The sequence below is a fragment of the Homo sapiens genome, chromosome 4 (genome assembly GCF_000001405.40).
Source record: "Homo sapiens chromosome 4, GRCh38.p14 Primary Assembly".
Lineage (NCBI taxonomy): Eukaryota > Metazoa > Chordata > Mammalia > Primates > Hominidae > Homo > Homo sapiens.
This window is the reverse complement of record NC_000004.12, coordinates 168921382-169363518: the sequence shown is the minus strand read 5'-3', so window position 1 is coordinate 169363518 and position 442137 is coordinate 168921382. Positions and strand designations below refer to the sequence as shown.

The 442137-nt window shown below is 40.5% G+C and overlaps 3 protein-coding genes, 4 long non-coding RNA genes and 2 pseudogenes across 44 annotated transcripts in view, besides 30 other annotated features; 5 read left to right on the top strand and 4 right to left on the bottom strand.

The window, feature by feature from the left end:
* Nucleotides 21779–21928: an enhancer, noted in NCBI's record as "active region_22135". NCBI's record gives its function as "activates an Ori minimal core promoter by ATAC-STARR-seq in GM12878 lymphoblastoid cells {active_cell/tissue: GM12878}" and the evidence as "EXISTENCE:reporter gene assay evidence [ECO:0000049][PMID:35858748]".
* Nucleotides 27689–28366: an enhancer, noted in NCBI's record as "H3K27ac-H3K4me1 hESC enhancer chr4:170256304-170256981 (GRCh37/hg19 assembly coordinates)". NCBI's record gives its function as "activates a minimal SCP1, AML or CMV promoter by ChIP-STARR-seq in naive H9 embryonic stem cells {active_cell/tissue: H9 hESC(naive)}" and the evidence as "EXISTENCE:reporter gene assay evidence [ECO:0000049][PMID:30033119]".
* LOC105377529 (uncharacterized) lies at nucleotides 32341–88255 on the top strand. Of its 3 annotated transcripts, none has more exons than XR_939437.3 (3): nucleotides 32341–32481; nucleotides 35817–35867; nucleotides 72112–72368. It is a non-coding gene; the product is annotated as an uncharacterized LOC105377529 (long non-coding RNA). The 3 variants fall into 3 exon arrangements; XR_939438.3 differs by lacking the exons at nucleotides 32341–32481; nucleotides 72112–72368 and adding exons at nucleotides 34055–34140; nucleotides 88202–88255; XR_939436.3 differs by lacking the exon at nucleotides 32341–32481 and adding an exon at nucleotides 34055–34140.
* Nucleotides 51356–51904: an enhancer, noted in NCBI's record as "H3K27ac-H3K4me1 hESC enhancer chr4:170232766-170233314 (GRCh37/hg19 assembly coordinates)". NCBI's record gives its function as "activates a minimal SCP1, AML or CMV promoter by ChIP-STARR-seq in primed H9 embryonic stem cells {active_cell/tissue: H9 hESC(primed)}" and the evidence as "EXISTENCE:reporter gene assay evidence [ECO:0000049][PMID:30033119]".
* Nucleotides 69991–70110: an enhancer, noted in NCBI's record as "active region_22134". NCBI's record gives its function as "activates an Ori minimal core promoter by ATAC-STARR-seq in GM12878 lymphoblastoid cells {active_cell/tissue: GM12878}" and the evidence as "EXISTENCE:reporter gene assay evidence [ECO:0000049][PMID:35858748]".
* Nucleotides 70121–70190: an enhancer, noted in NCBI's record as "active region_22133". NCBI's record gives its function as "activates an Ori minimal core promoter by ATAC-STARR-seq in GM12878 lymphoblastoid cells {active_cell/tissue: GM12878}" and the evidence as "EXISTENCE:reporter gene assay evidence [ECO:0000049][PMID:35858748]".
* Nucleotides 73016–73180: a silencer, noted in NCBI's record as "fragment chr4:170211490-170211654 (GRCh37/hg19 assembly coordinates)". NCBI's record gives its function as "represses an EF-1alpha promoter that drives an FKBP-Casp9 reporter gene in an ReSE screen in phorbol 12-myristate 13-acetate-treated (for megakaryocytic differentiation) K562 erythroleukemia cells {active_cell/tissue: K562(+PMA)}" and the evidence as "EXISTENCE:reporter gene assay evidence [ECO:0000049][PMID:32094911]".
* Nucleotides 91933–92082: a silencer, noted in NCBI's record as "silent region_15792". NCBI's record gives its function as "represses an Ori minimal core promoter by ATAC-STARR-seq in GM12878 lymphoblastoid cells {active_cell/tissue: GM12878}" and the evidence as "EXISTENCE:reporter gene assay evidence [ECO:0000049][PMID:35858748]".
* Nucleotides 92123–92882: a silencer, noted in NCBI's record as "silent region_15791". NCBI's record gives its function as "represses an Ori minimal core promoter by ATAC-STARR-seq in GM12878 lymphoblastoid cells {active_cell/tissue: GM12878}" and the evidence as "EXISTENCE:reporter gene assay evidence [ECO:0000049][PMID:35858748]".
* SH3RF1 (SH3 domain containing ring finger 1) lies at nucleotides 92563–269260 on the top strand. The gene is made up of 12 exons (NM_020870.4): nucleotides 92563–92660; nucleotides 94212–94699; nucleotides 206840–207115; nucleotides 207944–208039; nucleotides 226899–227201; nucleotides 233363–233473; nucleotides 241253–241419; nucleotides 242530–242700; nucleotides 245737–245996; nucleotides 246889–247250; nucleotides 256314–256672; nucleotides 266832–269260. Exons 2-12 carry the CDS (start codon nucleotides 94307–94309, stop codon nucleotides 266998–267000), a joined length of 2667 nt encoding a protein of 888 aa, NP_065921.2. The 5' UTR covers nucleotides 92563–92660; nucleotides 94212–94306; the 3' UTR covers nucleotides 267001–269260.
* Nucleotides 93123–93342: a silencer, noted in NCBI's record as "silent region_15790". NCBI's record gives its function as "represses an Ori minimal core promoter by ATAC-STARR-seq in GM12878 lymphoblastoid cells {active_cell/tissue: GM12878}" and the evidence as "EXISTENCE:reporter gene assay evidence [ECO:0000049][PMID:35858748]".
* Nucleotides 111150–112349: an enhancer, noted in NCBI's record as "P300/CBP strongly-dependent group 1 enhancer chr4:170172321-170173520 (GRCh37/hg19 assembly coordinates)". NCBI's record gives its function as "activates an origin of replication core promoter dependent on BRD2, BRD4, P300/CBP, MED14 and CDK7 cofactors, with strong dependence on P300/CBP, by STARR-seq in HCT116 cells {active_cell/tissue: HCT116}" and the evidence as "EXISTENCE:reporter gene assay evidence [ECO:0000049][PMID:35650434]".
* Nucleotides 113707–114001: a silencer, noted in NCBI's record as "tiled region #2565; K562 Repressive non-DNase unmatched - State 24:Quies". NCBI's record gives its function as "represses a minimal TATA promoter and a strong SV40 promoter by Sharpr-MPRA in K562 cells {active_cell/tissue: K562}" and the evidence as "EXISTENCE:reporter gene assay evidence [ECO:0000049][PMID:27701403]".
* Nucleotides 121905–122405: an enhancer, noted in NCBI's record as "H3K4me1 hESC enhancer chr4:170162265-170162765 (GRCh37/hg19 assembly coordinates)". NCBI's record gives its function as "activates a minimal SCP1, AML or CMV promoter by ChIP-STARR-seq in primed H9 embryonic stem cells {active_cell/tissue: H9 hESC(primed)}" and the evidence as "EXISTENCE:reporter gene assay evidence [ECO:0000049][PMID:30033119]".
* Nucleotides 122406–122906: an enhancer, noted in NCBI's record as "H3K4me1 hESC enhancer chr4:170161764-170162264 (GRCh37/hg19 assembly coordinates)". NCBI's record gives its function as "activates a minimal SCP1, AML or CMV promoter by ChIP-STARR-seq in primed H9 embryonic stem cells {active_cell/tissue: H9 hESC(primed)}" and the evidence as "EXISTENCE:reporter gene assay evidence [ECO:0000049][PMID:30033119]".
* Nucleotides 133357–134036: an enhancer, noted in NCBI's record as "OCT4-NANOG hESC enhancer chr4:170150634-170151313 (GRCh37/hg19 assembly coordinates)". NCBI's record gives its function as "activates a minimal SCP1, AML or CMV promoter by ChIP-STARR-seq in naive H9 embryonic stem cells {active_cell/tissue: H9 hESC(naive)}" and the evidence as "EXISTENCE:reporter gene assay evidence [ECO:0000049][PMID:30033119]".
* Nucleotides 137223–138422: an enhancer, noted in NCBI's record as "P300/CBP strongly-dependent group 1 enhancer chr4:170146248-170147447 (GRCh37/hg19 assembly coordinates)". NCBI's record gives its function as "activates an origin of replication core promoter dependent on BRD2, BRD4, P300/CBP, MED14 and CDK7 cofactors, with strong dependence on P300/CBP, by STARR-seq in HCT116 cells {active_cell/tissue: HCT116}" and the evidence as "EXISTENCE:reporter gene assay evidence [ECO:0000049][PMID:35650434]".
* Nucleotides 152526–152575: an enhancer, noted in NCBI's record as "active region_22132". NCBI's record gives its function as "activates an Ori minimal core promoter by ATAC-STARR-seq in GM12878 lymphoblastoid cells {active_cell/tissue: GM12878}" and the evidence as "EXISTENCE:reporter gene assay evidence [ECO:0000049][PMID:35858748]".
* Nucleotides 196367–197265, bottom strand: RPL6P12 (ribosomal protein L6 pseudogene 12; annotated as a pseudogene).
* Nucleotides 264482–264601: an enhancer, noted in NCBI's record as "active region_22131". NCBI's record gives its function as "activates an Ori minimal core promoter by ATAC-STARR-seq in GM12878 lymphoblastoid cells {active_cell/tissue: GM12878}" and the evidence as "EXISTENCE:reporter gene assay evidence [ECO:0000049][PMID:35858748]".
* Nucleotides 264882–264941: an enhancer, noted in NCBI's record as "active region_22130". NCBI's record gives its function as "activates an Ori minimal core promoter by ATAC-STARR-seq in GM12878 lymphoblastoid cells {active_cell/tissue: GM12878}" and the evidence as "EXISTENCE:reporter gene assay evidence [ECO:0000049][PMID:35858748]".
* Nucleotides 265062–265181: an enhancer, noted in NCBI's record as "active region_22129". NCBI's record gives its function as "activates an Ori minimal core promoter by ATAC-STARR-seq in GM12878 lymphoblastoid cells {active_cell/tissue: GM12878}" and the evidence as "EXISTENCE:reporter gene assay evidence [ECO:0000049][PMID:35858748]".
* Nucleotides 283420–283479: a silencer, noted in NCBI's record as "silent region_15789". NCBI's record gives its function as "represses an Ori minimal core promoter by ATAC-STARR-seq in GM12878 lymphoblastoid cells {active_cell/tissue: GM12878}" and the evidence as "EXISTENCE:reporter gene assay evidence [ECO:0000049][PMID:35858748]".
* Nucleotides 288986–289485: an enhancer, noted in NCBI's record as "H3K27ac hESC enhancer chr4:169995185-169995684 (GRCh37/hg19 assembly coordinates)". NCBI's record gives its function as "activates a minimal SCP1, AML or CMV promoter by ChIP-STARR-seq in naive H9 embryonic stem cells {active_cell/tissue: H9 hESC(naive)}" and the evidence as "EXISTENCE:reporter gene assay evidence [ECO:0000049][PMID:30033119]".
* Nucleotides 289246–304463, top strand: LOC105377527 (uncharacterized). The gene is made up of 5 exons (XR_939429.3): nucleotides 289246–289366; nucleotides 291319–291491; nucleotides 292770–292874; nucleotides 301940–302098; nucleotides 303347–304463. It is a non-coding gene; the product is annotated as an uncharacterized LOC105377527 (long non-coding RNA).
* Nucleotides 292715–293669: an enhancer, noted in NCBI's record as "NANOG-H3K27ac-H3K4me1 hESC enhancer chr4:169991001-169991955 (GRCh37/hg19 assembly coordinates)". NCBI's record gives its function as "activates a minimal SCP1, AML or CMV promoter by ChIP-STARR-seq in primed H9 embryonic stem cells {active_cell/tissue: H9 hESC(primed)}" and the evidence as "EXISTENCE:reporter gene assay evidence [ECO:0000049][PMID:30033119]".
* Nucleotides 328477–329676: an enhancer, noted in NCBI's record as "MED14-independent group 3 enhancer chr4:169954994-169956193 (GRCh37/hg19 assembly coordinates)". NCBI's record gives its function as "activates an origin of replication core promoter dependent on BRD2, BRD4, P300/CBP and CDK7 cofactors, and independent of MED14, by STARR-seq in HCT116 cells {active_cell/tissue: HCT116}" and the evidence as "EXISTENCE:reporter gene assay evidence [ECO:0000049][PMID:35650434]".
* Nucleotides 345308–345808: an enhancer, noted in NCBI's record as "NANOG-H3K4me1 hESC enhancer chr4:169938862-169939362 (GRCh37/hg19 assembly coordinates)". NCBI's record gives its function as "activates a minimal SCP1, AML or CMV promoter by ChIP-STARR-seq in primed H9 embryonic stem cells {active_cell/tissue: H9 hESC(primed)}" and the evidence as "EXISTENCE:reporter gene assay evidence [ECO:0000049][PMID:30033119]".
* Nucleotides 346873–347373: an enhancer, noted in NCBI's record as "H3K4me1 hESC enhancer chr4:169937297-169937797 (GRCh37/hg19 assembly coordinates)". NCBI's record gives its function as "activates a minimal SCP1, AML or CMV promoter by ChIP-STARR-seq in naive H9 embryonic stem cells {active_cell/tissue: H9 hESC(naive)}" and the evidence as "EXISTENCE:reporter gene assay evidence [ECO:0000049][PMID:30033119]".
* On the bottom strand, nucleotides 352459–353090 carry CBR4-DT (CBR4 divergent transcript). The gene is made up of 2 exons (NR_185919.1): nucleotides 353063–353090; nucleotides 352459–352735 (listed from the first exon to the last, which is right to left on the bottom strand). It is a non-coding gene; the product is annotated as a CBR4 divergent transcript (long non-coding RNA).
* Nucleotides 352885–353214: an enhancer, noted in NCBI's record as "active region_22128". NCBI's record gives its function as "activates an Ori minimal core promoter by ATAC-STARR-seq in GM12878 lymphoblastoid cells {active_cell/tissue: GM12878}" and the evidence as "EXISTENCE:reporter gene assay evidence [ECO:0000049][PMID:35858748]".
* CBR4 (carbonyl reductase 4) overlaps nucleotides 353264–442137 on the top strand; it is a 115770-nt gene continuing 26896 nt past the window's right edge. For 2 of the 10 annotated variants that reach the window (XR_007057980.1, XR_001741341.2), the window contains exons 1-6: nucleotides 353264–353571; nucleotides 355763–355883; nucleotides 356628–356764; nucleotides 357605–357634; nucleotides 361314–361448; nucleotides 434842–434982. Coding sequence is in view for 8 of the 10 variants with exons in the window: in XM_006714391.2 (XP_006714454.1) it covers nucleotides 353430–353571; nucleotides 355763–355883; nucleotides 356628–356764; nucleotides 357605–357634; nucleotides 361314–361448; nucleotides 373191–373369 (744 nt within the window). In the remaining 2 variants the exon portion in view is untranslated. Of the gene's footprint in view, nucleotides 353572–355762; nucleotides 355884–356627; nucleotides 356765–357604; nucleotides 357635–361313; nucleotides 361449–373190; nucleotides 375930–434841; nucleotides 435132–442137 lie in introns of those variants that run through there. The other 8 variants (XM_017008783.3, XM_006714391.2, XM_017008782.2 and 5 more) reach the window with 8 other exon arrangements.
* Nucleotides 353314–354263: an enhancer, noted in NCBI's record as "H3K27ac hESC enhancer chr4:169930407-169931356 (GRCh37/hg19 assembly coordinates)". NCBI's record gives its function as "activates a minimal SCP1, AML or CMV promoter by ChIP-STARR-seq in primed H9 embryonic stem cells {active_cell/tissue: H9 hESC(primed)}" and the evidence as "EXISTENCE:reporter gene assay evidence [ECO:0000049][PMID:30033119]".
* RNY4P17 (RNY4 pseudogene 17) lies at nucleotides 358176–358270 on the bottom strand (annotated as a pseudogene).
* Nucleotides 367596–368401: an enhancer, noted in NCBI's record as "H3K27ac hESC enhancer chr4:169916269-169917074 (GRCh37/hg19 assembly coordinates)". NCBI's record gives its function as "activates a minimal SCP1, AML or CMV promoter by ChIP-STARR-seq in primed H9 embryonic stem cells {active_cell/tissue: H9 hESC(primed)}" and the evidence as "EXISTENCE:reporter gene assay evidence [ECO:0000049][PMID:30033119]".
* Nucleotides 368402–369208: an enhancer, noted in NCBI's record as "H3K27ac hESC enhancer chr4:169915462-169916268 (GRCh37/hg19 assembly coordinates)". NCBI's record gives its function as "activates a minimal SCP1, AML or CMV promoter by ChIP-STARR-seq in primed H9 embryonic stem cells {active_cell/tissue: H9 hESC(primed)}" and the evidence as "EXISTENCE:reporter gene assay evidence [ECO:0000049][PMID:30033119]".
* LOC107986200 (uncharacterized) lies at nucleotides 396581–400994 on the top strand. Its single transcript, XR_001741450.1, has 2 exons — nucleotides 396581–396626; nucleotides 400900–400994. It is a non-coding gene; the product is annotated as an uncharacterized LOC107986200 (long non-coding RNA).
* Nucleotides 432190–432691: an enhancer, noted in NCBI's record as "H3K4me1 hESC enhancer chr4:169851979-169852480 (GRCh37/hg19 assembly coordinates)". NCBI's record gives its function as "activates a minimal SCP1, AML or CMV promoter by ChIP-STARR-seq in primed H9 embryonic stem cells {active_cell/tissue: H9 hESC(primed)}" and the evidence as "EXISTENCE:reporter gene assay evidence [ECO:0000049][PMID:30033119]".
* The window catches only part of PALLD (palladin, cytoskeletal associated protein), a 431390-nt gene continuing 424330 nt past the window's right edge, over nucleotides 435078–442137 (bottom strand). For 19 of the 27 annotated variants that reach the window (XM_011531768.3, XM_011531769.3, XM_011531771.3 and 16 more), the window contains 4 exons: nucleotides 441778–441985; nucleotides 439099–439264; nucleotides 438441–438574; nucleotides 435078–437306 (listed from right to left, as the gene is read on the bottom strand). In XM_011531768.3, the coding sequence (XP_011530070.1) occupies nucleotides 437134–437306; nucleotides 438441–438574; nucleotides 439099–439264; nucleotides 441778–441985 (681 nt within the window). In that variant the 3' untranslated portion in view covers nucleotides 435078–437133. Of the gene's footprint in view, nucleotides 437307–438234; nucleotides 438287–438440; nucleotides 438575–439098; nucleotides 439265–441777; nucleotides 441986–442137 lie in introns of those variants that run through there. The other 8 variants (NM_001166108.2, NM_016081.4, NM_001367570.1 and 5 more) reach the window with 2 other exon arrangements.

Sequence of the window (442137 nt, the reverse complement as noted above, 5' to 3'; positions counted from 1 at the left end):
ATGACTCATAGGGTGAAACCCAGAGTGCGTCAGCAGGAGCTGAGAGCCTGTATGGCAGGGATGTGGATGATTATTCCCAGTCCATGAAGCCCAATCAAGGAACTTCAGCTAAAATTTGCTCAGCTAGATTTCAAAATTACATTGCTATAGTTTGGATATTTGACACCTCTGAATCTGATGTTGAAATTTTTTTTTTTTTTTTTTTGAGACGGAGTCTTGCTCTGTCACCAGGCTGGAGTGCAGTGGCGTAATCTTGGCTCACTGCAAAGTCCACCTCCTGGGTTCAAGCGATTGTCCCACCTCAGCCTCCCAAGTAGCTAGGACTACAGGCACACGCCACCACACCCAGCTAATTTTTGTATTTTTAGTAGAGATGGGGTTTCACCATGTTGGCCAGGGTGGTTTCAATCTCTTGACCTCATGATCCGCCTGCCTCAGCCTCCCAAAGTGCTGGGATTACAGGTGTGAGCCACTGCACCCGGCCCTGATGTTGAAATTTTATCCCTAATGCTGGAGGTGGGATTTGGTGGGAAGTGTTGGGGTCGTGGGGGCAGGTCCCTCACGAATGACTTGGTGCCACTCTTGTGGTAGTGAGTGAGTTAGTTCCCATGAGAGCTGGTTGTTTAAAAGAGACTGCATCTCCCTTCCCGGCTTGCTTCCTCTCTGGCCATGTGATTTCTGCACATGCAGCTTCCCCCTTTGCCTTTCGCCATAAGTGGGAGCTTCCTGAAGCCCTCATCAGATACGGATGCTGGTGCCATGATTCTTGTACCACCTGCGACACTATGAGCCAAACAAACCTGTTTTCTTTATTAATTTCCCAACCTCAGGTATCCCTTTACAGTAATACAAACAGACTGATATACATTTAACTAGTGACTTAACTGGCATATCTTTAACTTTTTATCCTTCCATTTTTTCCTTTTGATTTTTTAAATTTTTAACTTTTGCGGGTACATAGTATGTGCATATTTTTACAGGGTCCAAGAGATATTTTGATACAAGCAGGCAGTGTGTAATAATCACATCAGAATAAATAGGTATCCATCACCTCAAGCATTCATTCTTTCTTTGTGTTATAAAGAATCACTGTAGTCACCCTGCTGTGCTATCAAATGCTACATTTTATTCACTCTAACTATATTTTTCTACCTGTTAACCATCCACGTTTCCCCCTCAACCACCCCCACCCCCACTCCCCTTCCCAGCCTCTGTTAGCCACCCTTCTACTCTCTATCTCCATGAATTCAGTTGTTTTAGTTAAAATAACTAATTAATTGAAATTGTTTAATTTTAGCTCCCACAAATAAGTGAGAACATACGAAGTTTGTCTGTCTGTGCCTGGCTTATGATGATCCCCAGTTTTATCCATGTTGTTGCAACTGACAGGATCTCGTTCTTTTTTATGTTGGAATAGTACTCCATCGTGTCTATGTGCCACATTTTCTTGATTCATTCATCTGTTGATGGACACTAGATTGCTGACAAATCTTGGCTCTTCTGAACAGTGTTCCAACAAACATGGGCATGCAGATATCCTTTTGACAGACTGATTTCCTTTCCTTTGGGTATATGCCAAGCAGAGAGATTGCTGGATCATATGGTAGCTCTATTTTTAGTTTTCTGAGGAAACTCCAAACTGTTTTCCATAGTGATTGTATTAATTTACTTTCCCACCAACAGCGTATAAGGGTTCCCTTTTTTCCATATCCTTGCCAGCATTTGGTATTGCCTGTCTATTGGATAAAAACCATTTTAACTGGGGTAAAATGATATCTCATTATAATTTTGATTTTTGTTTTTCTGGTAATCAATGATGTTGAGCACCTTTTCATATACCTGTTTGCCATTCGTATGTCTTCTTTTCAGAAATGTCTATTTAGAGCTTGTGCCCATTTTAATTGGATTATTTTCCTATAGAGTTGTTTGTCTTCCTTATATATTCTGGTTATTAATCACTTGTTAGATGGAAAGTTTGCAGATGTTTTCTCCCATTCTGTGGGTTTTCTCTTCACTTTGTTAATTGTTTCCTTTGCTGTGCAGAAGCTTTTTAACTTGCTGTGATTCCATTTGTCCATTCTTTATTTGGTTACCTGTGCATATGGGGTATTACTCAAGACACTCCATTTGTTTGGAAGAAAGTAAGGGAAGAGAACATTAAGGAATCCAGAGAGTTCTTCTGGATCTTATTCAAGACCACCAAGCGGTACCACTATGAATCTGCAAGAACCACAGCATTATTGGGCTTGGAGCCCAAGTCCTTTGGAATATATGGAAAGCCTTCCTAAGAAGAACGGGCACAAACAAGCCCAGATTGTGAAAACTACAATAAATACCTAACTCTTCAATGCCCAGACACCAACAAACATCCGCAAGCATCAAGACCGTCCAGGAAAACATGATCTCACCAAATAAACTAAACAAAGCACCAGGGGCCAATCCTGGAGAGACAGAGATATGTGATCTTTCAAACAGAGAATTGAAAATAGCTGTGTTGAGAAAACTCAAAAAAAATTCAAGATAACACAGAGAAGATATTCAGAATTCTATCAAAGAAATTTAACAAAGAGATTGATATAATTAAAAAGAATCAAGCAGAAATTCTGGAGTTGAGAAATGCAATTGACATACTGAAGAATGCACCAGTCTCTCAAAAGCAGAATTGATCAAGCAGAAGAAACAAGCAGTGAGCTTGAAGACAGGCTGTTTAAAAATACAACCAGAAGAGACAAAAGAAATAAGAATGAAAAAGAATGAAGCATGCCTACAAGATCTAGACAATAGCCGCAAAAGGGCAAATCTAAGAGTTATTGGCCTTAAAGAAGAGGTAGAAAAAAAGATAAGGGTAGAAAGTTTATTCAAAAAGATAACACCAGAGTACTTCCCAAACCTAGACAAAGTATCAATATTCAAGTACAAGAAGGTTATAGAACACAAGCAGGTTTAACCCAAAGAGGACTACCTCAAGGCATGTAATTATCAAACTCCCAAAGATCAAGTATAAAGAAAAGATCCTAAAAGCAGCAAGAGAAAAGAAACAAATAACATACAATGGGGCTTCAATACATCTGGCAGCAGACTCTTCAGTGGAAACCTTACAGGCCAGGAGAGAGTGGCATCATATATTTAAAGTACTGAAGGGAAAAGACTTTTACCCTGGAAGAGTATGTCTGGCAAAAACATCCTTCAAGTATGAAGGAGAAATAAGCATTTTCCCAGACAAACAAAAGCTGCGAGATTTCATCAACACCAGACCTGTCCTACAAGAAATACTAATTGGCATTCTTCAACCTGAAAGAAAAGGACATTAATGAGCAATAAGAAATCATCGGAAGATACAAAACTCACTAGGAATAGTAAGTACACAGAAAAGCACAGAATGTCATAACCCTGTAATTGTGGTGTGTAAACTACTCAAGTAGAAAGACTAAACAATGAGCAAATCAAAAATAATAACTACAACAACCTTTCAAGACATGGACAGTCAATGATACATACAGAGAAATGACAAAAAGTTAAAAATCAGGGGAACAAAGTTAAAGTGTAGCGTTTTGATTGGTTTTCTTTTTGCTTTCAGCCTCAAGAGAGCCTAGGTCGAGAACCCAGTCATGCAATGCCAGACTTCTAACCTACAGAACTATGAGATAATAAATGGATTTTGTTTTACAGTGTTAAATTTGTAGTAATTTGTTATGCAGCAAAAGAGAACTAAGACACTGTAATCGTGTATTAATCTACTTCTCCTTGCAGTCATATCTGGTTATGTTTCATATATTTTGAAATTTTATCATTAGATACAAAAACATTTAAGGATTGTCATGTCTTCTTGATAAATTGGCCCCTTTTTCATTACAAAATGACCCTCTTTATCCTAATATTGTTTGCTCTGATATCTACCTTGTCTAATATTAGTATAGCCACTCCAGCTTTCATTTGGCAAATGTTAGCTGGTATTAATTTTTAATCCTTTTACTTTAGTCTATTTATATATTAATATGTAAAATGGGTTTCTTTTGGGAAGGTCTTCTAGTGATGAATTCTTATGGCTTTCGTATGTCTAAAATATGTTTATTTTGCCTTTTTTTTTTTAAAGATGTTTGTTATGTTTATAGAATTCTTGTTACTAGAGGTTTTTTCTAGGCCTTAAAAAATGTTACTTAGCTGTCTTCTTGTTGCCATTGTTTCAGACAAGAAGTTTGCCATCAGACTGCCTATAAATTGGGCATCTTTTTTCTCTGGCTGCCTTTAAGAATTTGTCTTTATCAGTGATTTTTATTATTTGTCTTAGTGTCATTTTATGCATGTTTCTCGTACTTGGTGTTTGGATCTGTGGGCTCATAGTTTTCATCATATTTGGAAACTTTGTGGCCATTATTTGTTTATTGTGACAAAAAATACTAACATAAAATTTACCATCTTCATCATTTTTAAGTGTTCAGTTCAGTGGCATTAGGTGTGCTCATATTATTGTGTACCATCACCGCCATCCATCTCCAGAACTTTTTTCATCTTCTCAACTGAAACTCCAAATCCCTTAAACAACTTCCCACCCACTCCCAACCCCTAGCAGGAACCATTCTACTTTCTGTTTCTATTAATTGGCTATTATTTCTTTTTTATTTTTATTCCTATGTTTCGAGACAGAGTCTCACTCTGTCACCCAGGCTGGAGTGCAGTGGTGTGATGCTGGCTCACTGCAGCCTCCGCCTCCCTGGTTCAAGAGATTCTCCTGCCTCAGCCTCCCAAGTAGCTGGGATTACAGACGTGCCACCACACCTGGCTAGTTTTTGTATTTTCAGTAGAGAGGGGGTTTCACCACGTTGCCAGGATGGTTTCGATCTCTTGACCTCGTGATCCACCCGCCTCGGCCTCCCAAAGTGCTGGGATTACAGGCGTGAGCCACGGCTCCCAGCCATGAAGTGGCTATTATTTCTTAAAATATTTTTCTTTTCCAATCCCTCTCCCCTCTTTCTGGGACTTCGATTATACATGCATTAGTCCAGTTGAAGCTGGAGCTGTCTGTCTGTGAGGCTCTTTCCTCTCGGATACTTCGTCCTGTGAGATCCGGCCTCTTTGGTCTCTTTAGACTCTCAGATTCATTTCAAGTCAACAAGGCTGCGGGGCCCCACCAGGTTTGCCTTTGTCTGTGATTCAGCATGAAACATTTCTCTGGCCATTAAGCTGAGGCAAATTGTAGGTCTCACTTTGTTCCTATCTTTTGGTGATCATCATCCTCTATTACCTCATGTCCAGTGTCTGAAAATCATTGTTTCATATGTTTTATCCAATTATTAGTTGTTTTATGCAAGAGGGTATATCCAATCCCTGTTACCACTGCTTGGTTAAACCTGTAGTTTCCTGACTTTTGAATTTGGATGCTTAGTTCATTAATCTTAAGTCTCCCTGTTTTCTATTAAATCCTACAAGGATATGCATTTCCAAGTACTCCTGTAGTTGCTTTCTTCAAGTTTTGTATTATTTTTGTTATTGTTCAACTTTTATTGTTTTCCAACTTCCCTTTTGATTTCTTCTTTGACCTATGTATTATATACAATTGTGTTTTTAAGTTTCCAAACTTTTTTTGGACTATTTTATTTTGTTATGCTATGGTCAAATAATACAGTCTATATCGAGGGGTTGGCAAAATTTTTCAATAAAGATCCCAATAGCATATAATTTTCTCTGTTGCTGTTATTTAGCTCTGCCACTGCAGTGCAAAACCAGTCACAGATAATGCATAAACACACGGGCATGACTTGTTCCAATAAAACTTTATCTATAAAAACAGATGGCAAGCTGGGTTTGGCCTACACAGCATAGTTTGCTGATTTTTTTTTTATATGATACCAGTTAGTTAAAATTTGTTGAGATATACTTTTTCCTAAAAGAATGTGCATTCTGAAGAAGTGGAATCAATGTTCTACATACTCATTAATAATTCTTTTTTTTTGAGACAGGATTTTACTCTGTCACACAGGCTGGAGTCCAGTGGCAAAATCATGACTCACTGCAGTCTCAAACTCCTAGACTCAAGCAGTCCTCCCACCTCAGCCTCTCAGGTAGCTGGGTCTACAGGTGTACATGACCATGTTCAGCTAACTTTTAAATTTTTGTAGAGACAGAGTCTTGCTTTGCTTCCCAGCCTAGTCTCGAACTCCAGACCTCAAGCAATCCTCCCACCTCAGCCTCACAAAGTGCTGGGATTACAGGCGTGAGCCACTGTGCCTGGCCTCTGTTGGTAAACTTTCAATTTAGTATTATTCAACTGTTATTTATAGAATTTTATTGACTTTCCATCAATTGCAGAGAAATATATGTCCAAATAGCCCATTATGATAATAAACTTATGCATTTTTCCTTGTAGCTTTGTCCATTATTGCTTTATATATTTTGAAGCAATCTTTCTTTCTTTCTTTTTTTTTTTTTTTTTTTGAGATGGAGTCTCGCTCTTGTTGTCCAGGCTGGAGTGCAATGGTGCAATTTCGGCTCACTGCAACCCCCGCCTCCTGGGTTCAAGTGATTCTCCTACCTCAGGCTCCTGAGTGGTTGGGATTACAGGCATCCCCCACCATGCCCAGCTAATTTTTGTATTTTTAGTAGAGATGGGGTTTCACCATGTTGGCCAGGCTGGTCTTGAACTCCTGACCTCAGGTGATCCACCCACCTCGGCCTCCCAAAGTGCTGGGATTACAGGAGTGAGCCACCGTGCCTTCTTATTAGGCTATATATCATTTTTATAAATTGAAACTTTTATAATATAGTAATTTTATTTTTATAAGGCAAAAGGCATATCTAGACTTAAAGAACATGAGTTAACTGTAATGTAAAAAGCATTTCTAGAGTTAATTCTTCCATCAGTGTTGACTCATTGGTGTGTTGGAACTGCCTCATTCCAACCTGTGAGATCTGATTATTAAATATTCAGGACTTTCATGAACTTGTTGTAAAACCATTGATAATCTAACCTCAAACATGATGAGAATAATTACAATATAGTGTTTTGCAAATACTACAAATCAGGGCTTTAATTTTTTTTTTTTTCTCAAAGCCAGTTTACCAGCATACCACTGAATCTAAGCTATTCTGTAAACCTCCTATTGAATTTTTTTTCCTTTAAGTAAAATTGTTATTTAAATATAAACATGAGTACAGAAAAGTGTCCAATTATAATTGTTCAACTCAATTACTTTTTTTTTCAACTTTTATTTTAAGTTCCAGGGTATCTGTGCAGGATGTGCAGGCTTGTTACACAGGTAAACGTGTGTCATGGTGGTTTGCAGCACAGAGCAACCCATCACCTAGGTATTAAGCCCAGCATCCGTTAGCTGTTCTTCCTGATGCTTTCCCTCCCCCACCCAACCCCCTCCCACAGGCCCCAGTGTGTGTTGTTCCCCTCCATGTGTCTACATGTTCTACTTTTCAAAGAGTGAATACACTCACATAGCCAGCATATGGATAAAGAAAGAGAACATTATTAGCACTCCAGAAGTTCTATTCTAGCATTACTCCTCAAGGATAACCTCTGTCTTTTCTTCTAAAATGATAGCTTTGTTTTGAGCTATATATAAACGGAGTTATATAATATGAATGCTTTTGTGTTTGGCTCTTTTGCCTGACGTGGTGTTTGTGATATTCGGCCATGTTGTTGCACTTAGTGCCGTTTGTTTACTTTGTTCATTCTCATTAATATATTTCATTATTAAAATGTTCCACAATTTACTTATCTATTTGCTGTTGACAGACAGTTGGGCTACTTACAATTTTTTGATATCCTGAACAGAACTGTAGCAAATGCTTTTTCTATATGTCTTTTGGTGGACAGATGTATGAATTTCTGTTGAGTATATATCTAGAAATGGAAATTTGGGTCTTAGGATATTCATATGTTCAATTTTAGTAGACACTGTTAAGCAGTTTTCCAAACTGGTTGTACCAATCTCACACTCCTTGCAGTACTGTAGGAATGTTCCAGTTGCTCCACATCTCTGCCAACACTTGGTTGCAATTAGCTTTTTATTTCAATTATTATATTATTTACTTACAAAATTTCTACTTTTCTTTCTAAAATTTCCACTTCCATTTCAAATATATTTGGAAGTTGAAAGATGTCCATGAACTGAAGACAGAGAATTTGTGTGTGAGACTCAAGAAAAAATCATAATTATTAGTAGTTTTGTAGGCAGTCTTGATTCTACTATTATTATTGATGATAAAATGTAATTATATACACATACGTATTTTGGGTATAAAAGTTGATTTGCTGAAGACTTTCTATCCTCAGAGATGACCACAATGGATTAGTGGTCCATTTCCTCATATTTTTTATTTAATAAAAAAGTTACAGGCATACCTACACAAACATGATAGACATATATAGGTATATTGAATAATCAAAGGAAGAATTCTAATAGAGAATTGAACTTGAAATTATGTTTTTGAAAATATCACACAATTTGTTCAACAAATATTTGAGTGTTATTACCTAACACTGGGCCCTGTTTTAGGCACAGGTGCAGTGGTAACATGATAAGCCAAGTGCTACTCTTTGGAGCTTAACTTCTAGTGGGGACATTAGAGGATAAGCAAATAAACAAAAATATATAATATAATGATTTCAGGCTGGGCATGGTGGCTCACACCTGTAATCCCAGCACTTTGGGAGGCTGAGGCGGGCACATCATGAGGTCAGGAGATCGAGACCATCCTGGCCGACGTGGTGAAACCCCGTCTCTACTAAAATACAAAAAATTAGCTGGGCGTGGTGGTGCACACCTGTAGTCCCAGCTACTCAGGAGGCTGAGGCAGTGGAATCGCTTGAACACAGGAAGAAGAGGTTGCAGTGAGCCAAGACTGCACCACTGCACTCCAGCCTGGAGACAGAGCAAGATTCTGTCTCCAAAACAAAAAAAAACAAAACAAAACAAAACAAAAATATATATATATAATGATTTCAGATATCTATAATCTTATTAAGAAAAATGACAAAAAATAAATAACTCATAAGAATTAATAAAGCTTGCCAAAAGAGAATGACTAGGTTAAAAAGATTATTCTAAACAGGGCAGAGAAATTTGTTTTCCAATGTAAAGAACTGTAGGCACGTGAAAATGGAGGTTCGTTCGGAAAGTGGGGAATCAAACAGAGTTGGCCTGAGGCAGGCAGAATGGGCAGAGGACTAGCGGAAGACAAAAATAGGTAGGTAAAAGATTAAAGACAACAGGCCGGGCGCCGTGGCTCACACCTGTAATCCCAGCACTTTGGGAGGCCGAGGCGGGTGGATCACGAGGTCAGGAGTTTGAGACCTGGCCAACATGGTGAAACCCCGTCTCTACTAAAAATACAAAAATTAGCTGGGTGTGGTGGCGTGTGCCTGTAGTCACAGCTACTCAGAAGGCTAAGGTAGGAGAATCGCTTGAACCCAGGAGGCGGAGGTTGCAGTGAGCTGAGATTGTGCCACTGCACTCCAGCCTGGGCAACAGAGAGAGACTCTGTCTCAAAAAAAAAAAAAAAAAAAAAAAAAGATTGAAGATAACAAAAAATTAATAGAGATGATACAGCTGAAAAGTAAGACTGCTTTCTAACAAGAGAATCAGTCCCGTTAAATAGCCCCTCCTTGGAGAGGAATATAAAGTATCGCCATAGAACTAGGTTTTCTGTTCAGTGGAGTTGCATGTAGCTGTGTCAGATGAGTGCTTCCTGAGCTGTGTGTACCGCTGAGATATATGGCCAAGATATTTTGTGAGTACAAGGAGGAACATTTTTTCTTTTTTAGCAAGGCAGGGAGATGGGGGTGGGAGGGGTTTTTTTTTCCTTAAATCCAAGTCCTCAGAAGCAGATACTGAGACTAGGATTTGTAGGCCAGGGATTTATTAAGGAAGTGTCCCCAGGCGAGACTGGTATGGAGAAAGGTGGGGGTAGGACACGGAAGGGTGAAATCTAAGGCAAAGTTTTGCAAAGGGTAGGAGCTTCATCCTGCTCTCCCAGGGGAACTCCCCCAAACCTAAGTAATGGAGCTAGGCTTTCATATTCCCATACCTCTCAGGCATTGGTTAAATGCCACCTCCAGAACTTACATTCTCAGGTACTAGGGCTCTGCGAGTGTAGGCAAAGTTGCCCCATTAGCTGAAGTACAGTTGGTCAAAGAAAAGTCACGAGTGTTGACTGTGGGAAGCAAAAGCATGCTGAAGCTGAGAGAGGACACAAACATGTTAAAAAGTGATCTGCAGGCAACATTGCTCACTGCAAATATTGTTAGAGAAATGTAATTGCACATCACAGACAATTTAATGTTTTTGTTTTGTTTTGTTTTGAGACAGAGTCTTGCTCTGTAGCCCAGGCTGGAGTGCAGTAGCATGGTCTCAGCTCACCTGCAACCTCCACTTCCTGGGTTCAAGTGATTCTCCTGCCTCAGCCTTCCGAGTAGCTGGGATTACAGGTGCCTGCCACCATGCCTGGCTAATTTTTGTATTTTTAGTAGAGACAGTGTTTCACCATGTTGGCCAGGCTGGTCTCGAACTCCTGACACCTCAGGTGATCCACCCACTTCAGCCTCCCAAAGTGCTAGGATTACAGGTGTGAGCCACCGCGGCCAGTCCAATTAATTTTTTTAAAAGAGTCATCTTAAAAAATCATATCAAGTAAACAGTGCTATAAACAATATGTAGATATGTAAAAATTATTAAATTCATATAAAGATGGCTGAAGGTTGGTACCTGCTGGTTGGGGTGTTTGCTTTCATTTATATGCCATATTCAGGAGTTGAGTTTCCATTTGGTGGTGGCCACTTTAATCTTTGCCATTCTCCATTCCCTCCTCCCATCCCAAGGCAGTGTTCATTCCTCCTTTCTCGGAACACCTCAATGCTTTATATTTACCGCAAACTTTTGCACTTCCTATATTGCATCAAAATGATTGAGTTGATATTTCTTCCCTAAAGGCTTTGTGAGGTTCTTAGAGCCAGGACTGTGTCTCACTCACCTCTGCATCTCTAGTGAGTGTCTGGTGCAGGGCCTCGTTTAGAGTAGGTATTCAATAAATGGTTATTGAATTGGATGAATAAAGAAATCCATTACAGCCTGTGGAAATTCTAGAAACTAAAATTTATCTTGAGTATAAAGTTTGTATCTTTTATTAATGAGACAGAAGCAATTAAAATGATAAACCCCCTCTAGCATTCCAATAAAAGTTATTGAGCCTCATCTGATAACGTCTACATTTGGCACAGAAAGGTTCTCACCTGAAAATGGAAATGTAAAACTTTAGTTGAGAAAAGCTTTCTTGATTAAGAGCACTTGATTAAAAAGAGCTCATTAATGAAGAACAATACTATTTTTATAAGGACTAAGCTCTTTTTATCTTGCTTTGCTTTCGTTTCACGCTTCAACAAACACCACCTTTTGGCAGTCACAGCTCCTTGTACTGCCAAATGCAGTTTCGTGACTCTGGTTATGCCCTTCCTTGACGTCACTCTGAAAGAGGTCATCAGCTAATTAGCTGCATAAACTGGCGGCCATTATTGTTTCCAAGCCCCAAGTTGTGCAGTCTGATGGAATCACAATGACGTATTTGAATTGATTCTTTTTTCTTGATGGCACAAAAATGCTTCTTAGAACGTTGAAACTTAGGACACTTACAATGGAATGTACCTGATTAAAGGTGATCTATAGACATTCAGGAGAGCAGAAAAAACTCGCTTAGACAGGATGAATACTTTTGGCTTTTTCTCCAGATTAGATCTGGAAATAGTTTCTGTTTTTCAGATTTTGGCTTCTCACTCTCCAACTTCCATCTCCCAATAATATTATGTGCCATTCTTCAACATGCTGTCTACTGTTTCGCTCACAAAAGTAGAATCTGTCTTCTGGGCTCCTTTACTCACAACTCTTTAACTTTTTTCTCTGAATAGTCCGCACCTTTATTCTTACTTCCCCTTGCCTGCTCAAACTCCAACCCAAGACCTCAACTCAAAAGGTCTTGCATGTCCTGTTTTCTGTCGGTAAGGACCATGTTTCTGTTTTCCAAAGCAATATTTACTCAGTTTGAAATCTGTCATTTTTATCTATGTATATCTATTTATGGTCAATCGTTCTCAAATTGTCTTAAAGTTACTCAAAGAAGCAACTGTGTGTAGATTTCAATCCTTGTTGCACACTATCAGGGAAAGGCTCACAGAAGAGGGAGGGTTGGTTTTGAAGGGCCCTGGAATTATAGCATAAGTATTTTAGGTCTTATTTCCTTCTCCATTCTTCTGCCTGAGAATGAATTTTCAATGCAGAGCTTTTTTAACATTGAAGATGTAAAATTTAGAAAGAGTCAACTACTTCATTATGTTAGCCAAAGGCTGTTACAAAGTACAATACAGTCTTTAAAATAAGTAATACAACACAGAATAAAGACTTGATTTGTGACCATAGAACTTTGGAATGGAATTCTCATGTTTATTTGAAATATATGCTCACCTAATCAAAACATCACAAGGAATAACACACTAAGTTGTGAGTTCCATAGTTGGGAAAGGGACTATACTTAGTTCCCTTTTGTTTTCCCAGGGCATCCAGCATGGAGCTTCAGAAACTTGTTAAAGCTTTATCAATATTCTTGAGTCAATTAATACAAATAAGAGGCTTAGGGCCGGCCACGGTGGCTCACGCCTGTAATCCCCAGCACTCTGAGAGGCCAAGGCAGGCAGATCATCCGAGGTCAGGAGTTCGAGACAAGCCTGGCCAACATGGTGAAACCCCGTCTCTACTAAAAATACAAAAATTAGCCAGGCATGGCGGCGCACGCCTGTAGTCCCAGCAAACGGGAGGCTGAGGCAGGAGAATCACTTGAACCCGGGAGGCGGAGGTTGCAGTGAGCCGAGATCACACCACTGCACTCCAGCCTGGGCAACAAGAGCGAAACTCCGTCTCACAAAACAAACAAACAAACAACTAAATAAGAGGCTTATTTGGATCACAGACTTTTACATAAAACAGTAATATGCCCTGAGAAAATCCCTTGACTGGTGAAATTTGCTCCAGAGAGAAGTGAATTCTAGCCTGGAAACCTAGCTCAAGTTACTTTGCAGGCTATACATCTGTAAAATGGGACTGCCTCAAACTATTGTTGAAGTTAAGCAAGCTACATAAAATGTCTTGCGTAGTCTGTGGTCCACAACAAGCGCCCAATATTTGTAAGTTTCCCTTTTACTTCTTTCAGATTTTATCTTGAACAGCCCCAGTGCACATGTGACATGGCTGCATATACATGAGCAAAATATAAGACAGTGAAAGATATACTGTAACTCAGGAACTCCAAACATAGCTACCTACTGCACTAAAAATCCTACAACCCCTCTTTGTTGAGATTTGTGCTAATTGTCTTACACTATACCCTATTAAAGACCCTTGGGAAAATTATGATCTGGTCTTAACAATAGAAATAGATATATTTCTCACAAGCAACTAGTTTGTATTTTAACTATGTGTTGTGTAATTGATCACATTTATACCTGTTGGCTACTAGGAAGCTTATAATCAAATGTATTGCTTCATGTTTAGCAACTATATAGGACATCATTGTAAATGTCCTGGCATTAATTTTACTCCTGGCTCTATTTTATATGTCTGTGAATGTTTTCTCCTTTCAATACATTTTTGTCTACATTTAATGTGATTTTGGTATATTGTATATTTCTGTATAAGCTGTCTGAAATCTTATGAAATAGACTAGGAAATACATATACATGCATATATGTATGTGTGCATGTGTATTGTATTAGTTCATTTTTACACTGCTATAAAGATATTACCCAAGACTGGGTAATTTATAAACAAAGGAGGTTTAATTGACTCACAGTTTTGCATGGCTGGGGAGGCCTAAGGAAACTTACAATCATGGCAGAAGGGGAAGCAGCCATGTCTCACATGGCAACAGGTGAGAGAGAGCATGTGCAGGGGGAACCATCAAACACTTATAAAGCCATCAGATCTCGTGAGAACTCACTCACTATCCTGATAACAGCATAGGGGAAACCACCCCTGTGATTTAGTCACCTCCCAACTGGTCTCTCCCTTGACATATGGGGATTATGGGGATTACAATTTGAGATGAGATTTGGCTGGGGACGCAGAGCCAAACTATATTTTATATATATATACATATATATGTGTATATATATATGTTTGTGTATACATATACATATGCATATGTGTATACATATACATATGCATATGTGTATATATATGTACATATATACGCACATATATATACACGTGTATATATATATGTATATATATAGAGAGAGAAACAGAGGGAGAGAGTCTTTCATGGCCACAAACATTGGTTGGAAAAGGAAGTTAAAAGAAAAACAAAAGACCAAAGCACCTTGTCCATTCCTTTGACAAAACAAAATAATGGAGGATTTCCCTGTTCTCTGTGCTATTTTACCCCTAAAAGTATGCTCATCAAAGTTATTGCTATAGCCTTACTATGCCGGGTTTTTTAAATTACAGGTAGAAAAGGAATTTATTTAAAGGATATTGGGAAGGTCATGAAGTCAGCAGGAGTGTTGGAAACCATATCTGAGAAATCTTCAGGAACCTAGTTCAGCCAGGCGGCTGGAACTATAGTCTAAGTCACAGCAAAGAGCCAGTGTAGGGAGGACGCTTGCTGCTCTAAACCCTGGATCCCTGTGCTAAAGCCATCACTCCACCAGCAGCAGTGCAGGACTGCTGCCCCTGCCATCTGTGGAAACAGAGTGTTGCTGCCACTGCTGCCAAAAGAATAAATTCTCCACAGCCTCCTTTTCTTTGTATCACTGTTTCTGATTCGAAGTTCTGGATTGAAGCCTCTCAGTGGCTGAGCTAGGTCATGTGATCATTCTCAAGTTGCAAGGCAGCCTGGGAAAATGAGTGCTGGCTTTTTTCTCATCTTTCTGTGATCTGGTCTTTTCCATCTTTCCAGTCAAAAGGCGGGATCTGCTCCTTTCCACACACAGCCAGTGGAGAATTTCCCAAACACAGAGACAGGGTTCAGATCCTGGATAGGCAAAAGCCACACGTACCTTTTACCTCATACCTACATTTTTTAAAAGGATTTTATCTAACCAAAACATACAACAAAAAACACATTTAACCTCTCCCTAATGGGATATAAACCAAAGCCTTATCAGTCACTACAGACAGCTGCATTCCCCCTTGATACCATTTGGATCTATGTCCCCACCCAAATCTCATCTTCAGTTGTAATTCCCCAGTGTTGGAGGTGGGCCCTGGTGGGAGGTGGTGGGATCATGGGGGAGAGTTCTCATGAATGGTTTAGCACTATCCCCTTGATGCTGTTCTCATGATAGTGAGTTCTTGTGAGATCTGGGTGTTTAAAAGTGTGTAGCACCTCCCCCTTCTCTCTCTTGGTCCTGCTCCTGCTACATAAGACACCTGCTCTGGGTTTGCCTTCTGCCATGAGTAAAACCTCCCCAAGGGCTCCTCAGAAGCAGATGTCGCCATGCTTCCTATACAGCTTATGGAACAATTACCCAGTCTCAGGTATTTCTTTATAGCAGTACAAGAACGAACTAATACACCCCTCTAGTTTGGGTACAACCTTGACCAATAGTCTACAATCTATTTAAGTTTCACTATGAATAGCACACTCTATGTAAAATAAAGCAGAAAAAGGAGAAAGAAGTTTCAACTTAATTAAAATATATAAACTTATATTCATTCAATTAAAAAGAAAAGAAGTGTTATTCATTTTATATATTCTACAGAAAAACTATCAATCAAGCTGGAGAAATTTTGATCCATATAGAATCTTTGTGTTCTATTAAAATGTACATACATAAAAACACACTTTAAAACTTTTCATTTCCTGGTTAAAATTTTAGTGATAACTCAAATATAGTTATAGTTTATCAACAGAAACATAATTCTGAACTGCATTTTGCTCTTGATAGAATGTTATGTTTTATTGGGATTTATGAACTCATTATTCTTGTAGATGATTGTCCTGCCAGACCTCTATCGAGTTGGATAGGGATGGCACCGCGTTCAAGAGGCCGAAGGAGAACTGGAGCCAGCAAACAAGACACGAGGTTTACTGAGGTTTATTCTTTTCTCTACAGGTTAAAGCTGGAGTGCACCACTGAGATAACACAATGTGGTCTGACGCCTCCTATACTGATGAGATTAATAAGATTAATACAATGAAATTAGTTTCCCAAAGCCACATTGCTTGCATCAGCAACCATCATTACTCACAGATCTTGCCCTATTGTAATCTTGGTCAGAGATTATAACAGTTGAAGCAGGTTTGAGGACTACGAGGCATAATCCCTCTATAAAGAATCTTATCCTGTCACAGTCCCGCTATCTCCATGTCTGACAACTTCACTCTATGGAGAATACTGTGGTCTTTTTTTTTTTTTTTTTGTTTGAGACAGGCTTACTCTCGTTCAGGCTCGAGTGCAGCGGCTTGCTGTATCCTCCGCCTACCGGGCCCAAGCAATCCACTCGCCTCAGCCTCCCGAGTAGCTGGGACCACAGGTACTTGCCACTGTGCCTGGCTACCTTTTTTGTATTTTTGGTAGAGACGGTTTCCCCCATGTTGCCCGGGCTGGTCTCACACTCCTGAGCTCAAGTGATACGCCCGTCTCGGCCTCCCAAAGTGCTAGGATTACAGGTATGAGCCACTGCATTCAGCCTTTTTTTAAACTTTATTTCAACTTTCTCTTTTAAAGTCAAATACTGTGGTGTCTGCATTGGAAATGTATGGCCCAGTGACCACAATAACATTAATAATGTCTTATTTTTTAGAATGCTTCAAATATTTTATTTAGAATCATTGAATTTTGGAGTGGAACGGTGACTTACATATCCAGTCGTATGGTTCTCAATCTTGGCTGTTTAGTGTAATCACCTGGGGAGTTTAAAAACCACTGATGCTGATTAAACCCCACAGATTTCAATTTAATTGGTGTCAGGTGTGGTCAGGACACTAGCGGTTTAAATATCCCTAAATGAGTCTAATATGCTGTCAGGTGTCTCTGATATCATCTAGCTACTACTTCCCTCTCCACATTCATTTTATAGATTAAGGGAGGCTTGGAGAGTGTTTGCCTTGCTCATAATCGCCAGCTGGTTAATCATATTTAGTTTGAAACATCAGTTTAGCCCCCTTTTCCTGATAAGGACCAGGACCAGTGGGTGAACTTGAGATTTTCACTTGCAGGACTGCCACAGGCTAAATTGGGACAGTTGGCAGCACCTGTCCTTGGAGCTTCTAGAACTGCCACAAAAGACAAGACTCATTACTGAATCAAAACATCTCTGTGAGGTTGGCGTGAATTACCTCCAGTTTATAGGTGATGAAACTAGTGTTGAGATAGGTTTTCACAAGTCACATAGTTATATTGGGAAACTTTTGAACAAAATCCTGCTATAATTACCTCTAAAGTACACCTAAATTATCTTCTTTTATTTTTAGGAATCATATCCCTTGTCTTTGCACTTAAAACTTAATTGATTCCCAGCCTTACTCATAAACTGAATGAAAGGAAACAGTCTTAAAATAAAAAGAGAAATGCATTATTGTATGAAGGTATAAACACTTTCACCCTTGCGGCCATTTCTGGTTAACAAGGTTTTTTTAAAATGCCAATAATTTATTTATCATGGCATTCATATAAGAGGATTTTTCTAATGGGAAATATTAACTGGCATGAGTAAAATGCATGAGGTTGTATGTAAAAGGATCATACACAAATAACTGCATTTGTTAATCCTATTCTGAGAGCGGGAGGTAATTATGGCTTCACTGGGAAGGCTTGCCTGAGTAAGCATTGACCAGTCAGCCTGCTGACATTTGGAATCCTGTTGGCAAAACTCTCCTGTCACCACCAGATGTGAACCCCCTGGCATTGAAACGGGGGGGTTATTCAGAAGAACAATGACTCTGGTTGATGACAGGGGGGTGAGTGCACAAAAAAGGGCCATCCCTTGACTGCCTAATTCACAGTGACTCATGCTTTGACCTCTGAGGAAACAGTCACATCTTTCACACTGTTGCTTCTAACTTCTTTTTATTGGAAGCCTAATGGTTATTGAAAATGTTCCACTGGGGGCACATTCTTCAGCTGTCCAGTCTCTCACCAGTTGCTGACCAAACCCAGAAGCTGGTGGGAGTGCTTCTCTTTCAGCCCCTGCGGATATCCCTGGCCATCCACCTGTGGCTGGACAGTCCCTGTGCCTGCTGTGTGGGGTCACTGTAATTCCTTAGAGTCTTGGAGATCTGACAAACTGCCCATAAAACGTGCTGCCCCACCCATTGCCTTTCTTCGGTAAAGGTTAAAGGAACAGGGGGTAAGAATTCTCTCTCCTTTTCACTGATGTTATTGATTTCCAGAATGTAACAAAAATATATCTGATAGATACATAAATATGTAGGTAATAAATACTAGTTCTCACCCCTCCCATTTCTCTCTCTCTCAGCAAATAAAAAAAGATTGAAAGAAAATACACCAAATTGGTAAATAGTGGTGGAGGTTTTTTTTTAATCTACTTTGTTACTGTATGTTCTAATATATAAAACACATATTACTTATATTTACAAAAATAATATGTGAAATATATTTTACTTATATTTACAAAAATATGTGAAATATATTCTACATATATTTACAAAAATAATTTGTAAAATGTTTTTCTGGTATTGGTGTAAACAATCCTATCTCTTTGATCTGTGGCAGTCTAATTAGCTAAGGCACTGATTTACCTTACAACCAGGAAGATGGGTTAAGATATTGCTGCTATGAAAAGGCAACATCCAGGATCCTGGTGGTGATGGAATGTTCTATATCTTGGCTTTATCCATGTCAATATCTTGGTTGTGACATTGTACTATAGTTTTGCAAGATGTTACCATTGGGGAAAACTGGTTAAAGGGTATATGGGATCTCCTGTTTTATTTCTAACAATTACATGTGAATGAACAGTTACCTCAAAATAAAAGGTTTCCTTTTTTAAAAGCCCATAAAAGATATTGCTCAGCTATTTCTTAGGTACATCATCATTACCCATCTTAGAGTCATTCTGCAGGTGAAGATTTAATATTCTCTCCCAATGATTTTGATAGTACAAATTTTGTTGCATTGTCTTTAATATTTTAGGCCACAGAGATATATTTCAAAATAACTGTGAACACCTGAAAGAATAAAATGAAAATAAGCATTTTTGGGAGGCAATTCTCTGTGGGTCTCCAGTGTGTCTGCACATCTTGTGAGGCAGACATTGACCACCCTTTGATCTGGACTCTCTCTTCACGGAGGTTTGCTTAGTGAACCGCCTTAGGAGATAGAATGTCTCTGTTTAGAGCAAAGGGCGGGTATGCTTGTTGTCCACCTAAAATGTAGGTTCCCTAAGCTCAGGGTTCCTCTCCTAGAACACAACCCAAGATGTCATCTGGACCTCTTTGTGTCACCCTGTAGGAATTGGGGACCAGGGAACCTGTGAAAAAATGCTGATACTAAGGCTACTTCTAGTGCTGTAATAAATGGTCCCTTAGCATCTATGAAACTGTACCAGGCTAACTTGTTAACTTGTGAGTACGCTAAAATCTCAGACCCGTCACAGTTCTTGACAATTCTGGAGATGAGGATGGGAGGCTGACGGAGACGTGGCTGCTGGAACAGGAAAGCAAGGGTCTTGTAAGTGAGATAATGGGACCTAATGGAGCCCATGGGAGTTGGCAGAGGCATGTTGACTCCATTTTGTGGTCAACAGGACAATCAATGGTCTTCCACTTCATTGCCTGTTTATGAGGAGAAATCGGGAAGCTGGTTGCAGGCTGAACACCAGGAAGTAAATTCAAAGACAACTCCCCAACTACCTTGGTTGTTGCTAACTACCCTCCAGATGGAGGGCTTCCTTGCCAATCTGAGAGCAGCCTCAGGTCCACCCCATTGTAACTACTAGTACCAAGATTTGTTGTGGGTGGGCAGAAGGTTCTTCTGCCTTTTGAAATAAATGATATCAGCCACAAGGACATTGCCATCCAATGTGGAACCCTGTGAATGCCAAAGGCAATGCAAGTTCATTGGGCTGGAGTAATGAGCCATGCTCTACAAAAGTAAATGCAAAGCTTTTTTTAATGGGCAGAGCCACTCTCTCCTTCATGACTCATTGCTTTCCTCCTCCTCTACTTCAGCTTAACCACTTTAATGAGAAAAACAATTAGAGGTGAAGCTAAGGTCTCCCTGGTCCACATCAGGCCTCAAAGGTCATACTCATCTGTCCAAGTGTGCTGGAGATTTGAGGGGAAAGGAGAGACTTCCAATTTTATGGATCTATTAGATACCTATTAGATACAGGTCCCAAGTCACTGTCCTCTCTGGTCCTGTGGAAAGAGAGAATTCCCAACTTAACCAATGGAATTTGGGCAAGATTTGCAGTGGAGAAGGAAAGCTACAGTGGCCTTGTGCCAGAGCCCTTTGAGCCAATTTATGTGTGCTGTTGTGGACTCCACTGCTGAATGCATAATTATTATTAATGTTTTACATCCTTGTATTGTAACTGTCTAGAGGGGGTTCTCCTGATTCAGAAGAGTCACATTTAGAGACAAGTTAGTGAAACACATACATTGCTCTGCAGACCCCTCCCTGCACCCTTTGGGGTGTTCCAACAGAAACAATATAGACTCCCAAGGGGGAGAATAATCTTGATTAAGAATTTAAAGGCAGTAAGGATTGTATACAACAGGCCTGTATGGCCAGGAAAAAAGGCTAACAAGAGGCAGAGGCTTGCAGTAGATTATTGCCCACTGAATTCAGTTGCTGATTCCATATCCCAGCTGTTCCAGACATTGTAACTGTAATTGAATCCATTACGCAGACCAATGGCACTTGGCATGCTTACCAATGGCTTCTTTGCCATACCACTGGCACCTAAGCATCATAAACAGTTCCCATTCACATTTCAAAGCCTCCAGTATACATTTGCAGTAGTCTTCCATGAGCACCTAAATTTCTCTGCCACTTGCTACTAGTGGAGAGGAGGGGTCAGAATTTAGTGCAAGGGCCTCTACCCTCTGATGTCCATAGCTTTGGTTATGTAGATGACGTCCTGTTGGTTGGCAAGCCATAAGTGCCCGTCTCAGTGACCTTGAGAATGGTATTAGCATGCCAGCAGGTGAAGCTGCCAGCAGGTGAAGCTGATAAAACCTGACAAAATCCAGGAACTAGCTCACCAGGCAAAGTTTCCTGGGACTATTTACAGCCACACTGGTAGTCAGGGAAAAATTGCTATCTCTTCAGCACCCCACCCCCATCACCCAAAAGGATGCCCAGAACCTTAATGTACTCTTTGGATATGGGAGACAGTGTGCACCTCACTGGGTATCCCATTGTTTCTTTTCTCATATCACATCAGCATGATATGAGCAGGGTCCAAACAGACTGCATTAGAAGCTGTCCAGCAAGCTGAGACACACTCTCCAGCTTCAGGGCTCAGCAATCCTAATGAAACCTCAGCTCTATGTCTCTGCAACTGATGACTTTGCCAACTGGAGACTCTGGCAAAAGGAGTCAGGCTTCATCCAGAGCCACCTCTTGGAATTTTGGACTTGTTGCTTCCATGACATTGTGACCAGGTCCACCCTCTTTAAAAAGCAGCTCTGAGCTCGCTAGTGGGCTCTTGTCAAAAAGGAGGGCCTGACTCTCAGAAGCCTGTGAGTCTTCATCCTGTATTCTCACTTTGTGGTGGGTCAACTTTGACTCCATGACTAACACAGTGGGAAGGCCCCAACCACCTCATTTGTCAAATGGAAATAGTAGGTTCAAGAACACAGCTGGCCTGGCTCCCACAGTATCTTGGTTTTAGGTGAAAAAGTGGCAGCTGTTCCTTTGGGGGAAATTCCATCCCCATGCTACCGCCTGCAGCAAAGCTGCTGGCTCAGTGTGGTCCTGCCCTCACAGTGTTCCCCTCAGTGCCTGGGCCGGCTTCGCTGGTGATTTGGCTAAGCTGGTACCTGACAGTGTCACTGGACTATTGTGTCTGTTCAGCTTTAGCACCAGCTATGCAGAACCAAAAATAGAGGTGGTCGTTCTCCTGTGCGGGCAGAAAACAGGAGCATTCTCATCACTCTGGCCAGTACTCCTTTTGATGAAGCTAGTTATGATTTTACTGACTCTCTGGTGATCGTTGGTGGCTTAGATGCCACTTTGAAAACTATACATTAAAGACAACTATCTTTGGACCAATGAACTGTGAACTTTGAATTGTGAGAACAAATTGTGGCTGCTGCTGGAACCGCCTGGATCACTCACATAAACACCCACATTAAAGGCCCATTCTCTTGTGGGACCAACGGGGACCAAACTTGAGCCTGTACCATCCACCCTGCCACCACTGCCACCTCGATCCATCATCATTGTATAAGATGTGGCAACATCCACCGTTATAGACTTGGCACACAGTAAAGGACTCTTTGTTTCCAATGGAGAGGCTACTGCTGCATGCCAGACTGTGGAGCCTGTCACAAATGGACCCATTTGTCTTGTGGCAAGAGAGGCCACATTTCACAGGGTGTTGTCTCTGTAAACTCCTGGCAGATTGAATAAATTGAACCTTTGGCCCCTTCTGGTACCTATTGGGGGTGCCTTACCATTATTGATACTTTTTTTATATATATAATTTTTTTTGTTGTTGTTTTTTAGAGACAGGGTCTTGCTCTGTCGCCCAGGATGGAGTACAGTGGTGTGATCCTGGCTCTCTGCAGCCTCAAATTCCTGGTCTCAAGAGATCTTCCTGCCTCAGTCTCATAAATAGCTGGAACTACAGGCTTGCACCACCATGCCCAGCTAATTTTTAAATTTTTTTAGTAGCAATGGGGTCTGGTTATGTTGCCCAGGCTGGTTTCCCACCTCAGCCTTCCAAGAAGCTGGAATTATAGGTGTGAGCCACAGTGCCCAGCCTGTTGACAACTCTTTTAGGTTACAACGTTGCTGTTGCAGTGTGTACAGCCAACTACTCACACCACAGTGGCCCTTCAAACTTCTCTGTGATAAGCTTTTGGCTTTCTGGATGATTTACAGTCTGACAACAGTACACCTTTGATTGCAAAAACTATTCAACCAAGTGCTAATAGTCAAGGTATTTAGTAGGCCTTCCATGCTCCCATCATCCACAGGCCTCTGGCCATTGCAATGGCCTCCTCAAAACTGAACTCAAAAAGATTTCTGACTCAACCTCCCTGACTTCCTTCAGATTCCCACATGTGTCTAAAACAGTTTGGTCACTGAGTGAGGCTGTCCCAGAAAGTGATCATCTTCTCTCAGCTGCTTCCTAGGTAATAACTTGACAAAATGGGAGGAGACCTTTTCTGGAAATTTGGGATTCTTCTCTAGCACTTCCTGTGTATGGTGTGTCTTTCTTACTCCTAGGAGTAACCCCCAGCTGGCCAGGCTTGTACTATCTGAGTGGCCATCTGTCTCAAATGGGACCCTAAGAAGTCTGGATTCTCCTGTTGGATTGACATGTCCCGGGTCACCAGGACAATGACCACTGGTTGAATACATTGCTCAGAGTCTCCCTATGCTGGCACACATGGGCCAAAATGGAAGATATAACGCATCTCTGTAAGTTTTATAAAAATGCCCTAAGCAAAAATTGACAAATGGGATCTAATTAAACTAAAGAACTTTTGCACTACGAAGGAAACTATCAACTGAGTGAGCAGACACCCTATAGAATGGGAGAAAATTTTTGCAAACTATCCATCCAACAGAGTTCTAATATCCAGCATCTATAAGAAACTTAAACAAATTTACAAGAAAAAAAAAAAACCTCATTAAAAAGTGGACAAAGGACATGAACAGACACTTTTCAAAAGAAGGCATATATGTGGCCCACAAACATATGAAAAAAAGCTCGTCATCACTGATCATTAGAGAAATGCAAATCAAAACCGCAATGAGATACCATCTCACACCAGTCAGAATGGTGATTATTCAAAAGTCAAAAAATAACAGATGCTGGAGAGGTTGTAGAAAAAAAGGAATGCTTATACACGGTTGGTAGGAATATAAATTAGTTCAGCTTTTGTGGAATACAGTGTGGTGATTCCTCAAAGACCTAAAGACAGAAATACCATTTGACCCAGCAATCCCATTACTGGGTATATACCCAAAAGAATATAAATCATTCTACTGTAAAGATACATGCACATGTATATTTATTACAATGCTATTCACAATAGCAAAGACATAGAATCAACCTAAATATCCATTGATGGCAGATTGGATAAAGAAAATATGGTACATATATGCCATGGAATACTGTGCAGCCATAAAAAGGAACAAGGTCATGTCCTTGCAGGGGCATGGATGGAGCTGGAGGCCATTGTCCTTAGCAAACTAATGCAGGAACAGAAAACCAAGTACCACGTATTCTCATTTGTAAGTGGGAACTAAATGATGAGAACAAATGGACACATAGAGGGGAACGACACACAATGGGGCCTATTGGAGGGTAGAGGGTGGGAGGTGGTAGAGGATCAGGAAAAATAACTAATGAGCACTAGGCTTAATACCTGGGTGATGAGGCCAGGTGCGGTGGCTCACACCTGTAATCCCAGCATTTTGGGAGGCCGAGGCAGATGGATCACTTCAGGCCAGGAGTTCAAGACCAACCTGGCCAACATGGTGAAACCCCGTCTTTACCAAAAAATAGGGAAAAATTAACTGAGTGCAGTGACATGCACCTGTAATCCCAGCTACTAGGGAGGCTGAGGCATTAAAATTGCTTCAGCCTGAGAGGCGGGGGTTGCAATGAGCCAAGGATGGGCCACTGCACTCCAGCCTGGGCAAGAGAGTGAGGCTCAGTTTCAAAAAAAAAAAAAAAAAAAAAACCTAGGTGACAAAATAATCTGTACAACAAGCCCCCATGACACAAGTTTACCCATATGACAATCCTACACATGTACCCCTGAGCTTAAAATAAAAGTTTTAAAATATGCCTTTATCCCTCTTGCACCTAATTTATCTAGACGAAGATGTGGGTGAAGTAGGAGATGAGTAACCACTGGAATGAACACAATGATTCTCTGGTGGTGAGAGCTGGGGAGAGAGTTCCTCCAACCCCAGAAAGTATGAGGGTGGGAAGATACCCTGAGATCTTCCCCAGGAAAGAAAACACTCCAATGCACTAAGTGCCTTGCCTTTAACTAACTACTGGGCCTGCCATCCTCTGCCAGATAATTATCACCAGGACTTGATTTCCATTCGTGTTAATCTTACCAAGAAGTTTAACAGAAGCAGCAGGGGATAGCCCCAGTTCTTGCCACCCCATTCAACACACTTGTTCTTGCCACCCCATTCAACACACTTGCCAAGACCTCTAGATGTCTTTGCCCCTCCCTTTCTTGTAGGTATCACTCAATCATCGCCCAGAACAAACAAATGCCACCAGCTGGTGGCATGGACAAAAAGGTCAGGTTAGACTCACTGCTATCAGGTAGTTCCTCCACAAAGAAGGATTAGATTCAACTGTTCTTTGTGGAAAACCCTAATGCCAACCAGCCAACCAGGAGAATATATTTGCAGCATCATGAACCATGGTCCCCAACGAATGCAGGTCCTCCTTGAGTGGCATCGGCAATTGCAAACATCTCTTCCCTAGGGCACCATGTGCATCTCAGAAACTGTAATTCTTATGTGGAAGCCAGACATTAACTTGCCTCTCTTCTGGAAACATAGTCACATACCCCTTAAGTATAGTCATAAAAGAGCTTTGAGTATTTTGGGAAAACAAACCTCAGCCCTGTGAGGCATTCAGATAGCTTCAATTCACTGGCCAGGATTGTTAGGAATGATTGAATTGCCCAAGACTTCCTCCTTGTGCTAATACATCCTGCTGTATCTGGAATAATACCTCAAGCCAAGTGGAAAAGTCAAAACACAAAGAGCAAGCTAGTTGGATTTCCAAGTTAGACCATGATGGTTTATAGGATTGGTTTCAACTTGAGGCTGGGACTCTGGGGGATATGATTGAGTTCCACAATGTAAATAGGCCACATTGTGTTGCTTCAAGTCTTGTTAATTAAATTCTGCATAAGACTATTTGAATGGGGCCGGGCACGGTGGCTCACATCTGTAATCCCAGCACTTTAGGAGGCCAAGGTGAGTGGATCACCTGAGGTTAGGAGTTCAAGACCTGGCCAACATGGTGAAACCCTGTCTCTGCTAAAAATACAAAAATTAGCTGGGCATGGTGGTGGGTGCCTGTAGTCCCAGCTACTGGGGAGGCTCGGGCAGGAGAATTGCTTGAACCTGGGAGGCAGAGGTTGCAGTGAGCCGAGATCACGCCACTGCACTCCAGCCTGGGTGACAGAGCAAGACTCCGTCTCAAAAAAAAAAAAAGAAGAAGAAAGAAGACTATTTGAATAGATTTGGTTTCAGCCTCTGTCAGTCAGTTTAATCAACATGGCTGATGGAGTGGGGTATTCATGTGAAAATTTATCAGAAGCTGAGATGGTTGGGTTGAATGACACCCACCCATACAAAAGATATATCCACTTCTTAACCCCCAGAACTTGTGATGTGACTTTATTTAGGAAAAGGATCTTTGTAGATTAATTAAATTAAGGATGTCGAGATGAGATCATGTTGGATTATCTGGGTATCTGGGTAGGGTTATCTGGGTAGAATCATGTTGGATTATATGGCCCCTTATGAAAGATTCAGATTTCCTAAACTCAATCCAATGAAATGAGTCCGTATAAGAGAACATAGATGGGGACACAGGAGCTAAGAGGGGAAGGCTATGCAAAGACAAAGGCAGAGACCAGAGTGATGCAGCCACAAGCCAAGGAACACCAGAAGCCACCAGAAACCGGAAAGGGCAAGGAAGACTACTCCTCTAGAGTCTTGAGGGGAAACAGGGCCATGCCAACAGACGCTTCACCTCTAGAACTGCACAAGAAGAAATGTGTGTTGTTTTAACCCACCCAGTTTGGGATGATTTGTTATGGCAAATCTCTGGAAGCTAATGCAACAGTATTGAAATGAGGGTTGCACATTGTTAGGAGAAATTTTCCCACAGGTTTGTCACACTCCTGTACTCTCATAAGCAAAGGCTAACTGCTCTTTGTTCTGCATTATCTTTTCAAGGAGGTTTGTTTATCAATCAGTCTTGGAAGATAGACATAATATTTTCCTTCGGAGCAAAAGGCAGGTGAGATTATGGCCCCTGATGAAAGATTCAGGTTGCCTAAACTCAAGATTTTGCCCTTGTAATGTAACTGACTGCATGTATAGGATTGTTCCAGTGTCATCTGGCCCTCTTCCTATCACCCTGTGGGAGGTGGGTCTTACCAGTGCAAATATGCTGATACTTTGACTATTGCTATTACTGGGAGTAATAAATTGTCTTCTGTCTCTAACCCCAGGGGCCTCATACCTTCTACCAGCATCCATGGAACTATGGCAGGTTAACTTGTGAAATTGAATGTAGGTTAAATCTCAGACTCTTCACAGTGATCGACAGATATTGTTCTTAAATCTCCTGCAGTGAAGCTGTAAGTACCACTTTACCTCTCTCTCCGTCCCCTGTAAATGCCTAATTTAAGGCTATCTCCTCTCTTACAATTCCCTAAAATTATGTCAGCATTATCGGTCAAAAAGCAGATAGATTGTAAAGAGATTGATCTATTACAACACTTCACCTTTTCATCAGTTAGGACAGGGAATAAAAGAGGGAAGTTTTTGCCTCTGAAAAGCTGCCGAGGCCAGAACTGGAGACATTGACGAACATGTGAACATGAACACATTTTATTATCTTTACAAAGTCATCTGGAGCCAAGAATGCTTTAGCTGGAATACATCACCCCACTTGTCACCTCAGATTAGATGAAGAACTGATTTGTTGACAACTTTTCTTCAGGCTAGAGACACATATTCTACTCCGATCTCCCACTCCCAGCCCCAGAGAGCTGAGATAAAGGATAGTCCTGGCGCTGTTGAGCTTTATGAGATGACTAATTGGTGCCATTTGTGGTTAAATGTCATAAAGGCATCATATCTACAGCACTGTCATCATTCAAAACTAGGCAGGAGAAAGGAATAGGAAGAATGTTTTCGTTAACAAGCCTAAACCAGTCAGGGCGGGCTGTAGGCAAAGTCAGGAAACTGTTGAAGTTTGTCTCTGGCACCACCCACTCCTTTTCTTGTTTTAGTGCCTTTCCCCAGGATCTGTAGGACCCCTTCCAGCTGCCTTGGGCCGCACAGGCAGTGCCAAAGCGCTGTTCTTCCCAGAATCCTTACCATGCCGTGGAAATGTACCTGCCCAGGAATTTCCAAATCGTCACTGTTGCAAACCAACAGTACTCTATTCATCTTTCCTTTCTTTTTAATTAAATCACTCATGGAGAGACCCAGAAGACCAATTGGCAACATTATAGACTGAAAGCTATATGCTAAACTCTGGGAAACTGCATCTTTGTGGGTTGAATTGAGAAATAAATTTCTATGTATGTACACTTTGCCTTTTGAATTGAAGAAAAAAGATGGCTATAAAGAAGTGGGAAAATATTTCCCACTTTAGGGTGGGGAGGAAGAACTAACCAGAAGGGCACTCCACACTGTAGTAGAATTCTCTTCTCAGCCACAGACCCTGCCACCCACCTGCAGGAGTCTCCTCTTAACACATTCATTCTGTGACTTCCATTCCCTGTAGGCAGCATGGCTGAGGGCGAGGGAGGATGTATTGGGACCTCTGGAGAGGCTCAGAGGCAATGGGAGCAACACAGGCCTCTGTTCATGAATCATGAATCTCCTCTGTAAACCAAAAGGTATTGGAGACAGGTCTCAATCAATTTCGAAAGTTTACTTTACCAAGGTTAAGGACGCACATGTGACACAGCCTCAGGAGGGCCTGACAACGTATACGCACGGTGGTCAGGGTACAGCTTGCTTTTACACATTCTAGGGAGACATAGGGTTGGTCTAGTAAGGCAGGACAACTTGAGGTGGTCATAAGGAGATAAGAGACAAAAGGTTGCATTCTTTTGAGTCTTTGATCAGCTTTGCACTGAATACACAATTTAGTCTGGCTCAGTGAATCTGCATTTTCACCTAAACAATAGGGCAGAGGAAGCACTCAGATAAGCATTTGTCTCAGGTGAGACTCAGAGGGATGACTTTGAGTTCTGTCTGTCCTTTGTCCAGAAGGAATTTCCTTGTGGCCAAATTGTGAAGGAGATATGTAGCTTTTTATTTTGTAGCGGTCTTATTTAAAAATAACATGGGAGGCAGGTTTGCCTGACATAGTTCCCAGCTTGACTTTCCCCTTGGCTTAGTGATTTTGGGGTCCCAAGATTTATTTTCCTTTGACATCTCTAAAATGGAGAGGCAAACCAACCAGTCTCAACCAACATTGACAGTTAACAAAAGCAGTTGCCATTGTATTTGTTAAGACTCCTTCAGTCTTAAGAGACACAATCCCAAATCAAAATAGTTCAATTTCAAATGAATGTACTGACTCATATGATCAAGTCCAGGAATGGAGTACATATCAAAAGTTCAAGAAACTCCAGAGATGTCAGCAGGTGTCCCCTCTCTCTTTCTTAGCCTCTGCCTCTCTCTCTCTCTTTCTCTCTCTCGCCTCTGCTTTTCTCTGTCAGCTTCCTTCTCTCCCAATACACATGGATGTCTTCATTATGGTGGAGGCATCAGAGAGTTCCAGGCTTTCATCATCCCAGTCCCAATTCTGGATTCTAGAGAAAGTGGTTCCTTCAAGTGCTTGTATATAAAATTCCAACTGAGGTCACATACCATTTGGGGACCACTTTCTGAACTAAGAATGGACAGGCCTGTGTCACTTCCCCCCAACCCTGTGCAGAATGATGAACAAGGAATGAGGAGGGCTAAGCCTCTTTTGGGTAAGGGGAGAGTGGGAGTGTGGGGGCAAAGATCCCAGCCAGATCTAACAAAGAACGGCAAAGGTTTATGCAGGCCCAACTCTGATAAGGCAGTGAAGCTAGGTGTGTTCACACCTAGAAAGATCATCGCTCGGGCAGTTTGCCACTTGATTACACAATTCGCCTGTGTTTAGTCTGCCATTCTCTGGAGTTTTGGACAATTTCAGATCACTGGTGTCTGGGGCAAGCACTTCATAAGCTAAGTCCACTGTCATATATCACTGGGTATTGTGGAATTGAGTCCCTTAAAAGCTTCAAGGAGGCCAGGCCCTTTAAGCCCAGCTTACTATTAATTTTTATATCTTATGTCACACCTGTGGACAGCCATTAGAACAGGGGCAGCAGATAGGTGGCATTCATCCTGCCACTCCCTGCTCCCATGCCCCTAGCAGATATAACTCATTAATGAAAGCACTCTTTCCCACTGAGCCAGAGAGGGCCTCAGAATCATTCTCAACAAAGTTCCCCAGGCAGCCACCACACCCACTGGGAGTTGGTATGTGAGGCGAGACCTATTTGTTATCTCACAGCTATGGTGTCACAAGCCAATTAATTGATGATCTTTTTTTTCATTACGCTATGGCCAATCAGCAGAGGGAGGACCTATATGAAATTTCCCATCGGTAAAGTTGTCCAAAGACTTCAAAGATTGAAAAAGCAGCATGGCCCTTTAAGGGCTGTGGCAGGGGCTGAGCATTGTGGGAAAAGCCTCTCTAATTAAGACATTGTGTGAAACATGCACTAAGATGCAGGTACAACAGTGTTACTCAAGGTCATCAGATCCAGTAGATAGCCAGATATTTTCCAACAGATTGTATACACATGCTTCCTCCGGATTTCCTTACTTAAAGATGAATCAACTGAAACAACAATACAGGGACCATGATAGTTCAGAAAAGAATAAAGAGCATGGCCCTGAAGATGCAGAGCAAATGCATATTTTGGAAGATGATTTACAGTAGAAAAACATGGAAGTCAACCTTTGAAAGCAACCTTTTTGTGATCTCAAACAATTACAGGAAAATACTAACATTGCAAAATTATACAGAAGATATGAAAAATAAATAAAGATGCAGGTTGACATATAAATGGAATTGGATAAAAAGGATGAAACAAAAGTAAAACATAACCAAAATACTTTGAAGGCACTGTACAGCAGAACAGATAGTGTAGAAAAATAAATTTGCATGTAAAAGACAAATTAAGAATCTTTGCAAATACACAAAGGCATACAGACACAGGTGATTTGAACCAAACAATTAACAAGCTTCAGCTAATAGATCTATATGTATAAACCTGCAGTGGGTTTAGATAGCTTTATAAATGAGTTCTGTCAAATATTTAAGGACTAGGTCATCTTTATTACATATACATTGTTTTAGAGAATAGAAAAAAAGAGAAAGTTTTCCAATTCATTTTATGAGACTATAAATATTCTTGATCTCAAAACCAGACAAAAATAGCAAAAGAAAAGAAAATTATAAGCCAATTTTACTAATAAACATAGACTTCATAATGCTAAATAAAATGTTAGTACATCAAATTCTGCAAAACAATATTGTAAAAGAATAATATATCAAGACCAATTGCAAGGCTGTAAGGATGTTTTAACACTAGGCAATGTAATGTAATTCAATGCATTAACAGATTAAAGAAGGTAAACCATCTTGGTGAAACAGAAAACTCACAGATAAAATTTTTCATTCATTCATTCATAATTTATGAAGAGAAGCTTCTTAAACTGAGACTAGAATAGAATTTCCTTAAAATGATGAAGAGTATCAATCAAAAATCTCTATCATGCATGATAGTTAATGTCAAAATCGTGACTTTTCCCTTTAAAAAATCAGATGCAGCCAGGAGTGGTGGCTCACACCTGTAATCCCAGCACTTTGGAAAGCCAAGGCGAGCAGATTGCTTCAGCCCAGGAGTTCAAGACCAGCCTGGGCAACCATCTCTACAAAAAATACAATACAGGCACTTGGTGGTGTGTGCCTGTAGTCCCAGCTACCCCCGAGGCTGAGGTGGGGGGATCACCTAAGCCCAGGAGGTTGACGTTGCCATCAGCCATGACTGTACCACTGCACTCCAGTCTGGGTGGCAGAGCAAAACGCTGTCTCAAAAAAAAAAAAAAATCAGATACAAAAATGCAAACTATCAGCACATCCATTTGACATTGCATTGGAGATCTTAGCTGCACCGTAAGACAAGGAAAAACAGAAGGGATAAGGACTAGAAAGGAAGAAGCAAAACTGTCATTATTCACATGTTATGTAAAGTTTTGGTGCCGCAAAAGGAATAGCACTCGAGTCTAAAATTTTCTTTTTAATTCTCAGCAAGGCAAGTTACTTCTATAGAAGGGTGCACCCTTCCAGATGGAACAATGGTGAGCGCACACTCGGACAAGAGAGGGGAAGAGGTTCTTATCTATGACGCACGTGGCCCCTGCTGCTGTGTCGTTTCCCTATTGGCTAGTGTTAGACCGCACAGGCTAAATTAATTCTGACTGGCTAATTTAAAGAGAATGACCGGGTGAGTGCTTCGGCGGGAGTCAGGGCAGAGCAGGTAGCAGATAATCTGAACGAGTTAGGGTGGAGCAGGTGATTAGAATGAGTTAGGGTGGAGCAGGTGATCGGAATGAGTCAGGATGGAGTAGGTAATCGAAAAAGGTTGCTTTACGAAGAAGTTAAGTTTAAAAGTAGAAGGCAAAGAATTGAACATACTGACATATTAATTCTTTGAAAAGAAATTTAGAACTCATATCTAACACACAGATAACATTAATTTCTACAAAGAAAATGCAAAATAATCTGCGGGAAAATTATACAGATTTATTAAACACTTCATATGCTATATATTGGTGTATGCATGTTTGCCCTATACACACACATTTAGTGAAGAATATTCAGTGCCTGCCCTGTGCCAGGTCCTGTGACACATGCGGGGTATAGAGTGGGGAATAGAAGAGATAAGACCCTGCCTTCACAGTTTACAATCTAGGTAAGGAGACAGGCAGTGAAACAAGAAGATAATAATACAGTGAGATAAGTGTTATCACAGGAACAGAGGGAGAACTTGAGATTGTGGCAGAAGCCTCTAATCCTGGGCAGAGAGAGGCAGGGGGTCAAATAAATCATCCCCCCAAAATTAAAATATGAGCTGAGGTTTGAAAACTGAAAAGCAGTTAGGCAGAGAGCCTAAGGAGGAGTGTTCCAGCTGCGAGAGTGCCATTGGGAGGTTCCAGACAGAGGGCATGGCTCAGAAGGTCTGTAGAGCCACGTGGGGAGGTGGGAAGGCAGGCAGACTGTGAGGGCCCAGTGGAGAGAGCGGAAGTGGGAGCAGTGGGGTGAAGGGCCTTGAAAGCCACGGCTAAGCTGGTTGAGGTGGCTCGTGCTTGTAATCCCAGCACTTTGGGAGGCCAGGGTGGGCGGATAACCTTAGGTCAGGAGTTGGAGACCAGGCTGGCCAACATGATAAAACCCTGTCTCTGCTAAAAATACAAAAATTAGCCAGGTGTGGTGGTGGGCTCCTGTAATCCCAGCTACTCGGGAGGCTAAGGCAGGAGAATCACTTGAACTCGGGAGGCGGAGGTTGCAGTGAGCTGAGATCGCTCCATTGTACTCCAGCCTGGGTGATAGAGTGAAACTCTGTCTCAAAAAAAAAAAAAAAAAAAGACATGGCAAATAGTCAAATAGTCTGAGTTTTATCCTATGGATAAGGGGAAGCCATTCAAGGCATTTAAACAGTTTGCATTTTAGGAAAATTACTCTGGGCTGGGTGGGTGGCTCATGCCTGTAATCCTAGCACTTTGGGAGGTCAAAGCAGGAGGATCGCTTGAGCTCAGGAGTTTGAGACCAGTCTGGGCAACAGGGTGAGAACTTATCCCTACAAAAAAACTAAAAAAAAAAAAAAAAAAAAAAAATTAGCTTGTCGTGGTGGCATGCACCTGTAGTCCCAGCTACTTGGGAGGCAGAGGTGGGAGGATCAGTTAAACCCAGCAGGTCGATGCTTCAATAAGCCATGATCACACCACTGCACTCCAGCCTGGGCAAGAGAGCAACACTCTGTCTTAAAAAACAAACAAGCCAAAAACTCCTCTGTCTGCAGTACGCCAAATGAATGTGGACAGCGTATGCCAGACTGGAGCTCAGGAGACTGGCTGCTGGGAAAATGCGCTAATCTAGGCACGAGGTGAGGTGACATATATGAGGGTAGAGCTCATAGGAATTGATGGATTTGAGAAGTATTCCGAAGATAGGGTCACAGCAGGTGGAGATGGCATGGGTGCAATGACATTCAAGCTTTAGGGTATGCCAAAGACTGGAAGAAAATGCACCAGAGTGTTAAAATTATCTCTCAGTTGTAAAATTATAAAGGATTTTTGTTTTCTTCTTTATATATTTTTTCTTCTTAATTTTTCTATAAGGTATTTAGGACATTCATGATCAAGAAAAGGTTACAAATAACCATTTTCTCGTTCCTTTTATTTTTAGTATTTATTTTCTTTTTTTGAGACAGAGTCTCGCTCTGTCACCCAGGCTGGAGTGCAGTGGTGTGATCTCAGCTCACTGCAAGCTCCGCCTCCCAGGTTCAAGGGATTCTCCTGCCTCAGCCTCCCAAGTAGCTGGGATTGCAGGTGCTCGCCACCATGCCCGGCTAGTTTTTTGTATTTTTAGTAGAGACGAGGTTTCACTGTGTTAGCCAGGACAGTCTTGATCTCCTGACCTCGTGATCCGCCTGCCTCAGCCTCTTGTTCCTAACGTCTATTGTATAGGACTTAATGCCCTTCTAGGAAAATGATTGTAACCCATGCTAACAGAATAATGGGTCAGCCATGTGCTATTCTCCCATGTGAAACAATGTGCTTTTTGTTGTGGTTTCTGATGATAACTTGTAATCTCAAGGGACTGGATGTTTTAGAAACTAGCAAGTAATATGGAAAAGTAGGAAAAGCCTAGACTTTGTAGAAACAGGGAACTCTACTGCTTACCAGTTTAGCAGTCTTGGGAAAGTCACATAACCTCTCTGGAAGTACCAACTATCATACTTTCATTGTCAAGTGTAATAGTGTATATGAAAGCACTTGTCAAACACCATACCAATGTTTGTAGCTATGTAGCATTGACTACAGGATAAAGAGTGAACTCCTCTCCTGGCTCTTAGAGCTTTCAAAAACTTACCTGAAATTAACCCTCCAATTCTATCTTGTTACATTTCACTCTTCTGTTGAATACTCCTTATAACTGTACTTTATTTTCTCAACCCCTTGTACATTTGATTGTTTGCAAAGACTGTGGCAGCAGTGCACATATTCTCAAGATGATGCTGTATAGTGTAGGTGATCGTATGTCCTGGTTTGCCTGTTGCCCTGGCATCTCATGCATTTTATATTTATCCTAGATAACTGTGCCCTTTTGTATTCAGCATTAGGAACTTCAGACCTACTCGATCTGATAAATGCTGGTGGACTTTGATTTCAATTCCACAGCACTCAGACCTTGGACAAATGATCGATACCTCTCTGAACTTCAGTTTGCTCATCAGTAAAGTGGAGATAATAATATCTGCCCTGTGATTATTAGAAATCATATTCAATAAAGTGACTGGCACATAGTAGGTATTCAATAAATCAGTAGCATTATTGCAGAAGTGCTGTTGCAATTAGTCTGGTGATTTTGCATTTTCCCAAACCAACAAAATTGCATTATTGTCATCAGTATAATCAGCTTTTTGGTAAAGTAGGAATACAGATTTATATTTAAAATAATGTTTGTACATATTTTTATGTAACATACAATTTTCTATGCCCAGTTTGTTTAATTCTTTCAAGAATTCACTGAAATTTTTTTTCTTTTTCTTTTTTTAAGTCAACTGAAGAACACATCCAAAGGAATTCACTGGATTTAACCCAACTAAAGGTAACCATTTATATTAGTCAGGGTTCTCCAGAGGGACAGAACTAATGGAATATATATATACATATAAAGGGGAGTTTATTAAGTATTAACTCACATGATCACAAGGTCCCACAATAGGCCGTCTGCAGGCTGAGAGCCAGTCTCAGTCCCAAAACTGAAGAACTTGGTGTCTGATGTTCGAGGGCAGGAAGCATGCAGCATGGGAGAAAGATGTAGGCTGGGAGGCTAGGCCAGTCTAGCCTTTTCACATTTTTCTGCCTGTTCATATTCTAGCCGTGCCCACAGATGATTAGATTGTGCCCACCCAGATTAATGGTGAGTCTTCGTTTCCCAGCCCACTGACTCAAATATTAATCTCCTTGGCAACACCCTCACAGACACACTCAGGATTGATACTTTGCATCCTTCAATCCAATCAAGTTGACACAGTGTTAACCATCACAAGTCTGCCCCTTGTCAACTTGAACCCATACACATCTCCTGAGATCATACATAATCTTCAAATAAAGACAATAATAAGGTCATAATTACACCTAACATAATACAACTATCCTTTGTACAATTGGAAATGCACCAATCTCCAACCCAAATACCATTACATAAAGTTAACAATACTTAAATGCTGACATGAAGTCAATAAATTTATGTCACATGATAAAGGAGAAAGGAAATAAAATGAAGATATTTTCTTAGTACATGTGTACACATGCACAAATATGTTTTTAACAAAAGAAGGAAGAAATACTCATGACAATTACAGTCCTCATTTCTGCAGCTGGTCATGTGGTCATAGCTGGTATTGATGACTACCTTCTTCTACTACCCATTCTGTATTCCCTTTGCCTTCAGCAAGCACCTCAGCAGGTCGTGGTTTTTTTTCCTGGTGGAGTGACCCAAACCTTCATTCCTGAAGGGTCTGGGTCATTTGTAGTCCTACCTGGGTTGAGCTGTTGTAGTTTCCCATTAATCTTAATCACAGGTCATGGTAATACTAAGAGATACCCTAATGGATCTCCTGAGTTCCATCCATACTCTTCCTTACCTCCGTTGTGGAGTAGTAGGCTGATTTCATCTTGATAGTCAGGGTCAATCACCCCAGCTAACACTGTAACTCCCTTCTTGGCCTGTTGACTTAAAGGTAGGAGGAGCCCATTGGCCTGTTGACTTAAAGGTAGGAGGAGCCCAAAGTGTCCAGGTGGCAATCTTAACTTCCAGTTTAATGGAATCCTTCTTTTGTCTCCTGGTGGCAGCATTCCTTCCTCTGGAACCAAGACCTCTAGGCCAGCAGTACATAATGTTGCAGGAACAGGAAGCAAAAATTTTGCTAGTGGATCACTAGGGGTGATGGTGAGTGGTGCCACTTCTACTTCTACCCATTAATTCCTAGACCCATGAATCCTGGCTATGGGAGAAACAGTATCACATATTGGATACTGATTCAGAACATACACAGCCTTCTGGAGAACTTTGCCTCCACCCTGCAAAGTATTGTCACCTAGTTGGTGTTGTAATTGTGACTTCAAAAGGCCATTCCACCATTCTATCAATCCAGCTGCTTCAGGATGAAGGGGAACATGGTAAGACCAGTGAATTCCATGAGTGTGAGCCCACTGCCGCACTTCTTTAGTAATAAAGTTAGTGCCTTGGTCAGAGGCAATGCTGTGTGGAATACGCTGACGGTGGATAAGGCATTCTGTGAGTTTATGGCTGGTAGTCTTGACAGAAGCATTGCGGGTAGGATAGGCAAACCCATATCTGGAGTAAGTGTCCATTCCATTGAGGACAAACCTCTGCTCTTCCATGATGGAAAAGGTCCAATATAATCAACCTGTCATCAGGTAGCTGGGTGATCACCCCGAGGAATGGTGCCATATCAAGGGCTCAGTGTTGGTCTCTGCTGCTGGCAAATTGGGCACTCAGCCGTGGCCATAGCCAGATCATCCTTGGTGAGTGGAAGTCCATGTTGCTAAGACCATGTGTCACCTCCATCCCTGTCACCATGGGCACTTTGTTCTTGGGCCCATTGGGCGATGACAAGGGTGGCTGGGGAAAGAGGCTGAGTGGTGTCTACAGGACGGGTCATCCTATCCACTTGATTATTAAACTCCTCCTCTGCTGAGGTCACCTGTTGGTGAGCATTCACATGGGATTCAAATATCTTCACAGTTTTCGACCACTCCGAGAGACCCATCCACATACTTCTTCCCCAAATTTCTTTGTCACTAATTTTCCAGTCATGCTTCTTCCAAGTCCCTGACCATCCAGCCAAACCATTGGCTACAGCCGATGAATCTGTATACAACCACACATCTGGCCATTTCTCCTTCTATTCAAAGTGCACAACCAGGTGCACTGCTCGATGTTCTGCCCACTGGGAAGATTTCCCTTCACCTCTGTCCTTCAGGGGTGTCCCAGAAAGGGTCTGTAGTGCTGCAGCTGTCCACTTTCAGGTAGTGCCAGCGTATCGTGCAGAACCATCTGTGAACCAGGCCCTGGTCTCCTCTTCCTCTGTCAAGTGATCACAGAGAACTCCCTACAAAGCCATCAGTGCAGGCTCGGGGAGAGAAGGCAGGGTGGCAGCAATGGAGACCACGGGCATTGGAGCCATCTTCTCATGTAACTTACTTGTCCCTTCAGGACCTGCTCGAGCCCGATCACATATATGCCACTTCCATTTGATGATGAAATGCTGCTGTGCATGACCCACTTTATGGCTAGATGGGTCAGAAAGCACCCAGGTCATGATAGGCAGGTCAGGATGCATGGTGACTTGAGGACCCATAGTTGAATGTTCAGTTTCCACCAAAACCCAGTAACAAGCCAAGAGCTGTCTCTTAAAAGAAGAGTAGTTATCTGCAGAAGATGGCAGGTCCTTGCTCCAAAATCCTAGAGGCCTCTGCTGTGATTCAACCTATGGGGGCTGCCAAAGGCTCCAAACAGCATCCCTATCTACCACTGACACCTCAAGCACCATTGAATCTGCTGGGTCATATGGCCCAAAGGGCAGAGCAGCATGCCCAGCAGCCTGGACCTGTTGCAGAGCCTCCTTCTGTCCTGGACCCCACTCAAAACTGGCAGCCGTTCGGGTCACTTGATAAATGGGCCAGAGTAACACACCCAAATGAGGAATATGTTGCCTCCAAAATCCAAATAGGCCCGCTAGGCATTGTGCCTCTTTCTTGCTTGTAGTTGGGGCCAAAACACAGCAACTTATCCTTCACCTTATAAGGACTATCTCAACAGGCCCCATACCACTGGACCTCTAGACATTTAACTGAGGTAGAAGGTCCCTGAAACTTAGTTGGATTTATTTCCCATCCTCTGGCATGCAAATGTCTCACCAATAAGTCCAGTGTGTTTGCTACTTCTTGCTCACTGGATCCAATCAACATAATGTCATCAATGTAATGGACCAGTGTTGTATCTTGTGAAAGAGAAAAGTGATCAAGGTATCTCTGAATAAGATTATGACACAAAGCCAGAGAGTTGCTATACCCCTGAGGTAGGACAGTAAAGGTATATTGCTGGCCTTGCCAGATGAAGGTAAGTTGCTTCTGGTGGGGCTTTGGACAAGAATGGAGAAAAAGGCATTTGCCAAGTCAATGGCTGCATACCAGGTACCAGAAGATGTGTTAATTTGCTCAAGCGATGAAACCACATCTGGTACAGCAATTGCATTTGGAGTTACCACTTGGTTAAACTTATAGTCATTCCCCAAGATCCATCTGTCTTCTGCACAGGCCAAATGGGAGACCCAAATGGGGATGTGGTGGGAATCACCACCTCTGCATCTTTCTTTCTTTCTTTCTTTTTTATTATTATACTTTAAGTTCTGGGGTACATGTGCACAATGTGCAGGTTTGTTACATATGTATACATGTGTCATGTTGGTGTGCTGCACCCACTAACTCATCATTTACATTAGTTATATCTCCTAATGCTATCCCTCCCCCCTCCCCCCACCCAACGACAGGCCCCAGTGTGCGATGTTCCCCTTCCTGTGTCCATGTGTTCTCATTGTTCAATTCTCACCTATGAGTGAGAACATGCAGTGTTTGTTTTTTTGTCCCTGCGATAGTTTGCTGAGAATGATGGTTTCCAGCTTCATCCATGTCCTTACAAAGGACATGAACTCATCCTTTTTTATGGCTGCATAGTATTCCATAGTGTATATGTGCCACATTTTCTTAATCCAGTCTATCATTGATGGACATTTGGGTTGGTTCCAAGTCTTCGCTATTGTGAATAGTGCTTCAATAAACATACGTGTGCATGTGTCTTTATAGCAGCATGATTTATAATCCTTTGGGTATATACCCAGTAATGAATGGCTGGGTCAAATGGTATTTCTAGTTCTAGATCCTTGAGGAATCGCCACACTGACTTCCACAATGGTTGAACTAGTTTAAAGTCCCACCAACAGTGTAAAAGCATTCCTATTTCTCCACATCCTCTCCAGCACCTGTTGTTTCCTCACTTTAATGTAATGATTTCCATTCTAACTGGTGTGAGATAGTATCTCACTGTGGTTTTGATTTGCATTTCTCTGATGGCCAGTGATGATGAGCATTTTTTCATGTGTCTGTTGGCTGCATAAATGTCTTCTTTTGGGAGGTGTCTGTTCATATCCTTCATCCACTTGTTGATGGGGTTGTTTGTTTTTTTCTTGTAAATTTGTTTGTGTTCTTTGTAGATTCTGTATATTAGCCCTTTGTCAGATGAGTAGATTGCAAAAATTTTCTCCCATTCTCTAGGTTGCCTGTTCACTCTGATGGTAGTTTCCTTTGCTATGCAGAAGCTCTTTAGTTTAGTTAGATCCCATTCGTCAATTTTGGCTTTTGTTGCCATTGCTTTTGGTGTTTTAGACATGAAGTCCTTGCCCATGCCTATGTCCTAAATGGTATTGCCTAGGTTTTCTTCTAGGGTTTTTATGGTTTTAGGTCTAACATTTAAGTCTTTAGTCCATCTTGAATTAATTTTTGTATAAGGTGTAAGGAATGGATCCAGTTTCAGCTTTCTACATATGGCTAGCCAGTTTTCCCAGCACCATTTATTAAATAGGGAATCCTTTCCCCATTTCTTGTTTTTGTCAGGTTTGTCAAAGATCAGATGGTTGTAGATATGTGGTATTATTTATGAGGGCTCTGTTCTGTTGCATTGGTCTATATCTCTGTTTTGGTACCAGTACCATGCTGTTTTGGTTACTGTAGCCTTGTAGTATAGTTTGAAGTCAGGTAGCATGATGCCTCCAGCTTTGTTCTTTTGGCTTAGGATTGTCTGGGCAATGCAGGCTCTTTTTTGGTTCCATATGAACTTTAAAGTAGTTTTTTCCAATTCTGTGAAGAAAGTCATTGGTAGCTTGATGGGGATGGCATTAAATCTATAAATTACCTTGGGCAGTAGGGCCATTTTCACAATATTGATTCTTCCTATCATGAGCATGGAATGTTCTTCCATTTGTTTGTATCCTCTTTTATTTCATTGAGCAGTGGTTTGTAGTTCTCCTTGAAGCGGTCGTTCACATCCCTTGTAAGTTGGATTCCTAGGTATTTTATTCTCTTTGAAGCAATTGTGAATGGTAGCTCACTCACGATTTGGCTGTTTTTCTGTTATTGGTGTATAAGAACGCTTGCGATTTTTGCACATTGATTTTGTATCCTGAGACTTTGCTGAAGTTGCTATCAGCTTAAGGAGATTTTGGGCTGAGACAATAGGGTTTTCTAAATATACAATCATGTCATCTGCAAACAGGGACAACTTGACTTCCTCTTTTCCTAATTGAATACCCTTTATTTCTTTCTCCTGCCTGATTGCCCTGGCCAGAACTTCCAACACTATGTTGAATAGGAGTGGTGAGAGAGGGCATCCCTGTCTTGCGCCAGTTTTCAAAGGGAATGCTTCCAGTTTTTGCCCATTCAGTCTGATATTGGCTGTGGGTTTGTCATAAATAGCTCTAATTATTTTGAGATATGTCCCATCAATACATAATTTATTGAGAGTTTTTAGCATGAAGGGCTGTTGAATTTTGTCAAAGGCCTTTTCTGCATCTATTGAGATAATCATGTGGTTTTGTCTTTGGTTCTGTTTATATGCTGGATTACGTTTGTTGATTTGCATATGTTGAAGCAGCCTTGCATCCCATGTATGAAGCCGACTTGATCGTTGTGGATAAGCTTTTTGATGTGCTGCTGGATTCAGTCTGCCAGTATTTTATTGAGGATTTTTGCATCGATGTTCATCAGGGATATTGGCCTGAAATTTTCTTTTTTTTTGTTTTGTCTCTGCCAGGTTTTGGTATCACAATGATGCTGGCCTCATAAAATGAGTTAGGGAGGGTTCTCCTTTTTTCTATTGTTAGGAATAGTTTCAGAAGGAATGGTACCAGCTCTTCTTTGTACCCCTGGTAGAATTCGGCTGTGAATCCATCTGGTCCTGGACTTCTTTTGGTTGGTAGGCTACTAATTATTGCCTCAATTTCAGAGCCAGTTATTGGTCTATTCAGGGATTCAACTTCTTCCTGGTTTAGTCTTGGGAGGGTGTATGTGTCCAGGAATTTATCCATTTCTTCTAGATTTTCTAGTTTATTTGCGTAGAGGTGTTTATCGTGTTCTCTGATGGTAGTTTGTATTTCTGTGGGATTGGTGGTGATATCCCCTTTATCATTTTTTATTGCATCTATTTGATTCTTCTCTCTTTTCTTCTTTATTAGTCTTGCTAGCAGTCTATGCATTTTGTTAATGTTTTCAAAAAACCAGCTCCTGGATTCATTGCTTTTTTGAAGGGTTTTTGTGTCTCTATCTCCTTCAGTTCTGCTCTGATCTTAGTTATTTCTTGCCTTCTGCCAGTTTTGAATGTGTTTGCTCTTGCTCCTCTAGTTCTTTCCATTGTGATGTTAGGGTGTCAATTTTGATCTTTCCTGCTTTCTCTTGTGGGCATTTAGTGCTATAAATTTCCCTCTATGCACTGCTTTAAATGTGTCCCAGAGATTCTGGTATGTTGTGTCTTTGTTCTCATTGGTTTCAAAGAACATCTTTATTTCTGCCTTCATTTCATTATGTACCCAATAGTCATTCAGGAGCAGGTTGTTCAGTTTCCATGTAGTTGAGCGGTTTTGAGTGGGTTTCTTAATCCTGAGTTCTAATTTGATTGCACTATGGTCTGAGAGACAGTTTGTTATAATTTCTGTTCTTTTACATTGCTGAGGAGTGCCTTACTTCCAACTATGTGGTCAATTTTGGAATAAGTGCGATGCAGTGCTGAGAAGAATGTATATTCTGTTGATTTGGGGTGGAGAGTTCTGTAGATGTCTATTAGGTCCGCTTGGTGCAGAGCTGAGTTCAATTCCTGGATATCCTTTTTAACTTTCTGTCTCGTTGGTCTGTCTAATGTTGACAGTGGGGTGTTAAAGTCTCCCATTATTATTGTGTGGGAGTCTACATCTCTTTGTAGGTCTCTAAGGACTTGCTTTATGAATCTGGGTGCTCCTGTATTGGGTGCATATATATTTAGGATAGTTAGCTCTTCTTGTTGAATTGATCCCTTTACCATTATGTAATGGCCTTCTTTGTCTCTTTTGATCTTTGTTGGTTAAAGTCTGTTTTATCAGAGACTGGGATTGCAACCCCTGCTTTTTTTTTGTTTTCCATTTGCTTGGTAGATCTTCCTCCATCCCTTTATTTTGAGCCTATGTGTGTCTTTGCATGTGAGATGTGTCTCCTGAATACAGCACACTGATGGGTCTTGACTCTTTATCCAATTTGCCAGTCTGAGTCTTTTAATTGGAGCATTTAGCCCATTTATATTTAAGGTTAATATTGTTATGTGTGAATTTCATCCTGTCAATATGATGTTAGCTGGTGATTTTGCTCATTAGTTGATGCAGTTTCTTCCTAGCCTCAATGGTCTTTACAATTTGGCATGTTTTTGCAGTGGCTGGTACTGGTTGTTCCTTTCCATGTTTAGTGCTTCCTTCAGGAGCTCTTTTAGGGCAGGCCTGGTGGTGACAAAATCTGTCAGCATTTGCTTGTCTGTAAAGGATTTTATTTCTCCTTCACTTATGAAGCTTAGTTTGGCTGGATATGAAATTCTGGGTTGAAAATTCTTTTCTTTAAGAATGTTGAATACTGGCCCCCACTCTCTTCTGCTTGTAGAGTTTCTGCGGAGAGATCAGCTGTTAGTCTGATGGGCTTCCCTTTGTGGGTAACCTGACCTTTCTCTCTGGCTGCCCTTAATATTTTTTCCTCCATTTCAACTTTGGTGAATCTGACAATTATGTGTCTTGGAGTTGCTCTTCTCGAGGAGTATCTTTGTGGCATTCTCTGTATTTCCTGAATTTAATGTTGGCCTGCCTTGCTAGGTCAGGGAAGTTCTCCTGGATAATATCCTGCAGAGTGTTTTCCAACTTGGTTCCATTCTCCCCATCACTTTCAGGTACACCAATCAGATGTAGATTTGGTCTTTTCACATAGTCCCATATTTCTTGGAGGCTTTATTCATTTCTTTTTACTCTTTTTTTCTCTAAACTTCTCTTCTCACTTCATTTCATTTCATTCATTTGATCTTCAATCACTGATACCCTTTCTTCCAGTTGATTGAATCGGCTACTGAAGCTTGTGCATTCATCCCGTAGTTCTCATGCCATGGTTTTCAGCTCCATCAGGTCATTTAAGGACTTCTCTACACTGGTTATTCTAGTTAGCCATTCGTCTAATCTTTTTTCAAGCTTTTTAGCTTCTTTGCAATGGGTTCAAACTTCCTTCTTTAGCTCGGAGAAGTTTGACCGTCTGAAGCCTTCTTCTCTCAACTCTTCAAAGTCATTCTCCATCCAGCTTGGTTCCACTGCTGGTGAGGAGCTGCGTTCCTTTGGAGGGGGAGAGGCGCTCTGATTTTTAGAATTTTCAGCTTTTCTGCTCTGTTTTTTTCTCCTCCTTTGTGGTTTTATCTACCTTTGGTCTTCGATGATAGTGATGTACAGATGGGGTTTTGGTGCTGATGTCCTTTCTGTTTGTTAGTTTTCCTTCTAACAGTCAGGACCCTCAGCTGCAGGTCTGTTGGAATTTGCTGGAAGTCTACTCCAAACCCTGTTTGCCTGGGTATCAGTAGCGGAGGCTGCAGAACAGCGAATATTGCTGAACAGCAAATGTTGCTGCCTGATCGTTCCTCTGGAAGCTTTGTCTCAGAGGGGTACCCGGCCGTGTGAGGTGTCAGTCTGCCCCTACTGGGGGTGCTTCCCAGTTAGGCTACTCGGGGGTCAGGGACCCGTTTGAGGAGGCCGTCTGTCCATTCTCAGATCTCAAACTGTGCTGGGAGAACCACTGCTCTCTTCAAAGCTGTCAGACAGGGACATTTAAGTCTGCAGAGGTTTCTGCTGCCTTTTGTTGGTGGCTATGCCCTGCCCCCAGAGGTGGAGTCTATGGAGGCAGGCAGGCCTCCTTGAACTGCGGTGGGCTCCACCCAATTCGAGCTTCCAGGCTGCTTTGTTTACCTACTCAAGCCTCAGCAATGACCCCTGCATCTTTCAAGTCCTTAATGGTGGCACTAATCTCTGTAATCCCTCCAGGGATGTGATATTGTTTTTGATTTACTATTTTTCTAGGTAGGGGAAGCTCTAATGGCTTCCATTTGGCCTTTCCCACCATAATAGCCCTCATCCTTAGTATTCATTCCCATGCCTGTTCTTCAGATTTCTGTTTATATAAATTAGAAAATGCAAGCAGTTCTTTTTGAGTGTAGCACACCTCCTCATGGGTTACATTCTCAACTTCACCTCCAGGGACCTGCCGGGACTTTAGTCTAGTTATAGGTCTGGAAGCAAACAGGGGTGTTGGGGGTGGCTCCTGGGGAGAATCAACATTATCTTGCCTGGCAGCTGCCTCAGGGGAGGCCATCACTGCTGCCTCAGGCAGTGCAGGGTTTATCTCCTCAGACAGAGATGGAAAGGCTGATGGCAGCATGGGTCAGGGAGGGATATTGCCCCTTCTGGGGATGGGAAAGATGTTCCCTCTGGCAAAAAAGGTTCATCAGAGTTTACAAACTCAGTGCCCCCAGCTTCATCAGGGTCCTCCCACATGTCCCTATTCCATGTTGCAGGGTCCCATTCTTTTCCAATCAATGCCCTCATTTTAACAGTAGACACCTGGCAAGGCTGTGGATGCACCTTTTGTTGCAGGTCAGCCACTCAACATGATAAGAGCTTGTGTCTGTTTTTCCATAATTTCAGCTCTTTTTCTACAGGCGATAAGACTCTCATTAGGATAATCTTAGCAGATTTGAGGCTCAGTGTCTGCTTCTAAAGCCGGGAGACAGAATCCCTGAGTTCATCATTTTCTTTCATCACTTTGTCCATTGAACTTAGAAGTAACCAATCAGCTTCATTATGCTCCCTGGTTCTCCACATATGGTCAAAGGTATTACGTATAGAGTCACTAAGCTCTTTGCCTCTCACGAGTGATGAATCAGGAGTGTCAAATGCATTTATTTTGCATAACTCTCTAAACAGTTCACGACAAGGACTATCAGCATTCTCCATACCATTAGAAGTAAAGTCTTTACCATTTTTGGGTCTAATCATATTAAGAAGCAAACTCCAGAAACCCCAAAACCAATGAAATAACTCCATCCTTAATATTCTGTCCCTCTAGAGCCACTCCTGGTACCAAAATCTGTATTTGTCAGGGTTCTCTAGAGGGACGGAACTAATGGAATATATATGAAGGGGAGTTTATTAAGTATTACCTCACATGATCACAAGGTCCCACAATAGGCCATTTACAGGCTGAGGAGCAAGGAGAGCCAGTCCGAGTCCCAAAACTGAAGAACTTGGTGTCTGATGTTTGAGGGCAGGAAGCATCCCGCATGGGAGAAAGATGTAGGCTGGGAGCCTAGGCCAGTCTCTCTTTTCCACATTTTTCTGCCTGTTCATATTCCAGCCGTGCTGGCAGCTGATTAGATTGTGCCCACGCAGATTAGGGGTGGGTCTGCGTTTCCCAGCCCACTGATTCAAATGTTAATCTCCTTTGGCAACACCCTCACAGACACACCCAGGATCAATACTTTGTATCTTTCAATCCAGTCAAGTTGACACTCAGTATTAACCATTACACCATTCAATCAAGACAAGAAGATCCCCAAATCTTTAGCACCCGCTGAATAAATTATCGAAGAGAAAACTCCATCCTTTCACCCACTGCTCCTCTCAACCTATTTTGTAATTCAAACTAGGTTTTCAGACATGATAGACAAACAGACATAACACACAGTGAAGCTGAGGGGGAAGGAGAGGTGGAGGGTTAACAATCAGAGGAAAATCGATCCATCAACCCTCATCCCTTCCTGCTATGGGATGAAAAACACTTTCAATTACTGTGTCCCCTGGGAAGCACAGAATTCAAAAAAATGTAAGCATCACATAAATTAGAAGTCATATTAAAATTACCTTTCACCCTTTCAAACATCCAGACTGAACTGGACCTCAAAGCCTTCAGAAGCTACTTCCTCCCTTGGGATAAGCAAGTGGCAGCAGCAGCGGCTGTCAAGTGCTTCAAAGGGCTGGGCTGAGATAAGGGCCAGGGATGTCTCAAACTACACCAGTCTGTCGTCAAGGAAAAGCAAGGACCTGGAGGCACCAATTGACTCTTTGCAGCAAGGAAGGGCCAGGGCTGGACTTCTGGGGCAACACGACATTTTTCAACTGGCCTTTGGGGGAAACAAAAATTTCTTTGCCCTTTTCTAAGACCAGGGAAGCTAAGTTTCACTGTCTATTTTCCCTGGGATTTCTTCAAGAAATAATGTGCTGCAGGCATTGTGCAGCCTGCTTTATGGGGCCTCAATCTAGAAGCAGGGCCACAAATAGGATAGAACTACACAGCCACAGGGGATGGGAGAGAAAAACTGCAAAGAATCATGCAGTATAAACAGGATCTTTCTTGCATAAGCAAAAATGTTCCTGTGGATTCCCTTTCCCAGAGATGATTAAGTCTTATCTCATGGCAAAATAATTCCTTTCTCCATATCTGTTTGGGCAGCGCTATGAAAATAAGTCAAACTAAACTATTGGCATGATCGTATTAGTCTTACTCTCAGAGAATATTTATTCTGAGAGCTATCAGTTGTCTTGCTCATTATCTATTTGGGTAAATTTCAAGAAATTATTCCATCTATTATTTCTTTTTGTACTTTCTGATGTCTTCCTTTGATATTTAGGAAAATAATTTATTTACAAACAGGAATGGTTTGCAAATAGCTTTTGTTCTAAAAGAAAAACTTCCAGTACAGGCTGTAAATCAAGATGATCAGATGCACTGTTTTCCAGAGATGAATCTCCAGATTTTAAATGTTTGGGGGACTTTATATAGAGCTTTCAAACCCTGAAGAATATATCTTCACCTCACATCTATCTTTAGAGTTGGAAGGGTGAAGACACTTGTCTATAAAAAATGAAATGAGATCCTTGGGAATTTGATGTCAGGGGGTCTCCAGGAGAGTACACTGAGCAGCGGGAACGCGAGCATTTGAGTCACATGTTCAGGCAATGAGTCCGAGGGTGTTTGGCTGCAATTCAAGTGAGCATGGCGCTGGCCTGGAGCCAGAATCATGAGCTGCAGAAACCATTTGCACTTTGGACTGCCGGGAAAGTGCCGGTGGATTTTGGAGCATGCACATACAGGTTACCTCTGCAGAGCTCACGAACTCTCTCCCTGAATTCCTGAATCACAAGCTCTTTTTTACTATTCAGTTAATTTAGTCATAGTCCCATTTCTGTGCTTCAATTTTTAACAGAAGACTTGGAACAATACTTATATTCCTATACTTCACTTAAGGGAAATATTTGAAGGGATTTTATTAATTTATGAGCTGAAAAACCATATAAACTGTTTAATAGTTCCTTGAATAAGACTTGAAGTACCAAGGTGACATTTTCCAGGCATTAGAAACTTGACAAGCAAGTCCTCTGGTTTTGATATGTCTTTGTTTTACCACATCATGAAGGGACAAAGGAGCAGGGTGTTTAAAAAACTGTTGTTATTTAATTTCTTTGTGCTTACCTGTTTATTGGAGATGATAACACAGAACCTTCCTAGGTTGGGGTGAGGATCACACATATGCCAACAACATCTGGCAGATGGTGGGCAGTCAGTAAATATTAGGTTCCTTTCTTTACCCCAAAGTTGACCTGAAAGCTCTGAAATATGTTATTCCAGGCCATTCATTAACTATCAAATAAAAACCAATGATTTCTTAGAACACCAGAAATGTCTAAGAGCACAAGGATAACCCTCCTCATGGGTTCAGGATCATGAGGCAAACTGAGGAATATTTTAAAACTATAAAGTATATAAATAATACAAGAATAAAAAGACAATCCAGTTATTCAGAATAAACAGAGACCTTCTATAACTACACCACAAAAAGACCAATAACTCAATTTAAAAATGGGCAAAGGATCTGAATAGACATTTCTCCAAAAAAGGTGGCTGACAAGCACATGAAAATATGTTCATCATCACTGCCCATCCGGGACATTGACATCAAAATCACAAAGAGATACCATTTCACATCCACTACGATGGCTGCAATTTAAACATAGATAATAAGTGTTGGCAAGGGTGCGGATAAATTGGTACCCTCATACACTGCAGATGGGAATATGAAATGGTGCAGGCACTTAGGTAGACAGTGTAACATTTCCTCAAAAGGTTAAACATAGAGTTACCACATGACTCAGCAATCTCACTCCAGGTATACACCTAAGAGAAATGAAAACCTGTCTGAATCTGCATAACAGCAATACTCATAATAGCTAAAAAAATAGAAACAAGCCAAGTGTCTATCAACTGATAAATGGATAAACAAAATATGATATAGCCATACAATGGAATATTATTCAGCAACAAAAATAATGAGGTACTGATACAACATAGGTGAACCTTAAAAATATTATACTAAGTCAAAGAAACCGGTAACAAAAGGCCACATATTATGTAATTCCTTTTATACAGAATGTCTAGAACGGATTAATCTCCAGAGGCAGAAAGTAGTTTAGTGGTTTACTAGGGGGTGGAGGTGGGGAGCATCGTTGGGGTGTGCCTTAGATTCCTAGGGCTGCTGAATAAAACTGGGTGGCTTAGGACAACCGGAACGTATTCTCGCCATTCTGGAGGCTGGAGGTCTGAAGTCAGCGTTGGCAGGGCCACGGTCCCTCTGGAGGACTCAGGGAAGAACACTTTCTTGCCTTGTCTTGCTTCTGGGGTTTGCCCCCAAATCCTTGGCATTCCTTAGTTTGTAGCTGCTTCACCGCAATCTCTGTCTCCATCTTCACACGGTCTTCTCCCCTGTGTGTCTCTGTCCCTGCATCCAAATTGCAGTCTTATAAGGATGCCAGTCATGTTGGATTCAGGACCAACCCTAATCCAGTATGACCTCATCTTTACTTGATTACATCTGCAAAGACCTCACTTCCAAACTGGGTCACATTCACAGGTTCTGGAGGTGAGGGCTTGAACATAATCTTTTTGGAGGGGACACAATCCAACCCACAGCCTGGGTGTGGAAAATGAGGAGTGACTGCTACTGCAGGAGAGTTTCTTTGGGGGATGATGAAAACGTCCTAAAATTAATTGTGAGGGTGGTTGCCCCACTCTTATAAGCATGCTAAAGAAAATCCCACTGACTTGTACATTTTAAATGGGTGAATTGTGTGGTATATGAATTATAGCTCAATAAAACTGTCATCATAAAGCAAAACTCTAAACAATGATCCTGCCCTCCGGTAGTTTATGGTTTAGTTAAGGAAACCAGTTTGCTCACATCAAGCAAGTGAACAACAGAAGTCCCTACAGAATGAAACATAAGGTTGTGCCACATAATGATAGATATCGTAGATGCTTAGAAAGGAAGGAGATAAACGAGAGTAGCCTAATCCCAGAGCACTTCATAGATAAGGTGTGATTTAAATGAAACCTTGAAATATGAGTAGAATTTAAAATTACTTCTCCGGGCATTTAGAATGGCTTGAAATTCCCTCAATACCAGTGTTCTCTCTCTTTTTTTTTTTTTTTTGAAATGGAGTCTCACTCTGCCGCCCAGGCTGGAGTGCAGTGGCACCATCTCAGCTCACTGCAACCTCCACCTCCCAGGTTCAAGCGATTCTCCTGTCTCAGCCTCCCGAGTAGCTGGGACTACAGGTGCCCACCACCACGCCCAGCTAATTTTTCTATTTTTAGTAGAGATGGGTTTTGCCATTTTGGCTAGGCTGGTCTTGAACTCCTGACCTCAGGTGATCTGCTGGCCTCGGCCTCCCAAAATGCTGGGATTACAGGCGTGAGCCACCATGCCTGGCCTAGCATTCTCTTTTGTCTCCAGCTTTTATTCGTCTGGTCCCTGTGCCCTGAACACTCCTCCTGGCCACTGGCTCCCTGGGGCTATGTCTGGCTTCTGTGCTGGGTCCCAAGCTGGGGATGCCAGCAGTGCAGCAATTGCCTGCATGGCGGGGTAGGAGGGACTGTCCTGTGTTTCTGTGCCTCCCAGGGGAGGTGTGGAGCCTGGGCTTTGCTAAAACGGAGATTCAATGCGAGTCCGCTGATTCTGGGGAGAGAACAGTTTGCTGATATTTTAGATATGCCCCTGGGAAGAATCAGAGAGACTGGAATTCTGTCTCTGCAACAGTCTTTAAGGAGAAATCGGAACCTACCCCTTGCAAGAAGCTAGGACTAAGCCCACGGTGGGGAGAGGAAGAAACTGAAGAAGCCAGGAGCAGGGTGATTCTAGGAGGGCCCTCTGGTTGTTGCCGTATGGACTGAAGAGGATTTTTTCCACTGGGGGCAGTAAAGAGTTGGTTTTGCATCCTGTTCTGGACTCTGTGTAGATAATAGTAAGATGATTTTCTTTCTGGCAATGGCCTGTTTCCTGCAGACCCTGCCAGTTGCTGTGGACACAAGCAAGAGGTTTCACCCGTTTACCTGTCTACGTTTCCCATCAGACCATAAGCAATCTGAGGGCTGGAACTGAGTCTTGCTTGTTACAGTGTTCTCTGACAAAGTGCAGCTCCTGGGGCTTGGTGGTCCTCAGTATATCTTATTGTACGTATATGTTAGTTTATTTCTAACTCTTAGGCACCGATTTCTTGTTTTACTTAATACACCCACTTAATATTGTCATAATTTCTGAAGAAAAATAGTCACTTGTAGAATGTTGTGAACAGAATAAATCTTGATAGAGAACTATTTTCATACCATTGTACAAAGGTCAAGTAAAAATTAAGATAATGGCCAGGCGTGGTGGCTCATGCCTGTAATCCCAGCACTTTGGGAGGCCGAGGCAGGTAGATCACCTGAGGTCAGGAGCTGAAGACCAGCCTGGTCTTGTGAAACCCCATCTCTACTAAAAATACAAAAAACTAGCTGGGCATGGTGGTGGGCACCTGTAATCCCAGCTACTCAGGAGGCTGAGGCAGGAGAATCCCTTGAACCCGGGAGGCAGAGGTTGCAGTGAGCTGAGATCGAGCCATTGCACTCCAGCCTGGGCAACAACAGTGAAACTCTGTCTCAAAAAAAAAAAAAAAAAAAAAAATTAAGATAATACATTAATAATTATTTTAAGTAATGCTGTTAACATTACCTGAAGGCCATCATCATTATGTTATGCAGCATATTTTCTTATATTATACCACTTATGTAAATTTCTTTTTCTTCCAAGAAGAATGTTGAGTGTTTTACAACAAATAACATATAAAAATGAGGTCGGACACGGTGGCTCACGCCTGTAATCCCAGCACTTTTGGGAGGCGGAGGCCGGTGGATCACCTGCGGTCAGGAGTTCAAGACTAGCCTGGCCAACATGGTGAAACCCTGTCTCTACTAAAAATACAAAAATTGGCCAGGCACGGTGGCCAGCGCCTGTAGTCCCAGCTACTCAGGAGGCTGAGACAGGAGAATTGCTTGAACCCGGGAGGCAGAGGTTGCAGTGGGCCAAGATCGTGCCATTGCACTCCAGCCTGGGTAACAAGAGCAAAATTCCATCTCAAAAAAAAAAAAAAAAAAAATAGGCCATAGATTCTCAAACTTAACTGAGCATTAGGATACCTGGGATGTTTGTGTAGAATGCAAATTTCTGAATCTCACTTCTGGAGTTTCTGATTAACAAGTCTGTGAGGGGTCTGAAAATCAGCATTTTTAACAGACACCTACAATGATTCTGATACAGGTGTTCCCAGGCCACACTTTGAGAAAAACTGCAATAGAATCCCCAAGCTGAAAATCAGGATCTAAGAGAAGTCATATAAACATGATGGAACTGAAAGGGTCAATACAGTGGCTCTCACTGAGTTTACAGTTATTTTGAGGTTCTTGGCCACTCTTACAGAGAGAGAGAGAGACAGAGAAAGGGAGAGATGATAGTTTACATGGCTCTTATTATTGAAAAAGTAGAATATACTAGTTCCTTAGGGGAAAAGAAAGTATTTTCCTAATATCAGATACTAAAAAGTATTTTTTTTTTTTGAGACGGAGTCTCACTTTGTCACCCAGGCTGGAGTGCAATGGCGCCATCTCGTCTCACTGCAACCTCCGCCCTCCAGGTTCAGGCGATTCTCCTGCTTCAGCCTCCCAAGTAGCTGGGATTACAGGCACCCACCACCATACCCGGCTAATTTTTGTGTTTTTAGTAGAGACGGGGTTTTGCCATGTTGGCCAGGCTGCTCTTGAACTCCTGACCTCAGGTGATCCACACGCGTTGGCCTCCCAAAATGCTGGGATTACAGGCGTGAACCACCGTGCCTGGCATTAAAAAGTGTTTCTTGCAAGGGGACTTTACAGAGAGATTTACTCCAAGGGATACTTCCAAGGCTGGACACAGGAAAGGATGTTTGCTGAATGGGAGGTTACCAGTGGCTCTGTTCTCAGGAATGCAGCAGTGGGAACAAGGATAAAGTCACATGCAGATTAAGTTTTGTTCCACAAATATTGATTTGCCATTTACTATGTGCCAGATATTCTACTAAACATTTGTGAAACAGAGAGTAAGACAGGTCCTGCTCCCGAGAAGCTGATGAGCAAGTGACACAGGGGCTGGCAGCAGAAGCCAAAGGTTGTGCCCTGAGCACACAGCCGCCCTAACAAGTGGGCAGAGTTCAGGTCTAGAAAGTGGGCTGTGCAGGAGAGTTGCCCAACATGTGATTGGAAAGTGCTGAGACGTTTGGACCGAGGCAAGAAACTGCACCTTTTACTAGGGTGAACTTTTCACATGGGTCTTAACTCTGCTTACGGAATCCAGGGCCTCGCCTGACAGGAGCCACACCAGGCCGGAGACGGCATCTTAAGTGGTGATGTCAATCGTCATGTCCAGCGGATGATGACCGGCTTTCCACATGAATTAGGTTCCAGATTAGCATGTGAGGAAAAAAGCATGTTTAATCCAAATTCCTCTAACAAAACTCCTTATATTGTCGATTAAGTGAAGTATACATACACACAATATTTGTAGACCTATACAGTATAATAATCAATAGAACATATGCAAAATATAACTTTTATAGTATTTTATGTTACATCATTTCAATTATTTCCCTCTCTGTACCCACTGTCCAAGCACAAATATCTGCTTCACATAAGTTAAATGCACGTATAATGAGATGTCACTGCAAGAGATCATGGCTTCCATGGAATTCTTCTTTTGCAACAACTACAAAAACAGATTTCATAGGAACTGGTACTTACAGCCCTCTTCAATAAAAACTGAATGCTAAACACTGAACTGTAAGCCAGTTAAGATGATTTTAGCACTAAGCACTCAGTAAATAGGTTCTACAGTAGAGTGTTCAGCAGGCTAACTTGAATTAAGTAGAATTTACAGAGCCTAGAATTGCTGAATTCTAGATGCTTCATCTCTATTGACACTCCCAAAATATTGCCATTCAATAGGGCTCTTTGTAAGACTAGGCTGCTGTGTTAGTCTGTTCTTATGCTGCTAATAAAGACATACCCCAGACTGGGGAATTTATAAAGGAAAGAGGATTAATGGACTCACAGTTCCACATGGCTGGGGAGGCCTCACAATCATGGTGGAAGGCAAAGGAGGAGCAAAGTCACATCTTACATGGCAGCAGGCAAGAGAGCTTGTGTAGGGGAACTCACCTTTATAAAACCATCAGATCTCATGAGATTCATTCACTATCAAAAGAACAGCATGAGAAAGACCCACCCCTATGATTCAATTACCTTCCACTGGGTCCCTCCCATGACATGTAGGAATTATGGGAGCTACAATTCAAGATGAGATTTGGGTGGGGACACAGCCAAACCATATCAGCTGGCAAAAAGCTTAACCATTTGCTCCCTGGTAAGGGCTGCAGTGCTGGTGTTCTCTATTGCTAATTCAAATCAGCTCTTTTTAGGAAGCCAAAAGAGGTGATTATAGAGGTGATCTTCAAATACGGAAGTTGTGGAGCCTAGCCTATGATTTTGACAGAGTAGAAAGGTATCCCACATTCACAAAGAGTGGCCACATAAATATACATTTTTCTCAGGAACAGCTTTGGACTCACCTTAGTATTTAAACAAATGTTACCCTGAGACCCTGGATTCCTCACCCTATAAAGCAAGGCAGAAATAGTTTTGGTCTGGAAAAAGTTTCAAAATAGATGCTACTGGCTGTGCACCATGGACATATAAAGGCTTCATGAGTGGCCTGTTTGGTGGTGAGCAATGTGGCTTATCTGTTGTGGCCATTAGAATAAATTAGTCTTAAAATATATTAGGTTTCTGATCCCAGCCTGTCTCCAACTTGCTTTCATTGCACGGCTGGGTTCTTGCCTCATGTACACACCCTCCCTGACACCTGAACATCAGCAGCCGTTGTATTAAGGTCCTTTCTTTTCTGTGTTGACAGCTCATAGTGACCTCACTTTGTCAACAGTGGGGATAGGCTAGCTACTTTACACCTAATCACCTATGGATGGAATTCTAAAGCAGCATTGTCCCAGAGAGCCTAGAATTACAGGATGTAAAGCTTGAAAATACTTGAAACCATCACAGAATGATTCTATTACTTTCATGAGTTCTTAACACAAATTATCTTACCCTGATAGCAAAGTGTAGCTGTTAATCATGATTTGGCTTATATAAGAAGTTTACTTTATTATTTAACTTGTGGAGATTATGGCTCAATTTGCTTTCATACTTGCATGTTTTTACCAAGCTTGAGATACACACACAGATTGGCTGCCTCTGAAGTCAACCTGCTGGGCCAGCCTAAGGGTTTGGATTTCTATGGTACCTGCTTGGAGGTTGATTTGGAGTCTTGACCGACAGGGCTTTTGGGCCAGTCTTAAGGCAAGTATTTCTTGGCATATAATCTAATACACATGAAACCAGTTCATCCCAGCAGGAGTAGGTCTTGTCAGAGGCATTGTGTGGTAATTCTAAAACTATAAGCATTTTTCCAACAGGTCATCACTTACCTCAAAGACTTTGTAAATAGAGTGTGACTCCAGTCTTCCTATAAAATAATGAGCCCACAGTGTAAGGATTGATTTTTGATAAGCCTGGGGATATCAAATTGAGTTGGATTCACAATAGAGCAGACAGAGCTCCTGGAGCTCCTTGGAAGTGGAACAGGATTCTCAGGAGTGGGCATTGCCTGTAGACCCACTTGCATTGCACCTGAAAGGGGAAACACAGACATGAATGAAACACTTGAGTGTCCCTTCTTTGCCAGATCTGCCACTAGGTCCTTTATGTATTAGTTCATTGAAACTGATGCCATATGTAAGATTCTATACCTCTAAAAGATCAGGAAACTGAGGCTCAAGAAATAGATAACTTGCCCAAGATAATATACTGAATAGGTGGCAGAGCCAGAATTCAGATCTGGAACCATCTGACTCCACAGTATTATACTTGCCTCTCATCCTGGGACTATTATGAGAAAATTTATAATCACCTTGATCATTCTAATAAGAAATTGACATGAATAAATATATTCATTCCTCTGTGTGTGTAGATACACAGATGCTTATTGCTTACTCTAAATATTGGGGTTATTTTTTAGTTGCATCTTTTCAAAATTGTGGTAAAATATATACAAACATAAAATTTACCATTGTAACCCTTCTAAAGTGTACAGTTCAGTGGCATTAAGTACACCCACATTGTTGGCAACCATCAGTACCATCCATTCTCTAGAACTTTCTTCATCTTCTCAAATGAAACCTCTGTACCCATTAAATACTAAGCCTCCTCCCTCCTTCCCCTCTTCCAAATGTTTTGTGTAGGGTTTGATGCACATGAAGCATTAGGCATGTGAAGGAGTTTAGGCCCTGACTTCTCCCATTCATTCCTCTTTCCCTCCAGAGCTTTCACAAATAGGAAGGTTAGATCGGAGTTTTGCTGGTCAAGTGTGGAGCAGGGCATAAACGATTAATGGTGAGTAGAGTTTCCAGGAAACTGTGTTGGAGGATGAAGCTTAGAAATGAAGCCTTTTGGGGTTTTCTGCTCCCTTCTGAAAAATAGACTTTGAGGGCCCACTTAGTCCACTTACACAGCAGCCACAGAGAACCTCAAGCTGCCTTCATCCTCCCAATTGCTAGAAAGGAGAAGATAGAGGGAGGAGGAATACTTTACACAGAGGGGACAGGATGTGAAGGGAGGTTCAGGCTGACTAATGGTCACAGACCCACTAGAACCACAGTCTGGGACACCTGTGACCTGAGACATACAATCTATCTCCTAGTAAGACATGGCCCAGGGAACACCAGGCGCCTCCCTCCCCGTCCCACCCCACAGCAGGTGTCCTCACTCTGTATTCCCCTCTCATGGCAGGGAACAGCAAATCCTGTCTGCTTTGGAAACATGAACAGGGATGATAAATATTCTTGAGCATTTGAGCTATGCCAAGAGCATGACTGAAAACCAGAAATAAACAAGAGGCCTTGAGCCAAGAGGAGGTCACAGTGACAATCTCATTATCCAAGCAAACTTCATGCTCACAGGATTTCAGGGCCTTGTCATTGTCTACCCAGAAGGAGATGGCATCATGTTCTCTCAGCACAAAAATATTTAAATTTTCTCTTTGGTCTAAATCTATATTCAGTTTGCTTTTAATTTTTCTTAATTTTTTTACAGTAAAATACAGTGCTTTATAGGAAAGTATTGCCTTATTTTGAACAAAATGACTCTAAATCCATTGTGCTACTTTTCTGTTTGCACTAATTGGCACAATCTTCAAGTAGATGCCAACAAAGCAAGCACTGAGGTTGCAGCTACTACCAAGTTACAGGAACTAAGGAAATTTTTTTCACATTTTATTTGCGTAGTGATATAATTATCTATGGTAGTTACAAATTTACATTGTTCCTATTACCAGTTTTATACTGGAGCTTTTCCAGTAGTATAAAGCATTGCTGTCCTTCATTAATTACAATACCAAACTCTTACATGGTGCTTACCATATCCCACACACTGTTCCCTATATATAACCCATTTAATTCCACAATTCTTTAAGGTACTCTTATTTGCTTCACTTACCAGATGAGGGAACTGAACTAATAAAAAAAAATTTTTAGTTTTTTAAGAGACAAGGTCTCTTAAAGACAGGGTCTTCACTATATTGCCCAAGCTGGTCTCAAATTCCTGGCCTTAAGCAATCCTCCTGCCTCAGCCTCCCAAAGCTCTAGAGCTATAGGTACGCACCACCACACCAGGCCCCAAGCAAAAATTTTGAAAGCTATTTTTTTATATCAAGAGATAGGGATATATTGTATAACACACACACATGAGTTTTTCCTCACTAGCCAAAAGTGTGTGAGTGTGTGTGTGTGTGTGCATGTATGTGAGTGTATTTTTTTTTTTAGTAGGCTTTATATTTTAGATCAGTGTTAGGTTCACACCAAAACTGAGTGGAAGGTATAGAGATTCCCCATCTACCCCGTGCCCCCATTCATGCAACTCACCCATTATTAATCTCCTTCAACAGAGTGGTACATCTGTTACAAATTATCAACCTACACAGACACATCTTGTCATCCAAAGTCCATAGTTTACATTAGGTTTCACTCTTAGTGTTGCATATTTTATGAGTTTGGACAAATTTATAGTGACATGTCTCTGCCACTGTAATGATATACTGAGTAGTCTCACTGCCCTAAAAGTCCTCTGTGCTCTGCCTATTCACCTTTCCCTCCCCGCAACCCTTGGAAACCACTGAACTTTTTCCTGTCTCCATAGATTTGCATTTTCCAGGTTGTCATAGAGTTGGAATCATACAGTATGTTGTCTTTTCAGATTGGCTCCCTTCACTTAGTAATAGACATTTAAGACTTTTCTATGTCTTCTCCTGGCTTGGTAGCTCATTTCTTTTTACTGCTGAATCATATTCCACTGGCTGGATATACTGCAGTTCATTTATCCATTCAATTACTAAAGGACATCTTGATTTCTTCCAAGTTTTGGCAATTATGAATAAAGCTGTCATAAACATCTGTATGCAGGTTTTGTGTGGAAATAATACTTCAGCTTCCTTGGGTAAATACCAAAGGGGATAATTGCTGGATCGTATGGGAAGAGGATGTTTAGTTTTGTAAGAAACCACCAAACTGTCTTCCAAAGTGGCCGTACCATTTCGCATTCCCATAAGCAATGAATGAGAGTTCCTACTGTGGCTGGTCTTACCTTCCAGTTCAGTGGAATCATTGTTGTGTCTCCTCGTGAAAGGGAGTCATGGTGTTGGCTGGGGTGATTGATCCTGACTCCCAAGGGAAAGCTGGTCTACTTTGGTTGTAGTAGACCAACCACAACCAAAGAAAGAGCATATGTGGAATACAGGAGGTCACGTGGGGCATCTCTTAGTATTACTGCATCCTGTGATTAAATTACAAAAACCCAGTCCAGCCAGGATTATTAATGTCCCAAATCCTTCAGGAATAAAATTTTGGGTCACCACACCAAAGAAGAATCACAACCAGCTGAGGAGCTTGCTGAAGGCAAAGGGAATACAGAATATGTAGTAGAAGGTTCCTCCTTCCTCCACCCATAGTTAAAAATACTGGCTACCACCATGACTACAAGATCAGTTAGGAATGTAATTGTCATGATTATTTTCTCCTATGTTGCTATGAATATGTGTGTATATAATCTTTGTTTTCCTTCCTTTCTTACTGCCTTATCATGTAACCTTAGATGTACTGATTTTATATCACAGTATTTCAGTATTGTTAACTTTACATCATAGTATCTGAGTTATGAGATACGAAGGAGAAGAGTTAAGTATCACTAAAGGACCTTACCTCCTTTCCTAGGGAAGAGGTTTGTGCGCTTTTGATTGTTTGCAGGATAGTTGTGGTATGTTAGGCAGAATTAAGACTTTTTGTTGTCTTTATTAATATGGATTGGGGAGGTATGCATGGGTACCAAGTTGACAGGGGTGGATTTGTGAAGATTAATTTTATGTGTCAATTTGAGTGGGTTTAGAGGCACCTGGATGAAACATTGTTTCTGAGTGTGTCTGTCAGGGTGTTTCCAGATGAGATTACCATTTGACTATCCATGGATTTAGTTGATTGCCCTCCCCATTGTGGCTGTCATCCACAACAGCAATCAATCAATCCATTAAGGGCCTAAACAGAACAAAGGTGGAGAAGGGAGGAATTTGCTCCCTGCCTCCTCTTTTTTACCTTCCTCACTGCTGCATCTAGGACATCTCATATCATTTTCAGACTGGGATTTACATCAATAGTTCCCCTTGTTCTCAGGCCTTCAAACTCAGAGTAAATTACACCACCAGCTTTCCTGAGTCTCCAGCCTGCAGATGACAGAGGAGGGACTTCTCAGCCTCCATAATCGTGTGAGCCAAGTCCATATAGTAAATCTTCTTTTATATCTATTGGTTCTGTTTCTCTGCAAAACCCTGACTAATACAGATTCAGCATTTGGTGTTGTCAGAGTTGTGGATTTTGGCCATTCTAATAGGTGTGTAGTGGTATCTCATTGTTGTTTTAAGTTGCACTTGCTGCATTTCCTAATGACATATGATGAGCATATCTTCATAAGCTTATTTGTCATCTGTAGATCTTCTTCAGAAGTGTCTATTATGTTCTGTGGTCTATTTTTTTAATTGGGTTGTTGTTTTCTTATTGTTGAGTTTTAAGAGTACTTTGTATATTTGTATAACCGTCCTTTATCAGATATAACTTTTGAAAATATTTATTTCAGTCTGTAGCTTGTCTTTTACTCTCTTGAAAGTGTCTTTCAGCCAGGCGCAATGGCTCACGCCTGTAATCCCAGCACTTTGGGAGGCCGAGGCAGGTGGATCACTTGAGGCCAAGAGTTCAACACCAGCCTGGCCAACATGGTGAAACCATCTCTATTAAAAATACAAAAATTAGCCAGGTGTGGTGATGCATGCCTGTAATCCCAGCTACTCGGGAGGCTGAGGCAGGAGGATCGCTTGAACCCAGGAGGTGGAAGCTGTAGTGAGCTGAGATTGTGCTACTGCACTCCAGCGTGGGTGACAGAGTAAGATTCTGTCTCAAAAAAAAAAAAAAAAGTGTCTTTCGCAGGGCAGAAATTTTTTATTTTAAGAAAGTACAGCTAATCAATTCTTTTTTTCTTGTATTATGTCTTTGGTTTTATATCTAAAAGTCATCATCAAACCCAAGGTCATCTAGATTTTCTCCTATGTTATCTTGCAGGACTTTTATAGTTTTGTGGGGTTTTTCTAATTTTTTTAATAAAACAAAATTTTGTAAGTATGCAGTAGGTGTATATATTGATGAGGTTCTTGAGATATTTTGATATAGACATACAATGCATAATAATCACATCAGGGGAAATGGGATATCTATCGCCTAAAGAATTAATCCTTTCTTTGTGTTATAAACAATCCTATTAAACTCTTTTCCTTATTTTAAAATGCACAATAAATTATTGTTCACTGTAGTCACCCTATAGTGCTATCAAATACTAGATCTTATTCATTCTAACTACATTTGTCTACCCATTAACTATCTCCACTTCCCCTCCATCCCCCTCCCAACCTCTGGTAATCATTTTTCTACTCTTTATCTCCATGAGTTCTATTGCTTTAATATTTTTAGCTCCCACAAATAAGTGATAACATGCAAATTTTGTTTTTCTGTGCCTGGCTTAATTCACTTAACATAATGACCTCCAGTTCCATCCATGTTGTTGCAAATGACAAGATCTCATTCTTTTTTTTTTTTTAAGATGGAATCTTGCTCTGTCACCCAGGCTGGAGTGCAGTGGCATGATTTCAGCTCACTGCAACCTCTGCCACCTGGGTTCAAGTGATTCTCCTGCCTCAGTCTCCCCAGTAGCTGGGATTACAGGCGTGTGCCACTATGCCTGGCTAATTTTTGTGTTTTTAGTAGAGAAAGGGTTTCAGCATCTTGGCCAGGCTGGTCTTGAACTCCTGACCTCATGATCCACCCATCTCAGCCTCCCAAAGTGCTGGGATTACAGGCATGAGCCACTGCACCTGGCCGGATCTCATTCTTTTTTATGGCTGAATAGTACTCCATTGTGTGTATGTCCCACATTTTCTTTATCCATTTGTCTGTTGATGGACACTTGGTTGCTTCCAAATCTTGGCTATTGTAAATAGTGCTGCAATAAACGTGGAAGTGCAGATATCTCTTCAATATACTGATTTCCTTTCTTTTGGGTATATACCTAGCAGTGGGATTGCTGGATCATATGGTCATTCTATTTATAGTTTTTGAGGAATGTTCAAACTGTTCTCCATAGTGGTTGTACTAATTTACATTCCCACCAACAGTGTATGAGGGTTCCCTTTTCTCCACATCCTCGCCAGCATTTTTATTGCCTGTCCTTTCAATAAAAGCCATTTTAACTGTGGTGAGATGATAATCTCATTGCCATTTTGATTTGCATTTCTCTGATTATCAATAATGCTGAGCATCTTTTCATATACCTGTTTGCCATTTGTATGTCTTCTTTTGAGAATGTCTGTTCAGATCCTTTGCCCATTTAAAAAATTGGGTTATTAGATTTTTTCCTATTGAGTGATTTGAGCTCCTTATATGTGCTGGTTATTAATCACTTGTCAGATGGCAAGTTTGCAAATATTTTCTCCCATTTTGTGGGTTGTTTTTTCACCTTGTTGATTGTTTCCTTTGCTGTGCAGAAGCTTTCTAACTTGATGTGATCCCATTGGTCCATGTTTGCTTTGGTTACCTGTGCTTGTGGGGTATTACTGAAGAAATGCGTGCCCTGATCAATGTCCCAGGGATTTTTTCTAATGTTTTCTTTAAGTAGTTTCATAGTTGGAGGTTTTAGATTTAAGTCTTCAATCCATTCTGATTTGATTTTTGTATATGGCAAGAGATAGGGGTCTAATTTCATTCTTCTGCATATGGATATCCAGTTTTCCCACACCATTTATAGAAGAGACTGTCCTTTCTGCCAATGTATGTTATTGGAATCTTTGTTGAAAATAAGTTCACTGTAGATGTATGAATTTGCTTCTGGGTTCCCTCTTCTGTTCCATTGGTCTGAATGTCTGCTTTTATGACAGTACCATGCTATTTTGGTTAGTACAACTCTGCAGTATAATTTGAAGCCAAGTAATGTGATTCCTCCAGTTGTGTTCTTTTTGCTGAGGATAGTTTTGGCTGTTCTGAGTCTGTTGTGGCTCCTCATAAATTTTAGGATTTTTTTTTTTGTATTTCTGTGAAGAATGTCATTGGTATTTTGATAAGGATTGCATTGAATCTCTAGATTGCTTAGGTAGCGTGGACATTTTAACAATATTGATTCTTCCAATCCATGAACATCAAATACCTTTCCTTCTTTTGCATGTCCTCTTCAATTTATTTTATCAGTGTTTTATAGTTTTTATTGTAGATACCTTTCATTTCTTTGGTTAATTCCTAGGTATTTTATTTTATTTGTAACTATTGTAAATGGAATTCCTTTCTTGATTACTTTTTCAGATTGTTTGCTGTTGCCATACAGAAATACTACTGGTTTTTGTATGTTGATTTTGTATCCTGCAACTTTACTAAATTTATCAGTTCTAATCATTTTTTGATGGAGTCTTTGGGTTTTTTCCAATATGGAAGCATATCATCTGCAAATAAGGATCATTTGACTTCTTCCTTTCCAATTTGGATGCCTTTATTTCTTTTTCTTATCTGATTGCTCTAGTTAGAACTTCCAGTATTATGTTGAATAACAATAGTGAAGGTGGGCATCCTTTTCATGTTCCAGATCTTAGAGGAAAACCTTTCAGTTTTTCCCCATTCAGTATGATACTAGCTGTGGGTCTGTCATATATGGCTTTTACTGTGTGGAGGTATGTTCCTTCCATATGCAATTTTTTTGAAAATTTTCATTATGAAGAGATGTTAAATTTTATCAAATTCTTTTTCAGCATCAGTTGAAACAATCATGGTTTCTGTCCTTCATTCTTGTGATATGATGTATTACTTTAGTTGCATCCTTGCATCTGTGGAATAAATCCCACTTGATCATGATGAATGATCTTTTTAATGTATTGTCAGATTTGGTTTCCTAGTATTTTGTTAAGGCTGTTTGCATCAATGTTCATCAGGAATTTTGGCCTACAGTTTTCTTTTTTTGAAGTGTCTGTATCTGGTTTTGGTATCAGGGTAAAACTGGCCTTGTAGAATGAGTTTGGAAGTATTCCCTCATCCTCTATTTTCTGGAATACTTCAGTAGGATTGGTATTAGTTCTTTTTTAAATGTTTGGTAAAATTCAGCAGTGAAGCCATCTGGTCCAGGGCTTTTCTTTGCTGGGAGATTTTTTATTACAGCTTCACTCTTGTTGCTTGTTATTAATCTGTTCAGGTTTTGGATTTTTTTTATGGTTTAATTATGTGGTTTGTAAGTGTCTAGAAATTTATCCATTTTTTCTAGGTTTTCCAATTTATTGGCATGTAGTTGCTCACAGTAGCCTCTAATGATCTTTTGAATTTCTGTGGTATCAGTTGTAATGTCTCCTTTTTCATCTCTGACTTAATTTTAGATTTCTTCTCTTTTTTCTTAGTCTGAAAAAAAGTTTGTTGGTGTTGATTTTGTTCATCTTTTTAAAAAGCCAACTTTTCATTTCATTGATTTTTTGTGTTGTTTTCTTCATTTCAATTTCCTGCATTTCTGTTCTTATCTTTATGATTTCTTTTCTTCTACTAAGTTTGAGTTTGGTTTGCTTGTGCTTTTCTAGTTCTTCAAGATACACCATTAGGTTGTTTATTTATTTTTTTTCTACTTTTCTGATATAGGTGCTTATCGTTGTAAACTTTTCTCTCAGTACTGCTTTTGCTGTATCTCATAGGTTTTGGCATGTTGTGTTTCCATTATCATTTATTTCAAAAAAATTTTAAATTTCTTTCTTAATTTCTTCATTGACTCACTGGTCATTCAGGAGCATATTGTTTAATTTCCATGTATTTGTATAGTTTCCAGAATTCCTCTTGTTATTTATTTCTAGTCTTATTCCATTGTAGTCAGAAAAGATACTTGATATAATTTCAATTTTTAAATTTTTTTTTTTTTTTTTTGAGACAGAGTCTTGCTCTGTCACCCAGGCTGGAGTGCAGTGGCGCGATCTCAGCTCACTGCAACCTCCGCCTCCCAGGTTCAAGTGATTCTCCTGCCTCAGCCTCCTAAGTAGCTGGGATTATAGGCATATGCCACCATGCCTGGCTAATTTTTGTACTTTATATCAGTAGAGATGGGGTTTCACTGTGTTGATCAGGCTGATCTCGAACTCCTAACCTTGTGATTCACCTGCCTCGGCCTCCCAAAGTGCTGGGATTACAGGCGTGAGCCACCGCACCCGGCCAATTTTTTTTTTAATTTTTAAAGACTTGTTTTGTGGTCTAACATCTGGCATATCCTTGAGAATGATCCGTGTGCTGAGGAGAAGAATGTGTATTCTGCAGCCATTGGATAAAGTGTTCTGTAGATATTGATTAGGTCCATTTGGTCTATACTGAAGATTAAGTCAGATGTTTCCTTGTTGATTTTCTGTCTGGATGATCTATTCAATGCTGAAAGTGGGGTGTCGAAGTCTCTAGATATTATTGTATTGAGGTCTATTTGTCTTTTTAGCTCTAATAATATTTGTTTTTATATATCTGGATGCTCCAGTGTTGGGTGTATACATATTTAAAATTGTTATATCCTTTTGCTGAATTGACCCCTTTATCAGTATGTAATGACTTTTGTCTCTTTTTATAGTTTTTGTCTTGAAAATCTATTTTGTGTCACATAAGCATAGCTTCTTCTGCTCTTCTTTGGTTTACATTTGCATGGAATATCTTTTTCCATCCCTTTATTTTCAGTCTTTGAGTGTTTTTATATATGAAGTGTGTTTCTTGTAGGCAACAGATTGTTGGGTCTTTTTTTTTTTTTAATCCATTCAGCCACTCATTTCTGTGTTTTATATTTAGCTCTGTGATGTAGTTTGAACTAATTTTTGTAAAGGGTATAAGGTCTGTGTCTAGGTTTTTTGTTTGTTTTTGTTTTCATTTTTGTTTTTTTTGAGACAGAGTCTCGCTTTGTCACCTAGGCTGGAGTGTAGTGGCATGATCTTGGCTCACTGAAACCTCCACCTCCCAGGTTCAAGTGATTCTCTTGCCTCCGCCTCCTGAGTAGCTGGGATTACAGGTGCATGACACCAGTCCCAGCTAATTTTTGTATTTTTAGTAGAGACAGGGTTTCACCATGTCGGTCAGGGTGGTCTTGAACTCCTGACCTTGTGATCCACCCACCTCAGCCTCCCAAAGTGCTGGGTTACAAGTATGAGCCACTGCACCCGGCCAGGTTTTTTTTTTTTTTTTTTTTTTTCTGGCATGTGTATGTCTACTCATTCCAGCAGCATTTGTTGAAAAACCTGTCTTTTCTCCATTGTATTATCATTGCTCCTTTGTGAAAGATCACTTGACTATATTTATGTGTGTATATTTTAGGGCTTTTCTGTTCCATTGATCTATTTGTTTATTCTTTCACAAATACCACACTGTCTTGGTTACTGTAGCTTATAGTAGGTCTTAAACTTACATAATGTCAGTTCTCCAAATTTGCTCTCCTTCAATATTATGTTGGTAATTCTGGGGCTTTTGCCTCTCCATATAAACTTTAGAATAAGTTTGTTGGATATCCACAAAACAACTTATTTGGATTTTGATTGGGATTATGTTGAATTTATAGATCAAGTTGTAAAGAACTGACATCTTGACAATGTTGAGTTCTCCTATCCATGAACATGAAATGTCTCTCCATTTATTCAGTTGGTCTTGTTTTTTTCATCAGAGGTTTCTAGTCTTCCTCATATAGGTCTTGAACATATTTTTTTAGATTTCTAACGAAGTATTTCATTTTTAGGGGTCCTAAAGTAAATGATATTGCATTGTTTTAGTTGAAATTCCACTTGTTTATTGTCAGTAAATGGGAAAGTGATTGAATTTTTCATTAACTTTGCATTCTGCAACCTTGCTATAATCACTTAGTAGTTCCAGGGCTTTGTGGAGAGTTTTTTTTTTGGTCATTTTTTTTTCTACATAGACAATCATGTCATCTGTGAACAAAGACAGTTCTATTTCTTTTTTTCCAATTGGTATACTTTTAGTTCCTTTTCTTGACTTATTGCATTAGGTGGGACTTCCATTATGATGCTGAAAAGCAGTAGTGAGAGAGGAGATGTCCTTGCCTTGTTGCTGATCTTAGTGGGAAAGCTTCTTGTTTCTCACCACTTAGTATGATGTTAGCTGTAGGTCTTTTGTAGATATTCTTTATCAAGTTGAGGAAGTTTCACTCTTTCCTACTTTATTGAGAGTCTTTATCATGAAATGGTCTTGGATCTTATCCAATGTTTCTTCTGCATCTGTTGATATAATCATATGATTTTTCTTCTTTGCTTGTTGATGTGATGGATTGCATTAACTGATTTTCAAATGTTGAATCAGTCTTACATACCTGGGATAGCTCCGATTTGGTTGTGGTATGTAATTCTTTTAATATAACATTGGATTTGATTTGCTAATATTTTAGGATTTTTGCAACCACATTCTTGAGAAATATTGGTCTGTAGTTTTCTTCTAATACCTTTGTCTGGTTTTGGTACTAGAATAATGCAGGCCTCGTAAAATGAGTTAAGAAGTAATCCCTCTGCTTCTATCTTTTGAAAGAGTTTGTAGAGAAGTGATATAATTTCCTTATTAAATGTTTGGTAGAATTCACTCATAAACCCATCTGGCCCTGGTGCTTTCTATTTTGAAAAGTTATTAATTAATTAATTCAATTTCTTCAAGAGGTATAGGCCTATTAAGATTGTTTCTTGTTGTATGACTTTTGGCAGACTGGATCTTTGAAGGAATTATCCCCATTTCATCTAGGTTATCAAATCTGTGGACACAGAGTTATTCAAAGTATTGCTTGATTATTCTTTTAATTTCTCTGGAATCTGTATGTATATATAATTGAATACATTGTTGCTATTATTATGTTGAACAAACTGTTGTTAGATAATTAAGAACAAGAAAAATAAAAATTTTCTTTCCCTTACTTATTCCTTCCTTGATGCTCTTCCTTTACTTATGTAGATGGTAGTTTCAGACCTGTATCATTTTTCTTCTCTCTGAAGATCTTCTTTTAACATTTCTGGCCAAGGATGTATACTGGCAACAATTTCCCTCAATTTCTGTCTGTCTGAGAAAGCTTTAATTTCTCCTCACCTTTTGAAGGATAATTTCACAGGGCACAGAATTCTAGGTTTGTGGTGTTTTTTTCCATCCACGCTAAGTATTTCATTCCACTTTCTACTTGCCTGCATGGTTTCTGAGAAGTCACATATAATTCTTATCTTTGCTCCTTTATAGGCAAAGTTTTTTCTCTCTGGCTTCTTTTAGGATATTTTTTCTTTACCTCTGATTTTCTAGTCTAAAAATGATATGCCTAGGTAGAGTTTTCTTTTGGAATTTATCTTGTTTTGTGTTCCCTGAGCTTTTTCAATCTATGGTTTGGTGACTGAAGACAATTTGGGGGAAATTCTCAATCATTGCTATTCAAATATTTCTTCTGTTCCTTTCTCTCATTCTTTTCCTTCTGGTGTTTCCATTTGTGTATGTCCCACTCTTTTCGGATATTCTGTTCTGGTTTTTTGTTTTTTTTTTCAGTCTTCTTTTTCTGTTTGCTCTTTAGTCTGGGAGGTTTCTACTGAGGTATCTTCAAGTTTACAGATTCTTTTTCGGCTGTGTGCAGTCTGCTAATAAGCCATCAGACACATTCTTCATTCTGATTACACTGCTTTTGAGCTCTAGCATTTATTTTTGGTTCTTTCTTGGGATTTCCATCCCTCTGCTTACATTGCCCATCTGTTCTTGCATGCTGTCTACTTTATCCATTACAGCCCTAAGCATGTTAATAATAGTTGTTTTAAATTTCCAGCCTAATAATTCCACCATCCCTGACATATTTTAGGCTGGTTCTCAGGCTTTCTCTGTCTCTTCAAACTACATTTTTGCCTTTCAATATGTCTTGTAATTTTTTCTTGATAGCTGGACATGAGGCACTGGTTAAAAGGAACTGCTGTCGATTAGCCTTTAGTAATGTGGTGGTATGGTGTTGGGGTGGGGAAGTGTTCTATAATTTCACAATTAGGTATCTGTTCTTTAGGCAGCCTGTGCCTCTGGACTGTGAACTTCACAGATGTGTCTCAGTTCCCACCCTGCACAGGTGGACTGAATGGCTAGAGTGGGTTGGAGTTGGGCATTTATTTTCCCTGGGTCAGTTAGGGTCTGATGAAACCCCAGCAGGTTAGGCTCTGGTTAAATAGTTTCTCCTGAGGGCAGGCATTGTTAAGAACACAGTTTTCTGGCGTATTTCAAAATGGTTCCTTTTCTCCTCCCCATGCCAGAAGGAGAGGATTCGTCTCCAATATTCACTGCGAGGAACTGTTTGAGCTCCTGGAGGGGGACTCAGTCCCCTGGAATATTTATTAATATCTCTCAAACTTGTCCACACTGAGCCTCCAGCAATTCATCAGTTGCAATTCAGGTTTCCCTTCCCCAACACAGGTTCCTGAGAGGTTTCAGCTTGTGGGTTTCCGCTCAGTTGCTCCATTATGGGGGCAGCGGTTTGCCCTGTGACTTCACTTCTCTTATGGATCTAAGAATAGAATTGTTGATTTTTCAGTTTGTTCTGCATTTTATTTGTGGTGGGAAACAGTAGCAACTTCTTATAAGCTAGACTGGAACCACAAGCCTATTTTTTAGTTTGGTTTTCTTTAGGTAGAATGAATGGAGGCAGGACAAAAGTGGGAATCCAAGTTTTGAAATGAGTTATTTTGAGACCTCAGGTGTCTGAATTTGAGCAGAGTGTATCGCATTCATTGGCCTTTTACATATATCCTATATCGTTATTCAGAGATTGGTTTGATTTCAACTTGGCCCTGGGGATATGAACCTAAATACGGTACATTTTGAGTGGGATCCCTGATGTGATCGGCCCTGAATGATCCTATCACATCTCAAATAAAAGTTGACTGGAAGGACTCAGATTGCCTCTCTTTGATCCCATCCTTAGGTTCTTCCGTTCCCTCCCGTGCGCTGTTTCGTCTGCGGCCCCCTCCCTTCTGGAGTTCTGTGCGTGTGCTCCGGTTGACCTGGCTCCTCTCCAGGCCTGCTGCACCGCTCATACTCGGGAACGGCCCCGCACTGTGCTCCCTGCCGGGATTGACTTTTTCTTAGTGCTCACATTTTCTTCTTTCTTGTTTTACTCTCTTGTTTGCTTGAGGACATCTTCACATTACCTATTCATAAAAATACTCGAGAAAGAGGATTTCTGAGGGTTTTCAGGTCTGGAAATATTTTTGCCCGTCTTCCTACTTAAATGATAGGTTAGCTGGCTCTAAGAATCATTTTCCTCACATATTCTACCACAGCTACCTAACGTGCACCTCTGTGTCTCCTTTTCCTCTCCCAGCTCCATGTAACTGTAACTCCTTCTCAAATGGAGCCTAGGAGGCAGAAGGAAGGGCATGCAGGGTTTTAGGTGCTGTGGGGATTCAATACAGAGAGGGCCTGTACTGGACCTGGGCCGGAGCATCCTTCAGGCCAGAGAGAGCTTGGGGCCTGAGAGGTACCTTGAGGCAAGGGTCAGAGCTCTGAGGTTACTGAAGAGAGCTTGGCCCATGGGATCCATAGACAAGAGAAAAGACAAGAAGGAGAACAACCCAGCTGATCAGTGCAGACCAATTTTTTTTTCTTTTTTTTGAGACAGTCTCTTTCTGTTGCCCAGGCTGGAGTTCAGTGGTGTGATCTCGGGCTCACTGATCCTCCGCCTCCAGGGTTCAAGTGATTCTCACGCCTCAGCCTCCCAAGTAGCTGGGGTTACAGGCAACTGCCACCACGCCCGGCTAATTTTTGTATTTTTAGTAGAGACGGGGGTTTTACAATGTTGGCCAAGATGGTCTTGAATTCCTGACCTCAAGTGATCCGCCCACCTCAGTCTCTCAAATTGCTGGGATTACAGGTATGAGCCAACACGCCTGGCCTTAGGGCAGCCAAATTTACCCAAAAGAGAGAAAGAACACACAGCTAAATTCCAACTTCACCAGCCTGGGCGACAAAGGGAAACCCCATCTCCACAAAAAATACAAAAATTAGCCAGGCATGGTGGTGCGTACCTATAATCCCAGCTACTCCAGGGAGCTGAGGATAAGGGATTGCTTGAGCCCAAGAGGTCAAGGCTGCTGTGAGTTCTGATTGCACTCCAGCACTCCAGCCTGGGTGACAGAGTGAGACCCTGTCTCAAAAACAAAACAAAACAAAAATTGAATTTTAGATCAATAATGAATAATTCTTTTTATGTAAGTCTGTCCCATGTAATATATTCTACCCAGCAACCCAGCCTACAGCTGACACAACTATACCTAGAAGGACTTGCTGGTCTCTCTGGCCCTCAAGGAGTGGCGAATGAAATAAGACTTTGTATCTTTGGCCAAGCTTGGTGGCTCACACCTGTAATCCCAGCACTTTAGGAGGCTGAGGCGGGTAGATTGCTTGAGTTCAGGAGTTTGAGAACAGCCTGGGCAACATGGCGAGACTCCATCTCAATTATTTTTAAAATTTAAACAAAAAAAAAAGACTTTGTATCTTTACAACTAAGAGAAAATTAACCTTTGTAGCTAAGGAAACTGGGGAGCAGAGAAGATAAGATAAGCATTTTCCAGCTGAGGACTTGTCTGTCTACAGGATCAGAGACCATGGAGCCTCCTGTACTCAAGAGATAGCTGCTGCTGAAGACCTGGCCCCAGGTGAATAACATAGGCAAAGGAACAACAAAGCCAGAATGGGGAAGAGTGAGCAGAGCATCCAGAAATGGCGGTTGCCAGCAAAATAGAACTGCTGAAAAAGGGCATGGCAACTTGAACAGAAAAAGTAATTAGTGCAATTGAGGAGCTTCAATTACAGCGTTAAACTGGAACTCAAGAACATGATTTTTTAAGTTTAAAAATATAGCAGATGTACTGAAAAAGTGTATGGTAACTATTGAGAAGTGAACAGAGGTCTGGAAGTACAAGGGAAAGAAATCTCTCAAAAAAGCAAACATTTAAAGTCAGACATCAAAAAAGCAAATATAAAGGAACCAGAAGATGGATCTAGAAGTTGTAACTTGTAAATAAATAGGAATTTCAGAAGAGTAAAGCAATCGAAGGAGGAGAGACAATATTTAAACAAACAGGTGAAGAAAATTTTACAGAGCTAAAGAAAGAGTTTCATCCTCAGAATTCTTTGAGTTTCAAGGAACAGGGGATGAAAACCGGAACACACTAGAGATTCCATTACTGTGTTGTAATTCCAAGGGTAATGACAAAGTTCTACAGTCTTCTAGATAGAAAGAACAAATTGTTTACATAGAAAAAGATTAAGACTGGCTTTAGATTTCTAACTACAACTTTAATATCAGAAAGTAGTAGGATAATAACTAGTGGCAACTGACGGTGTGATTTAAAAATCAAAACCCAAACACATATTACTTAAGAAACCCACGTTAGGCCAGGCACTGTGGCTCACACCTGTAATCGTAGCATTTTGGGAGGCTGAGGCGGGCGGATCACTGGAGATCAGGAGTTCAAGACCAGCCTGGCCAACATGGCAAAACCCTGTCTCTACTAAAAATACAAAAATTAGCTGGGCGTGGTGGCACATGCCTGTAATCCCAGCTACTCAGGAGGCTGAGGCAGGAGAATCACTTGGACCCAGGAGGCAGAGGTTGCAGTGAGCCCAGATCATGTCATTGCACTCCAGCCTGGGTGATAGAGGGAGACTCCGCCTCAAACAAACAAACAAACAAACAAAAGAAACTCACTTTAAACAAAGTGAGAAAGAAAAGTTAAACTTCAGAGGATATGTAAAAAGATACTGCCGGGCACGGTGGCTCACGCCTGTAATCCTAGCACTTTGGGAGGCCAAGGCGGGTGGATCACCTGAGGTTAGGAGTTCGAAACCAGCCTGGCCAACATGGTGAAACCCCTTCTCTACTAAAAATACAAAAAAATTATACAGGTGTGGTGCAGGCACCTGTAATCCCAGCTCCTTGGGAGGCTGAAGCAGGAGAATCGCTTGAAGGCAGACGTTGCAGTGAGCTGAAATCGTGCCACTGCACTCCAGCCTGGGCAACAGAGCGAGACTCCATCTCAAAAAAAAAAAAAGATCCACCAGATAAATATAAATCAAAAGAAGTCAAGTCTAGCGGTCCTATTAGCGGTCCAAACAGCATGCATATTAATATGTAATGACAAAAGGCAAATTGATAACAGAGGTATAACAATCATAAGTCATGTTCACCAATCATTGTAGTAGCTAAACATATAAAGCATAATCTTTATGTTAGGAGATTTTAACACACCTTTTTCAGACTCACATATATCTAACAGACAAAATAAATAGAAACAGAAGAATAGAATAAAACAAACAACAAATTTGACCTAAAACATGTATGGAATGTTACATTTCATAACTATATTTCTTTTGTGTTTTAATGGAACATTTACAAAAGTTAATCTTGTTTTTGTTTCCAAAGGATATCTAAGTCAATATACAGGAGTAGAGATTTTATAGGCCACATTCCCTGATTATAATCCAAAAAAGAAAATAAAAGGAGTAAGTAATGAAAAGGGATACCCCTCAAAAAACCCTCTAATTACTTGAAAATTAAGAAAAAATATTCTAGGCCAGGTGCGGTGGCTCACTCCTATTATCCCAGCACTTTGGGAGGCTGAGGTGGATGGATCACTTGAGGCCAGGAGTTTGAGACCAGCCTGGGCAACATAGTGAAACCCCATCTTTACTAATACAGAAAGAAAAAAAGAAAAAAAAAATTAGCTGTGTGTGGTGGTGCGTGCTTGCAGTCCCAGCTACTTGGGAGGCTGAGGCATGAGAATAGCTGGAACCCAGGAGGCAGAGGTTGCAGTGAGCTGAGATTGTGCCACTGTACTCCAACCTGGGTGACAGAGCGAGACTCTGTCTCAAAAAAAAAAAGAAGAAAGAAACAATATTCTAAATAACTCTTATCAAAATGTAAACAAAACTGAAATTACAAACCATATACAAAGCAATGAGGAAAAAGTTCATACCAAAATATACACAACATAGTTCAAATTATTCCTATGGGAATTCATAGCCTTAAATATTTTATTATTAAGGAAAAAATTTAGGCCAGGCACAGTGGCTCACCCCTGTAATCCCAGCACTTCGGGAGGCCAAGGCAGGCAGATCACTTGAGGTCAGGAGTTTGAGACCAGCTTGGCCAGTATGGTGAAACCCTGCCTCTTCAACAAATACAAAAATTAGCCAGGCATGATGGTTGAACCAGGAGTCAGAGGTTGCGGTGAGTCGAGATCGTGCCACTGCACTCCAGCCTGGGTGACAGAGTGAGACTCTGTCTCAAAAAAAAAGGAAAAAAAGTTAAAAAATATTTAAGGTCCAGTTAAAAAATTTAGAACAAGAACACCAAAATAAACAAAACATAAATTTGGAAGAGAGAATAAAGATGAAAATTAATGAACAGAAAACAAAGTATAAAGGGGAAATAAATCTAAAAGCTGATTCTTATGTAAGACTCCCCCAAAGAGATAAAATTTCAGGGAAATCTCCAAAGGCTCAACTGCCGCACACCAAGAAAGAACTAGAATTTGAAAATGTGATGTGAGAGAGGTCATATGACAGGCAAGAGAAAAGTGCAAACAGTGCTGCTGGCGTGCCTTCTTCCCCGCCCCCACACTGCCCACCCCAACTCTGGAGGAGCCTTGTGGGGGTGATATGGTTTGGCTCTGTGTCCCAACCCAAATCTCATCTCTAATTTGTAATCCCCATGTGTAGAGGGAGGGAGGTGACTGGATCGGGGGGCAGTTTCCCCATGCTGTTCTCATGATAGTGAGTGAGTTCTCATGTGATCTGGTGGTTTTACAAGGGGCTCTTCCCCCTTCGCTTTCTCCTGCCACCTTGTGAAGAAGGTGTCTGCTTCCCCTTCCACCATGATTATAAGTTTCCTGAGGCCTCCCCAGCCATGCAGAACTGTGAGTCAATTAAACTTCCTTCCTTTATAAATTACCCAGTCTCGGGTAGTATCTTTATAGCAGTGTGAAAACAGACTAATACAGGGGGGCAGGTAGGTAACAGGAGCAATCAGACCCCTCCTAGCCAGTGGCATGGAAGGTAGTGAATCAGGCCTGAGCTAGGGAGAGAGGATAAACTTTGAATTGGATGAGATACTGAGGTTTTACTTTAGGTTGGATGGAACTACATAATCTAAAAATGGTAGTGTTGTTAGAATCTGAAGTGACTGAAAAACTCATGGGATCTATCGGAAAAGTCACCAAGAGCAAGGAAAATGTTTCTGACAAAAAATGCTTGAGGCAAGAGTGGAAGAAAACAAAGCTGTTCCCTGACTACACCCTATTAAGCCCGGCTAAGTCAATAAGCCTGTTGTTACACCTGTGTTTCTGGCTATCATTTTCCTTCACTGGACTGGGAGAAATTAAGCATCAAAATTATGAATTAATGATAGTAACACATATAGTCCTTTGAAGGAAATTAAGAACCATGAGTACATATTGGTACATATAAATATATGAATAAATTAAAAGTTTGATAAGAGAGTATTTACTTAGTTTCAAAGTACTTCCTGAAAGAATACTAGAGAAAGAAAACATAAATTCATGCTGGAGAAGAAGAAAAGACATCATCTTAAATAAGCTATCAAATTGGACAACAAATCCAAGGCATGTGCCATCTGACACGAGGAATACAATGTTGCTTCTTGCTTCATTGAATTTTTTTCCAAAGGTGCATAATTTGAATCTAATAATGAGGAATATTTTCAAACCCAAATTCTACAATATATCTGGCCTATAAACTTAAAAAGAATTCAAGAATGAGAAATAATTTCCAAGTTGAAGAAAATTAAAGACACATGAGAAAGAAATGCAATGTGTGCTTCTGAATGGGATGGCTTTTTTCTCTTAAAGCAGGGGTCCCCTACCCCTAGGGGCCATCACTGGTACTGTGTCACACAGCAGGAGTTGAGTGGCGGGCAAGCAAGCTAAACTTCTGTATTTACAGCTGCTCCCCATCACTTGCATTACCTCCTGAGCTCCACCTCCTGCCAGATCAGCAGTGACATTAGATTCTCATAGGAGCATGAACCCTATTGTGAACTGTGCATGCGAAGGATCTAGGTTGTGCACTAGGTTATGAGAATCTAATGCCCGATGATCTGTCACTATCTCCCATCACCCACAGATGGAACTGTCCAGCTGCAGGAAAACAGGTTCAGGGTTCCCACTGATTCTTATGGTGAGTTGCATAATTATTTCTCCTACTGATTCTTATGGTGAGTTGCATAATTATTTCATCATATATTACAATGTAATAATAATAGAAATAGAGTGCATGATAAATATAATGCACTTGAATCATCCTGAAACCACCCCCTCACCCCTGGTCTGTGGAAAAATTGTCTTCCATGAAACCAGTCCCTGGTGCCAAAAAGTTTGGGGACTACTGATCTAGAGGATATTATTGGGGATTATTATTATTATTAGCAAAATTTACTGATCACAATATATGAATGTTAATGTCCCAATTTTGATGGTTGTATTGTGGTTATGTAGGAGAATGTCTGTGAGATGCCAGGGCATCACATTGGCAAATTATTCTGAGATGGCTCAGGAAAATAAAAGTTCTTTATATTGTACTAGCAACTTTTCTGTAAGTTTGAAAGTGTTTCAAAATTGTTTAAAATTAAAAAGTTATAGAGAAAGTGAAAAGACTATTTACCAACTGGGAAAAGTATTAGCAATGCAAATATCAGATAAGTGGTTAACTTTTTAACATACAAAAAGCCCTTATTAAACTGAGGAGATAAACACTAATCAATTCACGGGTGGGCACAGTGGCTCATGCCTGTAATTCCAGCACTTTGGAAGGCCGAAGTGGGCAGAACACTTAAGCCCAGGAGTTCCAGACCAACCTGGGCAACATGGCAAACCCCAGCTCTACCAAAAATACACACACACAAAATTGGCCAGGCAGCATGGTAGCGCGGCCTGTGGTCCCAGCTACTTGGGAGGCTGAGGTCAGAGGATCGCTGGAGCCCGGGAGGCAGAGGGTGCAGTGAGCTGAGATCATGCCACTGCACTCCAGCCTGGGTGACAGAGCGGACCCTGTCTCAAAAAAAAAAAAGACTGATCAATTCAACTAAGAGAAAACCCAACTGACAAATAAACTAATTAAAAGAGATTACTAGTAGTCAGGAAAAAATGCAATTTAAAATACTGGCCAAGCATGGTGGCTCATGCGTGTAATCCCAGCACTTTGGGAGGCTGAGATGGGCGGATCGCTGGAGGCCAGGAGTTGAGACCAGCCTGGGCAACACGGTGAAACTCCGTCTCTACTAAGATTACAAAAATTAGCCTGGCAGTAGTGCACGCCTGTAATACCAGCTACTTGGGAAGCTGAGGCAAGAGAATCGCTTGAACCCAGGAGGTTGCACTGAGCAGAGATCATGCCACTGGACTCCAGCCTGGGTGACAGAGCAAGACTCTGCCCCAATATATATATTGGCCGGGCGCGGTGGCTCACACCTATAATCCCAACACTTTGGGAGGCTGAGGCAGGCAGATCACCTGAGGTCAGGAGTTTGAGACCAGCCTGGCCAACATGGTAAAACCCCATATCTACTAAAAATACAAAATTAGGTGGGCATGGTGGCGCATGCCTATAATCCCAGCTACTCAGGAGGCTGAGGCAGGAGAATCACTTAAACCTGGGAGGCAGAGGTTACAGCGAGCTAAGATCGCGCCATTGCACCCCAACCTGGGCAACAAGAGCAAAACTCTGTCTCAAAATAAATAAATAAATAAATAAACACACACACACACACACACACACACACACACACACACGTATATAACCACACATACATACATATATACACATATATATAATATGTACATATATGTATATCAGATATCATGAGGCACCTACCAAAGTAATACAAATGTAAAAGCACAACAGCCAGCAAGGGTGATTTGGGAATGTGGAATGGATACTTTCATGCTTTCATGATAGATATCTGAATGTTCCATTTTTGTGGTATGAAATGTGGCAACATCCATTAGGAATACGCATTCCCCTTGACCAGCAAATTCCATCCTGAAGAATCCATTCTCTACGTAAGGATATAGAAACAGGAATGTTTATTGCAGCTTTGTTTTTCATAGCAAAAAACAAAATAATGAATGACTACTAACAGCAAAATGATTGCGGGCTGGGGGTGTGGCTCATGCCTGTAATCCCAGCACTTTGGGAGGCTGTGGCAGTAGGATGCTTGATCCCAGGAGTTTAAGACCAGCCTGGGAAACATAGTGAGACTCCATCTCTACCAATAAAAAATAAAAATAAAAAAAAAATGCTGGGTACGGTGGTGTGTGCCTCCCATGGTGGAAAGGCTGAGGTGGGAAGATTGCTTGAGCCTGGGAGATCAGGGCTGCAGTGAGCCATGAGTTGTGATAGTGCCACTGCACTCCAGCCTGGGAGACAGAGTGAGAAAGAAAAAAAAGAAAAGAAAATTAAGAAAGAAAAAGAAAAGAAAAATGATTGGGATACAATCATCTCATGGAAAACTATGCAGCCATTAGAATAAGTCAGCTCTATGCCAGTTGACTGAATAGGATTCTTACAATATATAGTTTTAGAGAGGAAAAGCAAGATGCAGAGAAATGTATATGTATAAAACAGAATCCTTTTTTTTTAATTTTTTTTAGAGACAGGGTCTCACTGTCTCATCCAGGCTGGAGTGCAGTGGTGTGATCATAGCTCACTGCAGCCTCAAACTCCTGGGCTCAAGCAATCCTCCCACCTCAGCCTCCTGAGTAGCTAGGACTACTGGCGCACACCACCATGTCTGGCTAATTAAAAAAAATTTTTTTTTGTAGAGATAGAGTCTTGCTATGTTTCCCAGGCTGGTCTCAAACTCCTGGTCTCAAGCAATTCTCCTGCCTCAGCCTCCCAAAGCACTGGGAATTATAGAATTGAGTCACTGTGCCTAGCTGAATCCTCTTTTTTTCTTTATATGTACATATGCTTTATAAATGGTTACATGAGCATGTAGAAAGATAGGAAAGCAAGCCACATAGCCATTACATTGGTTAGGAGGGAATGATGGATACAGGTAAGAAAAAGGAGATGAAGTCCAGGCACGGTGGGTCAAGCCTGTAATCCCAGCACTTTGGGAGGCCGAGGTGGGCAGATCAAAAGGTCAGGAGATCAAGACCATCCTGGCTAACACGGTGAAACCCCGTCTTTACTAAAAATACAAAAAAATTAGCCTGGCGTGGTGGCGGGCGCCTGTAGTCCCAGCTACTGGGGAGGCTGAGGCAGGAGAATGGTGTGAACCCGGGAGGCAGAGCTTGCAGTGAGCGGAGATTGCACCACTGCACTCCAGCCTGGGCGACAGAGCGAGACTCCATCTCAAAAAAAAAAAAAAAAAAAGAAAAGAAAAAGGAGATGAAGAACTTTGATGGTATTGTTGCATTTTGACTAATTTCTATCACTCTACTCACAAGTCTTACGATATAGGTTAATTGATTACTGAGATGCTAGCAGTGTGGATAAACTAAGTGAGAAAGACTGCTACTGTGGAAACAGTGAGAAGAAATCGTCTGCTGCCAAGCCTCAAGTAATAAGGCTGGATCTGAGAAAACCAGCAGTTGGAAGCAAGACAAGTGACTAACATGCTCAGAAAAAAAAATGTGAGAACGGAGGTCCAAGAAGAATTAAAGATAAAATCTACAGGGAAAGATTATTTACCAAAAGTGGGTGAAGAGGTGGTGAGTAGGAGAGGAGGATTCCAAACGTAAGAGTCAAGCATCAGAGGATGGCACAGGCCAAGAATGTGTAAAGACTTAGGATCAGGTTCTTACAATGAGAATCACGTCAATGAAATCTGGGTCTGGAGCTCAGCAATATCAGAGAAGTAAAGGTGCTGGCAAAGCAGTATGGTTGGAGTGGGCCCTCCAAAACTCTTCCTCCTATATGGCACTTCCAAACCCTCACCATTAAAGGTTTGGGCGGCTTCTGATGGCTGTAAAAAGAGAAGAAAGAGAAAACAAAAGAAAAGTTTCTAAGTACAGTCATGCATAGCTTAACAACAGTGATATGTTCTGAGAAATGTGTCACTGGTGATTTCATCTTTGTGCAAACATCATAGAGTACCCTTACACAAATGTAGAAGGTATAGCCTACTACACATCTAGGCTATATGGTTTAGCCTATTGCTCCTAGGCTACAAATCTGTACAGCATGTTACTGTACTCAATACTGCAGGCAACTGTGACACAGTGGTAAATACCTGTGTATCTAAACAGAAAAGACACAGTAAAAATAGGGTATAAAAGATTTTTTAAGTGGTACACCTGTCTAGGGACAATTACCGTGATTGGAGCTTGCAGGATTGGAAGCTGCTCTGAGTGAGTCAGTGAGTGAGTGGTGGGTGAGTGTGAAGGCCTAGGACATTACTGTACACCACTGTAGACTTTATAAACACTGTACACTTAAACTACACTAAATTTATAAAAAAAATTTATTTCTCCAATAGTATAGTAATCTTTGCTTACTGTAACTTTTCTACTTTATAAACTCTTTAAAAATCTCTTTACTCCTTTGCAATAATACAGCTTAAAACACAAACACATTGTACAGCTATACAAAAATATTTTATTTATATCCTTACTCTACAAGCTTTTCTCTATTAAATTTTTTTATTTTATTATAGATTCAGGGAGTACCTGCGCATGCTTGTCACATGGGTATATGTGTACTGGTGCAGTTTAAACTTCTAGAGTACCTATTACCCAAATGGTGAGCATTGTACTCAACAGATACTTTTTAAATCCCTGCTCCTCATCCACCTTCCCTCCTTTTGGAGTCCCCAATGTCTATAATTTCCACCTTTATTTCCATGTGTACTTATTGTTTAGCTCCCACTTATGAATGAGAACATGTGGTATTAGGTTTTCTGTTTCTGAGTTCACTTGGGTTAATGGCCTCAAGCTCCATCCATGTTGCTGCAAAAGACATGATTTCATTCTTTAATATTTTTTTTTTCATTTTAAACTTCTTTGTTAAAAATGAAGACATAGGCTGTGCGCGGTGGCTCATGCCTGTAATCCCAGCACTTTGGGAGGCCAAGGCAGGTGGATCACAAGGTCAAGAGATTGAGACCATCCTGGCCAACATGGTGAAACCCCGTCTCTACTAAAAATACAAAAATTAGCTGGGTGTGGTGGCCCATGCCTGTAGTCCCAGCTACTCAGGAGGCTGAGGCAGGAGAATTGCTTGAACCAGGGAGGCGGAGGTTGCAGTGGGCCGAGATTGTGCCACTGCGCTCCAGCCTGGGCGACAGAGAAAGACTCCCATCTAAAAAAAAATAATTAAAAAAAAAAGACATAAGCACACACATTAGCCTAGGCCTACACGCTGTCAGGATCATCAGCATCACTGTCTTTCACCTCCGTATCTTGTCTTACTGGAAGGTTTTCAGGGGTAATAGCACACATGGAGCTGTCATCTCCTATGATAACAATGTCTTCTTCAGGAATGCCTCCTGAAGGACCTGCCTGAAGCTGTTTCACAGTTAGTTTTGTTTTTAATAAGTAGGAGTACACTCTAAAATAATGATTAAAAAGTATAGTAGAGGAAATACATAATCCAGGAACATAATCATTTATTACCATTAGCAAGTATTCTGTACCATACATAACTGTATATGCTATGCTGTTATACCACTGGCAGCACAATAGGCTTGTTTCCACCAGCATCACCAGAAACATGTGATTAACACGTTGCACTATGACTTTATGACGGCTACAACTTCACTAGGCAACAGGAATTTTACAGCTCCATTATAATTCTGTGAGACCACCATCATATATGCAGTGTGTTGTTGATGGAAAAGTCACTCTGTGGCATGACTGTGCAAGATTTAAAAATATAGAATTCTAGTGTTATCAAGAGAAAACTGCTACTAAAAGCCTCAAGGCAAAATAATCATGGCAATACCAACACTAATACTAATAATACCAGGACTGGTTAAGCTTTACTGAGTTCTAAGTCCCATGTAAATACACTAAGCACTCGAATGTATTACCTCTTTTGGCTGGGCGCAGTGCCTCACGCCTGTAATCCCAGCACTTTGGGAGGCAGAGGCTGGCAGATCACTTGAGGTCAGGAGTTTGAGACCAGCCTGGCCAACATGGTGAAACCCCCATCTCTACTAAAGATACAAAAATTAGCCAGGGGTGATGGTGCACACCTGTAATCCCAGCTACTTAGGAGGTTGAGGCAGGAGAATTGTTTGAACCCAGGAGGCGGAGGTTGCAGTGAACCGAGATCACACCACTGCACTCCAGCCTGGGTGACAGAGCAAGACTCTGTCTCAAAATAAATAAATAAAAATTAAAACAAACAAACAAACAAATGTATTATCTGTTTTAAGCTTCACGACAACCTATGAGGTAGATACCATTATCTCCATTTTACAGACAATGAAACTAAGGCTCATATCTTAGTTTCTTAAGATAGTTTCTAAGGCTTAAATATCTTTCTTTTTTGTTTTTGAGATGGAGTTTCACACTTGTCGCCCAGGCTGGAGTGCAGTGGCGCGATCTCGGCTCACTGCAACCTCTGCCTCCCAGGTTCAAGTAATTCTCCTGCCTCAGCCTACCTAGTGGCTGGGTTTAGCGGCATGTGCAACCACACCCGGCTAATTTTGTATTTTTAATAGAGACAGGGTTTCTCCATGTTGGTCAGGCTGGTCTCCATCTCCCAACCTTAGTTGATCCACGTGCCTCAGCCTCCCAAAGTGCTGGGATTACAGGCATGAGCCACCGCGCCTGGTGGTTAAATATCTTTCTTAAAGTCACATAAGTAGAAATTTTGAGCCAGGATTCAAACCCAAGTCTGTCTGACTCTATAGTCTTAACTACTACATTTGTACAGTAACTGATGTTTATAATGATGGCTCACAGTCATCTGTAAATGTTAATTTTTTCAATGTCTTCTATTTCAAAAGTCAGTGATACATACTATATATATATTATATATATATATAATTTTATTTATTTACTTATTTATTTATGTTTTTTGAGACAGAGTCTTGCTCTGTTGCCCAGGCTGGAGTGCAGTGGTGCAATCTCAGTTCACTGCAACCTCTGCCTCCCGGATTCCAATGATTCTCTTGCCTCAGCCTCCCGAGTAGCTGGGATTACAGGCATGTACCACCAGGCCTGGCTAATTTTTTTTGTATTTTCAGTAGAGAGGGAATTTCATTATGTTGACAAGTCTGGTCTCAAACTCTTGACCTCAACTGATCTGCCTGCCTCAGCCTTCCAAAGTGCTGGGACTACAGGTATGAGCCACTGTGCCTGGCCAATACCTACTGTATTTTAAATGTTTTCCTCCAAATAAGAGTTGGTTTTTTAAGGCGAACCATTCTTTAATAATTCTGGAAAGCTGTAACTTTAACTATACTTTTAGTAATTGGAGCTTTACAAATTGATTGAAATTGAGTTGCAAATAAAAGTTTTATGAAATGCTATAAAATATATTAGTTGTAAATTCTGAGTACTACATAAATTCTATCTATTGCATTTCCTTGTGAACTTCAATTTTTAAAAAGCCTCTTTAATGTTTTTGGCAGGATTTTTTTTCTAAATAATGCTTCAATAAGGACTTTTTCTTGGCAATCCATGTGATTTCCTGGAAGTTACTGCTGAGTATATACTTACTATGTAAACATAAAACTTGATTCTCCTAGTAAAAGCATCAACCATTTCCAAATGCCAATAGGCTTTATAAGTAATTTGCAGCTTGTGAGTAAAGCCATCCCTCTTTTTTCCCCATATTTTCTTTAATGCTTTGTAGTATGGGCCACAGACTATTTTCAAATTCTTCTTTGCTTTAAGATCCTCCCTCCCCCTGACCTTTTGACTAAACATTTCTTCATTTTCCTATAGTGAAGGATCTGATTTTAAAACTCTGGCCAACTTACCTGATCACATTTCCTCTAATATGTCAACTTAGCCATAACAGCTTTGAACATCTAACCTTTCCTTAACCCCTGTCACATTCATACAACTACACATAACAATATATACAGTTCCTTTTCATTTATCAAAAGAAAGAATCCTTGGGGAATAAAGATTTGACAGTGCCTGTTACAAGATAATTGTAATACTTTAAAAAAGGAGAGAAAGAGAGATGAGACAGATGGTGTACACTGGAGACATGTGGAAGTTTGCTTGAAAAATAGCTTCAGAAATTCAATTGAGACTGAAAAGAAATTATGCAAATCATCATTTTTGCATAAAAGCATTATGGAAAACAAGGAAATTATCTTAATCTTTAGTCTTCTACAATCTTGTCAAAGAGAAAGAATGTCAACTGGACTGATATCATCTTGGGTTCCTATTTTTTTAAACACTCTACAGCCTTTTATTTGAATTACAGGGGAAAGAGATTATTTGAGAAAGATTATTTAAAACATTATTTTCTATATTGCTACACTTAGGTTTAATTCAGTAACATCAATCATTACTAAATTTTTTGATGAGTTACTCAGCACTTTTATTATATGTATAATTTACATGGGGAAAGCTTTGTAATAAATGTATCAGATACTCTATCAGATTAATTTATATGGCATAAAAAGATGATGGAATTTAATTTTTAAAGTTATGTTGGCCAGGTGCGGTGGCTTATGCCTGTAATCCCAACACTTTGGGAGGCTGAGGCAGGTGGATCACTTGAGGTCAGGAATTTGAGACCAGACTGGCCAACATGGTGAAACCTCGTCTCTACTAAAAATACAAAAATTAGCCAGGCATGGTGGCATGCGCCTGTAATCCCATTTACTAGGGAGGCTGAGGCAGGAGAATCACTTGAGCCTGGGAGGCAGAGACTGCTGTGAGCTGAGATCGTGCCATTGCACTCCAGCCTGGGCAACAGAGTGAGGCTCTGTCTCAAAAAATAAATAAATAAAAATAAATAAATAAATAAATAAATAAATAAATAAATAAAAGAGTTAGCTATAAACAGAAGAAAATGTTATGATGGGATCATTTCTACTCATTATGGAATCAGAGAATATAGGCTTGTATTTGATTACACATATGAATTAGGGTGGGTAAAACTGATAAAGGCGGCCAACATCCTTTGCCTAACACTATAATTTAAAAAGAAACCTGGGTCATAATTTTTGAGTTTCTGGTGAATCCATGCACATGTTTGCTTTTTGTGTGTATTTTTAAGCTGGCCTATTTAGATGCATTAGAAAAGTTTACCATTATCTTTAAATTTGATCAGAAAGAAAGAAATCTGAAAATTGATAAATAATCTTTAATATATAAAGATGGTTACCGAGGAAGATTATGGAATTTCATTTCCTGAAGATGGTTAGATAAAGTGATGGATATTTATCTAGTCTCTCCCTAATACTTTGGTTTAGGTAAAGTTTGCTTGTGAGCAAAAAGACCACTTCAAGGTTTGAACTTTTAAAATGATAATGGCATTTGACAAGAAAAATTAGTTTTAATAGAAAGGAACAACTCCTATTTTTTTTTCCTCATATAGGTTAAATTTATCTTTGAACTTTGGTCAGAAATATATTAGAGGCATCTAATTTTCAGGCATGTTTTTGTTGAAATCTAACAGTACTAAACAACAGGACCTTCTGAGGCTTGACACGGGTGACCTCTGTTCACATTTGGGGTCCTGGAGTGGGCTGGGGCCAGCGTGTGTGTTTCTCTGGGCAGGCTAATATTTTAGCTCCCTTTTAAAACTGATATCCTTTAAAAATCTGTCCAGCATTTATTAAGAGGAGAGGCTGAGTGCTGTATGGAGGGTGGGCAGGGAAGAGGGGCACAGACTGGAATGAATGGAGGTGGCCACACTCAATCCCTCTCCTATTGTCCCTAGCAAACTAGCTCTGGCTCATAGATCCCATATCCTTCTCAACAAAAACAAAGCCCTAGAGTGCCCTTTTAAAATTAGCTTCCCTGGTCAGTGCCTGGGTTATTTCCTTTTAAATGTGCCTCTGGACAAGCCTACCTTTGTGTTTCTCAGTTTGTGGTCCCAGCATCATGTACATGAGAATCACCTGATTCTTGAACCCAGGCTGGACCTACTAACTCTCCAGGGATGAGGCGAGCACGTCTGAATTTTAAACCAGTGTTTCAGGTGGTTCTGATTGCATTAAACCTCAAGAATCTCTCCCTGAAGGCTGGGTTAGAATTAGTCCGTATAGAGAACTCTAACTTTCTCCAGATATTTCATTGTCAAACACAGCTTCTCTAGCCGGGTGTGGTGGCTCATGCCTGTAATCTCAGCACTCTGGGAGGCCAAGGCGGGTGGATCGCTTGAGCTCAGGAGTTCAAGACCAGCCTAGCAAACATGGCAAAACCCCATCTCTACCAAAAATACAAAAACTTAGCTGGGCATGGTTGTGTGTGCCTGTAGTCCCAGCTACTCGGGAGGCTGAGGTGGGAGGATCGCTTGAGCTGGGAGGTGGAGGTTGCAGTGATATTGTGCCACTGCACTGTAGCCTGGGTGACAAAGCAAGACCCTGTCTTAAACAAAACAAAACAAACCAACCCAAAAAACAGCTTCTCAAATGTTCAGACCTGTTTCAAGAAGGCTGGAGGAAGATGCAGTTCAGTTACCTCCTACTCATCAGTCTAACTTTCTTCCTAGCATCCTTCCTGATCGAACTGAAATCCTTGGGGAGTGCCTATAAATATTCCATCTGCTCAGATTTTTTTGCCAGACAGTGGAGTTTGCACCACCTTCCCACTACTGCAGACCAAAATAGCCTCTCTGGGCTTGCCTGACTCTAAGAGCCCAGTTTCCTGACAACTATGGTGCCTCATGACCACTTGGCTTTATACAAGGGGATTCCATTGCCCTTAGATGTCCTTTGTGCAGTTGGGATGGAAATAATTAACGCTGGAAGGAACCTTAGATAAAATCCAATCCACTTCCTAATTATATGGAAACAGATGCAGACAGATACGTAGTAAAAAAGGCAAGAAACAAACATTTTATTGGGTCCCTACTAAGTGCCAGGAAGGTGCTATACTAGGCTTTTCATTTTGTCCCTAGTTTTTTTACATCAGGCTTTCAAAGTATATATTATATCCATTTGTATAGATAAGGAAGTTGAAACTCAAAAAAATTAAAGAAATTTGCAAAGTCATTCAGTTAGGTAGTGGATCTATAAAAATAATACTGTCATTAATTAAGCACTTACCATGTGTCAGGCATAGTTTTAAGCATTTCATTTTTATTAATGTATATAAAATCACCACAAAAACTCTGTGGTAGGTAGTATTGTTATACCTATTTTACAGGGGGAACTCAGGCACAGAAGACTGGAAACTTGCCCAAGGTCACCCAGTTAGTAGGTTGTAGAAACGTTGACTCCAAAGCTCTCTCCATAATCAGGTACACTAGAGAGAAATGGAAGCAGATACTTATTGTCCAAGTAGGAGATAGGCAGGACTGAAATAAGGATTGGGAGGAAAAGAGAGATGTAAGAAGCACTTCTGATGCTCTCTGGATCATCCATCTGGATGGTAGGAGGGGGAGGGATCAGGGGGGGAAGGGGAAGCTGAAGATAATCTGCATTTTCTTGCTTGCCTGGGGAACTGAGGGGATGGTGACGTCATTAACTAAGACCTTGAATAAAGATAAACTGGCATTGCGTTTATGTTCTGTGTTACAGAGCTGGTGTTAAGCTGTTTCTGCAGCTTAACTGTGAAACATAAGAGGAAGAATCAAGAATCATGTGTCCTCATCTTCTACATCAAACTTACTGATTGATAGTTTATAAGAAAGACTCTCAATGGAACTTGGAACATTGCTTGCCTGATTTCCCATCTGTAGGGCAGTGAGGTACTAAATATCTATGTAGATTTAGGATAGCAAGAAATGTAACTGTATACTTGATTAACTCCTTATTTGAGAATTAGTTACTGGAACCCACTATGTGTTGGCTGTGAAGGACGTAATGGTAAAGAAGACAGACCCAGTCACTGACTTCAGGGAACTTATATTCAGGTAAAGAAGATAGGCAATAAATAAGGAATCAAAAAAATTAGACCACAAAAAGTGCTGCAAAGAAGACAGAAAGAGTACTATGCTGGGATGCAGTGGTGCAGGGTCCAAGTGGCAGTGAGTCTTGTAAGACAAAGACTATGTTTGACTCTAAATTTCAGGCATGATGGGAAGTAATTGATGAGTTTGGAGCAATGTAGTAACTGATATGTTATGCATTTTTTGTTGCTCACTCTGAATGTTACTACATTCTGGGCGAGATTATGGGGACAAGAGTGGAAACAGAGAGGCTGGTTTAGGACGGACAGAGACAAAGGGTGATGGTGGCTTAAATAAACTTGCACTGGAGGCAAAGGAAAGTGGGTATAAATTGAAATATATTTTGGGAGAAGCTAGCAGAATTGATGGAGAGGAAAAGGGAAATCAAAGATGACCCCTAGGTTTCTAGTTTGAACAACTGAATGAAGAGTGCTATCATTTACCAATATCATGGCAACTGGAGAAGAAACAAGGTTTGAAGGAAAATGATAATCAGACACATGTATATATATCCGTGTGAAAGCATAGTACCAAAGTTTACCAAAGAGTGCTCTGGATTGGATATTTAAGTATCTGATTTTTGTCACCACTTAGAGCAATAACTTATCTACATCTTGTTGTTTCCCGTCTACATGGAAATAATCATATCTGTCTTTACCGCTTCTGAGGGATGCTGAGAAGACAGATGAGATAATATATATGAAAGTCCTTTGAAGTCTTGGGAGGATAAGAACTGTGTAAACGCAAGCTATCATTATTATGTCACAGGGTGTGTTTTATGTTTTTCATGGTTCTACTCAAAGTCACAGGGATCTTAAGCACAACATGCTTACATTCCTTCCTTCATGTTCAGTTCCCAGACATGAAAAGATGAACATGCTTCTCTTCCCCAACTGCCCCTTTCCCTATATTATTGACAGGACTTTGCAATTACTAGAATTATACCAAACTTATTTATTTATTTGAGACAGAGTCTTGCTTTGTCACCCAGACTGGAGTGCAGTGGCGCAATCTCGGCTCACTGCAACCTCCACTTCCCAGGTTCAAGCAATTCTCCTGCCTCAGCCTCCCAAGTAGTTGTGATTCCAGGTGACTGCCACCATGCTTGGCTAATTTTTTTTTTTTTTTTTTTTTTTTTGTATTCTTACTAGAGACAGGTTTTCACCATGTTGGCCAGGCTGGTCTTGAACTCCTGACCTCAGGTGATCCACCTGCCTCGGCCTCCCAAAGTGCTGGGATTACAGGTGTGAGTGACCGTGCCTGGCCTATCCCAAACTTTTTTAAGACCCTGGGAAGAAAGGACTTTGCCCAGAATAACTGCCTGGGTGATTCTTGGCAGATTATGATAATGATGCTATCTGACTTTAATAGAGATATACAGATTACAAAGAACCAGCATGTTGTCTCATCTAGTCATCCCACAACACTCTGAGAAAGATATTTTTTTTTTCAACCATTTGACAGAAAATGGCTCAGGAGGTTAAAGTAACTTGCCTAAAACTTCACTTTACAGCTGGAGTAACTAAAGCTAATAAAAGTGTTGTGTTCTAAAAACTATAGAACATGCACCAGGGGCATTCAAAGAACTGCAGCCACATCCCAGATAATATTCATGAGATGTATGCCAGATTCTTCGACCACTGCAGTCTTGGGACACACTGTCTTCAGTTCTTTGAAAACGGGTGTGGCCAGGCGCCGTGGCTCACGCCTGTAATCCCAGCACTTTGGGAAGCTGAGGCGGGCAGATCACCTGAGGTCACAGGAGTTCGAGACCAGCCTGACCAACATAGAGAAACCCCGTCTCTACTAAAAATACAAAATTAGCTGGGTGTGGTGGGTGCCAGCCTGGGCAATAAGAGTGAAACTCCGTCTCAAAAAAAAAAAAAAAAAGAAAAGAAAAGAAAATGGGTGTGACTATTGATTTTCTTTTGCCAGGAGTTTCAAGAGCTGCACCATTCTATCTATGACCTTGTGTGCTGCTCTCTAAAAATACATAGGAAACCAAAATAAGAACACAATAAAAACTGTCCCTTGCTTTCGAGTAATTACATGATTAACAGTTTCTTCTTTCCCTTGGGAAGAGACACACTGCTTTGCTTTGCCTAGGGTGGGGATATGACGGTCCTGTGCAAAAGACAGGGCCTTGGAATGGTGCAAAGAGAACTGGACTTGGAATCCAGAGAGCTGGGACTGAGTCTTGGTTCAACATTACTTACTGTGTGACCAGGGGAAAGTTAACCTATTTGAGCTTCAGTTTTAATAACTGCAAATAATCCCTATCTGTTTATTGACTGTAATCTTCTGGTCAGCCTCATCTTCATCTATCTGCCCAGTTCCACATGCAGAACTAAGTAGTAACTTTCAGTTTGCAAACTGGACTAGAAATTCTCCATTCCATTCATTCCTTCCGTCGTCTTTCTCAGCTCAAATGCCCATGTATTTGCTCACTTCTAATGGAAGGGGAAGTGGGCTATTATTTTTGGTTTTCATACATTATGACTCTCAGCATATGAATCTATTTAGAACAAGGCTGAGAAAAGATGACATAGAGGGTTGCTGAGAGAATTGAACTGATGCATGAAAAATGTTCAGCACAGTGCCTGATTTACAGTGAGTGATCATTGTTAGCTGTCATAATTTTTTCAGGCTTATGTGATCCTTATGTCTTGAATGGTTTAGCTGTGGCCCTAGCTGGAGACTAGAGGATAAACTGAGACTCCTCGTCAAATCATAAACCTAGTTGGTGGCTGGGCAGAGATTTCTTGCATCATCTGTTGTAACCCTTTCTTCTTATAACCACCTAGTTTCTGCCCACCTTTGAGGAGGGGTATTTGGGATAACTTTTTGTAAATTGATGGTAAATGCAAATATAGTAATGTCAACTTTAGATCAGTGACAAAATTTTAACTTGCTTCTCCACTAAATCGAGACTGAAAAACCTCAAAACCTATGGACAAGATGTTTTTCAAAACTCCACTTCGGTTTACAGGTGTGTGCTTGGGGCAACCAAAACAAAGATTACTGCGATGATGGCAGCCACCCAGGCTCAGATAAAAGAGGCGCCTCTCAGCGTGCTTTGCGGTGCCAGCCCACCTGAGGTCAGACTCAATTCTCCCCACTTAGGGCAGGGATAACAGAGCCCCCGAGCCTGGGTTGGAAGTCCGTACTACCGTTTTCCTAGTCTTGGGCTTTGGGGTCAGCGGTCCTCCAGGCTTGCTCCGGTTTGGGTCCTGGGGTGACTGATGGCTGGGTGCGGACAGGTGGCCGCGGCACTGTCCCCATCGATTCACCACGCCGCTCTCGGCCCTAAGGGGCAACACTTCGCTCCGACTCTACCAAGTAAGTGTCCGGGGTGGGCAACCAGACGCAAAGCGCAGCGGGATCGGTTCCCGCCAGGGCTGCTCCCGCCGCCTCCGCGGACCCAGCCCCTCCCGCGCCGCGACTCGCCCAGCCTGGGGAGGAAGGGTCCGTCCAGGGCTCCCAGCCCCGCCGGGGGGAGGAGGAGGCGGCGGGACCCTGTCCCGGGGCTTCTTCCTGCTTCCCCCAGCCTCCACTCCCGCCGCCTTCCCGTCCGGTGGCTCCATTTTTCAGGCGCGTTCTCCTCAGGGAGAAGGCGTCCGTCCCCGAGCCTTCCCCTCGTAGTCCCCTGGGGGCCCCGCTCCCCATCCTCTAGGCTCTTGCAGCGCCCCCTCAGGCCGCCGCCCCAATCCCGCCCCCGGGCTCCGGCGGGGTACTGGGCGCAGGTCACCTCAGCGCGGGAGGCCGGCGCGGCGGCGGGTGGCTCCGAGAGGTGCCGCGCCCGCTCCCGGGGAAGGCGCTGTGGCGCGGGGCCGCCCCCTTGCGCCCCGGGCGCCGGCTGCGTCCCGGCCTCCTCCTCCTCTTCCTCCGCCCTCCTTGGCTGGGAAAGTGGGAGGCGGCGGCGGCGGCGTGGTGTGTGTGCGCGCGTGAGGGGGGCAGCAGAGAGGAGTCTCCCGGTGCCGCCGCGGCGTCAGAGACACTGCGAGCGGCGAGCGCGGTGGGGCCGCATCTGCATCAGCCGCCGCAGCCGCTGCGGGGCCGCGAACAAAGAGGAGGAGCCGAGGCGCGAGGTAGGGCGCGCGGCCGGCGCGGGGTCGACGGGGACCCAGCGTCGGCGGACCCCTAGCCGCGGAGAAGGCGGTGGTCTCGACATTCCCCCATCCCCGCCCTGGGTCGGTCTCTCTCTCCCCTCGCCCTCGGGTCCCCGTGGGCCGGGAATCAGGACCTGCGGAAGCGGAGCAGCCCGCGGCCTCTGCCTTCTCCGGGCAGGAAGCTGCCAGGGCTCCGTGCCGCGGTCTCCCCGGGCGCAGCCCAGCACCCCCTGCTTCCCGGATGGCGCGGTCTCTCTGGGGACTGTCGCCTTATCTTGGCTGGGCTAGAAAGCTGCTTCCCCGTGGCACTCTGTGGGGCTGAGTTTCGCAACTTAAGCCTGCGCATTTATTTTTAAGTCCTTGAAAACTTCCCGCAGTCGTGTAGAGGGATTTGTGTCCCCGGCCTGAGCTAAAGGGAGGCGGAGATGAGGGAGGCTGTAGGGTGAGATCCCCACGCCGGGACCGGCCGGGCCGCAGCCCCAGGCCGCGACCGGCTCCTGCCGGGTGCCGCCGACACCTGGCCCCGGGGTGTGTCTGCGGCGAGCGGCCGCCGCGCCTCCCTGCGGGCTTGGGAGTACCTGTGCTTGGCGCCGTGGGAGCGGGGGTGCAGCCCTGGGGCTCCCCCGCTCCGGCTTTGTCAAGAACAGCTGTTAATGCTCCCAGCCAAATCTTTTTACTCCCGTTCTCCTGGGCATTCACTTTTACATTTATTTTGGCGGTGGGGGGAGAGCGGCGCAGTAAGTGGCTTGCTTTTTCCTGAATGGCCTCATTTTCATATGCCCACAGTTTCCAGTCCAACCTTCCATTGTCGAATTCTTTTGGTGATAATTTTGCCAGCTTTTCTGAATGGGATTAGGACAGGCCGTTCAGAAATGTGTTTCAGAGTTTATCAACTACTGCCCTGAAGGGCGCTTTTCTGTTTTAGCTGCTTTCAAGCAAATCTGTGTCTTTTAGAATTGTCAACCTTCAGCTCTTTTTGGTTGGGCAAAATTAAACAGTTCTATTTTTAATAACAGCGAAGAAACATATGTATTTAATATTGGGATCATTTACCACGAGCGATTACATGAGGCATGGTTTCTTAAACGCTAAAGTGGCTTAAAAAAGGGAATTTAGTTGGATATAAAAGTAAATTTCAGGTAGAGGAAACTTTCAATGGCCTCTGTCAGCTTCTCCTATGAGTTGAAGACTTTATTAAGGCAGCTGATACCACTTTCAGAGCTTAAGAAATTATGTTCCTTATTGCACTTCATAAATCCTTCTGCGGGAATTATGTAATACTCTGTGCCTTGTGTTTGCCCAGTGAATCCCTAGATATCTTTAGGGGTTAATTTTGCGTTGTTTAGAAAGCCTGTTTTGTTTTCAGTTGTTGACTTTGGAGTTTAGGAACCCACATTCCAAAGCAAAGCTACACTATTCAGACAGGGAATAGTGTACTTTTGGGTACTTTTTGATTCTTGGCTCCTTTGAACTTTTTCCCTAGATAACAACACTCATGTTCTCTTTTCCCCCTTTTCCCCATGACTCTAGAGCAAAGTCTGAAATGGATGTTACATGAGTCATTTTAAGGGATGCACACAACTATGAACATTTCTGAAGATTTTTTCTCAGTAAAGTAGATAAAGATGGATGAATCAGCCTTGTTGGATCTTTTGGAGTGTCCGGTGTGTCTAGAGCGCCTTGATGCTTCTGCGAAGGTCTTGCCTTGCCAGCATACGTTTTGCAAGCGATGTTTGCTGGGGATCGTAGGTTCTCGAAATGAACTCAGATGTCCCGAGTGCAGGACTCTTGTTGGCTCGGGTGTCGAGGAGCTTCCCAGTAACATCTTGCTGGTCAGACTTCTGGATGGCATCAAACAGAGGCCTTGGAAACCTGGTCCTGGTGGGGGAAGTGGGACCAACTGCACAAATGCATTAAGGTCTCAGAGCAGCACTGTGGCTAATTGTAGCTCAAAAGATCTGCAGAGCTCCCAGGGCGGACAGCAGCCTCGGGTGCAATCCTGGAGCCCCCCAGTGAGGGTAAGTAGCCTACAGAGGTAGTTTGGTGAATAAAGGTGGTAATGTCCACATTTTTTCTTTATTCTTTAGCTTGGTGTTTTCGAAGTCAACTCATTGCTTAGGAAACCATACATACTGGAACAGATAGATTATACCTCTGAATATTTTTTTCCCCCATCTTGGAATGAGATTGGATATAAATAATAAATTTTATTGTTTTGAAAATTATCTCTAGATAGTCTCTGTTATCTTTTAAGATAAATTTTGGGAAACAAGTAGCAATTAGTGAATGAAATCTAAACCAGCTTTTGTTCTGTGCCCATTTTAAAATGGAAATTTGGTATTTTATCATTTTGATGGGGCTCAGAGTCATAATTACATGTATGTAGTACATATGTAGTATATATGTTGTAAGTATGTGTGTGGGTAAATCATAAATAGGAAATCAAGCCTTAATTTTTATGTTGCTTAGAATCATTCTATTGGTTTTATGAATACACAGCACAGAATTTACTCGTTGGTGGAATTCTTAACAAATCATGGCTACAGGTAGCAGAGTTTCGTTGCTGTAGCAACAAAATGTCACTTAGGACTACACTAAAACATCTAGCTTTATGTTGGGCTTTATAGTGAATGAAATGAAGTATTTCCATCGAAATGATTTTTCTTGGGATTTGAGTTTGGGCTGAAATAATTTTAGATGAAGCTAATTATTTGGACAGCTACCACAACTGTCACACAAAATTTCTGTATTTATTAGAAATATATATAAATAATCTGTATTTATTAGAAATATAGGTATTTCTAATAAATATAAATTATGTTGCAGGTGATGGATTCCTGATAAAATGTGCTTTCTCATTTTTGCAAAAATAAAAAGTAGTCAAGAGCATCAGTAATTAAAACAACTTCATTTTTGTAAGAAGAAGGAATTCTAAATTATTGGCCAAACTGGTAAAATCTGCTTTTAAAGAACAATTAATCTAGATGAGAATATTTTTTTCAAATGTCTTCAGTAAGCACTCAAAAGTGATGTCTTTCATTTAATACAGGAACTGCCCATTGGGATAGCATTAGTTCCCATAATTCGCAGATGTGGATACCAGGCAGTTTTAACAGAATAGTTTTCCTACTACTTTCTCAGGCTCATCTTTTGTAAATGATAGGAAGTATTTAAGTATATAGACCATTTTAATCACTGGAAAACCTGATCAGAAAACAGTTTCATCATTAAGGCTGTCAGGTTTCTTTTGACATATTTATTTATTTAAAGATAGTGAGAACTCTGGGATAGGGAGGTTTTCTTTTCCTTATTTGGAGCCCACATGTTGTGAAACTGATCTGCTTACAGTGCTTTTCTTAGATTTCCTTTATTTTATGGAGTTTACTTATTTGGACTCGAATATTTTAATCCCAGAACCAGTGATCAAGTTGATAATTTCTGAGACACCTGATGTAGGTCTGTTTAGCTTAATAAAGGTGTAGATTTGCATCTTTGGAAAGGTTTTGTTTCCCTGTTAATTAGACTAGGGAAGGCATGGCTTCCTGGAATACTGTATCTTAGTTGTTGACACTGCCTTACCTGTTGTGAGGAATGCATTGAATGTTTGTTCACTGATAAAGAGGAATTTAAGGAGAGGCTCAAACACTCAACTTAATGTCTTTTGAATTTTAAGTTTTCTTGCTAACATGGAAATTGACTATGTAATTCTCATTTATCTGAACTGCTAAGCTCCCAAAATTGAACTTCATAGGTAAATTATTTGGAGATTTTGATCATGTTAGTATTATTTTTCTGGTTTATATGCTTTTCCTAATTTACTTCATGTTTCTTCTTTAGCATGAGAAAAATTACTTGCCAAGAAACTCAACTAAACTTGAGCCTTATAACTGGGATAAAATAGTTGAGGTGGATGGAACAGGAAATATGTCTGTTACTTTGCTGGGGGAGGATGGAGGACAAAAACAAACCTATTCAGTAGTCTGAGTTGATGCAATTGATGCAATACTTAGAAAAAGAACAGCCTTTTTTCTAGTTTAAAATAGTTTTTCGAGCCAGGTACTGTGGCACTCGCCTCTAGCCCCTAGCTACTTGCATCTTCAGTCCTAGCTACTCCAGAGGCTGGGGCCGGAGGATCACTTGAGCCCAGGAGTTCAAGTCTAGCCTAGACAACATAGCAAGACCCCTCCCCCTGCTACCCCTCCCCCATCCCCTGCCCCCCACCCCCCTTTTTTAAAAAAAAGCTTTCTCAGTAAGTTACTAGTACCTTTTGCTTTCAAATATTCAGAACAGTCAGGGCCATACATATAGTTCAAACACCTGAAAGGTCAATACATTTCTAGAAAAGACTCCTTTTAAGAGTGAGAATTCTGTAACATGAAGCCACATGGATATTGTAAGGCACTTCTTTGGACGCTTCCCTTAGGTGAGTGACTGTAATAAATCCCAAATGTGCATCCTCCTCCCTTAAGTGTTCTGACACAACCAAGTGGTGCAGTGAGCCTGTTTCCATATGTTGTGCAAAGCTGAAAGTGATAACGTGGAATGTTGCTTCAGTTTATTAGTTATGTTCTGTGTTTGGTTAGGCTGTGACCATGTGGCCTCCTCATGCGTTTAGCCAAAGTATATTGAATGTTATCAACAGATTTGAACATTTCCAATGTGTGACGCACATCTTGTTCCCAAAATTTTAGTGTTTCCTGCCTAATTTGAAGGAGAAAAGGAGAGTGTGGGATTGGAATCACCATGGGAATCCATCAGTTTTTTACCTCTAAGTAAAGAATTCCTGTTGGTTTTAGGCCAAAGTCAAGCAGTGGAATGAGCCATAGGGAGAGGGACACTGCTGATACCTGTCTATGGCCTAAGAAATGTAGCTGCAGAAGTTAAAATGCATATATATAAATTAGATAAGGAAAGCATGGTTTTTAAGTAGTTCCTATAGAATTTAGACCTAATAGTTTCTGCTTTTTATGCGCAGTTCCAATGATTTAAGGAATCATTAAGTAATGATATGTAAACATAAATATGCATAGATATTAACTTCTCTTTAATATTCTCTTAAGCTGGCCAGGTGTGGTGGCTCACGCCTATAATCCCAGCAGTTTGGGAGGCCGAGGAGGTGGGTGGATCACTTGAGGTCAAGAGTTCCAGACCACCATGGTCAACATGGTGAAACCCCGTCTTTACTAAAAATACAAAATTAGCCGGGTGTGGTGGCACGTGCCTATAACCCCAGCTACTCAGGAGGCCAAGGCTGGAGAATCGCTTGAACCTGGGAGGCAGAGTTTACAGTGAGCTGAGATCGCACCCTTGCACTCCAGTCTGGCCAAAAAGAGCGAAACTCCATCTCAAAAAAAAATTCTTTTAAGTTCTCTTAATATCTCTTAACATTAAGTTCTCTTAATATCTGTGCATGTTTCTGTTTAGATATTATTACTTAATGATTTCATGATGCCTCTACTTCACAGCAAATTTATTCATCCAAAAAATAGATCACATGAGACCCCCTGATTTATACTAATTTATACTTAGTTTATTCGTTGCTTTATTTAATAAATACTTCTTAAGCACTCATTAGGTGCCGGGCACTACACTAGCTGCTGGATAGGTAATGGTAGACAAACCATTCTTAGCTTTTGAATGTGTAGTCCATCTTGTGGGAGAGACACATTAGGTTTTGAATGTATAGTCCATCTTGTGGGAGAGACACATTAAGAAAATAATAACAATGCAGGCATGTAATTAAGTAAGTTCTAAGACACAAAGCTAGGGGAGAGGATAGAAGAAAGACCTGCATTTAGCGTGAGGGTGAATTGTGTGTGTGATCTTCAAAAGCTTCCTGAGGAAGAGGCATCTGAGCTGAGATCTTAAGGGTGAAATGATATTAATTAGGGAATGGGGGCTGGGCAGGGAAGGGGCAGAGGCGAAGAATATTTCAAAGGGGCTGACCTAAACAGGAAGGGATGTGCCTCCTAGGAAGAACTGACAGAAGGTAAGTGTGAACTAGGCAAGCCACAGGGATGGTGTAAGATGAGGCCTCAAATTTGATAATGTAGAAGGCATCAAGAACTGCCCCAAGGGCCACGTAGGGTGAAGGGTCAGATGGGTAGGATAGATAGGAAGTGCTCTGCATTTGGGATAAGAAAGAGGGACCATTGGGACTGAGACGATTAGCAGGGCTTCAGAACAGATACGGGATTGGAGCTTGTGTCAAAGAATGGAGAGATCGGGAAAGAAAGGTAGGGAATTCTAGATATGAGGGAACACACATGAAATTTATTTTCCCCTGTAAATGCTGTGTCTGCTTTCATTTCTCCATAGCACAGTCATACCTCCTTTCTCCCTCTTTCCCTGTTGCTGACTGTTAGGGGCTGAATTATGTCCCCCAACATTGCTACGTTGAAGTTCTAACTCCTAGTACCTCACAATGTGGCCATATTTGGGGATAGGACCTTTAAAGAGGGGGTTAAGGTAAAATGAGGTCACATGCATGGGCCCTAATCCAGTAAGACCAGTGTTCTTATAAGAAGAGGAGATGAGGATGCAGACACATAGGGAAGACCATGTGAAGACACATGGAGAAGATGCCACTTACCAACCAAGGAGAGTTGCCTTCAAAGGAAGCCAACCCCACTGACACCTTGATCTTGGACTTCCAGCCTCCAGAACTGTGAGGAAATACATTTTTGTTGTTTAAGCCACCCAGTCTGTGCCCTTGGATGTAGTAGCCCTAGCCAACTTGTACTCTGACTGTAGACATACTCCTAAAGGTCAGCCCCTTGAGTGGCCTCTCGGTCCACTGCCAATCCCTTCAGTCCTGGTTTCCCCAGAAACTGGCAGTGGTCCAGCCTTCTGTGTTCTGTCATGGAATACCTTTGAGAAGTTGTTCAGCCCCTCCCTACTCCCTCAACTACCCACATTGCCTGGCATAATTTCTTAAAATAGACAGGCATGTTATAAGGAAGTTGAAGTTTATGTGACAGTATACCAGATGCACAGAAAGTTCTGGAGGAAATGAAGGAAATATTGAGAGGGGAAAACTACTACTTTCTTATCTCTGACAAATTGGATTGATCTGTAGCTGGAGTCTGGAGAGAGTGCTTTCCAGGACTCAGTAGTACCTAAGGCATTACTCAAGGGATAGGTAATGATGGACAAACCAGATACAGATCCTTACTTGGTGCTTTCCAGGGCTAAGTAGCACCCTAGTAAGGCATTCTAGGCTTTATTCCAAGGAATGGCATTGGCAGAAAGAATTGAAGGAAGTAGTGGGAGAAAGTTAGGACAACTGAGTTGCTCCAGGTTTGGTGTGGAAAGCAACTGCCAGCTGTGAACTGTGCCGTGGGACATCTTTGACATCCATCTATGAACAAGCACCTGTAGAGAGCTTTCAGGTCCAGTTATGTTCAATAATCTATACTAGGTCAAAGATGACATTAATGCATGTTTCTGTTGAAAAAGTTTACATTTGGGGGAGGTAACACACAAGAAACAACAAGTAAGGCAGCAGATAGTGAAGCATCAGGGGGTGGGATAAGATATAGAATAAGTCTCTATCTATGATGGGGTTCTTTTTTGTAGTTCGTGGTCCTTGGATTAAGTGCATGGTCAAAGAATACCAAGTGTGGACCAGAGTGGTTGGGACATGCTCCCCTGGCGTGTAAGGTTCACTACAAACACTGACGGACAAAGGAGTTGTTGTCTTCGCACAGATGGGGATGGGGATGTGTATTAACTCATACCGGACCCAAGCAAGACATTTAATGTGGTGGTTTGGATGAGGGAAATGTTTCTGTGTGTTTCAGAATGATTGAATTAAAACGGAAAAGGTGGGTTTTGTTTGTTTGTTTGTTTTGGCTAAACCATGTTTGTTGCATGCTTGACCTCTTATTTTATCCATCCTTGATCCTTACTCCAGGCTTCATGTCTGCCCCATCCCTGACCTTTACTTCATTCCTGAGCTAGGCTTGATGGTGAGACTCGGAGATGAGATCTTGAACAGGGTAGAAGGAAGGTATGGGAAAGGGGGTCTGTGGTGCATACTAATTGATAATTTTTTTAAAAAAGTAATGATTCTTTTTTATATCACATAAAGTGTCATGTAACCATAATCATGTAAACCTCACAACAGCTTTCTGGGGTCAAGTGTTATCATTTTATTTATTTATTTTTTTGAGACAGAGTCTCACTCTGTCACCCAGGCTGGAGGGCGATGGTGAGATCTCAGCTCACTGCAACCTCAGCCTCCTGGGTTCAAGCGATTCTCCCACCTCAGCCTCCCAAGTAGCTGGGATTACAGGCGCCTACCGCCATGCCTGGCTAATTTTTGTACTTTTAGTAGAGGTGGGTTTTCACCATGTTGGCCAGGCTGGTCTCCAACTCCTGACCTCAAGTGATCCACCCACCTTAGCCTCCCAAAGTGCTGGGATTACAGGCGTGAGCTGCGGCACCCAGCCTAAGTGTTATCATTTTTAAAATGAGAAAGAATGTAGATTTCAAAATGTATGTAAAAGCATTCTGGTTGTAAAAAAAAATTCAACCATATAGAAGAATATGTTATTAAGTGTGTATATACTTGCAGATCTTTTCATATACATTTATATGTGTATGCATATAGTTTCTTGATTTTTTGCAGAACTAGAATTTCATGCTCTGGAGATTCAATGATTTGCTAATTCATTTACTATATCTATGAAATCTCTTCATGTTTAAGCACATAGACCTACTCCAGTTTTTGAAAAAACTCTTTATTGATGTATAATATACACATAGAAAAGTGTACTAATTATGTGTACCATTCATTTAATTTTTCATAGTATTTTTCTCATAGTATTTTTACTCATAGAATTTTTCTTCATAGTATTTTTCTCATAGCATTTTTCTTTCTGTTTAAAAAATACTCAGTGTAAGAAAAATACTCATAGTATTTTTCTTTGTTTTAAGAATTAAAAATAATACATGCTTATGGTAAGAAATGTAATAGTAGAAGATGATGTAAAGGAGAAAATCAAGGCTTCCAATATCTCTACTCCTTTGTTCCTAATCTCTAGGGGTAACCACTGTCACAAGGTTTTTTTGTGTTTTCTTTCAGACAAAAAATTGAATAGAAATGGAATCACATTGTATATGCAGTTCTGCAACTTGTGGTTTTTAATTTAATGATAAAACTTGGATAGCTTCCGTATCTACTCACATTGATCTATAAGAAGCTATTATGCATTCTTTTTTTTTTTTTTGAGATGGTCTCACTTCTGCCCAGGTTGGAGTGCAGTTGGAGTGTTTACGGCTCACTATACATTATTATTCTTATTTCATGGATGTAGGAGGGGTGGCTGAAAGACTTTAAATAACTTGTCCAATTTCTGATCCCAAATGCTTCCTTCCCTTACCTGCAGTTGACTTAAGTGACAAACATTTTCCCTGGGACCTCATGTTGCTTTTAGCAGGGGAATCTTTTCTCAGTTGCAGCTGGCAGAGGTTATTCTTTCCTCACTGTCCTTGCTTCCTATTTTGTTTTGACAAAAAGAGGACAAATAAAGCTCCTTTACAATGACAGTGGACCAGGAAAGCAGACTCTCCTTAGCTTGATGTATGGGGAAGAGTGTGGTTTGGAGGTCAGAAGTTGTGGCCTCTGGTTCCAACACTGCCATGGGCTGGCTGTGGGGTTTCTCTGGGCTTCATTTCTTCAGCTCAAAGATGCGGAGCCATAGGGACCTAAGCTCCATGCAGAGTGGTTGTGGGAATGGGGCTGGTGAGGGGGCTGAGTTTGGTCCATCTTTGACTTTTCAGAGCCCTTTGTAGTGTCTGGCACAGAGTACACACTCACAAGAGGTTTGTTGAATAAATGAGTGAATAAGTGAGTGGAGTACCAACCTCTCTAGGGATCCTTAGCTGTATATTTAATTTCATTTCTATTTGGGATGATGAGAACCAAAGTTACTGAAAAGATACCGAAAAGATTATAAAGTGGATGTAGTGTTTGGCTGTAGAGCTACATAAAATACAGACATGAACTCAGTTATGTTGGTTTCCTGTGTGTGAAAAGTAGCCTGATGCAGATCTCTTTGGCAACCCTGATCCCCCACCCGTCCCAGTTTCCTTCATTTATTATCACTATTGCTCCAGTCCTTATTTATTTATTTATATTTCTCTTTTGCGTGACTGAAGGAGAGAAATTATTCTGTTACTGCTGGCTGGGCAGGGAAAAGGAAAATCCGAGGGAAAGGGAGGAAAGAGATAAAATCTAGTTTTGCTTTAGCTGGAGGTCCGTCTTGTTCTTGAGTTTCTTTGAAAAGTTCCACCTCTGCCCTGGCTCTCTGGCTTTAGCACTTCATCCCTGGCTTTTGCATCAGCTGCTATAGAACCTGTGTTGAGTGTTAACTTCTCTGCCTTGCAGCACCTTGCACTGCCCTGGCCTGCAACTGTGGTCTGTTCTTTCCAAGTGGCTAAAAGAGGCGCAGTGGGGAGCCGGTAGAACAGACAGGGGGAGCAGGAAAGCAGTCCTTCTCCATTGCCTTCCTAAAACTGCTTCTCTGGGTTGTCTTCTCAAAATGCTTTGTTTTTGTTTTGCCCCATAATTAAGTCTCTGGTCTCAGAAAAGCAAAAGAATAAAATCAGAGGCTCAAAAAAGGCATGTGAGTAGGGGCAGTATGTCAGTTCAAGCCCCTGACTATTTTGCTGTTGCCTGTGGTCTTTTCTCAGCATTCCACGAGCCCCCAGCTCTCCTTTGCACACCTCCATTCCTTAACTCACTCTATTGGGAAGAATGCCTGCTTTTTTCCACTCTGGTCAGACGCTCACTCCATTTATTAATCTATCCCCTCTCTAGTATATTGCTTAATGTAGTTTAAGCAAACCCAAGACAATATGTAAAAAGACTTTAAAATTTTAAGGTCAAAAGGCAAATGACTTTGTAATTCATGCTGTGGCAGGATTCTTCCTAAGGATCCACAATACTGTAGCAACCTAGCACAAATATTATAGTGAGATGTACTTGTGATAGAAATACTACACATAGCGACATAGTATGGATAGTGAGGAACTCAGATAGCAGGCAAGCCTCATTTACATAGCAACATAGTATAGTGAGGTGTACATATGATAGAAATATTATGCTTGGAGGCTGCCTTGCTGGTAAGGCTCCCTCATTTAGAAACTTCAACTCCCTCACCCTCCCAAAGCTTTTATTATAAAGAGTACATGTATCTTCTGCTCTCTTACAAATTTTGATTTTTAGTTTTTTCTGAAGGTAGTAACCTTAAAAAGAAAAATTCAGAGCCCCAGGCACCCTTTTTCGTGGCTCTGCAATCCTTTTGTCGCGTATATGTCTGCCAATGCCTAGTCAAGAGGATGGTAGCAGTTGCTTCATGAATGGTGACATATGGGTGGCTGTAAACACAGCCATTTTAAAGATAGATGTGTGAGTGGGCTCTTTCGGGGTAGCTGGGAAGGGAATGGAGGTGCCATTTCAGATGGCTGACAGAGCAGTTAAATAGTAGATTATTTGCGTTGTGAAACATGAAAAAAGTGAGCAGTAGGAGGATGTGCAAATGAATTTTTAAGTTACGTAGTGCAGAAAGGCAAGGGCTGTCAATGTTGAGCATTTTTCTGTTAGCCTAAGGAAATAAATTCCTTAAGGATTAAGGAAATTATTATTATTATTATTTTTTGCCAGAAAAAACTGCTTATCAATTCAGGAATGAATGAACAGGAGTGAATTTTCATTATTTTAATATGTAATGAGTGGTCCTAGGCAATCAACATTTATACAGAAAGAAAGCTAAAGTTAGCTATAGGATGCTTCATATCTAGTTTTAATTTATGTGAAGTACCCCAAAATAATACCGTAGCAATGTAAGTAAGAGTGTCAGTGTGGGATACAAATATCCCTAGCATTTGTATAAAGTTCCTGGAAATGTGAGCAGTAATGTTGAAAAGCTGAACATTAGATATGTTATAAGGAGATTCAATTCTTGTAGAGCTAAAAAATATTCTTACATTCCTAATTATATAACTGCTTAGTTTTTAAATATCCTTAAAAAACTTTAAAAGTTTTTAAAAACAAACACATAGAATAAACATTATATAATAAAACTAGATTTCAGACCTTAAGTTTTCATTTGCCCACCTTATCCAGAGTGACATTTAGTTTACTAATCTCTATTATTTCAGTTTTTTTCAAAATCTTTGAACAGTTTTTTCCCCATTATTGAACTTGTGTTTTATGCACAGTGATGATTATTTTTCAGCATTTCATATGCTTTTTTTCTGCCACAGTTGAAGTCTGAGGCTAAATATTTTTGCCATCTTTGGTAGATCGTATTATTTTCATTCCTGTCTTAACTGTACTATAGTAGCACTTTTATTTTTCTTTTTTCTACTCATTTTTGTAAAACAAGTCTGAAATATTAAGAAGACACTGGAAGTGTTAACACTGTTGTACAAAGCCTGTGATGTTGCTGAAGCTGAAGTGTTGGTTAAAGGCCCCAAAGTGTGACAGCTTGAAATGTTTACATAGCAGCTGTTCCAAGAAAGTTCAAATCTGGCAGCAGAAAAGTACTGGGTCTCCATATATGAAGCATGAAAATATATGATGTGTGGAAGCTGAGAATCACCTATATGGTGGAAAGAATGAGGAGACCTGCTTTCTAGTCCTGGCTATGTGATTTGAGGCCAGTGTTTTCTCTTCTGTAGGACATAGTTTTCTCTTTTATAAAATGAGGCTTTTCTGATATCTGAGTTCTTTTGTAGCCCTGAAATTTAAAAAGTAATTACCGTAGCAAAAGCCAACTTTGATATCAAACATTTAGGACAAACTCAGATTGGCACCTGGATATGATCTTGGTGCATTGAGGTGACATGTGGCTCTCACATTTGCCCATTGACACCAGTAATCTGCCTTTAATGTTCCCTTAGAAGCCCACACTGTGCCTGCCACAGGAGCCTTCAGATGAACTGTTAGATTTAGAAGTGAGGTAGAGCAGAAAAGCAAGGACAGTTTAGGGAGCCTGACTTTGGATTAAGCTCTAAATAGGGCTGGTTTGCTTGCTAGATCTCATCTGCTAGAATTATCCACCTCTGTTCTGCCAGATTATTATCTTCATCTAAAGTTGTTACACTGCTTGAAATTCCAACAATTAGAGATTGTCTGCATATTAAAATGTCCTGCACTTTAGAACCATATTTAGAATTACCTAACCATATTTCTTTTCTCAGTTTTTACTGATGTGAGAACCCCTACTTTGATGGACAGGGCATTTATTATGCTGAAAGAGCGGGGAGGCAGGTAACTGAGCTGCTTTGAGGTCAGGCAAGCCTGGATGGGGGAAGCTGTAGTGAGGGGTTTAGACAGAGCGACCATGTCGTTTATCCTCTACCCTGGGACATTTTTGAGAGTGAAAAGGATGTTGTTGATAATTTTGCAGAGTCAACAGGAGTAAGTCAGGACTGTCTGAGGCGAACAGGGCCATAAGTTTACCCTAGCTGAGAGCAGTGTGAATGAGCACAGGATATAGAAAACAGGATTCATTAAGCATAGGGGAGATGCCAGAGAGTACAGAACTTTTCAAAAGTGTTCAGGGGAAATGCAGAGGAATTAATTTCTTCCTCTGAATGTTCCTTTTTTGTGTGCTCTGTGATTCCTGCTGGACAGAAAGTGTCTGGTAATAGGAAAAGCAGGAGATTTATTATCAGGCAGAACTTCCTCTGTTCCTTGTTATCTGTGTGGCTCTTGGGCAAGTTACTTCCTTACCTAATTTCTTCATTTGTAGAATGATGAAGAGCTGCTTTCCAAGTTTGTGAGGATTACATGAGATAAGGAATCTCAAATGCCCAAGACCTAGTACATGCTCAGTAAACATTAGTATCTTCAGTTTTCCCTCTTTCTAGAAATTAGAACTTTTAATACCATATCACAGTTATATTGTAAAATAAACTCTGGGGCAAGTGGATTGGCTCACATCTGTAATCCCAGTGCTTTGGGAGGCCAAGGTGGGAGGATCAGTTGTGGCCAGGAGTTTGAGACCAGCCTGAGCAACATAGTCGGATCCCCATCCCCCTTCTAAATTTTTTTTTTAAATTAGCTGGGCATGGTGGCATGCACCTGTAGTCCGAGCTCCTCAGGAGGCTGAGGCTGGAGGATCGCTTGAGCCCAGGAGTTTGAGGCTGCAGTGAGCTGTGATCTTGTCACTGCACTCCAGCCTGGGTGACAGAATGAGACCTTGTCTCTAAAAGAAAGAAGGAAAGAAACAAACAAAACAGACTATTGGTGTGTATGTAGTCTGGTAATTTAATTAATTAACACTTATATGTTAATACCATAGAACATTTCGTTCTGTTTTAAACAGCTGGCTTAAACTTCAGATACCCAAGCTGTTCATAAATTAGTGACTACATAAGATAGTTCTGGTTTTACGACTATAGTGTGACACTGGTTGAGTCAGTCAGCTTCTCTGGGCCTCATCTGTAAAAGGAAATGGAGAGCAACATTATCTATACTCCCTCCCTCCCTCTATTTCTCCCTCCCTTCCTTCCTCCTTCCCTTCCTCCCTTTCTTCCTCCCTTCTCCCTTTCTCTCTCCCTCCCTGCCTCCCTCCCTTTCTTCCTTCTCTGCCTCCTTCCCTGTGATTGGGGAAAATAATAGCTCAAGTAATTTTAAAAAAATTCAATTTAGTTATTTCTTTAGCATATTACTAAAGACTTAGACTCCTAAGACTTTCCGTAAGGGAAACTAGATGTGCTTTGTAGTGCAGTCCTAATTTTTAAAATTTAAGGAGCCCAGGCATGGTGGCTCACGCCTATAGTCTCAGAACTTTGGATGGCTCAGGCGGAAGGATTGCTTGAGCCCAGGAATTTGAGACCAGCCTGGGCAACATAGCAAAACCTCATCTTTACCAAAAACAAAAAAATTAGCTTGGCATGGTGGCTCGTGCCTGCTCTCTCAGCAACTTCAGAAGCTGAGGGGGGAGGAACGCTTGAATCCAGGAGGTCGAGGCTGCAGTGAGCCATGATCACGCCACTGCACTCTAGCCTGGGCAACAGAACGAGACTCTTGACTCAAAAAGAAAAAAAAAAAGTAATGTTAGGAAAGATTATTATGCCCATTGTTAAAACATGGATGTTTTAATGCACTGTTGGATAGATGGATGGATGGGTGGGTCAGTTGATCTATCTGGACTCTGTGTGTGTGTGTGTGTGTGTGTGTGTGTGTGTGTGTGTGTATGTGTGTATGTATGTGTGTATGTATCCATGCATATGCACATGTGTGTAGTGTTTTATTCCTTTGTGACTGATTTTTGCTTACCCTTCCCCAACCTTGCCCACCCTTCCCCTCACTTCCATACCATTAAGATTATGTGGCTTAAGTAGTTATTACTGGTCAGTTTTTCCATGTTTTGGTTATTTTTTAATAGCTCATATCTAGAGCAGCTGATTTCCCTTTTAAAAAAATTGTGACATATATAAACAGATATAAACAAATGCATTTATGTACTTTACTGATGCATTTTGCAAATGCTGCAACAGTGAAGAGCCTTGCTATGCTTCAAATTTCAATAAATTTATATATTTTTTAATGGAGTTTCTATTTATAGTTAAAATATTCACGTACTGATTTTGTAGCTAAAATATTCATGTACTGTTTTGGGTAAGAAACGACACTGGGTGAACATTTTTTGAAAATGGTCATCTACTGGGTTTTTAGAAAGTCTCTTCTAAAGGACATTTCAAAAGCTTGTTGATACAAACTTATTCCAGTGCCTTACCATCTTCCTAGCCAGAGGAGGTTCTTTTTTCTGTTAAACATAAATTCCTGTCCTTGCAATGTACTCTCATTCCTTTCATCCCATCCTTAATGGAAAAGAGGTGCTCCCCTGTACCTCTTCTTCCTGACCTTGCAGGCTGTGGTGCAGCCCTGACCTCCTCTCTTTTTATCTGGACTGAATAACTGAGTTTCGTTTACATGTCCTCATAGGACCCATTTCCTAACATTTTAATCATTTTAGTCACTCTCCTTTGGACGCTATCCAACCCCTGCTTGCTGTGCTTGGGTTCAGGTCCAGAAGAGCTCTTAGTGTGGTGATAAAGTTCTGAATGGGGCTTCAAGTTGTGGAAGGGCTGTCATGGGACCCTCCTGCTCCTTGTTTTTACATCCTCATGTTATGTACCTTTAAAAATAACTCACTACGTTGCTGGTTCATGCTTTGCCTAGATCTCAGATTTTCTCTTTTCCTTAGATAAATTCAGTTTCCCCCATCTCTCGAGTGGTTAGTTTTTACTACCCTCCGGATTAAACTTGTTTCTGTAATCTTTACGATAGTGTCAGCAATTGGCCACTATCAACAGGAATTGAAAAATGCCAATCCAAAATGCAATTGCTTTAATACATATTTGTGATCATATGGATACCTGATCTTAAACACATATATACCTTGTTTATTACATTTATTTTGAATATTCTCTGGCCCCATTTGGTATTGTTCTCTAATTAATTGTGCTTTAGTGTTGTCTCCTGTACCAAGTTATAAGGAACTTGAGATCAGGAGCTCTTTTGAATTTTATACCTCTTTTCTGCTCATGACTGTGGAAAAAGTAGTAGGTGGTCAGTTCAGTAAATACTTCTTGATGGAACTGATAGATGACTACTCACATTCCAGAATTCCAAGGTCCATCGGAACACATTCACATCCTTGTAAGTTGGAGTGTCTAACCACATGTATATTTTGGTAAGCTTATTCACATTCATCTTCCCACTATTTAAGTCAGCAATGACAGTAGTACTCAAAGGCTAGGTAAACCCTTATGAAACTTGACTGTAATTGGATATTGAATAACAATTCTCTTGAGAATGGCCCTTGAAACATTTTGGTTGCACCCACCATGGTGGTCTAGAAATCATGTTTTCCTAGTTTATTAGAAAGAATGTTCTGCTGAGTTGAGTCAAAAGCCTTATAAAAGTTAAAATATGTGATATGTTATCTCCTATCCCCCAGGCACATCATTCTGACATAGAGGAAAATGAAATTGATCTAATAGGAATTGGCTGTCCAACTGTCATGTTGATCTTTACCAAACACCTTATAATTTCTCTGCTTGCAAATCTTTTAGAATGCAAAATGTTACATGTATAATGGCTTCTTTTGATGCAGATCATCTGTATACTAAGTAATTCCAGAGGTGGGTAATCCTGTGGATGGTAGGAAGCACAGGTAATGTGGTTAGCAATAGCACCTCTACATTTTGAATCCTATGAGAGGCAACATGCACATTCAAAATTAAATTAAAATTATTGAGAATGGAGCGGAAAGAGGGAAGAAAAGGGCAGTTAGAATAAATTAGTCCCAAGGGATCCTTTCCAAGTCTCAAATCATAAGCCAGCCAGCTGTGATATGAAACATGACAAAAGCCCATGGGCTCTCTAGCTCAGAAAGCTGCAAGGCTGGATTCTCTGTGATTGTTAATGTATCAACAATTTAACTATATACATGGAAATACCTTGAGTTATTACTTCTCTCAGGAGACTAAGCTATCTGATACTTACAAATAAGTAACACTAGGTCTACCTAACATTTCCTTATGGATTAAGAAGAATGGCAGATTTTGAGAAGCAACATGCTAGGAAGGTTTGGTAACTTTAGAAATGTGCCACGCTGTGGTTTCTAGGTATGCTATGAATGAAGAGCTTTGTGTGTAAGAAGTGGGAATTCTATGTGAATATTTATTATGTAAATTCTCATGTGTTACTAGGTTTATTTAAGTTTCTTCTTTGCGATCCAAACTTTTCCTTGAGAGGCAAGTTTATTTTTCACATTAACCTGATATGTAAATTTCTCAGTCACCCCCACCTCCCACCCCTAGGGCTTTTTTCTCCATCCAGTTTCATGGTATCAGGTCAGTATTTGGGCAGAGGGTGTTTATCATTAACAACTAGCTAGAGTCATATTTTTGTTTAACTTCCCCTTTGCTATAATCCACCCATCCTGCCTGTTACTGTGGGTTGTTGCCAGTTTAGGATTTATTTAACATGCCTTATGTTCAGTGATATATGTTGAAATTTAGAATGTATGAAAAAAGAGCCTGTGTTTTGCTTATGAATACGTCAGTCCATCAGCACGTATTTATTCTCTGTCCCTGAACTGAAGGTCATCGTTTCTTGGCAGCATTACTAGACATACTGGGATATTAAGCCAAAAAAATAGAATAGGTTGGTTAAAGATAGATTGAGGCAAAAATTGATTCACAGTTTGATACTTAAAACCAACTTTCCTGGTCAGTTGACTATTATCTGGCAATCAGGCAGAGTTGCTAATTATTGGCACCCAGGTGCCAGATGGTAGGGAGTAATTAGATTACAACTATCTTATCTATCAGTAGCTTTAGAATGAGAATAGTAGCAATTTTCATAGCCCTTTTCAATGGTCATGAAAACATTTTAAAAGCTGATCCTATGGAATATTGTATATCTGACTCCAGAAAGTAAATTTTTGACACATTACCTTGGGGAAAAATATGTGACAAGATATTTTATAATCTTGAAAGAGAGAAGTAATATTTTAGCAACTCTGTGTCCTGTTTGTTGCATCTGGGTTAGCCATGAATGAATTCATTCTGTTCTCAAAGAACTTGTTTTGCATTGATATCACTGTTTGAAAAAGTAAGCTGTGATAGAATTCATAAGCTGGAAAACTCAACATGCTATAAAATGTGAAAACGCAGGCCCTCTTAAGTGCAACCTGAAACAAGAGTGAATTGCCTTTACCTAGCACATCTCACGTGGTTCTTGAGTCGCTGCGGAACATACCAGAGTCCTCGCTCTTGTAGGCACACCACCTATCTTTTATAGGCTTCAACTGAAAAATACACTTAGTTGGCACAAACACATGTATGATCAAAGGTGATCTGAATAAAATATAGTTTTGATTGATGAATATGCAAGGCTTTTCTTTAATGTTTGAAGGAAGAATGATATCACAGTTTTGTTAATAAAATAGAGGTTAAAGAATGGAATTGTTTCTAGTAGGCTGCGCAGCCCTAAATCAGTCAAAAGTAATGAAGCAGTTTTCTGAAACAGATTGGGTTTCCTTACGAAGGAAGCCACCTTTGTTCCATGTCACTGATGCATTCCTTATAGGTGAGGTCACTCTGCATTGCTGATATCTTCCTCCTTTCATAAAAGGGAGATGGGGACCGCTCCCAGTGCATTCCATTTCTCACAATCCTTAAAATAAGGCTTAAATGTACCTGTCCATTAAAAGCTTTTGAAGGACGAAAGCCAACCTCAGAGGCTTTGTGAACCATGAATTGACAATGAAAGACAGTATGCTTCTGTTTTTCGGATAGCCTGTTTAAGGACAAAAGAACTATTCAGTCTTACATGACTTTCATTTAGTTATAATAAAAGGGATGAGGATGGTCATCTTGTTTTGTGCACGATTTTAAGGCTGCTTGACTGAGATTATCTGAAACAATACTCTTCAGTTATTCTGACTAACAAAGTCACTGAGAGGAATGTGTGTTACAGCGTGTATACATGACTTTACGTGTATTTGTTTAGATATAATGAAATTTAAAAAGTAGTTTCCTACCTTCCACCCTCCCTGTAAAACCTAAAGGGTGAAAGCATTTTGAGGATATCAGGTTAAGCTCTATGTATTGACATAGTCTCCTAACTAACCTTCTGTCCACTTGTGTCTCCCAGAGTAGCTCCCTTGAACCTCAGTTAGTGTGACATGTCACTCTTGCTCAAAACTATGTTATATAATGGTCCATTAGACTTCAGTCGCATAACTGAGTCCTGCCCTTTTCCTCCACCTTATCTCCTCAGCTTAAGTATTCTGCTCCAGCCATACAGACTTTCTTGCTGTTTATCAAACCACCAAAGCCTAGGGCCTTTGCACTTAGTCTTTGCCCTGCCTGGAAGGAAGGTCAGCTTTTACCCAGGTCTCAACATGGCTTGCTCCTTTCCTTCAGTTTGGTCTCTTTTCAAATGTCTCTTCCTTATAAGGGTCTTCTGTGACCACCATATCCAAAAAAGCCCCACCCCTCACTCTACTGCCAATCTTCTAGCCTTGCACTGCTTTGTTTTTCTTCATGGCACTTATGTCTGTCTAAAATCACATTATACATTTATTTGTTTAATCCCTCCTACCCCCATCCCCACTACCCCACAATAGGCAGTAGGCTCCATGAGAACCAGGACTTTGATTAAATTTATTCCTGTCTGTATCCCCAGCAGGTAGAACACTGCCTAGTACATAGTAGGTTCTCAATAAGAATTTGTTAACAAATAAATCAGTGAATGGTTATACTTGATGTATGTTGATGTTACTGAGCACACCTCATGTTGAAAAATATTGCAAATAGGAGAATGACTGTTATTCATTCAGATGTTTAAATTGAAACAGTTTTAATAGATGAGTAAATTAAAGTGTCATATATGCTTATTTGGCAATTCACTTTGTATTGTTTTATGAAGATAAATGTGGAATGATTTAAAAAATAATCTTGCCGCAAGCTTTTTTTTTTTTAAACCCAAGAGATGAGCAGTATGATTCCAAACCATAGCAGCATCTCTGTTTTTAGCTCCCAGAAATGAATACAAATCCTTTATAACTGACAGCATTGGTGTACTTCAGTGTTCATACTTTTAAAGCTACCCAGAACACCAGAAAATGAGAGCATGGAAAGGAATGCTTTTTTATGCATTTCTGCAAATTTCTATGCTTAACATATTCTTAGGAAGAGAAGTGACATTGTTTTTTGTACCTAAAACTGTTTAAGGAGTGGGTGGAAACACCTATTAATCTTGGCTGTGTCGTGACTTGAGCATATTTCCTCATTTGATATAGTGTGGATTCAAATCAGACTTCAGATAATCGTTTTTTTTTCCTTTGCAAAATAATACAACCATATTGTGGGCCGATTCTGTTGAGTGTCTGGAGCCTGATGATTAATGTCAGAGATGAATTTCCTTTTTCTAATATAATCATTGCTGTATGGGTTATATGTACAACTCATTGAAATCTCTCTTTATAAGTCACTCATAAACATGACTGCAGTCATATGCCTCACAGTTACTGTACTTTAATCTGCACTTGCTTCCTCCTACGTATTTACTTAAAGAGTCACAGCTTGCTGGAAATGTATCCTTCCTACTGTTGCTCTGTGTGTCTCCAACGGGGGGATTGGATCCTTGTATGTTTTTTTAACCAGCAGATAATTGTGTGCTTTAACATGCATTGGTACATAATCTGCTTTCCACATAGAATTAGAGAATACCCTTATATCTCCAGTGGAGTGTCTTAGTCCATTTCTGCTGCTGTAACTAGAGACTGGGAAATTTGTAAAAACAAATATACCCCAAATTTATTTCTCACAGTTCTAGAGACTGGGAAGTCCAAGATCAAGGTGCTGGTAGGTTCAGTTATCTGGTGAGGGCAACTCTCTGCCTCCAAGATGGTTCCTCTGGAGGGGAGGAACACTGTGTCCTCACATGGCCCTCTATGGGCAAGCTAGCCTAATGGTGGGTGAAGCCTCTTTTATAAGGGGCTTTATCACATTCACATGGGAGGAGCCCTCATGGCCTAATTGCCTCTTTTTTTTTCTTTTTTCTTTTTTTGAGACGGAGTCTCGCTCTGTTGCCCAGGCTGGAGTGCAGTGGGACGATCTCGGCTCACTGCAAGCTCCGCCTCCCGGGTTCACGCCATTCTCCTGCCTGAGCCTCCTGAGTAGCTGGGACTACAGGCGCCCACCACCATGCCTGGCTAATTTTTTTGTATTTTTAGTAGAGATGGGGTTTCACCGAGTTAGCCAGAATGGTCTCGATCTCCTGACCTCGTGATCTGCCCACCTCGGCCTCCCAAAGTGCTGGGATTATAGGCGTGAGCCACTGGGCCCGTCCCTAATTGCCTCTTAAAGGCCCTACTTCTTAATACCATCACATTGGCAACACCTGAGTTTTGGAGCGGAGCCATTCAAACCATAGCACAGGAATCACCAAAAACAATGTTGAGTAGTTCTATGAGGTCACTGAAAGTAAGCAGTGCACTTCAATCTGGAGTAGCCTTTGTTGTCTGTGTCTGAATAGTCACAAACACCCACCAGGTGAACAGCTCCAAGTTCCAGATTGGGAAACTGGACTGCTCACGTGGATGTTTCCCCTTTTCCTATTACTTTTTTTGAATTTTTTAAAATTTTACTTGAAGTTCTGGGATACATGTACAGAATGTGCAGGTTTGTTACATAGATATACATGTGCCATGGTGGTTTGCTACACCCATCAACCCATCATCTAGATTTTAAGCCTGGCGTGCATTAGGTATTTGTCCTAATGTTCTCCCTTTCCTTGCCTCCCACCCCACAACAGGCCCTGGTGTGTGATGTTCCCCTCCCTGTATCCATGTGTTTTCATTATTCGACTCCCACTTATGAGTGAGAACATGCAGTGTTTGGTTTTCTGTTCCTGTGTTAGTTTGCTGAGAATGATGGTTTCAGCTTCATCCATGTCCCTGCAAAGGACATGAACTCATTCTTTTTTATGGCTGCATGGTATTCCATGATGCATATGTGCCACATTTTCTTTATGCGGTCTATCATTAATGGGCATTTGGGTTGGTTCCAAGTCTTTGCTATTGTAGATAGTGCTGCAGTAAACATACGTGTGCATGTGTCTTTATAGTAGAATGATTTATAATCCTTTGGGTATATATCCACCAATGGGATTGCTGGATCAAATAGTATTTCTGGCTCTAGATCCTTGAGGAAGTGCCACACTGTTTTCCACAATGGTGGAACTAATTTACAGTCCCACCAACAGTGTAAAAGCATTTCTGTTTCTCCACATCCTCGCCAGCATCTGTGGTTTCCAGACTTTTTAATGATCGCCATTCTAACTGGAGTGGCGTATCTCATTGTGGCTTTGATTTGCATTTCTCTAATGATCAGTGATGATGTGCTTTTTTTCATGTTTGTTGGCTGCATAAATGTCTTCTTTTGAGCAGTGTCTGTTCATGTCCTTCATCCACTTTTTGATGGGGTCGTTTTTTTCTTGTAAATTTGTTTAAGTTCCTTGTAGATTCTGGATATTAGCCCTTTTCCTATTTCTATTCCCATTGTTAGCTCCACAGTTTCTGTCGTGTGCAGGAATGTCATGATGCCTCCTCAGACTCAGATCGCAAGATCCACAACCCCTTTATTGTCTTCAGAACAGTAATCCTATTCTCTCTGGCCCATATAGTTGTACTCCTATCCCCCACCCTATATGTGTTATTACCATTTATCAAGCGATGCTACTTTGTTCACCTATCTAGATTCCAGACTCTCAGACACAGATCATGGTAGTCTGGAGTCTGCATCTTCTCCAGGCTCTAGCTCACACCTTCATACGTGCCTCGTGTTACCAGGCCTGCCTGCAGCTCTGTGGCTTCCTTCACTTATCACATGTTCATCACTCTCCCCTGGACCAGGTTCATAGCTCTAATGTTGCTGTGGATGCCGTCCACCATTCACTCTCTCAGTAAATATTTATTTGGGGGAAGATCCCTCAGCGAGTGTGTCTGCCTCTCCTGTTTACCACTGCAATCTCTGTCTAAACCTATCAAGCTCACTTTTGCTCTTTTCCCCACCTCTTCCCTTTTGGTTTGCCTCTTCTTGACCCTCTCCACTGTCCTCTTCTGGCCCCATCTCCAGTTTCAGTGTCTGAACCTTTGTCCTCAGTCATTATGCTTTTCCCAGTGAGCACATCATGTCTTACTCTGCTAAATAGCCCCTTGAAGTCCTCTTTTAATGCCTTAACTGCTTTTGATTTATGGTAGAACAATCAGTGGAGAGTAAAGCACATGGTAAAAGGTAGCTTTAATAGTGTACATTTCTAATTTTCCTGCAGAATGGAACTTTATTGCTTCCCCCTTCCTCTTTTAGATGAAGAGCTATGAGATTATTCAAGTTTTTCTTTCTACAGCAGTCTTGCAAGATTGTCATATTTACCAGGGAATTATTTTATAGATGAAAAAATTTGAATGGGATTTTAGTTTCAGAATGAAATAATTGCTAGTTAAATGACTTACATTAGTGGATCAGACCCAGTTAATGTAAGTTTGTGTCTTTCTTAAAATAAAAGTTGAAAAATTAAATTTGCTCCTTGGTAATTTGATTTGTAGGAAGTGGGGAACAAAGGATTCCAAACAGGTCTTTTAAAATCAGTTCTAATTAATTGCATGTGCAGATGCATCAGCTAAGATTGGGAGGCAATTAGTCTAATTATGTTTAAAATACAGTTGCATGCTTAAATAGACAGTCACACCCTCAGGCCTGCCTATCTTTTTCTACTTTCTCCTTTAGGCACGTAGTGAATTTTTTGGCCATTAAGCATGACCTCTTCAGTGTCTGTGGAGCAGAACAAAGTGACAGAATACAGATGAGCGGGGTTGCACATACTCCTAGCTCAGTTTGATACTTCAGTGATAATATCTATATAGCACACCGAGGTGGAAATATTAAAATATGCTGGGGAAAATTTGTGTTCTCTAGTTAACTCCCCCTTTTTTGGGTAATCTTATTTTTGGAAATCTGAGCTCTCTTTATGAAATACGTGTCTCATGCTTCAATTTGGAATAAACTGTAGCTGAGTCTTATTTCAAATATTCTGAAATAATTTGATTTCAAAGTAAAACTTGACGAAGTAACACCTTGCATAGTAATATACAATTTGCATGAATGACTTTGCCAACTTCAGACACATGGTTCAGAGGGGCCAGTGAAAGTATCATCTGGGCTTCTGTAGTAGTTTTATACCCATCACATCTTCAATTGCTCTGACTTAAAGTGGATATGACACCCCTGGCAGACTGTGTTTTCCTGTTTGACTTAAGCAATTGATATTTGAACAGGTGAATGAGCATAGATGTTTATGATTGTCTTGCCTGCCTTTGATTAAAAACTAATGTGACCACTTTTCAGTACATTTGGTTTTATTGGAAGAATCTATTGAAGGTGGTCTTGTACGGATACTCCCCTGTTGCCCTTCCTTTGGTTTCTGGTAACATTAAAAATTACTTACAAATTACATTTCACTTTATAGAATATCCTGCAGTTACAAGGTTACAGTCTTTATTACTGACCTACCACCGCCATACGGATTTTTCTATCAGCTGAACTTGCTGTATTTCTGGCCATATTATTTGTAGCAGAAACTGAGGTTTACTATCATTGCTATATTTATAGGTGGATTATCCGGTTTTCTCCAAGTAGGCAAGAATGGGATCTTGAGGACAGTTAGTTGATGATGTTAGACCAATTGGAGCTTTGTTTTCTGGACTGTTTTTGCTACCCCTGGTATAAGGACATAAGCTTATGTCATCTGTGTGCTATCAAAATATAGTAGATTTTAGTGGACTATATAGATAAATTTAGATGGATAATTGAAACATGGACATTTAAATATGTAGACTATTGGTCAACATGGCTTTTGTTGTGACTTGAGTATACACAATCATTACTCAAAATTTCACGTTTTCTCCATAGATATAGGCTTAAATCTAAGTAGGTTTGCTCAGAAGAGGAAGTTCCATTTTATTTTCTTCTTTGAGGTTACTCAACATCCATCCAGTTCTGACTTCACAGTTAGTAGTTGGTAGCGTTAAAGTTGTATTTAATAAGTTGATTGTTACTTTGTTCTTTGAAACAAGTTACTCTTCTTATTGTGGTAAATATAAACAACTTCTTTCAAAATCTAGACCAATTTAGGATTTTGGTTTATAATGTAGCATGATAGATATATTATTTTAGCAGATGTTTGATGCCAGTCCTACTATCATTAAGATGGAATATCCGCTTACAGAATACGAGTATATGTACTGTAGTATATTTACTTCTGTATGTCAGGTGATCTGTATAAATAAGCAACTTTTATTTTGCAAAACCTTTTCTAAAAACTGGACTTGTATTTTTGGTTTGTTAACTTTTACCTTTTTTCACACAGTCTTATATACCACTTTTAAATTAATACAATGTTAAATAATAGTACAATCTAAAGATTAATCAACAGGTTATAACAACGGCAAAAAACACTAATAAAGTTTAGAAAAGTGCAGCACTGTGGCGTTGTCATTGTGTTTTGGTAACACATGCGCAATTTAAAAAAATTCTGTCATGTGTTACTTTGTAAAATGTCCTTTACATATCAGTTTAGGTTAACTCTTTCTACCTACATTTTGGTTAGTCAGGATGTTGGATCTTGTGTGTCTTTCTCTGCCAAGCAGTGCTGGTTATAGTTAGATGAATTTAAATTATTAACTTACGTTGTAGGAGAATTTAGATTGATTGACATTCTGCCATTGACGGTGTAGTGTGTTCTTGAGTCCACAAAAAAGAAGTATTGTGAAACTCTAGAATTGGGTAGAAAGAGATCATCTGTGCAGTGGCTTAAAAAAAAAATACTGGGAAGAGCTTTTACAAAAGCAGCAGGAAGTACTTACTGAATCAGCACTGGTCCATTGTGTGGAGGGGTTTGCAGATTTTTAATTAAGCTGCTGAATACTTACAGTCCTCAATTCACATGGAAAAATTTAAAAATGGTGGTGGGTGCATGCACATTTGTGTGTTTGTGCAGGGCAGCCAAATATGATTTGCTGGGTAGTGAAAATTAGAAATAACATGTATGAGAACAGCAAGACAGATTGAAATAAATGTCTTAAAACATATTAGAACAGCAACCCAAAACTCACTCCATGTAATTTTGAGATCAGACAAAGGGATGGCCAGAGCATAATAGGAGCATGTAGAAGCCTGTTGCTAAATCAGAAATGAACAGGAATGCAGTTCAAAACCTCATTTACTACTCTTTAGTCTGTTGCCCTAGAGACAGACTTCACATATTGACTTTGGCAACTCCAGGGTAGCTTGCCATGTTTGCAGTTATTTAAGTAAAAGTATCTGAATTTGTAACTTAAAAATACAAGTTTACTGTAGTCAGTGCAACAAATTACATTTGTAGTCAGGAGGGAATTTCTAGACATTCTAAGTCATCTTTTGGAAAATCATGAAATAGAAGAAATAAATAATTCTGATTCTAAAAAGTTCAAATAGGGAAACAGTAAATGAAAGCAAGACTTCTTGAATATCCAGTGCAAGAATCTGTTGAGGACAGATTTAAATTTCAGGCATTACCTCACCTTGTGGCATGAATGAAATAACTGGAGAATATAGATAACAAAACTAATAGGGGAGTGCTTAAAATACTGTTTGAAGATTAAACTGAGGGAATTAGCCTAGCATAATCAAGATTCTATCCAGTTCTAATTTTATTATTTATTATTTATTTATCTATTTATTTATTGAGAAGGAATCTTGTTCTGTCGCCTAGGCTGGAGTGCAGTGGCACGATCTTGGCTCACTGCAACCTCTGCCTGCTGGGTTCAAGCAATTCTTCTGCCTCAGCATCCTGAGTAGCTGGGATTACAGGCATGCGCTGTAATGCCTAGCTAATTTTTGTATTTTTAGTAGAGACGAGGTTTCTCCATGTTGGCCAGGCTGGTCTCGAACTCCTGACCTCAGGTGGTCCGCCTGCTTCGACCTCCCAAAGTTCAGTTCTAATTTTAAATTATACCTTAGAGCAAGTGAGCTTTTCAGTTTTCCCTTATTCTTATATGCCTTGCCTTTTGGTATTTTTATTGTGTAGTTGTAATGAGAATAACATTTCAAAGGTTTTCTTTATTCTAGGCTAATGAGAGATTGTTTAAAAACTGTCTAATGAAATAAAAGTAGTATGGATTTGGGAGAAGGGGTTTGAAGACTGGACAGCTGTCTTGGAAATGAGTTCTTTTTCATGCAATGCTGTTTCTCAAAGTCTGGTCCAAGGACCACCTGCATTAGAAACACCTAGATGCCTGTTAAAAATGCACATACCTGGTGTCTTGGTCCATTTGTGCTGCTATAACAGGCTGGGTGATTTATAATGATAGAAATGTATTTGGCTCATGGTTCTGGAGGCTGGGAAGTCCAAGATTGAGGGGCCAGATCTGGCAAGGGCTTCCTTGCTGCATCATCACATGGCAGAAGGCATCATATAGCAAGAGAGCAGGCAGGAGATGGATGGCAATGGGGGCCAAACGCGCTTTTATAACAAACCCACTCCCTTCATAAAGGACAGTCCATTTATGAGGGCAGAGCCCCCATGACCTAAACATCTCCCATTGGGCCCATCTCCCATCACTGTTGCATTGGAGATTAAGTTTCCAATACATGAATTTTGGGTGACACATTCAAATGATAGTATCTGGGCCCCACCTCAGATCCACAGAATTTGATTTCCTGGAGCTGGGACCCAGAAATTTTCATTTCAAACAAGTTTCCCAGGAGATTTTTATGCACACTAATGTTTGAAGAAAAATACATCCAAAATGTAAGTGCAAATCTTAGCTATTAGGACATATGAATTTAATATTTCAAATCTCTTTTTCCACTGGGGATAATTTTAGAAGCGATATTTCATTTTAAAAACATTGCTTGATAGGAAAAATTACAAAGATGTTAGAACATGGGTCGCTGCATAAGTGGTATTTTTGTGGGGAGAAAAGTTTTCAAGTGAAAGCAGTTTTATATTTGTGATTAAATTATACATCAGATCAATGATTGGAATGGGTTTAGGCAGAGTATTTCTCCTTTGGGGAAGAATGAAAGAATCATTTAGCATTATAATTTTCACTCCTCTACAAAAAAAAAAATTTAAATTGAAATAGAAAAATATTTGATTAAGAATTTATAGATCCCTCCTTTCCCACCAAAGGATCCTATTTATAGTATTCTTTGACATATAATCTTCATTGTTCATATATATAATCTTTTCAGATTTTGTTTAAAATCTGAATAAAACTCTCAAGTGACTTGAAATTTTATTTCACATTTTAAATCTAGTGTTTAATGCTGTGCTTTCTGCTGTTTAACTACGAGCAAGTCTGGTAACAGACTTAGGGCCTCCAGCCATAAGGGCCAGAGAAGAGGGAAATCTCAAGGTTGACTTTACCGAGCATCTGAGGGCCTCACAGGAGGAAACCAGTCCCCATTTCCCAAGAAGTGCAGTATCTCAGTAACCATGCTGCAAGGTCAAGTTCTGCCCACACAGTGTTTCAGCAGGATTTTGTTTCAGCCTGTGTTTTTTATTTTTCATTTTAGAAAGATAGCTACATTGTCCTTTTGGTGTAGAGGCATTTCTGGAGCAGCTGAACTTGGGCCCTACTCCAGGGCACACTGGCTTTCTCACTGTCTCCTCTGGTGGAGTTCAGGAGTGCTGATGTTAGCTATGGACTGCGCCAAAGCACATCCAGATGCTCTCAACCCCTAAGGCCTTTACTTCCTAAGGCCTTTACTTCCATGGATGATGGATTAAAATGCAAACAGAGCTCCTACAAAATTAGACCAGGTAATCCTATGCAGAATTGGGGGTGAAGTTCACTGCCTTTCGGCTGAAGGGTGAGTTTGCTGAAGAAAATCTATTCAAGTCGCTTCTGAATAGTATTTAGCATGTATTTCCAGTATTGATTTCAATGTGTAAACTTGGATACTTTTCACATGGACTTGGGCAGTTTTATTTTATTTGTTTGTTTATTTATTTATTTATTTTGAGACGGAGTCTCGCTCTGTCGCCCAGGCTGGAGTGCAGTGGCGCGATCTCGGCTCACTGCAATCTCCGCCTCCTGGGTTCACGCCATTCTCCTGTCTCAGCCTCCTGAGTAGCTGGGACTACAGGCGCCCGCCACCACGCTTGGCTAATTTTTTGTATTTTTAGTAGAGAAGGGGTTTCACTGTGTTAGCCACGATGGTCTTGATCTCCTGACCTCGTGATCCGCCCACCTCAGCCTCCCAAAGTGCTGGGATTACAGACGTGAGCCACCACGCCCGGCCTGGGCAGTTTTAAAAAGGAAAGCTTCACTTCACTTAAAAGGCTTCCTTGCAATGAGGGGGATGCTTGGGTGATAATTAGTTTGGTCTGGTGAATACATGGATCATCTTACTGAGGGGCTTATGTACAAGCGGTATAAGTATGGTAATGAATAAAACAGGCAAGTGCAGCATGGTGACTGTGGTTAGTAATAATGTGTTATGGACTTGAAAACTGCTAGGCCAGTAGATTTCAAATATTCTCACAAGAAATGACAGGTGTGTGAGGTGATGAATATGTTAATGAACTTGATATAATTTCACAATGTATACATATTAAAAATGCTGTACACTGCAAATAGATACAATTTATTTATTTGTTAAAGAAGAAAACTCAAAAACTCCTTAATACACGTTGGTATCTTTAAATTGAACAGTTTCTCAAACTGCTTTCTTAAATAATTAAGTGAAGGGGGCCAGATGCAAGGGCTCACGCTCTGTAATCCCAGAGCTTTGGGAGGCTGAGGTAGGTCGATTGCTTGAGCCCAGGAGTTTGAGACCAGCCTGGGCAATGTGGTGAAATCCCATCTCTGCAAAAAATTAAAAAAATCAGGCGGGCATGGTGGTTTGTGCCTGTGGTCCCAGCTACCTCAGGAGGCTGAGGTGGGAGAACTGTTTGAGCCCAGGAGGTTGAGGCTCAGTGAGCTGAGATTGCACCACTGCACTCCAGCCTGCGTGCCAGAGTGAGACCCTGTCTCAAAAAAAAAGAAAAAAAAATTAAGTAAAACTGAATTTATTATAATACCCCTTGAGAAGTTTTAATTGACTTTTGAAAAGTTGATTATTTTAAGAAATACCTTGGTGACTTTACTCTTAGATGTTCCAGTGTGCAGTTGGAGTGTTTGTGCTTTGTAATTCTCACTGTAGATGTGAATTACTTTTGTTTTTTTTGAGGCAGTCTCACTCTGTTGCCCAGGCTGGAGTAAAGTGGCGTGATCTTGGCTCACTGCAGCCTCTGACTTCTGAGTTCAAGAGATTCTCCTGCCTCAGCCTCCCAAGTAGCTGGGAGTATAAGTGCACACCACCACGCCCGGCTTATTTTTGTATTTTTTTCATTAGAGACGGGGTTTCACCATGTTGTCCAAGCTGGTCTTGAACTCCTGACCTCAGGTGATCCACCAGCCTCAGCCTCCCAAAATGCTGGGATTGCTGGAGTCAGCCACTGCACTCGGCCGATCTTAATTACTTTTAAAGAAATTTCTAATCTTGTGGTACATCTTGTGGTATGCCTTGCAGCTATTCTGAGTATCCTTTAATGTACTTGCTTTCATTAAGATGGAAATGTGTGAAAATAAGGTGGACTAACCATTGCTAAAGGTAGAATGGTTAAATTTTTGAAACCTTAACGTGATGCCTTTTTATTTCTTCAGAAGTTAACTTGGATGAAAGTTAACTTTGAACAGTTATTTTAATAAAAACATACATACATATGGACTGAATAACAGTGACTAGTTCCAAGGTCAGCCTTCACAGATGTCTTTTTTTGTTTTCTGAACAGCACTTGTGATTCAGAACTCACTTCATTAACCTCTCATTATTTCTCTGTATGCTTGGCTTTCTGAATATCAGCTTTTTTTTTTCCTGCGTGTCACTTGAACACTTGGCCTTCAGTGTTTCTTTCATGTTTTAATAGAGATATGCAATGGTTACAAAAATATTCCCCTTTTACAAAGTAGGTAGATTTATAACCAGTCTTGTCGGCACAATCTTGGCAGAAATGGCTATCCACATATTGTGAAAAGGCAAAATTTCCAAGTTGAGGAAGGAGGTAAATAAGAAGAAAGATTGGTGAAGAATGACTTAAATGAGCCAGATATGTCTAGTATATTCTAGTATATTTAAGAATTGACCCAGAACGGCACTGTGCAGTTAAGCCATCATTTTTGAGAGTGAATAGAGGACTGACATGGTATCTTGAGACTGAAAAAGGGCAAGGGGTGGGGGGGGGCGGAAATTAGCTTTGAAGTCATTTACCTGTCAGTTTTATGCCAGAAATACTTATATAGATAGTCTTCAAAGTCAACTAGAAAGAAAGAGGATGGGGAAGCTACAAATGCTTCTTTTGAAGTGATGGAAGACAGAGCTAAATATGAGGAGGAAGACAGTAATAATAAGAGAATTCTTTATAGCAATATATTAGGGCAGCTGAAATGTTTTCAGAGTGGAAGCAAACATGCCCTAAGCTGACAAACCTAGTATACTTTGTATTTAGCAGTTAGACCATGTGGAAGAACAAACCTTGACAGTTGGCTGGTATGTGCCAGATTCAAGGAGGCAATGACTCACTCCGTCAAAACAGCACAGAGCTGATTCTTGACCTTATTGCTGTCAACTTCAATTTTTGGAAAGTCACTTCAGCCTGATAGACAACAATTCATAATTCTCAGCCCTGCCTACCTCACAGGCATCTATCAGGACAAGATGTATAAGAATGTACTGGGTGTTTGGAACAGAGCATCCTGTAGATTCATGGTAATGGTAAATTAAGAGGGCAGCAGAGTGTCTGTGGCAGCTCAATATTCATTTTCCTGAAGGTGAAGATGGCTTGTGAGGCCACTGTATTTGGCCAGTGCTAGCGTTCCTCACATCCTTCCATGCCCATGACACCTGGTAGGTAGTTCCTTTCTCCCTGCTGTGCGGAGTATTAATAGTGCAGGTAGGTGTAGGTACACCCTAATTCTGACCAAGCTTGGATATGTTAAAGGAAAAATTATTCTGATGCTGGTTGAGATGGTAAGTAAAGCTTTATTGAAGACTATATTGCATTAGAGTATTACAGTAGGAGGCAGAGATAGGGCTCTATTCTGAATACAGCAAAGACAGCTGGAAATTTATAGCCAATGGGCAGAGTGTGAGGGGAGAGGAAAATTCACTAAGAGGGGAAAATTATTAAGAGGAGACATCAAGTGTAGGGGGATTCTTGCTAACCCGACCTAATAGGACTCTTGCTAAAGGCAGGCCAAGGACTTACAGATCAAAGGTGGGAGATGAGGAGCTATATATCAAGGGTGATCAGATTTCAAGGGTGTGGAGCGGGGGGGAAATCATAAATTGATTTAGCAGGATTCTTGCTAAAATTGGTCCTACAGGTCTTGAATAAGCTTATTTCTTATTTCTTATAAGACTGTAGGGTATACTCTTTTCAGTCTTATTACTAATTCTTTATCAGTAATATGTATTCATCTTTACTGTCTTGTGTCTTTTTGCTGATTCTTCTGGTCTTAAGGCACTCTCCTTAATAAGTTTTGAAATCTGTCCAGAACTCACTGCAGCCAAATTTCCTGGATTTGTTTACTGTACCTGTGATTCAGCTGGAGATATAATTCCCAAATTCATATTTTTAGCATGCTGGTGGTCAATGTAGGCAGCTACCTTATGGGTATGTATAACCATTTCCCCTCTTGAAATCAGCCTCTCTTTTTTAAAAAATTAAAAATAGAGATGGGGTTGGGCTGTATTGCCCAAGCTGGTCTTGAACTCCTGGCCTCAAGCCATCCTCCCACTTCCACCTCCCGAAGTGTTGTGATTACAGGCATGAGCCATCGTGTCCAGCCTGAAATCAGCTTTAATTGTCCCCCAGGTAAATAAACACCTGGTGAAAGTCACCTTTGGAAAATTAATGCTTTTGAAAATAATCCATGAGTCTAAGTATGACTTTCAAATCACCTTCACCGTGTGTCTGGGAACATTTCAGGTTGATTTCCTACATCACATCACTCCTCTTCTGCTTATTGTATTCCCACTTACTAGACGTCAGGTGTTGGTTTATTAGGAGACATTGCTGTGCATGTCACACAGCCAGTTGGCACCACATTTTTGGCTCCTTCTGTTGAATCTCTTTCTAGTTGGCTGGCAAGTTAAATCTGTTCATTGAGAAGGGAGCGTGTGCATATTTGTGCTTGTTTATGTATGTATTACTGGCAGGGGATGAGACAGAAGCAAAAGTTGGGTCAGTTAAATACAATCGTCTCTCTTCTACTTTGTAGTTTTTGGAGATATTTTTCCATGCCATTTTGTAACAGATGATATCCTGGGTTTTATTATTCAGTCTTTTGTGTCTGTCAGTGAATTATTTGTTAGCCTTTGAGCCTACATATGTAGCATTTTATTATGGGAATAATAATATAGAAGCAATGTATGTATTTACATATCCATGTCTCAGATTGTTAGAGACTGGTGACCAGAGTAATGATATCCATGAGTTAGCTTACATGAGAATTTCTGGGGACAGTAGTGGGTTCTTACTGTGTGCCAGGCAATGTTTTAGGTACTTTATGTATATTAACTTATTTAATTCTCATAGCAACACTACGAAGTAGTTGCTACTATTATCTCCATTTTCCAGGTGAGGAAGCAGACATAGAGAGGTTACATAACTTGTTTAAGGTCACACCAACTAATAAGTAACGATATTACTTAGTCTAAATTATGGAATAGTAAGAAACAACCCTGAAATTTGAGATGCTTAATACAGCAAAGGCTTATTTCTCACTCAAGGTATACGTTGTGTGGATTGGCAGAGGGACACCGCTCATTATAGTCATTAGAGTCACTCAGAGACCCAGCCGACAAAGGCTCCATCTCAGCACATGCTTCCAGGAAGGGAATTGGCAAGTCGAGTTCTGGCTTAAAGCTTCCATCTGGAAGTGACATGTTTTACTTCCCACATTTCATTGTCCAAAGTGAGTTACTAGGCCATGATTCCATTTCAAGGAGGTCGGAAAGGGCAGTCCTGCCATGTGTCTAGAGGGAGAGAAGAATCGTAATGTTTATGGTAGAGCCAGGACTGGGATCTGGGCAGTTGGGCTACAGATGCTGTGCCAGTGGCTAGAACTGTCAGAAAACACATGGCAAGGATCCTGAGGCAAATGTTGTCCAGAACAGTTTTGTCACTTAGGTTGCAGAGGAAATGTCACTGAAAGAAATTAAGTAGGCCAGGCACGGTGGCTCACGCCTATAATCCCAGCACTTTGGGAGGCTGAGGTGGGTGGATCACCTGAGGTCAGGAGTTTGACAGCAGCCTGGCCAACATGGTGAAACCCTGTCTCTTCTAAAAACACAAAAAGTAGCCAGTCCTGGTGGTGCACACCTGTAATCCCAGCTACTCAGGAGGCTGAGGCTTGAACTGGGGAGGCGGAGGTTGCAGTGAGCCAAGATTGCACCGTTGCACTCCAGCTTGGGCAACAAGAGCAAAACTATGTCTCAAAAAAAAAAGAAAAGAAGGAAATTAAGTAAAATCCCTTTATAATATATGCTCATTGCTGATGTAATGATTAATATGGCATATTATTATATGAGAAGCAATGTAGCATAACACGGAAGAATGTGGATTGAGTTATTGAGTTAGGCTGCTTGGGCTGAAATGCCAGCTCTGTCACAGATTGCCTGTGTGACCCTGGGCAAGTTACTTAACCGTTCTGTGCTTCAGTTGGCTCATATTTAAATGGAAATAATAATAGTACCTATCTTACAGAGTTATCATATCATGGAAGGGACTTAAAAATTGTGTGCATGTCACTATAAAACACTAATATAGTAAATGTTGAATGAGTATTAGCTATTTTTTATTATGAATTTTGTCATGCCAGAGAGTAAATGACATTGCTAAAAACTTAACCATAAACAAAATACTTTGATGACGAGTTTAGTCTGTAAGGATATCACTGTGTTGTTATGTAAGCTAGATGATACTTGGGTACTGTTTAGTGTTTAAAATTTCCATTTGTATTCATTCTTGTTTTGCACAGTAGGATTATAGGAATTCTATTTTAAGAATATCAACATACAGGAATTTGTTGGTTTAGTTATTCAATATATTTGTACCTAGCAAACCCAATATATCAAAATCTAGATGTGGGAAACTTAAATTAGAAGTTGATTTTAAAAAAACCCTCTAAAACAGTGATTCTCAATGGGGGTATGAGAGTGATCTTGCCTCTTAAGGGACATTTGGTAATGTCTGGTGACATTTTGTCATGGGGTGCAGGGGAGGGGGTTGCTACTGGCATCTCGTGGGTAGAAGCCAGAAATGCTGTGCGTCCTACCATGCACAGGACAGCCACGCTCCCCAACAAACAACTATCAGGCCCAAATGTCAGTAGTGCCAAGACTGAGAAACCCCGACTTAGAAATAGAAATCAATTTACCGTGAATTGTTTTTAGTAGAAAAGATCCCTTAGAGTACAAAAAAATACAGGTTGATGCTTGCAGTAAATATCATTGTAGTGATCTATTGGAAATGGTATGAGGGTGTTTCCAAACAATGCCAGGCAGTACTTTCTACCAAAGCTGTGCTGTGAGGTATAGCAAAGTCTATTAAATGGCAAGTCCAGTGTTAGAAGTTTGTTAATTAATTCTCACCCATGAAAGCAGCTATTAGGATATCATTGTTTAGATGTAAATGTTCTTCACCCAAACGAACTTCACCAAAATGTTCTTAAGTTGCTATGGCAGTATATTTGAGGAGTTATGTTTTAATTTGCTTCAGGGGAGAACTGGAAGACCATGGTATTTCGTCTGAGATCATATTCTAAATCAGGGTTTCCCAACCTCACACTCTTGACATTTTAGACTGAATAATTCTTTTTGGGGGGTGGGGAGGGTGTTTCTTTTGTGCATTCTAGGATACTTAACAGCATACCTGGTATCTACCCACTAGATGCCAGTGGTACATTCCTTCTGGACTCCCGATTAATTATCCCAAGTGGGACAATTTAAAAAAAAATTGACATTGTCACACGTTCCTGGCAGGTGGGGATGAGCAAAATTGCCCCCAGTGGAGATCCACTGTTCTAGAATAATTTGTATGAGGACACTGCTTTCTCAGGGGTGTTCCGGTGGTCTAAACAGAGACTGAGAGTTAACAGAGTGACATCAGAAAGGAAAAACAACAACAAAAAATCAGGAGTGCTTTTCAGCTGTGAATCAGAATGGCAGTTGGAGGGTATCTCAGAATACAGGATGGGGAAGCAGATGGTAACTAACAGGGACAGAAAATGGTTTATAGCTGCTCTGAGGCAGGGGCGGAAATAGAGAAATCGTGGGGGAAGGAAGACCCTCAGACTTACCTGAAAGCTAGATTTTCAATTACGTCTCTTAATGAAATGTCAGCTTGTAAGGGCAGAGCTGACAAGTATGAAAGAGTAATGGTTCTGTGAAATAATAGGGTAGAGGGAGGTGGTTTGCTGATTAAGTTGCTCATTACCTGGAGGCAATGAAGAAAATCAGTCAATGAATTATTGCAGTCAAATATAACTTCCATTTTTTCAGAAGCCAAACAACCAAAGCCATCTAAGACAACCACATTTGTTTTTTATGACTTACAATGACAATTCGTGTTTATCAATGAGTTAAATGAAGTAAAGTGTAATGCAATGAGTTAATAGATATAAAACACTTTGAAAAGTACCTGTCCTGTGATAAGCCTTCAATAAACATTAGTTATCAATAGCTGTTGAAATGATGACTATGAATAATCATACTCAATATAGTTTTAGTTTTAAATTATTTTATTCTAATTCTTTGAAATTTGGTAATTATTTTATGATATATATGCTACTGTACATGTTGACTTCCAGATAACCGGAATGTTAAATTAAGCAGAATATCCCATTTACCAACTGTTCTGAGTAAACCACGGTTTTTTTTTTTTTTTTTTTTTTTTTGAGATGGAGTCTTGCTCTGTTGCCCAGGCTGGAGTGCAGTGGCATGACCTTGGCTCACTGCAACCTCTGCCTCCTGGGTTCAAGTGATTCCCCTCCCTCAGCCCCCTGAGTAGCTGGAATTAGAGGTGCCTGCCACCACGCCTGGCTGATTTTTGTATTTTTAGTAGAGATGGGGTTTTGCCACGTTGGCCAGGCTGGTCTTGAACTCCTAACCTTAGGTGATCTGCCTGCCTCGGCCTCCCAAAGTTCTGGGATTACAGGTGTGAGCCACTGCGCTTGGCCCAGTTTACCATTAATATAATCTGCTGCATACGAAGGCTTGATATTTACAACCAGGCAGTTCACACTACCGATCAGTAGACTAGTAGATTATATGTTCAGAGTTTAGGGTTTAAACTGAAGTCTTGCTTATTTATTTGATGGGCATGAACCTTATTTCTGGCTTTGAAGTGTATCACTGAAGAGGGGTAAAAACATATCTAGTAGCAGCCATTTTTCAGGATTAAAGTACAGTTTATCAAAATTTACCCAATCAACTCCCATTTTATTTAGCTATGATAAATGTTCCATGCTCTTACAGCCAGAAAGTATCTGATTATTAACTCAAGTAAACTTGAATTCATTTGCTGCAGCCAAACTGCTGCTCTGGGATAGGATGTGACCAAAGTTTGTACTTTATTTTAACCTCTAGGGATTGGAGAGAAAGGACCAGTGGGATGATGAGAAGTCTTGGATTCTGGAGGCCATTTTAGCCATTTATTCATTATTATGTGACTTTGGGCAAGTCTTGTGATCTTTTTGAAGTTCCGTTTCATATCCATTACAAATGAATAACAGTTGTCACGCCACACAGAGTTATGGTAACAGTGAACTAATTTCGAAGACACTGTGAAAAACACAAAGCTCACTGACTTGGTCTACCTGTTTCTAGTTTCTGCTTCCTCCATTTCATTCTTCACATTGCTATGGCGGTCTTTCCCAAATGTGGATTTGAACATCATTCCCTTTTAAAATTCCTTAACAATAGTCCAAAAATTTTGGCACTGTCTCCAAGAGCCTGTTGGGTCTGATATCCTTTCTTGCCTCACAGGTGCTTACTAGCGCTCGTACTGGCCACACTGGCCATCCAGTGTTTAAAATGCTCTAAGCCAGTTCCTGTATGCCTGGCTTTGCAAACTCTCCTGTCCTGCAGTACCTGTCTACCTAACCAGAAACCTGGCCTGGTGCTCTCTCCCTTCAGTGGAGGCCGTAAGGTCTTCCTTTTTGCTAATACTATGTCTGGAATATGTCTCCATTAGAGGAAAAAATTTTAAACTGTTGAAATACTTTTCCCCTTCTTCTCCTTCTAGAATAACAGGTTTTTAAAGACAGGACCTGATACTTATATATCCTTGAATGTCTAATGTCAAACAGTACCTGACATGTAGTAGGTATTTGATGACTATTAAGTGAATGAGTCAGTAATTGAAAACAGATGGTTCACACAGAAGTAGAAAGAGGCGTTAGTTGTCCAGGTGATTTGGAAGGGAGCAGTAATGCATAGTGGGTGGTTATGTTGGATGGAGGAGTGAGTATTCTATAGCAGCTTTGAGCAAAAACTAATCTTAGTTATTTAGAATCTTGAGTGTAGGAGAAATTTATTTTCCTTTTTATTTATTTATTAAAAAAAAAAATTTTTTTTTTGAGACGGAGTCTCGCTGTGTCACCCAGACAGGAGAGCAGTGGTGCAATCTCGGCTCACTGCAACCTCTGCCTCCTGGATTCAAGCGATTCTCCAGCCTCAGCCTCCTGAGTAGCTGGGATTACAGCCATGCGCCATGACGTCTGGCTAATTTTTGTATTTTTAGTAGAGACTGGGTTTCACCATATTGGTCAGGCTGGTCTCGAACTCCTGACCTCGTGATCTGCCTGCCTTGGCCCCCCAAAGTGCTGGGATTACAGGCATGAGCCACCACACCCAACTTATTTTCCTTTTTATTTATGAGTAACAAATTTGGGATAACAAACATGACCAGAAAAAGTATAGTAAGAACAACAATAATGTAATAATGGGCCACATTTGTGGAATGCTTATGTACCAGTACTATTCTAAGTGCCTTGTATACTTTAACCCAGTTAATTCTCACAACAACCCCATGAGGTAAGTATTACGACCACCTTCTATTTACAGATGAAGAAACTTGGGCTCTGGGAAGGTAAGTAGCCTTCCTATGCCCTAGCACCGGTGGCCTTTTCGTTACATTTTAGCACCTCACAGGAGTGGACCAAGACACTGTTTTTCAACCTTTTGAGCCTATTGTTTATACTTGAGGGCTATAAACTTAAAAAATAATTGTCATTTTAATAGAATTTTTTAGAGGGGGACTCAGTAATTTTTTTTTTTTTTTTTTTTTGAGGTGGTTTCTCACTCTGTCATCTACGCTGGAGTGCAATGGCACGATCTCAGCTCACTGCAACCTCTGCCTCCTGGGTTCAAATGATTCTCCTTCAGCTTCCTGAGTAGCTGGGACTACAGGTGTGTGCCACCACGCCCAGCTAATTTGTGTATTTTTAGTAGAGATGGAGTTTCACCATGTTGGCCAGGCTGGTCTTGAACTCCTGACCTCAGGTGATCTGCCCATCTTGGCCTCCCAAAGTGATGGGAATACAGGTGTGAGTCACTGCGCCCACGTGGAATCAGTGATATTTGAATAATTGATACTTAATATTTTTAGCTTTGAGATTTTTTATTTTAGATTGAAATATTTCTATTTTTTATAGAAAAACAAATGAAAACTAAAGGAAATTTCCCATCTCTTTAGAATTAACCTTAATTCCTTTTAATTGAGTATTTATTACTCTGTATGAAGGAAAAAACATTTTGAAATGCTTTTCATAAATCTGTCTCTTGCTTATGTGTAGTGGATGGGGCATCCACGGCTCTATTTGAGGGTCAGTATTTTGAATCAGATACATTTGGATTCTTTATAAACATGGGTAGGTTCATTTAGCTGTGCACCATTTAAAGTCATATTGAATTAAACATTGTTTTTTATTTTATTTTTATTTTTGAGACAGAGTCTCATTTAGTGGCCCAGGCTGGAGCAGCGTGATCTTGGCTCACTGCAGCCTCCGCCCCTGGGTTCAAGCAGTCTCCTGCCTCGGCCTCCCGAGTAGCTGGGATTACAGGCATGCACCACCACGCCTGGCTAATTTTTGTATTTATAGTAGAGACTGGGTTTCACCATGTTGACCAGGCTAGTCTCGAACTCCTGACCTCAAGTGATCCACCCGTCTCCACCTCCTAAAGTGTTGGGATTACAGGCATGAGCCACCTCGCCTGGCCAAGCATTGTTTTTTAAAGGACCCACTCATGTAAATACAATTAGAGACAGCAGGAGCCTTTTCATATTTGTGTTGTTTCAAGTAGATTTTAATTGTAGTTGCAATTTGGCATTGATTTGACATTTGATATTTGAAATGCCTTTCATCCGTCGTATACTCTCAGGAGCATAAAGTGGGGCTGGTTTTGTTCCCAGTTGTGATGAGTAAGCTGTGGGGCTTACTCATGAGTAATACTCTGTGGAGATATGCTCTACATTAGTATTCACTTCTCACTTTCTTGCCTCAGCCCAGGTTATTTATAGGGATGTTAGGAAAACGTTCTGAAAACAGTGATGTTAAACAAAGTTAGAGGACTTTTAACACTTAGTATGCATTGTGACCCTCTAAAAGAGAGGCATGGTATACGTCCTTTTCCAAATGTATGTGGCCACCGAATAGGTTTTTTTTTTGGGTGGGGGGGTGGTATACCAATTTATGTTTCCAGGTGTTCTAAGGAACACAATTTGGGACACAAAAAAAAAGACATCATGTGTTGTACAATAAAGTATTATATTTAGATTGCTGTTTTGAAGAGTCAGAAAATTCTTCCTCTGATTGTTATTAAAGAAGGTGACCTACAAAAGTATTGGAGAATTGGGTTAAGTTTGACAAAAGAACTGTTTTTAATTAAATTCAAATGTTAATTATTCTAGGTAAGTCTCAATAAAAAAGGAATTATAAAGATGAGTTCAGTTTTCCACAAGCCACTGCACTCCAGCCTGGGCCGCAGAACAAGATCCTGTCTCAAAACAGAAAACAAAAAGCAAAACAAAACTCTTAAGTATGATTATATTACGTATCAAACCCTGTAAACTAAAAGAGCTCTTTCCTGGTGAGACTGTCATGCCTTTTTTTAAAAAAATAAATCAGGTTAAGCTGTTTTCAGGTTTGCACTCTTGGAACCATCTGGAATTTGTTTGTTTGTTTGTTTGTTTTTCGAAGAACAGAATTTTTTTTGTTTTTTTAAAGTAAAATTCTAACATTACAAAATTATAGGAGACACTTGTGGAAGTATTCATTAGAATTAGTCTAGAATTATCAAATTAGGGCAGGGAAATCTAAAAAACTTTTGGGTATGGGTGTGGTATATGTCTGTGAGTCTGTATGAAAAATAAAATAGAAAGTGTACTGATGGATGATTCCATGCTGCAGTAGGCAGACTAATGTGTCATTCCCTTTCCCTCCCCTCAAGATGTTTACATCCTAATCCCCAGAGCCGTGTGTTATTACATGGCAAAGAGTTAAGGTTGCTAATCAGCTGACCTGGAGAGGAGATGATGATCCTGGGTTATTTGGATGAGTCCAGTGTAATCACTGGGGCTTTTAGAAGTGGAATAGCGAGGCAGAAGACAAGGTCCGAGTGATGTTATGTGATGAGGAACTCAACCTCCTGTTGAAGATGGAGGAAGGGGCCCCAAGGCAAGTGATGCAGGCAGCCTCTGGAAGCTGGAAAAGGCAAGAAAACAGATTTTTCCCCTAGAACCTCCAGAAAAAAAACACAGCGCTGCCAACACCTTGATTTTAGCTCAGAGAGACCCATTTTGTACTCTGACCTCCAGAACTGCAAGATAACAAATTTGTGTTATCTTAAGCCATGAAGTTTGTGCTAATTTGTTACAGCAGCTGTGGGAAACACATGTCTACTGAAATGTGTTTAGATGGTCTACTTGTGTTTGAAGACTATCTGCCTGTGTAGGCAATATTTTCTAGTGCAGATTTTTAATTCTTGCAGAAGGTATACATTTAGAATATGTACTTAATATATATTCTATTCAATGATGGTCTGCTCACTGTTCCTGGAAACAGCTGAAAAAGTAGAATAGGGAGGTAACTACGTGAACAAAAATAGTAGTTAAAAATGCGTTATGTTGCTTTTATAGGAAATGAAATCCTTAATAAAATTCAGTTCAGGCATTTGGGATTCTGAATCACTTCATGACTGTGATTTGTAGAGTTCCCTTCATTCGCTCTTGTGACATTATTTTGAAAAATTTCTCTTCCTGAATTGAAAAATGCAATAAACTCTGTTCTCGTGTCCAGGGATGGTACATCTTCCTGTGGGAAATTCCACTGTCTATCCCGTAGCCCTTTGACATTCCTCTTAAAAGTAACTGGGTCTGGCTTCGATGGGCACTGTTCTATGGTTGTAGATAATGTGGTCTTTCTACCTGTAAGTTGTTTCCAGGCCACTGGTAGAGAAAGGCACACAGAGAGAGTAATTGTAGATCAGTATGGTAGTATAGTAAAATAAATAATGCATAGATGTTATGGAACACCCCAGGGATCCCAGCTACCCCTGCCAAATGTTGTTTCAGAATATCAAATGCTAATTCAGATTTTAAACATTCTATTGCTGTGGGCTCCATTACAAGTTCTAAAGCATAAATTCCAACTCTATGCCTGATACCTGTTAAGACAACTACATATTTTTGTAGTCCATGGATAGTACATGAATCACTTTGTCATGTACCTATCAGTGAAAGATGAAATATTTGGTGATAAATACAGCTTATTCAAGAGGAACATTTTTCAAATGCACATAAGAGAGAATAGTTGTTTTTCATTTGCCATTTCAAAATTTTTAGTGTTTAATTCAGAGTTTTTTGGAAATAGGTTATTGATTGATGTTATAGTCTAATGATTTTTGTTATTTCCCATTCTTATCATTTTCTAATTGGAATTAATTAAACTCTTGGTTCTTTCTTATGTGTTTTTTTTTCAAGGCAGGGTGTTGCTCTGTCACCCGGGCTGGAGTACAGTGGCATGATCACAGCTTACTGAAGCCTCAACCTCCTGGGCTCAAGCAATCCTCCTGCCTCAGCCTCCCGAGTATTTAGGACTAGAGATTTGTGCCCCGACGCCTGGCTAGTTTTTCACTTTTTATAGAGATGGGGTCTTGTTATGTTGACCAGGGTGGTCTCAAACTCTTGGCCCCAAGTGATCCTCCCACCTCAGCCTACCAAAGTGCTGGGATTACAGGCATAAGCCACTATGCCTGGCCTCTTATGTATTTTTAAAAGCAGTTAGGTGACTGAGGTAGTACAATTTAGATTTAGAATTAGGTGACTAATGCTAGGCTAACACATTCAATTCATCATCCCAATCACAGTTATTATAAGACTTTAGCTTCACTGACAGTTTTGGCATACTGTGTAAAATAGATTTACAAAGATAGGTTTTATTATCTACAATAGTTTCCTATAAAATTGATGGTGCACTGTGGCCAATTTTTAAAAAAGCTACTGACCTAAAGTCATTTGCTGCTGTTGTGTGCCTTTCTGTATCTCCCTTTCTAGGGGGGTAAGGAATGGTTAAATGAGATTAGCATGGGCTTTGATGATCTCATTAATTACTTAGTTTATGTATTCTGATCTTTCTTGCTCTTTTTTTTTTTTCTTTAAATCAGGCTCCCTCAAATTTTTCTTCATTATAACATTCCATGTATTTTGCTTTTCACTGCTGTGGAATGGTAGTGTTATGGTGACCAGGAAAACCTTGATATGTAGACACGACAACTGTGATGAAAAGCAGAATGCTTTTGATTTATGAATTTGCAACTGAATTATAAATGTCAAGTGACTGTGAAAGACAAACCAAGTGGGAGTTTAAATTAATTTCAGAAACAAAATATACTCTTTTATCTATAGCGTGATTTGCATTGTCTGGGGGGTTCTTCATTCACTTACCAAAGGTACTTATCCACCTACCTCTTTCATTCATATTAAGTGCACTAAACAAAAGAGACAAACTATGAGTCACAACATTTGGTTGTTCTGATGTCACGACATTAAGTAGAATAATGGCATTAGTCAGAATATTGTTTCTCCTAGAAGTGGTTATCAGAAGTGTGTTGCTATATATATAATAGCTTTATTCATTGTCTCTTCTGTTGTGTTTAAGGGGGCTGTCAGCAACATGGCAGCCACTGCTTGATCATCTTCCCTTATCTGCCAGAGGAACAGGTGTCTCTTCCTCTTTCTAAGGGTAACATGTCTCTGCTCATCTCTTCTGTTTTCTTGTCGTTGGTGGGTCATATCATCCTGCAACTTCAATCTCTCCACTGGATTCTGCTCTTTAAGCTCTGCAAGTTAACTATTTTTACTTTTAAGACACACACACTCACCCAACCTACCCTCAACTCTGCTACTCCTTCAAGCTACCATCACTTTTATCACTTTCCTTTTATAACCAATCCTTGAAAAATAGTGTAGGCTCATCCACATTTCCTCAGACTGACTCACTTCCTTTAACATTGCAGTCACCTTTCTGTCTTGATGAAACTGCAGTCTTGACAGTCTCCAGACTCTCTTAGTCACTAAATCCATTGGCCTTTTACCCAGTTTACCCTCCTTTACATCTGTGCTTTTAACCCTCTTGCACACAGCATGATTCTTGAAATGACTTCCCTTCCTCATGTCCCTAGCGTTCTATCTAAGGTGTTTTGTGAGGTCTGCCTTTTCTCTGGTGGTGATCCTCTTTCCGTCTCGTGACTTTAGGGGTCACCATCTTGCTGATAACTCCCAAACAATTGCCTCCAGCCCTCACTTGTGCTGGAGCTCTGGTTCCACAAATCCAGCTGACTTTTCCTACCTGTGAAGTTGGCCAGCATTCAAACCTAATATGTCTGAAGCCGAAGCAGGTCATACTACCTTCCTTTTCAAATCCTCTTCTCCTTTCATGATGCTTTGCTTTGGTCATGTCCCTGTCATCCCTCTGTTGCCCAGGGTTAAATCTCAGGGTCAGCTGGTCATTAACTGGCACTAACCTTGTCTTGGTAATACCTTTTGAATTCATCAATGCAGAGCTTTGCTCTCTTTACTCCCAGGCATGTGGTAATTGGTCTCTCTCTGTCTGAGCTGGTCTCCCTCTTTTTAGTCTCTCTTCTTTCCCAACTGCTGTTGGATTACTCTGCTTAAAGTATAAAACCCTTGGGCACCCTGTTACAGAATGAGACTCGATGTCCCTTAGGCTGGCTTTCTAGGCCCCCAGGGAATCTGGCCCCAATTTTCCATTCCAGCCTCATGTTTGACTTCCCCTCTTCAATACTCTGCTCTAGCTAGGTGAAGCCACATTAGGCAAATCCTGATGGCTCAGTCTTCAAGATCTCCCTCATCTTATTACATCTGAGCACCTACCCAAGCCAAGCTGTCATAATCTCCTGCATTACTGCAGTAGTCTTGTTCCTGGTTACCCCTGCAGCTACTGTTATCCCCTGGAGCCAGTTTTCCATATAGTAGACAGAGACATTTTTTAAAGATAGAAATTAGAGGTCGGTGGTGGTGGTTCACGCCTGTAATCCCAGCACTTTGGGAGGCCGAGGCAGGCAGATCACCTGAGGTCAGGAGTTCGAGACCAGCCTGGCCAACATGGCAAAACCCCGTCTCTACTAAAAATACAAAAATTAGCCAGGCATGGTGGCGCGAGCCTGTAATCCCAGCTACTTGGGAGGCTAAGGCAGGAGAATCACTTGAACCCAGGAGGTGGAGGTTGCAGTGAGCCAAGATCGCACCATTGCACTCCAGCCTGGACCACAGAGCAAGACTCCATTTCAAAAAAAAAAAAAATAGGAAATTAGATCATGGCCTTCTAGAAATAGGCAATATGCCATTTCCTCTGTTTATAGCTCTCTACTGGCTTCTTCCTTACACTTAGAACAAAATCATATTTATGACCACAAGGCCATACAGGATCTGTCTCAGTGGTTCTCAGTGGGATGTACTGCCTGCTTCCTGTCCCTCATAGGAGTGTTTAGAAATTAGTGGAGCTTCTAAATTGTTACAAGGACAGTACTGTTGGCATTTAGTGCCACAAGGGCCATGATGCTAAATACAACAAGACCACAGTATTCTGCCCCAAATGTCAATGGTGCCTTTAAGGAGAAACATTCATTCTTACCTGTACTTATCTTTCCAGCAACATCTCTTACCTCTTTGATTCACGTATTTTCTTCCAGCTACACTGGCCTTCTAGCTGTTCTTAAATATGCCCAACTGTTCTGCCCCAGGGTTTTTGCCTGTGCTTTTTTGGCTCCCTTCCTTAGGATCACCTCTTCCACACTTGAATCCAGTCTCTGCTCACATATCACATTCTTATTGATTACCTATCTCCACCCACTGTGCTCTTACCCTGGTTTATTTTTATTTGCGCTTATCACAACCTGAAATTAACTTCTATAATTATTTGTTGATATGCTTGCCCATCACCCCATTAGAAAGTAAGCTCCTTTAGATATTTGAACATGGAAAGAAGGACATAATTTTTAAAAAAGAAAGTAAGCTCCAAGCAATCAGTGACTGTCTGTCTTATTCATGGTGTGTCGTGGTGTATCCCCCACATCTGGGACCATATGTTCAGTAAACATTCGTTGTCTGAATGAGTGAGCGGATGTCTCTTCCCTGCCTGCCTCATGCTCTGGTTTCCCTCTCTTTTCTTAACTATCCATAGTGTACTTTATTTGCATCTCTAATTCCTACCCATCCTTTTAGGGCCATTTTAGCCACCACCCCTTTCACATTGCCTTCTCTGATCTTGCCAGTGCCTCAGAACTCTCATAGAATGTGATGTGTATTTCTTATTATATGTGCTGCATTTTGTGGAGAGGTGTGGTGGCTTATATTTCTATCTTCCCTTCTGATCCATGCTTAGTGGCCATTGCATGTTACTATCCCTACATGTTGAGTGCAGCACCTTGCACTTGATGAGGGTCTGTTACCTGTCAATGGAATGAATAGATGTTCTTTTATATCTTCCTGGCAGAAAGGCCCCAGGAAGGTCCAGGGTCAGTGCCTTAAAGTGAGTCTGCGTGTTGGAGGACTGATGCCACTTGGGAAGGCAGAGGAAGTTGGAGGCAATGTCACATGTGTTTCCCGCCTTGTGAAGAGCTGCAGCTGGGCAAACCACGAGGGGTGCCACATGGTGCCTCATAAAAATCCATGCGAGGACAGGGGTGCTGTCCACACAGGCATTTATAGCCGCCCATTTGGCTTCATAGACAGCTGAGAACTTGCCATTTTAGAACTGAGTTTTCTTAGCTGAACTCATGTATTGGAAGTGTCGTTGGGAGCAGGAAGGAATAAACATGTTCCATTAAAGTTAAAGTGTCACAAAATAGAGAGTTGTTAACATAAGTTCTTTCTCAGTTTTAGTTGTAAAATGCATTTTAGAAGGTGAAAGATTAACAAGGGAAGCAATAAACTGACTGAAATTTGTCCTCAGATTACTATTCCACTTTTATTGAAGGAGACTTTGTTATTATTTTGTTACAGTATTTATCTTAACAATGTTATTAATTTGGAATGAAATTCTATTATCTTAAATTCCTCTTAGGAAGTTGTCAAAATATACAGAACAGTTAATGATTTATATATATATATAAATATGTATAAAAATATATATATAAAATACATATATATGTATTTTTTAGACCGAGTCTCAGCTCTGTCACCCAGGCTGGAGTGTAGTGGTGCAATCTCAGTTCACTGCAACCTCCACCTCCCAGGTTCAAGCAGTTCTCCTGCGTCAGCCTCCCAAGTAGCTGTGACTACAGGTGTCTGCTACCATGCCTGGCTAATTTTTTGTATTTTTAGTAGAGACGGGGTTTCACCATGTTGGCCAGGCTGATCTCCAACTCCCGATCTCAAGTGATCTACCTGCCTCGGCCTCCCAAAGTGCTAGGATTACAGGCGTAAGCCACCATGACCAGCCTATTGATTTATAATTTAAGAGCATATTATAATTGTCACATTGCTGATTTTCTATTGCAGTATCTTTGCTTTGAGCAGAAGATAAGCCTACATTTAAGAAAACCCAAAAAGGTGGTTTGAATGTATATTATTATTACATAGTAGACACCTACACTTGATAATGTATAGATGTTCAAGGAAAAACTATTAGTAGTGTTTTTTTGGGATGGATGAGGGGAACGAAGACTTACTTTGAGAAGTTTGTATTACATAGTCTATTATTACTTTAGTCTATCCAGTTAAGCAAAAAGGTTATACTTTAGCTTAGCAGTTCACTGTTTGTACTGTGTAACGATTTTGGATCTTTACATAGCCTGCTAATAAAAGGCTATCAGAGTTGTAGAATTCAGATATTACGTAAGTGATGAATTTTAAAATTCAGGGCAAATTTTATGGGGTAAAAGATGAAGTGTTTTGTCATCTAGGATTTAGCAGTTAACTTTTTTTTATTATCAGACATAAAATATGTTGCCTTTATTTTATAGATTACAAGGTATGTTATAAGGAGCATAGTGTTTATATGTTAAAATGAAGTGCTATCATAAAGAACGTTTTAGCCTAATGCATGTCTTTGATTGAACTTTCTTTTCCAATGTTAATGTTTTCAAACTTTTCTCGGAACTGAGTTGTTGGTGTAACTGATTATGGTATATCTTATGTTATACACTATTTTTCTTTCATAGGGATCAGACCCAGCAAGTTGAGTAATTTTAAGAGTTTTATTTTTGTGGAAACTAGGTCTTAAAAGTACTTCCAACCCCATGTCATCTGGAAGAGGACTCAGCTGGTTGATCGTCTATCACAGTTTGTTGGAGAGACCTATTTTTTTTTTACATTCAGATGCTTCTCAGAGTTCTGTTTATAAACATTGTCAGGAGCAGAGAGTGTTAGGGATCTTCCACTTGAAAGAAAAATGACAAAAAGAATAAAATCACTACTTGACTTGCCTGCGGTTTTGTGTTCAGCCTTTCGTCTTAATGCTATTGAGGATTACTCTTGCTCACTAGAGAGCACAGAATGATGTTGTGTCAGCAAATCGAAAACAGTATAAAATGCTATGTGCGCCTCTCATTTCTGATTAACTACTTGAGACCTTTTCACATTAAAGTTTAGTTGTGTTCAACTCTTTCGACACGAGAGTTCAAAGACCATGTACTTTTAACTAAACCAGAATTGTTTGTCTGCTAAACTTCTGCCTTGAAGGCAAATTTAACCTGTGCCTGATCTTTAATCTCATTAATTTTAACAAAAATCATGACCTCTTCAATGACTTTGTTTTTGGAAATTATAAATACTAACCTAATACAATGTATGAATTTTTAGATTTTTACTCCGGATTGCATTTCCATGTAATTTCACATTCCTGTGTACATTACACACCAGTGAATAGTAACAGATTGTTAGTATGTTCAAGCTTTGTGTTGCATGGTGGTAACTATAGAGTTTGCGGGTCAGTTGTTTGACAGAGGAATCCAGTACAGTGAAAGCTAATCCCATTGGAGCTGGGTGCCCAGGTGCCCAGACTGCTGGAAGTGGGGCAGGATTGGGAATTGCTAAAATCTCTCCGAAGGCCAGGCAGGGGTTGCTCTCATGGAAGAAAGCAAGTGTTCCCCACCCACAACACCTTCCCCACTCCCTAGTCCACACTTGCCAAAATATGCACTCTAAATGTACTAGAAAAAGGAAAATTTATCCTGTGGAGGAGAGGATCAAACAGAAGTTCATTCGGTTCTTTCATTTTTGACCGAGGAAAGCTAGCGTGAATGTTTAATCACAGAACTTGCGAAGGAACATGTATTTAAAATGAAATTTATTCTTCTTCAATCTTCATGTGAAGTGTCAGCTAGCTGTGGACACCACTTGACATTTTTTTTCCAGTTATGATTAAAAGAAGTTCATAGAAAAGAAGGAAATACATGTGAATTTAAATTTCATTATTAAAGCAGTCAAAATTATGCACATTTTATAACAAAACTATTCCTTGCATTAGTTACTCTTTTCTAAGTTACCTATAGACAATGAAAAATGAGGCATGTTGGTAGACAGATGATTCACTTTGACTGATTGGAAACAATTTTGGTATTTCTTTGCAGCAAAACCCACATTTCTGCTTTCTCTTTTCTTTTTTTCTCTCTTCTGTCTTTCCTGTAATTTAGAGTACCACACGCTAGTTTGTACTGATCGCCTGGAAGTTGATTGCTAATAACAAACTGTCTATCCAAGTATCATTTTAGTCATTTGAGACAAAATAAAAATCTAGGAATAAAAAGCATGACATTTAAGTGAATAACGATTGCATACAGGGCGACATGTAAATAATTGATTTTCTAATAATTAATGAGAGAAAGTAGTAGAGGGATAAAAATGAAGAAGTATTCTCACCTACAAAATTTATAAACCCCTGGTTTGAACAGCAAGAATGCATGAATACAGTTCTTGAGTTTGAGTTCTTTGAGTAATTAGAGCAGCTGTCTACTGGCCCTCTGCCTGCAAATAGGCCTGAAGGAAATACAAAACAGTAGACAAGGAAGAACAAACACAAGCTGCTCCTTATACACCATCCCTCAAATATTTGGTTAGAGATCTCAGAGGAGAGTACATTAGTTTTGGGGGTTTTTGGTTTTTTTTGTAAGCGAATAATCTCTGATAGCTTTGAAATAGTTTCTTTTAGGAGGAAAAACCTGAAAATAAAGTAATGACTCCTTTATTGGAAGTAAGGTGTTGTCATGGGTGAATATATACCTAACTGGAGTTTGTTACGCCAAATACCAGAGCCCTTTTTAAATTTCTGTAATTTTTATTAAATACTTTCTTGAATACATCAAGTATTCCTTATATTGATTGAACAGAAACGATTTGGCATAAATTAACCCTCTCCTGATGATTTAGGGTTGCCAGTATGTATACTCATTATTGCACCTTGTCTTAATACAGACTCTGGGGTTTTCTCTGTCTTCTGTAAAGGTCAGTTGTTCCTTCTTCCACTGTTCTTATGCTTGCGTCTATCAGCTCCTCATTGTAATTTTTTTGTGAGTTGGGAAATCAGATAGTTAAGCTTACTGTGAATTCTCTGTTATGTAAGAAAGGGTTATTAAGGAGTTTGAGTCTGGTAACTTTTTGGGAAGTTGTATTTGGAGGGAGGAATCATGATTCTTTGCATATTTTAGAGAGCAAAGTCTGTTAAGAAGTCTGACTGCTAAATACTGTAAATTATTTATTGAATATATTGAAGGTACCTTGAATGAATCATTGACTCCTAATTACTTAAAGCAAAATTTTACTCCTGGATTACTTTTACTTAACATTTTTTATTCTTAAATGCTTCTTTCCATTAATGAATCAGTTAATTCATGTATTTATTGAGTATGATGCTACCTAGTTTGCATACCTGTATATGTATTTCAGCACTAGCTTTCACCAGCTATAAAAAGGCAGTAATGCTGCTCTAATTCTTAAATTAGTCTTTGGCTGTATCTGCATTTTAGATTGAGATGGTGGTGTTCACTTTTGGTCCCTGGTCTGCAGCTGCCCTTCCCTGTGAGTGACTGAATCTTATCCCCAGGCTCTCCTGGCTCCAGGGAAAGGGTAAAAGGAGTTTTTGCACCAGGCCAGTGTTTTGCTTTTGTTTTGGGGGCAAATATATATATACTATATATAAAATATATAATATATTTATATTATATATATTATATAACATGTATTATATTCTATATTCTATAATATATATTTATATTCTATATTCTATATTCTATAATATATATATTCTATATTCTATATATTATATAATATATATTTATATTCTATATTCTATAATCTGTATTCTATATTCTATATTCTATATTTATATTATATATTATATATTATATATTTATATTCTATATTATATATAAACATATTCTATATTATAGACAGAATATGTTTATATTATATTATATATTATATTATATTTACATATATTACACATATCATTAACATATATTGATATATGTATAATCAATATATAATAATATATATTACACACTTGCATACATATACATTTAAGATAAAAATGACTATATCAAACTCAGTTCTGATGCAAACCCTGGCTACTGCTTATTCCCCATAGGGATAATAGCATTCACATTTAAATTAATTTCTTGCTGGAAGTTCAATCTAAAAGAATATTATTTGTGTTGTGATGATTTGGAAAACCATAGGAATGTTCTCAGGGAAATTGAAGAGACCCAGTGGCTTAGATCAATGAAGCTGGAAAACATTTTTTCCCTCATTAAACTTTTTTTTGTTTTTTGGTAAAATGTGCATAAGACTTAACATTTTAAAGTATACGGTTCTGTGGCATTAAGTACATTCACATTGTTGAGCGACCATCACTAGCCAGAATCCATCTATAGAGTTTTTTTAGCTTCCCCAGCTAAAACTCTGTATCCATTAAACAGTAACTCCCTATTCCCTTCTCCCAGGCCAATGTTTTATTCCTCATATCTGATGCTCAGCTAGCCAGGACCTTGTAGTCCTTTGCCTTATTCCTTTGTCCAGAACCCCTGGTTTAGTAACTTGTCTTGTACACCTTTCAGGTTTAGGCTTTTCTTTCTGTCTCTAGTACTTCCTATTCTTTCAGTTACCCGAGTTCCAGACTCGTGTCCTGGGCCCTTTTGCCAACTGACTTTCCTTGATTTTGTCTCCCGTTACCTGCCTTGATTTCCTGTTTCTCTGACCTGGTGACACACATTTCTGATGGTGACAGCTTTGTTGGACCAGTTCTCTGTTGCCCAGTGACAAGCTTTGGTGTTCTGCTCGTTGGCTTCTAGATTTCTTCCCAGGTCCGTCCGCTCTTCCCACAATTGCCTTTACCTCTGGGTCAGGTCTAGTGCTAGTCCTGTCAAGCCAACCCAGCTCAGGGTGTTGAACCAAGCCTTGTCTGACTATATAAGAAATAGCAAGAAAATTTTAAATTTCAAACTCACTTTTTTTTTTTTTTTTTTGAGACAGGGTCTCACTTTGTCACCCAGCTGGAGTGCAATAGCATGGTCTTGGCTCACTGAAGCCTCAACCTCCTGGGCTCAAGCGATCTTCTCACCTCAGCTCCCCAAGTAGCTGGGACTACAGACATGTACCACCACACCTGGCTGGTTTTTTTTTTTTTTTTTGTAATTTTTGTAGAGATGGGGTTTCGCCATGTTGCTCAGGCTGGTCTCAAACTCCTGAGCTCAAGTGATCCGCCTGCCTCGGCCTCCCAAAGTGCTAGGATTAAAGGCATGAGCCACTGCGCCTAGCCCAAACTCACTTTTTAAAAATGGAAGACCATGGGAAGTGTACTGCATGAGGTACTAGATAGTATTTTGCTTTATTATAAGTTATAATGTTGAAAAATGAAATATCAAATTGTCAAAAATATAAATAGAAGGAAAAATACTGAAGACAATTAACTAGCTTTCTAAAAATTATTTTTGAATTAGTGATTTTTGAGTGAGATGGGGGTCTCACTTCATCACCTAGGCTGGTCTCAAACCACTGGGCTCAACTGATTTTTCCACCTCAGCTTCCCATAGTTCTCGGACTATAGAGGTGAGCAACCATTCCTGGCGGAGAAAGCATTTCTTATTTCTGAACAGACATTTATGTGCTCCATGGTAGTAAATGCATAGATTTTATTTATCCTCACAACAACAATAAAAGGAGCAAGAACAGTTATGGAAAATTTTAGCCAGAAAATATATCTCAAAATCTTCTAGAAAAAAATTAAAAATAGCTGAATATCTTTAATTTAGGTCTCATGAAGACAAATAATGAAAATTTTTAAATGCTTAAACTTCATAATTTACAATTATAATTTCTAAAACATTATAATTTCCAATTTTTTCGAAGCTTTTTCAGAATATAGACTTTTATTTTTATTTCTTTATTTCTTTTTTTCCAAATGTGTTATAACAAACTAAGAATATGGACTTCTAAAGATTCAATAGTAATATTTTGCCTGCCTTAAACTACTGATACAAATATAGCTAACATATATCACAGATACTACATTACCTGACTATTAGGCTGGGCATGGTGGCTCATGCCTATAATCCCACCACTTTGGGAGGCCAAGGTGGGCAGATCTCTTGAGCTCAGGAGTTCAAGACCAGCCTGGGCAACAGGACAAAACCTTGTCTCTACAAAAAATACAAAAATTAACCAGGCATGGTGGTGTGTGCCAGTGGTCCCAGCCGCTTGGGGGGTTGAGGCAGCAGGATTGTTTGAGCTCAGGAGGTTGAGGCTGCAGTGAGCCATGATTGCACCACTGCACCCCAGCCTGTGCGATGAAGTGAGACCCTTCACGCTTCACACACACAGGAAGTTACAAACAAGCAAACGAAAAAAAAAACAAAAAATACATTACTTGACTATTAGAAAACAAATTAGTATCCCACATATTTATAGATAATAAATCTGTGAATTTGATGTTTCTGAGAGAAATATAATGAAACTTCAATAATAAACAAAACTAAGGGAAGTGAAGAGACAATCTGTATAGGTCTATATTTATTAAAGAGATTTAATCAGTAATTAATAGCCTTCCAAAACAAATCCCCAGGCCCAGATGTGATGAATTCTACCAAACACTGAAGGAAGAAATTATACCAACTCTCTACAGTCTCTTTCAGAAGATAGATGCAGAGGGAATACTTTGTAACTTACTGTATGAGGCCAGCATTAACCTAATACCAAAACCAGATAAAGACATTACAAGAAAAGGAACTGCAATATCTGTCATGAACATAGGTGTATAAGTCTTACCAAAATATTGTCAAATCAAATGCAACAATGTATAAAAGAATTATACACAATGACCAAATGGAATTTATCCTAAGTATGCAAGGCTGGTTCAGTATTGAAAAATCAATTAATGTAATCCATCACAGCAACAAACTAAAGAAGAAAAACTATATGGTCATACCAGTAGATGCAGAATTTGACCAAATTCAACACCCATTCTTGATAAAAACTGGCAGTAAACTAGCAATAGAGGGGACTACCTCAACTTGATAAGAAAAAAAATTTACCCCAAATCCTACAGATAACAACATACTTAATGGAGAAAAGAGAAGCTTTCTCATTAAGGTAAGGAACAAGACAAGGATGTCCCCTCTCACCACTTTTTTTCAACATTATACAGGAAGTCCTAGCTAATGTTATAAGACAAAGAAAAGAAAAGGTATAAAGATTGGGAAGGAAGAAATAAAAATGTCTGTTTACAGAGGACATGATAATATACGTAGAAAATCCAAAAGAATTGACAACAAAACTCCTGAAAGTTTTTTTAGTCCTTATTAGTCAATTAGCAAGGTTGAAGGATACAAGGTTAATACACAAAAGCCAATCACTTTTCTATATGGCATCAACAAATGAAACTAGAAGTTAAAAACACATTGCCATTTACATTAGCACCTAAAAGAATGAATACTTATATATATATACACATATATATGGACCTATATACTTATAGCTATAAAGCTAACAAAACATGCAATATCTGTGCAAGGAAAACTACAAAAATCCGATGAAAGAAATAAAAAACAAATGAGAGATAATCCACATTCATGGATAGGAAGGCTCAATATTGTCAAGATGTCAGTTTTTTTCCCAACTTGATCTATAGATTCAACACAATCCCAATCAAAATCCAAACAAGTTGTTTTGTGGATGTTTTAGTCCATTTTTGCATCACTATAAAGGAATATCTGAGGCTGGGTAATTTATAAAGAAAAAAAGGTTTAATTGGCTCACAGTCCTGCAGGCTGTACTGGAAGCATGGTGCCGGCATCTGCCTGGCTTCTGGTGAGGCCTCAGGGAGCTTTTACTCATGGCAGACAATGAAGTGGGAGCAGGTACCTCACATGGCAAGAGCAGAAGCAAGAGAGTGAGGGAGGAGGTGCCACACACTTTTAAACAGCCAGATCTCGTGAGAGCTCACTCATTATTGCAAGGACAGTACCAAGCTACTCATAAGAGGTGCGCCCCCATGACCCAAACACTTCCCTCGAGGCCCCACCTCCAACATTGAGGATTACATTTCAACATGAGATTTGGAGGGGACAGACATCCAAACTATATCAGTGTATATTGACAAACTGATTCTGAAGTTTATATGAAGAGGCAAAAGCCCCATAATAGCCTACACAATATTGAAGGAGAAAAACAAAGAGGACTCACACCATCCAACTTCAAGACTTACTGTAAAGCTACAGCAATCAAGCCAGTGTGGTGTTGGTGAAAGAAAGACAAACCAGATTAATGAACTAGATTAGAGAGCCCAGAAATAGACTCACATAAATATAGTCAAGTGACCTTTTGTCAAAGGAGCAAAAATAATAGAATGGAGAAAAGACAGTGTTTTCAACAAATGGCTGCTGGAGTAACTGGACATTCAAATGCAAACAATGAATCTAGAAACAGACGTTATACTCTTCACAAAAATTAATTCAAAATGGACCACAGATCTAAATGTAAAACACAAAACTATGAAACTCCAAGAAGAGAAAATCTGGATGAACTTAGATTTGGTGGTGACATTTTAGATGCATTCTAAAGGCACAGTATATGAAAGAAACATTCGATAAGCTGAAATTCATTAAAGTTAAAAACTCTGCTCTGCAAAAGACACTGTCAAGAGAATATGAGGCAAGTTACAGACTAGGAGAAAATATTTGTGAAAGATATATCTGATAAAAGACTGTTAGCTAAAATGTACAATGTACAAAGAACTGTTAAAACTCAATAGTAAGAAAATGAACCATTGGATTGAAAAATGGGCAAAAGACCTGAACAGACACTTCACCAAAGTAGATATACATATGGCATATGAAAAGATGCTTCACACACATGTCATTAGGGAATGCAGATTAAAGTGAGCTACCACCAGGTACCTATTAGAATGACAGAAATCCAGAACACTGACAACACTAAATGCTGGTGAGAATGTGGATCAACAGGAATTCTCATTCATTGCAGGTGGAAATGCAGAATGGTACAGTCACTTTGGAAGACAATTTGGCAGTCTCTTACAAAACGAAACATACTCTTACTATATGATCTAGTGCATTGCTTGGTGTTTGCCTAAGTTAGTCGAAAACTTATGTCTTTACAAAAACCTGCACATGGATATTTATAACAGCTTTACTCATAACTGCCAAAACTTGGAAGCAACCAAAATGTCCTTTGAACTATATTACATTCTGGAAAAAGCAAAACTATGAGACAGTAAAAAGATCAGTGGTTGCCAGAAGTTAAGGGGCAGGGAGAATGAGTAAGTTGAGCACGCAGGATTTTTTTGAACACTGAAATTATGCTGTATGGTTCTGTAATGGTGGATACATGTGATTAAACATTTTTCCAAAACCATGGCATAGAACACCAAGAGGGAACCCTGATATAAACTGTGGACTTAGGTTGATGATGCTTGTCAATGTAGGTTCACTGATTGTAAGAAATGTACCCCTTTGGTTAGGGATATTGATTGTAGGAGAGGCTGTGCTTGTCTGTGTTTAGGAGTATATGGGAACTCTCTGTACTTCCTGCTCAGTTTTGCTGTGAACCTAAAACTGCTGTAAAAGAGTCTTTTTAAAAGGGAAAAAAATGGAAGGAAATTATGAAAAGGGAAAAAACATATAGATACTTGCTTAAATATTAAAAAGTCCTGGGATTATTGTGTCATTCTCTTGTATCAAGCCAGAAAGTTTTACTTTTTCTTTGTAATTGATTAAATATTTCAGAGAATCTTTTAGAAATTAGAAAATAGTCCAGGCGCGGTGGCTCACGCCTGTAATCCTGGCATTTTGGGAGGCTGAGGCAGGCAGATCACCTGAGGTCGGGAGATTAAGACCAGCCTGACCAACATGGAGAAACCCTGTCTCTACTAAAAATACAAAATCAGCTGGGCATGGTGGCACATGCTTGTAATCCCAGCTACTTGGGAGGCTGAGGCAGGAGAATCGCTTGAACCCGGGAGGCGGGGGTTGCAGTGAGCTGATATCGTGCCATTGCACTCCAGCCTGGGCAATAAGAGCAAAACTCTGTCTCAAAAAAAAAAAAAAAAAAAAAAAAGAAAAGAAAAGAAAAAAAAATTAGAAAACAAGATCTTATAGAAACCTTTATTACTTCCAACATTATTAACAAAAAACTAAGTAATGGAATGGCAGGTGAAATGATTAGTTACATTTGGGAAAAAACATGTAACAGTGACTTTTGCAATTTTTCTGATATTTTCATTACATTGAAAAGCCCCCTCTCCAAGAGATGGTGTCAGGAGTGCAGTTATCCAGATGGTGACTTGGGATGGAGTCAGTGTGATGTGCCAGTTTGATTGGCATCTGACAGATTCTCTGACATATACTGAAATAAAACTTGAGAATATTTTCATCCATAAACCACACACATACATTCACACATCTGTATCTAGGCTTTAATTGTTCATAACACTTCCCCCCTTTTAATTATGAAAAATGCTCTAGAAGCACGCAGGCCTTCATTTGAATTGTACTAAGTACAGTTTAGACTCGTCCCTTATTCATAGTAGACAAGTGCTATTGCGATAACCTGCTTATTCTCAGTTCTCCAGGGAGAGGTGGTAGCTTGGCGTTCTTTGATTTAGTTTCTTCTTCTTTTTTTTTTTTTTTTTTTGAGACGGAGTCTCGCTCTGTTGCCCAGGCTGGAGTACAGTGGCCCAATCTCAGCTCACTACAAGCTCCGCCTCCCGGGTTCATGCCATTCTCCTGCCTCAGCCTCCCAAGTAGCTGGGGCTACAGGCGTCTGCCACCACGCCCAGCTAATTCTTTATATTTTTAGTAGAGACAGGGTTTCACTGTGTTAGCCAGGATGGTCTCGATCTCCTGAACTCATGATCTGCCCGCCTTGGCCTCCCAAAGTGCTGGGATTACAGGCATGAGCCACCGTGCTCAACACCGTGCCCGGCTAGTTTCTTCTTTGGAGAATGGGTCATAATACTAAATCCTGCTCACCAAAGGTCAGTAGAGATATTTTATGGGATTTTGGGTTTAAGGATATAAGTGTTTTGTCTTTTGTCCTTATTTGCATTGTTCTATAAAAATAAATATGTTTTGAGGAAGTGAGGTTTTTTGAGAGCATTAAAGCTGCATCACAAAAATTAAGTAATAATTATGCTAAATTATGCATGTGTTAAAAGTGAAACCTTAGACAAGCTAAATTGTGTAAAGAACAATTTGCAAATCGGGAAGTCCCTGAGCCAGAATAGGTTGAGAGAGACTCCGGCTCTGTGCATGGTTGAAGGTTTGTGGACAGAGAGAGGAAAGTGATGTACAGAAAATGGAACTGAGGTACAGAAACAACTGTCTTCATTATAGCTTGATGTTTTGAACCTTATTTGAATATGATATTGGAACAGCCTTTAATTGGCTGAAACTCAGTGATTGACACAAGGGTAGTTTACAGTCTTTTTACACATCCAGTCAGGTCACAGTCGACTATGCATGGAGACACTTTTAGGCAGAACCTAAAATATGTAAGGAGGCCACTTTAGGCTAAACTTAATTTAACATGTTATTATGAAAAGAAAATATTTTGCATACATAATTTACATAAATGTAATTCTATTTTAGTAGGGTTTTATTTAATTTTAAAAGAGGCTTACACCACTTTTGGAAGTGATAGATTAAAATCTGCATAATGTTTCACTGTAATTTATAGAATTAGCATTTACTCAGATTTTTCAATCATTCTACAAATAATCATAGGTTAAAGCATATCTGGAGTATGAGCCAAGTAGTCATATAAGGTGTTTTGTCTTCATGTGAATTAGAAGGTAAAGTTCAGTTTTCAAATGCAAATAATTCTTCATTATAAGATGATGCAAATATGTAAGGGAAATGAATATTGAAAGGAGAGTAGGAGGGAAGGGCAAGAGGAGAGAAGGGTAAAATAGCAGAAAGACTCCAGATGGAGTTGAGGAGGAGATGCATTAGTGAGAGAGGAAGGCAGGAAAGGACCTATCAGAATAGAGGTTTGAGAACTAATAAAATGGCGTGTAGAGTCCAGGCATGGTGCCTCATGCCTGTGGTGCCACCATTTTGGGAGGCCAAGACAGGCATATTGCTTGAGCTCAGGAGTTTGAGACCAGCCTGGGCAACATGGCGAACCCCATCTCTACAAAAAAACACAAATACAAAAATTAACTGGGTGTGGTGATGCGTGCCTGTAGTCCCAGCTACTTGGGTGACTAGGGAGAGAGGATCGCTTGAGCCTGAGAGGTCAAGGCTGCAGTGAGCCGTGATTGTGTCATTGCACTCCAGCCTGGGCAACAGAGTGAGACCCTGTCTCCAAAAATAAAAGAAAGGGCATGAAGAAAAAGCAGTTAACATTTATTGCATGGCATGAATTGCACCAACACTTTCCGGTACATTACAGTGTTATCTATCTTCTTATCTTCATTTTACAGATAAGCAAACTTGAGTATATTTATGTCACAGTGTGAGTTAATGGTGGGACCAGGGTTTGAACTTATATTGTTTACTTTTCTAATAGTGCTTACTGACTCTCACCATGAGCTAATGTTGATACTGAAAATACTGCAATTACAAGCAAGATATGGTCCCTGTCCTCACTCTGTTATTCCAGTAGGGAAGGTGGACTGTTAACTATTTAATTACAGCCCACGAGGATAGGTGCTGTAGGATGAGGAATGTAGTAGGAGAGTTCCCGGGGGACGATACCTTAAACTGACTTGGCATCAGGGAAAGCATCCCGGATGAAGTGGATCCTTATCTGAGAACTGAAGGACAAGTTGGCTGAAAGGACACTCTTTTTCTATAACTTGCTGCCTCATTTTTTTTTTTTTTTCGGACAGGGTCTTGTTCTGTCACTCAGGCTGGAGTGCAGTGGCATGATCTCAGCTCACTGCAACCTCCGCCTCCTGGGTTCAAGCGATTCTCCTGCCTCATCCTCCTGAGTAGCTGGGATCACAGGTGCGTGCCACCGTGTCTGGCTGATTTTTGTATTTTTAGTAGAGATGGGGTTTCACCATGTTGGCCAGGCTGGTCTCGAACTTCTGACCTCAAGTGATCACCTTCCTCAGCCTCCCAAAGTGCTGGGATTACAGGCGTGAGCCACCACGCCCTGTCCTACTGCCTCATTTTTTATTTTGTTTGGTGTGTTTTTCATCTTTTGTCTCATTTTCTTTCTTTTCTTTTTTTTCTTTTTTTCAGTCCCTTGCTTATTTTTTTAGTCACAGTAACTATCTTGAGAAAAGTTCTCAAATCTTTATTCATGCCCAGGGGTTTCTGCGTAGGCCCACTCCTACTTCTTGGCTTTCCCTTGAATTACAAAGGACTTGAAATGAATGTTGGGTAGCTTTCCAGGAGCTGGACCTGAATGAAGGAGGCAGAGAGATAAGGCAAGCCTGATGCAGCTTCAGACTAGATGTTTGATGCCAAGCCTGATGCAGCTTCAGACTAGATGTTTGATGCCTGATTCAAAACTCAGTGTGTGTCATCTCCTCTTCTCCTTGGGGCACTAAGACAGAGTGAAATTGGTATAACTAAGATGACTAATTGCCTTTTAGATTATATGTTCTTAATTTAGTAATTAGGAATGAAAACAATTATTTATTATTATATCATACACATACACTCATATTTTTAAGAAACATTTGTGTCTGTCCTACTAAAAAGAAGTATAATTTTATCACAGTAGGACTTAATTTTCATCTTTTCTCCCCTACCCATTGCTGCTTCCTTTGCCTATTACAAGACTTTCTTTAGGCATATGATTAAAAGTGAGAGGGAAAATGAGGGCACAATGTGTTCCAGTGGGCAACAAAAGGATGAATGAAATTCCTATAGAAGATAAAGTGGGTGGAAGGGCAGAGGTCATTTAAACTCTGGACAGAAACGGCTATTACTTGGGGTCAGGCAGTGGGGGTGGGGATGAAGGAGGGTTAGTGAAGGAATGTGGTTTCCTTTTAGGAAAAAAAAAAAAAACTTGAGGACTTAAATAAGCAATTCTGGGTTCAATCTTTACGTTTCCACGTATGCTTTTATTTTAGTATGTTTCATGTTACCTAGTGCATAGCATCCTACCCCCAGATGTGGAAGCCTGGCAAAGTAGAGTCTATGCTCATTCAATTTTGTTTTGGTTCCCATCCCCCTCATCCCAGGACCCTGCTTCTCTCTTTGGTGCAGGATCCCCCCACCCCTACTGACACCCCCCATGGTGTCATTAGGCCTGTGATCTGAGTCCAGCTCTGTGGGGAGAGGTTTGCTTCTGTGAGGACCCTTTAGAAAGTGGCACCTGTATAAACAACTGTCTCTTGTCCTCTGCTGAGTCTTGGCTTTTGACATAGTAGACAAGGAGTTAAGAAAAAGGGAGCTTTCTAAACAAGTGTCTTACGTAGATGTAGATTGACTGGGACTGGCCCAGCCATCACATTCTAGAGTTGGGTTTATCTTCATAGCAAAGCTCGAAGCATCCAGAACCTGGACTGCCTCAAGAATGAGAAAGACCACTGCAGAGCTGACCACATACTATGGACAGAATTCTAGTCTTGGCAGTTCTTCTTAGGGTATTGTTGATTCAGAGGCCAGAGTGTAATCCTAAAAGGTTTTGGTATATGACTTGTTTTAAAATGTAGGAATTTTGGTTTAGCAAATGGTATAATATCCAGAAATTAGATCTCATTTCTCTTTAAAATTACTTATTTATTTGAGACAGGGTCTCACTCAGTCACCTAGACTGGAGCACAGTGGCACGATCATGGCTCACTGTAACCTTAAACTCTTGGGCTCAAGTGACCCTCTTGCCTTAGCTTCCCAAGTAACTAGGAGTACAGGAGCATGCCACCATGCCTGACTAATTCTTTTATTTTTTGTAGAGGTGGCGTCTTTTGGCCAGGCTCTTATTATCCCAGCCTGTTGGGAGGCTGAGGCAGGAGGATTGCTTGAGCTTAGGAGTTTGAGACCAGCCTGCGCAACCTAGCAAAACCTTGTCTCTGCTTTAGAGAAAAAAGTTAGCCAGGCATGGTAGCACCCACTTGTAGCCCCGCTATTTGGGAGGCTGAGGTGGGAGGATAGCTTGAGCCTGGGAGATCAAGGCTGCAGTGAGCTACAATCATGCTATTGCACTCCAGCCTGGGTGACGAGTGAAACCCTGTCTCAAAAAAAAAAGAGAAATGGGGTCTTACTATGTTGTTCATGCCAGTATTGAACTCTTGGCTTCAAGTGATCCCAGTTCTGCCTCCCAAAGTGCTAGAATTACAGGCATGAGCCACTGAACCTGGCCTCTTTCTTTTTATAATAGATAATTCTCTATTCATTTTGTCATTGACCTTATTGGTTCTTTATTTCCCACTGGTAAAATGAATGCAACGCTACATGTCATTTTCTTATGTCTCCCATGGCTTGTGTGTTTTCCTCTGTGCACCCTATAAAGGTTAGACCTTTGATGCACCCAAGGTATCCTGTTAGCTTGGGGCAGGGATTCTCTGTATAATTTATCTTTGTAGCAGCAGTGATGAACACTGCACATAATAAGCACTTGTCCCAAATGTTTCTTGACTTCACTTATTTAAAGTGAATCCCTTGATGGACTTTTTTTGTTTTTATATAATTTTTAAAAATTTTTTATGGAGACGGAGTCTCACCATGTTGCATAGGCTGGTTTCAAACTCCTGGCTTCAAGCCATCCTCCCACCTTGGCTTCCCAAAGTACTGGAATTATGGGTGTGAACCACCCCCCTTCCCCCAGCCCCTTGAATGGATATTAGACTCTAGGGCAGTGCTGGCAAACTCCTAGGTGGGCGTGGGTCACTAAATGATTGCAAAGGGGGATGAATCCAGTGGGACTTCAAATATCCATTTTAGATTGAATCATGTGTGGCATGCTAAGATATCATTTTCAAATATTTAGAAGTGCTGTCATTTATAGCAGTGAAGATTCCATAGGTTTTATCATATTTTCCTAATGTTCTCTTGAGAGTTGTGATATGCAAGAGATGCTCTTTAGCACCACTGTTCTAAAATCCTTGAAATTATTGATCTTGAAAGAGACTTTTCTTTGTCACTAATGTTTGCATTTGCTGTGTTCCCCAGTTTTATCACTATGTATTCCATTTAAAACTATCAGTTAAAAATATGAATATATTGTTTTTGTGATGTTAGCAGTGAAGGAGAGAACCAGTTGTAAAAGGCCCAAAATGTAAATGTCCCCAATGAGCCAAAAATTGCTTTTTTCATAGGCTATTTTTGCCAAGGATTTGAAATCTCCTTTGGATACATGTTTGTTTTCTCAAGTCAGGATATGGGTTTTGTACATGTCTATATCTGTGGTTGAGAAATTCTTTAAATATTCCTGGGGTCTCTTTTGCTTTCCTTGAGTCAGAAAAATTTCATTGTGTTGGTATGGTACGTTGGTAAATTTCAAGAAAGGGAAAGAGAAATTTATTAGTCCTGCTAACGTCATTCATTGGGCTCCTTCCAGAGTGAAAAAATATGCTGAAGATTTTCTGACAGGTGCGTATTTGTCAACACTTTAATGAGAGCAAATGGGAAAAAAGAACCCAAGAAGGATATGCTCAGTGCTGCACTGTGCTCTGGAGTTCAGGGCAGGCAGTATGTTGACATGCCTGGAAATTGGCCTGCAGTTTTTGGTGATTTGATCTTATTTTTACAAAATCAGTTATTAATATAAAAGAGATAGCACTTGGGAGAGTTGCCATGCTTATTACTACCTTATCAGTGGGATTACAAAAATATAAATTAGTTTTTATGATAGAAATCTGACAAGTCATTTCTGTTTCTCCAAAGACATACACATGTGGTGTTAATTTTGACCTGATTCATAGGTCCTCTGATACCCTAACACACAAAAAGCATATGCAAAAAAGCTAGACTTATTGGCATTAACTTTCTTCCAGCTCTTGCCAACAAAGAAATACTATGTACAAAATCTGAATCTGGTTTCAAAACAAATGTCAGAATTTTAAAACACTGGATTTACTGGAACATAAATAGTTCATTTAATGAAGCTATTTCCCTTCACTCCCTTGTTACTCTGTCAGCACATCAGGTAACTCCACTGCATGTTGCTAGTAAATTTCCCTTTTAATGTATGATTCCTCCTTTTCCTTAGTTTACTAATGACTGATTGACCCAGAAAAAGAAACTTCAGTCCTCTCGTGAAGCCTTTTTAAAAATCAGCAAGCAGCTTCTTAATATTAGAATTTTTTTTTTCAAATGTCAGAAACAAGATAAAATATGAGCTCAGACTCTTCAAAAGGAGAAGGTGGCCGGGGCTCAGTGGCTCACGCCTGTAATCCCAATGCTTTGGGAGGCCGAGGCGGGTGGATCACGAGGTCAGGAGATCGAGACCATCTTGGCCAAAGTGGTGAAACCCCGTCTCTACTAAAATACAAAAAATTAGCCGGGCGTGGTAGTGCATGCCTGTAGTCCCAGCTACTCAGGGGGCTGAGGTAGGTGAATCACTCAAACCCAGGAGGCAGAGATTGCAGTGAGCCAAGATCACGCCACTGCACTCCAGCCTGGCGACAAAATGAGACTCCGTCTCAAAAAAAAAAAAAAAAAAAGAGAAGGTAATATATGTGATAACCAGGTAAGAGTTAGTGTAATTTCTGTAAACTAATTGTGTATTGAATACTCTACTTCATTACTTCATGCTGTTTCTAATATATGTGGAGTGTTAAACTTGGTTTAAGTTTTTTGTTTGAGTGTTGGGAGAAAGAGACATTATTATAAAAATATGTTGTTTTGATTTTGAGGGAGATAAAACCTTTGACAGAGAATAGGATGATTGAATGAAATGAGGTGCTGGAAATTCATTGAATTAGTTTGATTAAAAGAAGATGCACACCTGAAACGTAAACTACAGTACTCGGAACCTTTGGGAAGCACCTGAGGAACAGTGCTGCAGTCTTTAGAAAGTAACTCTGTTTTCATCATATTCTCTGTGGGATTTGTTTGTTTTGGTTTACCTCATCTCATTTGATAATCCACCAGGAAGTTTTACTTACCCTTGAGTTCTTTTTCCTCAAAGTTTAAATGAGGTTAAAATGAGTTAGAGTTAGAGGGAGTGAAGAGAGACGACTGGTATTTTTTGAATGCCTTCGATGTGCCAAGATTATGCCAGGCGCTTTCTTCATAGTAGTCCTGTGGGATAAAAAGTTTATTCCCGTTTTGTAAAAAGTAATTGCTGAAGGTCACATAGCTAATTAGTAGTGCAACCAGACTTTAAAACCCTATCTGTTTAGTACCAGTGTCTGCGTTATTTTCTGTAATGTGCTTCTAAATACATAATTTTGTAGAATCACAGATCTCTAGTATCTTGTAGGGAGTATGGAAGAGAAGATAAGAAAACTACGGAGATTATTCAGTCATTCGTTTCACAGTTATTTTTGTGTACCAGATACTGTTCTAGGTATAAGTGTATCTTCAACCAAACAAGCAAAACAGCTTACATTCTTTTCTATCATTTAAATATTCCATACACTTACAGAAGGAAATTCTTGTTTCTGGTAGGGATTGCAGAGCAATTAGAACAGAATTCCAGGATTTTTTTTTTTTTTTCTTGAGACAGGGTCTGGCTCTGTTGCCCAGGCTGGAGTGCAATGGTGCCATCTCAGCTCACTGCAACCTCTGCCTCCCAGGCTCAAACCATCCTCCCACTTCAGCCTTCCAAGTAGCTGGGATTACAGGCGCACACCACCGTGCCTGGCTAATTTTTGTATTTTTGGTAGAGGTGGGGTTTCACCATGTTGCCCAGGCTGGTCTGGAACTCCTGGATTCAAGCGATCCACCAATCTCAGCCTCCCAAAGTGCTGGGATTACAGGCATAAGCCACCGTGCTTGGCCAGTTCTGGGATATTTTTATTTGCTCTTTCAACTACAAAGAGCAAGATGCTTTGAGTTATGAGTTGATACTCTGTGATACACTTTAGCAGCTATGTGAATGTGTGGCTTACTAAATAACAGCATGTTCTTAAGTGTTTTCTGTGAGACGTTTGGTCAAATAATTTTGGAAAATGCTTGTTTAGCATTTTCTTAACAATAAACAGGTTTCTTTGCTGCAGAACTTCTCAGAGCCCTTCCATGCTTACCATAGACCTTTTTTTCTCCAAGAGCTGTCTATCCCAAATAGTGTTCAGGAGGATATACATTGCTATCTAGATACAGAATGCTATGTCTTCTTCCTTTAGATATATACATTTTAAATTGTTTTCCTGCTCAGAAAGCACACAATTGCCAGTTTTTTAAAGTTTCTTTTATTGAAGACCACCTCAACATTTATAATGGTAAATTTATTAAGCTTTACTTTAGGTACAAAGTTTAAGTATCTGATGACAACAACATATCTAAGGGATTCAAAGGGGTTAGGTTTTCTTTTTGTCATAAGCTATTTCTCCACTTTTCTTGAAGTTGCTAGGTAAAATTATTGTGTTATTTCTGTAGAAATAGGGAGGCAGGCTTGGAATTAACTGATGCTTTGGTTTCTGAAGGTAGGTATTTACTACCCTTGTGTTTTCAGAGGTTCAGACAATTGTCACTGTGTTATTAACCCAAATACTAATTATAAGCTAGCTGTAAGCTGAAGGTTTTTATTCATTATACATTGTCCTTTAAAAGGAACCACATCCCCTCCTTCAGATGAGATGGTAAATTGAAACAGTGCTGCCCAGCCTGGACTTCATTTCTCATCCACAGAGGCTCACTGTTTGAGGCTTTAAAATTTGTACTCTATTTGCCTTGATATGTGGGCACAAGAGAAAAATAGAGAGGGCTGAGAGTCAAGGTTGACCTCATACCAAGAACTAGCCTCCTACGGAGGGAGGTAAACATTAAACTGAAGCATCAGGATAAAGAAACAGTTTATGTTAGGGCCAAAGCACTAACACTATTCCTTGTCTTCCCGGCACCAAGAACACGAAGTAGGCCCTTAATAAATATTTGCTGAATAAGTACTTCCATTGCAACTCAGTATCTATATCCTGAGGTCAGAGATAACTGTAAATTTGGGGGAGTGAGATTTTTTTTTTTTAAGCTGACAGCATTGTCTCTCATTTAATTCTCACAACATTATGAGATACTTTTTCATTTTGCAGATGGGTAAAGGGAAACTTGAGAACATTAGATACTGTGTCCAAAGACTCCTCTCTCATAGCTGTCAGAGCTGGGGTGTGAACCCAAGTTCACTGACTCCTGGTACAGGTCCTTGCAGTTTGGACCAAGTATCCTGTGCTACTAGGTTTCTCTACTTGCCTCTGTAGCGACGACAGATGGGTTTTCTGTGTTAAGACCTCATCCCCAGGATTTTTAATAGTAAATCTTTGACTTACATTGGAAAAAATAAAATCAACATATGATTTCAACTGGGAAATCAGAGCCTCAGGAGAAGTCAATAGTGTTTTCTCTGTGACTTCACAGGAAGTTACCATGGAAATGATTATGGTATTATGAATACAAAATTATAACTTTGACTGGGAAATAAGCTGCCTAAAGAGACAAAATGCTAAGGAATAGCAAAGTTGTTGTTATGAAAGTGGCTTTTAGATTTGAGATGAACACACTTAGCAACATGAAGTCTAAATGCCTGGTCTCCTTTAGCATTCCTGAAACATCAGTGTTAAATTATTCTTTTAACTCTCCCTGGTTTTGTTACTACTTTCAGAACTTGTTGAAAGTAAAATAATTCCCATGTGTGCCTATGTGTTTTTAGTTTGGCAAATATTGTTTTTTACAGATCCTCCCTGCCCTAGCCCCGCTCTAATCCCTTCTTCAAAGTATTCCCAGTGGAGATAAATTGTTTCCTGGTTTTGCATCAACAAATTCCCTGCAGAATAAGTATTCGTCAATTGTTAAAGCCAGCTCTGGCAGTAGATGGAGAGGCCGTGGTGTTTTTCTGATAGAAACTTTAATTCCAAATTTCATTGTTCCTGCTACTTTTCACTAAATTTAATCCTTTTAAAGATGTTAATTTTAAAAATATTGATCGTATATTTTAAATTTTATCATAGAAAAGGTTTTTTTCAAATTGCCAGTAATCAGAAATGGTGACAATACTGTATTATTGTTTGCCATCTTAATTTCTTTATATTTGGAATCCTGTTGTGTTTTTAAAATTTATTTAACTGACATTGTGTCTGACTGGCTCGAGAGCACACTGAAGACTTCTGTTCTCTTACTGCTGTCATTTTACTTTGAAAGGGCCAAGTATTCTAGACAGGGACCTCATAGCTGTTCTGACCCATTAAGCTCTAGAAACTTACCAGTTTACTCATCTCAGTTGGGATGGACTAATTATTCTGGAATCTGATATACCTGTCTCACCAGACTACTCTGGTATCTAAAGTATCTTCCTAATCTGTGATTGGGAAGAGAAGAGTGAATAGCCGTGGAACTTTCTGTTAAGTAGAAAGATTTTTAAATGGTAAAGGGAGCACGTAGTTGAACTGTTCACAAATATATGTGCCAGTGTATCACATAGTAATACATATGATACATATGAAAGATTATGTAAGGTATATGTAAGTTATGAAACTTGTTTTTTTCCTCACATTATGTTTCTGATTCATCCCTGTTGTGAGCTGTGGTTCATTCTTACTGAAGTAAATACTTCTTTTTTCTGAAGTAAATATTTATTTTCTAGTGTTTACTTTGACTCATGGGTTATTTAGAAATGCTTTAAAATTTTCTAACTGTGGAGATTTTATTTTTATATAATTGATTTTTAACTTAATTGCATTGTGATTAACGGGCATGGTCTATATAATACCTATTGTTGGAACTCCATTGAGACTGGTTTTGTGGCTTAACATATAAACAGGTTTTGGAAATATGTATGTGAAAACAGTGTGTACTTTTATTTGGCATTACTACACATGTCCTCTGCATCAAACATATTTTAGAATCTCTGACTATATGATGGGTTCATTAATTTCTTCTGTGTTTTTATTAAATATTGCTCTATACATATTTGAGGCTATTTTAATAGATATTTAAATATATGGAATTAGTATACTTTCCTGTTAAATTTACCGTTGTGTAGGTACTCTCTTTATTCCTTTTTTTTGGATGGAGTCCATTTTAAAATGATACTGATGTAGTACATAACTTTATTTAGGTTCATATTTGCCTGGAATATTTTCTCATGATGTCGATCTTTTATGTCTTTATGTTTTAGGTGTGCCTCTTATAAAGAGCATACTGCTTCATTTTGTTATTGTTTTAAAATACATTATAATATCTAATTTTTAACTGGTAGATTAATTTACATGTGTCGTGCTTGCTGAATGTTTGATGTTGTTACTGTCACCTTACCTTAATATTTTATTTATATTTGTCACACCTTTTTATCCATTTCGCTTTCTCTTTTATTGTCTTTCTTTTTAAATTGTTTGAATTTTGTTTGTTTTCTTATTCCCAGTGGATTGGAAGCTGTGACAGAACCTCCTAGCTGCTCTCAAAAATGTATTAGTCTCCTCTGTTATTTATTTATTTTTTTTTTTTTGCGCATTCACTAAGCCACATTTTCCAGGACCATTTGCTGTTATACATACTGTGTGACTGAGATCTAACCAGTGGGATGTGAACAGAAGTGACTTTTACCATGTTGGGGCCAAGGCTTTTAGGGAGTGCTTGGACCTCATCCATGCCCCTTTTCACTTCTGCTCTCTGGATGCACAAGATTATAAGACCCTAATGGTTGGTGAAGCCACAAGATGGTAAGAACCCGAGTCTTTGAACGTCTGTGTAGAGGAAAACCACCTGCCAACCAAACATTAGACTGTTATGAGAATGATGTGTTAAGCCACTGAAATCTGGGGGTTTGTAACAGCAGCTAATGTTTTTCTAAACGTAGAAATTGTACACTGTTTTTATTAGTTTATGGGTACCTTTGAAATTGTCCATGCATACCCAGCAGTCTAAACCTGATATTAAATGCCTCCCAAATACCATGAGGATCTTCAAATACAACTCCAGTTGCTTCTCTCCTACTTTACATGCTGCCCTTTTAAAACCCTAGACTTTATTATTGTATTATTGATTGTTTAGGTTTGCCACTATTTTACCAATTTATTTGCTTCCTTTTCCTTCTTACAACTCAGACCTGCTTTCTAGAAGTATTGTCCTTAAAGTATTCCTTTAGAAGCTCCAGTGGGCAAAATCCTGCTGGTAATAAATCCTCTCAGTTTTTATCTTTCTACACAGGTCATTATTTTTCTCTTGTTCTTGTTTTAAGTCTAGACTGATGTATTTTCTCTCAGCACTTTAAAGATATTTCCACAAACCATTGGCCTCTATTGTTTCCGTTGAAGTCTGTTTTCAGCCTAATTGTTATTTCTTTGTTAGATTCTCTTTTTTCTCTTGTAAAGTCTTCTCTTTGTCTTTGATGTTCTGCAATTTTATGATAATATGTCTAGGTGTAATTTCTTTTTATTTATTCTCTTTAGTAATCGTTTTGCTTAATATACTTATGTATACATGTGTAAAGATTTATACAAATTAGATGCTCTAAAAAAGTTCATTTGATGTATTTCCATAGAGAATGCATTATTTCTAATAATGTAAATATGTTTCAAAATATACAAATCAGGATGCATGTATTAATACATATATACTATATTTAGCATAATATAAAAAGCAAAAACAAGTATATGTATTTTGTGGACATTCACAAATGTGTATATTTTAAAGTATACATTTATATTGACTAGTCCTATGGAAAATTACAGCATATTAAGCATGAAGAATCTGCTGATTTAACACTCTATTTGTAGACTGTTTGCAGTACAGAAGGAGAACACTAATATTAATATAACTGGGGATGTTAAAAGTATTCATTGTGCCAGTATGCTAAGAATTAGGCCTTCATTTGTGGTTTAAAGTGTTGAAAGCCACAGTAACCTGAAAACCAATTTGTGATTATGGAAAGCAAATGAAGATGGAGACAGAGGACCTTGTTTCAGATGTTTCCATAAGGCAATTTGCCTTTTTCTCCAACTCACAAATATTGCCAGAAAGCCTGGAAAATCTCATTAGATGCAATAATTTGGACCAATTGATTTTTCTTAAAGCACAATAGTATTATGAAGCCTTTACATTTCTACATTTAAAGGAGAACATTCTAATTTTGAGGGGTCACTTTGTATTTGGCAGTCTGAGCAAGTGTATGAACCACAGTTTTCTTATACAGCAAAGAAAACAGTTGAAACTTTGTGTATTTTATCTTGATCAGAGTCTTATTATAATCTGGAGTCCACTTTTAGTAGTATTTTAAAGGGATATAATATAATATTATTCTAACCAAAAAGCGCTGAAGAAATTTCATCATTTATTAGTTGTAGTAGTATCAGGTCTTTGAATTTGTGATTTTATAAAAAAAAGTGTCAGTAAGTTTATACTTATGAAAGGGTTATTACATCATTCTGTACACAATTTGTTTTATAAGACATATAACAACAAACACAATTATTCTAAGGTGGGCTTTTTTTTTTTTTTTGAGACAGAGTCTTGCTTTTGTCGCCCAGGCTGGAGTACAGTGGCGCAATCTTGGCTCACTGTAACGTCTGCCTCCTGGGTTCAAGCGATTCTCCTGCCTCAGCCTCCTGAGTAGCTGGGATTACAGGGGCACCACCACGACTGGCTAATTTTTGTGTTTTTAGTAGAGACGGGGTTTCACAATGTTGGCCAGGCTGGTTTTTGAACTCCTGACCTCAGGTGATCCACCTGCCCTGGCCTTCCAAAGTGCTGGGATTACAGTCGTAAGCCTCTGCGCCCTGCTGGGTGGGCTTTTTTATAAGTAAAAATAAAAGTTATAGAATTGGCTGGGCGTGGTGCCTCATGTCTATAATCCTAGCACTTTGGGTGGCTGAGGCACGTGGATCACCTGAGGTCAGGAGCTCAAGAGCGGACTAGCCAACATGGTGAAACCCCATCTTTACTAAAAATACAAAAATTAGACATGGTAGCAGGCACCTGTAATCCCAGCTACTCGGGAGGCTGAGGCAGGATAATTGCTTGAACCCAGGAGGTGGAAGTTGTAGTGAGCTGAGATAGTGCCACTGCTCTCCAGCCTGGATGAAAGAGTGAGACAATGTCTCAAAAAATAATAATAATAAATTAAAGTAATAGAATTAAGGATGACCTTTTCTGTTACTTTTTTGAGTGCTTTTTTATTCATTATTTTTTAAATAGGCAAAACTAATTAACAGACTTAAAAATAGAGATTAACATGTCTTATTGGATAAAACTAAAGCAATAATAGACCTACTTCATAGATTAAGTTATAGGGTTTAAGGTGATATAGTAAAGGAACAGCTTATTAAAATGAAACATAGGGCCAGGAGCTTTCTGTAATGGTAGAGCAAGTAATTTGGATTAACATTCCTGATGAAGGAGACTAGAAAAGCAAGATAAAGTATAAAAAAGTCTGCTTGGAGGCATTGGAGAGGTTATAACATAGTAAAGAATTATGGGTCCAAAATTGGGAAGAAAGGAAGTCCAGCTTCTAATTTTCTCATGCCCTGAAATTAGATTAAGGTGATTCTACAGTACTAGTCCCACAAGATCTGGCGGGAACAAGTTTAAATTCCCTGGAAGAATATGTTAATAATATCCTAGTTCTCAAATTACTTCTACTAACAGTTTTGCAAAAGCAGTAGCACACCATAAAAAATATAGTACATCGTTACCTAACATTGTCTATAGGTTCTCAGAAACTGATTTTAAGTGAAATGACACATATAGCAGGTCCTTGAATAACATTGTTTTGTTCAATGTGTTTCATTGTAATGTTGATAAGAAAAAATTGGCTTAATTTTATGGTGTTTTACTTAAAGCCACAGTTTCCAAGAACCTGTTGATGATGTTAAGTGAGGACTTACTGTAAACACACACTTGAAGTAGGAAGAAAATATCAGCAAAAACTAGGGAAACAATAGCAATAGAAAAAAATACATTAAAGCTTCATAGATTGGCATTATAGAAATAGACTTTATAATTATTGTGTTCGCTGGGCGTGGTGGCTCACTCCTGTAATCTCAACACTTTGGGAGGCCAAAGGTGAGTGGGTCACCTGAGGTCAGGAGTTCTAGACCAGCCTGGCCAACATGGCAAAAACCTGTCTCTACTAAAAATATAAAAATTACCTGGTCATAATGGTGCACACCTGTAAACTGAACTGGGGAGGTGGAGGTTGCAGTGAGCCGAGATTGCACCACTGCACTCCAGCCTGGGCAACAAAGTGAGACTCTGTCTAAAAAAAATTAAAAGAATAAAAATAAAATAATTGTGCTTACTGTTTTCAAGCAAAGACAAAAATTCAAGAGAACTTGTGAGTATAAAAGACAACAGTGCAAATTCTAGAACTGCACATTATTATAACCAAAATAAACAACTCACTACATAGGTTTATAACAAATCAGATACAACTAAAGAAAAGATTAACACACTGAAAAAGAGCTGAAAGAAAATATGTAAAAGAAAATATGGAGAAGAAAAGGACTGGAAAATATAGAAGAAAGGTTAAGAGACCTAAAGGATATGGTACGAGATTTCTAAATACTTGTAAATGGAATCTCAGAAGTAGATGAGCACTAAAGTGGAGCACCGCAGTATTTGAATAGAAAATGGCTGGGAACTTTGTAACACTGATAAATAACTTCTATTTACAAACTCAAGAAATCCTGTGAACTCCAAGAATGATAAATAAAAAAGAAACTCATACCTAGACATATCACTGTAATGCTAATAAAAGCAGAAACAAAGATAAAATCTTGAAAGCAACCAGAGTGGGGGGAAAAAGACAAATTTTCCTAGGAGGTATAATTATAACCAGTAGTAGTAGCTGACTTCTTAGAAGAAACAGTAGCCAGCAGAAGGCAATGGAACAACATCTTTAATATCTAGAAAGTAAATAGTTGTCAACCTGGAGTTCTATACCCAACAACCATATTCTTCAAGTATGAGAGTGAAATAAAGACATTTTCAGCCAAACTGGAAAATTTTGATACCAACAAACAGACTTTAGCTAAAGGAAATGTTAAAGTATGTTATTTAGGCAGGATAAAAATTATCTCAGATGAAAGATCAAAAATGCAACTATAAATGTGACTGTGTGGAAAAATCTAAATACCTAATGACCATACAAAACAACATCAATGTCTTCTTGGGTTTTAAAATATATGTATGAGAGTTAAAACATATGATAAATAGTCTTTTGAAAAGGTGCTCAATGTCATTTGTTACAGATGAGAGACAAAACCACTATACCCACAAAGTGTGGCAGAGATGTGAGGCAGCAGGATCATGCAGCTGGTAGGGAACATGCATTGATACAATCACTTTGGGAGACTGGTACAACAGTTTATGAAATGCATACCCTATGATCTAGCAGTTTCACTCCTTAGAATACACTTAACAGAAATGCAAACAACAGACACATTCAAGAACATTCATAATAGCATCATTCATAATAACTAACACCTGGAAAGAGCTCAAGTGTTCACCAAGATTAGATGGATAAAATGTTTTATATTTGTATAGTGGAATAGTATGCTTCAATGAAAAGTAATAAACTGACACACGTAATCATATGGATAAATTTCACAAATATAATATAGATCAAAAGAAGCCAGACACAAAAGAATACAGCCTGCATGATCCATTTAAATAACATTTTAAAAGGCAAAACAAAACCAGAGTGTCTAAGGATGCATACTTAGGCAAAAGCCATGATTGTGGTTGCATTTTGGGAAAGGGAGAGGGTAGTTACTAGTAAGGTCATAAGGCACACTTCTAGGTTCTGGCAAACTCTGTGTCTTGTCCTGGTGGTTGTTCCATGAGTGTTTCCCTTTGTGACAAATACTTGAACTGCACATCTTGGTTTTGTGCAGTTTTATATGCTTTATTTTATAGTACAAAAAGCCTAAAACAGACACTCATGCAATTTTAGTACTGTCTAGAAAAATTTTTAGATGACGACTACCTGAACTTCATACACTCTGAGTATGTGTCTCTGTCTCTGTTTTCTAAAAAAAATGTTGGGATGTTCTCTTGGTAGTTTTCCAGCATATTTCATGCTGACTACGAAGGTAGTAGGCTAGCCCCTTTTTACAAGTCTGGCACAAACATGAAAAAAAGACTCTATCCTTGAGATTGTCTTAGTACAGCTGAGAAAAGACTTTACCAAATATCTAAGGAGGGAAAAAGCAGGAAAAGAATACCAGTAACAGTAACAAAGAAACATAAACCTGAAACAGTCCCTTTTGTTCAGATTTTGAAGTTAACAGCTAATTTATTCCCAAGGCTCGTAGACTCTATCTGTTTTCATCACTGAGTGTTAACTTCTAAATAGAAAACTCATATTCAGTTGCAGTTCCCAGGCTGAGGGACCTTTCCTTCAGGTGACTGGCAGAGCTATGTGGTGAGACCTTACCTCCTTATTATACATAGTGAGTGATGTGTTCCCTGACAGGACCTGCACTGTAATAATTACTCAGCCATTACAATAAGCCGTAGCATCCTTAGTAACGGGGTAAATGTCTATTTATTTGTCCTAGAGGGAACAATTTTGGAATGACAGTTTTAACTTGCAGACTTAATATCTGTATATACTGAAGTAAAACATAACAGCCCTGGAATAGCTGCAGGCACTTATTTATGTTTAAAAGAATAAATATCCCCCAAATAACTCTCTGGGGGTGGAGTCCTTGTGCATTGTCTGTTGGAAGCTAACACATCTGCAGCTTTTCTGCTGAAAGTTAAAATTTAAACCTAAACTTACCTGGGGGAAGGAGGAGAAAAGGAAAAGGAGCTAACATTCATTCATTCATTCACTATTTCCATAGGTTATTGGGGAATGGATGGTGTTTGGTTACATAAGTGAGTTCTTTAGTGGTGATTTGTGAGATTTTGGACACCCATCACTTGGGCAGTATGCACTGAGCTCTATTTGTGGTCTATTATCCCTCACTCCCTTCCCACTCTTTCCCCCTGAGTCCCCAAAGTCCATTGTGTCATTCTTATGCCTTTGAATCCTCATAGCTTAGCTCCCACTTATAAGTGAGAACATACAATGTTTGGTTTTTCATTCCTGAGTTACTTCACTTAGAATAATAGTATCCAGTCTCATCCAGGTTGCTGCAAATGCCATTAATTTATTCCTTTTTATGGCTGAGTAGTATTCCATCATATATATATATATCACATATATATGATATATATATAAAAGAAACATATCACATATATATGATATATATATCACATCTATATGATATATATATCACATCTATATGATATATATATCACATATATATCATATATATATAAAAGAAACATATATGTATATATATATGAAACAGCTTCTTTATCCATTTGTTGATGGCTATTTGGGTTGGTTTCACGTTTTTGCAATTGCGAATTGTGCTGCTGTAAACGTGTGTTCAAGTATCTTTTTCATATAATGACTTCTTTTCCTTTGGGTAGATACCCAGTAGTGGGATTGCTGGATCAAATGGTAATTCTACTTTTAGTTCTTTAAGGAATCTCCACGCTGTTTTCCATAGTGGTTGTACTAGTTTACATTCCCATCAGCAGTGTAGAAGTGTTCCTTGTTCACTGCAGCCATGCCAGCATCTACTATTTTTTGATTTTTTGATTGTGGCCATTCTTGCAGGAATAAGGTGGTATCGCATTATGGTTTTCATTTGCATTTCCCTGATCATTAGTGATGTTCAGCATTTTTTTCATATGTTTGTTGGCCATTTGTATATCTTCTTTTGCGAACTGTCTATTCATGTTTGCATTTCCCTGATCATTAGTGATGTTCAGCATTTTTTTCATATGTTTGTTGGCCATTTGTATATCTTCTTTTGCGAACTGTCTATTCATGTCCTGAGCCCACTTTTTGATGAGATTGTTTTTTTCTTGTTGATTTGTTTGAGTTCATTGTAGATTCTGGATATTAGTCCTTTGTCAGATGTATAGACTGTGAAGATTTTCTCCCACTCTGTGGGTTGTCTGTTTACTCTGCTGACTGTTTCTTTTGCTGTGCAAAAGCTCTTTAGTATAATTAAGTCCCAGCTATTTAATCTTTGTTTTTATGGTATTTGCTTTTGGGTTCTTGGTCATGAAATCCTTGCCTAAGCCAATGTCTAGAAGGGTTTTTTTTCCAGTGTTATCTTCAAGAATTTTTATAGTTTCACATCTTAGATTTAAGTCCTTAATCCATCTTGAGTTGATTTGTGTATAAGGTGAGAGGTGAGGATCCATTTTCATTCTCCTACCTGTGGCCAGCCAATTATCACAGCACCATTTGTTGAAAAAGGCTTTTCTCCCCCACTTTGTTTTTGTTTGCCTTGTCGAAGATCAGTTGGCTATAAGGATTTGGGTTTATTTCTGGGTTCTCTATTCTGTTCCATTGGTCTATGTGGCTATTTTTATACCAGTACCATGCTATTGTGGTGACTATGGCTTTAGTATAGTTTGAAGTCAGGTAATGTGATGCCTCCAGATTTGTTCTTTTTGCTTAGTCTTGCTTTGGCTTTATTGGTTCTTTTTTGGTTCCACATGAATTATAGAATTGTTTTTTCTAATTCCTCAAAGAATAATGATGGTATTTTGATGGGGATTGCATTGAATTTGTAGATTGCTTTTGGCTGTATGGTCATTTTCACAATATTGATTCTACTCAGTCATGAGCATGGGATGTGTTTCCATTTGTTTGTGTCATCTATGATTTCTTTTAGCAGCGTTTTGTAGTTTCCCTGGTAGAGGTCTTTCACTTCCTTGGTTAGGTATATTCCTAAGGTTTTTTTTTTTTTTTTTGCAGCTATTGTAAAAGGGATTGAGTTCTTGATTTGATTATCAGCTGGGTCGCTGTTGGTATATAGAAGAGCTACTGATCTGCGTACATTAATTTTGTATGTTGAAGAGGAGTGGTGACGGTGGGCATCCTTGTCTTGTTCCAGTTCTCAGAGGGAATTATTTCAACTTTTCCCCATTTAGTATTATGTTGGCTGTGGGTTTGTCATAGATGGCTTTTATTACATTGAGGTATGTCCCTTGTAAGGCAATTTTGCCCAGAGTTTTAATCGTAAAGGGATGCTGGATTTTGTCGAATGCTTTTTCTGCATCTATTGAGATGATGATGTGATTTTTGTTTTTAATTCTGTTTATGTGGTGTATCACATTTATTGACTTGTGTGTGTTAAACCATACCTGCATCCCTTTTATGAAACCCACTTGATCATGGTGGATTATCTTCTTGATATGTTGTTGGATTTGGTTAGCTAGTCCTTTGTTAAGGATTTTAGCATCTGTGTTCATCAGGGATATTGGTCTGTAGTTTTCTTTTTTGGTTATATCCTTTCCTGGTTTTGGTATTAGGGTGATGCTGGCTTCATAGAATGATTTAGGGAGGGTTCCCTCTTTCTCTGTCTTGCGGAATAGTGTCAATAGGACTGGGATCAATTCTTCTTTGAATGTCTGGTAGAATTCTGCTGTGAATCCATCTGGTACTGGACTTTTTTTTTTTTGGTAATTTTAAAATGACCATTTCAGTCTCTCTGCTTGTTATTTGTCTGTTCAGGGTATCTAATTCTTCCTGATTAAGCTAGGAGGGTTGTATCTCTCTAGAAATTTATCCATCTCCTCTAGGTTTTCTAGTTTATGCATGTAAAGGTGTTCATAGTAACCTCGAATGATCTTTTGTATTTCTGTGTTGTCAGTTGTAATGTCTCTCGTTTTGTTTCTTATTGAGCTTATTTGGATTTTCTCTCTTCTTTTCTTTGTTAATCTTGCTAATGGTCTATCAATTTGATTTATCTTTTCAAAGAACCAGCTTTTTGTTTCATTTATCTTTTGTATTTTTTGTTTGTTTCAATTTCATTTGCTTCTGCTCTGATCTTGGTTATTTCCTTTCTTTTGCTGGGTTCAGGTTTGGTTTGTTCTTGTTTCTCCGGTTCCTTGAGGTGTGACCTTAGAATGTCTGTGCTGTTTCAGACTTTTTGATGTAGGCGTTTAGGGCTATGAACTTTCCTCTTGGCACTGCCTTTTGCTGTGTCCCATAGGTTTTGATAGTTTGTGTCACTATTGTCACTCAGTTAGAATAATTTTTAAATTTTCATCTTGATTTCATTTTTGACCCAATGATTCAGGAGCAGGTTATTTAATTTCCATGTATTTGCATGGTTTTGAAGGTTCCTTTTGGAGTTGATTTCCAGTTTTATTCCACTGTGGTCTGAGAGAGTGCTTGATATAATTTCATTTGAAAAGGAGGTAACATTTATTGAGTGTAGTAGACTTGAGTAGCATTAGGTGCTTTTCATACTTGATCTCCCTTCAGCCTTACAACCCTTGAATGAAGAAATTAAACTTTGGGGATTCGAGCAACTTGCCCAAGAGCACGCAGCTAACCAGCAGTGGGTCAGAAATAGGAGCCCACGCCTGCCTGGTCCCAAAGCTTGTCTTTTCCTATGCACCCAACTTTCTCTAACAGCATAGGCCACCACTGGTTTTATTTTTAACCTGTGGTATTGCACTGATAGCCGTGGCAACAGAAACTTTATGATTTGAAAGATCTGTAGAGGAGTCCTGGGGAGAGGAAAGCAACAGTGTACCTGCTTTCTTTTCACATGTAGTTCTTTCCTGCCCTGGCATGGATCTTGTTCTGGCTTTTCACCTCCAGAGCTGTGATGAGGAGTAAGAAAACTCATGCTAACCTACCATGACTTCTGCCAGTCTTGGCCCCATGTGGGACTGGTCAAAATAGAATACCAGATATTTTTTAAAAAGTGTTTTAATGGGACTAAAATAACAGCAAAATGTCAGCACGAGGTGCTGCCTGCTTTATGACATAGTTGACTAATTGCAGATAGTTTTTTCTGAATTTAAGTGTTTTGGGAAATGGTATTGTGTTTGCTTATTGTGGTAAATATTCACTTTTGCATCAACGGAAATAGAATTGTGAGAACCACAATGTGCTTCATTTTAGACATTTACAAAAGCTTCTACTTGAACTGACAAGAATCTCTTCAGAATAACTATTTAAGCCCAAACTATCTTTTTTCTACAAGAATGAGACAGTTAAATTGTATCCCTGGAAGTTTTCATTTTCTTTTTTTCTTCTTGTTGTTTTTTGCTTTTGCACTATATTTATCTTTTTGAAGAGGTTGAGGTAACTACATAATTCCATTGAAAAAGTCAGTTACAAGTGGTACATTGATAAACTATTTTCTTAGTGACGCAACCACCAAAATATTATAGAAGAGAAGAGCATGTGTTTAACACTCCTTGCTGAAAGCTTGAAGCACACGCACCAAATTGATAGAGGGAGTATGGAAGAAATTATTTTGCCAATTTTGGCCACTTCTGCATAAAGCTTTTCATTTAGAATTTATTGAACTGCCGTATACAGGTTGAAATTGTTACATAAGCCAGAAAGCTTTAAAGATTTTGAGTGTGTCGATGTTTTTACATGTGGGCTTTTTTCCTGTCAGATTTTCAGTGAATTACAACGATCACAAGTACATTTTCATTAGCTTTTATACTGTAAATAAGGGGAGGGTTTCAGAAATAATTAGAGAAAAGCAGTGTATCGTTTCTTAATGGTTATAGTATTAGAGTAACAAGCTGTATACAGGGCCTTTCGGTTTTACAGTTAGGTTTTGCTTCAACCTTCCAGCAGTCCAGGGTGCACAGAGCTGCCTGGATTTGTGGACACTATTGTTTACAGTGAGAGTGATGAAGGAAATGTAAAGATTGTGTGGTTGTTAGTATGAAGTAGGAATTTGCACTAGTACTATGTATCTTTGCTGCATTAGTATTTCACTTTAAGAATGAATGGGCCACGGGAAAGTTGTTTTTCACCAATCATGCCTTTTGGTCAAAGATTCTGTATGAGTTTCCTAGGGGTGCTGTAACAAATTACCAAAAACTTTGTAGATTAAAACAACAGAAATTTATTCTCTCTCAGTTCTGGAGGCTGGAAGTCTGAAATCAAGGTGTTAGCAGGGCCATGCACTCTCTGAAGGCTCTAGGAAGAATCCCTTCTTCTTTCTTCCTAGTTTTCGGTGGTTGCCAGCAGTCCTTGGCATTCCTAGGCTTGTGCCTGCATCATTTCGTCTGCCTCTCACCACCCAGCCTTCTTCACTCTGATGTCTCTGTGTTTTCACATGGCCTTCATCAGGCATTGGATTTAGGGTCCACACAAATCCAGCATGACCTCATTTTAACTTTGCGGATTCCATCTGCGAAGACCCTAGACCCTATTTCTAATAAGGCTGCATTCTGAGGTACCAGCTAGATATGAATTTGCAGGGGGATGGACAACGTGTTGTTCAACCCAACACAAACAATATCCTCCCTGTTTGTTCCAAAGCACACTTACTTCCTTTTACTGGTAACTTTTTACATCTGACATTAGCTTGCTGAACTAATTTATAGATTGCAGTTGCCTGGTCAGATAATTTGTCTTTAATCAGACTTTTATTACTTTGTTGTTATTGGAGATTATTCTAGTGAAAAAGGGAATAAGCTTAAAAAGTTGCTTGTCAACTACACACACACACACACACACACACACACACACACACACACACACACACACAGAAATTCGTTGTAAAGAAAATATACTGTAGTCTGGGTGTGATGGCTCATGCCTGTAATCCCAGCACTTTGGGAGACTGAGTCAGGATTGCTTGAGCCCAAGAGTTTGAGACTAGCTTGGGTAATATAGAGACCCCATCTCCACAAAAAGTTAAAAAATTAGCCAAGCATGGTGACGTGCATCTTAGTCTCAGCTACTCAGAAGGCTTGAGATGGGAGGATCACTTGAGCCTGGGAGGCTGCAATGAGCCAAGATTACACCACTGCGCTCTAGCCTGGGTGACACGGTGAGACCCTGTTTCAATCAGTCAGCACATACATACATATATACGTGTGTACACTATATAAGCAAGCTAATTTAAATCTTTTAACCAGAAACTAGGAAAAGAGTTGCAGGTTGCTCTAATAATTTAAGAGTTAGCAAAAAGAGTATTTTTGTGTAAAATAGAAGCCTTGAGGTTTTAAAGAGAATCTTTTCTTTTTTTCTTTTTCATTTTTTTTTTTTTGCGATGGAGCCTCGCTCTGTCCCCAGGCTGGAGTGCAGTGGTGCCATCTTCGCTCACTGCAAGCCCCGCCTCCTGGCTTCGCACCATTCTCCTGCCTCAGCCTCCCAAGTAGCTGGGACCACAGTCACCCGCCACCACGCCCCGCTAATTTTTTTTTTTTTTGTATTTTTAGTAGAGATGGGGTTTCACCGTGTTAGCCAGGATGGTCTCGATCTCCTGACCTCGTGATCCGCCTGCCTCAGCCTCCCAAAGTGCTGGGATTACAGGCATGAGCCACCACGCCCGGATCTTAATATGACTTGTAATGGGGATGGTGCTATAAACTGAACTTAAAGGAGAGATTCCTTATTGATATGATGGGAATCTCTCCTTTAAGTTCAGTTTATTTTCTTGACTTTTAATAGTCAAAATGTTTGTATCTGTAGAAATTTTATTGCTAACATTGGTATTTTCTAAAACAACATAAGTCAACTTAAAGGGTCCTTTTATAATAGTGTAATTCTATTTTTTGCACCTGAAGGAACAGGATGTTTTATAATGGAATCAGAAAGAAAATAGGGGATTTGATAGAAATAAGTGTTTTATAGTTAGTCTCTGAGAAATAATACCAGTTTTATAAAGTGGGATACCTATACTGCCCAAATAAATTCGTTTTTTTTTTAACTTTTAAGTTCATGGGTACATGTGCAGTATGTGCGGGTTACATAGGTAAACATGTGTCATGGGGTTTGTTATACAGATTATTTCATTGCCCCCAAAATTTGTTAACAATAAGTCCAGGCATTTTCCAGCTACCACTCTCCTTAAAGCTACCATACTCTCTATTTAGAAAATAGGGCAGTCATCGCTCTTGCTGGAGAAGTTATCATTCCTTTACTTGCACTAATTTTTCTATATAACCTGCAGATCTTTAAATCTTTCATCTAGGTGACACTCTTTCCTTACTAGTCAAATAAAATGACTCCAGTCCCCATCACATGTATTTTGGGAGGTCTACTGTCCTAAGTGTTTCTGAGGATTCCTGGGGAGGAAGCAGGCGGTGGAGAGTGTATGGGTGAAGGTATGTGCGAATAAGCTTATGACAGGCACTTTTCTGGTCTCTAGTCTTGGAATCCTGCCTCCCCATTTGATTCTTGATTACGCTGTGTAGTTCTCTCCACCCATGATTGCTGCCCCCTCTCGGATCTCATTGCCTCAAGCAGAGAAAATTTCCCTCTCCTTCATTTCTCAAAGCTTTATTTACCCAAAGCTGTTATTAGCACAGACTCTTCTGAAGACTGGGGAGTAAAGGAGGTGGAATTAGAACATAGTTCAAGTTCCTATGGGTCTGAAAACCTCCTCAGGCTTGTGGCTGTGACTGTAGTCAGCTTATCTCCCTCCACTCCCAACCTGAAACTACACCCACTTTCTCGGTACCCTAGGCCTTCACCTTTCTTTATCTCACTTTCCTATCCATGCCAGCTTTGTGGGTGTAGCAGTTAGTTATCCCTTTTCAACAACTAAAATACTTCCTTAAAAGAAAAGAATAATGCTCCCTGTGAGTAATGTTTTGTGGGTTTTTTGTTTGTTTGTTTGTTTTGTTTTTTCTGGGCAGCTAAAGAGATCAGCTCAGACTGCAGCTCACTTGCAAAATTTTAGAATTCTTCCCTTTTCCTTGCTATGTCTAGTATTCATCAATTGTGTGAGGCTTGTAGCGGCAGGCTATCACTGCCTCCCACCGCTGTTTCTCTCTTGGCTGTTCTCCCTGCATTCAGGTGTGGGATCCCAGATTGCAGAGGCCGTATCTGCCTTGTTCATTCATTTTATCCTCAATGTTTAGCACAGTGCTTGGCATGTGGTAGGGACCTAATAAATATTTGTGGGATGATTGAACAAAATGAAAGAACAACAGTTTTTAGGTAACTATCTTAATATATAGGGAAGGAAATCTTGACACTCCTATTAAACCTTGTCCTTTTCCACTGGAAACTCCATTCTAGGAAGCAGATAACCCCTGATCACACTTGCAGGACGTCTGGAATGAGGAGGCTTTTATCCTCGTGGTCCTGTAACTTCACTATTTGAAAACTAAGGTGAGGGACCTAGAGTTGGAATCAGGAAATAAAACCGTTTATCTCACAGACAATCCCTTGCAAGTGTAATCTTGCCCACTGCTGTCTGTTTTCTACTGCTTAGTCCAGTTTAGGTTTAGGTGATGCTAATCAAGATATGATTTAGATTGTACACCCTAGAGTGCAGACTTTGTTTTGGCATATTCTATTCTTAGCCAGTGTGCAAAAAATAAATAAATAAATACCCCAAAACAAAACTTTCTTACCTCAGATAATTAGGAAGTCAGGAATCTTTTCTCTACCAGCCTTCCTCATCCTGTGATTGGCATCTCCTTTTTAGTGGCTCATAGTTAATTAGTGGTCTCCGTGGATTGAATTTAAAGGTCCTTAGGTTTAGCTCTCTTCAGAATACTATTACATTGTTAAATTTGGCTCAAAAGGAAAGGAATAGCTATCCTCCTGTGAGACTCAGGGAAGTGAAGGAGCTTGCAATGAAGTGAAGCCACCTGGATGCAAGCCCGGGTCTGACTGACTTCACAGCCCATGTTGGTTACATGTGCTTCATGGCCCTGCCATCTGGCTTTCTAGAATCTTCAAGTGTGGAAGCTGAGATCTATTTGGATGTGTGCACGTGTGATGTGCTCTGGTATTGCTGATAAAGCTAAAAACACCTTAAAATTTAGAGGTGAAAAAGCACATTGGCCAAAGCAGTCAGTAGATAATTTCTTCTGAAAATGCAGACATCCCGCAAGAGATCTCCTGCCGTACCAAATGGATTTCAGAAGTAGGGGATGTCGGTTCACAGTAAGCCTGCCGGTGGGAGTGCCCTGAGGTCTGGTACCTTCAGAGCAGTCCATGCATTCATGTGAGTGAATTTGCATTAGTCCTCAAAGATTGTTTGTGAACACCTTCCAGCCTCCTTACTGCTACATCCCAGGTAACAGATTTAGGCAAAAGAATGACATAAGCTATTACTGCTTTAAAAAACAAACAAAACTTCCTGTTAGCCCTGCTCATGGAGACAGTCTGTCAGCTTTATCTTTGTAGTCTCATAAACTTCATGATTTTATAGAAATAAAAAGTCTCTTTCCTACATTTCTAGTATTTTAGCAAAGGCTTCCAACAAGCAGTCGTGTCCTAACACATTTGCTTCTTGTTGACTTTTTTTTTCCAGTTTTTTTTGTTCTGTTTTGTTTTGTTTTTTTTTTTTTAAAGAGACAGCATCTCACTCTGTTGCTCAGGCTGCAGTGCGGTGGCACAGCCATAGCTCACTGTAGCATGGAACTCCTAGGCTCAAGCAGTCCTCCCACCACAGTCCCTCAAGTAGCTGAGACTACAGTTGTACACCACCACACCCAGCTAATTAAAAAAAAATTGTTTTGGCTGGGCATGGTGGCTCACGTCTGTAATCCCAGCACTTTGGGAAGCTGAGGCAGGTGGATCACCTGAGGTTAGGAGTTCGAGACCAGCCTGGCCAACATGGTGAAACCCTGTCTCTACTAAAAATACAAAAATTAGCTGGGCATGGTGGCAAGTGCTTGTAATCCCAGCTACTCGGGAGGCTGAGCCAGGAGAATCACTTGAACCCGGGAGGCGGAGGTTGCAGTGAGCCAGGATCACGCCATTGAACTCCAGCCTGGGGACAAGAGCGAGACTTTGTCTGAGACGAAGTCTTGCTCTGTTGCCCAGGCTAGAGGGCAGTGATGCAATCTCGGCTCTTTGCAACCTCTGCCTCCTGGGTTCAAGCAATCTCCCAGCCTCAGCCTCCCTAGTAGTTGAGATTACAGGTGCCTTCCACCATGCCTGGCTAATTTTTGTAGTAGAGATGGAGTTTCGCCATGTTGGCGAGGCTGGTCTCGAACTCCTGACCTCAGGTGATCCTCCCACCTTAGACTCCCAAACTGCTGGGATTACAGGCATGAACCACCATGCCCGCACCCCGCCCCAACTCCCTGCCCTGCTATGTTGCTCAGCCGGGTCTCAAACCCCTAGCCTCAAGCAGTCCTTCCACTTCAGTCTTCCTTTAGTAGTTTTGGGAAGTCTTCAACTTCAGTAGTTTTGGCAAAACTAAAACTACTAAAAACCACCTTTCTCCTTTTTTTTTTGGTTGGAAGAAAGCAGTTCTTTACCTACTAACTTATCTATTTTGTGGTGTAATCTCTTCAAGGAAACAGAGTAAATTATTCTCATATCTGGATAGTCAGTGTATCGTTCTTTACACTTGAACACTTTGCCTCCTGTAAGTTTTCTTGCAATAAAGCCTGCTATGAAGAGAGGGAAGAAAGGAGAGGGGAATCATTAACAGTGAAACCAGCCATATTTCCCGTAAGCCTTTTATAAGTCATATTAGAGCAAGGTTGGATCTGAAATCCCCAAATTAGTCTGTGATAGAGACTAATAAAATGTCTCTTTTACTTTAGTCTGTAGAAGTTGGTTTATGTTACCTTAGTTTCTATACCCTCAAAACCTTCATCATAATATTTGTAAGAAGTTTTAAATTTTCTAGGCAATTAAGAAATTAAGAATGCTTTGAAAAGAAAAAATATATTGGCATTCTTAATTATATATGTGCTGAAACACATGAATTGTATTACACTCTGTTATCATGCACAAGCAACTGCTCAGTGATTTTTGGGTCACCCTCCTTTGTGAGTGTATTTTACCTGATTCGCATATAAAAGTCAGCTATTTTTAGCAAATCAGTTGCAGTAATGTATTATCTTTTCATTTATAGAGTAAAACACAAATAACTTTAAAATTATTAATTTGATTGCATTGAATCAAGGATATGTGGTCTAAGTATGGCAACTGCATATTTGGATTTTCTGGAATAGTCCCCATTTCAAATATTCTATTCCATTCTTCCACTTAAGTCACAAAATCTCCATTTATTTCTGCAACAAAAATTGAGTGCCTACTATGTGCTGGGCATAGCTCCAGACCCTGAAGATACAGCAGTAAATAAAACAAATATGGTTTCTCTCTTCATTTCGGTGGGAGAGACAAATAAAAACTCAAAGAGGTGTCTAATAGAATATCATATGTTAGATGGATATGTGATGGACTGTAAGGACTATGAAGAGAAATAAAGCAGGATAAGGGGATTTACATAGTGGTGGGCACATAAATAACAGAACATTTTTGTCAGGCCAGTATCCACTCTTCTCTGGCATCATAATCTTAGAAGAGTTCCAAAGGAGTAAAGGAGATAATGGATTTTAACAATTGGGCAAGATAAGGAATTAAATTGACATGAATGTATTAATTATCCACATAAAGTAGATGAAGGAGTGTTGGGAGGATTTTTACACACTCAGGTATCATCATCATGATGCCTCAGATTTTGGGGACCTGAAAGATTTTATTAACCTTCAGGAGTGAGGACTTAAAAGGCTTTCCCAGGGCTGGCGCGGTGGCTCACGCCTGTAATCCTAGCACTTTGGGAGGCTGAGGCGGGTGGATCATGAGGTCAGGAGATCGAGACCATCCTGGCCAACATGGTGAAACCCCGTCTCTACAAAAAATACAAAAATTAGCTGGGTATGGTGGCATGAGCCTGTAGTCCCAGCTAGTCAGGAGGCTGAGGCAGGAGAATCGCTTGAACCTGGAAGGCGGAGGTTGCAGTGAATTGAGGTGGCACCACTGCACTCCAGCCTGGGCAACAGAGCAAGACTCTGTCTCAAAAAAAAAAAAAAAAAAAAAAAGGCTTTCCCAAGGTGAGTGTTGGCTAAAAGAATTTTGGGTATGAGACATCAGATTAGGAGGAATGAGAAGCTGAGGTACCAAATAAGGGAGGAGAAAAACAGGATAAATTACACAGAAAGGCTATTATTTTCAGCACGGCTCACTGTATAGTATGTCTAAGAACATTCGAATTTTATATGTGGTTTTTCTGTGTCTGGGTTAGGCTACATTTCAGATTTCATCTATTTTACTAAGAAAAGAATACAGCATCCTCTGGTCCCTAGAGCGAATTTGTGAGTAAAGAGAAAAGAAAGGGTTGCTGGCAGGTGAAACCCTTCAAACCCTTCGTCCGGCTAGTGCTGAGAATGCTAATAGGTGCTCAAGATTTCTAAGGATATTTAACAATATTTTCTTATTTGTTTATGTTAGAGTTAAAAAGCCTAAAGAATAAGTGTCTAAAAGTGGTGGGTTTACTTTTTTTGTTGTTTATATTGAAGTTTATGAAGTTGAAGAATAAGTGAGTTTGTTTCAAGTACACAGTAATCTGATATAAATATAATTTTTTTTAACGATTTCACAGTGTCTATGAAGTGCTTTTACTGAATATTATTTACTTAAGTAGGCAACAACCAAAGACCAAACCAATTAAATAAAAACAAAAAACAAGCGGGTAGGGGAACCCCAAGAACCCAAATGCTGGATAGGCCATACTCCCCTTGTTTACTCTGCGTTAGTCTGCATACTAAACGGCCATCTCTTTTCTTTCCGCACTTTTGCTTTGAAGACCAGCACAGATGTAGCTGGTGAGGGGCAATTCACTAGAGTAGTTAAAATTCCTCCGGTTGTGGCAGTGTGTTAAGCTACAGTGTTATTATTGTAACTGGCTAATTATGTAATGTCAACAATTCAATGAGGTGGAGGATCAGTATTTATACAAGCGGGACTTGGAACACGAGTCCTCAGACTCTCCGGTTTGGGTGCATTTTTCTGTACAGGTTTTCAGTTTAACTCTTCTTTTCTTTTCTATACCTCTTTATTCTTCGTGGGTAATCCCTTTTCAAGTTGGGACATACTGTATTAGAAATTGGAAAGGAAAGAATCAGTTAAAGCCTGGGTTGCGTTTTGCTGCATTTGTTTCTTTAGCCTTTGCTGTCACGCAGATGGTCTGGCTTTGGCTGTTCAGCACTGGAACTACAAGTTTTTTCTTTTGTTTCTGCTTACGTCCCCATGCAGTGGATGTGGCCAAAGTTTATGCAGGTTTCTTTAGCATTACATCTAAGATGTTTGATATATTCACACCTTCCTCCAAGAAAGCTTGTTGCAGAATGGAAATCTAAGGGATTTGCGTTCACACCATCCACCATGATTACCAAGGCTTCTGGTATGACTTAGTGGGTGGAATATGTCTTAGGAAAAAAAATACATAATTCTGACAAGATGCTTTTTGAAAAGTCCAACCAGCTGTTTCAAGTAGAGCACTGCAAAATTTATTCAAAGTAAATTTTGTTTCACTTGGAAGCAAATGTAGTTCAAAGAATGAGCTAAAATAAACAGTGAAATTGAACTTACTCAAAGTTTGCGCAGTGTTGTCTTTGCGTGGGGCTCTCAGGAGCCTTCTTTTCTGTTTTCAAGCTGTGCACCATTCTACTGAAGTTATCCGTATATAACCTGAAGAGAGTGGGAAGTTCTTCAGAGAGGTATGATACAAGGCTATGTCTGTTGCTGGTATTGGTTACTATGTCTGGTATTGAACCTCAGACTGGCCAAAGGATGAGAATTTTGGATATTGGTTCATATGGTTGTATTAGTTTTCTCTTGCTGCTGTAACAGATTACAACAAATTCAATGGCTTAAAACTACAAAGTAATTTTATTAACTTATACTTTTGTAGGTCAGAAGTCTAACACAGGTCTCCCTGGGCCAAAATCAAGGTGTAGGCAGGGCTATGTTACTTTTTGGTGGCTCTAAGGACAAAATGTTTCCTTATTTACATTTTTATGTAGAAGAAATATCCTTTGGCTTGTGGTCCTCTCCTTTTGTCTTCAAAGCCAGCAAAGTTGCATCTCTGTGACCATTCTCCCTTAGTCATGTTACCCTCTGACTCTCAACCCATCTGGGATAGTTCCCTGATTTAATTGCCCTTGTGATTACAGTAAGCCCACCTGGATAAGCCAGGATAATCTTTCCATCTGTAAAATCCCTTTTGCCATGTAAGGCAACAGATTCATGGGGTTCAGGGATTGGGGTGTGGTCTACTTTGGGGGCCATTATTATGCCTAGCACACATGGGTAGGGTCTACTATGCAATGTATTTTTCCCTGGACTTCCAGCATTTGGCAGGAGTTTTACATTTGTATTAAGCTATCAGTGAAAAATAAGTAACTTGATATTACCTAAAACTCTTCCATACTACAAAGTAATTTTCAAGAGTACAACCCATTTTGGGGGAGAGCAGTTTGTGTTGATCTGGATCTAATGGATTGTGCATCTAAGAATGGGAAAAGACTGAGACATTAGGGAATAGCAAAGAAACACAAATTTATTGCATACATGGTCTAGGCCTGATTGGACTGGTTTTACATTCAGGAGAGAAAGGCCTAAATCCCATAAATTTTGGCACCTCAGATCCCAGTTTATACCTCATCTAACCTGTTTTGGGGCAGTGCATTTGCATTTTCATCACCTTCAGACTCCTCTTGCCCCCACAGTATGTCAGAACCAAAGTACCTGTGTTCCAGAGCCCTGTCCACCCAGGTCTGGGCCCAAGTCTTGGCTTTGCTGCTAACCAGCTGTGTGACTTTTGGGCATTGAATGTACTTCCTCGTCCTGATGTGAGGAAGCTGGGCTAAATAATTCTTAAGGTTTTTTAGCCCCAAATCCCTGTGATTCTGTGCCTCAAAACATAACAATGCTTATTTTTTTAAATAAGCATAGTTGCTTATTTTTTTAAATAAGCATAGTTGCTTATTTTTTTAAATAAGCATAGTTGCTTATTTAAAAAAAAATTTTTTTTTTTTGTTTATTTGTTTACTTTTTTGAGACAGAGTCTCACTCTGTCTCCCAGGCTGGAGCATGCTGGCGCAATCTCGGCTCACTGCAAACTCCACCTCCTGGGTTCAAGCGATTCTTCTGCCTCAGCCTCTTGAGTAGTTGGGGTTACAGGTGCCCACCACCATGCCCAGCTAATTTTTGTATTTTTAGTAGAGACAGGGTTTCACCATGTTGGCCAGGCTCGTCTCAAACTCCTCACCCCAAACGATCCACTCACCTCAGACTTCCAAAGGCATGAGCCACCGTGCCCAACCAAAAAAAGTTCTTTTTTACTCTCAAGGATCTTGCCTGAGAGAACCAAGGCCTTTAACTATCACATATATGAGATGCATATATATGTGTATGTATAACGTGAGCATATATATATATATTATATACATACACATATGTAAGGTTTTCATTCAAATATAAGGAAACTATATCTGTTACCTACATATAAGATCTTTCCTCTATCTTTTAACCTCTAAACTTTATGGAAACTTGTTTACATATATGTAAGCAACTTGAAAGCATTATAGATATTTAAACACATTTGAATGGTTTATTTTAAATTAGTAGATCAGACAGTTAACACATAGTTGAAATGTGCCTAATTATAAAACTAACATCTAACATAGTTCTTTTAGACTAATTCTTTCAGTGATGTGGACATACAGAATTGATTACGAATGTTCTTTCATGTGTATTTAATATATTTTTATTGCATTTACAAATTTATTGTGTGCTCATTAAAGTCAGTGTGGGGATAATTTCAATGCTTACTTTTATAATAGCTCTTTGTTTCTGTTCTTGCAAGTATTGGCCTTTGCTTATTTGTCTTCTTATTTAATTAGAGAATGAAAAATGTCCCCTTTGGTACAAGTGGGTGATTATAAAGATTCTCTAGTGTACAAGCTGAGGAAGTCTTTAGAAAAATGATCTATGTTTTCTGAAAAATTTGAAATTGAAGGGCAGAAAGATAAGCAAAACCATAATGACAGGTATTCTTCTGTTTACCAGGCAGCTGTGTGTGCAGGGTTGACACAGGATGCCATACCATCCCTTATTTGCTTTGTAATAATTGAATTACATATAAGTGCTGTACTTAAAGATGGCTTATTATCCATCAAATATAAGTAACCAACAGTGCTTTGAAGAGTTGTAGGCTGGGGGAGGTGGCTTACATCTGTAATCCCAGCACCAAAATCCCAGCCTCCTAAAGAATGCCAAGGTAGGAGGATCACTGGAGGCCAGGAGTTCAAGACCAACCCGGGCAACATAGCGAAACCCTGTCTTTACAACAACAACAACAACAACAACAGAAATTAACCAGGCACGGTAACATGCACCTTTAATCCTAGCTACCATGCCCAGCACAAGTGGTTTTAATCAAGGAACTATATAAATTGGCCAGGTACAGTGGCTCATGCCTGTATCCCAGCACTTTGGGAGGCTGAGGCGGGTGGATTGCCTGAGGCAGGGAGTTCGAGACCAGCCTAGCCAACATGTAAAACCCTGTCTCTACTAAAAATATGAAAAATTAGCCAGGCATGGTGGTGCATGCCTGTAATCTCAGCTACTTGGGAGGCTGAGGCAGGAGAATCGCTTGAACGTGGGAAACTGAGGTTGCAGTGAGCCAAGATTAGGCCAGTGCACTCCAACCTGGGTGACAGAGTGAGACTCTGTCTCAAAAAAAACCAAACAAAACCCTCAACATTTATGTTCATCTTAGTAAATATTAATATTGGTTTTGTTCAGTTAAAATTAATATTTGTTTTGTTCGGTTAAAATTGATCACCCATGAAAATATTCTAAAATCATATTTCTGTTATTGAACATGTAAGGTAGCTAGCATGACTTACAGGTTTGTGTCACTGGCAAATTAAATATGCCCTAATGTACCGTCATTCAAATTATTGATGAAAATGCTAGATATTCCAAAGGATGGACAGTCCCAGAGCTTGGGGGGCACATGACAGATCCATCCAGGCTGCTCCCCATTGACTTGTTTATTCCTTTCACCAATGTCTTAGGGATCTTGGGCTGCTAGGACAAAATACCTGACTGGGGAGTATAAACAACAGAGATTTATTTCTCACAGTTCTGGACGCTGGAAAGTCCAAGCTCAAGGAGCTGGCAGAATCTGTTCTTGGTGAAGGTTCTCATCCTGGCTTGCCACCTTCTTACTGTGTGCTCCATGGCCTTTCCTTGGTATGTGCATGTGGACAGAAAGGAAGAGAAAGGAATCTCTCTTGTGTCTTTTCTTACAAAGGCAGCAATCCCATCATGGGACCTCCACCCCATGACCTCATCCCCTGTGGTTCCACTCTCATACTAACCAAACCTAATTACCTTCCAAAGGTCCCACCTCCAAATACTCTCGCACTGGTTAGGGTTTCAATTTATGAATTGGGGGATGGGGGGAGAGGGAAGATACAAATAGTGCAAAATGCATTAAGTGTGTACAACTTGCCTCAGGTATGGATATAGGCCTGTGATTCTCTGTTGAACAAGACAGTTTTTTTAGAGCTTATGGTCTAGTGGTTTTGGGTGGGTCGGTGCCTAGTCATGATAAATGTCATGAAGAAAACGAGCAGGGTAGAAAGTTCAGGGTGAGGAAGTTGTGTTGGGTGCTGGTTGGGTTGAGGCTATTGTGGGATAATCAGGGAAGCCTTCTGAGATGACATTAGAGCAGAGACCTGAATGATGATTAGGAATAAGCCTGTAAAGAATATTCTAAGCAGAAGGAAAAGTAAGAGAAGGATCCTGAGGCAGGGAAGAGCCTGGAGTGGTCAAGAAGCAACAACAAGGCCAGTGTAGCAGGAGTAGGATGTAGGGATGGGAGAAGAATTGGAGAGGGAGCCAGAGAGGTTAGCCGGGACCAGATGATAGAAAGCCTTGGGAGCCACAGGAAGGAGTTTGTATTTCAAGTGGGAGGGAAAGCCGTTCTGAGGTTAACAGGCAAGACTGTGGATAATAGGTGCTAGGGTGTTAATAGTGGCAATACAGATGGTGTTGATCTGGCTTGGGCTGGTAGCAGTAGAAATTGTCAGAAGTGGACTGACTGGGGGTTGTTCTGAAGTCAAAGCTGGCAGACTTGCTGATGCATTAAGTGGATGTGCAATGTGAAAGAATGGGAACGGAGGCATCATGGTGAAGCCCAGTCTTTTGGCCCAAGCAACGAGGTGAACAGTGGGCTATTTACCAACATTGGGGAAAACTGGTAGAGGATCAGATTTTCATGGGGGTAGGTGGAAACCAAGAGGTCTGTTTTGGACACGTTGATTTGTGGATGCCTATTAGATATTCAACAGGAGATGTGAAGTAGGCCCTTGGTGCGCAGGGGAGAGGTTATAGCTGAGGTTAGATCTGGGAGACATCGTTGTGTAGATCCACAGTTCTTAGCGCTTCATATGAGAGTCACTAAGGAGCTTTTCAAAATCCGTATGCTTCTGACCCAGCCCCAGAGATTTTTATTTAATTGGTTTGGGGTGGGGCTTTAGAAAACTTTAAAAGAAGAAGAAAAAATGACTCCCTAGTTGATCCTAATATGCAGTCAGGGTTGAGAATGGCTTGTGTAAATGGTTTTAAAAGAAGGAAATAGATGAGATCATCTTGGGAGTAAATTTAGTTAGAAAAGAGCAAATGTCAGAAGATGGAGCAATTGAGAAAGAAAAACACCCAAAGGAGATTGGGAAGGAGATTGATACTGGATTCCCCTTTTACTCAAAGTGTGGCTCCCTGGGCAGCATCAGTATCACCTGAGACTGTTAGAAATGCAGTCTCTCTTGCCCCACCCAGAGGTACTGAATCAGACTATGTATGCATTTAACAGGAAGTCCAGGTGATTCGTGCCCTCATTAAAGCTTGAAAAGCACCAGTTTTGGCCTGGCATGATGGCTCACGCCAATAATCCCTGCACTTTGGGAGGCTGAGGCGGGAGGATTGCTTGAGTCTTAAGAATTTGAGAGCAGCCTAGGCAACATAGAGAGACCCTACCCCTACAAAACATACAAAAATTAGCCAGGTATGCTGGTACGTGCCTGTAGTCACAGCTTTCGAGGGGCTGAAGAGAGAGGATCACTTCAGCCCGGAGGTCGGGGCTGCAGTGAGCCATGATTGCGCCACTGCACTCTAGCCTGGGTGACAGAGTGAGACCCTGTCTCAAGAAAAGCATTGGTTTTTATTGTGTTATCAGGATGGGGCTGCTTCAGGTATGAATTCAGTCACCATATATATATATATATAACTCAGGAAATTACAATTGAAGAACTAGCATTAGCCGTATCCTTAAAGTCAGGTATTTGGTAGTGGTGGTGTGTGGGTAGGGTGATCTTATTTTTCTAAAAGACTTGGTGAGAAAGAGGGTAATAGCCATATTCTTTTAAACATTTAAAAATCTTGTCTCTGATTAATGAAGTTTTCATAACCAAGGTTCTAAGACATGGCCAACTTGCTACCCCTCCTCTTTAAAAGTAGCTTATTAAAAAAAAAGGTAGCTTGTAAATGGTTAGATAGTGGTTTCCACATATTTCACAAGCTCAGTAAGCTAACCCCTCTCAAATTAAGGGAAGGTATTTAGGCTTTTATTGTTTTCTCCAGAGCTAACATGTGTAACCCTCCAGACCCCAGGATCTACAGCGCCTCAGGATCACCAGCTCCTCAGACACAAACACTTAAGGTGAAATCATACTAATTGAATCACAAGGTCTTGCAGAAGCAGGGAGCATGATTGTAGTGACAATTTATATCTTGTTTTTCATTTCCTCAATCACTGGACTTACTGTGTTCTTTTGCTACTTTTTTTTTTTTAATCCCAGAAAAAACTTAGCACAGCAAGCTTGTATTTATTATAAGACATACAGTCTGAATAACAAGGGGGCACGGTGGGAGTTTTACTAATGTCATATTAATATTTTGTTAAGGTGCCTGAGTCAATTATTTGGTGCAACTGAATATCTTAATCAGGAATGGTCAGGAGCAAGTAGGAGTGGGATTAGGTGGATGAGCAGGGACAATAGTAAGGGTCCATCTAGATTTGCTTCTTTTCTTTTAAAAGTTGATCTACTATGTGGTTGGCGAAGAAAAATACAGAAGGCTTCAATTGCATTTATAATGCTTTATTTCTCAAGTCAGTTTGTGGATACAGTGGATTATCTTTTTTATTATTACTCCTCTTTGTATATCTTAATTATTTAGTAAACAAGATACTCTATTTATAGCAAGTGTATTAGAATTTCACACACTTTTTCTTACACATTTTAGTTTTAGAGTAATATCTGTTCATGATAGAAAATACATAACCTCAAAGAAGATTCTAAAATAGAGAGCAAGAGTGTCCCTCTCTCTTCTCTCCTACCCTAGTCCTGCTTTCCAGGGGTAAGTGCTATTACTGTTTTCTATTCTTTAGTTCTACTGGTTACCATTACATCCCACCTTCTTCGCTTGCTTTGTTCTAGCCGCGCTGGCAGCCAATTGGTGGGTCTTTCTCTCCCAGCCCAAATGTCAGTCAAATGTCAGTCTCCTCTGGCAACACCCTCACCCCTGCCAGCCAACAATACCTTAGCAACCATCTAGGCATCCCTCAATCTGATCAAGTTGACACCTAATGTGAACCATAATAGTTGACCCCTTGTCAACTTAGCCCCATACACATCTCCTTAAATCATACTTAATCTCCAAATAAAAACAATAAGGTCATAATTACACCTAACATAATACAACTATATTTTGTACAACTGAAAATGCCCTAATCCTTAACCTAAATGCTATTATATAAAGTTAATGACATTTAAATGCTGATATGAAGTCAATAAATCTCATGTTACATGATAAAGGAAGAAGAAAGGAAGTAAAACGAAGATATTTTCTGAGTACAGGTATATCCATGTACGGGCATATTCTTAAAATAAGGAGGAATTACTCATGATAGTACAGTCCTCCTTTCTGTAACTGGACACATGGTTTTAGCCAGTATTGATAACTGCCTTCTTCTACTACTCATTCTGTATTCCCTTTGCCTTCAGCAAGCAACTGAGCTGGTCGTGGCTTTTTACCTGGTGGGGTGACCCAAGCCTTCAATAATATGTTTTCAGCTCTTGCTTTCTTAGGCTCATACAGTATCAATTTCAGAGTGGAAAATTTAGAGTACTTCTACCTCCCACCTTCCTTTAAGCCTAACTCTTGGTTTTAGTTCAGTGTATTGTTATTTTGATATTGTCAGAGTTTATAACATTCTATTCTGTAGCTGTAATTAATTCCCCAAGTCCCATAAAAATAGCATTTGCAGTATTATGATTATATAAACATGATTCACTGCAGTGCGGATGGAGAAGAAGCAGATATAACCTTTCACCAGACCCTGCCCCACCTCTAGATCCAGTGGATCTTTTTAAAATTTCATTTTCTTCATCTCTTCTAGATCATATTGAGCCATCCACATTTCTTGTATCACATTTCATTTCTCTAGGAGTCTTCTGTGGTTTTTTGTGAGGGGAATATTGTAGGCTGGGAGATACTTCCTTGCATAATTGTTATAGTTTTCACTTGAAAGGCACAGGTAATAAAGTTTCTGAGATTTGGGGTGTTCAAAAATAATCAGTATTTTGTTCAGACACATATTTAACAGTTTAGCTGGCCAAGTTCTTCTAAATCATGCTCCCTTAGAAATGTAAAGCCTTTTTTCTGCTGTCTACTTTTCTCCTATATTACTATCAATAAGTCATATTCTACTTACATTCCACCTCTGACCCAAATCTTTTAGAATTTTTCACTTATCTTTGGAGTTTTGAATTGTAATGAGATGTGCCTGAATACGGTCTGTTTCCCCCTCATTAATCTGCTTAGCACTTAATGAGACTGTTCTGAGATCTTGGGTGTGTTAAAAGAGAAACAAACTCAACATAATTTAATTGAGCAAAGAACAATTCAGTTCCCCCAACCATAATAGGTTCAGAGCAACTCTGGTGCTGCTGTGTGGTCAGAGAGGATTCATGGACCGAAATCCTCTCTGATTCACAGAAAACAGAAGTGAGGTACAGAAACAACCTGATTGGTTACACCGTGGTGTTTGCCTCATTTGAACCCAGTTTGAACAATTGGCTGCCTGCGATTGGCCAGAACTCTGATTCCTGCAAGAGTAGGTTACAGTTTGTTTACAAATCTGGTTAGGTTATACTTCACTATGTGTGGAGAAACCTTTAGGTCAAACTTAAATATAAGGAAGTAGCTTTAGCCTAAAATTAAGTTTAAAGACAAGTGTTTTTAGTTCAGGAAAATTTCCTTCAATTACTGTATTTATTTTACAGTTCTCCTTATTGTCACTTTCTTCTTTGTAACACTCACTTTAGATAAATATTAGATCTTTTTAGAGCTGTTTTCCGTATCTCTGAACCCTTGTGTCATTTTTCAGCTCTTCTTTTCCAGATGAGACACATGCTCTGATGGTAAAAGTTGTATTTCAGACAGATCAGACAGATTAGATCAGACAGGTGATCTGATGATAAAAGTTGTATTTCAGGAAGATGAATCTGGCAGATCTATATAGGATGGAATGAAGGAAGAAGTAGCAGAAAAGTAGTCATCTAATGAGCTGATTCTTTGCTGTGTGTTGCGCCCCCAGGATATGAAGATGAATGAGCTCCAGCCCTGCCCTCACATAGCTCACAGCCTGGTGAACATGTAAAATTAGTTGCTTTGCCTAAAAAAAATTTAGTTAAACAATTTTCAAAAAGCATATGTTTTAATATATTGGCAAGATGTTTAAAAATAGTAATTTAGTCTGTTGCCATGACCAAAAGTATTCCGATTATTAATTTTCTCATCTTAAATTTTTCGTTAGTAGGAATACAGCTAGCATGATCTGTTACCTTCTTATGCAGTATACACGAAATGCTTAACAAAAGTAGTCTCAGGTGCACGCATGGGCTCTTGCTTGATTTTCTTTGCTATTTATTTAATCACCTAGAAACAGAAAAAAATGTGTCATTTTAATATAAATGGTTCATTTTGGTTGAAAACACCTGTAATTCATATTCTACTATTTATTTATTTAGAACAAAATAACATTTGGGTCTGGGCTTGCTGCAACTGGCTTAGTAAACCATTTCCCTTTAAGTTGCTCTCATTTCTTATTTTTGGTGATCAGTATATTTGAATTGGAAGACTTTTTTTTTTTTTAAGGAAGCCTCAATAAAACTGCCCATTAATCTATCTATTGATAAAATTGTTCATTGCAAATGGATATTACTTTTTCCAGTAGCATTTCTTGCACAGTCGAATAATGGAGAAATTAGAGCATAAAGGCAATTAGGATCTTCTAGTAACACTCATTTTAGTACCACAGAATATTTACAAAGTATTTTTAAAGCCTCATTTCCAATGGACCGAGCTATTCAGGAGGCTACGACAGGAGGATTGCTTGAGCCCAGGAGGTCGAGGCTTCAGTGAGCCCTGATCACACCACTGCATTCCAGCCTGGTTGACAGAGTAAGACCCTGTCTCAAAAGAAAAAGTGAAAAATAACAGTAAATTTTGATTAAATAAAAAATTTTTAAGTGGTCCAAAGATCTTCCTTCCTTCTCTCACCTTTAAACAAAACCAGTTTTCCATGGATGTCTGAGTTTTTATTTTTTTATTTTTTTTTATTTTTTGAAACAGTGTCTTGCTGTGTTGCCCAGGCTGGAGTGCAGTGGTGCAGTCTCAGCTCACTGCAACCTCCGCCTCCTGGGTTCAAGTGATTGTCCTGCCTCAGCCTCCCAAGTAGCTGGGACTACAGGTATGCACCACCACACCTGGCTAACTTTTTAATTTTTAGTAGAGACAGGGTTTTGCCATGTTGGCCAGGCTGGTCTTGAACTCCTGACCTCATATGATCCGCCTGCCTCAGCCTCCCAAAGTGCTGGGATTACAGGTGTGAGCTGCTGCACCCAGTCTCTTGTTATTTTTTTAATGAAAAGACTTAATTATGTTTTAAAGACTTTGAGCCTACCCTATAGGGTTCACAGGATTGGTTCTATATCCTTGTAATAAGTTTATTTCAAAGTAAGAAGATATTTTCCTGAAGTAATTGTTTAATCCTTACTATATAAACTTCACATTTAATTGACTAGAAGAATGCTCCTTTGAAGAACAGTAACAGTAATATGCACATATTATGTATTACTCTCAACAGCAAAAATAAGAAGATAAAAGGCAGCTTGGTTTGACCACAGCTGAGCTTGTTTCTGCTTTTCCTAATGACATTGTAGAAGGTCATGACAGACTTTGGAGTATTGAAGCTGGCTTGATTTGATTTCTGTAGGCGAATTCATATTCTCATTTCATTTTCTTTCCAAATGTCTCCTCCCTGCTCACTCTCTCATACCTCATCACTATCATTATTATTGAGATTCCACCCCTAAGAAACAAAGGACAAAATCATCAAGAATAAACTTTTTCTCTCAGATGATTTGATTGCCAAAGAAATCATAGATTACTAGAGATCATCAGTCATAGTCTGTCCCTTTGCCTTTGGGCAGAACCAAACGTGAGACTGTTCATTTTTTCAAAGTCTCCAGTGAAAGATATCATAATCCACTGCAATATTTAACAACCCTCTCTGTCAGGAAATTCCTTTATCCAACTTAAATAATGCATGCATGAGTTTAAGCCTGTATTTTTTTATTCAGCGAGTTCCAATCAGACTTACTCTCTTTGTGTAAGACCTTTTCATGGTATTTGAAGACTTATTCTAGAATAATACTGCTGTACTAATACATCTCAGTTTCTACAGCTTTTCTGTCAATATTTTCCAACACTTTTATCATCTTTATCTCTCTCTACTGAATATGCCAAACTTCTCTGTTCCTTTTGTTTATGGGATTCAGAATGTATCCTGGACATCTAGTGAGAGACTGACTGGTGCTAATAAGGTCAGATTCTAGGAGTGACAGTACATTATGTACAATCATTTCTGTTCTGTAATTTCCTTTTGGAAAAGTAGACATCTTTATGTGCATTAATCTCCATACCTCTGAATTTCAGATTTCTTTTCTCATTTTGCCATTCTCTTGAAAGCCAGTGTGGCTTGTTACTCATTGTGATACTTTTGCTTTTGTTTTTGTTTTTAGAGGTGAGGTCTCACTCTGTTGCCCAGGCTGGACTGCAGTGACACAATCATAGCTCATTGCAACCTGGAGTTCCTGGGCTCAAGTGATCCTTCTACCTTAGCCTCCTGAGTAGCTGGGACTATAGGCCTGTCCCACCATGCCCAGCTAATTTATTTTTAATTTTATTTAGAGACAGGGACTCACTATTTTGTCTAGGCTGATCTTGAACTCCCAGCCTCAAGATATCCTACCACCTTGGCCTTCCAGTGTTACCTTAATATCCTTTGGTATTGAGGTAAAATTTGTATGTGTGAATTACAGTTCTTAAGTGTACGATCTAGTAGGTTTTGATACCTTTCTACACCAGGATAACTAACACCTCCGTCAAGATACAGAATATATTTATAGTCTCAGAAATTTCCCTCACACCCTCTTTCACTCATTTGCCCACCTCCTATGGGCAACTACTGTGATTTTTACCACAAGAGATTCGTTTCACCTGTTTTTGAATATTTTATAAATGTAATCATATAGTATTTTTTTTTACTCACATGTGTCAGTAATTCATTTTTTGAAATAGTTAAACAGGATTCCATTTATTCCCATGTTGATGGACATCTGGATTGTTTTCAGTGTTTGGTATTATAAATAGTGCTGTGATGTGCATTTTTGTACAAATCTGGGTGTGGATGTATGTTTTCGTTTATCTTGGGTTAATACCTAAGAGGGGTAGATTGAAGAGTAAATGTACATATAACTTTATAAGAATTTTTCAATCAGTATTAGACCCCCACTAGCAATCTATGTAAATTCTAGTTGCTCCACATTTTTTAGAAAATTTTCTGTTGTCAGTCTTTAAATTTTAATCATTCTAATGAACGCATTATAATATATCATTTTGGTTTTATTTTGCAGTTGCCTGATGGTGTTGAGTGCCCTTCCATGGCTATACAAACATCTTCTTTTCAAGATGTGTATTCACATCTTTTGCTTGTTTTTATTTTTTAATGTTATCAGTTACTTAATTAGGTTCTTAAGAAATTTAGAGCACCACTTTGTGAGGTTAAATTTTATTTGTCAGGGCAAACACAGATTATAGGTAGCCCTGGAGCTGAGGAATGGCTTTGATTTTTGTTAAAATTTGAGTCCACAGCTTTCTGATCAACCTTGCACTGGTCATTTCTCTTTTTCCGTGTCGAAGATATCACCTTCTTGATATCTGGGCTTCTGCAGCTGCCTCTTCTTGAAGTAAGCAACAGTAAGATGTTTTGAGATTTTTACATTGCAGATACCAATTTTGGTTGAGGTGGCAATGACAAATTTCTGGTGTGTTCTTCTAGAGGAACTCAATTGAGGACCAGAGGTCCAGTCAAAGTAACGAGCCGGTAGCCAGCTGCTTCGGGAAAACCATTCTCTTGCCTCTGTGACACCTAGAGAGGATGATCAGAATGGTCCCTGGGGTGATGCTGGCTCGCAGTTTGTCACATGCTGACTGAAGGTTTTTGCTGTGGCTCAGCAGCTTTTGAGACACATCTTCAGTAGGATAATATCTAGGCATTTTGTGAAGTTTAACCACCTAGGTTACCACCATTCTTCTCACCACCAACTGGTTTTGTAACAGTTGCAAGAACTTTCTCCTTTTTCTTTTCAACCTTGGATTTATTGGCTGAGTACTTCCTCTTGTACATGGCACTTCTGGAATATATAGCAGATGAGGAATATCTGCCAATTCCTCTAATAAGGATAGGATTTTGGCCACAGTGGAGCTTCCCCTTCTTGGGGCTTTTAGCCTTGAAGTTACCCGTTTTCACCTTACCACCAGCATCAGCCTTCGTGGCTTCGGGTTCCTTCTCTTTAGTATCCAGCTTCTCAATTTTTTCACCACCATCTGGCAAGATGGGAAAGAACTTTTGCCTGTTTTTAAATCAAATTGTTGGTTAGTAGGAGTCATTTTAATTCTGGATTTGAGTCCTTTATTATATATATATATATTTCCCAATCTGTGGTTTACATTTTTATTTTCTTCATGTGTCTTTTGTTGTTGAACCTAATTTTTCAATTTCAATACAGTCAAATTTGTCAACTTATGGTTAATTTAGGCTTTTTTCCCCTCCCTACACATCACTAAGGTAATTTCTTGTTTCCCCTATAAAACTTACAGTTTTAGCTTTTACATTTGAGTCTGGGATTCATCTTAAATTAATTTTTGTGTATAGTGTGAGGTAGGGGCTCAAGATTCATCCCCATCTATTCCCCATGGGCTTCTAATTGTTCTGAAATCATCTTTTGAAAAGACTTTATTTTTCTCAGTTGAATTGCCTTGACGCTTTTGTCTAGTTGTTTATATGTGTGTAGGTTTATTTCAATATTGCTTTAATTCTGAAACTATGAACTATCTTTTACATTTAACCTTATGTTTAAATTATATGAGCATCCTCTCTCCAAGGTGTTAATGTAAACACTGGACAAAACTAAAAATAGGCAATTGAATTTCACTGAGGCCTTACCTGACTCCCCCCCCCGCCTTTTTTTCTCTGAGACAGAGTCTTGCTCTGTCACCTAGGCTGGAGTGCAGTGGCACAATATTGGACTACAGGCACGTGCCACCATACCTTGCTAGTTTTTTGTTTTTTTAGTTTTTTAAGAGATGGGGTTTCACCAGATCACCCAGACTAGTTGTGAACCCCTGGCTTCAATTGATCTGCCTGCCTTAGCCTCCCAAAGTGCTGGGTTTGCAGGCATGAGCCACTGCATGTGGCTGTTACCCAACCTCTTTAATACTAAAACATGTTCTCAACACACCCCTCTCCCTTTGTGTTTCTGAATCTCCCTACTTTCCTGGATTTCTGTAGGATTAGATAAGATGCAAGCAGAATTCCTGGTACATGATCATTCCTCCCTATTTAGCTCTACACCCCAGGGTCAGGTTGGAGGCCTAGGGCAGGGCAGTGGCAAGAGAAGGGCAGATTCTTTGCCAGGAATCTGTTTTTCAAATAGGTAGAAACTTGACCTTTTCCCAGGAAATAGTCCCCATCCTGTGATGAGTCTTCAAGATGGTAACTCAAGTTACTGCAGAGAATCTTCCCAGTAAATATTCCTGCTCTCTGCAAAATACTATTGTAATTATTAAACATGTGATGAAACAGAAAACTAATATTCAAGGCAATGAGTGACACAAACTTCTTGCATTTTACTTGAGTGACTGCATTCTCAATAGCTATCTTCACTTGGAGAAATTCATAAAATTTGTTTTCTTTAATGATTTATCTGTCAGTTGGGTACTAAGGCCATCCAAGAGAAATGCCATATCAACTGCATGACTGTTTCCTCCTAACCACCAAATGAGTTTATAAGGAAAATATTTATTTGCTGTAGTTTGCTGCATAATTTGTTTCACATTTTTCAAATGCCAGCCATTTGCTTAGTATAAGACACTCAACTGCCCACTTCCAGAACGGACTATGTTTTAGTTCCAGTGTCTAGAACACAGTGAAGTTGATACCAATTTGCAGTGCCTGCTCATGTTTCCCCAGGTTTTTCTGTAGCACCTTAGCATGCCCCAGGTTTCCCAGCAGCCTAGGAAATGGTAATAAAAATGTCTCCTTCAGTATTTCTGTACCTCCCATGTCTCAGAATCAAGTGCCCACCACCTGCTGTGTACTTGGGAGGACAGTTTCAAAAAGATGGATTAGCAGTCTACCATTCATGAGGAGTTCCCAGAGACACATAAATATGTGTTTGTATATATTTTGCAATTTGTGTAAAACTGTTGAGCCTGTCAGTAGAATCATCTTTTTAGTTGCTTTTCCTTTAGATGTGTTCTTTTTCCACTTAACCTATCCACACCTTACCACTCAGTCCACTAGAGATAACTTTTGTTCTTTCATTAATTTATTCAGCAAGAAGTTTTTCACAGACACTGAGGTAGGTACTCATGATACAAAGATGCATAACACATAGTCCCAGGTCTCCAGGAGGTTACAGTCTAGCAGGAAGAAATAGGTTATAAACTGAGTAAGATAAGGGCCATGATAACAGTATTCATAAGGCACTCTAGGTGTACATAAAAAGAGCAGCACCTTCTCTAGACTTGGGTAGAGGAAGGTTGGGAGAAGCTTCCCCAAGGAGGCAATGCCTGGGCTGGGTCCTGATGGACAAGTAGTGGCTGTCACATCTGGGAAATAGAGACTGTCCTATTGACCCACACAAGAATCAGATCATTGATCTTGGCCTTATTTACACCTGATTCCAAACAACAAAAGCAGTCATCCTAGACAGACATAAAAATCCAAGTGAAAGAAATGCAGCATAATTATCAGGCACGTGATACATATACAAGGTGGGGAGGTGGAGGGAGAAATGGACTGTTCTCGATGAATTTTGGTGGAGGAGAGATGGCATGTATGAAGTTGGAGGTGATGACAGCAGACTGGTTTGCTTGCTGAGGGTGGAAAATATGAGGTGGAACAGACAATCCAAATGGAGGGCCATAAAACTCATGATTTAGACCATTAATGTGATTTAAGAGGTAATTGGGAACTGTCTCCAGATTGTAAAGACATAGGTGATGTGGACAAAACCGTGTTTCAGGAATTATCCTTGTTACTGTGGTTATAGTTTGCTGGTTTTCGTCCTACCTCTCTAGTTTCCTGTATCTCTCTTTTTTCTGCCTCCTAAATATAGGTATTTACTAAGCAATGCCCCTTAGCCCACTTTTCCTGCAACATTGCCTTTTAAACATGCTCCTGAGTGCTGCCTCAGGTTCTCCTGTACTTGTAGGAGAGGAAAATCCAGGAGGTGGGACAAATGTATTTCAGTTTGTTTTCTGTATTTTAGTTTCTAGAAAAAAACATTTAATGAAGAGTCTAATAGCATTTTTTCGTTTTGAAATTTGGAAAACTGTTGTTCATTTTTTTTTTTTTCTGGGTGTTTGAATATACTCTTGACTTCAGCTAAATTCATTATGCAAATGATTAATGATGAGAGTACAGCCCAGGGAAATTGGTAAGAAAGCTACTTTATCTACTTTCCTTTATCTCTAGTTTGTTTTTTTTTTTCTCTCCCTCTACCTTGCCCCCGAAACCATTAATGCCCCCCGCAAAACAGCAAGGCTGCTGGAGACTATAATTGACTGATTGCTGTTTGGTCAAGAGCTGAGTTAGACACTCCATTAGCGATGGTGGATTGGATTGCAGGAGCTGGGTAAGGAGAGGATGGAGGGTGTGGAGCCCACAGATGAGCGTGAGCAGGGCAGCAGACAGCACAGAGTGTGTGCTGAGGAGCCACCAAGCGCTAAAAAAGCCCAAAGGCTGGCCTTGGTCAGCCCACATTCTTGAGCTGGTATGGAACTGGAACCAGGTCTGGAATAAGGAGGGGGGCTGGCTGGCTGCAGAGTCTACTTCTGGAGAAAGCTGGAGAAAATGAGCATGCAAGAAAAGGGGACACTGGGATAGTAGAATAAAGGCAAAAAGAAGACATGTGAATGAAGAAACAACGTTTTGTCTTAATTTCTGTTTATTTGCAGCTGCCATCCTCAAAGTGCTGGTAGTTTTGATTAAAGTTAGTATGATTAGAAAATTTTATGTAGTGAATTTGGGGTAGGTGGGAGGTAGAAGATTAAGAAAATGATTGTCAGATAAAAATTCCCCAGCACAGTGCTTTCCAGAAATAAATGTTAAAGGAAAGAACAAATGAAAGATGGACTATTGTGGAATTATGGGATTCTCAGTCCCTTCTGATGTTACTTTGGAAAAATAAAACCTTTAATATTCGTCTTGGCCGTCATTGAAGTTGAAACATTAGTAGTGATGGCCAAATCATATTTGAGTGATTATCTGATGTAGATATCTTGAGAACAATACTTAGGAGTTATTAACTGTTAAAGAATCAATATTTTCATGAAATACTGTTATTATATCTTGACAGATATTTTACTTTGTAGGGAAAAGCCAACATGTTTTTTGTTGTACAAAAGACATTCTATTTTTTTTTACTTTTTTTTCTGAGACGGAGTCTCACTCTATTGCCCAGGCTGGAGTGCAGTGGCGCCATCTTGGCTCACTGCAACCTCTGCCTACTGCCTCAGCCTCGCAAGTAGTTGGGACTGTAGGCGCACCACCACCGTGCTAATTTTTGTACTTTTTATAGAGATGAGTTTTGCCATGTCATCCAGGCTGGTCTTGAACTCCCTAGACTTAAGTGATCCGCCTGTCTCAGCCTCCCAAAGTGCTGGGATTACAGGTGTGAGCTACCGTGCCTGACCCAAAAGATATTTTTAAAAAATTGTTTCTTCCACCCATTTTTCTACTTCTTACTCTGTGTGGTACTTTCTATTACTATGATTTCTTTGTGCCTCAGTTCTTTCTGGAAAGTTTCTGAAAGTCAAGTTAAAATCAGCCAGCATTGATGCCAATTTAGATATAACTGAGTTATTAAATTATACACATTTTATAGCTGTTCCCACTACAAGAGTGTCTTCTAGATTTTCTTTTTAGGAGGTCACTGAATCTTTTTTACTTTATGGAGCAGTAAGAAATGCATGAAGGAATTTGAATTTAGAGAGGCTGTCTTGCACGTACATCTGGGCATTGGCATTTAGAGTCTATAAAATAAATTGGCAGTGAATGTTTTATTTACCTGTTAGAATCTCAGCTAGTTCATCAAGTAGCATTTTGCCAGATGTATTGGAATACCGCTGATGGTATGGAAATGGAAGTCGAAAGCATTTAATCAAAAATATTTATAGGCAGATCACATGAGGATTTTAATATCTTAAAAGACAACCTGTATGTATGATTTGGAAACAAAAATTATTTGAAATGTAAAGCTGGCCCACTATCATACTTATTTTTTTAAATGAACAATATAGTAGATGTTTATCAAAATGTTTTTAGATGCAGAATTACTGTAACAGTTTGCCTGTCTAAATTGCCAAGCTTTTTGATAAAGCTGGCAGTGTGAATGACAAGCCGCAAACCCAAGGTTAGACTGCAGAGTCGGTTTCTCTTTGGCTTTCTCTCCTTTTAAGCATCCCTTTCATGTGTAGCCAAGTGAAAGTCTCCAAGTGAAATGTAAGCTCTGTGGATCCTTGGGGGCCTTGGCCTGATGAGAGGATACAGAAGAAAAGCAGCAGTTTGGAAAGCCTGCAGAAGGCTTGGAGGGCAGAGGGCCCAGTGATGACATGACTCTCAGACCTTTCGAAGGAGATGAATGAGAGGGCAGTGCCTCCATGGGCTCCAGACATATTTTATCCACAGAGTAGTCCTAGGCTATCAAACCAATTGTTTTGGCTTTATCTTTCAGATGTTGCAAAAGGAAAATGTGTTCTTTTATTGCTTTTCCAAGTCGTTTAACCGTTTATCCTTAATCATCTGCAGTCTGTGTGGGAATAAGTCTTTCAAAGATCACTGAACTTTGCTTGATTTAAAATCAGAGTAGAATTCATTTTATTTAATGTGGGAAGCCTTCTTTTTAGAAACTTGACCCAAACTGGCTTTCTAGCCTCATAGAATTTAATTGAAAAAGAATACCATAGAAAAACACAGCCAGATGCACAAATGTTTGTTCATGGGTTAGATTGTCATAAGCTTTATGATTCTTTGTGGTTATTGATCATTGAAACAATTTTAGCAGTCAAGACTTAGCAAGTTGGGGTGAATTAATGAATTTTCAGTTGCATCACGGAAATGTAACCCTAGGCTAACCATAATGTATATCACTGTTATCATAGTAAGCTTTCTCCTTGCCACTGGTCTATTTAGAATCCTTGATGATTTTAGGAACATGTAATAGATTTGTTTTGTGGAAAAGTTAATAAGTCCATTAGGCCACTGGTGTGTGGAAGTGATCTGTAAAGAAATAAATTCCTTCAGTTCCCACATCAGCATATCACAAAAAACCATATTGTGGGTCATTTGGAATTTTACAGATCTCTTCAAGGAGCAGTTCAGAATGGTTTCTAAGAGTGCTAAATCTGTATCTTGGTGCATGGGTTTGGCTGGCATGGATTTGGACAGAGTGGGCCAAACAGAGCTAATTGAGGTAGGGAAAAAAACAGGCCATAATGGTGAATAGAGTTATTTGTCACCGAGTTTGTAATGGGATTTTCAATTAATTCATGCAGGCTTCCAATGCCTTACATTAGCCCTGTCAAGATGAACTACAGCCACATCTAAAATGCCATCCCCTATTAAACGGTACATGTCAGTGAATTTGTAATTTCTTCTGTTCAACCAGAAGATGAATGGATTCTACTCAGAAAACAAATGTGTGCTTCAGAAATGCACATTTCAAAATCCTGAACACTTCCTAGGAGGAACATTCTTTGCATTGTTATACAGTGAATATGTATTAAAAATGTAATTGCTATGTGAATTCATCTAAAAGGGAAAGCATCCAGCTGTGGAGAGACAAATGCATTGTCAGGTGCCCCATTTCACTGGTAAAGAGGCTTTTTACACTGGGTAATGATGACGATGATGACAATGATGATGGTTCACACATGTAGCATGTACTGCCTGCTGGGTCATTTAAGGTGTGGCTTATATATATGAATTCACTAAATCCTCACAACAGCCCAAATGAAGAAAGAGGCACAGCGAGTTAACCTGCCCCAAATCACAGAGCTAGTAAATGGGATTCACACCCTGCAATCTGGCTCTGGAGTTTGTGCTTCCAGCCAGTACCCTATACTGCCTGATCAGAGTCTCTTTAGCTATTGTACAAGAGATTTAGTATAGTACTTGCCAGTTCTCTCTCTTTCTCTCTCTCTATCTCTCTCTCTCTGTCGATTGCTGTGTTTTACTATTATTTCCTCAAACCTATTTTTGGAAATGTTGTTAAGCTGTGATAACTAGCCTTGAAGAAATACATAATATAGTGGAGAATATAATGAGGCATCTGTGAGGGTAGAGAAAAATTAGAATTCTTCTTTCCCCAGAGTTGGACACTAATGTAATGTGACCAGAGTACACAGCGTTGTGAATGACCAGAGTTCTTGGTGGGCATTTCCTTTCTGGGCACAGCAGAATTGCTTACAAGATTAGGTCAAGGCAGAGTAGCAGAAGTGACGCCATTGGAGGCCAGATCTTAAGACAGAGTCTGAAAGTCAGAGGTCACAGGAGGGTGTCATTACTCTGGAAGGCTCAACCCCTGTCTTCCCAGGACATTGGCCTCTCAGGGAAGTTCTAATTAACCAACTACAACATCACATGGACTAAGCCAAGGCAAGATGATTGCCAATAGCATTTTGAGAGCAATAATTAATATTCCTAAACAAATGTTTAGCAAAACAAATTTGGCTTATAGGTAGTCCAGACTCTAAGTCTCTAAGTAGAAACCAAACTAATTTTTGAAAATTGTGTTATGAAGTTCTGTTGCCATCAAGGGTATAAAACTTTGATCCACTTTTTACAGGTCGGGGGGCAGACAATGATATAAGTAATGCTAACTATATTGCTCTACTTCATTGGAAATATTAAACTTAAAAAATATTCAACTAGTTGAGGCCTGTGCTTTGCACATAGCTCTCTGCCTGCCTGCCCACTTCACGTCCATTTTCCACACTACTGCCAGACTGATCTGTCCGGCACATAGGACCTAAGTCTGTTTGTGCATTAAACATGGAAATGACTTACCATTACCAGAAGAACGCAGCAATAAAAACTCTTTCATATGTTATACAAGACCCTCAATAAACTGGCCTCTGCCTACCTCTCCTTTATGTTCCGTAATTCTTATCCAGGAATACTGCATTCTTTATGCTCCCCAGTCCCGCTGCACATGTGACTTCTTACCTCCAGGTCTTTGCTGGTGCTGACCCCTCTGCCTGGAATGCCCTTACTGTTCTCTTTCATTCATTCACTCCAACCTTGACAACTAATTCCTGTGCATCCTTTAAGACTTGGCTCATGTGTCACTTCCTCCAGGAAGTGTTTCATTTTCCTACTCACCAAACACGAGAGACCTATGTTTTTTGTCCCCATAAATGGTGTGCATATCTTTATCATTACATTTATTACACTGTATTGTAGTTATTACTAATATCCTTTAAGAAAAGAACTGTCTTATTCTTCTTTAAGTCATCAGCACTTGCACATTGCGTGGTAAAAAGTAAAAGCTTGCACTGGGTGCGATGGCTCATGCCTATAATCCCAGCACTTTGGGAGGCCAAGGTGGGTGGATCATTTGAGGTCAGGAGTTTGAGACCAGCCTGGCCAACATGGCGAGACCCCATTTTGTAAAAATACAAAAATGAGCCAGACATAGTGGTGCTTGCCTGCAATCCCAGCTACTTGGGAGGCTGAAGCGTTAAAATCACTCAACCCAGGAGGCAGAGGTTGCAGTGAGCCGAGATTGCACCACTGCACTCCAGCCTGGGCAACAGAGCAAGACTCCGTCTTAAAAAAAAAAAAGAAAAAAAAAGTAAAAGCTTGATAAATGTTTTCTGGAAGAGTGAATAAATAAATAAAGACTCCAAAAGCAGGAGCCCTGTAATCTTGTTCAGGGAATTATTATAGACATGTTGGATTTGCCACTTATCTCCTGAATCAACGATATGCAACAGCGCTCAGAGAGGCCAAAGATCTTAAAGTGACAACTGATGCTCAAGATTGGGCACCCCCAATGCCGTTGAAAAGTATCATATTAATCAGTTGATGATTAAATTGCACTGGGGTTTATGTACACAATTTTAAACTTGTCATTTAAAACAGTAATGCAATGCAGGAACATTAAATTCCTCATCTCTTAGCTTATCAGCCTAACAATGTGCTCTCTTCCAGGAAAGAGCAAAGTTGAATGATCTTAGGCTGTAAAAGACCACGTGTCTATACACTTACAGATTATAAACTTGGGGATGGCAGGTACTGTGACTGTTCACTCACTGCTGTATCCAGGAGTAGACCCTCATTAAATACTCATTGAGCTCATGAAAGAGTAAGACCTACTGCCCACATTAAAAGCAATATCAGGAAGAGATTTGCCTAAAAGCCGAACTCTGATTTTTATCAACCAAGCTTAAAAGCAGTTTAGTAAATTAATAAATTTGGTTTAAATTTTTCCCCTCAGTATCTATCATTTCTCCTCAGTGTTTATCATTTATCCTGATGAATAAAGTAGTTAATGTAGGAAGTTAAGCTTGTTTTTTATGAGTTCTTGAGAGGCAGACCTGGCAGTCATGCTTTCATATACTGATAACCTCAAAGAAAGAAGGCAAAACACCCACCAAGTTAAACTTAAGAATAGAAGCCTAAATCATGGCTGGTGCATGGGTGTCGTACTGTTCTTATGTCACTATGGACAATTGTTTTGTGTTTTCTATTTATTGGTAACACATATATATTGTTTTTGTGTGAGATTTTCTTCAAGGGTTACAGTGTGGTTTTGACTTTGACTTTAAAACAATGACAACGCAGTTGTATTTTCAGAGACATTTTAAGACCATTATTTTATTAAAATTCATCCCTCTTTTTTTTTTAAAGGGTATACCTCAGTTACCATGTGCCAAAGCATTATACAACTATGAAGGAAAAGAGCCTGGAGACCTTAAATTCAGCAAAGGTGACATCATCATTTTGCGAAGACAAGTGGATGAAAATTGGTACCATGGGGAAGTCAATGGAATCCATGGCTTTTTCCCCACCAACTTTGTGCAGATTATTAAACCGTTACCTCAGCCCCCACCTCAGTGCAAAGCACTTTATGACTTTGAAGTGAAAGACAAGGAAGCAGACAAAGATTGCCTTCCATTTGCAAAGGTAAAGGTAGAATGTGCTTGTTTTCTGTTTGCCAGCTCTACCTCTGTACCCAGATACATAGAAATATAGCTCGTGTTGCCTTTTGCAAAAAAAAATACAAGTTTTGTGTGAACTACTCACTATGCTTCTGAAAATGCCTAGAAGCAGTCTTTAAGTCACAAGGAAGGTAATTTTATGCACAGACTTCTTATATGAAAGATTATCTTGGTTGATGCTCTATGTGGTATCATTTTCATATTTAGAGTCTGAATTTATTTCTAAGCCACTTTAAAGGGTGTATGCACCACTCAGGGATTTTAAAGTACTGAATTATGAATAACAAAATGAAATGTCATTACTTTCATATTTTATATGTAAAATTCTTTGCCTAAAAGCATACAGGAATATATCTGCCGAATTGATAAAATGGTTTGGAGTTTTAAGCAGAATTTTGTGATTTTTGTGGAGAAAAGCGGTAGGATGTACATTTGAGTAGGCATTTGGTTTATTTTCAGAAAATGAGGAGCATCTGAGAATCAATCTAAAACAAACTCAGGAGGCTAGGGTAGGTATCATTTGAGGTTGCAATTTGTAGATCTTAAGAGTTAGCAGCCAGCTCCCTTGCATAGGAGTTCATAGCTTTGTAACAGTTGGAAAGGACACCAGGTGGGCTGGTAGCTACCGTTTAATTCATGAAAACATTTAATCCATGTACTAAAGATATGTCATAGCATTTTTATTCATGTACTCTTTAAAACATGAGTCTCTTTATTGAAAAGGAAAATTAAATGACAAGCTTAATGGTACAGCTTAATGATCAGGTAGATTAATGATTTGCTGTTTCTTCAGGATGATGTTCTGACTGTGATCCGAAGAGTGGATGAAAACTGGGCTGAAGGAATGCTGGCAGACAAAATAGGAATATTTCCAATTTCATATGTTGAGGTAAATTAATCTGTAGAAACTTGAACTGTGTTAATATTCAGCTTACTAAATAAATCTTAATTATGCAATTTGAGTATTAAGAAGTCCTCACAACAAAAAGCACCAGGAATGCCCTGTTACAGATCACTGGACAGATCAGGAAGAATTCCTCCATCCTATCCAACAATTATTGAAGACAGTGAGATACTTGAAACTCTTTACTTTTTCTCCCTGCTAAAAGCATTCCTGTGTCTTGTTAAATGTCACTGTATGCTTATTGTCAGTCACCTACACTATTTCCTGTTTATTCCATTTGCTGGCTTTGGTGGGAGTAGAAAGTTGATAAAGTTCTTAAGTAAGATGGAGAAAAGTTTATTTGTTTATTTTTTACTTACTTCTTTGGTTACTTGCTGCATCAGCAGAACCAGAATAGTGATATGCAAAGTAGGGCTTCAATAAATATTTGTTAAATAAGTCAATGAATCTTCCTCCATCCCATCCCAGCAACTACTTAGCCCCCTTTCCCTTTTTAAATCAGCTTTGCTTGGAAAGCTTGTGGCCAAGCTTGACATAGTAAAGTCTTTTTAGAGAGTATGTGTAGTCACATAGTTGTATTACTTTAAAGAATAATACAAGCTGAACATAAAGGAGTTACAATTCATAGTAGATTTTCATTACATCATATATCATAAACTAAATGTCCTTTGGGAATAAGAATTTCTTGCTGAAAATAAAATCGAAGGCATTTTCAAAGAAGGAAGCGTGGCCCAGACAACCATTCAAGGTTAGTTGAGGCCATGGAAGGCTTCTGGTAAGAAGTGAGGTCTTAGTAGATATCTGTGTGATGGATAAATAAGGGTTAACTAAGAGACATGGAAAAGGTATATTTTATGGCAGGACATCCAGACAGGGAGACCAGCGTGTTCAAAAGCCAAAAAGTAAGAGAGAGCACAAGATTATTTGGGGAATTGAAAGTAATCTGGTTGTTTAAAATATCAAAGCACGGATCTTAAGCATGTAAAACTGAAAAACCACTGTCACTTATTTTGCAGTCTTTTTATCTGAGGCATTTGTTTTGGCATGATCTTGAAAACTAAAATGACAAACTGTATCATTGTAGCCAGCACTCAATTTCCTCCATAGAGAGTGAGATTGCCAACGTTTTCATAAAAAATCAATTTGACTACTGTATATCCATGGGAAAGTAATTCAAACCATGTATGAGTCTTGAATTTTATCCATACTCTTCAGATGTTCCTGTTTATTGAAATATTTTTTTCCTCCTTTGAAAGCAAACAACAGAAAAAAACCAAACAACCCTTAACTCACAGGCAGTCCTTCCTGTACATTATGTATATATTCTAACTGTGGGTAATGGGAAACTACAAGCACTTCCAAGCATTTGAATAGTTACACTGAAGAGCATGGGTAAGCACAGGATTAGTAATGAAAGCCTGTCTTTACTTTTTAGGTATTATCAATATTACATGCTGATACTTGGTTTGTGATGCATGAAAAGGGTTTACTATATTTTTGTTATTGGGCGAGTATAGAATTGTGCAGATAGGCATAAAAGATCCACCCATGGCAAATCCAGAGTCACTTCAAGTCACTTGACTCATCAGGATTATTTACTCTGACTTAAGTTGGAAAGATAAACTTCTGCCCAAGTAGAAAGTATTTTCATTCTGCTTCTTTTCTTTCAAATGAGCATTTTCCTCACTTGAACCAGAATCTTGCCATTTGAGATGTGGTAAACAAGCTGTCTATCTTTAGGAGCCTATGAACATTTCTTTGATGTCAAGCCATCAGATTGAACTTCCTGGTAGGGAGCAGAGCATCTAGGGATTAGTGACACCTAGTTTAGCCCTTAGGGGAATAAAGTGGAGGCAGACTTCAATTGCAACCTACTGAAATTCAACTATTTCAGTAATGTCGATTGTCTTACAGGGCATTCTTAGCTGTGGTAAAGCAAACTATAGGAATAAAAACTGGGGCTTTTTCTTAAGTAATGGTCTTTCTCTAGCTCTGTAAACCTATTCATATTTGCCCCACTTCAGGGGCCAGACAATCCCAGTATAAAAACAGGCTGCATCACAAAAATTGGTAAATAATTCTCTTATATCTTATAAATAGACATTTAAGTCTCCATCAGTGTTAGGTATTTTGCTTTTTTTGTACAGTCCTGCCAAAAACTGTTATCTCCTAGAAGTTTGGAGAAGATTGAATGAGATGATGTATCTCCAAGGGTCTGACACCACTATGTCTTATGCATAGTGGTTTGGAGCTCAGATTAGACTATCACGCAGAGGGTACCAGAGCATGGTAATAATCAAATAAAAGAACCTAACTACCATGTGTAATGAGAGAAGCTGAAACTCCCCCTCGACTCCTGCTGGCCGACTTAGGTAATGGATATGCCCAAGGAACTCTCCTAGGGCAGAAAGTCTGCACGGGATGGGCCTTGGGGTAGGATTGTGGACCTGTAGTAGAATCTCTGGGTCAGAGGTTCAGATGTGGAGCTGTGGAATTAGGAGGGAAGGTAAACTGTAAGGAGCTGAGCACTGGAGGTGGGTAAAGAGAGGATTGAGGTGGTGAGAAATGCTACCGGAATAGTTTGCCCTCTCTTCCTGTCCTCAACTATCCTTTTCTTCCTCAACATCATGTGACTGTGGACTGTGATCTCCACGTGCACTGGAGTAAGGTGATAAAATAGCGATGGTGGTACAGTGACTTGCAAACAAATCTCCTTTTTTATTTTTTGAGATAGAGTTTCGCTCTTGTTGCGCAGGCTGGAGTGCAATGGCACAATCTTGGCTCACTACAACCTCTGCCTTCCGGGTTCAAGCAATTCTCTTGCGTCAGCCTCCCAAGTAGCTGGGATTACAGACATGCACCACCACGTCCGGCTAATTTTGTGTTTTTAGTAGAGACGGGGTTTCACCATGTTGGTCAGGCTGGTCTCGAACTCCTGACCTTAGGTGATCCGCCTGCCTCTGCCTCCCAAAGTGCTGGGATTACAAGCGTGAGCCACCGCACCCAGCCACATCTCCTTTTAATAATGCAAAACACTTTGCTTATTAAAGTAGAACACAAAATTTTTCAAGGCTTGAATGGAGGAGAGTCTGGTTGGGAGAAGTGAGTAGGGGAAAGAATGGCTATATAAATGGCCCTGGATTCTTTGCCTTGGAGTCCTTGTTGAGCTCTTAAGATAAGGGTAAGGGTTCTCTTGCTTTGATCACATTCACCCTTCCCCTCCGGAGATTCTTTCAGACCTCTCTTTGGTTGAGCCTTAGAGGTTATGGGTTCTATTCAATTTAGACAGGCCCTTTCTTCACTTGTGTAAGCTGGAAAATAGTAAAGGTTAAAAGCAGTTCTTGAAGACACCATGCCATGATATGTATAAAAGGGTATATTTTTTAAGGACTGAATACAGTTTTAAAAAAACAGATTTTTAATCTGCTTCTTTGTTCAAAAACACTAGTTTTCTGTAAAATAGAAGGAAAGATTTTTAACCCTATTAATTTGGAGCTGACTCATTCATTCAAGTTTGGATGACATGATTCTTAAGCAAGCAAAAAATATGAATGAAATAAGTGCTGAATATGGAATTTTGGATGCTTCCCAAACATAATTGTGTATTGTAGGCTTACGGTGAACTATAAATTTTTATTAAGTTTCTCATTTTATTTTGATTCCTAGTCATTTGTTTGAAATATCGCCCACTCAGTTTTTCAACACCAAAAAAGTTATTTAGCAACTTGCTCCTCTGCTATAGATGATAAAAGGTAATGTGCAGAAGGCCTGAAGTTGGAGTGGCCTCATAGACAACTATTCTTACTCAGTAGTTACTGCTAGAAACAAGGGCTACATTTCTCATTTGTTTAGATCTCGTGTCAGCTGTCACTTCCTCTGACAGACTTTCTCTCACCTCATCTAAGGGAGTGCCTCCTCTTCACTTGCTGTACCCCAAACACATACTGGTGCCATAGTGGGAGAAAGCTTGGACTCTGGAGCCAGATGGCCAGGATTCCAATCTTGACTCTACTACTAATTATCTAAGTGACTATGGGCCTGGCTCTTCATTTGTAAAATAATAAGTTCCAGTGATACTTAAGAATAGTGCCTGGTACCAGCAAGAGCAATGTCAGTGATGGCTGTGATTATTATCACCATTGTTATTATTATCCCTAGAAATTATTAACCCTTTTTTCTCTCTGTGAGTATTTCCAGTTATTTGTTGATGTAGTTACTAGCTGACCCCTCACCCTCCATTTCCCCATTAGAATTCAAACTCCCAAGGGCCGGTTCCGCAGGGTCTTTGCACAGCGCCTGTAGTACGCTTTCAATAAATATTGGTTGAATGAATGAGCAACCTATGAACTTTTATAATGAAAGGTTCTAAACTCAAAACAAACATGTTTGTAGATTTTGCCAACTTCTACATTTTTCAGCTAATTCTCCCATCATTCACTGCCTATGTGTATATCTTATCATTGGTTTATCTTGGTGTTACGTCAGGATGTTACATTCTTCAGACCAGCTGGTCTATGTGACCTTAATGCAAGCTTTTTTCCTGTTTTTTTAAAAACTAGGCTATTTGATTGTACCTAGTTTAGAATTTTCCCAAATTAATGGTAGCAATACTCTATGGCTTAGATCTTGTAATCTCTACTGGTTATTTATTTCTTAAATACAGTTGTCCCTCAGTATCCACAGGGCGTTGGTTTCAGGATTCCTCACAGTTTCCAAATCTGCGGATGCTCAAGTCCCTCACATAAAATGGCGTACTGCAGTCAGTCCTCCATTCCTCGGACATGGGGCCCTAAGATGCATGTAGAGGGCCAGCTTTGTAGAGAAGACCCCCCTGGGGGTAGCGTAGGTCAAAGGATATAAAATTTTAGTTATGTAGGAGGAGTAAGTTCAAGAGTTCTATAGGGTGACTATAGTTAATAACAGTATATTATTGTATTCTTGAAAAATGCTGAGAGTGGATTTTTAAGTGTTCTCACCACAAAAAATGATACCTATCTGAGGTAATACGTATGTTAATTAGCTCAATTTAGCCATTCCACAGTGTATACATATTTTAAAACATCATCTTATACATGATAAAGATATACAATTTTGTCAATTTAAAAAATAAAATGTTAAGAAGAAAAGACTCACTGATTCTTTCTGAGATGAATTTTCACCTATTTGCAATTTCTCCTTTGACTTACTTTGAGCTGAGGTAGGACAGACTTATTGTCAAGGATCCTCACTTTTAAAATAAGTTTATTGACGTAAGTTACATACAATAAACTACACATATTTAAAGTGTACAATTTGGAGTAATTAGTTGTATTCACTTTCTAGAATCAACCATAGACAAATCATGGGAGACATTTCTCTGGCTATGGATAGAGTGTGTTATCAGCCTTAACAATGGGAAATCAAAGGGCTCAGGGAGCACAAGTGGCCTTAAAGGTGGGGGTGCTAGCTTCCTCTTCTAGGGAATGAGAGAATTGGAAGGTAATGTCTGTGTTCCAAAGAATAAGAAGTAGAAGTGTAGGTACATAGTTTGAAGTTGCCAAGGTGACCCCTGGAGGAGCTAAGAATAACAATGCTAACTTTATTTTTTAACTAAAAGCCTTTCCTCTTGAGAATAATGATAGCAGAAGGGCACAATAATAACCTTTGATCTAATAATCAAAGAGTTGATTGAACTATATAAAAAGATAGCATCATTTATACTTTTGGATATATTTTTTCCTTTAGATGTATTATTTTCCTTTAAAAATTAAAAAGTTAAATCAATGTTTATAAAAGAAATTTAGGGAGATTGTGGGTAAGTTGGGAAGAGGGAATTACTGTGTTGCTTAGCATCCAAATTTCCCTTTCAAACCTGAAGTAAATAAATTTTTGTAAGTGAAATTTAAAGACATTGTTGAGAAGTCAGTAAGGGAGAATTACTCGTTGCTTAGCACCATACTTTCATCTGTAATTCTGACTGAATACATTGGATCTGCCTTTGAGTAGCTTTTTTTTCTTTAAGCACTGTAGACTATGTCCCATGGTGTAGGTTTTCATATCTTCTGAATGCTATCCACTTGATACAAGTAATTATTGCTTTTCCTTCTGCCAGAACAATAGAAGGAAAAGGAAAAATGAGCACTGGCTCCTGAAGTTCTAAAGGCAAAAGCAGGTCTCCTCTGAGCTCCAGGAACGGCTGTTTAATAAATATGGCTAAAGACTCAATCTAAAAAGGAGTTGTTTAGGTAAGGATTTAGGGTAGTTTATGCTCCATCTATTATTCAGAGGCTTCTTTCTAATTTAAGAGTTTCTTTTTGCTTTCCATCAGGAAAACATTGAGAGAGCTGAGATTGTAAAGATCGGTTAATGTTTATGGAGTTCCCACTTCACGAATGGACAGTTTCCAGTACTCTAGGTAGTTTCATAGAACATAAAAACGCAGATTTCCTGCATAGCCATAATCAGAGGCCTAGGCTAATCACCAAATGGTATCTAAGGTCCACAATGACTCCCTAAAGAATCGCCAAGTTCTTTAACCTGGCCATATTTTGCTACATGTACCCAGGGCCCTAGTTAAGTTTACTGATAATTCCTGGAAAACATACCCTGGAACTGCTCTCTTTACAGCTCATCAGGGATATTTCTTTGTCTGTATAGAAAGCTCACCTTCAGGGTCCAAATAAATACTATCATTCCTCATGAAGCCTTTCTTCCCTAATTTTCGTATGCAACAAAACAAATTCTATGAAACAGAACCAAAAAAAACCCCCTCTCCTTGCTTTGAACTTCTACAGTACCCCGTTTGTACCATTCTTACTTGCCTGGAACATGCTAAGTGTATAATTAGGTTTGTTGATGATTTATTATTTTCCTGTGTTTCTTAGAGCCATATCTTATGTAAAGGATATTTTTAATGATTTTATTTCTACAATATAATCATGTTCCAGAACGTTTGGAAAGGAAATGAATAATCCTAAGTCTCATCGTGTATAATTTTGGTAAATATCCTTCCATTCTTTTTCCTTATGCTTTAATGATATTACACACATGATTTTGCCTCTCGCCATATAATTGTAGTACTACTAAACATCAGTTTTTATGACTGTCTAATAAACACTCTAGTAGCTAACCTATAATTTAATTATTTTTACCATTTTGTAGACAAATGTCTTGCTCAGGGGGACACAGAGCCAGGAATCGAGAAAGGAATCGTGGCCTCCACTCTGCAGTTCATCGCTTCCCTAGACTTCTGCCCTGCCCTAGTCTCAGAGCACATTCAATAACTAGCATTCCTAATGGTTGGGCAGAATCACTATTATTATCCAACTTTGCTTAAAAAGTGTATAGGGCATTTTAATGTTTCATAACAAATTATGAAACATTTCATTTTCTCACACCTAAAAGGTTAATTTTCAGAAATGAGTCACTACTCAACAATTTTAAATATCTGAGGTTGCCTTTTTATGAGAAAAATCACAAACTAATTAAAACCATGATATTTTAATGTCTTTTCAACTTTTTATTTTTATTATTTAAATATTTTATTATTGCTATATACACACTAAATTTTTCCAGTAACTAAAGCTTTAATAAGCAGAATAGATTCATTTTAATTAATCAAATGTTAAGTCATGTCTTATATCGTGTAAAAAAGACTGAATGAATATTCTATACTGGTCCAGCATGTGTGTGCATGTGTGGCATATAAATGACTTGAACAGGAGCATCTTTATTACATCAATGGGGAACAGGCTTCTCTAGAATGAAATGGAATGTTTTAGGAAAGTATTTTTCCTAAGTGTTATAAAACAACATTGCTTTTTAAAATAAAGTTTAGTGATAATGTACCTATTAGGCTTCACATATTTGTGGGGCGAAAATTCCTCCATATGTTGAGAGGAAGGAAGATCTCAAACAAACGTGCAAAGTCCTGATGGTCAATATCCTTGGTACAGTATTCTCTTTCTGTGCCAGATTCTTTCTTGGCGATCACCATTCCCCCACCCTGCCCCCATGCACATCCACACGTGCTTTAAGTATCCAGGGTAGGGGAAATACTTGTTCACTGATTTATTAGCTGATTACACATCACTGTGGAATTTCTGTCAGTGTGTCATTTCACATTGACAAATTTTCACTTAGAATTAATGACAATTCCATGTTCATAACCTCCTGAGATACATGTATATTTCTTTTATAGTATCCCTACATCTGGTAATCAGGTTGTAGAAAATAAAATTTGTCATTGGAATGATACTTTTGGCTAACAGACATTTCTGATTTATGGTGTGCATTCAGTGAACAAATATGTAATGGAAACATATATATAAAACTTCATGTATTGTCAGAACCAGTAAACACAGTGAAGTGAACTGAGACCAATTTAAAAATTATCCATTGGTCTCTCTCCCCAGCACCATGAATAGACTGTACATCTGTTGCTCCAAAAGTAATAGGTATTTGTACCTCTTTATACTTAATTTTCAGGGTTGAACTTTTAAATTTGTATGCACATTCACTGTTCACAGTTGGGAAGGGTTTTTCTTCCTTTGCGGTTGCTGTCTTCTCTGCCTAGGCCTTTCATCCTCCAGGAACTTGGTCACATCTATTATATCTTTACTGTTTTGCATGTCAGTTATTCCCTTTCCCCTGGCTATCCTTTAATATAGGAAAATGATCAGCTTTTTACGCTCCCCAAAAGCCTATTCCTTGACTACACTCCCCTCAAATTATGATTCTACCTTTTTTCTTACTTCTGCTAAACTTCTCAAGAGAATCGCTTACCCCTGCTCTCTGCCTCTGCTTTCTTACTCCCTGCAGTTAGTGTTAGCCTCTGGTCACTCCAGTCTCTGAAATTTTCCTCCTGTTTGCTACGAACTGACTTTTCTTAGCTCTTGTTTTTGTCATTTTGTCCTCTCAATAACATCTACCACTATTCTTTTTTAAAAATATATTTTTTAGGCCGGGTGGTGGCTCACACCTGTAATCCCAGCACTTTGGGAGGCTGAGGCAGGTGGATCACAAGTTCAGGAGTTCGAGACCAGCCTGACCAACATGGTGAAACCCTGTCTCTACTAAAAATACAAAAATAAGCTGGGCGTGGTGGCATGCGCCTGTAATACCAGCTACTCAGGAGGCTGAGGCAGGAGAATTGCTTGAACCCAGGAGGCAGAGGTTGCAGCAAGCTGAGATAGCGCCACTGCACTGCAGCCTGGGCTACAGAGCGAGACTTGGTCTCAAAAAAAAAAAAAAAGTATATATATAAAACATATAATATATAGATTTTATAATATTTTATATAGAATATATAATATATAGATATATAATATTTTATATAGAATATATAGATATATAATATATAGAATATATAGAATATATAACATTTTATATAGAATATATAGAATATATAATATTTTATATAGAATATATAATATTTTATATAGAATATATAGAATATGTAATATTTTATATAGAATATATAGAATATGTAATATTTTATATAGAATAATATATAGAATATGTAATATTTTATATAGAATAATATATAGAATATGTAATATTTTATATAGAATAATATATAGAATATGTAATATTTTATATAGAATAATATATAGAATACATATTTTATATAGAATAATATATAGAATACATATTTTATATAGAATAATATATAGAATATATATTTTATATAGAATAATATATAGAATATATAATATTTTATATATTTTATATAGTTTTTAGACCAGGCGGTGGCTCACACCTGTAATCCCAGCACTTTGGGAGGCTGAGGCAGGTGGATCACGAGGTCAGGAGTTCGAGACCAGCCTGACCAACATTATTATATATGTATGTATATATAATTATTATATATAATATATATAATATGACCATTATTATATATGATATATAATATATATATATTTTTACAGATTCGGGGGGTACATGTGCTGGTTTATTACATTGGTATTACATGCATATTGGTGAGGTTTGGGCTTTTAATGTACCTATCACTCACATGGTGAACATCGTACCCAATAGGTAAATTTTCAACCTTCACCTGCCTCTCATCTTCCCACTTTTGGCATCCTCAGTGTCTGTTATTTCCATCTTTAAGTCCACTTATAAGTGGGAAAATGCAGTATTTGATTTTCTGTTTCTGAGTGATTTCACTTAGGATAATGACCTCCAGCTCCATCCATGTTGCTGCAAAAGACATTATTTCTCTCTTTTTTATGGCTGCATAATATCCTTTGTTGCATTTATATCACATTTTCTTTATCCAGTAGACCGTTGATGGACACTCAGGTTGATTTCGTGACTTTGCTATTGTGAATAGTGCTGCAATAAACGTACAAGTACAGGTTTCTTTTTAGTAAAATGATTTCTTTTCCTTTGGGTATATACCCAGTAGTGGAATTGCTGGGTTAAGTACACTATTCTTAATCTCTCTGAAACTCTTTGCCTTTTTCATTTCTGGGTCGTTGGTTGGATGGTTGGCCTGGGAAACTTTGCAAGGTCTTCTTGTGGATTCTGAGATTCTGAGGGCCTTTTGCTTTTCCTCTTACCCCTACTATTTTCTTCTCTATTATTTCTTCCCTAAATCAGAGATCACCAACTAGTACGATCCCCATGACTTTTATGCTTGACTTAGAGTGGTTTTTAAAAATTAGTTGTTAAGATGTAAACTCAGGAGGTTTTACATAAGCTTTCCTTAAAAAAAAAAATCAGTTGACCCTGCCAAGTAGTTGCCCATTGAAAGAAAGCAGACAGTCCCCAGTTGACCATAGTTCACTATAGTGTGCCTGCCATTCTCTGTTGGTCTCTATCTGGCCTTCTTCATTCATTGACCTCAACTGCCCAAGCTATGCAGACACGTGAATTTGTGCCTCCTATCCTTAATCCATCATGCTGTTTCTTAGGTTTTCTTTTATCATGAGTCAGAAAAGATGTGTCTCTGTTTCCCTATTTCCCTCATTTAGTACTGTGCCTGGCTTTTAACAGTCACTCAAAAAACATTTGGGTGAGTAAAAGGCTCCATTAGGTTTGATTCTGGTCACTGAATACCTGAGGACCCTATTCCCAACACAGAAGTCTTTGCCTATTGAATATTTTGAATGGGATATTTTTGTTTGGGTTGAGAATAGGTATTGTACTTTACCTAGGCATAAAATTTTACAGATCATTAAGTCTTGCTTCATGTTACAAATGAGAAATGGGAGGCATACCCAAGGTCAAATGACTTGCCCAAGTCAACAAAGCAAGTTAATGGCAAGCTGGGACTCTGAATAGTAAGAATAACTCATGTTCATATAGCACTTTACATGTTACAGAGCACTTTAACCCATGCCCATTTCTACCTGGGGTGTGTAAAATTGATGTTACCTTCCCATTTTGTACAGCTAGGGAAACCAAAACCATGGAATTTATGTGGTCCACCCAAGATTACTGAACCAGTGAGGACAAAGACCTAACTCTAACCTAAACCTTTCGGTGTGAAGTTCAGGGCTTTTCCTGTGGTTTTCTCTGACAGTCCCTTTTTCAGCTACCTCAGCTAAAATTCTTTTTAGGCTTTTAATGACATGTACCCTCTTTTTATACCTTACATTTCAAAGTCAGAAACCTGAACAAGAAAATTCTAGTTTATTTTGTTTTTAACAGCTAGGGCCAACAGAAGTGAAGATAATGAAAATAAGTGAAGAGCTACGTAACTGATGTTTCACCTTCCTAACCTAGTGCAGCCAGGTAGTTAACTTTGAAAATCCTTTTCCCTTGGCAGGATGTAGTGAGGCTTGTATTAGGAGTCCGTGTTCCTCCCTGTCCTACTGCTTAAATGAGTAACCCTTGTAGTTGCTGCCAGTGCACTGCTTCAGGACCCAGGAGGCGTCAGAAATGTGGGCCATAGGGAGTCAGGGGAGTCATTTCAGTCTTCTTTTCTCTGTTCAGCAAATTCTTTGTGCTTAATGAGCCTCGGGAGCACAGCCACCCTGTGTTGCAGCTTCTTTCCCTACAGGAGCTATGGAGAGTCTAGAGCTGTGCCATCCAATGCACATGTCGCTGTTGAGCAACTTGCAGCGAGACTCGTCCAAACTGAGTGGGATGGAAGCACTCCGTTCGCACCGGGTTTCAAAGACATAGTACAAAAAAAGAATGTACCCATCTCAGTACTTTTTTACATGGATTACATGTTGAAGTGATCATAGTGTAGATACATTGGGCTAAATAAAATGTATTATTAAAATGAGTTTTACCTATTTCTTTCTGTCTTTTAAAATGTGGCTACCAAAAAATCTAAATTCCAAGTGTGGCTCATATTATATTTCAGTTGCATAGTGTTGGGCTAGAGGCAGCACTTCCTTCCCTTGATAGTTCTAAGAGACAAACATTTTTATTCATTCAACAAATATTTACAGAGACCTTAATGGAGCTGTTACCTGAGGGAGGCTTTCATATCAATTTTAAAAGACTCTTGAGTAATCCCTTCAGTCTCTTAGTTATTCCTCTTCTGTGGGTAAGTCTTGCATTATAAATGAAGTTTGAGCTTGCTTTTATATTTAGGTCATCCAAAAACAAAAACCTTATTACCTAAATTGTAGGGAAGAATAGGAGACAAATGGGAATACCAGTTTCTCATTGCCATTATGGACCATTTTGCAAAGGACTATAATGTGAGGCAAAATATTTTCATGTCTGCTGAGAGGATGTAAATGGGCATGAATTTCCATTCCATAGCATTTCATTCATTCCCTGATATTCTTCAAAGTGACTGACTTATCTGGGGAAGGAACATTGGACTTAGTGATGCAGTAGAATGTTGAAGTGCTACATTTAAAACATGGCATTTCAAACCAGTGAGGAAAAGATGGACTGTTATTTAAATGATGATAGGACAACTGCTGAGTCATGTGGAAAAACAAAGTGCTAAATGCTTTCCCGACCTTATTCTTTATGCAAAACCAGATGGGCATATGGTTCACAGACGGAGATGTAAAAAGAAAGAATGAAAAGAAGGAAACATTTTAAAAAGTAGGAAAAAATGTAGGTTTCTTATTTAAAACAATTGTGGAATGAAAAGGTTTTTAAAGCATGATGTTAAATCAAGATGCAATAGTGGAAAAAAACTGATAAATAACAAATTAGAACATTATTTTTAATTTAATAGACATAAATATATACACACATATATACATATAAGTTAAAGAGCACTTTACATAATATAAAAAGAGTATTTATGGCCAGGCGCAATCGCTCACGCCTGTAATGCCAGCACTGTGGGAGGCCGAGGCAGGCAGATCATCTGAGGTCAGGAGTTTGAGGCCAGCCTGACCAGTATGGTGAAACCCCATCTCTACTAAAAAAATTGCAAATTAAGGCCAGGTGCAGTGGCTCACACCTGTAATCCCAGCACTTTGGGAGGCCGAGGCAGGTGGATCACAAGCTCAGGAGATTGAGATCATCCTGGCTAACACGGTGAAACCCTGTCTATACTAAAAAAATACAAAAACAAAATTAGCCAGGTGTAGTGGCAGGCACCTGTAGTCCCAGCTATTCAGGAGGCTGAGGCCGGAGAATGACGTGAACCTGGGAGGCAGAACTTGCAGTGAGCCGACATCACGCCACTGCACTCCAGCCTGGGCAACAGAGCGAGACTCCATCTCAAAAAAAAAAAAAAAAAAGCAAAAATTAGGCGGGCCATGGTGGCACTTGCCTATAATCTCTGCTACTCAGGAGGCTGAGGCAGGAGAATCACTTGAATCGGGGAGGCAGAGGTTGCACTGAGCTGAGATTGTGCCACTGCACTCTAGCCTCAATGACAGAGGGAGACCCTGTCTCCAAAAAAAAAAAAAAAGTATTTATATCAGTCTATAAGAAAAATACTAACAATCCAATAGAAATATGGATAGAGTATGGAAATAAGCAAATCCTAAAAAAAGAAAATAGATGCTTAATCTCATTAATAAATAGAAATACAAGTTAAAACAATATAATACACCTTGTTACTTCAAAAAACGATTTTTAAACTTACACTTTGATCTAGCAAATTCTACTTTTAGGAGTTTACCCTATGGATATGCTTGTACGAGCCTGCCAAGACATAGTAAATGGCAACGTCTCTATAAAATGGAATACCATGCTATCAGCCTATCCCTATTGATATGCAAAGATGTTCATGAAATATTATTTCATGAGAGAATAGAATGGATTGCTTGGTTTTATTTGTATTAAAAATCAATAAAGTAGATACATGTATAACAACATCTACATAGAAAATGAAGGATATGTTTTAAATTGTTAAATGGAAATCCATCTGGGAAGTGGGTTGGGAAGAGACAGATGTGGGGAACTGGCTGAGGCCTTTTACTTTTTACTTCATAATGTTCTATACCAAGGGTGTCCAATCTTTTGGCTTCCCTGGATCACATTGGAAGAAGAATTGTCCTGGGCCACACATAAAATACACTAACACTATCAATAGCTGATGAGCTTAAAAAAAAAAAAAAAAGAAAAGAAAAAACAAAACCTCAAAAAAAATCTCATAATGTTTTAAGAAAGTTTACAAATTTGTGTTGGGCTACATGTAGAGGACCGTGGGTTGGACAAGCTTGCTCTAGTGGGTTGTGAATTAAAATAATTACTTCTCAGATCTACTGTTTGTATCCTGTAGTGCTCAGAAGCTACAGACTGATTCATCTGTAAAGCTTCCTATAAAATAGTAACTATTCAACTTAGTTCTTATTAAAAAATTTTTTCTCTTTAAAATATTGTAAGTCCCGCCTTTTAAAAAAGGCTATATTCTCTCTAGCAAAGAGGGCAACCATACACACAAAAAAGTTTATTTTAATATTTCTTAAGCTGCCTTGTTGTTTTTATTAATATTATTTTTGTCAGTATTTCATCTCATATTTATTTATACTTCTGATAACTCTCAAAAACACATTCTTTCTACATTTTAGACTTTTTTCCAAAAAGGGGCATAAGAATTTTAAGAGTAATGAATAGAATCCCTGCTTTTATCTCCAGTATACTGAATTTTACCTTATATCCAACCTAAGTCTTATCAAAGCTCCTTACCAAATGCTTGGAAGAAGGTATTTTAGGATACAAATTTATTTTGCAGGTGATGAGTGTACTCCTAACATTAAAGGTCATAGTTAGATAAATGTCACAGAAAGCTCACACTACTGAGCTCAAACATTCATACATGAATTTTATCAAAATTCTACTAAAAGCTATCAGATTCTTGGTTTCCTATTGTTACCAAAGGTTGCTATACTTACAGCAAAAGCTGCTTTATGTTTCTGCCTGATTTACTTAATGCCTCTACCAAATAGTCTTAACTTTATGATTTTCTCTGGAACTGATACAGGAAGCAAGGAGCAGTGTTTTTTAATACTAATATGTGCTGCTTCAGAAGAAATCTCAAGTAATTTTAAAGTATGACAGCATCTTGCTAACAAATATTACTGTCCATGCATAAAAATCAAATGCAGAAAAAATATGCTAGGCTATTTAGAGGAATAGAAATCAAATAGAAAAATGAAACTTGTCCATTTAAAGTGAGATTATGCATTATACATGTGGAGAGCTAAAAGAGACCTAAAAATCATTGGCTCCAACTTACTTTATAGATTAGGAAGCTGTGAACAATAGAGGTAAGATGGCTCCCTTAAGGCCCCAAAGTTAGGTAATGGCTGTGCTAGGACTAGAACTGTGGTCTTCTACTTGCCAGTTGGCTTGTTACACCACTCCAGGATGTGTCTACCTGCATACACATGATTCTGCATAAATTTTTCCAAGCATCCAACCCTATGGTCCAGCAGTTCTACTCCTGGACATGTACCCAATATCCAGATGGGAGCTTATGTCCACCAAAAGACACATAACTAGATTATTCACAGCAGCATTGTTCTTAATAGCCACTGTCTATTGGAAGGAAGGAAGACAGGAAAGGAGGAAAGAAAACCCACATGTTAATCAGCAGTAGAATGGATAGATAAATTATAGTGTATTTACACAATAGAATATTACACAGCAATTTAAAAGAAAGAACTACTGACTCATGGAGCAATATGGATAAATCTCAAAAAGCATATTGTTGAGCAAAAGTAGCTAGACATAAGAAATTATGGAAAGCACTGTGTTATTTTTATGCCTGTTTGTAAGGTCCTTAAGGGCAGAGATCATTTCTCTGCATTTGTAGATCTTTAACACCAAGCACATTATTCAGCACATAATTGGTGCTCAGAGTCCAGGCACAGTGGCTCACGCCTGTAATCCCAGCACTTTGAAAGGCTGAGACAGGAGGATCGCTTGAGCTCAGAAGTTCGACACCAGCTAGATATCATAATGAGACCTCATTGCTACTAAAATTAGCTGGGTGTGGTGTTGCATACCTATAGTCCCAACTACTCAGGAGGTTGAGGCAAGAGGATTGCTTGAGCCCAGGAGTTCGAGGCTGCACTGAGCAATGAATGTGCCACTGCACTTCAGCCAGGGCAACAGAGTGAGACCTTTCCCCCCAGTCCCCCCAAAAATAGATGCTCAATGTGTATTTATTTTAATGGAGAATATATGATATGAAGAAAGACACAAAGGAAGCACCCAGTATTGTTCTGTTGAGAAAGCAGCAGGAAATATTGGGAACAATATTTTAATCCTCAGATGTTTATACCAGAGCACAGCATATGGAAACCTGAAATACTAACACAATGTTGAATATATAACTGACACTTGGCCAGCCAGGTATGATCATGATGAGACTATAGTAATTTTTCAGAACCTTTCAAAACAAGCACCACTAATGGAGTCTATTGTTTGACCCCAGAATTAATCTAAACATGATATCAACTAGATTTGATAGTTTCCTCTATTCATATTTTTTGCCTCAATGAGAAGAAAGTCTTCTCAACTCCCTCCTCTACTTCTTACTCACTGGGACAGGAGTGCTGAGTTGATCAGTCAGTTTCCAGCACACTGATTAGGTTTGCACTTTCAAAGATTTGTTTCTAGGTGTCTAAATAAGCTTATGGTGGAAGAAGACATTCTCTGGCTCCTTTTTCTCCAGCATTGCCAGGTGTGCTGGCCCTTCATTTCATGAGGATGTTGTGTTTGGGATGGAGGAGATGAAGTAGCTTTTCAATCTGCTTTGTTTCCAGGCTCCTTACACCCAACCTGTGCAGGAAAGAGGACCCTACCCCTCCATGGTTCACTGCAGTTTATTAGAGCTCTACAGTGAGGTTCAGGCCACTCCCACTATAATATAAAGCATTACTTTGCTTCATTTGGGCTTTTTATTCTCAAGGTGGGATAGCTAGACCAAGAAAGGATTTGTAAATTCTGGATCTCCTGGCCAATTGCCTTGAAAATGCTTGTAATAGGGCCACCCTCAACTAGAACCTCATTTTCATCCCTAAACACATATCGGAAGAAGTCTTTATGATCTTTCTCCCGCCATTGGTACTTCAGGCATTGACAGGTGTTATTCTGGCGTTACTGCCTATTATTTCTGAATGATTATCATGTGGAGAAACTTCTTAAAGTCTGAAGAAGAGATATGGTCATGTTTGATAAAGATTTATCTTACTAATTATAGATGAGACAAGCCACCTGAATTTGAGTCCCCAAGGAGCCTTAGGAACAAATTGTCAGTCAATTTGCAATCATCTGTAGAAGCAGTGACTGCTGAGCTCCAGTTAACATGGCTTTGTGAGGAAGCGGTTGTTCCAAAGCAAGTTCATTTCATAAAATATTGACTGAGAGAGTTTCCATTCTTCTAGTAGAGTGATCTTATCAACAGGATGAGAAGACATAGCCTGAACAATTTAAGTGGGAAAAATAGTACATGATATTATTTTATATAAAGACATTTGTGAAGTGCCCAATGTGTAATGCCGAGATGGAAAAATCACTGTTTTCCTTAATATTATATTTAAGTTACCTTTTAAAAGTTTATTATTTTGCATCTCAATTTTTTTTGAGAGGTTGAGCTATGTTTCCATTACTGTAATATCTGGGAAAGTTATATGCAGCTTATTGTCACTGAAGCTTTCCAGAAATGTTTTATTTTACCCTAGGGAAAACAAAAGGCTTGTGTTCTTTCCTTTCTTGCTGATAATATCAGTGGAGTGCACAGATTTTGACCCCTGGTACTCTTAATTTACACTGGGGCTTTTCAGATAGATGAAGTTAACTTGCCAATAGGACTTGAATTTCATGTCTTACCCTGTTATGATTTAAAGTACGTGCACATAGGATGATAGCTGATACAATGACATGACAAAAAACATATTAAGAGTTTCTGCCAGCTTTTTGTGAGGTTCTCCCAGAATACAGAAAGAAAGGCAGGAGGTAAATATACATGGAAGCACATGAGTTCATTTTGAATGGTTTTATTCTTTGTCTTCTTGCTCATTTTTACCAAACCCAGAAGTTGCCCCTTCATTGTTCAGTTGTGCTTTGAGCAAATACCCAACCATTATTGTGCAACAGGGTGTCACGAAAAGGGTGATAAATACACCATTTTGATTGCTCTTCTCGAAATTTCACAGTGAGCTGAAATAAATTTTCATTTGTTATTGGCAAGTTTTAAAATCAGACATTATGGAAATTCTTAAGAAAATTGTCTTTTACTCTTTCAGTCTTGCAATGGAATTGTTTATTCTTGATTTAATATCTACCTGTGATATAGATACAATGAAGTCCCAATATTGAGAGAAGAGATATCTCACATGGGAAAAACAGACACTGCATAGGCAAACTTTAAAGTAGTGACTTTAAATTTTGGATGAAATCATGTTGGAAATAAACCTCAGGGAATTCTTAGGAATTGTTTAACCTTCTTGTGTTGGTTTGTTGGTTGCTTTTGCAGTTTAACTCGGCTGCTAAGCAGCTGATAGAATGGGATAAGCCTCCTGTGCCAGGAGTTGATGCTGGAGAATGTTCCTCGGCAGCAGCCCAGAGCAGCACTGCCCCAAAGCACTCCGACACCAAGAAGAACACCAAAAAGCGGCACTCCTTCACTTCCCTCACTATGGCCAACAAGTCCTCCCAGGCATCCCAGAACCGCCACTCCATGGAGATCAGCCCCCCTGTCCTCATCAGCTCCAGCAACCCCACTGCTGCTGCACGGATCAGCGAGCTGTCTGGGCTCTCCTGCAGTGCCCCTTCTCAGGTAAATCCTCAAACAAGTGTTATATAAAAAGAGCTCACCCACAAAAGGATCAACTTACAAACATGTTTGCTCACTGGCTGACAAACATTGCTTATTTTGAACTTCTGAAGATAGTAACTTTTCTGGGAAGCAAAACCTGTCTTCATTTTGTAAGTGGAAAAATGGAGAAGGGAAAGCTAACTTGAGTGTATCAACCCAGAACTAACTACTCTGTCATTTTCAAAGGAAAGATCAGAACTTACAAGATGAGTTATATAATACTTACCAGTTTCACCAAGCAATCACTCAGCCTTACAGAACTTTCTCACAGTACTGCTTTGGGAGATCTTGCCAACTAAAACTTTATCTCCACCCAGATTTAAGATGCCATGGTCCAAACTCGTGACGTTTGTAGTTGCTTGTATCTATGTAACTTACCTTAATATGTAGGCTTCCCAGAATTATAGAGAAGAGAAAAAGAGCAAGGACAGAAAGAAGCATTTAATTTAAATTAGAAATTGACCTCACACTTTCTAAGTTCATTAGTTCATTACAACTTTGGACTGGTATGTAAAAAATAGCCACGCGTTATTCTTAGGTTTATAAAAATACATGGGATGACTGGGGCATTCATTCAATCATTCATTCATTCATTTGGCAGACATTTATTGAGCACTTTACTATTAGACCCTTCTAGGCACTGTGTATACCATGATATCTAAAATATAGCAATTTGCTGTGTTAGGCTTTAATTCTGCACTACAAAAAGAACCTAATTATAACCCTGCCCAAGCCACGGGGCTGCTATCATTATCCACTTAGGTGATGGCTGTATTTTGTTCAACTTAAAGGTCAAAGAATCTAGTTCAAAGCTGCCTGTCACAAGCAGAAGGAATTTCTTTCAAGTCTCATGTTTCATCTTGAAAATTCATGCAGATTTTACATTCTGCTCCACCATATAGCTATGGTGGTTTTTTTTTCTTTAAACATTAAAATGAAATTATGTCCCCTTAAAGAAAAAGAAAGAAATACCAGTCCTGGTCCTCAAAAAGTTTACATTCTAGTAAGTGCCTATTTTGGACCACAGAATGAAAATGTAAAATACAGTTTTTGATATCCCTTGCCATTTTTTTCTCAGCCTCATGTTTGTTTGTTTGTTTGTTTTTAATAGAGATGGGGTCTCACCTTGTTGCCCAGGCTGGTAACAAGCTCTTGGCCTCAAGTGAACATCCTACCTGGGCCTCCCAAAGTGGTGGGATTACAAGTATGAGCCACAGCCTCAGCCTCATTTATTTGACCCTGCTCCTTTAGATTTATACTGCGTGTTTCAAGTTAAATGCATTCACTTTCTGAATGGGATTGTGGGATTGTTGTTTTGTGGCATTTTTAGGTGGTAGGGCCATGAAACTCTTATTGAGAAATAAAGACACGCACAACGCACAACTAGAACATGAGTGCAGTGAAGGCAAGGGTCTTTGTTTTGTACACTGATTATATTCTAAGTGGCAGACATAAGACATGCAGAAAGCACTCAACATGTATTTGTTGGATGAATGAGTCACTTGAAAAATGGGTAGAGAGGGGAACCATGTCATTTTACATTTAACTAATCATATCCGTGTGAGAAAAAGACATGGATCATAGATCAGAGTAGGAAGGGCAAAGTGAGGTTAATCCAGAAAGGTTCAGAACTAAAGATTTTTGAGTAAGGTTCTGAAGGAGGGAGCTAGTGAAGATGGCCACTCACTAACAGAAAATGGAATCATTTTGATTCTGTGCTTTTTATCTTGGGACCTAGCAACATTTGCACAATGATGTTGTCTTGAAATAAAAGACAAGCTTCTGCCAAGAATAGTGACAGCTCAGAATGGGAATAGCTTTAAGAGAGTGGACAATAATCTTTTGGCATTAGAGAAAATGAAAAGAGAAAAGAAGATATACTGAGCATTTTCATCTTTTGCAGAGAGCTCAGCATTCAGGTGTGAGCATGCCTGACGTTACCACACCAGAGCTGGGAATGAAGACTATAAAAGTAGAGCTATTTTTGTTTTGGTTCAAGTAGCTTAGGAAACAAGGCTCTTTCTGTGTTCCATTAAAAGTTTCCCCTTCAACCATTCCACCCCTCCTTCCATATTCCAGTTTGTTCTGTTTTCAGTGGCAGAGTGTTGCCTCAGGGAGAAGTTATTTCTAGAAGAGGCTGGGAGGTGTTTGAAGTGCTGCCTGGTTTCTCCAGCCGAGGTTTACAGAAAACACTACTTATCTAGGGCACTGTGTACATTGGAGGGCACCCCAGGCCACAATAGAGCATTGAGCATGTGTAGCATTTGTGACGTGCAAAAACTCTTCCAACCATGGAGATCAGTGCGTATGGGGAAATGGCTCATGTAAGACCATTTAAAACAGGACTCTCCTTTTCCCCTGCCCAGCAAAGAGCCTGGCTGTAGATTTAACTGAGACCCATTGCTAAATCTGTTCCCTGCTATTGACCTGATTGCTGTCTTCCTTTTCCTTACACATGTTAACCTTTGCCTACAATTTCCTTTCCTTTTCTTTTCTTTTTTTTTGAGATGGAGTCTCACTCTGTCACCAAGGCTAGAGTGCAGTGGCACTGTCTGCTCACTGCAACCTCCGTCTCCTGGGTTCAAGCAATTCTCCTGCCTCAGCCTCCCAAGTAGCTGGGATTACAGGCGCCACCACCACACCCGGCTAGTTTTTATATTTTTAGTAGAGATGGGGTTTCACCATGTTGGCCAGGCTGGTCTCGAACTCCTGACCTCAGGTGATCCACCTACTTCAGCCTCCCCAAGTGCTGGGATTACAGGTGTGAGCCACCACGCACAGCCTCTTTTTTTTTTCTTTTTTTGAGATGGAGTTTTGCTGTTGTCTCCCAGGCTGGAGTGCAGTGGCACAATCTTGGCTCACTGCAACCTTCGCCTCCCAGGTTCAAGCAATTCTCCTGCCTCAGCCTCCTGAGTAGCTGGGATTACAGGTGTGTGCCACCACACCCGTCTAATTTTTGTAGTTTTTTAGTATAGTTAGGATTAAGTTTGGCTGAATTGATTAGAAAATTGAAAGTAAGGGGCTTAAAAATGTTAGTATTCATTTTTATCTCATCCCAATGAAATCTAGATATAGGCAGTTGGATGCTGGCATAATAGCACCACAAAGTTATTAGGGACCTCGGCACCTTCCAGCTCATGTCTACACCATATAAGTGGGTCCTTATGCCCTGGTTTCTATATGGCAATTAGAGATGTCACTGTCACGTCCAAATTGCTGGCAGCTGGAAGGTGAAAGGGACAAGTTGGAAGCCAAAGGGCTTGCTTGCTATTATATTTAGTGACTATTGAGTGATGGCTGAACTTTCAAATACATAAATTGAAAGATTACTTATAGGCAGTGCTTTCCAGGTGGGTCGCCAGATCAGATAGATGTTCATGAGTGTCTGTGACTGTGACATGAGTGTCTGTAAAAGCACATGGTGGTACAAGCAGCCAAGATGTTTTGTCTCCTCCTCTGACCACACTTAGGATATTTTTTGGCCTCCAGAGGAGTGATTCATAATATTCAGTGTTTCTATGGCATCTTTGTATTCAGTGGCCTCAGGGAAAGCAATAAACCCCCACCCCCACCTCCTTTTTGCTTACCCCAACTCTTCCCCACCTTACTTAGCCTTTCTTGCAGAGGAGACAACTAATTTTTGCAGTTCCATGAGAAAAGGGTAAGCCCAGCAGAAACTCAGGTTGTCCCTATTCAGGGCATTTATTCTAGACATACTCACCCTTCAGACTGGTTTACTTCTACTTTTTGTCCTTCTGCGTTTAGTCATTCTTTGGTGACTTTGTCTCTTCCTTTGCTGCAGTGCTAGGAAAGCCCTGTATTGAAGGGGTACTTGCAGGATTCTCCATGTCAGTGCTTCCCTGAAGTGCCTGTGATGGCAGACACCTTAGGTAGCCTCTGGTCCACCTGCTCACAGGGGCCTAGAGACATGAAGGGACTTATCCCAAAACCATGAGGTCATTAACAGCTAATTATTCTGTCTCCCACTCTGGGCTTTTAGAGAAATGTCAATCAATAATGATATCTTTCTCAGATATGTATAGGGTCAGGCCCAGGAAGTTGTATTTTGGTAAGTTTTTTTCTGCCCCAAGGGTTCCTTGATAATAATGTCTGTTACCAGTGGAGGGTGTCCATGTACTTCGCGTTTTGAACAAAGAATTGGACAAAACACACAAAGCAAGGAAAGAATGAAGCAACAAAAGCAGAGATTTGTTAAAAATGAAAGTACACGCCAGTGTGGGAGCAGCCCGAGCAGCGGCTCAAGGGCCCTGGATACCGAGTCTTCTCAGGCCCAAATACCCTCTAGAGGTTTCCCATTGGACACTTGGTATTCACCACCTGTAAATGAAGTGCTGGCCCACAATCAGTAGTTGGGGAAAGCAACCAATCAGAGGCTAAAGTGAAGTTAACAGAGTTGCACTTCTATGCAAACAAAGACTTGGCCCACAATCAATGGTTGAGGACAGCAACCAATCAGAGGCTGAAGTGAAGTTACAAAGTTATACTCCTATGCAAATGGCTGATTGGTTACAGAAAGCAACCAGTCAGAGGTACTTTCAGTTTCCCACCTGCGGTTCAGAAAAGGTGGGGGTTTGCAAAGTTGCCTTTGGTCCATTTGTTACTTAGGCGTGGAAAGTTAAGGTTTTCTTTTCAGTTTAGTTCTGGGAAGTCAGCGTGAAACAGCCTTAGGTTCCCTGCCTTCAGACCCTATTCTCCTGCCTCATGTCCACTTTGAAACCAGTGTGCTTCCCGTTAGAAATAGGTTGGAAATAGACTTTGGTTCACAGGAAAAATAGAAAATGAGGGTTTGGAGTTCAAGACCAGCCTGCTCAACATAGTGAGACTCTGTCTAATAAGAAGTGTGACATAGTGAGTCCCTGTCTAATAAAAAATAATGAGGAGAAGAAGAAAAGGAAGAAACTGGGTTTGGGGAGAAACTCTTTTTAGTGCCACCCCCTGGATCTACTTAGTTTCAAACTTTAGTTCAATCAATATATAGACTAATAGATACAGATGAATTTTAAAAGATTGCAGATTCCATGTATAGCATAGATTTATTTGTGAAAATAAATTACATGCCATGATGCTGATTATGCCTGGCTTTGGTCGGGCCTACCCCAGTGGGAAACTGAAAGTTTCCATTAGGTCCTCTGGGAACTAACCTCTGAGCTTTTCTTTGTCCTGACAATCTTTCTTTCAATGTGTGGGAACTGAGAAAACTATGTTTGGGATTACATTTTTATTATAAAACCTAGCATTTTGGGTGGGTTATTGTTTTCTTAGGGAGGCAGGTACCAGCCAACCACATTGCTTCTATTCACACTGGAGGGGAAGAAACACTTCCATTTGTGCAGGAACCCATCCCCCTACTTCTGTAGCTTCTAGTAACACCACTGCATTCTGCAGTTGGACCTGCTATGCAACCTGAGTGAAATTGATCGAGTAACTTAACACAGGCAATGAAATGACCTGAATAACTCAATTTCTTTCTAGTAAATTAATCTTGGGTTGTATCATGGATAAGACACCTTTGAAAACAACTAATTTGGCTTGACATTGTTCCTTTAAAGATTTTATAAGTAATTGCCCGCTCTAAGCATGTCTAGGCAGCTGCATTTTAATTATGCATCCCCACCGAAAGGTAGAAGTCATGAAAAATGATCCTGAAAATAGCAAAATACCTGAAGAATTTCACATAGATTTAACGTATTGATAGACAGGTGAGTGTTCAGCCACTACCCACCTTAACAGGATCTTCAGGGAAATTGTTAGGAGGCTAGTTGAGCACCAGGCTGTCCATTGGAAGGCCAGTTTGATTCATGGTGGCGTACCAAATGAGGCAATGTGTTACCGTGAAAGCCAATGGCAGTTGAATTCTGTAGGTAAGACACTGTTGTGACCAGTATTTATCACATCACTCCCCAGCATCTAGTAAAATGCCTGGTTCAAATTAGGTCACTGGTAAATTTGGGTTGAGCAGACTAAAAGGGATTCTACCTTCCCCAAATAACAGAAAGTACAGATTTTTTTTTTTAATGTGACTTGCCTTTCTAAGGTTTAGCCAGTATATTCTGTTGTATTAAACATAGTCTTCTTTTTAATAACTTTTCTTTTCTCGGCAGGTTCATATAAGTACCACCGGGTTAATTGTGACCCCGCCCCCAAGCAGCCCAGTGACAACTGGCCCCTCGTTTACTTTCCCATCAGATGTTCCCTACCAAGCTGCCCTTGGAGTGAGTATAGTTTCTCCCATTTTTATTTCTCTTTTAGGTCTTTAGTCATGTTAATCTGGCACACTCCACCTCCTAACACCTGCAGCGTATGTTCATACTTGTTAGGTGAGGTGGGTATCTATCTTTCATCTATTATCTCTGTTAATCTTAACAAAACATTAGAAAGTCCCTTGCCTGCATCCTGCAAAATTTTTAACAGTGAGGATCAGTGGCCTGAAGCTATTAGAAGAACTCAAAAATACATTTAATTTTCATTAAAGTTCAACCTGATTTTCTGAAGCTTAACCTTTATTTCTTTTGAGTTTCTAGATCCTGCTTATTTCTTATAAGGACACATTTATGAAAATACTAAGGAAGCAGGTCCTGAAGGTGAATGGTTTACTTTGAGTCACATGACAGATCCGATACCAAATCTCTACATTAAAGATTCATTATTTAATTTCTTGTCTTGTGTCCATATGGTCTGTAGCTGTGGCTGTTTAAAGGCACCTTCAGTCTTGGAAGGCCCCCTTAGATTATGTTGATTTCCCTTCTGAAAACATGACATCCTACAGATAGAGTCTAAACGGCTAATTGCTTAAAAACATCCAAATGGGAAAATAATAGGGAGAATTAGGGTAGCCAGGAGATACAGATACAAAGAAGAGGGCCATTCTGGAAAGAAAATTAAAAGGGAAGCAACAAGCAAATGCAACCTTCGGTAGTAGAGAAAGACTGTTGTTTAAGACCTTGTTTCATAAAATTATAAGCAAGGAACTAGCAGTTGTGAGACATCTCTCATCCAGGCCAAAGCTTTGGCTTATATTTTCTATTTGCTCCAGTGCTGAGTTGAATTACGATAGAAAAGATCATTAAATTAGATTGCCCTAGTACCTACACCAATTGCATCACCCTGCCTGCCCACAGTCGTAAGTTGTGCTGTTTGCAGAGAATGCCATTGGTGTGTCCTGATGATGGGGGTGCAGGCCTGTGGTGAAACAGTCAGGGTTTGAAGCCCAGCTCTGCCATTTATTTGTTATATGACCATGGAAAAGGTACTCTGCCTCTTTAAGCCTCAGTAACCCTAGCCATAAAATAAGTATCTACTTCACAGAGTTAGATCATAGAAAGGGATGAACATTATTGATCTCCTTTTTGGGCTCGGTTGAGGGCTGTTGCAAGTTGGGCCTGGTTTACTTTGTTACAGTTTTCTTTGCTGTCTGTACCAGGAATAGGGAGGCTTCTAAGCAGCTGGTTTGTTTTTAGGTTGTGGGTTTTATACATGTTGTAAAGATTTTATTTCCCTCTGCTAGAGTGCTTAGGACCAGATTTGTAGCCCCTCCAGCAAAGACTCCACAACATAATTAGTCAAAATGTTGGCTCCGGCTAGTTTTATTGTTCTTATTTTCCATTTGCCTTGTTTTTCCTATTTGTTATTTATTTTGTCTTGATACATCTATAAATAATTGAAAACTGATTTAGAAACAAGGTGGGATATAAATAAATGTAGAGTTATTACCTAGCTTGACTTAGGCTTTTGAAAACATTTTAGAGTTAAGCATGTTCTTGTATTTAAATGGAAGCTAATAATGTTGTAGCTAGAGGTTAAAGGTGTTTTTTGTTTGTTTGTTTTATTTTCGTTTTTAATGTTTCCTGAACAGTTACAACTTTCTTGATAGTACAGCTGCTTGGCGAAGGAGAAGATGCCTGGATTCATCTGGGGAGAAGATGAATTTCAGTTAACTTTTAGTGAAATTTGGTTTCCCTGAGATTCTATTAGCCCTGGATATTTGACCAGAGCCAACTTCCTTAACCATCATGACCTCTCATCTCCAGGGGAGACTCTCTCCTTTCCTTCCCACTCACAGTACACATACACAATGAGTTGATATTTTCATTTCCAGATGAGTGCCTTGCATGATAAAATTCTAACTTGATTTCTTAAGGGAAAGAAAAGGACTTAACTTTTCAGATAATAGAAAATTTAATTATAGGTTAAGCATCTCAAATCTGAAATCCAAAATGCTCCCAAATCTGAAACATTTTGAGTGCAAACATGAAGCTCAAAGGAAGTGCTCATTGGAGCATTTCGGATTTCAGATTTTTGGATTTGGGATGCTTAACTGGTGAAGTAAATATTTTAAAATCTAAAAAAATTCAAAATCCGAAACACTTCTGGTCACAAGCATTTGGATAAGGGATATTCAACCTGTAGTGGGAAAAGACATAAGGCTGGCTTAATTTTAGCTCTTGTGGGCTGAAAATTATACAATGTAGTAAATGGCCAGTTACTCTTACCTGGAGGCTCACTCTGAGGCAAATCAATGGGACAGGTCACAAGAGAACATGGATATACAAAAATTAATTTACATTCAGCCATTTTATTTTAGGATTATATAAGAAAACCTGCATGTTAAGCAAGAGGAAGGTTGATTAAACAGTATGTCTACTGTGCCAATTTCATTTAATGAAAAACTAATTATAAACAAACCTGTCTGTCATCCCAGGAGATGTCTAGATCTCAGAGTGCCTGGTAGGTTGGCAGAAATGTTTTAGATTTAATATGTCAGGTTTAAGTGGAAAATCTCAGTAGCAGGAGCCCTCTGCATCTTATATTAATTGTGTCAAGCATTCTATTTAAAATTTGAATTGGTTCCGAAGACTGTGAGTACTATTAACAGCAATGGCACACAGCTTGGTAGAAAAGAAGGCAGGCTTTTCATGGTATAGATTTATAGGCAATAAATGCCACCAGTAGAATAAAAAATGAAAATTATTTCCAATGCTTTTTTTCATGAATTGAGATTTTTAAATCTTTTATGCAGAACGAAGTTATAAACATTGTCCCATACATTTCACATGTAACAGTTAAAATTTTAAATATCCAACATTATGAGCAATACTGGTATTACATGTATCTAATTCAGACATCAAACTATTAATAGTAGTGATTTTTTAAAAATCTCTTTGTAGGGGAGGAGGTTGAAGATCTTAGTCTCGTATCTTCTGCATAATGGCAGAAGGCCTTTTAAAACAAGTGATGAATAATCCCCGATCCTCTGGACCAGCCAAGAGGTGGTTAACTGCAAGGTATTATAAGGTAGTCAGGTCAATAAAGGTAAATACCACTCATGGCCAATTTATAAACAGATTGCATTCCAAATTTTAAAATTTTAGTCTGGGTGTGATGGCCCATGCCTATAATCCCAGCACTTTGGGAGCCTGAGGTAGGAGGATCACTTGAGGCCAGGAGTTCGAGACCAGCATGGGCAACATAGAAAGACCCTGTCTCTACAAAAAAAAAATTTTTTTTTAATTAGCTGGGCATGGTGGTGCATGCCTGTAGTCCCAGCTACTCGGGAGGCTGAGGCAGGAGGATCACTTGAGCCCAGGAGGTTGAGACTGCAGTAAACCATGATTGTGCCACTGCACTCCAGCCAGGACTAGATGCTGTTCCTAAAAAAAACAAAAATAAAAATAATAAAAATTTTATACACATACATGTTTGTATGTGTGTATTTAAACAAAGTTGAATGTCAGATTCTCAGAATAGCCAATATGTAGCCATGGTGGAGGCTAAGCAGAACTTACTGTTGTTGGTGGGTTCAGGGAATTGGAAGTAGAGGATGAGGCTGCCAACCTTGCTAGTTTGAAAGTTAGAAGTAGAGCCTTTGGAATTGGCAGGAGATCTAAAAATCAGGGTGAAGAGTAGGATATGGTCAGAACTTTCATAGCAGCAACAGGAAAGGATTCTAGCATCTCGGGAACTGAGACCTCTTATTCCATACCATATTGTTCTAAGAAGGGGATAGAAGCACATAGTGTATTTTCATTCATGAAATGCTCATTGAGGATCTGTTATCTTCTAGCTGCAAAGCTAGGTGCCACCAATACAAAGACGGGTGAGACAGTCCCTGACTTCACAATCTCATTAATCATAACAATAGCTTCTATTTATTGAGCTTCTGCTGTGTTCCAGGGCACTGGGAAAGACAATTTACATAAACTATTTCTAATTATTAACTCCATCTCTCAGGTTGGTATAGTGAAACATAGAGACCTTATGGAATTTACAGAGTCACTTAACTGATATACATATCTCTCTTGTTTCTTGTAGATCAAATGTGGAACAAAAAATTTATAATTTATGCATGTAGATGGTAATGCTGCTGAACTTGGTAACACTGTTGACCAATTTCAACAGGCATCTCCATGTAGTAGCTTGAACCATTCCCTCATCAACCAGTATTCATGCATCTGAGTTCAGTACACACAAGGACTGTTCAGACATGTTGATATGTAGGGTTGAAAGTGGGCTGAATGGAAATCAGACATTTAGAAAGAAATAGTGGTAGATTAGAGAATATTAATAATATTTGCCCAAGGGACCCAGAAAGGCTTAGTCTATCTTGCCAGTCACTTTTCTACCCTGGGAGTGTGTGAGGGAGATACACACGTAAGAGACAATTAGAAAGGAAATGAACCCTTTATTTTCAGTTGAACTTGTGTCCAAAGCTCCAATGCAAAGCACTTTACTGGCAAGCTGGCCTGTAGCCCTTGGCCCAAGTTTGAGACGTACTGGACTACTTCCCCTCTCTTTAGCCAGATCCTAAGATCCAATCACTACCTGGGCGGGTTGCATGAAAGGGCAAGCAGAGGGGAGAGTGCCAGAAGGGAGAAGTTTCACACCCATATACTTGAACTTTTCACTCACAGTGTCACTAGCATTGTCACCTGCCAGTGTTCTGAAATGCTGCCCACTCAGAGAGAAGACACTTCTTCCCTGGGTGCTCACTCTAGCAAGGGAAGGAAGTCGAGGACTGCCCCAAGAGGCTGAGCCAGGGTTGGAATCTATGTTTTTTTTTGACCCCAAAGGCCATGCTCCTTCAGTGATGTAACACTGTCTCTTCTTTCAAGATCACTGGGTCAGGAGAAGAGAACCTGGACATGGCAAAATATGACCATTTCCCATTAGCACACCATTCTTAAGTCCTAGTTTTGGTGAGCAGAATATTGTTAACAAAATGTGAATTTTGTGTCATTTTCTAGAAGGTCCATAGCTGTTTTTTGCCTGTAGTAGAGAGTGTATACTTGGCCTCTGGTGCCTGGGCTGGCCTGGACTATGAAATAATAAGCAGGACTCCAGGTCACCTCCGGGTGAATGAAAGGCTACGTGTGGTTTTACTCTGTGGAAATTTCAGGTCTTGCAGGACAGCAAACTGCCTGAAGCACAATACACAGTGGATTACCTTTTGAACTTCCACATCACCAGATTATTTTGGTTTAGGTTGTTTATAAAGCAACCCACAAAATTTCCTAGTCTGTCACAGCTCTGGAGTCACCAGAACCCTATCATTTCACCAACCCCACAGGGGCAAGCAACATCTAGGAATCTGATTTTAATCAGAGTTTCTTGATCTTCATCTGTTTGCTCACATACACACAAATTTACACATGCAAACATGCATGCACTGGGAAAAGATCTGCCCAATTGTATTAAACCATTTATGTTTCAGCCACAGAAAGTGAGAGAGAACTCTTTTCTGTCAGGAAGAACCTTTGGGATCTTTCAGAATATCCTCTTTGATGCCATATCTTAATGTCTAACTCTCACTGTTTGCAAAAGTAATGTACATGAAACATTTAACTTAGTGTATTTTGTGACAAGAAGTGATTTTATATTTTATTACAAAATTTTATTTATATTACAAAAGATGACATGTTTTTATCAGGTGCATAGATGATTTTTGTCCTTTTCTTTTTAGGTCAAATTAGTACAGCCTCTGTTTTAATAAAGTTAAGCTATAATAGATGATTTTAATTTCTGTTTGAGCACATGCCATTAGTTTTCTGCCTTTCCACAGCCACACTGTTTTGAGATTGAGCTTAGAAAGATTTAAATGGAAATCAGTGAAGTGGTAATTTTACAGTTTCTCCATATATTACTCTATATACAGTGTAGACCGATTATCTCACCTGTCAAACTGCTGATGCATTATTATCCATGAACTGTCCAGGTCACATTTGCTGTGACCAGGATTATCTTTATCTCTGCTTTGTCACTGGAAAGAAGCCTAACAGGATAAATGCTTGCCCTTCTCCTGGTTAAAGGTTTTGGAGGCTCTAAGCCTCAGTACATGCAAATTCCAGAGCTATAACAATTTTTTTTTTTTTTGAGACGGAGTCTTGCTCTGTCACCCAGGTTGGAGTGCAGTGGCGCAATCTTGGCTCACTGCAAGCTCCGCCTCCCGGGTTCACGCCATTCTCCTGCCTCAGCCTCCCGAGTAGCTGGGACTACTGGCACCCGCCATCACACCCGGCTAATTTTTTTGTATTTTTAGTAGAGATGGGGTTTCACCGTGTTAGCCAAAATGGTCTCGATCTCCTGACCTCGTGATCCGCCCGCCTCAGCCTCCCAAAGTGCTGGGATTACAGGCGTGAGCCACTGCGCCTGCGAGCTATAACAAATCTTAATGGTGCCATATTTTGAATTGAGAATGTGAGCCACATTTTCCTGACGTTCCAACTTTTTGAGCTAACCTCTGCCTTCTCCTGGTTTGCACTTTGTAAGTGGCTCTGCACCTCATTTGTTTCTGCACTAAATGTTCTGCAACCACTTTAGCTACAGTGTGGGAAAAATCTTTATTGAAAGTCGCTTTAGCAAAAAATTAAACATAATGCATCGAATAGTTACAGCGTGCGTCTAGAAATTTGAAATTTTTTTCCACTCAGTTCGTTATGTTTCTGGAACTATGTATGTCTATATTAACAGCCAGATGTATTATAGTGAATGGTGATGAAATTCAAATTTTTATTCCAAAAAACAGAAATAAGATGACTGGTATAAGCTCTGTTTAGAAATCATTGGATCTTTATTTTGTTAATATGCTGACATATAGAAGCCATTTACACTTAACTAGGTAAATTCTTTAGTCTTCTTATTTCTCCTTTGACTTAGTTTTTACATCTAGTTGTTCAAAGATCTGGAGAGGACGAGGTAGCGGTTCAGGCAGTCTTTGTGTGCCTGTTTTCCCAAGAGTTTCAGTATACAGACCCTAAAGAATTATCTGGGTTTATAGATCAGAAGGTAACAATTGCTCCATTGATTTTCAAAAGGCATGGAATCCTGTAGGCAGAACCCCATTAGGCTGTGCCCATAAAGGAACCAGCAGCTTTTCACTGGTGTACTTGTTAAAGATTACCAGCCTCGATAGTACCAAATTTCAAAAGCTGGCAAAGTTAAGAAAAGAATAAGCAAAAGTAGCAACAATGGTCCAGTGACTGTGGCTTACTATTGTTTGGGCTTTTTGTAGACCAGGCATCAAAGGAAATTTTCTTCTGAAGGAATGATTTGAGATATAGTACAGCTACATTGTGTGTTGTGTTTAAGTTTCAGATTACAGAAACAATCACAAATTAATTCCTAGCAAGCAGCATGACATGGCTACCCGCCTCGAAAGGCATTTGGATCCTTGTCCAAGTCCATACTTTAAAATGCTATTAATCTTAAGATTACATGCAATTGTTTCATTTTTTTTCTTTCCCTCCTCCCAAGGGTGATTACTTACCTGCTTGCTGAAAAGGTTGCTTTGGCTTTAATATTTTAAAGGAGAACAAGAGATGAATTTGTAGAAGCAGGCTTTCATATCAGTTAGCCTGCTGATTCTGCCCTGTGTGGATTCCATTAAAGTCTTGTTCTATGGATTTATAATTCTTTTTCTCTCCCACCTTCCATAGGAAGATGTAAATCAGTATTTTGTTCCCTTTTTTCCCTTTCTCTTTATGTTTTTCCTATACTAGACTTTGAATCCTCCTCTTCCACCACCCCCTCTCCTGGCTGCCACTGTCCTTGCCTCCACACCACCAGGCGCCACCGCCGCTGCTGCTGCTGCTGGAATGGGACCGAGGCCCATGGCAGGATCCACTGACCAGATTGCACATTTACGGCCGCAGACTCGCCCCAGTGTGTAAGTGAGCGTGTCGTCTGTTACTGCTTATGTGTTCATTTAAACGAAGTCCAAACCTCAGAGGTCAAGAAACACCTTTCTGACATGAGCTGATGACAGCGTTATGGCTCACCAAGCGGTCTGTGTCCTGCAAACTTCTACCTGGTCATGCATGTAACTAGGGAACTGCTGAAAGAAAATCAGTCTGATACATGAGCTTGCCAGAATATTATATGGGTATGAAACTGCCTCTTTTGTACAACTCCTGTTTGAACTTTTTATCTTTATTTTCATTTCTTGCATAAGAATACTAGTGACAGAAAGGTATTCTTCACAAATCATATCTAGGTCTAGTTGCAGTGTGAATGTAAAAAGCTTAAGTCCTCAGCAATGAGTATCCAGAAAAGTTTATCCTGTTGAGAGTTTATTTATGGCAGAATACAGCCAGGTCTTCGTGGATCCTGCATTGTGTAATTTTATACACCAACTGTTTAGAGCACTGGTAAGAACTATAGGTTAATGTTGCCTGCCTGGTTACCATGTGTTCGTGGGCACAGTCACCTTGCATCTTGGGGTTGTCTTGTACGTTTTGTGATCTGGACTTTGTTCTCCCTTGATTTTTTCAAATTCAGTCTTTTTCCCTAGAACTGAGCATAAAAAGCAGGTGTAGCTCAAGCCTCTAGGTTCAGCTTGTGTGTAGAAGCCAGCGTGTTGTGCTTCCCAGTGGGATTTCATACCATATGTTCTCATTTGGGGCTACTTCTCAAGCCTAACAAGTGCCATTTGAAGAACTCAGTTTTCCCAGTGGGTACATAATCTCTGGTAGCAAGTTAGGCACTCTTGGAAACTGCATTAATTCTTTCACACTATGCAAATACTATTTGGTGGGATAGTAACTTCCATACTGGGAGGAACAGGTTCTTAATCAGGAGGGCCTCTGCCTACTTTTAAAATGTAGACAGCAAAACCTCTTTCAATGGAGAATTGTCAGTGCTACTTATAGATTAAAGGATTATACTTTCAGTTTACATTTGTACAAAATGTTCAACACTTTGTACCAAGGAAGAATTTTGAGCATCTTGGGATTTGTCTGTTACTCAACCTGAAATCAAATATTATTTTCTATTCTAGGTATGTTGCTATATATCCATACACTCCTCGGAAAGAGGATGAACTAGAGCTGAGAAAAGGGGAGATGTTTTTAGTGTTTGAGCGCTGCCAGGATGGCTGGTTCAAAGGGACATCCATGCATACCAGCAAGATAGGGGTTTTCCCTGGCAATTATGTGGCACCAGTCACAAGGTATGGTTTTGAATACATTGTTTACTATGTTCTAAACAGAGAAGCTTTGTTCTTTTCCATGGTTTTCAGCCTATCCAGATTCCTTTCACATTATAATTGCCTGTTACATAGCCAAGGTTTTAAAAATCCATGTCTACATCTGCTAAAATCCCTTCTAACTCTAAAATTTTTAGCTTATTTTCACATGGATATATGTGAAATTATAGGTTTCTACCAGTAAATGTACTGGGTTTTAAGTTATTTGCTTTAATGGGAGAAGGTTCAACAACACCATTTTCAGTATTTTTCTACTAGAAAAGGCATAGTGTTGATACAAAGAAAAGCTATATTATTAATACTTATGTGTTTATATAATGCGTACTATATGCCAGGCAGGCAGATTTATAAATGCATTACACTGATTAACCTTACTTCTTAGTTGCTGTTACATTGAGGCACAGAGATATCATACAGCTTGTCTGAGATCACATAGTGAAGAAGTGCTCAAACTCAAACCCTGGTGATCTAGATTTATATTTATTTCATTAACTTGGTAATTACCTCTGAATTCTGACAATGAATTCTATAATATAGTCAGAAATAAAAATTTTAAGTATAGCATAGATCCTTCTCAACTGAGGGCAGTTTTGCTCCCCAGGGAACATTTGACAATATCCAGAAATATTTTTGATTGTCACGACTAGAGGTTAGGGGTGCTACTGGCTTTAGTGGATAGAGGCTAAGAGTGAAACATCCTATGCATAGGACAGCCTCCCACAAAAAATAATCATAATCTGGCCTAAAATGTCACTGAGGTTGAGAAACCCTGTTATAGAGTGACAGGAGCTTTAGATATGCAAAATTTTATATATTTTATGTAAAGATAGTTCAGCTTTTGGTCACTGAGGAAAGAAGCCTTGGAAACAGTTAAATGACCTGTAATGAAATCAACACTGAGGGAGCCCTAGTTTTTGACCACCGGCCGTTTAATATACAGTCCAGGTCTAACTGCATTAAATCTTTCCTCAAACCGCCTGATTTTAAACAAATAGCTTAATGAACTGACATGTTTGTCAGCTGTTGGCCTTGATTTATAGGTTGGCCAGCAGCCTAATCAAATGAAAATCACTGTTGTTGCAGATGGTGACAGAATGTTAACTTTAATTTGACTTGCAAATTTTTAATCAATATAAACATTCTTTTCTATGTATGTTAAAATCTACATTCAGAATCCATCCCATCCAGAAAATGACAGATAGAACCTCCCTGGTGCAAAATAATGATAATAATGGATAAGAGAAATGCAACAAAGAACAAAAAAATAAAGTTAATGAAGGAAAACATTTTTATAAAAATTTTTTTGTCAAACATCTTTATCAAAAACCAATTATTAGAAGTCTCTCTGCTTGTATAGCCGGGTGCAGTGGCTCACGCCTGTAATCCCAGCACTTCAGGAGGCCAAGGTGGGCAGATCACTTGAGGTCAGGAGTTGATCACTTGAGGCCTGACCAACATGGTGAAACCCCATCTCTACTAAAAAAAAAAAAAAAAAAAAAAAAAATACAAAAATTAGCCAGGCATGGTGGCACGTGCCTGTAGACCCAGCTACTTTGGAGGTTGAGGCAGGATAATCACTTGAACCTGGGAGGCGGAGGCTGCAGTGAGCCGAGATCATGCCACTGCACTCCAGCCTGGGCGGCAGAGCAAGACTCCATCCTAAGGAAAAAAAAAATCTATCTGTTTGTTTAACTCTAGAGGAATATGTGCTTACAGTAAATTCTGTCATTCATGGTAAATAATAAGGATGTTCAAGCTAATGAAGTGTTTTCTTAGTAGAAAGTTACTATATACAGAATTGTTATCATTTAAATGAATTTGGAATATGGAAAAAAACACATTACACAAAACTATACTGAACTTAATTACATTCAGTGAGTAAATAGATGTTTAGAGTTGGCTGTAACCCTGAGCATGTGCAAATACAGGATGAATACAGGAGAGTTATTTCACACTGGCCCTGCTTTCAAGGAACTTACCAAGTCAGCAGTATTTGATAAAGAATTTATTTAAAAAATAATACACCAGCTAGGCGCGTTGGCTCAAACCTGTAATCCCAGCACTTTGGGAGGCTGAGGCGGGTGGATCACCTGAGGTCAGGAGTTCGAGACCAGCCTGGCCAACATGGTGAAACCCCACCTCTACTAAAAATACAAAAAAGTAGCCGGGCATGGTGGCGCGTGCCTGTACTCCCAGCTACTCGGGAGGCTTAGACAGGAGAATCACTTGAACCTGAGAGGCAGAGGGGTGAGCTGAGATCGCACCACTCCACTCCAGCCTGGGCAACAGTGAGACTCTGTCTCAAAAAAAATACTACTACTACTAATAATAATATACCACATTTTGTAATCAAGGGCCAAAGCATAAACAATTGTGGAGTTTAGAAACAGAATGAAAGAAGAAATCCACATGAAACAATAGAATCATAAGATCTTAAACCTGAATCTGAGGCAAGGCTTCTTGAACTGACAGTGTTCATGCTGGATCTTGAAACATAAATGAGATTACAATATGTCAAGAGAAGACGGAGAGGACTTTCCACTAGTGCGTGTATGTGTGTGCATGCATGTACATGGGCACATGTGTGATGTGGAGCTGGAGGCAAGTAGGAAGCCAGGAAACAGGAGCAAAGATATGGAAATGGGGATATTGTCAGGGAATGATCCTAGCTTGTTCTGTAGATGAAGGGGGAGAATCCAGGGCCTTGAAAGTCAGTGGAGATATTTGGTCTTGTTATGGAAAGCTGAATGCAATAACTGTATATTCTTGAGCAGAGTATGACGTGTGGTTTCTGGTGACTCAGAATATATTTCAAGACCTTTCTCTGTCTCAGCCATCATTACGTTGAATTTTCTATTCTTAAACTTTATAAAAATAATTCCATTCATTTTTTAAAATGTTCTATGTTTAAAGCTCTGAGTCATTTTTCTTGCATTTAATTGTTCTTTCTGTCATTTTGCTGATGGACTGGGCTTTCCATCTATGTTTGTGTCTTGGCAGGGCGGTGACAAATGCTTCCCAAGCTAAAGTCCCTATGTCTACAGCTGGCCAGACAAGTCGGGGAGTGACCATGGTCAGTCCTTCCACGGCAGGAGGGCCTGCCCAGAAGCTCCAGGGAAATGGCGTGGCTGGGAGTCCCAGTGTTGTCCCCGCAGCTGTGGTATCAGCAGCTCACATCCAGACAAGTCCTCAGGCTAAGGTCTTGTTGCACATGACGGGGCAAATGACAGTCAACCAGGCCCGCAATGCTGTGAGGACAGGTAAGGAGGAACCCAGGCCAGAACATATCAGGATAAAGGGCTTACCTGCCTAATAGTAGATCTTTTATGACAGATGTTGAGAAATGTAGATGTAATTTTAATAATGAACAACATTAGGCAAAGTCTACTCAGTGGCACCTTGTATCTGCTTATTTGGGCTAAGCGTGCCCTGCGTATTACTTCAAGCCTGATGGATAGATCTAAAGTCTGAAAGAAATTAGGCTGATCCTAAGAATGTCAATAGTACTTGAAATTTTGACTTCTATAGTTGAGATCATATGATCTCAAATCTCACTACTACCATCCATGTGACATTGCGTGATACTCTACTAACGGGTGTGCTGATCATTTCTGATTAACTTAAGCACAAGTCTACCTTGGACCCTATGGGATCTTAAACAGCTTTCTTAGTTCTGTAGCACTGAAAACCTTCCCAAGAGTCTTGGGTAACTAATGGGATGAGGGGTAAACTAAAGGCTTGTGAACTCTATCAGAAAAACAGAAAAAAGGAAAATGATTCATAAGAAAAGGGAATGAATAATAGGAAAAGGACTAGAGGGAGACATCGCTTGACACTGTAGAATACCATCAAGAACTGGCTCAGTGTCTCTAACACTGTGGAGAGGCTGTCTCCTAAGTAAAGGGACTTGGGTCAAAACTGAGCTTCCAGGCACTCAGTAGACTCAAGGGCTGACCTGGAAGGACAATAGATAGTGTCTGGGGATCCAGCTAAGATTAAGTGCTTTTAGGCCACCGTCCATCCCATCTTTATTGTAATAAATACAATAGCAGCCTTTCATCATGGTCTGATGCAGTGAAATGACTCATGTTTTGGTGAGCAGCATCTATTAGATAGTTGAATTTTGCTGTGTTCCCTCTTCCCATCTACTAGTTGCAGCGCACAACCAGGAACGCCCCACGGCAGCAGTGACACCCATCCAGGTACAGAATGCCGCCGGCCTCAGCCCTGCATCTGTGGGCCTGTCCCATCACTCGCTGGCCTCCCCACAACCTGCGCCTCTGATGCCAGGCTCAGCCACGCACACTGCTGCCATCAGTATCAGTCGAGCCAGTGCCCCTCTGGCCTGTGCAGCAGCTGCTCCACTGACTTCCCCAAGCATCACCAGTGCTTCTCTGGAGGCTGAGCCCAGTGGCCGGATAGTGACCGTTCTCCCTGGACTCCCCACATCTCCTGACAGTGCTTCATCAGCTTGTGGGAACAGTTCAGCAACCAAACCAGACAAGGATAGCAAAGTAAGACCATACTTACTTACTGTTTCTCTGCTTTACTTACTTCCCTGTTTTTCTTCTTATGTTGTGTCTGTCATTTTTAGCTAATGAGAGGACTCACTGTTCAACAAACCCTCAGGTGCTCCCTACGTGTGAGTCACTATGCCAGGTGCTAGGAGTAGAGTGGGGAAGAAACGCAGGCACCACCCCATCCTCTTATCTAGAGCTCATGTTTCTCTGTGTTTAAACGCCCACTACTTGCCAGACTCAGTGCTGCATGTTAGAGGGACCACAGTGAATGAGACTTAGTCACTCCTCCTTGTGCAGCTTACAGTCTCGTGGAGGAATTTCCTTTTCCCTTTAGTTACTCATTCTTTCATCATTTTGCTGTCCTCAAGTCTTCCTGCTCAGTGAGTCTTGCTTGATAAGAGTTCTGTTAAAAATATATATGTGTGAGGGGGATGAAACTGTTGATCAAAAGTGTTACTTATGGATTTATTTTATCTACAACAGTGGTCCCCAACCTTCTGGGCACCTGGGCACCATGGACCAGTTTCGTTGAAGACAGATTTTCCATGGACCCAGGGGTGGTGGCGGGGAAATGGTTTCAGAATGATTCAAGCTCATTACATTAACTGTGCACTTTATTTCTATTATTATTACAGTGTACTATATAATGAAATCATTATAGAACTCACCATAATGTAGAATTAGTGGGAGCCCTGAGTTTGTTTTCTTGCAACTAGATGGTCCCACCTGGGCATGATGGCAGACAGTGACAGATCCTCAGGCATTAGATTCTCATAAGGAGTGTGCAACCTACATCCCTCGCATGTGCAGTTCACAATAGGGTTCATGCTCCTATGAGAATCTAATGCCCCTGCTGATCTGACAGGAGGCGGAGCTCAGGCAGTAATGCAAGTGATGGGGAGCGGCTGTAAATACAGATGAAGCCTCACTCACTCACCTGCAGCTCACCTCCTGCTGTGCGGCCTGGTTCCTCACAGGCCACAGGCTAGTACTGGTCCATGGCCCAGTACATCTGACCTTAAGCAGCATGGTTCCTTGAGAGGTAAGACTTGAAATATAAGGAAACATTATTTTCTAAATCCATAGTTTTTGGGGTTTTTTTTAATGTCTCATTTGGGGCTGAATTTTAAAGAAAATATAAATGGAAAGTTATATTGGAAAGAATAACCGATGGTTGGGTTTAGAGACAGGTGATTGGAGGCAAGAGAAATTGAGAGTTGTTAAATGTAAAAAGAAAAAGAAGAGATGGTAACGGATCTGGATAATTTTATTGTCATTATTACTTTTTCCTCAATATTTTACACATTTCCCCTGAAGTTCTATACCAGTTCTGGGAAGTTTGAGGGCGATCATAGACTTTTAGCCACCTGGTTAAGTGGTAATGTATGTCGTTCTATTTAAATGGTTAAGGGAGCCTGTAAACAGCAGTTTATAAGGAAATAAACTTTATGGCCTACTAAAAAGTTAATATTTAATTGTTCGGTTAACATGAGAGTTTTTGAAAAAGATTGATATTTGTTCAGTGTTTATAATTAACTACATTAAACTTGCACTCAAGCCAACATGTTCAACTTTGTTAATATATTTATAAATAATTATTTTTATGGTTTAGATTTTAAGGCTTGATGACAATGTGTCTCAGAGCCCTTGCCACTGATAAGAACAGGGACTCTTCAGCTGGGCCCTTCCAATGTAGAATTCACTAAATCTCTAAGGCTTGAAAGGTACTTGTGATAGACAGAATAGTGACTCCCCAAGGATGTCCACCTCCTGATCCCTGGAACTTTTAAAGATGTTTCATTACATGGCCAAAAGGACCTTGCAGGTTTTATTAAATTAATAGCCTTTTGACAAGGTGGTTAGCCTGAATTATCCAGGTGGGCCCAGTGTAAACTCAAGGATGTTCTTAAAAGGGAGGCAGGAAGCTTAGGGCCAGAGAAGGAGACGTGATGGTGAAGCAGAGGTAGGAATGATAGGGAAATGAGACCACAGGTCAAGGAATACAGGAAGCCTCTAGAATCTGGAAAAGACAAGGGAACAGATTCTTCCCCAGTGGCCTCCAGAAGGAACCAGCCCTGCCACACCTTGATTTTAGGACCCGATTTTTACCACAAAGTTTGAGTTAACCTGTTACGGCACCATCTAGTACAGGTCCTTACTGGTCATCCTGTGGAGCACCCATCCCTGACAAATGACCATGGCTTCTGCCTAGGTGCGTGCCCCATTGACCAAGCAGTGCCCTAGCCCAAGACTGCCCTGTGCCATCTTCAGACAGCTGTAACTCAACTCAACCTTCCAACCGTTGTTCTTTATTTTGAGGGCCCACATAGAAAATGCAGATCTCCTTTCTACATGGTGCCCTGAGGTATTTGCAGGTGTGTCCCCTTGTGTCTTTTCTCTAATGCTATACCCTTGAAGTTTTCTTTTCCTATTCCTCATATCACAGATTTCAAATTTTCCCTTATTAAATCTCCTACCTCATTTAGTGTTCCAAGTCCACTAAAGAGACTTCTGGTTGATATAAATTTAGTAATTCCATGATTGTTGTCACTTAATCATGAATCTTCATGACTAGAGTGTCTTTAGTATACATTTCTCCATCACATCTACAAGGATGTCCTGGGAGAACTCACCAGATGCCACATTGAGATTCACCTGCCTTTTACATCATCCTCCCATCCACAGAGTTCTCCCCATTGCTCCATCATTTCTGCTGTGACTTATTGTTAGCGAGTGTCTCCTGGAAGAGTTTTATTTCCCTTTCTAAATGTTCATAAATCTTTTGTTTAATACTGTTTTAGAATTTCCCAGATGGTCTGCAAAGTGCTTTGGTGTCATGTGTTTGAAAATTGGGGCCGGGCGCGGTGGCTTACACCTGTAATCCCAGCACTTTGGGAGGCCAAAGCTGGTGTATCACCTGAGGTCAGGAGTTGAGACCAGCCTGGCCAACATAGTGAAACCCTGTCTCTACTAAAAATACAAAAATTAGCTGGGTGTGGTGGCACATGCCTGTAATCCCAGCTACTCAGGAGGCTGAAGCTGGAGAATCACTTGAACCAGGGAGTCGGAGGTTGCAGTGAGCCGAGATCACACCACTGCACTCCAGCCTGGGCAACAGAGTGAGACTCTGTCTCAGGGGGGAAAAAAAAAAGAAAACTGGGACTTGCACATGCCTTTCCTTGCCTGTTCAGTTGACCCTCATCCCAGATTCACCAGATTATCAAAGGTTATTGGTTGCATTTCTTCTGCTATTTTTCTCTGTACCCTGGAGTGAATTCAGCCTGTTAAGAGTAATCATTTGATCTCTAAATCCCAACTCTTCACTCATTTCCCTCTCGTCAAAGTTTGTTCTTCCCCTCCAGTCTGAAGATTATCCTTCCCTTTCTTCTTGCCATCCAAGAACCACCATCCTCCACAGCGGGTCTGTGTCTTTCTTGTTCTTCTTGTTTCAAACATAACTTTAAAAGAGCTCTTACAAAATTTTTTTTTGTCTTTAGCATTTTTGCAAGTTTAAGCTCATTCTGATCTTTAAGCCTTCTTGAATTGCTATGGGCCACGTTATGTTCTTTGTTATGGGCTCTTCTCTTGATCTTTTTGTACGTGCCCTTTAAAAATTTGAGCCATTAGGCTGCTCCCTGGGAGATCACATCAGTACCTTTAGATGCCTCTATGTTTTCATCTGCAGGGATGATTTGCAATTGTATGGTTAGAATTTCATTTTTGAGAGCCTTCCTATTCCTCTTGAAGCATCTTCCCTTTTGGGTTTCAGGTCATGCATATATTTTCTTTGAACATTTAAAAATCAGTTCTTTTAAACTATGAAGTTCAAACCTGACTATCATCAGCCTCTTTTTCCATGCTTTATTCCAAGTTCTCAATATTTCTGCTTCATCAGCAGAGCATCTCCACCCGTCTGGTTTCTGCCCTCCCTCTAGTTGATCAGAATTGGATCCAAAGTTGCAGTTTGCTCAACTTTCTGTGAGATTAAACTATCAGCAAGGAAAAAGTGTATTAGAGATCCTAGTTTCAGTTGAGACTTACAGCAGATATCTAGGTATTTGATAACGCCCTCATTATTTCTATCTTTCCTCGTCATTTTGTGAGCATCATCATCCATTTACTTAAACCTACCAGCAGTCCATGGTACATCTCCCACATGATAGCGTGTCTATTGCCCCCTCCTTTTCTCTGTACCCAGCTGCTCTGCAGTGGGTTACTGCTGCTGTTCCACAGAGAAATATAATTTTGTAATGTACAGATGGGACTGTCGCAGCTTCTCTTCTAACCGGCTACTCCTTTGAACAGTATTTTATTTGGAAGTCCTGTTGTGCAAAGTCTCAGGGATCTCTAGACATTGCATTTTTGTCCTTGTGTTAAAATCTCTAGCTAACTTTGGTGTCTGCACTCCGTGGTTTGATAAACAGGCATCTGAAACTCTATGTTTCATCTCAATTCTTTCCTGTTTGAAATCCTAGACCTTTTCTACCATTGTTATTCTTCCTTCTATGAGATCCCTAATGTTTTCCACCGTCATCAGTATAACAACTTTATCTGGACATACTGCTAACTTCATATTCAGTTCAAAGTCTTCATTATTTGATCAACTAATCTCCAGGAAAATGTGTCTCCAAATCTTTGGGAGATACTTATGTATATGTATATATGTTTTATTGTGTTTTGTTGTTATAAAAAGATTAAGGCTGGGCACAGTGGCTCACACCTATAATCCCAAAAGTTTGGGAGACCAGGGTGGGCAGATCACTTGAGGCCAGAAGTACAAGATCACCCTCAGCAACTTAGCAAAACCCTATCTCTACCAAAAAAAAAAAAATTATTTTTAATTAGCTGGGCATGGTGGTATGTGCCTGTAGTCCTAGCTACTTGGGAGGCTGAGGTGGGAGGATGGCTTGAGCCCAGGAGGTCAAGGCTACAGTGAGCTATGTTAATGCCACTGCACTCCAGCCTGGGTGACAGAACTAGATCACCCAGGTTGGAGTGCAGTGGTGTGATCTCGACTCACTGCAGCCTCTACCTCCTGGGTTCAAGTAATCCTCCCACCTCAGCCTCCCAAGTAGTGGGACTACAGGCATGCACCACCATACCCAGCTAACTTTTGTGTTTTTAGTAGAGACAGGGTTTCACCATGTTGGTGGTCCTGAACTCCTGGCCTCAAGTGATCCCCCTGCCTCGGCCTCCCAAAGTGCTGGGATTATAGGCATGAGCCACTGCGCCTGGTCTGAAAAAAAAATTTTTGATTAGTACAATTGTGTAATTGTTCTTAAGTTCTCTAAGTTCTAACCCTTGCTTTAGAAAAAGAGGAGGAACCACCTCTGATGCTGGTATCGACCCAAGTGCTTCCATTTTCTACGCATAACTTCAGAATCTCTAGAGGTGCTTTGTAAGTCTCGCCTGACATTGACATTAATTCCATATGAGTCAGCAGAAGTGGGTGTTGGTCAACATGCACTCTGCCATATCCTAGATCCATTCCTAAAAGCCAGCATTCCTACAGGTGGGCCACATAAGGTCAACATTTAGTGTCTCAAATCCCCCGCCCCCAAATTCCCAATGACTCTCCCTTAAGGAGTCAACCACAGATTTTCTTCAGTGTTTTAGGACCTTTCCTATTGTTCTTTTATTCATTTATTTATTTGCTTATTTTAAGAGATAGGGTCTTATCATGTTGCCCAAGCTAGCCTTGAACTCCTGGACTCAAGCAATCCTTCCACCTCAGCCTCCCAAGCACCTGGGACTACAGGTTCACACCACGGCACCTGGCTTATTATTCTTGATTTTCTTAAGCAGAGGTCCTATCTGGTTTTTAAATATTCATTTTATTTTCTGAACATTTTTCTTGAAGTCTCTACTGATCATTTTCTTTCTTTCTTCTTTTATTTTATTATTATTTTTTTAAACGAGGTCTCACTCTGTCACCCAGGCTGGAGTGCAGTGGTGCAATCATACCTCACTGCAGCCTGAACTCCTGGTCTTAAGTGATCCTCCCAGCTGGGACTAAAGGCATGAGCCACCATACCTAGGTAATTTTTTTTTGGTAGAGATGGGGTCTTGCTATGTTGCCCAGGCTGCTCTCAACTCCTGGGCTCAAGCAATCCTGCCGCCTTGGCCTCCCAAAGTGCTGGGATTACAGGTGTAAGCCACTGTGCCCGGCCTCTAACGTTCATTTTCTTTGTTCAAATGATTTTTCTTCCTCCTCCCAGGTGGTTTTTTTTTTTTTTGTATTGTTTTGTTTTGCTACAGGGTATCCCTCTATCACCCAGGCTGGAGTGCAGTGGCATGGTCATAGCTCACTGCAACTTCAACCTCCAGGCTCAAGCAACCCTCCCTCCCACCTCAGGCTCCGGAGTAGATGGGACCACAGGCATGCACCACCACACCTGGCTAATTTTTTTATTTTTGTAGAGACAGGGTTTCCCTATGTTGCCCAGGCTGGTCTTGAACTCCTGGGCTCAAGTGATCCTCCTGCCTCAGCCTCCCAAAGTGCTAGAATTACAGGTGTGAGCCACTGTGCCCAGCCTGAATGTAGTCTTTATTAATTCATTTAGTTTTCATTTCTGCTGTTGGTTTTTGAAAAAATAATGGTGCTCATAGATGCTAAGTGTCTGAGTTTGCAAAATGATCTCTCTCAAGTGGAACATTCTTCTGCTAACATAGAAAAAATCAGAATATGCCATTGAAAGCATGGTTCCTTGGAACTAGGACAGCATCTTTTCTGTATTACCACCTCCCACCCCTTACCCCTTGTGCCCTGCCATGATTCCTAATCCTCTGCCTTCTGTTCTGTGGGTAGTCAGCATCAGTTGATGATGATAAGACATCCCTTAGAAGTCATTAAAGCAAGCTGTATTTAATGTGTTTAATCATTTTAGATGAATTAAGTCATCTTTCTTCTTAATCACTTTAGAGGCTGTTCCCTGAGTGCCGTTGAGTTATCTGATATTTTACTGAGTGCTCAGAACTGAGCTTTTAAGAAACAGCTTTAGCTGTGGCTTGCTGAGATTGTAATTTATCAATGGACTTGATGTTCTCACTGGACCTTTGGGGGTCCGTGGACTAGTGTGTGCTTTCTTACATCATGGCAAGAATAGCTGGAAGTTGCAGCTGACTGCTACCTTAGAAGTGGAAGCTACTGGACATTATTCTTTTGCATGTCATCTCTTGGCCTTCCAGACCTCAGGCTGTCTACAATAAGTACAGAGCAGCAGTGGCAGGTGTTTAGTCAGACCACTTCATTGACTATAGGCTTTATTGAAAGGCTCATTGAAAGGCTTTATTGCCTCTGGATCTGGGGAATCCAACATATCCTTTATTTCCTTAGGCCTGGCACTAGCTATATTTTTCCTTCCTTCCACTGGTTTCATCCTCTTCCAGTATTTTCTCAGCCTCTAAGCTTTAGTAGGTGTAGGGCCCTGCACTAGGCACTGGGTGAGATAGAGAGGTATATACAGCACTGCCACTGCACTTATGCAGGCAGTCCAAGTTTGTGAGGACATTCATTAGAATGCACACAGTAGCCCCACGGAAAATGTGGCATTGAATGAGTGAAGCGAAAGCGCATAAGATCAGCTGAGGACAGGCTATAAAGAGAAATGCAAAAGGATCTTCCTCTACCCGGGAGAGTTGCAGGGTGGTGGGGATCAGCTGGCTCTGCTCATCTATAGCCCAGGTCAAGCAAGTACAGAAATGACCTTAGCACCCACTCCCACCCTCTCTTCCCATTTCTAGCCCATAGGTTCACATGTCCTTGAGCAGCGTTAGGTAACTGGGGACTATGGTGCACTGTCCCTGGGATGCTTCCTCATAGTCTGATAAATGTTGCTTTTGTCTCCTTTTTTCTGCCATACTGTCTCTAATGGAACAATGTTGTTAGGGATTTAGATTCATTTTCCCAAGGAGTTTTTACTGAGCCTAAGCTATTATTCCCAAGAAAAATTCCTCAGCAGGTCCCTTATAATTTCTGTTTCCCTGTTAGTGGGCCTTAATAATTCCAATTTGCCTACAGAATTTTCTAAAGAAATAGTTCTCTATGAAGTGTTTCATTTTCAAGCAGTGCTTCCATTCAGAGAACTTAATGATGTAGTTGACATCTTGGTAAAACAATTTAAAAGGATCATGTTAAGCTTGGTCATCAGAAAGAACATTCACGCTTAAGGTTTCAGAATGAAGGAGCACTCTCTTGACATCTGATTTTCCTAGCAGACCAAAGAGAGAAAGTATCAAGAGACAAAAATTCAAGAGATGGCTTCTGTGGAATTGAAATAGTTGAAAAAACAAACAAACAAACAAACAAAAACACGCTTATTTGTATATTTGCTTGCAAAAAGAGAAATCAACTTGTTTATAAATATACTGAAGCTTTCCTTAAAATGGATGTCTAATCAAGGAGGTACTTGCAAGGGAGATGTGGTTTGACTTCTGTTTTATTGGCTTGTTACATTTAATCAAGGTGGCGACATGTGAGAAGTGGTTTAGCTCTTAACTCTGATCACTGCCTGTAAATGATAAGGCTCACGTCCATGCCTGTGGAATAGAGTGCTGTCAGGTTTACATTTAATTCTGCATAGTCAGCTCTCTTACAGTAATTAGAGATAGGATAGGCAGAAGTTCAGGAAATTAAATCCATAATCTGAAATTTCCATTTTATCCTAAAATATCTACTAATGCTTTTACCAAACCTGGGATGTGAGTTGGGTGAGTTTTATTGTCTTACATCTTTTTTATCGGTTTATCCTACTTCAACGGAATGTCCAAAACCAAACAAAAAAATATATAGCAGAAAGGGAGAAGGAGGAGAAGCAAAAGGTCAGGTTAGCACCACACAAAACTTGGTGGCCAGATTATGAATAACCAGTTATCAACAGAAATAATGTAAAAAGATCAAACCGAACATTGAAACCATAAGGCCCCATATACCTACTATGGACCCACAAAAATTAAAATTAAAAATTAAAAAGTAGTAATGAACTATAGGGCCCTTTAGATTACACCAGCAATAGTACTGTCATTCTCCAACTAAGGCTCATTATTTTTTTTTTCCAGAAAGAAAAAAAGGGTTTGTTGAAGTTGCTTTCTGGCGCCTCCACTAAACGGAAGCCCCGCGTGTCTCCTCCAGCATCGCCCACCCTAGAAGTGGAGCTGGGCAGTGCAGAGCTTCCTCTCCAGGGAGCGGTGGGGCCCGAACTGCCACCAGGAGGTGGCCATGGCAGGGCAGGCTCCTGCCCTGTGGACGGGGACGGACCGGTCACGACTGCAGTGGCAGGAGCAGCCCTGGCCCAGGATGCTTTTCATAGGAAGGCAAGTTCCCTGGACTCCGCAGTTCCCATCGCTCCACCTCCTCGCCAGGCCTGTTCCTCCCTGGGTCCTGTCTTGAATGAGTCTAGACCTGTCGTTTGTGAAAGGTAAGTTCAACTTCGTTCCAGGAAAAAACTAAAAAATGAACAATAGGCTTTAGGCTGGAACATTATTGTGATATTTAAGATGTTTTGCCACATCTTCCTAAATGTTTTGAAACTGAGCTTATGAAAATAAGCACTGAATTTCTTTTCCCACTTGACATGACATACTCTGTTTTCCTTTTTCCTTCCGTGTTTCTTAATGGGTTGGTCCCCAGCCTTCCTTTTCCTTTATTTTCTCTACTCTGCCACGCCTGAATTGTGTCCAGGTAAAAACTGTCAATCACTGGGAAACTGTTCATGGATTTACTTCTTTCTTATTTCTATTCCGTTGCCACTAATTGCTGTCTTTTTTTTTTTTAATTTTTTGCCTTTTTTATTAAAAATTTACATCGTTTCCTGCTAGTTGTGAAGCAACTAGAGCAGGTATGTCCAATCTTTTGGCTTCCCTGGGCCACACTGAAGGAAGAATTGTCTTGGGCCACACTGAAAATATACTCATATGGCCAGGCACGGTGGCTCATGCCTGTAATCCCAGCAACATGGTAAAACCCTGTCTCTACTAAAATACAAAGAAATAGACGTGGTGGCGAGTCCCTGTAATCCCAGCTACTTGGGAAGCTGAGGCAGGAGAATCGCTTGAACCCAGGAGGCAGAGGTTGCAGTGAGTGGAGATCATGCCGCTGCACTCCAGCCTGGGTGACAGAGCAGGACTCCATCTCAAAATAATAATAATAATAATAATAAATATATATACACACACACATATATACTGTTAAAAAATATTTTACATTACATATATATACACACTAACATTAATTATAGCTGATGAGCTAAAAAAAAATTGCAAAAAAAATTCACAATATTTTAAGAAAGTTTATGAATTTTGTGTTGCACTGCATGCCCACGGGTTGGACAAGCTTGAATTAGAGAATTCTGTCAGCTAAGAGAACTCTCTTCTTTTTTTGAGACAGGGTCTTGCTCTGTTGCGCAGGCTTCAGTGCAGTGGTGCAATCACAGCTCACTGAAGCCTCAACATCCTGGGCTCAAGTGATCCTCCCACCTCAGCTTCCTGAGTGGCTGGGACCACAAGCATGTGCCACCATTCCCAGCTAATTTTTTTGTAAAGACGGGGTCTCCCATGTTGCCCAGGCTAGTCTTGAACTCCTGAACTCAAGCCATTCTCCTGCCCCAGCCTCCCAAAATGCTGCGATTACAGGCGTGAGCCACGATGTCTAGCGAAGAACTCTCTTCTTCTTCCTGAGCCAGAAGGGTATGGCTAAGTTCTCAGTCTCAGTTCTGACTCTCCTCCTGACCAAGTGACTTGATTCAGTTACACTCAGAGTAATAAGCCCTGTTTTAGTGATTCCAGCCTTGAATAATTATTACAAAAGGGAGCAGTTCTGTTTGATACCCCACTGGGGTTCTAGGAATGTGTTAGGAAAGAAAATATATTATTTAATGAGACAAATAGCTACCAGGATTATTTAAACTCAACAATGAGGCACTATTCATTACATAGGAAAGCATCATGAAGTATACTCAAAATAGTGGACTCTTTTTATATCTTATATAAATATATAGTATTTGTCTTAAGTGTCATCTGTTTTATTGTTTCTGTAAGCTTCATTTCCTCTGTGCCTGCATTTCATAAATAAAGCAAATTTCTGCTTTGTGGAGGTATTGCTTTTTTGGTAGCATTTTCTATGTTGCCGACTTGAAATCTTACTATAAAGTGTTATGTTTTTAAATGCCTTAAATTCACCTTACCTCTGTATTTCAGATGAAGCCATATGTATATTTGTATCCACCAAAACCTGAGGCCTGCATTCATATTTTTGGCACACTTTTTAACTTAAAAATAAACTGGGAAAAATGGAAAAGAATAAATTTCAAACCTACTTACATTAAGTGCAAAGCTCACAATTTATGATTTTTTTTTTTTTTTTTTGAGATGGGAGTCTCACTCTGTTGCCCAGGCTGGAGTGCAGTGGTGCAATCTTGGCTCACTGCAACCTCCATTTCCCGGGTTCAAGTGATTCTCCTGCCTCTGCTTTCTGAGTAGCTGGGATTGCAGGCACACACCACGCCCGGCTAATTTTTTTGTATTTTCAGTAGAGATGGGGTTTTGCCATCTTGGCCAGGGTGGTCTCGAACTCCTGAGCTCAGGCAATTCACCTGCCTCGGCCTCTCAAAGTGCTGGGATTACAGGCATGAGCCATGGAGCCCAGCCACAATTTATGATATTTATTTTTATAGTGCTGTACAATAATTTTCTATAGTTCTAACCCCCTAAAACCAGTTTTAAAATGAGCCATTACCCTAAAAAAGTGTTCTCTCCCTACAAATGAAATCATTTTATCTTTCCTCTCATCTGTTGTGCTCTTAGTAAAGCTTTGAAATTTTGTCCAGAATTCACTGAATCTCTTACTCTAAGAGTCAACCTTTTTCCTGCTGTATTGGTCTGCTTTCCAGGGATAGCACCTTCTGTCCCTGGAGTTGGTCCAGTTACTTGTTTGCTTTCTCTTGGTCACAAAGCCTCCCTCCCTCCCTCCAGGCATTGATCTGCAGTTTTCCTTCAAGCCCTGAGGGCATCTCTCCTGTGTTCCCTCTCATTTGTGGTATTTGTGTGACTCTTTTGAGTGATGGTTCACTTTGCCCAGACTCTCCCTAGGCACTGGCATGGGCACTGCAGCCTCCCTCCCCCAGTGCATTCCTTTTCAGTTGCCAGATGTCCTCAGTCTCTACGGCTTCTGCATTCCGGTCCCTTCCTCTTAGAGGGGCTCCTTTCTAACAGCAGGCTCCTGCTGTTCAGTTCATCTGAAAAGAAGGAATTGCTAGCTCAGACAGGTGATGGCATTTCAGGGAGCGGGGGATGCACATCAGATAGGGAACATGGAGAATGTAATGACAGGACAGATGGGCCTGGGCATGCTGGAATTCTTTGATAGGTTTTTTTGTATAACCATTTAAATTTTTACAAGTGGGAAAGGGGTCTTTGGAGAAGATTTCTACCCAAGTTTATATTTTTATAATCCATATGTTCAATGGAATATTAAATATAATAGCCAATCTGACCAACTTTCCACAGCCTTTGCTTTCATACAGTGATGGTGATAGTATTTATTTACCTTGGATTCTTAGATCTGTCTCACAGTAAAAATAACAGGAAAAATGTGCGGTAACATATAGGAAAATGTTATATTATTCACTGGGAATGAAAGTTTTTGATTAATTAAAAGCCACCAAGTATAGAATTTAGGGATTACTTGTGTTCATATTTTAAACATTTCAACACAATAAAAAGTGCTCAATGCTGAAAATGAAGGAAAGATTAACTTTTATATCAGTATGATTGAGAAAACATTTCAGAATCTAAGAATAATCCTTGATTTACAATACAAGCATCAACAACTCTTGCCCTGGCAAAATGCAGAAGGAGCCCAGGGTTCCTTTGGTAAAAATTCTACTGACTGGTAGAATTTCACAGAAGTATTTTTCAATTTATATTATTGGGACACTATGAGGTAGGATTCATCTACAGATTATAATGAGAACAAGCATAAAATTTCCTCTCAAACCATGACCCTATCTCATACATCTAAAGTAAAAGAATGTGCCAGGCATGGTGGCTCATGCCTGTAATCCCAGCACTTTGGGAGGCCAAGGTGGGTGGATCACGAGGTCAGGAGTTCAAGACCAGCCTGACCAAGATGGTGAAACCCCATCTCTACTAAAAATACAAAAAAAAAAAAAAAAAAAAAAATAGCCAGGCGCGGTGGCGGGCACCTGTAATCCCAGCTACTCGGGAGGCTGAGGCAGAGAAATGCTTGAACCCGGGAGGTGGAGGTTGCAGTGAGCCACAGTCGCATCACTGCACTCCATCCAGCCTGACAGAGCGAGACTCCATCTCAAAAAAAAAAAAAAAAAAAAAAAAGAATGTGACTGGGGCAGCCGGTGCTGTCAATGGAAAGAAGCAACCACGTGGTATAAAGACTTAAGCAATCTCATAGTAAGAAAGGATGAACCTTGAAGTGTGTTGACAGGTCTTGGTGTCAGCAGAGAGAATTCTCTTAGGAACAAAAGGATTCTTCTGTGTTTGTTAGAGAGACTGAAGAAAACAAGCAAGAAATAGTGCTATATCCTGGAGGCAGAAAATGTATAATTGATGACAGCAGAAACAATAGAACAAATATATTAGGCTCTATTTTAGAGGGATTGAGAAAAAAATAATTAGGAAATTGCAAAGAGAAAGTGGAAAGAAAATATTTCAGAAGGGATGGCAAATAAAAGAAAGTATATGACAGGTTTTTCTTCCAAAGAAAAAAAATATATATATAAAGAGTTCAGGGAGACACAGCAAGTCATCTTTATCTGTGTGTATTTTTAAATGTAGGAATTAAACTGAGAACCACATACCTATAAGCTCATCTCCTAAATTGGGGGAAAAAAAAAAATCTATGTATGATCTTTGATCAGGGATTAAGCTAGAACACTTGGAAACATACAAATTGGATAGAGATAGATTTACAGAAAGGCAGCTGGGCTTAACCAGCATGATTAATTTCTTTGAATCAGTGACAAGGAACCCACTGGGTGAAGCAATGGACGTAATTTACTTGGACTTGGAGCAAGCTACAAAGGGAACTAGTATGGTTATGCCAGTGAAATACTTAATTGAATATTAGATTGCTGTGGCAACTGGTAGAAAGCAGTAAGTGGTTACTCACCCAGGTCAGAGTGATGAACTGAGTGCCTCCCAGAGCAACATGGGAGCCAATTTGGGCTATACCAGGGGCGATTAGAAATGAAAATGTATGAACTACAGAGAACACCAGAGAGGCTAGAAAAATAAAGGAAACAGGAAATGTATACTAATAAAAGATTGTAAATGCCCATTCAGATGGAAGTTAAAATACCATAGCATTGGAAGTCTGTGGAGCTTCTTTATATTGCAAGACTCTGTTTCTTGAATTGTACCTTGGCAGTTATCACCAAAAGTTGAGTTAAGGTCACACAGCCACCAAGAGGCAGAGGCCATTCAGGGACCGGTCTGTGAGCCACTCTGGTCACCCCATAATGCCTCCACAGCGCTTTGTTCAAAGGGAACAAGGGGTGCTTTCCAACCAAGGTGCCAGTCAGCTTTATACATTTTTCCTTTCTTTTTTTTTTTTTTTTGCCTTTTTTTTAAACAAAAAATTTTATTCATTCATATATCTTATTTTTTAAATTGTGGTAAAGTATACATGAAAATTTACTATTTTTTCAAGTGTACAATTCAGTGGCATTGAGTACATTCATGTTGTCATACAACCATTCACTGCTATCCGTTTCTAGAACTTTTTCTCATCCTAAACTGAATCTGTACTCATTAAGCACTAACTCTTCATTCCCCCTCCTCCAGGCCCTGCAACCACCCTTCTACTTTCTCTCCCCGTAAGTGACTTCTGGGCATCTCATAAGTGGAATCATGCAATAGTCTTCCTTCTGTGTGCATGCAGCTTATTTCACTTAGCATAACGTTTGCAAGGTTCATCCCTGTTGTAGCACGTGTCAGAATTTCATTCCTTTTTAAGGAGCTTTGTACATTTTAAAAAACAGTTTTTCTATACAACTAGGCTTTTTCTTTTTGCCACTTGACATGCTTATTAAGAATTAAAGGTACTATGCTAAGTCCTATGAGGCATATAAAGTGAATTTAGCATCATCTCATCCTTCAAGCAGCTTATGGTTTGGTAGAATAAACGAGACGGACACAGATGGTAATAATACATTGTAGACTGTGCTAAGTGCTGTAAGACATATACATGGAGGCCTCTGCGATTTAGTCAAGCATGAAATTGCCTCCAGCCATGGGGCTGGAGATTTCACAGGGGAGAACTGGAGCCAGGCTTTGAGAGAGTGATAGGGTATGGGTGGGAGAGATAGCGTCAAAGGAGACTCCCACTAGAAGGAACTGCATGAGCCAAGGTGTGGCGTGGGGGAAGTAAAGGCCCTGAATAGGGGACATGTTCAGGCTTAGGGGAGTGTTTGGGACTTTTGTGGTGATAGTAGTAGCTACAGCTGTGTAAAAAGAGATTAGGGCCTGATCACCAAGGGCTTCGCATACCAGGCTGAGGATTAACCTTGCTCACAGGCATTGTAAAGCTGTTAATGATTTTTTGGCAGTGGGTAGCTGCAAATAGAGTTGCCACTTAAGAATATTAGTATGTGAGCTCTGCATAGACTGGGTTGGGGACAGGAAGAGACTTGAAGGAGGCCAAGGTGGGTGGATCACCAGGTCAGGAGTTAGAGACCAGCCTGGCCAATATATTGAAACCCTGTCTCTATTGAAAATACAAAAATTAGTCGGGCATGATGGCACACACCTGTAATCCCAGCTACTCAGGAGGCTGAGGCAGGAAAATTGCTTGAACCCAGGAGGCGGAGTTTGTGGTGAGCTGAGATCGTGCCATTGCACTCTAGCCTGGGTGACAAGAGCGAAACTCAGTCTTAAAAAAAAAAGATATTTGACGAGGTGGAAGGTAATGAAGTCATCAACCAGGATAGTGACAGTGACAATGAAGAGGAGTGGATGGGATGCAGATTTTGAAGGTAGATCAGCAGGTCCCATGTAGGTCATGGGAGAGTATTCATTGACCCCTGAGGTTCAGAACTTCCCCAAACCCCTGTTCATATAAAGAAAAGCATAATCCGAGTGAGGCAGAGGGTGGAGCAGCAGATGTAAAGGGCCTCTGCAGCTGTGCCTTACATCTGTTTGTTGGTCTGTAAATGTTCTACTTGGCAAAGCCTTTCAATGCCTGAAATAGTTGGCCAGTTATGCCCAGTATTTGGCCTTACAAATCTGTATTAGAAAACTGCAAACCACCTCACAAGGCTCAAGATCAGGACCTGAGCTGGAAGATTTCTAAGTAGAGTCTATTACTCCTGCACCTGGTAGTCTTCATACGATCAAGACTGTGTCACAGTTTCCATTATGCACATAGTTTCTCATTCCACCCGCCCCCCCAGAGGTTTATAAAACTTAGCAATGAAAATTTGCTCCCACTGGGAACTTGGCAGGAAGAGTATGTTCTTAGCCCAGCAGCAGTTCTAGTTCAAAATTTTTTTTTGACAAAATTGGTTTAGTGCATTTTATAAAATGCATATATTAATCTAATTCACTTCAAGTTTTTCAATAACCATTTTTATTCCATTTCACCTTTAAGGCAGCTCACAGAGAACAAGTAGGGAATATATCTCATGAGAAGTCTACTCTGAATATGTTTTGAGTCACTTGTACATTTTTTCCCAGAATTATAAAGCTTTGCCTTAAATGTTTAACTTGCCCCACATGGCAACTACATCATTGCTTTTTCATGGATTTTTAGCATGTTGACATTAGACTTGAGAAATGTCATCTGGATCCTTCTTTCAGATAAATTCATGATGAAATTATTTGTCTTGCTTTTAAAGGTGTCAGAGAGCTGGGCATAGCGGCTTATGTCTATAATCCCAGCACTTTCTGGGGCTGAGGCTGGAAGATTGCTTGAGCCAAGGAGTTCAAGACCAGCCTGGGCAATATAGTGAGATGCCATCCCTACAAAAAGTAAAAAGATTAACCAGGTTTGGTGGCACACACCTGTAGTCCCAGCCGGAAGGCTGAGGTAGGAAGATCAGTTAAGCCTGGGAGGTCAAGGCTACAGTGAGCTGTGATTGCATCACTGCACACCAGCCTGGGCAACAAAGTAAGACCGTCTCAAAATAAAGATATCAAAGAAGGGATTCCAAAACCCTAACTGTGTTGATCTAAAGTTTGTCAAATCTCATTTTCAGGAAATGAGGCCTGAGTTGTGGCCTGAGTTCGTTTCCTAGTTAGAGATGTCCAGCCACTGACTGGCCCATTCTTCACCTCCTTGAAGTGCCAGGCCTCTGCCTACTCTTGTCTAAGCCATATGATCATAATGGGAGCTAATATTTTCAGGTTGAACTCTTTGTCAGACACCATACGAAGAGCATCATACTTGTTTAACTCATTACAGTCCTATTCTACAGATGAGGAAACAGACTGAGAGCTGAGATAACTGGCCCAAAGTTAAGCTGCTCTAACTGACCTTAAAGACTGTGTCAATCCTTAGGCCAGTGTTTCTCCCGCTGTGTCATGCTTCCTTCCTCATTCCATGCTTGATCAAACCCCAGCCTTGTGGTCTATGAATATTCATGTTTGAATTAGCTGAACCTTTCTCAGATATGATAAGCCAACTTCTGTGCTGTGCTTTTGCTTCAGATCTTGGGTAGTAATTTGGTCCCTGTGCCAAAGGAGCTCAGGTTGTTCAAGCAGCCACTTACCTTTTGCAGAGATGTGTTTTTTTAGTGTAATAGTCTGGGACTCTTGCTGTGGTCTTTCTTAAATGGATTTTGGTTTATATGGAATGGGAATTGGTGAAAGGGGCAGGCTGTAATAGGTTTCAGAAGTTTGGGGACAGTTGTATAGAATTTGTTCTGCCTATCATTTTGAAGCCATAATATTTTTCACTTTCAGTCAGGAGTGGGTCCCACGAGGCTATACACTCATTTTCTGACTTTGAGAACCAAATGAAAGTAGAAACCCAAAATCAACTTTATGACTGACTACTCATTACTTAGCATCAAACAGTGAAAGATGTATTTATTAGATATCTGTTGCCATGTAACCAGTTACGCCCAAAAGTCAGTGGCTTAAAACAATAATAAGCATGTATTATTTCACACTTTCTGTGGGTCACATAATTATGGAACAGCTCATCTGGTTGGTTCTGGCTTAGAGTATTTCTTGAGATTGTAGTCAAGACATCAGCCTGAGCTGATGCTCAACTGGGGCTGGAGGATCCCCTTCTAAGATGGCTTATTCACATCACTTTTTCTGGTTAGTTTAGGCTTTTGGAAAGAGGCCTCAGTGCCTTACCATGTGTTTCCTCTCCATAGAGATGTTGAGTGTCCTCACAACATGGCAGCCAGTTTTCCTGAGTGACCGATCCAAGAGAAAGTAAAGTGGAAGCCATAATGCCTTTTATGATCTAGCCTCAGAAATCACCCACTGTCATTTCTGCAACATTTTATTGGCCACACAGGTCATCCTGTGCATCATAGGAGGAGACTACACAAGAGTGTGAATACCAGGAAGCAAGGATCACTAGGGCCATCTTGGAGGTTGGCTACCATACACCACCATTCTTTTCCCCCCTTTTGTTGAGAAGAGGAGTAATGCAAATAATGCTGGAAAAATAGAGAAAGATAAAAGGATATAGAGTGTAAAACAAGTCACCTCCCTCTCGTTTCCTACAAGCTGTAATTCTGCACAGGAAGGCTAAGGAGCATGGAGGCAGGGGCACAGATAATATTAAACCAACTAAGCTTCTGCCATTTTTAAGCGATAATGACACCTTTCCCACTAACTCCAAATTCTGAGCCAAGGAGAAACAGACCCAAATGTCAGAATAATAGAGATGAGAATGTCAACCTCGTTACTGGTAATGTTGGATTGAACTTGTGGCCATAGCCCTCCCCTCCATGTCTGGACCTTGGGACTACCTTCCCAAGGGATAATCTGGGTATGTGGGGCAGATTACCTTCCTCAGAATTGCTGCCTCGCCCATGTCAAACACCAGTGTAAGGGACGTAGGGACACAGAGACAGACTTCCAGACTCACCTTCCTGACCTCTGTGTGCTTACAACATAGAGGTGGAGCAGAGCCTCCTTAGCCTGTGGGCAGGCGGTTCAGAGAGGACTGAACCCCCCCTGCTCAGCTACTTCTCCCAGTCTCACCAATCAAATAAATTCACTCCTGTTTCCTTGGAGAAGAGGGAGGGATAGAAATGATACCCCTCTCGGGAAATGAAATGAAACTCTCCTTTATGGCCAAGATACAAACACTGGTAGGGAACAAGGATGGCTGTCCTTGTTAAGGTCACTCAGATGAACCAGTCTGGGCCATCAGTAGTGGGTTGACACACATATCCAAATCCAGTCTTTGTTAGTACTAAGTCTCTACTAAACAGAAAATAGCAGTATTTTGAGTTGTTTTACAATCATAAATGAATTAATGTTATTTCCTATTTATGTTGAAGGTTCGTGCAGACTAACAGTACACCATTTTTTAAAATCACTGCTTTGAATCGCCTTAACCAAAATCTCTTTCTTTTCTAGGCACAGGGTGGTGGTTTCCTATCCTCCTCAGAGTGAGGCAGAACTTGAACTTAAAGAAGGAGATATTGTGTTTGTTCATAAAAAACGAGAGGATGGCTGGTTCAAAGGCACATTACAACGTAATGGGAAAACTGGCCTTTTCCCAGGAAGCTTTGTGGAAAACATATGAGGAGACTGACACTGAAGAAGCTTAAAATCACTTCACACAACAAAGTAGCACAAAGCAGTTTAACAGAAAGAGCACATTTGTGGACTTCCAGATGGTCAGGAGATGAGCAAAGGATTGGTATGTGACTCTGATGCCCCAGCACAGTTACCCCAGCGAGCAGAATGAAGAAGATGTTTGTGTGGGTTTTGTTAGTCTGGATTCGGATGTATAAGGTGTGCCTTGTACTGTCTGATTTACTACACAGAGAAACTTTTTTTTTTTTTTAAGATATATGACTAAAATGGACAATTGTTTACAAGGCTTAACTAATTTATTTGCTTTTTTAAACTTGAACTTTTCGTATAATAGATACGTTCTTTGGATTATGATTTTAAGAAATTATTAATTTATGAAATGATAGGTAAGGAGAAGCTGGATTATCTCCTGTTGAGAGCAAGAGATTCGTTTTGACATAGAGTGAATGCATTTTCCCCTCTCCTCCTCCCTGCTACCATTATATTTTGGGGTTATGTTTTGCTTCTTTAAGATAGAAATCCCAGTTCTCTAATTTGGTTTTCTTCTTTGGGAAACCAAACATACAAATGAATCAGTATCAATTAGGGCCTGGGGTAGAGAGACAGAAACTTGAGAGAAGAGAAGTTAGTGATTCCCTCTCTTTCTAGTTTGGTAGGAATCACCCTGAAGACCTAGTCCTCAATTTAATTGTGTGGGTTTTTAATTTTCCTAGAATGAAGTGACTGAAACAATGAGAAAGAATACAGCACAACCCTTGAACAAAATGTATTTAGAAATATATTTAGTTTTATAGCAGAAGCAGCTCAATTGTTTGGTTGGAAAGTAGGGGAAATTGAAGTTGTAGTCACTGTCTGAGAATGGCTATGAAGCGTCATTTCACATTTTACCCCAACTGACCTGCATGCCCAGGACACAAGTAAAACATTTGTGAGATAGTGGTGGTAAGTGATGCACTCGTGTTAAGTCAAAGGCTATAAGAAACACTGTGAAAAGTTCATATTCATCCATTGTGATTCTTTCCCCACGTCTTGCATGTATTACTGGATTCCCACAGTAATATAGACTGTGCATGGTGTGTATATTTCATTGCGATTTCCTGTTAAGATGAGTTTGTACTCAGAATTGACCAATTCAGGAGGTGTAAAAATAAACAGTGTTCTCTTCTCTACCCCAAAGCCACTACTGACCAAGGTCTCTTCAGTGCACTCGCTCCCTCTCTGGCTAAGGCATGCATTAGCCACTACACAAGTCATTAGTGAAAGTGGTCTTTTATGTCCTCCCAGCAGACAGACATCAAGGATGAGTTAACCAGGAGACTACTCCTGTGACTGTGGAGCTCTGGAAGGCTTGGTGGGAGTGAATTTGCCCACACCTTACAATTGTGGCAGGATCCAGAAGAGCCTGTCTTTTTATATCCATTCCTTGATGTCATTGGCCTCTCCCACCGATTTCATTACGGTGCCACGCAGTCATGGATCTGGGTAGTCCGGAAAACAAAAGGAGGGAAGACAGCCTGGTAATGAATAAGATCCTTACCACAGTTTTCTCATGGGAAATACATAATAAACCCTTTCATCTTTTTTTTTTTCCTTTAAGAATTAAAACTGGGAAATAGAAACATGAACTGAAAAGTCTTGCAATGACAAGAGGTTTCATGGTCTTAAAAAGATACTTTATGTGGTTGAAGATGAAATCATTCCTAAATTAACCTTTTTTTTAAAAAAAAACAATGTATATTATGTTCCTGTGTGTTGAATTTAAAAAAAAAATACTTTACTTGGATATTCATGTAATATATAAAGGTTTGGTGAAATGAACTTTAGTTAGGAAAAAGCTGGCATCAGCTTTCATCTGTGTAAGTTGACACCAATGTGTCATAATATTCTTTATTTTGGGAAATTAGTGTATTTTATAAAAATTTTAAAAAGAAAAAAGACTACTACAGGTTAAGATAATTTTTTTACCTGTCTTTTCTCCATATTTTAAGCTATGTGATTGAAGTACCTCTGTTCATAGTTTCCTGGTATAAAGTTGGTTAAAATTTCATCTGTTAATAGATCATTAGGTAATATAATGTATGGGTTTTCTATTGGTTTTTTGCAGACAGTAGAGGGAGATTTTGTAACAAGGGCTTGTTACACAGTGATATGGTAATGATAAAATTGCGATTTATCACTCCTTTTCATGTTAATAATTTGAGGACTGGATAAAAGGTTTCAAGATTAAAATTTGATGTTCAAACCTTTGTATGTCCCTTGTGTCAGTCCTTAAAATTTTGCTTTTTAAAAAAACAAAACAAAACAAAAAACACGGGACACATTTGACCTAATTTGTACCTCACAAAAATTCTTTGCATACATCTCAAGCGGAAGATGTCTACAGGAATCAATTTGGTGATTATGACACATTTTACCTCTGCAACTAACAAACCTTGTTTATTTCTCCAAGAAGCTTAAAAAGAGTTTGTGGAGTCGCACGAGGTCATGTATGGCACTTGTGTTCCCCTCTTCCTCTTCCAGTTACTAAAATAATCTGGTGAGTGCTAGTTGTCTTAGCCATAGAAGGAAAAGCAGACCTATCAACCAATAGTATGATAACCCGTAAGTCTCAGCATGGCTTGGGGACAAAATCTTTAGATTCACCATGGTTTTAATTTCCCATGAAATGAAAGGCCCATGTAAGTCATGTTAAAAACTATTTTCTTATTAACTTTTGGCTACTGTCAAATGACTTATCAGAATTGAAAATCAGGAATTCTAGGTTGTATTGTAGCTTTTCCAAAAACTATCTCTGTAGCCACCTGGGCAAGTTGATTATTACTTAGTTTCCTCCTTTTGGTGTCCCATCTACCCCACTGGGTGAGGATGAGGAGCAAAGGAGATAATCTCACTGTTTTTGAAAAGTGCTATTTTAATGTGTGGCATTAAGTTTATCTCTGGTTTCAAATATTCATCTCACTCTCTTGGAGTATATGATATAATGCTTTTCAGGGTCTGATTGGTTTTAGAAGGAACAAATTAAGGTGATGTTTCCAACTGCTATGCATTTAACTTTCTGTTCCTATAATAGAACATATTTGCATACCTCCAGAAGAACATTCAATTCTCTGAATATTTCAATCCAGAGCTATAAACAACATTAGAATTCGGCTTTGGAAATTGTGTTTAATAGATGTTTGACTAAGTTTAATAGATGTTTGACTAAGTTTAATAGATGTTTGACTAACAACTCTTTGTGTGTATTCATCAAATTTTTAAAAATGTGTTTTGAATCAAACTATGTCATTATCAATGTCACATCCTATTTAAATTACTTTTTTTCCAGGAAAAATAATTAGCAGCCTACCAAAATCAATAAGATATTTATAAGAGATTAGTCATGTCCAGGCAAAGGGGTGTAGCCCTCGCTAACTCCCTGTGGCTGCAGGCTGTAATGGGGTATGCTGGGGAACTTTGCCCTGTCCATTAGTATCACCAGAGGCAGGAAGGAGCTATTAGAGTGAGTAGTCACCTGCCAATGTGAACAGCGACAGTTTTAAAATACCTTCTCTCAGGTTTACAGATGAACATCCCTTGGATTCCTTTTGTGTTTCCTACTAATAAATTTCTGATTTGGCTACTTTTCCATTTCAGAAACACCACCTGCATCTCACTCAGTGCAAATTCTTACTGTACTATGGCCATCCAGGCTCTGTAACCATGCTGCAGGCACCTGCGAGTGGCATTAATCTTTGAGTCCCATTCAATACTATTATAGAGTCAGACTATTCTAATAAGTCTCCAAAGATAATGGAATTATCCCAGCCAGTAACCAGTGAGCCAGCTGCCACTTCTATTGCCTACACCTTAGATACGAAATTTGGTTCCAAGAGGTCTCTGACCTTGGGGTTGAATCTTTCAAGCTCTGAATCCTTGTGAAAGTACTAGAAGAAGCCATGATAGACTTTGGCATGAGAGGGCATTCCTAAATATGATTCAAAATTTAGAAACTGTAAAAAAAAGAAAACCTTGATAAATTGTACAAAATATCAAAATAGTTACATGACAAAACACCATAATCAAAGTCAAAAGAATAAACAATGAAATAAATCATTTGTAAGTCCTGTAGCAGGCAAAGAGATAATTTCCTTTACATATAAAAAAAAACTTCTACAAATAAGAAAAAAAACCCAAAGTAACACTAACCAAGGATTTGTGACAGAAATTGCCAATTGTCGTGGCCGAGCGCGGTGGCTCAAGCCTGTATTCCCAGCACTTTGGGAGGCCGAGGCGGGTGGATCACAAGGTCAGGAGATCGAGACCATCCTGGCTAACACGGTGAAACCCCGTCTCTACTAAAAATACAAAAAATTAGCCGGGCGTGGTGGCAGGTGCCTGTAGTCCCAGCTGCTCGGGAGGCTGAGGAAGGAGAATGGTGTGAACCTGGGAGGTGGAGCTTGCAGTGAGCCGAGATCGCGCCACTGCACTCCAGCCTGGGAGACAGAGCAAGACTCCGTCTCAAAAAAAAAAAAAAAAAAAAAGAAATTGCCAATTGTCTCTGAATATTTTCATTTTCTTTTTTCTTATTAACTGATATCTGGGCTTTGTGCTTAGTTAAAAAGCTCATTTTTGTCAGGGTGTGGTGGCTCATGCCTGTAATCCCAGCACTTTGGGAGGCCAAGGCAAGCAGATCACCTGAGGTCGGGAGTTTTGAGACCAGCCTGGCCAACCAACATTGTGAAACCCCGTCTCTACTAAAATACAAAAATTAGCCACCTGTGGTGGTGCATGCCTGTAGTCCCAGCTACTTGGGAGGCTGAGGCTCAAGAATCATTTGAACCCGGAGGTGGAGGTTACAGTGAGTAGAGATCGCCCCACTGCACTCCAGCCTGGGCCGCAGAGGCAGACTCAGTCTCGGAAAAACAAAACAAAAAAACTCATTTTCCAGTCTCCCTTAAGGTTAGGTGCAGCCTTGTTACTAAGTTCTTGCTGAGACACAAATGAAAATATCACAGGGAACTTCTGGTAAGGCTTCTTAAAAGGGAGAGGAGGCCAGGCGCAGTGGCTCACGCCTGTAATCTCAGCATTTTGGGAGGCCGAGGCGGGTGGATTGCCTGAGGTCAGGAGTTCAAGACCAGCCTGGCCAACGTGATGAAACCCTGTCTCTACTAAAAATACAAAAATTAGCCAAGCATGGTGGCACACGCCTGTAATCCCCGCTACTCGGGAAGCTGAGGCAGGAGAATCACTTGAACCCGGGAGGCAAAGGTTGTAGTGAGCCAAGATTGCACCACTACGCTCCAGCCTGGGCAAGAAGAGCAAGACTCTGTCTCAAAAAAAAAAAAACTTAAAAAAAAATTTTTTTTTAGTTTTTTTTTTAATAGTTATTGTGAGAACATAGGTGACTGTTGGAAACAGAATGCTTGTTCCCAGGTACTACAAGGAAAAATCAGCATTCAGACAAAAAGTTCTCTCAGCAAGGCAATTTTACTTTCTGCAGAAAGGGTGCTCTTAGCAGATGGAACAATGGCAAGAGCACCCTTTCTAAATAAAAGCAATTTATTGTAGAATTGTAGAAAGTAAATATAGTTTCCTCTTCAAAGTTTCCCTTCTTGTTAAAGGATAATAATAAATCATAAATGTTAGAAATAATTTAAAGACTAACTTCCTCCAAGCCTCCTTGCTTTGTGCTAATAACTCTTTGTTAAGCCCTAGCCTATGTAGCTGTTAGACATGCTCACAAGGCACATAAGACATTCTATGTCTTTGTACCTTAACCAAGATATTTGTGCTAGACATGCTCACAGGCACGTTCCAGCTTGCAGCTTATGCCCCTTCCCTATTTGGCATAAGCAACTTCCTCTTTTCCTTCGTTCTCCCTTGCCTTTACCTATTTAGGACAGTTTTAAATTATTAGCCAGTCAGGTTTTAGTTTAGATTGTGCGGTCTGGCTCCAGCCAGTGGACACAGGACACAGTAGCAGGGACAAGCTGCGTAAGGGATAAAAATTGCTTCCCTCCTTTGTTCAGGTGTGCTCTCGCCATTGTTCCATCTGCGAAGAGCACCCTTTCTGCAGAAAGTAAAATTGTCTCACTGAGAGAACTTTTTGTCTGAATGCTGATTTTTCCTTGCAGTACCAAGGAACAAGCATTCTGTTTCTAAATAAACGTTTTACATATAACAGTGACTTTTAAGATGCAAGAGATGTACTAATTTGTTGGAGAAAGAAGGAAGGAACATGATACCCTAGTAAACTTGAGCCTTCATGCCAGCCTGAACTACTCATCTTTAAATATGATTTATTTGAGAATAAACCTCTTGAGTCCAAGCTACTGTAGTCTTAGCCACCACCAACCTGACTGGTATCAATATAAACTGACAGTTCATTAAAAATATATTTTTTATGTAAATATTATTTCTATATTATTTATATATATATACACTAAAAGATGTTCCACCTAATTCGTAATGTAAATGCAATTAACAACAATGAAATACTTTTTACCTATAAAATGGGAAATTTCTAAAAATTTGAAATGTTGGCTAAATGAGGGACATTCAGTATTTTGCTGATGACAATGTATAGGGAAGGCAATATAGATAGAAAATACCAAAATTACAAGTGTTGTTTACCCATTCTACTTTTAAGAATTTGTTCCAATATACTTATTCATCAAGTGTAAAATGACAGTACCATATTCTTTGCAGTGTTGTTTATAATAGCAAAATATTGGAAACAACCTAAATGTTTACCAATATGGAAATGGTTAAATGGATTATGGTAAATCTATACAGCAGTATACTGCATAACCATAAAAAAGAATGAGGAAATTCTTTATGCATGGGTATGGAAACATCTCTGAGATAGCTAAACAAAAAAGATAAGGTAGAGTGTGCTACCATTTAGTAAAAGGAGGGGAGAGAATATATATACCAATAAACTTCTATATGAATACAATATCTGGAAAGATACACTCGAAAGAAACTGGAATGATGGTTGCATTACCATTGAAGATGGGACCTTGTGCTAACTTAAAGTACATTAAAGTCTCATCAGAAAACAGACACATCAAAGTGAAGTGGCTACATTGTCTGGGGTAAATACCTGGAGTTTGTCTTCTCGCCCCAGGAAAATTAGGACACAGACACTCACGAGGAGTTTAGGAGTGGAGGTTTAATAGACAAGAGAAAGGAAAGCAGCTCTCTAGTGAGAGAGAGGGGACTTCCAAGAGGAAAAAGACCGGCCAGCAGGGGATGTGCTGGATTTTATAGTCAGGTTTGAAGTGGCGGTGTCTGATTTACATAAGGCTCACAGATTGGTTTGCATAGTGTGCATGGAAGGCTGGCCACCCCACCCTAATCTTATTATGCAAATGAACTTTTCCCTTGGCCCGGGGCCATCTTGTCTCCTCTTTACTTTACATGTGGCTGACAAAGAGAAGGGAAGATGGAGCTGCCATCTTGAACATGATTGGCACAACTGCCGGCATCTATGCCTGCAACTAGATTTTACAGGCTGCTCTTTGTTAAAAAATGATTTGGGGCTGTTTTTCATTAAAAATAAAAGCCTCACCCAAGGACTTACCTACCCTCACTGTCTATCTAAGTAATTTCTTCTTAACTCCTGTATCAAAAATAAAGCCCTTGACCTATGGAAGCTGTATATTTGAAGGGAGAGTGAAGAAGGGAGGAGACAAATATTAAAATTGCTTTAGGAAAATGAGATATTTGAAATTAACTTAGAAAACAAGGGATACCCACTTTGGTGAGAATTATTAATTATTTAATGACTGAGTTCAAAAGCAGACAGAAAAATGACATCATTTAGACAGTCATACCGAATTTCTCCTCCTTTAATAAGTATTCAGAACACACTACCTTTAAGGATTCAAGATAGCCCTGAGGTTGCCTTTCCACAAAGGATTAACTTCTACTTCTTTGCCATTTGGGAAATTGAGAACCAACTGACATATTTTATGGTGCAATGGAACCCATGAAAAAGGCCTTACAATATAAATTGGACATGTATCTAAATCAGTAGTAAGATGCTACTGGGGCCTCTGCATGTATTCCCAAGATGCAGAACCCCTGAGAGGCTCCTTCCAATGGTGTGAAGTTCAGGAAAAGTATCAACCAAAGGTGAACCTATGGTACACGCATCCAAACTGGGATCTCATCTGAGGACAAACCTGAAACAAGGCAGGACTTCCACAGGTGGCTGTCACTCCTGTGTCTCCTGGTACAGAAGCTGCCAGAGGGGTTGTCAGCAGTTCTAGTTAAGCACGTTACTTACACGTCCATGGAAACAGACTCAGATCTTCAACACGTAGCTTGGCATCCAGGTATTGGAAGATGAGAGAGTAAGTGCAAGGGTTGTCTGCTTGGCAAATATCAGCTCATAGACCTTGCCCACTCCTGTTGGTTCGTGTGGAACAAAGCAGCCTTCCAGCCTTAATGCCACACCCCCTCAATAGAGCTTCTTCAGGCAGAAGGGTGAATAGAAACAACGAAAAACAAGACTTCTCTCAACAAAGCAGAAAGCAAGTAAGATGTGAAATTCAGAGGGTCCTTGCTGGCACTATGACTATAAGCTTTCTATAGCTCTTTCTGCAGATTCTCAAGTTTAAGAGAATTCAATTATATTTGAAGGTAGAGTCAATGAAGATGCACCATTGAAGGAGACCAATCTGTTGCATTCAGGTGGCCATGAAATCGCAAGGCCTAATTGATAGCTAGAACAGTCTGATGGCTGGGTGCCGTGGCTCATGCCTGTAATCCCAGCACTTTAGGTGGCCGAGGTGGGCGGATCACGAGGTCAGGAGATCGAGACCATCCTGGCTAACATGATGAAACCTGTCTCTACTAAAAATAACAACAATTAGCCGGGCATGGTGGTGCGGGCCTGTAGTCCCAGCTACTCAGGAGGCTGAGGCAGGAGAATCACCTGAACCCAGGAGGTGGAGGTTGCAGTGAGCCGAGATCGCACCACTGCACTCCAGCCTGGGCAACAGAGCAAGACTCTGTCTCAAAAAAAAAAAAAAAAAAAAAAAAATCTGATGACATTTTAAAAATTGAATTTGAATTGCTACATAAATGGGCATTCTGAATACATAAATGTCAGCATAGGAGAACTACTTTATCCATCTTTCCTAGAGCAGTACTATCCAACAGAACTCCTTGGAACAGTGATGGGGATGTTTTAGATCTGTGCTGCCCGATATGGTAGCAACTAGCCACATGTGGCTACTGAACCCTGGAAATGTGGCTGCGGTAACTGAGGAAGTGAATTTTTTTTTTACCAGGAAACCAAAGAAGCCAGGAAGTGAATTTTTATTGGATTTAATTGTAATCAGTTTAAATTATTCTTTATTTGTATTTTTATTTTTTTGGGTGGGGGGATGGTAATGAGGACCCAGGCTGGAGTGCAGTGGCACAATCACAGCTCACTGCAGCCTTGACCTCCCAGGCTCAAGCGATCCTCCCAACTCAGCTTCTCAAGTGGCTGGGACCCCCAGGCATGCCCCAGTGCACCTGGCCCAGTTTAAATTTAAATAGCCATGTAGCTAATGGCTACCATTTTGGACAGTTCCATTTTAGAGAATAAAATACTGTATGTGTGTGTGTGTGTATAGAGACAGGGTCTTGCTATGTTACCAAGGCTGGTTTTGAACTCCCGGCCTCAAGTAATCCTCCAGCCTTGGCCTCCTAAAGTGCTGGAATTACAGGCATGAGCCACCGTGCCTTCCCGAAACTCTATTTTTAAGTGATCACCCACAAAAAGGGAAAAACAAAAACACAGCATTGCAGTACTGTATCCAGCTTCTCATTTGGAGGCACCAGTTTAGAACTTGATTGTGTTAGAAACCCTACCAGATACATGAAAACATCTTAACTTTGAGCAACAGAGATTATTTCCTTAATTTTATTTATTTATTTATTTTTTCTCTTTAAGACAGAGTCTCGCTCTGTCGCCAGGCTGGAGTGCTGTGGCACAATCTTGGCTCACTGCAACCTCCGCCTCCCGGGTTCAAGTAGTTCTCCTGCCTCAGCTTCCCGAGTACCTGGGACTACAGGCGCACACCACAATACCCAGCTAATTTTTGTACTTTTAGTAGAGATGGGGTTTCACCATATTGGCCAGGATGCTCTTGATTTCCTGACCTCGTGATCTGCCCGCCTCAGCCTCCCAAAGTGCTGGGATTACGGGCGTGAGCCACCATGCCTGGCCTACTTATTTTTGATATAGGATTTCTCTGTGTTGCCTAGGCTAGCGTGCGGTGGCACCATCACGGCTCACTGCAGCCTCGAACTCCTGGGCTCAAGCGATCTTCCTGCTTCAGCCACCTGAGTAGCTGGAACTACAGGCATATGTCACTACGCCCCAGGTAACTTTTTGTAGAGACTGGGTCTTGCCATGTTGCCAAGGCTGGTCTCAAACTCCTGGGCTCAAGCAATTCTCCTGCCTTGGCCTCCCAAAGTGCCGGGATTACAGGTGTGAGCATTGCGCCCAGCCAATTTATTTAATTTTGAAGTTACTTTTGCCTTATGTCCTTCAAAAAATAGATGAAGAGAGTGGATTCAGTAAGAGAATTGGGGAATTCTACTGAAACCTTTTGGTTTGGCTGAATGGACTGCTGACTTCCATGCAAGGGCGATCTGCACTTTCCCAAACATCAGGCCTGTCTCTTCCATGCATGTCTCGATTTTAACATTGACCGCGCTTTTTTTTTTTTTTTTTTTTTTTGAAATGGGAGCTTGCTCTGTCGCCCAGGCTGGAGTGCCACTGCATAATCTCGGCTCACTGCAACCTCCACCTCCCAGGTTCAAGCGATTCTCCTGCCTCAGCCTCCCGAGTAGCTGGGACTACTGACGTCTGCCACCACGCCCGACTAATTTTTGTATTTTTAGTAGAAACGGGGTTTTGCCATGTTGCCCAAGCTGGGGGGTCTTGAACTCCAGACCTCAGATGATCCTCCCACCTTGGCTTCCCAAGAGCTGAGATTACAGGCGTGAGCCACCACACCCGGCCTGCCCATGCTCTTTAGTTCACGAAGCGTCACCAGCATGAGCACATGACTCCCAAAATTGTTAGGATGATGATCCGATGATCTGCCTACTGTGAACTTAATGGATATTTTCTCAGCAGGGTGAGATTGGGGTTTATAAAGAAGAAAAATGGCACTCTGGCCCTCTAATTAAACATGAAATGACATCTCTGGAACAAAGGCCATGCTTCTTATTCCCCAACCCCTGTAGCAAGGTCATTCAAGTGAAGGCCAGTGCCTTATCTTTCCAATCACATCTAGTTCATTTCTTTTGCCAGTGAAAATTGAAAGCTTAATGGAATTACCTTCTCCTTTTTTCTAAGCACTCAACGGTGCTGCAAGACATAAAGCAAAAACGTCCTTTTGGGTAAAACCAATTTCCTTATAAATTACATCGCAAAAGCACATTCAACAAACTCCCTAGAGGCAGAAACACAGTAAAGACTGATACCTGCCGCCAGCTCACTCTCTAATATAAGCTAATTCAGCCAGCCCCTGGAGTCATAATTTGTAACTCCTCTTTCTTTTTTTCCTTTCTTACTAAGGTTTAGTAAGAGCTCCTGTTAAAAACAGATTCTAACTGAGAACTGGGGGGTGTGGGTGAGGATCCCATGAGTAAAATCCTTTTTATGTTTTAGATAAACATTAAAAAATAACAGCACCACCAAATCTGTGGATCTTCTGTGCAAAGCAACTGCTGGCTTTAACTCCATATCAAATGAGACCACCTTGTTTGTTGAAACCATCTCTGTACAGTAAATATAGATGGACACAGAGAATAATTTAAGAGACATGGTGCTGAAAAGTGGTTCATGTATTATATGGGCCCCCAGGGTGCTCAAGCAGCCAAGCCCATGAAAAATAGCAACCTGCAAGGACACAATTCCCAGGTAAGGAGTGAAGGATCCTTCCTTCCTTCATTCCTTCCTGGAAAGGAATTGCTGAGCTCCTGCGGGGCTGAGGAGGTGTGAGCTGCCTGCCTCCCCCTGTGGCACAGGCCACCATGGCAATAAGGCAGGCTCCATATATAGCTGGCACTACCCATTCTACTGGGGTAGCAATTGTGGGATTCCTATGATGTGCTGATGGTTGCAGAAATCAAAGTCGGGCTGGAATTTCTACCCTTTAAACCAAAATTCTTCTTTCCTGTGATTTATTTACCCACTGAGACAGATGTGTGGGATTGGCATATTATCAGTCATTCCCTATAATAAAACCGAAGTGAGTGAAGCTTTCAAGAAGAGGGTATCGCAAAGGAAATGCTTCCCATGAGAAAGCTGTAATAATCTCTCCCACCATCTAAATCTACCCAGTGGCTTAGGCCTAAAGAAAATGGCCTCAAAACATTTAAAATCAAAATCTTACCCTATGATCCTAAACTGTTCCTTATGCCAGAGAATGCATTTTTACATTTTCTTCTAAAAAAAAGTCCTATGTTTTGGATTATTTCTTCTATTTCTCCCTTATCTCACCTTCTCCCTGTCTGTCTCCCTATGTCTGCATCTCTGCCGACCCTACCCTCCTCTCTTCCGCTCCCCAGCCCCCAACACTCTCTTCAGTGGTGGTGTTGGTAATGGAGCTGGATGTCCGCTGGAATAGTCCAAGTGTCCTCATCCAGAAATGGTATTCTCAACTACTCCCCATAAATTCCCATCTGAAAAGCATTTTTTTTTTTTTTTTTAAAGAAAGAGTCTCACTCTGTTGCCCAGGCAGCTCACTGCAGCCTTGACCTCCTGGGCTCAACAATCCTCCCACCTCAGCCTCCTGAGTAGCTGGGATGACAGGCACATGCCATCATGCCCCGCTAATTTTTTTTTAAATTTTTTGTAGAGACTTGGTTTTGCCATGTTGCCCTGGGATCAAGCAATCCTTCCACCTTGGCCTCCCAAAGTGCTGGAATTACAGACTTGAGCCACTGCTCCCGGCCATTGTTTTTTTTTGTTTTTGTTTTTGTAGTTTGTTTTGGCCTTTTCTATCTCTTTAGTCTTAGTTGTAACCAAGTCATGATCAGGATTCTGGAATAATAAAAGAGGACATCACAGCTAAATCAGTGTGGGGAAAAGACAAATTATTCCATTTAGATTCAGATTTTTTTTTTTTTTTTTTTTTTGAGAAAGAGTCTCGCTCTGTCACCTAGGCTGGAGTGCAGTGGCGCGATCTCAACTCACTGCAACTCTACCTCCCAGGTTCAAGCGATTCTCCTGCCTCAGCCTCCCAAGCAGCTGGGATTACAGGCATGTACCACCACGCCCAGCTAATTTTTGTATTTTTAGTAGAGACAGGGTTTCACCATGTTGGCCAGGCTGGTTTCGAACTCCTGACCTCAAATGATCCACCCGCATCGACCTCCCAAAGTGCTGGGATTACAGGCGTAAGCCACTGCGCCTGGCTAGATTCACATTCTTAAAGGGCTGAAATATACTTTTTATTTGCCTAAAATTAATATACATGTGTTCTATCCTATTATATTTAAAAACCAATTACAGATTTATTGAGTGAGTTCTCACAATCCATTTTGTGTTTGGCTAATACAGTAAAAGGTATTGTGAGCCGGGTGTGGTGGCTCAGGCCTGTAATCCTAGCACTTTGGGAGCCAAGGCGGGTGGGCCAGTTGAGGTCAGGAGTTCGAGACCAGCCTGGCCAACATGTCAAAACCCCATCTCTACTAAAAAAAAAAAAAGGCCGAGGCGGGGGGATCACGGGGTCAGGAGATCGAGACCATCCTGGCTAACAGGGTGACACCCCATCTCTACTAAAAAATAAATAAATAAATTAGCCGGGCATGGTGGCGGGCGCCTGTAGTCCCAGCTACTCAGGAGGTTGAGGCAGGAGAATGGCGTGAACCCGGGAGGCGGAGCTTGCAGTGAGCCAAGATCGTGCCACTGCATTCCAGCCTGGGAGACAGACCGAGACTCCGTCTCAAAACAAACAAAACAAAACAAAACAAAACAAAACAAAACAAACTAGCCGGGTGTGATGGCGGGTGCCTGTAATCCCAGCTACTCGGGAGGCTGAGACTGGAAAATCACTTGAACCCAAGAGGCAGAGTTTGCAGTGAGCCAAGATCGCGCCACTGCACTCCAGTTTGGGCGACAGACCAAGATTCTGTCCTCCCCCTCCAAAAAAAAAGCCAAGTGGAAGTTTTACCTTGATGTTACTAATGGGTTCTGCATATGGAAGTGACATGGCGGAAAGATTAGATAGGCACTGGTACATGAGACTGGAGTTAGAGAGAGAAGCAGGGCCAGCGGAATCAAGATGAGATCATGAAGCGATCACAAAGAGTTATACCACAGCAGGTGGCAGAGGAGTGGAGAGGAAAGTAAAGCTAGAAGAGATACTAATATTTTAGAAAAAAGAGCCAATAGGAATTGATAGCCAAATGAATACAGCAAATGGAGGAGAAAAAAAAAATTACACCTAAGATTTATAGCAAGATGACTGTGGCAATGGTGGAGACTTTGAAAGGGATGCAGGTGCCGAGCACGTTGGCTCACGCCTGTAATCCCAGCACTTTGGGAGGCCGAGGCAGGTGGATCACGAGGTCAGGAGTTCGAGACCAGCCTGGCCAACATGGTAAAACCCCGCCTCTACTAAAAATACAAAAATTAGCTGGGCGTGGTGGCGGGCACCTGTAGTCCCAGCCACTTGGGAGGCTGAGGCAGGAGAATTGCTTGAACGCAGGAGGTGGAGGTTGCGGTGAGCCGAGATCACACCACTGCACTCCAGCCTGGGCAACAGAGCAAGACTCTGTCAAAAAAAAAAAAAAAAAAAGTGGTGGCAGGCTGGGGTTGGTGGGGAGGGATCCAGAAGTTGTATGGGAAGTGTATTTCCAGGTCAAGGTAGTATGTTTTATTTTGGAAATGTTGAGTTGGAGATGATGACAGGAGTTTAAAATGTAAATGTCTTATAGGCAGCTGAAAATATGAATCTTGAGTTAAAGTAGGGTGACAGAAAAATACCAGTTGGGTGATCTCGAACTCTTTGCCTTAAGGAAAAGGGGTATATGTAGGTGGACAAGCCAGTGACCAATGGCTGTGGTTTGAAAACACAGAGAGTTAACCGCATCATGAAGAGGACTGTCATAGAAGCTTTTTTCTTTTTTTCCTTTGGTAACAGGGTAGGAAGAGAGGATCAGAATAAGTCCTGAAGCTAAGAGAGGAGTTTCCAGAAGTAGAAGTCAACAGTCTCTACTATAGCAGAGAGAAGAACTGAGAAAGAACTTTCTATTTCCCAATCTCTTCTCACATCACCAACAATCCCACTGAATCCCTGAACGGGACGTTACATTTGACATTCTGAGAGATTCTGCTCAAAATGCTTTGGAACCAAACCAAGAAGTTCTTGGCAGCCATCCTGGCCCTTTCCCCTCTTCTGTTAAAAAAAAAAAAAAGAAAGAAAAAGCTATTTTTCTTCAGGAAAAGAATGCAAAGATCTTGTAGACCCAATCAGAGTTAAAATAAAATTTCTGTGTTCTCACTATAATGTGTGCAGTGATGTGTAAATCCTGCTGGCAGATCATATGGGGATTGACATATAAAAAAGGATGTCTTTAAAATCATATAAAAATCTCATTGAACATTGCATGACGTTTGATGGATAAATATGACAATATTTTCCTTACATTGATTTTTCTTGTGCAAAATAAGAGCAGATCATTTCTGAGAATAGTCCCATATCACCTCACCTACTGTGCTGTTCACATAATTGTGTGCGGAGAACTTACACTCCTGGTATGAGTAGCAATTTCGGCAAGTGCTTGCTGCTGTGAATGCTTACAAGCATCTCCATTTGCTATTAGGATTCACATCTTGGCCAGTCATTCCCTCTCTGCGATTTTTTCCATCTCTAATTTTCTCTGCTTCTTATATTACATCTCTCACTCTGGGCACATGGCCACAGAGAGGAAAGAAACACACATTGTTGTTGATTCTGCAGTTCTTGTGATGTCTATTAACTCTGCTGGGGATTTCTCAAGATCATGAACATGGGGTGACTTTTAAAAATGTTTCCTTCCTGACAGGACAAAATGGAGAAGTACCCAGAACTGTGTTTCTGCTTTGCAGCACAAAAACATCCCGGGAGCCAGACAATTCTTTGCTGATCCTCAAAGATAGCAAGTCCAGACCACAGATTTGTGTGTCTCAAATTGCAAAGCATGTTCCTGTGTGTAAACGCTGGGAGACTAAAGCTGGCCTCACAGTGCTGGCTTCACCGTGGGCTGGGAGACCTGGGACGGGCGCGTTATCTGATGTGACTCAAGGTCCGGCCCCCCAACCCCGTGACCCATGCTTGTACATTTCCCACCTGTTCCTTCCGTTCTGGGTTGATCAGTTATCACACACAACCATGAAAAAGAAAGGGACGGTCAGAGCTGCCACAGGGTCGCCACCTATGCAGTGTCAGGCAGCGCGGAGGGTGGGGCTCTCCCATGTGGTCTTGCCGCCAGCTCCGATACCCGGGCCCAGCCCTGCTCCTCTGCTTGTGGGTGACTCAGGCATCCATGAGGAAGCCACAGAGGGAGGCCCACCTGCAGTGTCTCCCTCTCTCTCTTCTGTAATTATTCACGGAGAATACAAAGTGAACGTTTTCTAAGCATTTCTCCAGTTTCTTGCAGTGGTCTTTGAAAGGGGCCAATTAGTCTGGCGTTTCAGATCGGTCAGCTTTGCACTGTTCAATCTTTTCCTGTGTCTGTTGACTTTTACCCCCCTTTTGTGGAGAATGGGGTCGTGCTATGTTGCCCAGGCTGGTCTTGACTTCCTGGGCTCAAGCGATCCTCCTGCCTCTGCCTCCCTAAGTGCTGGGATTACAGGCGTGAGCCACCATCCTGGCTGATTTTCTGTCTGTTGTGATCTTGCTTATTCTTAAAGAAGGGAGTCTGTGCATATCTGATCATGGGGAATTAAGATGTGTCCTTGGCCGGATGCGGTGACTCAAGCCTGTAATCCCAGCACTTTGGGAGGCCGAGGTGGGCGGATCACGAGGTCAAGAGATCGAGACCAGCTGACCAACATGGAGAAAACCCCTCTCTACTAAAAGTACAAAATTAGCTGGGCATGGTGGCACATGCCTGTAATCCCAGCTACTTGGGAGGCTGAGGCGGGTGAGAATCGTTTGAACCCGGGCGACCGAGGTTGTGGTGAGCTGAGATCACGCCATCGCACTCCAGCCTGGGCAACAAAAGCAGAACTCCATCTCAAAAAAAAAAAAAAAAAAAAAAAAAAAAAATGGCGGGGCACAGTGGCTCACGCCTGTAATCCCAGCACTTTGGGAGACCGAGGTGCGGATCATGAGGTCAGGAGTTCGAGATCAGCCTGGCCAACCTGGTGAAACCCCATCTTTACTAAAAATACAAAAATTAGCTAGGCGTGGTGGTGCATCCCTGTAGCTACTTGCGAGGCTGAGGCAGGAGAATTGCTTGAACCTGGGCAGCAGAGGTTGCGGTGAGCTGAGATTGCACCACTGTACTCCAGCCTGGATGCCAGAACAAGACTCCATCTCAAAAAAAAAAAAAGTGTTCTTCTAGAATGGTGTGGATTCTGCTGCCAACCTTAGGGAGAAGGGATGTATTTAGTTTTTTGTTTTTTTTTTTTTGTTTGTTTTTTTTTTTTTTTTTTTTTGAGATGGGTCTCACTCTGGCACCCAGGCTGGAGTGCAGTGGTGTGATCTCGGCTCACTGCAGTCTCTCCCTCCCTGGTTCAAGCAATTCTCTTGCCTCAGTCTCCTGAGTAGCTGGGACCACAGGCGCTCACCACCACGCATGGCTCATTTTTGTATTTTTAGTAGAGACGGGGTTTCACCATATTGGTCAGGCTGGTCTTGAACTCCTGATCTCAGGTGATCCACCCGCCCCGGCCTCCCAAAGTGCTGGGATTACAGAGGTGAGACACCGCGCCCAGCCATATTTAGATTTATTGTCGTTTTCTTTTTTGTTGTTGTTTTCTTGTTTTTTTTTTTTTTTTGAGACAGAGTCTCACTCTGTTGCCCAGGTGGGAGTGCAGTGGCGTGATCTCGGCTCACTGCGAGCTCCGCCTCCCAGGTTCACGCCATTCTCCTGCCTCAGCCTCCCGAGTAGCTGGGACTACAGGCGCCCACCCCCACGCCAGGCTAGTTTTTTGTATTTTTAGTAGAGACGGGGTTTCACCATGTTAGCCAGGATGGTCTCGATCTCCTGACCTCGTGATCCGCCCGCCTCGGCCTTCCAAAGTGCTGGGATTACAGGCATGAGTGACATCTTACAGATAACGATAAGTGCAGGTGGTAAGTTGTTAATACCAAAGGCAACCATATTCTTTGGACCTAACGTTTTCTTGTAGGAATAATTTGATTCATTTTACCGCCAAGGAGCAAGTGTTCAAGAACCTCCTCCCTATAAGGGCAGAAAATTTAGATGTCAGTCTTGCTGAAATGCCCCAGTGCCCTCCTTCTCACGCATCCAAGAGTTTCCTCATAGCTTGGTTGGGTCCAGATGGGCTTGGTCCCATGTCTACATATAATTAGGGTGGAGAGGAGTTGAGGCATACAGCCTGGTGTCAGCAAGTCATGTCCTGAGCCTGGAGCTGGACAAAGCCCAGAACTCACCTAGTGGCCAAGGGCATTCAGGAGAGGCAGTGACTCCTACGGAAGTTGGTCTCAGCATTTGTGCTGCCATCTCTTCCGGTCTAACTGGCCAGAGACATTTAGGTGAAGACCTTTCACATTGCCTTTCTCTCAGTCAAGGAAGAGGTCAGCTAAATTGGTCCAGGAACTTTGAGTCAAACTCCTTCAATTCCTTGTCAGCTCAGGGGTGTAGCGTGGCAGAGAGTCACGGTGGTAGGTGGATAAGGAGTTGGGAGTGTTTGGGTCTTCTCAGTAGAAGGGGCTAGGGTAGGGGTTGCATCTGCCTCTGGATTTTGTTGTTGTGTTGGTGGTGGTTTTTTATTTGTTTGTTTTATAGAGACAGGCTCCCACTATGTTGCCTAGGCTGGTCTCAAACTCCTGGGCTCAAGAGATCCTCCCGCCTTGGCCTCCCAAAGTGCTGGGATTACAGGCATGAGCCACCATGCCGGCCTGCCTCTGAATTTTGTGTCTTCTTTCCCTGCTGTAGCATTTAGGCTAGAACCAAGCCCTTTTGCAGCAGTTCTGGACACAGTGACTGCCTACAACCGGGCTTGGCTGCTGGGACCTCACTCCCTACTAGGCCCAAGCTCAGAGTGTTCTATCTCTTAGGGACCAACTCTTTCATCATAAGTACATTCACCCCAGGGGCATAACCCACCCCAGGAAATAGGACTCAACTCTGTACCACCGCAGAGAACACCGTTCCTTCTGGCTTCTGAGGGAATGATACCTCCTGAACCTGTGGGATGCAGCAGCGCCGCCAGGACCCCGGCTTGGGATGATCTCCCGCTCTGATTATCACCACCCTGTGGACCAAGACCATCCCCCACACCCGCTGTCCAGGGATCTACTCTCCTGGGAACTGAGCAGGTGTCTTCTTAAACCCTGAAAGCCCAAAGTGTCTTGTGAGTTTGCCCCTTTTCTCCAGACAATGTGGATCCTTGACCTACTCCTGCAAGGGAGGGTCCCCTCTTCCACTCTTACCAAGAAGGAGATGACACAAAGTCCATTTCTGGTAGGGTGCTACTTTAAAAGGCACCCGTCACACACATGCCTCAAGCCCATCTGAAATTATCCAGGGTGCTGGCCTTTCTCTACCTATGCAGCTGCCCTCCTGGAAGCCTGGGTTGAGAGAGATGCGACTCGTTCAGCAGCCCGTCTATGCTCAGGGTAAGCCCGAGCACGTCAGCGAAGTCTCCCTGGCATGGGATCCGGCATCCGGGAAGCTAAGAGGCATCAGTGGGGCAAGCTGGGATGGTTCCAATGGCCCATGGCCTCCTCTCAGCTTTACCCCACCTCACCCCAACCAGAGAGATCAGTAGGCTCCTTCTGAGGGTGCCTCCTTTCTCAAAGGCAGGATTCTTCCCTCCAGTGCAATGGATCATGACCTGGCTGGTCCTTCTTTCTCTCTGATCTTGGCCTCAATCTAAGTTTCAGTCAAGTGAATGACATTATCCCTTACCTACTAGGAATTAAATAGGTTTTAAAGTACACACAGACACACACACACTTTGGAATATTTATATCAAAATGTATGTTTTTTAGGCCAGGTGTGGTGGCTCACGCCTGTAATCTCAGCACTTTGGGATGCCAAGGTGGGCAGATTGCTTGAGCCCAGGCATTCAAGACCAGGTTGGGCAACATGGTGAAAACCTGTCTCTGCAAAAAATACAAAATTTAGCCTGGCGTGGTGGCACACACTTATAGTCCTAGCTACTTGGGAGGCTGAGGCAGGAGGATCACTTGAGCCCTGGAGGTTGAGGCTGCAGTGAACCGTGATCGCAGTACTGTACTCCAGCCTGGGCAACAGAGTGAGACCCCATCTCAAAATATATATGTATATATGGTTTTTTAAACCAGGTTTCTTGAGATCATTTCATTGGGAATTTAGAAGAAAAAGAGGCATTCTGGGCGTGATGTATGGAGAATTCTTCTGGAGCGCTTCATGGAACCCAGCCTCTGAAGCAGAAGAAACAACTGAGTTCCACCAAGGAGCCCTGGTCACTTCACGGTGTCTTAACTTCTCCACATCTTGGAGTCACTTAACACTTCCAGGACACCAAACAGTCTAACAACTTAGTTCTCATGAAAGAATGCTGCTGGGTTGAATTGAAAAGCAGGCAGAGTTAGAGAATGTGCCTTCTACAAAGTAGCCATCTCAGAGAGACTTGTTTGAGTGAATAGAAAAATGAAACCTTTAGTTAAAGCAACTGAGTATTGAACATACGCATGCTTTAGAACTAAAAAATAGGCCGGGCACAGTGGCTCATGCCTATAATTCTAGCACTTTGGGAGGCCAAGGCTGGCAGATCACTTGAGCTCAGGAGTTCGAGACCAGCCTGGCCACATGGTGAGGCCCTGTTTCTACTAAAAGTACAAAAATTAGCTGGGCGTGGTGGTGCATGCCTGTAATCCCAGCTACTCAGGAGGCTGAGGCAGAAGAATCGCTTGAACCCTGGAGCTAGAGGTTGCAGTGAGCTGAGATCGCGCCATTACACTCCAGCCTGTTATCCCAGAACTTTGGGAGTTATCCCAGAACTTTGGGGGACAGAGCAAGATTCCGTTTCAAAAAAAATAATTATGATTTTAAGACTTGTGCTTTTTAAAAAACAATTTGGAATAATATTGCAATGCTTTTTTGTTTGTTTGTTTGTTTGTTTTTGAGATGGAGTTTCGCTCTTGTTGCCCAGGCTGGAGTGCAATGGCGCGATCTTGGCTCACCGCAAACTCCGCCTCCAGGTTCAAGTGATTCTCCTGCTTCAGCCTCCTGAGTAACTGGGATTACAGGCATGTGCCACCATGCCCGTCTAATTTTGTATTTTTAGTAGAGACAGGGTTTCTCCATGTTGGTCAGACTGGTCTCAAACTCCTGACCTCAGGTGATTTGCCCACCTCAGCCTCCCAAAGGGCTGGGATTACAGGCGTGAGCCACTGCGCCCGGCCTGCAATCCTTATTTAATTTTAATTTTTTGTGGAGACAAGGTCTCACTATGTGGCTCAGGCTGGTCTTGAAATCCTGGGGCTCAAGCGATCCGCCTGTTTTGACCTCCCAAAGTTCTAGCATAACATGTGTGAGCCACCACATCTGGCCTGCAATGCTTTTTTTGGCCAATTATAAGTTAGCTATATTAAATGAGACTAACAGTGATGTTTAATGATACTAAATAAGACCTGGATAATATAAACCACCTTTTATGTGATCATTAATATTTTTTATGGTAGGCTGTAAGTGTACAGTGACAGAAATGAGGTTCAAAAGCCAAGCAGGTATGCCTGGGATAAGTTATAGCCTTTTGTTAGCTTTATGCCACTAGCATTCATAAGGCACATACTATATTCAAGGACAGCGCTATGGTGTGAGTGTTTGCATCCCTCCAAAATTCACATGTTGAAATCTTCTTTTTTTTTTCTTTTTCTTTCCTTGTTTTTTTTTTTTTTTTTTGGCAGGTAACCTTCTGAGCTAGAGTAGGCTCAGAGACTCCCTCATCTGTTGAAATCGAATCTCCAATGTTTTGCCTTTAAGAGGTGGGGCTGTTGGGTCATGAGGGCAGAACCCTCGTGAATGGGAATAATCCCGCCATAAAAGAGGCCTGAGGGAGTTTGCTTGCCCCTTTCCTCCTTCCACCATGTGAGAATGCAGCAAGAAGGTGCCCTGTATGAAGCAGAGGGCCCTCACCAGGCACCGAATCCGGTGGCACCTTGATGTTGAACTTCTCGGCCTTCAGAACTGTGAGCAATAAAATTCCGCACTTTTTTTCTTTTTGAGATTGAGTCTCGCTCTGTCATCCAGGCTGGAGTGCAGTGGTGCAGTCTCCGACTCACTGCAACCTCCGCCTCCCAGGTTCAAACTATTCTCCTGCTTCAGCCTCCAGATTAGCTGGGATTGCAAACTCCACCTCCCAGGTTCAAACTATTCTCCAGCTTCAGCCTCCAGAGTAGCTGGGATTACAGGCACCTGCCACCACACCCAGCTAATTTCTGTATTTTTAGTAGAGATGGGGTTTCACCATGTTGGCCAGGCTGATCTTGAACTGCTGACCTCAAGTGATCTGCCCACCTCAGGCTCCCAAAGTGCTGGGATTATAGGGGTGAGCCACCGCGCCCGGCCACATTCTGCTTTTTATAAATTACCCAGTCTAAGGTATTTTGTTACAGCAGCCCAAATGGACTAAGACAGTGTATTTAGACTGGAGGGCATGGGGTTTGGGTTTAGATATTTGAAATTGCAGAGAGATGGGCTATGCCTCGCCTTTGTCTGCAGGTCTAGGACAGGTTCTGAGGAATGTCTGTAGTGTCAACTGGACAATGCAATATTCAAACATAACACAGAAAATGGAATTCCTTAACTCTTGCTCTGCTTCTGTCTTCTCAAAAAAGAACATTTTTCAAATCAAAAAGAACAAATCAAACCTATGAGGAGATGGTATGAGAATATTTTCATAGTAAAGAAAATGGAAAGAATTTGTGGAGGTGATTGGGAAATCTTTTGGATGATCTCTAGGAATTATGAAAAATAACCGAGCCACAGAGATGGGAAATACGTAATTCTAATTTTCAAAAAGAAAAAGAAGGTGGGTTCTATGACCTATAGATCAGTAAGCTTGAGATTGATTCTTGGTGAGAGTGTTGAAGAGAATGCTAGAAGGTGGTTTCTGAGCTCTTAGAAACCAGCAGGCAGTGATTATAGTCAGCCCCATGTCACTAAAAGCAAATTGTGTTAGCCTGATTCCATCTCCTTTTCTGATAGGATTACTCCACTGGCAAACTTAGAGATACAAGATGGATATGGTCCCTCTACACTTCAGAAAGGAAACTGACATAGTTGCTTGGGTGCCCTGGGGATAAGGTACAGAGGCAGAGTATCACTCGCAGCTTTTAGGTCACAAAGAACAGAAACAAATTCTAGTGAGTTTAAACAGAAAAGGGATTTTATTCAAGGATATAGGGAAGTTTACCAGCTGTCCAGAAGGGCCAGACAATCAGGCTCAGATATCCTACATCTGATGTGATTTATGGATTTTTGGATGCAGAGCCGCATCCACAATCACAGCCCTGGTCTTTGGAGGGCATGACAGCTTGTCAACATCGGCATGAACACCAAGGTTTGCCCTGCTGACACGGCTAACACTAACCCTGGTGTCCTGAAAAGGGTATAAAGCTGTCCCCATCCTCTGCCAAAACAGAGTCCTTAAAGTCCCAACGTTTTTGCCTCTCCAGCTCCTGAGTCAAAGTTCAGCCCAATGCCTCTGTTTGGTGGAGCCCAGATCATATGCCCACACCTTAGCTATGGAGGGAGCTGGGAAAGCCAGATGCTGACCTGTTTCACTTCTCATGGGAGGAGGTGGTCTCTGCCTTCTGACAGACTCGCAAAGTAGGGAATTCTCCCACGCAGAAAGTGGGGTCAGATGATGAGCTGCCGTAAAGAATGGCTAATGTTGTCCTCACAGGGGTTGAGGGATAGGGTAATTGTGCTGGTTTTTAACGGGTTGAAGGATCATAGCCAAAGCTTGCTAATTAATTGATTCTTTTTAATCCAGAGGACTGGTTTTATTGGAATACCACAGAACTCTGCATTATCGTGCCACATGAGGGTTTTTTGTTGTTGTTGTGTTTTTTTGTTTTTGTTTTTGTTTTATCAGTGGCTTGGCCAAAGACCAAAAATAAACTTGTTGTATTTGCAGGTGACACAGAGAATGAGTGGAATACTAATACATTGAAGGGCAAAATCAAAACCCCAGAAGATCTCTAAAAGTCTGAATGAATCAGCCCATATTACAAGATAAAGTCCATAATGGTAAACGGAAGGCTCTGGTCTTGGTTTACAAAATCCAACCACTCAAATATGTAGTTGCTGGTAAGAAAAAAAGCCATAATTTCATGTGGTTGCCAAGAAAGCTCATTAAATCCTTGGCTGCATTAATAGATGTATGGTATTTCCAACAAAGCCTTCTGCCTCATTCTGCACTGGAGAGACCACAGCTGAGCCCTGTGCCAAGCTATGTGCACCACAGTTTTCAAAGGGCTCGACGAGTTGGAGGCTGTTCAGAGGGGAGCAGCGGGGTGGTAGACACTCTCAGCCCCTTCGTAGAGGAAGAATGATACCACCGCAGGAGCTCGGCCATGAAGAAGGGCCATGGGGGGAGTGATGACATAGTGGTCACCAATTTTCTACAGAGCTTTCACATGGAAGATGGGTACGATTTATCCCACGGGGTGTCAAGGCATGAAATTAGGTACAATTGATGTAAATTATAGGGAATCTTCAGTCTAAGAAAGGGTTTCCACTGGAGCAACCCAAAAGTGGATGAGTCTATGTTGGGAGGGAGCAAGTTACCTCCCTGTCACTGAAGACGTTCAGATTCGAGACTGGATGGCCAGCATCCAGGGGTGCTGTCAAGGGGCCTCAAGCTATGTTTAGTCTAAACGAACTTTCAGCCTTAAGAGTATATTTTTTTTAATGAAAACATAAGGCATTACAAAGGAGAGATGAGCCAGGTGTGGTGGCATATGCCTATGGTCTCAGCTACTCGGGAGGTGAGGTGGGAGGATCTTTTGAGCCTAGAAGATAGAGGTTGCAGTGAGCCATGATTGCACCACTGCCTGGGTGACAGAGTGAGACCCTGTCTCTAATGTTAAAAGAAAAACCACAGAGACGTTTAACTTAACAGAGTTTAATTGAGCAAAAAATTATTTGTGAATAGGGCAGCCCCTGGACCAGAATGGGTTCAGAGAAGCTCCAGCTTAGGCACATGGTGGAGGAAGATTTACGGACAGAAAAAGGAAAGGGATGTACAGGAAACAGAAGCGAGGCACAGAAAGAGCCAGGCTGGTTACTGCTGGATGATTGCCTTGTTTGTTCATGGTTTGAAGAACTGCCCGCCTTTGGCCGGAACTGGGTGATTGACACAAGAGTAGGCAGCCGTGTGTTTACACACCCTGTCAGGTGACAGTGCACTATGCATGAGCACAGCTTTAGGCAGAATGTAAACTATAAGGAGGCAGCATTGGGCTAAACTTAATTTTACACTAAATAAAGTCTAAAAAATTTAAAAGCATTTTTAAAGGTAATAGAAGTTAGCTGTGATGTGCATGTGAACATTTAAACTACATTTTTCGTTTTTTTTTTAAAAAGGAAGTTTTGTGGCCATGGGGATGCTGACAAAGATTGCTTGGGATGCACACAAGGCAGCGGCGAAGCCTGAGGGGTGCTGCCAGGCCGGGCTCTCCACTGGCCACGGTAAGAATCTTCCTGGGCCTGTTTGTTTTGGCCTCTGTGAGCATGGGCCACAATCACGGGGAAATGAATTGCTAGGAAGTCAATTCCTCTCTGAAGGAAGGACTCCAAAGAGAGCTGAGGCTGCCGTGTTTTCTGGCCGCCCACACAAGCCAACAAGCTATTCCCTGGGGGCAACCACTAATCTCTAACCAGACAACCGGTAATCTCTTATTCATTCTCCGTTGAATTCTTGGGCTACACTCAATTTATAATAGAACTTAAAGAATGTCCTCATTTTATCTAGAGGGTTTGTAATGCCTTTATTTCGATTCCTCATGAATCATTATAGTCATGGATACCTGTGAACCACAGCTTCCTTGTAGAGAGGGGAGAGGGGAATAAGTGAAATTACTCCGGAGAAAACAAACAAGGACGTTTAGCTCCAGGGCATGTGGAGAGCCACAGTCTGAGTCTCTCACTCGCATACCAGGAGATAAATAATTCAGAGGCCTAACAAAGGGAGGCGGAGTAGTCAAACTGGTTGAACACCTGGTCGGCTGCACCCAGCTAAACAGGGCTGGTGTCTGTGAGGGCTTCCTAATCATTGTGGATGACATTTAAAGACAACACTCATAGCAAATATTGCATTAGAATTTTCTGCTTCCAAGATACCAGTCAGAGTAAGGGTGGGAGAGAAATGAGGGAAAGAACAGATACCCTACTACTTATCAGATTGCCTTAGAGTACACATCATGAAAGTAATTATGATTTTCTTTTTGAGATGGAGTCTTGCTCTGTCTCCCAGGCTGGAGTGCAATGGCATGATCTCAGCTCACTGCAACCTCCATCTCCCAGGTTCAAGTGATTCTCCTGCCTCAGCCTCCTGAGTAGCTGGGACTACAGGCACCCGCCACCACGCTTGCCTAATTTTTGTATTTTTAGTAGAGAAGGGGTTTCATCACGTTGGCCAGGCTAGTCTCAAACTCCTGACCTCAGGTGATCCACCCACCTCAGCCTCCCAAAGTGTTGGGATTAAAGGTGTGAGCCACCACACCTGGCCTAATTATGATTTTTAAGATGACAACAGGGCTATCAATGTTCATGTCTTTGTGTCCTCTATAAGAGATCAATGTATCTCTTGCCTGAATACTTCCCCAGATTAGATTTCTGGAAGCTCAAAGTAGTGCTGATTGCTGTCTGGTCCTGGTCTTGCAATCACACCCCACCAAATGTAGGCAAATTGTCAGTGTACAAGGCTGCCTCTGTGGTGGGAACATTTTGGGAACATAAAAGGGAGGCAGGGATTTCTCTTTTTTTTCGAGACAGAGTCTCACTTTGTCACCCAGGCCGGAGTGCAGTGGCATGATCTCAGCTCACTGCAACCTCCACCTCCCGGGTTCGAGTGATTCTCCTGCCTTAGCCTCCTGAGTAGCTGGGACTATAGGCGCCCACCACCACGCCCAGCTAATTTTTGTATTTTTAATAGAGACGGGGGTTTCACCATGTTGGCCAGGATGGTCTTGATCTCTTGACCTCGTGATCTGCCCACTTTGGCCTCCCAAAGTGTTGGGATTACAGGCATGAGCCACCGCACCCGGCCTGAGGGCAGGTATTTCTAATGTGTAGTGGGTTTCAAGTTTACAGTGACATCTCAGAGCTGCAAAAATGAAACATTATTTCTCTATAACTGTACTCAATTTACTTATGAAGTAGTGGAAAACTCTTCATCTTGGCACTTTAGGATAACTGACACCCTTCTGGTTTCAAAGCTTCTTTAGGGTAATTCCTCAGTCAATCCAGGATTTTAATTCCATCAGGGCCACACTCCCTCATCTCCTCCTCTGGATGAGCCCCAGGTCTGTCCCATGCTTCCTGTTCTCCGGCCCCCCTTGGCCTTGGAGACATCTTGTTGCCTTGGTGGTGCGTGTCAGTCTTGGTCACTGTTGCCTTCACCATTGACCCAGTTTGTCAGCTGCTCTTAGGCAACAAAAGGAGAGGTGGCTGTTCCCTGCCGGCCAGGCCCCGTCACTGCAGTGGCAGTGCTGCTCTGGCCAAGGCTTCATTCTCTGCCACCTTCCTCACCCTCACCAGGCGCTACGGGCTCTTCCCCTGATTTCCCCACACAGGAAGGAAGTAGGGGAGACTCAGGTGGGGCGGTTCTTGGAGGCCCATTTTCAGTCCAGGTCTGCCCTGCCTGCCTTTCCGCTCTGCTTCTCTCCCCTCTCATGTTCTTGTGGTGCTGGAAGCAAGGGTTTTAGAGCAAACAAGGGCCACGTCCCTTCTGCCCTTACCCCTGTACTCTCTGTCCCCTGCCAGTGAAATGTCGGCTAAGGAGGCAGAGCCACCGCCCCCTTGGGAACAAGCACACCTCTGTCTGTATCTCTTACAACTCTTCTCTCCTCCCCCATTTCTGCTCCCCAGTTCCCTGGGTGCTGAGTCAGGAAAGCCTTTATTTCCCCCCCCTCCCCCAGTAAGCTTTTGCAGTGCCAGGAAAGCTATTTTTTTAATGCTTATTAAAAAAATTTTTTTTTCGAGACAGAGTCTCATTCTGTCGCACAGGCTGGAGTGCAGTGACGCAATCTCGGCTCACTGCAACCTCCATCTCCCAGGTTCACGCCATTCTCCTGCCTCAGCCTTCTGAGTAGCTGGGACTACAGGCGCCCGCCACCACGCCCGGCTAATTTTTTTTTGTATTTTTAGTAGAGACGGGGTTTTACCATGTTAGCCAGGATGGTTTCGATCTCCTGACCTCATGATCCTCCCACCTCGGCCTCCCAAAGTGCTGGGATTACAGGCGTGAGCCACCGTGCCCGGCCCCGGCTAATTTTTTTGTATTTTTCGTAGAGACGGGGTTTCACTGTGTTAGACAGGATGGTCTCAATCTCCTGACCTCGTGATCCGCCTACCTTGGCCTCCCAAAGTGCTGGGATTACAGGCATGAGCCACTGCGCCCGGCCAAAAAATTTTTTTTGTTTAAGGAATAGGGTCTTGCTATGCTCAGGCTGGCCTCGATCTCCTGGGCTCAAGCAATCCTCCTGCCTCAGCCTCCTAAGTAGCTGGCAATACAGATGTGTGCCACCATGCCTGGGCAGCAATTTGTATTGCTTTCTTTTATGGTGGAGAAATGACCTTGTGCCATGAGCTGCATCCTTTAGAGCAGGGTGTCCAATCTTTTGGCTTTCCTGGGCCACATTGGAAGAAGAATCGTCTTGGGCCACATATAAAATATGCTAACACTAATGATAGCTAATGAGCTAAAAAAAAAAAAAATTCAAAAAGTCTCATAATGTTTTAAGAAAGTTTATGAATTTGTGTTGGGCTGCATTCAAAGCCATCCTGGCCACAGATTGGACAAGTTGCTTTATCGTAACACCTATAAATGCTATGCTCTGTCCCCCAAGCTTTTACTATCATCTTGCTTATTTATGCCTAGTGTTCCATTATTGGAACGGTAAGCATGTGGGAGTTATTTATATCCTACTGCTCAAGGCATTTCCAAGGTCTGATTTTTCAAATTAAAAAAATTGCCACCTCAGCCATAAATGGGTTAAAACTAAGCCATTTTGAAATTCAGAACAAAACTGCCTCTCTCTCACATGACTAGCTCTTTCAAGCGACTGTGGCTTCAGATATTGTGAATTATCCATCCGCTCAGCACCTCCTGGCTGCTTTGTTCTCGCTGTTTTCACTTTCTCCTGAAGTAATGAATGCCATTGAGCCAATGGGGGCAGAGTCAATAACTTTGAAGAAAAAGAACCTCAGTTTAAAATTTCAAAATATTATTTTTAATTTTTGATAACTTATATGCCTTCACTCCAAATAAATGAAGATCAAAATATGTGAATAAAATTCAAGATGACAGGCCGGGTGTGATGGCTCACATCTGTAATCCCAGCACTTTGGGAGGCTGAGGCAGGCAGATCATGAGGTCAGGAGTTCGAGACTAGCCTGGCCAACATAGTAAAACCCCATTTCTACTAAAAATACAAAAATTAGCCAGAGTGATGGCACATGCCTGTAGTCCCAGCTACTCAGGAGGCTGAGGTGGGAGAATCGCTTGAACTCGGGAGGCAGAGGTTGCAGTGAGCCGAGACCATGCCATTGCACTCCAGCCTGGGTGACAAAAAAAAAAAAATCAAGATGACATCACTCTAGTTTGTCCCAATCCTGGTGTAGCTTGAGTAAGGAAAAGCAGATGCCCTCGTTATAGGTCTAAGTCTCGCACCAAGGTTGCTCATGTTTCTGTTTTTAAACCTTCCACAAAGAAAATCACATGTAGGTCACACTGTCCTCACTAATATCTGGTGGAGCCTCATATCATCTGGATTCCTGTTTTCACCTATAAGAACTGATAGTTTTGTTTGTTTGTTTTTGTTTTTGAGACGGGGTCTTGCTCTGTTGCCTAGGCAGGAGAAGTGCAGTGGTGTGATCATAGTTTACTGCAGCCTTGACCTCCTGGGCTCAGGCGAACCTCCCACCTCAGCATCTTGAGTAGCTGGGACTACAGGCATGCGCCATCATGCCCAGCTAATTTTTTGTATTTTCAGTAGAGACAGGGTTTTGCCATGTTGCCCAGCCTGGTCTTGAGCCCCAGGGCTCAAGGGATCCACCCACCTCAGCCTCCTAAAGTGCGGGGATTACAGGCATGAGCCACCTCATCTGGCAGAACTACTTTTTTTTTTTTTTTGAGATGAAGTTTTGCTCTTGTCGCCCAGGCTGGAGTGCGGTGGCACGATCTCAGTTCATTGCAACCTCCGCCTCCCAGGTTCAAGTGATTCTCCTGTCTCAGCCTCTCGAGTAACTAGGATTACAGGTGTGCACCACCACGCGCCTGGCTAATTTTTGTATTTTTAGTAGAGACGGGGTTTTTGCCATTTTGGCCAGGCTGCTCTCAAACTCCTGACCTCAGATGATCTGCAAGCCTCGGCCTCCCAAAGTGCTGGGATTACCGTGAGCCACTGTGCCTGGCCCAGTGGAAATGATTTTTAATGAGGCAGAGGGAGCAGCGTTTGATTCACACACATTTAGTGTATACTGTTTTCAACAGTTTACCACATGCTGCAGGGGGCAGAGGTGGATCCAGGTTTTGGGAGGCCTGAAGCTTACAGAATCTGGGCGCCCTTTTTAAGTAGAAGAATACAAAGTTATGTAGATAAATAGTTATCACATAATGAGCAAAGAATGTACAGCAAATCACATTATCAAAAGCTAACAAATCACACAAAATCATAAAACTCCAAAAAGTACATAATATTTTATTAACCACTTGCTATACTTTTTTTTTTTTTTTTTTTTTTTGAGACAGAGTCTCACTCTGTTGCCCAGGCTGGAGTGCAGTGGCTCGATCTCGGCTCACTGCAACCTCTGCCTCCCAGGTTCAAGAGATACTCCAGCCTCAGCCTCCTGTAGCTGGGATTACAGGCATGAGCCACTGCGCCTGGCCCACTTGCTATACTTCTATCGTACTCCCCTACCCCTTGTATTTTTTGGCTGTGTATTCTTAGGTGACCTTTTGAGAGAAAACAATTTTATAATTTCATTTTCTCTAAAGAGAATAGAATCATTCAGTTTTTCTTCTAGCATGGTGGATTGCAATGTACTTATACATAGTTTGAAAGTTTTGTTTGGTAATGTCATTTAAAACTTTCTTTTTTTTTTCTTTTTTTTTTTGAGACCGAGTCTCACTCTATTGCCCAGGCTGGAGTGCAGTGGTATGATCTCGGCTCACTGCACCCTCCGCCTCCTGGGTTCCAGTGATTCTCCTGCGTTAGCCTCCCAAGTAGCTGGGATAATATATGTGTGCCACAACACCCGGCTACTTTTTGTACTTTTAGTAGAGATAGGCGTTTCACCATGTTGGCCAAGCTGGTCTCGAACTCCTGAGCTCAGGTGATTGCCCACCTCAGCCTCCCAAAGTGCTGGGATTACAGGTGTGAACCACTGCGCCTGGCCTGTCATTTAAAATTCTATCCAAGGTTGTTGTTAAATTTGGTATAACCTCTATCAAGTTCTCTTGATATACATACAAGCTATAAAATTGGAAAGAATATTCCCCCAGACTGGCTTCTGGCTCCAAACTGTGTTTTATGTTCATGAGACACATACTTGTGGTGCCAGAAGCCACAGCACACATTTATATCATGATGCAAATTTTGGCCTGCACCTTCATGTCCTGATGCCCAGTGAGTTGGCACAGGGAGAGGGCGTTTTCCTGGAAGCCATTCCTACATCAGGATGAGTAGCAATAACTTCAACTATGCACAGACACATCTGCAAATCAGATGACTGTGTTTTACCAAGTCCAACTAAATGTACCCCTAACTCAACTTGCCGTTAGCCAATTCCCCAAAATGCTCACAGCCACTTCTAGGACCCCTAACACAAGTGGCGTTGGAGCAGAATGCAAATGATCTTAATCCCCTAAAATTGCAGTTTCTTACTTATAGAAATTTTATATATAAACACACACACACACGGCTAAGGGTCCTTGTAGGGCCTTGGAAGGAGCCCGTGCAAATGAGGGATTCTGAAGCTTCAACCCCATTAGCTTCACTGCACAGCCATAGCTGATGGGGTGGGAGGATGGATGCTGAGCAAAGCCAGAAATCAGGTTCTTGCTGAGAAGACCAACACAAAAGACCACGATGCCACAGTCCGCAGTCCAGTGACTTGCTGACTGTGTCACTCTGAAGGAGAGATACGGGTGGGATAAATAAAGCCCTGAGTGGCAGCTCAGAAGGAGCCAGGGGGGATTTTCTGCAGGCCCCGGTACCCACAGTTACATCGCCCTCTTGGTACAGCCTCATCATGATGAGTTTCAAGAGAGAATTCAACAACGGCTCTCCTCCCTTAACTGTTTGGATGCTAAAGTGTTGTGATTTTTGTTATTACTGTTTCTAATTCAGATGGCTGATCAAACTCGGTGTTTTCTGATGCATCTGTGAACAAAGATTACACTTAGATAATGTCTAAAATGCAATGCCAGCTGAGTGCAGTGACTCACGCCTGTAATCTCAGCACTTAGGGAGGCCAAGGCAGGAGGATTGCTTGAGCCAAGGAATTTGAGACCAGCCTGAGCCATATTGTGAGGCCCCATCTCCACAAAAAAATTTAAAAATTAGCCTGCAGTCCCAGCTATTTGGGAGGCAGAGGTGGGAGGATCCTTTGAGCCCAGGAGGTCAAGACTGCAGTGAGCCATGATCATGCCACTGCACTCCAGCCTGGGTGATAGAGTGAGATCCTGTCTCAAAAAAATAATAAAATAATAAAACAAAATAAAATAAAATAAAATGCAGTGACACTTCTACCCTCATATGCTGGAGTTTGATGGGGGAGCACATTGATTTAGATGCCGCAAAAGCAGCATTTAGCTGTGGAATTACAGTCGTTACCCATTTGGGTATATTTTACTCTGCCTGGAAGAGTTCATGTGTTTCACGGTTGCTACTAGGTAAGGACGCAGGCCCTGGGAGATCCTGGTTCAACAGTGACTGTCTTATGTAACAGAGTCATTCTCTTTATGACCACCTTAGGAACCGCTAAGGAACATAATAAGAAATACACAGAACTGATTGTGGAACTGCTCTTTCTCCCTGCGATTCAGAGGGGAAAAGATAAAGCCACACAGCCCTGGGGCCTCTTGCTTAAGAACACATCTCAGTTTAACCACCAAGGCCGTTATGATAACAAATGTCAGTATGGAGGTGTGAACATCAGGGGCTATTCAAGGACGCTTCTCTGATCACTGCCATGTCTATCTGCTGTGATCACGACTATTTTATAAACACCCTTCCTACCCAATGCCATCAGAATTTTAGGGACGATGCTTCAGTAATTATCTTTTTTTCCCTCCTTCCTCCCTATTTTCTTTTTCCTCTGAATAGCTGCCAAAGTAACTAGAGTCATATAATTTTAGAGCTGGAAGCTCAGGGAGAGGCTTGGATCCTGATGACCCAAGCATGGGAGGGGCCTGAAAAAATGTCAACAGCGCTCCGTTGTTGATCCCACACATTTACTTAATATGAGCTGGTGCTGGCAGAGGTTTATGTTGGAAAGGCTGCAACTTTCTGTGCCCCACATAAATGAGATAAAACCTGGGGAAAGGAGTGTTGGTTTAAATCAGAAAGGCTCTGGTTTTTATTTGATACTAAACAAATCATGCAGTTTACAAGTCTGTGACACTCTAAGAGTTAACTAGCAGTTTTGTTTTTTTTCTTTTTTTTGAGACGGAGTTTCACTCTTGTTGCCTAGTCTAGAGTGCAATGGCGCAATCTCGGCTCACCGCAACCTCTGCCTCCCAGGTTCAAGCAATTCTCCTACCTCAGCCTCCCGACTAGCTGGGATTACAGGCATGCGCCACCATGCGCAGCTGATTTTTGTATTTTTAATAGAGACAGGGTTTCTCCATATTGGTCAGGCTGGTCTCGAACTCCCGACCTCAGGTGATCCGCCTGCCTCGGCCTCCCAAAGTGCTGGGATTACAGGCGTGAGCCACTGTGCCCGGCCTAATCAGCAGTTTTTAACATGCTACACAGGGTCTGGGAAAGACAGCTGCCAAGTTGGGGGCTTTGAAAATATGAGACATCTGTAAATAATAACCTTTGGGTATTTCACCTGTGTTTGCTTCTTTATATTACTTTTGTGTGTGTGTGTGTGTGTTTTGAGACAGAGTGTCTTGTCACCCAGGCTGGGGTGCAGTGGCGTGATCTCGGCTCACTGCAACCTCCACCTCCTGGGTTCAAGCAATTCTCCTGCCTCAGCCTCCCTCAGGCACTTGCCACAATGCATGGCTAATTTTTGTATTTTTAGTAGAGACGGAGTTTTGCCATGTTGGCCAGGCTGGTCTTGAACTCCTGACCTCAGGTGATCCACCCGCCTCGGCTTCCCAAAGTGCTGGGATTATAGGCGTGAGCCACCATGCCTGGCATATATTACTTTGTTCTAAAATTAATTTAGATCTGGCATCCTCTTTTTGTCCCTCAAATGTTATTTTACCAAAACATATATTATTGGGACAAGAGGCAAATTGCATGGCCAAGTTGAATGACGTTATTCCCCACTCTGACAGCTTTTGTTTTTAACTCTAGAATTTGTACATATGGCTTTGGAAACCTCATCCAACACTAAGTAATGAACATACATGAGGATACTATGTATTTTTCAACCTGCAAGCCCAAGATTTCAAATTCTTTGGTTTATCGCAGAGAACACATCTCTCAAATTGTCTTCAAGGAGCACTGCAGGAGGTACAATCCATTCCCCACTAACCCAGGAAGACTGTCTGAATTTTTTCAGAGGGAAGATGGGTGGGGGAGAAGTGGGGATGGTTAATGGGTACAAAAAAAAAAAATAGAAAGAATGAATAAGACCTAATATTTGATAGCACAACAGGGTGACTATAGTCAATAATAATTTAACTGCACTTTTAAAAATAATGAAAAGAGTATAACTGGATTGTTTATAACATAAAAAATAAATACTTAAGGGGACAGATACCTCGTTTTCCATGAGGTGATTATTATGCATTGCATACCTGTATCCAGAGTATCTCATGCAACCCATAAATATATACACCTACTATGTACCCACAAAAATTAAACATTAAAAAGTTAATCTTTTTAATGTTTAATTTTTTTTTTTGAGACAGGCGTGGTCTTGGCTCACTGCAACCTCTGCCTCCTGGGTTCAAGCAATCCTAGTGCCTCAGCCTCCGGAATAGCTGGGATTACAGGCCTGTGGCACCACGCCCAGCTAATTTCTGTATTTTTAGTGGAGACAGGGTTTTGCTATGTTGGCCAGGCTGAACTCCTGACCTCAGGTGATCTGCCTGCCTTGGCCTCCCAAAGTGCTGAGATTACAGGCATGAGGCACTGTGCCTGGACAGAAAGTTTTTAAAAAAAATTTGTTCAGAGGGAACCCATTTCCTCTTCTGCTACACAGACAGCCAGGCCTGACTTGCACTGTTTCTATCCCCCCACAAAAAAAGCAACAACATCACCGAGAAGATAGTTCTGTTTGTCTTGATGATCAACATAGATCTGTATAGTTGATTTTGTGCCAGCAACAGGCTCCAGTCACAACAACATGAGATTCCAGGCCTTTTTGCCTGCCATGCTGGACACAGACTGGGCCATAGAGAATAGGAGAACCCGTGTGTTCTTCTGAGTTGTCTGTGAAGAAAAATACACGGGGAGAGGGGTAGACGTGAGTTCCTGGAAGAGTGGAGATGTGTGGGGAATTCTCCAGCGTTCCTTAATTAGAAACACGACTCAGTGATGTTCTTTGGAGCCCAAGACCCCAGGAGGCACTGAGTCCAGTGGTCCCAGGAAGCTAAAAATGAGGGCAAGAGTCAGCGTGGCTTTAAAAATCTCTGATCACTCATCCCCCAGAATGAAATCTGGGACTCAAAAGCTCTGATGGAAATGAAGCAGACTTTAGGAGGTCTGGTTTCGGGGGTGCTCCAGGAGCTGAATGTGAAATGTTATTTGTTCCAGAAAGTCCTGGCAACTTGGCGCAGCGAATTTGATCAGCACCATACGTACGACCTGTCTCAGGAACGGTGCCATGTGTGTGACTAGGACTGCAAAGCAGCTTGTGTTCGTGGGGGAAATGACAGGCACAGGAAGGAAAAGCTGAGAACACTGAAACGGTTCCTAATCGTGCAGTGGGGAAAGGAGGGCGACTGCCGCGCAGAGTGGCACGTTGGCTGGAAGAGGGGATTGATCAGCAGTGCTGGCAGGAACAGCATAGGCTTGTCGTGTGATCTAACAGAAGAGGCAGCAATCTGGAGGCGCCCCAGATCAGAGAAGAGACATCAAGCCCCAGGAGAAATGGATTTCCTTTCTCCCCACCCATCAGCTGGGTAGGAAGCCCGAAGGAGCCTTTCATGGAACTATGGGAAGGGCTCCTCTGACGCAGAGGGGATGAACTGGAAGCAAGATGCTGACTGTTTCCAAAGGCTTGACAGTCAGAAGCAGGCAGGCTTCAGCCTATTGAGATACTTTACCCAAGAGGATTTCCGCTTAGGTTCTGTCTTGAAAGAAATATTCGCTCCCAAATTTCCTCCCATCAAGAGTGCTTCTCCCTACAGAAGGCTAAGGCTCACAGGTTGTCCCCAGGGACACATTTCTTTCAAGTAGGATGACTGGTATGTTTAGACTGAAAAGCTGATTTACTGGAAGATTGCTATCACCCCCTGGCCTACCATGTCGTTGGTGTGGCCAGTGTTTATCAGACAGTGGTGTTTCCAGCTTAGGCCTGAATGGAAGAAGAAACTGAAAGAAGAAATAAAAAGAGAGATGCGCCGGGCATGGTGGCTCATGCCTGTAATCCCAGTGCTTTGGGAGGCCGAGGTGGCAGACCACTTGAGGTCAGGAGTTCAAGACCAGCCTGGCCAACATGGTGAAACCCCGTCCCTACTAAAAATACAAAAAATTAGCTGGGTGTGGTGGCGTGTGCCTGTGGTCCCAGCTACTCCGGAGGCTGAGGCAGGAGAATTGCTTGAACCCGGGAGGCGGAGGTTGCAGTGAGCCAAGATTGTACCACTGCACTCCAGCCTGGGCAACAGAGTGATACTCTCTCAAACAAGACAAAACAAACAAAAAAGAGGAGGCTCGGCACGGTGGCTCACGCCTGTAATCCCACCACTTTGGTAGGCTGAGGCTGGCATATCACTTGAGGTTGGGAGTTCGAGACCAGCCTGACCAATATGGAGAAACCCCATCTCTACTAAAAATGCAAAATCAGCCAGGTGTGGTGGCGCATGCCTGTAATCCCAGCTACTCAGAAGGTTGAGGCAGGAGAATCGCTTGAACCCGGGAGGCAGAGGTTGCGGTGAGCCAAGATCACGCCATTTTACTCCAGCCTAGGCAACAAGAGCAAAACTCCATCTCAAAAAAAAAAAAAAAAAAATGGAGAGAGAGATGTTTCTCAGCTTTGGGAAATGCTGACTTTTCCAGCACACCTTTGCTCAGAAAAGCCCTATGATATAAAGTGTCATAGGAACCTTGTCCTTGGAACCAAGCCTAGCCTAGGCTCAGGGACATCATGTGGGAGTGACATAAAGGAGGCTCCTCTGTCACTGTGCTTGGGTTACAAGTAATTCTCGACATGGGAGCATGTTGATTTCTAACCATCGGTGGCGGAGCTGTGACTTCCCAAGCTGGTGGCTGACCTCAAGAGGACTATTATAGACACTGTGGGACCACGGCCTGAGAAAAGAATGGCTACCTCCCTCTCTATCCCATGACCTCTAACGGCCCGGTCACCACCATGGCCTTTTGTTCCTGGAGAGGGACAGGAACTTTGGAAAGTGGGGTCGCTCTATTGCTTCTGCAGGTCATCTTCCCAGACTTGCCTAAGCCTCAGAATCTCAGTCTTCTGCTCTGTTTTGCACGTCTTTTTTGAAAGGTTTTTAAAAATTACAATCTACTGTACAGAAGAAAATAATACACAGAAAATAATTTTAGAAAATAATACAACAGATATCTAAGTATCCACCACCCAGATTGGACAACATATTAACATTTTGCCCCATCTATATCAGATATTATTTATTTTCTTTTTTACTTATTTTTGAGACAGAATCTCGCTCTGTCGCCCAGGCTGGAGCGCAGTGGTGTGATCTCAGCTCACTGCAACCTCTGCCTCCCAGGTTCAAGCGATTCTCCTGCCTCAGCCTCCCGAGTAGCTGGGACTAGTGGTGTGCACCACCATGCCCAGCTAACTTTTGTATTTTTAGTAGAGACAGGGTTTCACCATGTTGGCCAGGATGGTCTCGATCTCTTGATCTCGTGATCCGCCCGCCTCAGCCTTCTACAGTGCTGGGATTACAGGCATGAGCCACCTCGCCCAGCCTATTTTTATTTTTTTTAAGACATGGTCTTGCTCTGTCACCCAGGCTGGAGTGCAGTGGCACGATCTTGGTTCACTGTGGCCTTGACCTTCCAGGTGCAAGCAATCCTCCCATCTCAGCCTCCTGTGTAGCTGGGACTACAGGAGCATACTGCCACACTTGGCTGATTAAAACATTTTTTCTTTCTGCAGAGACAGGGTCTTACCATGTTGCCTAGGCTGGTCTTGAACTCCTGGGCTCAAGTGATTCCCCTGCCTCCGGCTCCCAAAGTAATGGGATTACAGGCATGAGCCAGCATGCCCAGCCTATATCAGATTTTTTTAAAATTGCAGATAGAATTAAAAACTTGCTTATCTATTTTTAGTAGAGGGAAAAACCTAAATAAGTTTAATTCTAGTAAGTTGCTGACTCTACACAACAACTTCCTTTCAGTCTTCAGATAATGGAAACTTTGTGGATTTATGCACAGCACCCAAACCCCAGAGATCTGCCCCAACAGAAAGATTGCCAACAAAATGTTTGTCTTAATACTTGAACAAATTTTTCTCAAACTTACATTGTATATTTTTCTCCACCAGTTTGCTAAATGTCCACAAGGTTAATACCCGCCCAGCCAAATGAAAAGACCACTGGGATCAGGTGCGGTGGCTCACACCTGTTATCTGTTCCAGCTACTTGGGGAGGCTGAGGTGGGAGGATCGCTGTAGCCTGGGAAATCGAGGCCGCAGTGAGCTATGATCAAGCCACTGCACTCCAGCCTGGCCAACAGCGCAAGAGCCTGCTCTAAAAAATCAAAATAAAAAAAAAAAGAGCATTGGGTCTCCAAAGGTAACAGGTGTGAAATACACCTTAGCCTACTCAGAATTTTGCCCCATGAAATAAGTAAGGATTATTAAATATTTCTGGAAACTCAAACAACTCTTTAAACAATGTTCACAATTTTTCAATGTCCACATCAGCCAAACCCACGGAAAGCTAAGCATTAATTCACCTACTGTTGGAGAGGCTAGACTATTTAAGGAATCTCTCCTGAATTCTAGTCCTGAATTTCCAATGCAACTCGTGTCCACTAGAATGTTCTGTGAATGTTTCAAGCTTGAAACGCCTGCAGCCAAACTTGTTTTCTTTCCATCCAATTATATCCTCTTTCCAATGTTCCCCTTTTTTCATTAAAGGCACCACTATTCTTCCAGCCATCCTGATTCACAGCCTCAGAGCTGGCCTCAATTTCCTTGTCTCCTTCGTCTTCCACATCCAATTATTCACTAAATCCTGTTGAATTTTTCTCAAAATATTTCTTGCACCTGTTTACTCCATTCTGCTCCCACTGCCACCTTTCTAATGAAGTATTTTCCACCTGTGTGTTTCGGCTCCTGCAGCAGATTCTGCATCTCCCCTTTCTCCTTTCAATGAATTATCAGTATCAGATTAATCTGCTGAAAGAAGCACTGTGTGCCATCCTGCTCAACATAATTCAGTGATTCCCAGATGGCTTACCAAATAACAGCTTTTAAAAAAATCCAGAACCTTCAGTGATCTTCACGATCTTTATATGTCCACCTTCCTAGACACATCCCACATTAGGAACCCATTGAAACCTCTGCCCCAGGCGCATGGCACTACTGGCTTGCTAATTCTGATTCCTGTTCAAGTATTTCTTTGGCCTAAGTATTCCTTCCCCTCCTTCACTACATGAACCAATCTTCATGGTGCTTAATATGAACCAGATCATCTGGTGGGCCTCTAATACAACAGTGAACAAGACAGAAACAACCCCTGCCTCCATATACTCCTTACAGCCTAGTGGAGAAAACAAAAGATGAACTGGCAGTTGGCATGCCAGGCTGTGCAGGAAGAACTGTGACAAGGAAAGACAAGGCTGAGGTGGGCGGATCACTTGAGGTCAGGAGCTCAAGACCAGCCTGGCCAACATGGTGAAACCCTGTCTCTACAAACAAAAAAAAAAATTAGCTGGTGTGGTGGTGGGCGCCTGTAGTCACAGCTACTCAGTAGGCTGAGGTGGGAGAATCTCTTGAACCCAGGAGGTGGAGATTGCAGTGAGCTGAGATTGTGCCATTGCACTCCAGCCTAGGTGACAGAATGAGACGCTGTCTCAAAAAAAAAAAAAAAAAAGGCCAGGACCCCAGAGCCAGGCATGGGGATTCAGAGCAGGCTTTTCAGAGGAAGGGATACCCAACCAAGTTTTGATCTGTTCTTCATGATGGCTAGTGAGGTGAAGGAGAGGGAGAAGGGTCAGAAAAGAACTCTACAGCAGAGAGAATCATCCTGCTCAGCCCCTATCCAACCTTTAATGCCCACCTCAAATGCCTTCCTTTTTTTTTTTTTTTTTTTTTGAGATGGAGTCTCGCTCTGTCACCCAGGCTGGAGTACAGTGGCACCATCTTGGCTCACTGCAACCTCTGCCTCCTGGGTTCAAGTGATTCTCCTGCCTCAGCCTCCCGAGTAGCTGGGATTACAGGTGCCTACCACCATGCCCGGCTAATTTTTGTATTTTTTAGCACAGACAGGGTTTCACCATATTGGCCAGGCTTGTCTTGAACTCCTGACCTCAGGTGATCCGGCTGCCTTAGCCTCCCAAAGTATTGGGATTACAGGCATGAGCCACTGCGCCCAGCCTCAAATGCCTTCTTGACCAGGCCGGTGGTGTACTGTGAGAACACAGACTTAAAGTCATCCAGAAACAAATCCTAACCCTGCCTCTGCTGCATGCTAGTTGTGTACATGACCACGCAAAATTTGCTCATTCTCAATATGAGTCAATCTCTGAATCTGTAAAAATACTCTTTCTTTTGACAGGGTCTCCCTCGGTTGCTCAGGCTGGTGTGCAGTGGCATGATCACAACTCACTGCAGCCTCGACTTCCTGGGCCCAAGCTATCCTTCCACCTCAGCCTCCTGAGTAGCTAGGACTACAGGCGTGCACCACTATAACCACCTAACTAAAAGACAATTTTTTTGTAAGGGTGGGGTCTCACTATGTTGCCCAGGCTGGTCTCAAACCTCTGGGCTCAAGCGATCTTCCTACCTCAGCCTCCCAAAGTGCTGGGATTACAGGCATGAGCCACTGTGCCCAGCAGAAATACTCTTACATTACAGAGTTTATTCATTAAATAAATATTAAGCACAAGAACCACATACTCTTCTCCGTGATAAGGATACACTTAAGAATAGGATAGAAATCTTGGCTCTTATGGTGCTTACATTCTAGTAAGGAAAAGGTGACAGTAAATAAGATAAATATGTACATTATGGAGTATATTGGAGGGTGATGGATTCTATGGGGAAAATACGTCAGAGAAGAGAGAGAGTAGGGGGGAATTGCAACTTTATTCATTTGTTTATTATTTAACTCATTTATTCAAACAAATAGTATTGAAGGTCTGCTACATGCCACACCCTGTTCTAGGCCCTGGGTGTATAGCAGGGAACAATGGACAATAACCTTTGCCTTTATGGAGCTTACATTCTGATCAGAAAGAGAGATAAGCAAAATAAAAATAGAAAAATATGGAGATGTAGCCGGGCGCAGTGGCTTACGCCTGTAATCCCAGCACTTTGGGAGGCCGAGGCAGGCGGATCACCTGAGGTCAGGAGTTTGAGACCAGCCTGGCCAACATGGTGAAACCCCATCTCTACTAAAAATACAAAAATTAGTCAGGTGTGGTGGCACATGCGTATAATCCCAGCTACTCGGGAGGCTGAGGCAGGAGAATCACTTGAACCCAGCAGGTGGAGATTGCAGTGGGCTGAGATTGTGCCATTGCACTCCAGCCTGGGCAACAGAGCGAGACTCCATCTCAAAAAAAAAAAAAAAAGCCAGGTGTGGTGGCTCACATCTGTAATCCCAGCACTTTGGGAGGCTGAGGTGGGTGGATCACGAGGTCAGGAGTTCAAGATCAGCCTGGTCAACGTGGTGAACCCTGTCTCTACTAAAAATACAAAAATTAGCTGGACGTGGTGGCACGCACCTGTAGTTCCAGCTACTCAGGAGGCCGAGGCAGGAGAATTGTTTGAACCTGGGAGGCGGAGGTTGCAGTGAGCCAAGAAGGCACCATTGCACTCCATCCTGGGTGACAAGGGTGAAACTCCGTCTCAAAAAAAAAAAAAAGAAAAGAAAAAAACATATGGAGATGTTAGTGCAAAATAGAAAGATGGATAGGAAAAATAGTAGATGAGTTCCAACATTCAACAGGGAGGCCAGCTAACCCGACTGAGAAAGCAGTAGTTATGAAAAGGTGTGGCGGGATCTAGGCCAGCCGTGTGAACAAATGGAGGAAGAGAATTCCAGGAACAGCAAGTGCAAAGATGCCACATTGGGACTGCATGGTGTGGGCAGGAGGAGCAAGTGAGGGGAGAGCAGAAAGAGGCAAACAGGGGAGAGCAAGGCAGGTCAGGGCCCTGTGGGTTATTGTAAGGACTTTGGCTTTTACTCGGAGTGACAAGGAAACCTAGTTTGGAGCAGAGGAGTTACCCGATCAGATTTGTATTTTAACATGGTGGCGCTGGGTCAAGAATAGTCAAGAAGAGGGACCAGGGCAGACGCTGGCAGGGCAGCTGGGAGACCACCGCAATCACCCAGACAAGGGGTAAGGAGGGTGTGGACAAGCGTGATGGCAACAGAAGACGGGCAGATGGCAGGGTTCTGGATGTATCTTAAAAGCAGGGCTAACAGGACTTGTGATCAGATACGGGATGCAGAAGAACTAAATTGATTCCATTTTTGGCTTGAGCAACTGGGAGAATGAAATAGCTCTTTACTGAGGCAGGGAAGACTCTGGGAGGAAAAGGTTGGGGGGAACTATCAGGAGTCCAGCTTTTGATGCGTTGAGTTTGCTTTAGGGTGATCCTGCAAAGTTTCACTGCAAAGGGGATAGTTCAGTAAAGACTTGAAGGAAATGAGGAGCAGAACTTGGGAAGATTAAATGAAAGGGTGTTTGAGAGGGCACTTCGCATAGTGCAGTGCCGGCCAGCTCAGGCTCCGTTAATTCCATTCCCTCATCCATAACAAACTTCTTCCGCTCCAGGGGGCAGGGGCTGGGAAGCATCAGTTCATTATTGGAAAATCCTCGCTCTAGTGGGTAGGCTGCACCTTGTGCATTGTAGTTGCCAAACTCTATTTGCTGAATTCACGAGAGAAAGGAATAAGCTATAATCAGTAAAGGAAACTGTTCCAACCAGCTTCCCTTTCTCCTTCCCTTCCAAAGAAGAGGTTTGAGCCAAGATGCTCTTGTGTCCGGGTGAGGGGAATTAGAGGTCTGAATCCTCTGTCTTATGGTGAACACAGCGTGGGGGTTCTCTGAGTGTAGAACCACCTGCAGCCCAATGAGCAGGGATAGTGGTAAAATATGAATTCTTGGACCCTTTCCCAGACCTTCTCATTTTGAGTTGTTAGGGGAGAAACGGGTATCTTTCTGTTACAGACACATGCAGTGCTTCCTTGGAAACTAAAGTTTAAGAACTACTGACACTAGGGAAGATGACCCTTCATTGACATTGCTCCTCGGAGGCAGATCATTTCCAGCCATGATGTGGTAAATTACAGCCGCTCTGCAATTTTATGAATAATGTGTGCTCATCACCTAATCAAACCTCTCCAGTGGAGGTAGAACCTGGCTGGCTCAGATCCCCACTCACATTGTCAGGTGATTGCTTTAGCAAAAGGCCTTCTGCCAAATACCTCTTGGTTGAACTTTGCAGCTTGAGGAGAGAAGTATGCACGAACACATAAATGCCAAATCTCTTATTATTCTGAGTTTTCAAACAATGAATACGATTCCACCCCACATTCTTGAGAAAGGGCAGCACACCTATCTCACCCTCAGCTGTGATGAAGCAAGAAACTCAGTTTCTTCACATTGCTCGGTGAGTCTATACCACAAACAGGACTAAAAGTCACATGTTGGCTTTGGGCACCATTTTATCGTGAGCCTTTCATAGCCCATCTTCCAAGGCTATTAAAATATCAGCTCCATGAGGGCAACATTCGTGTTGTTTATTGCTCTCTTCCCAGTGCCTAGAAGAGTGTGTGGCACACAGTAGTCATTCAGTAAACGGCAGAATGAATCCATTCCACTTCCTAAAGTGAAGAGCCAAATCGACACACATTCCCATCTGTGGAGTATCACAGTTTCCTGCAGTTTACTTCCACATACCTCACTCCACCAGTTAACTACCCCCTATATAAATCTGTGCAGTTTTCACTTAAGATATAACTTTCTGGTGACCCCATAAAAAATTGGCAGAAATTCTCAGAAAGGATGATAATGTAATTGGTCTTGTGGGGAATCCATGGAGGGATATATTTCACATTATTCATGTTTCCAGATGGGCTTCAGTCCCCAGTGCAGTCATTCCAGAACCCTTTCTCAGCGTTAAGTTTACTCCGAAAAATATAAATAGTGATTTAGGGCTTGATTGCTCCCACAAAAGGCACCCCTGTTTTGGTGCAGGGTGGGAAGGGGGGCAGAGGAAGAGGCAGCTGGGAAGCTGAGTGAGGGGCCAGGCGCCCGCTGGGTGTGAGCCAGCAGCTGGTCAGAGTATCTCTGGAGGATGAGGGTTTCGCAGGTGGGGGCTGGGGACTAGCTAGAGATGGGATTGTCCGTGGTCAGGCAGTTCAGGAAGCTTTCAGCAGCAATAAAGCTTGGATGTGGGCATGCCAAGCTTGGAGGAGATATGGGTCCATTCCCATCCTTCTGAAAAAACAGTCTTCAAACACCACGGCTAGTGTCCAAGGCTACTTAGCTCAGCTGGTTGGGGTGCTGGGCTACTAAAATTTCACTGTAGCATTTCCTGAATTCTTACTAGGCTCATATATTAACACCTTCAACAAATATTTGTGTGTCAGCCTCTATGCTGAGGGCTGGGGATACAGCTATGAACAAGGCTGTGAACTAAGTACTGTTTCTTTACCAGTGAATTCTTCCATTTCATGGGCCTCTGATTCTGGCCCTAGTCAGATATTTCTCAAATGCCTGACGTTGTTTCCAAAGGGGTACATTCGGAGTAGCTAGATCACAGCAAACGCTTCAAGAGTTCTCAACAATAGGTCAGTGGAACCTTGATATTCTAAGGACATAATGATCTAATTTAGACTGAAAATCATCTAGCCAAACACACACTAGGCATTTAATTCATGTAAGGCTCAATCAGAATGTCAGTATGAACCAGATAGGACAGAGTGTTCATTTGCAGAGAACAATATCCCGGCTTGCCTGGGCGGCTGCAAAGCCTTTAAACTGAAATCCTTGCTTCCACTCTTGCTCTGCACAGCAGCCAAAGAATTTTATCAACCCTCCACCGGCTTCCTGTTGCAATTCGAATAAAATTCCATCTCCTTACCAGGATCTACGCAGCCCTGGAGTCTGGCCCCTGGTTGTATCTCTGGAAGCTGGTCCTGGCCTTGGAGTTGACCTGAAACTCTTTCCCGCCTCATCTTTTCTCGCCTGGCTCCTCATTATGCAGAGCTTTGTTCAAATACAAAGCTCTCCTTCCCAGGGAGGTCCTTCCTGGCCAGTCTTTCTGTAGCAGTTCTGGACCTTCCCCACGGCATCTCTTTATGTCCTTAGCGTATTTCTTATTCTTCATAGTGGGAATATTATAGCAATTTATAGCAATAAATGTTTGTTGAGTGAATTAATATGCATCACACTTACTAAACACCCAAAGGTTTTCTGGGGATGTCTATGACTATTACCAGATGGCCAATGGTTTGCGGCACTTTATTTTTATATTTTTTTACAGCCCACCCATAGGAGATGACAGTACTTTATTTTATTTTATTTTTATTTTAAGAGACAGGGTCTCACTGTGTTATCCAGGCTAGTCTCGAACTCCTGGGCTCAAGCAGTCTTACCTCAGCTGCCCAAAGTGTCACCAGGCTGGAGTGCAGTGGCACGATCTCGGCTCACTGCAACCTCAGTGAGGTGTGAGCCACCACTTTTAAAACGGGCCTGACAGCACTTTTTAAAATCATATTTGAAAACCTGGTACTTGACACAGAGCCCTAGAACCTACTATTAACAAAGTGCTTAATATTGTTGTTGTTGTTGTTAAATTGATTCTAACTAAATTAACACCAGACCAGTGACTGGAAAAATCACATGTGACCAAAGAATCCCATTGATGGTGTCAGACAATGACCCAGGAAGAGGAGTTCATAGCGGCTGCTTGTTTCCTTACTGGAAATGCAGGGTGACAGCAGAACTCAGGGAACATGGTGCTACCCAGTAAAAGAAACAGTGCATAGGCCGGGTGCGGTGGCTCATACCTGTAATCCCAGCTCTTTGGGAGCCCGAGGCGGGCGGATCACCTGAGGTCAGGAGTTCAAGACCAGCCTGGCCAATGTGGTGAAACCCCATCTCTACTAAAATACAAAAATTAGCCGGGCATGATGGCGAGTGCCTGTAATCCCAGCTATTCGGGAGGCTGGAGACTCGCTTGAATCCGGGAGGCGGAGGCTGCAGTGAGCTGAGATCACGCCACTGCACTCCAGCCTGGTGACAGAGCGAGACTCCGTCTCAAAAAAAAAAGAAAGAAAGAAAGAAAGAAACAGTGCATAACAGGGGCAGGGCTGTTTGCAATGTGATGAAAGCATAATGGTGCTGCAGTCCTGGGCCTGATGTCATCTTGAGACTGGATGTTGGTAGGATGGTGCCCTTCTGTAATATGTTTAGTAGCTGCACTTGCTGAATTGACAGCCTCTCTGTTTAAAACTGACAAGGAGAAAATTAAAGTTTCCCCTGCTTTTCATGTCATGCATGAATAACCAATTGCTTGGCAGCTAGTTAAAATTCATATTTCTCTTGTCAGGTTTTTAGAGACTGTGAAGATCAGGTTAATGTAAGCCTTCCCTCCTTTTGCCCTCTTGGCTAACTAGCTAGTTATATTTGCATTTCTTTTTATATAAATCTTTTTTTTTTCCTGTCCCTTTGACAGCACAGTATCAGAGATGGCATATTATCTTCAGATGTGCCATGCTGGAAAGCGTTTGCTCTTATATAAATATAGAGGCAGAAAGAGACTGTCTTTCTTCGCACGTATCCAATCCTTTTAGGTATCCAATCCTTTTAATGACTCCAAGTCAAAGGTTGTTTTTTCTCACCAACAAAAAGGATTTGTCAACTACCAGGAATCTGAGAGTTTTCTAATCCTACTGGGGTGGGAAGTTCTAAACATTGTGACATAGACTTTTCTATTTGTATAGAGTCACTCACAGATCCTACACCATGCAATTGTATCATTGCCTCATGGAAAAGAAGACGCTCTTCAACTTTAACATGTTTTTGACACCTGCTAAACACCTGGTAATGCTAGCTTTCTACTCAGGTCTCTTCTCAGCTCTCTTCTCAGCTCTACAGATTATAAATCTTTAATGCTGACAAAGGAGTTATCCTGCTGCTGCCAGAAAGAAGCTACACAAATTTTGCGATGCTGTGAGGCAAGGCACAAATCTCAGAACTGTGGAAAACAGAGAATCTTTCCCTTCTTCAGTTGTGTCTTCTTGCCACAACTTCCATAGAATCGCAGCTGAGAGTCACTGGCAGCTGTAGCCACATCTTCTCTCCAAATCACAGAGAAATAACTGAGCGGGGAATTAAGAGTTGTCTCTGGGTTGCACAAACAATGTCTCAGGAACACGCTGGCCACCACTCTGTATGAGGAATGAGAACTGGAGCGCAGGATATGAATTTTTCTCACCCTCAAAAAACCCAGGAGAGATACCCTCCTAAGGTTTATAGGAAATTTGTTCCTGACCCAAGGGTCAGAGAATAGCTTACTATGAATTTTAATTGGCTCCCAAGTAATTGCTAATTCATCTCTGACTTTGGCAGGAAAAAAAAATTAAATGTTAAAGAAATGAATTTAGCAGGAAGACTTTTTTCCCTTCTTTTCTTTTCTTTTTTATATGAGCACGGTCCTACAGCTGTTGAAGCCTAACAGAGAAGATGGTAAATAAACATGCAGGGCTAGGGGCGTTCATTTGCAGAACTTTCTGCTTGAAGAGGAGCCTGGAAAACTGCAGGACTCATTTGGGATTACAAATCTTTTTTTTTTTTTTTTTTTTTTTTTTTTTTTGAGACAGGGCCTTACTCTGTCACCCAGGCTGGAGTGCAATGGTGCTATCTCAGCTCACTACAACCTCTGCCTCCCAAGTTCAAGTGATTCTCCCACCTCAGCCTCCTGAGTAGCTGGGATTACAGGCACATGCCACCATGCCCAGCTAGTTTTAGTATTTTTAGTAGAGATGGGGTTCTGCCATGTTGGCCAGGCTGGTCTCGAACTCCTGACTTCAGGTGATCCATCCGCCTCGGTATCCCAAAGTGCTGAGATTACAGGCGTGAGCCACTGCGCCGGGCCTGGATTATAAATCTTTAATGCTGACAAAGGAGTTATCCTGCTACTGCCAGAAAGAAGCTACACAAATTTTGTGATGCTGTGAGGCAAGGCACAGTGGGTGCGAGATGCAGAAGGGACAGGACACAGGAGGGCCTGTCCCCACCATGCAAGTCACATGAAACCAAAACCAACCTAACTTGGGTTTGAGAAACTAAAGTCCCAGGTGTTGGACTCACCTCTTGTCCTTGTGGACTTCAGAGGATCCGTCTTTGTCCCTACCCTTTCCTCTCATTTCCTCCCTCCCCAATTTTTTTCCCTGACATTTCTCTGCTCAAACTCACATTTTCTCTTATTTGATGTCTGCTACATATATAACATACAACATGTTTTAAAATGTATAGTTGAATCATCAAACATTGAGCATTCTTTCTGGGAATTTATGCTGCCTGGCAGATAACGTCCATCTGTTCACTCGCCATTCATTGCCAGTCACCTGTGCCCTTGTCTTTCTCTGTTGTGGAGGCTAAAGAGAGAAATTTTCAACTTCCCCAATTGCCCATGGCTAGGTGGAACCCGAGGAGTCTGGTTCCTGCTTAAATCCCATGTGTGGCTGGGCACGGTGGCTCACGACCGTAATCCCAGCACTTTAGGAGGCCGAGGCGGGAGGATCACCTGAGGTCAGGAGTTTGAGACCAGCCTGGCCAATATGGTGAAACCCTGTCTCTACTAAAAATACAAAAATCAGCTTGGGCGTGGTACGGGCGCCTGTAATCCCAGCTACTCGGGAGGTTGAGGCAGAAGGATCGCTTGAACCCGGGAGGCGGAGCTTTCAGTAAGCCAAGATCGCGCCACTGCACTCCAGCCTGGGTGACAGAACGAGACTCCGTCTCCAACAAACAAAAACAAAAACAAAACAACAACAACAACAAAACCAAACCCATGTGTGATTTTTTTCAGGCCTGACCGACTGCTATTCCAGAGGCATCACCCGTCAGGCCTCACCGGAAGGCTGCACAGCCGGTGCCACCTCAGAGAGTCTCTGGCAAGAGGTCAGCCTCCTCTGGCTGCTCCTGCCCTTTTGTGGATCTGCTTTCCTAGTCCAGGTGCTCTGTTCGGAGGGCTCAGGGACCCTTAAGGGAAGACACCTTTCTTCACTCTGACTCAGTACTTTTACACTCTCAGCTTTTTCCCCTCTCACTACCCAACTCCCCAGCCCCTGGTCCACAACCCTTCAGGAAGCCTTTGGTTAGGGGCCCCCTCAAGAGTGAGATGACCCCCACATCTGTGCTGATCCTCCTGACCCTGAACCGTATGGGTGCATTGTTCCAAGGGGAAAATGAAGCAGGAGAGCTCAGCACTCCCTCCAGTGTTAGCCTCTTGCTTGTACTACTGCAGTGCGGGATTAAAGTCTTCGCTATTACTTCCATTTGTGCTTGTTGTAGCTTCAAGTGGCTACTCTAACACCTGACAGCTCAGCTCCCTTCCAGCTCTACTGAGCTCCTGACAGCGCCATGCGATGCAATTTAATCTAAGAGGAATTCAGCCGCATGGTTATACCGGGGCACGGTGGAGAATAAATGACATTCTGCCTTTGTTCTGCCTAAAATACAGGTGTGATGACTGGAGATGCAGAAGCCATTCCATTATATCAACATAACATGATAAGCCAAGACCCTAAAGATGCTGAGAAAAATGGTCAAAAGAGCTTGGGGTTTTTTTGGTTTTTTTGTTTGTTTGTTTTGTTTTTTTTGAGGCAGTGGTCTCACTGTGTTGCCCAAGCTGGTCTCAAACTCCTGGCCTCAGGCTTCAGCCTCTCAAAACTGCTAGGATTACAAGTGTGAGCCACTGCATGAGACTGGGCTGTTTTTTGTTTGGTTTGGTTTTTTTAGAGACAGGGTCTTGCTCTGTCACCCAGGCTAAAATGTAGGGATGTGATCATAGCTCACTGCAGCCTCAACCTCCTTGGCTCAAGTGATCCTCCCACCTCAGCCTCCCAAGTAGCTGGGAATACAGACATGCACTACCACACCCAGCTAATTAAAAAAACAAAGTTTAGTAGAGACGGAGGTCTCCCTATGTTGCCCAGGCTGGTCTCGAACTCCTCACCTCAAGTAATCCTCCTACCTTGGCCTCCCAAATTGTTGGAATTACAAGCGTGAGCCACCATGCCCAGTACTGTCTGGTTTCTTAATAACATTGTTGAGCCATTGCAATAGCCTTGGGATATTGCTCTTTGTACTTTTTCTTATGCAAGAAAAACAGATTCACAAGTTATTTGATGACTCTCTTCCCATCAAAAGGAAAAGTCTAATTCTTTTTCCCTTGATTATGGATCAGCTTGAGCTTGTTGCTTCTAACAAATGGAAGAGAGCAACATGCTGGAGTGATCACATGGAGGAAGCACAAAGGGATACATGCCCAAGGGGCCCCAGCTGTTCCAGCCCCTAGACATTTGAATCTACTCAGGCACCAAGTAAGCAGGTGAATAGCCTTCAGGTGATTGCGGCCCACTCCCAGCTGAAGCCAAGTGGAGCGCAGATGAGCTTCCCCTGCTGAGCCCTGCCCAAATTGCAGATTTGGAAGCAAAATGAATATTGTTTTAAGCCACAAATTTGTGAGTGTTTTGTTACATAGTATAAGGAGCCAGAACAGCTCTACAGATGTAAATTATAGTCAGATATGTTGCTATTTATAACCAAAGCATTCCTAACTTATAAATGTTTCAACATTAATAAGCAGAAGAAAGTGTAATAATCTTATCAAGGTAATACAAGTTACTTGTTTAATATAACCACCTTCATGGCAAGCCTCAATTTCATAACCTAATCACTTTGAGTACAACTTGGACCTAATGGGTAGCTTTTTTTTTTTTTTTTTTTTTGAGACAGGGTCTTGCTCTGTCACCCAGGATGGAGTACAGTGACACAATCATGGCTCAGCACAGTCTCAAACTCCTGGGCTGAAATGATCCTCCTACCTCAGCATCCTGAGTAGCTGGGACTAAAGGCAGGCCCCACTATGCCCAGCTAATTTATAATTTTTTTTTTTTTCTGTAGAGATGGAGCCTTGCTATGTTGCCCAGGCTGATCTTGAGCTCCTGGGCTCAAGCAGTCCTCCAGCTCAACATCCCCAAGTATTGGGATTATAGGCATGAACCACCACTCTTGGCCTCTGTGTAGCATTTTATAGAAAATATAAAGTTGATATTATAAATTTTATATTAACAGATTTCTATAATTAAAAATCTTGGCTAGATTGTTTTTCCTTTACTCTTTTTTTTTGAGATGGAGTTTCACTCTTGTTGCCCAGGCTGGAGTGCAATGGCACCATCTCGGCTCACTTCAACCTCTGCCTCCCGGGTTCAAGTGATTTTCTTGCCTCAGCCTCCTGAGTAGCTGGGATTACAGGCATGCACCACCACGCCTGGCTAATTTTGTATTTTTAGTAGAGATGGGGTTTCTCCATGTTGGTCAGGCTGGTCTCGAACTCCCAACCTCAGGTGATCCGCCCGCCTCAGCCTCCCAAAGTGCTGGGATTACAGGCATGAGCCACCATGCCTGGCCTCCTCTACTCTTTCATTAGTAGAGTTAATATCCATTCATTGCGCACTTGCTATGTGCTAGGTGCTAAGGACACAATAGTGAACAAGATTAATCACCTGAGATCCTTGTCCTAATGAAGCTTACCTTCTGGGGGGGAAAACATGATAAAAATGCAGACAAGTATGTTAATATAATAATTTCAGATCATAATGTGAAGAAATTAGTGTGGGATATGTGGGGGAGATGGGGAATAGATAGTTTTGCTTTAGTTAAAATGTCAGGGAAGGCATCTCTAAAGAAGAAACATCAGAGATGAGACCTGGATGATGAAGGGAGCCAGCCATGGGAAGTTCTGGGGTAGAAGTGCTTCAGACTAAGGGAATAGCCAGTGCAAAGAGCCTGTAGCCAGAATAAGGTTGGTAGAGTCCAGAACAGAAATTAAAAAAAAGTGGGGACAGAGGGTGGGGTGGGGGAGATGGTACTAAGTGAGAGAAGGGGAGCAGACAGGACCCATATCCCTTAGGTCCTTGTAGGCCATAGTAAAGAATCTGGAAGTTATTTCTGTAAGTGCAATGTTAAAGGTACTGACAGGATATGCTTTGCACTTTTAAAAGATCACACTATGGAGAATGGAGTGCAGAGGGGCAAGAGTTGAAGCAAGGAGACCCATTAGAAGGCTGTGGCAGTAATCAAGAAGAGATGATTACGGCTTGATTACACATTGGCAATGGAGGTGGTGAGGAGCTCTGAGATCTGGGATAAATTGAGACAGAGCTTGAAAGAGAGCTGATAGAAATTGCCAATAGAGTGCTGACGGATTTCCACGTCGACTGGAAAGGCAAATTATTAATTTATGTGAATCTCAATGGTTTTGTCATCATTTGAGTGTACCATCCGGTTGTCCCCTGAGCCTACGTGTATGGTATTTGGAGGATAAATAGAAGGAGCACAAGGATGCAGACACTAAGAGTTTAAAGCTGAAGCCAGGCATGTCCTGTGCATTATTTCAAGCAGGTGTTGTTAATTAATGCCCCTCTCTGGCTGTATGGCAACAAGCTGTAGAGCCTCCTTCTGGGGCCATCCCTCTAGCTCTCAGTTCCTTTTGTTCCAAATCAGAGCACTAGGGTTTGAGTTACTTAGGATCTCACATGAATCATTCTTGGGGAACTAGGGGCAGGGTAATGAATGCTACTAATTAGCCTGCTAAGTATCCTCTGTAACTAGAGGATATTTGGTTGCAACTAGAAAGCTGAGGTAATTATCTCTTTATTATGTACGAATCTTATTTACATGAGCCACATGGGCATTTATGACCGATTAGCTCAGATAAATGGACATCCAGGCTAATGACAACATCACAAATTCATTCCCTGTAGAATCCTTCTGTTTTAGGGCTGTAAACTCTATTCCTTGTAGTATGAGGTGGCCAGCAAGTCTGGAAACATAGATAATACTATTTTTATTATGTACGATTTATAACCCATTCATTATGCTTTTCCCTGTGTTTCAAGAATTTGGTGGCCACCCTGGAGACACTTCTTGGGGTATCTTTACCAAAACTCAACATACCAGCTCTCAAACCATTCTACCTTTCTGAGACGCACCCCATCCACAGAAGTGGGCTTCCAGGGACTCTGCCCATGTGAGTGACTCACCTAGCTGGCCTCAGGTGATTGGACAGAGCTGAACACTTGTTTCAAGCAGGGCCAATCAGATTCCTTCTCCCAGAAGGAAGAAATGGAGAGACAGGCACACGGTCTCTGTGAATGAGAGAACAATCACCTCTAAACTTGTTGCTGTGGTTCAGCCATATTCAGCCTTGTGGATAAAGAAGCAGAGAAAGCAGGACTCTAGTGTCAGAGAATGAGCTAGATGTGCAAAAAAAGTGGAGGAAAGATGAACCAAGGGTGCATCTTGGGAATGCGGATGCTTTTTCGTTCTCAACTTTGCCCTTCCTAAGGTCTGGCTGTACTCCTGCGTTTGGTTCCTCAACACACTTTTGTATATGTATACCAAATTCCCCCTTTGTGCCTAAGTGGAGTCCTTTTGGTTTCTGTCACTTGCCGCCCAAGAGTCTTAACTAATATGACTTTAGATCTTGTCCACACTCTCCCCAGGGAATTCCATTGGTCATAAGGGTCAGGAAGGAATACATAGATAAGTATGAATCCATTGTCACTGAAGTGGAAACAATTTAAGAGCAGTCTCTTCTAGAATGATACCAATACTATCATCTGTAAACACAAATGCCAGTTGCATCCCGTCCTGCAGAGCAAGGAAAAATCCTCTTTCTATTCCAGAATTGACTTTTTTCTATTAGAAAAGAGTTTCCCTAAGGTACTGACAGAAGAATCTGCTCTTTGAAAAACAATTTCAAATCCTTATACGCCAGCAGATCTGCACTAAATGAAAAGTTGCCCTCAGATATCCATGGCTGCAATGTCCTCAGAAATTGTTTGCACCGTCCTTTACCAAAACGAACTCTATCAAGTATAACCAAATAGACTTGCTTTCCCGGTCTTGGTTCTATGTACAATGCCACCAAACTGCATTTTATTTGATGAAAAAGGTGATGTTTCCAGTTTCAAATGGTTAGCAAAAAGTAGGGGAATTAAGGCTTCTTATTTTAGTGTAATGTGCCTTCTTGTGTTTAGATGGTAACTTCATAAGGGCGAGCAAAGAGTATCCCCCCAAAATGGTAAAATACTTTAAATATAACAAGAAACACAAGACATAAGGAAAGTAAAAGTCTAGGCTGGGCACAGTGACTCACACCTATAATCCCAGCACTTTGGGAGGCTGAGGCAGGAGGATCACTTGAAGTCAGAAGTTGGAGTCCATCCGGGGCAACATAGCGAGACCCCATCTCTACAAAAATAAAAAATTAGCTGGGTGTGGTCACATGCAACTTTTGTCCTAGCTGGTTGGGACCCTAAGGCAGGAGGATCTCTCGAGCCCAGGAGTTCAAGTTTGCAGTGAGCTATGATCGCACCACTGCACTCCAGCCTGGGCAACAGAGCTAAACTCTGTCTCCAAAAATAAATAAATAAGCTATATTTTTTAAACAAGAAAAAAATTAAAAAGGCTAACAACCCAAATAGCACAACCAGAGGCAGTGGGTGTGGGGCAGATCAGTAGGCAAATTCCTTGAGGGCAAGGGCCCTTTGCCCCAGAGCCAAGCACTTTGCCTGGAATAGAACAGGAAATAAATGTTTACAGAGTAAACCGATTGTATGAACACATGATTGAAAGTATTGATAAAATGAAAGCCAGAAAACTATATTACCCATTGCTAATAGGACACAAATTGGTTGCTGTCAAATTTAAAGTATTAAATACTCTTGAATTTGTCCACGCAATTGAATCTGATATAGCCTCTGGATATAAAAAGTAAGATTCTAAAAGCTCATCAGGCTCCCCTAGTTACTGCTTTTTTTTTTTTTTTTTTTTTGAGATGGCATTTCGCTCTGTCGCCCAGGCTGGAGTGCAATGGCGAGATCTCGGCTCACTGCAACCTCCACCTCCCGGGTTCAACCGATTCTCCTGCCTCAGCCTCCCAAGTAGCTGGGATTACAGGCGTGCTCAAGTGATCCGCCCGCCTCCGCCTCCCAAAGTGCTGGGATTACAGGTGTGAGCCACTGCGCCTGGCCGCTGCTCTTATACTATTTTGAATGTAGGCCGGCCGTAGTGGCTCACACCTGTAATCTCAGCACTTTGGGAGGCCGAGGCAGGTGGATCACCTGAGGTCAGAAGTTTGAGGCTGGTTTTAGTAGAGACGAAACCCCGTCTCTACTAAAAATACAAAAATTAGCTGGGTGTGGTGGTGGGCACCTGTAATCTCAGCTACTCAGGAGGCCAAGGCAGGAGAATCTCTTGAACCTGGGAGGCAGAGGTTGCAGTGAGCTTTGATCATGCCATTGCACTCCAGCCTGGGTGACAGAGCGAAACTCCATCTCAAAAAAAATTTTTTTTAAAGAATATAGATATAAGCCACAACCCGAGGACCCCAACCTCCCCACTGCATATGTGAATAGGGAGTTCACTATGAACTCTTTCTACGTGACCACTCTTGAGACCTTAATGGCTGCTGTACTTGGGCTGCCGAACTCCATAAAGGACAAGACTGAAAGATTCACCTCCGACCTGGTGTTTGCAGCCTGAGGCCAGTCCTGTCACAGGTCACAGGGAATCACTGCCACCCGTTTTAATTACAGTCTCTGGAAGAAGAGGCCAAACCCCTTCTGATTTGCAGAAAGCCTGGTTTCTTTATCTTATTAACAACAACATATCCCAGCGCTCCAGTGATTACAGACCCATTCCTGAAGCAATCAAATTGCCTATTTGAAAGAAAGACTATTTCCTTTCCCTAATGAATGTGAACAGTCCCCCAGAGCCTGAAGGTATGGCTATGAATGCCCCACTGTAACAATGAAAAACTATTATAAATAAATGACACAGAGCTGCTCTGTTCTTAAAAATCACCACATGATCAATTTGAGAGACATGCATGAAGATGGGACTCAGGAGATTTTGTTTTAATTATTCTGCCCGAAGGAAAACAATACTTTGCTCTTTGCTGGCACCGCTGTACAGAGAAGCTTAAAGAGACTTTGAAAACATGATCCTGTTCATCCTTCTCAAATCACAGGCAGACACAGTTGCCCTCATTTTTTGAAAGGGGAAACTGAGGTGTAGACAAATGAGTGTTTTCTGTGTTTAGCAGGCTATTTAAAGACTCATATATCATCATATCCAACATGTTTTTATGTCTCTCCCCTACTCAGCTGTTCTGATCATTGTATTTGAAAACTCACCAAAAAGGGGAGAAATTAACAAAAGGCTATAGAGAAGGTGAGCTTTTACTTTTATAAGCTGCCAACTTCTTAAAATAATTTTAAAATGAGGTGTGTGCACGTGTGCCTGTGTGTGCATGTGTGCGCACACACATACATACACATGTTTGAGTATGCCTTGGTATTGGGGTCAGGAAATAGTAAGGATAGAAAGATAGGAAGAAGTGAGGGCACTTCATTGCAGCCACCAAACCCAGGAGTACCTGCCCCTCCCCGAAGGCTGCAGCCTATTAGCCAGAGGGCCTGGGATATAGCCAGCGACTGGGGCTGGATTAGCGAGGTTGATGAAAAATTATGTACTTTATAGTTCTGTCAGACCAGGGTACCCTTGGAATAAAATCTTTTAGAATTTGAAAAAATATCCACTTACTAGTGAATACAGGACCCCCATCTGAGACCTACTGCTGCCCAGGATGGCAGTTTATAATTAATATTTCATCAGGGGTCAAACTGCAGACCACCAAGAAGACCCTGTGAGACTGTATTGAAAAATCAACTTGTTACCCTTTGCCATTTTTTAAAAAAGAAAAAAGTGAATCCATTTGAAATTCATAGATAGGAGTCTGCGACTGCAAAATGTCCAATAAGATTAACTAAAAATTCCTCAGGAGCCTGAATATTTATATTTCCAGGGATTCTTTACTGTAGTATCAGTACTTCTTAGAAGGGTTTGTTGTTTGTGGATGGCAAGTGCCTTTGCACTGCTTCTTTGTACAATTCTTAGCCACATGACTTTCCTCAGGAGTTGACAGAATCCCCCACCCCCCCAAAAAAATTCAGAGGAGCCTTATTTTTGCTTACTTTTAAAGGAAGAGAACACAAGTTATTTTAAAAGGTTTCTGGAATTTGGCTATCTAGATGGTTTGACAGTGTTAAGTGAATCAACTAATCACATTGACCAAATCACTGGCTAATTCAGTAAAGCAATCAGCTTAACTAATTGTCCAACTGATGATCAAATCAATGAACCGGTCTTGTTTTGGATCTTTTGTTTTTCGTTTGCTTTGTTCTTGACATTGGGTAGGCACAGCTCAAGTTGTGCAAGCCAGACATTCTCACCAATACTTATAGGAAAGAAGTGGACAATATACTTAAAAATGTGAGAATCCGTATGGAAAACAGAACTTCATTAAAGAATTAGATGGAATTAAATGGGTTAAGCTCATCAGAAAAAAAAAAAAAATTAAAGGAAAAGGCTATTCTTACCAGGGAATGAAGTCTCTGCAGAAATTGATTATGTAGAGAGTCCCTTTGGGTCTTGGAACAATTAGCTCTCAGAAAATTAGAGGATAGCCTTTGGCTTCTGGGGATTCGAATGTAACAGGTGTCTGCTGTCCCTTAGGAAATTCTTCACTCCTTCTAGCTGCTCATTTTTTGGCTGCCTGCCCCTGCAGGGTAAACCCAAACCCCTGAGAGTTAAAGATTTTGAGTCATAGAGAACCTGAATAATTGGATTCTCGGAGGGCATTACTTTTGCAAGATTCCGCCACAGATGTACTTCTGGGGTGTTTTCTGTGATAGAAAAAAGAAATCCCTTCTCCTACTGAGAAAAGACAACAACTAAGAGGCCGTATTTCCTACAGTGGGTAACGGAGAGGAGACAATATTTGTTTCTGTCCCTGTACTAACCTCATTCTTAGGACAGCATGAACACTGGGGGAGGTGACTAGGCCTCCGTCTTTCAGATACCTGAGAAAAGTGAAACGTGATCTCTGTGGTGATTCAGGTAGAGTTATTAGGCATGGACAGAAAGCAGGGAGTGCACAGATGCCTTTGTGCAAAGGAGAGTGATTTTCTCATTTTACCTGCTGAGAAAGAGTAGAGGTATTTATGCCAGGATGGGTGTTATTAAACAGATGAAGGACAATCTGACAGAGTTAATTAAGGATCTTGAGTGTCAGGATCCAGAGAAAGAGATATCTCGTGTAGGAGGCAGGTATGGGAAAGGTAAGTCCGCAAGGGAGGGTGAGTGCTTTTCCCACAAAGGGGAGGCAGCACATTCTTGCTTCAGGGTGAAGGATACAACACATTCTGAAATGAGGTTTGGAATATTGTGTATTTTTAGCTGCTGCTGTGAAAATTCCTCCTAAGGAGAGAGCCATCTTTGGGGAAATTGCCTCTCCAAGTCTCCCTGGGTAGGGGCTGAGCCTCCAGGGTTTGGCTAGGCCAAGGCCCAGCTCTCAGAGGCCAGGGTGAGGTAAGGCTGCCTGTAGAGGATGGAACCTGGGAAGAAGGGGAAGAAAGAGATAGAAAAAGGCTTCCAGAGGGACCTGGGTATGAAATGACTGGGTCTACGCGGGATGTGACTCCTCTCTCTGGCTCTTCAAATCTTCATAATAATCAAACTGACAACATGTTTGGTGGAAATAGATTTTTTTTTTTTAAACCAGTGAAGTTGGGCCCCTAGAGTAGAACAGAGATACAATGTGTGGAAGTAGGGTCTGGAGCAGAGGACCTCTAAAACCACTATGTCTGTGCTAGGGACACAGGAACCATAGTGGGCCCCACCCAATATCTGAGTTTCAGAGTAAAACAAAATGAGGCTTTGAGTGTGCTGTATTTTAATATGTGGTTGCAGAGATCAACACGCAGCAGGAGAACCACTTTGCAATATAAAAATCTGTCTCCAGGCTGGGCGTGGCGGCTCACGCCTGTAATCCCAGTGAGAGGTGACAGCGTGCTGGCAGTCCTCAAAACCCTCGCTTGCTCTCGGCGCCTCCTCTGCCTGGGTTCCCACTTTGGCCGCACTTGAGGAGCCCTTCGGCCTGCCGCTGCACTGTGGGAGCCCCTTTCTGGGCTGGCCAAGGCCAGAGCCGGCTCCCTCAGCTTGCAGGGAGGTGTGGAGGGAGAGGCACGAGCGGGAACCAGGGCTGTGCGCAGCGCTTGCGGGCCAGCTGGAGTTCCGGGTGGGCGTGGGCTTGGCTGGCCCTGCACTCTGAGCGGCCAGCTGGCCCTGCCGGCCCCGGGCAGTGAGGGGCTTAGCACCCGGGCCAGCGGCTGCGGAGGGTGTACTGGGTCCCCCAGCAGTGCCAGCCGACCGGCGCTGTGCTCGATTTCTCACCCAGCCTTAGCTGCCTTCCCGCGGGGCAGGGCTCGGGACCTGCAGCCCACCATGCCTGAGCCTCCCACCCACTCCATGGGCTCCTGTGCGGCCCGAGCCTCCCTGACGAGCACCACCCCCTGCTCCATGGCGCCCAGTCCCATCGACCACCCAAGGGCTGAGGAATGCGAGCGCACGCGCAGGACTGGCAGGCAGCTCCACCTGCAGCCCGGATGTGGGATCCACTAGGTGAAGCCAGCTGGGCTCCTGAGTCTGGTGGGGATGTGGACAGTCTTTATGTCTAGCTCAGGGATTGTAAATACACCAATCAGCACCCTGTGTTTAGCTCAAGGTTTGTGAGTGCACCAATGGACACTCTGTTATCTAGCTGCTCTGGTGGGGCCTTGGAGAACCTTTATGTCTAGCTCAGGGATTGTAAACACACCAATCAGCACCCTGTGTCTAGCTCAGGGTTTGTGAGTGCACCAATCGACACTCTGTATCTAGCTGCTCTGGTGGGGCCTTGGAGAACCTTTATGTCTAGCTCAGGGATTGTAAATACACCAATCAGCACTCTGTATCTAGCTCAAGGTTTGTAAACACACCAATCAGCACCCTGTGTTTAGCTCAAGGTTTGTGAATGCACCAATCGACACTCTGTATCTAGCTGCTCTGCTGGGGCCTTGGAGAACCTTTGTGTCCATACTCTGTATCTAACTAATCTGATGGGGACGTGGAGAACCTTTGTATCTAGCCCAGGGATTGTAAATGCACCAATCAGCACCCTGTCAAAACAGGCCACTCGGCTCTACCAATCAGCAGGATGTGGGTGGGGCCAGATAAGAGACTAAAAGCAGGCTGCCCGAGCCAGCATTGGTAACCCGCTTGGATCCCCTTCCACACTGTGGAAGCATTGTTTTTTCACTCTGCAATGAATCTTGCTACTGCTCACTCTTTGGGTCCACGCTGCTTTTATGAGCTGTAACACTCACCGCGAAGATCTGCAGCTTCACTCCTGAGCCCAGGGAGACCATGAGCCCACCGGGATGAATGAACAACCCCAGACGTGCTGCCTTAAGAGCTGTAACACTCACCGTGAAGGTCTGCAGCTTCACTCCTGAGCCAGCGAGACCACGAACCCACCAGAAGGAAGAAACTCTGAACACATCTGAACATCAGAAGGGACAGACTCCAGACGCGCCACCTTAAGAGCTGTAACACTCACCACGAGGGTCCGCGGCTTCATTCTTGAAGTCAGTGAGACCAAGAACCCACCAATTCCGGACACACCAGCACTCTGGGAGGCCAAGGTGGGAGGATCACCTGAGGTCAGGAGTGCGAGACCAGCCTGGCCAACATGGTAAACCCCGTTTCTACTACTAAAAATACCAAAATTAGTGGGGCTTGGTGGCGGGTGCCTGTAATCCCAGCTACTTCGGAGGCTGAGGCAGGAGAATCACTTGAACCTGGGAGGCAGAGGCTGCAGTGAGCCACTGCATTCCAGCCTGGGCAACAAGAGCAAAACTCTGTCTCAAAAAAAAAAAAAAAATCTTGAGTGGTGATTCTTACTTAAGTGCACACATTGGCACTTCTTTATTTTGAGGGAACTGTGGTAGTATCTATCAAAACTTAAACTAGGAACAACCTCCAACTCAATAACTGCCTTATAGAAACACTCAAATATGTGTATACTTCAAGGAAACTGCCTTATAGAAATGCTCAAATATGTGTACAAACACATAAGTGCAAGGAAGTTGTTTTGAAGCATAAATTGTAAGAGCAAAACCTTGGAAATAACCTGATTGTCCATAAATAGGGAAATAGTCAAACTGATTATTATACGATTATGTAATCTTCAGTATACTAATTTTTTTTTAATTGGGGCAAAATTCACATAACATAAAATTAACCACAAACCATTTTTAAGTGTACAATTTAGTGGCATTTAATACATTCATAGTGTGCAACTGAGACAGCCAAATGCTTAGGCAGATAAGAAGGGGTCCCCAGAGAATCTCCAACCTGCCCCACAAGTGTTTACATCGGATGCTTTCGTGCAGATGAGGGACTCTGCCCAAAGCTTTGTCTGGGCATGCCCACAGTGGACTGGAGCTCCACATGCGCACTGGGGGAAGTGGGTGGAGCCATGGGGAATTGGCACCCTACACAGGGGAGGAGCCTGCTCTCCCAGGTTCCTGTGTGGTGGCCAGGGATTCAGTCTGTGAGGTGGACGGCATGTTACAGGTCTCCATCTCACTTTGCTGAGTGTTTTTTTTTTCTTTTTTTCCTTTTTGCCCAATAAAGTCCTGCTCTACTCACCCTTCAATGTGTCCGTGTGCCTAAATTTTCCTGGTCGTGTGACAAGAACCTGAGATTTAGCTGAACTAAGGAGTAAGGTTCTACAATACAACCATCACCTCTCTTTAATTCCAGGACGGTGTTATCACTCCAAAAGGGAGCCTCATACACATTAAGCAGTCACTCCTCATCACCCTTGAGAAATGATTTCTTGAATTTTTGAGACAGGGTCTTGCTTTGTTGCCCAGGCTGGAGTGCAGTGGTGCAATGATGGCTTACTGCAGCCTCAATCGTTCAGGCTGAAGCGATCCTCCCACTTCAGCCTCCCAGAGTAGCTGGTATTACAGGTGTGTATCACCATGCCCAGCTAATTTATCAATTTTTTGTACAGATAGGGTCTTACTATGTTGTCCAAGCTGGTCTTGAACTCCTGGCCTCAAGCCAGGAGTTTCCCAAAGTGCTAGGACTACAGGTGTGAGCCACCATACCTGGCTGAGAAAAGATTTTAAATGTCAGAATAGTATGAACAGTGTCACCCTATATATGTATGAAAACCCTCTAAACTATGTCCTATGTTTCCGTCTACTGACAGAGGCATTGCAGAATAGTGGTTCTAGGCAGAGCTCCAGAACCAGGCCGCCTGGCTTTCAAATCCTGGCCCTGACACAGACCAGCTGTGCATCACTGGGGGTGTGTTTAGCCTATCTGTGCCTCTGTTTCCACAGGTGTAAATTGGGCATAGTTGTGAAGAGGAAATCAGTAAGGACAAGCCTAATACAGTCACTGTTTAGTATACTTACTTCTGTGTTTGAAGTTTTCTTTTTAAAGTCAAAATCATGGGCAAATAAACCTATTGCCAGTGTAGAACACACATTCCTAGACTACTCCCTTTCAGGACACCAGGTGAGGGCTACCCCCCATCAGTGCTTGCCTCTTGCTTAAAGCTAAGGCTGCAGGGAGGATGCATATTTTCACGCCAGCACAGAGCACACTTTAAATCTCCTCAACAGCGTGGCAGAAATGCAGGCTTTAAAGAGCAACAAAATCCTGACTGACAAGATTCAAGGGAAGTACCTGATCAGGGAAGTACAAGTACAAGATTCAGGGAAGTAACTGAAAAATGTAAGTTTTAAGACTTACATTTGACTCAAGGGCCAGCAGGCATTTCAGACAGCAAGAGGGAGGGTCTCTGTGAAGGTGAGATACCCAAAGAAGAAGGAACAGAGGGAAGAAGGAAGGAAAAGGAAGAAGGAAGAGGGGAAGGAATGGAGAAAAGAAGAAAAGGAAGAAGGGAGAGAAGGAGGAAGGAAGGAGAAAGGAAGGGAGGAAGGAAGAAGGAAAGAAGGGAAGGAGGAAAGGGAGAAGAAAGGGAGGAACAAAGGAAGAGGGTAAGAAAAAGGAAGAAAGGAAAGAGGAGAGAGAGGGAATAAGGAAGGAAGAGGAAAAGAAAAAAGGGTTAAAAAATAAGTTAGGATGAAGGAAAGGAAGAAAAGAGAAGGTGAGGAAGTACAAGGAAACAGGTGAGCCCCAGCCCTGCTGTGATTTCAGTTCTCAGATCTAAAGTGTTCAAGTAAAAACAAAGCACAGGCATAGCCTTCTTTTTTTTTTTTTTTCTAGATGGAGTCTCGCTCTGTCACCCAGGCTGGAGTGCAGTGGTGCGATCTCAGCTCACTGCAACCTCTGCCTCCCGGGTTCAAGCGATTCTTCTGCCTCAGTCTCCAGAGTAGCTGGGACTACAGGTGTGCGCCACCACACCTGGCTAATTTTTTGTATTTTTAGTATTTTTAGTAGAGATGGGGTTTCACCATATAGGCCAGGCTGGTCTCGAACTCCTGACCTCGTGATCTGCCTGCCTCAGCTTCCTCAAGTGCTGGGATTACAGGCATGAGCCACCGCGCCTGGCCAGCACAGGCAAAGCCTTTCAACCAAAAAATCAAGGGAGAACTAAGAGAAGTATTTGCGATTTCAATTTTTTTCTACTGAGTCCTAATCTAAATGGAGGTCAGAAACTGGACAATACAAAGCTGCCATGCGTCAAGGATGGAACAAGCACAGCCGCGGCCAAGCTCGCACATTCCTAGGTGCTTTCCAGGATGCCCCTCCAGGGTGCGTGCGGTGGCCTCCAGGATGCCCCTCCAGGGTGCGTGCGGTGGCCTCCAGGATGCCCCTCCAGGGTGCGTGTGGTGGCCTCCAGGATGCCCCTCCAGGGTGCGTGCGGTGTCCCAGCCCCCAGAGGTGCCTGCGGAAACTGTTGCAAGGGTGATCCCCTGATAAACCTTTCACTTTGTTTCTGAATCGGAACACAGCCCCAAGCGGACTTGGGGCTGCTGGGCTGCCAGGGGTTTTTAAATATTTAACAAGGTTTGGAGGCAGTGAGCACAAAGCTCAGGTCCACCCAATTTCTTAGCAGAAGGTGGAAATGCAAGTATGGAATTGTCTTGCAGAAAAACGCAGTTTTGAACTTCTGTCTTTTCAAAGACAATATTTTAAAACTCAAATGCTACGAAACTACCAGATAATGAGGTAGTTAGATGGAATTTTGCTAGCATATATTTGCAAATATTTTAAGAATGCTTTGTATGCTTCTGTTGACTTAATGAAGTGATTGAAAAGGGTTAAGCCGTGTTTGGTATCTTCAAAATGGCGATTTTGCTTCTGATAACTTTCCGGAAAAATTAAAGGTGTTGTGAAGGATAAATTATAGTTTGATTTGAGTCGTCTTGTTAAAACGTCATTCCTCTTTCTCAGCAACCTACTTCCCGTCTTATTAAGCCAGTTGACTAGATAGGTCTAGGCAATTATGACGATGATTTACTATCTTCATGCTCCATTGTCACTGGGAGCCAAGGGATGGGGGAAGGGAATTCACATTCCCATCTTACGTGTCTCTTGGAGGGACAATCAAGTCCTCAGCTGTAGCGTTAAACACAGCAATAGAAAGCAGAGACACAGTAAAGCATTTTCACTGCTCTTATGAGCTGAGATATAAAATGAGATTTATTTGCAACAATCTGATAGAGAAAATTGAGTCCTGAGAATTGATGTCCTAGAAAGGCTTTCAAGTCAGCCAGGAGTTACTACAGGACGTGAGTCACACAGCAAAATATCAAAGAGTTGGAGGAGAAAAAAAATTGAGCTTTGACATTTTCTGCAGCCGCTGTTAAAGAAATTGACCAATGTGTACAATACGAATTATGGTCACAATTACAATCTTCTCCGATCCAGTCTTTCCTAACAGTTGGATACCTTGGATCCTTAGATTGATGTCATCATTCAGCTTTTTGCTTTTTTAAAATATTCAGTTCTACTGCAGATGGGATGCTAAATAAACAAACCCCCTAAATGGCTCTCTCCTTTCCCCCCAGAGGTTTAATCCTTATAAATAACTCCGAATAATTGTGATGTATCTTCTGGCATTTCACATATTCTGAAAATTACCATTGAAATTTGAATTTAATCATATAATAACCCCCAAATATATTTTAAACTGAGAGTATAAACTAGAAGTTTTGGTGTAATCTCATTTACTCAGGAATTCATTTAGTGGCCACTATTTGTCATGATTTTAATGTGGGTCTGACATTGGTAGGTCATGTTCGGAGTGAAGATATCTGCAGTTTTTCAATTTGCATAATCCAGTTAGTGCTTCCAGAATGTCTTCCATGTCTCTTCATGTTTGCAAATTACCAGAGGTCACAGGTAAAATTTTAAAACGTGAGAGTTGTTCATGAACATACTCGGGCTTTGTCAAAATCAGGATATCTCCCTTCCCTTTGTAGTTTACTTTTTTTTTTTTTTTTTTTTTTTGATAAGTAATGGGTCTGAAGCTTCAGGACACAAGATGACCAAAACCAGTTTTTCTGCTGGGCCCTCTGAATTCTACCCAAGATAATGCTACACATTTATATAACGCCCACACCTGCTTATGCTGCAGTAATTCTTTCAAAAGTTCTAGCAATTTGGACTCCTCTTTTTATTTAATTTGGGGATTTAGTCGCTAATCTACAGTTACTTCTAGAAATAAGCAGATGACTGCTTCAAAAAGCAAAAACTTTCTGACACCTTTTATTACCCTCTAGATGAAAATGAGGACGGTAATAACTTTCAAAGGTAACTGATACACTCAATGGTGGCTCACCACCTCATTTCAGACAACCAGGGGGGCTCAGTGCACAGCTGCTCTTTTATTCTCTTCCAAGAGAGTTTGTGTAAGAACTTTGCAAGCATTTCCTTTACAATTTGTCTTTCTGGGAAAATTGCATATGGCGTTGGTATAACTTGCTTAATAGTCACAATTTATTAATTTCATCATTTTTTCTCAAGAGAGGTAGAAAAAAATGACTAATCGTGTGGTGGGTGACAGAGAGTCTTTCTTTGGACCATAAAAGGTAACTGGATCAAGTCCCCAAACAATGTTACTGACTTAAAAATTCACATCTGCACTGTATTTATAGTTACCTTATTTTTTGACCCATTGCTTATGCTTGAACAAGACTCTTTTTTTTTTCTTTGAGACAGAGTCTTGCTCTGTCACCCAGGCTGTAATACAGTGGCACAATCACGGCTCACTGCAGCCTCCATCTGCAGCCTCCATCTCCTGGTCTCAAGCAATCCTCCCACCTCAGCCTCCCTAGTTGCTGGGACCACAGGCTCATGCCACCATGCCCAGCTAAAAAACAAAACTCCCCGCGCCGCCTCACCAAAAAAACAAAACAAAACAAGGCTCTTAAGTTCAATTTTCTAAGTAAAAATTTGTGAAACTATTTTTGTTGTTTCATTACCATTCGTTTCTAAGACCAAAGGATACATATTGTTCTCTGCTTTCTTCTCCCTAAAGCCAAACTTTTTTTTTCTTTCTTTCTATGGTTACGTCACGTTAATTTTTTTTTTTTGAGACGGAGTCTCGCTCTGTCACCCAAGCCGGAGTGCAGTCACACAGTCTCAGCTCACTAAAAGCTCCGCCTCCTGGGTTCAAGCGACTTTCCTGCCTCAGCCTCCTGAGTAGCTGGGGCTTCAGGTGTGTGCCACTACACCCAGCTAATTTTTGTATTTTTAGTAGAGACAGGGTTTTACTATGTTAGCCAGGCTGCTCTTGAACTCCTGACCTCATGATCCGCCCCCCTCCACCTCCCAAAGTGCTGGGATTACAGGCATGAGCCACCACGCCCGGCCATGTCACGTAAATTTTAATGAGACGAAATATCTATCAAGCTTAAAATCATATGAGAAATTTGAAGGAAAATGATTGTAGATTTTATTCGGAAAAGATACTCTGAGTCATCAGTTATTCCTTTTTTTCTGATTATTAAGGCTGATAAAAAAAAACCTCTTTATTTTGAAATATGTATGGGCTCACAGAAAGCTGCAACACTTAACACATAGAGTTCCATGTGGTGACATCTTATATAACCATAGTACCATATTAAAACCAGTAAACTGGCGTGGAATAACACTAGTAACTAGAGTATAGACCTTACTCTGCATTCTCCAGTTTTTACATGCACTCATGTGTGTGTGTATTTATAGTTCTATGCAATTTGACCCCAGTTATAGATCAGTACATAATTACTGTTGTAGCTAACACAACAATTAGGATACAGAATTGTTCCATCAGCACAAAGGAACTCCCTCATTCTACCCCTTTGCATCCTCCCTCTGTCCGCTGTTCATAATCCCTGGCCACCACTAATCTGTTCTCCATCTCTACACTTTTGTCATTTCCAGGATGTTCTATAAATGGAGTCATACAGTATGTAACCTTTTGACATTGACTTTTTCACCCAGCATAATGTCCTTAAGACCCACCCAGTTTGTCGCATGTATCCATAGTTTATTCCTTTGCGTGGCTGAATAGTATTCCACCGTATGGATATGCCAGAGTTTGCTTAACCATTTGCCCTTTGAAAGACATTTGGATTGTTCACAGTTTTTTTGCTATTACAAATAAAGCTACTATCAGCATTCATATACAGACTTATTCTCTGTGTATATGAGCATAAGTTTTCATTTCTCTGGGATAAATGCCCAAGAGGATATGATTGCTAGGTTATGTGGCAAATGCAGATTTAGTTTTATGAAAAACTGTCAAGAAATTTTCCAGAGTAGATGTACATTTTAAACTTCCACCAGCAGTATAGGAGGGGTCCAGTTTTCCCACATCCTCGCCAGTAACAAACTTTTTAGATGAGTAAGTGAACATGAAAACATTGTGAGATGACAAAGGCCACATATAGACTGGGCAAAGTATGTGAAAGGAGATATTTGGCTTGTATATGATCCTCAGACCACTTTTTCAGGAGAGATGGCAGCAACATTTGCTGTAATATAAATTTCCCCTGCTTTTATCAGCCTGTAGCCATGAATCAGCAGTGGCTTCAAGTGTTAGAAAACTCAACTACAGCCATTTAAGCACATGGGGCTATTTTCCTCACAGAACAAGAGATGCAGAAATCAGCGACTGCGGAGGCTTAAAGATGATGGCTGCTGCTGCTGTTGCTTCAGGAATCATGTTCACATTCCTCCAGGAAGAAGACAGAAGGAGAAAAGGCAGTGTTTCTATCACAGAAAAAAAAATTGTTTTTTTTTTTTTTTCAGGAACACCACTAGTGTTCTGTTTTGGTCATGTTGCCCAGAACACTGCCTCAGATCCCCTCATGGCTGGAACAACATGGTAGGGAGAAGGGCCTTGGAATGCTGACTGGGTCAGGAATTCACTATTATCTGCCACAGGGGACCGTCAACATTAATGGTCAACCTTTGCCAGCTTAAGGCTTCCCCCAGTGATGCATGGCCTCATCTTATTGTAATGTCCTCCATCGTAAAGCATTTCTGGGTATTTCTATGGGGTATCTCACTTGTGCTTATAAGCAAAGTCCGGTCCCACTGCTCAACACCATTGTTCTCTGCAGGTCCTTGTGAGGTACAATGTTATCTGCAGGGCCCTCCCCTCCCCTAAGCTTCCGCCCTGGTCCTCTGGTTGTCACCATGGAGGAACTAGAAAGTTCACGCAGTTGGGGCTGCATTCCTTGCCAAAGTGGGGAGAGAGCTCTCCCCCCTGCTTTGGGCACTCTTTGTCATGCTCTGTGCCATGCGTTTCATGACTACCTTTCTGAACCCATTTCCTCACTTGAGCTTATGAACGTTCACTCTTCATTGGTTCATACATTGTCCATGGGGCTGGACAGGTGACCAGACACAAGGCCATCCGTTCCACTGATAATGTCTTTCTCATTCTTACATTCCCACAAAAGTACAACCTAACATGCCATTTCTTCTTTTCTTTTTTTTCTTTCTTTCTCCTTTCTTTCTTTCTTTCTCTCTCCTTCCTTCCTTCTCTCTCTTTCTTTCTTCTTCCTTTCTCTCTCTCTCTCCTTCCTTCCTTCTTTCTCTCTTTCTTTCTTTCTTTCTCTCTCTCTCTCTCTCCTTCCTTCGTTTCTTTTTATTTTTCTTTCTTTCTTTTTTTGAGATAGTCTTGCTCTGTCACCCAGGCTGGAGTGCAGTGATGCAATCTTGGCTCACCACAGCCTTGATCTCCTGGGCTCAAGCAATCCTCCCACCTCAGACTCTTGGGTAGTTAGTACTACAGGCGCCACCACACCCAGCTAATTTTGGTAGAGACGGGATCTCCCTATGTTGGCCTGGCTGGTCTTGAACTCCTGGGCTCAAGCAATCTGCCCGCCTCAGCCTCCCAAAGTGCTGGGATTATAGGCATGAGCCACCGTGCCTGGCCTAGCATGCTCTTTGCGTGGCAAACCAGCTCATGCAAATAAACAGCTGTGTAGGGGACTTCGCCAGCCTCACCTGTCCAGACGTGAATCTCAGTGTAAGCTAAGAAAAGACCAACTGTGCACACTGTCTTCCTATTGGATCGCCTGTGTGAATTCAGTTGGTCTGACTGAATCACTAACTCCGTCCTCCCTCACTGCTCACTGTTTCTTTCCCTGGTGTTTGTTTATGTTACAATTAAAAATGACTGTTTTCCAATCAAGGATGTAGACCCAGTTAGAGCTTCTTTAGATTCCAGTGGGACAAAGGAAGCTCCCTGTTTTATACTTGGTCTTACCCAAAAGGACAAGAAGTGATCCCTCCTCTTTTCATTGCTGCCTTTTTGGCTTAGCGCATGCAACAGCAGTTGGGATGTGTGTTAGTTACCACGAAAATGCCAGTTGCTATAACAAAGAACCTGATAGAACAGAGATTTAAGCAAGAGAGAAGTTTATTCTCTCTCAGGTCTCAAAGCTGATATGGGACCTCTACCATGTCAAACATCCAGCCACCCATGCTGTTGTTACTCTGCCATACTCAACACACAGCTCCAATCCCTGTGTCCAGTATGGCTGCTCTGGCTCTCACCATCATGTCTATAACTAGCCAGCAAGAAGGTGGAAAGTAGAATAGAAGGAAATATTTTTTTCCTTTTATGGGCATGACCAGGAAGTTCCCACACAATTTTTGCTTAAATCCTGTTAACCTGACTTTAGAAGCATGGCCCTACTTAGCTGTAAGGGAGGTGAGGCTGGGAAGTATGGTCTTTATTCTGGATATTCTGTTATCACAACAGAATTATACACTTTCAGCATCTAGCAGAATCAGGTACAATGTCCTCTAGATTTGGGGCCAGACAGGAATGCTACAATTTTGGGTGGTGGTTCTCAACCAGGGCAATTTTGCTCCCCTCTACCCCACTCCGCCCCCATCCCCTTCTAGGAGACATTTGGCAATGTCTGGAGATATCATTGTTTGTCACAACTGTGAGGATGTACGTTACTGGCATCTAGTGGATAGATGCTGCAAATATTCTGTGGTGCACAAGACAACCCCCAACAACAACAAAAATTATACATCCTAAAATGTCAATATTGTTGAGTTTGAGAAATCCTGCCTTAGGAATCTATCTTTACAAAGTCTTAGCCCACCACATGTTAATCTCTCTCAGCTTTCATTTGTGGCTTTTCCAATACAATTTCTGAGATTCAGGCATATCAATGTGCTTCCAATAAATCAGAACTGTAAGACACTGTTAGCTCTGTTTGCCATAGGTCATTTTAACAAGAAAATGAAACTTTTTTGACCCCTATCCATAGTTCCACGACCACCATTACTTACCCAGCTTTAGTTCTGAAGAGAAAGGTTTCCTTCTTTGGGTTTTCTGAAGCTATTTAATAATATACAATAACCCACTAATCCAGAGTAAAGAAGAAATCTGTTCAATTAAAGGCAAGTGTAATTGTGTATAATTAATCATAGTCTTCTTAAGGGAAATAAACATAATTTGTTTTTAGTAAGAAGGAATCTATAATTATTCGGTGACAGAGGAAAAACCATTCATTAATATATCATGTTTACTTTGAATGTAGTGAAATGCATTGTAGTTTTTGCTGTTAGTTTTAGGCATGAAAAACTGTGTGTTAAATCTTGTCATTTCTGGTTCTGATAATCTGCTTTGATGACAGATTAAAAATGCAGTTTGTCATATCAGGACATTAATCTTAAATAATCTACCTGAGAGAACAGTACCAAACCCTCCGGAGAGGTTTCCAACATGAGATGGTGACACTTCTTAATAAGCTCAGGATTAGTGATGTAACTTGTCACTGGTTCAGCTGGAAAAAGTAGAAAAATGACACAGTTGCTGCAGTGACCACTCAGGAGTTGTGTTCTATAAATCTGGAAAATCAACTTCTGGAAATTCTCCCCTGAGATGAAGATGTACTGTGTGTCAGCCATGCATCACAGAAATCTTTCATTATTTTAGGTTGTTATTTAGACATCATATATTTTTCTTGTGGACAGACACAAGCATACTGTTCTTCATTTCCTATTCTTCCGGATCTGAGCACTTTCCTTTTGGGTTCATAGGACTTTGTAATTAACTCTCTTAAAACATCATTTCACAGGGAGTCACGTGCTACCTTTGCATTTTTATTCCATTTCTACCTATTTTATTTTTCATATCTTTGTTATTTGCCTTTCCAATGAGACAGTGTCTTGAAGAAAATGTTTATTTCTTTTATTTTGTTTATCCCACAACATTTAGTACAATTCCTTATATGTACTTATATGTACATCGTTATTGATTGTCGTGTTTTCCTTTTGTTTAATATCATGGCTATAACTGTGCTCTTGTCACGAGTAGACTTAAAAACCATTGTAAGACTGCATGCAATTACACTGTTATTATTATGATGGAATACAAAAGAATTTGGAACACAAAAGAGTAGAAAGGCCGGGCGCGGTGGCTCACGCTTGTAATCCCAGCACTTTGGGAGGCCGAGGTGGACGGATCACGAGGTCAAGAGCTCGAGACCATCCTGAGCAACATGGCGAAACCCCGTCTCTTTTAAAAATACAAAAATTAGCTGGGTGTGGTGGTACATGCCCGTAGTCCCAGCTACTTGGGAGGCTGAGACAGGAGAATTGCTTGAACCCGGGAGGCGGAAGTTGCAGTGAGCGGAGATTGCGCCACTGCACTCCAGCCTGGCGACAGTGGAAGACTCCATCTAAAAAAAAAAAAAAATTGTAGAGAATAAAAGATCGGAATGTTGTGTGACTGTGATGTATTTTAGGTAGGGAACTAAACACACATATGTATATTAAAACAATATACAGAACTTTAACTTGTTAATAATCTCTCTCTGCTTTCATTTTGTGCTTTTCTAAGAAAATTTCTATTGTATCAGCAGATATAACAAATGATCTACCTGGTAAGATCATTTAATGCAAAATGTGTCTGAAATATTAAGCTTATGTGGCAATGAATGAAAACTTTTTAATATCCTTGCTCATTTGTGACATAGAAGAACATGCAGAGCCTTTGGCATCCAGGCAAAGACTCAAGCCCCTTGTCACACTTCACCACTTACTGTGTGTCTGTGAGCAAATTACTGTAACCTCAACTAGCTTCATTTTCATTGTGTGTAAAATGGAGATTATGATACCTTCCTTTGAAAAATTAAATTAAATAAATTATCATATACATCACCTAGCACACTGCCTGGCAGTGTCAGAGTTCTTGGGACACAAGCAATAGAAACCCACCCCGCCAAACTTAAATGAGAAAAGCCCATTTATTAGAATAATACTGGGGACCTCACAGAATCAAGGAAGAGTTAAACAACTCAGTTTCAGAACTGGGGGACTCTGGGCATCTTCGCAGCAGGAAGTCCTGACAGCTTTCTGGGTACAACATCTCCATGGATGACTGGGCTCATCTTCAACCACTCTTGGTTCTTCTTAAGATGTATATTTTTAGGAGAAAGATGCTTATTTCTCTGGACTAGGTTACCTGATTTTTCAAAGGCTGGAGGGTTGGGTTAAGTCACTGGCAGCCTCACTAGATCATCAGGAAAGTGGGAGTGGAATTCTCTAGCCACTGGACTCCAGCCTGGGTGACAGAGTGAGACTCTGTCTAAAAAAAAAAAAAAACCAAAACAACAAACAACAACAACAACAACAAAAACAGCCTTCTATGGCTTTCTATTTTCTTTAAGATAAACACCGAAATCTGCAATGTGTCCTATGAGGTTTAGCATAATCTGACCTATGCTTAATCTCTTTTCCTCATCTTATAGTTTTCTATTCCCTTCTTTCTCAAGCTTCAGGCACATTACTGAGGTTCAGTTTCTGGAATAGTTTCCATCTGGGTCATTATGTAGCCAGGTGCCTAGACCTCTCTTCTCCACATTTAACAGCTCCTGCCCCACAGCTTTCTTCACCTGATTAACCCTTTCTCATTCACCAAGACTCAACTTAAGTGGAACTTCCTAGGGAGTTTCTCCTGATTGCCCAGGCTAGGCTAATTGCCCATTATTCATTTCTACGGCCCCTCCACCTGCACTTTCTTTTCTTAACATTTTTCATAACTATAATCACTTGTTCAGCACACATCTTGCAGCATGAGGGGAATAACTGCGGTTCACTGCTGTCTTCCTTGGCTCTGCCACAGTGAAGGGAGTGCAACACATTCTCACCATGCATCCGTGGGCTCAGGTCTTCAGATATATGAATCCCCCAGATTAACAAAGACGTGCTAATTAAATATTAATTTAAATACTTGAACACAGCTGATCACATAGTTTTATTTATTATTTATTTATTTATTTATTTATTTGAGATGGAGTCTCACTCTGTCGCCCAGGCTGGGGTGTAGTGGCGCCATCTCGGCTCACTGCAACCTCCACTTCCCGGGTTCCAGCGATTCTCCTGCCTCAGCCTCCCAAGTAGTTGGGATTACAGGCGTGTGCCACCAAGCCTGGCTAATTTTTTTGTATTTTTAGTAGAGATGGGGTTTCAGCAAGTTGGCCAGGCTGGTCTCGAACGCCTAACCTCAGGTGATTCACCAGTCTTGGCCTCTCAAAGTGCTGGGATTGCAGGCGTGAGCCACTGTGTCCGGCCATCACATAGTTTTAGAGTTAGTCTTCTCCTCATTGATGTGGACCTGTGTTGTGATTTTTTTAAGCGTGAAATATCTGTAATATGAAGTATACATTTTCTGCTACTAAGTTATTCTTAGATCATGTGATGAAATTAAATATATTGATATTTTGTGGTGCGTCACAAAAAATTCCATGTCCTTGACAATGGAAACAATAGACACTGGGGACTTCTTGTGGGGGTTGGGAGGGAGAAGCGGGACAAAGGTTGAAAAACTATTGGCTGCTATGCTCACTACCTGGTGGATGGGATTATTTGTATCACAAATCTCAGCATCATGCAATATACCCATGTAACAAACCTACACATGTGCCCCCCAAATCTAAAATAAAAGTTGGACTTAATAAAAAAAGAAGAAAGAAAATTATATTTCACAACTGTATTGGTATAAAGGTGAATATATTAATATTATACATTAGACGTTTTGTCCAACCTAAAAGAAAAAATAAAAGTATTGGTTAAACACAAAAATAGGCCAGATACGGTGACTTACACCTGTAATCCCAGCCCTTTGGGAGGCCGAGGCATGCAGATCGCTTGAGTCCAGGAGTTCGAGATGTGTTTGGGCAATATAGTGAGATCCTATCTCTACAAAAAAATACAAAAAAATTAGCCAGGCATGGTGGCATGCGCCTGAGGTCCCAGCTATTTGGGAGGCTGAGATGAGAGGACTGTATGAGCCCAGGAGGTCAAGGCTACAGTGAGCCAAGATTGAGCCACTGCACTCCAGCCTGGGTGACAGAGCGAGATCCTATCTTGAATAAATAAATAAATAAATAAGACAAAAATAAAAAATAAAACAAAGCGAGAGGAAAGAAAAACATTCCATGTCTTCCCTGTGTCATCTATGCTATTGCTGTTAGGCTGGTGTGTGTTAACATCTCTTCTTCATAGATACGATGAGGATGAGACACCCCTATGGTGATTCATGTCCAATACACACTGCTTTGCATGTGTATCTATTTCTGTTGGATTCACCACTTCATCAATAGCTTCAAAACGTCTCCCAGAATTCCACATAAGTCCAGACTTGTGCTAAAAAGGAAAATGAGGATGTAATAGATGCTAACAGGGAAATACGCTTTATTATGTTATTCTGAGGACTGGAACTTTAGAAATATATTTGAGGATAATCTTTTACAAATAAATAAACTTGTTCAGGTTGAACCCTCAGACCTCAGATATATATTTTTAATACATTGATTTGAAAGAAATGGAAGTTAGAAGCCAGAATTTATTGATTTATTTACTTTTATTATTATTATTTTTTTGAGATGGAGTCTTGCTCTGTTACCCAGGCTGGAGTGCGGTGGTGCGATCTCAGCTTACTGCAACCTCCGCCTCCTGGGTTCAAGTGATTCTCCTGCCTCAGCCTCCTGAGTAGCTGGGATTACAGGCACGTGCCCCATGCCCGGCTAATTTTTGTATTTTTTTGTAGAGACAAGGTTTCACCATGTTGGACAGGATGGTCTCAAACTCCTGACCTGAAGTGACCCACCCACCTCGGCCTCCCAAAGTGCTGGGCTTATAGTCATGAGCCACCATGCCAGACCCAGAATTGTGACTGACATATTTTGTGTGAGATACAAGAAGTAAGGAATATCAGAAGAAAAACAAAAACAGAAGAAAATGTTTTCTGACCTGAGAAACCAGAATAATAATATAAGGCAAGTCTCTCAATAGTGATGGCTAAACTATGGCTGTCTGATGCATAAGTCCAGAATGCCTATTTCCTATTGAAAGGAGGTGCTACTAATTATTAATAATTGTAAGGCGATGGCATCGTGCTAAGTATTTTATATAGGATCAACCTATCTTATGGCTGTCAATAACCTCATGCCAGTATTATTTTCCCTATTTTTTGCATAAAGAAATCTTAACCCAGAGAGTTTAATAACTTGCCCAAGATTACACAGCTTGTGGTAGAGCCAGAATTCAAATTCAGTAGACTAAACCCAGAGTTATATATGATGCTATATTGCCAGTTTTATATATATTTATGGAATTTTGCCTGAAACAGTTAGAGTGTATGTTGTGAATGAAAAGTATTCATGTTGTCATCTGTCACTTTTTTTATTTTTGGAGACAGGGGGTCTCTGTCTGTCACCCAGGCTAGAGTGCTGTGGCATGGTCACAGCTGACTGCAGCCTAGACCTCTTGGGCTCAAGCAATCCTCCCACCTTAGTCTCCCAAGGAGCTAGGACCACAGGCACGCACCACTACACACAGATAATTTTTCAATTTTAATTTTGTAGACACAGGGTCTTTCTGTGTTGCCCAGGCTGGTCTCAAACTCCTGAGCTCAAGTGATCTTCCCACCTTGGCCTCCTGAAGTGTTGGGATTACAGGCGTGAGCCATGGTGCCAGGCCTCTGTCACCTTCTAAGCCAATTCTTTTCAACTGATTTATTCCATCTCTATTTAGTAGAAGGGAAAAAGGATACATTCCATAGTTTTGGTTAAGGATCATCTACTTTATACTCATTTATTTAAAATTATTGTGGTTTAATGGCTAGCCTAGTAAATTAGCCAAATAAATTAATATGTCATTTTTAAAAATAAGGTGAATTTTGGCCCATTTTTTCCCACTCATAGGTTATATAGGGACCCATAAATATGTACTCCTCAACTCAGTAAGTTAAGCAAATTATGAGTATTACTTGCCAGAGGGGACTGATTCATATTCCTTATAGGATTGGTGTCTGTTTCACTTCTTAAAAATTCGTATCTCTCTCCTCATACATTATCACCTCCTCTTCCATTTCTCTTCATATTATTATATGTTGGGTGCTGGTTCTGGGACTCACTACTGGTTACTTGGAACAAAACATTTACAGATTTCATGGGGCATTGAGCTCAGCTAATAATATTTGAAAAAGAGAAAAAGGCAGTAGTCTGTTAAGGAGACTAAATGGTGTACATGTTGCATTTAAAACAGAGCTTATTTTGAGCAAAGATCCCCTAGGGGGATGCTGCTTGTATGGTGTATCTGATCTGCTGGGGAGCACATGCCCAGCCAAGCCTCCTTTAATAAGGCCGCCCACACTGAGCCCCTGTGGCAATGGTGCTTGGCTGCGGGTGCACCTTCCGCCTTTGAGCACCCCACTCACTCACATGGCAACCTGCCTCCCCCGAGAACTGCTCTCCACAGGCGCTAATCTATCCCCTCATTAACAACCAATCCAATTCTCTGTCTTGAACAAAGGGAGTCAGAGTTTAATCCCTTGAACTGAAAAGTCCTATGGGGCTCAGCCATTTTCAACTGTGTGATTAGTAAATAAAGTGGGTCTGCAGGAAGGAGAAATTTAAAACAGAGGACAGCAGAGAAGGGGGCTCTTACGGCCTCAGAGAGCATTAAGGGGGCAGAGGGATGTGCTGCTGTGGTCCCTGGGGCTCCCAATGAGGCCCATCTCTAGTTCCACGGGGTCCCAGCTTGCTTTTTGTTGATGTCATATTCTGCATCATAAACACATATTTGAATTGCTTTCGAGGGCTTCTCTTTCTTGCAGCCAAAAAAGAATCTCAACTACAATTACAACTATCTAAAGTCAGTTTCCAGATTTGGATTTATGTGTATATGGTACATTTTCAGGATTCCTGGGAAGATGAGGGAGAGACAATATCATGTAGTGGTTGGGGAGAAGGCTCTGTAGCGAGACTGCTTGAGTAGAAATTCTACAAGTTCTGCCACTTACTAGTTGTGTGATCTTGGACAATCTAACATCTCTGTGCTTTGGCTTCCTTGTTTGCAAACACAAGGGTAGCAATATTTTTCTACATCATAGTTTGCTGTGAGAATTAAACACAAGTAGACAGTGTACTTGGCACATAGCATTTAAGTTATCCAATGAGCATTTGCTGTTATCTTGGTAAGGGCTTACTTTTGTTTTTTGTTGTTGTTGTTGTTGTTGTTGTTGTTTTTTGAGACAGAGTTTCACTGTTGCTGCCCAGGCTGGAGTGCAATGGTGCAATCTTGGCTCACCGCAACCTCAGCCTCCCGGGTTCAAACGATTCTCCTGCCTCAGCCTCCCGAGTAGTTGGGATTACAGGCATGTGAAACCCGGCTAATTTTGTATTTTTAGTAGAGACAGGGTTTCTCCATGTTGGTGAGGCTGGTCTCGAACTCTGGACCTCAAGTGATCCACCCGCTCTGGCCTCCCAAAGTGCTGGGATTACAGGCGTGAGCCACCGTGTCTGGCCAGTAAGGGCTTACTTTTACACACCCACCCACCCACCTACACACTCTCACAAACACATGTATACACATACATATAATAATGCATACATACCTATAATGTATACCTATAATAAAATATACACATGTGTATATATGTATACATATATAGATGTCTACACACACACATGCCCCCCTGCCTATTTGGCCTGAGCCTGAAGCTCTATGTTCCTATAGCACTTCATTCACATTTACAGCCTTTATCACACTGTATCGTAATCTGCTTATTTGTCTGTTTCTCTCAACACATGTGAGCTCCACAATTCAGGTAATTGCCTTCTTTGCCCTCTTATCCCCAGAGCTTTACATCTGATACTGGGGATGTTCCTGAGCTCGCAGTAGATTCATATTGTTGGACAGGTAGATGCTAGATGATATTTCCCTGTTAGATTGTCATCCCTTTAGCTTAACACTTGGCTCTCGGCTCAATTTACATGTCCCTAGGTGACATAACACTTTATGCTGTTACATTATTTACCACCTAGAGGGAATGAATTTCCAAGTCCTCCCTGAAAGTAAGCTTTGGCAAGAAGATAGGAGAGGACCTCGAGGGGTCTGGATGCTGCAGGCCATGGGCAAGTGACGAGGATGAGATTCACAATCTTCCTGTTTCTGCTCTGGAATAGGTCTCATAGTAACAACCTCTCCCCAACTCAACTCACACAATCAGCAGTGGCTGTGTGATATTACTTAGCAGCACTTTGCAGCTTGCCTGTAGTAGAGAAGAAAGTAAACAGTCACATTGTATCTGCTGGGACTGCCATAAAAAAATACCACAGACTGGGTGGTTTCGACACCAGAAATTAATTTTCTCACAGTTCTGGAGCCTGAAAGTCTGAGATCAAGGTGCAATCGTGTTGGTTTCTGGTGAGGCTTCTCTTCCGGGCTTGCAGATAGCTGCCTTCTCACTGTGTCCTCACATGGCCTTGTACAGGGAGGCAACAGAGAGAGAGAGAGACAGAGAGAGAGAGAGAGAGAGAGAGAGAGAGAGAGAGAGAGAGAGAGAGATTCCCAGCACAAGCTCTCTGGTGTCCTATTGGATTAGAGCCCTACCCTTAGAACCTCATTTAATCTTAATTATCTCCCTAAGGGCACTATCTCCAAATACAGCCACATTGGAGGTTAGGACTTGAACATATGAATATGGCAGGAGAGGGGGGAGCGGGGAGGGACACGATTCAGTCAATAACATACATTAATCCCAAGTGGAGGCTTATTTTAATTAAGTTTTGTGTATGGCCCAAGTTTTCTACTCTGCATAACTGTTTAATCAAAATCCAAACTGAGAGATGGGTCTCTGTAGCCTGTAGATGAGAAACAAAAAGCAGTGATCCTTAAAATGAGATCCCTACAGGCACACGGGTGCCTTCTGGAAATGCAGAAGCCATTACCTGCAAGTCAGTTTCAAATGTTAAACCATACAGTATCGATTCTGGCTTTCCCAGGTGACTTGCAAGAGTGAGAACGTCTTTCAGAGCCCAAGTGCAGTGAAGGCTGCCAGGCCCGTGCCTCTGATACAGATCTAGGAGTCTGAGTAGCCGCAGGGCCTGGATGGGAAAGGCTCACTTAAGTCTGGGAAATGCAGCAGGTGAGTTGAGAGCCACGTGAGACTATGCAGCCAGAAGGATAGAGGGGGGAAGGCCCTGAAACAAAGAGATGGAAATGGAATAGTGAGAGGCTGGGGTCAGAGGATTGAGGCCAGTCTTAAAACTAATTTCAGGAACACTGAGTTCTCCTCTTCTATGTGGCTTGGCAGGCGTGCTGCATTTGGGGCCTGATTTTAAGTATCCAGAGCTGGCTTTATACCATTATAAAATTTTTGGCTGGGAAAAAAAAAAGAGTTTCATAAAATTTCAGGCATTATGCTCTCCCATGGTACTTCCTGGTGAAATGTCCAACCTGTGATCTCATCTAGGCGTAATACTAACTCTACTTTGACTAACAATCTCTTTCATTATTAAGGGTGAATTTTTAATTCAGAATTTTATTCTTCATGTATAAATTATGTTATCACCTAGTTGGCTTTGTAACATAATGAATGGATAGTAGCTGTAGTTATCATTCTTTGCAATCTTTCTTTGTTATTATTCATTTACTTTATAGAACATTATGTCCTGAAAGAAGAAGCCTTCTCTGACCCCAGGCCTCCATATTGGATCAATGCCCCTAGTTATGATCCCTCCTAGCAGCCTGTACTTCTCCTTTATAGTTCTTCCCACCATTGGAATTAAATAGTGATGGCATGATTAATTGTTTAATGTCTGTCTTCCTTGCCAGATTATTTTCCCAACGAAAACAGGCACCAGGTCTATCTTAATCATAGCTGTATCGACACTGGTTCTTGCTTATAGCAATAAATTCCTTTTAAGTGAGTTATTTCATTCACTCATTGATTCATTTGTTAACTCATTTATTTAGCATTCACAAGCCCTAGGAACTGTGCTACAAACAGGGAAACAAAAACCAATGTGATCATTTCTGGATTCAAAGAGTTGGCAATTAAAAACAGAAAGTTTTTAACCATTTTATTTTATTTTTTATGTTTTTTTAAAAAAGATGAGGTCTCACCATGTTGCCCAGGCTGGTCTCAAATGCCTGGGCTCAAGTGATCCTGCCGCCTCCATCTCCCAAAATGCTGGGATTACAGGCGTGAGCCACTACACCTGGCACTTAACCATTTTAGGTGAAAGTTCCCCTTGAGAACCCAGTGAAGGAAGTGGACCCTCTTTCAAGAAGCTACTCATCTAAAAAGCACATGAGATTTTGTATTCAGCTTGGTAGGTTCACAGATCCTTGAGAATCTATTCACTATCTTCCTAAAATTATGTGGATTCTGACGTCACAGTAACTCCATGAAATACAGACTTGAAGACACATACAAGGTAAGAGGACGGGTAAAGAAGGACATCAGCATGTCCTCCTTTGGGTCAGGAGAAGCTTCCATTGCAAGAGATGTTTGAGCCACATTTTGAATGATAAATCAGATGTTACCAGGGAAAGCAGTGGGAGCATTCGAGGTTGAGAAGACAGTGTTTGGAGAAGCATGGATGTGTAGAAGTTGGAATGGTATTTAGGGAGTAGAATCAGCAGGACTTTGTGACTGATTGGATGTGGGATGTTGAGAGAGGGAAGGAATAAACTCCATGCTTCTGCCTTAGGCAACTGAGTGCCAGGTTTAGGTCTCGGTGGGCAGCCTCAGAGGCATAAACGCCAATTCAACAAAATAACAAGCTCATGGGCCACATTTTTTGTTCCCAATCAAAATGAAATAAACTTTTGTAAGTGATAAAAAGTACATTCCTTACAATTTAGATTACCCAGCAGATTGGATACAAGAATGCCAATGAGGAAATCAACATGCTTTTTAATCATAAAAGTTATATCTGTGCAGCCACACTAAGGCAGCTTTCTAATCTTTCTTCTTGAAAGAAGAGCATGGTCTGTATGGAGAAGTTAGCTGGCCACATGCAATTTGGGTCGTGCAGATTATCATCACTGCCTGAAGAATCCTGGGAGACTGCTTGCTGGCAGGAAGGGTTATGCTTCAATTATGGATCTGATAAGCTGGATGTGCTTAGTATGGTGCATTTGTAAAGAGGATTCTCAATGAATATTCAATCATAATTCATAAATTTCTTATAAATAAATTTTCCTGCATATTTGGAATCTTGGGCATTATAAATCTTGACGTATGAAAAAAATATTCATGAAAGGTACAACCCCCTTATAATTAGTTGCAGATTCAAATTTCGTATAACAGGGCAGTAGGCTTTAAATTACATCTTTTTCAATAACAGTTCCATTGGGATATAATTTGCATACGATACAATTCACACGCTTAAAGTGTACAATGCTTTCAATGAGTTTTTATTTACTTTAAAAAGTTTATGTTTTCTAACTGTTAGCAATTAAATGGTATTCCTTTTGTAATCAGAAAAGTAATACTAGGTATGCATATTTAAAAATTTGTATAACAGTCCTTATACATAAGGAATTTTCTCCTTCGATTGTGGGAGCCAAGAGAAAATATATCCTATGTGGATTTAAGTTAAAGTATAACATATGGTTAAAATATTACCACAAAAGTGGCATGTTTAGTGAGAAGGAAAGACTAAAGGTGGGTCATTCTAATGGCTTCCTTCAATGTCCTGCTGGGTAGGGGAGACCCAGTTTAATTTACAGATCCTCACTTCACTATCAGGGGCTTACAGAGAAACTTCCCCTGCTGTAACCTTCTCAGCTAATGGGTGATGTGCTGTGATAGATGTATTCTCACCCGGGATAGTGGTGATATTGTATTAAGAGGGAAAAAAAATAAATAATAACCTTGAGGTTTAACCTGAGGTATGTGTTGAATAAAAAGCCCAGCTTATCCATTTACAGTATATATACAGTGAGAAAAGTTGGAAGGTTTTCAGAATTCTGAATGTCACCTCATATCATGTGTTAGTGATCTTCATGATAGATGGCATAGATCTAAAAACCATTTTTTTTTGCTAAAATAACAATGTGTAGAAAAAAAAATAATCATTTTCCTAGCAAATGGAGAGAACTGTTCAAAAGATAAACCTCTCTGGTTTGACCTAAGGTGCAGGAATACAGTTGGCATTTAGGCTGACCCTTATATTGGTAATTTATGTAAAACAGTTTTTTCTTTCCAAGATTGCATAGTGTATAGTAGGAAAGTGAATAGACAAATTTGATCTGACCCATTTTTACATCACTGGGAAACTGTTTGTTTGTTTTTTAGAACACTGTTATTTTGAGACAGGGTCCTGCTGTGTCATGCAGGCTGGACTGCAGTGGTGCAATCATGGCTCACTGCAGCCTTGACCTCCTGGACTTACATGATCCTCCCAACTCAGCCTCCCGAGTAGCTGGGACCACAGGTAGGCCACCATGTCCAGCTAATTTTTTTTTGTATTTTCTGTAGAGATGGGGGTCGGGGGGGTGGGGGTCTTGCTGTGTTTCCTGGGTTGGTTTTGAACTTCTAGACTCAAGCAATCCTCCTGTCTCAGCCTCCCAAAGTGCTGGGATTACAGGCATGAGCCACCACGCCTGGCCTGCTAATAGTTCTTAAATGCAGCTCTTATCTTATTACTTCTGCAGTTAAAGGCCTGTTTAATGCTTGGCACCTGACTTTAAAGCTGACTATAATATAGCACCATCCCAAATTTCCTCAGGCTTGTTTCCTCATTGTTTCAAACATATATTGTTTCAAAGACACAATTTTTATGTGTGACTGTTTGCTTATATTGTTTAACTTCCTATTGTATTTGCTTTTAATAAAGTCTAATAGATGCTATGAAAACAGCCTTACAATCTCTTTTTCTTTTCATGAAGCTCACTGTCTACTACAATGCTTAGTGTGCCATTTAGGAGGACCTATGAGGAGGGAGTTTTGCTCAGGCTTCTCTGCTGCATAACCAGGAGGCTGATTTCTTACAGAAATTACCACTTGTAATTATATTTCCTTTGTTGCTTTCGCTGGCAGGAAACTCTAAGTTTATGAATCTCTTCTTTAATACTAAATAGATTCTTATAGCATGACTTTATTCGTATTTTTTCCACTGACCTAATTTATTGTTCTGGCCTTGTGGGAGAAGGGGCAGTGGTCCTCTTTGCCTTTTAAATTCAAATACTCATGTATTTTTGCAAACCATTTCAAATCTTTTTTTGGATCTAAATGGAATAGGAATAACAAATTTAAATTAATGCTCAACTTGCTTATTTATAGACTTTTTGCTCTTGTTTTCCTTTTTTCAAACCTCATCCAGCCCTCAAATCCAGCTTTTCCATGCACCCCTTCATTCTTCACTGATCTCCATTTTCTCGGAGCTCTTGTGTTAATATAATTTTGCATTTTACTAAGTATGATTTTGGATACCTCCTAGTGTTTCATGTGTATTAGTCCTGTAGTTCTGGGTTGTAGTTTTTTTAGTGGTAGGGACCATGGCTCATACTTTTCTGAATCTAGTAAAATAATATTGTATCAGAAATGCTTTCTGTTTACACTATAATTGTAACAAACATTGAATTTTTTAGCTTATTAACTCTCAGAGCACCCAGTACATCTTATTTAGAATTGCAGGAACCCATTTTTGTTTCTCTACAGCAGCCGAAGCTTGTTTCATAGATCTTGCAAGACTATTCAATCATTCAGTTAAAATTCCTTGACCTCCTGCTGGATGATGTTCGACAGGGCATTCATCTTCACGACACCCTTCGCGATGAATGGTAACATCTGGGCGGGTAGAGGTCCATTTCTACAGCAACCTGGGGGAGGAACAGGTAGGGTAGGTTTTGGTGTGGGTGCGATTCTTGGGGACTTCTTCAACAGGTAGGACATCAAGTCTGTAGCCAAAACAACACCTGGGCGAAGGGCAAATACCGGAGCCCCGACCGGCTCACGCCCAGTAATGCTTTCTCTGGGTTCTAACTACGTGATCAGGTCGTCTTGGTTTGCCAGGGAAAGCCCAGCGTCTTGACAACCCTGTCAGTTCCGAACAAACCGGGTCGATTGGTCACCGGGGCTCGAATCCCGACTGATATGACCCAGCGGGGACAGAGGATCCCCCTCAGTGCCACAAGTACATTCCCCACCGAGCAGCGCGCCTGCGCCAGTTGCTCTCATGCGTCAAGACTACAGGTCCCAGCAAGCATCGAGGCCCTCTCCAGGCCATTCTTCCGCCGGCGGGGAGCTCTCGTCGGCGTATTTGTTAGGTGTGGCGCGGAAGAGTCCGTGCGTGATGACGTCGACGCGGCGACGTCGAGCTCTTCCTCCTTTTCACGGCGTCTTGCATTACTATTGTGCGGCTGCAGGAGGTGTCGAGCGGCGTTATTTTTTTTTGCGGTTTGCCTTTTTTTTTCTTTTTTTTTTTTTTGGAACCGCGGTTGTTTAAAAGCCTGAGGGAACCTGGAGAGGGGCTCCCACTCCCTACCCTCTTTCCTCCGAGTTTGTGACTCCGAGATGGACAAAGTGTGTGCTGTTTTTGGAGGCTCCCGAGGCATTGGCAGAGCTGTGGCCCAGTTAATGGCCCGGAAAGGCTACCGACTGGCGGTCATTGCCAGAAACCTGGAAGGGGCCAAAGCCGCCGCCGGTGACCTCGGCGGTAGGTACCAAACTGGAGTTGTCCAGTTGTATGGCCGCGGTCCAGGCGCCTAAAGAAAATCTCCTTTGTAAAAAGAGCGGGTCTGGCCTTTAGGGCTCTAGGGTTACTCGATGTAGCCGCGTGCAGGCGCTCTCCCGTTCCAAGGGTAGAATGCGTCTCGTGCAGAAACCCGCGATCTCCCTATGCCTCGCAGAATGCCGGCCACGCAGCTTGCCGCCGAGGGCTGAACACTTGGGGTGTTCTTTGAGACCTCGTAGTCTTTTGAGGCCCCGCTATACGCACCCTCCGCCCTGCGGCTAGTGCTAACGCTGAGGAGCTTCCCTGTTGTGGGAGAGAGCCACGTAACAGTTTACTTTTAATGTAGGGAAAAGGGCGAGTTCTCGGCCCCCGGAGACAGGGCTGGGTCGAAAGGAGTTCAGGCAGGAAAGGTGGGAGTGCAGGTACCAACGGCTCCCTTCAGTTTTGCCCAAGGGCCGTGCCTTGGCCCTGCGCGAATGCACAAAGCAGTGTTTGATAGAGAAACCCTTTTGAGTACCAGCCAGTTTTGAGATATACCTGGTTTGCTTTAATGTTATTAAATTGTTTTGGTGAGTTTTGCAAATGGACAATTGAACTTTGTTCTGCCAAATTCTTTTTTATTGCATTTAAACTTCAGGGTTTTTTATTTCCGGCTTATTATGAATGGATTAGTCATTTTGTGAATATAACTCTTCATTGAGTTTAGGGAGAAATAGGACGTTAGATCCGAAGATGCTATTTGTTTAATCACCAGAATGGACAAAATTATACTTCATTTACTATCAGGGAGGCATGGGGAGAATAGAGGCCTAGGGGTGCGTCTTGTGGCTCTTACTGTTTTTGTGTATCTGGTTTTTTTTTTTTTTTTTTGAGAGGGCTTCCCATTATGTTGCCCGTGCTGGACCCCAACTCCTGATTTACTGGCTCTAGAGATCTTCTCGCCTCAGTCTCCCAAGGACCTGGGACTATAGACGCCAGGTGTGGCTGTTCATTTTTAAGTTAACATTATTGATCGGTTTGGTATCACCTGTTCAGTGCTGGTTGGGAGACTATTGGGCTCTCTAAAAGAAAAAAGATTCTGTAAGTTATAGGTCAGGGAGAGTGTCAGTGAATGCTTCTTGAAGCTCATATTCCTTACCATTCTAACAAAGGAGGGGAAGAGTGGTGACCCTTACTGTGTCACCCCAAGCCATCAGTGTTTGCTGGACTGGATTGAAGCCATTAGTTGGGCTTTCAAAGGTGGTTGTGGACACAAGTCTTCGGGTGAAAACCAAGAGTAAGAGAGACACAGGATGCTTTTGGGCCCTGCATTCCTTTGAATCGTGTTCCATGAGTGATTGGTTTTCATCTAGAAAGTATAATTCCCCGGGTCGCTTACTGTTTCCAAAGGCTTGATGGGGTAGTGTTGGTGTAAGCATATTTATCAAGGTCAGACAGAAAATAAAGAATTGTTTTAGCTTTTAAAAACAATCCTACATTTTAGAGTATTAAAATGGTAGATTACATAGGGAATGCTTTGTTTTCCTTTGAAGTGTAGTTTTTTTTTGGCATTTAACCATTTTTTAAAAGTGGTAAGTAACAGTTGCTTTTAGTAAAAAGTGTTTTTTTCCCCCCGTGGTTTGTAGTTTTAGCATTTTTATAGCTTCCTGTGTTGTCTCATCTCTCCTGATGGTCAGGTTTGAATAATAGTCGTTATAATATATGTGCCATAGTGCATCCGTAGCACTTAAAAAGAAGAAACCCAAGAGTTCCCGTTCAGGGCCAAAGAAACTAATTCAACAAAAACCTGACAGAATTAGACATAAATTTCAAAAAAGGAATATAAAACCCAGAAGACTGTCGAATTGGGTAGCATGAATTCAGTGTTAAAGCTATAAATATTAGATGAATCTTACAGAGCCTTTATAACTTGAAAAAGCCCTCCCCCCTTTGTTGATTAAAAAGAAAATTTTAAAATTAACTTTCTGTAGTAGTACTTTATTTCCTCTTTGTTCCCGCATCCCAGTTTCATTAGACCAACTCTATGAAAGCCAGGCCTCATGACATTACTTTTTTAATCTTTAGGTTCTAGATTAGCACAGGCCTGCCATCTTAGATAGATGCTTAACAAATGTGTATTGAGTAAATTTAAAATTTGAGTTATAAGTAATTCTTATTTAACTTTGTTGTGTAGGAGATCATTTGGCATTTAGCTGTGATGTTGCTAAAGAACATGATGTTCAAAATACATTTGAAGAGCTGGAGAAACATTTAGGTCGAGTAAATTTCTTGGTAAATGCAGCTGGTATTAACAGGTTGGTCACAGATTTAAATAAGTTTCTTATATATATATTTAAAACTTTTATTCCTAATATGTCTTTGATTGGTATAAGTTAATATGTTTATTTTGCTTCTAACTGGGAGAAAAAACTATTTTAAAACTTGTCAATCCATAAATTATTTTCCTTTATATTGAGATACAACATATAATAAATGTCCAGTTGAGTCGATTTTAACATTGTAATCATCACCCATATTGAGCCGTAGAATGTTTCCAGTGCTCCAGAAGGTAGTGTCTTCTCAATACTTCCTTGTTGGTAACTGTTTTCTGAGTTTTGTCACCACAGATAAGTTTTGCCAGTTTGTGAACTTAATACTAATAGAATCATGGAGTGGATATTATTTTTTAAAAGATGAATTTAGGAGAGAATATTTAGATAACATATTAATTTTCTTGCTAAACAAGGCTTAGTATGGCAGTTGCTCAGGCCATTCAAACTATTTTGGCTATATGTTACTACTTTTTAGGGGTTAAGAATATTTGCCACTCAAGCTGAGAAGGGGTAGCAACCTGTCTTCCAAGTGGATCCTTTCTGGTTTATCAATTGTTATTTTAATGTTTCTCAAGCCAAGTTCAAAATGGGACTCTAGGTATTCTAGCTATTCTAGCTCAGATAGGAAGCACTTCTTGCACTCTCAGTAAAAATGTTACATTAGTCTTGACCTTTTTGGTTTTTATCTTGTTATTATATGCTATTATATGCTGTTTCTTTTTGTAGGGATGGTCTTTTAGTAAGAACAAAAACTGAAGATATGGTATCTCAGCTTCATACTAACCTCTTGGGTTCCATGCTGACCTGTAAAGCTGCCATGAGGACTATGATTCAACAACAGGGAGGGTCTATTGTTAATGTAGGTGAGTCTTCACCTTTGTGAATTTATGATTATCCCATAATACCATACCATAAAAATATTTAATCCACGAATTTGTGATTTATTGTGAAACATGAATGAAATTTATATTATCTGTGGAAAAAAGGATTTAATTAATTGATTAATGAGTAAAATAAGAATCACACATTCACATCCCTATAGGAGTCAGGCAGGTGTTAAATGAGTGACACCACTGAGTACTAGAAAAATGACAGTACCAGCCATGTGATAAATGATATCCAGCTTCATTGTCCAGAGCCCATATGGAATGGTGGAGGCCACCACTTAGATTCAGTAGATTGTTGCCGTGCAAGAATGTGGTCCCAGTTTTGCCAGCAATTTTGATTTTTCAAGAGAAATTGGATCATTCTGATTTTTATGTGAATTTTTTTTTTTTTAAATAGAGACGAGGTCACACTATGTGGCCTAGGCTGGTCTTTAACTCATGGGCTCAAGTGATCCTCCCGAAGTGCTGGGATTATAGAGGTGAGCCACGTGCCCAGCCAGGAACCTGATTTTTAAAACATGGACAAGGAATTAAAGTAGACAGTGGTGGCTAAATAATATTGTCTACAGCAGTTTCATGGGTTACTGTTAAATCTTGTGTAGAGGTTTAAAGGAAGATAAAATTTCTCTGTTTTTAAGAATGGATGTAAGTAACCCCTAGTTTTCAGTTCATCTAACCCACAGGGCAGATAAGCTGTGGAGTATATGCCTGTAGAACTTAAAATGCAAAATGACTTGAAATTTTATTTCAGTTTGGTAATTTGGAAATAATAGTATACCATCTGCTTTTTATTTTCAAATGGTAATACCTTAAAAGGCCACAGAAGGGAGATGCTGCTCCATAAAAGTAAGTGACCCTGTTCTTTTAAATGTAGGAAATGGTTTTTCAAGCCAGAATTTAGAGTTTTTCTGTTTTGAAAGTGAGAAAAGGAAAGAATACTATGCTAATAAACTAAGGGGACATGAGAGCATTTTGGACATTTACTCTTAAAAATTTAAGGGATCCGTTTTCTTATGTAAGAGATTAGTCAATGAGTCAACCTTTGCCTTTTAACACAGCCAGATAAGGACTTTGGATACTTACAAGCAGGCAAACAGGCCTGTATCTGTCACCTGATAACCTGAGGTATATTTGTTTAACTCTAAAATCTTCTTTTTTTTAGGTGTATTTAAAAAACCCATTAGTCCTCCTTATGCATGCAAAACTTTTAGAATTGAGCTAAAAGTAAATAATAGATAGTAAATTGAGAATCTTACTACAGGAAGGACTACTTTAAACTGCCAGACACTTCATTGGTATTTCAGAAATTACCACTTTTTGACCTGATGAACAGTAGTGCGTGGCACGAATCAAAGCTGCTAAAGCAGCTTGTGTTTTTTTTTCTTTTAAAAGCCACTCATATTTAGCAGTTGGGGGTTGTATACTAACTTTAGTGACACTACTGTTAATAGGTTCTGATAACCCGCTACCATCGGACCAGCCCTGTTTTGGTATTTTTTTCGTGCATGTATTTTTCTTTTTTTGTGTCTCTGTATTTTTCTTTCTGATAAACACCCCTCTATCCATATGCATTTCTTCAGTCTGATGTCTGTTCTCTCTGTGTACTTCACAGTTCTCTTCCTTTGTTATTAATTGGCCTACAATATATAATGTAGATAAATATTCTAATACTGAACTTGTTGATTCTAATAGAGAAATGTTTGGAATGTTTTCTTTTTTTAAAATTACTTTAAAAAAATTTTGTGAGGTCCTTGATTAATTTTTGTATCATAAGTACAGGTCAGTGGTGCAGAAAATTACTTCCCCACTTCTGTTTTGCAAGAGTTTATTTGCATATAGTTGATATTTGAATTAAAAATTATTATTACATATTCATTAGATGTGGTCACTCAAGAATCTTCAGTAGGCAGTACAGTTTACAATATATCACTGAATGTAATGAAATTGCACTTTTACAAAAAGTGTATAATTGAAGCTTTGCCAATTTAGATTGACAGTACAAGCATGTCTCGCAGATATTGTAGCTTTGGTTCTGCTCCACCGGAATAAAGCGAATATGTCAAGAATGTAAGTCACACAAATTGAATTGCTGCAATCTCATGATAAAACAAATGGGTGAGGAGTTGCTTCTTATGTATGGATAAACAAAGTTGTTTCTCAAGATGGAATCTACTTGTGAAGATGTGAATACTGTTGAAATGACAAAGGATTTAGAATATCCTATAAACTTAGTTGATAAAGCAATAGCAGGGATTGAGAGGAGAGGCTCCAATTTTTAAAGTTCTACTTGGATAAAATGCTATCAAAGAGCATCACATGCTGCAGAGAAATCTTTCATGAAATGAAGAGTCAATCAATGTGGCAAATTTTGTCTTATCCAATTGTTTAGTTTCTCAGTGCATGTAAAAGTTATATTATGGTCTATTAAGTATGCAGTAGCATTATATCTAAAAAAAATGTAAATACTTTGTTGCTAAAAAAATACTTTATTGCTAAAAAATGCTAATGATCATCTGAGCTTCTGGCAAGTCATAATCTTTGCTGGCGGAGGGTCTTGCCTTGATGTTTATGGCTGCTGACTGATAATAGTGGCTGTGGCAATTTCTTTATTTTTTTTATTTTTTTATTTTATTATTGTTATACTTTAAGTTTTAGGGTACCGTGCACAATGTGCAGGTTAGTTACATATGTATACATGTGCCATGCTGGTGTGCTGCACCCACTAACTCGTCATCTAGCGTTAGGTATATCTCCCAATGCTATCCCTCCCCGCTTCCCCCACCCCACAACAGTCCCCAGAGCGTGATGTTCCCCTTCCTGTGTCCATGTGTTCTCATTGTTCAGTTCCCACCTATGAGTGAGAACATGCGGTGTTTGGTTTTTTGTCCTTGCGATAGTTTACTGAGAATGATTTCCAATTTCATTCATGTCCCTACAAAGGACATGAACTCATCATTTTTTATGGCTGCTTAGTATTCCATGGTGTATATGTGCCACATTTTCTTAATCCAGTCTGTCATTGTTGCACATTTGATTTGGTTCCAAGTCTTAGAATAAGACAAAATTTGCCACATTGATTGACTCTTCATTTCGTGAGAGATTTCTCTGCAGCATGTGATGCTGTTTGATAGCATTTTATGCAAGTAGATCTTTAAAAATTGGAGCCACTCCTCTCAATCCCTGCTATTGCTTTATCAACTAAGTTTATAGGATATTCTAAATCCTTTGTCATTTCTTTCAACAGTATTCACATCTTCACAAGGAAGAGATTCCATCTTGAGAAACAACTTTGTTTATCCATACATAAGAAGCAACTCCTCACCCATTTGTTTTATCATAAGATTGCAGCAATTCAGTCACATCTTCAGGCTCCACTTGTAATTCTGCTCCACTGAAGTCTTGAACCCCACAAAGTCATCCATGAGGGTTAAAATAACTTCTTTCAAACTTCTGTTAATGTTGGTATTTTGACCTGCCATGAATCACAAATGTTCTGAATGGCATATAGAACGGTGAATCCTTTCCAGAAGGCTTTTAATTTACTTTGCCCAGATTCCTAAGAGGAATTACTATTTATGACTGCTATAGACTTATAAAATGTTTCTTAAATAAGACTTGAAAGTCAGAATTATCCCTTGATCCATGAGCTGAAGAAAGGATATTGTGTTAACAGGCACGAAAACAACATTAATCTCCTTGTACATATCCATCAGAGCTCTTTGGTGACCAGATGCATTGTCAGTGAGCAGTAATATTTTGTTTGTGGCACCCCAACAGCAGTAAACATCAAGAATCACTGATCACAGATCATTATAACAGATGTAATAATAATGAAAAAATTTAAGATGGTATGAAAATTACCAAAATGTGACAAAGAGACACAGAGTGAGCACTGCTCACAGTGAGCCATGGTGTTGGAAAAGTGCTAATAGAATTGCTTGTTGCAAGGTTGCTACAAGCCTTCAATTTGTTAAAAAAAAAAAAAAAAAATGCAATATCTGCAAAGCACAATAAAGCAGAACAATAAAATGAGTTATGCATGTAATTCAATTTTAGTGAGATTTAGCTTCAAATGAACTAGTTTTTAGGGTGAAAACGAGAGCTTTCTGCCTTATGTCTGTGTTGTAGAATCATAAAATTAGTCAGCTTTTGTCTGACTTTTTCTGGCTTTAACCTCTACCTGCTGGAAGCCTTTATAAATACCACAGAATTTTCATCATATCTGACCTACTCAGAGATTAGAGTGCATCCCCTTCACGTAGTGAATCAATTCGCAAGCACCTGCATTGGCAGTTTTGTATCAGCTGCTTTCAGATGCTATTTTCTGTATGTATCTGGAGCAGACTTGGACTCTTAAATCTTCCGTAAATGACTGATGACAATGGTTAGAATTTCTAATTTTAACAAAGGACAAGGTGAAGTGGGTTTTACCTTTTTGTTTACTATAAATTATCTAAATTTTCAAGTAACCCCATTAATTGAATTTAATACGCTTTTTTTTTTTTTTTTTTTTTTTTTGTCCTAGGAAGCATTGTTGGCTTAAAAGGCAACTCTGGCCAGTCCGTTTACAGTGCCAGTAAAGGAGGATTAGTTGGATTTTCACGTGCTCTTGCTAAAGAGGTAGCAAGAAAGAAAATTAGAGTGAATGTAGTTGCACCAGGTTAGTGAAAACTTTATTAAAATAACTTGATTATGATTATTGTTTTATAGGGAAGCCATTATTTGGAACATTAGTAATTGACATCTGGGTAGAATAGTTTGTAAAATGATTGTGAAAAGAATCAAATAATGAACTGGGGGACTCAAAAAAATTTTTTGTACCTCATATTCTATATAAAGTCTATGTGTTAGCCTGTTTGCATTGCTCTAAAGGACTGTCTGAGGTAATTCATAAAAAAAAGAGGCTTATTTGGCTCTCGGGCCTGCAGGCTGTACAAGCATGACACCAACATCTGCTCAGCTTCTGGTGAGGCCCAGGAAACTTTTTTTCAGTCATGGCGGAAGGTAAAGAGGTAGCAGCCAAGTCATATGGGGATAGCAGGAGCAAGAGAGAGAGGAGGTGGCAGGCTCTAAACAACCAGCTCTGGCATGAACTAACAGTGAGAACTCATTATTTACCATGTGGAGGGCACCAAGCTATTCATGAGGAATCCGCCTCCATGACCCAAACACCTCCCGCTAGGCCCACCTCCAACATTGGGAATCACATTTCAACATGAGATTTGGAGGGGACAGACATCCAAACCATAAGAGTCTTTATTTTTAAATTTTGCACTAGTGGAATAACTTAAGGTGGAGAGGGTCTTAGAAATAATTTTTTCCAGTCATTTTTGTAGATTAGAAAACTGTACCTGGGATTCAGAGTGACTTGCCTAAGGTTACACAGCTAGTTTATGGAAGAACTGTTACTAAAAGCTTTGTCTTTTGATTTCCACCTAATGGGAGCTTAAAAATAATGTCCTACCAGGTATGGTAGCTCATGTGGGAGGCTGAGGCAGGAGTATTGTGAGGCCAGGAGTTCCAGATCAGCCTGAGCAACATAGCAAGATGCTGTCTGTACCGAAAAAAAAAAAAAAAAATTAGCTGGGTGTGGTGGTGCACACCTATAGTCCCAGCTATTTGGGAGGCTGAAGCAGGAGGATTGCTGGAGTCCAGGAGTTGGAGGTTGCAGTGAGCTATGATCATGCCATTGTACTCCAGCCTAGGTGACAGAGCGAGACCCTGTTGAGACCCTGTCTCTATAAAAATTAAAAAAAAAATTCTTTTTAGATTTTCTTTATATCATTACACAAACTTTAGATAGTTTTGTCCTTTTACTACTATGGTCTGTCTAAACTATCTGGAACCTCCCATTTTCCTAATTTTTACTTTTCCATTATTTGCCTTTCGCCAGGGTACTAGTTGATAAAATTGCCTGGATTAATGAAGAGGGTAATAAAAAGGTGCTAAAACTCAAAAATATATGATCACTAATTAGCTGGTGTGCTAGAAATTTTGATTAGGTATTTACTTGGTTTTTGAGTAACACAAGTGTTTTTATCTACCTCTGCCAGTTAGCCATGGAATCTTTGTCCTAGCCTACTGTAGGTACTTAAGAATTAATCACCTATATAAGAAAAGGCAGTTTATTTTGGTTTGCTGGTCCTTTGTAAGAAAGAGAGGGCTGAAGTAGACCTTTGCTACCTTTCCCTTTCCGGTCACTAATGGCTCCAGCTTGGACCTTACAGTTGGTGTTTTCTTTGGCACTGAAGTTGAGCCAGCAGGTATCAGGGATTTATCAAAATATCCTATTAACCCTTTTGGTCTATAGTGTGTCTTTATTTCAATTCTTTTCTTTTCTTTTTTTTTTTTCTCATAGCAACTAGCTACATTCAGACATTCTAAATCTATGAATATTTGATAAGTGACTGTGGTTCAGATACATCTATTTGCTGGGAGTAGGGAGAGAAAGAAAAAGAAAAAACAATCCAGAAGCAGCATTGTTGTTATCTTAGCACTGTTTTCTCTTTGTGTATGCTTTATGCAAGCTGATTGATTTTTAGCGTTAGCCTAGATGAACTATCTGTGGAATAAATTATTTGTGGTTTGGAACTACATGTATTTGCTTCCTTCTCTTTTCAGGATTGGAATACTGTGGGTAATGAAGGGTTAATTTTAGTTCATGATAATACAAAAGCTGAATGGTTTCGGGGAATGGAAGTGTACTTAGCTAACAATAACTCATGCAGCAAACTTTCTGGCATGTCTCCTACGTGTAGGGACTGAGCTAGCTCCCCAAATTACAGGAATGAATAAGATATTTCTGCACAAGGAGCTAAGTATAGTGAAAAAGACTGACATGTAAACAAATAATTGCAGTGTCATATGACGAATATAAAATAGAGGTACATATATGGTGCTATAGAAATGTTGAAGAAGGAAAGAATGCTTAATTTTGTCTAGTTTAGAGTAAATAGTTGTCAAGGCAGTAGACTAAATAGTGGGAATCCAGTTTGCATACTAAGGGGAAGTTTTAAGATTGTTATGGAAGTGTGGTTGTAGTCTTTCTTTCTTAAAGATTTTACTTTCCAGTGCAGTTTTTTTTTTTTTTTTTTGAAAGTGGTGGTTTTATTTATCACTCCCCTTTTTTGTTGAGCATACAACCCTTATAGAGCATAATATATATTTATATATTATGGATTTCCAGTGCAATTTATACTACAGATAAAAACCTGTAGCTGAAAATGTGGCCATTTAATAGAGTGGCCTTTATGTATATTTAGCAGATTTGATGGTATGAATATGCATCATTTGTCAGAAGCAAAGTGCAACTTGAAATAGTAGAATTAAATCAGTTCTGTGGATTACTTACCAACTTTATTTTAGATAGTAATTTCAACCAGATTCTTCAACAGATCTTGTAACACAGCTAACAAACATCACAGTTAACAAATATGTGTCCTTTTATGTCAGTTTTCCTGGTCACCTTCAAATGGAGTTTCCAATTAGCAGGAAAACAGTTTAAAAGCAAATTATAACAGGAAAAGCAAGGAACAAGGAAAATAATAAATTAGGCTGCGATTCATTGCCTAATACTGTTGACTTTTTAAAGATCAATAGCTGCTAATCTTTGGTATTACTTTAAATATAAAATAAACTGTTCATGGGAAATCATACTGATTGGAAGATATTGAATATTAGAAATAATATTTGATAAATGGAAACTGTAATGGCTGTATTACCTTAAAAAATATGTGTTTTGAATAGATAATACATATAGTACGAAATTCAAAAGTACAAAAAGGCATAAAGAGTCTTTTCTCCTCTGGACATTCAGTTACTTAAAAGTAGTTGCTGTTAACTACAAAGTTTCTTTTGTATTTCATATATAAGCCAATAAAGCATGCTGGGCATGAGTGTAAGAAAACACAAATTGTATCATGCAATTCACAGCTTTCTGTATCTTCCTTTATTCATAGAACAAGATACCTTGGTGATGTTTCTGTGTTATTCCATATAGAGCTGCTTCACTTTTTTAAATAACAGCTTTGTGGAAATACAATTCACATACCATACAATTCACCCATTTAAAGTTTACAATTCAGTCAATTCAGTGGTTTTAGTATAGTCCCAGAATTGTTCAATCTTCACCACAGTAAATTTTAGAACGTTTTCATCATCCTTAAAGAAATCCTAAACCCATTAACATTCATTCCCTATTTCTTTCCAATCTCCCCAGTACACTAAACTACTTTCTGTATCTACAGATTTGCATATTCTGGACATTTCATATAAATTGAATCATGTAATATTTGGTGTTTTGTGACTGTTATGTCACTTTTAATGACTGAATGAAAACAGAAAATGATGTTTGTTTTAAAGGTATACCTAATTTATTTAACCTGTTGCCTTTTGATGGACATTTAGTTTTGTTCTGAACTTTTTCTGTTACAACTAATGATGCAGTGACAATACTTGTATGGAGTTTATTTTGCACATTTGCAAGTATATGAGTGTAATCTTGGGACTGGAACTGCAAAGGCTTCAGAGGTATGTGCATTTTTAATTTTGACAAATAGTATTATGTTTATTTCTACAGGATACCTTAAGTGTTTCAGTACTTTATTTTTTAAGTTGAAGAGCTTTTATGTTTACTACTTGGAGAAAATCTTGTTGACAAAGATTTGCATGAGTTTGTTAGCTACTCAGAGAAGATATTCTAAGTGTTCTTATGTGCTGTTTGGAATGAAGTTGATTTCCCACTCTGCTTCCCTCTACAAATATAATATTAAGACATAGAAATTTGTTCTAGTTAAAATCTTGGTTTAGCTTTTTGGTAAGAGCCTTATTTCTTCTCCCTTAGAAAAGTGTTGGGTTGTTTTTGTTCTTTTTGAGTCCTAGAAACTTACATCAAAGAGTGGACATCTTATCTGGCAGATACATCAAATAGTGCCCCATCTCACAATTGTTAGTACTAGTGATAGGCTAAAATCCTGATGCCTTTTTAAATATAAAGGCTCTGCTGTATATAAAAATGTTGAAAACTAAAATAATGACCTAGGGATATGGAAATGAGGTGTTTCTATTTATAGTTTATAGCTAGTCAGAAATCGATAAAGGATATAATCTTTTTAAAAAAATTGTTTAAAAATTTTTTTGAGATGGGGTTTCATTCTGTTGCCTAGGTTGGAGTATAGTGGTGCAGTCTTGGCTCACTGCAGCCTAGACCTTCTGGGTTCAAGCGATCCTCCTGCCTCAGTAGTAGCTGGGATTACAGGCATAAGCCACCACACCTGGCCTATATCTTTAGAGTTTATCAAATATAAATCCTCATTGGGCAGGAGCCATGCATTTACCTTTTTGAGCAAGAGTGTCCCTGTTCCTAAAGAGTTCCTATAAAAATTGAACTGGGTTTTTAATCACATATATGGAACTAAACTAGAAGTATCTTTGCTCTAAATTGGTTTAATGCTTGTCATTTCAGTTATCTTTTCGTCGAGTTAAGAAGTGATAACTTTGTAGCCAATTGGAAACCTCTGACTGTCCAGGTGATGCAGTAGCATCATTTGTTGGACAGTGGCATCTACTGGTAGTCTGTAAATTTTATAGCCTAGTTTGAAAGGCATTGTTAATATATACCTAGCAAAAAGGGGAGTAGAGCACAATTTCCAGAATTTTATAAATGAAGTGAAAGAATGATATGGGGGAGAGTCCTTTGGGGCCAAGGAGAGAGAGCACAGACCGGAAAGTAATACAAGTAGTAAGAAGGGTGTGTGAGTTGTTTAAGGACTATTAATCTCTCTCTTCAGGTCTGTGATACATGATATGGAACCTAAGAGACCATTTATATGTCATGTCCTGGGTTGTGAATATATTTATAAATGAAGATCACGTGGTTCATAACCTTTAATATAAAATGACATGGAAGTTCCATACAGCCCAGAGTAATTTATCATTAGAGACTAGCTTTACATTTTTAATTTAATTTCTGATAAATTTTATTTAATTTCTGATAAAGTGGGGACAGATACATGAGTTTTAAAAAGCTACAGACAGATTATTAGGGCAGTAAAACTATTCTGTCTGCTACTGTAATGGTGGACACATGATATTATGCATTTGTCCAAACCTGTAGAACTGTACAGTCTAAAGAGTGAACCCTTAGCTTGTGAAGACAAAATGGTATTAATAAATGAATACATAAATATATAAAATAAAGAGTGAACCCTAATGTAAACTATGGACTTTACTTAATAATGTATCAATATTGGTTTATCAGTTGTAATAAATGTGCCACACTAAGGTAAGATGTTAGTAATGGGAAATGGAAAGGGGGGGGTGATGTGAAAAGGGGGTGCATGGGATCTATCTGAACGTTGTGTTCAATTTTTCTGTAAACCTAAAATTCCTCAAAAATGTAAAGTTTATAAATTTTTTAAAAAGCTACAGAAAATGAAGAGAGGCTCTTTGGACATGTTCATGTCCTCCATAGAAAATAACATAATCAAAGAGGAAAAACCAGCATTGGTGAATTCATCCCTTCCTTTCAACTTGGCCTCTCTCACCCACTTTACTTTTAGTGCAGAGTTCAGTGATGGCTAGCAGCTGTCCCCTGATATTTGTTATTCCAAGTATCCATTCATAGGTCTGGGGAGAGATTGTGGCAAGCTTTCCCTAAATAAATCACACCCTTATCTTCTAAGCTTGAGCAGTGGAGGGAGACTTTTCATTCGAGGTGGGTGGCTGAACATCATCATTCCTGTTCTGGACTTCTTGTAATCATGTTGGATTCAGAGGGCACCACTCTCTCTTGTACAGATCTGACCTAACATAGACATAGACTATAGCAGAGATGAATCCAGGCTATAACATTTAACAAGACCTTATTAAAAGCTTCAAGATGTTAGCCTTTATCTGTTCCATATCTAGCTTACTTGGTTGTTTTTGGGGGATCACATGTCTGTCCTCCAAACTGGAAACGTCTAACTCTCCAGGAGATGCAGTAGCATTATTTGTTGGACAGTGGCACCTACTGGTAGTTTGTAATGTTTATAGCCTAGTGTGAAAGGCATTGTAAATGTATACCTAGCAAAAAGGGGAGTAGAGCAAAATTTCCAGAGTTTTACAAATGAAATGAAAGGATGATATGGGGGAGAGTCCTTTGGGGCCAAGGAGAGAGAGCACAGACTAGAAAGTAATACAAGCAGAAAGAAGGATGTCAGCCCATGTCTGTGTGGTAGAGGTCATCTTTCCATCTCACTGGGATTGTCCCTGAAAGTGTCTCACTGCTTAGGTCTCCTTGCCTGTCTAAGGCTTGGAGACCTTCCAGTATCTCATGCCTTATTCTAGATCTGCTTTTTTCCCCGAGGTGAAAAAACCTGTTCAAATGGTCACTCACAACTTTTGTGGCCTTACTTTTTGTCTCCGAAAGGACAAACATATCAGAACTAACATCCACCCAGAAGAAGGGCTGATCAGTTCCTTTCAACACAGCATGGATGAAAACCCAGGTTAGCGTTAGTGCTTCTTGAATTGGAAGTATTCTAACCTCTATGTACCTACCAATGTAAGAACTGAGGGCCCTTTTAAGGGAACTTACATTCCTAAAGTTCAAGTCAAGTTGTCATGAAGAGTACTTAATGAGGCATACTTTTAATCTTTGAATCGTAGTGTTGTAGGGCTAAAAGAAACCTCAGGCCAGGCTGCATGGTGGCTCACGCCTGTAATCCCAGTACTTTGGGAGACCAAGGCAGGCTGATCACCTAAGGCCAGTAATTTGAGACCAGCCCAACCAACCTGGTGAAACCCTGTCTCCACTAAAAATACAAAATTAGCCTGGTGTGGTGATGCATGCGTGTAATCCTAACTACTCGGGAGGCTAAGGCAGAAGAATTGTTTGAACCCGGGAGGCGGAGGTTTCAGTGAGCTGAGATCATGCCATTGTACTCCAGCCTGGGTGACAGGAGCCAAACTCCGTCTCAAAAAAAAAAAAAAAAAAAAAAAAAATTAGCCAGGCGTGGTGGTAGGCGCCTGTTGTCCCAGCTGCTGGGGAGGCTGAGGCAGGATAATTGCTTGAACCTGGGAGGCAGAGGTTGCAGTGAGCCGTGATTGTGCCACTGCACTCCAGCTTGGGTGACAGAGCCAGACTGTCTCAAAAGAAAAAAAGCAAAAAAGAAAAAACAGAAAAGAAACCTCAGAGATCTGTCATTTTCCACCTATTACATTCATTTTATGATACAGAAATGGTCATTCAGTTGCAGATAGTACATGACTGTTGGGATCAGGCCCCCAAATCTGGCCATAAACTGGCCCCCAAACTGGCCATAAACAAAATCCCTGCAGCACCGTGACCTGTTTGTGATGGCCATGACACCCATGCTGAAGTTTGTGGGTTTACCGGAATGAGGGCAAGGAACACCTGGCCCACCCAGGGTGGAAAACCGCTTAAAGGCGTTCCTGAACCACAGACAATAGCATGAGCGATCTGTGCCTTAAGGGCTTGCTCCTGCTGCTGATAACTAGCCAGACCCATCCCTTTATTTCGGCCCATCCCTTTGTTTCCCGTAAGGAATACTTTTAGTTAATCTATCATCTATAGAAAGAATGCTTATCACTGGCTTGCTGTCAGTAAATATGTGGGTGAATGTCTGTTTGAGGCTCTCAGCTCTGAAGGCCGTGAGACCCCTGATTTCCCACTCCACACTATATTTCTGTGTGTGTCTTTAATTCCTCTAGTGCTGCTGTGTTAAGGTCTCCGTGACCGAGCTGGTCTTAGCACGTGACTTTTCTCGGGTGATAGCTTTAATAGTATCAGCAGAGCAGGGAACAGAATCTAGTTTAATGTGTCCTAATCCAGTGGTTTTTTTTAACCACAAAATACTGCCTTTGAGAAAAGGCCAGGCCAGCAGAGTCAGAAGTTGAGCCTGGGATTTGCATAGTCACAAGGTCTTTCTTGCAAACCATTTCTACTGTAGTTTATTGTGTTTTTCTGTTTTTGTTTTTTGGGTTAAAATGCATCGATTTTTATGCTGACAGTTTGTGAGAGTTACTGGGAAGTATTCTATGCTAATTTTGCTAGAGTTTGAAAAGAACTTAAAGGATAATTGTGTCTATCTTTGAGAAGATAACATGAACTTTTACATGTTTTTGACAATTTTTATTCATTCTGCTTTTATTACAAGTGTGAGATGAGGTTTTCTTCCTAGGATACTCTCTGAGGCACTTTTGAAAATACTTTTGTTGGCTGGGCACAGTGGCTCACGCCTGTAATCCTAGCACTTTGGGAGGCTGAGGTGGGTGGATCACCTGAGGTCAGGAGTTCAGGACCATCCTGGCCAACCTGGTGAAACCCCGTCTCTACTAGTAATACAAAAATTAGCTGGGCATGGTGGCGTGTGCCTGTAGTCCCAGCTACTGGGGAGCCTGAGGCAGGAGAGTCGCTTGAACCCAGGAGGCGGAGGTTGCGGTGAGCCTAGATCGCACCACTGCATTCCAGCCTGGTGACAGAGTGAGACTCTTGTCTCAAAAAAAAAAAAAAAAGGAAAATACATGTGTCTAAAGACAGAAAACTTTGGACAGCGAGAACCCCCATGATATTGTTCTTAAGCTGATTGGATTGCCTGTTGATTATTGTGGCTCTTCACTGTAAATTAAGTTTCATTTATAGTTTGTTGGAAATTCTGCAGAGGCTAGTATCAATATCTGTGTTAGCTGCTTCTCCTTTTATTCTTGCATTCCTTCTGGCCTTCTCATTCTTCTTAAAGATGAGAGGATATGAAGGAAATATTGCTGACTTTTAAAATAAATGTGGTAAGATGTTATGGCAGAGAAGACTGTATTTCACTGTGTAATTTCACAGTGAAACATACATAATACAAAATTAGTTTTGTTATTCCAGGCCTTCATTACAGACTATCTGAAGGTAGTACTGTGTGCATTTTTTCAACAACTTTTTATCTGAATACAAAAATAATATATATATCTGTTGTAGACAGTTTGGAAAGAGCAGAAAAATATAAAGAAAATAAAAATCATTACCTGTAATTCTAGTATCTAATGATAATCACTGTTAATATTTTGGTATATAGTACTTTTTTCAGTCATTAGTATAAGTTCTTTGTTGTGTTTTTAATAGTGGTATAACTTAATTCATTTGTAACCTACATTTTATACACAAATGTTACTTTCAGATTTAAGTATCCTTCTATAGCATAATTTTTATTTTTTATTTTTATCTTATTCATTTATTTGTATAAATACAAATGAATGCAGGTGCAGATGCAGTTTGGTTATATGCATAGATTTCATAGTGGGAAGTCAGGGCTTTTAGGGTATCTGTCACCTGAATAACACCCATTGTACCTATTAGGTAATTTCTTATTCACCTCTGTCCCACCCTCTCACCCTTCTGAATCTCCATTGTGATCACATCCATGTGTACACATTCTTTAGCTCCCAGTTACAAGTGAGAACATATAGCATTATTTTTAATACCTGCATTATTCTGTTGTATGGCTGTATCATAACTTATTTAACCAGTTTCTTATTGAAAGACATTCAGCTTGTTTCAGTTTTTTCCTAATGAAAGTGTCATTCATAAGCTTCATGATAGACAAATCTGTGAATATTTTTCACAAGACTTTTAAGAAAATGCGTAGATATTTATAACTGCAAACCTAAAGAAAGGAAAGTTAAGTAATTACATAGTATTGCATAATAAACCAATGGCCTAATGTTAATTCTTAATTCATTGTTTACTTCACATTTATTATGGTACTTTAAAAGGTAATATATTTAGGTTTATCTATAGTTTGAGCTATAAATGATTTAGTTTTAACAGGCAATTTGAAAACTGTATTTTTGAGATTGCACATTAAATGTTTACTTCACACGTCATGTTGAAGTTTTAGTCCATCTATTTTTCATGACCTTAAAAATTTTTTTCTATTCTTTTCATGAGGATTAATATTGCTTTCTTTTTAAAAACCCAAATGATTGAGTAATATACAGGATACTGATTATATGGGCTAAGCATTTTATTAATACGTATTTGTATGTCCTGTATTAATCTTGTAAGATTTTCTTCATAAGTCTACAGTTCTCCCTGGTATGTATTTGTAGTTATTTAGGATTGGTTGGTTATATATTATGTAGTTAGTTCTTTATACTGTAGAACCTAATACATTCTTTAGAACATTTTCTTGGCAGGCTTTACTGAATTTGAATTTTCTATGTTTACTTGTATCAGAATTGGATATGACCGTAAGATTTTAAAATCCAGATATGGGAAATACTGGCCTTTCTAATCATCAGCTACCAAATCAGTTCATGTGACCACTTTTGTGATGCCTTCCTTCCCTTGACACTACTTTCTACTTTTCTATCCCTACCTAAGTGAAAATTAATGTATTCTATGATATTTTATATATACTTCTATCAGGATATTCACCAGACTTCTTTACGTTATAATCGGGTGTGCAAGTGACCATTTCCTCCACAAATCATAGGTTCCCCAAAGAGTGGAATTTTGTTTTATTCATGTTTGTGTCTACCTACTTATATTTTGCTAGGTGGGCCAGATACTTGGGGGTCAGATATTTTAGTGTCCAATAAATATTCATTGAGTTAAATTGTATAAAAATGTAGGCTTGGTGTCTTGATTACTAACAAAACTATTTTGTTTTGTTTTGCTTTTTTTGAGATGGAGTTTCACTCTTGTCGCTGAGGCTGGAGTGCAGTGACACAATCTCGGCTCACTCCAACCTCCACCTCCCAGGTTCAAGCGATTCTCCTGCCTCAGCCTCCTGAGTAGCTGGGATTACAGGCGTCCACCACCACCCCCAGCTAATTTTTTGTATTTTTAGTAGAGACGGGGTTTCACCATGTTGGGCAGGCTGGTCTCGAACTCCTGCCCTCAGGTGATCTGCCCACCTCGGCCTCCCAAAGTGCTGGGATTACAGTCATGAGCCACTGCACCTGGCCAACAAAACTATTTTATATAAACAAGGTTTATTAATAATTTCAAATTATAGGGTGGGTATGGTGGCTCATGCCTGTAATCCCAGCACTTTGGGAGGCTGAGGTGGGCCGATCCCTTGAGTCCAGAAGTTTGAGATCAGCCTGGCCCAACTCTACAAAAAGTACAAAAACTAGCCAGGTGTGGTGGTGCATGCCTATAGTCCCAGCTACTTGGGAGGCTGAGGCAAGAGGATCACCTGTGCCCCAGAGGTCCAGGCTGCAGTGAGTCGTGTTTGCACCACTGCATTCTAGCTTGGGTGACAGAGTGAGACCCTGTCTCAAAAAAAAATTTTTTTTTAAATAATTTCAAATTAAAATTTTCAGAAACAAATTTATTATTTTTTTTGAAATTCAGCAGATGTCTTAGTGTGTACCCTTTTCAACTAAACAAACATTTCTCTTTTAGGATTTGTACACACAGATATGACGAAAGACTTGAAAGAAGAACATTTAAAGAAAAATATTCCTCTTGGGAGGTTTGGAGAAACTATTGAGGTGGCACATGCGGTTGTGTTTCTTTTAGAATCACCGTATATTACAGGGCATGTTCTGGTAGTGGATGGGGGATTACAACTCATTTTGTAATTTGCAGATTATTCAGTTATAGGGGTGATTAGCATCAAGGGCACACTTTGGCTACTGATTAGACAATTATACCTACATGGGTAACATGTGCTAATCAAACCTGCTGATGCTACAAATGTTAATTTCTGTCTTTATAAAAATATGTCTCAAAAGAACAATGTGTGACAAATTGTGGTTTTTTTTTTTTTGGTCTAAGTTACATCAGTGTTGTTTTGTTTAAAAAGCCTTCATGAGATACAATTCACATACCATATAATCACACATTTAAAATACACAATTCAGTGGTTTTAACATATTTAAATACATGTGCAATCATCCCCCCAGACAAATTGTGTTTTCTAAAGGATGTGTATCACTTACCTTTGGTTACCTCATAGACTGTAGCAATCTTAGTGTATAGACATTTTGCAAGTCATATAAACAAGTATTGATTTATATATTTTGTCTCAAAAGTGGAAAAATTATATTGTCTAATTATGATGAATTATTTTCTTGTATCAAGCTGAATTTTCTAAAAGTTAACCTTGTGGGCTGTTGCCAAAATAAGAGTATTTAGAGGACACTGATTAGTTGTCAATACTTTAGCAAGCCCACTAAAGATAACTATATTCCTTTTGCATGTGCTTGGGTGATCAGTTTTTATACAGGTTGCAAAACATAGTATTCATTAAAGACATGAATTTAGAATTGATTTCTTTGAGTGGTATTTCTCTTGATTGAGCAGCTAGACAAAATAATCTGCAAATTTAAATGTGGCGCATTTGACTCATTCTTGAGAAATTCTCATAAGTGAAGAGGATTAGCCCTTAAGGTTTTAATACCTGGTACAGTAGTGAACCGCACAGATTTCATGAACTTAGGATGTGTTTTTTATTCATGAAAAACTTAGAATAGTGAACTATTAATATTTAAAAACGAGAAATACAACATTTAAAAAATTAAGAGTATTTTGCATTAGTGATTATGATTCTTATCCCAAAATTCTAGAAAGTAATAAATTCTGTATGAATAAGCATAAAAAATAAATAAATATGCAATAACATTAAATTAAATGTCTTTACAAGAAGCAGTGAAGGCACTGGTCTTAAGTGAGAATATTTGCCTGGGAGTAGAGATAAAGACACAAACCGAATGTGAAATACCAGGTAATAATTATTTTGCATTAAACTCTTTTTATCGGGAATAGTATGATATTTTCAGTGTCACTCCATTCATGTTGATTTGGAGCTGACAGTTATTTTGTGTAAGCAGAGATTTAATTTTATATTGAAAGTCAGTGCAAAATTATGAATAGGATATACTAATAAATACAAAGTAATAACAAAAGTCAAAGCAGTGTTCTAAATAAAAATTCTGGGTTCCTTAAAAATTATTTTAAATTTATCTTTGAAATAGTTTTCTTAGATTAATCTCAGGATATGAGAAAGTCAATTAAGTGTGAGTAAAGTTAGTATCATTAAACAAATTGTCTATTAAATGCAAGACGTGGTAATATACAGAATTTATCAGGCATTACCAAGTCTAGGCACATATAGGAAATGCAGCACTCAGAATGGTTTCAATGTAGTAGTTGATGCTTGTAAGGTAGGGGAGCTTATTCAGACATAGTAGATAGTTTCTCTAATGCTGTCTCAATTGCTGGCCTTTGGCTACCTGTACTTCCCCATTATGGCAGCCCATTCAGTCTTGAGTTTTCTTCTCTGGACACCTTATGCTCTGAAATCATGAGCGAGGCTGATTCAATTGGTGATTTGGGTAGAAAGCAGTATGTTTTGCTGACATTAAGATGTAGGTTATAGATAGGTTTAGCCTTTAAGTGTATGTTTTTATACTTTAAAATAAGAAATATAACCTTTTAAGCTATTCCACCTCCTCCCCCAGCCTATCTCAAACTGGTGGAATATATGGAGAGATCTTGAAAGAGGTAAAATAAACCTTCACTGCTCCACTCCAGGTGAATCCGCCCACTCCCACTGACCTAGTAGAATTTGTAATTTAATACTTACCTTCTATTTCTGAAATCAGTTGTGAACTGTTGCCTTATGTTCAGAGGTTTAAGAACCTCAGTGAATTCATTTTTTAAAATCTGCTATTCTGAGAAGCATTGAATGAATTCTTAACAAGAAGACTCATCTGTAGCTGTTTGCTGACTCCTATGAGCCCATAAGGGTTCTGTGCTTAGCATTAACAAAATAAGGTTTATAGGTAAAGCCAATGTATTAATTTTTTTTTGCATGGAGGGCTTTAAAATTTGTGCTCTTTTTCATATTTTATTCATATTCAATTTATGGTTTGTAACTGCTTTTTAGGGAGATAATTATATGTTATAAATTAGTTTTGGGGGGAATAATTGTGCAAAGAGGATAATTTAATTTACGTGCTTCTGTTATTCAGAATAAAGAGAGAAGACTACGCTGCATATTCAAGAGTTGTACCTTAACATTGGTGAAACATTTTTTCTAAGATTTTCAAAAGGAATATGTGTAAATTGAGAAATCATAACCACTGTCCTAACTTGGTAAACAAACTGTTCTTAAATAAAGTATTTAATGATTTTAAACTTTCTGATGTTAATTTTATCTTTCTCTGCAACTATAAGAGTAGAGTTTAAAAATTTGTCTTTCAATTCAATTGTAAAACTTTTGAGGGAAGAGACCATACTGTGTTCATTCATTTAGCTAATTAAGTAACTCAACAGATACTGAGTGGGTACTAAATATTTTGTATTTGTTTTGATACCCACACCTTGCCTACTCATCTCTGAGTATATTGGATATATGCAGTAAAATATTCTTTAGTCATTACATTGTGCCATAGTTGGGGAGATCATTGAGATAAATCTGTTCTGACTCTCAGTTCATATCTTGGAATATTTCTTGATCAGATTCCTTTGGCTTTTTATGCGACTTTGATGCTTGCTTTCACTTTATAACTGAATTTGCAAAGTGAATCGACTATTTTCTCTTAGGCAGTATGCTTTCAGTTTGAGTAATTGTTAATACCAGCAATTTAATTAGAAAGCTTTGGCCTAATAATCCAAATGGAGATGGTATCAGTATTACCTGCAGAATATTTTTAAAAATAAATTTGAAACATACATCAGGAGACCCCCTCCCTGGAAATTTGAATAAGTGGTAGGCAGGGTGAGGGAAATGTGGAGATACATTTAAGACACTTATTTATTTATTTAATTAAATTAATTTATTTTGAGATAGGGTTTTGCTGTGTTGCCTCGGCTGGAGTGCAGTGGCATGATCACAGCTCACTGCCATCTCCAACTCCTGGGCTCCAATGATTTTCCTGCCTTAGCCTCCCAAGTGGCTGAGACAACAGGTATTAACCCTGCGTGACTAATTTTTTATATTTTTTTGTAGAGACAAGGTCTCACTGTGTCACCCAGGCTGGTCTTGAACTCCTGGCCTCAAGTGGTCCTCCTGCCTTGGCCTCTGAAAGTGCTGGATTACAGGCGTGAGCCACCATGCCCGGCCAGGAAAAATTCTTAAGTATTCAGATTGTTCATTCATTCACGAAATATTTATTTATTCATACTACATATGTAACACTGCTAGTAATAGGAGGTAGAATGGTGACAAAAAAACAACAAAAAACCGAACTCGAAGTTTCTGGAGCTCACAGAGTAATACAGTATGGTGGGGTCAAGCAGACTTAATCACACACATATAAAATTGCAACCAAAATATGCATTATAAAAATGAGAAGCTCTTATTGCTATTAAATAATTAGGGGAATTTGACCTATTCTAGAAGGTCAGGAATGGCTTCTCTGAGGCAAGGATTGTTGAACTAAAGTTAGAGTACAGTTGGCCCTCAGTATCTTTGGGGATTGGTTCCAGGATCCTCTGAGAATACCAAAATCTGTGGATGCTCAAGTCCCTTACATAAAATGGTGTAGTATTTGCATATAGCTTATGCATATCCTCCCATATACTTTACATCATCTCTAGATTACTTACAATATCTAATGCAATGAAAATAGCTGTTATATTGTTTTTTATTTGCATTATTTTTAATTGTTCTTATTTTTATTGTTCCCCCCCCGGATATTTTCTTTTTTTTCCTTTCCAACTTTATTTTAGATTTAGGGGGTACATATGTAGGTTTGTTATATGGGTAAATTACATGTCACAGGGGTTTGGTGTACAGATAATTTTGTCACCCAGGTCATCAGCATAATACCTGATAGGTAGTTTTTCAATCTTCTCCATCCTCCCACCCTCCACTTTCAAGTAGGCCCCAGTGTGTATTGTTCCCTTTTTTGTGTCCATGTATACTCAGGGTTTAGCTCCCACTTATTCTAAATGAATTAATGCAGGAACAGAAAACCAAATGCCACATTTTTGCATGTGGTATTAGGATACTTAGGATAATGGCCTCCAGCTCCATTCATGTTGCTGCAAAGGTCATGATCTCATAATCTAATTTTTTTTTGTAGCTGTGTTGTATTCCATGGTGCATATGTACCACATTTTCTTTATCCAGTCCACTATTGATGGGGATCTAGGTTGGTTCCATGTCTTTGCTGTTGTGAACAGTGCCGCAATGAGGGCATGAGTCTTCATGGTAGAATAATTTATATTCCTTTGGGAATATATGCAGTAATGGGATTGCTGAATCAAATGGTAGTTCCATTTTAAGTTCTTTGAGAAATCTCCAGACTGTTTTCCACAGTGGCTGAACTAATTTATATTCCACCAGCAGTGTATAAACGTTCTCTTTTCTCCACAACCACCAGCATCTGTTGTTTTTTAGCTTTTTTAATAATAGCCAATCTGAGTGGCGTGAGATGGTATCTCATGTTGGTTTTGATTTGCATTTCCTTAGTGTTTAGTGATAGTGAGCATTTTTTCGTATGCTTGTTGGCTGCACGTATGTCTTCTTTTGAGAAATGTCTGTTCACATCCTTGCCCATTTTTTAATGTTGTCATTTTTTGCTTGTTCATTTGAGTTCCTGATAGATTCTGGATGTTAGACCTTTGTTGGATGCATAGTTTGCAAATATATTCTCCCATTTTGTAGGTTGTCTGTTTACTCTGTTGATAGTTTCTTTTGCTATGCAGAAACTCTTTAATTATGTTCCACTTGTCAGTTTTTCTTGCATTTGCTTTTGGAATCTTCATCAAGTTTTTACCTGGGCCCATGTCCAGAATGGTATTTCTTAGGTTTTCTTCTAGGGTTTTTGTAGCTTTAGGTTTTACATTTAAGTCTTTAATGCGTCCTGAGTTGATTTTTGTGTATGGTGAAAGGCAGGGGTTCAGTTTCAATTTTCTGCATATGTCTAGCCAGTTATCCCAGCACCATTTATTGAATAGGAAGTCCTTTCCCCATTGCTTGTTTTTGTCGACTTTGTTGAAGATTTGATAGTTTTAGGTGTGCAGCTTTATTTCTGGATTCTCTAACCTATTCCATTGGTCTGTGTGTCTGTTTTTGTGCCAGTACAATGCTGTTTTAGTTACTGTAGCCTTTTAGTATATTTTGAAGTTGAGTAGTGTGATGCCTCCAGCTTTGTTCTTTTTGCTTAGGATTGCTGTTGCTATGACTCTTTGGCTCTTTTTTGGTTCCAAATGAATTTTAGAATGGTTTTTTGTAATTATGTTAAAAATGTCATTGGTAGTGTGATAGGAATAGCATTGAATCTGTAAATTGCTTTGGGCATTGTGGCCATTTTAACAATATTGATTCTTCCTATCCATGAGCATAGAATATTTTTTTTTCATTTGTTTGTGTTGCTTCTGATTTTTTCAGCAGTGTGTTATAATTCTCATTGTAGAATTGCTTTACCTCTCTGGTTAGCTGTATTGCTAAGTATTTTATTTGTGTGGCTATTGTGAATGGAATTGCCTTCTTTATTTGGCTTTCAGCTTGGATATTATTTGTATAGATAAATACTACTGATTTTTGTACATTGATTTTGTATCCTGAAACTTTCCAGAAGATGTTTATCAGATCTAGGAGCCTTTGGGCATAGACGATAGGGTTTTCTAGTATAGCATTACATCATCTGTAAAGAGAGATCATTTTACTTCCCCTCTTCCTATTTGAATGCACTTTATTTCTTTCTCTTGCCTGATTGCTCTGGCTAGGACTTATAATATTATGTTGAATAGGAGTGGTGAGAGTGGGCATCCTTGTCTTGTTGCAGTTCTCAAAGGGAATGCTTCCAGCTTTTACCTGTTCAGTATGATATTGGTTATGGGTTTGTTTAGATGGCTTTTATTATTTTGAGGTATGTACCTTTAATGCTTAGTTTGTTGAGGGTTTTTAAGATGAAGAGATGTTGAATTTTACCTAAAGCCTTTTCTCTGTCTCTTGTGAAGATTATGTAGTTTTTGTTTTTAGTTCTGTTCATGTGATAATCACATTTATTGATTTGCCTATGTTGAATTAACCTTGCATCCCAGGAATAAAGCATACTTGATCATGGTGGATTAGCTTTTTCATGTGCTGCTGGATTTGTTTTGCCGGTATTTTGTTGAGGATTTTTGCATCTATGTTCATCAGAGATACTGGCCTAAAGTTTTCTTTTTTTTCATTATGTCTGTGCCAGGTTTTGGTGTCAGAATGATGTTTGCCTCACAGAATGAGTTAGGAAGGAGTCCCTCCTTGACTTTTTGGAATAGTTTCAGTAGAATTGGTACCAGTTCTTTTTACATCTCGTAGAATTCAGCTGTGAATCTTTCTTGTCCAGGGCTTTTTCTAGCTGGTAGGATTTTTATTACTGATTTACTCACTGTTTGTTATTTGTCTGTTCGGGGTGTCAATTTCATCCTGGTTCAATCTTGGGAGATAATATGTTTAAGAATTTATCCATTTCTTCTAGGTTTTCTAGTTTATGTGCATAGAGGTGTTTGTAATGGTCTCTGAGGATTAAAAAAAATTTCTATGGGGTTGGTGGTAATGTCCCCTTTGTCATTTCTGATTGTGTTTCTTTGGATCTTGTCCCTTTTTAAAAAAATTAGTATAGCTAGCAGTCTATCAATCTTATTTATTCTTTTAAAGAACCAACTTTTGGTTTTGTTAATCTTTTGTATGGTTTTTCTCATCTATTTCATTCAGTTCAGCTCTGATTTTGGTTCTGTTCTTCCGCTAGCTTTGGAGTTGGTTTGTTCTTGTTTTTCAGGTTCCCTAGGTGTGATGTTAGGTTGTTAATTTGAGATCTTTCTAACTTTTTGATGTATGTGGGCATTTAGTGCTGTGAACTTTGCTTTTGACACTACTTTAGCTGTGTCCCAGAGATTTTCATATGTTGCATCTTTGTTTTAATTAGTTTCAGATAATTTCTTGATTTCTGCCTGAATTTCATTGTTTACCCAAAAGTCATTCAGGAGTAGATTGTTTAATGTCCATTTAATTGTATGTTTTGAGAGATCTTGTCAGTATTGATTTCTGTTTTTACTGTGCTGTGGTATGAGAGTGAGGTTGGTATGATTTTGGTTTTTTGAATTTGTTGAGAATTGCTTTATGGCCCAGTGTGTAGTCAGTTTTAGAGTATGTTCCTTGTGCAGATGAGAAGAACGTATATTCTGTTGTTTTTGAGTGGAGTGTTCTGTAGATGTTTGTTAGGTTCATTTGGTCAAGTACCAAGTTTAGATCCTGAATATCTTTGTTAGTATTCTGCCTCAGTGATCTGCCCAGTACTTTCAGTGGGATGTTGAAGTCTCCTACTATTAGTTTATGGTTATCTACATCTCTTTGTAAGTCTCTATGAACTTGTTTTATGAATCTGGGTGCTCCAATGTTGACTGCATATATATATATTTAGGATAGTTAAGTCTTGTTGAATTGAACCTTTTTATCATTATGTGATGCCCTTCTTTGTCCTTTTTGATCATTGTTGGTTTAAAGTTGGTTTTGTCTGGAATAAGAATAGCAACCCCTGCTCCTTTTTGTTTTCCATTTGCTTGATAGATTTCTTCCATCCCTTAACTTTGAGCATGTGAGTGTCCTTCTATGTGAGATGGTCTCTTGAAGACAGCATACAGTTGGGTCTTGCTTCTTTATCCCGTTTTCCATGCTGTGCTTTTTAAGAGGTGCATTTAACCTGTTTACATTCAAGATTAATATTGTTATGTGTGGAATTTATCCTGTCATCATGTTATTAGCTGATTGTTATGTAGACTTGATTGTATTATTATATTTGCTTTATAGTGTTAATAGAGTGTGTACTTGAGTGTGTTTTTGTGGTGATCAGTAATGGTCTTTCATTTTCATATTTAGTACTGTCTTATGGACCTCTTGTAAGGCAGACCTGGTGGTAACAAATGCCCTTAGCATTTGCTTGTCTGAAAAGGATTTAATTTTTCCTTCACTTATGAAGCTTAGTTTGGCTGCATATGAAATTCTTGGTTGGAATTTCTTTTCTTTAAGGATGCTGAATATAAGCCCCAAATCTCTTCTGGCTTGTAGTGTTTCTGCTGAAAGTTCTGTTGTTAGCCTGATGGAGTTTCCTTTGTATATGACCTACCCTTCTCTTTCAGGGATGCTAATGAGTCATAGATTTGGCATCTTTACATAATTCCATATTTCTTGGAGGTTTTGTTCATTTAAAAAAATTCTCTTTATTATCTGACTGAGTTAATTTGAAGAACTGTTCTTTGAGCTCTGAGATTCATTCCCCAGCTTGATCTGTTCTGCTATTAATACTTCTGATTGTTATGAAATTCTTATAGGCAGGTTTTCAGGTCTATCAGCTCAGTTTGGTTCTTTCTTTTCTTTATTTTTATTTTATTTTTTTGAGACTGAGTCTCATTCACTCTGTTGCCTAGGAGTGCAGTGATGCGATCTCGGCTCACTGCTACCTCTGCCTCCTGGGTTCAAGCAATTTTCCTGCCTCAACCTCCCGAGTAGCTGGGATTACAGGCATGCACCACCAAGCCTGGTAATTTTTGCATTTTTAGTAGAGACTGGGTTTCACCATGTTGGCCAGGCTGGTCTTGAACTCCTGACCTCAAGCAATCCATCCACCTCGGCCTCCCAAAGTGCTGGGATTACAGGTGCGAGCCACCACGCCTGGCCTGGTTCTTTCTTAAAATGGCTATTTTCATATTTTTATCTTTTGAATTGTTCTACTGGATTCCTTAGATTCCTTGGAATGGGTTTCAGTTGTCTCCTGAATCTCGATAATCTTAATTGCCATCTAGATTCTGAATTCTGTGTCTGTCATTTCAGCCATTTCCTTCTGGTTAAGAATCAGTGTTGGGGAGCTAGTGTGGTCATTTGTAAATAAGGAGACTCTTTGGCTTTTAGAGTTGCCAGAGTTATTGCACTGGCTGTTTCTCATCTGTGTGGGCGCTAATGTTCCTTTAATCATGGTGTAACTTGACTGTAGTCACTTGCCTTCATTTCTGGATGTTTTCAGAGAGCCAACTCTGTTGAATTCTTTTTTCTTTCTTTTTTTGAGATAGAGTCTTGCTCTGTTGCTTAGGCTGGAGTGTGGTGGCATGATCTCAGTTTACCACAACCTCCATCTTCCAGGTTCAAGTGATTCTTCTGCCTCAGCCTCCCGAGTAGCTGGGATTACAGGCATGTGCCACCACACCTGGCTAATTTTTGCATTTTTAGTAGAGACAGGGTTTCACCATGGTGGCCAGGCTGGTCTTGAACTCCTGACCTTGAGTGATCTGCCTGCCTCTGTCTCCCAAAGTGCTGGGATTACAGGCGTGAGCCACCACACCTGGTCTATTTGTGGCTGAATTCTTGTCTGTGTTTTCATAGGCGGTATATTAGCAAAGTATTTTTGGTGTTGAAGTTTGGGCTGTGATGTGTTTAAGCATACTGGCCAGTAGGTAGGCTCTTGCTCAGCCCTGTGGCTCCTTTGTATTTCCTTCCATTTGCAGTCATGTACCTTCTCAGTGCTCCAAGTGAGCCTCCTCTCAAGTGGGAGAGGAGGGTGTGGGCTCCTCTCCCACTTGAGTGCTGCAGACCTCAGCTTGGTACTCCCAGGCTTGGCACTGCAGCCCTGGGGCAAGCCAGACTTTTTGTTCTCTTTCCGTCTTGGGGGTAGCAGAGAGGGGGACCTTGGCAGTGTCAGTGGTAGAGGGCTTTTCATGTGTCTCTTTTGGTTGCACCCCAGGGATATACATAGCCATTGTCCATCAGAATAATCATCCCAGTGTGTTGTGGGCCCAAGCTGGGGGGGCCCTGCCTGGTGAAGAGCAGGGGAATTGGGGGCTCACAGGGAAGACAGACTAGCCTCTTCATAGGGCAGCTGCTGCATGCTGGAGGTGAGAGTAAGGCACTCAGGGTCTTTCTTTCTTCCCCAGTCTGAGGGTAGTTAGCAAGGGCAGTACCATTGCAGTGGCAGTGGCAGAGGAGCTGTCAGTTGCCTGTGGGAGCTCCGCCCCTGGGAAATGCAGAGCCACTGCGAATGGGAATATTCAGCTGGGGGTGGGGCAGCTGCTCTGGGGGCCAAAGCCAGAGGCCCTACATGGTGAAGAGTAGGCGGTGGGGGCTCATAGGGAAGAGAGACTGGTTCCTCTCCCTGTGGTGGCTGCGACATGCTGGAGGTACCAGTGAAGCAACCAGGCTCTTTGTTCGTTCTGCAGCCCAAGGGCAGCTAGGGCCGTACCGCTGAAGCCCCGCAATGGCAGAGGGTTGTCTCTGGGATTTCCCCACCAGGCAAACACAGAGCTGCCACTGACTGATCAGGCGGGGGCTGGGTGGCTGTGCTGGGGGCCCAGTCCAGGAGGCCCTGTGTAGTAAGGAGTAGCACATGGACAGGGACCTGTGTGGAAAACAGTCTGGTTGCTTTTCTATAAAGGAGCTGTGCTGTGCTGGGGGCCTGTGATAGTCCTTAAGCTCTTCTTTCCATTCCAAGCCAGAGGGCAGTAGGGTCAGGGGCTGCAGTAGTGGCAAAAAATGGCGGGCCTGCCTGCTGCCACTGGGAACTCCATCCTAGGGAAGTGCAGAGCTACTACCAGCTGAGAGCTCAGTGGGGGTGGGGTGACTGTGCTTGGGGTGTGGGAGCAGGGAGGGGGGCTTGTTGGGGGCAAGTCTGAAGGCCCTGCCCAAGGAGGAGTAACAGGAGGAGGGACCTGCGTGGAAAATAGTGTGGCCTCTTTTTCTGCAAGGCATGCTATGCTGTGCTGGAGGCTCAAGATAGTCCCTAACCTCTTTGCTCCCTCCTGATTCTGATAGCAGTTGGGGTGGGGGCTGTGCAGCAGCAAAAATGGCAGGCCTGTCTTTTACTCCTGGGAGCTCTGTTCCAGGGAATTGCAGAGCTGCTACCAGCCTGAGAGCTCAGGCAGGGGTGGGGTGGCTGCATTGGGATCCCAGGCCAGTGGGCTTTGCCTAGGGAGGTGTAGTTGGGGCAAGGCCTGTAGTTCGTCTGCTTCTCAGTACTGTGGATGCAGCCTCTCTCCTGGGGGTATGCGTGAGAACCTGGCCTCCTTTGTTGGCAAAGCTACAGCTGCTGGTGCAGGAGTGCTCACGGTTCCAAGACCCTTGGCCCTCCATTTGTGCCTGAGTGGCACACTCCACACGCTTTCTGTGTCAGCCTGGAGGCCACAGGGGAAGGGGGTCAGGGGAGGTCTCCAGAGCCTGAAATTGCAAAGGTTCATGGCAGAAACATGGTTTCCTGGGGCTCTTATTCACCATTTTCCTGCAGGGGGGAGCCTCACTTGGCACTGTGCCAATCCCAGGTGGGCAGCTGTCCTGTCTTTTTTCTGTTTTATGTTGACTACATTGCTTCCTTTATGAATCCCAACATGTCCTCTTGGACTGTTTAGTTAAAGAGCTAGTGTTTACTGGCCACTCTGTCTCCCTTCTGTGAGAGCAGCACACACTAGCTGCTTCTAGTCAGCCATCTTGCCACTCCCCTCCCCCAAATATTTTTGATCTGCAGTTAGTTGACTCCAAGGAAGTGATCACACAGACACAGAGGGCTGACTGTAAAGCCTTTCATTCAGAAGGAACAGCATGGGTAAAGATCTTTTGGTGACAAAGAACATTGTGAGTCAGGAATTGAACAGCCATGGAATGCAGAGGAGGAGAACATGGGTATGAGATGAGGCTGTAGGTCTAGATGATGCAGATCTTTGGAGGCCATGTTAAGGGTTTTGAACTTTATCCTAAGAAGTATTGAAAGATTTCAAGTAGGAGGATACATGATGTATTAGGAAAGATGATTCTGGCTATAGTATGGAGAAAAGGTTGAAAGGGGCTCAAACAGTGCAGCAATACCCATGTTTGTAGTACCCATTACCTCATGTGAGAGGTAATGGAAAATTGAGTCTAGGATAGTGAGAATAGAAATGGAGACAAGTGGTCAAATGAGATTTAGGAAATCAACAATACTTTGTGATGAACTGAATCTAGGAAATGTGTTTCTGATGTATAAATCTGGATGAGTGGTGGCGCCATTCGCAAAAAACACTGCATAAGAGCAGGTTTGTTGGTATTCGGCAGGGAGATCATGAGTTTAATTTTAAACATGCTGATTTCAGGTGCTTTGGAGATAGGATAGGAGACATCAAGTATGTATGGGTCAGAAACTCAGAGGGGAAATCCGGGCAAGAAATATATCATCTGTGTAGAAACAGTTACTAAAGTTTTGAGCAATAAGGAATGGAAGGGATTGCTTAGGTAGAGAGTTTAGAGTGAGCGTTTAGATGATAATTGCAAATACTCAGTATTTACTATTGTCAGGCACTGTTCTATGTGTGGGCATAGGATGGAACCTTGAGGAACACCAGCAGCATTTACTGACGGGTTAGAGATAGATGAGCCTGCAAAGGAGTCTAAGAAGGACTAGTTGGAGCAGTAAGTAGAAAATCAGGAGAAAGCTGAGTGCTAGAAGCTGATGAAATAAACTTTTCTTGAAGGAAGGAGTTCTTGATATCAATACTGCTAGGCATATAAGATGGATTGCTAACAAGAAAATCATTGGTAACTTCAATAAGAATTGTTTTTGTGGGGGAGATGCTGGAAAAGATGGCAGATAGGAGACAGGACTAATGTGCAGCTCCCGCTTAGATGGACAGAACAGGGTCTGGAGACTCACACTGTGAACTTTTACTCCAAGAACCACCACAGGAACATATCAGGAAAACTGAAAGAATTCACAGACCCTTTGTAAGAAGTGGCTTGTCACTGCAAATGCTGTGAGACAGCAAAAAACTGTGAGTTCCCAAAGTGTGAGGGGGGAAAAGTTGGCTTCCGAACACACATACCCACTGGGGAAATGTGTCAGGCCTCTGAGCCCAAGCTAAGCCATCATATCCCCTGTGACCTGCATGTATACATCTAGATGGCCTGAAGCAAGTGAAGATCCACAAAAGAAGTGAAAATAGCCAGTTCCTGCCTTAACTGATGACATTCCACCATTGTGATTTGTTCCTGCCCCACCCTAACTGATAAATTGACTTTGTGACAATACACCCTCCCCGCCCTTGCGATAATATACTTTGCGATATTCCCCCACCCTTGTGAATGTACTTCGTATGATACACCCTCCACACCTTTGAGAAGATGCTTTGTAATATCTTCCCCCGCCCTTAAAAAGGTACTTTGTAATATCCTTCCCTGCCCTTAAGAAGGTAATTTGTAATATTCTTCCCACCCTTGAGAATGTACTACAAGATCCACCCCCTGCCTACAAAAAATTGCTCCTAACTCCACCTCCTATCCCAAATCTATAAGAACTAATGATAATCCCACCACCCTTTGCTGACTCCTTTTTCAGACTCAGCCCACCTGCACGCAGGTGAAATAAACAGCCTTGTTGCTCACACAAAGCCTGTTTGGTGGACTCTTCACATGGACGTGCATGACAAAATGGATTTAGGGAGCCAAGTGAAATATAAAAGTAGAAGAAGCAGCAGGAGGAGCCCCGTAGGTACTCCCAGTCCTTAGCTCGAGCCCATGGAAGCTATTCCTGGCGTTACCTCACAGAGGTCCTTGGGGAAGGGAAGGCAGCCAGCAGAATTGGGAAGGGGCTACAGAGTGAAGGAACCTCCTAGCTGAATTTTGTGATAATTTTGACTAAGCGTGAACTTCCCTGAGTAGCATCTGGGGTGAGGGGCAAATGGGAAGTGCATATATGAGCGCAGAAGATGCAGCTGAACATGTTGGCAGGTGGGGAGGCAAGGCCTGAGAGCCCTGCTTGCTTTCTCAGCAGGAAGGCTTGTAGCTTGTGGCAAGATCTCAGCCCAGCTTGCTGGCTGACTGGATATAACTCCAGTGCGGTTAGGGAGGCATGGTGGGAGTGAGACTGGTCTTGCTGACTGTGGGGGAGTTGGGTGAGGTCTGTCACTGTCAGCTTTCCCCCACTTCCCTGGCAACCTGTATGATGCAGCAGAGGCAGCCATAATCCCCCTGGGAACATAACTTAATTGGCCTGGGAGCCACCCTTTCCCCACTACATAGTGGCCACAGCAAGTCCCGCCCAGGGAGAATCTGAGCTCAGACCTGCCTAACCCTGCCCCCACCTGATGGTTTTTCTCTCCCCATCTTGGTAGCCAAAATCAAAAGATGTAATTTCTAGGGAGCTCTGTGGCCCTGCCCATTACCCAAGAAACCTGAGTACTCATCCTGGCCAAAGTAGGGCAAAATTATATCTCCCTTCTACTACTGCAGCTGGCAAGCTCTTGAAAGCATCACTTCCTCGCTAGAGGCCAATGAACTCAAGCCACTACAGCAACTCAGAACAACTCTGCCCCAGAGAAGGAGAATACAACAGGTAATTCTACCACCTGCACACCCTAGCTAACTAGAGGTCCTGAGTCTATCCTTGTGACAACTTCACTGCTAACATAACCAGCATTCAAGAAAACCAGTGCACTAAATTACAACCAAGGACTCCCACAGAGTCCACTTTACTCCCCTGCCACCTCCAATGGAGCAGGTGCTGGTATCCATGGCTGGGAGACCTGAAGGTGGATCACATCACAGTACTCTTTGCAGACATTCCCCATTGCCAGCCTGGAGTCTGGTAGCCCTGAAGGGTGGCTAGACCCAGAAGGGCAGTAACAATCACTGCAGTCTGGCTCTCAGGAAGCCCCATTCCTAGAGGAAGGGGGAGAGAACCACATCAAGGGATCACCCCATGGGACAGAACCTGAACAGCAGCCATTGAGTCCCAGATCTTTCCACTGAAACAATCTACCCAAATGAGAAGAAATCAGAAAAGTAACTCTGGTAATATGACAAAACAAGATTCTTTAATAGCATCCCCAGGAGATCACACTAGCTCTCCAGCAATGGATCCAAACCAAGAATAAATCTCTGAATTGCCAGAAAAAGAATTCAAAAGGTTGATTATTTAAGCTACTCAAGGAGATACCAGAGGAAGGTGAAAACCGACTTAAAGAAATTAAAAAAAAATAAAGGATATGGAAGAAACAGTCTCCAGAGAAATAGATATCATAAAGAAAAGACAATCATAATCTGGAAATGAAACAGACACTTAGTGAAATGCTAAATACAGTGGAAAGTTTCAGCAATAGAATTGCACAAATAGAAGAAAACATAAGAGCCCAAAGACCAGGCTTTTGAATTAACCCAATCCAACAAAGACAAAAGAGAATAAAAAAAATGAACAAAGCCTCCAAGAAATTTGGGAATTATGTTAAATGACCAAATCTAAGAATAATTGGTGTTCCTGAGGAATAAGAGAAATCTAAAAGTTTGGAAAACTTATTTGAGGGAACAATCAAGGAAAACTTCCCTGGTCTTGCCAGAGATCTAGACATCTAAATACAAGAACCTCAAAGAACACCTGGAAAATTCTTCACAAAACATCATCACCTAGGCACATGGTCATCAGGTTATCAAAAGTCAAGATGAAGTAAAGAATCTCAAGAGCTGTGAAGCAAAAGCATCAGGTAATCTATAAAGGAAAACCTATCGGATTTCCAGCAGTTTTCTCAGCAGAAACCCTGCAAGGCAGAAGTGATTGGGGTCCTCTCTTTAGCCTCTCTTCAGCCAAGAATTTTGTATCTAGTGAAACTAAGCTTCATAAATGAAAGAGAGATAAAGTCTTTTTCAGACAAAGAAATGCTGAGCGAATTCGCCACTACCAAGCCAGCATTACAAGAAATGCTGAAAGGAGTCCTAAATCTTGAAAGAAAATCTTGAAATACACCAAAATAGAACCTCCTTAAAGCATAAATCTCACAGGATCTATAAAACAATAACACAATGAAAAAAAGCCCAAGGTATTCAGGCAACAACTAGCATGATGAATAGAATAGTACCTTACATCTCAATACTAAAGTTGACTATAAATGGTGTAAATGGTCCACTTAAAAGATACAGAATGGCAGAATGGATAAAGATCATTCAAGACTACTATGAACACCTTTATGCACACAAACTAGAAAACCTAGAGGAGATAGATACATTCCTGGAAATATACAACCCTCGTAGATTAAACCAGGAAGAAACAAATTCTGAACAGACCGATAACAAGTAGCGAGATTAAGAGTAATTAAAAAATCGCCAACAATGAAAGGCTAGGACCAGATGGATTCATGACTGAATTCTATCAACATTCAAAGAAGAATTGGGGCTGGGTGTGGTGGCTCACGCCTGTAATCCCAGCACTTTGGGAGGCCAAGGCAGGTGGATCACCTGAGGTCAGGAGTTTGAGACCAACCTGACCAACATGGTGAAACCCCATCTCTACGAAACATACAAAAATTAGCTGGATGTGGTGGCAGGTGCCTGTAATCCCAGCTACTTGGGAGGCTGAGGCAGGAGAATTGCTTGAATCCAGGAGGTGGAGGTTGCAGTGAGCTGAGATCACACCATTGGATTCCATCACAGGCAACAAGAAAAGAATTGGTACCAATCCTACTGAAACTATTCCAAAAGATAAAGAGAGAATCCTCCCTAAATCATTCTATGAAGCCAGTATTACCCATATACCAAAACTAGGAAGGAACATAACAAAAACAACAAAAAAACTACATATCAATATCCCCAATAAACATAGATGCAAAACTCCACAACAAAATACTAGCTAACTGAATTCAACAATATATTAAGGATAATGCACCATGATCAAGTGTATTTCATGATGGGGACGCAAGGTTGGTGTAACATACACAAGCCAATAGATGCAATACACCACATAAACAGAAGTAAAAACAAAGATAATGATCATCCCAATAGATGCAGAAAAAGCATTTGACAAAATCCAGCAGCTTTTTATGAGTAAAACCCTCAGCAAAATCGGTACAGAAGGAACATACCTTAAGGTAATAAAAGCCATCTATGACAAGCTCACAACCAACATTATACTGAATGGGGAAGCGTTTAAAGTATTTCCTTTAAGAACTGAAACAAGACAAGGATGCCCACTTTCACTACTTCTATTCAACACAGTACTAGGAGTCCTAGCCAGAGCAATCAGACAAGAGAAAGAAAGGGCATCCACATTGGTAAAGAGGAAGTCAAACTGTCACCGTTTGCTGATGATATGATCGTATACCTAGAAAACCCTAAAGACTCATTTGGAAAGCTTCTAGATCTGATAATGAACTCAGTAAAGTTTCAGGATACAAAATCAGTATATACAAATAAATATCACTGCTATACACCAACAGCAACCAAGCTGAGAATCAAATCAAGAACTTAACCCCTTTTACAACAGCTGCAAAGAAAATAAAATATTTAGGAATATACCTAACCAAGGAAGTATAAGATCTCTACAAGGAAAACTACAAAACACTGCTGAAAGAAATCATAGATGACACAAACGAATGGAAACACATCCCATGCTCATGGCTGTGTAGAATCAATATTGTGAAAATGACCATATTGCCAAAAGCAATCTATAAGTTCAATGCAATTCCTGCCATAATATCATCACCATTCTTTACAGAACTAGAAAAAGCAATCCTAAAATTCATGTGGAACCGAAAAAGAGCCTGCATAGTCAAAACAAGACTAAGCAAAAAGAACAAATCTGGAGGCATCACATTACCCGACTTCAAACTATACTACAGGCTATACTTATCAAATAGCATGATACTGGTATAAATATAGACCAATGGAACAGAATAGAGAAGCCAGAAATAAAGCCAGATACTTAATAGCCAACTGATCTTTGACAAAGCAAATGAAAACATAAAGTGGGGGAAAGCACACCCTATTCAACAAATGGTGCTGAGATAATTGGCAAGCCACATGTGGAAGAATGAAACTGGGTTCTCATCTCTCACCTTATACAAAAATCAATTCAAGATGAATCAAAGACTTAAATCTAAGACCCAAAACCATAAAAGTTCTAGAAGATAACACTGGAAAAACTCATGTAGACCTTGGCCTAAAGAGTTCATGGCCAAGGACCAAAATGCAAATGCAACAAAAACAAAGATAAATAGATGGGATTTAATTAAACTAAAAAGCTTCTGCACAGCAAAAGAAATAATCAGCAGCGTAAACAACTCACAGAGTGGGAGAAAATATTCAGAAACTATCCATCTGACAAAGGGCTAATATTTAGAATCTACAGGAACTCAAATCAGCAAGAAAAAAACAAATAATCCTATCATAAAGTGGGCTGAGGACATGAGTAGACAATTATCACAAGAAGATACACAAATGGGCCAGGTGCAGTGGCCCATGCCTCTAATCCCAGCACTTTGGGAGGCCAAGGCTGGTGGATCGCTTGAGGTCAGGAGTTCGAGACCAGGGCCAACATGGTGAAACCCTGTCTCTACTAAAAATACAAAAAAAAAAAAAAAAAAAAAATGAGCTGGGCATGGTGGTGTGTGCCTGTGATCCCAGCTACTCGGGAGGCTGAGGTTGGGAGGATTGCTTGAACCTGGGAAGCAGAGGTTGCAGTGAGCCAGGGTTGCACCACTGCACTCCAGCCTGGGTGACAAAGTGAGACCCTGTCTCAAAAAAGATAAAAAATAAGATATACAAGTGGCCAAGAAACATATGAAAAAATGCTCAACATCACTAATTATCAGGGAAATGCAAATCGAAACCACAATGTGATACCACCTTATTCCTACAAGAATGGCCATAATTAAAAAATAAAAAAATAATAGATGTTGGCATAGATATGGTGAAAAGGAAACAGTTTTACACTGCTGGTGGGAATGTAAACTAGTACAACCACTATGGAAAACAGTATGGAGATTCTTTAAAGAACCAAAAGCTACCATTTGATCCAGCAATCCCGCTCCTGGGTATCTACCCAGAGGAAAAGAAGTCATTTTATGAAAAAGACACATGCACACGCATGTTTATAGCAGCACAATTCACAATTGCAAAAATCTGGAACCAGCCTAAATGCCCATCAACCAACGAGTAGATGAAGAAAATGTGGTATATATATATATATATCATGGACTACTACTCAGCCATAAAAAGGAATGAAATAACAGCATTCGCAGCAACCTGGATAAAGCTGGAGATTGTTAGTCTAAGTGAAGTAACTCAGGAATGGAAAACCAAACATCATATGTTCTCACTTATGAGTGGGAGCAAAGGCATTAGGAATGACATAATGGACTCTGGGGCCTTGCAGGGAAGGGTGGGAGGGGGGTGAGGGACAAAAGACTACACACTGGGTGCAGTGTACACTGCTCAGGTGATGGATACATCAAAATCTCAGAAATCACACCTAAATAACTTATCCATGTAACCAAATACCACCTGTTCCTTAAAAAATTGAAATAATAATAATTTGAAAAAAATAGTCTATTCAAAAAAAATGTTCTTTTGTGGATTGATGAGGACATAAAACAAAAATCAGGTAGGGAAGAAATTGAAATTGGTTCTTCACATGATACACAAAGGTAAATTCCAGATGGAAAAAAGTACTTAAATATCAAAATAAAATGCTTGGTAGAACATATGGAAGTGAATATTTTTCTGATTCTGGGGTGTGGCGGGAATTCTTAAACATAAAAAAGAAAAGTTTGGTCAAATTGACTATATTAAAATTAAGTCCTTTTATTTATCAAAAAAATCCCTTAAAGATAGCAAAGACTGATTACAAACTGATAAAAAGTTTATGCAATATAGATAACTAATAAAGAGTCAGTATCAAGAATATATAATGCAACAATAAATCAATAAGGATAACCCGTTAGGAAAATGGGCAAAAGATAAAAAACAGGCGTTTCATAGAAGAGGAAACACATAGCCAGCATGTGTTGAACCTGTGTTCACACTAGAGATATGCAAATCAAGACCACATGAAATTTCGTTGACATTTGAGTGGCAAAAATTAATAAGTCTGATAATATCAATTGATATAGGGCAGGCCTTCTCCAACATCAGCAGGAATTACCTATGAATCTTTTTTTAAATGCATCATTTGATTTAGTAGATTTGGAGTGGGGCCTGAGATGCTGTATTTCTAACAGATTTCCAAGTGATGCTGATTCCACTGGTCTGTGGACTACAATTTCAGTTGCAAAGTTGAAGAGTATGTAGATCAGCGGGATCTCTTAAATATGAGAGGTCCGTTTTTGTTGTTGTTGCTGTTAGCCGGCAGCCAGTCTTTGCTTCTAGAGGCTGCCTGCATTCCTTCTCATGTTTCCATGGGCAACATGGAGGCTCAGTCCACTAGCAGTGGCAGGTTGAGTCCCACTCATGCTTTGAATCTGTTGAACTCTATCCTTCTGCTGCTGTTTTCTGACCAGCTAGAAAAAATTTCTTTGCTTTTAAGGGTTCATGTGATTATACTGGGTCTAGCCAGATTATCCAGGATAATCTATATTTTGAAGTGTATAACCTTAGTTATATTTGCAAAATCCCATGAGCCATGTCACGTAAAATTCACAGGATCCAAGGATTAGAGAATAGGCATCTCTAGGGGGATCATTCTGTTTACCGTAATGAAAAATTATGATCTTTTGCTCAGTTCCCAGACTTGGACCAGTTCTCTGATCCAGACCTAATCAATTGAAGGGTCTCCTTCATGAAGAACCCTGCAATAATACAGCAAATGTACACAGAGCAGCTGTCCAACCTTTCTCAAAGGAATCTATGCTCACTTGTCCAAGTAACAGTACACTGGAGAAAGGAATCTAACCAGGTGTTTCAAAGATTCTTGGGAATACAGTCAAGCTAACATTGTTGCTTGGGTACCCAAAACACCACAGTGGCTCTGATGTTAATGGGAGCATGTGGAGATGGGGTAATGAATGGAGTGCTGGCCCAAATCTGTTTTACACTTCGGTCCACTGTGTCCCTAGACATACTCTGTGGTCATTTTCCCACTTCCTGAATGCATAATCAGCATGGACATATTTAATAACAGGCAGAACCATCACACTGGTTCTTTGACTTATGGAGAGAGAATTATCATGGTAGGAAAAGACAAATAGAAACCACTGACCCTTCTCTTTCTCTGCAAGATAGTAAATCGGAAATAATACTATATCCTGGTAGAATGGCAGAGATTAATGTCAGTCTCAGTGACTTAATGGCTGAAGTGTGGTGATTCCTATCATATTCCTACTTAATTAATGAGACTGTCCTTGCAAAGGACTGATGGAATGTGCTAGGTGATGGTAAACTATTACAGTACATTCAATCAAGCAATTTCCTGGCCACAGCTGCTATACCAGAAACGGTATCTTGACTAGATGAGATGAACACAGCCTGTGGTACTTCATAAGCAACTATTGACATGGAGAGTGCATTCTTTCAGTTCCTGCCTGACAGGAAAGAGAATCAGAAGGAGTTCACATTCACTTGGAATTGACAAAAGTATACATTTATGGTTGTGCCCTAGGGCTGTATCAACTCTTCTGCCCTCTGTCACAGTATAGTCCAAAGGGACCTTGATTGCCTGGACGTTCAGTGAAACATCATGATCCACTCTACTGATGATAGCATGTTAGTCAGTAACACACTTTGGCAATGCCCTACAAACCTTTTCTCCCTTGCATTTTTATTACACTTGTTTGGTAAAACCATAATTTACATGATAAACTTTTGATTTTGTTCCTGTAGAAAATATAAGGGCTATGTTAGAAAGTCATAAAAAAGGGCAGTTTGGTTTTATGCTAAATTCACGATTACCAACCTCAAATGATGACTTTTATTTTCTCTAAGAAATTACTTGGCTGGCTTTTGGTGTGGCAAAGGAAAGGCACTAGTGTTTGAGGAGAGTAGAGGAGGTTTGAATTTGTCATTATGGAAAGTGAGAGAGTGAGGTGGTTAGAAGAGAGTATAAAGATCAGGTAGTGTTGAGGGCCGTCTTTGGAGATGAGCTACCACAACAGTTGAGGCATGGAGTATCCTATAATCATGTTTCCTCCCATACTCATTTTTGGAGATTTCCTGGCATTAATAATTGCTTTGTTTTATATTTGTGTAGTTTGAAATGTGTCTATTATTATTCTGTCTTCAAACTCAACAGCACTCTAGAATTTCTCTCAATACCATGGTCTATCAGTTTTTGTTTGTTTGAGATACACTTTTTAGTACCCCCTCTTGCCTACTCCCCATCCACCTGCTCCAGTACAGACTGAATGGCTTTTAGTGTGCTGCACAATTTTTAAAGTGGGACTTTCCTTCACCACCATCCTAGAAATTTCTTTTGGCTTATTTCTGTTTTCAATGACCTGTTTCCTAGGTAGCAGAGACTGCTGGTTGTTTTCCAAGGTCCATTATTCCTTTCCTTCATAATAATAGAACTCCCTGTTTTTTTAAAATTATACTTTAAGTTCTAGGGTACATGTGCACAATGTGCAGATTTGTTACATAGGTATACATGTGCCATGTTGGTTTGCTGGACGCATCAACTCGTCATTTACATTAGGTATTTCTCCTAATGCTATCCTTTCCCCAGCCCCCAACCCCCTGACAGGCCCCGATGTGTAATGTTCCCCGCCCTGTGTCCATGTATTCTCATTGTTCAACTCCCACCTATGAGTGAGAACATGCGGTGTTTGGTTTGCTGTCCTTGTAATAGTTTGCTTAGAATGATGGTTTCCAGCTTCATCAATGTCCCTGCAAAGGACATGAACTCATCCTTTTTTATGGCTGCATAGTATTACATGGTGTATATGTGCCACATTTTCTTAATCTACTCTATCATTGATGGACATTTGGGTTGGGTCCAAGTCTTTGCTACTGTGAACAGTGCCGCAATAAACATATGTGTGCATGTGTCTTTATAGTAGCGTGATTTTTTTTTTTTTTTAGATGGAGTTTTGCTCCATTGCCCAGGCTGGAGTGCAGTGGCGCAATCTGGACTCGCTGCAAGCTCGGCCTCCCGGGTTGCCATTCTCCTGCCTCAGCCTCCTGAGTAGCTGGGACTACAGGTACCTGCCACCACACCCGGCTAGTTTTTTGTATTTTTAGTAGGCACTGGGTTTCATCGTGTTAGCCAGGATGGTCTTGATCTCCTGACCTTGTGATCCGCCCGCCTCGGCCTCCCAAAGTGCTGGGATTACAGGCGTGAGCCACTGTGCCCGGCCCTGTAGTAGCATGATTTATAATCCTTTGGGTATAATGTAATGGGATTGCTGGGTCAAATGGAATTTCTGGTTCTAGATCCTTGAGTCGCCACATTGTCTTCCACAATGGTTGAAGGAATTTACACACCCACCAACAGTGTAAAAGAGTTCTTATTTTTCCACATCCTCTCCAGCATCTGTTTCCTGGCTTTTTTCTTTTTTTTTTTCTTTGAGACGGAGTCTCGCTCTGTCGTCCAGGCTGAAAGGCAGTGGTGCGATCTCGGCTCACTGCAAGCTCCACCTCCCGGGTTCACACCATTCTCCTGCCTCAGCCTCCCGAGTAGCTGGGACTACAGGCATCTGCCACCACGCCTGGCCTTTTTTTTTTTTTTTTTTTTTTTGTATTTTTAGTAGAGATGGGGTTTCACCTGTTAGCCAGGATGGTCTTGATCTCCTGACCTCGTGGTCCGCCCTCCTCGGCCTCCCAAAGTGCTAGGATTACAGTCGTGAGCCACGTTTCCTGACTTTTTAATGATCGCCATTCTAACTGGCATGAGATGGTATTTCATTGTGGTTTTGATTTGCATTTCTCTGATGACCAGTGATGATGAACATTTTTTTCGTATGTTTGTTGGCTGCATAAATGTCTTCTTTTGAGAAGTGTCTGTTAATATCCTTTGCCCACTTTCTGATATGGTTGTTTTTTTCTTCTAAATTTGTTTAAGTTCTTTGTAGATTCTGGATATTAGCCCTTTGTCAGATGGGTAGATTGCAGATATTTTCTCCCATTCTGTAGGTTGCCTGTTCACTCTGATGATAGTTTCTTTTGCTGTGCAGAAGCTCTTTAATTAGATCCCATTTGTCTATTTTGGCTTTTGTTGCCATTGCTTTTGGTGTTCCAGTCATGAATTCTTTGCCCATGTCTATGTCCTGAATGGTATTGCCTAGGTTTTCTTCTAGGGTTTTTATGGTGTTAGGTTTTATATTCAAGTCTTTAATCCATCTTGAGTTAATTTTTGTATACGGTGTAAGGAAAGGATCCAGTTTCAGCTTTCTACATATGGCTAGCCAGTTTTCCCAGCACAATTTATTAAATAGGGAATCCTTTCCTCGTTGCTTGTTTTTGTCAGGTTTGTCAAAGATCAGATGGTTGTAGATGTGTGGTGTTATTTCTGAGGCCTCTGTTCTGTTCCATTGGTCTATATATCTGTTTTGGTACCAGTACCATGCTGTTTTGGTTACTGTAGCCTTGTAGTATAGTTTGAAGTCAGGTAGTATGATGCCTCCAGCTTTGTTCTTTTTGCTTAGGATTGTCTTGGCTATGTGGGCTCTTTTTTGGTTCCATATGAAGTTTAAAGTAGTTTTTTCTAATTCTGTGAAGTAAGTCAGTGGTAGCTTGATGGGGATAGCATTAAATCTATAAATTACCTTGGGCAGTATGGCCATTTTCACGATATTGATTCTTCATGAGAATGGAATGTTTTTACATTTGTTTGTGTCCTCTTTTATTTTGTTGAGCAGTGGTTTGTAGTTCTCCTTGAAGAGGTCCTTCACGTTCATTGTAAGTTGTATTCCTAGGTATTTTATTCTCTTTGTAGTAATTGTGAATGGGAGTTCACTCATGATTTGGCTGTTTGTCTATTATTGGTGTATAGGAATGCTTATGATTTTTGCACATTGATTTTGTATCCTGAGACTTTGCTGAAGTTGCTGAAGTCAGCTTAAGGAGATTGGGGGCTGAGATGATGGGGTTTCTAAATATACAGTCATGTCATCTGCAAAGTTTTAGTTTGATACATGGATACCAAAACAAAAACAAAAAACATGTCCCAAACTGCCTTAAAGCTAAGTGTGGCTATGTGACTGAAAGCTGACCAATGAAATATAAGCCTTAGAGTCTGGTTCATGGTAACTCAAAGTGCTGAACACAGTGATCTACACATACTTGCACAATAAATATTTGTTGACTTACTAAATCAATGTTTCTTCAACCTTGGAGACCCTTCTTTCCTGACAGAGCTTTTCTTGCTTATTGAAATCTTAGTTTTCAAGGCTACTCTCAAATACCATATCATCCAAGAAGTTTTCCTTGTCCTCTCCTCCATTAGAGTTATTTCTTATATTAATGTTTATACTTCAGTTTGGGGAATTACAGCTGATACTCATTCTCTTGATAGTGACTTCTGTGTGGTTGTTATAGTGGCTGGGTTTCTTTGATATGAAGAGTATTGCATACTATTCTATGACATTTTTACCACTGCTTACCAAAGAGAGAAGGTGCATTGGCTTGTGGGGAGAAAAATACCTTTTTAGGCTTTACTTGTTTCCATTGGATTGTGTGTTTCGATTGAAGGTCGTCTTTATTTTTTATTTTCCTTGCCTTGCTCTGTGTCTGGCATTATGACATAAGAAAATCAATTGATTTTGACAAAACTTAGTGGCCTCAAGAAAGCTGAGGTTAAAGGGAAGAGAGTTTGAGAGAACATATGCATACTCAGACCTTGGTTTTCTACAACAGCCTAAATTTTAACCAGACAGTTGTCTAATCATGCAACACAAGCAAGGGGAGTGTAGTTGAATGATATTGTCAGAGTATTGTTCTGTGATGGCTCAGATGCCATTTCCACAGAAATATACCTGCTTGCTTGATCATGCTGGTCAGAGCAAAATTTCCCACGTGCTGGATGCCATTTATGCATTTAGCTTGATGGGTTACTATACTACTGATGATCTATATTTCCTGTCAGTTGCATTTTAGTTATTCCATCCTGGGAATACTGCCATTCATTGTGATTGGATTTGGATGTTCCCCAACTGTTCTTGGGCATGACATTAAAAAAAAAGGTTTTTGAACAACCAGCTAATCTTTATTGTGCATGGAGACACAGTAATTATACTCCCATAGGCGCTTTTTGTTTCTTTGGTCTTGGAGCATCCCTCAGCAACCTATTCTGTGGCTGATGGTACAGTAGCTATTAATAGTTTATACAGGAGGTTGGGCGCGGTGGCTCATGCCTCCCACCACTTTGGGAGGCTGAGGTGGGCAGATCACCAGAGGTAAGGAGTTCGAGACCAGCCTGGCCAACATGGTGAAACCCTGTCTCTCCTAAAAATACAAAAATAGCTGGGCATGGCGGTGGGCACCTGTAATCCCAGCTATTTGGGAGGCTGAGGTAGGAGAACTGCTTGAACCCAGTAGGCGAAGGTTGCAGTGAGCTGAGATCACACCATAGGACTCTAGGCTGGGTGACAAGAGTGAGACTCCATCTCAAAAAAAAAAAAAAAAAGATTTATACAGGAGTTTCTGAATTTGCTAATGTTCTTGGGAACTCAGGTGCTCTAATTGTCAATCCATTGTGGCATAAGACATCTGTGTTCTGTTATCTTCTCTGAATGAGTAAGTAACTCTGCTTTCAACAGTTACCCACCTTTTTGAAGAACATCTGACTAATTTATGAAGTATCTGGATTTTAAAAATTATTAGCATTTTAATTTTTCCTAGCTGAGGTGCTATGATAACATCAGGATAAAACTGGCTTTTGGCAGTCAGTTGTGCTGAAATCAACCACAATTTAAGTCAGGGCTTGACCATCCAAATCTTTCTGAGTGCTTCCTCAGTCCTTTCCGTTAGTTTCAGTGGAATGAACATGGATTTTGAAATACTGGAATTAAAATTCTGTTTTAGCACTTACAGTTTTATTTGGACAATTATTTAAACTATCTGAATGATAGGTTCCTAATGCTCAAAATGAGGAGTATACTTGTTAAAGTATAAGTGTTTGAAATACTTTGTATCTAGTAGACATTTAATACAGGTTAGTCCCCCTTCTCTTCTCTGTCTTTAAGAATTCCAAAACTGTTTTTGCCCCTTGGGTTCTATGACATCTCACTCCTGATTTTCTTCCTCTTTCTGATTTTCTTTATTGATTTCCTTTATGTGCTCCTTTACTCTGCTGGTCTCTTAGCTGTTGATTTCTCAAAGTTCTGTCCTGGGCTGTCTTCTTATTCAACACGTTTCCATTAGCAATCTAGATACTTTTTATAAAAATGCTTATAATATCCAAGTATATCTTCACTTTAGCTTTTTTTATAGTTTGGATTCATATATTTAACTGTATTTTTCTTGAATATCCTACAGATTCCTCAAATCCAACATGTACAAAATGGAACTCATCATCTTTCTCTACCAACCAGCAATTCTTCTGTGTTCTTAATCTTAATATTCACTCTCAATTATTTAGTGGATCAAGCCAGAGACCTGAGTATTATCCTCAAGTCTTTCTTCTCTTCCATCCCGTACATTTACTCATTAATCATATCTTATTAAGCCTAATTTCCAAGCAACCTTGAGTTCTTCTAACCCCTTCCATCCTGATATCCATTGACGTGGTCCAGACTTGGAAAAGTATATCAGCAGTAAATCAGAATGCCTACTTTATAACATCTCCACCTGTCTTGAGTTATAAAAACACTTTGCTGTGAATGTAATATATGGTTGTGTATTTTCCATAAAATATTTCGCTTTCAAGAAGGGGAGAGAGTAGAAAAAAAAATCCTTAGTTTTTGACTTACCTTTTAATTTTAGGATTTTATTTGAAATACATAGTAAAATGGTTTTCCTTTGTGTTTTCTTTCATTGCTGTACTCTTTCAGAGATTACCTAATTTTTAATTGTTTACATCTTTTTTCTTTTTAAAAACGTTTAACTCTTTAATATAATGGTTTTTTTTTTGGCCTGCTTGCCTTCCTCCTCTCCTTTCCTTTCCTCTCCTCTCCTCTCCTCTCCTCTCCTCTCCTCTCCTCTCCTCTCCTCTCCTGTGCTCTCCTCTTGTTCTCCCCTCCCCTCCCCTCTCCCTTCCTTTCTTTCTATGACAGAGTTTCACTCTGTTGCCCAGGCTGGAGTGCAATGGCACGATCTTGGCTCACTGTAACCTCCGCCTCCCGGGTTCAAGCAATTCTCCTGCCTCAGCTTCATGAGTAGCTGGGATTACAGGCGCCTTTCGCCATGGCCAGCTAATTTTTGTATTTTTAGTAGAGACGGGGTTTCACCATGTTGGCCTGGCTGGTCGCGAACTCCTGACCTCAGGTGACCCACCTGCCTTGGCCTCCCAAAGTGCTGGGATTACAGGCATGAGCCACCACACCCGGTCTCTTTTTCTTTTCTTTTCTTTTAAATATAGTGTTTTTAAAGCTATTTTAGTTCATGGATCTCATGGAGAAACTGGAAACTGTGGACTTTCCACCTAGAAAAGTACACATATTGAATTTTACATTTTTAGGGGTTTCACAGTAGACAGCCAGAAACCTGTCCGTGAATGTTTTAGATTCTTTTGGATAAAGCATCTCTAAACTGTCTAGAAATTCTTTTTTGTTCATAATATAATATTCTATAGATATTGAGACAACTCTTTACATACAAGACAGAATAAATTTAGATATATATATGTAGAAAAGACATAAGATTTACAGTTTCTAACTTACTTTTCAAACACTTGGCATAGGGATGAAAACTTGGCACTTAGCTCCTTGTTTAAATCTGAATCTGCAACTGAGCAAGGTATTCATATGATTTATGTCTCAGAGTTAGTGCCAGTCATAGAAAAAAAATTTCAATAGGACAAAGAAAGCGTCAGTATCATCTCTTGCCTTTCAGTTGGTCAGTGCTGCTTTTATGCTGTTACCTAGTACCCATAACCACCGTCTTGTAATACGTGATCACTTTCTAGGCTCTAAAGTTGGCTGTCCCCATCAAATTCTCTTGTGGAATTGCTCAGCAAGCAGTTTGAGATTGGATAGAGCTCATTCAGATTTTGGTGTTCATGACTAATAATTTCGACCGGAAACAGCTTGTGCTTATAGAGTTGTGTTATTATCTAAGTTGAAATAGATGCCACCGCATACCTACCAGCATAATCTAGCAACAGGAAACATGCTCATTTTGGTAAGAGGTACTCTCTCTTCTAACATAAAGACTTTTAAATCTCAGCAAACTTATTTCTTTCTTGTGGCAATCTTGTTTTTAAGAAAGTACATGGATTTAAGAAAGTAAATATTAATATGATCACTTACACTATATTCAAGAGTAGTTTCATGTAGTACTTATTCTAATAAAGGTGTTTTTAAAAAGGAAATAGTAAATAGCATCTATACAGCATTTACTGTGTTCTTGGGTTGGAAGACTCAATATTGTTAATTGATCTGTATATCTTTTCAGTACAACTGATAGTATACAATAGTAGAAAAATGTATTTCTTCTATCTGAATGCCTCTGGTGAACTTCTCTGGATCCTTTAAGACTTCCTGAATATTTTATACATTCTCTAGTTATAGCATATACTGCATATATTAAAATGATTTACTCATTTTTCCACTAGATTGTGAGCTTATGTAGTATTTGTTATATGGTTCCATGTTTCTCCTCCCTTGTTTTGGTACTTTCAAATAATAGTAGACACTGGAGAAATGTTTACTGCGTTAAAAACAAAAACAAAAGTGGTTAACTTTGAGATAATGTGGCTATAATGTGTTTATGAAATAATAATTCCATGTAGAAATTACCCTCTTTTACCAGATAAATTGTACCAAAGACAGAGAGTTCTGCTTCTTGAATGGCAGCAAACAATAGGAAAATGGGACTAAATTCCATTTACAGTAGCATTAAAAACCATAACACTTAGGAATACATTTAACAGAAGTATAAAACCTGTATGTTGAAAATTAGGTAATATTGATGGAGAGAAATTAAAGATCTAAATAGACAAATTTACCATGTTCTTGGGTTGGAAGATTCAATATCGTTAACATGTTAGTTTTCTCTAACTTGATCTGTGTATAAATTCAGTACTATTCAAATACAAATTTCAGAAGGTTTTTTTTTTTTTTTAATAGAAATTGAGGCTGGGCGTGGTGGCTCACGCCTGTAATCCCAGAACTTTGGGAGGCCGAGGCAGGTGGATTACGAGGTCAGGAGTTTGAGACCAGCCTGACCAACAAGGTGAAACCCCATCTCTCTAAAAGTACAAAAATTAGCCGGGCATGGTGGCACATGCCTGTAATTCCAGCTACTCAGGAGGCTGAGGCAGGAGAATTGCTTGAACCCTGGAGGTGGAGATTGCAGTGAGCCGAGGTCATGCCACTGCATTCCAGCCTGGGCAACAGAGTGAGACTCTATCTCCAAAAAAAAAAAAAAAAAAAAAGAAATTGATAAGCTGATTTAAAAATTTGTGGTAATGTAAACCACCGAGATTAGCCAAAGCAGTTTTATAAAAGGTGAACAAAATTGGAGAAATTATACTACCTGATTTTAAGATGAACTATGATGTGACAGTAATCAAGACAGTGTGGTATTGGTGAAAGGATAGATATATAGATCAGTGGAACTAAAGAGAGAACCCAGAAGTGGAGCCACACAAGTATGGTCAATTGATTTTTGACAAAGGTGCCAAGGCAATTTCAGTGAAGAAAAGGAAAGACTTTGAGCAAATGGGGTTGGAACAACTGGATAGCCATGTGAAAAAAATGAACCTTAATCCCTACTTCACACCATACAAAAAAATTAATTTTAATGGATACGACATAAATCTAAAAACTAAAACTATAGAACTTCTGGAAGAAAATGTAGGACAAAAGTGACTTTGGGGTAGGCAGTGATTCCTTAGATAAGACACCAAAAACATAAACCATACAGAAAAAAAATGGTAAATTGGGTTTTATAAAAATCAAGAAATTTTGCTCTTTGGAAGATATCATTAAGAAAAGGAAATGAAAAAGAAAGTCACAGACTAGGTGAAACTATATATATACATATATACATGAAAAAGGACTTTTGACCAGAATATATAACAGACTCCTAAAACGAATAATAAGACAACAAAATAAAACATGGCCAAATGATTTGAATAGACCTTTCACAAAAGATATCTGAGTAATTGTAGATATGTGAAAAGATGCTCAGTAGCTTTAGTCACCAGGGAAATGCAAAGTAAAACCACAATGAGATACCACCAGATATCCATTAGAATGGCTGAAAGGAAAAAGGCTGACAATACCAATTGGGGATATGGAGCAACTAGAACTTTGTTGCCGGTGGGAATGTAAAATGTTACAAACTGCAAAACTGGCATTCTCTTAAAAAGTTGAACATAAACTTAACATAAAATTCAGCCATTCTACTCCTACATATTTTCCCAATATAAATAAAAATACGTGTTCACACAAAGATTTGTATATTATTGTTCATAGCAGTTTTATTCGTAATAGCCAAAATTGTAAGCAATCCACATATTCATTAATAAGAGAATGGATAAACAAAATATAATCTATCCATACAATAAAATATTACTTAGGAATACAAAACAACTATTATACACATAGATAAATTGCAAAATAATTATGCTGAGTGAAAGAAGCCAGATTCAAAAAAGAGTATGTATTCGTCTGTTCTCATGCTACTATAAGGACATACCTGACAGTGGGTAATTTTTTTTTTTTTCCTGAGATGGAGTCTTGTTCTGTCACCCAGGCTGGAGTACAGTGGTGTGATCTTGGCTCACTGCAACCTCCGCCTCTTGGGTTCAAGCAATTCTCCTGTCTCAGCCTCCCGAGTAGCTGGGATTACAGGTGCTCACCACCACGCTGGCTAGTTTTTGTATTTTTAATAGAGACGGGGTTTCACCATGTTGGCCAGGCTGGTCTTGAACTATTGACCTCGTGGGTAATTTATAAAGGAAAGAGGTTTAATTACTCATAGTTCCGCAGGGCTGGGGAGGCCTCAGGAAACTTACAGAGGGGAAGCATGGCAAGCATGTCCTTCTTCACATGGTGGCAGCAAGAAGTGCTGAGTGTAGGCAGGGAAAACCCCTTATAAAACCATCAGATCTCGTGAGAACTCACTATCACGAGAACAGCATGGAGGTAACTACCCCCATGATTCAATTACCTCCCACTGGGTCCCTTCCACGACATGTGGGGATTATGGGAACTACAGTTCAAGATAACATTTGGGTGGGAACACAGCTAAACCATATCAGAATTCATATTGCGTGATTCCAGTCATATAAAATTCTAGAAGATGCAAACTAATCTACCATAGCAGAAAGCAGAACAACAGTTGTCTGGGCCTGGGAGTGAAGGCAGGGGTGGACTACAAGGTGCATGAGAAAACTTTTATAGGTGGTGGAAGTAGTTTGTATCTTGATTCTGGTAGCAGTTTCGTGGGTGTATATGTTTTCACAATTCAGATACACTTTAAATGAATGAGTTACACCTCAGTTAAGTTGGTAAAAACAAAGGGAGGATAGCAGTGATGGGAGAAGGTTTCTGAATTTTGGTTGAGGAAACAACCTGGGGCACACAGCATTGGAGAACAAAATTTCCCCCTACCTACACTAAGGGGTACAATGTTTAGTCTTGTAGTGACTAGTCATATGTCATCTAGTGTGATGTTTGTCAAAGCGATTTTTTACTCTTTTAATTAGAAGCCTCTTCAAGAGTAAGTAAATCATTTTTAATTTAGCCTAAATAAGAATGTTTAATATTGGTTTCCTCCTCTGAAAGCTTTTGAGTGATAAAGGCTTCAAGTGAATGGTGGCGATGTAGTGTTCAGAATATATTCTGAAGAGACAATTTCTTCTTCCTGAGAGTGATGGAAATCTATGCCTCATCTTTAAATCACTTTAGCTGACGCACATATTATTTAAGTATCTGTGGGCATATTTGAAATTAATACCTACTGCTTTTGCCAGGGGGAAGATAGGAATCTTGTTCATGTATATCTTTACTGGAATTTTGAGTGATGTCTTATACTACTCATCTACTATAAGGTGATTATGTTACTAATTCTTAGTGCCCTTTCATAGATGTGAAACATCTCAGTATAGGGTTTCACGTATTTTGCAGGGAGGTTAATGGAAAGATAAGGCCTTTGGAGCCAGATAGTTCTGGTTTCAAGTTCCAGTTCTGTAACTAATCGTGCTTTTGGCAAATTATATCCTTTCTCTAAGCCTGTTTCCTCACCTGGAAAAGAGAATAACCCTTCCTACACTTATTGTAAGGATTAAATGAAATAGCGTTAAGGTACTGGTGTAAACCTGGCATATAGTAAGTACTTAGTAAATATTATTTCCATTCTGTTTTTTTTTTTTTTTTTTTTTTTTTTTTTTGAGACAGGGTCTGGCTGTGTCGCCCAGGCTGGAGTGCAGTGGTGCAGTCTCAGTTCACTACAACCTCTGCCTCCTGGGCTCAAGCAATCTTCTCCCCTCAGCCTCCTACATAGCTGGGACTATAGGCACACGCCACCGTGCGTAACTAATTTTTGTGTTTTTTTTTGTGGAGACAGGGTTCTGCCATGTTGCCCAGGCTGGTCTTGAATTTCTAGGCTCCTGCCTTGGCCTCCCAAAGTGCTAGGATTACAGGTGTGAGCCACTGCACCCAGCCTATTTCCCTTACTCTTGATAAGGAATGCTGGTGTATTGTATCTGGGGTCCTCCCTGTATCTGGGGTCCTCCCAGTGCTGGAAGCATTATGTTTCGTATTCCAGTCTTTTCCACTTTGCTGATATACATTCTGAGCCTTATTTTTCAAGTCCTATTTTCAAATTTATTCATTTTGATCTGAAACATATGGGTTCTGAGCAGTATGATTTCTGGTTTGTTCACAAAATGTTAACTCTGATCTATATTGCTGAACATATCTCAGAGAGTGAATACTTGTTCTAAAAGCAGTGCTGCTGTGCCGATTGTATTTTATATACATCAGACACTTTAATCCCCTTACTTAAGGGGTCAGTTAGAAGTAAATATTTGTGCCCATAGGTTATTAAGGAGCTGCCAAGCAACCATGAAATTTTCCCATGGTACTAGGGTCTGACTCATTTTAATCTCACCTTTCTCTGTGGTCAAGTTGTACTGAGCTCAGATTAATCCCTTGTGGCCATTGCTGCTGCATAGCTGGCAGCTTTTATGCTCTAGGCCCATAGTCCATGGTCTGTCCTGACCGGTCTCTTGACATATGCACTTGATGTCAGTTCTAAGGCTGGTTTTCCCAGCCTTTAATCTTTGATCCATAGTTGGGGCAGGTTGGGGCTAGGGATGGGGATATATTCCTACAGGATACTTTGGAGTGCTACCTTCCATAGTAATCCTGCTTTGCTTTACAATTTTCCACTCACTCACTCTTGTGAGTGAGAAATGTGACCTAAGCTACAACCTGAAAGCAATGAAAGAGAAAACTATAGTAGCATAAAATATGTTCAGCTGTCTTTGAAAGAGTGTCTACTATCCATAGCTCCAGCAATACTGTTACTTTTAATCACAAAAACCACAATTACTTTTGCACCAACCTAACAGTGTTTGTTTAAATTTAGCTTTTCTATTTATCAGTTATATATTAACATTATTTGGAGAGTCATTTCCTATTTCTCAAAGAGAATCACTTTAATCTCTGATTCATTTGGTATTAGCCCCCTTATTTATAATTTATCATATTTCTTGATTTTTCAGAATTAGGCCTCATGTATTGACTTCTCAGTAAGGAAGAGGAGGATTTACCTCTCTTTGACTAGCACCCTACATTGCTGTATGCAAGCATACTTCCCATCCTGCCATCCTCCAATATAGTTATATCATAATCATTAACTACATTATGACAATTACATAAATATAATTCACAGCTAAACTATGTAGGATTTGATAGTTACTTTTCCTTGCCTGCACAGTATTTTGTTTTTCCTGGAATTGATAATTCTATTTCTTGTTCATTTAATTAGTTATCTGTGTTCTCAACACTAATTCATTAATTCCGAACCATTCTCAGTTGTATAAATATCCTGTTCATATCATTCAGAAACATTGAGTAATTTATCATTTTCTTATCTTGAATAAATATTTCCTGGAGTCTTCTGATCTGTTCCAATCTTGACTGATTGTTTTCTGCTGCATAGCTGTTGTTTAGGGGCGGTATCATCTTGTGGATTTTCTTTGCCTATCTAATACGTTGGATCCTCTCTTCCATGGATCTCATGTCTTCCTTTTCATGGTTTATGACTTCATTTGGTGGAGTACATCTTCAAGTAACTTTCTGAAAAAATGTGTTTGGGAGACAAAATATTTGAGACCTTCAGTATTTGCAGATGTTTTAATTTCCCATATACTAAATTGACTGAGTGTAGAATATGCTATGGTTTAAGTACCCCCTCCAAAACTCATGTTGAAATTTAATTGCCATTGTGATAGTATTAGAGGTGGTACTTTTAAGAGGTGATTAGGTTATGAGGGTGGAGTTTGCTTGCCTTTCTGCTTTCTGCTATGGGATGATGCAAAAAGAAGGCCCTCACCAAATGGCCAAGCAGATGCTGGTACTATGTCTCAGCCTTCAGAACCATGAAGCAAATAAATCTCTTTTCTTTATAAATTACCCAGTTTGTGGTATTCTTTATAATATCAGGAAATGGACTAAGACAGAATACTAGCTTGGAAACATTTTCCTCAGAATTTTGAAAGAATTGTTTCATTGTCTTAAGTCTTTCAGTGTTGTGCTTAAGAAGTTTTAAATAAAATGTATTTTATTTGTGTGTGTGTGTATTTGCCTCTGGAAATGCTCAGGACATTTTCTTTGCTTTCATTGTTATAACATTTTATTGTGGTAGTCTTTGATTTAGGTCTTTTTTCATCTGTTGGTGGATTCCATAAATCTCTCTTTCTCTCTTTTTGGTCCTACTTTCTGGGAGATTTCCCCAGTTTTATCTTCAAACTATATTTGAGTCTTTAATTTTAGCTACTTATTTTTTACTTTCTGAGAGTTCCTTTTCTAAATATTCCTTATCTATAGCATCCTGTGCTTGTTTCCTGGATGCAGTGTCTTCTGTTATTTCTTTGAGCTTGGACAAATTAATAATAGAAGTTTTCTTCTCTATGTGCTCTAACTTTCCAAGCTTCTGTATTATTTAGATCCCTGTCATATTAGATGCTGTCTTAAAATGTTTGGCAATCTTTGGCTATCTTCTTAGGCTTAACAGTGGAGTGTTAATAAGCAGATTGGGCTGGACATTGTGGCTCACTCCTATAATCCAAGCACTTTGGGAGGCTGAGGCAGGAGGATCACTTGAACCCAGGAGTTCGAGACCAACCTGGGCAACACACGAGATCCTGTCTCTATAAAAAAAAAAAAAAATTAGCTTTGCAGGTGGTGCATGCTGTGGTCCCAGCTACTTGGGAGGCTGATGTAGGAGGATTGCTTGGTCCAGAGACGTTGAGAGGCTGCAGTGAGCTGTGATTGTGATTGTGCCACTGCAAAGGCAACGGAATGAGACCCTGTCTCCAAAAAACCAAAAAAAAAAATGCAGATCAGAGTGAATGTAGGTTTTATTAAGCCTCTAAATCTACTGTTTACCTCTGGATCCAGCTGCCAATTTGTAGGAAATAGAAATACTGAGGACACAACCCTGCTTGCCCACTGTCTGGAAACAGAAATAGATGCGGTGCTTTTGCGGGGGGGCACGGTGGGAGTAAGACCGGCCTTTCGGATTGTGTGGGAGCTGAGTGAGGCCTGTGACTGCTGCCTTTCCCTCACTTCGCTGACAACCTACATGACTCAGCAGAGGCAGCCATTATCCTCCCAGGTACACAACTCCATTGACCTGGGAACCTCACCCACATCCTCCACAGCAGCTGCAGCAAGACCTGCCCAAGGAGAGTCTGAGCTCAGACATGCCTAGCCCTTCCCCCACCTGCTAGTCCTTCTCTACCCGCCCTAGTAACTGAAGACAAAGGGCATATACTCTTGGGAGTTCTAGGGCCCTGCCCACTGCCAGTTCCTCTCCATACTACCACAGCTGATGCCCTCTGGAAAGAGCCACCTCCTGGCAGGAGGCCAACCAGCACAAAAATAGAACATTAAACCACCAAAGCCAAGAATCCTCACAGAATCCATTTCACCCCCCTGCCACCTCTACCGGAACAGGTGCTGGTATCCATGGCTGAGAGACCCATAGACAGTTCATATCACAGGACTCGTGCAGACAACCCCCAGTACCAGCTTGGAGCCTGGTAGACTTGCTGGGTGGCTAGACCCAGAAAAGAGATAACAATCACTGCAGCTCGGCTCTCAGGAAGCCACATCCATAGGAAAAAGGGGAGAGTGCTACATCAAGGGAACACCCTGTGAGACAAAAGAATCTGAACAACAGCCTTCAGCCCTAAACCTTCCCTCTGACAGAGCCTACCCAAATGGGAAGCAACTAGAAAACCAACTCTGGTAATATGACAAAACAGGGCTCTTTAACACCCCCCCAAAATCACACTAGGTCAGCAGCAATGGATCCAAACCAAGAAGAAATTTCTGATTTACCCCAGAAAGCATTCAGGAGGTTAGTTATTAAGCTGATCAGGGAGGCACCAGAGAAAGGTGAAGCCCAATGCAAGGAAATCCAAAAAATGATACAAGAAGTGAAGGGAGAAATGTTCAAGGAAATAGATAACCATAAAAAAAAAATCAAAACTTCAGGAAATATTGGTCACACTTATAGAAATGCAAAATGCTCTGGAAAATCTCAGCAATAGAATTGAACAAGTAGAAGAAAGAAATTCAGAGTTGGAAGTCAAGGTCTACAAATTAACCCAATCCAACAAAGACAAAGAAAAAAGAATAAGAAAATATGCATAAAGCCTCCAAGAAGTCTGGGATTATGTTAAACAACCAAACCTAAGAATATTTGGTGTTCCTGAGGAGTAAGAGAAATCTAAAAATTTGGAAAACATATTTGGGGGAATAATTGAGGAAAACTTCCCCAGCCTTGCTAGAGACTTAGACATCCAAATACAAGAAGCACAAAGAACACCTGGGAAATTCATCGCAAAAATATCATCACCTAGGCACATTGTCATCAGGTTATCTAAAGTTAAGACGAAGGAAAGAATCTTAAGAGCTACGAGACAAAAGCACTAGGTAACCTTTAAAGGAAAACCTATCAGACTAACAGCAGATTTCTCAGCAGAAACCCTACAAGCTAGAAGGGATTGGGGCCCTGTCTTCAGCCTCCTCAAACAAAAACAATTATCAGCCAAGAATTTTGTATCCAGTGAAACTAAGCATCATGTATGTGGGAAAGATAGTCTTTTTCAGACAAACAAATGCTGAGAGAATTTGCTACTACCAAGCCACCACTACAAGAACTGCTAAAAGGAGCTCTAAATCTTGAAACAAATCCTGGAAACACATCAAAGCAGAACCTCTTTAAAAGCATAAATCTCACAGGACCTATAAAACAAAAATACAATTTAAAAAGCAAAAACAAAAAACCACAGTACACAGGCAACAAATAGCATGATGAATGGAATGGTACATTGCATCTCAGTACTAACATTGAATATAAATAGCCTAAATGATCCACTTAAAAGATACAGAACTGGCCAGGTGCAGTGGCTCACGCCTGTAATCCCAGCATTTGGGAGGCCGAGGCGGGTGGATCACGAGGTCAAGAGATCGAGACCATTGTGGCCAACTTGGTGAAACCCCATCTGTACTAAAAATATAAAAATTAGCTGTGCGTGGTGGTGGGTGCCTGTAATCCCAGCTACTTAGGAGGCTGAGGCAGGAGAATCGCTTGTACCTGGGAGGTGGAGGTTGCCGTGAGCCAAGATTGCACCACTGCACTCCAGCCTGGTGACAGAGCGAAACTCCATCTCAAAAAAAAGAAGAAAAAAAGATATACAGAACCACAGAATGGATAAGAACTCACAAACCAACTATCTGCTGACTTCAAGAGACTCACTTAACACATAAGGACTCGCACAAACTTAAAGTAAAGCGGGGGAAAAAGGCATTTCATGCAAATAGGCACCAAAAGTGAGCAGGGGTAGCTATTCTTATGTTAGACAAAATGAACTTTAAAGCAACAGCAGTTAAAAAAGACAAAGAGGGACATTATATAGTGATAAAAGGCCTTGTCCTACAGGAAAAGATCACAGTCCTAAATATATATGCACCTAACACTGGAGCTCCCAGTTTTATAAAACAATTACTAACAGACCTAATAAATGAGATAGAAAGCAACACAATAATAGTGGGAGACTTCAGTACTCCACTGACATCACTAGACAGGTCATCAAGAAAGAAAGTCAACAAAGAACGGATTTAAACTATACCTTGGAACAAATGGACTTAATAGATATATACAGAACATTTCATCCAACAATCGGAGACACTTTCCATTCAGCAGTGCATGGAATTTTCTCCAAGATAGACCATATGATAGGCCACAAAACGAGCCATAATAAATTCAAGAAAATTGAAATTATATCAAGCACTCTCTCAGACCACAGTGGAATAAAACTGTAAATCAACTCCAAAAGGGAAACCTACAAAACCATGCAAATACATGAAAATTAACCTGCTTTTGGGTCAAAAATGAAATCAAGATGGAAATTTAAAAGTTCTTTGAACTGAATGACAGTAATAACACAACCTATCAAAACCTCTGGGATACGGCAAAGGCGGTGCTAAGAGGAAAGTTCATAGCCCTAAATGCCTAACAGAGCACAACAGACATTCTAAGGCCACACCTCAAGGAACTGGAGAAAGAAGAACAAACCAAACCCAAACCCAAACCCAGCAGAAGAAAGGAAATAACCAAGATCAGAGCAGAACTAAATAAAATTGAAACAACAACAAAATGCAAAAGATAAATGAAACAAAAAGCTGATTCTTTGAAAAGATAAATTAAACTGATAGACCATTAGGAAGATTAACCAAGAAAAGGAGAGAGAAAATCCAAATAACCTCAATAAGAAACGAAATGGGAGATATTACAACTGACAACACGGAAATACAAAAGATTATTCAAGGCTACTATGAACACCTTTACCCACATAAACTAGAAAACCTAGAAGAGATGGATAAAGTCCTAGAAAAATACAACCCTCCTAGCTTAAATCAGGAAGAATTAGATACCCTGAACAGACCAATAACAAGCAGCGAGATTAAAATGGTAATTTAAAAATTAACAAAAAAAAGTCCAGGACCAGACAGATTCACAGCAGAATTCTACCAGACATTCAAAGAAGAATTGGTACCAATCCTTTTGACACTATTCCACAACATACAGAAAGAGGGAACTCTCCCTAATTCATTCTATGAAGCCAGCATTACCCAGATGTGGAAAAAGCATTCGACAAAATCCAGCATCCCTTTATGATTAAAACTCTCAGCAAAATCAGCATACAAGGGACAATACCTCAATGTAATGAAAGCCATCTGTGACAAACCCACAGCCAACATAATACTGAGTAGGGAAAAGTTGAAAGCATTCCCTCTGAGAACTGGAACAAGACAAGGATGCCCACTCTCATCACTTCTCTTCAACATAGTATAGGAAATCCTAGCCAGAGCAATCAGACAAGAGAAAGAAATACAGGGTATCCAAATCGGTAAAGAAGAAGTCAAACTGTCACTGTTTGCTGACGATATGATTGTTTACCTCGAAAACCCTGAAGACTCCTCCAGAAAGCTCCCAGAACTGATAAAAGAATTCAGCTAAGTTTCTGGATACAAGATTAACATACACAAATCAGTAGCTCTTCTACACACCAAAAACAACCAAGCAGAGAATCAAATCAAGAACTCAACCCCTTCTACAATAGCTGCAAAAAAATTTAAATACTCTGGAGTATACCTAACCAAGGAGGCTAAAGACCTCTACAAGGAAAACTACAAAACACTGCTGAAAGAAATCACAGATGACACGAACAAATGGAAATACATCCCATGCTCATGGAAGGGTAGAATCAATATTGTGAAAATGACCATACTGCCAAAAGCAGTCTACAGATTTAATGCAATCTCCATCAAAATACCACCATCATTCTTCACAGAATTAGAAAAAACAATTCTAAAATTCTTATGAAACCAAAAAATTGCCCACATAGCCAAAGCAAGGCTAAATGAAAAGAACAAATCTGGAGGTATCGCACTACCTGATTTCAAACTATACCATAAGGCCATAGTCACCAAAACAGCATGGTACTGGTATAAAAACAGGCACATAGACCAATGGAACAGAATAGAGAACCCAGAAATAAACCCAAATACTTAACAGCCAACTGATCTTCGACAAAGCACACAAAAACAAAGTGGGGAAGGGATACCCTTTTCAACAAATGGTGCTGGGATAATTGGCTAGCCACATGTAGGAGAGTGAAACTGGATCCTCATTTCTCACCTTATACAAAAATCAACTCAAGATGGATTAAGGACTTAAATCTAAGACCTGAAACCATAAAAATTCTAGAAGATAACATTGGAAAAACCCTTCTAGACATTGGCTTAGGTAAGGATTTCATGACCAAGAACCCAAAAGCAAATGCAATAAAAACAAAGATAAATAGCTGGGACTTAAACTAAAGAGTTTTTGCATGGCAAAAAGAACAGTCAGCAGACTAAACAGACAACCCACAGAGTGGGAGAAAATCTTCACAATGTATACATCTGACAAAGGACTAATATCCAGAATCTACAGTGAACTCATTAAGATAAAAACAAACAGTCCCATCAAAAAGTGGGCTAAGGACATGAATAGACAGTTTTCAAAAGAAGATATACAAATGGCCAACAAACATACGAAAAAATGCTCAACATCACTAATGATCAGGGAAATGCAAATCAAAACCACAGTGTGATACCACCTTACTCCTGCAAGAATGGCCATAATGAAAAAATCAAAAAACAGTAGGTGTTGGCATGGCTGCGGTGATCAGGGAGCACTTCTACACTGCTGGTGGGAATGTAAACTAGTACAACCACTATGAAAAACAGTGTGGAGATTCCTTAAAGAACTAAAAGTAGGATTACCATTTGATCTGGCAATCCCACTACTGAGTATCTACCCAGAGGAAAAGAAGTCATTATATGAAAAAGATACTTGCACACACATTTATAGCAGCATAATTCACAATTGCAAAATCGTGGAACCAACCCAAATGTCTATCAATCAATGAGTGGATGAAGAAACTGTGATATATATGTACGGTGGAATACTGCTCAGCCATAAAAAGGAATGAATTAATAGCATTCACAGCAACCTGGATGAGACTGTTATACTAAATGAAGTAACTCAGGAATAGAAAACCAAACATCATATGTTCTCACTGATATGTGGGAGCTAAGCTATGAGGACGCAAGGGCATAAGAATGACACAGTGGACTTAGGGGACTTGGGGAGAAGGATGGGAGAGGGGTGAGGAATAAACGATTACAAATAGGGTGCAGTGTGTACTGCTCGGGTGATGGCTGCACCAAAATCTCACAAATCACCACTAAAGAACTTACTCATGTAACCAAACACCACCTGTACCCCAGTAACCTATGGGGAAAAAGAAAAGAAAAGAAACATTGAGGACAGAGGAACATACGGAATTGCACCATGAGTAATCAGCAAAATTCAGGGTGCAGAACACTCTACTGGCCCAGTCTGCTTTTATCAATAGATAAATTGTAAGAAAAAGAAAGTGATGGGAAGGAATTTTTAGACTAAAAGAAACTATAGAAACTTATTAAATTTTAAAACGGGTAAACCAAACTGTACATTCAAAGTGATTAAGATGGTAAATTTTACATTGTATATCTTACCCAATTTAAAAAAAAACATGACAGGGGCACGACTAAACTCTATGTCTATGAGGCATGTAGAGGGACTTCTGAGGTGTCTGGCAAAGTTTTATTTCTTGAGGATGATAATTTCAAGATTGTTAGCCTTATAATAAATTGCTAAGGTATATATTTGTTTTATGTGGTTTTCTGTATCTGTGTTTTAAAGTAATTTTTAAAAGCAGATTGGAAGCTCCATGTGCGTAGTTGGGATTGCGGGTAGTAGTCTTCACTGTGGGATGGTGTATGTGGACAGACTTTTTAACTGCTGGAACCCCAATGTCAGTTTCTTTAGCTCATCAGTTCTCAAATGCTTTGGTCGCAGGACCATTTTACATGCTTAAAAAATGACTGAGGACCACAGAGAACTTTTGTTTATGTGGGTTACATTTGTCAATATTTACTAATAGAAATTAAAATTGAATTTCAAAATATTTATTCATCAAAAATAACAAGAGTAAACCCGTTACATGCTAACATAGATAATCTATTTTTAATGAAAAATGACTCTATTTTTTAAAGTAACATATTGGAAGAGTGACATTACTTTACATTTTTGTGGATCATTTTAATGTCCAGCTTAATAAAAGACAGGTGGATCCACATCTGTTTCTGCCTTCAATATCTTACAGTATCACACATGGTGCAGCATTTGAAAACTCCACTGTGAACTTTTGAGAGAATTAGAGTAAAACAGGCAAATGACATTGTAGTATTATTTTGCAAATAGATTTGACCTTGCTCAGGCTCTGAGAGGAGGGAATCTTTGGAGTTCCTGGACCATACTTTGAGAACCATTGTTATAGCTGTTTTTCTCTTGACTGGTCAGATTCTCCAGAGAAGACTCTCCTGCCTGGAAAGCTGACTGTCAACATTCCTGACCATCAGTCTTCTAACTAGCAGCATTCTGGAACCCAAAGAGGGAAGAAAGCTGTAAACTTTCATTTTATTCCTCAGTTGTTAGCATGGTAGTCTGTAATAAACTATTCCTGGTATCTCTCAGCCAAGGAAGCTTATATTTTAAGGTTCCGTCTCCTATGCAAGGTATAGGAGAGGATGAGAGAAGTCTAATTGCTCTTTTAAGCAGTGCCCTTCTGTTGACTTGCAGAAGTACCAAAATCAACTAATTTTATTGTCTTTTAGGAATTCTGTCATGGAAGTTTGGTTGTTTTTCACTTTTTCCTATTTCTGGCCAAAATTCAGCTTTGCGGGTCTGCTGTAAGTTAGTGCCTAACTCCCATCTGCTTTCTAGCGTTTGTCTCCTCTTCTTTCTTGTTCTTTTGGATTTATGCCTTTAAAAAATAAACACAAAATTGTCTAAGTTTTTGTTGTTGTTTGGGGACATAGTAGGGCTCAAGGTACTACCTTTAACTGGAAATCCCAGCAGTGCCATTTAAATGGTTGTTTCTCTAGCATTTATTTGTATTTTGTGGTAGTATATTATTTTCATGGGATAAATGCATGTCCTTAGAGAGGCTTTGCCTTTCCCATCAGATAATCCTCATTCTCACACGGGGAAGGATTCTAGTGATATTATCCAGCATCCTTGGGAGCCTGAACAAATCAAGTGAGGCTGCCTCTGCTGAAGCAGTAACCACCAATTCAGCAGATCAAGAAAAACAAAGTTCCTAAGGCCCCCTGAAGATAATCTCATTAGCAGAGAACAGACTGTCTTGGTCTGTTGTTCTCACCAAGTAACTGTAAAGAACCATGTGCAAATACCACTGTCTTTCCTGAAGGAAGATTATTTATTACTAACTTTGTAGAGATTCTTCGAGGTTCTTGAGAATACAGTGGATAAATTCAGACCTTAGTATCAATTGAGCAGGGAGGGAATTAAGATACCTGATCCTCCTAAGACAGTGGTTCTTAAGCTTTGGTGTGTATTAGAGTCATCTAGAAGGTTTGTTAAAATGCAGAGTGCTGGGCTCCACTCTCAAGAGGTTCTGATTCAGTAGGTTTGGGGTAGTGTTCAGGAATTTGCATTTCTAGGAAGTTCCTGATAGACTGGGGGTCACACTTGGAGTACTGCTGTATACAGGAGCTAACCTTAAAACTTTCCAAAAGAAGGAATTTAGTGAAAGAATGGTTATTGTCTAACACAGTTATTTCTAGTGAAGTAGGCAAACTCTTTAATTAGATAAGGTTTTAACAGAGAATATGAATAAAACAAAATGTCACATGCTACAAATGAAGTCATGAAATGTCACATGCTCTGAACAGCACAAGTTTATGATTGATATTTCTGGTTTTATTTGCTTGACAGGCTGTATTTATGAGAGTCAGTAAGAAACAATTGAAAACTAGACCACATAGGAATATAAATGAATACACATAAATTCCATTGCACTTTAGAGGCATGTTGGCATTAAACATCATCTTGTCCAATTCTTTATAAACACGAAAAGAATTATCTGTGACACTTTTTTTCCTATTAAATTCTTCCATGTTCTTTTCTTTTGAAGAAATACAGTTTATGAAAATGTATATATTGTCTAAATTCATTATTAAACTATCCCTTATGGTTGAGGAACTTAAGATCTCATAAGAAAAATAAGGTTGCGCGACTCAGATTGAGAGTAAACTCATAAAACTTTTTTCTTTTCTTTTCTCTCTTTTTTTTAAATTTTCTTCTTTTCTTTTTAGAGGCAGGGTCTCACTTTGTCTCCCAGGCTGGAGTGTAGTGATGTGATCATGGCTCATTGTAACTTCAAACTCCTGGGCTCAAGCAATCCTTCTGCCATAGCCTCCTGAATAGCTGGGACTACAAGCAGCACCACCAGGCCCACGCCTGGCTAATTTATTTATTTTTTATTTTATTTTATTTATTTCTTTATTTTTAGAGATGGGGGGTCTCACTACATTGCCTAAGCTGGTCTCAAACTCCTGGCTTCAAGCCATCCTCCCACTTCGGCCTCCCAAAGTGGTAGGATTACAGGTGTGAACCACTACACTCAGGTAAAAACTCAAAACTTTATGAGTGAACTCATAAAAATAGAAGTATTTTAGTGTTTGCTAAAATAATTAAGATACTTTTTCAAAAGGGAAAGTCAACATTTTATAAATTTAAAAAGTACTAAAAAGCATTTATTAGCCTTTGATTGCTTGAAATCTTGTAGAGTCTCCCTGTTCAATACTTTCTGTCATATTCTTGTAAAATGGTATTGCATTATCAGAGGCGTTTTGTTTTTTGTTTTTGTTTTGTTTTGTTTTGAGACAGAGTTTCCCTCTTTCACCCAGGCTGGAGTGCAGTAGCTCCGTCTCGGCTCACTGCAGCCCCCACCTCTCGGGTTCAAGCGATCCTCCTACTTCAGCTTCCTGAGTAGCTGGGACTACAGGTGCGTGCCACTATGCCCAACTAATTTTTGTATTTTTAGTAGAGATGGGGTTTCACCATGTTGGCCAAACTAGTCTTGAACTCCTGACCTCAGGTGATCCACCCGTCTCAGCCTCCCAAAGTGTTGGAATTACAGGCATGAGCCACCATGCCCAGCCTGTAGTGGTTGTTTAGTTCCCCATTCACATGTTCAACTTCTCTCTGATACTTGGGCTGGAAGTTGTTCACTCCCGGCATATTTTGATGGTTATGATGTAAAAGATTATGGAGGACCTTTTAGAGCTCTGCTCAACTTACCAATGGCTGAGTTAGCTTTCTCAAGCATGACTATAATGTATGTTGAGTATGGTCATTTGGCTTTGCTCCTGGGTGCTTTCAGTGGAAAGGACCCTGTATGAGTTCCTTGGTTATTGATAGCCTTTGTGCGGTGGCTTTCTCAAATGCCAGTTGTAGTAGTGATGTACTGGGTGTATGAGCTGGCTCACTACCTTCTACAGGGCTGGGGTTGCAGAGGTCTCAGGAAGCTTGTCTCATTCTCCAGTGCTGTACCCTTTTGTCAGCGGCTTTGTATTGGGTTGTGTAGTTTGACCTTCAGGCCTATAGGTGGCACTATTGTCAGTAGGGTGCAGATATCTCTGATATATTGATTTCCTTTCTTTTGGATAAATGTCCACTGGTAGGATTGCTTAATCGTATGGTAGTTCTCTTTGTAGTTTTTTGAGGAATCTCCATACTGTACTCCATAGAGGTTGTGCTAGTCTACATTCCCACCAACAGTGCATGAGTTCCTGTTTCTCTACCTTCTTGGCAGAACTTATTATTATTTTTTCTTTTTGTTAATAGCCATTCTAACTAGGATGAGATGATATTTCATTATGGTTTTGATTTTCATTTCCTTGATTAGTGATGTTGAGAATTTTTTCATATATTAGTTGGTCATTTCTATGTCTTCTTTTGTGAAATATCCGTTCAGATCCCTTGCCTATTTTTTAATAAAAAATATTTTTGCTGTTGAAATGTTTGAATTCTTTGCATATTCTGGATATTAATCCCCTGTCAGGTGAAGAGTTTGCAGATATTTTCTTCCATTGTGTAGGTTGTCTGTTCACTGTGTTGATTATTTCCTTTGCCGTGCGCAAGCTTTTGGTTTGATTTAATAATATTTATTTATATTTTAGTTTCCTGTGCTTTTGAGGTCTTACTCATAAAATCTTTTTCTAGACCAATGTCCTGAAGCATCTTCTCAATGTTTTCTTCTAGTTGTTTTGTAATTTTGAGTCCTACATTTAGGCCTTTGATCCATTATTTTTTCTTTTTCAATTAGGATTTGAATGTGGAATTTTAAAATTTCTTTTTTCTTTGTTTTCTTTTTCTTTTTTTTTAAATTGTACTTTAAATTCTGGGATTACATGTGCAGAACGTGCAAGTTTATTACATAGGTATACATGTGCCATGGTGGTTTGCTGCACCTATCAACCCATCATCTAGGTTTTAAGCCCCTCATGCATTAGGTATTTGTTCTAATGCTCTCCCTCCCCTTGCTCCCCACCCCCCAACAGGCCCTGGTTTGTGATGTTCCCCTCCCTGTGTCCATGAGTTCTTATTGTTCGACTCCCATTTGTGAGTGAGAACATGTGGTGTTTGGTTTTCTGTTCCTGTGTTAGTTTGCTGAGAATGATGGCTTCCAGCTTCATCCATGTCCCTGCAAAGGACATGAACTCATTCTTTTTTATGGCTGCATAGTATTCTATGGTATATATGTGCCACATTTTCTTTATCGAGTCTATCATTTATGGGCATTTGGGTTGGTTCCCAAGTCTTTGCTACTGTAAATACGGCTGCAGTAAACATACATGTGCATGTGTCTTTATAGTAGAATGATTTATAATCCTTTGAAGGATATGAACAGACACTTCTCAAAAGAAAACATTTATGTGGCCAACTAACTATATAAAAAAGCTCATCATCACTGGTCATTAGAGAAATGCAAATCAAAACCCCAGTGAGATACCATCTTATGCCATTTAGAATGGCATTATTAAAAAGTCGGGGAACAACAGATGCTGGGGCGACTGTGGAGAAATAGGAAGGCTTTTACGCTGTTGGTGGGAGTGTAAATTAGTTCAATCATTGTGCAAGACAGTGTGGTGATTCCTTAAGGATCTAGAACCAGAAATTCCATTTGACCCAGCAATCCCATTACTGGGTATGTATCTTTTTTTATTTTTCAGTTAGGATTTTGATGTTGAATTTGATCCATTTTAGTTGATGTTTGTGTAGAGGGATGTTGAATTTTACCAAATGCTTTTTCCGTATCTGTTGAGAGGATCATATGGTTTTTGTCCTTTATTTTGTCAATGTGATGTATCATGTTTACTGATTTGCATATACTGAACCATCTTTGTATCCTTGGGATATATCCTACTTGATCATGGTGTATAATCTTTTTAAAAAAATTTTTTTATTGTACTTTAAATTCTGGGATACATCAGAACGTGCAGGTTTGTTACATAGGTATACATGTGTTGTGGTGGTTTGCTGCACCCATCAATTGGTCATTTACATTAGGTCTTTCTCCTAATGCTATCCCTTCCCCAGGCCCCCACCCCCGACAGGCTGTGGTGTGTGATGTTCCCCTCCCTGTGTCTATGTGTTTTCAACTCCCACTTATGAGTGAGAACATGTGGTGTTTGGTTTTCTGTTATTGTGTTAGTTTGCTGAGAATGATGGTTTCCAGCTATCATTGATGGTCATTTGGGTTGGTTCCTAGTCTTTGCTATTGTGAACAGTGCTGCAGTATACATACGTGTGCGTTGTCTTTATAGTAGAATGATTTATAATCCTTTGGGTATATGCCCAGTAATGGGATTGCTGGGCCAAATGGTATTTCTGGTTCTAGATCCTTGAGGAATCGCCACACTGTCTTCCACAATGGTTGAACTAATTTACACTCCCACCAACAGTGTAAAAGTGTTCCTATTTCTCCACATCCTCTCCAGCATCTGTTGTTTCCTGACTTTTAATGATTGCCATTTTAACTGGCATGAGATATCTCATTGTGGTTTTGATTTGCATTTCTCTAATGACCAGTGATGATGAGCTTTTTTACATATGTTTGTTGGCTGCATAAATGTCTTCTTTTGAGAAGTGTCTGTTCATATTCTTCACCCACTTTTTGATGTTTTTTTTTTCTTGTAAATTTGTTTAAGTTCTTTGTAGATTCTGGACATTAGCCCTTTGTCAGATGGGTAGATTGCAAAGATTTTCTCCTATTCTGTAGGTTGCCTGTTCACTCTGATGATAGTTTATTTTGCTGTGCAGAAGCTATTTAGTTTAATTAGATCCCATTTGTCAATTTTGGCTTTTGTTGCCATTGCTTTTGGTATTTTAGTAATGAAGTCTTTGCCCATGCCTGTGTCCTGAATGGTATTGCCTAGGTTTCCTTCTAGGGTTTTTATGGTTTTAGGTCTTACATTTCAGTCTTTAATTCCTCTTGAGTTAATTTTTGTATAAGGTGTAAGGAAGGGGTTCAGTTTCAGTTTTCTGCATATGGCTAGCCAGTTTTCCCAGCAGCATGTATTAAATAAGGAATTCTTTCCCCATTGTTTGTTTTAGTCAGGTTTGTCAAAGATCAGATGGTTATAGATATGTGGTGTTATTTCTGAGGCCTCTGTTCTGTTCCATTGGTCTATATATCTGTTTTGGTACCAGTACCAGACTGTTTTTATTACTGTAGCATTATAGTATAGTTTGAAGTCAGGTAGCATGATGCCTCCAGCTTTATTCTTTTTGCTTAGGATTGTCTTGTCTATGCGGGCTCTTTTTTTGGTTCCATATGAAATTTAAAGTAGTTTTTTCTAATTCTGTGAAGAAAGTCAGTGGTAGCTTGATGGGGATAGCATTGAATCTATAAATTAGTTTGGGCAGTATGGCCATTTTCATGATATTGATTCTTCCTATCCATGAGCATGGAATGTTTTTCCATCTGTTTGTGTCCTCTCTTATTTCGTTGAGCAGTGGTTTGTAGTTCTCCTTGAAGAGATCCTTCACATCCCTTGTAAGTTGGGTTCCTAAGTATTTTATTCTCTTTGTAGCAATTGCAAATGGGAGTTCACTCACGTCTTGGCTCTCTGTTATTGGTGTATAGGAATGCTTGTGATTTTTGCTCACTGATTTTGTATCCTGAGACTTTGCTGACGTTGCTTATCAGCTTAAGAAGAGTTTGGACTGAGATAATGGGGTTTTCTATATATGCAATCATGTCATCTGCAAACAGAAAATTTGACTTCCTCTCTTCCTATTTGAATACCCTTTATTTCTTTCTCTTGCCTGATTGCCCTGTCCAGAACTTCCAGTACTATGTTGAATTGGAGTGGTGAGAGTGGGCGTTCTTGTCTTGTGCCGGTTTTCAAAGGGAATGCTTCCAGCTTTTTCCCGTTCAGTATGATATTGGCTGTGGGTTTGTCATAAATAGCTCTTATTATTTTGAGATACATTCCATCACTACCTAGTTTATTGAGAGTTTTTTGCATGAAGGGGTGTTGAATTTTGTCAGAGGCCTTTTCTGCATCTGTTGAGATAATCATGTGGTTTTTGTCATTGATTCTGTTTATGTGATGGATTACGTTTATTGATTTGCATATGTTGAAGCAGCCTTGCATCCCATGGATGAAGTCGACTTGATCGTGGTAGATAAGCTTTTTGATGTGCTGCTGGATTCTGTCTGCCAGTATTTTATTGAGGATTTTTGCAACGATGTTCATCAGGGATATCGGCCTGAAATTTTCTTTTTTTTGTTTTGTCTCTGCCAGGTTTTGGTATCAGGATGATGCTGGCCTCATAAAATGAGTTAGGGAGGATTCCCTTTTTTACTATTGTTTAGAATAGTTTCAGAAGGAATGGTACCAGTTCTTCTTTGTACCTCTGGTAGAATTTGGCTGTGAATCCGTCTAGTCCTGGACTTTTTTTGGTTGTTAGGCTATTAATTACTGCCTCAACTTTAGAACTTGTTATTGGTCTATTCTTCCTGATTTAGTCTTGGGAGGGTTTATGTGTCCAGGAATTTATCCATTTCTTCTAGATTTTCTAGTTTATTTGCATAGAGGTTTTTATAGGATTCCCTGATGGTAGTTTGTATTTCTGTGGGATTGGTGGTGATATCCCCTGTGTCATTTTTTATTGCGTTTATTTGATTCTTCTCTTTTTTCTTCTTTAGTAGCCTGGCTAGTGGTCTATTTTGTTGATCTTGTCAAAAAACCAGCTTCTGGATTCATTGATTTTTTGAAGGATTTTTCGTGTCTCTATCTCCTTCAATTCTGCTCTGATCTTAGTTATTTCTTGTCTTCTGCTAGCTTTTGAATTTATTTGTGCTTGCTTCTGTAGTTCTTTTCATAGGGATGTTAGAGTGTTGATTTTAGATCTTTCCTGCTTTCTCTTGTGGGCATTTAGTGCTATAAATTTCCCTCTAAATACTGCTTTAGCTGTGTCCCAGAGATTCTGGTACATTGTGTCTTTGTTCTCGTTAGTTTCAAAGAACTTATTTATTTCTGCCTTAATTTTGTTATTTACCCAGTAGTCATTCAGGAGCAGGTTGTTCAGTTTCTATGTAATTACGTGGTTTTGAGTGAGTTTCTTAATCCTAAATTCTAATTAGATTGCACTGTGGTCTGACAGACTGTTTGTTATGATTTCCATTCTTTTGCATTTGCCTAAGAGTGTTTTACTTCCAATTATGTGATAAATTTTAGAATAACTGTGATATGGTGCTGAGAAGAATGTATATTCTGTTGATTTGGGGTGGAGAGTTCTGTAGATGTCTGTTAGGTTTACTTGGTGCAGAGCTGAGCTCCAGTCCTGAATATCCTTGTTAATTTTCTGTCTTGTTGATCTGTCTGGTATTGACAGTGGGGTGTTAAAGTCTCCCACTATTATTGTGTGGGAGTCTAAGTCTCTTTGTAGGTCTCTAAGAACTTGCTTTATGAATCTGGATGTTCCTGTATTGGGTGCATATATATTTAGGATAGTTAGCTCTTCTTGTTGCATTGATCCCTTTACCATTATGTAATGCCGTTCTTTGTCTCTTTTGATCTTTGTTGGTTTAAAGTCTGTTTTATCAGAGACTAGGATTGCAACCACTTTTTTTTTTTTTTGCTTTTTTTATTTGCTTGGTAAATATTCTTCCATTTATTTTGAGCCTATGTGTGTCTTTGCACGTGAGATGGGTCTCCTGAATATAGGACACCGATGGGTCTTGATTCTTTATCCAGTTTGCCAGTCTGTGTCTTTTAATTGGGGCATTTAGTCCATTTACATTTAAGGTTAATATTATTATGTGTGAATTTGATCCTGTCATTATGATGCTAGCTGGTTATTTTGCCCGTTAGTTGATGCAGTTTCTTCATAGTGTTGATGGTCTTTACAGTTTGGTATGTTTTTGCAGTTGCTGGGACCAATTGTTCCTTTCCATGTTTAGTGCTTCCTTCAGGAGCTCTTGTAAGTCAGGCCTGGTGATGACAAAATCTCTTAGCATTTGCTTGTGTGTAAAGGATTTTATTTCTCCTTCGCTTATGAAGCTTAGTTTGGTTGGATATGAAATTCTGGGTTGAAAAGTCTTCTCTTTAAGAATGTTGAATATTGGTCCCCACTCTTTTCTGGCTTGTAGGGTTTCTGCAGAGAGATCTGCTGTTAGTCTGATGGGCTTCCTCTTGTGGGTAACCTGACCTTTTGTGATCCTCCAAAGGAGGATCTTTCTCTCTGGCTGCCGATAACATTTTTTCCTTCATTTCTTCAACCTTGGTGAATTTGATGATTATGAATCTTGGGGTTGCTCTTCTCGAGGAGTATCTTTGTTTTCTCTGTATTTCCTGAATTTGAATGTTGGCCTATCTTGCTAGGTTGGGGAAGTTCTCCTTGATAATATCCTGAAGAGTGTTTTCCAACTTGGTTCCATTCTCCCCGTCACTTTCAGGTGCACTAGTCAAACGTAGGTTTGGACTTTTCACATTAGTTCCCTAATTCTTGGAGGCTTTGTTCATTCCTTTTCATTCTTTTTTCTCTAATCTTGTCTTCATGCTTTATTTCGTTAAGTTGATCTTCAATCTCTGATATCCTGTCTTCCACTTGATCGATTCAGCTGTTGATACTTTTGTATACTTCACGAAGTTCTCGTGCTGTGTTTTTCAGCTCCATCAGGTCATTTATGTTCTTCTCTAAACTGGTTATTCTAGTTAGCAATGCATCTAACCTTTTTTCAAGCTTCTTAGCTTCCTTGCATTGGGTTAGAACGTGCTCCTTCAGCTCGGAGGAGTTTGTTATTATCCACCTTCTGAAGCCTACTTCTGTCAGTTCGTCAAACTCATTCTCTGTCCAGTTTTGTTCCCTTGCTGGTGAGGAGTTGTGATCCTTTGGAGGAGAAGAGGCATTCTCATTTTTGCAATTTTCAGCCCTTTTGCATTGGTTTCTCCCCATCTTCGTGGATTTATCTACCTTTGGTATTTGATGTTGGTGACTTTCAAATGGGGTTTTGGTGTGGACATCCTTTTTGTTGATGTTGAATCTATTCCTTTCTGTTTGTTAGTTTTCCTTCTAACAGTCAGGGCCCTCTACTGCAGGTCTGCTGGAGTTTGCTGGAGGTCCACTCCAGACCCTGTTTACCTGGGTATCACCAGCGGAGGCTGCAGAACAGCAAAGATTGCTGCCTGTTCTTTCCTCTGGAAGCTTTGTCCCAGAGGGGCACCCACCAGATGCCAGCTGGAGCTGTCCTGTATGAGATGTCTGTCGACCCCTGCTGGGAGGCGTCTCCCAGTCAGGAGGTGTCTCCCAGTCAGGAGGCATGGGGGTCAGGGACCCACTTGAGGAGGCAGTCTGTCCCTTAGCAGAGCTTGAGCACTGTGCTGCAAGATCTGCTGCTCTCTTCAGAGCTGGCAGGCAGGAATGTTTAAGTCTGCTGAAGCTGCACCCACCGCCACCCCTTCCCCCAGGTGCTGTGTCTCAGGGAGATGGGAGTTTTCCCTATGAGCCCCTGACTGGGACTGCTGCCTTTCTTTCAGAGATTCCCTGCCCAGAGAGGAGGAATCTAGAGAGGCAGTCTGGCTACAGTGGCTTTGCCAAGCTGTGGTGGGCTCTGCCCATTTCAAATTTCCTGGAGGCTTTTTTTTATACCGTGAGGGGATAACTGCCTACTCAAGCCTCAGTAATGGCAGACACCCCTCCCTCACCAAGCTGGGGTGTCCCAGGTCGACTTCAGAATGCTTGGTGGCAGTGAGAATTTCAAGCCAGTGGATCTTAGCTTGCTGGGCTCCATAGGGGGTCAGATCCACTGAGCTAGACCACTTGGCTCCCTAGCTTGAGCCCCCTTTCCAGGGAGTGAATGGTTCTGTCTCGCTGGTGTTCCAGGAGTCACTGGGGTACGAAAAGAAACTCCTGCAGCTAGCTCAGTGTCTGGCCAAATGGCTGCCCAGTTTTGTGCTTAAAACTCAGGGCCTTGGTGGCACAGGCATCTGGTCTATGGTTGCAAAAACCGTGGGAAAAGCGTGGTATCTGGCCTGGAATGCACCGTCCCTCATGGCACAGTCCCTCACGGCTTCCCTTGGCTAGGGGAGGGAGTTCCTCCACCCCTTGCACTTCCCATGTGAGGTGACACCCCACCCTGCTTCTGCTCGCCCTCCATGGGCTGCACCCACTATCTAACCAGTCCCAATGAGATGAGCTGGGTACCTCAGCTGGAAATGAAGAAATCACCTGCCTTCTGCATTGATCTTGCTGGGGGTTGCAGACCGGAGCTGTTCCCATTTGGCCATCTTCGGTGTATGATCTTTCTGATGTGATGTTAGATTGAATTTACTAATATTATATTGAGGATTTTTGCATGTATGTTCATTAGGGATATTGGTCTGTAGTTTTGTTTTTTTGTTATGTCCTTATCTGGTTTTGGTGTCAAAATTATGCTGGCCCTGTAAAATAAGTTTGGAAGAATTCCCTTCTCTTCAATTTTTGGAATAGTTTGAGAAGAATTGGCAGTTTTTTTTCTTTCTTTTTTAATGTTTGGTAGAATTTAGCTGAGAAGCCATCCAGTCCTGGTTTTTTCCTTGTTGGGAGGCTTTTTATTACTGATTTATTATCATTACTTTTTATTGATCTGTTCAGGCTGTTTCTTTTTGGTTCAGTCTTGGTAGCTTGTGTGTCCAGGAATTTATCCATTTCCTCTAGGTTTTTAAATTTATTGGCATATGGTTGTTCATGATAGATTCTAATGATCCTGTGTGTTTCTGTAGTATCAGTTGTGACAGCTCCTTTTTTGTTTTTGATTTTGTTTATTTGGGTCTTCTCTCTGTATTCTTAGTCTAGTGGCTAGTTGATTTTGTTTATTTTTTCAAAAAACCAACTTTTTGTTGATCTTTTGTATTTTTAAATCTCAATTTTGTTTAATTCTACTCTAATCTTTATTATTTCTTTCCTTCTGCTAATTTTGGGTTTGGCTTGCTTTTTTTTTTTTTTTTTTTTTTGTTTTTTTTGCTTTTCTAGTTTCTTTTAAAACTTGTTTTGGAGACTGGGTCTTGCCAGTGGCTTTTCACAGGCCAAATTGGAGTGTGCTGTAGTCTCAAATTCCTGGCCTCAAAGCAACCTGGCCCGAGCCTTCTGAGTGGCTGGGGCTATAGGTGTGCACCACTATGCCCAGTTTTTTCCTAGATTCTTAAGATGAATCATTCGGTTATTAGAACTCTTTTTACTTTTTTGATATAGATGTTTATTGCTGTAAACTTCTCTTAATCATGCTTTTGCTGTATCACACAGGGTTTGGTATGTTGTGTTTCTGTTTTCATTTGTTTCAAGGAATTTTAAAATTTACTTCTTAATTTCTTCCTTCATCCATTGGTCAGTCAGGAGCATGTTGTTTAATTTCCATGTATTTGTACAGTTTTGAATATTCTTCTTGTTATTGATTTCCAGTTTTATTCCATTGTGGTCAGATAGGACACTTGATATGATTTCAGTGTTTAAAAATTTTTTGAGCTTGGTTTGTGTCCTAATATATGGTCAATCCTGTAGAATGTTCCATGTGCTGATAAAAAGAATGTGTATTCTATTGCTGTTGGGTGAAATGTTCTGTAGGTGTCTGTTAGGTCCATTTAGTCTGTAGTACAGTTTAAATCCAATGTTTCTTTGTTGATTTTCTGTCTAGATGATCTGTCCAGTGCTGAAAGTGGGGTGTTAAAGTTCCCAACTGTTATTTTATTGAGGTCTATCTCTCCTTTTAGATCTAATAATATTTGCTTTATATATCTGGGTGCTTCAGTGTTGGGTGCATATATATTTACCATTGTTATGTCTTCTTGCTGAATTGATACCTTTATTATTATATAATGTCCTTCTTTGTCTCTATCACTTTTTACTTAAATAGCCTGTATTATCTGACATAAGAATAGCTACTTCTGCTCACTTTTTGTTTCTGTTTGCATTGATTATTTTTTTCCATCCCTTCACTTTCAGTCTTTGTGTGTCTTTTACAGGTGAGGTGAGTTTTTATTTGGCAGCATATAGTTGCATGGTTTTTTTATTCATTCATTCATTCAACGTCTTTTAATTGGGGAATTTAATTTATTTACATTCAAGGTTATTTATTGGTAGGTGAGGACTTAACTCTTGTCGTTTTATTGATGGTTTTCCGGTTGTATATTCCTTTCTCTTTAATCCTCCTTATTGTTTATTTTTGTGGCTTAGTGGTTTTCTGTAGTGATAAGGTTTGATTCCTTTCTCTTTCTCTTTTGTATATCAGCTCTACAAGTGAATTTTATAATTTCATTTGTTTTCATCATGGTGGTGGTTATTGTCTTTTCACTTCCAGATCTAAAACTCTCTTGAGTGTTTCTTGTAAGGCTAGTCTTCCCTTAGCTTTTGCATATCTGAAAAAGACTTTATTTTCTTTCATTTCTGAGGAATAGCTTTGCTTATATTTAATAAAGAATATTAAAGCAATATTCTTTACTGGCAATATTTTTCTTTTAGTACATTGAATATATTATTTCTTTTTTTCCCGGCCTGTAAGGTTTCTGCTATCTGCTGTTGGCCTAATGGGTATTCCCTTATATGTGACTTGACGTTTTTCTCTTGCTGTTGTTAGAATTCTTTCTTTGTATTTGACTTTTGACAATTTGACTATAATGTGCCTCAGAGAGGAACTGTTTAGGTTGAATCTCTTTGGGGACTTTAAGCTTCTTAGAGCTAGATGTTCATCTCTTTTCCAAAACTTGGGAAGTTTTTTGCTGTGATTTCATTAAATCTGTTTTCTATACCTTTTTCCTTCTCTTCTCCATCTGGAGTTCCAAAATGCAAATATTTGTTCACTTAACAGTGTCCCATACATTCTGTAGGCTTTCTTTATTCTTTTTTTTTTGTCTGCATGAGTTATTTCAAAAGGCCTACCTCCAAGTTCAGAAATTCTTTCCCCTGCTTTGTCTAATCTGTTGTTGAAGCTCTTGATTGCATTTTTTATTTTATTCATTGAATTCTTCAACTCTAAGATTTCTGTTGGGTTTTTTTTTTTTATGTTCTTTGTTGAATTTCTCATTCAAATCATGAATTACTTTCCTGATTTGAGGGAACAGTTTAGCTATATTCTCTTTACCTCACTGAGCTTCCTTAAGATTATTATTTTCAATTCTTTTTATGGCATTTCACATATTTCCTTATGATTAAGGTGTGTTACTGGAGCATTATTGTGTTCTTTTGGAGGTATCATGGTTTCTTGTTTTTTCATGTTTGATATGTTCCTTGATGTTGATTTCTATGCATCTGGTAGAACAGTCACCTCTTCTAATTTGATGAAAGGTTTTGTAGGGAAAGACGTATTTGTATTGGAGGATCTTATAGTGTCAGTTAGGGGGGGTGTGTTGGCTTTGGTTCTAGGTGGATGCAGTACTGTAGTGTCTGTGCAGATTCTTCAGCTGTAATCCAGTCTGCTGATGTTTGTAAGTGCCCAGTGGCCTAGGCTGTGAGAATTTGTAGCAGTGGTGGTGCAGCTTTGCTGGGGTGGGCTCACTGGATTGTTTCTCAAATTGGGGGCATGTGTGTGAACGGTGTCAACCAACTTGGGGTCTTGCTTGCTGGGATTGGGGCCACAGGGATGTTTCTCAGGCCCTGGGTACAGGCATGCTCATTTGGCCTGGGGGTGTGTCTGCCAGAGGTGGGCCAAGTGGGCTGTTTCTTGGGCTTGGGACAGTGGTGTGCCTCTCAGCCAGCCAGGGGGTGTGTCCATGGGGGTTGACCCCATGGGGCTCTTTCTTAGGCCCTGGGCATGGTCATGTGACAGCTCACCTGGCCCAGGGGTGTGTCTACTGGAAGTTAATCTCCCAAGCTGTTTCTCAGGCCCTGGGCATGGGCACAGGGCTGCTGGGAAGGTCTAGGGACATGTATGCTGGGATTGGGCCCACTGGACTGTTTCTCATACCCTAGCCTGGGCACAGTTCCACTGGGTAGGCCTGGAGGCATGTCCATGGAGGTAGGGGGCATTGGGCTGTTTCTCAGGCTTAGGAGATAGGCTGGTACTGGTTCTGGCCTGAGGGCATGTCAGGTGCTTAGCAGCTCAGGGGCCCAGTTTGGCCAGCTCAAGGGTAGGTATGTATGCTTTGGGAGAATTTGCTAGACTGTTTCTCTGCCTGGAAGTTCAGGCAATGATGGTTGGTTTTCCTGCTGTGCAGAACCAGAGTCACAGCCAATCCTGGGCCCAGGTTCTGAGCCTCCAGGGTTGTGGCATTGCAGCCACCCATGTGTGCTTGGTGGAATGACAGAGCCGCTGGGCTGGAGAGGTGCATTTGCTACTGGGCCCCACAGCAGGCACCTAAGGGGTGGAGAGTACATATCTCATGTTCCTAATCCAGAGGAATGCAGCTGTGCAATCGACAGTGGCTCTCTAAAGTCGGTTCAGGGCTTGTGAGGACTGTGGAATTCTCCTGTAGTAAGGATTGTAGGTGTTTGCAGTGGTAATGGGGGCTGATGGGGCTCTGCTTACGTTTTCCCAGCAAAGGAAAGTTTCTCCTCTTGACTCCAGGCCAGTCAGAGTTGGGGGATGCAGGGGCATGGGCAGCAGAGACAAGGTGTCTCCATGCTGCCTTCTGGACTTTCAGTGACCGCAGCTACCCCCACTGCACTCCAGTGCTCTTCCTTTGACACTTCAGTTGAATGTTAACTGTTTGTTCATTTGTTGATCCTTTCTTGGGGGGATGAATGCCAGGAACCTCTAGTCAGCCATCTTGCTGACATCACTCTTATGTAACTTCCCTTCCTCGTCAAATGCTGTTTTTCATATTTATCCCTGCCAATAGAAGTAAATCCATTTCTTTACCTTTAACTCTGAATAGTAAGTAATATTTCATTGTATGAATTAATTAGTTTTGTTCCTTCTTCTACTAATGACAAATTAGGCTTTCCTCAAATTTTTTATCCTTTTCTACGTATTTAAGCTTCTGTAGGGCCTGGTTCTTAATTTTTTTGGTGCCATATGCCTTTTTGACCCTCTGGTAAATCTTCTGGATCCCTTCTCAAAATAATGTTCATGGAGGCATAAAATACATAAAACAAATTATTTTTAAGTAATTATCAAAGTATTAAAAACAAATTTATAATACAAATGCCTATAAATTACATCTATTGGTAACTCTAACAACTGCCATAATTTTGAAGTAATGCTGAATTTAGATGGATTTTAAGATATTTCAATATTTGTAATATAATTTTTACTAGGACAGTCCCAGGTATTTTATACTGTTGTGTTTTGTTGCCTACATTCATAATTGAAGGAAATTCTAAATTTCAGCTAGGGGGTAATGTTTTTCCCATCCAAGTTCACAAATTTTAACCATCTGTGGAATTTTGTTAGGTGTGTACACATTTTGTAATTGAAATTTTACTTTAGTTTCCAACTACACTAAAATAATAGCTGAAATTTATTGAGCTCTTACTATGTGCCAGGTACCATGTCAAAATTATCATCCCATATAATCTTCACAGCAGCACAAAGAGAGGGGTGCTATTTTAATCTCCATTTTCCAAATAAGGAAACTGAGGCTTGGGGAGGTAAAGTAACTTGCTTATGGGTCACACATGATCAAAAGAGCTAGGATTCAAATCCTGGTTGGCCAACTCCAACACTCAAGTTCCTCACCACCATAATATAGAAGTTGTATTTCTATAATTTAAAGGGGTCAAACTAAATTTACATGATGATAAAGGAGGTTGTAGCTACTGAGCAAGCCAAGGGGATTGTCATGTTATGCATGTTCATAAAAGGGAAAATCAAGGACAAATTCAGCATTAAAATATATAATGAATCTTGTAAACTACATAGCAAGTCATGGGGTATAGAAGACAATGTGAAATACACAATTCTAGTCTAATTCAAATGTATCCTCAAAGCTCCATTATATTGCATATGTAAAAGATGAAATATTTTCACCTTATGGAGGCTGTGAATTAGATAAATGACCAGCTTTCTCTTTCCCGTAGTAGGAAAGCCTAGGCCCAAATATGTTGTCCGTCTGTTGTAACTATGTAGATATTAATGCTATATGTGTATATGAATATGGGTGTGTGTGTGTGTGTAATATCTCATTCCTTGTTCCATTTATACTTACTTTCTTCCTTTTCCCCTCACTTTTAATTTATATCATCTTGCTGTATTTTATGTATCCTTGTACGTCATGGCACTGGTGTGTATTTACATGCATACCTACAGTACATTGCTGTGGCAGGCAGAACTGTAAGATGGCCCCTAATATCCCCATCCTCTGGTGTATACACACCTTCTCTCAGTTATTCCAATCAAATGGCGATTTAGCTGCTGCTTTGAAGGGATTTGCAGATGTAATTAAGGTTCCCAAAGTCAGGTGACTTTAAGAAAGGGAGATTATCTGGATGGGCCTGACGTAATTTAAAAGGGACTGGGCCTTTGACAAAGAGAAAGTGTGAGAGGGATCTGAGGTGAAGGAGATTCTCACCACTAACCCTGAAGATGGAGCGGGCTACATGGCAAGGAATACAGGCGGCCTTCAGGAGCTGAGAGAGAGAGCTCCTGGCTGAGGGACTAAAGGAGACGTCTCTTCTACAATTGCACAGAGCTATCACAACCACTTGAATTTTGAAGAGGATCTTGAGCTCCAGATGAGAATACAGTCCAGCTGATACAATGATTTTAGCTTTATAAGATCCTGAACAGAGAACCCAGCTACATCCTGCCCGAACTTGATTTACAGAACTGTGAGTAATAAATGAGTGATGCTGAAGCCTCAAACATCACTCAAAGTTTATGCTAATTGTTATGGCAGCAACAGAAAACTAAAACTGAATATTTATTTTGCTTCACAAAACTGCAACTATTATTTGTCAAATATTTATTGATGTTAAATCCACATTACACCAGCACAACAATCCAAAGTAGTATGATTGATTGATAGTACTTTTTTTTTTATAAATACAATATAAAGGTGGCAAAATAATGCTAGTTAATCCCAAACCCAGCAAATCAGCAAAAAAAGGTCACATTCAGAAAAATTTGGCAAGTAAGACATAAGTCATAATTCTACAATAGAGATAGGTCCATGAGAGACTGTGTATGGTATCTTAAATTCCATATTAGCAATGCATATAAGTGCGGTCAAAGAAACTTGAACCACACTGCATAGAACATCTGCCACCCGGTGCTCAAGCCTATTAATCACTTAAACCTTGGTTGGTTGGTGTTCTTACAAAGAAGTAGAAAGCTGTACATGTGAAACAGTAATATGAAATATATGGGGTGGTACACAGATATAAAATTATTTTAAAAAATACTACGTATGAATTGAGTAACTGAGCTAAGAGAGGCCACTTATAAATAATGAAAGATACATGTGTTTTGCATAAGGAATACAGTGTTTTCTTTTCATAGCAAAGTACCATTAAAGCCTCATGTTTTATACTACTAGGTCAAATTATTTTTTCTCCTTTTTAAAATTTATCGGTTCCGACTTAAAACCATCAAGTCTGGTCAGAATCAACTCAGTCTAGCTGATGCAAAATCATATGCATTCAAAAAGCAGTCTTTACCGAGATGCCTTTACAAACCTTGGAATCCAGCACCTTCTTAAGGCAAAGTTTCATGGCAGCAGGGAAGTGAACTAATAATTTTCATTTACCACATCTTGGTGTCTTTGAAAAAATACTTTATGGCACAAACCTGTTTTTGTCTCTCCTTATGTCTCCACTTCCTTCAAGTAGACTAGATGCTACAGGCAATTTCTCATTTATGCCACCATGCAGTCTCAATCCATTTTCAACTTGCTCTACATACCTAAAATCTTCCACTACTACACAAACCTCAGACACACTGCAATCTCCACAGCATGTGTGCTCCACAGCATGTGTGCTCCACACTTCCAGCTGGCCCTGGGTTCCTTGACTTGTGAATGGCAGTGTTTTTTTCACCTATGTTTGAAGAAAACCAAAGAAAAGCCTGGCCTTTGCTACCTCTCCTGTGCCTTCTACTTTTATCTAAATGAACACACTATAATCATGCTGGTTGCATTTTCCTTCATTCTCCTCCCTACTCCTTCCAAACCCCTGATTCCTCCAAATACTATATATGCCTTGGTCATTTGGGTGGTTTGGATGCTTTCTGTGGAATGAACTGTAATATATTTCTGCTTTATTCAGAGCACTTTATATTATTTATATTTAAATTAGCCTTTTAATATGGTTTGTAAATAAGTTTCCTACCAAGGTAGCATGAAAACACTACACATAAAGAAAAAAAATGTTAAGAACTAAGGTATTAACCTTGTTAGAAAACTCTTTTGATATTAACATTTAAGGCAAGTAGTTCCTTCCTTATGATTTAATATAAAAACATTTGCAAAGACAAGGCATTTACTTGGATTTCTTTGTCATCTCTTCTTCTTTCATCCTTACATATTGCACTTGGTTCACTGTATCTGTCTGAATACACTGTGCTTCAGAATCATTGTAGTACTGTTTGTGGTACAACTCCCTCATTAAACATTTCACACTATCAGGCTACACAGCACCTATATCTTGTGTTTAAAGGCACTTGTAGATAATACAAATTGTAGTTACCTGTGAACAATTGATTTCCTTTAGTATTTTGGCATTTTGATCACTTTAATCACAGCAATTCCAAAGTTTTAAATTGGACAGTAAATGTGTATTTTCTGTGCAATGTGTATATTTGTATTAGCATTATCTACTTAAACTAAGTTTGGTATATCAAGTAAGAAAAATATTATTTTGGTGTTTTTTTTTTAATTTCTTATAGTCAAAGGTATGTTTCTGCCTTTTACATAATGTGACAAAGGAATATGTTGGTCAAGGCAATGGCTGTTTCAGTGTTTCAGCTTTAACAAGAATGCTGGATTACAGGTCCTCACTTTCTACCAAGGCAGTATTCAGTGTCAGGTGAGATGGGTTGGCCTCAGGTTGGAACGCTGCTTTGATGTCTAGTCCCTGGTCCGAAAGTGCTGCATAGCGACTGGCTGAGGGCCGTACTTTTTTTGGCTTGGTGCTCTGTGACTGCTGATGCCACTGGGCTACAAAGAAAAAGAGTAAATTAAGATTTTTAATCAAGATATACTTGGAAAGCCTTTAGATATTTCAAATAAATACAGAATGTCTAGATAGATGCAAGGCACCTGAACACATCCATGGTAGAAACATGGAAAATTTAGGAACACTTTTGCATTTTACTCACATGTTGCAGATTTACTGTCTATACAGGATAGTGGGAATAAAGCAGCTAGATTACAAAGGTCAAGTGTAGTTTATCTTTTTTTTTTTTAAGTAAACACTGCAGCACAGGGAATCCTTTGGAATAGCTGATAAGCTTCCTAATTCTCATCCCCCCTCTCCTTTTAAAAAATATTTTCTCTAAAATAATTATAGCACTTAGGAATTCTGCTGGATGTGGATGCTTTAACACTAATCAACTGAAAGGAATCGTACAGTAGGGAAGGTTGAGGCCACACATTTCTTGATGACCCTCACATAGTTATTTCAAGAAGAGGCAAAATCTGAAATAAATTCTTAAATAAATTCTTAATTTTTTTCTAGTGTTTTTTTTATGTCAATGGATAACATAATGCTGATTGTACTAGACTGTAAATTCAATAGGAATAATTTTCTTTAAATTTGGGATGCATGTACACAAATATACAAACACAAGTCTACTGCTGGCTGCTTAAGATATATTAATGAGAAAAGCACTAAGCCACAAAAGTACGCATTCCAGGATCAATGGAACACACGTTTAGAGTGCATTAGGACACTGCGATAGAATATAGGAAGAAATGTTAAAAGGCAGTCATTTGCAGAACACAGTAACAAGAACATGTGAAAAACATGGTTATGCCTTTGCCTACTGTTAACTCCTAAGGATGCTTGAGTAAGGAAGCCACAACTAACTAGCCAATGTAAGAGAAATCAACATGCATATTTTGCTAATAATTCAAAGTTCCTGAATGATACTTGGGTATTTGTTCTCCTGGTGTGGTTCACTATTAATGTCGAGAAACTACAAATAGAAAGAGAGAGAGAGCAATATGAATTTTTTTGACAAATAAAACACAATAGTTGTTTATAAAGAGTAATGTGATTTGCTGTCCAGATGTCTAATTTTTCATAATTTAATGAGTAAACGCAATGAAATGAGATGAAGTGGCACTCACTGTAAACGTCCAGCCTGGCAGTACAGGACACAATCCCTGCTTCATTCTTGGCTGACACAGTATACCACCCAGCATCTTCTTTTGTGGCTCCCTGAATGAGCAGGCAGATGTAGCCGTGGTTGTCCTGGTGCATGCTGGAGAAAAGGATAAAGTCATTAGGGTTCTAAATTTTTTAAAAGTGGCTTTGGACATGAAGCATCATTTTTAATTAGATCATTAGAAACAGAATTGTGCAAGTAGCTGATAATAGGGTCATACTTATTCTGTAGAGATTACTAGCTCCATTAAAGTTAATGGGAGAAAGAACAGACGTCAAGAGTTGAATACATCTGTGTGCTTAATTCCTAGTTGAGGATCTGCCTTTACAAAAACCACTGAATAGTCTTTTATCACTAAAGCAAATGAATTCATCTTTTCTTTTAGATAGAATGATAAACACTTTTAAGAAATCACCATTAGATCAAACACCCATAGCTTCCTTCTAAAAGCTTAATCCTACATTGGGTAACGCATGGTTTTTGTCTTTGATTGATTTCATCAAAAATCAAAACATCTATGTGGCTTTTACACATAGATTTCCATGCTATATAAAATGTATCTTTTGATACATCATTAGGACTGAACAGTTAAGGATCAGGTTCTCATTGTGCAGTCTTACCTCACTCGGTCAGTGCTGTGAGTGAGTGATTCATTTTCTTTCTTCCAAAATATCTGAGGTGGTGGCACTCCCAATACACGACATTCCAGCCGCACTGGGTACCCATCAGCAACTCCTGTGTTTTGGAGCTTCTCAATAAACACAGGGGGTTTGTGTGCTTCTTTAGCTAAGAAAACATGAGATGAATTCTCTATCAATGATATACAAAAGGAGCACTAGAAAGAATTCAGAAGGCTTTTGGAATATTGCTTGAATAGATCTTTTATGATACCATTTTTTACTCCAGGTGGTAAGATGCTAGTCCCCTCTCCAAATTATTCTTTTACCAAGCAAAGGTCTGTATACTTCATTCCGCTCATTTATTTCCTCAATTAATTCAAGTCTGATAGGCTCACACTGTCCACTGGCCATCTGCTTCACAGAATGCCTGTCTGACCAGCTGTGGGAGACTCCTAAGTCATTGCTAGCATCTGTGATGGCTTCACTACTAGTGATTATGTTACCGATCATTCACAGCCTCAACCAACTACTGCCACCTAGTGGTGCTGAGGACAAGTATTTCTAGGAATTTGACCACTTAGATTCCCTCACTGCCGTTTGCCATGTTTGCCATGAATATTCTGAATATTTGTAACTCTTAAGTGAGACATGCCATAGAATTTAAAGGGGGCAATTTAAAGGGGAGGCATCTTTATCTAAATTTGGCAGCTTTAAATAGTTACCTGTAAACTAGGAATGTATATCCTATAAATTACAAATTCCACTTTGTATTCTTTGAAGGTTATAAAAAAGCTTTATTATAACCTTGAAGGAAGGAACCCATTAAAAAAAAAAGACAACTTTAGTACTATTCTGAAAAATTCAGGACTGATTGTTAATAACACTCTGAATAATACCATCCAATGGGAAATTGTTTTCTTGGATCAGTTGTAGTAGTGGTGGAAAGTACTTCAGAGAATGAATAAGGTTTACTTATTTTCTTTTGAACTACCAACAATGAATCTGAGAATGCATTCCTTTTCCACCACTACTCCCTCATCTGGAGTGACAGATATATCACAGCAAAGCAGCTAGGAAAGAGCTCAAAAAGGATGAAAATTCTACCTGAACTTTTCAAATGCTTAATACTCTCCAACACCACGAGTTAGTTAGAAGGTTGGATTTTTATTGAATTTTACATGGTTGCCCATCCTAGGCTATTCTGGGAGAAGTGGGAACAGAAGCTCACTTTGTATTCTTTCTGGGGCTCCAGTTTTGCAAAGAACATAAAATGTATAAAACAAGTCTTAATGTCATAGCAACTCATCAGTAAGAATAACATCTACCACTTTGCAGCATTGCTGTGCAGGGTACTAGTTATGCAGAGCTTCATACACATTTTTATGATTTAATCCTTAGGAAAGCACTGTGAGGCATTATATTCCCATTTTATATATGGAGAAACTAAGTCGCAGAGATAGCTATTTGCCAAATGTCACACTAGTAAAATCGACAAGAGCCGGGACTGGAGCAGATCTGACCCCAAAGACTTTGCTTCCAATTACTGTGCATCACCGTCTTCTGACAGGAGTGCCAGCTGATGCGCACTGAGGTATCTATGTGATCAAAAGGCATATTTAACAGCAGAAAAGTGAAGTTTTAGTTTGAGGTTAGAGGAATGAAATCAATTGTAGCATGTAAGAATATAGAGTACTTTGTACAAAACTTGAAAGCATGGCTAACCTGTAGCACCACAGTCCACATATTTACCACATTTTTATGTGAAAACATCTTGGTACCATTATCAGAATCATAATCCAAGAGTTTTGTCAAGACTTCTTGGGTTTTATTCTCATTGCTACTCTATTTCTTGAAAGAGCTCAGTGACGTAGTGTGTTTAGAAGAGCACTAGGAGTCTTGTGTTAAATCTAATCATCAGCTTACTAAGTGGGACCCTGGAAAATTCAGAGAAGATTTGCTCTGATTATCTCATAAGGCTCATGTGAGGGCCAACTGATACATAATGTACATGAAGCACTTTGCATAAAGAGGTAGAAGAAATAAATGTTTTGTTATGTTCTTTCTTAAAAGAGATCAGGTACTCAACACCTAACTCTTAAGGATGGTATAAAAACCTTTCCATAAATGTGTTTTCCTTTTAGGCTTCTCAAAGCATAAGACTTCATGTAACAGCACTTTTACAGAATTTACCTACACAATAATCAGTGAAAAAGCAAATCTGAGTGTAGTTTGACAATGACTATGAGGGTAGATGACAGTGTTGTTTTAAAAACCAGGTGTGTGTGTGTGTGTGTGTGTGTGTGTGTGTGTGTGTGTGTATATATATATATATATAAATATAAAACTTTATATATAAGCAAATTCTTTGGTTCTTGGAGTCCATGCTGCTGTTACTATTTCTCTATGTAACACTAGGGGCCACTATACACACAGGAGGTCGAATGACCCAAAAGAGCTAATAAAATCTTTTTCTCTCTTTGCCAGGTTAGTGGGAGAAATGAAAGATTTCTGTTTCTGTTTTGCTAGGCCTTATAACCATGTCCTCATTGGCTATTTTGATGATACAATCTATTTTTTCAATACTTTATTTTCCGTATTGGTTAGTAATGTAGAATTAGTTTACATTTGTAAGTCTGATGTTCATTCTGTCAGAGAGCAAGGATTCACAGATGAGCCTACCAGCAACCACAAGCTCCAGGCTGAATGAGTTCTGTCCTGCTCGGTTGGTAGCTATACATGTGTAGATGCCGGCATCACGTGACGTGACTGGCTCTATGATCAGAGAGTGCACCCCGTTCTCACGCACCAGCATCTTGTGAGCACTGTCAGGGCGTACGGGCTTTCCATCTAGTTGCCAGCTTAGATCTGGGGTTGGTAACCCACTGACCTAAATCATAAAAGAAATACATGTAAATTTTTGTATTAAAACAGAGTGAAATCACTGGTAGCTAAGAAGTCTGCATAAATTCCTCCTTCAGTAGTACAAGAGGTGGCTTTTTTTTTTTTTTTTTTTTGGACAGAGTTTCACTCTTATTGCCC

Excerpts from the sequence above, each read along its gene's own strand:
- SH3RF1 (NM_020870.4), top strand. The coding sequence starts at position 94,307 with ATGGATGAATCAGCCTTGTTGGATCTTTTGGAGTGTCCGGTGTGTCTA. Across the intron at positions 208,040-226,898 it reads TTCCAATTTCATATGTTGAG|TTTAACTCGGCTGCTAAGCA; the intron begins GTAAATTAATCT and ends TTGCTTTTGCAG. Across the intron at positions 256,673-266,831 it reads AGACCTGTCGTTTGTGAAAG|GCACAGGGTGGTGGTTTCCT; the intron begins GTAAGTTCAACT and ends TTTCTTTTCTAG.